Source organism: Xiphias gladius, chromosome 17 (assembly GCF_016859285.1).
Source record: "Xiphias gladius isolate SHS-SW01 ecotype Sanya breed wild chromosome 17, ASM1685928v1, whole genome shotgun sequence".
Lineage (NCBI taxonomy): Eukaryota > Metazoa > Chordata > Actinopteri > Istiophoriformes > Xiphiidae > Xiphias > Xiphias gladius.
In genome coordinates this window covers 26,687,295-27,194,794 of record NC_053416.1, presented here as the reverse complement: position 1 = coordinate 27,194,794, position 507,500 = coordinate 26,687,295, and the positions used below count along the sequence as shown (strand labels likewise).

At 38.0% G+C, this 507,500-nt stretch overlaps 8 protein-coding genes across 38 annotated transcripts in view; 5 read left to right on the top strand and 3 right to left on the bottom strand.

The window, feature by feature from the left end:
- Nucleotides 1-46,849, top strand: part of cblb (Cbl proto-oncogene B, E3 ubiquitin protein ligase) — a 55,141-nt gene extending 8,292 nt beyond the window's left edge. Inside the window, exons 4-19 of one of the 4 annotated variants that reach the window (XM_040149521.1) lie at nucleotides 8,742-8,888; nucleotides 17,651-17,807; nucleotides 20,687-20,808; nucleotides 25,784-25,921; nucleotides 27,003-27,090; nucleotides 27,955-28,086; nucleotides 32,148-32,345; nucleotides 33,219-33,413; nucleotides 34,023-34,409; nucleotides 37,580-37,671; nucleotides 40,124-40,258; nucleotides 40,367-40,428; nucleotides 40,977-41,090; nucleotides 42,013-42,219; nucleotides 42,466-42,573; nucleotides 43,382-46,849. In XM_040149521.1, the coding sequence (XP_040005455.1) occupies nucleotides 8,742-8,888; nucleotides 17,651-17,807; nucleotides 20,687-20,808; nucleotides 25,784-25,921; nucleotides 27,003-27,090; nucleotides 27,955-28,086; nucleotides 32,148-32,345; nucleotides 33,219-33,413; nucleotides 34,023-34,409; nucleotides 37,580-37,671; nucleotides 40,124-40,258; nucleotides 40,367-40,428; nucleotides 40,977-41,090; nucleotides 42,013-42,219; nucleotides 42,466-42,573; nucleotides 43,382-43,635 (2,536 nt within the window). In that variant the 3' untranslated portion in view covers nucleotides 43,636-46,849. The other 3 variants (XM_040149520.1, XR_005709176.1, XM_040149522.1) reach the window with 3 other exon arrangements.
- A 2,854-nt stretch (nucleotides 46,850-49,703) lies between these two features.
- On the bottom strand, nucleotides 49,704-124,702 carry alcama (activated leukocyte cell adhesion molecule a). Of its 4 annotated transcripts, none has more exons than XM_040151282.1 (16): nucleotides 124,430-124,702; nucleotides 86,771-86,877; nucleotides 83,997-84,216; nucleotides 81,325-81,389; nucleotides 74,346-74,433; nucleotides 73,739-73,909; nucleotides 70,307-70,431; nucleotides 69,995-70,127; nucleotides 67,673-67,785; nucleotides 66,806-66,929; nucleotides 66,069-66,190; nucleotides 65,214-65,343; nucleotides 62,947-62,973; nucleotides 54,061-54,175; nucleotides 53,444-53,560; nucleotides 49,704-51,847 (listed from the first exon to the last, which is right to left on the bottom strand). In XM_040151282.1, exons 1-15 carry the CDS (start codon nucleotides 124,485-124,487, stop codon nucleotides 53,479-53,481), a joined length of 1,680 nt encoding a protein of 559 aa, XP_040007216.1. In that variant the 5' UTR covers nucleotides 124,488-124,702; the 3' UTR covers nucleotides 49,704-51,847; nucleotides 53,444-53,478. The 4 variants fall into 4 exon arrangements, with proteins under 4 accessions (XP_040007216.1, XP_040007215.1, XP_040007217.1 ...); XM_040151281.1 differs by having other exon boundaries at nucleotides 49,704-51,844; XM_040151283.1 differs by having other exon boundaries at nucleotides 49,704-51,841.
- An 11,352-nt stretch (nucleotides 124,703-136,054) lies between these two features.
- LOC120802923 (zona pellucida-like domain-containing protein 1) lies at nucleotides 136,055-140,329 on the bottom strand. Its single transcript, XM_040151111.1, has 9 exons — nucleotides 140,245-140,329; nucleotides 139,694-139,914; nucleotides 139,396-139,580; nucleotides 138,458-138,530; nucleotides 137,879-137,976; nucleotides 137,587-137,667; nucleotides 137,341-137,509; nucleotides 137,137-137,236; nucleotides 136,055-136,185 (listed from the first exon to the last, which is right to left on the bottom strand). Exons 1-9 carry the CDS (start codon nucleotides 140,327-140,329, stop codon nucleotides 136,055-136,057), a joined length of 1,143 nt encoding a protein of 380 aa, XP_040007045.1.
- A 15,508-nt stretch (nucleotides 140,330-155,837) lies between these two features.
- zpld1a (zona pellucida-like domain containing 1a) lies at nucleotides 155,838-170,775 on the bottom strand. The gene is made up of 10 exons (XM_040151122.1): nucleotides 170,661-170,775; nucleotides 170,028-170,248; nucleotides 168,953-169,134; nucleotides 167,803-167,875; nucleotides 167,191-167,288; nucleotides 160,596-160,676; nucleotides 160,324-160,495; nucleotides 157,164-157,266; nucleotides 156,626-156,655; nucleotides 155,838-156,013 (listed from the first exon to the last, which is right to left on the bottom strand). The coding sequence occupies exons 1-10, from the start codon at nucleotides 170,764-170,766 to the stop codon at nucleotides 155,838-155,840; spliced, it is 1,242 nt and encodes a 413-aa protein (XP_040007056.1). The 5' UTR covers nucleotides 170,767-170,775.
- A 14,210-nt stretch (nucleotides 170,776-184,985) lies between these two features.
- picalma (phosphatidylinositol binding clathrin assembly protein a) lies at nucleotides 184,986-236,402 on the top strand. Of its 13 annotated transcripts, none has more exons than XR_005709195.1 (22): nucleotides 184,986-185,097; nucleotides 185,242-185,485; nucleotides 207,733-207,875; nucleotides 208,158-208,233; nucleotides 208,322-208,424; nucleotides 208,965-209,058; nucleotides 210,836-210,947; nucleotides 212,188-212,294; nucleotides 212,403-212,444; nucleotides 214,014-214,099; nucleotides 214,421-214,544; nucleotides 215,931-216,064; nucleotides 216,774-216,859; nucleotides 224,157-224,240; nucleotides 224,706-224,780; nucleotides 226,900-227,010; nucleotides 228,648-228,761; nucleotides 229,042-229,072; nucleotides 229,159-229,258; nucleotides 229,695-229,898; nucleotides 233,826-233,885; nucleotides 234,512-234,535. XR_005709195.1 is itself a non-coding variant. In XM_040149626.1 (22 exons), exons 2-22 carry the CDS (start codon nucleotides 185,356-185,358, stop codon nucleotides 235,638-235,640), a joined length of 1,899 nt encoding a protein of 632 aa, XP_040005560.1. In that variant the 5' UTR covers nucleotides 184,986-185,097; nucleotides 185,242-185,355; the 3' UTR covers nucleotides 235,641-236,402. The 13 variants fall into 13 exon arrangements, 12 of the variants coding, with proteins under 12 accessions (XP_040005560.1, XP_040005559.1, XP_040005557.1 ...); XM_040149626.1 differs by lacking the exon at nucleotides 229,695-229,898 and adding an exon at nucleotides 235,626-236,402 and having other exon boundaries at nucleotides 228,678-228,761; nucleotides 234,512-234,613; XM_040149625.1 differs by lacking the exon at nucleotides 229,695-229,898 and adding an exon at nucleotides 235,626-236,402 and having other exon boundaries at nucleotides 228,657-228,761; nucleotides 234,512-234,613.
- Nucleotides 236,403-242,829: 6,427 nt separating this feature from the next.
- Nucleotides 242,830-262,807, top strand: sytl2a (synaptotagmin-like 2a). Of its 7 annotated transcripts, none has more exons than XM_040149564.1 (19): nucleotides 242,830-242,886; nucleotides 245,262-245,678; nucleotides 245,997-246,151; nucleotides 247,311-247,422; nucleotides 249,384-249,453; nucleotides 251,642-251,750; nucleotides 252,858-253,448; nucleotides 254,614-256,719; nucleotides 257,263-257,364; nucleotides 258,343-258,399; nucleotides 258,559-258,647; nucleotides 258,892-258,990; nucleotides 259,672-259,841; nucleotides 260,063-260,165; nucleotides 260,258-260,419; nucleotides 260,506-260,602; nucleotides 260,685-260,790; nucleotides 261,375-261,580; nucleotides 262,324-262,807. In XM_040149564.1, exons 2-19 carry the CDS (start codon nucleotides 245,578-245,580, stop codon nucleotides 262,470-262,472), a joined length of 4,584 nt encoding a protein of 1,527 aa, XP_040005498.1. In that variant the 5' UTR covers nucleotides 242,830-242,886; nucleotides 245,262-245,577; the 3' UTR covers nucleotides 262,473-262,807. The 7 variants fall into 7 exon arrangements, with proteins under 7 accessions (XP_040005498.1, XP_040005497.1, XP_040005496.1 ...); XM_040149563.1 differs by having other exon boundaries at nucleotides 247,290-247,422; nucleotides 251,645-251,750; XM_040149562.1 differs by having other exon boundaries at nucleotides 247,290-247,422.
- A 2,030-nt stretch (nucleotides 262,808-264,837) lies between these two features.
- Nucleotides 264,838-472,526, top strand: dlg2 (discs, large homolog 2 (Drosophila)). The gene is made up of 27 exons (XM_040150506.1): nucleotides 264,838-265,259; nucleotides 265,511-266,244; nucleotides 267,117-267,248; nucleotides 305,707-305,858; nucleotides 312,365-312,433; nucleotides 367,449-367,532; nucleotides 369,009-369,173; nucleotides 418,853-418,906; nucleotides 420,039-420,089; nucleotides 422,408-422,532; nucleotides 427,920-428,089; nucleotides 428,729-428,865; nucleotides 432,518-432,662; nucleotides 433,266-433,431; nucleotides 437,715-437,774; nucleotides 444,731-444,887; nucleotides 447,943-448,045; nucleotides 452,415-452,529; nucleotides 453,035-453,211; nucleotides 453,745-453,820; nucleotides 457,461-457,557; nucleotides 460,314-460,364; nucleotides 463,086-463,187; nucleotides 467,076-467,248; nucleotides 467,609-467,718; nucleotides 468,031-468,122; nucleotides 468,919-472,526. Exons 2-27 carry the CDS (start codon nucleotides 266,226-266,228, stop codon nucleotides 469,023-469,025), a joined length of 2,889 nt encoding a protein of 962 aa, XP_040006440.1. The 5' UTR covers nucleotides 264,838-265,259; nucleotides 265,511-266,225; the 3' UTR covers nucleotides 469,026-472,526.
- Nucleotides 472,527-483,104: 10,578 nt separating this feature from the next.
- The window catches only part of LOC120802730 (HMG box transcription factor BBX), a 26,586-nt gene continuing 2,190 nt past the window's right edge, over nucleotides 483,105-507,500 (top strand). Inside the window, exons 1-16 of one of the 7 annotated variants that reach the window (XM_040150831.1) lie at nucleotides 485,029-485,130; nucleotides 488,125-488,202; nucleotides 490,957-491,128; nucleotides 491,252-491,509; nucleotides 493,027-493,231; nucleotides 493,313-493,380; nucleotides 493,523-493,597; nucleotides 494,175-494,255; nucleotides 495,312-495,377; nucleotides 496,861-497,710; nucleotides 497,847-497,979; nucleotides 500,378-500,529; nucleotides 500,767-500,856; nucleotides 501,509-501,706; nucleotides 502,531-502,723; nucleotides 505,542-507,500. The exon at nucleotides 505,542-507,500 is cut by the window's right edge and continues 2,190 nt beyond it. In XM_040150831.1, the coding sequence (XP_040006765.1) occupies nucleotides 490,970-491,128; nucleotides 491,252-491,509; nucleotides 493,027-493,231; nucleotides 493,313-493,380; nucleotides 493,523-493,597; nucleotides 494,175-494,255; nucleotides 495,312-495,377; nucleotides 496,861-497,710; nucleotides 497,847-497,979; nucleotides 500,378-500,529; nucleotides 500,767-500,856; nucleotides 501,509-501,706; nucleotides 502,531-502,723; nucleotides 505,542-505,620 (2,607 nt within the window). In that variant the 5' untranslated portion in view covers nucleotides 485,029-485,130; nucleotides 488,125-488,202; nucleotides 490,957-490,969 and the 3' untranslated portion in view covers nucleotides 505,621-507,500. Of the gene's footprint in view, nucleotides 483,149-485,028; nucleotides 485,131-486,662; nucleotides 486,778-488,124; nucleotides 488,203-490,956; nucleotides 491,129-491,251; nucleotides 491,510-493,026; nucleotides 493,232-493,312; nucleotides 493,381-493,522; nucleotides 493,598-494,174; nucleotides 494,256-495,311; nucleotides 495,378-496,860; nucleotides 497,711-497,846; nucleotides 497,980-500,377; nucleotides 500,530-500,766; nucleotides 500,857-501,508; nucleotides 501,707-502,530; nucleotides 502,724-505,541 lie in introns of those variants that run through there. The other 6 variants (XM_040150834.1, XM_040150830.1, XM_040150833.1 and 3 more) reach the window with 6 other exon arrangements.

The following is a 507,500-nucleotide window of genomic DNA, read 5'->3' as shown; positions in this document are numbered from 1 at the left end:
GAGCTGAAAGTACACAAATTGTTTTTTGTGGTCAACGAATTTATCATATTTCACACATTTATTAAGCAAGGATCAGTTTGCAGCATCACTGACGGTGTAAAATTAGACTTCTATTATGTTTTTCATTAAATACTCATTGTATGAATGAAAAACTTCAAATTTGAGCAAAATTCTCTTTCCTCTAATTGTATTTTTTGATAGTACCCACACATTATTCAATAATTTTTTGAAAAAATGGGCAGCTCTTCGATCTCTAATAGCAATGTGTATAATTTTTAATGTGGAATGTAGTTTGGTATCAGTTCTGTGTAATGATCTTGTACACGTCCTCACATGTTGTCACGTCACAGCAAGCAGTTGTGCGTTGAAGTGATGATGTCACACATTCCCATGGAGGGCTATAAAGGCCTGAGCCTTGCTGAGATGAGTAAGCCTCCAGAAAGTAGAACCATCTGGTGTGGAAGTGGTGTACCGGAGGAGTAGGGCAGGGCACTTCAGTCAGGAACCAAGAGGCTCAGAACACTGGGAAGGTGTGCAAGTGTGTTTACATGTGCATTAGTATCCTGGTTTTGAGCCTTATCCTGTTTTTGGTTATATTTATTTGTTTACATGGAACATGAAAAACGTGGTTATCCCAATTAAACGATCATACCAGTATCCAGGTTTCACATCATGTGACTGCTGGTATGTCTTGATTTCTCCCCATCTCATCAACTATGAGATTGTTTAGAAACCTGCAAAAGGTGTTTACATACAGCAGTGTCCTAGTTTCTTTTGGAGTACTCAAGGTAGTAGATCCATTGAATGAATTGCTTTTAAGAGCTAATTTTCCCTCTTCTGTCTTTGTCTCTCTCTGTCTTAATGGACAGTGTTCTGTAGCTCTTTTCAGTGGCAGATAATTTGCTTAAATAATTGATGTTAACAAGAATCCTTAGAAACAATTAAATTAGCAACTCTCTTTGTAGTGAATATTTTCACCATACCTTCCTTCCCATAACCTCACCTCTTCACCCTCATCGCAGCTGTTTGTTCCCCACCAGCCTCTCTCCCAGCCTTTCTGTTATTCAGTGTGGTGGCAGCAGCAGCATGTAGAAGATCTGATAGACATCTCATCTGTCTGATAGTTCATTTATGAAGCCATTACAGTCCCTCATGGCCACTCTGCTCTCTGATCTCTGCTGTCAGCTGCACGTACACACCCAAACCCAAACACACATGTTGGAAAACAAGACTGGCTCCTCCTGGCCCTATTGGATCAGGGCATGTAGCTTGTATTCAGTTCTAACCCTTGTATTAAGGGCCACTTTACCCCCTGCCCCCCAGCCCTCATCCCCCAGCTCTGACCTTTATTCTCCAGGCCTTATATTCATAGCTATCTCCAATCCTATCCAACCTCTGAATATCAGGTAGGTGAATGATTTAAATCCACCCTTCTCCCCTCCATTTCTCTTGTCCAGGGATCCAGAAATATTGTCATTATCTCCCTTTTTTACAACATTTTATTCCCAGTATGCCACCCCCCCATATGAGAGAAATGATACAGTTTATGATTTTATATTGATTTGTGTAACTGTCTACGCTCCTTACTGGTTCTCAAATAGGATAAATTCTAGTCAATTAAAATATCATGAAACTGACATTAATATATTTATATTTTTTGTAGGTCTTCCAAAAACATCTCTAGTATACGTTTATGTGACATCCATCACTATTAATTAACTGTCAGATCATTATTTTCGGCTGGACAGCAACAGCGGGGCCAACCCTATAAACCTGAATGTCCGTGACTGAGTGAGTGATAAAGTTACACCATTGGTCAGCCGAAATGCTGTGTGACTGAGTGCTGCCGTTACACCATTGGTCAGCTGGCCTAATGTTGGAGTTTCCCTAATGGCCGTTGCTCTTTGAAAATGAATTTGCGCAGTTTCTATTGCATCATCAGGGAGGCATTTACAGGCAGTGTTGCTAACTGAGCGCCATTGTCACTAGATTTACCAACTTTTAGCACCCCACTAGCGAATTCCTTAACAAAAGCACCTAGCAACAAATCTAGTGACTTTTTGGACAAACGTTAACTACTTTCTGTAGAAGAGAGTTGCCAGTAGTGCCACGCGAGCATGAGGTGTGGCTTTCTCCCCGCAGGAACTCACCTCTATGCATCACATACAGTTGACTGCACGGCAGCTGACAGACACGAACAAGCTCCTAACTTTCTCTCTGAGTGATCATTGTACAAGTAAATATAGCTGAAGCACAGTACAGCCATTACCTTTAACTTTTGTGCACTGTGATTTTCTGACAATGTTGCGGTAATAAAATCAAGATTTTAGCACTGCAGAGCAGCAGCTAGGAAATGGCTTGGAAGTGACTGGCAGTTAACATGTAGTCTTAATGGGCCACATTTCAGTCACTATTTCATACTTGTTCCATTGTCTGTAAACAGAAACAGAAAAACAGTAAGAGAGAAGCAAACAAATGAAGGTCCAGCGATACACTAGGTTTTGACCTAGACTCCTCTCATAGTGGCCCAGATGTTTTAGGAAAATGTACAGTGTCACAGTTTGGTAGAGGAACAACAGTTTGTCAGAGGGGATAGTGATATCGTTCAGGTGACAGGAAACAAGTAGGAATAGAGATAGTGAGCGGTTGAATAGCACTAGTGCAGGTGTCACCACAGCGACGGTGTGATACCATGTAGGCCGGTGTAAGCAAGTTTGTGTCTTTGTTGTAAAAGTGCTTCACTGTAAGGTCTAACTTTATTTCAAGGGAGACTAGTGTGACTTTTTTAGTAAAAATTTAGGTCTAAACCTGTTTGGTATGGTATTCATTGGTTTTCATTCATGTTGATGGCTATGCACATAACAGAGCATCAAAGGATATCTCCAACAATTATTTGTTAGTCAGCCAACCGTTTCTGGCCACCCTGCTCCACACACTCTGAGTACATTAGCCCAAATAAATGGACTGGCTTTCCTGGGGCACTCGTCAAACGAGGCAGATTACACAACCAGTCAAATGGCACAGAGCAGTGCAAGGACAAATGAGCAAGACTAACTAACCAAACCCTTTGAAATGTTATTGCGGAGGACTTGAACATACAATCTGCCCTGCACTTGTTGTCCAATGACATGCTAGAAAAATATATATGTCTCATTTTCAGTTAGCAGTGCATTGCCATGATGCAATGATCATAGAGAAATACTTAGTATACTTACTTAGTATACCAAAATGATTGCAAATGCAAATGGAGCTGAGCCCTCTTCCATAAAGAGGCTGGAAATTGAGCTCAAGTCACAACCATTGTGTAAGCATCTGCAGCCTTTCCCTCTTCGTCCCAGTGGAGAGTTTTTTGGCTGGTCTTCAGTTTATTAGACTTTCTGAGACAGGCCTGGCTTTGTTTGTGCAGGCACACCCACATAAACACGCTCACGTGCACGCACACACAGTGGGTTTAAACCCACTGAACCCCAAATTGCCCCCGATGTATCGTGTGTGTGTGTGTGTGTGTGTGTGTGTGTGTGTGTGTGTGTGTGTGTGTGTGTGTGTGTGTGTGTGTGTGTGTGTGTGTGTGTGTGTGTACGCTACCACGAGGGCACAGAACACTTATTCCACGTTAACCTGATGTTCCCCTCTTCGCTTTATTACAATCATCACTCTGCAAGGGCAATACATGGAAAACTCTGTTTTATTTGATATTTTGATCAATCTGGCATGAGGGGAACACATCTGGCTAAATTGGAGTCAATGTATTTTCTAAATAGCTTTCTAAATAGCTTCTTGCAGTCAGAGTCATAGATTTAGTTGTGTCATTGCCAGCTATGCTGTGTACACCACATGCAAACTGCGCATGTATGGTCAAGGACAGAAAGTAATCAGCATCTGCTATGTTGTAAATAACTTGACCCAAACAGCATTGAGATTGATCGAAGACTGCTATTAGTACTGGAACACATTGCAATTGCAATGCTAGTTGTAAGAGGAAGTGAGAGCTGTGACTTTCTGTTGAGAAAAAGTGAGTTACAACCTTCATGAAGAAAAAACACAACATGTTTTGTGGATGTACTCACGTTAGTTCAAGTGCCATGCAGCTGTTTATAAAATTGTTATTTTCAACAGTTTACAGGGGACCTTCTTTACTCTAAAATTACTTGATTTTAGAGTGCTGCCATTGCAAAATTTATACTTTGCATGTACGCTCTGCAAGACACCGCTTTAAACTGCACTTTTCATGCGAGACTCAGGAAATATACTAGTCCCACTAAAGCTTGTATTTCACTGATTAATCGTAATTGTAATAAATTATCACTTGGAATTGGTGTTCTCAAACCAGAAGGACTAGAACTTAACCTCACTGCATGTGAGTGTCTTATAACGTTGTTGCGCTACATCAGTTGGCACTTCACTGTAGAAAAAACAACATTAAACACAGGAACTGAGATTTGACAACATTCATGATTACAGGAAATATTTGCATTAGCGCAAAAGTAACTGTCAAAGAATTTGTACCTGCTGTGATGTGATATTGTTAAAACAGTTATAGTACAGTATACTCCGCATCACCAGGAAATTAAACCCCAACAAGGCTCCATTAGCACATAAAAATCAATTTTATAGTCAGCTACACCACTGACTATAAAATATTTGATTGAAGATATTTCTGAAACATCTGATTGCATTATTGCGCCTGTGTTACAGAAAGTGGGAATATGTGACTGCAAAAAATTGCATTTTATATGTACTGTGATTTTAGAACATATGGCTGCATTATTCGATATTTTTATTAGCTAACAAATGTGGTGAAAAGACCAAAACCAATAATATGTTAATCCATCCCTCACTTGTGTGTGTGTATTCACTCCTTGCACTTGGTGCACCAGTGTAGTACGTGTAAACATTATGTATATGACACGCCTACTCTCCTTATGTGGAGAAGCAGGTGACTGTATGAAATGTAGAGAGATTAAGCGAACACACCTGTTTAAGCTTAAGTAAATGTCTCATAATTAGCTCATGGTCATATTTAATAAGTCTGTGCATGCATGTACGTGTATTTTTGTGAAAAGTAAAAATAAGTACAGTTTCAGCTTGATTCAGCAGTGATGGTAGACTGTATGTAGAGGAACTTCTGTTGTACAACCTGTAGATCAAGTATAAGTATAATGCTGCTCTACAGAGTCTGCAAAAAAGTATTGAGAATGTGTATCATTAGACAGAGGCTGGGTTTTTTTGTATTACAGTAAGTCATACTGTAGACCACATTATCTATTGTATATTTACAGAATTACAGCAGATTAGTTTAATAAATGAAAGTTTCAAGTCATTCTTACTCTACATCATTGGAATAGTGACCATACGTTTCTTTCTCATTGCTGTTAGTATAATCCTAATGAATTTTGCTGTTTGACAACATTTATTTTATAATGACCATTTTATTTTGAAATGCAACAATGATTAAAATTCTGTGATGAATATACTGTATATACGATGTTGTGATTATGTTATGATAAACTTACTGAATGATGTATGACCTCATTTTATACAGATCTGTGTGAGATTGTGAGATTTCAAGGCCAAGATTGGAAATGTTGCATTTTGTTTTAAGAAACTTGTTGTAAAAACTGAGCCAAAGCAATTGTAAAATATTGTAATACTTAAGATCCACCTAAGTGTTAATAATCTGTTTCTTCTGTAAATAAATTTAAATGTTTTCTGATTATCATTGAGTTTGAGGCTGTGTCACTGAGGGGAAGCTTATGTTAGATTTGTATTGATATTGGAAAAAATAACACAGCACACAGACTGGTCAAACCAAACACAAACTTAAATGTTTAAATCAGTGGAATGATAGTTGTGTAACACCAGTGAATCACAGACGTGTGATAAACAAAACTTGGCCTGTTTTGTGAAGGTTTGAAGGAAGAATTAAAAGTTTGGATGATGCGCTCTCGCACGCACACACACACACACACACACACACACACACACACACACACACACACACACACACACACACACACAACAACACACACAGCTTGTTATCAGCACCCCACAGCCAGCGTGCTGTCTCTATCCCACACACTCACACCTTGGGCAAAGTCACCCAGTCTAGTGTATGTGCCTGTGTGCTACTGTGGAATGTTTACGAGCCCACAGTGTAATCTCATAGGGAGCTTGAGACAAATCCCCGTCCCAGAGGAGAAGGAGAGGAGAATCACTAACACGTCACAAAGAATAAGCAAAAAAATCCCTCCTGGAGTGTCCTTCCCTACTTCCTTCAGGAAGTAGTGAAAAAATATTGCTAATTTACGTGTGACTGCTGGGCTGTAATCTTTAACTCTGCTGTCCATATCTCAACCATTTAAACACTAATCTCACAACTCACTTCCTAATACCTAATCAAAGTCTCACTTCTGTGAAAAGATACACTTTTCTGAGACATTTTGAGACACTTTTCTTTCCCTGTGGCACTGCTCAACTCTGATTTGGTCATTTAATTTAAATGAAAATTAATATTTTTACATCATATAGAGAGGGACTAGAAAATGAAATGGAAAATCCCAAATTACTTTTGAAAACACTTGCCTCACAAAGTGGTGTACAAAATGATATATTAGATAAAGGCTCTACCACTGCCAGTTTAATGTTACTTAATGGCTGTATTTCCTTTACAGATCCCACTCTAGCAAAACTGGAATTGTTTTCCAGGTGGAGGCCACTGACATTTTTTCCCTCCTCATCTTTTCTGACTGTTTTTCACTAGTTTTGCATTTGGCTAGGGGTCAGTGTCACTACTGGTAGCATGAGGCGATACCTGGACCCTACAGAGGTTGCACAGGCAGTCCAACTCCTCCAGGATGGCACATCAATACATGCCATTGCCAGAAGGTTTGCTGTGTCTCCCAACACAGTCTCAATAGCATGGAGGAGATTCAAAGACACAGGCAGTTACTCTAGGAGAGCTGGACAGGGCCGTAGAAGATCCTTAACCCATCAGTAGGACCGGTATCTGCTCCTTTGTGCAAGGAGGAACAGCATGAGCACTGCCAGAGCCCTACAAAATGACCTCCAGCAGTCCACTGGTGTGAATGTCTTTGACCAAACAATCAGAAACAGACTTTATGAGGGTGGCCTGAGGGCCTGACGTCCTCTAGTGGACCCTGTTCTCACTGCCCGGCACTGTGGAGCTCCATTGGCATTTGCCATAGAACACCAGAATTGGCAGGTCTGCCACTGGCGCCCTGTGCTTTTCACAAATGAGAGCAGGCTCACCCTGAGCACATGTGACAGACATGAAAGGGTCTGGAGAAGCCGTGGAGAGTGTCATGCTGCCTGTAACATCGTTCAGCATGATGGTTTGGTGGTGGGTCAGTGATGGTCTGGGGAGGCATATCCATGGAGGGACGCACAGACCTCTACAGGCTAGACAACGGCACCCTGACTGCCATTACGTATCGGGATAAAATCCTTGGACCCATTGTCAGACCCTACGTTGGTGCAGTGGGTCCAGGGTTCCTCCTGGTGCACGACAATGCCCGGCTTCATGCGGCAAGAGTATGCAGGCGGTTCCTGGAGGATGAATGAATTGATACCATTGACTGGCCCCCACACTTGCGTGACCTAAATCCAATAGAACAGCTCTGAGGCATTATGTTTCGGTCCATCCGACGCCGCCAGGTTGCACCTCAGACTGTCCAGGAGCTCAGTGATGCCCTGGTCCAGATCTGGGAGGAGATACTCCAGGACACCATCGGTCGTCTCATTAGGAGCTTGCCCCGAAGTTGTCAGGCATGCATACAAGCACATGGGGGCAATAGATAGTACTGAGTACCATTTTGAGTTGCTGCAATGGAATTTCAGCAAAATGGACTAGCCTGCCACATCATTTTTTCACTTTTGATTTTCGGGGTGTCTTTGAATTCAGGGTTGATAATTTACATTTCCACCAAACGATGTGGTATCCTTTGTTCCTAACACATTACCAAGTCCATATCAGTATAGATATCCAGCATGATTTTTTTCCCCATTGAGATCTGATGTGTTTTCAAAGTGTTCCTTTAATTTTTTTGAGCAGTGTATATATATAATATAATAAAGTCTATAGTGTTACATATGATATATGTGCAGTATATCTAATACACACAATAGACAATAATAATACAGTATATGAAATATATGCAATGGAAATAGAAAAAGTACAATGATAATACATATACAATAATAATAATGTAAGTAGTAATGGTATTAGTAATAGTATAGTAGTAGTATTAGTCATTTGGTTTTTGAATTTATCACATTATCTCTGAATGTGATAAGAATGAACATCCTCACATGATATAACAAAGAGTTTTTCAGTTTTATTTATAGCGTGACAGATGTGATATATGATGTGTGATATATCATAGACACCCTACAATTGATTTATTTAAATTTAAGCTATTTTTTGTTTTATGTTTTATTTTCTAGAGTTTTGAGAAAGTAAGCAGTTCTAGGATTTTGTAAGATGTCTGTAGTTTCTTTAGATTTGCTTCTATAAATGCCAGATTAAATCATATTTGTACTTTGAAGTACTGTATATTGGGCTAAGAGAGTCTCAAAAAGATCTATTTCCATGTACCAGTTCCAGTAAATCTGAAGTGAACAAAATTTGCAAATATAGCCAGAATTCTTAAAGTCAGATAATTACCACATGATATCTGTTGATCACCAACTGTTTCCTCTCTTTTTTGGCCTCTTCTCTGCAGGAGGAACCTGACCAAGCTGTCTCTGATCTTCAGTCACATGCTGGCTGAAATCAAAGCCATCTTCCCTGGAGGACAGTTCCAGGGGGACACTTTCAGGATCACCAAAGCTGATGCCGCTGACTTCTGGAGGAGATTTTTTGGAGAAAAGTAAGCTTCACTGCATCTTGGCTTTTTAATTTGCAGGTCTGAGTAGATGCTTCCCTTTTTGGTAGACAAATATTTCATTATGTGATAAGTAGAAGCTGTTGCCAAACTGCTTGATGTTTCCTGTTTTTTATTCTCCAGACTGCTATCTGTTTCTTGATGGTTTAAACATAACTGTATGCACGCCATTTCTCAAAATAATGACATGAGGAAGAGATGCTTAGATGTTGGAGCAGTGTGACAGAGAACTGTTTACAAACTGAGAACTGCTTACACACACACACACACAGACACACAGACACACGTGTGCATCTGTGCACACACTTATACACACACACACACACACACATACACATACACACACACACACACACACACACACACCCAGCTGAGAGCAGCTGCTGTGTTTGGCCACTGCTAGTCTCACTAACATTCACAGCTGAGACAAGGTCATGACCTCTGTCTGGTTGTATGCAAACATGTGCCCATACAGCTTCTCCCATTTACTAAAGCTAAGCTAGCTGTCACTGTTATGGGTCCACAAACAGTACTTTGGGTTTACAGCTGCAATCGGTAGCATCACATTTGGAGTTCTTTAAATGACAGTGACTTTTTTTTTCAGTTTGAAGGATGGAATGCAGATCTCACTTAGTGTTGATTTGTCACTTCCTACAGCATCTGTCCTGCCAGTGACCATACATGACACTTCAATTTGGCATATGAGACAAACTTACAAATGTCTGTATTAGGAATTTTAGAGCCCTCTTTCTATTTTTTACATAAGATTTAATACTTGCACAGGGCTCTAAATTAAGATTTGTCTATTTATTTCCTGTTAAGGCCATATGACCACTATCTAGTGTGACTTTTAGCAGCCTAGTACTAGTACTTAGTACTATTTCATACTCTTGTACAAACTGTGTCATTAGCACAAAAGTGCTGTTTTGTTGTGTTTAGAAGCCCAAGGTTGTTATCGAAAGGAAACCATGTGAGGGTAATTAGGCAAAATTCATTGATGGAAAACGAACTAAAATAAAACCACAAAACACAAAATGAGAGCTTCTAATGTGTGCTATACATGAGGAAGTTCATGTAGGTGTAGAGTCGGGTAAGGAGCCCAGTTTGTATAAACACTTTCTTACAGGTGATTGGTGCCAGACATGCCAGAAACACTCTCTTAAACCGACTGTTTATCTAGTTTTTAGCAACCTTTTTATGACTTTTTAGATCCTGGTAGTTTAAACTATTTCTTTTAACTGGATAAGAATGTTAGCCATCTGAAGTCTGGATGTAAAGTTAACAGAGAAACAAGTTAAGCATGTGCTCGAGAAGCCATGTCTCCACTTACCTCACAATCTGGCTGCAAGAGCTGTGTCTATCTCAGCAAGGAGATCACTGAGTTGGAGCAGCGAATCTCCACGCTCTATGAAATCCAGGAAGCTGACAAGCACTTGGACACTATTGTCTGCAATCCACCGCCACTAGTGCTGTAGACCTGGATGCCACTGTTCCAGAGGCTGCTCTGGCCCCGACTGTGCTGCCCCAGTTGCCCCTCCTGCTCCAGCAGCCCCTCCTCCTCCAGCCACAGCTCCTACTCCTGCTCCTGCTCCACTGTCTATCCCTGAGGACCCCTGGATCTGGCTGAACCCAAGCCCCAAAGACAGCTCTACTCCATCATTCCCGGAGCCCTGGGTTGTGGTCAGTGACCTCAAAAAAGGGGGAAACTCTCTTTTCGTACTCCCGCAATCCATGACATCCAGCTAGTAAATCAATATGACATACTTGATTTACATTAATTAATTTCTCTGGCTGGGAACCTTTGGCCTCCTCTACCTCTATCAAGTGAGTCCAGTGGATTTCCATCGCCCCCAGTTTCCCCACTGAACATACCTGGGTGATCCTCTCACCTCAAGCCTCGTCCCTCAAAGCCAAACTTCACTCAGGCTCCGTGGGGCTCTTCATCTGCCCGCTTCTCTGACCGTCCTCCTTCAGCTGCTCCCTCACAGGGAGCTCAATCTGCACCATCACCAAATGCTTCTTACTCCACCCTTGTTATCGGTGAGTGTATAGTGAGGTATCTCAGGAGAAGATCAGCTGTGACATACTGTTTTCCAGGTGCTACGGTGGCTGACATCCTGGACAAGATCCTCCTGGTGAAAACACCCTAGTGCTCATAATGTTATTATCCATGTAGGCTGTAATCATGTTTCCAACCGGACCTCTGAGATTTTAAAAAAGGATTTTAGCAGGCCCCTTTGCTCGCTTATTGACTGCAGCAAACATGTTTGTATTTCCAGACCCATCCCCCCACTTGGCAGAGGCATCTGTCATTTTAGCTGGATCCTTAGCCTTCATACAAGGCTCCAGTCTGTTTGTGCAGTGTACAGCACGGTTCTTGTTGACAATTTTAACCTCTTTTGGAATTGTCAGTCCTTTTATCTGAAGTATGGTGTTCACCCTAGCAGACTGGGTGCACATACTACAGTGCACAATATATTTTATACAGTTTTTAACACTCCTTCAGCCTGACTGTCCCCTACCACATGTCCAGGCAGCCAAGAATGCCCATCACCTCTGGTCTACAGCAACAAGACGACTTTTTCCTTGCTTTGCTGCCATCATCTCTTCTGGGCATAGACTCACTAGTTCACCCTTGTGCCCAGATGCCCTTCAATGCCCATAATTTCAATTATTATTCAGAGACCACAGTATAGGACAAAATCACGTGTACAGAAAAATCCCAGACATCCATTTAATGCAGAAGTTGAGAATGATATAATAGTTTTCTGACCTTATGGAAAAGAACAGGCCCAACTCTAAGACTTTGTTTAATGTTATTAAATGTTTCAAAGAGGCTCCTCCAAATGTCAATACGGACCCCCCCCCCGACAAATCTGAATAATTTTTAACCTTCTGCGTCAACAAAGTCTCCAGCATCAGAATGAACATTCCCCCTCCTGCACATGACACAATGATTTCTTTTAAAACTGTTGCCCACTTTGAGTCCTTTGAAACAATATCTATGGACACTTTGACTAAGGTGATTAATAAAATGAAGTGCTCATTGTGAAGCGCTTCTTTGGACCCTAACTCCCTGGATAATTTTAGACCAATTTCAAAACTGCCCTTACTCTCCGAGGGTTAAGAAAAAGTTGTTGCTGAACAATTGACCCATTTTTTAAAAACAGGATAGGACTCTTTGAGACATTTAAATCAGGTTTTAGGGAAAACCACAACACAGAGACTGCACTCTGTAAAGTGATGAATAATCTGCTGATTGCCGCTGATGCTAGAAAATATTTAGTTCTAGTTCTATTAGATCTAAGTGCTGCATTTGACACTGTTGATCATTCTATTTTATTGGAATGTCGCCAGCACTGGGTTGACATCTCTGCTTCAATTTTAAAGTGGTTTTATTCTAATTTACTTATTTACAGTTATCCTCTGTAAAGATGACCTCCGGGATATCTCAGGGATGTGTCCTTGGACCTCCCAAAATATAGCACATAACCTTAGCTTGAACAAGCATGTTAACACAGTTATTCCGTCTTGCTTTTTTGCAGCTCAGGAGACTCTTCAAGATCACTTCAATTTTATCCAATAGAAATCTAAAGGCTGACATACATGCTTTAATTTCCTTTCGTTTGGACTACTGTAACGCTCTCTATATATGTCCGAGCCAACAGAGTCTACATGAATTACAGCTTGTCCAAGATGCAGAAGCCAGACTTCTCACCAAAACCAAAAAAGAGAGCACATTACTCCATTTAAGCTTTTCTACATTGGCTTCCAGTAAATTTTAGAATTGAAGATTTTATTGATGACTTTTAAGGCCCGTTCTGGACTTCGCACCTAAGTACATCTCAGATCTTCTGATACCATATGTGCCCAGTCGCAACATGAGGTTCTCAGCTAAGGCTCTGCTAGTAACTCCCCCTTAGGAGATCAGACTGGCAAACTCCTAATCCTCTTTTAAATTCCTCTTAAAGACACATTTATATAAGTCTGCTTTCGAAGGGCGTGGGGTCTTAATTCTCTTTCAACTTTTTAAGTCACCTTATTCTTATTTTATTGATTATTTTAATTGATGTTTAGAATGTTCTGTTTTATTATACTGTACCCCGTTTTTTGCACTTTTGATCTTATATTTCCTCCCTAATGTTGTATAATCTTTAAACTTTTTTTAATGTTTTCTATTGTTTGTCCTCAATTTTTATTTTGTCTTGTAAAGCACCTTGTAGCTGTACTTTGAAAGGTGCTATATAAATAAAGTGTATTAATATTATTATTATAGCACATCATTATCTCAATTTACAGGATGCACAACTAAGTTACAACTTACAAAATTTATGGGTGGATGGCAAAAGATTAAAACAGCAAATGTAAATGCTTTATGAAGTGGCAATTGGTTTAATCAGCATTTCATGCTGTCAGACAATTAAAGAGAATATCAGTGTACATTCATTAATTTGATAAAATTGTAGATGAGTTGATTTAAATTAGGCCACAGAGGGAAGGTGTGAAAAGATAATATTACACGAGTAAAAATCACTTACTTGTGGTTGTATTTGCAATTTGCTCAAATCACTGGCAAAAGAACAAATTCAGACAAACTTCCCACTCGAGACAATTTATTCCTTGCTTCAGTCGAAGTGATTCTCCACAGGCTCCTCTGTGTTTCACCGCCACTGCAAAGACTAATCAATTGTCAATTGACAATCAATGATTGCTACAAACAATAGCTTCCTGTAGTCATGGGGAAAGTATGTGTGCTCGTCATCAATCCTGTGAGAGGATTCTCAGGAGATCCATACCCTGTGTGAACTTTCCAAAGGAGGTCAGTGAAAAGAGTGGCCCTTCCTCATAAATTACCAGCCAGCCAAGGTCGTCTTATCATACAATCACAGTTGTCCCAGCTTGAGCATAGCCAGTTTCAGTAACTTCATTATCTATGTCAAATGATGACTTTGTGTTAATTAATGAATTTTGTGTTAAATCAGTATGTGGTATATACTATTGTTTAAATTTTAAGGGATAACCAGTTTCACCTGAAGTACAGCTTGCATATGCCACTTAATACAACAGCATAATGAATCATATGATTCTTGGTCTGTCTGTGTTCCAGTAAGATGGTGTTAAACACAGCAGTGGGTATGTGAGGCTAATTTATACAGGCAAGTGAATATTAAAGTGGTCGTCCATGCGTTGAGTGCAATGTTCCCATCAGCACTGGAATGAATTTTGTGTTAAATATCAGTATGTGGTATATACTATTGTTTAAATTTTAAGGGATAACCAGTTTCACCTGAAGTACAGCTTGCATATGCTACCTAATACAACAGCATAATGAATCATGTGATTCTTGGTCTGTCTGTGTTCCAGTAAGATGGTGTTAGACACAGCAGTGGGTATATGAGGCTAATTTATACAGGCAAGTGAATATTAAAGTGGTCGTCCATGCGTTGAGTGCAATGTTCCCATCAGTACTGGCTTGCTTTTTGTTTTCTTTTTTTTACAGCCTTGATTACTATCAAAGGGCATTAACTCTGAGGTCATGAAGCATTCAAGTGTGCTGTATTCCCTCATTACTATCTTGCTGTCCTTGTCATGTCTCCTTTCCCTTTTATCTCCCTCCCTCTGTGCTCATTTTCTCTCCTCTAACTCAGGCTGTGTGCTGGTATTAAAATGTGACAATCTCCTCTCCTTCTGTTCCAGCTGGTAGCTCTAGAGCTGTTGTGATATCACCAGTTTTTTCTCATTGCTACCATCATCATACCACCACTGAGTTAGGCTGGCCTTGTAGCATACTCTTTAATGGATTTTTCTAAACTCCACCTGTCCATTTCATAATTTTCTATCTTCTCCTGTTTATAGTATTGTTTTTTTAGTCTCTGTTCATTGTGTTGCACATGCAGCTTGGTATTGTTTGAAACTTTTATATATTGTTGTCAATACAATAACTAAATTTCAATGCTGATATAGAAATGTATTCAAAACATTTGTTGCAATACCTTAGTATAAAAAATGCTTAGTCTGCATGTCCCTCCTAATTTTATAAAACACAAGTATTAACAAGTTGCTCTTAGAAAGTAACATCAATATTGACAAATATAAGCAATGATGCATTTTGTGATTATACAAGTTTGGTTCACTTTGTACAAACAAAGCAAGAAATTTTTAATTTCAAACTACGATTTTTGTTTTGATAAGGAAACAGAGGAATGCCTTGGTAAACTGGTTAAAAGTCTTCTTTATTGTGCAGCGCTCAAAATATTTTTTTATCCAGCTGATTAGAAGAGTATTTGAGAATTCAGGAAATACATACAGTATCTCCAGAGCAGTCAAGGTTTTGTTAAACCACCCTCATGGTTTTTATATAATACATTAAAGACAAACTTATCTGAATACGAGCAGCCACACAACAACATTTCTGAAATAAAATTGTATAAAATTATCAAAGTTATGAACTAAATCAGGGAATATCTGATCAAAGAAGAATATATAAACAAGACCTGACAAAACATTCAGTGGTAACTTTTGGCACTTGACAGTTTCATTTTAGTTGGACTCAAATATTTTAAGGTTTGATATCCAGCCCTAGTAGTATGTTAACAATTATAATAATAAAACCAACAATAATATTATAATCATTTTTAATAATAATGTGTGAGACATATGAGGTGGTGTGTAACTTTTAGGAGTTGTATTTATGTGTTCAGTTATGGTATGTACTCAAGATAGAAAAGAACATCAAAAGACTAGCAGAAGGGCTTTCAGCTAAGACACATCTCCACACTCAGGTGCTTGTGGCTGAAAGGTAAAATTAAAAAGCCTGGCGCTGAAACCAACCAGGTCTCCTAAAAATTACATTTCTATACAATTTATCTGCAACAGCAAATACATTTTGTAGGAAACGTAATCACGACATGATTACGTTTTCCACCTGTAGTCACTACAGCATTATTAAACTGTTTTATGGTTACGTTTAGGCACTCACAGCACTTGGTTATGGTTAGGGAAAGATCATGGTCTGATTTGATACAGAAAAAAGTTTACAGGGACTTCAGACACAATGTGTTTATATACATTTAACCAAAGTTTTGTATCCACTATACACCCCAAAAATGTATATTTCATTTATTATTTCATACATTCAATAATATATATCTTTTTTATCATTTGTAATGTGTTACTTTTCAATCTTAATGCATTAAATCAGAAGTTAATTTGAGTTTGTTTTTTTTGTCTCCATTGGGTGTTATTTTACCTTGATCATCATTAAAAATCACAACAAAAATCAACAGCAACAGCAATAACATGCTTTGTAGGGATTAGGTTTAGCAGTTGGTTGTTCCAGGAAGACTTCATCTTTAGTGCTACAGTACAAACTAATCTCCCTGCAGGGGCTTTTTTGCCTTTCGTTTTGTATTTTAATGAGACTGTGTTGCTGCCTAGTAGCAATGCATTTTAGTTTTCAATTCAATTCAATTCAGTTTCATTTATATAATACCAATTCATAACAGAGGTTTTCTCAGGGCACTTTTCATATAGAGCAGGTTTAGACCGCACTCTTTATAGTTATATTTACAGAGACAGAACATTCCCCCTTGAGCAAGCACTTCGCGACAGCATCAAGGAAAAACTCCATTTTAACAGGCAGAAACCTTGAACTGAACCCAGCTCAGGGTGGGCAGCCATCTGCCTCGACCGGCTGGGTTGAGAGAGACAGAGAGAAAGAGGTGGAGGGGGCAGGAAGGAGGAAAGAGAACATAGCACAATACAGGTACTATATAAAGATGTATAATAATAATGAGACTAATAATAAGACTAATAATAATACTGTTAAAAATAAATATAATAATAATAATGATAATCATTATAATTGAAGCAGTGGATGTTGAGCAGGATCACTGGGGCAGTGGGTGGTTTGCAGTCACAGATCCAGACTCTGTAGAACCAGGGGCAGAAATACCCTCACAAAGGGACAGGGAGAGAGACGAGAGAGACGAGAAAGCACAAAACTACTGGAGAGGGAAGAAGTCAAGTTAGTAACGAGCGTTGATGGGATATGTTTTGTACTGTTACTGTGATAGAAGCTTTTAACCACGTCAGGAAGTAAGATACATTAGTGTGAGATCAACTTCTTGTGTTTGAACGCATCAGCAGAGTGTAAAGGCCAGTGAGGCTGCTGATCACAGTCACCACACACATTTGGTAATTTTAGATTAGGCACTAATGATACCACCAACAGAAACTTCTGTTTATCATGACCCCATCAAATCAAAATGCAAATTTCTATCAGTCATGGGTGAGACTCTAATCCTCTTCAATTTTTACCACCAGACTTCACTTTGCTATACACTTTAACCCTTGAGAAAAGGGTTTTTCTGTACCTCTTATTGTTTTTATTTAATCTGAAAGCATTACAGCTGCATGAGTAGAACAAAAGTTCAATCTAATCTATGAAATGTCACATATGTGCTCTGATTTTGCAGTTTTTAACATTCATTTGTTGTACAGAATCTCTTGCATTGCGTTTGTAAAATTTACATTTATATCAATAAAGATGCATTGTGCAAAAGCAGTCCTGATAGACTAGCGACCTGTCCACGGTGTGCCCAATGTCAGTTGGGATAGCCTCCAGCCCCGCCGCAACCCTCAAAAGGATAAGCAGAGCGAATGGATGGATGTTTGATAAAACATCAGTTGTCTCACAAGTTGCTTGTATCTGTGGTTTTATTATTGGAGTTGTTGCTCTCTTGCAGGACAATTGTGCCATGGAAAGTTTTCCGACAGTGCCTTCACGAACTGCATCCCATCAGCTCGGGCCTGGAGGCCATGGCCCTCAAATCCACCATCGACCTCACCTGCAATGACTACATTTCTGTGTTTGAGTTCGACATCTTCACACGCCTCTTCCAGGTTGGTCAAAATAAAGTCTCAAACTTGTGACAATAATTTTGACACACACGACACATAGTGCTTTAATTTTTGTTCATACTGGATTCAGGTACAACCTGTTTTGACATTTGCATACAGTGCCTCTAGTTTGTTTTGTTCTCTTTGCACACATCATCTTTGTGTGGAATTCTTAAAAAAATGTGTTTAGGATCTGATCTACTCTGGATTGCATTTTTAAGTCTTCCTCTCACGTGATATAGGAAGCCAGACATATGCTGTCAAATTACTGCCAGAAATGACACCCTACAACATAATAATATTCATGGCATTTTATTTGGAATGTGTTATGAGAATGGGTGAGGCTATCTCCTACTGGAGTAATCTTTTTTGAGAACCCAGAGGATAACCCGAAAACAGAAAACAAGAAAACAAAAGGATGCTTAAAGTGTGGTGTTGTCATTACATGTCTTAAAAGCAATGGGCGTGCTTCATTGCTTTTTCAGCCCAAAGGCGAGTAAATTTTTTTTCTTCTGTCAAACCAGCTATACAGTTAGAGCAGCATATCATAGTCCCTGGTGAGCTCCAGCTAATAGGCTCATCATCTTAGCTAGTTTACTTTTGCAGAGGTGTAGTCAATGTACAGTACTACCTTAAAATGTAATAAACCATTTCTAAAACATATCAATGTTATAAGGATTCTTGAAACTACAGATGGTATCAAAGTCTTTAGCCATCGCTGACCCCTAAGGTGATACAGAGGGAAACCATTTTTGAATTCAAATTTGAACTGTATTTGAGTCTGAATTTATAAACAGTAAAATATGGATATAAGACATTGGACTACAGTAAGACTGACAATCTGAGCCCATACTTGTCCAGTACTATAGTAAAAATTTTGATACAAAATAAATGCCTTTGTGAATGTTGGAACCCCAGTAATACGTACTGAACCAGCCATATTAGTATTGTTTATTTTAAGCAGCAGAAGTCATGTTTGAATGGATGCTTACCAAAAACCTAACATCAGAATATACAGTAAGTGAAACAGGGTGACACAGCAGCACATTCAGGATCATAACCTTATGTACATGTTTGAAACAGTAAGTTGAGATTATAGGAGCAAAACCAATGTAGAAAACATTTTTTCTGTTTGTTGCTTTCGGTTTAATTTTTGCGCTTCTTTGAGATTTGTGGATGTATGTGGCTTTTGATCCTTTCTGATAACGGATTACAGGCCCATGTGGCTTCAAAACAGTGTGTGGGCGGTTAGGCCTTAAAGCAATGTTTTACTTTGGCAGAACCTTTGTGCTTTGCATGCTTGCTCTGAACATGTAAAATAATACTGTGAATACTTGAAGAATGATTTTGTTGGTATCGGTGTCACAAAAGCTGTGCGTTGCTTTTTTAAGAGGTTAAAATATCATAAACTTCTGATTTATCCCTGACTTTTCATGAAGTCGTGGGTTGTCAGTGTGTTAAGTACTGCACAGTCTACGAAAGCAAATACAGTCGTGGGTAGGAGATGCCAGTGACTGACTACTTCCTGAGAAGTCACTTCCAGGCGGGTGTAACCTGTGTGTTGGTTGAGGCAGTCCCCTGTGGTCAACCTCATGCCCTTGGCCTGTTGATTTACTGTTTGGGAACCCTGGTGGGAGACATGCAGGGGAGGCAGGGGAGGGGTCAGAGGGCCCTCATGAAGTTAAGAATAACTGGGTGAACAAAGAAGGAAAATGTGCCAAACTTGGTGACCAACCATGCCAATGATATTTTGTAATATTGTCTGGTCAAATTTGTAGGGTGGTTCAGGTCTATATTGTAATACTTCATCTATAGTTGACTGTGGAAACTTCGGAAATTTGGCTGCTGTTTCTCTCATGAAAATTTCCACAATGATTAACAGGATGAGAGAATGGTATTTTACTTGCTTTCTAGTCTGTGTCCCACTCAGATGTTAGTGGGGTTTTTTTTACATTTGGCTGTCTCATGCCCATTTGGGCTGGTCCACTATCCAGTTTACTGCTCAAATAGACAAACTCAGAGTGATTAGGGCATGCTTCATTGCTTTTTCTGTCCAAAGGTGAGCCATTTTTTTATCTTCACTCAAACCAGCTATACAGTTAGAGCAGCATATCATAGTCCCTGGTGAGCTCAAGATAATAGGCTGGATGGAGGTGAATATCATGGTACTTGGCACCATATGGAGGCAACTGGCAAACCAACTGATGCCCTCCAACACAATGGTACAGAGCTTTATGCTCTTAATTCAGGGATTGATGTAAACAGCTTCTCTATCAATACCAATTTTTGCAGAATTTCAGGATTCAGAATTAAGTAGCAAGTGTGACTTAAAAACAGCCACTCATTTCATCTACAGAGGCGGATGCTAAATTGTTTTTTTCTCTGCTTTGTGCTATGCAGTCAAGTGTCAAGGTCTTCTATACTTGTATGTAATGTTACACATAGAGTTATTTTTATAACAAATCATTTATTAAATCTTTCCTGCTGAGCAGTCAAGTAAACAGACTCTGTCCCTCAGCACTAATGTTAGCTAGTTCTCTTCCACATCAAATGTTTTGGCATCTATGTAACTCTGTCATGCAGAAAACCTCAAACCAGCTGTAAACAAAGCCATACACAACTGGCTACAATGTACAAGCTGATTCCCAAGCTCCTAGTTGTCAAGCTGGCAGAAAGAGCTTCTGCATTCTCTCATTCACTTGGTTGTTTTCTAATTTGATGGCACTCAGAGAATTCTGATTCAGCCTAGTCAACATACATTTATCAGCTTTCTTGTGGCAGAAGCACCGACTCAAGATGATTCTATGCTGACAATATGAAAAATAAATGTACAATGCATAATAAACTGTTTAGTTAAAACTACACTGGGTGGTCTTTTTCAGCCATGGGGATCAATTCTGAGGAACTGGAATTTCCTGGCAGTCACACACCCCGGCTACATGGCCTTCCTTACCTATGATGAAGTCAAAGCCCGACTGCACAAGTACATCAACAAGCCTGGCAGGTATGGTAATTGTGTGTGTTTTTTAAGTACCTAAAAACTTAGTATTTACTTGAAAAATACTACAAAGCAGCTTCACCAAGTTCAATCCAACAAGGAATGAAATGGAAACTTTACTCATGCTGAACAATGATGGAATATCAATACACCTGAGGAGTAGAGTGGCTTAGGGCTGTGACCAACAGTTTCTGTAACTTTATGAAACTGACAAGCTGACATTCATACCCACCTTACACCATGATTGGCCAACTGTGCAGATATAAGAAAGTAAGCAGGGTATGTGGTTGCCTCTGAAGATCTCTTTTTTTAATTCTTTACACAAATATTTGTGTCACTGTTGATGTGAACAACCTGTCTGAAGGACTTTCTGAAAATGTGAACCATTATCCCCAGATTATCACGTCTCCCTCCTCTATATGAGCACTGGCTTTTCACTCCATCTTCAAGTGTGGCCATTTGGAACAGCTATATACACTTTTGACTTCAAACATGCTCAGACCACACATCGCACAAACTAGTTCTTTTCGAGCGCAACTCAACCCTTATACGTCACAGCCATCAAATTGATTGAACAACTCCTGGAAAAAGGAAAAAAACTGAGGAAGGAAAAATTGCTGAGCTTCACAAAATTCCAACAACGGAGCTGCCACTTTTTGCTAAACTGCTTATCAGCTCTGTTTTTTTGTTTCCAGTTTTGCTGAAATTCACTCTATAAAGAAATATTCTTTTTCTTTGTTTCTTACAATAAAGTTTTTCCGTTCAGATGGATGTAAGTCCTGTATGATTAAAAAACAAGCTCCCTCATTAATTTGATTAAGGCCAGTCCAGCGGTTCAGCAGGGGTGCTAGTGCGGAGGGTTAGGGCAAAAAAATGCAGGGTCGTTCAGCTCAACTTTTGCCAGACCACAATGCAAAGTCATCCAGCAAGGTACTCAAATATGTGTAAGCGCACATTTATGGTAGATTACTTTGTAACATAAATGCTGTATTTCTGCTTTTTACCTAAAGATCATCTCAACAATTTGCCAACATGATATCTTTACAGGGTTGTAAAATCCTGTCCCATAGTATTATGAAAGTCTTCACATTCATACTTAAACTGGATACTCAGATTGTATTTCATGTCTCACCGGTACCTGAAGCAACATACCCCTACCAATGCAGCTCTTTATATTGTTTTAACACAGTGATTTTTCTGTATGAACACTTGCATAAGCTAACATCTGTGCGTGAATCCCTGCATGATCTCCTCAGCAGGTGTGTCCACACGATTAAAAGTGTTCATACTCGCACAGGCCAGGTGGGCTATGGGGAAAAAGCTTTTTGGGCCGCAGGGGATTTTTTGAAAGAGGCCACTGAGACAAATTAGCAGCAAGGCAGAGTGGTGACGCTATAACAAGCTCTCATAATACATCCATGGCACACCCCCACTCTGCTCTGGACATCCATACAGATCCACTGCACCAGACAACATACACATTAATGGAGGAGGCACGTACAAAAGCAGTTCCTCTGTGACAATGTTAACAGACCTTTGGTCCCTTCAAGGGTCAAGACCTCACAGTAGTAGGGAAGTCAATTTTACATTAATTAACTTAATGAGTGTCAGTCACACATCAAAGGTTATGCTCAGGTGAGATAAGTGTTCTCTATTTGGGCCTATTTTTCCTGAAGAAGAACCACTATTAAACAGTTGTAGAACCCCGCATCTGAACCAGGAAATTATGATGATAAAATTTTATTAAAGACACAAGAAGGGAGCAATTAACAGCAATTAATGAAATTTCTAAGAGCTAATGGCAAACACCTGTCAAGCTACAAATACATGATTTTTAGTTTCATGTGCCTTTTTTACCTTGATCTTAACAGGCAAAAATTTAGCTAATCTGCTTCATCAGGACTGTGTGGGTGTGGTTTGATCAGATTTGTGTTGTCTTGTGGGCAACATATGCAAACAGCCCACAACTATCATCAGATTCGGACTTGATACTTACATTGATAAATAAAAAAAATTGTCCAACCTTTTTCCAATAGAGCTGTAAGAGAAATACTGTATCTCATGAACCCAAATTGAAGCAATGTCATCAGATAATAATGCTAACGCTTATAATAAGAAGCTGATTTAGGAAATACGTTTTTAGTGCCTTTAAATTTGTATGAGGGTTAATTCAATTCAATTCAATTCAATTCAATTCAATTCAACTTCTTTATATAGCGCCAAATCAAAACAGAAGTTATCTCAGGGCACTTTTCATATAGAGCAGGTCTACACCATACTCTTTATAGTTATATTTACAGAGACCCACCATTCCCCCATGAGCAAGTGCTTGGCGACAGTGGCAGGGAAAAAGACAAGCTGTGTGAGCAGTTTGTGTGTATGTAATGTACGCACTAATTTCTGAAAGAAATGCTGACAATCTTGAGGGTATTTTCCCTCCATGTGGTGACTTCCTGGTGGGGGGAAAAAGTAGAAAATACCTTCAGCAACACTGCTAATTTATTGTAAGCAGCTTGTATTGCCTTGAGCTGAGCCATGCATGCAATGTGATTTTTTTTAAATAGAGAAGCAGGGTGTCCTGTTTGGATGCTGCAGTGGTTTTCCCTTTTATTTGATCATTACTTTAATTTAATTTATTCAGATTTTGTTGTTGAATTGCTGTTTTCAAATCCAGACAATTCAACAGGAATTGCCACAGGATAATCAGCTTTTATGAGATGAGTGAAAGATTGCTCTTAGCCGATCTTGTTTGGCGACATGGTAGAGCAGAGCAGATAATGACAGGACAGGTAATGTGTGTCTGTGTGTTTATGTGTAAGTAAGCTTGGATGGGGTTAGTGAGTGTCTGAGTATGCAAATGTATAGGGTGCTGATCCCCAAATGAATCATGCAAATACCATTGTTATGAACCAGCACTTGAACAAACACACACACAGGCACACACAGCTGTGTGGGCGAGGTCAGTCACATCAGATGAGCCGCTACATGTTACCACATCAACTCACTCAGACACACACTTAAACACATTCACCCACACACACACACACACACACACACACACACACACACACACACACACACACACACTTCTGTGCAAGCACTTGGGATAAGCCAGATCTTACAGATTGGTTAAAAGTCAACCCACGATTTATATTGATCATATTTCAAACACGTCTGTCCTCAGTCAATGCCGCATTGGATTTAGCTCTGCGCCTTTTTGTGGTTGGAGGTAGAATCATACTGTTGTCAAGGCTCACTCTAAGGCCAGTACTCGTGCCGGACTGCATTTATAATACTTTCTCTATCTCTTTTTCACATCTTTTCCACATTCAGATTGTCACCTCGTGCTGAGCTGTTTCCTTTTTATTCAGCTGTGAATTACACAAGGAAATCCTTCTGTGATAAAGCTTGAAAGACGCAGCAGAAATATTGTTTGTTTCGGTTTAGTTTTATATAAAAGGCAAAGGTAGAAAGTGCATATTTCATCTCATCAGTTCTACCCTCCAGTGGTCACTTGGGTGTCATTGATCACATCGAGGGTGTGCAATAGAATTATGAGGCTATTTGAAAAGGCTATTAGTATTAATTCCAGGGACAGACCAGCCATGGCTGTTGATGAAATGATCCCAGAAAGTACCAAATACGACTAAATTAAATGTCCTTCCTGTAATAAGGAGAATCTGAAGGACAATTTATGTGTTCAAAGACTATTAAAAGAATTAGTTTTATATTCTTTATATTCTCACCCTATAACACTATCACCTCAAGTCCGCATCAAATCCTTTCAATCAATAATGTTTTCTCTGTATGGCTCAGAAGCTCACACACGCATGCACACACACACACACACACACACACACACACACACACACACACACACACACACACACACACACACACACACACACACACACACACACACACACATCCTTGTTTTACCCGTCATTGACATAATGCATTCCCTAGCCCATTACCCTAACTTTAGCTATCACAACTATCACAATGCCTAACCCTAACCCTAACCTGATGCTAATCATAACCAAGTCTTAACCATCAAACAGTCATTTAACTTGTTGTCACTTTTTGGAACCAGCATTTTGGTGCCCACAGAGCTGTCGGACCCCACAAGTATACACACACATGAAGCAGCTATTATCTGACTACAGTGTGTGTGACGATCATTTGTGTGTCCGGGCATTCATCCTGAGGCCTGTTGATAGTTGCTTCTATTTTTTCAGTCCAACAGGAGATGATTTTCATTCACACCATTTATATATTTGCTTTTACGAGCTTTGAGAAGAGTGCTACTAAAACTGAGTGAAAACCTTACAGCAACACACTAAGTTTTTTGAAGATTGTTACATGCTCAGCATGCATTATTTTGAGTGAGTACTTTGTGTGTATAACTCTGGCACATCTGTACTGCAGAATTAAAAAAAGCTGATAGATAATTATAATAATAATACACTATTTATATGTAAAACACAAAATGTCATTAATTTTTAATGAAGGCTTGACAGGAATCATTAATTTGACAAAAATTTTTGAAAACCATAATGACATGTCATGTGTGAAAATATCTGTCATCAGGTTTTTTTTGTGTGTGTGTAATACTTATTTATGTTTTGTATTGTTGAAGAACAATTTAGGTTTGGTAGCTGGAAACTAGTTTAGTTGAAGCAAGGCAATTTTATTACTGTATATATAATCAATGTTCTACATACAACAAAGAAGTAACGTGTACGAAAGAATACAATTAATAAAATCCAGAGAAGTGTAACAGCAATAAATTAAAGACAATGTGTATGTTAACAAGTAGCTTATTACCAGTCAGTTGCATAAGGATGTTACAGTTTTTACATTAATATAAAAACACAACTTTTTATGAAAAAAAGTAAATAAAGTGTTCATTCAAAAATGGTTGTATCGCTTGTTTTGTACCTTATGAGTATGAACCATGCACATCTGTCCTCTTTCTCAGTTACATCTTCAGGCTGAGTTGTACACGGCTGGGCCAGTGGGCTATCGGTTATGTGACCAATGATGGCAACATATTGCAAACCATTCCCCACAACAAACCACTGTTCCAGGCCCTCATCGATGGCTACAGGGAGGGCTTGTACGTAACCTATCACACACTCAAACACACTCTCTCCCTTACTAACTCACTCTGTGTTTGTATATTGATAAGCTGTTCTAAACTCTCCACTGTGTATGAGCTGTACACAAATGAGAAATGATCAACTATTTGCATAGTTTTGAAATGTCTCTCACGAGAACAGACCACAGTGCTTCTTGAAGATAACTCTTTTCTGAAAGCCACTTCCTAGATGAAACAACATGTTTTTTTGGTCTCAGCCAGTCAAAAGAATGTCTTTGAGCATCAAGTTGTTCTGCAAGGCCATCTGCTTCTATCATACCTGATAATCTGACAGGCCCCCTGACAAATAAAACATGCTTCTTTCCATTTAGTGCAAGGCATCTAGCTTCCCAGAGCCATCAATCTGGCTGGCTGAGGCTGTTCATCGATCGCTGTATTTTTGTGAAGTCCAGATGAGAGGGAGAAGGGGGAGATCCCGTTTGAAGCACCTCTGTTTTGATTTTTGATTAAGTCAGGAGACCCCAGCAACTCTGGGCGAAGTGAAGTTCAAATTAGTTGCTTTATCAAATGTCAGTCATCATATTTATACACAGACTTGTAAATGCTGAATGAATCTGTAAAATTGACTTTATGTGGAAAAGAGTTTCTGCTCAGTTTTGTAAAATTTGCTAAGGGCCATATTTTACTTTTTATTCCATGCAGAGATATATTATTAACTCATATGTTTGTTTTTTTTTATTAAAGACTTAGTGTTTTTTTTTTTTAATTTAAAATCTGCTCGTAACTGATATTTTGTATCAGTCATAAATCAGGATCAATTAAAGTCCATGTAAAGCATTTAAAGTACAACTATTACTAGAAGTACCCTATTTTCGCTTGTAGTTCTACTACTGCTTCTTGCAAGCAATATTTTTGTTATGTAATATTCATTCATATCACCCTTAACCTGCTGTTAGTGAAATGCATACTTGGTAATATTTAGGAGACATTACAAACAAAACATTTGAAAAACATGAGACTTTTATCAAAATATCTCGAGCAAATATCTTTCTTTGTGTATGTAACTGTTAGCTTGTTTAAACTTTTTTTTTATTTGCAGCTACTTGTTTCCTGATGGTCGCAGTTACAATCCTGACCTCACTGGTTTATGTGAGCCGACGCCTCATGATCACATCAAAGTGACACAAGTGGGTTTGTGTGTATCTGAAAACATGGTCATGGAATTTCTAAGCCAAACAAAGCCAGAAGCTCAGTCTTCCTCATGACATTTAAGTGTGGAAAATGTTCACTGAGAATTGATTGAACCTGATCAATTATGTGTCAGACCACTCATATAATATGTGTGGGAGTGTTTAAAAAAAATGACATGACTCACAGCCTTTCCAAACTCTCAAATCTCGATAACAACTATATAAAAATGTGTATTTAAATAAAGCATGTTTGTCTAACTGCATTGCTTTTTGTCAGAAACTGATTTCTGTTCATAGTGAGGCTGAAACTTCCAGTTTGATACAACCAGTGAGAACACAGCTAGTGGTGTGTTCATCCAGTCAGATGTTGTGTTTAATATATATTAATGTCTTAGTGACAGAGGGAAGTCATCATGTTATACAGCATACTTTTAATGAAGTCAGTCTAAAGCAAATTCCTGTTAGCCTGAACAGATGATAACGTGTGAAGAGAAACTTACGGGCTGGTCCTGTTTGGCTGTATGTCACATTTAATATTTTGAAAAGTGTATTCCTAACAGGGGAAGTTAATGAATAACATTTGATTTTACAGATATATACTACATATACTATATATACTACAAAAATAGACCCTCACCTGTTTTAACAACAACATTAACCATGATAATTCAAGTTCATGCTCTGAATTAGTGATGGGAAGTCCATGAAAACATCATGGAATGTGACATCAGGGCCATGATGGGAAGCTTGTACTGTATGTTTATTGTATATGTGTGTCTGTATACTTTTGTGTCTGTTCTCATGTATAGTTTGATCCATGCATCACTTGATGACTAACAGGAGTTTGCTCTGCCTGAACAGGAACAGTATGAGCTGTACTGTGAGATGGGCTCCACCTTCCAGCTTTGTAAGATCTGTGCTGAGAACGACAAAGACGTCAAGATTGAACCTTGCGGTCACCTTATGTGTACTTCCTGTCTTACAGCCTGGCAGGTGACGTAATGAAGCATACTACATAAACTAATTTCTCAATCAAATTTTGAACAGAAGGGTACATTTGCGGCTGTGCACAATTGCTGTTATCTTTACACATGTACATGGGACATGGTGGGTTAATGACTAATCTTCATCATAACGTCATCTCTGTCTCTCTGTGCAATATTCTTTCCACTTTGGCAGAAAAACACAAAAATCTTAAGTACTTGAAAATTTTCTCTTTTCGACACTGCTGTATTTTTTAGATTCATAAGAAGGAATGAATCTTGTTTAAAGATTAACAAGCATCTACATCTAAGTGAGAAAAAACTACTGAATAATAGAAGCATCCTTCAGTACATGATGAAAAATCCTCCCTCCCCCTCTCACTTCCTTCCACTGTCTTCGCATCTGTCCAAATCAAATTTCCATATATCAATCATTAGTGGAAATGAAAAATGAGAGTGTATTCACACAGTATATTCTAGTGTTTCTGCAAGTGCTTCTGCTTCCCACGGTGTGCTATTTTTTATAGTGTGGGCATCCCATAACACACAGTCCTACACTGCTCTACTCATCGTGCTTGTGCACTCATTTGCCTATCAGGTGTGCCAGCAACGCATTTTTGTAATTACCTAATGACTCATTAGCACTGAGTCCAGAGACTCTCTCCTCTCCTCCCCCTTCCTTCATACTTACCTCCTCCCTCCCTCCTTTTGAATGGGACATCTGTGTTGCAGTCACAGAGAGATGGCTCTCCAGACATGTACAAGTTATGCACTGACCCTGATGTTATTGATCTCTGACAGGGACACACACATATTCACTCCACAGCCCTGGACATAAGCCCAAAAACTTGTCTTGCAATCACAATTCTGTATGAAGGTTATTCTGAGTTGGCTTAAAGTACATTCTTTCTAACCCTCAGAGGGCTTCAAATGAAAAACTTCTACAAAGCAGACATATTAGGTCTCATTTAATAACACTTTGAATCTTTTTACTGGTGTTGAATATGTATGGAATTGTTCAGCTTTCCGCAGGTGAAACCCAAATATAGAGTCATTCTGTTTTCTAACTGGAATAATTTTAAGTAGAGACAAACAAATTTTGCATTAATTATATTTTTTGTATTATATTAGTAGTATTCAAGCATCTACTAGATGTTTAGCAGTGGAGTTTTTGCGAGGGAGGAGCTGGAAAGTGATTCAGAGGACTGTGAATGCAGGTTTTATACATAAAGTCGAGTGCACTTTGTTTTTGTCAGTCAGCGCTATAATAGTTTGCACTTATCATGAAACTTTTGTTTGAGTCATCTTAGTCAGGCAAGTTGATGTCTAAATGAGCAAACAATGAAACACATTTTATACCATAAAAATGTGTTCAGTTCATTGTTTTTTTATTTTTTGCTTACCAAAGTTTTTTCCTCTGATGAGAATACAGACATGATAACCACAAAAATCTCTCCTTTCGTGATAATGCAGTCAGTCTGTGCTTACTGTCACAGGAAGTCATCCTCAGTGTTGTCTTAGTATTTTTTTTTTGCCTATCTTGCGAGAAAAAAGAAACTCAAATTTAACCACTCTGTTTTGGGATATTTTCCCCCACATCAATGGTCACAGTTATCACAACAAAGAAACAATGAATTCCTTCAGGAAATGCAAAGCATTTATTAAATGGGGATCTATGGTGCACAGAATGTAAGTTGTAGCCCTAGTATAAGCGTTTTGAGCAGCTTTTTGGAGCACACATACTAGTGTTTGGTGTGCTGTTCAGTTCTCAAGAGGTTCAGTTGAATGGCTACAAAGATGGAAAGCTTTTTCTTTGATGGCTTTACTCTGAACATAGCTGTAGTTTTAGCAAATGAGCAAAGTCTTTCCAGAGCTCAGGTCCTTTGCTCTATAAACAGCGGGATTCGGCAGCACCCACATTAACAGTGTTTGTCTGTCATACTTCCTGTTATCACAACTCGATGTGACCATGCCTCCCCCACAACCTCAGTCAGTGATTCAGTGACGTATGTCAGATTGTGTATGCATTTTCCTCTTTATTAGAGAAATTGTGAGTCAGAAAGAGAAAGAGGGAACCCTCCTACCCTGTGACAGTGAGTCTGTCACAGGGTCTGTTCAGATCATTGACTCAGTGGTGGTTCCCTGACTTTCCTCTCACTCCATATATTAGTCAGCAGGGGTGGAACAGACATACACTGCTCACTCAGAGCTGGCTGATGATCTATGTACTTCCACATCCTGTTTTTTTATGAACCATTTTTGATCTCTCGTAGAGCATATGGGCACATGAGAGGGTTTCCTGGTTCTAGTTATTAGTTTTATCCCAAATCAATGCATTGATGACCGCATGATTCACAGCGGCTTTTCTGTGTCCTGTTTTTACCAGACTATAGGTTTAATTAGATGTAGATTTATGGTTTGTGTATCTTATTAATAATTGTATCGAGCATTAGCAAGAAGTAACTAGTTCTTTCCACAAAATATAAAGTCAACATTGTCCAGATTGATGCACAACATTTATTTTCAGAGACAGCATGGTTGGCTTTGGAATCTAATTGTTTCATTTCTTCCCATAAAGAATTTATTCAGTTACTTTCAGGTCAAAAGAAATCTAGTTATATAGGTTAAAACTGGTTAACCTAACTTAAAATTTGGTTGAAATTTGAAAGCTGCTCTAATCAACAAATTTATGTCAATGATGGATAAATTGGCTTTGTATATTGTGAAAGATGTCACTCATAGTGACAAACCCACATAGAATTATCACCTGCCTGCGTGTTACAGCTCACAACTTGGTTTTACTGTTTTGGTTCAGTCTCTCAGGAGATCAAGATGGAGACCGAACCAGAACTAAAAAAAAGGTGAATATTGGACATTGTTCTGGTGGCAAAAATAGGACTCCAAATGTATGTTAATGTTTCTCATAATTCGTGTACTAGATGTTTAAATTAGCAACTGTTTGCTAACATATTCACCATATCAACTTTATTTGTAAAGTGATGGTATATAATGTTGTTTTCATAGTTTGCCCCCAAGTGACCGAGAAAATCAATTAATGCTGGTTTAATTTTTAGATTTGAAAGTTACATATAATAGCATTTTCAGGACCTGCTTCACATTTAAATATAGTCATTTAAATGCAGTTGGAACAATGTTTATACTGTGATTAAACTAGAAATCTAAAAAACCTTCACCCCTCAGCCAGAATTTGCCCAGTTTTAAACCTCACATCTAGACCTCTGTAAATCTCTAGATCAGTAGTGAAGTGCCATTTTCTGTTGAATCCACAGCAGAAATTTAGCTGCAAAGTTTTTCTCAACTTCAAAAAGACTTAAGTTCGGGAGCATTTTCTTTTAGTTTGTCACTTCAGTTGTGTCTGTTGCTGAACAGTTTGGTTTCCTCAGTGTCTATGACCGTCACACCATCTCCTCCCCCCTCTGGAATCCCTTCCTTTTAACCTCCCACTCCTTCCTTTCTCCACCCACTCTAATTAGGATTAAGTTTCAAACATGCCTATGGTGGGTCCTCTGCTAAGTCCCCAACCATATGGCTACCACAAATGCAGGTTTGTTCTCTGTAAACATTGTCTGCCTTTGATTGTAGCCACTGAGTCAGTGGAGAGGGATGCACTGAGAACCAAAACCTCCTGTATTATCTTATTTATGACCTTTTTGACAGGGGCAGCCATGTGGAATATGTACCTCTGGCCAGTGAATGTTGTTGTCCAGTTTTCCCTGGAGAAGATCTAAACAAGCATGTGTCCAGTCACCTTTACCTTTCATGAATGAGGGGAAGAGAGAGGAAGATATAGGGGTAGTAGTGAAATGCATAATCTTAACCATGTGTATCCCAGCTGTGTGTAGGAAAAGCCTTCAAGCTTGAGAAGGCCAATGCTTGATGTCTCCAAAACACCACAGCAACAAACCTATGCTCATCAGATCATTAGATTTAGAAAGATTTGTGGGTTACAAATGTCACTACCACACCTGTCTGTGTATATGTGTGCGTGCGTGTGTGTTTGCACGAAATATCCCATTTCGTTCAAAAACTCTTTCCCGTTATCTGTTCCAGGAATCAGATGGTCAGGGTTGTCCGTTTTGTCGTTGTGAGATCAAGGGCACAGAGCCCATCATCGTGGATCCCTTTGACCCACGAAATGAGGGCACTAAGTGCTTCTTCCTGGAGCACAGCTGCCAAATGCTGGAGCTGGATGATGAGGAAGACCGAGAGGACTGCCTGGTCATGAATGGACTGGCCAACATCAGGAAGGTAAATAGCTGATCTGTTGAAGGGTAGGCTTAAAGGGCTTGAAGAAATAAGATTTGTCTTTTCTTTCCTTTTCCAGGGTCCTATGTGTAAGAATTACACTTAATAATAAAGCACCGACTCATTAGTAAAAAAGTGCTCCACTGAGTGAATAAGACACAAGTGACTTAGTCCTACTTTCAGTGAAGTGAAGGATAAACCTTTAAGAGCAACTCTCAAGTGTGCACAGGATTAATCACATGAATATCTATTGTTCATACTTAAAAAAGAAATCCTTATATCTTACTTATTGATATGTTATTCTGCAAAGACATATGCAATATTAAGGTTAAAAGAAGTTCATTTTATTTGTGTTAGATTTTTAATATCTCCAGTAGCAATTACAATGTGGAAGAAACACCAATCTAATATAATAATGACATATGAATATCAATAGATATTAAATAACTGGAATTTGGCTGAAATGGAAACAAAAAGAACGATAAATTGGAACAGGGAGGAAATTCTGTTACTGGTAGGTGACAGGCATCAAAGAAAATGTATAATAAGGAAAATTTTGTATCGCGATAACAGGTGCAGACAATGAAGATGCATGGAAAGAGTTTCCAAACAAAATCATTACCATCTTTATTGTTGTTGTTTGCACCCCTGATAAATGCAAAAAAGAAAAAGTACTGTAACATCCAATAAAATGTTAAAATCAAATGCAAATAGTCAGCTTTTATTTTTAAGCTTAATGGGTAAAAGTGAAGGATTTGTACTTCTATCTTTAACCTAAATCCAGAATTTTACTTCTAGCAGTTTGACAAATACAGATGATTACTTTTCTTACAACATTTAAACATCCCTTTAACAGATTATTTACTTTTCTCTCAGCACTGTGCAGAGCGACAGAACTCGCCCATGGTGTCTCCCAGCTCTTCACCTGTCAGCCAACACAGGAAAGCCCACGGAGGAGACCTTGGTCACTGCGTTCAGCACCTTGGCCTCCCCCCCGTCCCGCCACGACTCGACCTCATCCAGAAAGGTGCCATCCGCTCCCCGTCTGCCAGTCCCACCAGCTCCCCGAAGGTCAGTCGCAGCATTTCCCGGATAAAAAGAAAAATTGTTTACCTGTATTTTCTGGCACATAATCATTAAATTCAAGTGTCAGTGGCTATCACATATAAATTAATTTAAAAAAATTATATAAAAGCAAAACTTAGGAAGTGCGTTACAGGACAGGTGTGCTTAAAAACAAGAATAATAAATTACATAGGGAGGATGTAAATGCAGGAAACACATTCAAAACAGTTATAGGGTAGAGGAAGAGAAAAGACAAATGTATTACTTAAAAAAAAAAACACATATGAAACATCTCTACATTAAAGCTGCACAAGGCCATGAAGCACTTTGATGTAGCAGCCGAGTGACAGCAAGGCATAAATATTTGAATTTCTGAAGGTTTTTATTACCCAGAAGTCATGTTATATGACTATTGTTCATTTCCTCTTAGTAGCCAGTAGAGATGGAAGGCTGGGAAAAATCTTTTCACAGCAGGCATTTGGATTCCCATTAGCTCCACAAGTAGTTGCTATTCTTCGGTGGATCCACAGAAAAACATCAATAGTAAAAACATAAAAAATATAAATTGTTTAGTGTTATTTGAAACCTAGTCTTGAATAATCTCTCCACATCTAGTCTTCACCAGGCATGTCCAGGAAGCAAGACAAGCCTCTTCCAGCTCCACCTCCTCCCCAGAGGGACCCACCTCCACCACCTCCCCCTGAGCGTCCTCCCCCAATCCCCCCAGAGTCACGCCACTCTTGGCTTCCCAGTTCCTCTTCCTTGTCCTCTTCCGTGTCGTCTTCTACTGTCGCACTGTCAGACTCCCAGATGCCCCCTGAGACACAGTGTACCAAAGACAGCCACTTGGCAGATTCCCACATGACTGGAGTCGAACACCAGTTCCTGCTTGGACCTACTGGCCCCTCCCACCTGAACGGAAGGCCACTCAGTTGTCCGTCTGCAGGATTTGGAAGGTTAAATCACAGAATGGAGGGGGCAGGAAACTCGGAGATCTCCAAGGTAGGTCTTAGATTTGGTTTGGATAAGTCTTTTTTTTTGGTTTGTTCCCACAATAAAAGAAAAGAAATGGCTTAACTTGAAATTTTTTTTAATTCATGGTTCCAAAGGGATGAATGCTGATGACTCTGGTGATCCTCTGACTTTTCCTCTAGCAACATTTGTGGTTCAGTCATTCATTTTCCCTTCAGGATGAATAACTTGATTCTCTGACTTTTTCTCTAGCCCCATCATCAGGTCAGAGGTTACTTTGTCCGATACATCGGTTTAAACCTGCAAAACTGATGACATTCCAATCAGTCTCAGCTGTACTTTGCCGTGCTCAGCTGTATTACTTTGTGCAAACACACTAAAACTTACTATTAAATCCTTGCAAAAACATTTCCATATGTCATTTAGAAGTTTAATTTGTAGTAACACCCTAAAGTCGCAGTTTCATTGTATAAATGTATAAAGAAGTTAAATTTGTTGATTCTATGGTATACTAACTGCTAAAACAGTTAACTATGATAATCAGTATATAGTATACCTTGTCTAGAATTGGTATGTAGTATGGATTTGGGACATACCATTAGTCTAGTTTCTTTTACATTTGATAGCAGTGAGGAGCCACTACCATCATTGTCTCAGGACATGAACACAGCAAACGGGGTCGAGATACAGGGTAGGAAACAATTTTTAAAAAGCAGCAATAAAGGCAAAGCATACAAAGTCCAGTCCCTTTGTTTACATTTGCATTCAGTGTCATAGTCTCTACAGATGGATGGATGGGCAAACATATTTTAGGTGCCATTCTCTGTCAGCCCAATCAATGTTTGCTGTTTAATTTACACTTAAACACAGTCATCCTGTTTAAGGACATGTATATGAAGATCCCTCAGTCATTGGGACATAGGGCTTTCATCTAAGCTGGTTTAGTCCATTATCAAAATAAACTAAATCCAACCCACAGAGACATAAAGCTGCAGTGGACTATCCAGGTACAGTTTACAGTAGCTGCTTACATGCATGTGCCTTGCTTAAGCACACATCATTGGTGGTTGTTAAGGGTTTGAACTTTCATGTCCAATGACAAATGAGGCTGATTGGTGGTATGAATAAGTAAAGTGCATCAGATGCAAAAATGAACACAAAGACAACAATTTTACATCCAGTAAAAGCAGTATATGACATAACTGCATGCGATAAGCAGAGCACAAAGTTTGAAATTTGTTTCTGTTATTGAATGTATTATACTTGTCCTTAATGTCCCTTTTTTGTACCTGATGCACTTTACTGATTTGTAGCATCCATCAGCATTTATATTAAAGTGGCTTTCTGTCTGTTAGCTTGTGACTAGAGATTTGTGTTCCGCACTTCTGGTTGAATAGGGCAGTCCCTTTCTTTAACTCCAACTGATGTTCTGAATCAAGGCACATAATCCTCACATATAACTGCCCACAGCACAGCAAGGCCCTGTTATTCATTAGATACATTTGTTTGTGTTGAATCAAAATCTTAATGAATTTACATTCATGGGTATTGTAATCATACTGTCCATTGTATAAACAGATTGAGATATGTATAGGGCTTTGTTTATTAGAAGAGAGACAGTGGAGGAAAGTTTAATGAGTCACGTGTGTTTATTATTTGTAGATATCCAAAAGGGGGGCTTTTATTACTCACATCAAGCCTGATTTAATTATTCATGCATACAGTTTACTATTCTGATTGTCAAATAGTAAATAAAACAAAAATTGAGAATAAAATCCTCATCTTACAGTCACTTTGTAGATAAGGCGTGCAGCAGGCAGACGACAAATCAGATCTGCCTTTCTTCCAATAAGTAAATACATACTTGAAGTGTGTTGGAGTGAATGTAAATATGATAGTCTATGCTAAATAATGAAATCCCTGATTTAACTGAACTCAGTGTTTCGACTGACCATTCATATACTACCAGGCAAAGACTGCTTCAACATTTACCAGTGTGGAAAGGAAAATACTACTGAGCATCTGTATGATTTGTACACTCCCTCCACTTTATCATTTAAAAGTCTAGTGTGCAGTGCACACACTCATGCAAATACACGCAATCACTCCCTCTCCCGCCAGAGACACTCTTTGATCTTGAAGTGCCTCCAGTTCCCTATGGAAAGTCACTTTTGGCAATATTCAGGAAGCTGATGTGGTTATTTAAAACTTTTTGTCTTCCATGTAGAGCAGCTTTCATTTCAGCGGCAGGTGCGCTTTGCATATGAAATATATTTCTCAACCAGTTTTACTCAAGGTCACATTTGGTCCAGGATTTTCATAATTGTCCAATGATATGGCTTTGCTAAAGGAATATATTATTATTATTATTATTATTATTATTAATAATAATCATTTTAGCAGTAGTAGTAGTGCTATAGAATACTATAAATACTTGTTTTAAACATGAAGCAGGGTCAGAAACAATATGTTGAAATTAAATTTGTCTCTGACAGCAGTTTTTTCACCTGAAACACTTGCATGGGGCAGCAAGCTTAACTTTAAACTTACCAGTGTAGGCTGCATGCAGGCTAATGTGGCAGCAGACTTACAGGTCATGCCTTCTCTATGAATGCAGATTATTTTTGGCGTGGAAATAATATTTACCTTAAACACAGAAGAACAGAAGATGTCTATCATGCAGCACTGCTTTTACATGCAGATCTTGACACAATATATATATATACTATATTTTTTTGTTTTTTCTTATAATAGCAGATCAGCTCTCAGAAAGTGATTCATCCTGCTCAGAACACTGTTGGCTGATGATTGAAGAAAGCATCCTTTATTTGAAATGAATCAGGTTTTGATTAAAACGAGTAATTTGCACGTAAAAATGCTTGTTTTTGTACCCTTCAACACACACTTCATTTTCAGTGAGTTGCTTTGAAGCTACAGTAAGTGACTAAAATATGATAATTTACTGTAGAGCTGCTGCATCTGCTTTCAGTATGGTGTCCCGGATGTGTTTGATAAGTGATAAGGACTTCACTACCGTCCTCCTACTCCAGAATCAGAGAGGAACTCCAGATATCTGATGCATGATATACTATATTTAAGTGTGTTTCAGTTCATCAAATTCAGTTGAAATTGACCTATTCAGTTGTTCCTTTTTATTTTTTTTATTATTCTCTCCCCTTCTCTTGTGTGTGTCTGTGTAGCCCTTTTCTAATGGCGTGCAAGTCAGCGAGGACTATGACATCCTTCCCTCACGCCTCTCACCAACTCAGACCACGCTTGCCAGCAGCCACAAGTGAGCATTATACACACGCACGCAATCACTCACACAATGGGGACATTTATCCAGCAAGATAGGAATAAATTTTCCTTGGAAATATCCTTGAAAAGTTGGAGCACTATTGAGATGATATCTCTGTACAACTACTTTTTATTATTATTGGTAGATACGATTGCAGTGTGTGGAAGCATGTTTGTTCCCTGTGTTCACGCAGGGATACATTAACCAGTGAGTTCCCAATTAACGTTTTCATAGTACCTCCTACAAGGCTGTACTAAAAGTGTACTGTATCAAAATGAAAGTCTTTGTAAATCATAAAAAGATGCTTTAATACTGAACAAAATTTTGTTCAGTTTTGGTTCAGGCATGCCGAATCTTTTTGAGATTCTTCTATATCTTATTTCCCCTATTAGATGGTGCAGTGTTATTTGGCAGCAGAGCTGTGTAAACCAAAATGGCAATAGAACAAAATACCTGTGTGCTCTGCAGTCTTAAAGCAGACTTTGGCAAGAGCAGTAACAAACTTAACCAAACCAAGTGAGATCCGAGTATTTGAGTCAGTAATTGACTTTAGTCTAAAGTTCTGTCTCCTTAACCTGCTCCTTTCTTTTCTCTAATGTTTCAAACTCTGGGACACCAGTGAGGTCTAGTAGCCTTAGGGAAAATTCCTGGTTAGAAACAGCTTTGAAAAATGATGGCTGAACGTCTAATAGCCTTTTAGCTGCAACCAGAAATAGATTAGGCCTTTCTGTGTATCAGGCTGTAGAGGAGGCAGGGGACAGATCTGCCAGTTTTGATGAAGCTTGAGCTGTAAGAGAAAGCTCTGGTTCTACTGAAAACAGTGTTGTAAAATATTGTGAGGTTGTAAGAGTGATACACACATTTCCTTTACACAAAGTGCTGTAGTTCACTTGCACACATAAACTCTGCAAGTATAGGTTACATTCACAGGATTACTTATAGCTTAGTTTAATATGTAACAGTATTTATGGGAGCTCATTAGGGTGCGTAGGTGATTCTTGTTGTTGATTGGCCAGAGAAATCCCTGCATCATTTGTGGTGGACGGTTCCTGCACTAATGCCTTGTTTAATCATTACCTACAGACAACACAACAGTTAGTGTACTTTGTGCCTTAGCACACAGTAACACTATAATGTTAAACATACAGTAGGTAAACACAGCTAGCAGGGTGGAGCCTGCTGATAAGAGGTGCTGCATATTTTCACAATAATGTACCACGAATTAAAAGTCTTATTTAATTTGTCCTAATGGCTGGTGGTCTACAGTTTTTTTTTTTTTTTTTGTGTAATTACAGAGACTTAAGTTTTTTGAGATCTTTATCCTTTCAGAAAGATTCAGATTATTATTTTAGCACAGTTATTTCATACATATTGTAAAACCGCAGCCTTTTGCTGCTTTTAGCCTACAGGGGCGGCTGTGGCTCAGGAGGAAGAGTGGGTTGTCCACTAACTGGAAGGTTGGTTGGTTGTTTGATCCCCGGCTCCCCCAGTCCGCATGTTGAAGTGTCCTTGGGCAAGATACTGAACCCCAAATTGCCCCCGATGTATCGTGTGTGTGTGTGTGTGTGTGTGTGTGTGTGTGTGTGTGTGTGTGTGTGTGTGTGTGTGTGTGTGTGTGTGTGTGTGTGTGTGTGTGTGTGTGAATGAATGTGGCAGTAGTGTAAAGTGCTTTGAGTGGTCAATAAGACTAGAAAAGCGCTACATAAGTGCAGTCCATTTACCATTCATGGCTTACTGTTTTGCTCAGTGTTAAATCAGCATAAATTAGAGAGGTTCTGTTGCTCAGATGCTTTTGACATTCACATTTTCCGAATGACATAGCAGGAGGTTAAAACACACAAACTTTAGTCCCCAGGCCTGCTTCTCCAATATTGAGACCAGTGGTTCCAAAACATTTTCCCACACACACAAAGCAAAGACACAATACAGCAATCATTCATCTCAAATTTGGTAATTTTGGACTGTGAAGAGTTGAGCTGTATCAGCATTTCACAAGTTCTGTTTACAGTGACACATCTTTTCAGTCATAATTTCTGACTTCTGCATACCTGGAAATGTGAAGAAGAAAGCATATATTACCTAAAAACAGCAGCTGTGAGCTATCATCTCATTAGCTGTGGCAAAACTGCATATTGAGCAGGGTTTTTGTATAGGGTTTTTTTTATATGTATTGCTTGTTCCATTTTGACATGTTTATAACATGCAATATACAATTTTGTTAATGTAATGTCACATTGTTGTATTTATGCACTGAATTTTTTTAAAATGTAAAATAACAAATGTAAATAAAATGAATCTTGTTGCACCCTTGGCCTGTCCTTAAATCAGCCCGTGACTGCCATCCTCCTCATAATAGGACTGTGAAACTATCAGTGATTGCAGATTGAATGAAATAATTGAATAAGTGACACTAATGGAAAGGTTGGGTTCACCACCATCTCTACAGACCCCCCAACCCTTTCAGCAGTCCTGTGGTAGAAAAACAGCAGAAAGTGATGGAGAGGGTGGAGGATGAATATCAAAACCCTTCATCCAACCTCTGCCTGAGCCAGGCTCCAATCTGTATCTCTGTACCCAACAGGTATTGACCTTCTCTTATTGTATTAACGTTACTATGGTGATACAGCGATGATTGTTTCAGAGTCTGACTAGGCTGTTGTGAACCAAAGAGATTTCTTCTCTCATTCAGGCTGGAGAATGGCTCCCCAGAGCCTTTCATTGAGGAGAAGAAACCACAGCCCCCTGAGCCTGGTAAGTCCTTAAACCAGGAGAGATGATTTACACATTACAAATTATATTATATTTATCCCTATGACCATGAGATTATTAATATGTACACCTGATATCATTAGTGTTGTAGTGAGCAGGTGAATATGATGCCCACAAATTATCTGTAGAAACTGTTCGAACACACCAGGACACCTTGTTTAATCCTCTATTGAGACTTAAAATTTTATACTACTGAGTCTTACAATTATAAAGAGGCAATAGGTAATTTAATTTCTTTCCAGTACAAATCAACTTGTTTTCAACTGTTTCTTGTTGAAAAAACATATCCTAATGCCAGCAGAGTGATCTTGTTTTAATTCTGCCTAATTTAAGAATACTAAACCCTTATAAAAAAATTTAATCTGGTTTAAGTGCAGAGCAACGAAGTGGAACTAACTAGAGCCACTGGCAGAATTCTTTTATTGTTCATTGAAAAAAAGCATATTTGTAAACTGAATATGACGTGCCGTGTTGGAGTGGCTATTTAAACCTGAGGCTGCTTTATGTTAAACTCTTCTTTTGTTCCTCAGGTAGACACTCAGAATCGGTCAGGGGGTTGGTCCAAGGGCCAGCGCCTACTGCCCTCTTCCCACTCAACACCAACCACTCACCCTCTGACTATGACATTCTGCTGCCCCCCCAAGGTAGCCTACCCCAACAAGAACACATCCCCGCCTACAACCGCCTCCCCCATCCAGCCACAGCTCCCTGTCTGTCTCAGCCTCTGCTGCCATATTCCATCTGTCTGAGCCTGAGACATAGAGTCTTCTCTGTGTCTCAGTGTTTCTCACGACAACATACCTGTGTGTTTAGGTGGACTGTCTAACTGTTAAATGTAGCAGCATTGTATCACCCACTGTCAAACTTGTATCCCTGACTTCAACCAATGAACATTACAGGCAGATTATTAGAAGATAATAAGATCTATTACTAAACCCTCAAAATAACATTCACTGTAGTATTTTATTAAAATCATATTCTGCAGATGATATACCAGACCATTTATGTTCAATTGTCAAATCATCATTCCAATAGCAACCCATGTAGCAGAGTTCCCTTGGTCCTCATTTGAACAGGAATTAATGTAAACTGTGCTAAGTGAGCCAAAGCTGGATACGGCAGTCATGATACAAAGTAGTGCTGTAAACAAAAAGCAAAACTAGGCTTCAGATAAAGGCCTACTTACTGGATTGTAAATCACTCACTGTGTGCTCATAAGTGTAATTTTATATCTTGTAAGCACCAGTTCAAGGTTTTGCTTACCCAGACTCTGTAGTTCAGCATACTAACAGAGACATATATTTATGTGATGTACAGGGGTAAGTAATTAAAACAGTAACACAGCCTGATCTGCTGCCTTTGATGATTTTGACCCACAACAAGCCAGCCTTCTTACAGCTCCTACCCCAGTCCTGTTTTGGCTCTTCTCTAGAAGGCGTGCCAACTGCTCTTCGGCATGTAACAGCATATGGTTCAGACTTTATAGTCCGCTACCTCCTCATTTAAGTATAAACTGTGAATCAGAGCAGAGCAGAGAGCTCAATCTTGGCTTGTGTTGTGTTTCAGCATTAGAAGACCCCTTCAACAGCTGCCCTCCTTCCCAGCATCCTCCTCCCCCCCCCCCTCCTCCTCCTCCACCAGCGCGACACAGCGTTACTGACCTCTCCTCCTCTTCACCATCCTCATCCAGCAACTCCTCCACGTCCTCCTCCTCTGTCATCACACGACCACATAGGCCCTCCTCTGGACACGAGCATTTGCTGTTAACCCCCGGTGAGCTGGCAAACTCGCAAAATTTCGGTCCAAACAAAGATATATACTCAAAGATATACATTTAGTGCAACTTCTACGGTGCTATTATAGTGCTAATCTAGTATTTTTTTCTCTGTGTATTAAGTGTGTATTGTGCTCACAGAATTGTGGAAAATGTAACAAACATCATTCACAGCATTACTTTGTTGACTGACAGATAGCAATACGATTGTTAACCTGACTTCCCCTGTGTCATCTGTGGTCTAGACACAGTGTTTGATATGCTGAACAGTGCTGCTCCTCTGCCTCCAGTCAGACGACACACAGAAAATGTTAAAGGTTCCAGAGCCTACCTGGAGTACAACCATTTACCAGGTAGTCAAGGTAGAGTTATATCTCATTCTCAGCAAATGACTACATGAGGAAATGCACACAGGTCTTGACGGTGTAACTTTCACAAAAACATGGGAACCTATAGTTGCAATATACATATGACTGCTTGTTCTCCAGGTTTTAGACCTCAGTTATCTCACGTTATGACTGAACTTATGACCAGAAAAGATCTAAATCTTTAAGCTAAGGTCTGGAATAATAATGAGCCTTTGAAATTGAAATTGTGCAGGATCCCTTTATGGAACCAAAGAAGAAAGGATATTTGGTACGGTTTTCTCAAAGAAAAAATACCCCTCTGTTGAAAGATTTATGTTTGGCTTCAGGGCTCGGAGAGTCTAATCAACATGGACAACATGAATGGAAAGTCCTGAGCAGCTCTTTCAATGATGACCATAGGACTTGCTTTGTGCAGACGTGCAGAGTTTGTCTGAAACTTTGGATTCCAAAACAGCTTAATTGTGTTTTTGTTTCAGTTTTTATTTTAAAAAATGTACACTGTTTCCCTTGAAACGGGCAGACCACATTTTAACATCTCTGGTATTCCATAATGGAGCAGAAAATCAAAGACAACCGTGCAGTGACTACCTCAATATCTGATTTCTAGTTATGAAAAACAGTCTTAACTATACTGATAAAGGTATTTGAAAAAAATGTATAAGCTTTAGTTCTGTGACAAGCAGCATTTAGTCTACTAACTTCTCCTTGACCATTAATGATGCTCCCAAGTATCTGCCTGTGTGCCAGGGGCTTTTTTCCACTGACATGATTTCTCTCCTTCTCTCCTTCCAAGTATCGATGGACTGTTTGCAGGCCCCCGCCAGGCCACCCAAGCCACTACCCAGGAAGATCCCTCCAGACATTCAGCCAGGCATACCCCACAGCATGGAGTCAGAGACTGTGGACGCCAAGATCGCCAAACTGATGGGGGAGGGTTACTCCTTCGAAGATGTGAAACGGGCACTGATGATTGCCCAGTACAAAGTGGACGTGGCCCGAAACATTCTGCGAGAGTTTGCCTTAGTTGCCCCAAGACTGAACCTCTAGTCCTAGAGACAGAGAAAGGGGAGCACAACAATGAAGCTGTGCCTCTGAATGGACTGAATAAAAAGGGCTTCTTTATCTGCTTGGCCTCAGACTGTTGGAAAAAACAATGATCAACAGGAAAAAAGAAATATTTCAAGGAAGACTTGTCTTTATTTGCCGAACAGAGATGACGACACATAACAAAGTGGCTAAAACCAAATCACGACAGAACACGGAGAATCAAAACAGGGAGAAAAGATAGTCTGTGAATATTTTAAACCTGTGAAAAAAAAAAAAGAACCAAACTTGTTGTTTAAAGAGAGCTTTGCCAGTGCTGGCCTCTGGTTTTTCAAATGCTCCTGTTTATCTTGGGGCTTGGACTGTATGCCTGTTTGAAAGCCCTGATCTTGCTACTGCTGCTACTGTTAATTTCGCATCCTGCCAGCCTCCAGACTTTATTCTGAAGGGCTTTTCCAAAGAGCAAGACATTTCCAGCTCCTTTCAGCTTATATACTCAGCCAGTTATAAGGGATCATTTTTATTTAGTACCAGTGGGGGGAGCCAGACTCCACTGTTTCTCTTCTCTAAATATTGCTCTCTCTCTTTTTGACAGTGTCTCCTGCTTCGCCAGCTTCTTCCTCTTTCTTCCGTTGTGTGGTACTCATTATAGAATACCCCACTGTTTGCCCAGAGTCTGGCTGACTTGTAGGTCTTAACAATGTCTGGTGAGTCAGGTGTTGTTGGGTGGACACAGAGGATGCCTTATTGACTAGCTTGCTTCTCCCAGACCTGGAGAAAAAATGGGAGTGACAATGGCAATGACAGTTCCTGATGAGCACTCTTGTTAGACTTGGTATCTTATTTCAACAAGAAGAGTGAAGCAAGAGATTCTGGGAGGGTTAGTTATCGCTCTTTGATTCTGTTTCCTAGAGCAGAGGATTAATCACCTCAGGCCTTTTTTTAAATTACATTCTTCACCTGAGGACAGTAAGCCTATGAATGTACTTGTTCTGCATGTGGGAGCTAAACCTTTGTACACTCTGAGCTCCTCTCAGGCCCAGTTTTGCCCTTAGAAGTGGTTTAAAATGTTCAGTTGTCGTGGAACATTTTGAATTCTACATCAATTACTCCATGTCAAAAAACAGATAATTGTGCCTGCATTCCAACTCAAGCATTTAAATGACAGGAGTGAACCTGTTTTGTAGATCAGCAAGCCAGACATTGTCTGTTAAAACTCAGAGACGATGCACTCAGCAGCCGTCACACTGCAGTCTCATGTCTCCTCTTCAATTACATACCCATCATATGGTGAAAATGTCCTCATTCCCCACATGTTTGAGAAATCGCTGTCAATATGATTTGGAATGAGAGTAACATGGTAACTCTGAAGCAATTATGCATTTTTAGTCATGTGATATTGTTATGTAAACACAATATAGATGAACAATACACTGCACAGCATTCAAACTATGTGGCGAATCATATGCATCTTCACTGTGCACTATAGGTGCACCCAAGATAAAACCCCCTTACCTCAGAATCTGGAATCAGCTGTTTTTCACCCTAATGACTGCAAGATATCTGACTTATGCATATACTGAATTTATGTTGTGTTGTTTTTATAGCCCCCTTTCCTCCTTTTGGAGTAGTATGAAAGCTATTGATAGATCTGTGCTAGACCGGCTATGTTTACATGGATGATAAAACTTGGGTTTTATCTTCATACCATTTTAAAGATAATTTCAGATTATAATTTGGGACTTAATTTCTCTCGTTATGTGTCAAGATGATGTAGTTTTAACTATGTCATCTTAACTACTGTATATCAAGACTGTAGTAACTTTTATTATATTAACATTTGATACAGCTAACTGAGCCAGGCACCTTGACTGTGCAGCATCTGGGTCTGTGCGTGTTTTTGTTTATGGGCAAACAAGAGGAAGTCGGAGAGATCCCACTGTCTCCTTGGACTCCTTCGTGCTGTGAGTTAGTCTAAAGTATACCAAGGGATGAGCTGAATAAACACCAAGAACAATGCGTAGCATTGACCCATCTCATATTTCCTGAAGCCATTGTTAGGCTATCGAAATAAATTTGGAAGATATTTTGTAGTTTCTTCAGAGAGAGGCTTTAATATGTTGATTGATTCAGGTCCCTGTGACTGAGGGTCCTCACAATACAGATAAAACAGTGTTTCTGGTCAAATACTGAATAGTCTGGCTGCAAAAATGGATATGAAAAGGTTCAGTTGTAACATCCTGATGATACAGCAGGAGGAAATGATGATCCCAGTTCTAATAATACAGCTTACTGAATATTTTCTGCATTTTTGCATAATGTGAGAGTGTTGATCCAAACAAGAAAGCACTTGCTTTACTTGAGTGGTGTGTACATATGTTGGAATAATTCAGGCATTTTAACAGGTTTCTCATAATTAAAATTTGACCTAATGAGGCTCTCTTTACCCTTATTTGAAATTTACATCCTTCTAAGGAAAACCATGTTATAGTGACCAGGTTAACAAAAGCTTGCTGTTTGCACATAAACATTAATGAGTATGGCTCTCTGTGCTGCAGAGAGCTATATGGTTATGCAGCACAACCATAAAAGTATGTCAACTAAACAAAAACACATATAGAAATGTGTAACTAAACACTTAGAAATTGCTTAGTCGTCACCTAAGCAGCTTTATCTACTCCCCTGACAATGGGAGATGAATATTCTGGACTTGATTTACATTCCAACATTCATATGATGTTTATATTGTGACAGTGCTATTTGAACTGAACCAGAAAATGTTCTCTGCTCCACAGAAATAAATATGTGAGACTTTTCCAACTGACAGATTAACCCATAGTTAATGTCTGCTTTATTTCCAGTAGACTGAGACACCACACATATAAATAGGGAATTCAGATGTGAAAATCAGTGGCATTCCCCAACTTGAATCTTAATTTTTGCACTGGTCTGTTTTTACTTTTATTTTCTTAAGCTTGAACAACTCTGAGCTCAGAATTTTCCATTCCATTGGACTCTCTGGTAAAGGGGGTAAGTGGCCTTAGGTTGCAAAGGGCAATTTTTATTTTCTAATTCCATATTCATATTCATAGTAATGTGCTCTAGTAACAAAAAATGTGTTGATAATATGTAAAGCATAGAGTAATGTGCAATTAATTTATACATTATTATTGCTTTTTTTCTTGATGTGCTATTTTCATGGATAAGTAAATAAAAAGTCACGATCCATTTGTTGTGTGTGTGTGTGTGTGTGTGTGCGTGTGTGCGTGTTTGTGTGCATTTGTGTGTGTTGTGGGACAGCTGTTTCCTGACACTTTGTCCCCACATTGCTTTGAGCCAGAGGCTTCAAAATGCAATGGGATTAACAAAACAGTGTCACTAGTAATTATGACTTCAGGGAGATTCACTCTGCCTGCAAGCTACTGAAATCAGATTAGGAGACAGCTCTCTGACAACTGATAGAAGGTACTTGATTTAAAGGAATACTGAATTTAACTGGATGTTATACAAGAAGTTGGAAACTGTCCCATTGTTGAACTCACCCAGTAAGTGATACAGTAACAACACAGACACCAGAAATGCCTGCGGTGCTCCATGCTATTGTGTTTGCACTCACTGGGATTAATAGCAAAGTGGAGCAATCTTTTATGTGTTTTTTTCTGTAAATTCTTTGGGGATGTTAAAGTCTGGTGATAATCTATACTCTTGTCAACAAATCCCATGTGCAGAGCAAAACCAACAAAGAACTGATCCTGCTAACAAGTATTGTGTGTGTGTGTGTGTGTGTCTATATGCCATAGAGATCCATTGTTGTTCAAAAACTTTTAAAAAGACATCGAGTTGCACTATTGCACTTGGTACCTCACAAACTGTAGTTTGTTTTGAATCAATCCCACATAAACTGTCTAGCTACCAGAAATACTCACTAGAGCACTAAATGTATCCGCTGATAAAAATAGTCCCTGACAAATGCACTATTTCCTCCTGTTTGAATAACATTTGCTAAAAACTTATTTATTACCTAGCACTTAAAAAACATTGTAACTATGTATGTGTGAGCTGGTTTTCAAGATTTATGCGTCCCGGAAACAATGGGTTTGTGGCTAAAAGCCACAATCACAGAAGTCAGTAAGTACAGAGAGACAGATTGCCATGTTGTTGGTTTGGGCCATTCCATGATTTGGTGACACTAATGCAAATATAGAATATCACCCACCTTATTCTTTAAAAATTACTAAATACATGGGATGTACTCAGGTTTAGAAACTTCAGGAAAGCAATTATGTATTCATCTGCAGTGTCGTGACTGTGAACAATTTCCTATTGCCACCGAGTTAATAAATATGTAAGTGGTGTATATTAAAGTTTCCAGAAAAGAACACATTCATTATCCCCTACTCCTCACCAGCTCCTCCTTCTCTGCTACAATATACATTGCAATATGGGACATGACACTGGCAGCAGTTAAACACACTTTATCTGATGCTATACTACACACTCTAAATATGATCTGAATCATTATTTAGTAGGAATTTAAGATTTACTCGCGCATCTTTCATGGTGGGTTAGGTGGATTCAGATAATTTTGTTGTGAAATGAATGCTGGTTCAAAATGTTAAAATAAATATATTCTTCCATCCTTTGGGCCAAATTTCCTGGAAACATAACCTCTTAAGGCCTTTCACTGTGCTCTCTCAATACAGGGATCGGATCTCATTGCCTTATCACACTTTGGCATATTTTGTTTGTTCAAAGCATCATCAAAGATTTGTTCCACAACACACTATTAACTAATTCAAATGCCTTGGACAGTATGTTAGGTTTGAAATGCCAAAACTACGAAGCAGATGTGGCAATTTTTTTCCCTCAGTGAGCTGACCTGATTCATCCAGGGAATGTGTCTGATCAAAATAACTGCCTCCTAGGGGTGCTGGGTTTCTACGTCTATATTTTTACACAACTTCTTCATGGTAGGATACAGGGGCTTAAGCACAAGACTCAGTTTAGAAATCAGAGACTCCCTGAACCAGCAGGAAGCTGAAAACCAGTGCTGTTGCTCAGATCCTCTTACACAAGTCTCAATGATCCTCCTACTCCTCACATCTCCCAGGGCTGGAGTGGCCTGCAATTGGCACAAAGTCATATTGTAATCACACACAGAAGTAAACCTGCTAATTAGCACAGAGATCTAACACAAGAGGTTGAATCACCATGTGTAGTACTGGATTGATGTTACAGTTGTATAATTTGTTTGTCTTTGTGATGGATTTTAAGTCGTTTTCTGGATTGGGGCTGAAGACAAAAGAGGGAAATGGATGAGCTGCCTGATCTTTTGAGATGTCGCGGATCCACAGTAGTCCTGGCTTGAGCGCAGTTAAACTCTTTTTCTTATTGCTTGTCCAGCTGGATACTTGAAGGCTAACTAGTTCAACTCCAGGGGGAGACACAGTGATCTTTCTGCTAGGACAGAGGCCATAATCTGAGGCCATGTATAAACCTCCTTTCAAGCGATCCAGGATGGATGTGAGTAAAATAAGTATTTACAAAGGTAAATACTGTGTAAATACTTTTATAAATGTTGTATTTGCCATGAGTGAAGTAATTGCCATGTAGAGATGCCATCTTGGGCAACAAAATGTTTTTCTCAGTATGATGATTAAAATCAGGAATGACCCAATACATTTAATGTAATTTAATGTGATGTAATGTAATGTGATGCACTGTGATGAAATCTATTCCAAAAATGTCACATTGCTGGGTTGTCGCAGCCAAAACAAGTTTCTCTAGTTGCAGATTAGGATGAGAGCCAACTCAACAGAACCACACTGCCATGTGAATGGCATGCTTTACAGAACATTACGAATCTGATTTCTTGCCTCCTTAACTATTCAAACATAATTACAGAAAGGAACACTCAAAACTACATTCTAATGTGTATTAGAATACACATAAATATGGATTCATATTTTGTACCAGGTTTCCATGTTCATTTTCATGACATCCAGTGGCGCTCAGTAACATGTTCATTTATTTATTGACAAAAACCCTTAAACATAACACTTTTTCTTCAAACTGTACACTTTATTTTCAACAACAGTACAAAAAACAAACGTGTATTTACAACACTGCTATGGCCTTCTCCTTTTACCCTCTTTGGTTTCACTGCTGACCTGATTATTTGAAAAGGAACAAAAGGCATGAGAAAATAACAATTGACTAGGTGCTTAAAAATGTTGACCTACTGCTTTCATGTCATGTAGTTTTGCAACCATCCCATAATATATACCGTAATATATATATAATTTTGAAAATGCTGGATGGGGAAGTGTGCTATATTGGTAACTCCTACATGTTTCAAAAAAAGTAAGAGAATGGAATGTCATCTCTTTGCCAGTTTGGAAAACTGGCATCCAAGAGACGAAGAGATCACAAAATTCACAATGCCATGTGATGAAAACCACTGTAGTATACAAAACCTGTTCGGTGTGTCTTACCTTTAATTACCACAGCAAGGTTTTTGACAGATGACTCAAACTCATTACAAATTTGGCTCTTGGTAATTGTCATAATCTACTGGTATTCTCAGAAATATTAACAAGTTTTAAGATGAAGTGAAAGGTTGACACTTCTGTTGTCAAGTTGTTAATTAACAGAATATGAGTCATAAATATGCAAATGTATTCAGCAAATTTAAGTGTTGTGAACTGAACATTTGTGTACTAAATAAACTATTAACTAAGCTATTAATGTTAATGAGATTTATGATTCCTTTCAAACTATTTTGTCAACTGTTTCTCTTTGGTGGGCCACTGGGGGTTTGAATTGTGGGATGATCCAGAGCAGAATGACGTAAACCCAGAAAGCCATCACCTTTATGCACCTCATCTGCCAGTCGCAACCACTGTCTTTCAGTTTGAGTTATCCTTCACACCACTTAGTTAAAAAATTACAGCAGAGAATGAGTGAAGATACTGTATAGCTTTGTTCACTCTCATGTAGCGTAAAAAACAAAAAAAAACAAAAAAAAAACTGTCTTGCATGCTGCAGCACAGCTATCCAGGTAGGTTGCACATATAATATAAGTACATCATAAACACAAAAAAAAACAGTACATTCAGAACTGGCATCAGTAAAGCTATTCCAAATAATATGAAATCTACTCTAAAACCATAGTCTCAGCCTTGATCGGATGGTAAAGGAACTGGGGCACAGACAGGCTAAGACATGAAGACAATGTAGTGTATTAAACTAAACCACAAGTTAACAAACTCATTTTAGCATTAACTAAAAAAAGAAATGCTATGGTATAACATAATTTTGCATATCTACTGATGACTTCTTGTCTTTTCATTACATTGTTTTTTCCAGATAAAATTATTTGCAATATAAAGGCAATTAAAGAGTCCCTCTTGAGTGTAAAATAAAAAATAAAAAAAAAGGGAAAAGAGCTGAAAAGGGTTACATGAAAAAAAAAAAAAACGAATTAGTGGCCGAATGTGTCATAATGCTCCATTTGCAGAACTCCAATTTACATCTCCACTAATGAAATTAGTTTTTTGGATCACAGTTACAATAACCTGTATGTATAGAAATAATTTACAGTACATCCAGCTCATTATGTAATTTTATGACTATTACTAGAACTCTTATTGTCAGGGGAATCCATTGACTAAGTATTTAGACAATACATTTTCCATTGTTTAAAAACCAGTGAACATAAGTCAGGAGGTTAAGATGTTGGTTATTTTCTGAAAAGTTTGAGGACAGTTTCAGTAGGGTTATACAACTCTGAAGTGTCTGTCTCACAGCACAAGCCAAACAGATACTTTTCCGCACAGAGCACAAAAAAGTAAAAATAAAAAATAAAAAACATTGGCATGCTCAGCCAGGGCACACACATAATTTTGATTTGTTATACAGGCCCTAAAATTGTACAAGGAAATGGAAGAATTTCATTGAAGAAATTCAAGAACAAGGGAAAGAAAAAAAAAAAAACCTAAAGGAAAAACCAAACATCAAAAAACCCCACCAGAATTACTCAGAAGTACGATGCAGCACCAATGCAGACTTCAAACAGTGACGTGGGACAGCAGGCAGTGGGCAGGAATTGTTGGAAAATCACTGCTTGTTGCTGCTTATGTGGAGCCGGATGGAGTGCATCAGCAGCCAACTGGGAGACTTTATTTTGATGCCGCAAAACTGCTTTCAACTGCTTCTTCCCCACAGAGACATACAGATAAATAATCATTAATTAACAGTCATTTCAGTCATGTAAGATTTTAACAAGTGGTGCCCAGAAAACACCCACACACAAATATGAATGCACATTCCTCTTAAAAGGTTAATTCCAGTTTATTAAAACCTAGATCTTATTTTATTAGTACTGGCCATCAGTTCTATCAAACCAAATACCTATCAAAACCTTGTACTCACCAAAGTCAAGTTTTGGGAACATGTCGACATCACTACAAGTACAACAAAATCAGACTTGGCAAAAAAACTCCAGGGTCCTGATATACACACCGATCAGCCACCACAACATTAGAACCAGTTACGAGTTTTAATGTTTTGTAATGTTCTGAATGATGTAAATGACATACACACACACACAGGCATGTATATATACACATACACACCACACATGTACACACGCATATATGATCACATTTGCAGACGCATATATGATCACACACACTTCTACTACCATTTATGAGATTATTATTGAGATTTATGATTCAGAACTAGGCATACAAACAGCTTTATAAATTTAATGAAGAGTGTGTATGAATATTGTCAACAGTTTAGTCCGTCATCGCCTCTTTTGTACCAATTTTTATGTCACTATTTTCCTGTCTCTGGCACAGGAAGATTATCTGCCCATTCATATTCCTATCAACAAAGCTGTGATTGGCTCAGTTCTTCCAACCAAAGAAAATGCTCTCAATGAGAACAATACCAGATTGATTTGAATCACTGAACAAATGAGTGATGTGGCTAGTGATTCAGAGATGTGGAACCACGCTACAGTTTAACCAGATTATCTAAACCAGTGGTTTCAAACCTGGGGGGTAAATATGAGGGGTTGGAAGATGATTATCACGATAAGAAAGAAAGAAAAACCCCATTTCAGCAACACAAACTGTTTTATTTTTAGTCATACAGTACATAATTCACACTTTCTTGTGAATTATTCATTTAAACTCTTCAGGCCTCTAAGTGCAAACAAAAAAAATTGAACTGGTCACAGCATGCATCAACATGCTGTGACCAGTTCAATTTTTTTTGTAAGTACCCTACTTTTGTAAGTAGGGTCCAAAGGAAACATCTCTTTGTTTCAAAGGTGACAAGACAATATGGTGGGGCACCACTAATCTAAGACAAAGATCAGTGGTTCTGAAAGTGAGCACACCCTCATTACAAAGGAATGTCTTTGGTTATATTTGAAGCAGGAAGTCAGTCAACTTTGTTTCCTCTTCCGAATAAGTTCGACTAACCTGTTTTTTTTTTTTTAATCTCTGATTATCGCACCACTTGTATTTCTTTCACTGTCTGACTTTTTTAAAAATAATGTTACCACATTATGAGATTTTAGGAATCCATTAGCTGAGTACTAATTGGAACGATGGCCAATCCTACCACAATATACAAAAATACGACAAGTTGTAATAAACTGGAATTATACTTAATAATCTACAAATTGACATGTATAATGACTTTCAAATTAAACTACTTAAAAACTGCACTTGAACTGAATTCTAACTTGATGAGACTCATTCTGCCTGTGTTTGTGTGTTAACGTGACAATTCTTACCTTTTTCATCGCACATAGTACAGCTCGAGCACCTTTTAAACAGTGTGATTGTTCTCTAGTTTCTTGCTCTCCTCAGATGTCCCCAACTCCTTTTCACCAGTTTTCCAGCTTCCTTGTCTGTGGTGAATTAAAAATTGCAAAAGCCTGATTTACTTCTGCTACAGAATAACCTTCTCACCCTGCTCCATATGGCACAGTCAGTCACTCCACAGCAGGCTTGCAGACTCATCTGTTCATTATACTACAAATGTCACATTCATACTTTCTCCTCTGGTCTCACATCTGCTTCTGCCACATCTCCCTCTGCTACATACTCTGGAAACCTCCCACCTGATAGTAAATCCTCAAATGCTTTACACTTCTTTGACATTTGTGACCATTAAGGGCAGACAGGAGTCTTCAATCTAATGTCAGAGGTACTGTGGCTGTAATCCTTGACCACCCTCCTGCTGGTTATTATTCTAATTTCACCAAATTTTGGTTTCTCCTGTGGGATGGAATGGAATCTAGTATCCGCCAGCAAGACAATAGCCACTAAGACTTGAGCAGGGACTTGAAATTGAAATTTAAAATGCAAATATGCACACCAATGTGTGCCTGAGTGTGTGTTTTTATACCTTGAATTCTTCATGTAGAGCCAGTAGATGAGTCCCACTGCTGCAGCAGCTATGAGGAGCCCTGCCAGGACACCCACTATGAGCTTTGCCTGGTCCTCTGAATCCTCTTGAGAGCCTGAAAACAGACAGAAATACTTTGCTTCAGCTGTAGGACTAACACACACACACAAACCTCTCACACAGTGTTCCAACAAAGCACCTTAAGGAATTCTCTGAAAGACTGTCTCAACATAACTGTGATGAGAACAGACACCAAATACATAGCATGTGTCCTCAGTAGATCATTCACTGTAATGATCCATGCTAACAATTTAGCTTGGCCTACACTTCAGAGAGCCAAAGGATGCCCACCTCAAAAAATTTGCCTCTGTTGAACTAGTTTATACTCATGCAACAAAGTTTCCACGGCTGACAATTACGTGACACTTTATTGATTCGTCTTGCGTTTATAGTTCAGCAACTTGTTCTCATTGTTTTTGTAGCGACATTAAAACCACACCAAGTGAAGTTTTGTTTATATTCCAGTAAAAGTAACATCAGCAGCGCACAATGAAATGTTCGATATTTAGGAGGAGATGGGGACTGCTGCGTTGCTTTAATAGAACAGGACAGATATATCAGTGTGTTAGAGAGACAAGAAAATGCATTAATGTCAGTGTCAAGTTAACTGTTTTGACATTCTGCTCCATCACATTTGCACACTTAGCAGTCATATCAGTCTACTGAATATTTCAGTCTGATTGACCATCCCTCTCCACTTTCCCACCAGGTAATCACAGCTGTGCTATACAATAGATGCTGAACGACGGTGTGTGGAACCCATCACCACCAACTGACTTTTCACTACAGTATAATTGAAGGTTACAGTGACTTTTACGGGAATTAAAACTGGAAGGTAAAGGGAGAGTGTGTGAAGCTACAAATCAATGAAAAGCAAACATGATTACTCATCTAACACAATTTTAAAATGAACCATACCGTATGTATCTAAATCAGCTACACTGCGTTACTGAAGTCACGGTCCACCTATGCAACTGTTTCCTTTTCTCTCATTAGCTCCCCTGCATTTATTCCAGCCCTTTTTACCCAGTTATTTGCCAGATCATTCAGTCTTTCTTGTCCTGTGGACTTTTGTTTTTCAAGCTGTTCATGCTGAAGACTTACCAACCCGCCTATTTCCTGTAACCTGTTCCTGAAACTGCCTACCTGTAAGCTTTTGTAATCATCTTATCTTGTAATAAAGCCACTTCATTGCATCTTCCTGCCTGCGTGTCTGAGTTTGGGCCCTCCCTGTCTGTGTTCAAGATAACAGATCTACACGTATAAAAGCGCTGACTACTGACCAATCAACCCTCCTCGAAAATGGCATCACCATTCATAGAAGAACCCATGGAGTGCGGATTGTGAAAGGGTCTCTAAGGAGGTCAAGATTGTTCAGAGAGCAGCAATAGCAGTTTATATAAGGGACCCTCAGCTCTAAAGCCTTTTACGAACTCTACTTATCAGATATGAAAGCAATCCTACTTACCGCTTTGAATTATGTTTTTATATTTATAATTTTTGTCCCACGTCCCTTTGACACCACAGGGGTTGCAGCTGAAAGAATAAGGCTAATATAGTCAGAAACGCTATAATCAACATCTAAGCAACGTTTAATTAATTTAATGGAATACACAAATGTTATTACAATCAGATCAACTTGCGCTCTAAAGCTCTGTAGGTATTTCTGCCTCTAGAGCTGCAGAGTCTGGATTTGTGACCACAAACCACCTACTGCTCCCATGATCCTGCTCAATACCCATTGCTTCAATTATTATTATCATTTTTGTTATATTTAGTATGATTATTATTATTATCTGTCATATTATAACTATTAGCTTTATTATTAGTCTCATTACTACACATCTTTATGTGGAACCTGTATTGCGATATATGCTGCTCTGCTGCCAGTAGACTTGTCAATGTCTGCGATTGGTCATATGCTGCAAACACCACCCCTTCATGTGACTGCTTAGCATGACTGTAGTTGTTAGGCTTGGGCTTAGACGCCAGATAACAAAAAGATATCCTGGGTATGTTAAACTTGCTTCGTAGTACAGGCCTCAGGTCCATCTCCCAGCATCGACAGCCTGATTTATACTGAACCATTTTCTCTATTATGCTTCTATCAATATGTCATCAGATTACAAAGTTAGTAGGTCAAAGCGCCTGGCTCTCTAAAGCTGGCATCGCTGCATTTAGGCTAAAATCGTGCCATCACGCTTTTTCTGTCGGATCTTGTTGAACAATGTCAAACTTCAATCCATACTAAACCTTTTGGTTGAGTCTCCTAGTCAAAGACACCTCCTCACAACAATTCCGGCTACTCTTGAAAATAAAATCCACATTATGTCACTTGGTACCTCTCTGTCTCTGTATCTCTCTCTCTGGTCGTGAGTGAGGGTGAACTTGCGAGTGGCGGGAGTCTGTTTCTGGATTATCTCTCCATCTTTTCCTCTGTACATAATCAGGTGAGCTTTATTTTTCTTAATCGGTTTACTGATTTGTTTGCCGATCGATCGGTGGTTTTGTCAGGAGGTCTTCGGGAGTGATGGCGTCCTCCGAGACGCCACCTCCGTCTATCGGATAGTCCTGCCGGATAGCACCGTGACCGTGGAGGAGGTTCAGCTGACCGCCGGTGAACAGGTGGGACACGATCCGCTGTGTTATGCCTCCAGAATGAACCGAGCGGTGGTTGTTTTCCTAAAGGACGAGCCTCAGGTTCATCGTCTGACCGAGAGCGGTGTGTTTATCAGGGAGATTTTCGTTCAGGACTCCCCGCTGTCGGTGCCCTCCACGCGGATCACCGTATCCGGTGTTCCGCCGTTTATTCCCAATGAATCGCTGGAGACCGAGCTCCGCAGGTTCGGTAAATTCGCTAGCGGTTTCAAAACAGTGAGTCTGGGATGTAAGGATCCCAGGAGAAGGAGACGTTGGTCACAAACGACTTGCGTGTCTGCATAGACAACAACAGGTGGAAGCAGCGGCCGAGACGGCTGTGGACAAGTCTGCTCGGGCCGGAGAGGCGGGTGGGACTGAGGGGGTGGCCCAGGGTGCTGCAGGCGTAGCAGCCGGTGCCACAGACTCACAGTCCAACAGTTATAACCAGCTACAGGCTTCTGAGACTGCAGAGAACCTGAGCAGCTCTCAGTCTGCAGGGGCTGAGGTAAAAAAAAAAAGTTAGTAGAAAAAGCTGAAGAAGCAGCTTCCACCAGTCTTACAGTCTGATGATGATGACACTGAAGGACAAGGTGTGCTCAGTAGCCAGGTATCAGGTGCAGGAGGAGAAATGGAGTATGACTCTGGGTCAGACGCTGTATCTATTAGTGAGATTCCTAACAGGAACACAAACCTCTACTAGAGGAAGAAATCAATCAGTTCCTGGATGAAACATTTGGAAAATCTGTTAAAGTGAATGATTTCAAAGACGCTAACAAATTCATCAGATCTGTTGGCATATAAAAAAAAAAAAAAAAAAAAGTGGTTCGTTTTGACATTTTGGATGAAAAGAAACGCTTCCGTCTAAAAAACTTTGAAGAAAGAAGCAAAAAGTAAAACTGCTAAAAAGGACTACAAGGTCGCTGACATGATCATGTACCACAAGGTGTTTTTTCCTCTGTACTGTTCCCTGCTTGTCTCGTGTCTGATGCTCTTCTCTGACCTCTATGCGGAGCCTCAGAATAGGGTCTCTGAACATCAATGGTGGGAAAGACAAGCACAAAAGAGCTTTAATATTTGAAGTCTCTGCTCAAAAAAAGATTGATGTGTTTTTACAAGAGACACACACAACTCAGACAGACGAGGTAGATTGGGATTTATGGTGGGAGGGTTCACATGCCCTTCGCCATGGCACCAACTTTAGTGCAGGAGTAGCCGTTTAGTTTAAAACCAACCAAAAATACAACTGTTCTGTCTTCTACTGAAGTAGTGAAGGAACGGTTGCTGATGGTCAGAGCAAAAAAAGAGAAATCTGTGTTCTATGTTTGTCAATATATATGCCCCGAATCAAGGAGCCGAAAGTAGTTTTATTTAACAAGCTACAGAATGAGCTAAAGAATCATCATCAGGATCAACTCATCATTGGTGGGGACTTCAACTGTACTGTCGACTTTACTGTGGACAGGACAAGCGAGGAACCCCACCCACAGTCATCCCAGAACCTAAACAGCATCATAACACAACTAGATCTGCTCGACACATGGAGGGTCAAACATCCACAGTCCAGACAGTACACATGGGTGAGGGTCAGAGACAACACGGTCAGTGCAGCCCGACTGGACAGGATCTATATTTCCCAAAGTCTCAGCTCCAGACTGGTTGAGAGCACAATTAGTCCAGTTGGGTTCACTGACCATCACTTAGTCAGCATAGATTTGTTTATATCCCCAAGTGAAAGGGTTAAATCCTACTGGATAGGACTTTCTGCTACTGCTTTGAGCAATTTTGGCAGCAGTGGAAAATGAAAAAAATTTTACTTAAGTTCACTGAAACTATGGTGGGAAATTGGCAAAACACTCATTCGTGTTTTTTTTTACCAACAGTACACCTGCCATTCCACTGCTAACAATCAAGTTAGCAGTGCAAGAACTTGAAGCCAACATTAGAGAAATTGAAGAGGGCTTGCATGGCGACCCAGATCCTGCTAAGGGCCAACTGTTGCAGGAAAAGAGGTTGGAGTTGAGCTCCTTACTGCAGGAGAGAGTGAAGGGAGCCCTCGTCAGGTCCCGCTTCCTCCAGTTGAAAAACATGGATGCTCCAAGCTCCTTCTTTTTCAACTTAAAGAAATCGGTAGCGCAACAAAAGCAGATGACCTCCCTTAGGCTGCCAGGAGGCAGAGTGACCACTAGTCCAGACAAGATGAGGAACCATGCAATGGATTTCTACACCGACCTCTTTGGTGTAGGCCATTGCAACATGGAGTGCCGCAAGGAATTTCTGAAAGGGCTTCCTCTACTTAGCCCAGACAAGAAGGCTGGTCTGGATCGGGAGCTGACTCTGGAGGAGTTGACGGTCACCGTCAACCAGATGGCATCGGGACTGGCACCAGGAATTGATGGTCTCTCCAGTGACTTCTACAAGCATTTCTGGAATACCAATGGACCCGACTTACATGGTGTTCTGTTAGAGTGCTTTAGAACAGGATCTCACCCAGTCTCCTGTCAGCAGGCGGTGCTCTCCCTGCTACCAAAGAAAGGAGACCTGGCCCAATTTAAGAACTGGAGGCCAGTTGCCCTCCTCTGTACAGACTATAAGGTGCTTTCCAGAGCCTTATCAAACAGACTTAAGGACGTCCTGGAAATAATTGTAAATATAGACCAGACTTATTGTGTACCAGATAGGACAATCATGGACAACGTTTTTTTCATACGAGATGTTATTAAAGTTTGTAAATATTATAATGTAAATTGTGGGATTGTGTCTTTAGATCAGGAAAAGGCTTTGGACAGGCTGGATCACTCTTGTTTTCTGCACTTAAGGCTTTTGGTATTAGTGATTGTTTTCTGGCTTGGGTTGGTTTACTGTATAAAAAGGTGCACAATGTATGGTGAAGATGGGGACAGGGCTGAGCCGGCCAGTCCCTGTACAGCGAGGAATAAGACAGGGTTGTTCTATCTCAGGTCAGCTATACAGCTTAGCTATTGAGCCCCTGCTTTGCAGGCTGAGAGGCCGGCTCTGTCTCTCAATGCCGGACCTCGATCGTCCTCCTACAGTTACTGCTTATGCAGACGATATTTACATCTTTGTCTCCAGTCAGGAGGATGTTCAACATCTGCAGGACACCCTGACTCTTTATGAAAAGGCCTCAGCTGCAGGGCTGAGCTGGACAAAAAGCGAAGCTCTGTTGGTGGGACAGTGGAGTCTTCCAAGCAGTGCCCAGTCTGCCTGGAGGACTCAAGTGGGGGAGGGAGGGGCTAAAGGTGCTGGGAGTGTTTTCGGGCACCGAGGGCTTTCAGAGAAAGAACTGGGAGGGAGCTAGGGAGAAAGTGTGCCCTCGGTCGTCTAAATGGAAGTGGCTGCTACCCCAGTTGTCATATAGGAGAAGGGTTTTGGTCGCCAATATCTTGGTCTCCTTGACTCTGGCACAAAGTTATCGCTCTTACCCAACTAAGGGGCCTGATAGAGGAAATTCAGAAAGTCATCCTGGATTTTTTCTAGTCTGGTTACCACTGGGTCAGAGCAGCAGCCCTACATCTACCTGTGGCTGAAGGGGGGCAGGGACTGATCAACATCCAGGCCAAAATGGCCTCATTTAGACTGCAGACAGCGCAAAGGCTTCTATACAACTGTGGCCCAAGCTGGATCGACACAGCTCGTCTGCTGCTGAGGAGAGCCAGGCGACTGGGCTACGACAAACAGCTTTTACTCCTTCAACCGGAAACAGTGGACCTACCTGGATTGACACCTTTTTACAGCTCTGTCCTGCAAGTGTGGCAGATCTTTAAGATCACACGTTATACAAATGAAACTCTGGGCATTTGGTTGTTTGAAGAACCTTTGTTTTTCAACAACTTTATACAGACCCAAACGCTGCAGTATGCGAGCCAGTCTCAGGGAGCCCGGCCGCACCAAACTAGGACATCTGATGAAGGTGAAGGCAACATCAGTGGACGACCTGGGTAGGAGGAGCAACATCACCTCTACCAGGCTGATTTACAGAGTGCTGAAGGTCTTTGCTGCCCTGCCACAAACCCTGAGAGCATTCGAAGAAAACAAACTTGTGTGAACAGTGGAGCGAAGGCTGTGAGTACAGCCTCCCCTCTCTGTCCATCACCCCAGCTGTGGGGGAGTAGCAGGAATGAGGAGGACAGCTGCTGATGTTTACAACCCCACACCTGGACCAGTTCCAGGCTGTATGGAAAAAAAGCAGCCTATCTAATCTGCGTGTAGGTTCTGAACCTGCCCTCTTTGGCGGGGGTGAGGGAGTCAAGGTGGACTGAGTTTCTTGGTCCAAGCGCTTCCCCGAAAGGCAGCTGGTGGGCCCTGTACAAGCTGCCCCTTCAAAAGCAGACAGCATACCTCCAGTGGAGGGTTGTACAAGGGGCGAAAGCTACGAACAGAGACAGAGCGCACCTGGATCCTGAGCTGGGGGAGGAGTGTGTCTTCTGTTCTCAAGGTGGAGACCCTGGAACATTTGTTTGTTCAGTGTCCTCGGCTGGTGACGCTGTTCGAGCTTTAAAAAAGGTGGTTTCAGGGTATTGGGGAGAAATTTTCTTATGATTTGTTCATTTTTGGCCCCAGGTACTGTGTGCTGATTGTTAATTTCTGACAGAAATTTTCTTTTGGGCGACTGTTCTTTGTGTCTTTTTTATTTTTCTTTCTGGTCTCTGGGTCATCACCCAAAGAGATTTTTAATAAAATCATTTATTAAACCCAGATCATGTGATATTTTTTTTTTTTTAAACCATCTCTCCACTTACATAAATATATATTATATAGACATATTTTGACCTGATTCTGATCCTCTCTGATCAAAATCCCTTAGGCCTTAAGACCTTTGGGATAAATTCCACATATAATTGATGGTGGTGGCTTATTTATGTCCCCTTTTCACATTAGCTTTAATGTCTCTCTCCTGTTATGTTGTTAAATCTCTGTCCGCTGGCCTCCAACTGGCACTCTAACCTTCACCACAATCTAAAATCGCTCTCCTCTGCCCTCCAACGGCCCTCTAACATTCATCAAAGGCTAAAATTACACTCCTCTGGTGTACAACAGCCATCTAGCGTTCATCGCGGGCTGACTTCTTTCCTCTTCTGATCCCTTTAACATTATAATCAGTAACTTCTCTATGTACATAAATTTGCTTCTTATTGCTCAGGTTGTTTTCTATATTTTCCAACGCATAATGTTTGCTAATATCTTGTTTTTTTTCTGAAGGTATTTCTGCCCCCGGTGCTAGAGAGTCTGGATCTGTGACTGCAAACCACCTACTGCTCCCATGATCCTGCTCAACACCCACTGCTTCAAATATTATAATTATCATTGCTATTATTATATTTAGTTTTATTAGTATTATTATTCACCCTAGTATTATAATGAATAGTTTTATTAGTCTCATTATTGTTACACATCTCTATGTTATACATCTACTGTGCTATGCCCCCCCCCTTATTCCTTCTCTCTCAACCCAGCCGGTCGGGGCAGACGGCCACCCACCATGAGCCGGGTACTGTTCAAGGTTTCTACCTGTTAAAAGGGAGTTTTTCCTTGCCACTGTCGTCAAGCTCTTTCTCACTGGGGAATGTTGGGTCTCTCTAAATATAACTATAAAGAGTATGGTCTAGACCTGGTCTGTTATGATTTGGTGCTATATAAATGAAACTGAATTGAATTGAATTTTATCCCCCCTCAGAGCTGAATCATCCTCACCATGGTAAGAATGCTTTTATTTATTTTGGGGGATCCTGTCCTATTTCCTATCTTCATTAGGCCCGAAACGTAAAAAAGATGGTTCTCATTACCTCAATAAATGTTGAATGAATAGTAGCCCATTAACCAAAATGAATGTGTAGTTCAAATGCTGGCAGTATCGGTGACACATAAATGGGTATGATGACTGTTTTCATCATTTAACAAAACCATCTGCAGTCCTTTAATAATAATCAGGCACTCTAATTTTTTCTAATCTGCCTCAGAGGTCTTCTCCATGAGTGAGTCAGTTTGAAGAAAAATAATGACGATATAAAAGCTGAGATGAGGGTGCGTGTTCAGACACAGTATTGTTTGCATGTGAAATGATTCAGTTTATGCATGAAGAGAAAAAAAAGGGATGTGTTTGTATAACAGGATAATTTTTTAAAAAGTCTAGAAAATAAAAGATAAGAGAAAAGGAAAACAAAATCTTACCTTTTTCTTCCTTTTCCTCTTTAAAAACTGAAATCAAACACAAATAAATTAGAACTCATAAAAATAAAAAAGCAAAACAAAACATATGCTGTTGTTCACACAAAAATCTACACTGATTCTGCCAGGTGCGGCCTCACACAATGAAATCAAATGTTTTTCTGATTGTGTCTCACACAAAGCACACTATCTTGGAAAGAGGAAGCAACAATGCCCTCTTAAACCAACAATTTACTATGATTTTAGAACATATCTGGCATATGTTCTAAAATCATAGTAAATTGTTGGTCGCTCTTAGAGCAGTGGCTCTTAGACTGCAGGGGAAAAAAGGTGAGACAGGTTTAGGACCCCGACAAACAAGAAATCTAGCCAAACCCTCGAAAATAGTGAAGACACAAAAGAAAGGATAACTATCACTGACAGAATGAAAGTAGTATGGAACAGCAAAGGTACAGCATGTATTCAGGAAATAAAACTTAACATTCAGTGTTAGCCTTTGACAGCCTTTGCCTTTCATTACATACTCCTTTTGTCTGTTGTGTTTTTATTCCAGTTTCTGTGGTAGGCACGTTCTACAGTTCTACATACGCACATTCTGCAGCAGTTTGATTTAGCAAATACCTGCTGTTGATAATAGATTTAAACTATTGTAGAAAATTAAACTAATGACAATTATGCAGTGTTTCAAATAAAGGAAAAAAAAAAAACAACCTAAGTCTCTTCACATTCAAGAAAGTGCCTATAACAGTAGTTTACTGATCTGTTTTATTTCACAAAACCCAGGATAGTGTATCATTTACCACAAAACCTCCAAAACGAGCTCAAATAGACTTAATTTCTGGGGACAAAGTGCAAACATGGTATAGTGTGGTTCTATAGTCAGTGTGCATTCATTCATCCTGAATTAATTAATTAATCGGGAGTGCTCCCTGATTCGGCTTTTTTCCTCTAAATTGGTTTCTGATCATTTTCCATTGATCTTTACTCTTCTTTATAATGACAATATAAAAAGCACAAAATCAAATATGAACTCACATAGGATATCGTACAGCAGACACCACACCTGATCCAATGGACACTATTATAGTGTAGTCTAATTATAGCAGTCTATTATTGTGTAGTCTAATTCTTGTTTTGCCAGTGTGTTCCAGAGGAGGAGGAAAGAAAACCAGTATTACAAGTCTTAAAACAAATGCAGTCTTCTTTGGATGTAAAGCTGCAAAAAACAGCAGTGTGATGAGCAAAGAAATTAATGCTTTAGCTGTTCTGGCAGCACTGTAGTGGCCCAATCCCCACTGTTCATCCGCAACACTGCCATGATGGGAGGTAAAATGTAAGAACACTGCTGATCACAAGTGATTGTTTTTATTTCTAAAATTGGTTATATCAGGTAAGCTGTAAATGGTTTTCTAGATGTCAATGTCATTCACACTTCAGAATATGTTCAATATTTGGTATATTCATATATTCCAGTTAGTTTACCCTCTTTTATTCTGAATGTTTTTGCTTAAATGTTATGCTTCCTCACAGCTATAATTTAAATATTTTTTTACTTTTTTTATCCAATCCATTTTTGTCTTATCAATATAGTCATAAAACCTCGCATTTTATTATTTTTACATACTTTGTTATACCTTATGAATTTACGTTGGTACAAGACGCAGTTTCACTGTCCCAGTCATATGTTTTATCTTATCTTTTGGGATGACCATAAAAAATAAGATAAGACTCACCAAAGCAACTTGAATTGCTCTTAATTGCAGAGAGGCTTTGAGTTGGTGTTTTCTCTATTTAGATGTTGTCCTGTTCTGTGTAACATCTCGTCTTTTAAAGCCAGAATTAAAGTGTTACAATGAACAGTCATATTAAAACGAGGCTGCAGTAATAAAGCCACAGCTGAAAGATGCTGGCAAAGACACCAGCAGCTTGTTTCCTATATAGCTGAGCTGCAAAAAAAACTGATGTGTGGATGGTCAATATGTCTTGGAAAATGGGTGTATTCGGAGTGACGTTTAAATTTTATTTGAATAATTTGTCTCTGTTTCTTACTAATGCTGCCTAGTCTAGTCTAATTAACCTAATTCATTAATTCAAAACAACAAAAGCCAATACATCATTGAAGCTAGTGAAAATACATTATTTGTCTGTTGAAGCTGTAACTTTAGTTCTCCACTACACAGTATTTTGCATGTCTCTCATTTCCCACAATTGTAAAAAAAAAAAAAAAAAAAGAAGCAAACCAACCAAGTTGCTGACAAGCATTAACTTACTAGAGGAAACATTGAGGGTCATGACATCTTCTCCCAGCTGGTTAATGACTCTGCAGCTGACAGTCAGGTTCACCTTTGGGATCACAGTAATTCTATGGGTGGCCTTGCCATTGATATAGGAGCTCTCCTCCTGGAGGAGACATTCACAGAAATAAGGAAAGAAATATCAGAAATATCACACATGTAGCAACCTCTTTAGTTGCGAACACATTATCGTCTTTTCCATTGTACAGGATACTTTGTATATTGCTTGACAGGTGGGGAATGGTAGGATGCTGGGAAGACATAAAAGTACATCATTTATTAGTGAATAATGTTCTGCACAGAGGCTGAATGTCACACAGTGTGGAAAGGTCAGCTTGCCTAATTAAACAATAAAATTTAAAGGAGCATGTTAACATGGTGTATTCTTTATTACACCACAACTTGCAGCATTCATTTCTAATGCGAACTATTAGTCCTACTGAGTATTGTGAGACCGTTGCTACAAATATTTGCCTTTACAGGACAATTAAGTAACTTTAAGAGCAGAAATTATCCTCTGCTAAAACTGGCTTCAAAAACAATTCTGCATTATGAATACAGTCTCAATGCAGCAACACTGAGTGAAAAAAATTGAGCGAGTGAAAACATCAGCCGGAGTTTTTTTTACTTGAATTGCAAGAGCAAAGCAAACTCTGACAGGATCCTCAAAGAACACTTTAATCACACGACACTGCACCGTTTGGTGTTATTTTGCTTTTTATGCTGCAGCTTCCTTTCCTTCAACACCAGCCTAACTTGACACACCTCTGCTTTTAAGATACTTAAAAAACACACACACACACATGCACACGCGCGCGCTCCGACACTTACATTTGTGCTATTGACGTTCCATTGGAAGCTGGGTTCTGGTACTCCCTCAGCCTCGCAAGTCAGAACTTTGTGTTTGACATCATCAGCACGGTGTTTAGTTAAGCTGGTGATCACAGGCTTCCCTGATGAAAACACAATGTTTTCTTATGATATAAGATTTTAATCACATACAAATATTTCATGCACTGGTTTCATGAAATGTTATGTACTATAGCTTTTTCCAGAAAAACAGATTGAATCCAGGTGAAAGCACTGAACTCTTACTGATTTTAACTACTGAATGTGCTTCAGGTTAGGAAAGAGATAGTGGAGATACACTATGCAAGGTGTCTCAAAGTAGGTGGTATATACTGTATTCTTAAGACTTGGTATTGATCATAAAATGTTATTTGGTCTAATTTTGAGATTAAAGAAATCAAATTCTTTTTAAAATAATTGAAATTCTACCCTGGCAACAGAGAAATTGACAATGGCACACACAAACACAAACTTGTACTTCTATCTTTGTGAGGATACTCCTTGACATAATGCATTCCCTAGCCCCTTACCCTAACCATCACAACTGAATGCCTTATCCCAACCCATACCCTAAACTAATTCTAACTTAATCCCTAAAACCAACCTTCAAACAGCCAGAAAGACCAGCCAAAATGTTCTCACTTTCCCAAAATGTCCTTACACCGTCTATAAGAAAGTGGTCCTCACAAAGATAGAAGTACAAGTACACACTTGCTCACCTTCCACGACCAGTTCAAAGCTCTGACGTCGTGTGAGGCCAGTCATGGAAACTTCACATAAATAAACTCCTGCATCAGCATAGGTCAACTTGCTAAACTCCGGCTCCTTCACTGCCTTTCCACTCTGAAAACCAGATTCACAATGTCAGTCTGTGCTTTCTAAAGCAAAGTGTACCTATAACTAATTTAAATACAACAGCAACACACAGATTTCCTGTTATTTTTATTTATCCAGCTCCTCTCTCAGCTGGCCCTACCAAGGACATCCTATAACTGTATGAATGCCAGACGTCATCTATTTTCTATGCTCTGTTCAGGGTCACAGGGTCAATTCAGAGCTCAATGTGGAAATACAGCAACAATTATGTGAGGTTACTAAACTCTCTGTATCAATGCGATGAAGACACTGTATCTAAATCTTTAGTATTAGATTATTGGCATTACTCTTATCTAGAGTGTATCCTATATTTCCTGCTGCAATAATCCAGACTCAGGAATCACCTTATGTTACTTTTAATGTTTTATTCTTGACTAAATGTACCCAATATATCAACTATATCTTACTAGGATTTCAATTTTTGCTTATGGATAAGCATTTGAACACAAACAAAGTGTGGAATAAATGGTTTGACACAACTATTGTTCTCCTGGGGTGTTGAAGAAAACACAAATCTTCAGTCATCTTCAGAGTCTGACCATTATTCACAGTATATAACAGTTCAGAGTGTTGTTTCTACTGTAAGTTTTCATTACTGGCTGAAGCAAAGACAGTTCGAAAAACATCCCATTCTTGCAAACGCTTTAATTTCCTTCTAAATTTCAGTGCCACTTGTTTCTGATCAAAAACCCAACCTGAGCACCCACTACCTTTGTCCATGACACTTTAGCATCACCCGACGTGCTCGTCTCCATCTTCACAGAAAAGGTGTCCCCTACTGTCTTGACAACCTTCCCAACGGGACTCAGACTCAGGTCCAGGTCTGAGAAAACAAAGAAAAAGGATGGTTCTCTTGAGTCATTTCATTTGGCTGAATGTAAACAGGGTGTCCATTCATTTTGCTGCTTCTTATTTGGGGCAATAAAGCTGTGATGATACCATAACCTTGTAAGGGACTCATTCAACACTTATGTCACTAGGTCCACTTTCAAACATACAGTAATTTTCTGCTGAGAGTTTAGCTTTGTTTACTTTCTGAAGGTTTCAATTATTTCTTTTAAACACATCTGCAAACATACCATTGATTAACATTTATTTCTATAACAATTATTTTGTATTTTCTTATATAAATATAGCTCAAGTTACTAAGTAGTCATGTTTAAAATGAACAAGCATCTAAGCTTCAAGGTGACAACTCCTACATGTGCTTGTTGACTAGCTCATTGATCTGTAGATAAATTCTTATTAGATGACATTTTGCTGCTCCAGCTGAATAGATTATATATTTGCTTTTTATTAACAAAAAATCACATGTACAGACCAAAACCAAAAATGATTTACAGTACAAGTACAGTCCGAAAGGTTTTGTGACTGGATAGGATGAAATGGTGTTTCACTATTCTCTCTCAGTCAGAGTGGTTTACAGCCCATCCCAGGATGGTGTCACTTTCCCTTCCACCTTATTCTATTGCTCAGCTCCACAAAGGAATTCTTCTCATAGAAATGGACCCTCTTTCTCTGTTCTATATATCTACAGAAGATTGTCAGGATGGGTCAGGCTGGAAAACAGATTCTTTCAGAGGTGTTTTGCAAAAGAGGACAAAAGGTGTGATTTGGATGAGAACTTGTGGCCAAATGCAGACTGGGTTGACTTGTCTCATATTGTATTTCTATATCTGTAGCTATCCTATACATGCACTATATTGTATGTATAGCTACTGTATTCCATTAGCTACACCGCTTATATACACATTATAGTCACAGACTATGCCCAATGATAGCCCCAGCTAACTATACTGTCAAATGTTAATATAGCAACATTTGACAGTATACCCTAGACAGGTCGCCTGTCTATCACACAGCTGACACAGAATCAGACAACCATTCACGCTCAGATTCACTGACATTTCTGGACTCTGGGAGGAAAGTGTGGTAGGAAACCAGGGCACCAGGGGGAAACCCACACAGGTACAGGGCGAATATGCAAAATTCCACACAGGAGGGTCCCAGCTGGCTGGCAGGTTTGAACCCAGAACCTTCTTGGTGTGAGGTGACACCATACTGCCCGTAGTTTTATATTGTATTACTAGAATTACTTTAATTTTATGCACTTGGAATGATTCTGCAAAACGGCACAAAAAAGCCTATTGAAGAATATTACAGCATTTCTGGATTTATTTCTCTAACATACACTGTAAGGTAGCAAGATCATTGCAATAAATTAATGTCATTAAATAAATGAAAGAAAGCTACTTCAAAGACAGCAGTGATAAATATTGTAACACTAACTGTTGTGTGTTCTGAGTGACAATGTTTTCTTGTTAGGAGACAAATATCTGTTTTGGTTGCATTAGTTGCATTTGAGATTATCTGTTGTGCTGAGCTTGATGTTGGGAAAGAGAACTGTGTGAAGAGTTTTGAAAAGTGAAGTAGAGAAATAGAGAAATAGAGATGTGAGTAGCAATGGCACTAAACTGTAATCCTACTAACAAGCATTGTGTGTATATCCAAAACGTGATAAATTTTACTTTACTTTACTTTTACTCAATCCCACATCCTACTACCCCGGCTACTCAATGTTTTTCTTCATAGCATACATAGACTGTATCACACCATTACAAAAGCTGTAAAACTGTTATAATTCTAAAACATATTTAGAGTTAATTAAATCAGATGAATCTAAGACAAATGTCATCATACAAGTACCCATGTGACCACAACTCTTAAAATACTTTAGTAGGGATAAAACTAATGTTTTTTCTGTTCCTTGATTACTTTGCAGTGTTTAATAAAAATACACATGAATCCAACACAAAGTGCATGTGGGCTAAAGGTGAAAAATCTTATCAGCTGCAATTAAGTTCTACAATTAAGTTCTAGCCAGAAGAACAGCCACTTTCCTTTTTTACGAGGACACGTTCAAGTAACAGACTAACAAACACTTAGAGGTTTTTGTCTGTGCTGCAGCAGAGCTTTCTCTCCTTGTTTGTGGTACAGTATGCCAAGGCTCTGCATATGTCATGAGTACTCACAGCTAACAATGATGCTTTGGGAGGACTCCAGTTTCTCGTTGTCAGACAGAGAGCATCTGTATTCACCTGCAGCCTGTCTGCTGATGGCAGTCAAAGTGTAGGTGTCTGAATTTTGCACCGGCGTTTTCTGGCCCTGGTGGAGAGAGAAAGGAGGAGCATGGAGAGGAGAGGGATACTATTACAATCTGTCATTCTAATATAATATCAGGAAATGAGAAAAAAGAAGGGATTAAAGAAATAATTTCATAAAAGAATCATTCCAAGGTCCACTTAATTATTATCCTTGAGGCTGAAGTGTGGGGTCTGACTGACCTTGAGGTGGAAAAAGAAGAAGCTGGGTGGAGGGTTGCCATCAGCATGACACTTCAGAGTCACGTTATCTCCTTCTATGATCGGCCTCTTGGATGTAATTTGGAGGCTAACCTTCTCCGATGGATCTGAGAGGTTCAGTGATCAATTAAGGGAAAAAGGAATAGAAGAAAAGAAAGGTAGCATGAGTGTCAAAGATTCAGACACCTTCTACTGACAAATAAATCACCCTCACCTTGGATTACTTCAACTAAGCAGTTCAGATACAATTATGTGATACAATAATCACATAATTTTTCATCATTTCGAAATGTGACCCCATCAGTTTTCATCATCTGAGTATGCAGACCATCCTCCTTATCCAAACTGAAAGAAAGTTGCCTCAGTAGTTTACAAATTGGAAATTCACCCATGAATTTGCTACTGCTGAGGCCTCCCAAGATCCCCGCTTTCTTGATCCAAGCCTCCCCATCTGCTCTTCAAATTTTAAGGATGTGATCAGAACACAGAGTACAAAAACTAATCCCTGTTGCAATTCCCTAAAACCTCAAATCCTGAAAAATCCCTTAGCCAACCACCGCAAAAAGCTCAGCGAGCACATTGTTCATCATTTCACCATCATATTCAGTTTCCACAACCTTGTCATAAACCCCTTTGGGGGGAAAAAAAAACAAAAAAAACGTAAAAAAAAAAAAAAACACATTAAAATTAATTAATAAACCACCTCTCACAACAAGTTATTCAGTTCTACACACCTATATGTACTTAATCAACTATTTCAAACTAGGACAGGCTGTGACCATGAATAGAAAAGCATAGCATCCACACACCAAACCATGACACTTTTCTTCTCTGTGAGTCATGTCCAATTCCTATACAGCACTGCATTCTTCTTTAATGTATTTATCGTATAAAGTATATAGCAAATACTGCTCATGATAAGATAAGTCAGACATCTACACATGAAACAAGACAATGTCATATTGTCTGACACCACACAGCAATTTAATGTGTATACATATTATATTATATACAGTCTATTGTACCTATACGTCTTGTAGTGACCTTGCAACACTTGAAGTCCTCCATCATAACATATATGGGTGTACGTCAATATACACTGTTGGTATGTTGTCATTAACTATTATCAAGCATGGAGTCCTCCACAACCCTGTTTCTGAACAACAAGTCCATTTTGGATTAGTGTTAGAAAATAATGTGCTCCATTTTTTTGCTGGTAATAGGAATGACTCTTTGGCCCAGTCTGAGGCCCTGCTCGCTCTGCAGGCAGTTCCTCTGACCTCAAGGCTTGGTTTCTGCTCTGATATGCTATGACAGCTCTGAAACCTTATATAGACATGTGTGTGCCTTTCCAAATCATGTCCAATCAGATGAATTTACCACAGGTGGACTCCAATCAAGGTGTAAAAACATCTCAGAAATGATCTAGAAAAATGGGAGGCACCTGTGCTAAAATTCAAGCATCTTAGTAAGGGGGAAAATTTCTAAAATTCAGTTTTCGCTTTATTGTTATGGGGTGTTGAGTGTAGGTTGATGAAGGAAAAAAAATTATTTTAAAGGATTGTAGAATACAGCTGCCACATAACAAAATGGTAAAAAGGTGAGAGGGTCTGAATACTTTGTGAATGCACTGTACATTGTCAAATGTTAAATAAATCAAATTAAAGTGTATCAAAAGTGCCTAGTGTTTCAATGCAGTTTCACACTAACTGCATTAAACATCTCGCAGCTACAGTAGACTTACTCTTACATGGCTTCCCTCTCGATAAAATTATTGATTTGCACCTCGTGGTAAACCCTCTCTATTTACATTCTTGAAGGAGTCTCTTGATTGCAGACTTTGACAGTGATACGCCTGCTTCATGGAGTGTTCTTGAACTGGTTAGATGTTAAGGGTGAAGGGTTTTTCTTCACCAAGGAAAGAATTCTGCAATCATCCGCTTTAGTTGCCTTCCGTGGTCTTCCAGGCCTTTTGGTGTTGCTGAGCTCACCAGTACATTCTGTCTGTTTAAGAATGCACAATATCGTTGATTTGGGCAATTTATGCCATCTGTCTGATAGGTTTGTTTTGTTTTTTCAGCCTAATGATGGCCTCCCTCATTTGCATTGAAACCTCTTTGGACTGTTATTGAGAGTTCCCATGAACTATTACCAAATGCAAATTCAACACTTGGAATCAACTCAAGAACTTTTATCTGCTTAATTTGTCATGAAATAATGAGGGAACAGGCCACACCTGGCTGGATTGGAGAGTATGGAGAAGGAAAGGAACGGCTAATGATCCAAAGCATACCACATCATTTGTCAAACATGGTGAATGGAGTGGTATAGCATGGATATGTATGTCTGCCAATGGATCTGGGTCACTAGTGTTTATTGATAATGTGACTGCTGATAGAAGTAGCAGGATGAATCCAGAAGTCTATAGGGCTATACTATCTGCTCAGACTCAGCCAAATGCTGCAAAACTGATAGGACGGTGCTTCACAGTAGAGATGGAAAATTACCCAAAACATACTGCGAAAGCATCTCGTGAGCTTCTCAAGGCAAAGAAATGGAATATTCTTTAGCGCCCAAGTCAGTCACCTGACCTCAACCCAACTGAGCATGCTTTTCACTCACTGAAGACAAAACTGAGGGCAGAAAGACCCACAAACAAGCAGCAACTGAAGACAGCTGCAGTAAAGGCCTGGCAAAGCATCTCAATAGAGGAAACTCAGCATTTGGTGATGTCCAAGGATTCTAGACTTCAGGCAGTCATTGACTGCAAAGGATTTTCATCCAAGTATTAAAAATAATCCTTATAATAATCTTTTATAATTATGTTAGTTTGTCGAATTACTTTTGAGCCTCTGAAAATGAGGGAGTTTGTATAAAAATGGCTGTAATTTCTGAAAGTTATTGCAGTATTTTTGTTAAATTAAAACTGAATTAAAGCTGAAAGTCTACACTTCAATCACATCTTGATGGCTTCATTTCAAATCCATTGCAATAGTGTAGAGAGGCCATATTACGAAAATTGTGTCACTGACCAAATACCTATTTACCCAACTATATATCCATTCCCTCCTCTCATATTTTGCACCTCTGAATAGGAATGCCCTAAAAATAAATATATTGCATGAGACCAAACATGAAATTTGGTGCTGCTTTTCTTCCATACTAAATGCATAAAAAATGGTGCAGTCCTTTATTAAGTATGACAAAAGCCATTTTACTGTCTAGCACCTAAAAAAGAGTGGCAAATCCTAAATAAATATTCCCTTATCAAATAATTAAAACCACCAACCAATCTACATGTTGGAGGTCAAACTCTACTTTAAACCACTCGGTCCTCTTTACAACCCACTAAGTGGCCAGAGAGAATGAACAGAAGATGTAATACAGTTATGGACAGTGCTGCATTTTACTCACAGTGAATGGGAAAGGGTTCCAGGTCAGCCTCCTGATTGGTCAGCTCATGTGTAGACATGCAGGCAAACTTTGCGCCAACATCCTCCTTAGTGGCTGCATACTGGAGAATGGAGGAGGTGGTGGATAGGCCTGTGGCTGGATCCAGCATCATGCTGGGGGTGATCACAACGGCTGTAGAGTAAGGGACAGGCCGATGACAACAAGTCTTGCAGTCTAAGTTGCCTTTTAGGAACAGTTCTGTGATTGTATTTATTACCAGGTTCTCACTGAATGGTCCCATATAGGATCAAACTAACTCCAAACCGTTGTACATATAGTTTGATCCAACTGTTACTGTCTGACTCAGGAGTTGGTCAAATTCAGATGACAAAAGTCAAGGTGCAGTATCACAAGTAAACAACAGTGAATAATGTATTCCTATTTTCTATTGTTTAAGCTATTGTCATGGGTAAATACTATACACTATAACAGATTTAATTTTCCCTCTCCTGTTACTGTACAAAAACACTTGCTGGCCCCCAGAGAAATCTCTGTATGACAGAATCTTGTGTGGTGTGACTGTTGGATAGTTTCTGGGTGTGTAAGCAAACAGCATGAGATGTGTTACCTTTCCCATCAGCTACCAAGGGCTTTCCATTCTTTTTCCATGTGATCGTAGCTGCAGGGTTTGCATCTGTCACAACACATGTCCCAACCTGAGCAAAACAGAAAAGGGAAAAAAACATTAAAATATAAAACAGGAAACCATGACCCTCACAAGGCTTTTTTCAGTCATTCAATTGAAAATGCTATAAGCATGTGCAGGACTGCAGGAGGAATACATTTATTTAATTTAATCTGGTTTCATCAATATACACTGTCAGTATGCAAATGATGAAGTTTGATATTTATTAAGTGAGCAACACTGTAATAAAAACTGTATTTTTATTTATGCCCTTAACCTGAATTGATAACAACAATTTTCACACAAGAATACATCAATTTAACATTATATTCTCTTTTCAATGTGGATGGTAATGTAAATATTATTACAGATGCAATTTCACTCTGAAAAGAATAAATGTGGAGGAAACATTGCACAAAAATATCAGCTTCACTGTAAAACCAATTTCAGTGAAACTTTAATTTCTCTGTCCTAGAGTTGTATAATATAATGTCTACTTTCCATCATTAACAGGCGAATTATGGCCGTGCCAGAAAAGAGAAACAAATATCTCATTGAGGAATGAATTCCTTTTTGTGTTCATAAGTGCACTGTCTCCCTATCTCCTGATTACATCTTCAGGACTGAAGGTCAGCAGAGATATGCTGTGTGTGAACCAGATAAGAAGTGAGTCACAAGAACATGCCTTCTCTAATACTGCCTGGTTTCATATCCTGTACTACAGCCTGCGCCTTTGAATAAACCTGACTCACCACAAACTTGTCTAATGTCAAGATTTACAATAGTCATACAGTAGAGGAAACACTTATTAGTAGGTGTATCAATATTCATTCATGTATGTTGTCACTGTATGTGCATATTTTATTTAAAGATCCTCTCCAAACATGTTTTAAAGCTACACTACATAGCGTTTTTCTAATATTTTTCAGTTGAAATATGCTCCAAAACATATCTTAGAGTGGAGAGGTGTTGACCAATGCTTCTATGAGCCAGAGTCATTAAAGAGCCTGGCAGCAGTGCTGAGATATTCGCTTCTAAAGTTTGTGAGTGAACCTCGCACTTCTAGCTAATCAGAGAAGTCCAAAATCAGGGGTGGGAGCTCACAGTTGTCAATCAATAAGTGAAAGCGCCTATGATCTACTACTCTTCTCACACCAGGGCTTCAAGCTAGTATTAGACGTCGATTATGCTGACTCACAGGCTAGCAAGCTCCCAATTCCTGCATTAGCTGAGATAGCAAACATAATGATGTAGGTGGAGGGCTGGGCGGAGCGTAATGGAGCAGCGAGAGGGAGGGGTGGGAGGAACGCACTGATTTGCTTTCAAGTGTCATGCTAGCACTAGCTTGAATTCCAGAACTTGCATATTGTAGCTTCAAGTCTCATAGACATATTTTGATCAGAATGATAATTTGTGTCTGATATGGATTTTTCACAAAAAGCTCAATTACCTCATTAAAAATTCTTAAAATAACACCTACTCCTTCTCCCCCATTGAAAAATCCAGAACCTATAAATATCTAAGAATAAATTTAATTGCTGGACACATGACATCTTCTACATCATTTAAAAGTCGATTATGTGCTCAGTACTCTGGAGGTTTCAAGTTTCCAAACCACACTTGTGTACTGGACCATGATAATCTTCCAAGCTAGTTTTGATGTTATTGATTGGGCTGGTAGGTCCGCATGTTAAATTTCTGAAAACCAGAGAAACTTTCCCTCTTCAGCAAATGAATGTGAAAAAAAAAAAATTCTTTGACTGTTAAACTGCATATACTCAAGTCTGCACAATAAAGCTCAGACAACCATGTGAGGCAAAACACATTTTTGACTGGAGGATTCAGGATTCAGAGGTCCATGTAATATAGTCCTGATTTCATTTTTTGTCTGACAGAAACTTTTAGTCTGGTTTTCTGTCCACCTTTTCATTGAACTTGCAGCAATTTTGAAAATGTATTGAAAACCACAAAGATTCTAGGGACAACATAGCATTTAATTAACTTGTACCAAAAAGCCCAGTTACAGCCAATCCCAGCTTTAAATTCGTACAGTTACACACATTCACACTGGGAGCTGCCCAATACAACCAGTCCTCTGCTGCACAATAGCTCAATTTGAGAGGCCAAAAGAACCAGAAGGAACAGTTAACCCAGCTAAAAATATATTTTTTCATCAGAACAGATGATTCCTTTCTTTATCCTTTATTTTTATCTTTTTCATATCTAGTGAATCAGATCCACAAATTAGTTCCATGGGTATATTACAAAGCAATGATACTATAACTAATCAGAGCAGCTAAAAAATATCTCTACTCAGTGAACACCTGCTCACAACTACTGTCAATAATGTTCGTCACAGAAATTGTACAATTTTCATGGTCTACACTTGGAAATAAAATTTTTACACATCATGTAAACCGAATGTATGTAATAGACATGGACAATAAATTGTTTATTGCAAGGTATGCCACGTCACTTTAGATAACCATACTTGCTGTTAATGCTAACAGCTTTACAGTCAACTGATTTCTGGTTGAGCTATGAGTAAATAGTACAAATTAATATCATCAACATTACCGTTTTCACAACAGCAACACGTAGCATAGTTGATTAAAGCAGACATCCAACAGAAATGCTTTTAAAAGAGGTATATATCACCAAGCTGAGTATCAAAATAATAACACTGTGTTGGCATTGTATTTTTTCAGGTTGAGGCTTTTCAGCTTTTTATTTTTTTTTATTTTTTATTTTATTCTATTTATTTTTTAGGCTGGCTGTTTGCTTATGACACTACCATTCATCACTGAGCAGTTGAAAGGTGGACAGCTATTGTGAGTTGAAATACAGGGCACAGTGGGGTGTTTTTGTACAGAACCAAAACATAGGGCAGAAAGTAATTTAGTCAGTTGTCCGCACTGATCAACAACTTTGTGAAACTTTAAGTGATGATCTTTAAGTGATGTGTGTGAATATGTGCATGCACTGTGGCTTTCCTTGCTCGTCAGAGATGTGCAAGAGACACTCTTTTGCTTCCCTCCACTGACAAAATACAATAGCCTTAAGTAACCCTTACTTTTTCTAAATGCATTATCCACCATCACATTCAGTATTAAAAAAACAAACAACAAAACAAAGGGAAAAAAATATAATTTGCTATTCCCACTTTAATTAAACTCATGAACATTTTTTTATACTTGGCTGGATATGGTGTATGTTGGTGTTTAAGAATGCACAATTTACTTAAACAGCACTCCTTACATAGTACTTAACATGTGCTAGGGTTAACTGTGAAGGTACAACTCACATCAGAGTGCAGTAACTGTTGGTAAATGTAACTTTCTCCTTAAAGGAGACGTTTTGCAAGACTGTAATGAGCTAGTAAATATCTGGCTGTTACCTTTGCACTTTTTCTTAAAAAACCAAGCAGACACAAATACTTTGTAAAAAGGCAATATGGACCCACCAAGAGAGTTTGTCAGTGAATCTACCTTTTGTGTAAGTGTTTGTGTGAATCTAAAAGTGTAAAAACAAAATAATTTACAGACATATGCTTGTAGCCGTTCTGTCACTTCCAGTCAATTAACTTGGCCCAAACACTACAGAGGAAAATCTGTCTTGAGTCTGATGTAGGCAAACCATAAATACATGCACACACACACACACACACACACACACACACACACACACACACACACACACACACACACACACACACACACACACACACACACACACACACACACACATGCACACACACAAACTAACCCTAACATAACCCTAACCCTAACGTTATTGAACCATCACAACTGAATGCCTAACCCTAACCTCAATCCCAACCCTACAACCAAGTATTTAACCCTCAAACAGCCATTTAAACTTTGGGGGTCTAGCATTTTGGTCCCCAAAAAGCTGTCAGACCGCACAAGTATATTGGGCTTCCGGTATTTGGACTCCACAAATATAGTAAAACAAAACCACACAGTTTTCAAAAGCACGCACACATGCACAAACACACCTTGTTAGGATCAAAAATAAAAAATATGCTTACGGGTCAAACGTTTGGGCACCTGTAGGAACTGTTCAGTTTTGAGTGACCTAAACCTATGACCTATTTTTTTTTTTTTTTTTTTTTTTTACCTTGGGCAGTTTACAGTACCATTTCAATATAAGCTGCAGGTTGGTGAGTCTTGAACAAATATACCTTATAATTTCAGAAAGAACGTGAATTCTTCTCACCTCTAATCTAATTTAAATATATCAGTTGGCATAATGTATACTATGTCTTCATGTTAGATTCCTATCAATAAACTAGGGTCACGATTTTGGAATATATATATATATATATGTGTGTGTGTGTGTGAGTGTGTTTGTATGTGTGTATGTGTGTATATATATCTTTATGAAAAAACTAGAGATGGGCTGACTTTTGTGAGCAAATGAAAAATCGACCCCTGATATTCCGCAGTTGAGACAGTTCAGGCTTGCTGCATTCTCCACCATTTAACATGACACTGTCCATTAATTTGAAATTCCACTTGAGTATCAAGCAACCATGCTTGATATTTATCCATCATACTTCATGCAAGTTATCAAACTCAAAATCCCTCTCTTCCAATTTCATTTTTTTTTTCATTCTCACTCTTATTCCCTCCATCTCTGCCTGTCTCTCTCCTAACTACAAAATGCTCAAAGCTGTACAATAGCACCTGAATTTTTAGGCTGGAATACTAATAGAGGGAGCATTGCTCACTAGATCTATTATAAATTTGTATAGGCTGCATGTGATGGAAGAAATATGCATTGCTTGCCAGAGAGGGAAGGCAGATGACCGCTGTGAATGTGCTGCCCACAGCTTTTCAAAATGTTTCTCTTTTTTCCTAAAGATACTCATACTAGAGGGAAGGGAGGGAAGAAATTCTTGCAGGAGTCAGTTGTTTAATTAGGTATCTAAATAACTTTGGATTTGAAATGTATGCATTGTTCTTAAAGCCCCAGAGGCACATTTGTGCACACACTGTCACATGCTGACATTTGTTGTGGTTTTTCAGGTAAATGTTCTCAAGTTAAAAGCAATTTAATAGCAACCATGGGAGATATTTTGATACTGAGTTCAGTCATTTTTCACCACAGCCTTACTCACTGCAGCTGAATCACAAATCTCCTACCAACTATGCCTGGCACAATGCTCAACTGGAAATTTAGCTGCATAAGAACTTATACAGACGGGTAACCAATTAAAGGAAAAACCAACATAAAGTGTCTTAGTAAGGTGTTGGGACACCACAAGCCACAAGAACAGGTTCAGTACGCCTTGGCATTGATTCTACAAGTCTCTGGAACTCTACTGGAAGGATGGAACACAATTCTTCCAAAAGATATTCCCTCATTTGGTGTTTTGATGATGGTGGTGGAGAGTGCTGTCTAAAAAGTCAGTCCAGAATCTCCAATAAGTTTTCAATTGAGTTGAGATCTGGTGACTGCAGAGGCCATAGCATGTGATTCACATAATTTTCATACTCATCAAACCATCCAGTGTCCCCACATGACCTATGGATGGGGGCATTTTCATCTTGTTTCTCCATTCATTTTTCAGGTTTTTCTTTTAATTTGTCACCTGTCTGTAAATCACAACTGGCCCAGAGAAGAGAGGTGCCTGAAACACATCATGATATGGGTGAAAGTCTGTTCGGTAACGTGAGACGGAAAAATTATAAAGTAAATGTGTATATGGTGCTTTTCTAGTCTTATTGACCACTCAAAGCGCTTAACATTACTGCCACATTCACCCATTCACACATTCATACAGCGCTTTTCTATACAAACAGCACTTTCTATACACACACACATTCACACTCTGATGATACACGATGCACATATATTAAAGATAAAAGAGTTAGAAGCTCATTCACCTCTGTGTCAGAAAGAAAGAAAGTAGCTAAGGTTTATCCAAAAAGTCGCTAGATTTGTCTCCAGTTACTTTTGGAGACAAAAGTCGCTAAAGGGTTTTGAAAAGTCAGTAAATCTAGTGACAAAGTTGCTAAGTTGGCAACACTGCCTGTACACGACCCCCTGATGACATAATAGAAATTGTTCTTGCCAATTCATTTTGAAAGCGCAAAGGCCAATCATGAAAACTCCAACACTCGGGCGGCCAGCCAATGGTGTCACTTCATCTGTCACAGACATTCATGTTTATAGGGCTGGTCCTGCTGTTGCGGTCCAGCTTAAAAGCTCAAATGTCAGTGTCCTTGAGTGCACCAACGGCAAATTTTCAAAACAGTCCTCACTCCCAGCTACAGCACTATATAACAGTAACATAACTTTATTCAAAATACAGTTCAATACAATGTGTTTCTTCTCTCGATGGAATTTAGGTCTCAGGTTGATTTTTATACAGTACCATGCTGGAATAAATGAAAACCAGTATCTACCTGAAAATGAGAAATTAATCAACTGGGATGCTTTGAAAAATAACCACCAATAATGTCATGTGAATGCTCTGTAACTAACTGTAGTTATTTTTAAAACAAATACAAAAGTGTAAAATCTTATTTCTTTTTCCTCTATCCTTGACACCTCAGACTGCTTAGACTGTGTAAATTATACAACATGTTAGCTTCCTGCATTTTCCAGCCCTGGACCATAGTGCTCGTGCTATACTCTCAACTGGTTTTCATGTCACATGTCGAGCAGTATTCACCATGTACTAAAAATTGACATTTACAAGTGCAATCAAATAGACAAACAGCAGTTCCCTTAGTGGATAAATATTTACATTCAGTAAATAGCAATAAAGGTACTGCAGTCCATGAAAAAAATTACTTCAACTGACACACACATTTCATATCATATGGTGTAATGGGACAGCTCAACACCACCACTCTGCAGCACACTACAATGTAAAGGCTGTAGTGAATCTTACTGTTGTTGGTTTGTCCCTCTGCAATACTTCAGCTTTGTCCATAATCTGAACTGACGATGGTTTCTCTGCAAACAAAAAAGGAGAGAATCAGTTTTCAGAATCACATAAGTGTGGCTTGGGAAGAATTTGCAAAAATATTTTTTTCAGATTTCCTTCTTTTCTTTATTCTGTCAAAAATGTCTAAACTTATCTACAGAACTGAGGGGTACAGTGAGAACAAACACAACTTTCACTGGCAGCATTCACTAACTGGCAGGTAGACAGCCCAGTTCATCTAAATGCTTAGTTGCAAACTAACTGCATTGTTAATATTGAAGCTATAGAGCAAAATATCAACCTGCCCAACATTAACCAAATGTAATACTCTTAAGTATTTTCTTTATGTCCTATTTTGTGCTTGGGTTTGCAGAGCTCATTAGCAAGTGATACATGGGCAGTTTTGGGGAGTGTCAGATTTAAAACTGTATTTCCTAAAGCACAGAAGGGGACAAAAGGGACAAATCCCCAGTGGATAACACTGAGTTTTAATGTTATTAAAACCAAGCTGGTTTTTAGAAAAACTGCTTCAAAATGTCAGCCATATATCTTTTAATAAGTCTGACAAATGTAATTGTTTTTATTTGATTAGTTTACCTAAATGACTTTGTGGAGATGACAGAAAAATAGCATATAACATGACAATATTCACAAAATGAATTGTTTTCTGTTCAACAGATCAGTCTGCATGAGTTTATTTACAGTATTTGAAGAGGACTAAATATGTGCATTGCAGCACTAAGTATTTGTAGCCTAATATCTCCATTCTAGCTGTCTTGAGTCTACTGCAAATGCATATCTGGAGTACAATGTTTCAAAAAATAATTTATTAATGTGATATATATATATTCAGGTGCAGCTGTGAAAAAGATGTTAATTTAATTTTTAAAAGTGGCATGATAGTCTCTATAGCCCTTTTCAGATGTGGAATACATAACCTTGCTACCTTTGTCTTCGGTATCTGTTTAAGTAATGGCTTCCTGTGTCTTTTATGGCTTTATTCAGACATGGCAGGGCTGTTATGGAAAAACAACACACACAATATTTGTCAGTTCACGTGACACAGGGAGCAGTGTCACTGTGAGAGCATATAATAGGTATATAATATAACTGTAATTGGAGGAATCTGTCTGTCTTTCTTTCTGTTTGTCCTTCGATTTTCTCGACAAGCGCGCATCAAATTGTTATCAAACTTCATGTGTGTATTGCTGAGGACCCAAGGAAGTGCACTGTCGCCTGTGAAGGTTTTGGATTAATAGTTCTCGAGAAACATAAAAAGAGGAACATTAAGCAACAGTCAGTTGGGGCTGGGACGGTTCATCCACTTAACCGAAGTCATCAGCAAACATGGCTGCGTCCGGTTAAAGCATGGATTCCCTGGAAAACAAGCTGCGGCTACAAAAGCCTTACACAGGATCATTTAAAGTGTGGGACTGTTTCAGACAGAAACCCAAGCTCTGCAAATTGTAAATGGCTTATCACAGCAGTACCACGGCTATGCACGGTCACTTAAAGCGAAAGCATTCCAGAGCGCTTTGTTTAAGACGCAGTGACAGAAAAACAGCACTGTTTGTTTACTTTTTATCTCCACCCAAGTATGATATATTAGGATTATTAATAGGCAGAAAAAGTATTTTATACACTGCTTCTGTTATGGTAAGGTAACGTTTCACCGTGTGTCATCTAACGTTGTTATTCGGCCGTTGTGTATTTTCTATTTCCTAATATGAGTGAGAAAATGGCTTAAACTAACGTTACAGACTTGTTACAGTCTGTAAATCATTTCAAATATTTTCCTTGCTGATGCAAAATACATGTTCTAGTGATTTTCTTAACTGCGTATTACTCCAGTGATGAAATAAATCCATGTCATACCCATTTTTGGTTTTAAGTCAACTTCTTCAGTAAAAATACTGATACTCCAGTTCAGGGAAAGGGTTACTGTGATGCACGCAGTGATTAAATTTATCTACACTCACTTGCCAGTTTATTATTTCATATAAATACGATGGGCAAAATATTGGGAAGACCTTTCAGCATAACCCAGTAAAGTTCCACAGCACCAAAATCACAACCTCCAAAATGACCATTAAAATCAATCAACACCTCTTTCAAGCACATTCAATAAAAATATCTGAAGATGGTAGGAATGATATATGGCAAAGCCAAACTAAGACTACCATTTACAATCATAGAGTTCCGGTGGAAGCACACATGTCATATGGTGTATTACAAGTAGAAAGAGATATGTTTTGAAGCCAAACTGGTGGCACAGGATGAATATTAATTTTAAAATTCTCCTGACTGTGAGCAAGAAAGCCAAGCCCTCCTAAGGATGACTTGATTGTAATTATCAACGAAATAAACTGTAAGGAGAAACTAACCTTTAAGACTGCAATATGATCAATATGTAAAATACTGGAAAAATTGACTACATATATGTTCCTATATGATGTAACTCATTACATATGTAACTGAAAGACCCTTTACTTGTACAAGTATAATGTCGCCCATGTCAACCATTTCTTTTTGCTTGAAAATATTAATAAAAATAAAGTGGAAAAAAAAGATTAATTAGACAATTAATTCTTAAGGATAAACATTGTTTTAGTGTTCTGTGTCAGAATTGAGCTTACTGTAAACAACAACAGAAACAGGGAACTCCATGAGGTTGGTGTCTGACACCACCATGCAGGTGAAGGTCTTCTGGTCTTTAAGTGAGGCCTGGGTGATGAGCAGGCTGAACTTGTCATTGATGCTGACCCGTTGGGCATAATCGTCTGTGGCCTGAACTGTGGCCTGGTCATTGCGGGCCTGTTTGATCAATAGATCTCCACGGGTGCCATCGTCTTTTTCCTAAAGCATGAGAAGGCAGAGAAGAGACAGAGATGTTAGAACGGTTTGCTGATTTTTGTATATCTGTGCATCACAGTTACTCATTCCTCAATCATAATTATAGTTTACTTAAACAGAGATGTACACAAATGTTACAATCTAGGACAGTATTAAACCTGTCATTCAACAAACCACAGAATATTTTACAGTAAAATCATTCAAAGGTGTAACACCATGTGTCCTTTATGTTAACTTAAGTTTTCAGTGGAAGTTGGCAAAATTCACCAAAATGACAAATCATGGCATGACAAATCATAATCTCTCTTATTGATACTGTCTAATTACACTGGGGATGATAAGGATGCATACTTACCCAACATCTTAGATTACAATTATGTGACATGGATAACTAAATTCTGTTTTTTCTAAATGTTTAATTAAGAACACAAGCTTCTAATCTTCTGTTCAATTCATCTCTTGAAGTGTCGCCTTGAAGTTGCATGAGCATCTCTACCACTTGTTCAGCACCTGCACCCATAAGAGGAACGGGAGCTCTATAGGAAATTATTCTCCTATAGTTTCATATTACTCACTCCCTCATACTGTAAGATCATGTTTACACAGTCGGCTGGTTATGGTAGCAGTGCTGTAGGTGCATCTGCATAGTGACATACATGTAGTTTAGACTACAGAACTCCTGCACACTACATACAGCCTTAAGAAGATGCTGGAGGCAAATGAAGAATTGTGCCAACACCAATATCTACCAGGATAGAGATCTCATTGACCTGGAATACATTCTCCAAAAGCTCACTAATGGCACTGAACATTCAAATGAAATCCTTTGAAAACCAGCCTCTTTAGTACTGAGACCTCAGACTAACCAAACCCCCTTTCTACAAACTAAAGAACTTTAACTTAGTTTCATAACCACAAAACTAAAAAACTTGTTTTGATATAAAAACATAAAGTCGTATTACATTTTGATATGATATCTTATGTCATTTCCAGAGCAACCGAGCATAGTTAAATACATTTGTCTTTAAATGGGAATGGTCTTGATTCAACATGTCTTTCAAATATGATTCCAAAACCTTCAGTCCACATGTCCATTTCCTGAACTATATACGTTGTATATGTCTGGGGATTTCATTGGAAACCCTACCACTATACAACAAAGGTACAAGTAAAGATGTTATCCCCTCAAATCCATGAAGGATATTGAAGGCAGGATGATCAGGTAAATGACAGGGACAGTAGGGCTTATTTTATGTACTTCATAATCATGGCATACACAGGATGTAATAATAATTTTGTTCTCCTCAGAAAGCTCCTGTGGTGCACACAAACATGCACACACACACACACACACACACACACACACACACACACACACACACACACACACACACATACTTGTACTTCTATCTTTGTGAGGAAACTCATTGACATATTGCATTCTCTATCTCCTTACCCTGACCTCAACCATCAAGGCTAAATGCCTAGCCCCAACCCTTACCCTAACCCTAACCCAAACCTAAATCTAACCCTAACTCTAAAACCAAGTCTTAACCCTCAAACAGGCCTATAAAGTTGTGTCAGAAAGTGACGACCAGCCAAAATGTCTTCACTTTTCCCAAAATCCACTCATATACATTATATAACTCAAACTGGTCTTCACAAAGATAGAAGTACAAGTACACGTACACACACACAAGAACACAGTGAACACCTGGATTATTTCTAGAAGAGAGAATCATGTTTGCATCATCAACAGTATGTCAGTAATTGTAAGAGGAGCATTAGAGATAAAAGATGAGATATATTTCAATCGTCCTTTACTTTAATTACTATAATCCCATAGTGTCTCTATATAGAAGAAGGGACAAAGAATGTAAACTTTGTTAATTTACCTGGAGGGAAGAAAAAACTGTCAAATCTTTTGGATCTTGTCTTGGTTCTGTACAGTACAACAAAGATGATATGTTGGCTACACTATGTTGTAGTCTAGGATGCAATTGTGTTATTGTAAGTATACCATTGTGCGTATTTGATGTCTATGGCAATGGGAGACTCTGCTATTTACCACAGATTGGCCGACTGTGTTTTTATGCTATTCCTCCTCTGTGCTTTTATTTGTTTGTCATATGTATTCCCAAGATATGTATATTTTTGCATTTTTTTCTGAACCACTCTTTTATTCATCTATTTATTTTGTTGACATCTATTTTTTAAATGTTTTTTTTGCTCATATTTCAATGGTGAAAATGACACATTATATAAAGTACATACTGCATTTGGTTCCTCCCATCCCATTGGGTAGTTACATGCATTTCAGTATTTCTCATACTCCAAAGAAAACCACAAGTTTAAAAATGCAAAACTTGTAATTTGAAAATGCAGAAGTCTTTAGTCTTCCTAATGAGTATAAAAATCGACGAGTCTGTAGCTACATACACTATATTGTCTCTTTTTCCTCTTCTTTCGTGTTATTGAATGTCTTGGCTTGGGAAACTGTGCATTCACAAAACCTTAAACTCTTCACAGACAATATTGAGAGTCAATATCTACATACGTATTTCCACTTGATGAACATCAGATCTTCTGGTGCAGGAGCTCCATCGTTGCATGGTATAACAATGGTTTCTCCATACAAAGCAGTCACACTTTTTGTACCCCACACTGCAATGGAAAAGACAACAGACTGTTACTATTAATAAAATACGTAATGTACTATCACAAGACCCACTGACGAGAGCAACAATCTTGACTGCTTGTTTTAGTCTCCCATGTGCAAAAACAGTGAGAGTTTTTGTCCAGAGTGCTGCCTGATTGGAGGTCACTGGCCAAATCTGGGCTCAGGAGGTTAAGCATTATGTGCTCTTCGAAAGTGCTTGTGGGATTCACACTTTTATCTGATGAGCAGTCATAGATCACTTGATCTGGAGCCTTTGATCAGTGGTGAGGCACAGAAAGAACAGACAAGTAAAACAAAATATATGGTTTATATCTCTATGATCCCTATGATCAATATGATCCTTATGATTTTCTAACACTCTGAGGGAGACTTTGGTTAGACTGGGCAGCTCCTCCCAAGTATAAGAGTCTCAAAATGGATGGGTGTGAACAAAGTGAATAAGACTACACCACACTATGTTCTCACTCCAAATGTCGTGACACCACATTTCAAACATGCCTCCCATTAGGTTTGATTGCAGAGGTGCGAGAGGTTCGGCTTGGCGGGTCAAGCTCAGTGCACCTTGGGCTCTGTAAAGCCACCACAGAATCATTTCCTCTGTCCACAAAAGGGAGGGAGCACTGAGATGGAGTAGTTGCTATGGCAACAGAGCCCAGTCATGTGCAACGTGGGAGGAGGGAGAAAAGGGGTGGAGAGAAGATGGATGGATGGAGGTCAGAGCAGAGTGGCGGGACACTAAGGTCTTCACGCTCCAACTCTTTCTCTTTGAGCATTTCGCTAAACAGGCTGAACCAGAAGCATTTCAGATTCTGGTCATTCCAGAGTGATGAGAACAGAAAAAGCATAGGTGCAGCAGCAAACTGAAGTGGCTGCTTATGCTCAAGCCAAGCCTCAGGCTTGTCTTTTCATACTTCCCCAGCTCTGAGCTGACTTTTGCTGATATCAAATCTTTACCCACAGTTACAACAAGTATCAGTTTATATTACAAGTTTATACTGTTGACAGTATTCAAACAAAATATTAAAACAATCCACAAATAGCAAAACACAATGCTTCAATTAAAAAGCATAGATTCATTTTTCTCTGCCATTTTCCTCTTCCATCAGTGAGCTTTTATAAACAGAGCCAATTTCCTAATTTACCTAATCAATTCTAAGGAAAACACAAATTGTCACTAATAGTGCCATTTCATTACCGACTGTGTTGAAGTTTTAACACTTGAGACCACTTTACACTCTTTTCTTTTCCTTGAGAATTTTTTATTTAGAAAATTGGGATAGTTTCTCCCTTCTCCACACAGGATCTCTGGAGCTCAGCCAGAGTGACCATTGGGTTCTTGGTCACCTCTGTTACCAAAGCCCCTCTCCCCCAGTTGCTCAGTTTGGCCAGGCAGCCAGCTTTAGGAAGAGTCCTGGTTGTTCCAAACTGCTTTCATTCAAGAACTATGGACCCCATTGTGCTCTTGGGAACCTTCAATGCAGCAGAATTTTTTTATACCCTTTCCCAGATTTGTGTTCAACACAATCCGCTGTCTGAGCTCTGCAGGCAGTTTCTTTGACCTCATGGCTTGTTTTTTTTGCTCTAATCTGCATTGTCAGCTGTAAGACCATATATAGACAGGTGCGTGCCTTTCTAATACATGTTCAATCAATTGAATTTACCACAGGTGGACTCCAGTCAAGGTGTAGAGATATATAAACAATGATAAACAATAAATGGGAGGCACCTGAGCTAAATTTAAAGTGTAATAGCAAAGGGTCTGAATACTTATGTCAATGTGATATTTCAGTTTTTCCTTTTTAATATATTTGCAAAAATTTCCAAAATTCCATTTTCGCTTATGTGGTAATGAGTATAATGAGTTTATGTACATCCAACCACCAACACAGATTACTCCAGTGATCAGTGATTATATCACATACTCACCAATTATGCTATTTGGTATCTCTCAGTCTCTGCATGACATAATCTCTCAGTCCTTCTTATGATAAAATAAATAATGCCAGTTTTGACTTATGGTTCTGTTCATTCACAAGACACATCCAGCATTGTTTGAATGTCTAACAAAAATACATTAACAATGTGAACTTCCAGTAACAAAACACTTCATTGATTTTTTTTTTATATTTCAAGGAAATCATGCAAAACTGCTTTCAAATTAAAGCAACCATTTACACAAAGTGCAACATTAGTTAGGGTTTAATGAAGAAGACTATGAAAAATGAATGTTTTCTCTGGAAATGCAACACACAAGTAAAATGGGAATTCAGCAATAAGACTCAGCTAAATTTATCATATTTGAACACATAACATATATCACAAAGTAAATAAACTGTATCTGTGAATTTGAGCTGGATTACTAATTATAAGAATCTGTATGCCTGGAATCTACAGTTCAAACAACAAAGTTGTTTTTTACAACTTTGTTGTTTGAACTGTCTTTAATTTTAGGATGCATGAGACAGTTCGGTTTGTTTCCTGCCCAGTTTCTTGTCACTAGATTCTCCATTCAATCAAAGGTGACAGTTTCAGTGACCTACAGAAAATAGAAAGGAGAAGTGGTTTTAAAATTGTCAAAAACCTATGGCTATAAAACATGCAGACAAAGACACCAAATAGTATAACTAGTAAATATTGTTGGTGAGTGGCATCAGCACAAAAGAGGGAAAATAAGAACTTGTAGCACTTGTAGCAAGTCAAAGACATGTGTCTTCACCTGTCAGGATTCTGCAAAGCAAAAGACTTTATGGTTTAATTTAACAAATGAAATAACTAAAGTTAGCAGCAGAACTGACGTTTTTGTTTTGACTTTGTAATGGATTTCCACAGCCACAGGACTCCAAAAAGCCTGTTTCTTTTTTAGTTGTTGTTTAGCTGGCTTAAATCATAAGCCATTGTAGTAAGTAAAGAACTGATAAAATGTATCTGACATACCATGAATAAAATCTGATGAAACCTACAGATTATTTTATCACAAGATGAACACTATCACTAAGTGTCAAGTCTGCTACAGAACATTGCAGTCTTTGTAAGGGAGCCAGACACTAACGCAGAGCATTGTTCACATGGCTGGGAAGGAAGTAATAGCACATTAGCCCCCCTGATTAAAAGGTGGAAATAGCAGAGAGGATAAAGCATAAAAGAATGTGTGCCACCCACCTCATTGGGTTTCAAATTATGGTTTTTGACCTACCGAAATGTGTATTGCAGACAAAAAATTTACATAATCATCTTCATCCAACTGAAATGCAACCTATAATGTTAATTAATAACTGAATTGAGTTTTTTTTTCACTTCAGAAAACTCCATTAAAAGTTTTTATTTTCTCAGACAAGTTTAATTAGATTTCAGCTAATTATGTATGAGTGATGTTAATATGTTGTACTACAACAAATATACTGTCAATCTCTCTATCACTGATTAATGATTCTGCAGGAATCATTTTATTAGATCTTACCATGACTGGAGATAGTGGGAATGCTTTTATAGACAGCAGACTGTCTTTGTTTTACTTCAGTGCAAACCACTTGCCCACTTACTTATCTGATTTTTCACTCTTATTTTCATCTCTCCTCTCCCAAAAATCTTAAGTATATCAGAGGGGTTGCATTGTTTCCACTGTGCAAACTTTCAGGGACTTTCTGATTTGCTATCTCTTGGTCTAAAATGGGCACTTTGGTAGAGTTTTCTCTCAGATTGGCTTCAAAGCTACTTAGCTTACTTGTTTTTAACTGCCGAGCTTGGTTACTGCCTTTCACAAACAAAAACCTGCAACCCTCTCTGTCCTGTAGACATTTATATGTTTGTTCTGGCAGCTCTAATGCAATAACACTTACTGTATCTCATGATTATCTAGCAACTTAACAATGTGTTCTAGGGGAGATGAAAACAGGCCTTTCTGGGGCCTCCCCATCCAACCTTCAAAAGAACAAAATCACCTAAATTGACACTCCAAAATGAGTGCTTTTGATATGTTTTCATGAACTCCTCTCACACCTCCTTAGGGCACTCTACATTATCAAACTGCAAAGAGAAGATGTAGACAGGAAACCGAAAGGAACTGTAGATTTTACATGAAAGTAAAAAGCAGTTTGTTAATATTCCATAAGCAAAGGTTTTTTTTGCCCTCCAGTATTTTGACAGATTTCATGATTTGAACTGATATGCACATGTAGCAGGTGTATCATGTTCATAACATATTAAAAATATCTACTAAATGTAATATGTAATGTGCCCGTGATATGAACTAAACCCACATCATCTTAGCCAGCAGTGGAATAATTTGGTCATAAAAATACTCTCAGTATACAGAGTCTTAGTTTTGGTTGGATTAAACTGAAACCACTTATTAAAATTTGTCGCAATGCCACCCGTATAATAATAGCAATAGTGATGCCTGGGGGTCAGTTTTGTCACTGAGCTAACCAGAGCATAAAGACGTCCTCATGCAATAATTCACCCCAGTCAGCCTGGTCTAACAGTTCAAGCTATTAAGTCAAACATCGTCTAAATCCAGACGATGGATGTTTGTGTCTACAACACAATGGGAAAGCTTGACATTGCTCTGACCACTATGATGGGTGGACAGTTCTCCTCTCACAGATAAGTGCGTTTTATAAGAATGTTGTGTTTGTGCTGGATTGCGTAAAATTCATCACCCTTACATGCCCAAGGGGAATGAGTGTGTGTGACAGAAAATCTCCCGCAGTGCAAAATATAGTTATATTTCTTCTGCAAAAGCAGCACATAATGAGAGATGATTGAGATCATCATCTGCACACAGACAGACCACATGATTTTATTTTTCCAGTTGAGCATTTGAAGCCTAGATACACACTATCAGCAGTTCAGATGAACTAGAAATGGTCTGTTACACAGCAGTTCCTAAAGATAATGTGAAAGTTTGTCTCAGTATAGGCCTAAAATGAAATATCTGCTTGAATTTTAAATTAACCACAGTGACCCAAAACTTTAAGTTTTACATGGTTTCAGACTGTTCAAAGCGGACACAATTTGCGAACTTATGATCTGTGAGACTTTCATGTAAAATGGTAGGTATAGTCATATAAATTCAGTTCACGAAAGATTTTCCACACTATTCTTGAAGTGTATTAAATACAATATGAATACAATGTTACAATGTGAGAGGGGTCGCTCATACTTATTAACCAACTGAGAATTATTAGCAGAATCTGCAGCTCCCCTCAGTTTTACATAGCTTTATAGTGAGTTTCAGCTCATTAGCTGTTTTTAATAATAATGATATTAAATTTTATTTATAAGCAGGTTTCAAGACACCCAAGGACACCTTACAAATCCAATAAGACATTCAATAAATAAAACAAGAAAAATCAACAGCAGCAACAATTAAGTATATATAGATAAAAGAATTAAAATACATAGTGTATACTTCATGAAGCACCAGGAGGCCAGTCTAAACAGGTAAGTTTTTAGTTGCAAATTAAAAGAAGCAACAGATGTGCAATGGTGCAGACCCTAAGGGAGAGCATTCCAGAGGATAGGGCCAACTACACTGAGGCACTTTCACCCATGGTGCAGAGCCTGAAGGGGGGAGTAGAGAGTAGATGGGCATTAGAGGAATGTAGAGATCGAGCAAGTGTGTAGGGATGGAGAAGATTGGTTAGGCAGGGAGACGCCAAGCCATGGAGAGATTTGTAAACAAGGAGAAGTACCTCAAAGTAATATGGTATGTTAAGTTATGGCATGGTATGTTATGGTATGTTAACTGAGAGCCAGTGCAATTGCTGAAGGGTAGGGGTGCTCCCGGGACCATGTGGGGCATTCTTACAGCCGAATTCTGGACATACTGCAATCTATTTAACCCCCGAGTGGGTAAACCAAGGAGAAGGGCATTATAATAATCAAGTCAGGATGTACTAAAGGTGTGGATGAGACTCTCTGCAACAGATTGGGAGAGAAAAGGGCAACATCTGGAAATGTTCGTCAGATGGAAAAAGGCTGTTTTAGTAAAGTTTTTGATATATATGTCAAAACAGAGTTTGGGTTGTAGAACTACACAAAGATTTTTGACCTTGGCAACAGAGGATAATTAACCCAGGGATGGACAAATTTAGATGGGGGACTTTGCGAAATGTGGCTGGGGAGGCAATGAAGATAGCTTCAGATTTATCCTGGAAAGTTTGAGGTCATTTCAGGTCATCCAAACATTGATATCATTTAAGCAGTCTGTCAGACTGAATGGTGTCAGAGTGTCCAAGGGCTTGGTGTGAATGTAGAGTTTTGTGTCATCAGCATAGCAGTGGAAATTTAGGCCATATCAACGAATTATGTGTCCAACAGGGAGAATGTAAATAATGAACAGTAATGGTCCAAAAACTGAGCCCTGGGGGACACCTTGGGAAAGGGGGTGTGGGAGACCTAAAGCTAATAATGGGAATAAACAGTTTTTTTCTACCTGTGAGGTAGGACTTGAACCAAGATAGTGGAGTGCCGGTGACACCAAATAGTTTTTCTAACCAGTTTGGCAGGAGATTACAGACATTGACAGACTGTATCAAAAGCAGCAGTGAGATCAAACAGGATAAGTATGTTGAGTCTACAGCTTCGAGCAGGTCATTTGTTACTCTGGTGAGTAACCCAGATTGAACTTTTTAGTGAATAAGCTCCAAAAAGCCACTGTCCACTACCTGCTCAGCAGGCATACAGTTTGACACTAGCTGGTGAACATAGTAGAGCATTTAGCAGCTAAAGAGCCAGATATTTCTATCAGGAGTCTCTCAGGAGTACCGAAAATAAGGCTAAAAAAGAGTGAATATTGAATTTAGATTCATCAGTTGGACACAAACAAGGCTACAAATTAATGTTAGTGTTGCTTCATAACTAATAGATTTGTAAATAAGTAATAACTGTTTGCTAACAAGTTCAACATATCAGTCATAAGTTGATGATATAGCAATATTGTGTTCTCAACTTGCCCACAAGTGGCCCAAACATCAGTTATTGTAGGTTTAACAAACAACTGCAGGTACTTTAGGCTTTTCCTAGGAATAATTCTCTAACAGCAAGAAAATGTTGTTTATAGTATAGAATGAAAGAAGTTATATTAGACTTATATTAGCATTAGACAAAGACCAACACCTACAAAAGCTTAAACTTAACTAACAGAAAGTCCAAAAATATACTGAATGTCCCGGGATAGAGGAAGGATAAGGAGACAAACACATTAAATCTGCACAAAATACTAATATGCTCATGAACAAAATTGGCTTATTCCTGATCACATATCAGCCCACTCTGCATGACCCACCAAACAACATGTCTATGATTGTGTGAGTGAGCCAGAGAGAGACTGTTTTTGCCAGTGTATGGGTGCATACCTGCATGGGTCATCAAAAGGGTTTCTGCAATGGCATTGATCAAAAGCAGACTGAAAGTCAGACTGTCGGCTTACTGAAAATGGCAGCTTGTTTGAGAGGAAAGCAGTAATCCTGCTGTCTGTTGACAACAGTGTGTCAGCAGCATATGCAGGTAGGAGGAGATGCTTATACTCCACCCACGCAATGTCTGTTACCAGATATGTACTATTGACTTCCTCCTGGCAGGCATTGGGCCTGCTTGTGTTAAAATATGTCCTGAATAATGGCACTGCTGTTGTATAGAGCAACAATACATAAAATACAATGCCTGACTGCAAAAGGGGTATTCTAGTGATTTAGTAATGCACTTCAATGAAGTTTGGGGACAAATCACAGAATATTTTTTTAAACGATCAAGATATCATGACTTAGTCCCTACAATGACTCAAACTCCAAAAACACTTTATCCAACACTTCCCATAACGTCACCAAAAACCTCTTTACATTCCACCCTCCTAGATTAGTGTCACCAATTCAGTATCCAACCAAATATGAAATATGATCAAAATCTGTCATTCTGTTTCTGAGTTATGGTGTTAAATAATGGCCAGAAGTGTTTTTGCAGAACACTGAGACGTCACAGTGAAGTTAACCTTTGACCTTTTGGATATAAAATGTCATCACTTCATCATTTTATCATGTCAGACATTTGTATGAAATTGTGTCATAATTAGCATATTCATTATTGAGTTATGGCCAAAAACATGTTTTTTGAGGTCACAGTGACCTTGACCTTTGACCTCTAAACTCTAATCAGTTCATTCTTCAGTCCAAGTGAACGTTTGTGCCAGATGTAATGAAATTCCAAAAACATAATGCCTTCGGCCACAGCTGTCGCTGGAGAGGAGGCATAAAAAGTGAGTCACATACAGTATTTCCTTGCACTAGTCAAAGTTTATCAACATTTGAATCAAATTGTAATGACAGTTGTTTGCTTATGTTGGCAGCCAAATCTAAACAAACCACACCCATTCAATCCTGTTCAGAGAAATACTTACAAAGATTTGAAACCAAGGTTTGAGAGGCTTTAAAGGGGGGTGAAAATGGTGAACATAAGACTTAGTCAGCACATTCTTGGACTAAGCAGACTGGCATGTTTACTGTTGGTTTGAAAAATGTAAATATTAGCTAAATTGCCATGCACAGCAAAGTGACAGAGACGTCTCAAAATGTTTTATCAGATACCCTCTTCATCGCCTAGTGTAACTCTATCCAGCTAAATCCATCTGCATCTCCACTGGTCACACTGATTTTAATCTGCTGTTATCTCAGGAACACTGAAGTAGTTTAAAAATTGAATTTTTGCTGGTGAATGTTATCTTGGTCACCTGTAACATTACATGACATGTCCTGACTTTCACGTATTAACTCAAAAATAAGTTTTCATACATGAATGTGAATATCTCACATGGGCTTCAAAACAGACGAAAGGTCAACTGTCCATAATTCTGATAAGAACTTACCATACGCCCTGTTTCATAGGGACAGTATAGCTCACTGCTCCGTAGGTCAAACTAATCCCCATGGCGATAGTGATATTACGATCCTTATTATGTCAAGCAATAAATTTCTAAGAACCAAGTTCTTTATCTTGTTCCGCCGACAGAATCAATGTGTTTCCAATACCTAAACATACACTCTAAAATGTCATTCAGGGGCTCTGTTACCATTACTTAATTAAATGCATTGTTGCAGGATTAAAATTCAAACTCAGTGTTTTAAATGTTTTTAAATTGGAAACATAATTGTAATGGGTTGTGGGGACACAGTAATATTGGTAATTACTACAATTTACAATTGTAACTAATTTCAACTCCAATTTCTTTGTTCATTGATAAAAAATCAAGATCAAGATGTGGTACCATGACAAAATTTGTTTGATGACTTAATATTTCTCAGTCTTTATTTGATAAGTGCAGAGTTACCTCCCTATTAACATGCCCAGAAAAAATAAACATGGACAGTGCACGGATATAACAATAATTTTAGAAACACAATAAAGGTAAATGTCATTTCATTTTCAAACTCTTTCTTATGTCCACAGAGACATCTTTGTTTATGGTCTCCCCTTGACTTTTGTAGAGCTATTAAACTTCATCATCTAACATTGATGGAATCTGTTGTACCTACAACAAGTCCTCCAGCCTACATGATTTAATAGGCCAGTTGTCCCTACCCTCTACCCATAGGAGCGTCTACTGAAATAGTGCCCCTCTAGCGTGGTTAGGTTTATGAAACAGTCAGGGTTTGCTTAGGTTTCAGCACAAAAACTACTTGGTCAGGATAAGGAAAAGATTTTGTTTTGGGTTAAAATAAGCACGTCCTACAATAATACAATAATTACACACATACAATAATAAACACACAGTTAAGGTTGTGGAACAGTCATGTATATAAGAATTTATATTAATTATTGTTTTCAAATGGCAAATGAACAGTGGTCTCCTGTGTGAAAGTCCTATGTTTTTAATAACCATCGTTCAACCCAGACCTCCTAATATCATGAATTTTGTCGCTCTATATACTACGTCATCCACCTTCCTCCTTTTTTCCCGTCATAATTACTACGGCCACTAGAGTTTGCCTAACAATGAAACCTAACTATAAGCTGCTTGCACAGACGACCAATGGGGTTGTTCTTTACAGGAGGGCAGTCATTGTACCTAACATAGAAACCAGCTACAAACTTTTTTTAGTTTCATCTACCTGTCTCCTACATTGTGTAGTTTAAAAGTTTAATTTTTGTTTTCAATTTGAATTAAGTTTCTAAACAGTGTCCTTAGTTGGTTCAACATAATTTCACCAGAGGTGTCATCATTTTTTTTGTTGAGCAAAAACATTTGTTTTTAGAGTCTATCAAAGGGAGATCGATTGCCTTAAAATAACTATCTCAGCCATACCCAGTAATGTTCTATGCTTTTAATCTATAAGGTCCAATTACACATAGCCCAAAGAGAGGTTTGTAATGAAATCCTCAGCCAGCCAAGGCAGAATCATTAGCACCAGTGAAAAACTCTTTAAAGCTCAATTTCAAGTAAGTGTACAGTAACATCAGTAAGTACTACTAAATGTTATGATCATGTTTATCCCAGCATCATGTATGGCAGGAGTGTACAGCACAATGTATGCCAGGGACAGTGGTTTAATTCCCTCTAGGTACCTACTGAAAGAATGTACTGTGTGCATGTATGTATGATGGGGCACTTAAGATGAAAGCATTCACTAAAAGACCATGGCTCTTTTATCTACAGTTGTAGCTCTGTCTCAAGATGTAAGGAATAAAAGGTTTCTTGAAACAAGAGGGGTCTAATGAGGAACATTAAGGATTTGCATAACAAGGCTACATTTTCTTCCACACTTTTTTCAATTTATGAAATAAAGGAGACCAGGAGAGATGTGGGCAAAAAGAAACTTAACAGGATATCCGAACAAGACAAAGATGTTGGAGCTTCAAGGTGAAAGTTCCAAATCTACTTGAATCTGTGATGTTAGAGTTGCATTGTTCTGCACAGCAGAATAGAAAACATAAATCATGACTCAGTATGGTGAATTGTTATAGGAGAGCACAGTGTGGAAGAGTCTAAGCCCTCGTCCCCATCAACACAGTGGGAAAATAAGTGGCTTACACTTCCTCCAGTCACACATAATGGTCCTCCTCTGGTGATGATGCAGCCATGCAGCCCTCCTCACCAAAAACAAAAATGAAAGCTGTAATCTAATTTCAGTAGATGGAATTGAAAACAAGCCAGTGTGCCAGGGCAAGGAAGTGTAAGCGAGCAGATGGTAATTAGCTCCAGCATGATCCATGGACCCGATTAAGGCCAGGGTCCAGCACATTAGCACCATGTCAGCTAGGGGAGACATTGATCCCCCAGTTTACAATTTAATTTGAGCTTTTCAAATGTAAGGCTAACTCTGAATGGACACTGGCTTCCTCTCCCTTAAAAAATAAATTCTCCTTTTAGTATTATTTTTTGAACAACTTTTGATAATCTAAATGCATTCCCACTTCTGAAAGACACAGCGTGGCATATTGATAAAATGCTGTGCCAGATTTGGTTAGATGAATTGCTCTTCCCAGGGTCAAATGGTCAGCATATGGAATGAAAACATCTTCGATCTTGGCTGTCGTGATGATTGCGAAATAAATCAGAATTTAACAGCTATAAAGAAACTAATATTTTACACAAACTCACAAATCTTATTTTTCATTCTGGACTGTCTTTCTTTTCCCCCGAGATGCATGCAGATTTTGCTCTGAGGGATGCCAGGTTAGAATTTGAGGGATTAGGGATAACTCTCACAGGTAAATGGTGGATACAATGTCAGCACTTAAAAGAGGACAATCCTGTACCATCTGCAGGGGCCCTCACCCCACTGTAAAACTACACCTCTGAATTACTCTGGAGGCCTACAGCCAAGCTGTTAGGGTCGTTGGCAATAATGGACTGGCCTGCCGGCACTTAACAGATCATTTGTTGCCAGCTCAAACGGCAATCAAGCACCCATATGTACGTTAACGTATATGTCAATATCTACCAATAGCACCATCTGTATCAATCTGGGGTGAAGCTAAAGGGAATACATTTAAGTTGGTAGTCTAAACTAAAATGTCAATGTATACCTCCTATAAGATCTCACATTACCAATCTTCATTTGTTTTAACACCTTACATGATATACCAAAAGGACCAGTTTGAATGGCAGGGAGATGGGCATTGTTTTCTGTTAGAGACAGTTTGTCTCAACACAAAAAATTCACAGTTTACAAAAGTTTTTCCTTTTATACATTAGCAATATAGTTAAACCTTTTGTTGGAAAATCATTGTGTAACTGAGGATAATAATGATGGTTAAGGCCATGGAAGTGCTATGTCTTCGCCTCTACGTTGTGCGAAAGTGCTTGAGACAAATATTCCTTGTATCATTTAACAGGAAAACAAAGCCTTCTCTAAATGGGCACAGTAAAGTGTATTTTAGCAGACCCCACACCCAGGCATAATTAGTAATAATACATAGTCTTTTTACATGTCATTTTAGATCAATTACGTGTTATAAACATGTATGTTATTAATCAATAATACAATCTACCTGCAGACACAAACCGTACCAACAATTGTTATTGGGAGCATATTTTATACCTCAAAATTCATTATCATCTTGGTTCTCTAATAAACACAAAAACAATATATTGAGTTCAAAATCAAGGGAATATCTACACCATCTGTATTTAGGATACTACCGTAAGGAGAAGGAATGTGTGTGCTGTCACTTATTTGTGGTTTGAAAACAAGTCATTGTTATGGAACTAACAGAGGAATACCATTTAATGGTGGACTAAAGTCTATGTCCTGAGTAGGAGCTGCAACACCACTGTCTTGAAACCTGTCCCAGTCACCACACACAGAGAATCAAAGCCCAGTCAGCTTTTGTGTTTTTGTGTGAAGGTGATTTTGAACACAAATGGGGGAGCATGAGATTTTCATGAATGGTAGAAAAGCCATTAAATCTTCTACAGCTGAAGATATCTTTCTAAGATGAGGTTGAAAGTTCTCGTGGAGAATCACAAGTCCTGGAACCAGAGTTACATTTGTGTTGCAAATTTGAGTTACATAATATAATTTGTTTTTAAAGCTAACACAGTGCAGCAGAGGCTGAATTCTAATAGCTGCCAGTAGGCTAGGCTCAGTTCGTTTGGTTCAGTGGCCAAACAAGCCCCCGCCCCGCCCATTTGCCCTCTGCCCTTACTTGTTTCACATCTTTTTCTCTATTTCACACACACTGAGTTTGCTGCATTCCAGCGCAGGCTATAAATGTGGAAACAGCTCACCAGTTTGGGCACGTTCTCACCTGCATACCGAGACATGCTAAATGAAATATTAAGGCAAACAGATCCTTTTTCATATGGCGTTGGCAGGGGAATATTAAGCATAAGACAGCCTGAGTACACTTAGCAGCTGAACAAAAGGGAACATAGACAGTTTTAAAATGCCCTTTGTTTACCTTTGCATTATTCAGATCTGTCCTAGTACTGCCACTACAGAGAAACCCATGAGGTTCCTTTTGGCAAGACATCTCAGGTTTTATGACATGTAGCACAAAAGAAAACAATCTGCTAACAGTCAGCATGACTTATCTTTGCCACCTGGAACTGAAGAACAAGGACAAGGCCAGTGGCTTGTAGTGTGGAGGTCAGAACAGGCCTGGTGAGTCCCAGTAGATTCCTCTGGCTCTGAGAGTTTAAATTACTACCTATGACCAGCAGCATGCCCTTAAACATGTTTTAATTAGGCAGACATCTTCTTTGTCTTCCTCACATACACATGTATATAAAGTTATGCCAACAATGCCATATACCTCTTTAAAATGCTGTCATGGATTTAGTGGGGCAGTTTTGACAGCAGTTAATTCAGTCCTGCACCCTCCCAAATGCACTCTCCTGAGCTTTATAGCAACACTGATAAGTGTTTTTACGATATTTAAAACTAACTACCCTGTGCATGGAATCAATCCATAAAAATGAAGAAAATAAAAGTGTCATGCTGAATGTAGTTTGACAATAACCTAAAGTTTAACTGAGAATGAGCTGGACAGGAAATGCAGTAGACATGACAGATTTTGAAAGAATATATGGAAAGTCTATTTCTATTTTAACACAGAAATCTGATTTTGTAGCAGTTCACAGGTGTTTATTTGTGTTTGTGAGTGTGTAATCATACAAATGCACTTTTAATTCCTTCATTCCTGGAACAAGTTCAACTGCACCTCTAACAGAAGTCTTCAACTTTCAAAGAGTACTCAGAGATGAAAATGAAACTAAATAGTCTGTTTTGGTATATTTTTTTGGTGTGTATGAATGTGTATGTGTGTGCAACGTAAAACGTAAACACATTTCTCATTGGACTATTTGGCTTAAGGCAAGTTCTGCTCTGCAAGTCAGAGTCTGTTTTCTCTGTTAATTATATTTAAGGTAAGCTGACGACATACGAATATATCAAACACAATTAAGTGATCAAATCACATATTAATCAATTTGTTCTTTTCTCTGTGAAATTAAACAGAATACACGTATTGACTTTCGTCAGAGTATCTTTCACAATCTCAGACACATTTACAACTATGAAATTCATTTACACTATAACATTTACACATAAATTTATATACACCCTTTATACATGCTGAAGACAAATTGGAAAATCGTAGAGGTTAAACAGCAAAAATATAATATATAATAATGTCCACTGCAGGGAATTCTGGAGTGGAAAAGACCTCCAGCTCCAGATCACTGGTTTACACCAGTCATGAGTGGCTTCCTCTCTTTCTATCATTCCCTCCATCCATGTCTTGCTAATCTAAATGATAGACCAATAGTGTCACATCACTGTGTAGAGCAGCTCTGTCTACCTGATTATTATGGATTATTATGGACCAGGCTAATTAGCAGTTGTTAGTCTGCAGGTAAGTGCAGCAGCTCCCACATCCAACATATACATACACACATGCACACAACCTCCATTTCAAATGCTAAAATAATGTGAAATGCTGTATAGAGGATGAGATAAAAATCTAGCTCCTAAAATCCCATTCATGAGTACAGCCTTAAAGCACTTCACCAACCTTTGGCCCTAAGTCTGGACCTTTGGTAATATACTGTAGTTATTCCACAATATGTGAAGAGGGGACTGATATCAGGAATTGCGGTGTTTGGACATTTTTGGAGCTGCAAACTGTTGGCTGTCCTCATGTTATACACTGAACAAACTACCAGGACCATATGTCTTGACAACCATCAAGGAAAAATTGCAGTCAGCAGCCTAATTAAGCTGTGCAGTCAAACCGGTTTTTGCAATCTGATGGAGACTTTCTGGGCTGAATTATCAATCATTTTGTGTAAATTAAATGAACACATAAATTACACTGTGAGAAAGCAGGACACCTGTTCAACCGGTGTACTTAATATATTTTTGGTTACACTTTGACTCAGACTGCAGGGTGGCCTGCTGTCAGCACCAAAATCCAGTGTCTGATAGACACCTCTGTGTAACAGAGACAAAATGGGAGCAAACACAGTACTAAGGCTCAATGTTCACTTTAAAGACACGAGACAAATATTTTGCAGAGGCTTAACCAAAGAGAGTAGCTATCGGCTGCAAAAGAATTCCCAAAAGACGTCAAACCCAAATTTGCATATGAATGTAGTTATTATATATTTAGCGCTGTGATTAGACAAGCATGCAGTGTAAATCTACGTTAGCCATAAAGATTTGTGGGAATGGAAACACTAATCCTGTGCAAAAAGCGCCTGCATGTTTTCTCAGGTGTTTTTAGGAAATAAAGATGCAGAACAATCTGGAAAATCGCTAAATTTAGACATAAGTCACCAAGATGGAAAAATCATGGTAGATTTATGCCATCACATGAAACTCTGTGCCGGTCATTCATTATGGACATTACTAATGATGAATAATGAGATATTATTTTAAGAATTCTCCAGGCCATTCAGTCAAATCAGTACCAACAATGGATAACCCTTTTCAGTGTTACTTAACCCTGAGTCATCGTACAAAATTTTACTTTCATAAGACACAGGCCTGTAGAAGCATACAACACTTCCATACTCACGATGATACAAGTTCATTGTTGCAACATCAACCACCTCAGAGTTAGGAGTAATTGATAACCAAAATGTGAGCAGCAATACTTTCCTTCAAAGTGTGCAATTCAGATACACCAGATAACATCAGATAATACTAATCACTGATTTGAAGTACACTGTAACACATAACATGTCGATTATGAGCCTATTGGAAATACAAATGTCTCTTTAAAAAACAAAAATTGACAGATAATATATACAACATATAAAATATAAAGTAAATACATATATACACACTCATTATCTGGGGGTCACGAATTATTGCCAAACCGCTCCCTTGCCATAATTCTAGACAGACCATGAAATTGAATTTCATAACCAAAACAGCCAATGTATTTCCATGAAACAAATACCCTAACACATACACTTATACAATATCTACACACACCCACATACATCCATGCAGATAACGTAAACATAATAATACACACACTTATGCTTACATACCCACATGCACACACACACATACACACGCACACACACACACACACACACACACACACACACACACACACACACAAATGTTGTTGTGTTTAATCAAAATATCTAAAAAGGTAGTTGAATAGGCCTAAACAGCAAACAAAGAAAAAGTTAATTGGGGGTGCAAACAAGCACCCGGAGCTGTCTCTTTGTTACAGTTTACAAATAAGGAGAACATCAGAGAATAACATTTGATTCAATGTCATGTCATTAATTACAGATTTGTACCATGAAGTAATCTTAGTTACTTACTTACATCCCTTACTTTTTCTTGCTCTTAAATGAGGCGGTGATTGTGATGATAATCCTGACCTCAGTGCCCTTATAATGTGGGAATCATGTCCTATAATGCCCTGCAAGAAATACTTCTAACCAACAGTAGTAAAGCCCTACAAGATAATGCAAACCTGAAGTGAGGCTGACAATGGAGCAGAATCCACTTTGTGATCTCCCCCATATCTCTGCCTCCTTTTTTCCACCCACACCAGCAGTGGAAAATACAATGCTATTTGACAGAAAGGGAAAGAGAGAGAACAATAGAGCGGGTGAGTGAGCATCAGTGTACAATAATAATGCCACAGGTTGTATGGGTACATTGCCAGATGGCATACCTATCAAATGGCCCTGAATATTCAACACAAAACCAATGTTCCCACAGTTGATAGGCTAAAAATGACAAACAAATCCAGACACAGAAAATGAAAGAATGTGGTAAATCGAGAGATATGTGGAATTCTTTCTAACAAGAAAAAAATATTTCCCCAGAGGGTTCGGCTCAAACATCCATTCACACACAGACAGTTTCTTTTGCAGATGCATGCACTTCGTCGGGACTGACTGGGCACACTTTCAGAACAGCTTCTGTTAAAGATTCTCCTAGCTCTGAAGGATTTACAGCACAGCCCTATCATTGCCCAGCTGCCTCTTACCCTCCCTCCCGCTTCAGTCCACCATCCTTTTTTGTCTCTGCTGTCCATTTAAAACCAATTTTTAAAGTCTGATTAAGTGCTTTGAGAACTTCACAGTTGAGAGAATTGACTCACAGTTTATAATCCCCTGCTTTTGCATGTACTAACACACACACGCGCGTTTCAGTAGTGGCTTGTCCTCACCCCCCATTAAACAAAATCAAAAGTCGTGCACAAAACAATAAGGCTTTTCTTTTGTATTAGGTTTAGAGGCAGCTGGACAGCCAGACAAGGTGGGGAGAAGGATGCAATATGGCAGCACTCTTTGTGTATGCTTTTGCCTTCGGAGCTGAAAAGTAGACCTGACTTACAATGACACACACAGTGCTGAGTTAGAACTCCCCTGGGCCTACTTAGATAACACTATCACGGCACACATATCAGGGCATGAATATAGACATACACACTTCAGTCTCCCAATTTTTCTTTTAGGACGTGTGTTTGGAAGGGGATGTGGGAGGTCTCCTTATCTAAACAATGTCCTGTAATTTTCAAATGTGTCTCTTACGCCAATCTACCAATGTTGTGGTGTTTTAGACTTTTGAAGAGGCACAATCAAGTTGTCAGTGTGTCAGAACTATTATTTTTAAGCCCCAGCTATCATGCAGCTGAAAAACAGCAAACCGTAATTATCCGTGCTTAAGAAATAAAGGAGTAAGTGGGAAAACAAACCTCTGTTGTTTCTCACATGTAACACCAGAGGTTGGTGTGAGATTTTCTGAGTGCCATGGACATGAAAAGGGATGCCAGGTTGGAAATGGCCTTGACTTGATGCTACATTCAGGCAAAGTAGGGGACCAAAAAAATCAGCACTCCTCTGTTACAACTCATCATGGCCAAGTTATGACACAACAACATAACTGGAGGCCATGAATGTTTCATGTTTTCATTCCTCCATTCTCTTCATTCCAACGAACACCTACCACTGCCAAAAAACTCTTGCTCTCCCAAAGTAAATAACACATGGGTTACCTTTGTCAGGGAGAGAATGTTTTAAAACTAAATTTTGAAATCTTCATTTATCTTCACAATTTAATCTAACTAAAGATACTGATCACTAGAAATATGCTTTGCATGCTGTTACATGTCAATTGTTCGAATCCCATTTCCCATGTTGACTTATTTGTTACAAGCAAAATTTTACAGGGACAATGTAACGTCTAAGTAATCAATGAAAGGTATTTTTGAATCAATTCAAGATCAAAATTCCTTCAAACAATTGAAAAGTCTTGTTCCCAGTGAGTATTAACTTAATTTAAAACTGTAAAGCCTGAACCACGAAATACTATACTAGAAATTCAAATTGAGGTGTTTATTGAACCTACTGACAGAATTAAAAATTATAGTTATTTTAAATTGCATGTAAGATGTTTTGTTTGTATCATATATCATACATCAGGCATTTATGTATGATATATGATATATGATATATATATCATACATCAGGCATTTATGGTAATTTATGTATTTTAGGGTTCAGTTGAGATTTTTTTTTTTGGAACAAAACAAACACATTTTTTCATTTCATTTCATTTTTTTCATTTTTATTCATCTATTAATTTTTTGAAATCAATTTAATACTTTATTTATTCATTGTTATTTTATTACAGTGTATTTCAAAGCAGCAAGTATATAACTTATTATTGTATTATATACTATTATATCTCTCACTGTTCCACTAGGCAATAAGCTTGGTAATATGATGAAACTGCACTATTGGTTAAAATCATTTTTTGCACAATTACACTAATGCACATAAAAAAAATATTTATATATACTGGATTTTGGTATTGCACTGTATTTCGCTTTTTAATTTCAGTTAATTGCATAGTTTTTCTACTTATTCTTTACTTTACTCTATTTATTTAATCTGCATTTAGATTTCTAAATGTGATTTATAGGTCTTTATCAGATGTGTTGCAACTGTTTTGCTTATGTTCTTGCGCTATACTATAAAAATGGTAAAAAAGGACAAAAAAATTTGTACTTTTCTCCACTCTTTCCTTTTCACTTTTTTTTTCTCTGCAACAGTCAGCCATCCGCTGAATCTGCTGTTTGCACCAGTTATGATAGTCAATGTTATTCAACTACATATACATTACCAGAATTTCACTCTAAATTTCCTTTAAAGACGAAATTTTAATCTTTTAATCATTTAACAATGTATGACTTTAAAAAATATAACAACTAAATGTAAAAACTAAATAAAATGCACAACAATAATGATTTAGGTATTTACAAAAATATGATCTCCAGTACCTGTTGTATTATATTTGAGGCACACCTTTTCAACATGATGTTATGAAACAATAAAATACAGAATTTTTAGTAATTATATGCTGCTTAAATCCAGCAAATGCTCATCTTAAAATTCTTGTAAAAATACAAAATTTTATCTTATTATGACTTTCTCAAAATTCACAAAATGAGTAAGTCATGTGAGCCACAACACTGAGGCAGCCATATTGTATTCGAGAAAATGTATTTGAAGAAGATATATCCACCTTGGATAGACTGCTGTGTCACACAATAAAATGCTTTGTCCTTCTGTTTTTGGAATTCCATGTGAAAAATTACATACAACATTATCTGATTTGTTTTCCATCATACCTTTAGCATGGCACACATTAATTTAGGTAGTTTTTACTTTTACCCAAGTAAATATTTACACCAGTAGTACCAGACTTTAACTTCAGAAAAATTACATTTCCTAGAAGAGGAAATTGTGGCACAATTTTCTGTCCTGCTGTTCCCATCATCTCCATAGCCTGGGGAAAGAAGCAATGTTAAAACTGAGGAAAAACAACTCTTTTGCCTAAGCTGAAAAGAAATTGTGTAGTTTAATGGTAAAGGCAAAACACTGGCTATGCAAATATAGACTAAACGTGTACACACGGACACGCTGCTCGAAGATAAAATGTTAACAGGTGGTTTGGAGCAAAACAGCCCCTTTTTTCTGTCTCTCTCCAGCAGCCATGAGTCCAAATGGATAAGGTAGTTCATGGAGGTCAAACAAACTCTTCTGAATGCCTCTTAAGCACCTCTGTTGGTGAGGCGTTTGAGACGGGGATGGAGAGGAGAGGGGTGGGGGTTGGGGTGGCCTGGGGATATTGTCGTTAAATTTGAGGGGGAGGGGCTCTTCCTAACAGCTGCTTTTGTCATTACCATGTCACCTTTTTGAAAAAGACTCCTTATTATTCACATGCGTCTGCTAAGCAAAGCAGACCACTCTGAGGCCTGAGGGAGTCAGCTATTTATATTTCGGCCAGAGAGATTGATTAAGGGATGCCTGTGGGTTTAAGTAAATCTAGAACAAAAGGTGAATGTGATTAAAAACCAATTGACCCATACACAAAATGGTAGGATGAAGACAATGAGACTCCTGAGAAGTGGAAGACATTTATTAGATAGCACAGTGTCAAACAGAAACCCTCAATCTTTCCATTTAGTGGGGCTGAAAAAGCAGAACCAATAAAAATTCAAGTGCCAAGTGATTTTAGCATCTGAGAATTAAAAGCTTCTGAGAATATTTTAGGGTTTAATATTTAAAAAGCAGGTAACAGTTTTGTCATATAGATGCTTGATTCTCAGTATTTTCAACTGTACTCGAAAGATAACTTTTCAGGTCCAAACTCAGGGTAAATAAGGCACAAAGAGGCAACTAGACTGACTTGTGCAAGTTAAGCAAACAAAAGTGTTATATAAAAACTTAATAGTTTGACTGAATCTGAATGTTCACACTTAAGCTTTTACTTCTGCTACACTGATAACTTCTTTTCTAAGACAAAATCAATGTGTTAGTGATTCTGTTGGTGATGTTCTCATGGTTACTGACTCTCACAGAGTTCACTGTTCTTAAATGTCTTTAATGTGTCAGTGGCCACAATTTTTGAGTTTTGGAACAGGCTGACTCAGAGGAGATCCCTTTGGAAAAAAACCTTTCCATGCATCTGAAAGAGCTGCACCTTATTTTGAATGCCGTGTTTAAAACCTCACCCGCTACTTTTCCCTTTGCCTCTTTCAAGGGACCATGCGTTATTGCTTGTCTACTCCCAAAGTGAATCACATAAACTTCCTGATCAACTGCAATTTGGCCTCTATGTGCCCCTATATGTGGTGCCCTGTAATGGGTGGTGAAAAATTGAAAGGCAAGCACCCTTGAGAATTGAGGCTAATTCATTCTATATGGAAAAAAAATGCCCTCTGCCGCTTCAGCAGGCTGCAGGATGCAGGCTCCAGCATGTCTGGAGACAACATTATGTTCGTCAGCGGAGAAGGACGTAAACACAAGTCCCTCTTGTTAAAAAAATTAACCTAAGTGCCTTTCATTACTTACTAACCACTAAATTTGCCAAAAAACAATGGGCACTGTGAAAATTTATTTTCTGAGCTAAGGAGACAGCCTCAGAAACAAGTAATTAAGAGTGTGCAAGTTTTTGGCCTCAGCAGATACCCTGTCATTAAGGAAAGGGAAATTGTACAAGTGCCTACTAAGCAGAGATCTATTACAAGAAACACAGAGAGTCAACTTGTGGCAGCTCTCCATGTTTATCACAGTAGATATTATTGGACATAGCCTGCTAACAGATGCTTTTCAGCAAATGCTTAAAAAAAACATCCATCAGCAGCTACATGCTCAGGCGATCCTTGCTTGGCTGATATGGAGGAACAAGACATTAAACAGAGCTGTTAACGTTTGCTTTATCATGATGAGGTCTGTGGATTGTTATCTAGAAACGACAAATCCACCATCATCAGAATCCCATCAGCCCATGGAAGGAGGCCTACTGTATCTTATCTTAGAACTACAGTATGTAGATGTCAAAAAGATTAAGATGTTATCTATCAAACACCATGATAAGGTTTTTTCTAAAAAGAGTCAAACACAATGTAAGATGCTGTTTGTGGGACACTGACATTTAAGAGGAATTCCAGAAATCTCTAAAGTAACTCTGGGTTTGAACTTTTGGCTCACCTACAATTGACTGGAAAACAAATAAAACTTGTGCCTGTGTGTTTTCCTCCTCTCACAAAGATACAGTATGTCTCCTTCCTTGTTTTCATAACTGTATCATTTATATGATTTTATAAAACAACCCTGCAATTAAGAGACAATAATGAAAGACTGTTTTAAGTTGCATTTCCAGGTGTTAAACAAGTCACCTGGCATGACACTCCACTCAAATTTCATCCTCTCTCCTGGCACCTCCCCTTGTTGCCTCCAAAAATGAAAACAAGGCAGCAGTCATAAGCTTTATCACCTGGTTTCAAAAGCCGGAAACAATGTGTGTCACCATGCTCACTCCACCCAGCATTACTCACAACTGGAGTTTCAACTGAGGAAGTATTTGACTTTGTGCCTTTTACATAGGCAAAAGCCGTATTTTCCAATGATTTCCTAACCTGAAACAGTAAAATTTCACTTTGTACCTTTCAAAAAATTCAATTAATTTAGCAGCACATATGTTTTTATCATGTTTGCTAAAAGCCATAATAAGGGGTTCAAAAGATTCAAGAGAAAGAAAAGACAGGGAAAGACTTTTTTAGTTTAGTTTAGTTTAATTTAGTTTAGTTTAGTTTAGTTTTATTTTTGGTGTTGAAGTGGTGCTAGCTAAATGTGTGATTTAAGATTAGCATCAAGAATGACAAAGTGGAATGAGATGTAAAGGATTATTCAAACAGAATGGTGTCCTTGCAGGGCAATTACAGACCGGTGACCATTATTATCAAAAAACTACTGTATACATATATATATATAGACCGGTGACAAATTTAAAGAAAAACCAACATAAAGTGTCTTAGTAAGGCATTGGACCACCATGTACCACGAGAACAGCTTCAGTGCTCCTCGGCATTGATTCTACAAGTTTTCTTGAACTCTACTGGAGGGATGAACACCTTTCTTCCAGAAGATATTCCCTCATTTGGTGTTTTGATGATGGTGGTGGAGAGTGCTGTCTAACACATCAGACCAAAATCTCCCACAGGTGCTCAGTTGGGTTAGCATATGATTAACATAATTTTCATAATCATCATAGGGCATGAGTGACCCTGCATGCCCTATGGATGGGGGCAATTTATCCTGTTTCTCAACAAATGTTTTAGGTTTTTCCTTTTATATATATATATATATATATATATATTTATATATATATATATATATGTAGTATAAATGAAAATTTAACCACATTTCTGGGAATAGTAACTAATCAAATCAAAGCCAAATAGTGACTCCATAGAAAACTGGTCACTTACAGTATCCCTGTCACTTACAGTATGCCTGTTTTCGTGGTTAACTCTACAAAAATTGACAGCGTTTACATTTCCTCAGACTTTTCAATTTTTTTCTGTCACCTGCCTGGTAGTAGATAGAGGGGAAAAACAGTTTTCCACATTATTCACAGCCTGCTCCAGCCTTGGTTTTAAATCCTCATGTTTTAGAGTTCCCACTTACAGCAAAGAGTCTTTCTAATTGTTTAGTGTGTATGAACTGAGACACTGGAAGTGCGGTCTACTCCCTTTAGGACTCTGTTCAGTCTTCCAAAGACAAGTTGGAATTTGGCCCCCAAGCACTCAACCACAATTGTCTTTCTGCTCCCTAAGACCTCTGCAAGTTTTAACTTGACCAAAAAAATGTATTTGAAATCTCCAGGCGAAAAGAACACACTGTTCTACTCAATGCGACCGGCTTATACACAATATTAGTAAATCATTCCTTCAGGTTGCAACATACATTCAGAATGTATGTTTTGACTGAGTTTGTATTTGGACCAAATATGTATTCAGATGAGACTGAGATACTTTAGATGACCTACCTCCCCAGGCTGTCTATTTATTTATTTTACACATTATTAACTGAATTCAATGTGCATCAAAACAGTCAACAAGCCTATCAGGGCAACATCAGGCTTCTTGACTGCACCGAAACATCTATCTTTAAAGCTGCATGTCACAGCTCAAGCCTCGAGAGCAAAAGAGAGGTACAGAGGAAAGAACAAAGCTGAAAAGCCTCACGTTATCTATCCAGCATTTTGGGCTTATTTACATATCACAGGTTTTTCTTCTTCTGTGGATTGAAGCAATCCTTTCTAACATTAAATATTTGAAATGACAGTTCTGTCCCCTTCCTCCTCACTCTCCATTGCCATCAGCACGAAAATACACACAAGGTAGAAAATGTGAAGAGAAACTAACTCAGGGGTGAAAGGATGAAAAAAATGTGAACAACCCATCATCACACCATCTATGCCACTGATGGGATGGACAACTTGACAGCTAAATTATCCCATATCTCAACAAAGCATGTTAGAGTTCTTCAAGCATAAATTATTCATGGGTCAGCACAAAAACTCTGCAGTTTTTTCCCTTTGGACTGAAAATGGCTTTGGCATATCTTTAAATGCTTTTTGAACCCAATTTTAGCAGTGTTGAGTCTCCACCTTCAGACAACCAAAACTTTTTCCAGTCTGACTCTCATCTTTGTGTTAGTGGAAACAACACGTATAGACACATGTTCACTCTCCTGGATTCAACAATCCCCATGAAAAATAGATATAGTCCATGTAGTCCATTGACAGAATCTCTTTTTACAAATAAGGTGACCGGTGCTCTTGTATCCTTCAGAGGAAAGTGACAGGAAGCAAACCTTATTCTCTATTCTCCAAAGAGACAGCTGGGACCAGGAGAAGTGAACTCAATATTGAACAGTAGCTGAACTGAATGGCTGCACTAGAATAAAAGGGAGAGATGTACACTCTACTAATAGATGGCACTAAACAGAGAAGAGGGAGCTATGAAAGGCCATTTTGAGCCAAAGTAGAGGAAGTGAGGAAGTCTTGGAGGCAGTCATGTTTTACTTGGGTGGCTACAGCAGCATGCAGTAAAACTGTACCACCAGTTTCAGTATCAGCCACCTTTGTGACTGTGTGTGTTCTTTGTCCTATTCTACTAGGCAGAGACATCCCCCCAAAAGTATCCCCTGAAATGGAAATTCCACCTTGCTTTCTTATCAGTGGTAAAAACATTTGTAAAAACATTGTAGTGGCTTTCAGAAATGTCAGAGTGACTGACTCATGAGCTGCTGCTGCTGCTACACACTGCTGTTGAGTAAAGAGTGTTGTCTCAAAGAGAAGGCAGTCCAGGACGAAATACCTGAGTGCTGGACTATCCTGACCGACAGGATTCTGTCAGGTGTTATCTCTGACTGGTGCCTAGGAGATCACCCTGGTATTTCCTCAATAAGGTTAAAAGAGGCAGGGCTTCCAATAGTTCCCATCCAGTCCCAAAGTTAAAATTAAACCTTAATACCCCTGGCCTCAGAAGAGAACATCAGGTTATAGAAGACTTGGTCTTTCTCTTGCACTACTCTAGACTGTAGCAAAACAGCAAACTACAACATTACATTAAGACTCTCTTACACTAAGCAGTAATTCATGTATAAACAGTCGATGTGTAGCCCTAGGATTTCACAGACATAAACTTTAGGCATGATAGATATAGAAGAAACTCATTCAGACTTTCCTCCTCATATGATCTGAAAAACCATAAACCATAAACCAGAGGTCAACTGTGTTATTTCATGGTAAAAACTGATTAAATTATCATGTACCTCTGACCATTGCATGTATCAAATTATTGTAATACAGCAGTGTGCCTTTACGTTATTATTAGCTCTCATTACAATACATAAGCTCAATATTACCCATACACTGATTTATTTGTGGCAGCCTGCCACAATATCAACATTGACTGCTACAAATTGCTTTTCTATTTTTTTTTTAATTTTCAAATCAGTAAAATCTTACTTCATTTTGGAGGTGCGCATAACGCACTGTTCACTCAGGCCCTCCTTGCCCCACTCTCGCGCTCTCTTTTGCCCTCTCTCTCACAAACACATTGACGACAGATCCATCTGTGAATAGCCACTCCTCTATGTGCACACTCTGAATCAGAACATGATCATGTGCAGGAAGAAGGACTCTTGTTGGCTTCCCCCTACAGAGAAGACAGCTGGCATAGCTGCTTGTCAATATTGACTGCTCGTGCAAGTGGATAACATTAATGTTAATTCTTTAACTCTGTTTAAATATACTGTATATTGTTCAGTTATTTATTTGTTACAAAGTCCTTGGCAATTGAAATATTTGCAGTGGAGAACCTTATATACAGTATTTTTTAATAATAACAGTATTGTTTAATAATAATAAATCATCAGACGTGTGTTTTAGCACTCAGAGTATGTTTTTGGCCCTGTGTCCCTTAGATGGGTGGATTTTTCTGTACACAATGCCATCCGTACGCTCAGTTGGGAAAGTCTCACACTGCCGCCTTTATGTCTGGACTGATATGGCAACTTATGACATTAGAATTTTAGTCAGGTAACGGTGTAATGCTGTTGTGTAGCATTACAGATAATCAACCATCTCTGACTGTGTGCTAATGAGTGATATGAGTGCTGTCAAGGAGCAAATCTAAAAATTTGTCACACTTTGTCTTGTCTTGTCTACATTGTTTCAACGTTTAACAACCTTAATACTATCTTAAGAAATTCAATGGGTGCTTACTAAGGCTGTCTAAAAATAAAGACTGAAAGAAATATCTGACAAACAGTAAGGAGGGACTTAAATACACATGTCTATCTCAAGGAAAAAAACTTGGTTTGTGGAACAGCACTAGATTGAGATCTGTGTTCTCATCTGGCAGCCACTACCTGTACCCACTGAAGTCTTAGCCAGGAAAATCACTGCCTCTTCTTTCAGGTAATGCTCATGTGTTTCCTCTTCAAAAGGTTTCAGCAGTTTGAAATGTGCACAGTTATAGCAATCAAGATGTGCTTTTTCACTCTGTAAAAATTAAATCTACTGACCATCAAGTTTCAGATATGAACACATGAACAAACGTCAATATATACTGACACAACTGTTCCTTATACAGGACATTGTTAAGCATATGTGAAGTGCAAAAGCTACTGTCACGAATCCTCAAAGCTGTAGCTTCTTTTTAATATTCAGCCAAAACCACACATAAACAAAAAGCTATAGTATTCACTCGCCAACACAGGGCTCCTGAAATTATAACGTTCTAGTGTGCCTTACATTAAAATATGGTGTTTTTAGTAGCTGTGGCAGACACCTTTGTCACCTTTTCTACTTTGTTCTCTACACATCCTTGTGTCATTACAGATGAGAGGGAGGGAACTTTTTTTTTCCTCAATTCTTCTCTTTAAATGCTCAATAAATACAGATATTAATGTTTTGCAGCATAGTAATGGCATACTTCAAAGCTGAAATGCAGTGGTAATCCCCTTAAGATGTATTTATTTGAAGCTCATACTTTCGGACTGCAGATTGTGTGAATGTGAAGATGAGACCAGGCAGCATTCCTGTTTCACAATACTGAAACCTGAGCAGCTTAACAGCATCATGTGAAGCATCATGTTGTACTGCCAACTGCTTCACAAGTACAGAGGTGACTGTCAGCTTTAAAACATAAAGCCTGGTCTTCAGCCTGCATACAGTTTAGGATTACCAACAAAAAGGTAAAAAAACTACACTTTTCACTGGAAGACAAATCTTTCATGTTCAATATCTGCACTCGGCTCAGATAGGATATTACAGTTAGAAGCTCACAAATTGTCCACGCTCACAGTAGAGCAATTTGAAAACAGAGGAAGAAAAAAAAAAAAAAAGCTTTAATATCGATGCATTTACTTTTAAAAGTGGCCTTAATAATAATCTTAAGACACCCGTGGCATCTGACACTTTGTTTGGTCAGGTTCCAACTGATATATCGCTATGTCAGGGCCATAAACCCAATTAGAAGAAGATAAATTTAGGCTTTCCTCCCATTGCAGCCCCCAGGTCAGGACTTTCAGTTCCTCGCTCTTTTAATTCACATTTTTCTTAACTCCATAGCACTGCTGCCAGCAAATGTTAGTAGTTTTGTGCATATAAATGGTTTATCCCCACGTTGTCCCAAACTGCTGTACGGACTGAGCTTGAAGCCCTTCTGAAACAAGGAAAATGTTTATTCAATGGTCCACGTATTTGGAAATGATGAGACACGTTTATGCAGCAGAACCCTCCTCTCGTCTGATGTTAGTGAACCCATCATGAAGGTTTGTTTATCATTTGTGCCGTGTTTAGACAATCACCAGTGGGCGATTTACCCCTCTCTAGAAAAACAACACAGAGGATACAGTACAGAGTATTTTCAATTGTCTTCCCTTGACCAACTTGTTGACTATGTTTTTCATTTCTTTTATCTTAAGGATTTTGTTTTAGGAATTCTATATTTCTAATATTTGTCATGCTTTTGTAATCGCACAGAGACCTTGAAAAAAAAACAGCCACTTTGGCAACAACACTCTTCTCCACACAAGATCTTGTGTTAATCAACCAAAGTTTCAAATCCAGGGCGTAGCTATACCATTTCCCACAGACTAACTTCCTCTCTGTACAACCCAAAAAGTAAGACAGTAAGTATTTTACAATAAAAGAAATCAGAAATTATTCATCAAGTCTTCAATGACATATCCTAATTTAGAGAACATGAACTTGCATTGTAAGCTGTCATTCAAACCCTTGCAGGCTCATTCAAGTCAGTCTGCTGAGTCCAAAGCATCTTGGCTGTTGATTTACAACATTCAAGAGCAACAGCACCATTATTTTGATGCTTACAAAGAATCCAAGAGCTGAAACGCTGGAAACATGGTAGGTGACAGACAATTCAGCAAAAAGTGGTTTAACACAAACATGGTGATCTACAACTGTAGTGTTTTCATCAAGCATTAGGAAGCTTCAAGGAAAACACAAGACGAATGCCTGCTTTATGAAGCCACTGGGCCCACCATTTAAAAGTAGCCAGCAATCTCAACATGACCCACTTTCCTGTCCCCTCTGGTACCCATTTTGTCAGCCACCACTTTCTGTTAGCAGGCAGAAGTCGCAACACATACTCCACATCCCCCTGCCTGTAAAGTATTAGTCCAAAACACAGTGCTGTGCCCTCTGCCCCACAGGCATGTTGGTAACCTACCTTCATATACAGTGTAACACAAACCTTTGGCATGCAGAGTAATGCTTTTCTGTCAAATCAAGCTGTTTTTAAGATGATCAAGACTAGTCTGCAAACATTTTTGTGGAACTTAAATATTGTATAATAACAGCTGGAGTAAGTCAAAGAGCAGACGTCTCACTTTGAAATCTAATTATCTTGAAAAGAGTTGCCATCCTGTTGTCTTTTTTGAAATGGTGTTTTGACAAAAGCAGATAAGGTTCAGGCTGATAAAATATGTAGGTTATGCAGCTGATTTTCAGTATATCTGCATCAGGTGGATGTGAAGTTTCTTACGGCAAAAAATAATTAAGAAGCTAATAACAGAGTTCATTATTCAAGTATTTAATGCGCAACTTGCACGTTTTCATTTTTAGCTTAACAGAGCCTAGCTGACCTTAAAAAACTCAGGAATGCAGGTCAAACAACAAGTCGAATTCTTGCATCTCAAATATCAGGCTTACTCGTGTTCAAAAATATGCAATTGTGTGTGTTTAGCTTACACAAAACCTGGTCAAGTCTGCTTGGCAATTAACAGGCATCTCTGAAACTTTAACAACTGTGTCCAGTGTTTTCATTCTACTTCGTTGTACAGCATGTATGATCACTATTGTGCTGTTAAGTCTGGATTTGAAGGATTGGACTTTGTTGGCCTATCATTGATCTTTCTTGTATTCATTAGAAAAATAGCTGCTTAAATGGTCTTGACAGTAGGCAATAGAATAAAAGCATCTAGGATGCCTATTCAGTGGAGTAGCTGGATTTTTTAGGGATCAATACTAATCCTGAGACCTGCATTTCTTCATGAACTCAGACACAGAGACTGAATGCAGCATTATTCTGTACAATGTCTCCATATGTTCATAGCTTCAAAATTAATTTTACCCATGAGGAGAGGAATATAGGCTCAATAGCAAACTGTTCTCAAAGGCATATAAAATCTCCAGGGAGGGCAATAGTGCTGAGAGCTTCTCATCCACGCTTCCTTCAGCTCAGTTGTAATAGAGCTTTTTCTCCTCTGTGGTTTCTTTTAGGGGCCACTGTCAGCTGCATCCAGCTAATTGACATCTAAGTTAAGATATTGTTTTTGGCTATTGATTTTTTATTTTTTATTTTGAATAAGTCCTAACATGGTCCCAGGAGGTTTTTCACAATTCAGTTCAACAACAGCTAGCCTTTTACAAGGGTGTCTTGGAGAGTCAGTCTGGATTAAGGAGGACGCTGAGTCTTACAAATCTCTCAAATAAGGGGTGGAGATTTGTGTATTAGCTCATGAAATCACAGGTCTTCTCACTCCTCAGTATCAGAGTTCAAGGTTCAGTTTCAATATGGAATATGAGCCAAATTTCATCAGACTGTTGAGTGTGTCTGTCCCCTAGGGTGGCCCACTGAGTATCTTCACATTCTGTTCCACCCCTTCAAATTACTTGTTGACTAATGTATTCAGCAACTACAAAGTTCGCAGCACATTGCAAGTACATTTATTCTATCTTTTATTTGAAGCTTATCTAACAGAGCTTCTTAGTGGCCCTCTCTGCGCCGCGTGGCCAGGGCTTCTGGGTAGGGATTACCTCTTATCTACATAAATAGTAGTCTATCTGAGCACAGCATGCTCATTCCAAATGCAACTCATCCAGTCAGGACCCTAACCACACACACAGCACAAGAAAATATACAAATATGTGAAAATAAATCTCTTTAGAACACCACATTCATGAGCTTTTCTTTGGCCGCCAATTAAAATATAATAATCTCGATGATAAAATTTGATTTTTAATTGTAATGTATATGCAGTAGGGAGTCTGGCTCCAGGGTGATTTAAAAAAAAGGTAATTTCTTTCAGGGCATTTTTTTGGACGTTTGCACCTGCTAATTGTGTATAATCCTGGGATATTTGACAGGTGACTAGCTACAGACAAGTTTGCTTGTTAAATTCCCCTTCCCTCAGCTTCCACTGTTGTGAGATCAGTTATGATACTGCACACATTATTACACACATTCACAGACAAGTATGGAAACTGTACTTGACCATTAGAGAGTTACTTTAACAGTCTTTTCTTCCCAAGCATTAAGAGGGACCAGTGGTAAGAAAATGAGCAAATTACACTGATTTATCAGCATATCACAGTATACTGAGGCAGGAAAATACAGGATTCTGCATTGTCACAGTGACAATGTTTTGAAGATTACCATAAAAGTTTTTTTTTTTTTAGATATTCTTCCTCTATGTTGCACATTTGATATGTTTGCTGTCAGTTCAAAGAAATAATCCTAATACTTGTTCAGCCAGGAATGAGTGTAGAAAAGTGAAGATATACAGGCAGATTGCAGCAAGATGCAGCACGGAGACTTTCAGCACAGGAGACAGGACAGGCCCTGAATTTAAGAGAGATTTTCTATTACTACTGTCATAATAAGGTATTTTTTAGTCTTGTCCATTTTTCTCATCAATGTAGTAAACAGCTGAATTGCAATTTGAGATGATGGTTTGTTTTTTTTTGGGAGCAGGGGGGGGGGGTACTTGGCTCTGCTTGCCTATCAGGAAAATGTACTGCATTTACTGCATCATGCTGCTCCGGTGTAAAATGTTTTTTGGTTATGTGCTCTGCTACACCAATTACCACCACCAAAAATCCTCAGATTGTGGCTTTCTAGTATTTTCTTTTTTCTCTCTCTCTTCTTACCTGTAAATGCTGCTTTCTGCCTCATTTCGTCAGCAAGTTTCTTCTTAGGAAGGTGGACTACATCAAATATTAATTTTCCTGCACATTAAACAAAGCTACAGCTCTGCTAATGGGATTTTGGCAAACAAAGGGTTTAACTTTTCGTTTTTATAAAGTCACACTTCCCTGGACCTGTCAAATATCACCATGATGTCACCATATTTCACCATGACATCATAACAAGATGGGAATAACCTGACACTTGTCACAGTAGCTAACGGAGTGCAACACTACTGGTGAGTCATACTGTCTCATGAGAAGCTGCGTGTGTGGGTTTACCCATGATGTCATTTAGTTTCACTTTTGACAGCACTGCCCTTTCCTGGACATTTCGGTGAGTAAGGTGCTTTTTTCTTTTGGGGGAGTTGTTGAAAACTGCAATGAGGAAAGCCCACGGTACTGACCAACACACAAGTCAGCCTAATTTGAGGCTCCATAATCAGATATGCCCTCACCTTAACAAAAGGGGCTAAAAGGAGTAATCTCCCAATAAATCATATATATTCAAGATAGTATGTTTCTGTTTTTTCATCATTGGTTTCCCTTGGCTCTGTGCAACAGTTGAAGGGATTATCTTTGTTAAAGGTGCAATGTGCAAGTTTTTTTTGCAAACATAACTATTAGTACTGCCTAAACACAAAGAGTGGCAACAGAAGACAGTGTCCCATCAACATTAGCTATGTTGTAATATCATAAACTGTTGATAAGATGTCTCATGACCCTTTGTCATAAAGCATCATAGCCTGGTAAGGCTGAAAAACACGATGGTTCTGTGCTGTTTGATACCTGATACCCTACTGTTGTAGTTTACATCTCCTGGATACTAGATCCTCTTGCTGTTTATCAAAAGCTGTAAAGATGCCAACTTTTAATGTATCGCTTGTAAAAATTAACTTGTGATAATCCTATCTACAACAGACTAGCAATGCTTTCTAAAGCAAATTAATAAGGAATATTATTTGAAAGGGGTTCAAATATATGAAGCTGTTCGACATGTCACAGGATCTCATTTAAAATACCTATTTGTGTTTGACTTCCGCAAAATGAACCTGAAAGAAGCTCTGTGCAAAAACACCTTGCTTGCTGGTTAATTTTTGCTGCAATGAAAGGACTGATCATCAAAGACATTGGCATTTCAGCCACCATTCGTGTGTTAGGGATCTTTTATTTTTTCAAAAGTATGTTTGCATTTACATGCGAATGTAGGGAAAACAACTGAATTAATTAAATTCACCCACGTTTAACCTGTCAAGGCAGCTGACTGAACCATTAATCCAGCTCGAGTGAGGAAACCAGGCACTCTGGAAGGGAAACTGTAGCGCTTAATCCCTCATGTATTACCCCTACTGCAGACTTATTACCACGACCACATTTGACCACCAACATTTATTTTCAACATATCTCCTAAGCGGTGATGATACCATCATAACATCCCAAGCTGTCTCAGCTTTTTAAGATGTCATCGCTGCTGGAGGAGAAAACCTACCTTATCCAAAATGTTACCTTTTCAGAATTTAAATAAAACACCCTTGCATTTTAGCTTGACCCCTATGTCATTCACAGTTTTGAAAAGATTCCACCAGCAGCTCACGGGAGGTGGACTTTTCTTAACCTATAGAGGAACCTTGGAGACCTTTGAACCCTTTCACATGACAATCGCAAGTTATGGGCTGTTTATGTGATGTGTCTGAACAGTGGGAGGCCGTGGGTGGAGGCTTTCTGAATAACAAATGAAACTAAAGCCATCTGACAGAAAGATTTAGGTGGGGCTTCAAACAGACTGTGACCGTTCAGAAATCAGCTACTGGGATTGTTGGTTGAAGGCAGTCTTCACATATCCACCCACTATCCCTCCCCTCCCTTGCTGCCATAGACCCCCACCAAGGTATTTTCCCTCCAGAAAAATACGAGCCGTTTTACATGTTGGGGCAGATGGAGATCGATTTTAAACCATTCTGTCCCCCAAGCAAAAGCATTTTAAAGTGCAACTGCATACCACACCCATTATCTTGTTTGGTTGTGCCAATTATCAGCAGTATTGACCCCTTTTTTTGTTGATCTAAGAGAGGACAGTTTGGTTGAGGGGAGTTTCAACTATGTGCATCCACAACCTAAAAAATTCGGTACTTAAGTCCCTTTCAAAGCAAATGTATTGAACATACTTACAGCCTGACTGGAATGAATTATAATATGTGCTTCATATGTGGATCAAAGCTCAACACATAAGGACTACGTATTGTAATGGGAAAGGTGCTGTGATTCAAATGAAAAATGGGAAAATCAAATTATGCTATTGCAAGTAAAATGGAGGGACATCATGCCACTACGAGGATTAACTGTTTATTCCGCAATGCAACATTTTTGTAGTTTTATACAGTCTATTATTAACTGGTTGTTAATAGATATCTGGCAGGTAACAGAACTTCAAAAAAAAGGGGTTTTTAACAACATTTAGATTCTCTTCACTAAAGTGACTACAGTTAAATTTTAATCAAATTTACCTTTTGAGTGTCCTTTTATTGAATGAATTCAGCTTTGGTCTGTGATACAAGTAAATAAATCTGTCCTGCAACAGAGAGCCAAAACCCTCCCTCCCCTCTAATTAGTTTCTGGCAACTTAAGTTATACCTGTGCTTTGCCACTGAAGTTTTCTATCCATAATCTTTCTCAAAAGCAAAAACATGCCCATATTTTAGTTAAAAATGTATCTCTACTGCTGCACTGGACAGTAAAATCTTAGCACCTTGCAGTCATAACCAAATTAAGCAGACAAAACCACAGTATTATTTTCCAGCTTTTAAGACAGGAAAATGAAAGAAAAATAAAGTAATCTGACACAATCTGGTTAAATTTAGTGGAATTAAGGGGACTTCAGGACTTCAGTTCTGTATTACAGTGCAGTGGTTGAATATGAGCGGATTTAACTCTAGAAAACTAGCACAGTAACAATCATTTTATCTTTCATTGCAACAGTCACCAGGTAAACAGTAGTTTAGTGTTAATCTAATCAGGAATGTGTGCTTGCATGTATTTGATTCGCCACTGCAGCGCTTTGCCAAATGACATCAGGCTACATTTCGTTGAGGCAAAAGTTGATCCATGTTCAGTTTTTTATCTCAAGACAACCCTGCGGTTTTCTTGCCAGACCCCTCAACATTGGCATTCCCACTGTCAGAGGGGCACATTTCAAATGAATGAAGGGGCTGCATTTTTTTCAAAGAGTACTAAAGGCATACTTAATATTTGAGCCTTCTTCCCATCATAATGAGCAACACTACTGAATTTGTCACTACATGTGTCGCAACCCCATGGCCAGTCCTTAAATAGGCACCCTGAATTGTGTTTAAAAGGATTTTATGGCCAGTCCTGAAACTCTCTTATTATCTATAAGGGGCAATGTTTGTAACACTATATCCACAAAAGCATTTTGAAGTGGGCTTAGAAATTATTACAGAGCTAAAATGCCCCACCTGGACCTAAAATATCTCTCTTAAAATTCCATTCTCCATCACTAATGATGAGTTTTACAAACACTGTTTACTGTTCACCTATACATTTTTTTCAACGGCCCACACTTTGGTGTATCCCCTAATATTTGTGCTGGCATCTTATCACTCTAAAGTCATCCCGAGAAGCCTTCCCTGGCTTCAAACTTCTAAGTCTGAAAGTCCCTTTGAAAGCATTCCCCCTTTGATGTGAGGAATGCTACAGCTCGAGCTGGAAACTGACTTCAGCCACTATTTACTGTACTTGTATCTGACATTATGTGGAGGATATATATATATATATATATATATATGATCATATTGAATTAAATGTGACAAAAAACAAATAAGTGTGGAGTAACTGATCCAGAGACAGACCAGATAGCATCAAGTGATGGAGATGGATCACATGTCAAATACCAATCACGCCCCTCCCACCTAACCTTCCACCACACATACACTCAGCCACCAGTCAGACAGGCTGTCTGTCCTCCAGCCACTCTGACAAACAACAGGTCTGGGAACGGCTGGAGGTGGCCCGTGACACAGGCACAACGCAACAAGAACTGAGAGAAAAAAACATTTATTCCGACTTATCCTACCTAAGTGGCACAAGACAACGTCAGTGGTGCCAGTGCTGGTGATAGTTTAGTAAGTGTCCGATCTCTTTCAAAGTCCAGTCCTTGTTTTCTCACTAAGAAAAGCTATTCATTAGCAGGCTCAGAAACTATACAGGACTAAAACACTGATTTCCAAAATAGGGCTTCGAAAACCCCAGGGAACTTTTTTAATTTTCCAGGCTTTACCCTTCAGCATGATGAATATTCAGTTTCTTTATTAAAGGACTGTTCTCATGAGATGTGTTTTTATTCCACGCAAAAAAAAGAGTGGAGAGCTCTTTTTCAAATAAAAGTACAGCATTTACACCTTGAAAGGAGAAAAAATGATCCTGTGACTGGAATGAGAAAAGTCATTAAATGTGTACGACAGCGTTTTTTCTGACCCATTCAAACACACCCAATAACAAACTCATACACACACAGAGGCACACTTAACACACACAAACAGAGGCTTGGATTACTACTGAATTTAAACAATCATATCCCTAACTACAAACAACTGATCTGATAGCAGTAACCACATTTTCACCCCTGGGGTGCCAGGAGGGGGAATGGGGTTTTGCTTATTTGGACAGGGAGTTAGCTTTATTAAAAGTAATTGCCTAGGAGGCTAGTGGAAGGTAAAGTTGCACTCAGCTTACGCTCCCTGATCATTAACAGGAACAGATTTACCCAACATTTAAGGCTGACAGAGCTCTTCATGAAACCATACCTACAGCCTATATATCACAGTAAAGTTCATGTACACTTTTAGTTCATTCACCAACACTATTCACCAACACTTTCCTTTATTATTTTAAAAGCTAAATGGCTGCATTTTTATTTAAGGGAAAGTCCTCAAAACCAATGATCGATTTTCCAGCGTTTCAGGACAATTTATTCGGTTACTGTAGCCCAAATAAGCATATAAAGAAGCGAATATGCCCATATAACAGTATCACACGGTCATAATACAAGACTGGCAACTTAAGGTGTAAACTGCTTCACCCTGAAGGTATTTATATTAAAGCTAACCGGCATAAGTGTTACCTGTTAGAAAAAAACAAAAAAAAATGACATGACTACGGCATTCAGTGCTTATATAAAAACCACATGAGAAGTACGCATCCAGCCTATTCTGAAATGTATTCCTACTACATTATCAACAAAGCTTACCTTGGAGAAGCGCCCCGGCGCTCACGAAAGCCAGCAACAGGAAAGCAGCCGAACCCATCCTTATAACGTAGCTTTCAGGGTTTGTTGATACCTCTGGTGAGCTTCAAGAAATGAGGAGTTGAAGTTGGTCTGAGTTGTACAAATACGGCCCACAGATATTGTTTGGAATTGCTATGGAAAGTCCGAAACAAGCGCGCAGGTGACATACAGAAAACAGAGCGCGACGGTGAAGAAGGAGGAGGCTATTCGGGGATTTTGCTAGTACGTCGCCAGAAGTACTGTCGGCAATAAGTCCACTCCCATATGCTCGTGAAAGTCAGCAAAAAGTGGAACTACCTCTTTTTCTGTGTCACAGTACCCCTATATTACGTTGCGGAAGCGTAGAGCTTTGACACATGCACGAAACAATAAAGCAATATAGTTATAGTATAGTACAGTATAATAAAGTTCGACGAAAAAACTTTTGCCGAAAGGGCATCATTCACACAATTACACACCGCAGTGAACCAACAGACCTTTGGGAACAAAGTGGAGGCTTAACTGAGGATTGACAAAATAAACTGGCAGAGGTAATAAATTATGAAGGCAAAGGATAAACTAAGTAAAACCAACTTTAAGCTAGCATATTTGTTATTGAATAGATTCCCTTTCCCAAACAGACTGCCAGCGGTTTAGCTTGATCTCTGCGCTTCAGACTGATACAAAGCACAAAGGCTGATCGATGTGGAAATGTATTGGACGGGTTATTCATAAAAATATTCAAAAGGCTACATATATAGTGCTTTTCACCTCTTACATCGCTCTGTTATCCTGCAGACTTCCAAGCAGCACACACTAATTAGCTACAGCGTTAGATCGATTTACCAATGTTGTGGCTGATCGATGTATATCACAGGTCTGACGCGTTTTTTCTGACCCTACAACACCTGACTACAGGTCCTGTACTTAAGGCTTCAGAGTCTTTTGTGGAAAATTTCCAACAACAAAACTGACGGAAAAGTTTACGAGGGGCACCAAAGGCAGCATTCTTTCATACATTTTCGCTTCACCTTCAACGGTAGATGTTGGTTCCCAAGGCGCGGAAGAAGTGACATCATGTCATATGACCAACCAGTGCTACATCCCGACCACGTTGCTAGTTCGCATATGGCTCGTTATTTACTTTGCTTTGTAGTATTCTTGCTCTTTTGAAGCATTATGAGCATTTCAGAATTATCTCAGTAACGTTACATAGCTGTCACTGACAGTGTGGGATCTGAAATGTTATAGGCTACTCATGTAAACTAGATACATCTGATACTAGAGGAATGCCTCCTTTGCCTCCTTCTGTTGTCCTTTCCTCCATGATGCTTCCTATCTTATCTATATGGGGTGCCTGTATGTGGATCTTAGAGTTATAGCAATAGTAACCAAATCTATTTACACTGTTATAAACAGTGACACAGTAGTGATTACAATGCTATAATAATATATAATAGGTCTCCACTATAGACAATATATGTATATATTTAACTATGAATAATTACTATACTCATTAGGGACAAAGGATATTGGCAGATGAAGCATTACATTTCCATATTTGTTTACTCTCAGTAATATTTCTTTTACTGTCAGTAAAAGGAGAGAGTTATAACTACAGAGATGCATCACAGGATTCCTATGTCTGATCAGACTCCAGGGCCTCTGTTTAAGAAAATATAATGATAGGGAATTTTCATGTTGTATTAATATGCACATTCCTATAATAACAGACTACTAAAATTTTGTGCCATACCTGAGACTTTGTCAAAAGTGTATTCATAAAACTACCTGTCGATAATAAGATTAAATGCCCTGCAGTTGTGATTTGGTACTAATAAGACTTGATAAATTTCTCCCTAAAATGAGCTACCTTATCCTTATTTCAGAGGGGTAAAACAAAAAGACATTTTGTCATAAATAGGAATTAACTATTAGTGATATCATATTAAATATATATTATGCTTTATTACGTTTCTACCTCTACGCTACCTATGAATCACAGCAGGGTGAGTGAGTATGAATATTACAGTAATGTAACAAGCCAGGGGCGACAAGGATTATTATTATAATTACACCAATCAGCCACAACATTAAAACCAGTTACCGTTTTTTAGTCGTGGCTATAGTACACACACACACATATATACATATACATATATATATATATATATATATATACCAGTAAAATGTAGTGATAATGTTTTTTAGATATGGACAAACACTGGAAACGTTAATTAGAATTAGATAACATAGATGCCAGAGTGCAATTTTAAGAAAAATTTAAATTGGGTAACTTACCTAACTGAAGGTGTTAAATCATGGATAACCAAACTAGGTTATTAATTCTATCTTATTCTGGATATAATATGATACTTCCAAAACCTGAAACCAGTCCTGGAAAATTTCCCTGAAATTAACTTGAGCAAGTCTTGGACTGTTGATAAAACTAATGGTGTGTAGATTCAAATCAAGATAATGATATCCACTGAATATTACAAGGAAACAAAGTCATCATGGTAAGACTTGATGGACTCCCATAAAGAATTAATGTAAAGTAAAACTTCATTGATTATACATAATTATCTGGGGGCTGATAAACTGTCATGTTGTAGCTTACACTGTAAATTACATATTTATATTTTCTTTTCTGGTAAAGCTCACCAAGTCAGTAAATATATCATGAGTGCATTGCACCTTCTAGGAGCTTTTTCCAAGTTAGACTCCAACTGCTGAGGTAGATTTGAATTAAATCTTAGTGATGTTAAATAGAATTCATTTTCTATAATCTTCTCTGCTTCTCCACAATGTGAAACTAATGTACTACCTTTTTTGAATGTGATAATGTCCTTACTTTATTGCATAATTTTGCTTGCATATTTCTACACAAAGGCCAGGTGTCGGTTTTAGGATTGAACCCTGAAGCTAGTATGCATTCAGTGCTTGCTCAAGGACACTTAAACAACAAGGGTTTTAACTGACAGAATGCACAAACCAAAGCTTCAACATTCAGTTGAAGAAAATGGTCTTTGAAATGCCAAGTTGCTGAAGTCACCTACACACAGGTGGGACATGGGGTTTTGCATGCAAATTTGCAAACAACATCTATGAAATGAAAAGGATTGAACCCTGAAGCTAGTATGCATTCAGTGCTTGCTCAAGGACACTTAAACAACAAGGGTTTTAACTGACAGAATGCACAAACCAAAGCTTCAACATTCAGTTGAAGAAAATGGTCTTTGAAATGCCAAGTTGCTGAAGTCACCTACACACAGGTGGGACATGGGGTTTTGCATGCAAATTTGCAAACAACATCTATGAAATGAAATTAAGCAGGCTGATAACTGTAGTTTAACATGGCTTTGGTCAACAGCATTCAGAGTTATCATGCTGAACAATTGAAAGGATGTCAACTCATAAAAAATCATATGTCCCACCACATAGTTCATACAGTACTTGGGAACCAACATTCCTGCAAGCTATTCTCCATACCTGCCAATGATGAGAGTTATCAGAAGCTGTTTCAAGAATACAACTCTCGTTGCTTTAAGCTAAAAATTGTGCTTTGTTTTTTGTTAAATTGTCATGTATATGTCAAATTTATATGTGAATGCATAACTAAATCATATGCCCCCTAGTGGCTTTGATGCTATACGCTCAAACACTTGAACTTTACTCTACATGCCCGTAGGTGTGGACCACCACTTGCACAGATACTTTGTCTTTTTTAAAGGACAAGGCTGTTGATATTAAGTATTTTTGTTATTGTTAACAAATCCCACGACTAGACTAAAACAAACAACATGTTAGTCTGTCTCACAATAGAGTACTTTTTTAACTTTCTGTGGTTCTTGGCCTTAAGCCCACTGGTTTCTAATTAAGATGTAAAGAATTAAAAAGGACTCACAAACTTGCAGATGGTGAGGTGGACATCTGCACCATCCCATGTCCAAGGGCTACCCAGTTGATCCTGCCAGTGGGATATGCATGTCTCAAACATTCAGAAATATATAGCATATTACCTGACTTATTTTTTTACTTTAATTATTACGTTGTTACTGCATTTTCAATTCATTTCAATTCAATTCAATTTTATTTATATAAAGCCAAATCATAACAGGGGTCTCTCAGGGACATTTTCATATAGACCAGGTCTAGACCGTATTCTTTATAGTTATATTTACAGAGACCCAACATTCCCCAATGAGTAAGCACTTGGCAACAACAGCAAGGAAATACTCAATTTTAACAGGTAAACCTTGAACAGAACCCGGGGGGGGGCATACCACATTAGATGTACAACAATGTGTAACAATAATGAGACTAATAATAAAACTAAGAATTATAATAAAAGGGTGAATAATAATACTAATAAAACTAAATATAATAATAGTTGATAATCATAATATTTGAAGCACTGGGAGTTGAGCAGGATCATGGGGGCAGTAGGTGGTTTGCAGTCACAGATCCAGACTCTCTAACACCAGGGGCAGAGATACCTGCAGAAAGCAACAGGAAGAGAGAGGAGAGTGGCGAGAAAGCACAAAACTACGGGAGAGAGAAGAAGTGAAGTTAGTAACGAGCACTGAAGCCATATGAATGCGTGCAGATGGAGAGGAAGAGGAAGAGAGGGGCTCAGTGCATAATGGGAAGTCAACAGGCAGTATAGGCCTATAGCAGCATAACTAGGGGATGTTTCAAGACAAACCTAAGCCAGCCCTAACTGTAAGCTTTATCAAAAAGGAAGGTTTTAAGCCTACTCTTAAAAGTGGAGACGGTGTCTGCCTCCCGGACAAAAACAGGAAGAAGGTTCCATAGTAGAGGAGCCTGATAACTGAAAGCTTAACAGCAGAGAGTTGGACATCCAGTTTTTATTAGGTTTTGTATGTAAAACTCCTCTTGTTTATTTTTGAGTTAATTAATTAATACATTTAGGGGGTAAGGGGGCAGACACAGTCTCTATGGGGGTTTGGGTGGGTGGCTGCTGTAATGGAAGCACAGAGAAGCGTGTAAGACTGCAACTCTGCCTCCTGGTCTCAACTCTCTGCTGTCATTTTTTTGGTCTACTAATAAACTCAGTCAGATTTCTAGATATGAGAGCTGCTCCATCCCAAATGGGATTTATGCCGTCTCTCCTGATCAGACCACGTCTTCGCCAAAAAGTCAGCCAGTTATCTAAAAAGCTCCAAAAAAACCCTCAACATTAATTACTGTAACCTCCGATTGGCGTAATCGAGTGTCACTACCGAATAATAATCTTACTATATTTACGTTTATCCTTAGCCAGCAGATTTACATAGGATTCAACTTCGCCCGCTCTGGCCCCAGGAATACATTGGACCATGGTCGCTGGTGTCCCTAACTAACCAGACTTGGTTTCTCAGTGGGTGTGTCGCTGAGTGGGGAGTATCTGTTTGAAACGTGAATTGGTTGGTGGTGAACCATGGGCTTCTGCTTAGGGCTATGCTTCTTGTTACGGACAGTCACCCAGCCGCCCTGGCTTCCCGGCTGCTCGGGAGCTACCGGGTGAAAGTGGGAGCGACGCTGGATCGGCGCGCACCAGTTACTGGGGGCTGTCTAACTACCACGGCCAACGATTTGATTTCCATGGCGCGGGGCCGTGCTTCCTATTGGCTGAGCCTCGCCTCGCCTCCATCACTGAAAATAATTACATTTATTACATGTACCATTATCGCTAAAGGAGGCAGAGGAATAACTAAACATGAGACACACCGAGCAAGAGAGAAGCCATCGCTAACTGTTACGCTAAAGTAACTAGTGGAGGTGAAAAGCGTGTAAACAACTGTGAAGTAGCGAGGAAATCGCTAACAGAAGCTAACAGAGCTAAGAGCTAAATATATTGGTTAAGCAGAACTAATGTACATTTAAATGTACAGCGGGTAATTAGCCGCGGTAATGAAGAAAATAGCAAAATTAACTGGGTACAGGCAGAGCAGGAAAACTCGCTACCAGTCTCGCAGAAGCTGAATACAGGGAATGACACAATACGCTTAGCTCAGCTCGTCAGCAACTTCAAAACATGAGTCAGTATCCCTCTACCGTCAGTTTCTAAACAGTGGACATTGACAGTTCAAACTATTTCTACACAACAATTGCTGAATTAATACAGTATAAATGTACCATTGTTATCCTTTTTTTTTTCAGGTGCTTTTCTTGGCTCTGTCAGTATTTCCATGTGTTTTTCAGTGCAGGCACAGACTTGAATGTCTCAGTAATGATTAAATCAACATTTAATAAAAACCTTACACATATTCTAATTATATGTAAATTATGTGTGACCATAGACCTTTCTGTATGAAAAGTGAGGCTGGTGGATGCCCCTTACAATGAAACTGTCTTTGGGCCTTGTTTCTGTCCTTCAACTCAATATCATTGAACAATTTCTGCAATTTAACAACAGTGCTCCCAGTAAAAGATGAGGTTGAGCATGGAAGCCTTTGACATGCAACCTGCAACAGTTTAGATAGACAGCAAGAGCAAACAGAACCCAAATACAGACACTGCAGCTGGGTCCCAGTTAAGGGTTCAGATCTGAAGGCCCGAGTGAAACTGCCCTACATGAGGCAGTCTAGCCTCACAGAAACCAAAACTATTTGTGCATTCAGCATTTTCTCAATTTACAGTTTTACAAGTCATTGAAATCAACTGAATTAGCTTGTGTTCAACCACTGTCTCGTGGATTGCAAAGTTTGCAACATGACACATTTTGCACATATCAAGCTTTTTTACATGTTGGTTATTTCTAAGTACATAGTATTATGCTAAATAGAAGTTTTGTCCAATGTTTTCAAGTCATAGACTTGGATAGAAATTAGACCATGACTCCTTGTCAGTTAAAATTTAGTTCCACAGACTCACACAAAGGAGGATTTTGATCATTGCTGATTTAGTATTGAGTTTTCTCCATGTACATAGCTGTACTGACAATAAAACTGACAAATAGAACATTATTTTTATGTTTTACACTCTCTAAGATTGCAGTATTTTACCATTCCACAGTGCATTACCAGTACAATTAAACTGGTGAGCAATGATTTTCATTTCAAATGTAACCCCGCAGCAGAATGATTCAATTAAAAAGCCTGAATTTCACATTCAACACAGAAACAAGGGGAATTGGGAGTATATTAATAATTGTATGTGTAATGAATATTCTGTATAAAAGCATAGTTATTGAGCAGGTGAGGAATCATATAAACCTTTTTAGCAGAAGCAAATGACTAAAGTGCCTCCTACTGGTTTACCGGAGGAATTACCACAAAAGGAAACATTTTCTTGACATGAAACATGTACATCTCTTTGTCCAAATAAAATTCAAGATTTAGAATTTGAGTAGTCCAAATATTAACCAATAATAATGATAATAAATGAACTGTTACTTTTGCTGTTTGTTTGCATTCGCAGTGTGTGTTTGTTTGTGTGTGTGTGTGTATGTGTTTGTGTGTGCGCGCGTGTGTTTGTTTGTGTGTGTGTGTCTGTGTTTGAGTCCGCACGTGTCTGTGTTTGTGTAGAACACAGTCAGAAAAAGAGAGAGGACTCACAGTTGCCCACTTCTGCTTACTGGCAAGTTCAAAGCCTGAATGATCCTCTTGTCATCCTCTCTGATACAACACTCCTACATCCCTCCTTTTCCCTCTTAGAAACTGAGCATCTTGCTGATGGAGTTTCCCTTTGAATCCATGGTGCTGGTTTCAGCAGAACTGGATCTTCCATCTGATTATTTTCAGGCAGAGTCAAAAAAGGCTTGTCATGTATATGCAAGAAGGTTAAAGTTAGCAATCCAGCTTCAAAACAGAGGGCCAGAATTTTCAAATTGGAAGGGATGGAAGGTAACTATCTACTTAAGACTGAGTTATTTTTCAAAGGTACATTCTTGCAACAGAGTTGTCTTCCCTACATTTATCTTAAATGTGACAGCATTTGGCCCCATGTAGTACATTCAGAAGAGCTGAATGCTTCATGACTCTTTCAAAGCTATTTTAACCAGGAGTCCTGTGAGAGCAGCCTCCACACTTAGGCATTTACTTCAACATAAGAAGGCAAAAATCTTGAAAAACACAAATCTTTTAACTTTAAAATGAGGACACCATAATGAACATGCATGTACTTAGTTTTAAACTGAATCTGGATGGTTCACTGCATCATCTTCACTAAAATAGAGATTCACCATGTAGGGTATCTAATGCTGCAACTGTAACCCAATATCTCTTGTTCCACATCGTTAGCAAAAATGTGTTGTTTGTCAGTGATCCAAACTCTGATTGAAAAAGTACATACTGTATATGTACATGCTCCACCCCATCACCTAAAGTATGTTCATATACTTCTAAACTGTTTTCCATATTACATTGTATTGACAATGTAATCACTGACTGGATTGCAACTTTTATACACTACTACTACATTTATTAACAGCAGCGGAGTCGCTAGGAGGTGGTTGTAGGGGATGGCGGGCACGAGAAAGATTGTGGTTTTGGTTAAATGCAAATAAGCACGTTGTGTCTGAAGTCACTGTAATTTTTTCTGTATTAAACCAGACAAGGATCTTTCCCTAATCTTAACCAAGTGCTTTTGTTACCTAAACATAACCATAAAAAAGTGTAATAATGCTGTAGTCTACAGTGGCTCTGAGAGCTCAATGTACTGTAACTTAAGAAAACACATGCAAATAGACAAAGCACAAGCTAACTAAGAAAAAATCCACACCAATTTGGCAACATAAGCTTAACATTTAGAAAAAATGCTGCAAAGTGAGAAAACAAAACTAGATACAGAAACATGCTGCCAATACAGTCTGTTGCAATAATGTCTCCTACAAAATGTACACTCACCAAGCATTTTATTAGGAACACCAACCAAATACTTGGCAGGGCCTCCCTTTACTCTCTTTCAAGACTCTGCAGCTGATCCAGAATGCTGCAGTGCGAGTACTAACAGGAACTAGGAAAAAGAGATCACATTTCTCCTGTGTTAGCTTCTCTGCATGGGCTCCCTGTAAAATTCAGAATATAATTTAAAATCCTCCTCCTCAACTACAAAGCCCTTAATGGTCAGGCACCATCATATCTTCTCTCTCCCGTAGTTTTGTGCTTTCTTGTCTCTCTCCTCTCTCTTCCTGTCGCTTTCTGCAGGTATCTCTGCCCCTGGTGCTGGAGAGTCTGGATCTGTGACTGCAAACCACCTACTGCCCCCATGATCCTGCTCAACACCCAGTGCTTCAATTATTATGATTATCATTACTACTATTATACATAGTTTTATTAGTATTATTATTCACCCTATTATTATAATCCTTAGTTTTATTATTAGTCTCGTTGTTGTGATACATCTCTATGTTATACCTGTACTGTGCTATGCTCCCCCCTTTTATCCCTCTCTCTCAACCCAGCCGGTCGGGGCAGTCGGCCGCCCACCTTGAGCTGGGTGCTGTTCAAGGTTTCTACCTGTTAAAAGGGAGTTTTTCCTTGCTGCTGTTGCCAAGTGCTTGCTCATTGGGGAATGTTGGGTCTCTGTAAATATAACTATAAAGAATACGGTCTAGACCTGGTCTATATGAAAAGTGCCCTGAGATTACCTCTGTTTTGATTTGGCGCTATATAAATAAAATTGAATTGAATTGAACTGAGAACAGCTTCAATTCTTCGGGGCATGGATTCCACAAGATGTTTGAAAAATTCCTTTGAGATGTCATGTTGACATGACTACATCACACCATTTCTGCAGTTTTGTCAGCTGCACATTCATGCTGCCAGTCTCCTGTTCTACCACGTCCTGAAGGTCTTCTACTGGATTCAGACCTGGTGGGTGGGGAGGCCTCTGAATTACACTGAACTCATGAAACCATAGCTAGTTTTTATGAGCTGTGCATTTTTTGGCACAACATACAATCCCAGTTTTGATTACAAGATGATTAAAGGTACCTTATCAGTTTTCATTCATCATCATCTTCTTCATTTTTGTTTCATTCAATATTTCACATGAAAACGCGTCGTATGTCAAACATCTTGAATACGTTTCCTACTTCATAGAATATAGGCAGAAGCTATTTAAAAAATGTTTTAATACCTGCTTTATTTACATTTACCTGTCATTTTCTCTTTTTTTATGACGCATCCCTATGGTGCATTTATTTTGTCGCACCCCTACCTCAACCAACTGTTGATATTCATCTGATATTCATTAAGGCCCTGTATCGGACTCTTCTGTTAAAAGAAATATAAATTATGTGAACCTTTGTCCATGTGATCTAAACAACCTGGCTACCAAATAAAGTCATCAAAAAATTCTCTAGAGTATCTCTAGTGGTCAAAAACTCAAAAGAGCACCTTTGAAGTGACCTACTGCTGCTCCAGATTCCATAAAGCAGAGGTGTGGCGATCTTTTGATCGTTTCATCAGGATATTCCAACTTCCTTTGTTTGAGCAGCTGTTTTTGACTCCCACTTTTGACAGAGTGGTATTCAATTTCAGTCCTCCCCCCGCCCCCCAAAAATTGAAACCAGTGTTGGAGTTTATTCATTGTATGTGATGTTTTTGTGTTAATAAGTTCTCACAAAGGTCAAGTTAAAGAGCAAGGTTGTATAGACAGGGACTGAGTCTGGTTTCAGTGATATGTGAAACTCCACTGTGATTTAGGTCTGCTGTAAAACTAAACACATATTCTATACAAATCTGCCTTAAGTAGTTGGGATTTAATGGGGTCATGGACAAACACAGATGAGGATGGATAAATGTCCTCAGTCACTGGGACTTCTTCTGGTTTGTAAAATCATTTATGGTTGCTACTTTAAGGAAATCTTGGGTAAGCAACACATATACACACAAACAAACATACACACGTTTAATAAAAGATATAACACCAAAAATACCCTTTTAGACAAACTCACAGGGCAGGACACGTCATGATTAACTTTTTATAAACTCTGTTTTGTGTACACCCGCATTTGCTGTCTTATTCTACTTGCTTTGTAACTGACTGTAAACAATCATGCAACAGTGGCTTCACTCTCAAAACTCTTCACATTCTTTCATGCCAAACTTTGTAACATTTGTGTGACCCTACAACATTAAATAATTAACTAATTTAGTTTGGCTTTAATAAACTCAGTAGAACACTCTATGAATTACAGTTTCTCCCTAAATTTGTATTAGTACATTGGTGTCTGCTGTTAAAATATCTGCAAAGGATCTAAATAATTTTGTTTCCCTCACTACAAATTAATGATATAAACTAATGATATCCCTTTTTATGCTTTTCAAAGCCAAAGCACATGAGTGCATAGCACTTAAGCTTTTCATCATATAATGCAGCTTTTCTGTTAAAACAAGCAAAGCATCTCTTTGTGCAGACCTGCATTGTGCAGAGCATTTCAAATTAGTCTATACAGTAAGTTTCTAGTATAATTGCAGCCATAGGAAAAGACCACTAAACCACACATGAACATGACATGAAAACAAAAACACATTAACAGTGATATTATGCTGAGTTTAGTTCTACATAGCAGGTCTTGTGGGAAAGGTTGCTGTACACCAATTCGTCCAGCAGTTTAGCTTGTGCAGAGTAGTGCATACAGGTGTCTGAACCCCTTTAAAAGTGTCTGAGCTTCCTGTAGAGGACAGCTGCTGCAACTAGAACCACAATGATGACCAGAGTGAGGACACCCAAAGCTATCCCGAGGCCCATCCTGGAGTCGGAGCCTGGATCAATGCTGGACACAGCTCCTTACAACACAACCAGAGTACAAACATGTTCACTACATCTTGCTTCAGAAAGTGTATTTGTATACAGTCAGGCAGATATGGCGCTGAGGCAATAATTCACTAATTAGTCATCCATTTCACTGTCATAATGATAGTGCTTGGATAGAAGAAATGAGATACTTATATAAGTTTTCAAATTCAAATATTTCATTATTTGGTAAACTAATAATTAATACAGTACATTACACAGAATAAAACAATATCATACCTTCCTCCTTAGATGTCAATGCTGAAAGAGAGAGAAAGAAGAAAATCAATGAGTATTTGTAGTGATCCTTTCTGAGCTATGAAGACTAACACTGTGCCAAAAAAATAGCTCCTTTTCTTCCATACATTAAAACTGGACTGGCTCGCTATTGCACAACATATGTGTGTTCAGAGCTAGTAAGTTGTAATTTACTTTTAGGAAACCCAGTCACAAAGGTTATTTTCCAAGCCAAAGCCTCTATGGAGATTCCTCTGAGTTTTAAAGATTTATTACTTGATTTACAGAATACAGAAATGGCTTTATAATCAAGACATAGTATTAAACGGTATATTTCCTTGGTGCAACACTACGCTATAGATCATGGGTATACACTAGTGTACACCCATGATATATACTGTGTATGTATAGTGTATACACGAGTGTATACCTATGATATATAGTGTAGTGTCAGGGTACACACTCTGAATGAATGTGTATCCGGAATTAGGGAGTCTGGATTTACAGTCACACTCATTGTTTTAGACTTTAAAAACATAAAAAATCTCCAGTCCACCTTTTTAATTGTACCACATCACATTAAAACCTAAAGTGCTGCTGTACTGTCTTTATATTTTTCTTTTAATTTTGTTGATCTGCTGATTGCTCTGTAATGCCTTGTGATCAGTGTTGAAAGTCCAATGTTACCAAAAAGCCATACTTACAATTCTCATTTCTGGTGAGAATGGGAACCACAGAGGATAGTGTGGTAGATTCTGAAAGACCAGTGGAACGAACATCTCTTCTCCTCCTGTTGTTACATTGCTGTAGATCATGGAAGAAAGAACGTAACTAATAACTGAAGAATTCCCAGCATTAAGGGGTTAAATGGGTGGAATGTATTTTTTAATTACTGATCCTTCACTTGCCTTAAAATCATTGCAAGTGCTGATCTCACAAAGCCTGGTGATACAGTGTAAGTAATAAGTGGACACCGTCTGGTTCTGCTGTTCAATGAACCTGAAGGCTGGGAAGGAGAAGCGGGCATGGTGACTGTCCCCGTTCTCGTGCATGGTGGTCATCTGGTCCTTAGAGCACCTGTTGGATATCAAGAAAAAAATGTTGACCTAGTATGGAGATTGGCTATTTCTTTAGAATGAGATTTGAGGACTTACGAGACAAACAGGTTGAAGAAAGTAGAGTTTGTGGGATGTGGAGAGATGGAAGCATAACATCGGTCCATGAGGACATGGTACCTGGTGGGGGGAGAACAATGGGCATCAGAGGTGGTATTAAAATACTTATTTTTCTCCTACATTTAAGACTATCCACTTATTCTGTGTTCATTCATTTTGTTTCTGGAGTGTGAACCTCTGAGATTCCAGAGATTGAAGAATGTATTCCATGAAATTTGTGATATTCCTAGTCTTGCACACAAGACCAAAGTCAGCTAGTGGATGCTCTTACTGATCAGTCAGGTTGGCTGCTTGGACCTGGACATAGACATTGGTCCTCAGCTCTAATCCCAGTGGTGGTATGACCAGAGGAGTGGTGTAGTTGAAATCCTGTCAACAGAAATGTATAGTTGATTAGCTGTAATTGCTGATAATTACTCACATATTACACTGTTTATTTGGGCAGCTGTTTTGTATGAGTGCATGATTCGGTGTTTGCTGTGTTTTAATCTAGAACTGATGTGATCTGAACTAAAGTGCACTGACTTCATTTGAATTGAATAGTAAAGATGAACCGGAATAAAATACATGTCTTTTGCACTTTATGTTATAGATTTCACGATATAATACTTGCATGAACGCCACTTTCTTTAATGTCTCTAACAAAACACACTGGATCATGTGGACATAGAACACAAGAAATACAACTTACTAAATGTTGACATAACCAGTTACACTAGGAAATTGTAGATAGCACATGATAACGAAAGAAAACTACAGTTTGAATCAATTTTAATGAATCGAAGCAGTGTTAGACTAACAGACTTTACAACCAGAACCCCATCGTAAAACATCTCATGTCCCAACTTACACTGAATAGGTCCATGCTCAAAGTACTGATGAAGCTTCCATTGTTGTCCCTCACTGCAATGGAAGATGCTGACCTAAGGGACAAAAGGTGGAGGAGTTAGATGGTTGAAAGATGTATGACTGCATCCTACATGTTACTGTAAACCAGAAGATTATTTCCACCAACAGAGAAGATAAAGCTACTCTTACAGTCTGAAAATCCAGTCTTATTTTCTGAGAGACTGTTATCAGGACAGATGTATATCACTAAAGGCAAGTATCACATACTGGCTTACAGTTGTTTTAGTGGACACGGCAGAGGCATAAAAGGACATTTTGGTTTTTGAAGAGTTTTGTAGCTTTTTAAAATTTACTATGGCTAAAGCCAAATCAAAAAGCAGAGAAATACACCTTCTACAACGCTGACGTTTTAATTCTTTGCATGTGTAAAATGAGTGTAAATAATTTTCCTGATTAACAGTTAGAGAAAAAAGTATAAATCCTTAGAGGTTATTATGTGCCAGCTGCTACTGTGTGCTATGGTGTGTACATATAAAGAAAAAGAGGATCAGAATTTATTACAATTAATTTTATTTGCTGATAAAATAAGCAACTTTATAAATCTGTGCATTGTGTATTTCCCCACTTTTTAGAGGAGCTGTGTCTTGATAATACAGTCAGCCAGGTATTAATTCAAATCATGTTGATCAAAATTAACATGCTTTTAAACCACACTAAAAGAGGAAAAAGGGCATCTATGCTTTTGCCAGACTTTTTTTTACTTAGGAAAAATTGTAAAATTTCTCAGTTTCTCAAAAGCCAAACTATCCCTTTATGGAGCAAAACTTTAAAGAATACTTACCACCAGAATCATCACAGACACTGTCAACTTCCCCAAGTAACAACATATCCAGTTATATACAGTAAACATTACTGGAGGGATACAAGCAGAGATCTTACACTTCCACCTGGGTGTTGTTGATGAGATACTCCAGAGGGTAAGCACAGGAATAATAATATTTGAGCTCAGCATTATAGGTGACTACTCCCGTGGTTGGATCATGGGAGTGCACCACACCACTGACATTAACTGTCTGGATGTTGGAGAAGTCAGCAAAGATCCCTGTGCCAGCTGCACTGGTGGTCTGGAGGCAACATTTATGGCAGTCAAGCACAGAGAAAAAAAGAGAGGACGGGTTGAGAAAACAAACCAAAAAAACTAATTTTCCCCCATCTTATTCCTCCAACCTTTACTAACCACGAAGTTGCTGCCGCAAGCGTTGGTCATGTTGAGGGGGAAGGTGAACCTTACAACAGGCGGGGTGGTGGATTCATCCAAGGTTCCTTTACACTCTGGCTTGTCGAATATGTGGTTGAGGATGAGCAAAGACTCGTTGTAGCCAGTGTAGACAACAGGGCAGATTAGAATAGCCAGGCTAATCAAGGATGTGCCACATTCAACTGAGATGTCAGTGTATTCTATAAGAGAGGGAAAGGTCCATCACTAAACTTTCTCTGCAATTGTCACTTGAAATCTTATTCAGTCACAAACTAATTTCATGCCTCGAGGGAAAAAATATAAAATCCAGGAAGCAAAATTCCTATTCCAAATGTGCTTTTGCAATTTTCCTGCTTTGCTGCTTCCACCTGTGTGGCATAATGCATTTCTTGTAAGGTCCTGAGGTCAAAATGAGATAACATGTTTGACATAAACCATAGAGGAGAACATAAATGTCTTTTCATGACCTGCATAGAAAGTTAAGAAGCAACATAAACACATCAGAAAAAGCTGAAGCAGGTATAACATACCTGGACGTCGAAAGTTATTTTGGCACGTTAACTGACTGCTTTTGGCCACCATGGATACCAAGAATAGAAAGCTAAGAAGGTTCATTTTTGTCTTCCTTGGTATTGACACACCTGTAATAGCAAAATATAAGTATGTATCAAAAGAATCTTACATTTCTGTATTGTAGTTGTTCTTGTTACCTTAGTTGGCACCCACTTTAACTGTCTCGCTGCTGTCCCCTTTTTCTGCTTGCCTCCTGCTTTGAACAATGTATAAAGTTGTCAAAGATTCTTATATATAGCTATGACTCTTTCTTAGGATTGGACAGAAACAAGGTCAGTGTAGTTTGGTGTGTCCACCTTAACTTCACTGTATGGGAACAATTCTTTTGTAGAGGCATGGTCCATGGAACTCCCTGTACAAAAGAATTAGTGAAACCTTATACACCGAGAGTCTATATGAAGGATCAGAAACAATGGCCTAGCTCCTTTTCTTTAAAATAGAGATTCCCTCAGAATGCTAATATGAGATTTCATGAAGTAAGTGTTAAATCCCTGGAGAGCAAACCCAATACTTTGATTCCCTTTTTAGGTGAGGTTCTATGTATTAAAATAATGGAAATATCCTTTGGCGTGACCCAAGATGATCCTGTAGGATAATTCCACGTCCCAGAGAATGCTGCACTTAGGTGCTGTGTTTACACTGGTCAGAAGAATCTTTATGAAGGTCCAACCAGTGGTTCATGAATATCTTGCAATGGAGTGAGAATGACAGAAAGCACTTTGAACAATTAATTAAATATACTTAATGCTAAACACAGACTGGAGCATTTAATTCTCAATTAAATGTTTTGGAAAACAAAAGATTGTGCAAGGGATTATTAAGATTTATGAAAACGTATGTTGACTGACTCTTGCTCCATGTCATTATTGTTAAACAACTGCTATGGACTCAACTAGCTTGTTGTTTTCTGTCAGTGACACCAGCACACCTGAGAGGCCTTATGTAAAGACTGGAGCTCTGTTTGCATCGGCAGGGTGGAGAATGTCCACCATTGTTTGATTTTCCAACCAGTCATACTAAATAAGCAGGGTCTTTTAACCTGGGGCACTTTTCTGAGTGGTGTAATTCTTGTATTTGTGCAAACTAATAAATTTAGCATTACAGAGGCTGTTAATTCCTAAATCTGACATAAAGCAGGATTTATTCACTGATTCACATTTTCAAAACTGGAAAAAATTTGACAGGTATAAATCAATTTCACGCTTCAGTTTTCCTTTCTTAACACAGAAAAGAAGATATTCTTTAGTGTGGTTGTTCATCAGGTGTCACTTTATGTAGAGAGGTATAGGCTCATTGACACAAAAGTGCAAAAAGCTGGAATACCAGGCTTATCTGGGTGCTTACAGTGTACACAAATCTGGCACTGGATTTAGTCAGCTAAACTGGACAGTAGAGACAAACGTGGTATATTTTTGGAGCATTCATCTTTGGAGCATCAAGCATCTTATTAGAGCATATTTCCAAGATCAGGTGTGTTTTACAACAGATTTTTACTGCAGCATGGCAAGATCTTCAGGTTGGAATTACTACAGCATGCACAATTTCTCCTGTAGTTTCACAATGACAGTGGAGGTGTAAGACCTAGTTGTCCGAGACACATAGCTTGTAGTGATACATCTCTGGTTTTACTCAAGCAGGGAACTTTTGTTGTATGCCCACCCACTCGTGAAAATCATACAAACATGCCAGAAAATTAACATGGTAACAACCACAATTAACAATTAACACAATTGCAGTCAAAATTGTCAGAGTAATTCACAATGGTCATCTGCTAAGCAATAGTAAATAAAATGTCTATATATACATCCTATATCCACATTCTATATCAACACCATTTGTGACCAACACCTTTGTGATATAAAATCTAAAAAAGATAATACATTTATTTGTGATGATGACGAAGCTGAATTCTGCTATAACAATGGGGGAAAAAAATAAATAAAATGGTGTCTGGTGTCTCCAAATGTCATTATGTAATGACATTTAAACACAGGCCAAATACATTTTGTATATGCAAAATGAATGAATAACTAATATTATTATGAGCAGTAATATTAAAAATAGTTCATAATCTGTGATGTTAGGACTTTGAGTCAGCAAGAATTAGCTTTCTGCAGAATGAGAACTGAACAATATGTCTCTGTCACTGGAATTCTGAACACAGAGAAGTTAAAACCTGGATACAGTGGGTCTACACCAGATATTGCCTTCATGGCTTTAGGATTTAATTGATAGTGACGTGTGAAGTGAAGTCTCCTAGACATTACACTTATATACAACTAGTTTGCAACAGCAAATATGTTTTGAAGAAAACATAATTGAAGTAAATTTGTTATTTATGTATTTGGCATGTCACGAAACATGTTGATACTGAAGGTATCAGTAATATGTTCATAGACAGCGTGTTTGTTTTCCACTAAAATATCTGATCATGCAGTACAATAACCACTTGTTGTGACTACAGCATTATTAAGCGTTTTATGGTTATATTTAGACACTCACAGCACTTGGTTAAAGTTAGGGAAAGATCCTGGTCTGGTTTAATACAGAAAAAGTTCACAGTGACTTCAGACACAACATATTTATTTACATACAACCAGAACCATAATATTTCCTTAATCAAAGTGCTTTTGCTGTCTAAACCACAGACAGGACTGTGGATTTGAACCCTGGTTTCTGGTGTGACAGATGTGCACTTTATGCAGTTGCCGTCCACCCAAACTGCTTCCTAGTGATTCAGCTGCAGTAAATAAATGCACTGCATAATTTATTAAAAAAAAAAAAAAAAAAAATCAAAGGAATAATAAGGGAAAGGAAATACAGTGACTTGAGTGTCTTTGAATGTCAAAGTAAGTTATTGAACGTTGATGGAGGTTTCCACCCTAGGAGTATAAGAGTTAATTATTTTCATAATTTGAGAGTTGTTATGTGTTCAGGAAACAACTTCACACTTCACAACACTGTCTAACTCAACATGAGAGTACCAGTTCAAAGCAGAAAGCCGTGTCTGATATTTAATTCAAACTGTCTTTTAATTCAGAGTCACAGGATAACTTCTGATCAGGTAATCTGCAAAATTACAGGCTGTTCTAAGGTGGTGGGCAGAACAGCTATTGTGTTGTGCCTCAAAAGCACATTATTGCATACAAATTCATCAAAACCATGAGACCAGTGGCAGGGTAATGGTCTTGTATTGGTATGCAACTTTGTCTAATGCTGCCAAGGAAAAGTAGCTAACCAAAACCACCATCTTTCCTTAATCTTAACCTAAAGTGCTTTTGTTACCTACACCTAGATTGGACTGTGGATGCAAACTCAATGGTATAAAACGGTATGTGATAGACAAAATTCAGTAATGAATCATCAAACATCTTCGAGCAGGTTTGAGACTTGGCCATTTGCCAAGTCTTAGCTTCACCCTGTATGTTAAGTGCTCAATATATTAGAAAAAGTATTTCAGAAAAGCCCCCTTTTTGGCAAAATAATTCCTGGGGCTCAGGAGGTAAAACAGGTTGTCCATTAATCAGAAAGTCTGCCTGCAGAATTGTCCTTGGGCAAGATACTGAACTCCAAATTGCCCCTGGCTGTGACATCAGTATGTGTGAGTGTGTGTGTGGTCGATAAGACTAGAAAAGCGCTATATTAGTTCTTGTATCTTGGATCACTTAGAAAAATGTTTTTCTGTCATTTGCTCAGGGTGCAATGAAGTGTCGTCACCTTAATCCCAATAAATGTCAGACACGTGAAAATTTCCATTTATATAAAGGAAAACGTGAGAAGACACACTGAGCAATTTGACCCTCAATTTCTGTTGTTGAAGATAATGGGTGGGTGTGGATAACCTTACATTTGTGACCTTTCCAGCAGATTAACCGAAATAATACAGTGTCCTGCTCTTCTATGGCCCCATGAGGACTGTTGTCACTGTATGTTGTGTAAAATATTGGGTATTATTATTATTATGCTAATATATATTTAAAACCAGTTTTTAAACTTTAATCCAAAGATAATGTCATATTAATTCAGTCACTACACTAAGAAAAAAACACTAGTAAATCTACAAATAAAACAACTGATTAATTATCACATCTTCCTAACTTTGTCTCATGTGTTTGAAATACCAGATGACTTCACTGATTAGTCAACCACCAAATAAAGAATAATATAACCACAAGCAGCAATTTGCAGGTTCTAACTATTTTGCGCTAGACAGAAGGAAGCTGCTCAATTGGCCAAAATTAAAGCTGCGAGCAGCAATGAGTAAAACTCGGTGTGTATGTTCAGTACATAGTGCAGGCTGTCTCCAGCGAGTTTAATCAGGATTGCTCAAAGGCATCTTGAGTTATGAGTAAACATCTGATATGCCCACTTGAACCAATCAAAATGGCACTTCAGATTTTGGTTAATACTTGCCCCCAGAGCATGCACACCAATTTTGATGACATTCTGTCCACCAGGTTTTCAGATACATATTTGGTGGCATTTGGCATTTGGCTCCTGGGATAAAAATGCTTTGGTTAACCTATTCCCACTAATTGAGTAAAGAGATGTACCAAGTTTTACGATGATTGGACATATCTTTAATGAATTATGGCCAATATTCACTAAGCCCCGCCCTTTGTGAAAATATTTTGGTTGATGGTAGCCATTTTTTTTGAGCGATCTTGCTCATTTAATAATAAAAATTTGAATCTCAGTCCCCAAAGGCTGCATAACAAATTTGGTCTTTATAAAGTCAAAATCCAAATAGTTTTATTCACATTACTGTTTTTCAGTTTATGCAAAATACCAAAAAAATCCAATGCAACAGATGTTTATGGTCCAGGAAGCTTTTTTGTAGAGCACATTGAGCTGGACTTGTCCAGGAAATTTCAAGTCAATTGAACTTATATTGTGAGGGGTGTGGCCGTTTCAAATTTACGTTCCATTCTTATGCCGGCACTATAGTGCAGAGTGGTGCAAACTGAAAGCACTAACAGTAGTGTCTTCACATAAAGCGTTTAAGTCGCTTTTTTCAGTCATTCGTCAGACAGTACACATACGCTGTGTACTCAGTCTGCGTAATGGCTAAAATTTTACTCGTGTTATACACATGTCAATGGAAGCATATACAACCTCAAATACTGTTACAAACTCACTTGAGTAGTGTGTGACAAAGTTTAATTTTAAGCCATGCAAGGTGGTGACTGACTGGATTATGTTTTCCCTTCGGGGGTTACCATAGCTGAATGCACTTGTGCACTTGCCAACTTGCTACAATAGATCATTGTCCGACAACACCACCAATGTCTTGATTTAGGTTCTGCAAGGGAGAGCAGTGTATAGTGACCCAAGGACAGAGATTGGAACAGAATGGTGGAAAAACAGCAATTTATTTTTCCCGCATATAAAGCTGCGTTAACAGTGCCAAGGATTAAATAAAAACCGACAGGGGCTGAATAATTTCCAAGCTAGGTAATTAAATACGATAGATACAAGTGTAGGCTTAGCTTCTTCTTGACCAGTGTCCGGTGGGTCTTTCAGATGAACAATCAGCAGTGTAGCAGCCGTAGTGTGGCCCTTTGTCTGCCTGGCTTCTCCTCCCTCGACTGGCGTCCTTCTGGGATTACAACAACTCTCTCCCCACCTGTAGCTCCAGTTCCCGTTCGCCGACTGGTTCCTCGGTGTCCTGCCCGCAATTGAAGATTGGCTGTTCCAGCTGTCAGTGTAATTGCTCAATCAGGTAATTGTCCAGTCCCTTTCACTCTCAGTCTGGTAGGGTGTAAACTACGGCAGAAAAAAGACTACAACACACAAAACTATACAATCCAAAAACAGTTCAACACAATCCAAAAACCAATTTAAGCCAAATAATCCAAAATACAGTTAAAATAGAGCAACTTATAAATACACCTGCAAAAAAAACACATCAAATCAAGATGTTCTGCCATGTCACACATGGCTGCTGAGACCATTCAATACTACAAACCCATATACTGTGCATAACTCAACTGCTACGGATACCACTGTCATACATGCTCATTGCCCTCAACACTCCCCATACATACCGAACTGCAGCCTGTATCCCGCAAAATGTTGAAGAGACGCTTGTGGGCTTTGGGGCTAGCAGAATTTATTCATGCACCAGAGTCAGACAGTAGACTCTGTGCCTGTTACCCTGTGAAACAACTTTTAATGCCTGTTAGTGTTAATATTTGTTTTTGCATTTTGACTTAAATAGTTTTATCGTCTCCGTCACCATCACACATACAGTCAGTTCATGGAGTGTAGTGATAGGCAAAGCAGTTCTTTTCAGTGCACTGAATCATTAGAATCAGTTCATTCAAAAGATTAATTCACCAAATCGTTAAGTGCTTGACTGGAACTCCAACTGTGTAGTCCCACTCACTGAACTGAAACATGTCCTAACGTTCAGTTCAGCTCGCTAGCAAGTGAACTGATAACAGTCGTTCATTAAGGATAAGCCAGTGAGCTGAGAATTTACTTGGATAAAGATACCGTTTGCAAACGGAAAGCTGCTATTACAAAGTCCTATCCTATTATGTACAGTACGCAACACCTAATTATTAGATCAAAAATTTTGTACTACTTCCTACTTCAAGACTTCAAGAACTGAGAGGGAGGGAGAGGGAAAGGGCTGGCTTGATTGACTCAGCAACTTTCTATCCATCAGGGCTCCCGTTCACTGTGTATATTCAGTGAACGAATCACCGAACATGCACTGTTTCCTCACAGTGAAAGGATCTGAGACAGTCTCACCCCAGCCACCCATTTATTTTTATTGAAGGTTTCGCCACACATTGTAAACTATGAATCACTCACTCGTTTTGTTCTATTGCTGCTTGTTTCTATACGCTACTCGTGACATGGTGTGTTATACTGTATGTGTGTTGCTGTTGTGGCAAAGTAATTTTTGTGGTGGAATATTAATGTACCTACCTACCTACCTTGTCTGTAAGCTATCTGCCTGGTCTTAAGGTTACAATCACCATAGGAGTGATAAGTTCACGTAGCCTAAAGCTTAAAAAGAACTATGTTGAGACTGACTAGTGGTGTAACTCCAAATTTGAGGCTGCATGGTATTCTGTAAATGTCCCATATTGTTTAGGGTTTTTTTTTTATTATATACAGATCAGCAGCAACACACAGAGACACACACACACACACACACACACACACACACACTCTGTTCAGAGAGTGTATCCATATAGCTGTCCTTTTTTTAAAACAGTAACATTGTGTGTGTGTGTGTGTGTGTGTGTGTGTGTGTGTGTGTGTGTGTGTGTGTGTGTGTGTGTGTGTGAGTGTGTGTGCAGCACTGTGCGCAGCAACTTTAAATGTTAGACTATGCTTATCAATCTAGATAATGTCATATATTTGGATTTTAGTCCAAGACCAATGTTGTTGAATCATTGCAGCTAAATCAGCCTAATCATCTGTGTATTTGCTGTTTTGAACACATCCAATTCCTCCTGTGAATGAATGACTTGAATCACTCACTCAGTGATTGAGTGTATCCCGGCATGTTCACTTGCAACTGAATGAGAGCTCAACCGAACTGAGTGAGAACGGATAGTTTCAGGAAGTGATTCATATCAGTTCATTCACCCAAAAGATTTGTTCACTTGAATGAAACATTCAAAAACAACACAACACTAATGGAGTTTGTGCGGTTGAGCAGTGAGGAGAAACAATTGACAGCAAGGGGAAAAAGAGAGAGGAAGAAAGAAAAAAGGAGCAGCTGTGAGTCCCGGAGGAAAGTGCAGCAAAATTATGCAAAATTTCAAACATGTTCATAGTTTAAAAAACACGGCTAGGTCAAAACCTAGTATAGGGCTAGACCGCGTATGGTCAATGTGCAAAATTGAGCACGTAGTTGAAAACTGCATTGGAACCACTGTACACAACTACTTTAAATGGAAAGTAGCTCAAAAAATTGCTAAATGTTACTAGATGACGTAATATGCCAATTAATACATTCATGACATCAGTGCATTATATTTGCATTCTGCCTAGTGTCAGCTGGTTTCAGCCCTTTATCCGTCTGCTTCTCTCCTACTCTCTGTGCTTACATATACAATAATTTAATACAGCTGAATTCCCAATAAAGCCGTTTTCATTTACATTTTTCTTTTTCAATTGTCAGACAACGTAACAAGTATGGAATAGAGACTGAAACACTGTCCTACATGTTAACTAGCAGTCACTTCCACGCTGCTGCTCTGCAATGCTCAAATCCTGATTTTAGACAACATCAACATTCCCATAGTGTGGGGTCCAAAAGTCTGAAAGGTCGGTAAATCTAGCGACAATGGCGCTAACTTGGCAACACTGCTTGTAAACACGCCCCTGATGACGCATTAGAAACTGTTCGTGCCATTTCATTTTGAAAGAGCAATGGCCAATGAGGAAACTCCAATGGTGTAACTTCAGCACTCATTCACAGACATTTGACAAAAAAAAAAAAAAACATGCTGGCAAGGCCGCCTCACCATGTCATAGTATTACAATTACCCTTCAAGAGTTGATTGTTTAAAAAAACTAATAAATAGCATCAACACTTGGAAACAAAAAGAAAAAGACTTGAATACGCTTTTCTGGCAGGTAGCAGTAATTCCAGTTACTCAGAGCTACCAGAGCTTCACGATGACCAGTCGTGAAGTCCAGTCAGAGCTCTGAGGAAATGCCAGGTACAAAACAAACACTTCAAAAGTGCAAAACAAATTATATATAGTTTTAATATTTATCACTGTAGCCATTATTATGGAGGTGCAATTGACTCTATAAAACGAAGACACTTGGTTATTTTTAACTATTTTGGATGTTTTTCTAAGCAGTGTTTGTGTGTAGTAATAAAACTAAAAGATATGTTACTGACATAAACAGTAAAATATTTTAACAAAACAGTTACAGTATATCTTGTGAGTGTGTCTGTTATGAATGTGTGGAGATTGGCCTGCACTAACGTTAGGTTCCTGACTTAAATTATTATCCTAGCTCAGTCCTGAGTAAACACCAGGAAGTCGGTGTAGTTCTGGTGCTAGAAAAAAGTTCTGCTGCTAGAAAAGTTCTAGCACTACTTTTGAAAAAGCTAGACAGACTGGTTCCAATCCTCATGTTAAACTAATTAACTTCTGGCTCTATTACAGGCATGAGAGTGGTATAGTCCTTCTCATCAAACCTTTGGCAAGAAACCAACCAAGCTTGTTTTTCAGCTCAAAATTCATGGTTTTGGCGAATTTTATATACAACAAAGTCCATTTAGGCATTCTACATCAGCCGTTCTGCCCACCACCTTAAAACAGCCTGTAATTTTCCAGATTACCTGCTCAGAATTTATCCTGTGACTCTGAATTAAAAGACAGTTTAAATTAAACATCCGACACGGCTTTCTGCTTTGAACTGGTGCTCTCATGTTGAGTTAGACAGTGTTGTGAAGTGTGAAGTTGTTTCCTGAACACATAACAACTCTCAAATTATGAGAGCAAAACCTTAATATACTCCTAGAGAGCAAATCTCCTTCAACATTCAATAAGTTACTGTGACATTCAAAGACACTCAAGTCACAGGAATTCCTTTCCCTTTATTATTCCTATAATTTTTGATTCTTTTGAATAAATGATGCAGTACATTTATTTATGGCAGTAGGGTCACCAGGAGGCAGTTGGGGTGGATGGCAAATGCATATCCACAATCCTGTCTGTGGTTTAGACAGTAAAAGCACTTTGGTTAAAGTTAAGGAAATATTATGGTTTTGGTTGTATGTAAATACATATGTTGTGTCTGCAGTCACTTTGAACTTTTTCTGTATTAAATCAGACCGGGATCTTTCCCTAATCTTAGCCAAGTGCTTTTGTTGCCTAAACATAACCATAAAAAGTGTAATAATGCTGTAGTCACAACAAGTAGATATTGTACCACAAAATCTGACATTTTGGTGGAGAATAAATATTCTGTCTGTGAACATTTTACTGACACCTTCAGTATCAACATTTTTTGCAACTTGCCAAATATGTAAATTAACAACATGTCCACATTACGTTAATAGAAAACGCAGTCTTGTTGCAAATTTATTTACTATTGCAGTTTAGTTGTATAGCAACATAATTTCAAGGAGACAGGGTTGCCTGTTAACACCAAATTTCATGAAAATCCATTTATATATTTTTAAACTGGTGGGGGGAAAAAATGTCAGAGCATTTTACTGTTTCCCAAAAATTTCAAACAAATAAATTGTGAACATAATGCTAACATATAATCATCTTTTAAGTTGATATTCATCAGAAACAAACCAAAAAATATCTAAAATTAATTCTGTGGTCAACTTTAAATGAGAGCTATGTATTGGCCAGTTACTGGAGCCCCACAACCTTTTCATGAAGTAGCTTGATATACCATATGAATACAGACCATGGGCGATGATGGGTTACCTTACAAACAATAAAGGAAGGATGTTCAAAACAGAATCTAAAATCATTCTCCCCCTGGTCATAAATTTAACATGCAAAGTTCAACATAATACATTAAGTTGAGCCTATTTGTGTTTCCATCATCTCTCAGAAGTTTGTGGACAAGTAGGTTTCTAATTTGAAAAATATGAACACCTTGTGCTTTGACAAGAAAGGCCACCAGTTTATTAAGGTGTAATATGAGGTGATTATAAGTAATCTCTTTGTGTAAATTTGTTGAAATTTCAAATAGTGAAGAGGAGCAAATAAAATGAAAGATTTGTACTACACTACAAGGAACCTCTCTTGTGTAAGTGATTCGACAGTGAGCGGAGAGCCATGTACATTTATGTATATACTGAACTGCAACTGCAAATATGTTTTGTACGAAACATTCAGTTGAAAGGCAATGTTTTTTTTTTTTTAATTTAAATAAATTATGCAGTCCATTTATTTACAGCAGTGGAGTCACCAGGAAGCAGTTTGGGTGGACGGCAACTGCATAAAGTGAACAACTGTCACACCAGAAACCAGGGTTCAAATCCACAGTCCTGTCTGTGGTTTAGACAGCAAAACGCACTTTGGTTAAGGAAATATTATGGTTTTGGTTGTATGTAAATACATATGTTGTGTCTGCAGTCACTTTGAACTTTTTCTGTATTAAACCAGACCAGGATATTTCCCTAAATTTTACCAAGGGCTGTGAGTGTCTAAATATAACCATAAAACACTTAATAATGCTGTAGTCACTACAAGTGGTTATTTTACTGCAAGTGATATTTGACAGACAGTTGATTCGCTCTTTGGGTCTGATGCATAGCTGGAATGGATGTTTTAAAAATGTTTGGCTTGAGTTCCACACTTCTTATGTTAAAGCTTTTTAATTTTTTGGTATGAGAGTGTGTCATCAGTACATATTTTTGTGACGAACTCTTTGTCATAGTTTTTAAACCATAAACAAACATATATGTATATACAATTAACTGTAATATAATTGCAGGACTAAAAAAAATACGATGAAATGAGAAAACAGAACAGAAAATGCATCCACTTATACAGTCCAATTCAACTGGGTAGCACATTTCTCTCTGAAATGCCTTGGTAATCTTCTGATTTCATCATTACTTTGATACATTCATTGCCTCCAGTTCCAGAGGAAGCAAAGCAGCCCCACAACATGATAGAACCTTCACCATGTTTTACTGTGTGTACGGTGTTCTTTTCCTTCTGGGCTTCTTTTTGTCAACTATAAACATAATGAAGCACTGCATTCCCAAAGAACTCTACTTTGATTTCATCTGTCCACAGAACATTATCTATGAAAGACTGGCTTATCTATGAAAGTTTTTGGAAACATTAGTCTTCGTTTGGATTAGTGTTCGGTGTATGGTACGAGCTGAAGCTCAGCAGGTCAGCATGAAGCTCTTTAGATGTCTTGCGTGGTGATTATTCCAAAATCCACATCAATCTTCGCAGACTTCTCTCACTGAGTTTCTTCTTGGCACCACGTCCTGGAAGCATCTTAACAGTTTGATGACTGTGAAACTTCTTGATAACATTAGAAGCTGTTGAAACATGGATTTCAAGATCTTTGGTGATGGCCTTGTAGCCTTTGGAATTGTTCTGTTTTTTGATAATAACATTTCTGATCCTCTTAGACAGCTCTCTTGTCTTTGCCACTTTGAAAAAAAAATAGAAACAATCAGCACCTTATTATGATGAGTCTTATTTGTTTTTTTTTTTGTTTGAGGAACTAATTTGAATTAATCAAAAATAAATTTACCCTGAACCAATAATTCTGTACATTTTGTGTTTATATTTTTTCACTCTAATGCAAGTTTTTTTTTTTTTCTTTTGTTCAGTAACCTTTTACTGAACAAAATTTTATTAAAATATTCTGGTTATATAAAATTGGTTCATTTGTATTTATTTATGAAGATATTCTGAATTATGTACTTGAAATTCAATGGTGCCAATAATTTTGACCAGGACTGCATTCTGTAGGATTGAACTAAATCAGAAGCTTTGTTAATAGTAGCTGTTGCTTCATCATTAAGTAATTATAGGTGCAGATGAAACTTCTAAAAACTAAAACACGGTGAAAAGCTGAGGGCCAGCCAGAAAAAAACAGACCTTCTTTCGATATTTTCATAGCCTATGGAAAGCCTCATCATTCAATAACACAATGTTTGGACATTGCAGGTGAATCCCACTAAAACCTGATAATATATTGGTCACTTGAACATCGGGACACTCAAAAGATACATGTGCCAGTGGATTTTTGATTACGAAGGGAGCATTTTGGACTTGTCATCAATGAATGTAACTGTGCAAAGCTCAAGAATTATTATGCTACACACTTCCTATTTAAGGTCTGTCCTTACTTTAAAAAATCTATATTCCATACAGACACTATAAACATGTCATTTCTGTTGACATCAGATCAAAGTCCATGTTCATTGATTGAACTTAAAATTTCAACCATGGGATGTAATGACAGTCAGTGATTCCATGGTACTCCATAGGTTGGCATGGCAGTGTACATTATAGTTGTAAATAAAAATGAAACGGTGAAGCTGGTAAATTAAATGTACATTTGAGTTTTTGGAACATCATTATGCCATTGTGACATAATATCTTAAATTTAATGTACTCCTTGGGTTTGCCTAGGAAAATTTGAGAGAAATTGAGAAAAACTGATGGATTTATTGAATAACAATAACAATTAAGAAGAACAAGAAATATTGGTGTATTGTTACGTCAATTTATTTCCCATTTACACAGTTTGGCATACTAAGCAATTATAATTATTTCTGTTCTTTTAACTTTTTGGGGCATTTTGTGTCTTTATTAGCAGGTAGCAACAGTGAAGAGATGACTGGAATTGAAGAGAGAGAGAGAGATGAGGAATGAAGGTCAACAGCCGGACATGAACTGGGGACATTGTGTTTCGTGGTCAACGCCTTAACCCCTAGGCGATCAGGGCACTCCTAGTATGTAATTATTGGTCTAAATCTATGCACATTGTCTTTCTATGCTGTGCGAGTGAACAATACAGTAGCCTTGGAGGCAATTTTTGTATTTTAATTTTAAATTTTTAATTGTATTTAGAGTACATTAATCCTTTTCTGAAACCAATTGTTAATGCTTTGTGCATAAAAGAACAATGATAAAATATTGTGTATCTAATTCTTCTTGGGTACTGTTCTTCCCAAATTAATTTTGAAATTCTACTCTGTAATTAGTTCCAAAACCCACATAGAGGTGGAAGATGTAGCATGCTAATTTTAAAAAATGTATTAAATAGAAAAGATTAATTGTAAAATGTGAAATTTGACTAGCATCCATACTTAGATTGAGCCATTTATTTAGTTCATGCTGGTATTTGATTTAGGTATCAGATCAGAATGGTCATTTTGGAATGCAATGACAATCGATGTATTTGTATGAAGACCTGTTGTTTTACCACCTGTTACGTCAAATTTTCTTTTTGCTTTTGTGTGTCATTTGTAAGTCACTCAAGCTTAATTTCCACTGACAGGGATATACCTCCCTCACTCTTTTTCTCTTTTTATACAGCTTTTTTTTTTAAACTTATCTGTAAAAAGTGTCTTCTGACTATCCAGCTCTCAAAATCTTAATGAGTGAAGTTCATAAAAATGTTAAATACAGTACCCAGCAATTAATCTTCACAAGCAGCAGTGAGTGGTATATGGAATTATTTTTCCCTGGGTTTCACCCCTCAAGCAACACACAGTAGGTTGCCCATTATTGCTGAAGGGTTACTGCCTGAGAAGAAAGCCTTTCTCAGTGCCGAGAAAAGCCCCATCACCTACTGTGCATGCTTTTTAGGTAAAAATAAAAGTCAGTGTATGTTTTTATTTACAGATCAGAAGATAATCAAAGATAATGCAGTAAAGCAAAGAGCTCTTTGCAGTATTTGGTCTCTATCAAGGAAACTAAACTGATTTTACATCAGGTTTGTGCATTAGCAATGTACCAATTTAGATGGTACATTATTAATACTAATATTTTTTATGCCATACTGCCATTAAGCACAATAACCAATTTGATCATAATAATATGTTATTTGCTAGATTAATGCAAGTAAGAAAAATACTTGAAGAATAGACTTCATTGTCACCCCCCTATTGCCCTTAACTGAAATTCTCCAGTTGAGTTTAAGAGGAAATTCATACTGTATCTTTAGAAATATGACACCGCATACGTCAAAGAGAAATATTTGGAGTTTGTGCAATTGTACACAATTTTTAGATTTCAGTAACAGATCATCCATGGAAATTTAAGAACACATTTTGGGCAGTGTATCCACAGTTGCAGGGGGTGCATATACAAATGAAACTTAACAAACAAGGGTTTTTTTGCCTCCACATTACATAAAATATGTAAAGTGAGTGAGTGAACTACATATTTAGGTAGAACAGACCTATCAATTGATGACTGGTAAGACAACACCCCTAAAATGTAGCTATGTTAATAAATTAAAGATTTATTCCAATTATATCAATATACTTTTTTATACTTTTTATTCAAGAGTTTAAGCTTGACATCCAACCCTGAGGCTTTCTGTTAGTTCACTTAATCAATTAATCAAAGGTTTTAACTTTAAACTTCATACAGCAAAGTTTCACTAACTCTCTCAAGTTATATTTTCAATGAAGTGTTCTTATATTTCGGCCTCTAAGCAAGAATTGCTTTTACCAGCAGATTATACACTATCATAATGTACTGTAACCCTCGTAATTGATCCTTCACCTGCGATTGAAAAGCTATACAGCTGATATTGAATTAAGTTAAGAGTGTCCCCACTATGTGGGTTAAAGCTGCATGACAAATGATCACATGCAGGTTGAGGCCTGGCCTGTCCCTTCGTTGAAACACAAAGCACAGGACAACATATTAAAAGTCCTGCTTCACTTCTACACTAATGCTCATTGTACAGATCTGTTAACAGTTATCTAAATCAACATTTAGCTTTTATTCTCCTGTATAATGACTGCATGCACAAACATCATGTTACATCTGTTATTTTCCCCTTGCTTAACATTGTCGGAGAGTCTGCAGTGAGTTGGTTCAGGCGCTCAGTTGAAGGCTGGGTTGCGGACTCCAGACAGAGTGCTGACAGGAGTGCTCTTGCCTTTGAGGAGGGTTAGGGAGAAGATGAAGAAACAAATGCCCATGACTCCCAAGATGGTCACGCCTGAGATGAGTGCGCTTGTCACTGTGTTCATCTGAAACACTGGAGCTTTCAGATGGGCTAAAGCAGTACAAGCAAAAAGAAACAATCAAATCTGTTCATATTTCTGACACCTTTTCAAAACTTGCTCTTAAATTTACCTTGAATGCAAAATCATCACTACTAAAACAACTATTGGTGATGCACTCAGCATTTCTCAGTCCAATTTATTTGATGGTTTGTTATTCTTGTTCCTGAGAAAAACTACACAACTTTTAATGTCATGCAGAGATACTTCCAGCTCAGCTAAAATAATGTTTGATAGCAGAAAATGATTCAGCCATCCAAAACAGCAGGAACCAAAAAGTATCAACATTCAACAATCAGGGGGAAAGGAGAAATCCATCATAATAGCTGAGATACCAATATCTTCCCTGACATTAAAGTCACAAAATAACTCATTGAAGTGCAAGTAGAAATAGCAGACTGAGGGACAAATGGCACTTAATGCAACTCCTACCATGCAATGAATATCACAGGATAATAAGACTTAATAAAGTTGAAGAGCATATGAGGCATTTTCCTTCAATTTTAGGGCTTTTACTATTTTAAATGGCTCTGTTTCATATCATTGAAAGGCAATACCACATTTAAAGTGTCTTTACACACAACTGACAGAATGTGAAGGCTTACCCAGTTGAGTGTTGTTGGTTGGTGTTTCATCTGCGAAAAAAAAGGTAAAGGGAATTTAAGGGTAACAGCGATACACTGTATTCAGTACAGTATACTTTACTTTACAACAATGGCGTGTTGGTAATTTTTTGTATAGTTCATGAGTCAAAATGGATGCCTTCAGGCAGTCTCTGACTATCTATGTCACCCAGATAAGTTTTCACCATCAGTCCATATCCCAGTGTCAAATACCGATTTTGACCACTAGAGTCCTTTTTTATATATCCAATCTGAGAATCACTGCAGACTTAAACAATGTGAGGAACTGTTCGAAAAAATAGTACAAACAAAGTGTTATAGAGTTTAAAAGAATTACAAAAGCTTTTAGTGCTATATTATGTTAATATGTATTACTGTATGTTTCAGGTTGGAGGAAAAGGTTCTTCAGACAGAAACAATGCTGTTTGGATAATGTCAGTAGGAGGATGCTGGTTGATGGAAAACAGACTTTGAGAAGAAGGAATAACAGAGGAGGAGGAGGAGTGTTATCAAACTGTACCGATCCGAGTGATGATAGGCCCGGCAGTCAGGACAGCATTTCCAGATTCTGTGTTTGATTCCTTTCCCTCTGAGAGATCTCTCTTTTTCCTGCTACCACAGATCTATGAAAAAATGCCAAAGAGACATATAGTGGCAGAGTGGAACCTCCTCTGATGTATTACACTTTCTCATGATGCGGTATTCAGAAGACACATGACATGGATGGTTAATATGACCCATTGATGTTGGTTTTCACATTTCATAAATTGTATTTTGTGCCTGTTTTGGGTTAAGTTATAATGTTTTCATTTTAAAATAGCAAACACTGGATGTCTTGTTGTGATTTCAATCATAGTTTTTCAATACTACATGTATTATTCTCCATTTGTTTTATTTCATAAATTATTCATATTTAATGATTATATTTATAAGAAAAAAATAGATAGGAATGAGGGAATAGTGTTTTCGAAGAGAGTATACAGACTGAATATAGAGAACCATAACCTGATTACCTGTTTTATTATGCAGCATCTGACCTGACTACTTTATAGATTAAAAACCTCAGCTGCTGTCAATTAGGCCCCAGTAAAGCACTGTTTGGAAATCCATTGTTTGGGAATGTGAATAGGAAATCAGACCCTCACTTAGGCTGGAGAAGAAATAACATCTGAAAAATATATCTGACCTTTTTCTTAATTGACAAAAAAGATCACAGTTTTTACTATGAAGAGGGACACATTTTTCTCTATAAGCCAATGGAATATGCAAGTAAATATACATGATGTTTTATATATATATATATGTATATATATATATATATATACATATATATATGATACTATATTGTCATTAAACACCTAAAAATAATATATAGAACCTGACACTATGCATAATGTAATCAATACTTGAATCATTTGACCTCTCATTGACAATTAATCAATAATCATGTCTGTTTTTTTCTTTTTACTTGTCATTTTTGTATAATAATTTCCATTATGATAAAAAAGAATTATGATAAAATGATAAAATGATGATTTTGCATGATCATCAGTGGTAGGAGAAGTATTCAGACCATTTAAGTAATTCCTACTTAAGTAAAAGTACAGAAGTATTAACATAAAAATGTACTTACAGTATCAAAAGTAAAAGTATTCATGCACAATGACCAATAGCTATGCTGTTATATGCACTGATGAGCAAAAATGATCAGTCACAAATGAAGCAAATAACATTGATTATCTCATGACAATGGTGCATGTTAAGGTCTGGGATATATTGATTAGTTTAGATGCTGTGTGAACAGTAGGTTCTCGTAGTCAACATGTTGGTTGCAGGAAAAATGAGCAGGTATAAAGACCTAAGAAACAACCAAGGGTGTGGGGGGCTCCCGGTCAGCAGTGGTAAGGGACAGTGGTCCATGGAGGGACAAACCACGAACCGGTGCATCAGCCATGTACAATGGCAACAAAGGTTATCCCGCCTGGTCCAAACTGACAATGATGGTTGTGGGAGGAATGTGTCACAACACACAGTGCATTGCAGCCTGCTGCGTAGTAGGCCACATAGCCACAGATGGCTCAGGGTGCCCATGCTGGTCTTAATGTTTTGGTTCATCACTGTATTATAATATTTGATTACTGATACTTTAAAGGATAAGTTCAAATTTTTCAAGTCTGTCTTGAAACAATAGTCAAGTGCCCATATGAATAATGAAATAGGTCTGTCTGAGACTGTCCTCCTGTAAAAAATGAGCCCATAGGACGTTTTACTGTCAGGCGACCTCTAGTGGCCATAGTAAATATGACAGAGGAGGAAGTCAGGTGACATAGTATGAAGAGCGACAAAGTCCACATTGGGAGGTGGTTGTGGTAGATGGATCACAACATACAGGACTTTCACACAGGAGACCATTGTTCGTTTCAATTTCAAACCGAGTCAACATTGTTTCTTCTATCCATGACTCTTCCACAACTTAGCCGTGTTTATTATTGTAACCATGATGACGGAGTTTGTCTATCCTTAAGGAAGTACATATTTTAACCCAAACCCACACCTAAGCAAGTTGTTTATGTGCCTAAACCTAATCAAACTATGACCATTCCACAACCTTAACCGCGTGTTTATTATTGGTACCATGTAGACAAAGGTCTGTTACGCCTGCCACTGGTACGCCCCTCTGGGTAGTATCTGAAGGTAGGGACAAACGACCTGCATGGTCATTTGTAGGTCATAAGTTGTAGGACTACTTGCTTTTGCTTGCTGTAATCCCTTCATAACATGGTTCCACAGTCCAGAATCAGTGCAAAAATGTATTCCAAAGTTTATATAAAGATAACATGAGGCTTCTGTGTGTCTGCTGTGTCTTCCAAGATTAGTCTTTTTAGTAGAGAATTCTCTCTTTTTTTCCCCTGACAGTGTATCTGTTCTGAGCTGCGGAGGTGGGATAGTAACACAAAAAAGTAATTTGGTATTAAAAAGACACTGGAAGACACCTACTTGTCTTGTCTAACTCACAGTGCCAAAGCCTCACATTATCTTTACATTGAAATTGCTTTTATGAAGGGCCAGTATGAACTGGAGGAATGATAACAGCAAGCAAAACCTGTTTAATTGTTCATATAGCCGTGTGGCTATTATTTTAAGACAGACTTGAAAATGTAAACTTGTCCTTTAATGTGTATGAAGAATTTTAATGTAGCTGGTCAAGGTGGAGCCTATGTTTTATTTTTACATACTGTCCGGTAGTTTAATTTATGAAAAATACATCATATTTAAGGAGATGATAATATATTTTGTATGTAATATCTTGATCTGCAATGCAACTATTATCTCTAATTGTCAAATAAATTAGTAAATAGTACAATATTTCCTTCTAAAATGTAGTGAAGTAGAAGGATAAAGTAAAAGTAAAAAGAGTAAAAAAACTCAAGTTAAGCACAAGCACCTAAAAATTCGATTTAAGAATAGTAAATATAGTTAGTTACTTTCCACCAGTGATGATTATTAGTGAATATTTGAAAGCTGAGCAGGTGATTCCAGATGAAATTAGGAGTCGGAAATTAGGAGAAGAAATGAAGCTGTAGATGGATTTAAGAGATATATTTACAAAAATATGTGTATTGCAATTTATCCTAATAGTTTGTCATATTAGGTGTATAAGTGCCCTGTGTTATTCTCACTGGCATGAGCATCGGACAGTCATCTGCTCGACACAGCTTGGTGACACAGTGCAGGAAAACAGTGGACATCTTCTGGTTCTTGTGCTTTACAAAGCGGAATACTTCAAAGGCAAAACGTCCCATTTGGCTCTTCCCATTCTCAAAGACGGTGGTCTGGGGGTCTTTTTCACAGCTGTCCCAGGAAGGGAAAATTAGAAAGTATTATTAGAAGGTGAGCAAGAGAAAAACCAAAACTGAAACAAAACTCTTGTGTGTTTTTAAATTTGAGTTACCTAAAGAAAAGATCATAGCGTAGGTCATCATTAGGGTTTCCAGAGGGCGTGGTGTAACAGTAGTCCATTAGAACGTTCCATCTATTTAACATTAAGGATTAATAATTACAGAGTTCAGGGACTTAAATGCAAAGGAATCATTTATATATCGATTACGCAGACACTTGGGTGGGACATTAATCAACTATCGTGTGTTGCCTAGAAATCACATTTTTATACTACTACTTTTTTTTTCCCAGATTATGTTTTGTAATGTAAATTGTTGCCTGAATTATGTTCCTTGGCAATTTTTATCTCTATTCTAAGAAGCAGTAAATATGCAGTGGCTTCAATATTCAGACCCCTTCACTTTTTGCACACTTTATTGTGTTGTAGATTTAATTGTAAATTGATAAAAACGCAATTTTGCCTATCAATCTACACTCAATAACCTACAATGACAAATCGAAAACATGTTTTTATGAATTTTTGCAAATTTATTAACAATCAAAAGCAAAATCACTTATTTGGCACTTTAGTATTCAGACCCTTAATTCAGTACTTTGTAGAAGCCCCTTTGGCAGAACTTACACCTTCGAGTCTTCTTGGGTATGTCTCTATAAGGTTTGCACACCTGGATTTGGGCAGTTTATCCCATTCTTCTTGGCAGATGCTCTAAAGCTCCTTCACACTGGATGGGAAGCATCTGTGAACTGCCATCTCCACAGATGTTTTTATGGGGTTTAAGCCTGGGCTTTGGCTGGGCCACTCAAGGACAGTCAGAGACCTGTCTCAAAGCTACTCCAGCGTTGTCTTGGCTGAATGCTTCGTTTCATTGTCATGCTGAAAGGTGAACCGTCACCCCAGTTTCAGGTTGCATGCACGCTGGAGCAGGTTTTCTTCGAGGACTGCATTCATCCTTCCCTAAGTTCTCCCTGTCCCTGCCACTGAGAAGCACCCATATAGCATGTTGCTGCCACCACCATGCTTCACCATAGGGGTAGTATCAGTCAGGTGATAACCAGTACCTAGTGTTCTGCCTAAAAAGGATTAAATTTTTGTCTTATCAGACCATAGAATCCTTTTCTTCACGGTCTAAGAGTCCTTTAAATGCTGTTTGGCAAACTCTAAGCAGGCTGTCATATGCCTTTTCCTCAAAGTGGCTTCCATCTAGCTACTCTACCATAAAGACCTGATTGATGGAGTGCTGCTGAGATTGTCATCCTTCCGGCAGGTTCTCCCATCTCTGTAGAGGACCTCTGAAGCTCTGTTAGAGTGACCGTTGGGTTCTTGGTGACCTCCCTGACCAAGGCCCTTCTTGCCTACTTACTCAGTTTGGTTGGACAGTCAACTCTAGGAAGAATCCTGGTAGTTCCAAACTTCTTCCATTTCACAAATATCAAGGCCACTGTGCTCCAGGGAACACTCAAAGCTTTAGAAATGACTTAATACCCTTGCTCTGATCTATGCCTAGATATAGTTTTATCGCAGAGGTCTACAGGGAGTTTCTTGGACATCATGGCTTGGTTTTTGTCCTGACATATAGTGTGAAATGCTGGACTTTGTACACACAGGTTTTTGACTTTCTAAACTATGTCCAATCAATTTAATTTACCACAGGTAGACTCCAATCAAGTTCTGGACACATCTCAAGGATAATTAAAGCAAATAGAATGGACCTGACCACAGTTTGGAGTGCCACAGCAAAGGGTCTGAATACTTTTGTAAGTAAGAGATTTTGATTTTTAATAGATTCGCGAAAAATGCTTGTATGTACTGCTTGGATTTAGGTTTAGGCAACAAAGGTGCACTGGTTAAGGTTAGAGAAAGATGGTGGTTTCGGTTTAATGTTAATAAAGTACTTAAGTACAGTGTCTCTTTTCACTATCGATATTTAATATTTAAAGTCCCCTTCTGCTCAAAAATGTGTTTCATTATTGTTCCTTCACTATGATGTTTGAGCTTCACTGTGCAGAATGATGTATATGCAGTTTGACTGGTGTTTTCACATTCATCTGCTGAAGGGGGAAGTTTCCCTGTGCTCACCTTAAATCTCAGTTCGACACCTGGACATACAGTATGCAACTTACACAAGCATGATGTGGAAACTTGAAGCATCCAGAGCGCATACACTGAGAATGGACTTTCAGTGAAGTAGGAGAGGATCTTGTGTCCAGCAGTTAAACTTCTGAAATGAACAATATTTTTATATTGCAATATAAAATTGCATATTCATAGATTCTAGATTTTTCAATGAGGGAGAAGGAGTAGATGTAATTTTAAGAATTTTAAGGTAATTGAATTTTCTGTGGAGAAAACACATAGTATACAAATGATTATTCCAAGATGAATATTTTTATATGTCTTAAAGCATGTCTGAAAGGGAACTTTAACCAAGACCATCAAAACCATCCATCTTTTCCTGACCTTAACATAGATGAATCATTAGTTGCTAAGAGTGGATACTGTAGGAAAACAAAATGAAATACAGTAAAGTCTGGAAGTATTTCGGCAGTTACAGTTTTTTGTTCTTCAGGCTCTGAGCTTCAGTACAGTCAATTTAAAAATCAAATAATGGTACAATGAGTACATTAAAGTGCCAAGTCTCAGCTTTGAGTAGGTTTACATCAGTATAGAAAGAACTGTGTGGGAGTTATAGCCCTTTAAACACATAGTGCCTAAATTTTAGGGTTTCAAAAGTAATTGGACAGATACATGTGAAGTCAACCAAAATCATCATATTTAATATTTTTTATGGACATTTCTTTGCAGTCAATTACTGCCTGAGGTCTTTGACCCACAGACATCAGCAGATACTTTGTATCTTCCCTGGTGACCCTCTCCCAGAGCTTCACTGCAGCCACCTTCAGCTCTTGTTTGTTGTAGGGTCTCTCTGTCGTCAGTCTAGTCTGCAGCAGGTGGAATTCTGCTCAGTCGGACTGAGGACAGGTGATTGACTCAACTGGTTGCTTTTTACAACATGTTTAGGATCACTGTCCTGCTGAACGAGGAAATGTCCAATGAGTTTTGATGGATTTGACTGAATTTTAGCACACAGGATGCTTCTATATACCTCTGCATTCTTCCTGTTGCTTCAGTCAGCAGTGAAATCATCAATAAATGCCAGTGTGCCATTCAATTGGCGTCCATACATGCCTAAGCCAAAACAGAACTACCACTAAGTTTGATAGATGAGGTGGTCATGAGCTGTTCCTTTTTACTCCACAATTTTATTCTTTCGATAATTTTGACAAAGGTTGATTTTTCTTTCATCAGTTCATAGAACTTTTTGGATGTTTTTGTGAAATGTGGCCTGGCCATTCTTTTTCTGAGGTTTACCAGGGGTTTGCATCTTATGGTGAATCCTCTGAGGTTATGGTCATGAAGTCTTCTCTAATTGTTGACAAAGAAACAACAATGTCTGCCTACTTCCTGGAGAGCATTCTTGACTTGCTGTGCAGCCATAAAGGGGTTTTTCTTCTCTCTTCTCTTCTTCTTTTCTCCTCTCATGTAAATATTTTCTGCTCATCCACGAGACTAGTGCTCCTCAGTCTACCAGCTCACTGGCCCTTTTCTAGTTTTCCTGTACATTCTATATTGATGGAGTGTACTAGTGTTAGTGTGGCAAACTAACGACTTTGATATACCTCTGATAGATTTTTTTTTTTTTTGAGCCTCATTATTATCTTCTTGACTTGCATGGTCACCTCTTTGCTCCTCATATTATTAGACAGCTCCAGTACAATCTAAATGGCAAGTCTCAACTCTCGGTCAACTCTGAGCCATGTATGAGCTTTTTTTGTGCATGAACTAACATTGAAACAACACGCACCTGCCAAAGAAACATTTAGTAGCCAAGTGTCCAATTACTTTTGAACCCCTAAAGCTGAGACTTTGCACTTTAATGTAGTATCCTTTTTTTTTCAAATTGAATGTGCTGAAGCACAGAGCCTGAAGAGAAAAAAAATGTGTAACTTTCCACATTGACCGTGCATTGTCAGTGAACATGATTCTGAAATGTATAATAGAATAAAAAAAATCATGATCCAAGCAGCATATAATCAGAATATTTAATAAAATATCCAAAGTAACTTTTGATTAATTTAATTCAGTGCATCAAACAAAATAAAAAGAACGATAAGACTCACCTGTGCTTAATTAGCCAATGAAAGATAGATTTACAAGAGAGCTGACAAGCTGACAAGAGAGCTGTCTCAGTACATCAGAAATGCTATTATTGAAAAACATAACAATTCCAAACGCTACAAAGCAACTGCCAAAGTTCTTGAAATTCCTGTTTCAACAGCCTATAGTGTTATCAAGAAGTTTCAGAGTCATAAAAGTGTTAAGACGCTTCCAGGACGTGGTACTAATAAGAAACTTAATGAGAGAAGTCTGCGAAGGTTGAACTAGATTGTGGAAAAAACATCATGCAGGACCTCTAAAGAGCTTCAGGCTAACCTGGAGCAATCTGGAGTGGTGGTTTCAGTCTGTACCATATGTCCACAGTAAACCAAGTAGGGCTCCATGGGCAAAGGCCAAGGAGGACACCACTACTGAAAGAAAGCACAAAAAGTGCAAGCCTAATGTTTGCAAAAAACAAAGTAACGCTCTTTGGGAATGCAGTGACTCAGTTTGTTTTTATAGGCAACAAAATGAAGCCCCTAAGGAAAAGAACACCCTACCTACAGTAAAACATGGTGGAGGCTCTATCATGCTGTGGGGCTCTGGTACTGGAGGCACTGAATGTATCAAAGGAATGATGAAATCAAAAGATTACCAAGGCATTTCAGAGCAAAATCTGAAAACTAGGTTTGAGATGAAGGTCTTGGGTCTTTCAGAAGGACAATGACCCAAAGCACACATCCAGCAGCACAAAAGAATGGTTGAAAAGGAAAAGATGGACTGTTTTAAACTGGCCAGCAATGAGTCCTGCACTTAATCCCATTGAAAACCTTCCGAAAGAGCTGAAATCTGCCATTGCAGAAAGGATTCCTGCAAACTTAAAAGAGCTTGAACGCATTGCAGTGGAGGAGTTGCAGAAGCTACCAGCATAAAGGTGCAAGAAGCTTCTAGATGGCTACAAGAAAAACTTAGAGGTTGTCATTATTGTCAAAGGTCGTGCAATCAAGTATTAGTGAAGCTTGCCAATAATTGTGTCTGGGGTATGTTTTGTGTTTGTATTTTTTCACTATTATGAAAGTTTTTTTTAATTTTCTTTTGTTCAGTAGCCTTGGACATTTTATTATAATATATTGAATTTATAAATTTGGTTAATTTGGAATTATTTCTAAATTCTGTACTTGAAAATCAGGGGTACCACAAATTTCAACCAGGACTGTAAACATAATTTCTAGGAGACAGGTTGGACATGAGCATAGACTGGGTTTGGTTATTGCTAGTGACTAAGTTTAGTTATTGCTTACTCTAAGAAGAAGATTGTAAGGTTAACAATGAGCACCCTCCTTTAAGGCAACTCCCACCACCATCATAGGCACCACAGGCAAGATTGAATGATGACACGAAAAACCAAAGGGGAGATATATCTGTATGACTGAAACAAGTCAAAGCAATAACAAAATACAAGTGACCTTCCGGAATTGTGAAAAATGTTACTGCCGGTGATGGAATCTCTTCAGAATTATAGAATTTATAGACCAGCTCCAGTCAGAGCAAAGCAGGGAATTAGATCAATTCTCTGCATAAGTCAAGCAAACTTAGCTGAATGTATCTGCAACAAATGTAATTTCATTAGATGGTGATTTCAAGCCCAAATTGGGAGGAAAGCAGGTTGTTTGGACCTGGAAAAAGTAACATTAACAAGTCGGTCAGAAATGACGTTAAAGTCATGGAAGCTCTTAGATAAGATATGGAAAGGTCGAACCGGGTATGTACATGTGAGCACATACCCTGTTTTTGTTTTTTGTTTTCTGTTTTTTGTTTTTTGTTTTTTTGGGGGGAATTGTTTGTTTGTTTGTCTGTATGTTTGTTTGTTTCTTTTAAATCAAAGAATGTAAGGACCTGCATTGACCTGTATTATAACATGTGATATTCATTCTGTTTCACTATTTGTGAGTATTTAAGACACTTTGGCAGATTTCCCTAGACCAAATGGAAAAAATGACCAAGATCAAGGTTGTGGCAGGGTTTACAGCACCTGCCTGAAAAAAAAAAGGTCCTACTCAGGTGAACCAAATGACACAGGTAACAGCCTGATGCCTCCTAAGTCCCCTGAGTAAATTATAGATAAGGCTGATTTCAAAGCTCATACTCATTTGCTTTTTTTTCAGTAAAGGCTGCATTTCTCAAATAAAATCTTTAAAGCCTTATTTAATAAATTAAGAATATCTTTCTTTTACTTTAACCTGGTAGAACCTAAATATAGGTCAGTGGTGTTGTTCTTCATATTGTGTTGAAGCAAAATGTACCTTTTACAGTCCTTTATATAGTTCTACACAGTCTGTGGGTGTCTTACATTGTACTTTTACTAGTTACATTTTTTTCCTTTAGAATAATATAAAAACTTGGCAGATGAAACATGACAGCAGATAAAGGGCTCCAAATGTAGTTCTGGTGTAAAGTCAACATGGAACATGGCTAAATGTTAATTGCATACCTCCTGTCCAGGTTAGTGGCTTTTACAGCTGCAAATACCCGCGTCTTCAAGGTCAGTCCTGTCATGGGGATGGACAGCTGCTGAATATACGAGGAGTCCTGTACGTAAACCAAAAAAGCATTGCAACACATTTGTCACATTTATTGACTCCTTCCTTTTATCTTGTTGAGAGTGATTTGTTCAGTTTCACTACATTTCATGAATCCCACTATATCTATCATTTGGTTTCCATAGAATCCCATTTACTAGTGTTTGGTTCAAATTGACAAGTTAATTTAGTGAAAGGTTTGAATGAATTAAGGGTTAATTGAGTATAATCTTCTTAAATTACAGGATTAAATGTAATTTGCTGTCTGCTTGAGCTGCATAAAAGGGTTTCTGAGCTCTTGGTATCTTCCCAATCTTGTACATGGATCGTCATTCTCAGAAATCATTGCATTCACAGATGTAAAAGGTGCAGATTAACTTTACATATCTTCAGAGCTTCTTGTGCTCATTGATGCATACTAGCTAAGTATGGCTTTGGTATATAGCTTTGTCTCGAGCACAACAGCGTCAGCTCCCCTGTGTAGCACAATATCAGATATTTAGATCGGACTGATGTGAACTTACATTGTAAAGCAGGAGATTCAACGTGCTGATGAAAGTACCATTGCTGTCCTTCACTGAGATTGCAGCTGCTGACCTTCAATAGAGATTAAGAAAAAATCAAAGCTGAAAAAAGTTTTTTCCAATATTTTCGGTGAATCAGAAAATAATTCTGAAAGCGTAGATGTTGCTTTACTTTCTAATGTTTGCAATATTAATAAAGAATTACAAACTTGCTCAACCTCAAGTCAATACCTGAAATTCTATCTCTCCCTTTGCTTTATTGCTATTGAATACAGTACAGTTGACATACACATTGTCTTTATGCTATATCTGAATCATACTGTCCAGAGTCTAGGGAACCATTTATAATCTTCAACTTTAAATTCTGACCAAAAATCTCTGTCTTCATATCAGTAGTTGCAAATTTGAATTTAGCCTCGCAGTAAACATCAGTTCTGAAAAATCACTGTGTATTTTGCCACCATATCTAGTGACTGGTTTTAGAAATTTTATATACAGGAGGCAGACACAATCATTCTCAACATCATTTCATAAGTGTTTCCGTTTTTTGTCAGAGACATGTTGATTCAACTCCATGGTTATTTTTTAGGCCAGATTTTGTGGTGATGTTGTCTCTGAATGCAATATATTTTACAAAATATTCTGTTCCTCTTGGGAGACAAAGTAATAGCTATTCAGTACTAGTGTGTTGTGCTGTATTAATTATATACAGGAGGTGTTTCTTTTATGTTAGTCATTGTTTGTTTTATGTTTTATTAACATTTGACATTATCACAGCCTCAGAAATGGCCATGGAGATGAAACAGCACCTCTCTGATACATATTGAACAAACACTGAAAAGTAAAAATGTTTACAAAGGCTGTATTATAATGTATATTTGTTTCAGGCCTGGTGCAATGCCCTGTATTATGTTCTTCAGTTGGCTGCCATATTTTGTCCATCACCTGTATATCAGTCGAAAAATTTTACCCTCCACGACTTTGCCTAGTCCCACATGTTGGGCAGACCAGTTGAAGACTTCCAAAACCAAAAGCACTAACAATTAATTTTACCCATATCATTTTATGGCTAGTAGACCCTCTATAGCACCCCACTAAAGCACTTTCAAACCAAGAAAAAAGTGGAATTGATCATATAAGTGAGACTTACGAAGCCAGCTGTGTGTTGTTGACCAGGTATTCCAGTGGGTAGCTGCAGCTAAACTTGTACAGCAGACCTGGCAGGTAGCTGATGATAGTTGGGGGATCCGGTGTGTCAATATACCCTGATATGTTACCAATCTGCACCAGTGATAGGTTCCCGTAAGCATTGGGTCCTTGAGCTGTGGACACCTGCAGTGAAGAACATCAGTGTGGGTACACTCCTCCTTCTGGCTCTCTAACCGACCACAATTAGCTTATTGTGGGCAAAGGGGTTGATACCATCACTGAGCATCCTAATGCCCCTCACTAATCCCCAACTCAGTCCTTCCTTATCTGAGAACAGACACTCCAGGATTTGTCCCATTCCATCCAGATCAATACTGGAGCAAAACATGGGTAAGAGACAGCTCGCTCAGCAAAGATTCACTTTAAACTCCCCTTAGACTGTTTTAAGCATTGTTTTTCTCTCATTATCCTGACAGGGCCTCTAGTATCCCACAGCAGCCCTTTCACTGAGATAAGGACTTAATTCCCATGCAGGATAAACACAGCTTGTCAACACCAATGGATGGATACTGTGAATGAGACAGCTGGTTGAAGTAAAAGACACACCAAATTTTTTCCTACAAACTGCTTGGAGCCTTTCTTAAGTTTTCAGCTTCAGTTTGTACTTGTTCTGTCTGTTTTAGTTAGTGTACAAAATTTCATCTCAGATTATCAGTTATTTAATGACACAGTTTTTAGCAGGAAGTGTCTGTAATGCACGCCTCATTTCTGAATTACAGCAAAAAAAAACTCATATTATCCATTCATTACAGTAAACTACACTGATCAGCCACAACATTAAAACCAGTACCGGTTTTAATGTTGTGGCTGATGGATTTTTACTAGCTTTAATGATATTATCTCAAAGCTGTAGGTATTACGATATATCTGACAGGTCTTAATTACCTTAACAACAAAATTACCTGCTTAATAGTAAAAGTACCAAATCCAACTACATCATCAACAGTTCAGTGATACTAACAGTAATGCTGTAAAATCTGTAAAACAATCATTTATACTATTCCTGTTCCTCTTACCACTAGGGAATTGCCACAGGACTCAAGTGTTGCCAGGCTGATACTAAAGATTACAACAGTGGGAAAGGTGTTGTTGTTGATGAATCCGCGGCAGTGGGCATCTCCATGGCGACCATTGAGAGCCAGGTCAGTGTCGGTGTAGCCAGAGAAGAGGACAGGGCAGAAGTTGATTTTGAGGGTGATGGTCTGCACCCCACAGTAAACACTGATATCCCTCTCCGCTGCAAAACACACACACATAAAGACAGGTGCACACAGGCACATTAAAACAAGTCCCAAAGTAATTTTGTCATATAGACGAATGAATGAATGAATTAACTTTTTTAGAGAAGCGACTAATCCTTAATCTGAGTGATTTAGATTTTGATCCCAAAATTGAGTTTTATTGGAAAATTATGCTTTAGGAAAGAACTGCAGTTCTGGGATTACAGTCCACAACTATTACGTTATATTCTATTCAAATCACATCAAGTTATGAAATGGCGTATGGACAAAATGTTATTATCTCCTCTTTGGAATCTGTACCTAGTTTGAGGAGAACTTTCCTTTAAAAAGATATTCATATGTAATTTCCGTCTAGTAATTCAGAAACAAAAAGTGTTAATCTGTGTCAGTTTTCTTGGAGTTCCTCACCAGGAAAACGGCTGTGAAAGTTGCTGTCACAGTTGTATCCATTGAATTGAGCTCCAACTGATAAGGCCTTACTAAACAGTAAAAGAATCAAATATATATGTTCCATTTCAGCACCTGAAACAGAGCAAGAATTTAATGTAAGAAATCCAGTATATGCATTTCATCAGAAAGTAAAATTCCATCATATATTGAAATTATTATTCTTCCGCAAATGTATTAATGTCATAGGTTAAGATTTCCTCAAATGATTTCAGTTATCACATAACAGGTTTTACTTCAGAGGAACATCTTTCATATGCCTGCTAAACAGAATCAGAGCAGACAAATGTCACATTGGATTATCTTTGAACACCTGCATCTTTGGCATCAAAGTTAGAAGAAATTATGCTGGATAATGTGCTGATAAATATGTTCATTTTATAAAGTATAATGGCTTATTTTTGTATACATATCTTATTGAACTTTGAAAACCTCTTATCACATAATCGTTGTCAGTCACACATACAGAGTCTTAGTCCTGATGAAACAGCTAAATTAAAGGAGTAATTGCACCACATTTGTAGTTAACATCTCTAGCTCCGACAGCAGATGGTGTTGTTCCTGACAGCTTGAGGTAAAAAGGCAGACCATTGCTCTACAAGAGGTAGACCCACTCACCCTGGTTCCTGGAAGCCAGCAAGTCAGCGGTACTCCATAAGCTTGGGACAGACGATAGAATGGTCCGCACAGCATCCCTACCTGACAACTAGAAACAGGACTCAGGGGCAGGGGGGGAAAAAGGGATCCCACACATAAGAGATTCATTATTTGAACATGTCAACAAAAAAAGGGCTGTCCAGAGTGAACATGGGAAAATCCATCAAATCTGAATGTGTTATACAAATCCTTTCACGTCTGCAGAAACATGAGCAGGTTTTGAAGTTTCCCACTCATATCCTTTCGGCCCAATGTGGCTCTGTCACTGCTCACAAATGGTTTGACGCTGCATGAGGTCCAGCAACAGTGGGTGGGGGGGATTATCTTTTCATCGCTCCAGTGGCCCTGACCTGCTGACTGAGCTGTTCCTTTCTCCCCGGACCGGTCGGGGATCGCAGAGCCTACCAAACGGGCCCTTGGCCCAGGGAATACACACTTTTCATGCTTTGTGTGTGGCAGTCCTCAGTCAGCACACCAGCAGGCAATCTGCTTGGCGGAGCTGCAAGCTGCTGCCGGCCTCCTACCTGATCCCCAAACTCTGATTCCTGGTCACAAGACTCCCACCACATAGAGAGCAAAGCAAAAGTGAGCAAAGTTCATGGAGTTTCAAGGGAGTACCCTGTCCTCTCTGCCCTATCTTTCATATAGACAGCAGGGTATGTGATGGGCTCGTCGAAGTGTGAGCCAGACAGAGGACAAACGGAGATTCCGTGAATATGGAGTATGAGATGTAAAAGACATTGCAGTTGCAGTTTCAAGAGAACTTCTCCCTTTAGGTCCAGCAAAAGGTGCACTTTTTTGACCCCCCCCCCCCGACCATTTGAGAATCCACCTCCCTGGTAGCTTCTCAATAATCTGTCCTGCAGTGCATCATCAGCTTTCACAATGGACCACATCTTGTCTTGAAAAGAACTTAACTTAAAGTATTTGACAATGCATTTTATGCTGTGCTTAACTTCATCAGAGTGCAGTTAAACAGGTGTAATCTAACATTACCTTGTTTGTCCCACCTGATTAAGAGTAATCTTTGGCTTTCATCTTTGGTGATTTCATCAGTTCTTCAAAGCTTAGGCAGTCACTATGATTTCATATCAGATCCAGTGTTCAAGTCTGTTCAAGCAAATTAAAATCCTTCGGTCCACTGGGGTCTTTCTGTACAAAAACCTTTTTGAAGCTGCCAATGCAAACAATAGTGGAGTGACTCTCCACAGCTCAAGGCATTCAGTGTTGATATTCACTTAGAGAACTGTCTAGAAAATGGAACAATAAGGGTTGGGGAATGTCAATGTCTTATTTTTAAGGACTTTGCTAATCCAGATAAATTGCAATTACAAGAATATTAGCTAAAAACAGGAGATAGTACATTGCTTCGCTGCAGACTGATAGCCATCTAAAGTGCCCCAGTGCCTCAATTATCCAGAACTCATTTCATCACTCTATATTCCTGATAGTTAGACCCAATTGGTCTTGCCAGTTGGAGAGCATCTTAGTTCATAGAACGTGGCAACCATGGAGGCTAAAGACATTTTGGAACTTTTTATCAACTTGCACAGCCAGACAGATTGGCATTGTCAAACCACAGTACTCTGGTTTACTTAAGGATTACTTAGCTATACCCTTTGAAGAGTACTGTTTGTCGTATGTTATTGGCTAGTCATGTTACAGGACAACTATTTATTCATGGAAAACTCTGTGTATTTATACCAGTGGTCCTTTCCTTACAGTTTGTCCAATTCATCTACATCACTGACAGGCCAACATTGTTGCCTTTCAAACACAGATTTTATAAATCTCATTGGAAGCTCAATATATTCACAGCAGAAACAGGATTGGAAATATGAATACGACTAATTTATAATTTTTTCCTTTTCTCCAGTTAATGACTTGTTTACCTCTTATGAACTGAGAGCTGATGCCCCACTAAGATGTTATCATGGTCAATGCTAGAAAAACAGAAAAATCTATATGTACTCTTTGTTGTGCAAGAAAGAATATCAATGTATTAAAAACATGCAACAAAACATGAATTTGAAATCTAAATCTAAAACATAGGAAATCTATGCATCCACAGCCACTTTTTGTGCTTATTGAAATAATTCCTTCCTATATTGTGGAGCTGCTGGGCCTTGCAATAGGTCTTACAATTTGAGCAACAGATGCCCGACAGAATCATAAAGCTATAAAGCCACTTCAGGGACACAAAGCATACAAAGTGTATGGTCACTGTGGGTCCACAAACCAACAACTGCAGTAACAACTTCAAATACAAATAACTTAATTTAACTCAAGAATCTGGTTATTGCACTAGCATGGGCATCCAATGTGCACAGTGCACCACTGAATAAGACTTTTAAATCCCTTTGAATTAAGTGAACTAAATATATTTTTCTGGCATTACAGTATGTGTCCTTCAATTCGAAATGTGCATTTTGCTTTGTTGTCAAATGTGTACAAAAAACACTGTATGCCCTGGTTATTGAGACGTGGATTATTGTTTATTTGGATCCCCATTACTTGTTACCTTGGTAACAACTACTCTTCATTGGGTGCATATTTAAATATACTAAACTATAATCAGTGAATACTGTAAAACAGGTAAACTTTAAAAAAAATAGGGACTAAAAAAAAAAAGAAAGAAAAAAAATAAAATTACACCATATAACAAACAACTATATAATTGACAGTAAAGTTTTTTCTTAAAACAAGGCAATTCCACTAAGATTTTGCATTGGTCTTTGGTTGAGGTAATATTATAGGAACTCTCCTCACCTGGTGTGTTTGATAACAGTGGGTACTTCCCGAGAATGATATAGATAATGTGGTTGTTTTAAAATATTTACATCTGTAAACAAAGTTAAAGGAATAGTTTAACATTTTGGGACTGGCAACAGGAACAACTAGCTTGGTTCTGTCCAGTGGTAACAAAATCCACATACCAGCACCTCAAAAGCTCATTGATTAAAGGATTTTCAAATGTATGTTAAAACCATGTTTACATGGTAATATATACACTGAAATAGCTCTTGTTAACTGCAATAATTTCTCCTCTTTATTCTTAGTGGAAGAGTTCCCTTTCTGACAGGATTTTAATCTAAGGGAGTGAAAAAAAAATCCATAGTCCTTGTTCTGTGTAAAATGTATGCTTTAGTTCATATGAAGTTAATAAGATTCTCAGCAGTCCGACTTACACAAATCAAGTGGAGCTCTTTCATGGTTACAGTCTTTTAGCACAGAATTTACAAACTTGGAGTAAGACATGAAGAGCATCCTCTTGAAACAAATGCTTCCCATCTCTACAACTATTTTATTTATGTGACTATCCCAGAACAGTTGCCTGTCAAGGATAACCCAAAATTTTACCTTCACAGACTTCCTCTATAAATGTGTCCCTTAAGGCTTAAGGCAAAAAGCATGCATGTGGAAACATTTAAAACTACATTGTTTTTGGTTACCCAATCTGAAGTAAAAATCAATTGATTTCTCATGAGGTCTTGCCATTAAGGCCTACTATATGCAGATGAACCCATGGCTAGAGTGTTAGAGAAAGTAATATGCTGGAATATGGAAAAGAGTTGTATCTTGGACAAAATATTAGCTGATGACATTTCAAATTCATAGAAAAAAGTTTTCAGTTATCTGAAAACATTTTCAAGCATGTAGCTGGCCACTTCTCTGGGAAAAGATATTAAGTTTGACAAACAGCCATGAATTACACTCCCTTCTCTGGTAGAAAATGCAGTGAGATTAATCTGTTTTGAGTCCACCTGTCTTTCATGGTAGCAGGAATGCTTACATACTTCTAACAATGTTTTGCAAAAGATCAAGTTTCATATTATGGAAGGGCTTGTTATCCAGACCTGCGGGGAAATTTGGTGATTCATTATACAAATGTCCTTACTATTCATCAGGGTGACCCTCTTTTCCTAGTAGGGACTCCTGCAATTGATATGCTTTTGACACGTTGTGATATCTGTAAGCTGCAATCATAGAAATCCTTTACTTTACTGCAGAGGTTGAGGGATCCTTTTCTGTATTCAATGCACTAACTGTATTTGCATATGTTCACCTATCCTGTCCTTGGTGTGTGCACACTTGATATGATTTCCTAAATCATAGGTCTTAAAGTTAAAATTGTGGTCATGTGTAACTTAATGTATACATTGTTGCACTAATACCATTAGCTACAAGTTGCTGTCACTGTACTGAGAGACATTTTAGAAAATAACACATTCTGTTAAATTTCGTGCATTTAATTACACGCATTAAGGTTGTAATTCACTTTCCTCCAAAGCTGACATTCACTACAGGGAAGTGCTAATATCCATCATCATAAGGCATGGACTGAATTTTGAAATGTCAAAGCATCTCGCTTACACATTACACATTACAAAAGCATTACTTTGCCTATACAATTACATTGTGGAATGAAAAAGTCTATTTTACAACCATACTTGAACAGACAATGTGGATGTTCTTTACTATTATACAAACACTATGGTGAGTCACAAAGGTGTTTTTAATTTTTGTAAGTTTCCTGTCCTTGAATGGCCTAAAATGTAGATCTGCCACATGGGTCAGATCTGGAGCTCCCTATATATTTGCAGTCACTTGCTAAAGACGAAAAAATCCTTATGTGTATGGTGTACACCAACATACCATACCTGGAAAAAAATCTTTGTCTCTTGCATGTCAGCTGTTAGAAAAAAACAACAACATGCCTGTAATACTATTGATCATAATGTTTTTTGTTCAAGAAGTTGCTCTCCATGGGTTCTGATTATTCCACTTACAGCTGGTTCAAATCAGATCTTTCTGGTATAGTTCACATTATTGTTGCGGATAGTGACAAATTATATGCCCACATGGATCCTATGTGTCTATCCCACAATATCCTAAGCCTACTATTTTATCTATACATAAATTATATTTATTGCAAACCAGTCTTTCTCCAGGTTACAGTCTGCTTTTGATAACCCCCAGACCTATTTTATTCATTTAAAGCTTGTTCTAAAATTCAAACAGACAAACTTTATGCATTTCATATAAGCACAATGGTTTGATGTGGCTACTCTGTTCCATACTTTTATGGAAATGTAATGTAATAGATGTAGTACAGCATTATAGATACTTACAAATTTGCTTAGATAGCAGATTATCGTAAAAAAATCATATTGAATACCTTGCTCACAAACTAAAAATACAAATTTGATTCCTGTACCAGAACAGAGTTCTCCACACAAAATTCATGCTACAATTCATTATACTATCTACACTGGTACATGGTGATTACCGGTATGCTCATGCTCCTGCCACTGCCATTAATCCACAGGATACCATTCACCACAGTGCCATTCCATTCATTTCTGCAGACAGCTTTGACACTCAGCATTGTGAGCTATATGAAAAGGTCAGAGGTCATCACTGACATCTATAACGCATCAGCATAACTGTGTGTTAATTTCATATAAAGCCTTGCTATGATTAGTCTCAGAGGTATTTAACATCTTTAGTTGATTTCAGAGCTAATAACCATGACAACAGATCACATGACTGGTTAAGTTCCTCACATGATCTCTGAACTGGGACAGACTGGTTTCCAGTAGCATCGACTTTTCTACCGGAATGAACTGCAACAGACACAGGGACATCCATTCATTTAAGGTACTTTAAAACACCTCGATTAACCACTGATATAACTCAAACCTGGACTAGATGACTAAGTAAACGATTTTCACTCACCAAGCACTTTATTAGTAACACCATACTAAAACTGGGTAGTTCCTCCGTTTGCTCTCAAAAAAGGCTCACTTCTTTGTGGAATGGATTCCACACGATGTTGGAAACATGCCTTTGAGATTCTGGTCCACGTTGAAATGACTGCATCATATAATTTCTGCAGATTTGTCAGCTACACATTCATGCTGCCATTCTCCTGTTCTACCACATCCTTGAGGTTTTTCTATTGGATTCGGATCTGGTGACTGGGCCACTGAAGTTCACTGATCTCTTTGTCATGTTCATGAGATGACTTTTGCTTTGTGACATGATGCATTATCATGCCAGAACTAGCCATTAGAAGATGGTAAATTGTGGCCATAAAGGGATGCACATGGTCAGCAACAATATTCAGATGGATTCTGAGCCTACCATCTGTGTGCCTCAGCAGAAATCCAGATTCATCAGACCAGACTATATTTTTCCAGTCTTCAACTGTCCAGTTTTGGTGAGCCTGTGCCCACTGCAGCCTCAGATCTCTGTTCTTGGCTGACAGGAGTGGAACCTGAGGTGTTTTTCTACTGTTGTAGTCCATCCACCTCAATGTTGGATGCATTTTGCATTCTGAGATGCTTTTCTGCTCACCACAGTTGTAAAGAGTGGTTATCTGACTTAATGTAGCCTTTCTGTCAGCTCCAACAAGTCTGGCCATTCTCCTCTGAGCTTTCTAATTTAAAAGATGTTTCCATCTACAGAACTGTACCATTTTGTTTTTCATACCATTTTGAGTAAACTCTAGAGCGTGTTGTGTGTGAAAATCCCAGGAGACCAGCAGTTTCAGAAATTCTCAAACCAGCCTGTCTGGTACCAACAGTCGTGCTGTGTTCAACTGGACAGTTGAACACTGAGATCATATTTTTTCCCCTATTCTGATGTTTTTATGATAACATTAATTGAAACTCCTGAACTGTAACTGCTATGCACTTTAGTCCAGGTTTGAGTTATATTCATGGGTTAATAAAGGTGTGTTTTAAGTTAATAATTTTGTTGATAATTAGGGACATTTCTCACCTCCTATTCAAAATGTTCACAATTATTTGTGTTAATTTTCTGACGTAAAACTGCACTGGGAAAACGATGAAATCCACTGCAATTGTAGAAATTCCTATTTGTTTATTAAATGGTTTTTTTGAGTTTGAGACTAAATCATTGTTGCATTTCATAATCACTATGCCAACTTGCCACCTCAGCGAGAAATAAAACTATATCCTGATATAGCATTTATTGTTTATTGTTTATATTTATACTTTTTCAGTTGTATTTGCATTCATATAGACAACAAATAGATCTTCTCTAGTTTCTACTGTTGTCAAACTATATATGCATTTTACTTATACGCTAAGGAATGAGTCATACGTCCTTGACTGCATCCTTATCTTATGACAGCTCACCAAAGTGAAAAAAGATGAGAATATCAACACTTCCAGCTGTCTGTCATGAACTGTGTTATTAGATCCCTTTCCTGTGCATCACATGGGAGTTTTTCTATATAACATGTAACATAAAGTTCAGAATGATTCAAATTCCTTGTGTTTGACGAATTAAGTACCTGTATATAAGATGATAGTGTTAGTAGGTCAAATGACCCCAAGTTTGGTGGAAATATATCACTTGAATAAGTTTACAGAAGACAATGAATCATCCTATTTTTCAAAACTGTGGTATTTTGTGCAGATAAAACCGGTGATGATCTCTCTCAACAGAAAAAAAGATCTGAGGATCCTTTATCTGGAGTGAAATCAATCTAGACTGGTTGCCGTCACACTGAGCTCTCTTTATCAGTTTGAGTGGCACACAAATAATTTTGCGTCTTTGACAAGCTGAAAGGGCAAGTCTCTCGGCTTTTGTTGGCTAAAATGTCATCACTTGGCACGCATACAAGCAACCAAGTCTTTGCATCATTCGCAGTGTCCCTCAGAGAGTATCCCTGTATAAGCTTGTCCTCCTTGTTGACATATCCATTATATACATGACAAATACATTCTTCAGAGGAAGATGCATTCTCTGCCTGAGCAATATATCTGTTGCAGGAAAGGAGAACAGTTAAAACATGGCTACAGTAAAACATTAGCTTCCTATGCTGAAATGAACTATGACACTAATTATAAGTATAATGCTGAAATTATTATTATTATTATTATTATTATTATTATTATTATTATTGAATAACTAAATAATTAAACATTTTCTTTATGATGGTACTGGTGTCTAAGCTCAAGTGCCTAATCATCACCAATTTCAGATATCTGGTAACTATAAATTTCCCTCACTTATTAACTCACTGCTCAAGTGTGGGAACTAAATAGGACTTGATGTGAATGATCGTAGCAGTGATGAAATAAATAGTCATGTATGCTTGATTTTGCCAAGAGAGTGGACCATTAGAAGCAGTAATAGAGAATTTCTCAGCACTCTTAGGACTAACTACATTTTGCAATAAAATGATCTATGAACTGGTGTTGAGTCACATTTATTCTGAATACTCTGAGTGGATATAAAGTTGAGTGACACTTCAGTGTAATGCAGGGGGAGAGAACAGAGACAGGAAGCTATAAATAATCCAAAAAAGCGCTGATAATAAGTGTAATGTAAATGACAGGACTTGTTGTCAAGAAAAAAACATTTCTACCCCAGCAGATTTGTTTTAATTGTGCTGACATCTTATTATCTCAACAACTATAATGACTATACACAGCCTCTTGTTATTGTATTATTATAATATAACTGGGTAATAGGTGCTTTTCAAAATAAAATATTTCAAATTATTGGCCAAAGAATTAACTTACACTGATAAGATGATGATGATATGCTGATAAACAAGCAGATCATGACACACCATGACAAACTGATTCAAGTGATCAATGGTCAGTGGGTTTCATGGGCAAACAGCTCTCTTAGAGTTTTGTAAAATTGCTCCATCAAGTCTATTTTTGAAAGTTTTGATTTATGTGTAGTTGCTGTGATAAATTTTGATTTGGTATCTCTTGACATATGGATAATGAAATATGTCCTATACACAAAATTTAAAAAAAAAATGAAAATCCCTCATCTTCATCAGGTTTGGAGAATGTGGTTGTTTAAACCAAATTTTTTCCTACAACTCTTGCCCACCTGTGCCCAAGTATACCAATGCCAATGTTGCTCGTCTACTAAACTAAAAGTGGGAGTGTCTGTCAACTTTAACTGCTCTTGGTGAGCGATTACCAGTGGTCCTGGCCCCTTTTGCTGCAGCGACAAACCCTGTTGAAAATTGTACCGGTGACTTAAACAATGCTATAGTAACCTGGAATCAGTTGCACCTCTTACTACAAAAACTAGATGGTCAAAGAGGTCTACACACTGGTTTACTGAGGACACATGTGCCCTCAAGCAGGCCTGCATGAGATTGGGGTGCAAATGGTGAAAAGCTAAACTAAAATGTTGAATATTGTTAATTTATCACTTACACTGTCCCCACTAGCTTTAAAACCAAATCTTTGCTTAAGAAATCAAACCTTGATCGAGGGTCTCTTAATAATTTTCAACCAGTCTCTAACCTTCCATTCTTTTCAAAAGTACTGGAAAGAGTTGTGTCTCAGCAGCTTTTAGTCCAAATATTTAACAATAATCTTTTTGAACCTTCAATCCTTCATTCTGCCTTTAGGGCCTGTTGCTCTATTGAAACTGCACTTACCAAAGTAGTAAATGATCATCTTATCACAGACTGAGACTCCACCTCTGGGCTTCTCTTACTCAATCTCAGTGTATTAATTTCAATTAATTTTCACAGCTACACTAATGATACTCAGCTGTATGTGCCGGTAAAGGTGGAAGATCATTTCAAATCATTAAATTAGAGGCCTGCTTGTCTGCTGTGAAAAGCTGGATGTCACATAATTTCCTGCTTCTTAATTCAGATAAAACTGAAATACTGGTCATTTGCCTGGCCCAACATAGTCACCAGTTTGATCAAACAACAGAAACCCTTGACAAAAATGTGATTTCTCAAAGTTTGACAGCCAAGAATATTGGTGTTACATTTCATCCTACCCTCTCTTTTAATCAACACATTAAACACATCACCAAGACTTCCTTTTTTCACCTACATAACATAGCCAAAATTCACTTTTCTGTCAATGGCAGATGCTGAGACCCTAATTCATTCTTTTGTGTCATGCATACCAGATCATTGTAATGTTTAGTTTTTAGGCCTGCCATGTTCTAGTCCTAAAAGTCTTCAAACGTTTCAGAATGCTGCAGCTACAATTTTAACTAAAACTAGAAATTTTGACCACATTACGCCAATTTTAGCTTCTCTTCACTGGCTCCCTATTGATGTCCGATAAGACTTTAAGGTCCTTGTTATAAAATAAAAATCCTAAATGGGCATGCCCCTTCATTCCTGTCTGAAACGTTATCTTCCATCCCATGCTCTTCATTCTCAGAATACAAGGCTCCTGTTTGTTCTCAGGGTAAAAAAGAAGTCAGGAGGTTGCAGGGCCTTTTCTTATTGTTAACTCCCCCTCTGGAATAACCTTTCTGCAGATGTCAGACTATCTGACTGACTCCATTAAGGCCATTAAATCCAAATTTAAAACTCATCTTTAGACCTTAACTTTGAATAAGTGACGTATTATTCAGTTCAGAACTGAAGAAGCCTGTTGGATGAGAGATGAAACGTCTTCAAGAACCTCAAGCAAGTGCAGTTGCCTTCGTATAGCACTTAGAAAGTGTGGCTGAATATCACATCTATTTATCAGATAATGAACATTGTCAGTATCCCGATGAAATTGAGCTTAGTCAGGATTTTGGACAAAGCTAAAGAATGATTAGCAATAATGGTTGAGCTATTTGTTGCCTCTTTTAAAATCTTAAAGGAAAACTCAACAAACTGTTTGATTCATTGTCAGTGAGCACTATTGACTATGTTCATTGCATTCCTTGGTCTATTTTGTTTGGCACACAATTTTCATGTTGAGACATTCCCAGCTCAGCACAATGTTTTCAAGTTTCTGGGCTAAGAATTTTCAACTGACTAAAACACAACAGTAAACAGAATCAAAGAGCAAAGGCTTCTTTCTACTATAGATTCCATGTTTTGTACCCATATACAACACTCATACAGAAGAAAATTCAATAAAGAAGAGGCACAGCTACTAATCTCCCATAATACCAGAATACAATGTTAGCTTAACCCCCATCTTCAGACACACACACACACACACACACACACACACACACACACACACACACACACACACACACACACACACACACACACACACACACACACACACACAGTCACAAAGTCGTGTTTCCACCACTTTAGTGGACATAACATTTGCTTACAATCACTTCCTGGAGACTTACCCTAACCAAAACCATAACCACTACATGTCTGATACTAACCCTTACTCTAACCCTAACCTAAAACTAATCTTATCCTAACCTTTAACAAAAATCTTCTCCTCTAAATTTTAACTAATTACAATGTGACTTTGTCGACGGTACTGCCCCCCCAACCTGGCCTTGAGATCTCTATACTGTACATGCAGAGCGTTACTTGCAAATCTTGACCACTAGATGTCCTTAGAGTTATACCAATATGTAGTGACAATAAGGAAGGGAGATGACATGTTTAAGTGCTGGCAGAAACATAACAGATCTATGGTATTCGTATTACAGAGAAGTCATTATGGGAAGAGGGCAAAGAAGTCAATGCTAAAAGTGATTAATCTATAACAGTCTCTTACTATACATGGGCCCCACTTTTAGGCCTTAATTAGGTAAAACAGGAAGCATCCTGTGTACGCCCATAGATAATCAAAGAACTACTGAAAAGTACAAATTTATTAAAAAATAAAACTTGAAATCTCAGATTTACAAAAGAATTCAGATCCCTTGCTGTGACACTCTAAACTGTGTTCAGGTGCATCCGCTTTATTTATCCTTGATATGTGTCCAGAACTTCATTGGAGTTAACTTTCAAGGAACTCTCTGTAGACCTTTTTGATTTAAAAATGTAGCCAGGCTTACATCAGAGCAAGGGTATAAAACCATTTCTAAAGCTCTGAGTGTTCCCTGGAGTACAGTGGCCTCAATATTTGTGAATTGGAAGAATACAGAAAGGTCCTTGAAGAAAAAACCTGGTCCAGAGTGCACACAGCCTGAGACTGGGGCAATAGGCCTTTCAGCACAAATGTGACACAAAGTATACAGCCAAGTGTGGTTTTGGGACAAGTCTCTGACTGTCCTTGAGTGGCCAGAGCCCAGACTTGAGTCAAAAAGAACATTTGGAGGACAGACCTGAAGATGGCAGTTCACATATGCTTCCCATCTAATCTGACGTAGCTTGAGAGGATCTGACTGGAAGAATGGGATAAACTGCCCAAATCCAAGTGTGCAAAGCTTGTAGAAACTTACCCAAGAAGACTTGAAGCTGTAATTGCTGCCAAAGGGGCTTCTACAAAGGACTGAAATAAGGACCTGAATGTGTTTGTAAATATGAGATTTCAGTTTTTGATTTTTGATAAATTTGCAAGAATTAATAAAAAACTGTTTTCATTTTGTCATTATGAGTTATTGAGTGTTTATTGATGGACTAAAATGGCATTTTTATCCATTTACAATTAAATCAACACAATAAAGAGTGAAAAAAAAGTGTTGGGTATGAATAATTTCTGAAGCCACTGTGTGCAGTATACAGAAGACCGATATGTTGTCTCCCTTACCTGAGAATTGTAGCCTATCTAAATTTTCATGTTAATAATTGATTGAGTAATATGGAGGATAGACCATAAATGCTGCCATGATGATCACAGATCACCTGTGTAGCATTTCAATAATCTATCCTGCCATGTAGAAGAACATAATTTAATCAACAATTATTGGAGATGCAAGCTGAATTGTTGGGTTTGACAATATTATATTAAATCTGGATCGGGTGTAACGAGATGAGTGTTTCTGTGACTCAATATGCAGACTGCGAAGGCTGCTGGAAACCGTTTATCTTGACCAAAGGTGATACATCCATGGTCTTGACTTAAGCTTTATGGCACTACTTATGGCACTACTGCCGCTACATCCGTTTTCCAGGTGAACCTCAGGTAATCTCGAATGAGCTTGATATCTACTTTAACAACAAGATATACATAAGCCATGTGAAAGATGTCATAAGGTCCCTCAGCAGGAGGCTGTCACGCTCTTGGTGCATTATATGCAAAATTTGGGGAGATCTGGGCTGGCCAAAAAATAGACCCGCCATTTTCCGCCCAAACCCTCGGTCCATTTAAACGACTAAACCCAGCAACGGGAGGCGCCGTATAAAAATTGGACGGAGTTCGGCGTGGGAACCAAAGACAGCGACACCGAGAGCCGTATGAAGTTAACCGTGATAAGACTGGGAATGACATGTTTCGAATCCAAAATAAAAGCTCGAAGCATATACACACGCACAAACAAAACAAGTATTGTGTGCGAGTAAAACTCATAATTACGAGATCCTGACCTCGTAATTGACCTAACTCTAGATCTTCGTGGAGTACGTATGATAGTGTTTTTTGTCTATTCCTATCTATGTAATGAAAATATGCTTAACTACTTTGGAAAATGGTACAATAAACGTTAAAAGTCGCCGTGAACAGGAAACAGGACGGGAAGTATAAAGTTGCCATGGATTCAAATATTTTCACTGTGGGCTACAACCATGGACGTATTAAGAGATATAATAGAGACACAAGAGATATAATACATCCCGTTTTTGAGCCCCCGTTTTTAAAAAAATGTTATTTCACGGTCATTTCTACTTTCTTAAAATGTCCTCAATATAGCTTTTATTGTGAAAAATTGTGTCCGGAAGTAGCTTCAATTTTTATTCGTCTGTTTAGCTACGGTATGGGTGAAAGACTTGCACGGGGAGGGAAGAGGACGTTGTAGACGTGAGGGATCGATTAGAAGACTGGGTGCTTATCTTAAAGTCATTAAATATGTACGGTTCTTACTTCAGGTTCAGTTAGTGTCTTTGACCAATGTCAATTTATCTCCTGTCAGCTAGCTAGCTAGCCTAAACGCCTAATGTAACGCCTGCTATCGTCTCAGTATTTCTTCTCTTGTCTCCCACTCTTGTCTCCAGTGTTGTCAGGTGGCACAGAGCATTTGAACACCGAAACCATCCACAAAGCCAAACTATCCCGCTGAATTCGGAAACGTTTCTATAACGGTGACCGATTATTTGATCCGATACAGGATGTCTGGACAGAGCATTACAGACAGGATAACCGCCGCACAGCACAGTGTCACCGGTTCGGCGATTTCCAAAACTGTTTGCAAGGCAACCACGCATGAAATAATGGGGCCAAAAAAGAAACATTTGGATTGTAAGTATCCTGTTTATTGGTTATTGACATGGATGTATATTTCTTTGTTTAAGTTAGCTTTTAACGTCGGAATCTGAATGCTGTATCTGTGACTATGAGGCCTGCACATACATGTAACGTTAAGGTTACGGTAACTTAACCATACTACGGTAGCCCACTATTAAAACCAATATACGAGTTTCCACAGGCATTCAATACATATAAATCGTCAATGTGATCTGAGACTAACCGTTCTGATACCCAGCAAGCAGTTTGCCTATGACACGTTCTTTGAAATGATTCTCTAGACAGCCCACCGTATTTACTTGTGAATTACACTTGCCTAAATAGTTAAACCCAAGCAGGAAACTGTAATGGCCAGGTAGTCCTGGAGAGTGTCTAGTGTCAATACAAAAATATAGCAGTTGTTAGTTAACTTTAGGTTTCACACTTAACTAATATCTCACCTTTTAGAATGGCCAGTGAGTCTCAATTTCTTATTCTGCTACAACGTACGATGCTACAGGTAGCTAGCAGGGTGTGCTCCAAAACTGGGCATTTAATCTGGAACTGTAGCTCCCTGATGCATAGTGTGACTTTAAGATGGCACTTATTAAGTTGTAAAATTATAAAAGGCTTGGAAGTTAAGTGTTTTATATTTTAATCGTTTTGAGAGTGACACAGTTGGGGGTACAAATATGTGAACTGTGTTTGTATTAAGACTCTGATTTCTAAGTATCTGCTAGGATAATTACATCATTTGAAGCTCAGAATCTTCTGTGTAGGCCAGCAATTCTAGTGCCTGTTGAGTCTGTTCTTATTTCACAAAGGGCCTGTGGGTTGTGGACTTTGACATACAGCTTTATCAAGGGCACACAAGCAAATTAATATTAAGAAGGGTTGAACAGATCTATTGTTACCATCTTTCAGATTGAGGTTATTTTAGTGTTGAAGTGTTAATAATTAAGGGATCTGTCCATCTTGATGGACTTTAACGGTCATTGTCATTTAGTGCTTTTGGAGAGGTTTGACTACTGGATAGTTCGCACAGCCTCTGCATTTACTGACCTACGGGTCAAAACTGAGTTTCTATCTTTTCCCAGACCTCCATGGTGCTGTCTGAGGCTTCCAAGTCAGAGACATTTTCCTGTATGGTATCTGCTGGTGGAACAACACCGACACAGTAGTCAGCAGTAGCATATGCCAATAAAGAACCGTCACAAGCTGGTGAGGAGTGGTATGTGGCAGTGGAAGAGGATTGACCTACCTTTTTTATGTTGAACAGCCAATGAAATAGTAGTGTTAAGCTGTTCATAAGTTGCACACAGCATTGGCATAATAATAATCAGTGGCGTACATCAATAAGAAGTGGTATATGCTGGTGAGAATCGGTGGATGATAGTGGGACATGAGTGACATACATTTCAGAAGTGCCATAAGCCAGTAGAGTGGCAGCAGCATACCACTAAGAAACTGCATACGGTATGTCAGTAGAACAAGGGTCACATACCATCCAGGCACCCCTGTAAAATTATCATGAGTCCCTTTTCTATAAGAATATTATTGACCTGATATGGCTTGTGTTTTATCTTCAGCTAGATTTATACTTTGTTTGAATGGCATGTCAGATTGTGTCAGAAATCGCCTCCCCCCAACACCTTTCTGATGTCTGATAGGGGTTGTATGTGGTTACCATTTTCTGTAACATTCTGAAACTGACAAGCTGACATTCACACCCCCTTCATACTATGATTGGCCAGCTGTGTGGAGTTGAAAGAGGAGCCAGGCATTGTACTTCACCCTCTAGCTCTCTTTTCATTTGTTCAGCAACTATTTGTTGCACTTTTACTCCAGTGCAATACTTTTAATGTCTCTCTGCAGAGACTGTCTGAAAATATGCGCCGTTTTCCTGTTTTAAATAACAGTGTCTTCCTCCACTGTATTACCATCTGCTTTTCACGATAACTTCCAATATGGATATTCAGAACGACGATAAACACATTTGAATTCGACGTGGTCAGACAGCATGTTTCTAGAATTAGTTCTGAGAGACCATAAACCAACCCTCAGTTTTATTTTAGATTTGTTTTTGTTACTGTGATCTGTTCTTTGCTCTTTTGACTTTGAAATATTCCTTTCTGCCTGTCAGTGTTTTGTTTTTTATTTTTAGTTCATACCCTACATGCATAGGATCACATGGAGCTTATCAGTCTTAGTAGCGTCGATGAAAGGTTCACCCATACCATTTGCTGAATGGACACCCATTGCTTTACGTTGCAACTCATAAGATTTTGTCAAGGGTTATAAATTGCCCTCATTCTGCGAACCAGTATGAAAAGGATTGACCATGAACACTCAGCTTGATCATGGTCATAGGAGCTAAGTCAACACTGTTTTTCCCATGTAAAAATAGCTGAACAAGTGAATATGTTGCTCCTTTCAGTATAGTAGAAACAGTGAGTGTACTACACATCCATCATATCACATGTTGGCACTTTCTCTCTCAATTCTTTCAGTTGTAACAATTTGTAGCTCTGCAGGTATTTGCTAACTGTGTGTATTACTCATCTATCAAAAAAGTAATTTTTCTTTCAATTTTTTTTTCGTTGATGGCTAGAGTATCTTAGATTCTTGCCTCCTTCTATCAGCCTTGCAAGTAAAATATTGCACAGCAGGTACCAGAATTTGGTAGCACTTTTGTCCAGAGACTGTGTACATGCAGTGCACTTACTATGCAAATTGCTCATTGCAGTTTAATTTGAATAAAAGTCATCAGTCAGCCTTTTGGATACATGTTATAAGGTTGTCAATGACATGCTGGTCCTACATAGATATTTATATTCAGTTATTCTCAGTCAGTTGGTTGGTGTTTCAATGGTGGCATGATCTATAAACAAAGATTGCTAGGATGACTATTGTAAGAAATTTATTAATTGATGCGTTACATCACAGTGCTTTGTTCTGTTGTATTAACTGGCTTAGCAAAAAACGGTATACTACAGAGGTGTGAAAAAGTTTTCTAAAAGTTTTCTCAAAATTTCTGTTACTATGAATAGCTAAGTGATTAAAAGATCAACTGATTTCCAGAAGGCATAAAGATGAAACATTTCTTTAATATTTTAACCAATATTACTCTCTTATTTCCATCTTTTACAGTTTCAAAATATCAAAAAAGGCAAAGGGACCAAAACAAAAGTTTGGGCACCCTGCACCGTCAGTACTTAGAAACACCACCATTGGGCAATTATCATAGCTTGTAAACGCTTTTTGTAGCCAGATAAGTCTTTCAATTCACGTTTTGGGGACTTTCAACCATTCTTCGTTGCAAAAGGTTTTAGTTTTGTGAGATTCTTGGGCTGTCTTGCAGGCACTGCTCTTTCAAGGTTTATCCGAAGATTTTCAATCATGTTTAGGTCGAGGGACTGTGAAGGCCATGGCAAAACCTTCAACTTGCACCTCTTGAGGTAGTCCAGTGGGGATTTTGAGGTGTGTTTAGGATCATCATCCTGTTGTAGAAGCCATTCTCTTTTCATCTTCAGCTTTTTTACAAACTGTGTTATGTTTTCTTCCAGATATTGCTGGTATTTAATTGAATCAATTCTTCCCTCACACAAGCCCAAAGCATGATTGATCCACCTTTGTGCTTAACAGTTGGAGAGGTTTTCTTTTTATGAAGTTCTGCACCCTTTTTTCTCAAAACATACCTTTACTCATTGCAGCTCAAAAGTTTTATTTTATCTTCATAAGTCAACGTGACTTGTTTCCAAAATACATCAGGCTTTTTTAGATGTTTCTTTACAAACTTCTGATACTGTATTTTGTGGTGAGGATGCAGGAAAGGTTTTCTTCTGATGACTCTTCCATGAAGGTCATATTTGTGCAAGTGTCAACAACCACTCCAGAGTCTGTTAAATCTTGTGGAAGGTCTTTTGCAGTCAAATGGGGGTTTGCAGTTTTCTCTGAAAGTTTTCTTGGTCTTTCAGACCTCAACTTGACCTCCTCCACCATTCCTGTTAACTGCCATTTATATTACGAACTGAGGAAACGGATACCTGAAAGTTTCTGTCTTCTTATAGTCACTCCTGCTTTGTGGGCATCAATTATTCTAATTTTAAGAGTGCTAAGCAGCTGCATAGAGGCCCATGGCTGCTAATTTATGGACAAGGTTTGAGGAGTCAGAGTATTTATAAAGCTTTGAAATTCGCTTCAACTGACCTTATCTAATGATGATTGTGAGCAAGCCATAGCCCTAACAAGCTAATAAAGGTGTTAGACCTTGGTAAATGCTATCTGAGAGTTCAAAGGTCTTGGGATGCCTAAACTTTTGTATGGTGTTCCTTTCTTTTTTTCACTAATACACTAATAAATTAATACTCTAAATTTTCACTACTATACAGATCTTGCTTAAAATGTTGAAAAAAATGTTTCACCCTCTAACTTTATGCCTTTTTGAAATCAGTTCAACTTCTACTCACTTAAATATTCATAGTAACAAAAATTTTGTCCAGGGGTGCCTTGCTGCAGGCAACCCTTTGGCACAGTGTGAAATCCACTTACATTTACCTCTTACTTTTAGGCCTGGCTTTACCAAGAGTTTTTGAATAACCACAGCTTTCATCTTATGGAGTAGGCAGTAATGAGGCCATGTCCCATTGACCTTCATGATTCCAGACAACCAGGTGATATGTGGGTTCTTTGTGGCGCTGCTGAGCTGAAGCCTCTTCTTGGTAATTTAGAGACCCACTGCTCGGCAAGAATCTCACTTTAGTTTGAGGTATTTAAAGATAGCTGAAGGATGCACTTGTGTTTGGAGTTTCCTGACAAGTCACACATAGTCCTGATATGTTAAGCTGACATCCCTGTGTTCCTACTGTCTGGATTGCTGGTGAGATATGGCCCTCTACACATCTATGTTGAGTTTATGCTGGACCGCAGTTCACATTCTTTAACGCTGGCATATTAGATAAACTCAGTCACATAACTTTAAAGAGACTCTGCAGTTACCAGACAGGGAAAAGTAAAGGGTGAACAAATCAACCTCTGCTGTCAGCTTTAGCTAATTTACTTTTGTGTTTGTTTAAGGTAAGTGTGAAATGACTTCTGGGAAAATGTACACCAAGTTGGTATAGGACGGTTAATGCCCCAGCCAAAAGTATGAAAATACAGTCTTTTGCACATGTGGTCTTTGTAGCTCAACAGTTCTGTAATGTATGGTATTTCCTCCACTCAGAGTTGCTGTTGAACTGTGGGCAGCCCAAGTGCATGACAGCACTTCTTTTTTTTTTTTTTTTTTTTTTGTTTTGTCCTTGTTAATTGCCATTATTTGAAGTTCAAAACACTGCTGTTAAACTGCTCAAAGGTCTGTCATGAGTTAATAAATATATGAAGTCAGCCATAATTGTGGATCTTTGATACAGGCATAAATACCTTGATTCAAGATGAAGTTCTCACAGGATGTGTAGGCATACAGTATGAATCGGCCCTATGTCCTTTGGTCTGTGGTGCATTATTGGGGTTGACCGATTATCAGCCTGTCCGATTTATCAGATCTGATATTCAGCATTTTTACCATCAACTGAATCTTTTTTTTTTTTTTTTGATCCAATTGCTGATTTAAAAAAAACAACAAAAAAAACACTATTTAACTCTGAAGCAGCCACCTCTCCCTATCTGTAGTCACCACTCTTTGGTCTTGAGCAAAGTCCTGCCCACAGCACCATCTGATTGGTAACATGTCACAAGTTATACTATCAACGCTGAAGGCTACTGCCACAGAAAGGCACAGAGGAGCGCATTTGCAGGATGGAGCAGCTCTAGTGAGTGAGTGGAGCTGTGTGTCGAAGGTAAGGCAGCAGATATTGCTGAAGTTGCAATAAACACCACAATCTTATGGACAAGTTCGTTTGTTGATCCAAGACACACTGAGCAAGAGAGAGCAAGGGAGGGAGAGGGAGAGAGAAGCCATCGCTAACTGCTAATCTAAAGTAAGTATAGATCTGAATAGCGTGTCAACAACATTGGACTTAGCAAGAAAGTCGCTAAAGAAGGAGAGAGCTGAGCGCTTGAGCAGAACTAGTGCAAGTTGAAATGTAATTACCCGCTATAATGAAGAAAATGGCATAATTAGCTGGGTTGAGACAGAGCAGCAAAAAATGCCACCAGTAACACAAAACTGTCAACCGGAAATGAGACAGTATGCTTACTGCAGCACTTAAGCATGTCAGCACTCGAGTGGCCACTCACTACTATTAAAAGAAATGCTAGTGAGGTACAAGTAAAATTACCTGTATAAAAATGTACTCAGATAAAAGTACAAAGTAAGTCAATTCAAATGTACTCTAAGTAAACATTACTGAATCTCAATGTTAAAAGGGAGGACGACAACATCTTTAGGCTACCAGGCTTATATGCATTCGTATTTTAATGCATTGTAGTGTTCCCAGGTGAGAACAATACTGAAAGTAACCAGTAAATTCAGTCAGGCACTTTGAAGCCTGTGCATAGAACTGATAATTACAAATATGCATTCATTTGGCAGTTTCTTAGGTACGACTCGCTAAAACTAATGCAGTCTAATACAACAGTCCTGCAATAAATCCTCCATTCATGAAGGCTGGAATGTTCAGTTTTTATTAAAATTGTTTGTATGATCATTTTGGAGGATGTAGTGTGTGGTGCTGTTGAGCTGTATTGCATAATACAGAGAGGTGTTTCTTTTATTTAGCCTACCTTCATTGTTATAAATGGGGTGGACAAAATAATAGAAACCTGGAGACCATGGCGGGTGTCTTTAGACTTTATTTAGCAGTAGTTTTTGTGTTGGAGTTTGTGTTATTCTTCATTTTGATATCAAAATTTTCATTTTTACTGCAAATGTACAGTGGGGTCCAAAAGTCTGAGGCCACTTTCCTATTCACTTAAATGGGAAAGTGGTCAATATATTGGTTATTGGCCTCCCTGATTACTAATAATTGGTATCAGTATCGGCCCTGAAAAAAAACATATCGGTTGACCCCTAGCGCATTATTTAGAAGCTGCAGATACCCATGTGTTAATTAATATTAGTGTCACATGTTCTTAAATCTGACCTAAAGTGGGTCATCCACTAACCGGAAGGTAGTTGGTTCAATCCCCGGCTCCTCCAGTCCGCATGTCAAAGAAGATACTGAACCCTAAATTACCCCCAATGTATTGTGTGGGTGTGTGGGTGTGTGGGGGGGATGTGTGTGTGTGTGTGTGTGGGTGGGTGTGGGTGTCGGTGTGGAAAGCGCACTGTGTATAGAAATGAGCGCTATATGAATGGGTGTGTGAATGGGTGAATGTGGCAGTAGTGTAAAGAACTTTGAGCTTTGAGCGCTATATAAGTGCAGTCCATTTACCATTTACATAAGGTTGTGATGGTCAGAGAGACTGCCTCATTTCATTCATTCAATCATTCATTTACTTATTTGGACATTACATTGATGTAGCCATCTAGAATAGTATGTAATTTGTTGGTGTTATGCTACTAGTTTTGCAACAAAAAGTGTGTGGAAGAATGTTGTACACTGCTGAACATGCACTTGTGCTCATGTTGGAGTTTTGTGGCAAACGTGAAATGCAAGTGGAATATACCACTTCCTTTTGAATATTGTCATTAGTTAACACACATGAGCAATAATGTCTTACAGTAAAATGGTGTGCTCTAAAGCTGTTTTCATTAGAGAGAAACAGACTTACAGCAATAACACTTGCCTAACAGTTCTTTTATTCTTGCATTGTAATCAAAGTTTGTATGTGTGGATGGGGTTGGTAATTGGAGGTTTATTATAATTATACACCTTCTACAAGACATTTTTATAACTTCCTGTTACAGTATGCTGAGGGATTGCAAACAGTGTGCTTGCTGATGTATGGGTGGTTTATTTGTGTATATTTGACGTGCACATTGTTAATTTCCATTATTATATCAGGGGCACATTAATGATTGAGACTATTATAAACTACCCAAACAGAGGGCAAGGTTTGAAACCTAAACTGATCTGTTTTTATGTAAAAACCTTTCCATACATTGAAGGGCTATACTTATTTTAGGAAAGAGAATGTGTTAAGAGCTAGCAGTATTGAGAAAGTCTCCCCTCTTCCACCTTTGGTTGATCCATTTGTTAACTGTTTGCCTTAGTTTGTAGTCTATGAGGTCATTAAATGAGACCCTTATGTTCCAGACAGTGACAGTCTTACCCACATCCCTGTTCTACATCCAAATTCTAATGGAATAAAACAGTGGAGCTTTGAACGATCTTGGGAGTTGGGACTGTTCAAAATTTGAGTTGGTTTTATTGCTTTGGCAATTTCAGTGCAACTACTGGTGCAGCATTAATTATTGATAAATTAGTGAAGGGGAGTGCATGTGTTAAATCCCATTATTAAGAAAATAATTACAGAAAGGGATGGTGATAACAGATCTTCCCAATTTTATAATAGCTTGACCTCACAACAAAGTTAAAGTTGGTGGCCATACTGTTTCTTCCTGAGTTTGCACTCTCTGGAACCTCAGCCATGTACATGGTTTATCTGAGACATAATGGCAGGTACACTAACGTAAATCTGTGCCTGTACACCACCCCAGAGGCCCTTCTTCATGGTTTTACCCTCCACATAATGAATGCGGTGCAGCACAAGTAGCATGTGACTGCAGTGGCATCAAGTGACGTCCTTAAAAAGAGTGTAGACGCCCTGTCCACCAGCTGAGCTGAACGGAGTGCACTGTGACTCTGAAAGGCCCGTGAGATTTAATAGGACAAATCAAAGCAGCGAATATGACGTGCTTGCTCCTGTGGTAGTGGAGAAGTTTTTGTCAAAAAGTTACACCTGTCTGTCATCCGATTCTTTGGCAACCACCAGTTTAGCAAGCCTGTGTTAAACTGAAGTTTCTTAATTTTGTACAGTATTTCTCTTGACACAGAATGCTTCATCACAAAAATAAAATAACCAACAAGTACAGCAAGTGCTACTGCCCGTGTGTAAACCTGAGCACAGACAACCTTTACCATATCGTACCTACCACTAGCTTGTCTCCTGCTAGCTATCCAGTGTAACCTCACTGGTTATCTGACTTTTGTGCTGGTGTGGATATAGTTTCTGGGCTTCCATGTGCACTGTGGCCCACTTCACATTCAGAGTAGCTGGATCATAAGGGGATAAACGTTTCCTGAAGCAGGAAGTGTTCCTCTAGATCCTAAAGTAAGCCTTGGATTGCCATGGGAAAACAGCCAACAGGAAGTCATTTCATAACCCAGCCCCTTCACAGAGCACAGGGAATCTGACCTGATCAAATTTGAGATAGGTGAGATACTTTTGATGGATTTCCTGGCAATTCGGCCAGCATCATGATTTCAGCAACCCTATTTGGCCACTGGAATGCCCTCAACACCCAAGATGTGTTATCAGGGCAGGATAAAAAAAATAAATTTTCCAGTTAAATGTGTTTTTATTATTATTATTTATTTTTTACTTCAATGATTCAATATGGATTCTTAAAATCCTCAGATGAATCTTGCATTTGCGGTTTTTCTCAGTAAACATGTACAGTGGGGACAGAATGTCCACTTTAGGGTGTATTTAGTGTATATCTGCAGTATATGTTATGTGTGTGCAGTTGTTTCTTGTTGTAAGTGGTTCAGTTAGCACTGCATTATGTGTAAAATGTCTACTTTGTGGAAATTGAGTTGTTACAACTTACACAAAAAGAGTATTTTAGCTTAAAAAGCATTGTAGATTATAGCTGCTATATGAGCTGCCTTGAGTCAGTGTCATAGTGTCATAAACTGTACTGTGAATAGTTAGTCTATATGGACCTGCCACAGTTTACAGGACTGTCATGACTCAGGAAGGTTAGCTTGCATCCTCAACATGGATAGACTGAAAAAAGACTCACTGATCACTGTACACTGATCTGAGCTAGGGCTGTCAACGAATATTCAAAATTTGATCATATAATCGAACTGTTAAAAAAACAAACAAAAAAAAAACACGTTCAATTCTGAAAATTAATATTCGATGGTTAGGGATCTACCAAAGCTCTCTGCAAGTTCTTGTTTGAGCCTGGACCACTGCACTGATTGCACTGCATACAGACAGGAGTCAGAGAACATCACTCTGATTGATTGAAAATAAAAAGTAGGTCAAGCCGAAATGAGTGATTACACTGGATTCAGAGAGTATCCAGACCTTTTCACTTTTTTCACGTTTTATGTTGCAGCCTTATGCTAAAATCATTTAAAATCTTTTGTTTGAATTTTAGGTTTTTTTTTCTGCAAATTTATTTAAAAGGAAAAAGTGAAATATCACATTGACATAAGTATTCAGACCCTTTGCTATGTCACTTTAAATTTAGCTCAGGTGCCCTCTATTTCTCCTATTATATTTGAGATGTTTCGACTCCTGGATTGGTATTTCAATTGATTGGACATGATTTGGACTCATAGCTGACAATCGGTATCAGAGCAAAAACCAAGCCATGAGGTCAAAAGAGACTGCCTACAGAGCTCAGAGACAGGATTGTGTCGAGGCACAAATCGGGGGAAGGCTACAACAAATTTTCTGCTGCATTGAAGGTTCCCAGGAGCACAGTGGCCTCCATAATTCTTGAATGGGAGAAGTTTGGAATAGCCAGGACCTTTCCTAGAGCTGGCTGCCCAGCCAAACTGAGCCATTGGGGGAGAAGGGCTTTGGTAACAGAGGTGACCAAGAACCCAATGGTCACTCCGGCTGAGCTCCAGAAATCCTGTGTGGAGACTGGAGAAACTTCCAGAAGGACAACCGTAACTGCAGCACTCCACCGATCTAGACTTTATGGCAGAGTGGCCAGACTCTCTTCATTGAAAGACCGAATGTAAGCCTGCTTGGAGTTTGCAAAAAAGGCAACTGAGGGACTCTCAGAATGTGAGAAACAAGATTCTCTGGTCTGATGAAACCAAGATTGAAGTTTTTGACCTCAATTCTAAGCATCATGTCTGAAGGAAACCAGGTACTGTTCATCACCTACCCAGTACCATCCCAACGGTGAAGCATGATGGTGGCAACACCATGCTATGGGGGTGTTTTTCAGTGATAGGGACAGGGAGACTGGTCAGGGTTTGGAAAGGCAGGAAGGAGTAAAATACAGAAATATCCTTAATGAAAACCTGGTCCAGAGCGCTCAAGACCTCAGACTGGCCCAAAGGTTCACCTTCCAACAGGACAGTTAGCCTAAGCACACAGCCAAGGCTATGCAGAAGTAAGTTAGTGACAACTCTGTGAATGTCCTTGACTGGCCCGGTCAGAGTCCTGACATGAACCCAATCAAACATCTCTGGAGAGGCCTGAAAATGGCTGTCCACTGATGGTGCCCATCCAACCCGTGAAAGCTGGAGAGGATCTGCAGAGAAACATGGCAGAAAATCCCCAAATCCAGGTATGCAAAGCTTGTTGCGTCATGCCCAGGGGATTCAAGGTTGTAATCGCTACCAAAGGTACTTTAAGTATTGAGTAAAGGGTCTGAATACTTAAGTCAATGTGATTTCAGTTTTTCATTTTAAATATATTTGCTAAAATTTCTAAAATTCTGTTTTCACTTTGTCATTGAGTGTACTGAGTGTAGATTGATGAGGGGAAAAAATTAATTTAACGGATTTTAGCATAAGGCAGCAACATAACAAAATGTGAAAAAAGTGAAGGGGTCTGAATACTTTCTGAATGCACTGTAACAGCAAGTACGTGGTATTGATGGCAGAGAGTTCTCAACCCAACTTGGTCGCAGAGAGATCGATTTGCACTTTGAGCAATCTAAAAAGGGCCGTTTAGAAGTGCTTCAGATTTTGGTCATTAGAAGGCAAAAGTGTGGAATCTGGTTTGCCCTCTTATAGATATCATATAAAAAAATAGATATTTGAATGGTCCAAACCTATGTGTTTTTTAGAAGGAATAATCAAATGTCATTTTTGGCCAATTTTCACAACACTAATCAGATCTCAGTTTGTTATCCCAGTGTGTGGATTCAACTTTATTCACTCTGTCCCTGCCAGGGAGCTAACACCAACTAACAGCTGTCTACAGATATCAGGATGATGTCTTGTCAACACAAACAGTGCAGATGAATTACTGAGCAGACTTACAGTTGCTGTCCTGTCTGTGCTCAAAGTGATCATTAAAATTGATGCCTGTACTGGGTTGAATCATCTGCTACTGACAGTCCATGCGTATGGGATATCATTTGTTTTTTCAATATTTGCAGAATGATGATGTGACTGTAAAGTGGTGCAGGTTTTTTATTCCCGCTAAACTGTTTTGCACATGTAGGGCTAAAAAGGAGAGAGATGTCATGTTTTAGTTGTTTTGCATTTGTCAAGAAAAATAAATCCTTCATCCACAGTTTTATAACCAGGAAATGTGTTTAAAATTTAGCCTATAATGTGTACTTTACACAATTTTATATTCAAGGAAACAACAGTGTTGCTCACTTGTTGACTGTAGAAGATATTTAAGTTCCCAGGACACATTCTGAGAAGCACTTTATGCAACATTGGTATTTATCTGATGTAACTGATTCATCAAGAATAGGCTCAAACTGAAATTAATTAATTCTGGAATTTGTGATGTGAAGTTTGAGTCAAATCTGGAGATCAGTGTCAATATCCAGCCCAACATGTTATAATATTTTTATCTTAAAATTCCAAATTATTTCCATACTGAGATGCACCTAATTGAGAATTTCTCGGGCAATATTCAGTCGCTGAAGTAAAAGCTTAAAGTCCTGACAACTGCGTAATAAAGTATCAATTTGCACCATAGATCACTAATTAAATGTTGGCGGGTCCTCATGTATAGTCACTCCGTTCAAATTGTTTGTATGCTTTGCATCTGCAACCTTGAACATGAAAAGCTTTGCCACTGTTATCTAGCAATCTTTTTGAACCAATTTTATTTGACGCCTTGTGGGCTCTGTTTAATGAAGCTTTTTAGTTAGAGACTTGAGACACAACACAACCTGTTCAGTCTAACTCTTAATGCATTTACTGGAAGTCACTAATTCATACAATAACATATAAATATATAAATTAATTTAATTTTAAGTCAAGGTATAACATCTGCTCTTTTGCTTTGCCACTATAGACACTAGTTAATAATTTTTTACAACAGTGCTGTTTTAATGGGGCCACTCTGAGGTCATAATACCTGGCCATAGACAGATCAATGATGCAGCTATTTTTCTAAAGAATCAAAGTACCTCTTGAAGCCGGATATAAGTGTACTTATATTTAAATTTATTCAGTCTCTTCATTATTCAATCACAGACATCCACAGTTGGTCTGTTTGCACCTAGTGGCCAATAAAAATTTGAAATTACTCATAAGTATGTCATATACTGAATGAAAGTATAGTTGAAACAAAAAGTGTTTTTCCAGTGTGTGCTGATTTACCCTGGATGAATCCTGCTGTGAATCCATTGCACAGTAGCACTTCCCTACTACTTTCTCTTTGCAAAAGAGTTTACTCATCACTTCCTGTCTTATGTTCTCAGTAGTCTGTCAGTCAGTTCCATCTGATAATGCAGCCATGCTTGCTGAGCAACTAAAATTCTCCACCCTTTCATGCTACCCCTTTTGGAAATCCTCTGTGGGCAAAAACTTTCCTAAAACCCCAAAAACCCAGTATCTTACAACTAAGCTCTTGTCAGAGTTCTACCTGCTGCCTCATTTTACTTTGACTTCTTGTTGTATGTCAGGTTTTCTAGACCTTTCACATTCTTTGTTTACATTGCAGCCAAAAGTCAGTTAAGCCCACCTCGAGTCAATTCAGTTTTATTTATATAGCCCAATATCACAAATCTCAAATTTTCGTTAAGGGGCTTTATGCTCTGTACAGCATACCACACCCTCTATTCTTATCCTCATTTCAGATAAGGAAAAACCTCCCCTAAAATCCTTTTTTAACATGGAAAAAATCGTAGTAACCTCAGGAAAAGCAACAGAAGAGGGATCTCTCCTCCCCATCTGAGATGTTGGCAGCAAGATGCAACCTACCATAAGCTTTCTTTCTACAAGGTGATGCATTAATTGTGCTGTCATCCTCTCTGTTCAGGCCTTATCATCATGTTCGCAAACAAATGTTATCAGGATGTATTTCCTTCGTTTCATTCTAGTATCATTCTAATGTTAATTTTGTCAGTGAGTATTTGAGTATTAAGTAAGTGAGTATTAAGTATTTTTTTTAGTCCATGTTAGTTTTAGTCATGTTTAGCCAGCCTCTTTTTTTTTTTTTTTTTTTTTTTTTTTTAGTCAGTTTAAGCAAATAAGATTTCATTAAAAGAAAGTTAAAATGAAAATAAGTCACGGTATGGCAGGTTGTATGGTTAAGAATGCAGCTTTGCAGAGAGGATGTCTGGTCTAATGTTATTATTTAAGCAAGACATCAATACAATCAGTATAGAGTCAATCATTGCTATGATCTTAGCTTTCTGTTTAATAACAAAAACCCTGAGTATCCAGAAAAAAGAAAACCCTACACAATCGATCAGAACAAAGCACAACAACCTTGCAATACATTTTACCCTAATAATGTTCAGTTTTTGCAGGACTATGTCAGAAAGGTGTTGATTTTATTCTGTAACTTTGTAGGCCTTAGTGTTAGTGTTGTACTAGACTGTGTTATACTCATACAGTAAGTGTTTATAATAGGTTGTACACTACCATTTAAATAAATGTGTAAGAAAATATTTGGAACACAAACGAGCTAAGTACTAGACAGGTGATTACTGCCCAACTTACTTTATTCAAGCCCAAAACCAATCTTCTATATAATTTGCTGTGCATTTTAATAACCAGTAGATATGACATTACCCTGCATGGACCAATTCGAAATTGACAAAACCTGACTATGAAATGTCTATGGCAATTAAGTTGTGTATGGTTTAGCATGGATGGCATTTTTAACACTTTTGCCTTAGGCAAAAGGTTAGCCAGCTTAGTTGGCTGGGCTGACTTTTCAGTGAGATTTAAGTCCCATCTGCAAGGAATGTAGCAATGTCCCTTGAAACGCTAATACATAACGTTACACCTCCGTTTTTAGTTGTTGGCTTAATTTGGATTTAAAAGTATTGTAACATTAACGTAATGTTATTTTACATCTTAACATTTGGTCACCTCAACTTCTGTGTCTTGTGCATTGAGGTGTCTCTTCAGGTTTGTGGTATTTTTCCAAGTGATTTTGTAGCCTCGGGGCTTCTCTTCCGACAGCAAGTTACTACACACTTACTTTTTTTCTCTCAGCAGCAATATATCTGAAGTGCAAAAGTCAGCCCATTTTTTCTGACCAAGCCCAGCTGATGCTGTCATGTTCTTTTTCCATCACCGCATGTTGTCCGAGAACCCACAGCCATAGAGTGAAAGTGCACTCAGTATCTAGGTCTAAACTAGCACTGTTGGTAGTGCATTCACGCGCTACTGCTGTGTAAAGTCACCGGGTTGATTATTCAGGCACGCAAGAAGAGAAATTTACAGTGCAGCCATTCAGTGAAAGAACGACATTTGAGTTGTGTCATTGTTTAAAAAAAAAAAACTGTTTAACATATCATTTTTTCTCAATGAAAACAAAGAGTTTACATTATAGTTTTATTTTTAAAAATCGGTCTTAGTCACCTCTCTTTTCGTCAATGATATTTTATGGAGATTAGTCACAGTTAGTGTTTAATGATTTCAGTTTTGTCTCATCAACATCTGGTCTTCATCAAGAAAAAAGTTTTTGAATTTATTTCATTACAATTTTCATCAATGAAATTAACACTATTTCATTCTAGTTTAACATCACATTTTAAGTCCTCACTCTGATAACTACCTTGCATCTACGGTAAATTCAAGATGTTCATGAATATCTACTATGCCTGTGTTTGTTATTAGTGAAATAATAGACTGATTTCACCATCATTTACTATTAGACCACTTACAAAAACAGAAACATGCATACACACTTATGTTTTTGTTGAGTTCTTCTTTCACATGCCAAAAATTAAACATATACTGTACATTAACATGTAAAACTACAAAAAAAAACCAAACTTGTGACCGGACACAGCATTGTGACGGCTCAGTCTATACATCACACATTTTAAAGTGTGCTTATTGTGGCCTAGCCAACAGCAGGAAATAATATCGTTTTGTGTGGAACAACCTTTATTTGGCACACTTTGTGTCAGGAATTTTGTTGACAGAAGACTTTAAATGTAATATTTGTCAAGAGCTATGTTAATGTTGTCTTTGGACATAAATGTGCAAAGTTGATGATTTTTAGAAAAGTTGCCTCCAAAGAAAATGCATTTTTGCTTAGGCTTTTAATAATTTTATTTCTGTTTCAGCAACAATAGATTTAGGGAAGTCGGGGTGTTTCGAATAAAATTCACTCAGTGGCCATTTCACAATCAGTTACTTAACATATTCTCAGAATAGCACAAGGTAGCTCAACCCAGTCAGTAACATTTAGCAGCAGAGACAATTATGAAAGACTGAGACAGAGGTAAAAGAAACAAACCACGGGTCTCTAACCACAGTCACTGATGGGAACTGCCTCTTTTAAACTCCCTTAAATTTCATAATGGCTCTTCTTAGTAGCACTGAACAAACGTAACTAATTATTATGTATTTCTTTCTGTTTAATGTTGCTATTTATCTGTATGCTGCTTTTTGCAGAATTTCTTCACCATTTTGGTCATATTTTTGTGTCTTTTAAGAAAGAGCTGAGGCATAATCTGAGCCTTATACAAACATAAAGTATAATGATATACTGTTCACGTTACTAGAGATCATTACCATTCTTAATAACTGGCTTACCATAAACTATTTCAAAGTGACTGAAGCCTCGTCACTTGCCACAATTCTTCTGTGGATATAGGCTTTTTCAGTTTTTTCTGTCTCCTCATGTATAGTCAGACTGAGCAGCATCATAAGAGAAGTCACATTTGTATCTAATCAGAAGGGTTTGTCCTCCGACACTTGGCCATTTAAGGACATCTCAGACTCAGCTTGTCAGGCTCAGCACTACATTGTCATAATGGGCTCCACTTTGGTCTGTTAAAGCTGTAATTTGTCAGCTTCCACTGTACTTTGAGTTGAATGCTAACATTAGAATGCTGATATGCTATACGGGCCCTGATATATGCAACTTTGTTCATCTGATGAGCAAGAGCTGTGGTTTGTTATGATTTGTCCTTATACAAAACAAGCTTCAGGAACACCAGTGGAGAAGGTTGGTGGTGAGTTTGAGCTCCCCGCAGCCAATTCAGTTGCATCTGAAAAGCATTTTGTTGTCACATGGGTGGCCTATTGTGTATATAAAAAGCAAAAAGTCTTTTGTGTGGCTTTCAGCAAACACTAAGGAGGATTCATAGACCACCCATGTAAACAGGCCACAATGGGTAGTACTGCCGCCTCCTACACAACAGTTGATGTTAACAATGAACATAACCACTATAATAAGATATTTCAGTTGCTTTCTTTTTAAATTTCATTTTAATCTACACAGTCAATAAAATACATTTTAAAAAATGCAATGGGGATATAAAATGGAATATGTCAGCGTTACTCTTAATTTCACATCTTGAGGAGTCAGTAGGGCCTGGAGAGGATTGTTAATCTCGATTCAAATATAAAATGCACTGCAATATTTATTTACACAGTCTGCCAAGCCTCATTTTGGCTTCTGATGGGTATGAATATTGGATAACTGGGATCATTCTCAACATTTTGTTTGTCACATGATTTTCTATAAGAGCACAAAATGAAGACATTCCTTTGCCACCTCCTCAAATAATATGATAATATCTGATTACATGTCCTGGGATTGTAGAAATCAGATTATGTTGTTCGGTAACTGTCAGATTTGACTGCTCAGGGTTTGAATTTGCAGTATGAACATAGTAGTTGCGCTGCTTATCCTCCCCCTTTTTCTGCAGTCTGTATCCATTCTTGAATCACTCACAGTCAGTTTAACATACTTCACAAAGTAGATATCTTTTATTGAAGAAGGAGCCATTTGGTTTTTGAGCAGGCACTAAGCATTCCCATATTTCTTTCTTCTTCTTTCTTCAGAAATTGTGGTACCATAGGTTACTATCAAAGTTAAGTGCAAGATGTGAAGTTAAGAATGGGCTCAGACGACTGGAAGAGGGGACTTTCTGTGTCTTTTAAGATATATGGGGGTCTGATGAGGTCTGGCATCACTGATCAGTCTTATGGCCTTGATGGAAAGAGGAACCCGGAGGCATTTGCTTTCACTTCAGGCCAGATGGTCGTGGCGCTCGGCCATGGCAGCCACACTGAGGATGTATGCCCTGTCAGTCCACAAATCAGAGGCTTATGGGTATGTGTATGAAAAGTAGGAAAAAGTCAAAGGTAGTAACAAGGTGTTTTCCTGGTAGAAGTGTGACTATGTTGTAGTGTCACTTCCTGAAATAAAGCCGCACTTCCCAGTACCACAAATTGATCACTTTTGCTATCACTTTCTCTAAATTTCTGATTTAAAAAGGAATTTCACTGCTGCAAAGGGGCCATTTCTTAAAACTAGGTCACCTTTGTAGTGGACATGTGCAATAATTATTTTTGAAATCATTGCCGTATAGCCAGAAATAGCTGAAAAAGGTTTTATATTACGTATCACTCTAAAGCAGAAAATCCGCAACAGCAGGTCCAGCCCTTTAAACGTGAATGTCCGTGACTGACTGAGTGATGTCTGTGCCCGAGTGAGTGATGAAGTTACACCATCGGTCGGCAGGCCAAGTGTTGGCGTTTGCCCATTGGCTATTGCTTTGACCCTTTTAGTGATTTTTCTTTTTTTAAACACCTAGCGATAAATCTAGGGAAACACTTAAGCTACTTTCCATAGAAGAGAGTTGCCAGATTTGACCACGAGCGTTTGGTTGGGCTTTCCCTCCACAGGCACACCTCTCTATGATCATCATTCAGTTGACTGCACAACAGCTGACACAACATTTCTCTCCGCATAATCATTTTACAAGTAAATATAGCCAAAAACGCGGCACAACCGCTGTCTTTGACTTACGTGAATGGTGATTTTGTCAGATACTGTTCCAGTTATAAAATCAGGATTTCAGCAGTGCAGAGCAGCAGTTTTGTACATGGCTTGGAAGTGACTGCTGGTTAACATGTAGTCTTAATGTGCCACGTTTCAGTCACTGTTTCATACTTGTTCCGTTGTCTGACGACAGAATCAGAAAACGTCATTGAGAACAACTTTACTGGGAATTCGGCTATATTAAATTACTGTATATTTGAGCACAGAGTAGGAAAGAAACACACAGATAAAGGGCTGAAACCGGCTGACACTAGGAAGAATGCAAGTACAACAAAATGATGTAATGAATATGCTAATTAGCGAATTACATCATCTAGTGACACTTAGTGACTGTTCAAGCAGGCTTTAGCTACTTTCCATTGAAAGTAGTTGTTTACAGCTGGTCCACAACAGTTTTCAGCTACGTCCTCAATTTAACATTGACCATACGCGGTCCAGACCTATACTAGGTTTTGACCTAGTCTTCCTCATTGTGGAGTCCAGTTGTATTGTACCAAAACACCTTCTACTACCCTGCTGCTGATAGCTGTACAGGGAGACGGATAATGATGAGGAACCAGTGCCCTTTTCACCCAGCCCCCAGAAATAAAATAAAAGTGGAAAGGTATTTGAGGCTATTGTGACAATAGCGCAGTTATGGCCTGAAGTTTAAAGTGAGTTTGTGACTGGAAGATCGCTGGTTCAATCCCTGGACCATTAGGATTGAATCTATGCCCACCTAACCTCTCACCCACCACAGTGGTGCTCAACAGCCCCCTAGCTTGGCAGCCAGCAGGTCAGACTGTGGTTATACTGGACAGCTTCAGTTCAGCTTCAGTACAAGAGAGGTTGCCTCTAAGTGAAACTACCCTGAATAAAGGTAAAAAAAAAAAAAAAAGATAAATAGCCAAGTAAATGTTACCTGATGCTATGTTGAATATCCGTTTTATTATGATTCAAGCCATGTCACTTTTTAATCATCATACACATTTTTGGTTACCCTGTGCAATCTTTTTGTCATAGTAATGTAATAGTGCTATGGGCTATTTTCAACAAAAAGGGTTCCATATAAAGGATTTCTCTTGTATTCATAAAGAAAATGTGGGAATGAATCATTGTGTCTTGTTAGTCTGTTATCTTGTGTTCTTTTTTTTTAATAGAACTCCTCATGTTTGTGTTCACCTGGTGAAAACAGCTCCTCAAAGGAGGAGAATGGGGAAGACTGGTGCAAAAACAAAGCCCACAGTCCACCTGTACCATAGCCATCCTTAGTCAGTTATGTTTCTTAACCCGCAAAACCTGGAGCAGACTATGCTGGACATATGTCTTTTTTTTTTTTTTTTTTTTTTTTTTTTTAAATGATTTTTTTTTTTGTGACTGTCTGTCTTATTAAAGAATTTCTACTGTGTGATTCGCTGTTAATGTCCTTGAAAAACGATTTGACTGTAATAAAGGCGTTGTCTAAGTATTTGTCCTTGTTCAACAAACAAATGTGGATATATTGTCAGCACATACTGTCTGAAAAGAATAAACACCGACAGATTAGCACTTAAATGCATGGCAGTAAGAGCCGAACTGGGACAGAGCTACAGTGTGTTTCTGATGAAGATACGATGGAAACTGTAAATAAATAATCATAAAAAGTCCCCTTGCTATTCAGTATTTTCGGCATTTTCTGGTTTTCACTCAAAGGCTTTTTTAATGGATTTTGAAGTTACAATGAAAGCTAATTTTATCAGTCTATACAATGTATTATATTTACATAAGACCAATTTTAGTCTAAAGCATTGATGAATTAAGTTATTGCATTTACAGGATGTTCATCTGTCCAGTTATATCCCACTGGGATTCTTTTTTTTTTTTTCCTGTTTAGGAAATCCAGATATATGTTTTCAGCCATCCATATGAGGCCCAAAGCTTTCTGTTGTGCTCCTTCAACCTCTGTGGAATCATCGACTTCATCCTAAAAAATAACAAAATAAAGAAAACTGAGCACTGTGAAGTTTGTTACAGTGTGACAATTTTAAATTCAATTTCAAATTAATTCTCCATTGCTGTGAATCTGCCGCTCAGACACCCTGACCTCACCAGTTGCTACAGAGCAAGTCACTTCAGCTGCAGGGCCTCTCTCTCGGCTACAGCTGTCACGAAACATTATACCAGGAAGATGGTTTTCCTCCAAATACATTGGTATTTAAATTTTTGTATCACCTACAGGGTCAAACCTTTCTGCTGTGCTGCTCCATCCTCAGTGGAATCAGTGACTTCATCCCAAAAATAAATAAGAGAGAAAGTGAGAACAGAGAAGCTGGTTGCACAAGGCTGTTGCCTCAGTTGTAACAACGTCGTGGCAGCCGCACTCCTCTTCGATATGCTGTTGTGTCTGATTCCACAGCTCTGTATTTGGCTTCTTTAGAGTAGGGCTAAATATCAGAGTCCAGCATTTTATTGTGAAACTACTTTTCTTTCAAATAAACTGGTATTTTAGCGTCAGCTCCTTGTTTCTAGAGAGAGAACAAAAGGGCAGAGGGACTGTTTTGGTTCCTGAGTTTGGATATGCCCTATGACCGTACTTGGAGGCAAGCCTAAAAAAAAGAAAAATACCACTGTTAGTCTAAGCAGGTTATAAAAAAAGTGTTGTGCCTGTGCAGCTAAAAGCAGAGAAATATTTTGATATTGGAAAGGCAGAGGGAAGATTAATACCATTCATATACATGTACTCCCCAAACTAGAACCACAGGAATCAAGTTGAAAATAGTTGAATTCGCCCTTTTTTGTGGAATTTATCACATTCATATTATTGAATTGTTGAGTTTGAGGTGTTCATTTTTTTTAAGCAACTGATCAGGGTTCACGATGATGAAAATGTCTACTTCCATCAAGTTTTTCTCACATTATTCTACCATAGCTTTCTAGAACTGTTTGTCCTGAAAGTCACTGTTTATCTGAACTCTGACACATCAGCATTCCCTTGCCCTGCAATATTTTATTGATTTTTGGTCAGCTTGGTGTTATGAAAATGAACAGAAAGAAAATGGGAAAGGTATGTGGTGAAAATCTCTGCTTTCACTGAACAGCAAACTTGTGTGTTTCCTCTGAGGTGCTGTGCATTGATTGCCTCAATACCACACTTACTCATTGATCCACTGCCACCCCCTCCTTCTCTCTCTTTTTTTCTCCTCCCTCAGACTTGATTCAGTGCACAAATGAGATGAATGTGAACATCCCTCAGCTGGCTGACACACTGTTTGAGAGGACCACTAACACCAGCTGGGTGGTTGTCTTCAAGTCCCTCACCACCACACACCATCTGATGGTCTATGGCAATGAGGTCAGGAGTTGACCACTGTTCTCCACCTTTGCTGAACTGGAAGATTAGGGAGATTTTTTGTTAAATAACTTATGTGATAAAGGTTTAACCCATGTACACTGACAACATGCTGTACATTATATTGTGTTTTGGTATGAGGTAGCTTAGTATCATTTAATAGTAGTGCACTAAAATGTTACACACCCACAAGTAAAGCTGTTCATTGTGCAACAGTTAGCTGGTTAAAGAGCCTCATTTGTTGTGAATGCCGCTTGAGTTCCTCATACTTTGTTTTTCTTGTAGAGGTTTATACAGTATCTGGCCTCAAGGAACACACTATTCAACCTCAGCAATTTTTTGGATAAAAGTGGCCTACAAGGTATATTAAAACACTGTACACATTGTGCAGTAATAAGCCTTTAAATACTGAGCCAATATTCACCTCACTACTTCTGTTTGTAATGTAGGCTATGATATGTCAACCTTCATAAGGAGGTATAGCCGCTACCTGAATGAGAAGGCTGTGTCCTACAGACAGGTCGCTTTTGACTTCACTAAAGTAAAAAGGGGGTAAGTAGCTTTTATTTTCACTCTTTAGCTTTCACTGTATCTGGTCCAACGTTGATGTTCTTCTTCCAGAAACTTGATGTTTCACACCCTTGGGAAGTGAACCGACAGAGCTGAATAATACTGAAAAATAACATTGCAGTAGTTTTATTTCCTGCCAAATACATTGTGAAATTTTTGTTAAAGGTTGCATAAATTCATTAGATATATGCAGCTTTTAACTTCTACAGCTCGATTAGGGGGAAAAAAAAAAAAAAGAGTTCCTGTTTTTGCGTCACTTCATTTTAAAGCCAAATTACTCAAACATGATATTGTGAAGCTCTGTGCTGCAAGTAGAGATTTAATCATTAATACATATGCTTTTGTGTTGATTCAATAAATTGAGATCATAAGAATCAGCCATGTCCATTAACGGTACAAAATCCTCAGATAATGAAAATCAAGACTAGAAAGCCATTTCTATCTGTGTCAGCAGGCTCAAAGATATCTCAGAGTATATTAGATTTGCTAAAGCTTCGTTTTCTTTTTTTCCCCTTTTTACAGGTCTGATGGATTGATGAGAACCATGAACACAGAGAAACTCCTCAAGACCATCCCTATCATCCAAAATCAAATGGATGTGTTACTTGATTTCAATGTGAGTGCTCAGTATTGTCTGCACTGGTTGGCATTTAAATCTATCACTCATGCATGTTGCATACAGTGCATTCAGAAAGTATTCAGACCCCTTCACTTTATTCACATTTGTTTATGTTGCTGCCTTATGTTAAAATCCTCTAGATTAATTTTTTTCCCCTCATCACTATAATCTCAACACACCATAATGACAAAGCGAAAATAGAATTTTAGAAATTGTTGCAGAATTATTAAAAAGGAAAAACTGAAATATCTGATTGACCTAAGTATTCAGATCCTTAACTGAGTACTTAGCTGAAGCATCTTTGGCAGTGATGACAGCCTTGAGTATTCTTGGGTATGACGCGACAAGCTTTGCACACCTGGATTTGGGGATTTTCTGCCATTGTTCTCTGCAGATCCTCTCAAGCTCTGTCAGGTTGGATGGGAACTCTGACAGCCATTTTCAGGTCTCTCCCAAACTGTTCGATTGGGTTCAAATCAGGGCTGTGGCTGGGCCACTCAAGGACATCCACAGATTGGTCCCTAAGCCACTCTTTCGTTGTCTTGGCTATTTGCTTAGGGTTGTTGTTCTGTTGGAAGGTGAACCCCGAGCCCAGCCTGAGGTCCTGAGTGCTCTACACCAGGTTTTCATTAAAGATATCTCTGTACTTTGATCCATTCAGCTTTCCCTCAACCCTGACCAGTCTCCCTGTTGCTGAAAAACACCACCACAGCTCAATGTTCCCACCACAGTGCTTCACCATTTGGATGGTATTAGTTGGGGGATGAGCGGTGCCTTTTTTCCTCCAGACATGACACTTAGAATTTAGGCGAAGCAGTTAAATCTTGGTTTCATCAGACAAGAGAATCTTGTTTCTCACATTCTGAGAGTCCTTCAGTTGCTTTTTTTTGCAAACTCCAAGCAGGCTTATATGCGTCTTTCACTGAGGAGGGGTTAATGTCTGGCCACTCTGCCATAAAGCCTAGATCGGTGGAGGGCTGCAGTTACGGTTGTCCTTCTCCAGTCTCCACACAGGATATGTGGAGTTACCATCGAGTTCTTGGTCACCTCTCTTATCAAGGCCCTTCCTCCACCGACTGCTCAGTTTGGTTGGGTGGCCAGCTCTAGGAAGAGTCCTGGTTGTTCCACACTTCTTCCATTCAAGAATTATGGAGGCCACTGTGCTCCTGGGAATTTTCAATTAAGAAGAAATGTTTCGTAGCCTTCCCCCTATCTGTGCCTAGACACAATCCTGTCTCTGAGCTCTGCATGCAGTTCCTTTGACTTCATGGCTTGGTTTTTGCTCTGATACACATTATCAGCTGTGAGGCCTTATATAAACAGGTGTGTGGCTTTCCAAATCATGTCCAATCAGTTGAATTAACCACAGGTAGACCCCAATCAAGGTCTAGAAACATCTCAAAGATGATCAAGAGAAATGGGATGCAACTGAGCTAAATTTCAAGTCTCATAGCAAATGGTCTGAATACTTATGTCAGTTTGATATTTCAGTTTTTCCTTTTTAATAAATTTGCAAATAATTCTAAAATTCTGTTTTTTGCTTTGTCATTATGGGGTATTGAGTCCACACTGATGAGGGAAAAAATGAATTTTAACAATTTTGGCATAATGCTGCAACATAACAAAATTTGATAAAAGTTAAGGGGTCTGAATACTTTCTGAATGTACCGTATATTACGTGCAGTTTTCATTCTTGTGACCCAGTGGGTTTTCAAAATGGTCATCCCTGAGGAACTTAAAACTGATTTTTCTCACACCTCCAATACTCTTCCAGGTCAATGCCAATGAACTGACAAATGGTGTGATCAACGCAGCCTTCATGCTTCTGTTCAAAGATGCAATCCGACTGTTTGCAGCCTACAATGAGGGCATAATCAACCTCCTGGGTAAAAACAAGCTTTTGTGTTGTCATAGCCTTGCAGATTTACTGTTGGATTGTAGGGGTTTCCTTACTGTCCTTTGCGTTACAATTGAAGGAGTCACTACAGATGATGAGGGACATTGACCAGTGGTGAAAGACTGAATGACTAACTCCAGATGTCAGATGCAATTATTGAATACTTTGCATTTAGCCTTGAAAACAAGGATTCAAGATTCAATTTAATTATCATTATACAACACAAAATTGTACTATGAAATTACAGATTTAGTCCCTTTATGCTATTCACAAAAAACAAGTTATATAAACGAATTAGTAAATAATCATAATAAGTCATAAATATAAAGCTATTATCGTGGTGGAGTTTGGAGGATGAATTCAGTAGTCTCACAGCCTGTGGAAAGAAACTGCTCTGAAGTCTGGTGGTCTAGCAGCAGATACTTCTGTATCGCATGCCAGACGGCAGCAGGGTGAACAGGCTGTAGCTGGGGTAGGCATTGTGTTTTAGTATCCGTTGGGCTCTGCACAGGCACTTTCACCTGACCAATATTACTGATCCTCGGTAGATGGGTACCGCTGATGTTCTGGGCAGTTTTACTCACCCGCTGCAGAGCCTTCCTTTCCTGGGTCATGCTCAGATGATAATTGTGATCATTCCCACAAAGTTAATGTAAGTCCTGAATTAACAGAAAAATGGAGAACTTGAAAACTGATGGATTCCTGGGATTGCAGACCTCTAACAAGCCTATATCAAAGAAAGTGTATAGTGGGCTGTCATGAACTATTTCCCTGCAGACCTCCTCAATTCTTTTCTGACCATGGCCTAAAATTCATATGCAGCAAGGTTTGCTTGTTACTGTTTTAGCATGATTTTATAAATCTTTTACAGGGCAAGGTGTAGTTTGAATCAAAACTGTAGTTATACAATAGTCCCCAATGTTCATGATCATATGATGGGGAACATATTGGTATGATTAGTGATTTGTTCTCATTGTTCTCATTTACCTTTTGTCCTGAGTCCCAAGATTTCAAAGAAGGCTTAAAGTCTGGAATTTTACTAGCATACACTGTAACAAAGTCTGCTGAGACTGATAATTTGAAGCATGTACCCTATGGAGACACTGTATCCGTAAAACTCTATATTGTGTTTTGAAAATATAAACTTAAGAACATAAGAACAAGTAAAAGCACATTATGGTAGTGTTTATAATAATCTTTTTGTTGTGCTTGTTTTCTTATTTTAACAGAGAAATACTTTGACATGAAGAAAGTCCAGTGCAAAGATGGACTTGACATTTACAAGAAATTCCTTACACGAATGACAAGAATCTCAGAGTTCCTTAAAGTTGCAGAGGTAAGTCAGAGCCCCAGATTAGCCAATCAGGAATTGCAAAAGGGTCTATGATCATTTAGATGGGTTGTTTTTTTGTTTTTTTTTCTCATCCATATTGTGACGGTGCAGCAAGTGGGCATTGATCGAGGGGACATCCCAGATCTGTCTCAGGTAAGCCTAGATGCAAAATCTAAAGATAACATTTGGCATCTTTGCTATTACTTTGAATAGTGTACATTAATTTGACACCCATCACCTCTCTGCTAGCTTTACTTTACTAAAAAGTGGAAAATTGACAAATTTTGGGGAATTAATATTATATACAATATTATTTATGTCATGTGTCTATATACGATTGCCAGAATATATATTGTGCATGTGTGTATTTGTCATGGAACAGCACACAAATATGCTTATAGGTAGCAAATCATTATGAAATAATGGCTGAAATGAAGAATACTGTCTATGTGCAGTAATACCTGCTTTAAAGACACTCCAATTCTCATTTAAGTGACCAGTAATATATATTCTGTCTGGCCCTTATTGAAATACTGTAGTTATTACCATTGATACAAGTATGTTAAATGGTCAGTTTGCAAAATCACAAGAAAAATGGTTTGTCATTTAACCTAACTGGTATCCAGCCATGCAGATAGTCTCTGTTTTTTCTGCTGAAATCTTAAGATATCCACCACTGAGAATTCCAATTCATTAGAGATGAGTAGAATATTATTCATGCTGCATTTGTTTTAGAAAAAAATATTCCTGTTGAGTTTTCAAACATTTCTGTGCTTTGGGCACCACAAAAATTGTTTTATCGTTCTAACAAATATAAATGAGGTTGTTGATCAGTACTGATGACCTAATGATTGCTTTCCCCAGTACTCAGAAAATCACTTTATATTTTAAATCATTCTAAATCACTTTATAGCTTATACATATTGTGTGCAATTAACTGCAGTGGTGGGGAACTTTTCGTACTTTTTACGAATATACTGTGAAGCAGCGTTTGATTTACGGAGATAAGTATATTGACACACTTTAATATCTCTAGGCATATTTGTGAGCTTTCACTGCATGTCCTGGGGTTTATTATGTGTGCTCTAATTGGTTTAGTGACCTCCTTAATAAGAACTTCCAAAATTTGGCTATTATTGTCCTTTCACAGGCTGCTAACCCCCTTCAGCTTCAGGCCTAACAAGTTTTAACACCAAGTGCTGTGCACGCCAGGCAGGCAATACATGAGCTCATTATTGCATTTCCGAACCCCTTGGAACTCTCACTCACTTCTAACCTTGCTCGTCATACAGCAAATAAAGGTGTGAATCAAGGGTTTTAGTGTGGGATAGGATAGACCCATCTTATATAGACCAGTGACCTGCTGAAATGTTGCATTATGTAGGATGTACATTTGTTTAGAGGCTCTGTTGTTCATTCTGTATTTAGTTGAACTTTGTAACTGTAGCAGGTAAACCAGAATTAGGTAGCTTTCTCCCAAACGTTTTCTAAATAATATCTTGACTGTTACCACCTTTATTTTCTGTAACTTCTATCTCTCCATTTTCAGTTTACAGTTTGTGTAAGTATATGAACCTTTTCTCTCTCTGTTTCTGTATTTGAGTGTAGTTCTGTTTGTGGACCTTTTTTTTTTTTTTTTTTTTTAATTGTTTCAGAAGACATCTTGTGTTAGGCTTTCCCCAGCCTTTGAAACTTAATGTGTGTCAATGACATTCATGCTAGGCCCCCAGCAGCTTGCTGGATGCCCTGGAACAGCACTTGGCCTCTTTAGAGGGAAAGAAAGTCAAAGACTCAACAGCAGCCAGCAGGTAGGTCTGCTTTGTCTCTGTTCACTTGGTCTCGATCCCTGCCATATGGGCTCAGAGCACAGGCTCATGTTTGCCTCAGCAACTTGATAGTATCAAACTTAGTCAAAGTTTTTTTTAATTGTTGTTTATTTTTTTTCCCAACATGAAAGAGTAAAAAAAATTGCTTTTTATAGTGAAACTATTCATTCATTTGATACAATTCAGAACACAGTAGAAACAAGTTAACTTTGACACTACAGTGAGGTCAAGCAGTATAGATTTTGATAGCTCTGACATTATTCTTTGTTGGTCAATGTTTTTTGTGTTTGTACTTTGATTCAGGGCTAGCACCCTCTCCAATGCTGTCTCCTCCCTGGCCAACACCGGCATATCTTTCACCAAAGTGGATGAGAGGGAAAAACAGGCAGCCCTGGAGGAAGAGCAGGCTCGCCTAAAAGCACTAAAAGTACATTTTCCTCACTCACCTACATTCTTTTCAACTTAGTGGACTTCAGGCCAGAACATCAATATCCAGCAGCACGGGTGGGATAAATTGGCTTTGGGGAAGTCTGTTGAGGAAGTTTTCCCCAAATTGGCAACAATGCTCACTCTTTGTGTCATAGTATACACTCCTGATTATGTTTGGCATGTGGTTTTCTGCAATCTGAAATGTTTCAGTAGAGCATGTCACTGAGGTCTGCAAATGTGTGGCAGGCTGTGGCACGCTCCTCATAATGTTAAGAAAAGAACAGAAAAAATCACCAGAAGTGTATCTAAAGACAAAAACAAAACAATTTCACCACTGAAGTGGATGTTCTGTGACTAAAAGTTTATAATATTACTAGGGCTGTTCCCTAAAAATCACGGAATCGATGAATCAGGCGAGTCGACTGACATATTTAGTTGGATCACTGCACTTTTTTTTCAGCTGGCTGTTAACTTTACAAACCAAGTCTTGCCTCAGAATGATCAACAACAAAAACCTAACTCTATTGGAAGGAGAGACAGGTGACGGAAATGGAGGGCAGCCGATGCCCAACAGCAGGAGCCAGGGCAGCACAACTCATGTCGTTTGGCCGCTCCAGTGCTGTCAGCTCTGACGCTGACTGTCAATGAAGTCAGAAAAACACACGCTTGTGCAACCTCCTCTACTGCTGTCCAGTGTGACGGAGTGTTCGGGTGACAGAACTGTCAGCAGCCCGGCAGGAGAGATGCTCCGGGGTCTGCTAGGATTTTATAACTCAGCTATGTCCAGGACACACACTTTTACTTTCTTTGACTGTGTGTAAATCTGATGTTTTCACATCACATATGATGAACAAAGGCATTAGAACGTGGGTCTTAAAGGTAAAGCATGAAACTCATGCATACACATGTAAAGTATATATAGTACATTTATATACATACAGTAGATATACATATGTTCTGTGCATATATGCGTATATATACATATATAGTATATATATTATAGAAAAAGAATAAACGATGTACCACAAGCACATGACAAATTAATATAACTGTTTAGTTGCAGGCCTTAGCTGCTACCTTGAAGTTCAATGAATTTCTGCAATACGTGTCAATAGGATTCTTTTCTAGTGAGTATATCATATGCATAGCCACAACAATTGTCATAGATAAGTAGTTGGTCGTCCTTGTGGTTTAGTGCTCCCTCTCCCCAAATGTCCTGTCTCTCTTCTGTAAACTTCCAAATGAGAGCAACATTCTTAAAAATAATAATAATAATAAAAAAATAAAAAACTCTTAAAAGAAAAGATTTCATGTACTATCATACTGAGTAGTTGGGTACAGGTTAGCCTTCATGTTGCTAAAACTAGCCTCCAAATTATGGTAGGAGCAGCGTCTGAAAGAGCTCCAGAAGAATCCTGCTACAGCCACCACAGACTCCTCCCCAGTCTCCACAGTGGACGGAACCATTAATTCAGCCCCTGCCATTGACCTCTTCTCCACCCCCAGCTCCACCAACAGGTGAGGCCACAGCACTTGTAACCAGTCACTCATCTTAAAGTGACCAACATTTCATCATGGCTTCTCCAAATGTCTTGAAAGGGATGTCACAGCGTATTAAATGCTTGAACGTGTAGATGCAGATAAATAGATATTATTTAAATCAAACAGTTCTTCAGGTCATTCTTTTGTAAAAAGTTTTTGTAAAAGTTTGAGAGCTGAAGATTAAAGCTGAAAAGACATCAGATCATTTTATATTTTAATCAGTATAAATAACAGTTAATAACAGTTTGAATCCAAGTCATGTTTTGTGTCAGCTGATGTTTTTTTGGCATTTTGGACTTTTACATCTTAAAGTTTGGTAGATTGAGGTTGATTAACTGAGTCCGAAGGATTATTTAAATGCAAAAAGAAGGTTCTTACAAACATTTAAAATGGTTTCACAGGTTCTTAATTCTTTAAGATTAGATGATCCTTTATAGAAAGTGGGACACTGCAGCAGCAGTACTGATAACATTAGATGAAGCATTAGCAAATGCAATAAGAAGGAAAATACCAGAATTTCCACCCAGAAATGAAAATGAAAAAAATATTTTTAGATAACCCTCTAATTGCAGTTGTATTTTTCTCTTCTGATAGTAACCTTGTAACTGAGATGAGAACCTAATATTTCGTCAACGAGTGACTGATTTATCATCCATACCCTTATTTTATTGCCTGTTCCCTCCAGCACGTCCATGGCAGCCAATGATCTTCTGGACCTGCAGCCAGCTTTCCGGCAGTCGCTGACTCTTTCCACCACCAACACATGGGGAGGTCAGAGCGCCACTCTACTTGGCAACACTTCAGTCCACACTGCTTCCACATTCACAAACACAAATATATAAAAATACACAAGTATTGTCAATGGTAACAATTAAAATCCCAGTACTGTAATCTAAAATCGTTTAAATTCATGCTTTCCCTAATCATTCTACACTCAATATCCTATAATGTCAAAGCGAATACAGAATTTTAGAAATTTTTACCAAGTTATTAACAGGGAAAACTTAAATGTCACATTGATATAGGTACTCAGACCCTATACTCAGTACGCAGTTGAAGCACCTTTGGCAGTCATTACAGCCTCAAGTCTTCTTGGGTATTATGTAACAAGCTTTGCACACCTAGACTTGGGGATTTTCTGCCATTATTCTCTGCAAATCCTCTCAAGCTCCGTCAGGTTGGATGGCGACCGTCAGACAGACATTTTTAGGTCTCTCCAGAAATGTTTGATTGGGTTCAAATCAGGGCTGTGGCTGGGCCACTCAAGGACATTTACAGAGGCAGGTGATGAGTGGTGCACGGTATCGTTCTGACAGGATGGTTAAAATTGAGGCCAAACTCCAAACTGACTTTCATGTATCATTCACTAAGGAGAGGCTTCCATCTGGTCACTTTGCCATAAAGCCCAGATGGGTGGAGCGCTGCAGTGATGGTTTTCCTTCTGGAAGTTTCTCCCATTTCAACATAGAATCTGTCTAGCTCAGCCAGAGTGACCTCTCTTACCAAGGCGCTTCTCCACCGACTGCTCAGTTTGGCCAGGCAGGCAGATCCAGAAAGAGTCCTGGTTGTTCCAAACTTCTTCCATTTAGGAATTATGGAAGCCACTGTGCTCTTGGGAACCTTCAATGCAGCTGAAATTTCTTTGTAGCCTTCCCCGGATCTGTGCCTCGAAACAATCCTGTCTCTGAGCTCTGCAGGCAGTTCCTTTAACCTCATGGCTTGGTTTTTGCTCTGATATGCATTGTCAGCTGTGTGACCTTATATAAACAGGTGTGTGCATTTCAAAATTACCACAGGTCGACTCCAATAACGGTTTAGAAATATCTCAAAGCTGATTTACAGAAATTTCTGTTTTTGCTTTGTCATTATGGGGTATTTAGTATATATTCATGTGGGAAAAAATTAATTTAAAGGATTTTAGCATAGGGCTGCTACATAACAAAATGTAAAAAAAAAAAGTGTAGGGGTCTGAATACTTTCTGAATGCATTCTATATGTGTGTGTGTGTGTGTGTGTGTGTGTGTGTGTGTGTGTGTGTGTGTGTGTGTGTGTGTGTGTGTGTACATGTATATGAGTGTATATATATGTGTGTGTGTATATATTTGTATATATGTATGTATGCATATGTGTGTGTGTGTGTGTGTGTGTGTGTGTGTGTGTGTGTGTGTGTGTGTGTGTGTGTGTGTGTGTATGTATGTGTATATATGTATGTGTATGTGTATATGTATGTGTGTGTGTGTGTATATATGTATATATATATATATATATGTATATTATATATATATATATATATATATTATATATGTGTGTGTGTATATATATATATATATATATATATATATATATATATATATATATATATATATATATATATATATGTGTGTGTGTGTATATATATATGTATATATATATATATATATATAAATGTATATGTTTGCATGTATATGTGTATATGTATATATGTATGCATGTGTATGCGTGTATATTTATGTGTATGCGTGTATATGTATATGTGTGTATATATATGTGTATGTGTGTGTATATATATGTATATGTGTGTGTGTATATATATATATATATATATGTGTGTGTATATGTGTGTGTATATATATATATATATATATATATGTGTGTGTGTGTGTGTGTGTATATATATGTGTGTGTGTGTATATATATGTGTATGTGTGTGTATATATATATATATATGTGTGTGTGTATATATATATAGATATATATATATGTGTGTATTTGTGTATGCATGTATCTGTGTAATCAGAACATTTTTAAAAAAGTCCAAAGTCACTGAACAACAAAGAAACATTTTCTTATTGAAATAAAAAATATAGACATAAAATGTATGCTTGCACAGTTATTGGCAAGCTTTCTATCAATTCAAATTAGTTCCTCAAACAAAGTAAAAAAAAAAAATAAGATTCACCTGTGCTCAATTTTCAGAGTTCACATTACCTGAATTTAACCAATGAATGATGTTTTTACTGCATAAAAAGGGGCTGATTGTTCACAGTTTCTTTATCACAATGGTGAAGACAAGGGAGCTGTCTGTAAGCATCAGAAATGCTATTATCAAAATTGACAAAGATCTTGAAATCCGAACTTTCAATGGTTCGTAACATCATTAAGAAGTTTCAAAGTCATAACTTGTTCCAGTATGTGGTGCTAAGAAGAAAGTCAATGAGAGAAGTCCGCAAAGTTTGGTATGGATTGTGGAAAAAATATCAAGAAAGACATCTAAAGAGCTTCAGGCTGACCTGGAGCAATCTGAAGTGGTGGTTGCAGCCTGTACCATACGCCGCACACTAAACCAAGTAGGGCTCCATGGGCAAAGGCTGAGGAGGACACCGCTATTGAACGAAATGCACAAAAAGGCAAGACTAATGTTTGCAAAAACTTTAGTCATTCTGGGATAATGTTCTATGGACAGATGAAACCAAAGTAGAGCTCTTTGGGAATGCAGTGCATCAGTTTGTTTATAGGTGACAAAAAGAAATCCATAGGAAAATAACACCGTACACACAGTAAAACATGGTGGGGTTCTATCATGCTGTGGGGCTGTTTTGCTGCCTCTGGTACTAGAGGCATTGATAGTATCAAAGAAATGACGAAATCAGAAGATTACTAAGGCATTTCAGAGCAAAATGCGTTACCCAGTGTCAGAAAACTAGGTTTGAGGCAAAGGTCTTGGGTCTTTCAGAAGGACAACGACCCAAAGCCAACATTCAGCAGCACAAATGAATGGTTGAAAAGGAAAAGATGGACTGTTTTAAACTGGCCAGCATTGAGTCCTGCACTAAATCCCACTGAAAACCTTTGAAGACAGCTGAAATCTGCTATTGCAAAAAGGACTCCTGCAAACTTAAGAGTTTGAACACATTGCAGTGGAAGAGTTGAAGAAACTACTAGGTGCTAGAAGCTACTAGATGTCCAAAAGAAACATTTAGAGGCTGTCATTGTTGTCAAAAGTTCTGCAAACAATATTAATGAAGGGTGCCAATAATTGTGTCTGGAGTGTAGTTTGTGTTTGTATTATTTCACTATTATGATAGTTTTGTTTATTCATTGTTTTAAATATTTTGATTATACATTGGAATTATTTCTGAGTGTATAATAAATTCTGTACTTAAAATTAATGGGTACCAGTAATTTGAACCAGGAATGTAAATACTCCTCAAACCTTGTCCCAACAATCAGCAGCCATGGGTTCCTCTAAGCAGCTGCCTTGCACTCTGAAAATTAAAATAATTTATTGCCCGCAAAGCAGGAAAAGGCTATAAGATGATAGAAAAGCTTTATCAGGTAGCCATTTCCTCAGTTTGTAATACATTAAGAAATGGCAGTTAACAGGAACAGTGGAGGTCAAGTTTAGGTCTGGAAGACCAAAAAACTTTCCAATGGAACTGCTTGTAGGACTACTTGAAAGAAAAATCAAATCTCCCATTTGACCCTCAAAAGACCTTCAGGAAGATTGAGCAGACTGTGGAGTTGAGGTGCACTGGTCTACTGTGCAGCGACACCTGCACAAATATGATCTTCATGGAAGAGTCATCAAAGAAAACATTTCCTGCATTCTTAACACATAATTAAGCATCAGAAGTTTTCAAAGGACCATCTAAATATGCCTTATGCATTGTGGAATCAAATCCTGTGGACTGTTGGAGTTGAAATAGAACCTTTTGGCCGCAATGAGCAAAGGCTATGTTTGAAGAAAAAAGGGTGCAGAATTTCATGAGAAGAGCACCTCTTAACCTGTTAAGCACAGGGGTGGATCAATCATGCTTTGGGCTTTGGTTGCAGGCAGTGGAATGGGGAACATTTCACCGGTAGAGGGATGAATTGATTTAATTAAATACCAGCAAATTCAAGCAAACATCACATCTGTAAAAAAGCTGAGGATGAAGAGAGAATGGCTTCTACAACAAGATAATGATCCTAAACATACCTCAAAATCCACAATGGAGTACCTCAAGAGGTGCGAGCTGAAGGTTTTGCCATGGCTTTCACAGTCCCTCGACCTAAACATCATCGAAAATCTGTGCATAGACCTCAGAAGAGCAGCACATGCAAGACAGCCCAAGAGTCTCACAAAACTAAAACCTTTTGCAAGGAAGAATAGGCGAAAAAACCCCAGAATTGTAAGAGTACTGCTCAAACTTTTGTTTTTGGGCCCTTTTCCTTTTTCGTTATTTTGAAATAGTAAAAGATGGAAATAAAAATTTAATCTTGCTTAAAATATTAAAGAAATTTGTCATCTTTAACTTCATACCTTCTGGAAATCAGGTCATCATTTACCCTGATGGTGTACATAATGGCGTGTTTGTGTGTGTGTGTGTGTGTGTGTACACACACACACACACACACACACACACACTATTCAGCTACAACATTACAACCATTAACTGGTTGTAATGTTGTAGCTGAATAGTGTATATATATATATCAATTTATGCTAGTCATTGTCTTTTTTTTATGGTGTTTGCTATATATTTTTGAACCGTAGTTGGAGTTTTGCTTTTTCTGTAAAACACCATTTAAACGCCCTACAAACTTAATCATCATCAAACTTACTCAAAGTTTGATGATGATGACCACAAATGTGATTGCTCTGGGAGGTGGTAGTGGACAGATATTTCACAAATCCTTGCTGCAAACATTGTAATATCATTATTTATCAGGCACAATAAGTAATTAAATCTGTAAATCATGTACCAGAATTATATTCTCAGATCATGTATATGTGAATGGGTTTTGCGTAGTGTATTGAAACCATTACATTTGCTAACATTAGCACAAGCTGAAAAAACAATATGCCAATATTTGCATGTCAAATATGGATTTAAATATTAAAAGTAAAAAATGTTGTACATTTAATTTAAGACGATTAAGTGCCTGCAGAAAGTTTTGCTTGCTAGTGTATCATATTAATGTACCTTTAAGTATATGGTGGAACTTGTGCATGATTTGTATGTGAAACTAAATTGTGTATGACATGGACATGAGAAAAATATAATATTGATTTGCATAGTGTAGGGCTGCCCCCTAAAAGTCAATGAGTCAGTGCATCAGTCAAGAAGACCAAGAGTCGACTTCCGTTTTGTGAGTCGATTCACTGCACTTTTATTTTTTAAGCTGCTTCACAGTACAGAGACCAGTGCAGGGACAACGTTGTGATGGGCTTTATGAACCGAGTCTTGTCTTAAAATGACCGAACCACAAAACCAACTGTCATATAAGTAGAGACAGTGATGAAAATGGAGGGCAGTGCGACTTGTGCAGTGCTAGTGGATGCTCCAGTGCTCTCACCTCTGGTGACTGGCTTGACATTGCTGTCAATAGCCTGACAGGAGAGGCACTACATGGTGCAGTAGAATTTCATAATTGAGCTAGGACCAAGATACTAACTTTTACTTTCTCTGACTGTGTGGAAATCTGATGTTTCACATTCCACATGATGAACAAAGACACTCAAACATTAGTTTTTAGGTAAAACATGAGTCATGTACAGGAGTATGGCATGGGGCAGTGTGAATCAACGAACGACAAGCACCTGACTAATTAATATACCAAAGATGCCCCCACCCGCCCGGAGTTGATGCATTGGTTAGAAGTGCCAACACTAAGTCTATTATGAAAATCCTGACTTGGGGGCAGCCCTAACATAGCACTTAGTTGCAATGCAACCTTATCTCATATCTCTTTATAATGTTGTGTGCTTTTCACTTCAGTTTCACATCAAGAGGTATGTAAGTAATGCGGTTGATGCACATCACAGCAATATTTGACTGACTTAAAGTATAGCATTAGATTAGGCCACATAGTCCATGCTCATTCATTTCAAGTAACTTTTGATATTTATTATATAGGGGAAAGCCTATCCAGAATAAGAGTCAATGCACATTGGATTTTTATTAATTCAGGCCTGACAAACACCAACATTCTTAATATAGGCAAAGGGATTAAGTATAAGTTTAAAAGCTTTTTATCAAATGGACTTTAGAGTGCCTCATAATTACAGTATCTGTAAGTGTTACCATATATGGTTGCCTTACTGCGCTTACTGTATTTTGTCACACAACAAGTTATGCAAGCTTCCCAAAAATTGACACACATTCTAAACACAAACACCATACACAGCTGTTTTATTGTAAGCACAGATGTCTTTAGATGTCAGCCCCTGTGCTGGAGACTGACCATTCTGATAATGAAAATCCTTAACCTGTGAGCTGCGTAGACTAGACCTGAAATTTGACCCAACAAGAGCAGTGCAACAGAGGGCATGATATCAGCCTGTCGCTGTATCTCTTTCTCCTGCATGTCATCTTCCGTGCACTTTTTTAAACTTCTCTTTTTAACTTTTCTCATCCTCCTCTCCATCATAATCTGTATTCCTTCTTTTCCACAGCCCAATCAGATCCTTTCACCTATGCTGCAGAAGTTCTGGAGGAATCCATTCTAAACTCAAACCCTTTCCTCACACTACCTGTTGTTGATTCTGTCCACCCATCCACAGCGTCCTTGGACACTGGCAGTCTGTCCTCTAGAACACCTAGCCATGAAGTGTTCGGTGGGATTGTTGTGCTGCATCTTGTCTTTTCTTTTAGGGTCTAGATTTCATTCTGTGTTCACACTGTGTTCACAATGTGTTGTACTGATGTAACATAAAATCCTAAAATCATCCTGGTTGCTGATTTAGTGTAGGTGAATTCACTACATGATTTAAAATGGATATGGAGTGAATATTTAGAGGTATATTTCAGAGCAGTAGGGAAAGAAATGGAGGAAATGTCTGAAGTGGTTTAGGGTCACTGGTCAGAACAAACTGTTTCTTGACACTTTTCTTACTCAGAGATATGGCATGCTGCCCTACTCCAGATATTTGTTAAATTCCACAACTAGGCAAAGTTCCTAATGTTTACTTTCTTATCTCTTAATATTGTTTGATTTAGACCTTCTTATCTCTTATTTACTTTCTGTCCTTTGGCTTTTGAAATACAAACAAACTCTTTTTTGCATGAATTTCCATCCTTATCAGCAGCATTTTGTTTTTCTCCAGATCAGTACACTACCTTTTTTGACTCAGGCTCTTCCCTGGCATCTGATCTTGATACTGCTGCGCAGATAGAGACATTTATCAAAGGTATCTATGGTGGACAACTGTCTGGCTACTAGATTGCTGACATGCGAGTACTGATATCTTTAACATTTGGGAAATGTCATGAGTGGAGCATTATTGACATGGTGTCTCTTAGTGAAATCAGAGCATTGCATAGAACATTCCTCCTGAACATGCTGTCATCCTCCCTCCTTACTTCCTACAAGCCTAGGGATGTTAGCCTTTATTGTTTTGTAGATAGCCACTAGTTGGCACTGCCCTTAATTTTGCCCCGTATTTAGTCTAGCCATGTGATGAGTGCCACTTCCTCTGCTTTTGTCCTGCAAGTCCTGATCTTTGATTTTCCTCTGTAAAACATCCATCACAACAGTTGCTTGGCTTCACTGCTGTGTTTTTACATAATCTTCTACCCTTTTTCTCCTTCTTCTCTGTCTGTCGGGTTCTTTACTTTTCTGCTGTTGACTGTCTGCTGTTGTTGCTGTGTGTCAGACTCCTTCTGTGGGCCAAGCCCTTACACCACTCTCTTCCAATCTGAGCCCACTGCTGTAGCTGGTCTATTCAGAGGTAAGTACACCCAGGTTGATCAAGTGCTTCCCAGAAGCCTAATACACCTGATGTACCTTACTTTTGTTGTTTTGTGTTATACTTTTCTTTCGGGGAAATGTTAACAGGGACATCAAGGTTTTTACAGCATAGCTACAGTGGAGTTTCATCAAGAAATGAGTGAGCGATCTTTAGCACTGATGGTAAATGTCGGATTGTGGCGGTTTGTTCCGTGGGGATGCCGTTAACAATTATTTTCAGTACTGATTTTTCTGAAGATTACCCATTTCGATATTTTTGACTGGACCTCGATAGCGGTGCCAGCCCTATGTTGACCAGATTTACTGACTTTTCACACCCTTTTAGCAACTTTTCCTCACAAAAGAACCTAGCTACAAATCTAGTGACCTTTTGGACAAATCTTAGCTACTTTCCTTAGAAAGTAAATCGCCAGTATTGCCCTGCAAGCGCAAGGTTGGGCTTTCCCTCTGCAGGCACACCTCTTTATGCGTCTCATTCAATTGACCGTAAAGCCGCTGGAACAGACGTGAATGAGCTTCAAACTTTCTCTCTGAGTTATCATTTTACAAGTAAATATAGCTGAAATCACAGCACAGCCATTGTCTTTGACTTATTTGTATTGTGACTTTGTCAGATGACAGAGTCTGACACGTAAACGGAAAAACATGTAAATGAGAACAACCGTATTGGGAATTTGGCTGTATTAAATTACTGTATATGTGAGCACAGAGAGTAGGAGAAAAGCAAACAGATAAAGAGCAGTCCAGCCACATACTAGGTTTTGACGTAGTGGTTTTTTTTGTGTAAAATGTCCATCATAACTTCTTAAAGTCCAATAAGACATCTTTAACTGTCTGACCAACAGTCCAAAACACAAAAATATTCATTTTACTATATTATTCAAAAGAAGTAGAGAAGCAAATTCTCACATTGGAAAAGTTGTAACCAAAGATGATGAATCGATTATTAAAAGGGTTGCTGATTATTTTTTTGTCTTACTAATCAATTCCTTGTTCAAAAAATGTTTCCTAGACACACTTACCCTAAAAAAAAATACACGTTTAATAATGCATCAAAGAAGACAGAGATAACAGTTCCCTCTGCTCACAGTAGCCTCAGTATACCATGCAGCCACACTCTTTAAAAAAAAAAAAAAGGTTTATTAATTTTAACAAATGGCACAAACAAAATAAAATAAACTAAGCTTTAGTATGTGGTATTATTCATTATACAAGACAAGGGTAGGGAAACTGGGTACAAGAATTACAGCCCTCCACTATCCCCAAACATCATAAATTATCTATCTGTTTAAAATGCAACACATAGTCGTGTAGCTTTGTGTCATTGGTCACCTGTTCATATAGAAGTAGCTGTAAAGCTACAGTAGCCAGGACATGCCAATACAGGGAGCAAACTAATGCTTTTGTTGAGCCTCATGAGAGGGGATGCTGGGAAGTAGGACATTATGCTGACACATCAACCTGTGTCAAGACCACTGGTATGTGAGCTTACATAGAAACAATAGTCATGGGTGTTTTGGCATGTGGTTGTTGCCCTTGAGAAATTTTCCTTGAAAGAAAAAGGTTACCATGTATGTAGTGCTATTAACTTTAACCTGTGGTCTTAGCAAAAGTACAAAAGTAACTGCAACTGATCGACATGAATCTACAGCACTAGTAAGGATAGTTGCCTTATGGTAGCATTTTATGGCACATTTAACTAGCAAGATTACAATTGCACATTGTTATATCTACAAGAGCAAGTGAGCGTCTGTATAAAAGCACAATGTTGCCCTCAAGCTAAGGTATGGCTGATTTGTCATTATTGTAGATGTAATGATGTGTTTAGGGAGATGAAGTCATGGACAATATAACATGTATACACTAAATACAAAACAACATAATTGTTTTTAAAGTATAATAGCTTGGCTTAGCTCAAATAGCATTGTCAAATACTGAAAAGCATATGGTTAATAAGCATGTCACTGGTTCTAAAAGGAAGAGTCTTCCAAGTATTTGATGTGTTTTTTCTACCTGCTTGTGGTTGTCTTGGGAGGAACAGAGGTAATGTGACATCTACATCTGGATCATGACAGTTAGTTTTCTTTTGGCTTCACCAGGGTTTACAGCCTCCCCAACACCACAGCAGCCACAGAACTCTCGAGGCCTTAATGCTGACTTTGACTCAGTATTTGGCAACAACACCTATGCCAACAACCTGGATTCTACAGGTAAGAACACCTGCACTCACTGACATTTTCTCTACCCATTTCCCTTTGGGAGCCAGCAGGGCCTCATCTACTTCTGCTGCCATCTGAAGGGTTTGGGGACAGATTGTCCCCAAACAGATTGTGTTGAGGCTATGGAAAATTGTAAGTGCTGGACTTTGAGTTGTTTGTCTGTGTGTGTGGTTTATGTGGACTATGAATGTCCTGAGCATATCCCGAACCAAACTTTCATACTCCATCAGATTATGAAAGTGGCTTTCCTTAATATGACAAAAGGCTAATCTTTGTAGGAAGTCACAAGCAATTTGGTGCCAGTGGCTCTTCATTAGCCTTTTCTCATATGGACAAACAAATAAGGAAACATTATTAACCACCACCACAAAAGTAAGTTCAGGTTTTCAAAAACCAAAGGTGTAGTGTAAATTTTTCACTGATTAAGTGATTTGACATTATTTCCTGTCCTTTCTTCATTAACATGCTCAGCACAAAGTGGAACCAATTCTCACTGCGTTTTACTGTATAATTAAGACAGCGACGTAGGTGTGATGTAGCCCTTTCTGAAATATCCTACCAAGCACATCAAATATTTCTTATCTTTAATATCTACTCGTGTCGTGCTTCTGCTGTCTGATCAGAATGTTTGTTTTTAACATTCACGTCCAGAAAATGACAGTTTTTCATTGTGTTGTGTGTGTTTCCTGTGGCTGTAGAAATCATTTCAACTGGGAGAGACTGACATTCTGATTATTTATTGTCTGTTGATGACTTACAATGGGCTGTAAAAGTCACAAAAATAAATAAAAATATGAGGTGTTGAGATATTAATCGGTTGTGTGAAATATTTCAAAATCAATATAAATAAATAGTTAGATAAATGTTGAATAGACATAGGTTTAATTACTAACAAATGAGCAGATTACTGGAAACGATGCCAGCCTGTAATGGCCTTTACACAGCATTTGACATGGTGTGCTACTGAAATGTTTTTATAAGAAAATCACATAAATTGTGATTAATCAGAAATTTGTCTTTATTTTTGATAAAATAGTGTCACTAACTGTACCACTGGAGTGTAATTGAGGTTAACGACTATTTCACCCTTTGCCTCATTAGTGTATAGTATTTATAGAACATATCATCATTAATTTGGCAAGAAAATGTTGATGTTTCTAAATGCTTAATTTAGTACCTTGAATCTCTGACACACTCGTTTGTACACCCTCACTGGTTTCTAGGCTGTAAACGATCTCATAATATTTTTTTTTTCTCTTTTCCCTTGTCCTGGGGTTAAACACAATCCCTGGGGTCTTGGATTTTTGCATGGCATATGCATGACTGGGTGAGTTGACTCACCACACATTCCTCTCACACAGTTTTGACTTGATATGTGTTTTTTTTGGGGGCCCTGCCTACTGCCTCATCCATGCTCAACACCCTCTCTGTGTGTGTGTGTGTTTGTGTGTGTGCGTGTGTTTGCGTGTGTGCATGTGCATTTTATATACTGTTGTGTGTTTGTGTGTTGTCGTGTTATTGTCCTTCGTATATGTCTTCACCTGTTCTTGGCTCCCCGACCTCTTACCCTCCCCTCCCCTCCCTTCCCTTCCCTTCCTTTCCCTTTGTTCATCCCCCTTTTGATTAAGATGTTTTAGGTGGCATCCTCAAACCCACAGTGGCATCTTCACCCAATCAAGCCCAACAACCCAACAAGCTGGTGTCCAATGACCTGGACTCCTCACTAGCTAATCTCGTCGGCAGTAAGTTCCCTTTTTTGTGACCATGACCCCAAAAATTTAATAAATAGAACAAATTGCACTATAAGCACGTTATTTGAAGAGGTGGAATTTGTACCAAACAGTAAAGTAGAACAGTATAATTTACAAAATTATAGCATGGAAATAAACAAAATATAAGTTTGTATAAAATTTGCATAGAAATTTGGATAAAATGTCAATTTTCTACATTTTATCCCTTGTGTAAACTAGGTGTGTTGTTTTCATGGCTGTGCATTCATTATTGTCCCTCTGTCCTCTTTAGATCTGGGAATTGGCAATGGCACAGCAAAAAAGTAATTGCACTCAAATAATATTTAAATCCATGTCCCTTATATGCCATAATAAAGATCATGACAACATTTTTAATCCATGTCTATAGTGATCTTCACTGGAGTCAGCCTGGTGAGAAGAAACTGACAGGTGGAACCAGCTGGCAACCCAAGACAGCCCCTTCTACCACCTGGAACCCAGCAACCATGGTAGGGTTATTGCCAATCTGTGCCTATCTGGTTTAATCCCCCAAGCAGTAAACAGCCAAAAAGTAGATCCATTTGTGATATAAATGATTTTTTTTTTCAGCCTTTTACAGCAGTGGCTCTCCTTCATAGCCCCATAAGTCCTCTGTAAGAATATGGGGGCTTCAGTTAGGTCTGGACAGTAAGCCAAATTAATCAAATTTCCACTACTTTGAATCTCATACTGACTTGTCCTACAGAAACTTAAAAACCCATAACCTTTTAAGAACCTTTAAGACTCTAGTGCTACAAACCAGAAAGTTGTAGATATACTGTAAATCTCTGAAAAGACAACACCAGGGCAGACATCATCATTTTCATGTGCTGTTTGGTAGGCAAGTTGTTGGACAGACAAGTATTGAAGATTTACTTTTCATGTTTACACATAATGACTTTATAGGTGGTCAACGTGGTGGAGCAAAGAGTGAGGGGGACCAGCTCCAGACCAGCTCCACCTCGCTGAGCAGCTTTCCTGAGCCATGGTGCATCTTTTGGGACTCAGCAGCAGCTGCCAGTCTGCTCTCTCTCTGTCCATACCATTCAACCAACTGCTGCTTGATTCTCTCTTGAATTAGAAAACAGACAGGTGACGCTGAGGAATCAGGTGGAGAACAAACTGCAGGATGCAGCGCAATTACATCTGAGCTTTTTTTTCTTCAAGAGAAGATAAAATACAGTGATGTAGTGTTTGATCCCACTGCCCTCCTTTTTACTAGAAAAAATAGCTTACATGATTGAAAAAATACCAAAAGCAATGAAAAAATACCAAAGCAACTGAACGTTACTGGGAAATTAAACTAGTAAAATACTCCCCCACACTGTGAATTAACAGTCTACAGTATAGTTTACACACACAAATGCATAGCAAGGCAGCACAGCACGCATGTTGGGTATTCTGAATCAGTATATTACCTGTATATTGACATACACTTCCTTGTGGTGCTTATCTAAACGGATGCCCTGCTTTGCTCATGTGCCATGTTGCAAACAAGCTGTTGGATTGCATCAGACCAAGAGTACCTGGAATTTTTATTTAGTATCACCTCCTGTTCAGAGCCAAAATATAGTTGCAGGACTGCTTCCTTCCAGTGAGTTTGAGAACACTGGAAACAAAAGAACAAATGATTGATATTAAAATCGCATTCAGCTGCATGGCTTCACCATGCCATGACTTGCAGCCACAGCACACTGTCAGTAATACATCAACAATGCAGCCATAGCAAGCAGCAGTCAAGTGCTCAGTCCATAATCAGCCCACAATTCCTGTGTGGATAACTTAGTCATGGGCAGAGGGGCTCGGCTCAGACTTGTTTGGAACAATTTCACTACAGCCTTAAACCATTATCAGGTTATTGTTGTTTAAAATCTAGTCTGCTTAAGTTTTCCCTGCTATTCTCTTGAAGCTGACTTACCAGTGGACGTTGTTGAATGATTGTGGGACTAAAGGCTTTCCTGGATGGCCACCAGTTTATCCTGAATTATTTGTTTACTGTGCGTTCTTGGCTCCCAAGTGTTCTTTACTCTATTTAACTGGTGTCATAACAACCATAACATCTTGTGTCTGTGTATGATGTCCTATGGAATGGTTGTTGAAAGGAAAGTACCAGTGTGTATGGTGTTCTTTTTCCTCCTACATCCCCTTACTGTTTCACATGACTGCAGATTGATTGCAGACTGTTTGCTTTTAGCACACTGAAGTGTTTGTTGTTTTTGCCTTGGTCTTTGTTGTTTTTCAAAGTCAATATTTTGATGCCAGTCAGAGCAAAGAAAAGCTTGATTATAATCAGAAGGCTTCATTGTTGCGATCAGGAACAAAGCACCAAAACATAGCCACAAATGAGATCCAAACTCCATCCAGTAAATTGACTCATATCTCCATGTATGTTCTTGACATGATCATTTACCAGTGCGTCCAAGCTCTGTCATTGGATTTTTCTTACTACAGCATTCTCTAAGACTCATAGTTGAGACATACATTTCTCCTGAAGTAGGACTGTGCAGACGGTTGTGTACTTTTGACTTTAGTCAGTGATCCTCAATGTAGTCATCTCATTTTGTGAACTGATGATTAAACCTGGACAGGTTCGTGCCCAACCAAGTGGTGGTGTAGTCTCTTGTAAATAGTAAATGGAGTTGAATGAAAAAGACTTCCCCAACTCTGGCTGCATAATATAACCAATGTTCTCCACTGTTCTCAGTCAAAATTGTAAAAACCTGACTCCTTTTATTGACCATTGGAATGGAATTTGGAAAAAGAACTGTGTTGCATGTGCTGTATGTAAAAACGGTCAGTATTTACATTAAACGGATGAGAAACCCCAGTCTCACTAAAACTGTCCCCCAAACAACTCATTTGAGCTCATCATGTGTAGACAAAGTTTGCCATGACACAGTTTCGTGTGATCAAAACGTTTCTTGTTTGTGCCAAGTATTATGATTAGACAGAGAAGGAGAAAATAATTGACTCCTGCAGTAAGTGGTTCAGATACGTTAATCCAAATTAAGTCTCCCCTAAAGTAAGAAATGAAAATGCTCAGGAATAAACTCTCTGCTTACAAAGTTATGGATCTGAATCTCACTGATAACTTGTTATTAATTCTACCTTCCCTCTTATCTCTTTTAACATGTTTTTTGGAGTTTAGTGTTTTTGTTACAAATATCCAATTTGTAGTCTGACTTGGGTAAATATTCAGAAAGAGCTTCTGACAATAAGGCAATAGTCCAACCTCTTTCTATAGTCCCACTGCTTTTGATCTTGCTGAAAACACACATGGGTTATTGATGATTTGACCAAATGTCAGGTAATGATCAAAAGTGTCTGAGTGTTCCCTGTTGAACTGAGTCAGAAAGACTTGGTGATACACTAAGAAGCAGATGCACACAACATCCATTACTCATTACAGCATTAATCCTAGCATGAAGCAAAAAACAGCCTAATCACCTCATTATTGACTATCTGAGGAACGCCGAGTGATAAGTCCCTGAAACAAATCAAACATTGTCAGCGAGGAGGAATTCTGAAGGAGTGTTCTCTGTGCAATGAAAGAAGCATAGTCTGTGATGAGAGTGCCAATTTTGGCACCAGTGTCACATCTGACTCACTTGTGCCTCCCTCGCCTATGACTGAATAATTAATGAAACGTATCCTTCCCCAGAGGGCTGGGCGTTAGACAAATCTGGGTTTGTTATCACTGCAGGGGCTGTTGTCTCAAGCAAGGGGTGCTCAAAGAAAGAGTCTCCACATTTTTCACTCTAATCTCTTTCGACAAGGAGCTCTGCACCTGCTAGTAACCAACTTCTACCTCCAGGACACAACACATTCTGCTTTTAGCTTTAGCTTTACCTCTGTCATAGCCCCATTTAAAAAAAATAAATAAATAAAAATTTAAAATCTAGTTCTGATATGATCAGAAGCCCCTAAAGTCTGGTTTTAATGCAGTCTTTTTGTAACTTTGACACATTTTCTGTGGAAAGATTCAGTGTCTTGTGGATAAATGTTTCTTTTCAGCCTTCTTCTTCATTTCTATGTTTTGGGGTTAACACTAAACATGAATCGTGTCTGGACTCTTTTAGAATGATATTGGATGATATTGATCAAATAATAGTCAGGGTATCGGCAGATCTTGAAAAGTTTTGAATTCAGTTCCCTCAAAAAAGGCATCAGAACTCATTAAGGAATCTTAAATTTCATGTACAAAGGTCTTGAGTATTTTCTTGTCTGCTGTAGACAGTATTATTAGTTATGTTTTTTTATGCTGTGGACACTTGGGAGTCATTATATACTGTTCAATCTTTTTTTTTTTAACACTGGTGCTACTGCAAGTTACATTAGCTAGGATGCTTTGAAGATTTTTTTTAGCAAAAACTTTGATTCACTTAAATTGATTTATTATTTTATTTTTAATTCCTTCATCTGGTTCCAATTCACATTAATTGATTAATAATATTACAAGCAATAATGGTTATTTACAGCTGGGAAGTACTAACAAAATGTTATACACTGTAAATGTCAATGATATAATGTAATGTTGATTGTAGGCTCACTGCTGTTGCCCGCTGGTTTTCTTTCTTTAAAATGTCTTAAACTTAATATGCTGAACACTGTAGAAGCCCTGAATAGCCATCTGCATACATCAGCTGTGCCAACCTCAATCCAAAAAACTTATCAAGAAAACCCCATATTTACTGTCAAAACTATGCAAGCATACAGTGCACTTAGTTTTGAATGAAGCTGTGAAAAGCATCAGCAAGCTTAGCAAGTCCGGACAAGGTCAGCTTTGTCATGTGACTGTTTTCTTGAGAGAAGAAATTCCTCCTGTTAAGTACCTTTTTGACTGTTAACAGCGGAAAGTGGGAGTTGAATATGAAATCAGTTAAAATTGGTATTGTACATCATGGCAAGGCAATCCTGAATAGATCTGTTAATTAAATAAGATGCGATGATCTAATAGTAAACTGTTAAAAAGTGAGTTGGATATCACTGTGTCCTGATTCTGTAGAAGGAATCAAGCTGTTTTTTGTGTCACCTCAGGCGCCATCTGTCATGGCCTTCCCTGCAACCACACCGACAGGCATGATGGCATATGCAATAGTAAGTCGGCCGGGACTTTATGCTTAGCAGAATTTCCCTTCCTGTCACACACACACTCACATGTTGGTCTTTCTATAGTTTTGAGGATACTCATTGACACAATGCATTCCCTAGCGCCTCCCCTAACCTTAACCACCAAAACTAAATGTCTAACGCCAACCCTTACCCTAACCCCAGCTTAAACCTAATTCGAACCTGAATCCTAAAACCAAGTCTCAACCCTGAAACAGCCCTTTGAAGTTGTGAGGACTGGCCAAAATGTCCTCACAATGATAGTTTCAGTAAGAATTTGTCCATACAGCCATAGAAAGACGTGTACACATACAAATACACACACACACACACACACACACACACACACACACACACACACACACACACACACAGTCTCTGCAAGCATGCAAGGAAGAGAGTTTCTTATTATATTGTGATTATATTCTTATTATATCCATATAGATATGGCAGCAAAAGGCAGCACTTTAACACAGATGCTTCTGTAGCCAACTAACTAACTTTTATTTTAGGAGGTGTTTTTTTTAGTTTTGTCTTTTTTTTTGTTTGTTTGTTTTTTCAGGCAATATAATTCATCCATTGTCTGCCGTGTTTTATTTTTTTGTTCCAAACAGCCTCCCCACATGGGCTCCATGATGATGACACAGCCCACTATGATGTACACCCAGCCTGTGATGAGGCCAGCCAATCCCTTCGGCTCCAATCCAGGTGCACAGGTAACTGATGTATACAACTACTGTCCCACTCCTTCCACATCTGAGCTGAGTGACCAAGCCTGTCAGAACCAGTTTGACATTTGTGTTCAATTCTTCCTTAGTGCATGATAGTTGCCTCAGCTCTGGACTGCACTTTCATTTGTTCTGCCCTGTGTTATCACAGAGGCTTTATGGAGTTTGTTATAAATTCTCAGGGGAAATCAGGGAATGTCATTTTATGAGATTAAATCAAAATCACAGTAATGTGAAAGGGCTTGTGCTTTAAATTCAGGTGCAAGTACCCAAATTAGCTGGTAATTTTTTCTATGAGATGGGAGTTGTGCTCCCCACAGGTTGAGAGTTTATTTGTGGGTGTTAAAGCTCTTAAATCTCAGTCTGCAAACTTGGCTGCTTAACAACATTACATTCACAGGCCAACTTTTGATGAATCATGCAGACTTCACAGTATAATCAGTCTTCATGTTACTCTGGGTTTCCATGTTAACTTCTACACTTAGGTATATAAGTATTTGGACAGTGGCATCATTTTTCTAATTTTGCCTCCGTACACCACCACGATGATTTGAAACAAAGACATCCAGATGTGATTGAAGTATAGATTTTCAGCTTTAATTCAAGGGGTTTAACAACAAAATTGCAATAACTATTTAGAAATTTAAGCCAAGTCCCTCATTTTTAGTGGCATTTTCAGTGGCTCAAAAGTAATTGGACAATTGACTGACAATAACTTTCATTGTCAGTTGTGGCCTGTGTTCCCTCATCATTTCATGACAGATTAAGCAGATGGTAATTTGGTAACTCTTCATGGGAACTCTCAATATGTGGTCCAAATATGTGTCAATGCAAATGCAGGAGGGCCATCACTGGGCTGAAAAAACAAAACAAGCCCATCAGACAGATAGTAGAAACTTTAGGAGTGGCCAAATCAACAATTTGGTACATTCTTAAAAAGAAAGAACTATTTTCCACTTTCCAAAAAAAGAGTTAACACTGTTGTTTTTTATATTCCCAGATGCAGTTTATGTAACCTGGGGGGGGGAGTCTTTCCCATCTGAAGATGATTTACAACAAAGTCAACTATCCGAGCAAACCTGTGGTTTGCTTCTATTGACCTCACCTCTCTCTGAGAATGAAAGGCCCAAATAAGACTTTGAATAAAATAATGGTGACTCGGAGCATCACAGTGGACATTGTGCCCATCTAGTCATTTCTAAGTCTTAGGAGAAGAGTGCGTGCTGCCATTCAAATCATGTGGACAGGGAACAGCCCCTACTGTATCCTGGACTAAGAGAAACACAACACCCAAAGGGAGAGCTTTCTGACATCACTTTTTATGTATACCTACATGTGTATGTAAAAGCAAAATTGGGTTGTTGTCTCATACACAAATTGAGTTTTCTTTTTGTTTTTTGTTTTTTTGTTTGGTTTTTTTTGTTCTTTTTTTGTTGTTTTTTGGTGTCGCTTTCTCCAGGTGAGGCTGGGAGAGTCACCTCTTTTGATTATCAATCATGATTACCTTCTTAAAGCATCCTCAAATTTGGAAAACAAATGCAAACTCCTGTTTATACTACACATTTTTGTTTTCTTTCTTTTTTATGTATTGTTTGCAGTAGACATTCCTTGTGTACTGTTTGTATTTATTTATGATTACCTATAGAGAGGACGACATTATTAAACAAATTGGTCACTGAATTCCTCCATGTGGAAGGTTTTCAGGTTTATACATAGGTATGATTGATTGTAGAATTGGATTTTGAGTGATTGAGATTATTTAAAAAAAAAAAAGGAGTTAATATAAACTTTAAAGAGATGACATGTTTTGCTGCTGGGGCAACTAAATATTCTCTGTACTCATGATGCCTTGTACAGTTATCTGTGGCTTGAGGGGTCACACTGAAGATATGTATCAACATAATAATTGATTAATACTGTCAAATCTGTGGGGTTGATTTCTATGAACTTTGCGAGGAAACATTTTTCAAATTAGCAAAAGCACTACATTTTATGATTGAAGCAGCATTGCATTGGAAAGGAATCGCCTTTTATGCTTTTGATGCTTTTGGCATGCCATTTATTCTTACATTTAACAAAGTTCCTGGCTACCCTTCTCCAACGTGACTGTGCAGGGTCCCTTTCATGCTTAGATCATGTTTCCATAGATGAGCACTGGGGTGTTTTGGACAATGTGGGGGCATTGGGAGGCATTGTTCGTAGGTTTGACTCAGACTGGGGGGAGGGCAGTGAGGTCCAGTTGTGCAGGAGAATGGAGCACTGTTGATCGGTGCTTTATGTATATAGAACTGATCCTGCCAATCATAAGAATGGGTGGGTGTAGCTATGAAAGATGGCCTAAACATGAAAGTCACCTTTAATCCACTAACTGAACGTATTTCTTGCATTGTCCCTGCAGATTATATATATATATATTTTTTTTTTTTTTTTTTTCAATAAAGTGCAAGCTTCCCACACTTCTTTGGCTCTGTATTTATTTATCAAAAGAAAAAAAATGTTTCTTGGACGAATTGTTTAATATCTGTATTAATAAAGAAAGATCAATTAGAAGTGTTTAACAATTTTTATTAAGGTTAGCAACAGAGAAAGAATTCAGTAATTATGCTCCATAGATGTGAAGCATCTTCATTAAACATAGGCCAATGAACTTAGAAGTTGGGACAAGATTGCTAGGGCTTTAGCGGTGGTAGAGTAAAGCCAGCAGGTAGATGATGAAAACTCGCATTTGAATCTCACTGGACATCCTGGAGGTCATGGTAGTGATGGAAAAAATGATTTTGGGATAGAATATGTAATAAGTGTGTTTGCCTCTCAGTTCTGTCTATACAGTAGCTTCAGAAGGTATTTAGACTGTTTTTGCATACTTTGTTTTGTAGATTTAATTTTAAATGGGCAAAAATGGCGATTTTATCCATCAATCTACATGTAATAATCAATAAAGACAAAGTGAAAACGTGTATTGAATATTTAGCAAATTTATAAAAAATAAAAAACTGAAATCTCTCATTTTGAAAATGCATTAGGACCCTTAATTCAGTACTTTGCTGCCAAAAGGAGTTCTACATTTACAGCTTTGAATCTTCTTGAGTAAGTCTCTTCCATCTTTGCACAACTGGACTTGGGCAGTTTATCCCATTCTTCCCTATTCGTCTCAAGCGTTGTGAAATTGGATGGGATGCGTCCGTAAAACTGCCATCTTCAGGTCTCTCAACAGCTGTACCATGGGGTTTAAGTCTGGGCTTTTGCTGGGCCACTCAAGGACAGAGACTTGTCCTGAAGCCACTCCAGCATTGTCTTGCCTGAATGCTTTGGGTCATTTTCATGCTGAAAGGTGAACTAAAGCTCCTGTTTGGCTGCATTCATCCTTCCCTCAAATTCTGACCAGTTGCCCTGTGCCTGTCACTGAGAATTACTCCCATAGCATGATGCTGCTACCATGCTTCACCACAGGATGCCAAAAGCCAGGTGATGGGCGGTTCCAGGAGATCTTCCATAAAGGCCGGAGTGATGAAGTGCTGAGACAGTTGATTACTTCTGAAGTTCTGTTAGAGTGACCATTGGGTTCTTGGTCACCTTGCTGACCAAGGCCCTTCTAGCCAGGTTCCTCAGTTTGGGGAAAACTCAAATGTTAAGAAATGGTTGTATACCCTTGTCCTGATCTCTGCCTCACCAAAATTTTATCACGGTGGTCTACAGAGAGTTGCTTAGACTTCATGGCTTGGCTTTTGTCCTGACATGCAGTGTGAATTCTGAGACCTGATATACACAGAATATGCCTTTCTAAACTATATCCAATCTATTTAATTTGCCACAGGCAGACCCCAATCAAATTTGGAGTGCCACAGCAAAGGGTCTGAATGCTTTTGTAAATGAGAGATGTCAGTTTTTGATTTTTTATAAATTTGCAAAAAAATTCTAAAAACAGGTTTTCACTTTGTCCTTACTGGTTATTGGGTTTGGATTGATGGGCAAAAATGGCACTTCTATTTAAAATTACATCTACAACACAATTAAGGGTTGAATAAGTGAAGGGGTCTGTAGACAGGATTATTAAACTTGCATGTTTGAAAATATAAGTTTTTGTCTTTTCTGTTAAGGTTATGTGACTTTTACTTTGAATTCCAACATGCATTTAAGAAAGGGCATTTCACTTGTACAGCCTTAACACAAATGACTAATGAGTGGTTGGACTAAATTGACAAGGGAATGACTGTGAGAGCTGCTAGATTTTAGTGTAGATATGATGTAATTGACTGTGATTTAATTCTAAATAAGTATATTGCATATTGCTTCAACCATCAGCAGTCAGGTTTTTTCAGAAGAATATCACAGGGAAGTTATTTGTGGCTGCTATTGTATTTAATAGTTACTAAAGACCTACCCTCTAGTAACAGTGAGGAGTAGCATGACCTTATTTGCGGATGATTTGTCATTATATTTGGAATTAAATTATTTTACTGATTTAAACATAAGGCTAAAATGGGCAGAACTGAAGGTTTTACAGTGCTTAGCTCTGTCACATCTGCACAATTGCCTTGTGATATGCTACAGTGCAGCTAAAAATGGTTTGCAGAAGGTTCAGATAGTTCAGAATAGAGCAGCTGATCTGGTCCTTAACTGTCCATTTAGACAGCAGGTTGAGGAAATGCATGCTGGTCTGTTCTGGTTGATGGTGGAGGAGAGACTGCTCTTGAGTCTATTTTACCTTACCTCTGAGAAATGTGTGTGCTAAAACAGCCAAATTGTCTGTTATCAACAATAAGCTTTACTAGGAATAAGTACTGTTACAAAACTAGACAAGTGACTATGGATAAGGTAGCTCTTTCTCAACGTAGAAATAATGCTTTAACGAAAATTGTTCTGTAGAGAGTGGGCCGTTCGGTGGGATAATAATACCATCATATATCAGAGTACTCCTGAGAAAGATTCCCTTTTAAAATACAGTTAAAAAAGTACTTAATTAGTCATAAATAGACTTAAGACTATAATGAGAAGTGTATTGTTCTATGTTGGTAGTTATGCACATTAATTGCAGGGTGTATGCTGCTGTATTGCTGATTATAAAAACAAACTAAGTAAACTGACATTTATGTGTAAAATTTGTTTAGTTTAATGGCAATTTTAAACAGTACTAGATTTGAAAATGTGGAAACTGATTGGTGGTTGATCCAAGTGGTAACGAGTTCTTAGCCCTTGGGGATGCCAGACTCCCGCCCTTCATCATTCTGGAGGCTTCTGTTGCTGAACCCACAGGTGCAGCAATTTATCCATGTGCAACACAGACACACACACACGGAAGGACCGTGGTATAAAAGGTACATCCTGCTTGGCAAAGCCTCTCCACGAGCAATAAGAAGAGTCTTTGTTTTGCTGCCACTTCCCCTTAGTTTGGATTCATCAGTAGAACGATGCAAGTGTGTGTTTGTGTGAGACACTGACTTCCATGATAGAATTATCTGGCAAGTTAATAAAAGTCTTAATGTTGAACCGAAGCCTTCCTTTTCACAGTGGTCTGTAGATAGTTAACCTTATTTGAACCCCCCCCCCCCTTCCAAAAATGAGTTGGATGGGAAAAAACAGCATGTCAGTCACTGGTTAAAACAACCTCGAACTGTTTCCTCTAGATTAAAATTCTCAGGGAAACTGAAAACGTATTTATGTTACAAAATTGTGTATTTAAAAGAACTTTTATTCCAACAAAAGAATGCAGATATTTCAACAGGTATTTAACAACAGGTCTGAATATACCGAAAGGCACTGTCAATAACATGCTTCTAAACAGCATTTCGAAAAATGAAGGTGGGAAAATTTCCAATTTTAAAGTTGTGAAGAAAATCCCTTTCCTCTACACTTGTTGACCAGAGAGGTATGCTGTGAAGTTCTTTTACTGCAAGGCAGCACCCAAAGGTCCCGAGGTGCAGAGATGAAGCCTTAGTTTGGTACAGCCACTTCCAGATGCTCTGGTGGCATCCCCCTCATCCACTCCTGTCACTGCAGTTCCAATGCCAAAGTCCATTAGGGTGGGTCAACACCAAACAGGGAACGTACAAAAGAGTCAGTTGTAAAATGATATTGAGAAATTATATTGATTTTTTAAAAACGTATTAACTGATCAGTAGTCACAAACAAATGAATCTTTGAAATATCTGGTAATGTAGCTACAATATGTTAAAAGTGCTTCAGCTTCTTCCAGGTAGGAAAGCTACATGGGTTCTTTGTCTAATGTGTGATTCATATCATCCAATATCATATGTAATAGATGGATGTATGTTAAATTATGGAAATTATTATTTATATGAACAACAATCAATCATCAGTCAGAATTTATGAAATCAGGTTGGATAGTCAGCCAATATGCACTAGTAAAAAATTTAGCTCTTCTGCCACCTTCTGGTCTGAAGGTGCAGCTGATGGGAAAACAATGACTGGTGGTTTTACACCTATCAGTCACAACAGTAAAACCTATGCACTGCATGGTACAATCAAGTTATTAACATCTAGTCACGCCCTGTGGCATGTATAAAAATGCTGAGTAGGCCAAGTGGAATCTGATTTGTATCAAGATGGCGAGAGGAAAAGATCAAAGTGACTTAGGAAGAGGGTTCATTGTTGGGGCACAGATGGCAGGAGCTTCGCTCACAAAGACAGCGCAACTTGCTGGTGTTTCTATAGGAACTGTGACTAAAGTGACATCTGCAATTAGATCTATGGGAACGACGTCAGTAAATAGGGTCAGAAATTGTGGTTGACAGCACACATTTGGTGAGCGTGATGCTCCTGCATTAGTGCAATATGTAAGGAAAATCAAAAGAGCAACTCTTCGTCAGGTGACTGAGAAGGTCAATGCAGGATGGGATCAGACTGTGTCAGCAAGAACAGTCTGTTAATAGTTACATAGAGAAGGATATTATAGTAGGGCTACAGTGCATAAACCCTCATTACAAAAATGAATGTACATTGAAGAGTACAATGGTGCAAAAACCGTAGGCACTGGTCTACAGACACCATATTCTCAACAGGTGGGCGAGTGCATGCGTGGTGTACACCCAGAGAACGGTACAGGACCGAGTGCTGGACCCCTATATTGAAGGGATCCGTTACCTCTGTTATGCTGTGGGGTGGTTTTGCTGGCATGGTTTGGGCCCACTTGACCCGTAGAGGGAAGGGTCACTGCAAATCGATGCAAAGGTATTCTTCACCTTTATCCTGTGATGTAACATTTCTAGCCTTATGGCTGCGGTCTCTTCCAGGATGAAAATGCCCCCATCCAAAGGGAAGGAGGGGTCACTGAATGGTTTGATGAGTATGAAAATGTAATGTATATATATATAATAAAAGCCTATTCCTTTTGGAAAATACCTCCGTATAAAGAATGAATGGATCACACTTCAAGGACCACTGGTAAATTACAGTGAGCTAAATACCACCTACCACATTAACATACAAAGAAATAAATAAATGAACAAGTGTAGAAATACAGAAATAAATAAAAGTACATTTGTAGAAATGTGGAAATAAGGTAAAGTTGTGTATTTATTCCTGAGTAATTACCATCATGTGTTTATTTATTTATTAAGTATGCATTTAATTATTTAATTTATTTAATTATTTATTATTCCCATCTTCTATTTATGTATTTATCATTTTATTAATCTATTAATTAAACTACTTATTGATTGATTGATTGATGGATAACCATTTTTGTCCTCCACTGATTTTGTGTCAACTCCTGATTTTGTTTTTTTTTAATCAAACCAGATATTTACATGAGGTGTGTGACTATTTTGCTATGTTTTGTCATGGTGTCCATCTAATGGAATATTTAATAGTAAAGACGATGGTATAATGCTATTCACAAAGCCTACGTATTCACAAAACAGGCACTGCATTCTCAAGGCACTAAAAAGCAGAAAGCAGCCCAAAACTCTTTAAAATATGATACAAGCCTTCACAGAAAAAATAAAATATTTTAGCATTGTAGAAAAATGTATTAAAAAATCTAAATATGAGAAGAATGGTCAATGACTATATATTATAAGTAATAGCTTTCAGGATTGTTTTCTAGTGGGACAGACTGATTTGAGTATGAGAGCCTGTGAAAGTCACGTACAGCGGAGCATACAGGTACGTAACCTTGAGGCAGATCCTCCAGCTGCTCTCCGCTGCCCCCTGCTGCTGTGTGTCTGCAGCTCCTCCCTTCTGCAGCACATAAGGATCGTGCTGTAGTTTAGTTGTTACTCAGAAAGGAGCAACAGCTAGAGGTGAGGTGACTGCCTTCTGACACTCAGAAATCTTTTTTTTTATGCGTAAATGATATACTTCACTTTCCTCTGTGTGTTGTTAAAATGTTGTTCTTACACTGTTAGGACTGAGAAGTGAAATGAAAGTGGCAGTTTTGGATGAATACTAAGTGAAAATTACAGCAAAGGGGAAAACCCTTATTTTCTGCTTGGATTAACCAGATGTTTGCCTGTATGTCATCTTTTCTATATTATTTTTAACACTTACTTACATTAGGTTCATGCATACCTACGAACTGCACAGTGAAATAACAATTACACAATCATCTGCCAAAGACTACAGAGCTGCTGAAGCTCCTGGACATTAACTGGCTTGAGTGGTTGAGGTTTGGTAGTGTTTTTCATACAAGTAAGCTTGAGGTCACCATTTTTAGCTCATTGTCGCTTTTAAATGCTTTATTTCAACCTAGTATTCAGTTACTGTAAAGTAAGGATTTGTATCACCACTCCAGCTTTAAATATTTTAAACCTGGTGCTAAAGAGACAGACATTTATTTTCTCCAGGGGAATTTTTCTGAATAGAAAAATCAGGGAAAAGTTCATTCATGAGTTACTTCGTTCATGTCATTAATCACTTAAAGGTCAAAATGTAACCTTTACAGTAGATTTATCTGCGAATTAGCATTATATAGCTCGTTAAATCTTCAGGTCTCTTAAGGAAGTTTGACACTGATGAGGAAATAAGTCAAGTCACAGCTATCACAACAAAGAAATAAGTCTTCTGTCCTTCAGCTAGAATTTACCCCTTTTGGAGAAAGTGGACATAGAACATCCTTCTTTATAAGGAAATAAAGTATTCTGTTTTTGCAACAGAAATTTTACCTAGGGCTTCTTACAACTCAGTTGTAATGCAGTCTTGTATACAAGAATAAGAGGCAATTACAACTTTCTGAATAAACAATGAGAGCCAACCACATTGCAACCATAACTCTTTCTAAAACAAATTCACAAACCATAACTACCATTCTCTCCATAGCAGCTGAATGACGTTACTTCTGTCTTTCTCTTTACATTTAGCAAATATAGCTGCCCAGGGATGGAAATTAGCGAGAAGCTAAATTTGGTACAAAGCATCTTTTCTCTGGAGATTAATCTATTTATGTCTTTTCACCATTTCTAAATTAGCCCATGCATCTTTTTCTGCGTTATGTTCTGTAAAAAAAGTTTTCAAGTTTTATCTGCGCATATCGCACAACATATACACCAATACCATTATAAAGTATCTGTGATAGGCCAATACTGGCTGATAAAATCAGCCAACCGATATAATAGTTGGACTCAATCTCAAGCCAATCAAGTGAAATCTCCAACAAATTCCCACAGTACTCTTTGATGTGGGTGTACATGGACAATGTTAGAACTTGCAGGCATTCCTCATTAAGGTTTGTCTTCTCTTAAAGGAAAAGCAGTAGCTCTGCTGGGATAAAAAACAAAAAACAAAACCTGAAGTTGTAATCTCTTTTAAAAGAAATATGTACAGTATATCATCATTTCACTGCTGGCTTTAACTACTGTTCCCGCACTCAAACTATAGGTGATGTATATCCACATTGTTGTTCCCTCTTTAGTGGAAGAAAGAGGAAGGAAAGACAGAGGTAGTCAGTGGGAGGAAGGAGTGAGAAAGAAAGGAGTCTTTCTAGTAAGAATAGTCAACGGTGCATGAGCATTACATGTCAAGGCAAAGGAATGTTGGTATTTTAGCAAGCTGTTATGGTGGCTAGAATATCAGGCCATAACAGGTTGCTCTGGACTCTTTTCAGGATGCAAATATACATATTTTTTATTGTGTACTCCTCGCATAGATAGAGTGATTGAAAAGAGTTTTGGTTGAATTTTTTATATTGAAACTGAATTGATATTATCAACTAATAATGTTGACCTGGGTATAAGTTATGGTCAAGTTTTCTACAAGGTACTGAGGCTTGTTAAACTGCAACAAATGGTTATTTTCATTACTGATCAATCTGCTGAATATATTCTCTTTAAATCATTTGGTCCATAAAATTTCAGAAAATAGTGAAAAGTTCAGTTTGCTCATTTTGTCTAAACAAGAGTCCAAGAACAGAAGACCTTCTCAGAAGATTGAGAAAACCAGCAACTATTCACACTGGAGAAACTGGATGCAGTGGTCTTTTATCATTCGTACTTGAAAAATACTTTAGATAATGACTTGATTATTAAAATTGTTGCTGCTTTATTTGCTGTTGATTGAGTGGTGTTAATCTATCAATCCACTAATCATTTCTTCTACTGAGGAATACTAAAAGAGAAATAGACTTTCTTCTGTGAATATCAAATAATAGGATTCCCCCTCAATTGGGGCTGTTTTCCTTCAGGCTGAATCTGGGCTAGAAAGAGTCAAACGTGGCTACAGAAAACAAAACCAGCTAAAGCAAAACATATCCAGAACCAGCACAGCTCCAGAAGAGTAAATAAGGAGTGCCTGAAGCACTGCCTCAAAATGATCACTTTATACCATGGACAAAGTATGGATCACTCAGTTTGTGTAAACCACTGACACTGACTTGACTTGGAAGAATAGAACAAGGTCTTTGGGAGCTTCAGGAAGAACCATATAAGGTGATCATGTTCAGCTTCTAGACACAAACACAAAGCAGTGGAAAACATCAGCTGCGGGCAGCAGCAGTCACCATGATTGACCTGAGTTTCCTGACAGAGGAGGAGCAGGAAACCATCCTGGCTGTGTTAAAAAGAGATTCTGAGCTGAAGAAGGCTGAGGAGCAGCGTGTCCAGTGAGTTCCTTATGTCAGTTGTGCCATGTTTAACAGCTTTGGGTAGAGGCAATAATAATAATCCCTCACTTTTTAAGTTTGACCTGTTACAGACAAGATTGTTTCAAAAGTGTAAAAGATTCACATGTCTGCAGTTGAAAATGTAGCTTGCAGTATAGCAAAGACTTATACATAGGGAGACGTGTTTTGCAGAAGAATGCCAAAAAACTCTTAATTTTCTTATACCAAAATTTTTTTCTTGTACCAAAAATTTTGAAATTAATCTTTGGAATAGTGGGGTAGTAAATATATATTTCCCTCTGACATGTCCGCACCCAGGAACCTGCAGAAGACTGTTAGTGACAAGGGCCAGCTGAGGTACCTGACTGGAGAATGGTTCTATGAGACCAAGCAGCTTCGTCATCAGGATCGCATCCATGGCTCCGACATTGTCAGGGCCTCCATGAGACATACACATAAACCACTAACTATATGTGAGTCTGCTACATCCTGCATTGCTTCTCTCTTGTGAACATTGTAAAAGTGAGCATGATGCCTTAAGATGCAAGTTCTCTGTGTGTGAAGTTAGAGAAATTTTTTCCCTCCTTGAATAGAATTGCATAAAAAAGGCAAAACCAGAGACCATTTCTCAAAGTCTTTGTCATTATGTGCTAGAAACACTTAACTCACTGGAGTATGAACCTTTTTTATTTAAGTAATGATGTAGCCTTTCAAGTCATAAGGACCTAAGAATACCAAAGCTTTCATTTTTCATTTATCCAGTAGTTTTGTTTTCTGGTGTACATGAACATTATAACTTCTTAGAGTTGGTAGTATAGTCTTGTGTAGCCAATTCAAAACCTCACACTCACCTTAACTTGCTTCTGACAGGACATAAACTCAGCTGATACATCAGCTAACCCAGGGCACAGTTCCCACTCCAGCTGTCTGCTTGAACCAGCTTCTTATCAGCTGTCTCAACTTGATGAAATTGTTTCACTTGCCAGAACTAAACTGTTATTAGTGTCCATAATTTCAATAAATTTAATACAACCGTGTGGGACTGCAGGAAGATTTGTGATGAATCTGAAACCAGTGTTTATGTTAGTCTTTCTTGCTATTGGGATAGTTTCAAGTGAATGGGGTTCAGAAGATACACATACACTTTGTGAAAATAAGCACTATTGTAGATTTAACAAAAAAAACAGCTTGTATATGCCCTATTTGTAATGTTGCACCATAAAATATTACAGTAACAGTAGAGTAAATAGGCACCTATTTCAACCATACATTGAAAATAGACATCAGTTATGTGAAGATAAGGAAGGAATCTTATTTCCTTACATTAGATTAATGACCTCTCACAGAAGTGAAAACCGGTTTAGTTGTAAAATCTTTATGGTGGTTCTCCTTTACAAGAGCCTTCAGTGAACAGCTGGATGGCTGTGGTTCACGAACTGAAACAGAGGATTAGATGATACATTTGTTAAAATCATTGTCTCACGTGCCTCTGAAACTTTCATCGTAGCTGGATAGAGACGTGTAATTTTACTTGTGTTGTTTTTACATGAATCTTTAAGGTAATTATTAGGTTATTGTGTGGTACAATGAATGATTAACTTTCTTTAACAGTAGCTGTGTTGTGTGCTGCAGTGGAGCTCTCTCAGATATTGCCTGAGAAGTCCAGTTTTGTCAGCAGTGAAAATAAAGAAGTGTTTGTCCCACCTGTACTCTGTGGACTCCTTCAGGAGCTCAGCAATGAAAGGTGAGCACAGAGAACCAAAGTAGTTGCAGGAAGCAAGTAGAAATCACCCATTTATCACATTTATCAAGAGTGCTGAAATGTTAATTTACTCCCCAAACAACAGCTTCTGCTAAAGTCAGGCTTTGCTGGGTCTTTTGCTATCAAGGATTACATCTGGATTATCTATTTTAAAACATTTAAAGCTGCTATAGTCAATATTTGTAACAATTGATCAAGTGACTAAATATACTAAATACTATTGTGAAAGGTGCACTCATATGAACCCACAGAGGATTATCACCTGACTCTGCAATTCCCCTTGTCCTACAGAGCTTTTTTTTTTTTTTTTATCATCTTCCAGCTTATTGTTTTGTTTTCTGGCCCCCACCTTAATTTTTTTGTTCAGTCTAATCACTCTCATCAGCACCATCTTTACAAGCAGGCAGCGGTTTTCAGTACAAAAAAAAAAAAAAAGAAAAAAAGAAAAAGCTCAGATAAACCCACTCTCCACACAGTTATACATCTGCTAGTGAACATAGTGCAGCATTTAGCAGCTGCAGAGACAGTTGTTTTTCACTGATGGAGACCAGAGCCAGAGCTAAAATTACTCGCATTCATCCAGTGACCAGAAACTCAACTCAGAATGAATGTTAATGTTCCTCTGTGTCTACTGGATCTGTAAAAACGCAACTGTTTGCTAACAAGTTTGGCAATTGTGTGTTTACAGCTTTTCAGCTGCAGGTTAAAGCAATTAAAGGATTTTTTGCTACTCACATACTATAGGTTTACATAGGATGTTTGGATGTATCCATAAAATGTCTAGAAAAGGTAGGATATTTTTTCGGTCACATGTTATTTTAAAGGATAATGCAAGTGTTTTGTATTTCTCTTAGTGTCAACAAATCCCATGAAAAGTCAAAAACCAGATATAAATCTCAAAAATATATAGTTTCATTTTGTAGGGGACTATTTTCAACTGAAGATTTATTGACAATTGTGGGCCTAGTGAGTATCTCTGGACAGTGCATGGGGGACTGGCAGTGTGGGTCACTGATGGAGGTCGGTGTCTCAGTTATATTGGGCTTTGGATACACACACAATACTTGTTAATAGGATATATTCACATTGAATATCACCAGACTTATCCTTTAAACTGAAGAGTGGAATAACACAATGTTTTTAAATGAAATGGTGTATCATCTTAATACAGTGCCTTTTGTTGTGGCACTTCATCCATTGTTAAAATGCCTAAACTTAATTTGGGTACAAGTAGAACAAGTGTATAATTAAAGAAAAATCTTGCCTCCTGCAGCTATAAATAATCCCCAAGGTGTAAATTCTCAAAATTTTAAACCCCATACACATTTAGAAAACAGTAACTCCATGTAGTATAAACAAAACCATGATCTGTGTTGTCTGTTTTCAGCACCATCACATGCTACACTAATAGAGTAGATTATCTGGGTGTGACTGAAAGTGAGTAGAGTTGGTTGTACACACAGTAAATGGCTACTTAGTAATTGGCCCTTAGTTCTCAATAATCTTCTTAAAAGGTCAGGTCTCACATGTTCATGTTCTCCACTGCTTCTGAGGAGCGATTACAATTATAAATATACATTCTTTATAGACATTCTGCACTGCCTTTAGTTTTGAGGACTTACTTGCTTGTTCTTAAAAACAACTGTAATTATTAATCCCATAACACATGAAATGAGAAGTTTTGTTGCAGATTACACATCCACTTGCAGTGACAAGAACAAGAGCACAGGCATTTTTTTGGTAATAATATTATTATTTCACCGACCACTGACCAAAACGTGTCTGTTGCACAGAAGGTATAGTGTAATGCACTTTGATGAGCACACATATTTTCCAAATCAAGATTTAATTTATTATTTTTCAAAGACTTGGAAAGTTTGAAGTTGCACATCTTAAATTGTGAAATTTTCAACACAGAATGTAACCTTTGTTTGTTTTAATAGGTATCATAACCAGACCCCTTATGAGACACCAGAAGATACACCTAAATCAGTTTTACAGTCATCCACAAAGGTAGGAAGAAACAAAATAATTTAAGTTGAGTGTGAGTCCATGCTTGAATGTGTTGCAGGTGTTATACAGTATACAACAACACTGGTCAATATCACTAATTAATTTTAAGTAAGTGCAAATCCTGTTCATTGAATACACCTTTATGTGTTTTTAGCCAAAACCCAAGAAGAATGAAGCCAATTCATTTGAAAAACAATTATGTTTGACTAAATAAACTATAATGGAAGTTCCACATTAAAGAACCAACTGCAACAAAAGTCAGTACACCCTTCATTAATGAGATTCCATTCTTTTATTTTTTTTTTTAATTTTGTCTGTCCACCTTTATTCTTTATGACAGATTCAATCCTCCTAGGCATGGATGATTCTCTTCAGCTGCTCTTTGCTGGAGGGGTTTTGTTGCTTTACTTTCTGATTTAAATATCCCAAGGTGTTCTATTGGATTCAAGTCAGGGGACATATTTCACTTGGCCAGGTCAAAGGTTTCCCTTTTTTCTTCTTTACTAACTCCTGTGTGATTTTTGCTGTTTGGGATCATTGTCAAGTTGGATAATTCTCTCCTGCCAAGCTTCTTGGGACAGGAATTCATCTGTTCATTCAGTACTTGAGTATACCAACTTGCATTCATAGTCTCCCCCTACACCTTTTGCACTCATGCAGCCCCATATCAGCAAACACGGACTTCCAAGTTTCAGGGTCGGCACTATGCAGTCACTTTGGTAGTCCTGGCCAGGTCCACGCCAAACGAGCTAGACCCCATCTGATCCAAACTAATTTATTTTGGTTTCATCTAACCAAAGAATGTGCTGCCAACATTCATCAGGCTTCTTTTCATGTTCTTTTGGCAAAGTTTAACCAGACTGCAGCCCATTGCCTGCTGATGTGTATAGGGTGAGATCGCATTATGGGGTTGAAGTCACAGTGAACTTTTTCTGTATTAAACCAGCTCGAAATCTTTCCCTAACCTTATCAAATGCTGTGACTGTCTAAACCGACCCTGTCTCCTAAAAATTACGTTAATATACAATGAAACTGCAACGGCAAATTCATTTGATAGGAAACGTATTTGCTTGCTGGATTATGTTCACAGGTAGCGTATGTTTTTAATGAATGATGAATGAATGAATGACCACAATCTTTCCCTTAACTTAACTAAGTGCTGTGAGTGTCCTAACATAACCATGAAAAAATTTAATAAGGCTGTTACTCACTACAAGTGGATATTATACTGCAAGACCTGATATTTTAGGGGAAAACAAATACGTTGTATGTGAACATTTTACTAATATATTTAGTACCAACATATTTGCCCCTTGCCAAATATGTAAATTAACAACATATCCTCATTATCTTAATAGAAAATATAACCCGGTTGAAATTAAGTTTCCTACAGAACGTATTTGCTGTTGCAGTTTCGTTTAGTATGAATGTCATTTTTAAGAGACAGGGTTGCCTAACCACACCACAATCTTTCTTTAACCTTAACCAAGTGCTGTGAGTGCCTAAAAATAACCATAAAAAAGAGTAATAATGCTGTAGTGTACCCTGCATGTGAAAAAACGACACCAAAGTTGTACCCAGTGCTTTAAAAGGTGATGCCAATAGGGTTCTGACCAAGTGTCTGTATGTAATGAGTTGGGAGTCAGAATGTGTAGTCATGCAATGTCCTTCACACTGTCTGATCAGTGCAAGGTTGTGGAAATACTGAATTGTGCATTGGCCAATGTGCCTTCTGTTATTGGTAGTATGGCTCTCCCTATACCTCCTAACCACTGCTGTGGAGCCATGTTACATTAGACACAGCCTAGGCCAAAACTGAGAAAGCTTTGGTGTTGACAGGTCCTTTTATAACCTTGTTCATGAAATTAGCCTTAACTGGAAATCACAGGTGGAATCAAATTTGTTTTAGTGATCACATGTAAACTGACTTCTGCTGCAGTAATCACAGGTGTACTCACTTTTGATGCATTGAGGTTGTACTTTGGGTACCTGCATTTTCAATGTAGTCTATTTAACCAGTCTGTTTTAATTATACATAAGATCAAATACCCTACACTTCAACTTAAAAATAATACAATTCTTGTAAGTTGACACAGTTCTGAAACTTTTATTATTTTAGTGATGCTGACCAGGGGTGTACTCAGTTGTGTTGTATACTGTTTGTAACAATCTTTTTCTTGTGTTGAAGCAGAGAAAAAACCCTTTCAACAGAGAGCTCAATGCAAGTCACACTTTTAAAGAAAAGGATAGTCGGTTTTTGGATGGAGCAGTGGATCAAACCCACAAACCAAATGAGGGTGAGTTTTTTTCTATAAACTGCAGCTTGTGTTATTTTGAATACGTATTCTGAGAGTAAGTGGATTACTTTTTCCATTGAGATCTAATGATATGTCATGTGCTATGTTTTGAATTGAGTGGCTGCTTGATGGAAAAATCGTGAAAGCCATTACATTACAAACCAATGTAAGTCTGATTCTAGCAATCTGTTTAACATCCAGGTGTGTGGGTTCTTTAAGCTTCAGCTGTTTTAATCTTTGCTGTGAAGTGCATGTTGGCATGAGCAGTGGTTGCATGGCAGTTGAAAACATGTACTGGCTTGTCATTTCTAACAAATTTATAATTTGAGTTAATTCCATCTTGTTTATGTTGCAATTTCAGAGAAGTTATTTTCACACAGTGGTACAGGAAAAGTGACGAAATGAGCCAATGTTCTGGGACCAAAGATTTTCCCAGGGGTTGTCATAGTAAAGGGAAGTCCAAATACATGAGGCTGCAAGACTAGCCAGAGGATTACACAGAAATACATTCCAAAGCCTTAATCTGTACTGCATGACTTGTGGCTGTTGGAAGTATTTCACATGAGCTATGAAAACAACGTTTTTGTGGGTGAAATCATATGATAAGAAGGAAACAATGCTTCAGCAGTATTTTTCTGTTGTAGCTGCTCTAGGCGGAGCTAGCTTTAAATACAGTTATACAGTTAGGTATTTTAGTGCAGTGGTTCCTTTAAAGGGTCACAAGATAAATCTGAGGAGACATGAGATAGTTAATGGGAGAGGAAAGAAGAAAAAAAGTTATTGAAATGAAACCATTTCAGATGTTTTGGGGGGAAATGTTTCTTTGGTGGAATGACAAATAACTCATGGACATCTAAACCATGACAAGCTTGACTAGACTAGACTCCACCACTGATTAATGACTGAAACCAAAAGTAATAGTGTAGGAAATGAAACTCCCTAGACATGAGTATGTGATGGGTAACTACTGGAGTTGCTGAAGGACAACATTGATTAAACTGTCTGTTTAAAAAAAAGAAAAAACACTCCTCCAGTTACCTTTATGAATAAAAGAACAACTGGTGCATTGTTGACTAAAATGGTATTAATTTGTTTTTGTTTTTTCAGAGCCTTTACCATCATCTGACAGCTCCATTTCTTATGCTATTAACCTTAGACAAGACCCTAATAGCTTGGTCACCCAGAATGCATCTTGCCATATGCCAATGCCTGGAAACAGGGCAGTCAGCACCAGTTCTCAGGACTGTTTTGTTGAGGTAGATGGACCAGGAGGTAGACAGACTAATTCTGCTGCTCCGTGGGACATCCTCAAGCACTTGTCCACTTCTAGCTCCACAAACTCTCTGTTCTCTCACCTATACGAGAAGAATCCAGTTAGTCTGAATTTTGCCACTGAGACCTGGATAGACAAGAAGCAGGTGAGGTTCAGCTCCATGGTCAGTCAGAGCAGAGTGAAGTGGCAGGATGGGAAGAAACTGGGAGAGCACAGTTTGCTGAACATCGACTTCAACACTCCATCTGAGATGGAAAATGCGCATCTGAATAACCGTGACCTTGAGAATACTGGCAGTACAACTTCTGGCACAAATAGGCCATTACTCAGTCAGAGTCGAATGGATTCAGTGGAAGGTGAACTCATTTGCAAAAACGAGGCAAACCTCCAAGAACAAGAAGCTGGCCAACACCAGGTCCTTGGTGGTAAGACTTTTATTTAAAGACAATGAGTCAACTAAACAACTAAACCACCAACCAATAAGTAAAACTATCAACCAATAACTTCCATATTGACACATTCATAGATGTTTAGACATCAGACAAGCTTATACCAAAAACATTCATCCTGCTTTTGCATGTTTTTTATGCAGTAAAATATGTGCATTTATGTATGACTGCTTATAGAGACTGGTGGATAAGACAGCAAGAAAACATCTGTTTTGCTTCTATTATCGGGCTTTACTGCACCTTGCTTGCGCATTATGGGTAATCTGTCACAAAATTCTGAAGAGTTTCATTCATGTAGACATTTGTCTGCACATTGTTTCATTAATGTCTCATGCCAAGTGTTGGACTTTTTAATTGATTGATCAAGTGCATTAGGGAAATATATTCTTAAAGCTACTATATGTAGAATTATGTAGAATTTTTGTGTTTCATAGCATATTTCAAATTATTATGATGGCATAAGTGTTTATAGAAAAAAAAGAAAAATTGGTGCACTTTTTGTTTCTGCTTGAATGTGCATTTCTGTTTGCCAGCAGTGTCTTTTTGCCTTTGTGTGTGTGTGTGTGTTTGTTTTACTATATTTGTGGGGGTCTGAAAAACGGGAGCCCACTATTAATTGTGGGGTCCAACAGCTTTGTGGAGACCAAATTCCTGAATCCCACAAGTTCAAATGGCTGTTTGAGGGTTAAGATTTGGTTTTAGGATTAGGGCTAGGCATTTGATTGTAATGGTTGAGGTTAGAGTAAGGGGCTGGGGAATGTATCATGTCAATGATTGTTTCCCACAAATGCAGTAAAACAAGGATGTGTGTGTGTGTGTGTGTGTGTGTGTGTGTGTGTGTGTGTGTGTGTGTGTGTGTGTGTGTGTGTGTGTGTGTGTGTGTGTGTGTGTGTGTGTCTTATTTATACTAAAAACCCAGGCACACCAGAGAGAAATGTTCAAATCCTACACATAGTGGCCTTTGAAATGCTGTCAGAAATAACATTTGGCATGTAGCATGTAGTTACAATACTGAGTGCCCCACTTCATTTGACAGTAATACACCAAGAAAAATCCTACGCAGGTAACTTTATTATACTGTACAGTGTTAAGTAGATATAATTTACATGAGTGATCCAAGTGGTGGTTACTGTCTTTGCAGATGTCTCTGAGAAGTGTCACTTGGAGCTCCCAAAATCAGCAGTGTCCAGCCTTATTTCTTCTGAGCAAGAGTCACGTAAGCCTCTCCACCTGGAGACAGAGCCTGAAGAAGACCGTCACGCTCAGGCTAGGGCCAAAGATGGGCTAACCAGACACAAAGTTCATCAACAAAAGCTGGCTGAGCAAAGCACTGTCATTTCTGTTGAGGTTACCTCAAATACCAAACCATCAACTATCGGCATCTCAAAGAGTTCATCTAGTGCTGTTTCACCACAGCCTAGACGAAGACTGCTTGGTATTTTTAGACGAGAGAAAGAGAAAGGTGCTGAATTGCAGAGTCCGCAGGAAAAAGAGGTGAATATACAGCAGAAAGAACCAAGCAAAACACAGAATCTCTCTCTAGACACTGCAGATATGACTGTGGACAAACCTGCAATTGTCAAACATGAAGCTAAACCCTCTGAGATGACAGAGTTCAGAACACTTACAGCACTGCAGAACACTACATTTAAAGAAACAGTGATCACAGTAGATGCAGACTCTCAGCAGGTTGCAACAGAAGGCAGAGTTGTTCAGTTTCCAGAGAGACTATCCAACATGAAAGCTTTCTGGGAGAGAGAAAACACTGGAGACAAAATAATATTTACCAGACAAGAGGCAAGACAGGAAGACATCTCCAAGATGGGAATAGAAGCTTCATATGGCCCTCAGACATATGTAGAGAGCATAAACAATCTATCAGCTCGTAGGGAAATGACATTTAAGGATGCCGTTAGCAGATCCAAAGCCAAGATTTTGTCACCACAGACTGAATGTAGCCTCTTTGTAGATTTATCAACTGAAGATGGCACATATAGAGCTAATCCAGTCCTGATCTATGAAGAGACAGATCACTCTTTGACAGGTTCAGTAACAGAGTCAGAGATTTCTGAGTCACAGGAAAACATCATCACTCCTGTACCTTCCTCTGTAGCTTTTAGTGCCCAACAGCAGTGGGGGAGTGTTCCAGTTTCTCTTCCCAGACGGTCCAGTTCCAGTCCTGAAGAAGACAGGCCAGCCAAGATCAATGATCTTAAGCATTTCTGGGAGACAGAATATACAGGACCCAGGATAATTGATGCAAGAGTCAAGGAAGCCTCAAGTAGCTCACTACTCAGTAACAAAGTGGTTTCCCCTCAATCTTATCTGAGAAGATCCTTAGATAACAGAGAGAACACTGAGGGAGAGGCACAAACTTCTGCACATAAAACCAAGTCATATGTTTTCTGGAAATCATTGAAAGTGATAGACAAAGGTTTCGTCAGTCAGAGTCCAGACAGGTCACAGCTGAGCAGTTCTGGTAGTACTGGGGATTCACAGTCAAGAAGTCACCAATACCAAGTCAAACAAAGGCCTCTCAGTCCTAGTAAATCCCAAATGCCAAGATCAAAAGACCAGGATGATGAAGTCAGGAGAAGTCCATCTAAGACCTATCACCCAAGAGTCCTACCTAGAGAATCCTCCAGTCCTAAGAGATCGAGGCTGGATGGTTCTCCCTTGAAAACCTTTCTAATAGACATTGACCCTCACACTAAGGCTGTTGAAGAGCAACAAGGGAAGCTGACACTAGTGCCAAGACAGAGAAAGAGTCCCTCACATGGAGCAAAACAAATAGTGTTGACCGATACGAAACCTAGCACAGACATCACTTCATGTCTTCTACCATTACATCCAGAGGACAGAGGGGCTTACTTTGGCAATGTAAATACGCAACAAAGTAATTCAAGCTCCTCCACTTCACAACAATCCAAAAAAGCTTCAGAGAAGAAACTTAGGACCTTTACACCTCTTGCCAGATCGTTCATCCCTCAGGATTGTCAGCACTACCTTGGGCCACAGGAGAGGGCCCATGTCCCTCCTTTTCACCAAGAGAAAGGTGTTGCTGAAGAGAGTGATGTGGTACATAGACCACAAAGTGCCCTCAAAGACTCTGTGGGAAACCAGAGTACCAGTCCCACTGAGAAGAATCATCCTAGAATCAGTTCTTGGATTGTGGAAAAGAGAGATGAAAATTCCAGCCAAGACACAAGAACCAGGGCCTGGTCCCTATCTTGGGCAGGTTCAGACAGTGAGCTTTGGAATTTTCTCTCCATTTATATTTCTTTAAGATAATGATTGAGAATTTGAAACCGCATTAATGTTTTGTCAAAAACAAATCACTTCAAGTTAGCACATTAACATTACAGTGAGTCTGATTTGAATGAGTGGTAGTATACTTGCCCTTACAAATTCCTCAATTTCAAAATTCTTGTACATTTGTACAATCTGCTGTGCTTACTGACCTTAACTATTCTTTCATATTTCCTCTTCAAGTGTTTCTATACAAAACTAGAACAAATGTTTAAATTTTAGCTGTCCTTTAACCGTTTGAATCAGTAGGAAGCCATTTAGTTTAGTTTTCAGTGAAATGTAGTTTTGATTGTGAATAAAGAGCAGCTGATGCACTAGTTATGTGGTTTATCAGCAACTAATCACCACTCTAAAGATTCAAACCAGTGTAACCAACAACAGTATTCCTGTTATTTACTATGATGATTGCATCTTTTTTATAACCTAGACTGATTTACTAAGCTACTATTTTCCAGAACTGATTGTGTTTCATTTGTGGCAGGTTATGATGAGAGCTCCAGTCCCATCATGTCAGCTCTGAAACAATTATCTTCAAGGAGCATGTCTTCATCCAAAAGTCTCGAAAACCTCACCTCACAATCAAGTAACAGAAATTTTTCTTCTTCAGATACTGCATCTGTGTTCTTTTAAGGTCCCATATTTACACTTTCCCAGTGTTTTATTTTAAATTTTGATATCCATAAGAAGATATATTTGTTGCTTTAAGTGCAAAAAACATCTCAATATAGTTTTACATGTCTTCTCTGGAGCTCTACCAAGAACAGGGTGTTTTGTGTTGTTCTCTGAGCCTCTCTTGCAATTGACTGACTGTTTTCTGAGAGACGCATGGCCAGGCCAACCACAGGTAATGGATTGTAGTCTACTGTAGCTTGATAAAACTCACCCGTAAATGCAAATGACTACGGCCACTGCTGAGGAAAATGTTAAGGGGTCAGCACTTAAATGAGCCGAACAGACAAAATTCGGACAAAAATGCACTGGTGTTTCACCGAAAAATAAAATTTAGCCACTGGTCTATAATATTACTATCCTTGGGAAGGCTGTGCAATGATATATTGGATTTATGACAACCAGGAACTGTGCAGCATTTCCTCGACATTTTTCTGTCTTGTAGCTTGCTAGCTCAACGATGAAATGACCACTTTTTGTGTTGTTAATAAAGTTAAAACAACAAAAAAAAAAAAGGTTGGCTGGTGGGTCTGGATGGGCCATACTGGGGGCATAGCGGAGGGCAGTGACTGTATAGTTGTGACATCACAACCTTATGGAAGTCCTGACGGCTCGTATAAAATGCACAGTTTCTGAATATGTGCTGTGTGCATTTCTCCATGGATTGAGTGTTTTGATACTTTCACAGCACCTAGTCCTGCTTTATAATCCAAAAAGACATGGTAATCTCACTTTCTACAATGTGGGACCTTCAATACAGATGACTGTTTTTATTTTATTGTAAGTGCATTTTTCTACAAAACAAAACAAAAATCTTAATCATGTTACATGATATAATTTGTATGTGAGTGGTATGTAAATAATACTGTTTCATGGCCTTATTTCCTCTTAGGAGAAGAGAGAACCAAAAATAACTCGAGAGAACAAATGAATTTAAGTGTGGATGATGGTAAACATACAGTATGATCCTCTCTTTTGTACACAATTTCAGTACATACACAGGCTGGGAAATGATTTAAACATGCAATCAGAATCCTTTTAAAATTGAGAAATACTAATTTTTCTGTATGGTCATTGTAAGAGATTCAAAGTAATATCTTTCTTCCAGTTTCTTCACTTCCACCATCAGCCTCTACTATCTCCAACTCAAAGCAGATAAAAACCAGTGTGTCGGTGCCTTTTCTTCAGAAGGAAGAGGTAAATCACTCTTAACTGTAGTATACTGAACTCACATCAAAGGTATTATATTTAGTGCTCATCATCTACAGTACAGTTAGTGAACTGATATATTAACCGCCTTTACTTCTTCCATAAGAGCTAAATGATTGGTTATCTCTCATGATATTGATTTTAGTGATTTTTGCTTCTTCTCTGAGTGATATTTTACATTTGTGTTTTTAACTGTCATTCATGTTTTCCTGGTTTTCTCTGATATTATCAGACAGACAGTGACAGCATTTTTACGACTTACTTGGGCTGGAGAAGAAACACAGGCAGCTCCACTTCTAACATAAGTCTCTCCTCGGGAATGGCCTCGTCTGTATGTCCACATGCAGTTCACCAGATAATACAAGTTTCTGATAAAAATACACAGTGCATATGGTTTGTTAGCCACATCTGCTGAAAGTGGAATGTTTACCTCAAGATTATTTTTTAACCTAATTAGTCTGAATTTTTCAAAATTAACCTTGATGATTTTTTAAATGTGTCATGTAGCAACCGAGTTTTTGATTAGGTCCACACTTTTTAAAGATCAGTTTGAAAAAAATTAAAGGAGGAGGCTAGTGATTTTATGTATTGTATTTTTCTTATTGTGAACAAATTCAATGAATAAAACCAAGACCAACTATGTAATACTTCATCCCTCAATACTTTCTGACTTTTCCACTTTCTGACGTTAATCTTTAAAAACAATTCACAAATACTAAGTTTGATTTTTTTTAAAAAAGGCTCATTAATTTCCTAAAATTGCTGGGCACAGTAGTTTTTAACAAATGGTCCTCGAACAGGTTTTGAGTTTACTCATTGTTTGTTGTGGTCTTTTCATGAGATTTGTTGACCATAAGAAATAAAAAGAATAATGTGTGGTAACATTTGAAATAGTCACTGTAGTTGTCGATAGCTGCCATGACATTTGCTAATGCAATAGCAAGTTGTTTTTTTTCCCCAACAATCATTTTGAATTGTTGTTTTCCTCTTGTGTAATATTATGAACGAGCAGGTCACCGGCAGCATCAGCAGCATTGACCCTATAGATTTTGGTGACAAAGAAGTCCAGGGAAACATCCAGTTTGCTGTGAACTACATCCAGAAGCTTGGAGAATTTCACATCTTTGTGGTACACTGCAGGGAACTGGCCACTGCCGACGCCAAGAAAAACCGCTCTGACCCGTAAATGCTTGCTATACTGTATAGCAATGATTATGATCACAATAGTAAAGGTAGAACAAATGATATATCATCCAGTGATATGTCTGATATAAAGGTTGGAGAGAGGGAACTGGCAGGTCAGAAAAAACAGTTGTTTCTTCCTGTCATTTGAAGAATTTATAATAAGTGACTCTATATGTTGTAGTTCAGAATAGGATAGTAACTCTGCTGTCTTTTTACAGTTATGTGAAATGTTATCTTCTCCCTGACAAAACAAAATTGGGAAAGAGAAAAACCACAGTAAAAAAGAAGACTTTAAACCCCACCTACAATGAAATCCTCCGGGTAAGAATTCCATATTTGGTCTTTCACAAATTTCTCTTTACATCTATTCCATATTTTACAAATATCTTTGTTGCCTTCTTCTCCTACCATAGTTTAAAATCATAATGGAGGTGTTGAAGACTCAGAATTTGAACATCTCAGTGTGGCACAATGACACTTTCGGGCGGAACAGCTTCCTGGGGGAGGTTGACCTGGATTTGTCAGAGTGGAACTTCAGCAACACACAGATAAATGAATACGCATTAAAAGCCAGGGTAAAGGCTTAATTTTCCTGGGTAGTCTGTGTGTATTATCAAAGTGATTTTATTAGACATTTACTCACCTCAGCTCAATTGTTCAGGTGTCAGCACAAACCTCAGCACTGTATCCCTCACATCTGATGGACAGCAGAGGACAGATGAGAGTTGCCCTGAGATTCCTGCCGCAGACATCCCACAGTGAGCTAATGACTCCTCAGTTTCTATTAATCATTTCTATTAATTTTAATTATTATTTTCACTTCTCTAACTGCGCCCACAGGTAAGACAACATCTAGGATGGAAATGGGTGAGGTGCAGATTTGGGTGAAAGACTGCAAGAATCTCCCTTCAGTTAGAAGAGTGATAATCGACCCGTTTGTGAAATGGTAGGATGGCCTGCAAAACTGTCAGGTCACTGGGTTTGGAAAACCAAAGTGTTCAAAATTAAATAAATAAATCAAGCATTGTGAAATAAATAATCATGAAAGAATACTGACAAAATATGTAATATAACCATGAAATTGTGAAATAATCTAATACATTTTTAAAATGCAACTCATTATTATGAGATTATTTATTATATATTTTATCATGCTTCTTTTCACAATAACAGAGTTGATTGCAGGTCATTTTTTAATTTCAAAATGTCAATCAAGAAAAACAGCACTGCCAGTTAAGTGATTGTCATTCAGCCCGAAGCAACAGCCAATTAGTGTTTGTGATGAACCAGACCAAACAATTAATCAACTGAATAAAAAAATAATCTGAACATTAGTCAACAATGAAAATAATCCTTAGTAGAGGGCCTAGTTATCTGACATATTTTGTCTGTATTTGTTCATTACATTATTTCTTTCACACTGACTTATGTATTTATTTATTTAGTTATGAACTATTTGTGTTTCCAGTTTTTGTCAGTTTGGCTAAATGAATGAATGCATTTAAATTCCTACTTTTTCTTCTGCTGCAGCACTGTACTCCCTGACACAAGCAGGAAAAGCTGTCAGAAGACGCGGGTGGTGAAGAGGACAACCAACCCGATGTTCAACCACACCATGGTGTATGACGGCTTCCGAACAGAGGACCTCAGAGAGGCCTGTGTGGAGATCACAGTGTGGGATCACGACCGACTGAGCAGCCACTACATTGGTGGCCTGAGGCTTGGGCTAGGGACAGGTGAGATTCCACTCCATTGTTACTCTTTTCAACACGGTTACACCTGTAGTCTGGATACTTTTGATATGAGTTTCAACCTGAGAATTTCCACCTGTGATTGAAGTTGATCTGAATTTGACTACGTTTAATTAAGTTTAGATCAGGTCAGTTCAGATCTTGTGATCACAATGGTGATTCCTGTTTATTGAAATTCCAAAGCATCAGAATAGAAATCTATGATGTATCTGTAAATTAACACCATCAACTTTCTGATAACATTGAAAACATTTAAATATAAAAAGTACCAACTTTGTTGCCCTTTTTTTGCATCTTATCTCAGTGTTCAGACCAACAATTAATTTCTTGTCCATATAAACACTAAGGTACTGATGGCTATCCACAATTTCCTGTCCTTTAATAACAGTCTGAGAAGATAGGAGTGATTTTTTTCTCTGCAGTCAGTAACCATAGCTTTGGCTTTAGAAATGTTTAGTCTCAGAAATTGATGAGGTCTGGAATTGTGGATGGATATGCTGTCCAGATAATGAACAAATTTAACATATTATCATATTTACATCATTGTTTACATATTTATGTATTTTAGAGATAAATATTCAGTCATGCTCCCTTCACAGTGAGGGTTGTTTGCATTTATGTTATTTTTTTCTCTATATAAGACATGGAGATTGCATTTTCTCACTCTAACATGAGTTTCCATGATCACCTTTATATTAAGAAAATAATTTCTGTGCCTTTCTGTGCAGGGAAGAGTTATGGGGTAGAAGTGGTTTGGATGGACTCAACGAGAGATGAAGCAAATTTATGGCAGAGGATGTTACAGTCTGATCATGAATGGGTGGAGGATATTTTACCTTTGAGAATGTTGGTGATGGCAAAAAACATGTCAAAGTGAGACTCTCTAAAATGTGTTGATAAATGTGTGGAAACTTTATAGGAGTACACTGCATGTGCATTTGGGTGGATCTACACATACACTTTGAGAGGACACAGCAGCCTTAATGATGTATCTGAATAACTGATGATTACTGTATGATAAATGAATACATTTGCTACTTTAGTTTGTATTGTCCAAACCACATGTTAAATTTGTCATCTCAAAATTGTTATTTATAAAAATGATACAAAATAAGACAGAGGATATAATCTAAGTGATAAAAGATACAAATTGTATTGATCTTTAGATATATTTGATCTGAGCACATATGATTTGTATATAGTCCTGTCGTTTACAATGTGATTACTGCATCAAGCACTTCTGTCATCAATAAATAGAATATTAATGTGACTTGTCATTTGGTGGTAAAAGTATGGTTTCATTTGAGAGGTTCCATTCATATAAGAAAAGTCAACACTTTATAGTATATGATACAGTTGAGTTATTAGCAGATAATAGTTGTCATCATAATCATAAATATTCACTTCAAGCAGCAATTATCAGATTTCTAGTAGTTTTCACAGCATTTGTGTATTGCAGATACACTGTCAGATCAGTACATCAGTACGACAGACGTTGGTATGTAATTTTCATTTTTTACAAGCCTACAGCGCCCACTGCTTTTACAGTCATCCTCCTCTATTACAAGCTTGCCTGGGCATGATCATTTGTGATTCTCTTTGGCCATAACTGCAAATTATGAGCATTACTCATCAAGAAGCAATAGTGGCAGATACTGTAGGTTCTTAGTATAGACTTTGAGGCTTCAGGAAAAACAACAATCCATGGCTAATGGAAAAGTCTTTTTAAGTGTTCAAAGACAGAAAGAAATGCTGCAATGGGCCAAGATGCACAATTAATGCAAAATCCAAGGGTAGCTCAGAATGTTATTATGTGATTATACTTTCTGAACTGTATCTATGTGCTGTTATATTCACTCTCTTCAAGTTACAGTCCTCTCCAGCAGCAGCTGCACTAATATTAGATATACCATCTTTCTTACCAGTTGGCTGTTGAGCCACAAATATAGGGTATATTCCTAAATCCTACCTCTACAACCACTTTCAACCACATAGGGTTTACACTTAACACTATCTTGTCCTATTCTGAAAGAAAACATTTGGTATCACTTTATTTTATGCGTCAGAGAGGTCTCAGTAAAGTATGAAAATTGTACTTAAATAAAACAATAGATTATATTTACAGGCAACATTTATATACATTTTAAGTACGGTATGTATATTTGAGATTTTTAACCCTTATTTAACAACAAAATTAATATAATAATAGTAATAATAATAATAATAATAATAATAAAACAATAATAATAATAATAATAATAATAATAATAATAATAATAATAATAATAATAATAATAATAATAATAATAATAATAATAATCCTATACAATCCCCAATTATGAATGTCAGAATAACTAGAAGTTTCATATTTCCTACAGTACATTCAATGCATCCACATTTCACCTCTCACTTTCGCACAGGTCTAAAGCTTTCTCATTGGTAGATCCGCCTTGATGCGACAAGAAGTCTCGCTGTAGCATTGGTTTTCGCATCCTGTCGATCGAGACGGGAACCAGCTAACCAGCATCCAGCCTCTGCGTTGCTAAGATAAGTTAAGCATCTGCATCAAGTTCACCGCATTCGGCTCTGAAGATAGGCGAATGTGCCTTCAAAATAAAAGTATGAAGCTTGAAAGAAAGGTGGCGGTAAAGCAAATCTGGGTTTCTTTGGCGCTAGTAAACCGTGCGTAAAAAAGCTTGTCTAAATATGTTTGCGATTGAGTTAAATTGCGGCAGTGATACCCCCCCCCACAAATAGAGAAGTGGAAGTAAGCATCCTGGAACACTGCACATCTATCAAATTGCATTGCACATGAACCACAGTATGACTTTTTTCTTATTTGTTTAGACTGACTTATATTTAATATTATATGGTGTTAAGGATGAATGGCTCTTGCTTTAAGTTTTACATCTTGCAAATAAAAATATTTTTTGAACAATATATCTACACTTATATTTCAAAAGCGTACAATAACCACGATGACCTGTGGGTAGGATCTTTTTCATGTTGTTTAAAAATCTTATTGCATTGACTGCCAATTCAACTACTTTCAAACCACAACTTAACCCACACTTTGTCTATTAACTACATATTACCAACCATATAAATATAAAATTATAAACAGCCATTTCGCTAGAGCTGCAGTTCTGTTTGAAAGCTATAATAAAAGTATTACATATGCATTATCTTGAAAGGTATAAACGGAAGTCCGATTGCTCATTGTGGCTACCTTATTCCTAATGCTTAAAACTGTTTGATGCTGTCAGTTCATATGGCTAACGCTACGGTACACCTGGTTAAACAATAAAGAGATGTGGCAGCTCAAGGACAGAGCTGTTTTTTTATAAAGAGGAATTTCCTTCGAATGCACAGTAATCATTTTACGGAATACGAAAATACATGGAGTCATTTGAGAGCCATGCGTTTCCCCCCACCGTTGGCAGGCAGGTATTTTCCTACAGCCAGACGTCTCACTGGGAAATCATCATTTCACTTGGAACCACCGCTGGCTGGTGATTTAGCATGCATGCTAGCTAACTAGTGGACAACACGCATGTTTATATTTATGCGTAGAAGCAACATTAACGGGCAGCGTTAAAGGCCTTTGTTTTAATTTCATGAATTCTCATTACCAGCCTCATAGGGGGTACACACACGTCCCTCCGTAAGTCAGAACTTCCAGACATAAACTCTGAAATGACTGTTACGTGTTAGCTGACATTTTCTTAATAGTTGTAAAAAGAAAACGCGGAGACAAGTGACATTTGTTTTTAAATTTCACAATCATTCTTTCGGCGTCTGCAGTACTGTTATCGTACAGCCTTCATCCTGCGTTTTGGTTTGTAGGCAATTAAAAGAAACTTTACGTATAGACTGTCAGGCAAAATAAATTATGTTGACCAGCTCTTTTGACAGTGGACCGACCCAAGACTGCCACACCACACCGGCTGTGTGTCACTGTGGACCGAGCAGAGAGTATTAACCCACGCAAACCCCCAGACCCGACAGCTCCTCCTCACCAGGGGACACTAAACCAGCTTTTCTACACACTCTTCATCCGACTGTGAGGACTTCAAGGCTTGGTGTCCACTAGCCTGACTCCAACTGTGCATTGTGAGCTGTCTGTTTGTAAGAAACTATTTGGACCAGCATTGAATCAGTCATGACAAGGCACTTCTGTGGTCTGCCATCTCTCCAGCCACTGGATGTTTTTTTGAGGTGGAACCAGGCTGAAGCAATGCACAACCTCTCGTGCAGAATGTGTTAAAACCCGGGGCTCCAGAACGTTCTCAGATCAAGGACCTTTAAATTACTACACATACAGACATTACTACAGGAGACTTCATCTCCTCTTGTGGATTACTGCTGGTACTGTCATCTGGGACAGAGACACCTGGGATCAAATTATTTCTTTTTTTTCCCCCCTCACTTTGCTGGGCACAGACCCTCTGGATACCCCCTCAGGGGCCCCCTGATGGTCCCTGGACTCCACTTTGAGAGCTGCTGGTTAAGGTTGTCTCATTAAAGTTCCCTCCACTTTATGTCACCCCACTAAGAAAGAACTCTTTGACCATGCACTGAAGACTCAACTTGAAACCTTACTGAGAGTCAAATTTACACTGTGTCAGCCATGCCTATCAGAAAAAAAGGTGAGTTACTGTATGTCCTACAGGTAATAAGAGTTTTGCTTTATTCAGACCCTGTAAATACTAAACTTGAAAGATCTGGGTGCTGTCACATCACCATATTGCATTTGTTCCCAGTTTAGAGTAACAGTCTAAACTCAGGCTTGGTTGTCCAACCTTTTGGTTTCCAGTGCCCTGAGACTATACCTCGAAAAGTATAAGGACATAACTCCCAACAAACAACAGGGTTCTTTCAACTTTGTGGCAACAGTTTGTGTTTGGACCTTTCCTGTGTCAACCTGACAGTGCCCTTTGCACAAAGCCAGTCCAATTTTGTGTGGAAGAACGTGACTGGCATGCACAGAGCCCTGACCTCAACCCATCCAACTCCTTTGGGATGAACTTGTACACTGATTGCAAGCCAGGCCTTACCCCCCAACATCATTATTGAACCTTACTTATGTTCTTGTTTCTGGATGGGATCAAATCCCTACAGCCAGTGTCCAAAATCTGTAGGAAACCTTTTCAGCTGTTATATATGGCTGGAATGCTGGGCTGCCCACATATGTTTGGCCAAATATTATGTATCATCCTCTGTCCCTTTCTGATAAACTGTGAGCAGGTTCTGTTGTCTTTGCAGTATTGTGTGAGTACAGTGAGCTGTAGAGGAGGGCAAACCCACCTAAACCCAGTTTACTCATCTCTATAGTTATAGACTGGTATCTATAGTTTTAAGGCTGATGTACTTTTGTGGCCTAAATGGATCATCATACACAATATTGTCACATCATACTTAATATTGTCAGATTGATATATGAAGAATGCATATTTTATTATATGAAGAAAACAAATCAAGGAAACACCAACGCCTGTCTTATCTGCCCCTTCCTCTGCAGACACAGCTCGAGCCTTGGGGCTTTTGGAGGAGTACTGCACTAAACTGAGGAAGCCGGAGGAGCAGCAGCTCAAAACTGCCATTCAGAGAGTAATGGGGATTTTCAAAAGCAACCTGTTTGAAGCTCTTCTTGGTAAGTCAGTGGAGCACAACCAATTCATCAAGCAACTGGTGTTTTCTGTCAAATTCATATTATTGTGGTTTTCAGAAAAACAGCATTAAATTTTTGAAGTTTATGGTATTTATGACTGACTGGTTCTCTTCTAGTTCAACAAGCATTACAGAGTAATGGGGTGGTGTGTGTCTTTGATGATTAGTTTACTTTAAATAATAACCCATGATAAACAATAGGCAGATAGCAGTTTAAAATCACAGTGACTACAAAGTGCAAACTTTCATGGCTGATGCAGAGGATCACACCAAAACTGCAGTCTTCCTAATGTATCGACAGTTTGATCAGTCCAATCTTGACACCAAAGAGGTGATGAGAGAAAGTCACTGTATTTAATAATTACTATATATAATGACCACATACTAAATAGAGCAGTAAAATAATGGGTCTGCTGAACATGCGTTCAACCGATGTTGGAACTGTTAATGAGTCACCTGTCTCAGGTTAAACTGTAGTTGTCACTGTTAGCAGAGTCTAAGTCTGCAGTGTAGTTCATACACTTCACTGGTAAAACATAATTACACTAGATTACATTAGAAAATTTCCAAATAAGGTTAAGTACATCTGTTTTTCTGTTCACGTACTGTATGCATGGCCCCCCCCTCACCCCTAGCTGTACTCTCTCTAGCTCTCTCTTTTTAATGGGTCAGTTAACTGTCAGAAATATCATATAATTAATAATGTGCCAAACCTCCAAACTTCAGATCAACCTATACTGTATTTGCTTAATAAAATAAAATAAATAAAAGCTATAACCAAATCACTACATCTCAATGATATCTTATGATCTTTTGCACAAATAGCCTGTAAGTGATCATTGCACAGCAGTCGTAATGAAATACTAAACTATAAAGACACTAATGCTGCTTTACACTCACAGTATCTCTCCAAAGGTAAACTGCTACTCTAATAAATAACTGCTAGACGGAACTGGACCTCTCTCATCAGTCTGACTGACAGGATGATCAGTGATTCCTCTTTGGTTATTTTGATTCACTGACACCTAAAAAAGTCCTAAAAACACCTCTGTGTGTTTGCCTTTGATAGAAATACTACAGCTTTTAGTACACTTCAACATCTGCAACTTTGCAGAAGAAAAAATATAGTACTATACATTTAATAATTAATGCATACATACAGTACATCAGAGTTTTGGAGAGTTAAGAAAAATAATGAAATAATGAAAAATAATTTACCTGCCTCTCTTCCTTCTAGAATCTGTTTTGATAATGAAATAATAATTAATAAATCAAATATGGCTTTGAATCATTCTATTTCATCTGGCTATATGTTTGGCATACAGTTGGCTACCACTGCCTTAAATGCTCACTCTCCAGCTGTAGGTTTTTCATCAAATATCCAACCTTCTGACAATGCATTTTGTCTGAGACTGGTAAGAAGAAGTGAGGTTTACAGTATTTACAACTATTAACTACTCAGTTTAAACCCAAAGAAACCCAAGGGTGAAGATAATGTAGATCCTTCCCTTTAGTGCCTCAGTGCTTAATTTCTTCCTGCACCTCTAACTCATATTTTTAATCTGTTACTTATGTCTGGTAAAATTCGTGAAATCTGGAAAGCTACACAGGTTATTCTGTTACATAAAGGAGGTGATCCCAGTGACTTGATTAGCTACTGTCTGATTTCAAAATTGTCCGCGTAAAAAAAAACCCGAAGACCCCAGCAAACTCTTAACTGCAATTGTTTCTAGAAAAAAAAACTATATTAGAGCCTCAGCAGTCAGGATTTAGATTATGCCACAACACAACAGCTGCATAACGTGGACTAAATGATAATGTTAATAGCTCTGTCTATAAATAAACAATATTATCTCTGCCACTCCAATTGTAATGTACATTTTTATGCTGATGATACAGTTTTATATGCCACAGGCTCTTATCTCCATCTGGCCATTACAAATCTATGTTCCATTCTTGATCTGATATTTCAGATCTGTCTTATTAAACATAAGCTTACTTTGACTTCTGACAAAATAAAATGTATGCTTTTCTCAAGGTCACTTGAAGGTGTCCAGCCCACTGTCCCTATCCGTATTCTCCAGGGTCTTGAAAGTGAGTCTAATGTCCACACTCTCTTTCAAGACCAATGTGGAACATCTGACAAGCAGCTGAAGGTCAAAGTGGCTTTTTGTATAGAAACAAATGATGCTTCTCTTTTGTGATTAGGAAGACCATTGCGCAGTCTACAGTTTTGTCTGCTCTTGATTATGGTGATATTGTGTGTATGCATGTTTCCCCCTCCACCTTAAACCCCTTTGACTCTGTGTATCACAGTGCACTCACTTTAACACAGGTGATAAATTCCTCGCCCACCATTGCATCTTGTATGAAAAGGTAGGGTGGTCGTCCAGACAACAAACAGAAGGGAATTTTATTGTATGTTATTTGTCTATAAGGCTGTACTGCAAAAACTGCTTAATTCCCCCAGCTAATCTCATATAAATACAGTACTTACAATATCAGCCATCAGGATATTTTACTGATCTTGGAGGAATTGGTTTTAGGTATAGAATGAGATTCAAAAAACTAATTTCATTTGATGAATTAAAAGACGATACTCAAGTATTTGCAGTTCCACTTGTAATTGTTTTTATTAATGTGAAACTAATTTAACTTGTGTATGTGAATTTTCTGTGTGTCTGTCCATATTTAAACTATAAAGTGAAGTCAAAAAGTCTGAGACCACTTCTCCCATTCACTTGAAGGTCTTGAAAAAAGAAGATAGCCTAAACTGTAAATTCATTGTTGTTTTACCACCAGAATTCAATGTTCGGTGCTATATGTAGCATATCAACCCCATGGGAAACACTTGATACAGTATAAAGATATTTGCCATTTGTGATTACACAAACTGTACAGTGAATGAAAGAGGCTGCCATGTCTTGGAAATAATAGTGCCACCTCTTGAAAATTGATTGTAGTTTAAGAACAAAGAAGTGCAGTGCCAAGTCAGAAACTAGGAATTCTTTGAAAAAGTGTCCCATACCTTCTACATTTGGTAGATTACGTAGACGCAATCCTGTTAATGCAGTCATTGCTTTATCACAAAAGCATCCTGGATGTTGGACCGCTCACCGCCAATCCTACACCCCTCCGAGGCCCTAATATGTTTCACCCATTTCATAATGTGCAGTATTACAGGCCTGATTTCAGAGTGCAACGGCAGACACAAGCTCTGTCAAGCTCAGGCGCTCTCAGTTGACCTCATGATCTCCACACCACTTAAAGGCTCTGACCACCCGCCTCTGTGAGGGTTTAGAATTGTCATTTACAAAACCTAAACCAATCACAGGGCCACATTAGAGTTGGAGTTTGGCACAGAGTCAAGCTGCTTCAAGTTGAAATATTTCTAATATACAGTGAAGCTTAGATTATTTTCCCTTATGCCTTGTTTGTGTGCCAAAGAAACATTTCAAAATACATTATATTGATTTGCCACAGCACAGCACAATTTGATCAAATACATTCATGTGTTAAAATGGCTAAAAATCAAAATTATTTAAAAATGTTTGTGCTCCTTTTGTATTAAGGCTACTAAAACTGTAATAATTGACCAAATTGTGTTTTTTCCTCTGGGTTCTATCTCTACACCTGTTTAAATATACATCACTATTTATTCAGTCATAGAAAATTATCATTTATTTGTTTGTTTCATAAATGAGAAATAATGTCACATGCAAACCTGGATTTGATCTTTTTTTCCAACAATATATTAAGCATGCAGGACAAAATGAGACTACTGTCAAAGGTCAAACGAAAGCACTTCTCTGCAGCAAGTGAAATTTTGGATGATTCCCTGTTGCTGTCAGTCTAATAGCAGTTGTATAGATCTGTGTCACTGAGGCATACTTTGTTGTCTCCTGTCCCTTACTAGTGGTGAGTTGGAGGCTGCCTGACCACTCAGCCTCGGCCACTTGAAGGCTGACACACTGCAGCAAGTATTGCAGCTGAGATACTTAGCAGGAGTGAGACAGATACAGTAGGACAGTCCAGCAGTGGTCTGCCTGTGTAAACCAAGATGAAGATTGTATCACAATTGGAGTGAGGAAGTCTGTTCTCTCTTCTCTGCTACATAGTGTCTGTGCAGGATGAAAATGATAGGAGCTGATGAAGGGGCATGCACTACATTTTTTTTTTTTTTAAATTCCTGTACATTTTGTAGACTTGAGTTTGATTTGACAATGGTATTACTACTGGCCTTATTAAAGGATAAAATGGACAATGTCCTATGTTTTGTTTTTGTTAACAATTTCCATGAAAAGACCAAAACCAACAATGTGTGAGACCCTGTCTCAAGTCTTTCTAACTTCCCTTCTTGGTCTGTGGCTCTCAGCCACAAGCCTGTTGGTTTTTACTGGAGGTGTGTCACATTTGTGAATCCAGTAACATTAAATTACATGCCCACTGACGTTCAGCTTACTTTCCAGTTTACCAAGATATGCTGTTGGTGTGATGGTTAGCTTTAGTTGCAGCAACTGTAGCAACAGTTTGCTAACCCACATCCTAGCTAAGGTTAGTTACATTACTTGCTGTCTCGTTGTTTGCTCTATATCATGGTATTTGTCCGTACAACGTGTGAAGGGTTTTATGGCCACTGAGACCTAAAAACACAAGTTTGCTAGCACAGTGGGATTATTTAGACTGATGCATAATTTCAAATGCAAACCTTCGGTGCTCTATTCCGTGACTGTAGTTTTATAAAAACAACCTAAACAACTAACTCCTGCTAGTTTTTAGTCCTTTGTGTTTTGGATGCTATGCTTGTGTGCATGTTGTTTGTTTGATGATGTTTTATATTATAAGGCTTGTTTTGCTTCACTTGTGCAAAAGAGTATCCACTTCCATGATGTATAAAAAACTCTGCCATTGTGTTGTTGCCTTGGCAATGTGTGTCCATGAATTTGGGGGATGGATCTTCTGAAGGAGCACGGAAGGGAGGGGTGTATTTGTTTTGCTGTTGAGTTCAAATATCAACAGTCTTGCTTACTCCACCTTTAAGGGGCCCAAAGTGTGCCAAGAAAACATCCCCCACACCATTACACCACCACCACTAGCCTGGACTGTTGACACAAGGCAGGTTAAGTCCATGGATTCATGCTGTTGATGCCAAATTCCGAGCCTACCATCTGCGTGCCTCAACACAAATCCATATTCATCAGACCAGGGTATGTTTTTCTAGCTTTTCAGCTCCCCAGTTTTGGTGAGCCTGCAGCATTAGATTTCTGTTCTTGGCTGACTAGAGTGGAACCTGAGGTGGTTTTCTGCTGTTTTATCCACTGTAAGGTTTGACATGTGGTGCATTCTGAGATGCTTTTCTGTTCACCACAGTTGTAACTATTGGTTATCTGACTTACCGTAGCCTTACTTTCAGCTCCAACCATTTGGGCCATTTTCCTCTGAGCTCTCTCATCAACAAGCATTTCCGGCCGCAGAACTGTTGCTCAATGGATGTTTTTTGTTTTTCGTATCATTCGGAGTAAACTCTAGAGACTGTTGGGTATGAAAATCCCAAGAGATCAGCAATTTCAGAAATACTCAAAGCAGCCCATCTGTCAACAACAATCATGCCACGATCAAAGTCACTGATCACATTTTTTCCCCATTCTGATGTTTGATTGTGAACATTAACTAAAGCTCCTGACCTGTATCTGCATTGTAATGCTGCCACATGATTTCCTGATCGGATAAATGCATGAATAAACAGTTGTACAGGTGTTCCCAATAAAGTGCTCAGTGAGTGTACCATACTGTGCAAAAGTACCACTAAAAGTAAAGTGGGGATGCTTTCAAAAATAATGCCTTGAATAGTTTTTATTTATCAATTAACCTCATACAAAATGCAGTAAACAGAAAAAAAGCTAAATCACCAATATTGGTGTTAACACCTTTGCCTTTAAACAGCACCAGTTCTCCTTGATAAACTTGCACACAGTTTTTCAAGGTACTTGGCTGGTAGGTTGTTTCAAGTGTCTTGGAGAACTTGCCACAGTTCTTCTGTGGCTTTAGGCTTTCTCATTGTCTTCTGTCTCTAAATGTAATCCCAGACTGACTCCATGATGTTGAGATCATGGCTTTTTAGGGACCATACTGTCTGTTGCAGGACTCCTTGTTCTTGTTGTCTCTGACGATAAGTCTTTATGCCTTTGGCTGAATGTTTGGCTCTATGTTCATTGTTATGCTGCAGAATGAATTTGGGACCGATCAGACATCTCCTGGATGGGACTGTGTGATGGATAAGAATCCAAGCATGCCAAAACCAACTAAAAGCTCAGTCATTTTCTGCTTGTCTGTGGTGCCTCTGCTACCTCACTGGATGGCAAGGTAGTAGGTGACTCTGCAGATTTGTTGTCATTGTAGTGTAAGACAGCTGCTTTGTACAAAGTCCACCAACAACCTTATTATTAGTTACTTTGTCCTTTACGGTGTGGAACCTGAAATACTTACACACTGCTTCTCAGATGCTTTGATGTCATGATTGTCCACTCAGAATTGCTTTGCTCCTTCATTTTCATAGCAAACAACATAACATTACTAGTTTAGTTTGCAGTCAATAGGGCATGACATAAGTCAAGCTGATAATTGAAGTTTTAGAGCACCCTCTGCTGGATCGCAAGACAAACTACTTCAAACAGACTTTTGCACTTATAGATTGTAAATTTGAATTTGAACAGGTCATTACAGTTCGATTATGAACATTTTCCCCAACAGATAAAATGCAGTGAGGCATCATACACTGAAGAGCAGATTGCATTTTCGTTTTGTGTATACTGTATGTACTGTATTCCTTGTACTTTGTCCTTCTCTCATTAAGAAGTTTTGTACAGCATTTTAATTTTTTTGAAGTTTTCCTTTTAAGCCAAAACAACAAACAAAAGAGGTCGTTTTGCTTTGCTGTTTGCTACTGCGCACATGTGGAACTTGTCTGTGTAATAGGATCTCTGATTTTAGAAGCATGCATGTCCCCAGCAGTATGTGTCCACATCCGTACTGCAGTATGGACAAACCTTACCTGGTTGACTGAACCTATCAGGTTTTACCACATATCTTGTCCACAGGGGCCCAGAAGTCCTTCAAGCGAACATCAGTTTGTTTCAGTGTTTCCCAATGAAAATGTCCTAACCGACTCTTTGCATCAGCGGACAGGCTAAGCGAAGTGACGCTTGTTTGAAAAAACGCTCCCCCGGCTCTATTTCTGCTGAAGTTTCGCAAGTGTACAAAACTTCCACAGACGTTTCGCAATCTAGCTAGGTGCTAACTAGATTTTAAGATAATTCAGTAATTCTGACAGTAGCTCAACTGCCAGTAACTGACTGGCAACATCACTCTTTATCACAGCCTACTTAATGAGCCTATATAAAATATAAAGTTGTACAAATAAAAAAATCATTCTAGCTGAGGAAATGCTAAAACTGTACTGCCCAAACAACTGTACTATTGATGCAATTGATGTTAGAGTTGTCAGAATCCTGATAGGAAGGTCATTTTACTTGTAGTTTTTGCACACACCCTTTTTTTAGTCCTAGTCCACAGAATCTTAATACTTACCTCTTTGATGCTTGAGAATTTTTTTAAAAATTGTATGTATTTTTGAGAGAGAATCATATAGAAAATTGTCATGTATCTGCCTGCTGTCACTTTGGCTGATTTAAGGTGTTGGCAATATATATTTTTTTGCCTTTGCATGCTATTAATTTGAACACACTGTCCCCAGTTATAAAAGGTGGGCAACACCTGGCTTTATATGCTTTATTTTATGTGTTTTATATGTTAATATGTTAAATTGTTCTGATTTTGTTAGTTGTTTGGTTATTTTAGTTTAGTTTGATTAATTACGTTTTTGTATCCTGTGTTCGTCATTGTGTAATGTTGTTTGAATTGTTTTTTAATAGTATTTATTGTCTCTAACTGGCTAACTGTACACACTGCACATGCCAAACTTAAAGTCTTGGCACCCTTGAATTTTAAGTACAGAATTTAGAATATCTTCAGAAATAAATGCAAATTAAAAAAATTAAAAATAACAAAAAAGTAACATAATATAATCAAAATATTTTAATAACATGTCCAAGGTAACTGACCTATAGAAATAAAAACAAAACAAAACAAAACAAAACTTGAAATAGTGAAATAGGCCAAACACAAAATGTACCCCAGACAAAATGTTTGGCATCCTTTCACTAATATTTGGTTGCAGAACCTTTGGAAACAATGACAGCCTCTAAACATTACTTGTAGCCATCTAGAAGCTTCTTACACCTGTCTGCTGGTAGTTTCCACCACTCTTCCACTGCTATGCATTCAAGCTCTTTTTAAGTTTGTAAGAGTCCTTTCAGCAAAGGCAGATTTCAGCTCTCTCCAATAGTTTTCAATGGGATATAGGTCAGGACTCATTGCTGGCCATTTTTAAAACAGTCCATCTTTATCTTTCCAACCATTCTTTTGTACTGCAGGATGTGTGCTTTGGGTTGTTGTCCTGCTGAAAGACCTTTGCCCTAAACCTAGATTTCTGACACTAGGTAACATTTTTTACACTAAAATTCCTTGGTAATCTTCTGATTTCATCATTCCTTTGATACATTCAATGCCTCCAGTTCCAGAGGCAGCAAAGCAGCCCCACAGCATGATCATGTTCTTTTCCTTTTGGGCTTCATTTTGTTGCCTATAAAAACAAACTTCAGCACTGCATTCCTACTTTGGCTTTTGCGAACATTAGTCTTGCCCTTTTGGGCTTTCTTTCAACAGTGGTGTCCTCCTTGGCCTTTGTCCATGGAGCCCTACTTGGCTTATTGTGCGGCATATGTTACAGGCTGAAACCACCACTCCAGATAGCTCCAGGTCAGACTGAAGCTCTTTAGTTGTCTTGCGTGATGTTTTTTCCACCATCCGCATTAACCTTCGCAGAGTTCTCTCATTGAGTTTCTTCTTAGCACCACATCCTGGTTTTGTGACTGTGAAAATTCTTGATAACATTTATAAACTGTTGAAACATGGATTTCAAGATCTTTATTGATAGTCTTGTAGCTTTTGGAATTGTTATGTTTTTTGATAATAGCATTTCTGATCCTCTCAGACAGCTCGCCTGTCTTCACCATTGTGTAAAAGAAACTGGAAAAAAATCAGCCTCTTTTATGCAGTAAAACTATCATTCATTGGTTAATTCAGGTCATGTGAACACTGAAAATTAAGCACAGGTGAATCTTATTTGTTTTTTATTTTGTTTGAGGAACTAATTTAAATTGATCAAAAGGGTGCCATTATTGTGTCAAGCCTACATTTTATGTCTGAATTTTTCATTTCAAAATGTGAAAGCTTTTTGTGTTGTTGTTCAGTAACTTTGGACATTTTATTAATTATTCTGATAGTACAAAATTGGTTAATTTGGATTTATTTCTGAAGATATTCTAAATTCTCTATTTAAAATTCACGGGTGCTAATATTTTTAACCAGGACTGTATATGCATCTCTACCAGGAAAGATATTCGTACACAGATTCAGGTCAAAATTATATTACCACTCTACTTTTTTCGTTAATTTAATTTTATTCCATCACACATATCTTTACCTTCCTTTCATGTTCCATTGTTTCAAATCAGGGTTAAAATCCAAAATAAATATTTTCTAGATAAAACTGTGTGGACAAACTCCATTAGGACTAGTTTTTCATTTAATGTGTGGATTACATTGTAATGTCCAGTCTTTAACCACGTTTGAATGCTTACATAATATCCTGCAACAGATGTTCTCCAGAAACACGCTTATATCTTGCACTCAAATGCTGTGCATAAAAAATTTACTTCCATTGACCACAAGCTGCCACTACAAAGTAATATTAATCATTGTTCATCAGTGACCAATATAGAGTGAGCCAATTAGTTGTAATGTCATACATTTGTAAGAGAGCATTAGTTCTCATTGGGATGTATTAAGATGTGGTGATAGAAAGTAGTGACATGTTTGCTTCTTGTCTGATCTTTATCAATCATGTAATCAAGGCTTTATTAGTGTGGGTGCAGAGTTGTTATTCACACTCGTTACTACCCATTCAACAAAGATGCACCATAAGTGTGTGGCTATTTCCTTTGGCAGTGATGAGAGACAATAGGTCTATGGAATGCATTCATACACAGTTACAACTCTGTGATTAAATAAATGCCTCCTGAAATAGATGTAATCATCTTACAAAGCATTAGGTGCTGTCTAATCTGGCCAGTGGCGTGGGTGCCCCAGCTAAACCCCATCACTGCAGAGTGGATCTGTGTGTGGATTAACCCATTCATCATCCCCACCACTCCTCAGTCACTCATCCGCACAATTGAAGGACTTACTGATCTCCTTCCAGCTCAAGCTTCATACTTCCTTTGATTCACAGGGAAATAACTGTTATTACCAGGGTCAGGGTGCTGTCAAGATAGAAAACATCATCATAGGTGCTAATGTTTCCCCGAAAGATTCTTACTTTTCAGTCCTGCAAATGAGAATATTTTCTTTTTAACAATTTATAAATTGCAGTATATTCATATTAATGTTGGACCCATTTCAACATTTTTGTTTGAAATACATTATGGTTCTGATACACGGATTCACTCATTTGTACACTTCCATTCATAGCCTCTAATGTACTAAATTCTATGAGACAGATTAGTCCTAGGATACCTTGGTGATCCTCAAATTTTAATTTCTCCAGTATTTTGGTTTATGACCAAATACCTGCAAAACTAATGACGTTTCCATCCGGGTCAGTTGTACTTTGTGCTTTGTGCTAATTAGGAAATATTAGTATACTAAATCAAATTGTGCCCTGGAACATGGTAAACATCTACCAGCTAAACATCAGCATGTTTGCATTGTTATTGTGACAATGTTGGCATTCTGGCAATAGCATTTATTTCATAGGACTACTGTGCCTAAGGCCATGTTCAGACAGACTTAAGCACTATGTGAAAAATGCAACCCCCCCATTCATTTGAAGGGGGCAGCTCTGTCAACGGTGCAAGGTTCCAAGGCAGAGGGCTCCAGCAAAAAGTGCGCAGTCATCCAGCAAAACAGAACGTGGTGCAACTCTTGGTGGAACGCACATCATCTGGCAATGCACTATGGTGGCCTTTTGGGGATGGTGTGCACAAGCATTTCCGCTTTCCTATGCCGGTCAGTTTGTAGACAACAAAATGATTTTCTACACACATCTCTTCATGATCTTCTACAGTTACAATGATAATTACAAAGGTAAGTTAACTTACTAGCTTCCCAGCTACCTAAAGTAAACATCCACAGAGAATTAGCTATCTTACTAACCAGCTAACTTTGCTATCTAACAGATAATTTGACAACAATTTGACCAATATGGCCCAGTTTTAAGTGTGTTGATGACAACCTGATATTGTCCCTAGTATCAAATAAAGATCAATGAACAGGGAGAATGCGTGCCTGAGCTACCTGCCATAGATCCATGAGGAAATATGAGAAACCTCACAACCTTACAGAAGGATGGAAAGTAGTTTGGCTGTTCGCCAGTTCTTTTACAATTATGTTGTGGTGATTTTAACCTGCCTTGTAGGCAACATTGAAATATCCAGCCTTCATGAAAACCCCAGAAACTGGTTGTGACGGCTGTAATTTGCTGTGTTCATTTTAATTTATCTGCATGCTGTTCAGTATTCACTGTCATACAAACTATATGTGAACGTAGGATTGAGTAAATTAAGACACTTACCTTATAGACTAATCAGACTTATCTATTTTAATTTCCTTATAGTACAATTTTCCAAAAAGAGAAGAGAAATAGAATATTTTTTGTTCTCGTTTTGGGATGACGATAATTTGATAAGGTTAAGCCTACTACCATTATTAGTCAATCTGATCAGCTTTCTCATTTCTCTTCTTGTGTAATGTTTAAGCTGATGTGTTAGTGTCGGCAATATGATTTTTATATGATTTTTTTTTTTTTTTTTTTTAAGATTATCCTTGAGGACTCCTGTGCAGATGAGTGATGCTGAGTGTTCATGTGTGGCTGGAACACCACAGTGCAACCATAATGTTGCACTGCTGTAACAGATTGCACACTCCTCTCAGCTGAGAGTTGTTGCTGTTCCCCCAGTCCTGAGTTGTACAGAGATGGAGCAACGCTGACACAAGCCAAGAATTATGTTAAGTATGTGAGCACTATAAAACCACATTTAAATAATGGTTTTTTGTTGTGTTTTTAAAGTAGATATTTGTCAGACAGAGCTGAATTAGTATGTGCACCGAATAGTTTGTTTAAAAGACCATTTCATTGAATTTTGTTATTAATATGGTGTGAAGCCAGACTGGGTCAATGACATGGTTGTGATGTCTACCAAGCCAAAGCAGAGAATTGCTAATAGTGTAAGGTAATTATGTCTTGTTATTTTATAACCTATTATACAAAACCGTTATTGTCTTTCAACTTAAAATTATTCTTTCTAATTTGAATTCTGAAATTAAATTCCAAACAGGAGCACACTTTACAAAGCAGTGTGGAGGTGCCATCACAACCATGGCAATCAGTGATGATGTCCCACTGGTTGACTCAGCATTTTGGAAAGTTCAGGAAGGCAATGCCACCTCCTACCAGCACCCAGTGCCTGTGAGCCAGATTATATTATTCCACCAAATGCCCCTCCACCACCACTTCTACCTCTAGATGGTTACATTTTGGAGCCTATTAGCTGCCAGTGTGTGTGCAGTCTCCAGCTACATCTGCCATCGCTAGAAACTAATTTGGATATGGCCAGGAAAATAGGAAAATTGCCATGTCCAAGGTCAGAGTTCAGCATAACACCTTCCTAAGATCATAAAAAATGGGAGTGGCTCCAAAAGCACTGATGAAGAGGGGCTTGGCATTGGAGCCTGTTGAAATTCAGGAGTATTGTTGGGTAAAGAACACCAATTACTGGCCTTGTGGATTTGCCATCTAGTCTGATGCTCCCTGGTAAGGGGCATCTTCATACTGGGTTGTGTTTCACCCAACTGAAAACTGTTTGGCCTGCTGGAGATCAAATACCAGATATAAACACCAGGAATGGTGTGGTGTGACTTTGTAGTTTTGCAGAAGAGTACATGGTGATCCAGAGGATCTACAAAAATACAGAACTTGCTGCAGTCATTATGGAGAAGGGAGATTACTTCTGTCTTTATTTGTACTTGGCAGTTTGCTTGAAAATTTGAAGTCAGTGTTGGTAAACAAAAAAACTAAATAACTCTGTCAACTGTTAAAAAAAAAAAAAAAAAAAAAAGTGATAACGAGATGTTTGTATATCTACCAAAAATCTTTTTGTGGCCTGCAGTAATGCAATTTTTAAAAACATCCCCTAATATAATTCAGCCCCTTTGCCTTCTTCAGTGTTATTAGAGTTGAACCACAGTATGGTTGTTGCATTTGCTTTTTTTTTAGCCAGTAGAGTATTTTAACAGATTTTACAGTGTCACTTTATCTTTTTTAATAAAGAGGACCTTATTTACTCAAAGATCACTCAACTATGTAGTCACTTGATGTTTTATTAAAGCCCTTTGAATGTATTCATAATTTAAAATCTCATTTATAATAACAACATACAAAACAGAAATTTAACATGAGATTCTCCTCACTAAAGACATAATATTAACATTAACATCTTGTCATCTCAGAGCTACTTTACAGTTTTTAGAATGCTTTGGGCATCTGTTTTTGAAAAATTTGGCGGTCATTGCTTTCAACAGACTTAAACTGATAACTTTGTTACGATCGCAGCCTTAACTCCATTACAGCCTGTAAGTGCCATTTTTCCATTAATGTGCCATTTTTCCATTAATGTGCCATTAATGTGTAGGTTGTAACTTCCATGAGTTACAATCAACATTTACCTGCCCGTGCCTTCACCAGTGGTACATTCTGATCGTTTACCGGGAAGCAAACGGCTGATCAATGCTTCCACACAGTGATACTGTCATAGAGTTTGTTCTCCTTAACCCTCTCTTGACATGGACTCTCAAGTGGGCAATAGGCTGCTTGTGCTAGACATCCTCCCCTACACATTTGGATGTTTTTGAAAGAAAGGCAGGTCGGTAAACCTTGCAGGGGATGAGGATTTCCCCTGCAAATGCTAGATTGGTATTAGCCCTTACATGAAGCAGATTGCCATCAGCTTCTTTCTTTCTCTTTCTTTTTTAGCACCACAGAAATCTCTGGCCTTATGTTACCTATAAAAATGATGCTAAGAGTTCCACAGATTTAAAATTTGGGATAAATTATCAAAGAGATACCCTGAGTTGATGAATCTGAGTATTGCAAGAGAAAAAGGTAGATCAGTGAATCCCAACATGCTTAGATGCTAATAACTACTTAAATGAGATATCATGATGGCTTTAACACTTGTTAGGGATTTATTAGCACTTATACTTGAGCCCAACACACATTATCTGCTCTCTCTCTTCTGGTAGTGTTATTCTTAATTCTTTTAAGAAATTTGTAAAGTATAATTTTGCTATTAAAGGTTTATCATATGAGATACATATCATGGACAATAAACACTGACTCAGTTAATTAAAATGAAAGGTAGTGAATTCTGTTTTAAAAAGTCATAATACCGAGAAATGGAGAAAATTGCGAAAACAAGCTGTGTCTGTGTTAAGGAATACAAATCTGTGAGAATTGCTCAGTGGTGGGATTAAAATGCAAACAAATTCATTATATGTGTTAACTTTGACTGGATTTACACTTTGCATTTATGTTGACTGCTGTAGACAGTCTTGACAGCGCTAATGTAATATTTATTGTCAAAGGATTGAATGTGTTGGACTCTTGTGTTGGTTTAGGGGTTAGGCAAAGGACATGGAAAGCGGTGGTGTGATTCACTTTAATCTTCTGTGTTACTTCAGCATCACATTGATTTTGTTGATTTTGATTAGTATTAGCTGACTCTTGTAATTACTGTATAATCAGTCGGCAATCAATGTTCAGTCAGGACAATGAGGCAGTATTTATTATATAACTTTTCTGTCTGCTTTTACCTGCTGCTACTGTTTTCTTAATTTCAGAATAGTTTTATGTAAAAACACTGATGTTTGGCATTTTCATACAGTATATTAACAACTATGGAGAAATTCCTTTTTGTTCTCCTTTATGATCACTAAATTGGCAGTGCATATTTTCGCACTAAATATTTAGCAGTAGGTCGACCTCATAGTGATGCATACAGTATGTTCTAAAAGCTGTGCTGTAAAGCTCTGTTAATTAGATGTTTACTGTGACCATTCTGTATGCAACATGACTTGCTTTAGTAGAATTTTGCTTTGCGTTTTAGGAAACTGGATATTTTATAGAAATTGCATTGCATTTGTTCTTTTTGTGGTATGTTGTGAATGTTTGAATGGTTGGGTTTTGAAGTGGTGCTCCTTGCATGAAAAATGGTTGCACCTTGTAGTGTTCAAAAGTCCTAATCTCAGCCTTGTGACATAGTTTTGAACATGTTTGTTACATTCCCATGACAGCGAGTACCTAGGTACTAATGCATGATAGCTATACTTTTTCAAACTGTGCAAACCTCACTATTAACCTGCAGTAGAACTGAATATATAGTCTGCATCACAGTCTCCCTGTAACAAGCTCCAATGACATGAGCTCACCTGTATGAACTGGCTCAGGTGGGACTCATAGGGTCCTGATGTCATAACCATTGTCTGCCGAAATGCCCCACATAGATATTTAATGAGCTCTATCTGTCACTGTCTGATCAACAAGGCTGGACAGTCCTTTTAATAGGACATGTGTCTGTCTGCTCTGCTACCTGAGAGAGATCCTTTCCTGCCAGGCTTCATTTTCTCTAATCCAATCTCAGTATTAATTGAATCTTTGCTAGGCAGAGATAATACCAGTGGGAGCTAACATCAGGCAACAGTAATGGGTTGGAAAAAAATGACAGTCTTTGTTCAGTACTGGTACTCTTATGCAATCCTTTACATTTGATATCCCCCTTTGCTTTGTATTTACATGAATTCCTGAAATTTGTTGCTGTGATGAATTTATTTTTACTTTTACACCTAACCTTTGTGGTGTTTTTAGGTAGTCTTGGTTTGGTTCCAGTCTCACTCTAGTTTGGTTCATTTGTGGTGTGAAAGCAAAGCTGAGCAACCAAAGGATATTTTGATATTAGATATGTGATTTTTAGCATGAATTCAGAAGATAAACTGCTGTTATCCATCTTTATAAGTGATATGATTTTGCAAGATCATTTGGTAACCACAGTAACATGTATGGCATCGGCATGTGAGTGCAAGGATTTTTCCTGATCAGTCAGAAACTGAGAAGTAGTTTAAATAGAGGTGTGTTGTGCTTGTGTTCTACTCTGTATTTTGGCAGTTGCTCAGTTAAAAAGTGAGAGAAGGGGAGTGACCACACAGTAACCATTCCCCATAATATTTTTCTACACCTGATTTTCATTCTGTTTCCTACCACTTTCACGCATAGTGGTCACTACAATGGACACCCACTGAAAAGCCCATTTCCTTTATATGCCAGGGTTTGGATGGTGTAGCTACATAGGAGTAACTATAGCGGACAGTCCTTGAAAACACCATAGGCAGTCACTTAGTTGCAAGCAAATGTAAGTGAAGTTAAAAACCCCAACATCAAGGTGGCTGATGAAATGTCAGGTATGCTAAGCACCTCAGGAATACCTGCCAAAGTCCTTCTATAGAAGAAGACTGTTGCAGGTAAAAAAAATATGGTGATAAAAAGTAGCATCTAAGGAAGAATATTATTGTTATATTTCTCAAATATTGAGTTTGTACAAGCAGAAAATTACTAATAATCGTTTCCACTGAAGTGGACATCATACATTACTGGTTAGAATTCCACTGCAAATCATGTTGTACTAAACTTTTATTGATGTGTTAAAATTTTGTCAATAGTAACATTTTCTCAGTAAATCATTCCATGTCTGTTAGAATTATGCAATTTGCAGGGTGTTTGCAACAAAAACAATATTTTGTGCTAATTAAGTCTATTGTGTGACTGGCATTTGATCATCATATTTGGTATATCCTGAAGTCAGGTGGGGCCTTGAAAACTGCTGGCCTCAGCTCACTACAAACAAACGATGTTGCACGCACATGAAAAACTAAGTACATTTGTCTGTGCTGCTTATGGCTTTGTGCCCTGGGTGCATTGCCAGTCTTCATAGTAGATGAGGACTGTGGAACTGATGTACATTTCAAGATCATTAAAAAAGAAAATAGATTTCTAATTTTTATTTTGGAACCTCATAGACATTATTGGAGCTGCCATTAACAATAATTTCCCTTATCAATTAATCTACTTATCATTTTGATAAATAATTGATTGTCAGTCAGAAAATAGCACATCAACTGTTATGGTTCAGTACTTGCTTGTACCAGCTGTGCTAAATCATCAACACATACAACTGTGTTTTATGATAAATAAAAACTGGACACATAGAGACTAAACTCCTATTAATATACAGTTCATACGGTATGATAATAATGAGGTGAAGCAGTCTGTTATGTAGCTACTGTGCTCAAAACTGTAGGAAGGTGTGCTCAACTGCACAAAACATCTTAACAAATTGCAGGCAGCCTACAAGCAAAAATACTTGTAAAGATGCAATAGCACTTTCATATGCAGCACCAAATTTATTCCATAAGCTGACATTTCAGCACTAGCATGTCTTCTATAGAGTTTACAGAACAAAACAAGTGTGTGTCAAAAGGACAATTACAATAAATAAAGTCTTATACAGTCCAATATACAATACGTGACAACACAGCTCATACAGTATTACATTCAGCCCTGTACATATAGTAAACAGTATAGTCTAGGGTAGATTTCCCACAGAGAAACCATCAGAGCAATGAAAAAAGGTTAACATACTGAAGGTCACATATCAGCTATAATAAACTGCATCAGTGCTGCATAACTGTCAAATTGCTTCTGCTGCTTTGCAAGTATTTTCTGCTTGTTTGTACCTGCCTACAATAAAAGATTGTAACTCAGAGCCCATTATAGATTATAAAGCTATTATAAATCACTGCTGTGTGTCACTTTATAATTTGGTTCTCTAATTGGCACATTTCAGATGTGATTTTGTGTGATTTACTGTTCCAAGCCATGTCAACGAGTGTCATTGGTAGGTTTTAGGGTTTCAGGTGTAGTTAATGGATTACAGGACTTCTATAGCGCTTTAGATCAGATAGATAATCTGTTGGGACAGTTGTTAAGGTCAGGGTAAATTAAAATCATTAAGTACTGTTTGTACATACTACCTTATTCTGTCAATGGAGGCTTAACAACAATGCATATGTGAGTCTTAGCTTAATTTTTAACGCTATCACTTCCTGGATGACTGTCTGTAAATAGATTAGTCATTCTGTTCATGTGTTTCAATTAGATTTAAGTGTGAGCATTTGTGTAACTTATTGAAAATTTCAAAACTGCTCTTTTTTCCTGTGTTTTTAAGTTACTGAACTGTGGTTGTCACTGATATTTAAAGTCACAGAATAATCCCAGCTCAGTAAGAATTGATGTAGAGAAGACTGCCATCGTGTGGAGAAAGAGACAGACTAATATTGTATGTTTTTAAAAAAAATCCTGTTTTATCAGCACATCACATTGTATATTAAACATTTCACATGTCATCCCATTCATACATTGACAGTGGCTGTTGTTTTGCATGTGTGAGATGTTTGTTGGTATGGTGTGCATTAGGTGAATTAGGTTTAATTGGACAGATTTCCACTATCCCAGACATGCAAATCTATATTGCATCAAGCCTCATATGTACACTTTGTGAAACTATAATACAGTAGTAATAATACTTATTAATATTTTCTTCATTCTTTATAGAATGTTAATTGAATTGGACTGAAACAAGATGGAAGTTTAGATAAATTATCTACACATTGTGATGTTGGATATTGGAATAATATTAGTATTATTACCATGGTATTGATCTCAACCATATCTCAGCCCTAAAAGATTTGAGCTTCTGTGTACAACAGAAATGTCAGGCTACCATCAAAGAAATGTTGGATCTGTGCTTTGGTTCATTAAGTGTAACAGCTGTAAAATTGCCATGGTGACTACTGTATCAGGAAATGTGTTGCTGCAGAAACAGGTAACATGTTATTGGTGACGAAGGTTGTTGAAAGGTCAAGCATTCTTACCTGTATCCAACAACACAATATATCTCTCAGTAAAGTTTCAGGCTACAAGTTTATTTATTTCACTCATCTCCTATGCAACATCTTCACTTGAGTTTGATACTAAGCCCTAAATTGAAATGGAGTAATGTGAATGTGTGGCATAAACACAGATGCACAGTATTGTTAGGTGGATTGGAGCTCCAGAAGAGGGAGCCATACTACTGGGTATACTGTTGTGTACCTCCAGCTTCATGGTCTCCATCCTGCTTCTATCAAACGTTATGAAAGAAGGCTTACACCTCATTTTTTCTGAGCTAAATCATCCAGAGTTTCCCAGATCTGTGTTCTAAAGACTTTTTTTGTAATCGGTCTGCATTAGTTTTGAGTGGTGTCCACGTTGACACCTGACATTGACATTGGTTCTGTGCAGGCATGGAATTAACATGAAGCTGTGGGTTATGATTCATCAATTACTGTATTAACCAAATTAGATCTAGCTCCACTTCAGGGATCTAATTTGGTCTCAGTATTTGCCATGATGATCAGGGTTATTTCTCAGTCAGTTATATAGTCATATAGTCATATCTGTGTTTATCTGCTTTGCATTGTTCATTAGTAGATGTATGCAAGTAACGTCAAAGTAAGAGGATGATAAAAACGAGGTTGTGTAGAACTAAGCATGGACTAGAGCTAGACCAGTGAATAAGCTGGGGCAAATATACTGTCTGATATTAGCTTATTGCAGATACTGTATATTGGTTTCAGCATATACTGTAGGTTGGCCGATATATCAAGAAATACCAGTATAGAAATGATTATAGAAAGATATGTTTTGAAACAGTGTCGCCATTTGTAGTTTATTACTATAAACTACAAGCTATTAACTATAAAATGTTCCGCTTAGAGGATATCTATCAATTGTTTCTGTATGTTTTGTTATCAAGAAACAAAAAAATCACTAGATTTTCTTAACCCTCAAATAATGATATCGAACATCAATTATCAGTTAGGCTAAAGCATGGACTGGTATCAAATTTTCATGGCACTGTAAATGATCACTTTGGATGTGTCGAAATTTACCTTGCAAGTAGTTCAAAACATAGTAAAATATCTGCAGCACATTTGCTGCAGTGACATCCAATATCACATGTTCTAAAACATGATGGCTTAGTAACATTAATGTAGTCATAAAACAAGAGCACTCTTTCAGTGTGGATGTTTTAAAAATGATGGTCTTTAGTGCTAAGTCACATTTAGCTGTTAACACAGAACATAACAATTTGGTAGACCTAGATCAAAATGGGGGTGGCACAGTGGTGCAGTGTTTAGCACTGTCACCTCTCAGCAAAAAGGTTCTGAGTTAAAACCTGCAGGCTGGCTTTCACTTTGCTCTGATTCGAACATAAGTTTCTCCAACGCCACCTTTTCCAGTTTTGATGTTGCTATGGTTCATGACAGGTCTTGCTCCTCCTCTTGTGATTGGTTAGCTGTAAAAGTTGAGCTAATCCACATACAGTGCATTCGGAAAATGTTTAAACCCCGTCACTTTTTTCACATTTTGTTGTTGCAGCCTTATGCTAAAATAAAAAAAAAATAAAAAAAAAAAAAAAATTCCCTGATCAATCTACACTCAATACCCCATAATGATAAAGCAAAAACATAATTTTTTAGAAAAAATTTAGAAATTTTTGCAAATGTATTAAAAAGGAAAAACTTAAATATCACATTGAAATACTTGTGTCAGCTGTGAGACCATATATAGGTGTGTGCGTTTTCAAGTCATGTTCAATAAATTGAATTTACCACAGAAACATCTCAAAGATGATTTAGAGAAATGGGAGCAACCTGAGCTAAATTTGAAGTTCCATAGCAACAGGTCTGAATACTTTCTGAATGCACTTTATATTTTCATTATATCTCAACTATGTTATGTGGTGAAATGAATAGAGTTTTGACTATAAGTACAATAACTGTTGGAAGGATAATGGTTGAAAACCATGTGAAAAAACTCAAAATAATTTAAAATTTCTTTCAAATAATTTCAACCCCTCCGACCACCACCACCACTATACCATGGAAACCAGACAGCACCAAAGCCCTTTGAAAACCAAAGGGAAACCCTTGTTATCAGCTGTTGTGTCTTACCTGTATTCTCAGCCACTCAGTAATCCTCTTTTAACCATTATTTCTTGTTTTTTTTCATGTCACTCATTAAGTAGATTTGGATTTTCCTTTTTTTTCTGGGTCTTTTATATACTAGTGCTGCAGGAAGGCTCGAATTAAGATAGGGAGTTTTGACTAAAGTGAGCGTAAAAGAACATTTAAGGATCCAGACACTTTAAGTCTCCAGTCTCAGATCAATTGGTTTCCGAGGCAGATATCACTGGGTGTCGTTTGGGGTTGAAGAGAAATGGAAGCTTTGCATGATACTATGACAAGCTTGCAGGAAGGTCAACAAGCTTTGAAGGACATTTCTAGTTCATCACAACTTGAATCTTATTGTGATTGTTTTGGCCATTATTCCTATCACTGATAATGACATTGTATTCATCATGTTAATCATTGAGATCTGGGGACATGGCAACATCACTTAAAAAGAAGTCAAATAGGACAACACGAGAGTAGCCAATCAGACAGCTTTGGAGTAGTTTGGAGGAAAATGTTTTTGGAGTAGAAAATAAAGCTGAACAATGAGAAATTGCAAAAATGCGTTGAGTGACAGGTTAAAAATGCTGAGATGCTCCACAGAATTATTTAGAAGATCTTTTGTGCCCACAGCTGTGAAACTTATGAATGACGTCTGATACTTGCCTGTTTCCTGAGATTTTGTTTTGTGCCTTCTGCATAATTTGTACGGTGTCCTTTTATATGTAGACATATTTTATATTGGCTTTTTATTTATTATTGACTGTATTAATATTTGTTTTTCGATTTGTCTAGACAGGCTCCTGAGCTACAATAATGTCCTCTTGGAATATCTGTTAGGTTTTGTGTTAGTGTTACTATTGTGGCCATATGTATTTCTTTTTGTGTTTTATTTGTCACTATGCAGGGGTGAGAAATAGACTTCAGTGTCAAAGTTCTGACATTTTTTAGACAAGTGCGCTTGGTGTTTGTTTCCACGGAGATACTATGAGCAAGTCGCCTGGATGTGACTTCGAGAAAGTTTAGACACCCAAAACTGACCATTTTGCATCTGTGTTACTCCACTCAACCTCGCTTTTACAGAAAACAAGACTGGGTTTATATTTTACGATAAAACAAAGAAAATCAAGTGAATCTGCACTTAAATTGTTAATCTAATTTTGCAGTTTCCATTTTTAATTCTTAGTCTCACTGTTCACGCAAATTGGTGTTAAACCTGAGTGGAGTTATCCACCCACTCTGCACTGTTCCTCTGCTAAATTCAGATATTCTGTTGCTTTGAACGTTCACATTTTTGTCTCAAGTGGTAATGTTGCTGTCCAGTAAGTGAAACAGAAAGGATGTGAACTCTAAATTCAATGGTGTGTGAAATAGAGGCTGCATGGGTTATTAAGAGGTGGAACCCAACCACCATTTCTCTCACATCTCCAAGACCATCCAGTGTTCTGCACATATTTGAGACAAACTCTTAAACTGCTTGAACTATTGCTTTGAGTTAATTAAACCCTCTTAAAATTCTGCTCTCAAGCCCCCAGAAACATAAGTACAGTTGTAATGTTACAGTGTATTCAGACCCCTTTTTCGCTTTTTATTATATGCTCCTTATGCTAAAATTGTTTAAAATATTTATTTTCCCTAATCATTCCACATTCAATACTCTATAAAGGACAAAAAAACCCGGAAATATTACATTGACATAAATATTCAGTCCCTTTACTCAGTACTTAGTAGTAGCACATTTGGCAGTGATTACAGCCTCGAGCTTTCTAGGGTATGACGTGACACGCTTTGCACACCTGGATTTGGGGATTTTCTGCCATTCTTCTCTACAGATCCTCTGAAGCTCTCTCAGGTTGGATGGAACCGTCAGTGGAAAGCCATTTTGAGGTCTCTCCAGAGATGTTTGATTGGGTTCAGGTAAGGGCTGTGGCTGGGCCACTCAAGGACATTCACAGAGTTGTCCTTAAGCCCCTCCTACGTTGTCTTGGCGGTTAGGGTCATTGTCCTGTTGGAAGGTGAACCTTTGGCCCAGTCTGAGGTCCTGAATACTCTGAACCAGGTTTCATTAAGGATATCTCTGTACTTTACTCTGTTTAGCTTCCCCTCAACTCTGACCAGTCTCCCTGTCTCTGCTGCTGAAAAACACCCCCGCAGCATTATGCTGCCACCACAATGCTTCACCGTTGGGAAGTTATTGGCAGGTGATGAGTGGCGCCTGAATTCCTCCAGACATGACGCTCACAATTTAGGCAAAACAATTTAATCTGGGTGTCATCGGACCAGAGAATCTTGTTTCTCACATTCTGAGAGTCCTTTAGGTGCTTTTTTGCAAACTCCAAGTGGGCTTTCATATGTCTTTCGTTAAGTAGAGTCTTCCGTCTGGCCACTCTGCGGTAAAAGATCAGTGGAGTGCTGCAGTGATGGTTGTCCTCCTGTAAGTTTCTCCAAACTCCACACAGGACCTTTGGAGCTAGCTCTAGGAAAATTCCTGGTTGTTACGAACTTCTTCCATTCAGGCAACTGTGCTTTTGGGAACCTTTAATGCAGCAGAAAATCCTTTGCAGCCTTCTCCAGATCTGTACCTTGACACAACCCTGTCTCTGAGCTCTGCAGGAAGTTCTTTTGACCTCATGGCTTGCTTTTTGCTTTGATATGCATCGTCAGCAGTGAGACCTTATATACACAGGTGTGTGTATTTCCAAATCGTGTTCAATCAACTGAATTTACCATAGGTGGACTCCAATCACGGTGTAGAAATATCTCAAAGATGAGCAAGAGAAATGGGAGGCAGCTGAGCTAAATTTCAAGTGTCATATCAAAGGGTCTGAATACTTATGTATTGAATGTAGATTGATGAGGGAAAAAAATAATTTAAAAGATTTTAGCATAATGCTGCAACATAACAAAATGTGGAAAAGTGAAAGGGTCTGAATTTTTTACTGTCTGAATGCACTGTATGTTACAATTTTGTGTAGATGTTAAATGTTATATGGTTATAAATGTTACAGAAATGTTATAATGCTTTGTTTCACTAACATACTCATCTACTAACGCTTGAACATAGGCACGATCAAACTCTATGTCCTGCAGTATAAAACAGTGGAGAATGTTCACTTACAGAATGCTCTTGGACAGTTGTCTGATAGTGTAGGAAGAATACATATATACTTCAAATTGACAATTTTGCCATTATCTACTGCTGTCATGTCTGACTACCAACTGCAAGCTCTTCTCAGAGCCACAAAAAACTGTGAAAACTTAAAGTTCTAGTAGTTATTGATAAACTCTGAGTCTAAAGCTGTATATTATATTTTGATTATTTACAATTATTCATTCAAATAAATAAATTGATTAATCATTTCAGCTACAAACTGCCAAATCACACATGGCCATCACAAGTTAGTACAGTTTACAGTAATATCCTGTTTATTTTGTCCAAAAACCTAATCATATTCAATCCTTGATTCATTTCTTTGTGAGAGTTGTGGTCTTGTCAAAATCCTGGTTTGAATTTTACAAAACTGCATTCCTGCATGAAATCTTTTCATTTTAACACCATCAATCTGACTATACAATGTTATTTCCTTAAGGGAGGTGATAGCCAGAGGGGTGAGCAGTGATGTATTACCTATAGTTGGTAGCCTGTGTGTGCTGGGAGATAGAAGGATTAGCTGGCACCTTAGTCACTCTAGAGGAGGGCTAGCTGTGGGGAGGGGATGGAACTGGAATAATCACTGCTCAGTGAAGCACAGCTACACAGGACCCATCACTGTAAGCCCAAGCCCACTCCACCCACCTGTTATGTAAGCGTGAAGAAAGCAGATCAGCATTGTGACACTGTGTATGTGTATTCAGTGTAAAAATGCTTGTGTAAGTGGGATTTTGTACTCTTTAAATGAATCTACCAGTAAAGTCTCATGTGGAACATATGTGTCAAAGAGGATTCAGATCTCCTCAGATCCACTGCAGGGTTGCCTAGGAAACCCAAAAGGGGTGAGAGCAGCATGCAAACAGTCAAAAGAAGAGATGTGACCAGAGAAAATAGTGGCTTAAGATGATAATGGCACTAATATAAATTTGCTATGCTACTGCACAATATAGGTTAACTATCAGACCATACCTTAGATAATGCAATATGTTGCACTGTAACAGGCTTTATCTCTAAAGTCCTGAAACTCTTTAAAATACTGTAGCTTTATAGTTCACAGTAAAAATAAAGACAAACTGTTTTTAAAATTACTTAATGTTCTGGTGTTTGATTGTTACAGTCAGTGGTGGAAAGTAGTCGAAAGTACATTTGCTCAAGTATTGTACTTGCTAAGCGCTATTTATTAAGTACAATTTTGAGGCACATTGACCTCCATAATAGTATGTAGTAGTGCTAGAAAAGAAAGAACTAGTTTGTAGTATACAGAGTAAGAACACATTGACCAGCTACAACATTAAGATGCTGCTTACAAGTTAATTTATTAAACTCAACAGTGTAGTAATAAGTTGAGTGTAATAAAAAAAGTGTAAATAAAAATTAGGGGGTGGTATGACATCAAGCTCAACATGTCCAGTTCCACACTCGCTGTATTCACTGGTCGCGCTCATGCATCAGTGGTACATTGTCAATTGACAAGAAGATCACTGTTTCGGATGGGATACTTCATGTATGTCAGATTATTCTTAGTGATATGACTAATATGTGTGTCTCAGATACAAATCTACTTTGACTTTTTTGTCAATTGATCAATCAGATGATCACTTTTGATTGATTTTAACTTATTGCAGGGTCCCATGGTTTGCCATGTTGCTTGTTATTTCGCAGTTTTTATGTTGCTAAATTACTAGTTTTTGTGTATCTGTAAATTTAGCCTGCTCAATTAATAAGATAGCCAGCTGATAGCCACATGCAACACTTGGCTGTATGACCGGTTACTTTTCAAGTTGTCCTTATGTAAAAAGTTATGGCCCATTTTGTGAATTGTGATTTTTTTATGAATGGCTAGAGCTGGGAAAACCATTTAATTCTGTGGGGAAATAGTATGGTAGAAACATTACATAGCTTTAGCAGCTAAGAAGCAGTTTAGCCAGATATCAACAGATCCCCAGTAATGGTAATAGCGAAGAGCTGTTTTATTATGTGTAATACTAATAAGAAACGAAATCCCAATGTGAAGTTTTATGTTTTATCTAAGTCTAAAGACTTACAGAAAGTTAATTTGCCTAAAAAGCAAAGTTATATCCAAGATGGTCAGTGTCTAATAGGAATTTTAAGTGCTCTGATATATGCATTCGGTCAGCTGTTTTTTTTGGGAAAACCCATGTTAAAATAAATCTCTATAAAGTGACTCATTGATATGAGTTGATGGAAATACACAGTTGAAATTGCTTATATTGATCACGGTTAGTGTGATCAACCACTTACATGGACCAAACAGATTGGGACATAATCATTCCTATACAAATACTGTTTAAATAATTTGCTTATACCAATCGAGTACTCCTTTCATTTTGAGTTTTTTCATAGATGACAACACAGGGAAAAAAAAAATTAAAACTGTTGTAGCTTACTACTGCAAACTTACATATGCTTAGGCTTTCCTCTTACTTAACTGAGTTTTTTGGACCGCAGCAGTGTGTAACGACCGTCCCTGCCTGCTGTCCCAACATAAGACTCTCTTTCACTGTGTGTGAAAGAGTGTGTGTGTGTACGTGCACTTGATGTGCACTCTTGCACACCATGTAATTTCTTCCTCTGCTCACACTGCAGTGTCTCATTGAGTTATTTTGCCCTCTCGTTTTTGCTCTGCTCGCGTTTTTGGTCTTTTACAATGTGTAATTATCGTCCCCGCTCTCTCACAACAGCAGTTATGTTACGTAAATGGGTTGTAATGCTTTCCCCCTGACCAGACTATGCTTGGAGCATGAGAGGGCCATGGCACAGTTTATGTTATTTTATCTTTAAATCAGTAAATAGCAAAGTTGTCCATTTCCTTACTTAATATTCATGCAATAAATAGCTGCACACCAGTAGCTGCACTGTCCTTTGCTAATCAAATCCCTAAAATATATAAATAAGAGGAATGCAAAAACATTTATACATATTGAATATTTTAGGGGCACTGGAACACACAATGTTTTATTCATTTCAGAATCAGAAAAAACTTAAACTTTAGCAATGTAATATAGGTGTTATAAGGGTCTAGCAGTACCAAGATCATAACTACATTAATATAAAATATTGGACTTTATAGGAGTACTGAAACACACACAAAAAATTACTTTTTTAAACTATTATAGAAGTGTTTCAGTGCCAAAACCTTAAAACCATTAAGATCTTAGAAACAAATATTGTATGTGTACACCAGAACTCCAGATCATTCAATAAGACATGTTAGGGGTTTTACAGTACCAAGAAGTTAAAAACATTAATATACATAAAGAAAATGCTGAAGCATTTTAAAGAAATGTCCTAATTTCAAAGGGTTCATTTATCCTCTCTCTCCCTTTTCTCATTCTGCAGGTATCTCTGGCCCTGTTCAGACCTGGCAACATGCATCTTGGGTGATCCAATCACAAGTGGATAGCTCTAAGTACAGGTGTCAATGCACCCAAGATGCATTGATGACGCACTTGAGATCCGATCACCAGACTACTTCCGAATGTGGTCTATTGTCGTCCTGCCAAAGTTTCATAATGAACCGAACATATTATTACACTTTTCACAGTGTTTCCCATATATTTATTAATTTGTGGTGGCCCGCTACAATATCAATATTGACTACCACATTTTGATTTTCAATTTTTTACTATGTCAAGTGGGTAAAATCTTATTTCATTGTAGAGCTGTGTGTAGCGCAACCCTTGCTTCGCTCTCTCACACACATTGACAACGGACCAGTCATAGTTGGACTGGCTAACAACAACACTACATCTGGTCTTTGTAAACTGAAATAATGTATTTGTTTATTTACATATAAAGTGGGGGACTGAGATCTGATCACAATTGGTCATTCCAGACATATATGGAGAAGCATTCTAATGCCAGGTGTCAACTCAGGTGTGTAGAGCTATCCGGATCACCCTAGATGCATAATAATGCCAGGTCTGAACAGGGCCTCTTGACTCCGGAGCTGCAGGATCTGGATCTGCCACTACTACTCAACACTTATTGTTATTATTATCAGTAGATGCTGCTATCATTGCAATACTGCTCCTGATTGGACACATGCTGGAAACATTACATGAAGTATACTGAAGATGCAAAATGTATTGTATGAAAGAAATACTGTAGAGACTTCCATTAAAGGATAAGGCTGACATGTATTATTATTATTTGGTGCCGCTATCATTGCTGCTGTTATTGTTAATAACGTCATTACACCTATATGTTTCACTGTTATTATTACCATTAAAACAACCAGTCCGATAGTGCTTAAATAACATAGTATATACAGCTGTTCCTGGTCTCTCGCTCTTCTCGCTCTTCTCTCTCCCCATCTCCACACTCTTTCTACTCTCTCCCCTATTTCTCTCCTCTTAACCCAACTGGTCAAGGCAGACACGCCCACACCTGGGTCCGGTTCTATCTGAGGTTTATTCCCTGTTAAAAGAGAGTTTTTCTCTCCACGGTGACAAGTGTGTGCTCATGGTGGGGACTGTTGGGTTTCTCTCTCTAATATTATAAGGTCTTGACCTTACTCCGTACAGTGCCTTGAGATAATGTATGTTATTATTTGGTACTATATAAATAAAATTGAATTGAATTGAAAACAGACATCATAAACACCTTGTAACAATCTTCATCAAGGATCAACATCTATAAATCTGTTTAGAAATTATATTAAGGAATTCCTCATAACTTCATCAGATCTTGTCTAATAATCATCAGATTCAGTTTTTTTCTTTGGTGTCAGCATAATCCAGTTGATTGTTGTCTTTACAGTGTGTAAAGAAACTGCTAGAGAAAGCAGCAGGACTTTCTATCATGTAGTTGTGTAAAATGTAAACGAATCAGCAATAGGCTTAGTTTTAAGATCAATACTGAGACATTTGGCCACGTTCAACCTTAATAAATTTTCACCAGACTAGTTGTGCAGTGTGGAATAAAGCTTGACTCAGTAGTGGGCCAAAGGACCTTTTCAAATTTCAGTCAATAAGATTCTCATTTTTTAATAGACATTTCAAATTTTTTTAATTTTCATCTGGATCTCTTACATTATATACAGAACCTCCAGTTAACCAATGCAACTCTAATTTGTATTTTTTGACTAACCTAAAACTAATCCATTTTCATTCTTCATTTAAAATTTTTTTTTTTTTTTTTTTTTTTTTTTTACAAATTACATTTTATTATTTAATTAATTCAGGTATCTGGTTAAGTAATACAATATTATTTTGTTGCTGGCTACACCTATAAATCTACAGTGTGTATGAGGAGTATGAATGGTAGTAGAAAACTATTTAATGCAGAAAATGCACAATTTCTAGCAAGGTCTGCTATAAGCAGTGTCCCCATGAATAATCCGCATACAGATATTTTTGTGACATAAACAGATACAGATAGTAGCTCTGTTTTACACCCATAGTTCATGTACGTATGTGTGTCCCATGTTTAACTTGATGTTGCAACTGTTCTCGTGCCCTTCAGCTTTCTTGTTATCGTGAATTTATTTTAAATAGGCCTCAGTCTTAAAAAAAATCTTAAATATTACTTGGATAAACTCAATGTCACCCTGATTTTCCATCAAATATTTAACCACAATTAACCATATTAAACTGTAACTGCTGTGTGATGTACGAATAGCAGTATACTCTGCAGCTGAGTAATACTGCATATCTGGGCTAATGACCAAAAAATTACATGCCATCACAATACATGTGACCCTGCAGAAAAAATATTTATCAGATTTTTTCATTGTAAGGTCTGATAAAGCCTATGGATTAACAGTTAATGCCAAGGGTTTAACAGATAGTTCCACTGTTAAAGAAAAATTACATGATTAAAATTTTTACCAAGCACAATTTATTCTGTTATATAACTTGCTGAATTTCTGGTCTATATATTCAACTATTATATTTTGACCTACATTAGATTTTTTACCTGCTGCAAAAACAATGACAATGAAATATGACTTTAGCACCAAGAAGGCTTGAGCCATAAACCAAAAGTTACGAACATGCTCATACTGTATGCCAGTCTGTAACTGACAAAGCTTGACAGTGCATGTTTAAAATGGAGGAATTATAATCCAAACAGTGTAACAGCTCACTTCATTTGATGCCAGTTGGCAAATCTGAATGCTCAGATTCTTTGCTGGCACAGGCAGCATTCCACCTGCAATCAGGCCTTACCCACAAAAGAGGAATTTTCTTAACTACAACTTAATCACCGCTGAAATCTACCAAGATTATATATAAATATATAATATATATATTATATTATATTTTATTATATAATAAATATATAATATAGTATAAATATTATAATATTATCTATTATCTAAGAAATAAGATAATGAATTTCTCCTAATGGCTATTTTTCAGAGTAATGGGGAAAAACGCAATGTCTCCTTATGGTTTTGCTGAGTTATTCCAGTTCCTGCCTTGATCTCCTTTTCATTTACAGTAGGAATCAAAATACTTCTTACATATTAAGCTTAAAAATTGTAACTGCTGTTTTCACACAGTGCAAAAGACATATGTGTCGCATCAAGATGCACAGAAAAATACATACGGTTTTTATTTATATCATATTAATCATTAGGTTGATATTGCCATCTTGTTGATGGGTAGTGCCAAACTAAATGATTAATTAGTTTGTCAATATGTTGAAAATGAATCTTCAAGAATTGTAACAGCCGAGTCAATGTTTACTGTTTCAAGCTTCACAAATGTGAGCTGCTTTTGTCTGTTTTATATCATTTTAAGCTGAATATCTTTGGGTCTAAGACTGTTGATTGGACAAAACAAGACATTTCACGGTATCACTTTGGGCAGGTGGAACTTGTGATGGGTGCTTTTCACTATTTTTTAAAATTTATAGACAAAACAGTTAATCACATGTAGTTGTAAAATCCCAAGAAATATAGTCTGTGTGCCAACTTATATTAAGAATGTTAAGAATATATGCTCTGTGTGCCAAAGTATATTAAGAATATACTCTGTGTGTTACAGTATAGACCAGAATGTATTGGACATTGATTTTAATGATAATCAGACTCAGTCATTGGGCTTGAAGTGAGTAATAGAAGCATTGTGATTAATCTGAATTAAGAAAATTATTGCAATAATACTCAGTTTGGAAATATTAAAGTTTAAAAAATAAAGTGGACTAAGACACCTTGGAGATAGTGGTGTCAAGAGGTACTTGGACTTACCCAGGCAGGCTGGGAGAGTTGGGGGTTTTCCAGAGAGACTGACACCATTATTTCCAGGTGGATATGGAGGATGTAACCAAATATGGAAAGCATGACACCATCATTTCCTGATGAACTGAAGTTCATTTTTTAGAAAAGAAGGTGGAGAACCCACCAGCAAGGAGGAGCGATTTGGGATATAAAAAATGATGTCTAGTTATGCTTTCTTCAGTTTGTTTCTGGAGCTAACTCGGGTTTATCTCTTGTGAAAGAATAAACTCTATTGCATTGAACTCTTTTTCAGACTCCAGTAACTCATCACCTTCACTGAAGTTAAGTGTTGGAAGAGAGGTCCAGAGATACACTCTGGCTCTGATCTGGGGGCCTCTTCCTCCAACACACGCAATTAAAAAATCAACAGATTTTTGAAAATGAAGAGAATTTTTAGTTCCAGCCATCTTACATTGCCTACGATGTAAATGTAGTCTAACAGGTAGTAGCTGTACGTGTTAGGGAGCTGTACTGAAAGAATTTACACACAACTAGTTGGCTCTAAATGTTGGATATGCAGTTCGTAGCACCTATATGTCCTGACAATACACTACTAGCACAGTATTGAATTTTTTTGATTCGCCCACTGCCATAATAGTTTACTGCCTCTGTGAGGTAGAAGGGAATCACCCTCATCAGTGGAGAGTCTCAGCCAGGACACATTGTTTTAGACACATGCACACCCTGCACTAGATATACAGTTACAGTTTTTCTCTGCCAGATTCATGATGCTTTTTAGACGCAAGCCATGTGCCTTAAATACTGTGCCAGCTGCTGTCTTTAAAGCAGCTCAGCTGCACAATGAGTGAATGGCCTGATCCAGAGAGCTGGTAGTTACTATGTTTGTGCAAAGTTCTTAATGCCACACACAAAACATGTACACAACATGAGGAAAATACTCTACTTGTGTAGGAAGCAGGCTATGTAGATATTAGAATAGCAAGGGGGGGGGGGGGTTGTTGATGAGTTGTTGAACAACTTCTCTGTTGATGGGAGAAGTGGAGTTTTGTTCATTAGGAAGAGAGTTGGATAGGACTGCTGGCTATGTTAAGCACATTACCCGGGAAAGCTGAATTAGAAATCAGCTATGCAGGGTGTAAGGTCATTGTCTGCATTGAAGGGAACAGGCGGCCTCTATGTCTGAGGATTAGGCTAGCTGTTCGCTTGCCACCAGGCATCTGCTCCTCACACAGCCCACTGTTTCACAGGATAGCAGCGCTGCAACATAACCAGAGAGAGCAGTGAGGATTTACTGCACTGTAAGTTACTTTTGACAACTTTCTGCCCATGTATTTGTGAAATTGAAACTATGGTCACTATTTTTTTTGCCCTTGAGTTGCGTTTACGAATAGCTATTGATGATCACAGTTGATATTTTTAATGTGTTTGGATAAATGAAGTGTAGAGACTAGTAGTTTATTCTAGGGCAGCTGTCAGTGCTTGTCAAATCGACATGGAGGTAAGTGCTGATGTTGGTTGTCTGGTTTGATCTTTTATTTAGTAAAGTCATTTTCATTTTAATTGCTTATATTGAAATTAAAGGTTATAGCCTACTTACTTTTTTAAAGACAAGCTAAACTGGAAAACATTAGTGTTAAGTGTTGTGTTGCAAAGTTTATGTAACATTCCACTACATAACTCTATTCTGTGATAATAATCAAATGAGTGACAACTAGCAAAACAGCTGGTTTTGTACCATGTAGTTTTATGCATATACTCACCCCGTTTCACACCAACCATTCAAGAGTTTTTGGGGATTTGCATAAATTTTGCTGTATTCATTTGTCTCCATAATAGCCTATTTTCATTTGAATTACAAAAAGATAGAACTTCGACAGTTTTTCTTGTTTGTTTCACAAAACAGAAATCAGTAAATCTTGAATCACAGTTTATTTACTATTTCTAACAACATAAATGCACTGAATCATTTCTGTAACATTGGGGTTGAAGCATGACCCTACATCTGGTGCTAATGGCTTATTTTTATTAAGATCAATTTAAATGAAAATATGTCTTTTATGTGCAGAGCCAAGGAATTGCACTGACATGGCAGATGATTTGTTAAGGGCATGATTCTTTGGTAAAACATGACCAGCCATTCAAAAAATGTGTCTGCATTTCAAAAATGATAGCACCTGAACACCAAACAAAGACCGCTCTTGAGTCATACAATGCAGATGCTTTATAATGATACACCAACAGATGTTGAGTCCATTGCTCCAAAAGATTCTATTGCATTGAGGCTGATACAGCAGTGACTCATTCTGACATACAGTCAAAGCAGACCATGTGGAAATGTTTGCACCTATATTGTGACTAGTTGTGGTTGAGTGAAAACTATACATTTTGTGATTGTTGAACAATTTCTGCAGTAAAATCTGGATAAGATGTATGTATTTTGGAGCATTTTTTGCACACATGCTTTTTTTTTTGTTTTTGTTTTTGTAATGACGCTTCAGGCAAGGAAGCTTCGTTGAGCTTTGTTGTCATGGTTGTGTCTGTGTTGGGTGTGTGTGTGTGTGTGTGTGTGTGTGTGTGTGTGTGTGTGTGTGTGTGTGAACACAGTAAGAACAAAACATGAAACAGTAGGAATGTAGGTAAAGATTTTGGGGCATTTTGTTGCAGAAATTTGCATGTTTTTATTATAATATTATTAATATTGCTGATTATACATTTATTCTGTTTAAACATAACGTTAATGCATTCATGTCTGGCTCACAATCTGAAATAACATCATAATTATATGATATATTGTCAACAAAGATCACTTTAAACAATCTGTAAAATACAATACCGTTGCTGTTAGTTTATCACAATTTGCTGTCAAATTCGCACCCAGTTTCCTCTATCAGGTGAGGATGATGTAATTCAGTGATATTCCTCCTCCTCAGACATCTGTTATTCAACAAATACATTTGGTAAAATTTCAGGTATGGCACTTTTCAAGAGTTTCAGACACTTTAAATTCTTATTCATCCTGCAATATCATCAGGTAAGCGTCTGATTGGTCCCAGATTCATTTTGTAGCATGACAATGAGCCCAAACATTAAAGATTCAAGATTCATTTTAATTATCATTATGCAACACAACATTATATGATTAAATTACAGATCTAATCACTTTATTCTACTCATAAAAAACAAAACTTATATAAATGAATTAATAAATAATCAAGTCATAAAAATAAAATTATTTTTGTGGTGGATTGGGGAGAATGAATTCAGTTGTCTCACAGCCTGAGGAAAGAAACTGCTCCAAAGTCTGGTGGTACAGAAGCGGATACATCTGTACTGCTTGCCAGATGACAGCAGGTTGAACAGGCTGTGGATGGGGTGGGCATTGTCTTTTAGTATCCACACAACACATATGTATAACATAAGTCAGAGTCATAACAAACTATCTTCAGAGAAAAGAACAAGGAGTCCTGCAACAGATGGCCCCCACAGAGCCCTGAGGCCTGTACTACGAAGTAGGATTTGGGGTTAGCGAAGTAACTTCAGGTTTAACCCTGGGTTTTCAGGGTTATGACGGTGGTTCACTTCTTACCTGGGGTACATTGCCATTGTAACTTACATTGCACTCATAACCTGTTCTGGAGCAAGTTATGGTCGAGATTACAGGTCAATGCATTATAAAAGCACCGTCTACTGACCAATCAGTTCTCTTGGAAAAAAGCTATATAGATAGATATAGATTCTCATTGGAGGGAAAGATTTATCTGTGTCAGCTTCTTAAGCCGTATGTTGACAGTTGAACACATCTGAGAAAGTACATACACAATAAATACATGTTACTTACTCCCACTGTAATTAGTATATTATATAATTGTGTTTTATTAGCAATCCAGTAGTTTAAGATTGTCTCAATGACACATACCCTGTACAAATTTGGCCTGCTGGGAGCTGCCACTTCCACCAGGGTCTGATGAGACACTCCCTTCCACCCCTTCCATTAATGGGCGACCCTCATTGTAGAGGGCCAGCTCCTCAGCAGGAGTGTACTCCTGTGCAGGAGGGCTCCCTACTGTCTTCTTCATTTCATTTTTTCCCCTGTTGCCTGCAGTAATGTAAAAGCAATTTCATTGTGCTTTTGTATACCCATATCATCCTACAACGGATACTGATTATAGCACTAGGGCCTTGTGTGTGTTGTATTTATCAGATAAGCAATAAGGCTACTTACCACTTTGAATTATGTTTTTATATTTATCTTTATCTTTCTTTTAAGTCTGTTTGACAATGCCGGGGCTGCAGCTGAAAGAAAAAGCTTAGAATTGTCATACATTCCATATGAATGTACCTAAGCCACATTCATTTAATGAAATGCACAAATGTAATTATAGTCAGATCTACAAACGAGGGACAAATTAAAGGAAAAACCAACATGAAGTGTCTTAGTAAGGTGTTGGGACAACATGAGCCACCAGAACAGCTTTGATGTTCCTTGGCATTGATTCTACAAGTCTCTGGGACTCTATTGGAGGGATGGAACAACATTCTACCAAAAGATATTCCCTCATTTAGGATTTTGATGAGGGTGGTTGTGAGTGCTGTCTATCAATTCAGTCCAAAATCTCCCATAGGTGTTCAGTTGAGTTGAGATCCGGTGACTGCAGAGGCCATAGCACATGATTCACATAATTTTCATACTCATCAAACCATTCAGTGATCTTTCATTCCCTGTGTGGAGGAATCTGCATTTTGCAATTTTTGTCCACTAATTTACTTAGGTTTTTCCTTTAATTTGTCACCCATCTGTAATAGCACCCTAATGATGGGGTAGTAATATTATAAGCCTATTAACTTACACATTCACCCAATCGGCGATTTTTTTCGCAAGCTGTCCTTCCTGCATTTGACAGCTGCAACTGTTGATTTTTAGCCTGGATTATGTGTTTAACTTCTTCATATTTGTCTGATATTTTAGTTTGCTCTTTGTTTTTAAAATATGCCCCTCTGCTGCCAGTAGACTTACCCATGCTTGCAATTGGTCATATGCTGCAAACACCACCCTTTTATGTGAACAAGCTTGGGAAAACCTGGGTTGACTTACTGAGTTGATAACCACCCTCATGTGACCTCTTAGTGAGATTACTTTTAGGTTTAGTCAAGCCAGATAATGAAAAGATACCTTGGGAATGTTAAACTTGATTCATAGTACAGGCCTCTGACTTCAACATGATGGAGTCAGTCTGGGATTACATGAAGAGACAGAAGACGCTGAGACAGCCTAAATCCACAGAAGAACTATGGCAAGGAATTGTAACAGAAAATATTGATATTTTCTGTTGATATTTTTTTTTGTTAACTGCATTTTGTATGAATTTTATCTATAAATAAAAATTGTTAATGCCATTATTTTTTAGAGCATCCTCACTTTACCTTTCGTGCCTAAAAATGTTTCAGTACTGTATATTAACAGATTTCATCTCCATAATGTAAAGCTCACATGCTGTACATTGGTATAATGTGAAGTTTGATGTTTATTTTCACTTTATACAGTAAGAAAGCAGAAAAACTTCTCCAGACTTCTGAGTCTGACTAACAGTTAGAACAACGACCATCCCAACCTGTTATTTACAAAAAAATTCCTGCAATATTTCATGATTTTTTTTCTACAGTGTTGCTTATTGTAGCTTGTCTTTTCCTAACACTGTGAACCAACAGGCTCTGGTTTTACCAGGAAACCTTCCACCATCATCATTATTATTTAGTGAATGTCAATATAATTATTTACCTTGCCATTTCTTTGTCCAATTCAAAATTTTGCTCATACAGTATAATGAGCAGAGATTATTTCAATGCAGCAGGAGAAGTTATTGCTGGACTGTCAGTGTTTCCATGTCTTGCTGTTTGAGTTTGGCTGTTTATGCACTGTAGATCAAGAGCTTGCAAATATGTAGTGTAATGGCTGCAGAAAATTTGGGAGTTTGTTCAAGTAGATTTCAGGAAACAGGACACAAAACCTTTTCTTTACTGCACATACTTGCAGAAGATCCTGTTTTATGTGTTAGCTATTTGTGTAAAATTCGGCTACTTAAAATTTGATGCTTGGTTGTAACCCAGAGAGTAATGATCACTGTGATAAAGATGAGGTAAGGTGAAAAGTGATGGAGAAAATATTTTGATCTGTGTGTTAATGAAACCATGATTACAGTTGGAAGCTCAAAGCTTGGCTTGTTGGGTGGATGTCTAGCCTCAAATTGCTCATTACTTAGTCTTTAAAATTGGGTATTCAGCCCTAGTCTTGAAAACAGAACTTTTGCATCATAGAAAGAATGACTTGGGTTCAGTCACTGATAACTCCTTTCTTTGTGGAGTTTGCATGATCTTTCCATCTTCACGTTTGTTCCCTTCCACCCTTGAGGCATTTTTAGTATAAGGAACTCTTGGTCATAGCAACACAGGCATACAATAGGTGTTGGAAGGTTCATTTACTGTATGTAGAACTTTTTCCTGTCTTATTTCTCAGTTGACTGGGGTACATCAGTAAAGTAGTAAAAGAATTATATGAACACAATGTGAGATGAGGATGGGGATTTCCCTATTTTGTATATACTGTATAATTGTTGCGGCACTGTTTGAGGTTAATATGGTATCTGTATCAAATGTGTGTCTTTCATTGAGGAGATGGAGTTAACTGTGTTTTCTGTTGAGAAGTTTATAGCACCTGAGTCATGTAATATCCATTTTTTTTCACAGATATTCAGGAGTTCTATGAAGTGACACTGCTAAACACACAGAAGAGTTGTGAGCAAAAGCTTGAGGAGGTCAACCACATGGCAGACAAATGGGAGAAGAGTGTTTCTATACAGAACTCTGAGCTGGCACACTCTGCCTGTCCCATGGAGGAGGTGAGTCTCTGACACAGTGTGTCTCCCTAGCAAAAGCTCAGAAATACCTGGGCTGAAGAATTACCTCTGTATGCCTAGGTTGTCTGCTGGAGCCATTCAAAAAGGTGTAGAAGTAAAGCAGGTGGAGAGAGAGGTGCAGAAATGTCTTGCAGACAGCAGCAGTAGAAGCATGAATCAGCAGACATCAAGGTTCAAGGATACTTTTATTGTCTCTCACAGGAGAAAATAGTGTTGGAATAAGGGAATTGCTACACACAAAAGAAACATCACAGTAAAAAATATACAATGAGAACATCAAATAAGAACATACATGCAAACATAAGCCTGAGGTAAAATTACCAATTACCCCTCTCACTCTGTTAAAACTTATAAGAATTCTAGGTGAAAACCTGCAGTTATCTGAGTGCCTCCCTACCCTTCTCTCTATTCTCCAGGTTTAGCCCATTACTAAGTTTAACTGATATTCGGAGAGAAAAAGTTCAGAACGATTGTTCTTGTACAAGGACACTCTGTCCCTCTTACCAGAATTCATTAGTCCATACTCAGAGTTCAAGGATCCTGTTTGTCTGCTGAATAAAAGACTGCTCAAAAATATCTTAGCTCTGTCTAATTCATTAACAATGTGGACCCCTAGATATTTGTAAGAAGTGACCTGTCTGATGCCGTGACCTTTTATGGCAACAAAACTATGATTTCCAATTGATCTGGGATCTAAAACAATTTTTTTCAGTTTTATGTACATTGATCTGCCGCTTATGCTTATCATACCAGTCCACAACCCTGTCCACTTCAGCTTCATAGCTGCTAATGTTGGAGTTGCTTGTGAGTAAACTCATACTATCAGTGTCATCTAAGAATTTCAGTACAAATTGATTAGCTTGGGAGGTGATACAATCATTTGTATACAGAGTAAACAAAAAAGGTGAATTATGTATCCTTGGGGAGCCCCTGTGTTGCTTCCTGCTATATCAGAGAGTGTTAAATTAAATTTCACTTGTAGTCTGTTTGATGGAGAGAATACCAGTTAATCAGAAAAAGATCCATCTTCAACTAAACCTTTTTTTAAGCAAGATGTTTGGATGAATTGATTTTAGCAGAACTAAAATCAATAGAAAGCAGTCTGGTGTATGTAACAGAGCTTTCTAATTGTTCTAATTGTCTAATTGTTAATAGTATAAAAAGAATAATTTGTGCTGCATTTTCCTGTGTAAGCAAATTGATCCAGGAATGGCTCCACCTCCTTACATAGTTCCTTTGTCAGGATTTCATGAATCTAAGGTTTTCATGACATTGGAAGTTAAAGCCACTGGCCTACAATCGTATTTTCCTGAAGACCTTTTGATACCTGGAATTACAATACACTTTCTTCAGAGCTCTGGCACTGTGTGTGTATCCGTAGAGAGCTTAAAGAGTTGAATGTTGAGTTGAGTATCAAAGCCCTTAAATAGGCCGCCAAGTCACCGCAGGGAGATGTGGTGGTTGTGGTGAGTTGTCAGTGGAACAGCATAATGTGTTTATTTAGGAGTTTATTGAAATATATAATTTTAAGTCACAGATTCATCACCCATGAAGATATACATGGAGATGGCCATTTGCATATTAACAAGTAAAATTGATTATTGTGAAACTACTTCAACCCTTCATTACTTAAAAGGGCCCTCCACGAATTTTACACATAAAGTTCAAGTTATTCATCAAGAGGAGAACTATAGCCTGTGGCAACAGTTGTACAATGTCTTTTGTGGCTTCTGGTTTGAAAACATTTGATAGAAAGACAGAGTTACAAATAGGTGTGAAGTTTGAAAAAAGTGGGCATTTAGGAGGCAAGGAGGGTCTTATGAAAGATGTTACAGAGTTGCATTATGGGAAATATGGGAAAAAACAGTATTCTGTGTTTTCAAGCTTCACCCATGCTAGAGATTTAAAGTAAGGATATTTTGGCCTGTACTGCATCGATATTGACCATTCATATTGTCAGATTATCCTGTTTCATTCATTTCATTTCATTAGGGAACCTCAAACAACTCAGTTATTCACAACATTTAAATGCCAGTATTTTAACATGTTTGTGCATGAGTGCAGTTGCTTGTTCCTATACCAGCTTGGTACAGCAAAGTGCTCAGTTAGGGCCAGACCTTGTAAACAAACTAGTCTCATCTCTTTTGGGTTGATGAGAAATCAACACAATCAGCCCACAATACTGTGGCCTTTTTGTTACTGAATTTGTAATAGAGGAAAACTGTATTCCACTTTCTCTCCTTATCAAGGTAAAATATTTTTTTATGTATAGATCTTTAATGCTATGTGGTTGATGACAGTACTGCTGCTGTACTTTCAGTATTAGGGATGTCTTTAGTTGACAACAGATTAGCTCAGTGTTATGAAAATACAGCCAGCATGACAGCTTTCCTTTAAGGGTTTGCTGTATTTTTTCATATAGTGTACTTGTGTAGTTTTGTGCATATATATCTATTGAGAGAGGAGTTTCAGGTATATAGCAAGGATATACCATTTGTCCCTTGTGTTCGTTATGCTTGAATAGTATTAGATGTATGTTTGATGCTTTTAGTGTGTAATAAACCCCTTTTATATTTTATCAACTGTCTTGATTTTTGTTCAGGCTGTAATATTATCCGAAACCATTCTGTTTAAAGTACTCCAACAAACTTCCTTCCTGCCGATAAAATTACCTTCATTACAGTGTTATTTCATTGGTGTTATAAATCTGTCGGGAATATAATTATAACTAAATTTAAGTGCTGATTATACTAGATTTCCCTTTTATTTTGATAACTTAAATTATTAATTAAAATTCAAACATTTGTGCTTCATTTAATCATTTTTAAGACTTATTCTGTGAAACTGCTTTATGAGACTGATCTAAATACTCAGCAGCTACAGAACCAGATATTTACCTCAGGAGTGGCCAAAAAAAAAAGAATTATTGTAGGTTTAACCAACATTAGCTCTGTTCCTATTGCTTGCTGATGTATGCTGCCAATATTTTCCATGCACTTGTGCTTCTGAATGTTAGGAAATTATTCCGGTATTTTTTAAGGGACAGTAATGAGGCATTTTTAACACCTGGCATACACTGAGAACATTGGTTAATGTTAAACAAAGGACTGGAAATGTATCAGGGTTGGTGGTATATTGCAAATATGATGTCTTAATCTGCACAGGTCGTGGTTATGCTACTGTTATGCAGGTAAAGCTGAAATACTACATAAAAAAACTCGATTCACACACTGCAAATTATGCATGAAAGTTGAAAAATGGTTTTCAATTCTGACATAGTCAGAATTCCAGAAAAAAATTATTTCTTTAGTCTATACCTCGCTATAGTTGGCCAGATCGGCGGCAGCAAAAATCCTGTTATCCTGTATGGGTCATTGGAGAAGAAAATCTCAGGATATGTTGCTTTGGGAATTACTGAGTAAAAGTGTAACCCGGCTGTTTAGTTCATTTAGTTTAAATATTAAACCCCACAAGCCTTCATCAACAACATTTAATCACCAGAAATTCTGAAGATACATGACCTTCATTTTATTTGCAGGTGTAATATAGGGTTAGAGCTCATGGCTCATGACTTTAACACATACTGTACAGGCAATGCAGAGACTCATCGACCATGATGGATAACTGCGACTAATTGTACAGGACCTGTTATGTACGTAATTTGGATGTACTTACAGTTTGAAAGAACAAAGGTGCTATTTGTTGAAGTGGCTAAATTAAGAGAGACTGTCTGTGTCTGTGTCTGTGCGTATATATGTGTGTGTATGTGTATGTGAGAGAAATTAAATGTAGGCGAACAAGCTCAAACTGTGACATCTTAATTAAGGGGAATGAAGAGTGGGTGCTCAGTGGTGGGGGGCCATGAAGGACTGAAAAAGCATGAAAGATGATTGAAAAAGTAACTTTGGCTCCAAAAATTTCCAAGAAAAAATGAGCGCCCTTTATAATGTGGGTCTTTATGCCTCATATATTACGTATTATCTTAGATTACTGGATATCCTGCATATTGACAGCAAAAAGAGGACTTGAATTGATCTTTGTTTCGGTCTTTAAATTAAAAAAAAAAAAAGTAATGAATCTAAGCGCTGTAACAGCCACTAAAGAATTAATAAATGTCAAAACAGATTGTAGCAGTGACCAAAAAGATTTAGGCTGAAGCCAGAGCTTTTACCTGTTTCATGTCCACTTCTGAAAATACAAAATTTACCCAATTGAAAAACAAGCTTCATATTTTCTAGACAGTAAGCTAGTGCCATATACAGTATTACAGCACATGCTCTACCTATTGGTAGAGCTACTGATATTGAGGGTGACAGTCCATTACAGAACTGTTGTTAATAATTTTAAGGAAAAACTCAGCCCGACAGCAATGGAACTCCATTCAGGATCTTCGCTTTTTACTTGTTGGTTTAAGGGGACCCTTGGCCAGTGTAAAAGTATAGACCTGTGGGCCTGCTCAAACCAGACATGTTAATAATAGCATGTTTGACTTGGAATGGGACCAGCTAGTTTGGTAATCCACTAGTAATCCTATTTGTCTAAAAAGTCAAACCTTGTGTGTCATACCTGATCTTTTTGGCAATAATAGTAAAGAATTGGTTATAAGGAACATGAATATACATTTCAAAAACAGATCATTTGTAAAAGCTCTTTATAGCTTTCACAGTAGCAGTAAAGTGTAGTGTAACAGCAAGAGCTGCTGAACCACTTTGCTGAGGTCATCCAGTAGTACCAGGATAGGGATAAGTGAAGGGGATTAGAAGAGTCTTCAGAGACTGATGACCTTACCATGAGGTCATCGGGACACTGCTGTTACGTCCCATGTTCTGTTACCACAATCAGCCCTATGAAGATTAGGCAAAATGTCCTGTCAAATAATGAGATGGCAGATGGCACCATCCAAATTAATTAACACAGTCCAAAGGGGTTCAGATATATAAAAAAACTAATACATACATTTTGTATGCAGATTGTAGGATGTTAGATTTTTTATGGATGAAAGGTAAAAACAAAAGGACTGAAATAATCAAGAGTTTAGTTCAGTGAAGAAAAATTAAATGAATATTTTTGTGACTTTACAGGAATATTAAGCTGTTGTATAAAACAGCAAGTGATCTAAAACAGAAGAGTTAATCAGTTGTTTACTTAATTCATGTGTTAAACAGTATAATTAGGTGCTTTATGAAAAAAGAAAATATGGATGCTATCTGACTCTGTAATGTCTGGTGTTTAGTTTATCCATAGTTGTTCTTTTTGAATCAGCACTACATTAAATTTAAACATTAAAATGTCCACCTTAATTATGCATTTAGTTTTTTGTGCTAAGATCTAGTTTTTAATATTTAATTTGGCAGATTTTTTTACACTAGTTACTTATACAAGAGGCTCCCTCAACTTTAGCAGTGCTGAGGAGAGGAACTGCATGACCTGGGGTGATTATGTTAGTGGACACCCCTGATACAGTGGGCTAGCAATGAATGAATGAGTGGGGGTGCCCCCGATGCATTGCCCATGAACCGCAATGTGCCCTGTTGATTTCTGATTTCATGAGGTGTTTTTTCATCTAAAATTTTGTTTTATATATTGTTAAGCCATCTCGTCAGTGTTTCAAAGATTTATCAGCAATGTAACAGCATAAGCCATGATATAACAGATTAATGGCTACAATATACATAGGGCATACAGTATAAACAAGACTGATGTCAGTGTGTTTATTACTCTCCCAGCATGCAGTATGGCCCAGTTTTATCGTCCATTATATCAATTAAAAAAAAAAAAATTATATATTCTTTGTTAAATTGAATAAATCAACAGAAAAGTTGTATTTTAAGTCAGAGGGGCTTCCTGCTATAAACAGAGAGTAGGATAAAGCAAGCCTGCGTGTGCTGAGGTTTTGTAGTATGTATTAGCGTGCCAAGGATTTATTTAAGGTTGCCACAGGCACATACAGGCTTACGCCATCCAAGCTTCTAATTAAAGACTTACCAAAGCAACAGACAGACAGACCAACTACCAGTGTCTCCATCTACCTGTCAGTGCCAAATCTTGCATAAACCTTACACCTGTATCCATTGTTGTTGTGCATTTATGTAGATTCTTTTTTTGGTCGGTTAACCGTCAACATTAAAAATTCAAGTTCAAGTAATGTTGCATTTATTTAACATATGCACAGTCAGAGCCATGTCGGAAAATATCCTTGTATTATACAGTACTTTTTTTTGCATTTTCTATTAATATATTAATGCATTTTTAAGAATTTTAATGCTCACTGTCCCAACCCAAAATTCAGTGTTCAACCTCTCATATATTTTACCAAGCTTTACAAAATGGTCTGTATCAGGCCAATCCCTGATGTATTCAGGCTATAAGATACTCATTACATTAAAGAGGGAATCTGTTGGTTGTATCTCCAGGGACCTTCAGGTCAGTGTGTTACAGTTTGAGTGTGGTTGTGTAGAAGTATTTATGGACATGTTTATTGTTCCCAGCAGAGGGAGCAGAGCAGCTCAGATCTCAGCGGGATAGGGCAGGGAAAGAGCAGTGCCAAGACCTCTAAGGTGAGTTCTCTCTCTCGCTATACATTCTTGTGTATATACAGTATGTGTGTATGTCTTGGCTTAGGTTTTTGGGATATTTTCTTAATTTGGGACTATAAATCACACCAAGTCATCCCATGGGTTTTCGTTACCAGCATTCATTGCAGTCCATTTCACTCTGTGATATAATATTTTGTTTTCACCTCATCATTAGTAATGGCAATGATAGAACCCTGCAGTGTACAAATGTGTCTCCAAGAAATTAGGTTTATGTACAACAGCAACGCAGATCCGGCAGCGGAGTCACCAGGAGGTGGTTGGTGTGGATGGTGGTTGTACAAAGCACATGACTTTCACTCCAGAGACAGTCCTGTCTGTGGCTTAGGCAACAAAAGCACTTTGCTCATGGTTAGGGAAAGATCATGGTTTAGGTTAAAAATAAATAAACAAGTTGGGTCTGAATTTTACTGTTAACTTTTTCTGTATTACACCAGATCACAATCTTTCACCAACATTAACCAAGTGCTCTGAGTATCTAAACATAAACAATAAAGTTTAATAGTGCTGTAGTCACTACAAATGGATATTTTACTGCAAGATCAGATATTTTGGCAGAAAACAAATACGTTGTTTGTGAAATTTTTACTGATAGTTTCAGTATCAATGTATTCGTGACTTACCAAAAATGTGTCCTCATTATGTTTATAGAAAATGTAATCTTATTTGATGTCGCAGTTTACTTGTATAGAAACTTAATTTTTAGGAGACAGGGTTGCAGTTTAACACAACCCAACACAACCCTTGGTTCCTCAGAAAGCAGTTTGTAGCTCCATAATTCCAACAACAATGAGCTCACAAAAGTAAATGAGATTCAAGTAAGCAAGGGAGATGTGGTTTGAGGGCTTGGGATAATAACGATTTCAATTCCAGTAATAATATCACATAAGCCAAATTATGTCTGGCTGTACAACAGACAGGGAATGACGAGTCTCAGTAAGGAGGACATTTTATTCTTTGTTCCTATTTGCTTGGGAGTAGTAGAGGATATGAAGTGATTAGGAGCTGCAGAGCTTCTTTATTTAAAATGTAAATTAATCATTTTCTCTGCAAATAAGATTTGTTGACATTGGGACTCTTACGTGAATTGAGTGCATATTACACCAACCATAGCAGCCACAATTTGTCAGTGCTTCTTGTAGATGTCCTGTCTTTCTCTGGTTATAAAACAATGAGGCAATAGTGCTGTCTATACAGGAGTGCTTTAAAAGCACAAAAAATGCGCTCACACACGCACGCACACGCACACACACACACACTTTTGTTTATATCAGTAAGTGTGTAAATAAATTGTAAAATCTTCACCTTGTATCTATACAAGTGATTTCAGTGAACTTCATTTCATTCTGTGTATTCTGTTCATAACATGCAGGATTTGGTGGTAAGTTACTGATTATGTGAGGTCCAGACATAATACATGTGCCATGTATTGACTTGTACAGCAGGCTTTTGAGTAGATCTGTCTAGCAGGCTGTTAGCACTGTTGTTCACATACACAGACCAGTCCAAACCCCCCCCCCAGTCTGTCTATATGAGTGGCAGCCCTAACAAAAGAGGTTAAAGCATTCCTTCTCTCTAATGCACTAAGTCGAAGCTGCCTGAGCCGCATCACCTGAAAAGATTAGCTCTGTTGCACTGGCAGAGGAAGTCTGAGCTTGTGAATGCATTCAGTAAGAACAACAGGAGATTGGGAGTCTCAGGGCACTGCTTTTTCCACAAATGAAAGCTGTAATCAAGGTCAAACTCTGCAACAAACCTCTTCACCAGGATGGGTCCAGCAAACAGGTACTAGCACAGTTTACATGGGGGAAATGTGCTTCAGCTCAGCGGCTTATAGTCTCTAAAGGGGGACATTTGGACATCGGAGTGGCTAAGGTTACATGGGAGTTGGGATCTTACTGGTTGACCTAGTAGGTTATCGATTCTTAATATACATCATTAGGAGACTGACCTGGAACTTTTCAAAACACATGTAGTGCTGTATTATCAACTTTATTATCTCCGCCGAGATTACATTTTCCTCTGTGTCTGTTGGTTGGTTTGTTTGATTGTTGGTTTGTCTATTTGGCAGCAGGATTACACAAAAAATACTGAACCAATTTGCAACAAACCTGGTGGAGGGATGGGGCATGGTGCAGGGAAAAACCTGTTAAATTTCAGTGCGGCTCCAGTTAAAGGGACAGATTCAGGTGTTTTTATCACTTTTCTCAACATTGCGAGATGAGGCATTTTTCATCTTAGTGGAGGTATTTGCTCTACTACCAGTCTAGTTTACTTATGTTCTGTTTTTTGTTACTAATGAGAAAGTACAAATTGCCCTTAAAGGTAAGATCTCACAGATTTACTAAAGAATGAATTTGTGCAGTAACCTTTAAATAATCTTTGCTTTCAATAAGTGCTTTTATCAAATAAAAATTGTAAGGATTTGTTATTAAGGCAGAACCAAATTGGCAGATTAAAGGCCCTGCACACCCACACAGGTGTTTTCAATTGCTCATGCTGATTAGACCTTGACTCAGGTTAAATTTGGGCGGAGCTCTGCTGGAAATTAACTGAGATAAAGAAACTCTGCGGACAAATAAGAATGATAATGATGTAAGTTACTGAGTTTTAACAGGAGTGACAGAACTGATCAGATAATGCCAATGTTTGGCCATAACAGTTTTTGGTGGCATTTTTGATATGTCTGCTAATACTCAACTGTATCTCGTACTTATACCAAATCATGCCATTGAGTTGGTAGTATGGCTGTCAATATTATTTGGTCTTTTGGCTAGTTAGTTAGCTGCAATTGACAAAATATTCCAGGAACAATTGTTATTTCAGTGAAACTATCAGACAGTAGGTAAAAATGAGTAGCCTGTATCAAATATCATGTCAATATCATGTCAACTATCGCATGTCACCAAATTAGTACATTGTATCCATCTTTGACATTTAGTCACCTCTGGGAAATTCACATTGCTCTTACATTCCATAAGTAAAGTCTGTATCCAATAACTGACAACAGCTGTGTTTCATGTTTAATGCTTGAGTCTAATACTGTAAGGTTGTTTGAGATATATTTTTATCCGCTAAGAAAAACTGCGAGATTAGATATGTATTGCCTTGTAGTAACACAAATAATTTCTCATGCTTTTACATAATCGTTTCTGGACTGCTATAATTTATTGTTATCATGTGTCTGTGAGTATTAATTTAGATTTAGCTGCATTTGTTTTTGGACACCAATTCCATCTGGTATATTGCTGATATATTCCAGTGTCTCTTATAATAATTGTAGATGAAAGCCTGCAGTTCGCAAGTCTTGTTGACTCAGATGTGGTTCTGTCACTTTGTTAAGACAAGTAGTTGAAACTGTGGACAAAGTTTGCCGCCAGGGTTTGAGTGCAGTGCAGCGAATTTGTTTTGGCTGAACTGCACTTTCAAGTGGTGCACTTCTGACCAAAAACTCATTGTTGTCGGAGCACATGTTTTTTCATCAGTTTTCAAATTGTAGCATGCTGGAAAGGCCATTAAAAGATAACACACAGTATATGCACATATACATGTGTTCACTCAGCTGTTTGAAGGCTTTTGACTGACACCTTTACTTTTCTGCAAGTTCTAAATTGAATCTTAGCTTAGTTGTCAGTTCGTTGACACATGCATGCACTCACATGCACGCACGCACACACACACACGCACACACTCACTGTTACATAAGAAGCTGTTAAAAGATTTTTTTTCATTCTATCATTACAGCTACCATCAGCAGTGCATTGCAGTGTTTGTGTATCTGAGTCATATTTAGTGCATTAACATTTTGATAAGAGGGGATGATAATGCAGTAATGTTATAAAGAGCCACTAGTAGGGTTGCAGTGCCCACGCAATATTGGCCTTTTATTAAAATCAAATGTCTGCCAAAAGGTTGTCCGGCTTAGATGTAATAGAAATCGTTTGTTTTATCGTCATTTTTCATCAATTCCTTAGTGTTTCTAAAACATTAAGCTGAATTGTTTTTGTAAATGTTATTTTTTGGCACAAAATAATGACTTGTTGAATTGCATACCAATCCCACCAACCCACATCCTTAAAAAGCCATACTGGTCAGACCTCAGACACATACACACAGTCTCTCTCTCTCTCACACACACACACTGTAAAAATTCTGTCATAAAATTGCTGGAATGCAGTGCTGCCACTGCTCTGCAGATGAAATTAAAGCCACTGTGTTATTATTAGGTTCCAGCAGTCTGCCACAGCAGCTAATAGCCAGTGAGACTGAGAACATGGGAATGTAATTCATTCTGCTGAGCTAACGCTCGTCCTTCACTATCTTCCCTTGCTCTCTCTCTCAATCCATAATGCTGCTTAGTCGCTCAGCCCAAAGGCAGTAGAGAGAGAAAGAGAGAGAGAGAGAGAGAGAGAGAGAGAGAGAGAGAGGAGGAGACAATGAACTGAAAACAAGAGACAGAGGATGAATGAGAGGGAGAGGAGCTAAGGAATGATTTTGGGTTGCTGGAGGAGGCCAGACCAGCTGCTAAGCATTTTTGTGTGTGTATGTGTTTGTGTGTGTGTGTTTGCGCTTGCGTGCGTGCGTGTGTGTTGGCTGAGATTGCGTTAGGAATCCTGATTGCCTTCAACTCTGTAGAGGAGGCATCCCAATCCTCGCAAGGGGCCCACATGCTGTAACGTCTGTCTGCTGTGGCTTCTCCCCCTCCCAAGCGTGTGAATGTGAGCGCATGTGTGTTCTCTTCATCTTCTCCTCCCCTTTGTCTTCATCTTCTTCTTCTTCTTCTATTTCTTCAGGAACTCCTACCTTTTTTATTTTTCCTCCTTGCTTCTTCACACCGGTATCTTTTTTCCATCTTCCTGCTTTTTTCCTCCAGTGGTGATATTAGTGATGATGAATTTGTGCATAGGTTGAGAGCTTCTTTTTTGCCTGGCTAGCATGGATTGTCTTTGTATTGTCACCACTAAGGTAAGAAACTCAGAACGAATTAATGATTCACTAGACAAGAGAGGCAAGGAGAGGGAGTACCAGAATGAGACAGAAAGAATGAGCACTGTGGGAGAATGAGGCATGCAGTGAAGCAGGAGGAATGGGGCTCTGTCTGTGTGTTGGTTATTTTTGAATGTGTGCATGTGCAACCATGTTTTTTTCTTCCATCACAGTCCTGATTGTCTTCATCACCTTGTCACTTTGAGCTTTGAAATGAAGAGTTGAATAAGTGATATTTCACTGTTATAACATGCTTACCGCTTATATTTACTGTGGATTATTATCTCCCGACACGGTGAGTTGTCTGTTTAGTGTGAGAGTGTATGTGTGTGAGAGAATGATTCACTTGCTCCCTCTAACTAAAGTATACGTGTCAGAAGCAGCAAAAGTTGGGCTGAACTTCTGTCAGCTGGCTCATGGCTCTGCTGCAGCCCTCTGCTGCAGCCCTGTGCTCACACAGCACATGAGCCCTTCTGAAAGATGTGAAGTTCACATTGGCTAAGGTCGGAAGCAACATATTATTACATTATTATGATATACAAATCCTTATGCAAACGGCAGAACTGAAGTATTTTATCTGAGAAAATGTCAAAAGAATTTGCGTACACAATGGACTCTTATCCCTTGGCTTGTACTGTATGCTATTCATGGTGTAAATGACCATTGCATCATTGGAGAGTGGGAGTCCTCCTCTTAAAGCCATGCTGTACTCAAGGCAGTTTCCTATATATGCTATACATTTTGTGTTGTTGTTATTAAGTACCACATGTAGGGTTTATATGTGATATAGATGTCATGCACATGACATAACTACACCAGGGAGCATGTAACTTAATGCATTTATCGTGTAGAAGTACAGTACAGCATATATAGTGGTGTCCATTAGCAACTTTATTTTAAACTTAGCAACTTTTGCAGTTTTTTATCTTTCTACTTGCTTGTCCATACATAATATACTGTACTGTGTGGCATGATCTGATTCAGCAAATAGCCATGTGCACCAAACTAATTATGGTTTTTGTGCCATTTTTTCATTTCAGCTGGCTGTGAGGTATTTTTAGCCCTGCAAGCAGGGATGCAAGCTCTAGGGATGGCACTGTTGGCCAGATGTTCCCCTACTTTGGTCCACCCTGAAATATCTCAATACATCCAGTGGATAAATTGTAACAGTTTTCCATACAGTGCCATATCAGGTCAAAATTTTCATTGTCCATTACTTTGGAATTATGACAAAATACTTGCAAAACTAATGGCATTACTGTCGAACTCAGCTATACTTTGTTTCTAGTGCTAATTAACAAATAGTAGCATGCTTACACACCAAAATAACATTACGAACATTATAAATATTACATCTGCAGTCTTGTTTACTAACTGTGAGAAGAGAATATATAAGCAATGGTCATAATTAGAAGTTTATCAAACATATTTATGATATAACGTAACAGTGCTCTCAGCATGTAGGTAACAACAGCGACAGCAACAGCAAGCAGGTTACTCCTTTAGAAGCAACTCACCTACTATTTACATCAAATTAAGGTCATACTGACGTTTGCATGGACCATTCTAAGTGAAACTGACAGAGCTCTCATCGTCATTTATGCGGAAAATCTCCACTGAGTGGTTGGCAGCCTAAGTATAGGTATAGTCTATATCCAGTAAGACAGCTAGCCTACCATCCTGGCTGGAAATGCTAAAGATGGAAACATACAGTGCTCTCCTCCTTGTTTGTTGTAGAACACACCTGGCAGAAGCAGAGACCCCTTTGGTCAGATAAGCTGTTGAATCCCTGAAAGCCATGGTGAAACATACACACTGGCTTTTGCATGAAAGTCATTATCAAGTCAACCATAGTGTGCTGCCGTTCACTCAGAGTGCTTCATACGGAGTGGTTGCCTTCTATGAGAAGAAAGTGTTGTAAGATTAATGCAGTTTGTTGATGGGGGTTGTGATTTCTTTTACATGGGCAGCACTCTCTGTGCTACTGTGGCCTCACAGGGAGAAGGTTATAGGTTTAAACCTGCCAGCCGGCTCAAGTCTTTCTGTGTGGAGTTTAAATGTTCTCCCATGCCTGTGTGGGTTTTCTCTGGGTACTCCAGTTTCCTCCCACAGTCCAGAGACATGCAGGTTAGATTAAATGGCAGCTCTAAATTGCCCATAAGTGTGAACATAAGCATACATGGTTGTCTGTGTCTGTGTTTCAGCCCTGTGATTGCATGGCTGTTCTGTTTAGCATGTACCCCACCTCTCGCCCAATGGATTTCATTTACACTCCGTGCAGCATGAAAGAATGACTGTACTGGAACAAGACTAGGTCAAAACCTGGGATATGGCTGAACGGCCCTTTATCTGTTTGCTTCTCTCCTACTGTCTGTGCTCACATATACAGTAATTTAATACAGCCGGATTCCCAGTAACATGAGAGAGAACATGTAAAGGTTCTCATTTAAATGTATTTCTGTTTATGTTGTCGGACCAACGGAACAAGTAGAAAATAGTGACTGAAACGCAGCCCATTAACAGGCATTGAGTCTTTTCTACAGAAAGTAGCTAGGTTTACATTAAAAAATGCTAAATTTGTCGCTAGGTTGTGAAGACAATCACTAAAGGGGTCTGATAAGTCTTAAGATCTAGCAACAAAGGCACTAAGTTGGTAACACTGCCTGTAAACACGCCCCTGATGACGCAATAGAAACTGTTTGTAACTGAAGCACTGGTGTAACTTCAGCATTCAGTCACTCACTAACTCAATCAGCGACATTCCTTTATAGGGTTGGCCTCACTTTTGTGGTCCAGCCAAAAAGCTCTCCTCTTCCTGTGATGAAAACTTTGCTTACTCAGATGGACAGCATTGGGGTTGTTTTGCTCTTCAACTCTGTAAAAAAAACAAAAACAAAATGCATTTGAACCTTACTGTTCACTCATAGAGAACCTTTAAGCTTGGATGGGTTATGATCAACATCTCACATATTGTATATGTCAGCCTGGTGGAACTAGTGTCCCTGAAAAAAACTCACAACAGGTAAACAAGAGAGCATCCAAATTACTTTACTTTAAATCATCAACCCAATAATTAAATCTCTTTCCAACATTTTCAACCAACATTGCTGAACATTTGCACATCAGCAGTTTCCCTGGACACTGCAGTCTGTATGGTGTAAACGGGCTTGTAGAAGCCTGTTTGCTTTTATTGCTTTGAAAGCATTGTGGTGAGAATTATTAAGCTAATGTCGGCATTGTGCCACTCAGTTAGATATTAAGAATACAATTGGAAGTCTAAATAATAATGTCAAATTCATAAGTAAAAAAAAAATTCTTGGGGGTTTGGCTGATGCAGCCTTAGTTGGTCTGGTATGGGTGGTAGCTTATGGTAGCTAATGCTAACTAATATAAGCAAACTTAAGACTGATACTGTGTAACTGACTTAAATGAGTAAATCTGCTAACTTTATGGCTCTTCTGTACTGGTGCTCCAGTTACATTACATTTTAGCATGTCACAGATAAATATGATGATGTCTTTAAAGCAACTAATTCAAGAGAATTAGTTGAAGGAAAATTTAAAATGTGATTATTGAGTAACCATTTGTGACCACAGTGAAAAGTTACATAATCTCAGCCACATTTATTTTCTTAATCACTGGTTGGAAGAGTTGTCAACAGTCTTGCCAAATTTCTGTTGTCACCCTGTGATTGAGGTATCCATAAAGATGGATCAATATGTACACTTATCAAGCACTTTATTCGGAACACCATACTAAGAATGGGTAGGACCTCTATTGTCAAAACAGCCTCAATTCTTCACGACATGGATTCCAAAAGATGTTGGAAACATTCCTTTGAGATTGTCCATGTTGACATGACTGCATCACATCATTTCTGCAGATTTTTCGGCTACACATTCATGCTGCCAATCTACTGTTCTACCACAAACCAGAGGTATTCTATTGGATTCAGATCTGTTGACGGGGGGAGCTACTGAAGTACACTGAACTCATTGTCATGTTCATGAGATAACTTTTGCTTTGTGACATGGTGCATTGTCATGCCGGAAGTAGCCATTAAAGGATGGTAAATTGTGGCCATAAAGGCATGCACATATTCAGCAACAATACTGGCTTTGACATTCAAACCATGATTGATTAGTATCAAGGGGTCCAAAGTGTACCAAGAAAACATTCCCCACACCATTACACCACCAACACCAGCAGCCTGGACTGTTGACACTAGGCAGGTTGGATCTATGGATTCATGCTGTTGACACCAAATTTAGACCCTACCATAAGTGTGCCTCAGCAGAAATTCAGATTCATCAAATCTGGATACGTTTTTTCCAGTATTCGACTGTTCATTTTTGGTGAACCTTTGCCCACTGCAGCATCAGATTTCTGTTGTATCCCATCCACCTCAAGGTTGGATGTGTTGTGAATTCTGAGATGCTTTAATGCTCGCCACATTGATAAATACTGGTTATCTGAGTTACCGTAGCCTTTCTGTCAGCTCCAACCAGTCTGGCCATTCTCCTCTGACCTCTCTCATCAACAAGATATTTCCGCAGCACTGCTGCTCACTGGATGTTCACGCTATTTTGAGTAAACTCTAGAGAGTGTTGTGTGTGAAAATCCTAGGAGATCAGCAGTTTCAGAAATACTCAACCAGCCTGTCTGGCACCAATAATCTTGCCACCGTCAAAGTAACTGAGATCACATTTTTTTCCCCCATTCTGATGTTTGATGTGAACATTAACTGAAGCTCCTGACCTGTATTTGTGTGATTTTATGTATTGTACTGTTGTCACATGATTGGCTGTTGGATTATTGTATGAACAAGCAGGCGTACAGGTGTTCCTAATAAAGTGGCTGGTGAGTGTACAGTATATGTTAACAGCCCATGAAATGAGTTTGATTCATGTGAAAGATATGGGTCGTAGTGATGAACCCACAGACAATTACACTGTCACCTGACTCTGCGGTGCCCCGTAGCTCTTCCGAGTTTCTTTCAGCTTATTGTTTTAGTTTTATTACCAACAACTTTTTTGTTCTGGTTCAGTGTCAGTGCTTTTTTCATAGCATTGTTATCAGATGCTGCTGATTTCAGCCAATGGGCTAAAGCCTATCCTAGAAGACATCAGGGAAGAGGCAGAGTACAGGTTGCCAGTCTAACACAGTGATAACACATCAGAGGTTCTCACAGAGACCAAAACTGATGGTGTACTTAGGCATTCTTGGTCTAGTTCAGTGATATAGTATATGTGACTGATGACCACTTGAACCAAATACATATTCAATATGATGTGGCCATGTGTTATTTTGAGACTTTTTGAGTTGACAAGTTTCACCTGCTTTATGGTATTATGCTAGTGCACCATATGCTTTGTAGTAGCAGCCATTAATTTTTGGAATGACAATTTGTTATCTTTAATTAGCTCATCGCCTCTGATTCATGATTTTGGGGGAGAGTGTGCTACTATGTGAACATAGGTACCTGCAAAGTCAAAACAAAAACATGCATTTTACTCTCAGAAAATTAATTAGGTGCTCTGATTTGAGTCAGCTGTGAGATACCATCACATTTTTATTTAACAGCATCTCCCAATTCTGAATGCAGAATATTGCATACTGTCCTTGGAAACGGACCTGGAGGAGTACATGATAGCATTGTTAACATGCTTTATATAAGGTTTAACTTCAGCCCACACAATGCTTAACCTAATACCAGATGTCTGCGTATACCATGTCCAGTTATTCTGTGTTATTCTTAGTGCTCATGTCATGAGATCCTATATGACACTGTGAATATTATATTGTGCTCTACTACTATAAGTATTCAGCTCTCCATAATGAATGTGCAGAGCAGTTTTCATTCCATAGCCATGTTATGTAAAGCTTTGGGGGCATGATGAGTACTGTGCCATAGTTCAAAATGAAAGGAAAATAGAAGGGAGAAAAAAATACAGGAAGAAACTACTCCTACATTAGTGTGTTGATACTGTGCCATTGTTGCTGGTTCTAGATGATCTCTCTCATATGTATTCTGACACCCCTTTGTTGAGGTAATGCAGCAGATGCTTCTGTCAAACTGTTGAAAACAAACATGTTTTAGACTGGTTCAGTCAGGGCTGAACAATGAATTGTTATTATATTGAAACTGCAATTTGAAAGAGTGCAATTTGCAAACTGCAAAAGGATGTGATTTTAAATGAAACTTACATAAGACAGTGTCTGAAAAAAATGTAGCAAGTGAAAGTTTAAGCCAGCAGCCACTGAATTCACTGGCTATAATGACAACTGTTGCTGGCAAATTTATTCAATTGTGGTTATTTACATAAAGTTCTTTGAGTTGGCCAAACAACAGAAAAGAAATCTCAATGTTACCCTGTATCCTGGTTTCTGTACAAATTAATGCTCACCAAAGATGGTTTTGTTGAAGATGAAACACCACTCTGTAAAAGAGTGGGCTGTGTCTGATACATTTCCGAGGGGGAGATGTAGTGTCAATGACAGACAGATGAACGAAAGAAAGACAGAATGTCTGACTGGTGAACAGAAGCAAAGCAAAGCCAAGCATACTATATATAGTCTTTTTTTATTTCAGGGGAGATTCAGTGTGCTTCGCATAAAAAAAACCATATATATCTATATGTGTATGTGTGTGTATATGTATATTCAGTATATATCCATATACACATCCGAAACATACATATACATAGCTCCTAGTTAGACTTTAAGCACATCATGCCATTATTTTAATCTTATCACCTTAAAAGCTCTGAATTTGCAGTATTTAGGACTGTGAGGCAGTTCATCCAGTCAGTCTGTAAAATTAACATTAGCTGAAGCAGGTACAGTGCGAAGCTCTTAACAGCAATAAATAATTGCTAATTTAACTTAATCAGGATTGATCAGTCAGATATTGTTTATTTAATCCTTTATTTTCATTGTGATCTCTTTTTCAACCTGTGTACCTGTGTACAAGAGTAAATTTGCAGTTAAAATATGAACAAATTATATTGTTTATGTGTATGTAGAATAAAAGGGACCAATAATAGAATAGACCATTTGAAACTACTGCCCGAGTTCTCTCAGAGAGATAGTCATGAAACCATTTAATGGACTGTTCAAGAAATAGTTCAAGGAATAGTCTTTCTAGTATATATATTATGCTCAGCAGAATCTAATGCTTTAGAGATCTATAAAAAGTGCGGCACCTTGTTGATGATTGTCCAGGGCATTAAAATTATCATATAGTCTGCATAATGCAGCTGTTGTGCTGTGGCATGATCTAAATCCTGTGTGCTGAGGCTGTAATATGATCTTGTCTCTAGACAACAATTGCAATTGCAAAAACAATTGCAATGGAGAGTTTGCTGGGGACTTCAGGGTTTTTGTAAAGCAGAACAATTTTGAAATCAGACGCTAGCTCTTCAAGTTACTGGGTTCTCCTACTTTATGTAACAGAGTAACCTGTGCACCTTTCAAAATTCTTGGGAATTTACCAGACATAGTAAATAACAAATTAAAAATGTGAGTTAGAGGTGCAGCAACGAAGTAAGCACTGAGGGACGGAAGGGAAGGATCTAGATTATCTTTTATATTTAATTTGATATATAAAAATATCCTCAGATGTGACTTTACAGCAATTTGTCATTATTACTTACTTGTTACACAGCCGTGAATGATGTTACCATTTTACCCAGTCCTTTCCAATATAGGCTATAAAGCCTATATTTCACTGCCTTGGCCTTACTTAACCTCCTACTTCTTTTGCTAAATTTGTGTCTGATTTCTAATTTAACATATTCCAGCTCACTGATTAGGCAAATAACAAATACTGTCATTTCAAAATTCACTTGGTATAAATACCACAGATAGACTGTACGTTCTCTCTAATTTTGTCAGATCAGCACAAGTGCTGTTGAGTTTTACCTATGTGTAATGGCCTTGACCTTACTCGAGTTCTCACTGTATCAACCACTGTATGCACTCACTTTCAACCTCTCCCCCTTTTTGATCAGCAAGTTCCTTCCAGCCCTTATAGACCTGATGAGTGGACTTTGTGACCAGTCAATAACATTGATTCACCAATTACAACTCAGGAAATAAGCAGAATGAGTGAGCTCAGGGTGGAGCAAGAAGTCTTTGATGTCTTATATGTAGTCATGAATGCATGAATAACTGGCAGGTACACTATGCAAACTAAATTAGAGTGGTCTTAAAGAGGTGTTGGAGTTAGAAGCCACAAGGAATATTCAAAGTTACATAAAGATTAGTTGTCAAAAGTAGCGGAGATCCTGGCTTTAGCTTACTGGTCAAGTTGTCTGTGCTGTTACCAGTAGACACTTTCTTCACCTTTTCCATTTTTTTTGCACTCTTTAGAATTGAAATTGACTGTCAGTAAGCCTAAGCGTGAAAACACATTTTAATTTCACCCCACAAGCTTGAAACACTTTCCCTACTTTTTTTCAATATACTGTTTAAAAATAATCCAAAAGACTTCCAGTTGTTTTAAGTCTCATGCTTATATTAACCTATTCACAGAGCTATGCAGTCAGCAGGGTGACCTCTGTTGAAGACAGTGACCTCTAGAACACCATAGAGATGAAAGAATCCTGGTGTTGCCTCGCCATTATCTCAAAATAGAGATTGTCCCCCCAAGCAAATGGCTGAAATTGTGATTTTGTTTTTAATGCAGACATTTTACTCATTCATTTGATAATTTCAAGGACATGATTAGAATTTTTGTCAACTGCTATGTAGACTTTGTAACAAAATAGAGACATGCCAGAAACATTATATGAAGAAAGACATCCCGTAGAGAGCTTTATTAAAGGATAAGGCTGACATGTATTGTTATTATTATTATCATCATTATTATTTGGTGCTACTATTATTGCTGCTGTTATACGTATCACTGTTATTACCATTATAACAACCAGCATGACAGTGCTTGAATACAACAGTATATACAGCTATTTTTGGTCTCACTCTCTTCTCTCCTCCCCCTCTCCCACGACCTCCCCCATTGCTCTCCTCTCAACCCAACCAGTCGATGTAGACGGCCGCCCACCATGAGTCCGGTTTCCGTTGGAATTTTTTTCCTGTTTGGTTTCTCTCTAGAATATTTTAAGGTCTTGCGACCTTGAGTGCCTTGAGATGATGTATGTTATGATTTGGTGGTATATAAATAAAACTGAATTGAATTGAATTAAAAAAAAAATGGGCACATTTCATTCAACCCAAAGGCTTTTCCAGTGTCAGCAAACAAACAGATAGACAGAGACATATTCCTTGTCTTTCAATGGATTGCAAAGTTTGAAAGGCATAACAGCCATTTTTTTTTTTTTTTTTTTTGCTGTTGTGGCATTTAAATGCACCCAAACACAGGGAGGCATGCAAAAAAGGGATTTTCCCACTATGTTTCTGCACTCTGTCCCATAAACCTGATAACTGCCTCCTGATGTGTCTTCAGGCCCTACTTTAACTTTTTAACCTGCAAATTACCTTTAACAATTTCTATAATCAGGAACAAAAACAGCAAGTAAAGCCCTCACAGATTGCTTGAGTAAATGCTTCTTTTCACCAACAGAGGAACATGTCCCTCCAGAAAATTTCAAAACACCACTGATCCCTGGCATCTTGTGTGTCCATTTTTACCCCACTTGATGGACTGCTCGTGTATTGTTTGGTCATTGTATTTCTACCCTCAATGATACATTGAATGCTTCAAGGGCTGATTCAAAGAGATGATTAACCTAATTTGGACATGAAGTATTAGCAAGTTAAAATCTAGTTTTTGTAAGAGCACACACCAGATTCATATGCTTGATTCTAATTACTCAAAAAATGATGTAATAATCACTCTATCTGTCTGTCTTAATGTGAATTACATAGTTTAATTGCACTGAGGTAATGTTAGTTAGAGTCTGGCCATGGCAGAAACCTTCTCTCCTGTACCAATGATAGAACTTTCCTCCCACTACAGGCCAGCCTTCTGGTTAGATTTGTGATCAGTTGTGTTGCCTGGAAACAACATTCCTTCTCTATAGGGGTGATGAGGAGACTTGTTGGAAAGGGCAAACAGTCAGATGTCTAATGATTCTGTTTGCACCCCTTTTATATTATGCTTTCTGTATGAGTCACATAATTGTCCCGAAGTGAGTTCATTGAAGTGGTTAAGTTGTCAAATGGTTAATTGTAAACTATACACTCACTGATCAGTAATGAAGAAAACACCGCAAAGCACCATTTACCTGACATTGCTGTATACTCTGTGTGCTATTAGTAGTGCTTTTGGCCTTCTCGCATTAATCATGCTTATGTTAACCAGTACAATCCTCAGGCATCACTAGAGAATTTAAGGAGGGTTGGTCCCTTCTACTTGTGAATGGAATCTTACATGAGAGTGAGGAAATGTAAGGCAGGGTAAATTAATACCAGTTGTACTAGAGGATTAAAAAATGGAGGATAACATTAATATGCTAAAGTGATTTAGAGAGTACATGTCAGAATTTAGCAATGCTGAGGATGGATAGTGTGGATATTTACAACTTTACAACTAAAAGTACTACTTACACTGTCTTGTTTGTGGCTTGTCTGGTGTAGCAAAATAATTTTTACAATTCCATTATTAATCGCTTCTAGAAAAGTTTTCCAAGTAAGAAAATAACGGGAGCCAAAGATCTTGAAAGATATATCCACAGTTATGTTTTTGTAGAATTCAATTTTTTTAATGGTAAAAATTCTCGTATTTGGTCCAGGAACAGCTTAAAGGTTAGAGGGGATTCCTTTTTCCAAAGTAGAGGTATGCATCTCTTAGCAAAATATGTTATATTAATTAATAGTCAGCATTTTTTAAGATCTAGTTAAAAATCAGGCATATCATTTAGTAAGTAGAGACAAGGGTTTAAATCGAATCCTATTCCAAAACTGATTTAGTGAAGGAGTGAATTGAAACTTTTTTTCAGAAACCTTTCAATGCTTCGATGGCATTGCCAAAACATATGCATAAATGGTCCTTTTTAGTTTTACATCTAGGACAGTTTGGTGAATTATCTTTGGACATTTTATGTATCCTTAAAGGAGGAGGATAGAATTTATGGCTAAACTTGAAATTAGCTTCCTTGATTTTGTTACTTGTAAATGGGTAATGTATTTTTTCAAAAATATTTAGCCAGTATTTTCATCTAAAACCCTACATCTTTTTCTCAAATCTTTAGTAGAGTTAGGAAAAATGAATGACCTCCTTTGGATAAAATTCATAACATTCACTAATTTTACCTTTCAAAAGCCTTCTCTACATCTAAAGGTAGAAACAGAGAAGGCAGTTGTCCAAATGATTAATGCATGTTCTTGCAGAGTCTCCTTATATTGTCAACAGAATATCTCCTTTTTATAAAAAGGAGATTAATTAATTTAGACAGAATAGATTCAAGTCTTTTTGCTAATAATTTAGTAATAATCTCATAATCGTGGTCTATAAGACTTATAGGTCTAAATGATGAACAGTTCAAGAGGTCCTTGCCACTTTTGTGTAACACAGTAAAATGTGCACAATTCATTGAGTATTTTATTGTAAAATAAATTATTAATTAAGATAAAAATAGATTGTAGATCAGTCAAGAGCACACACCACATTACGGAACAGTTTTAACCCCAGAGCTATAAACATCCTTAACCATTCTGCCAAAACACCACAGATTTAGTATTATAAGACTGACACTGACATCTGCCTAGCACTGATATGTTTGTGCTACTATTTTGCTGTTAATGATTATTTATTGATTGCACTGCCACCTTAAAGCCAGAGGCACCTAAGACTTTGACCCAGATACACACATGATATGCATAATCATAATCTTATTTCCTTTCCATGCCCACTTATCCTCTTTATCTTTTTTTTAAACCTTTATTTATATTTGATATTTTATTCCTCCTATGTAGCTTGGCACACCACAATGAAAGTTGTACATGCACAATGGAAATAAAGGTATTGTGATCTATTCTTCTTTTACATGGCTTTTCTGCAAAGCTAGATTAATGGCGTGGGTAATAACAGTAAAGTATTTGGTTCAAATCTGTGGTTTTGAACCGTTACAGCCGTATCTGAATGTTGTATCAATTTTCTGATACGTATCAATAAATCTTTACACTCCTAATGCTGGGTCTAAACCTGTGTTATATTGAATTGTGGACAAAGACCTCCCTTCGTAGGACTATCTTTCGGCAATTTATTGAAAGGCATCAGCATAAGTTTTTTGCAATTGCAGAGAAACAAAGCATTAAAAGGATCTCTCTTGCATAAGCTTACTGTGCCTGTGAAACAACATAAACAAATTCAAAACAAATTCTCCCCTCCAGCCAACACTGCAGTCAAGTGTTTCAACCTACATGGCAGCCCTGCTACACCCATGCTTCAACTAACTTCTCTTTTAATTAGCTGAAAGGCAAGGAAGTGAAAATAAATAATGGCATGAAAATTAATAGAGCACTACTAGAGGTTAAAAACATCTGTAGCATTTTTTTTAACAATGGGTCTCGGTTTTGTTTTTTTCATGTATACGCATAAGGGCGCACGTATACACCCAGGTGATGCAATAAACAGTCCAGTCAATGGTTTCATACTGTTCACCTGATCAAACAGCAATTTGACAACAAAGGCAAAGAAGATAAAGCGTGCTAGCTAGTGAAAATGGATGTAAGACTGTGTAATTTGCTCGTTTACTTGCCGTTTCTACCTCTTAATGTTTAGGAAGAGAAGACAGTTGAAGTAATTTCCCACTGTGAAAGTACAATTTCCACATTTCTGTGCATGTGTCATAATGTGTGCAATATCATAACTTGTATGTAGCTAGTCACCTTGCAAAGATGCCAGTATAATCCATAAATGCGCATGCTAAAACATCCAAAAAATGCTGCTCCCTCTTCTGCTGGACAAGCCCCAACCTTTGTCAACGGGACGCGGCCACGCCTAGGAAAAATGATGCAATGGCTGGTAGCAACGTAGCTTCCAGAGATAATAGCCTACTGCGGCCACAAGAGGGCAGTAAACTACAAGATGAGTGCAGACACGCAAAATAATATCCTTTATGTGACAGAATGCTGTCCTGAGATGTAAGAAGAGATATCACTCCCACTTTGGTATTATTTTGATTGATGTCTGTTTTTATCTTTAACTAGTCAAGCACTGCTTGCCTTGCTTGTTCTGACAGCAGGCCTCTGGCCAAAAGTTTTAATCAGTAACCTCCAAAATAAAAGCCTCTGCTTAATAACAGAAAACATTTTTTTTTTTACAGGAAATTAGAATGTCCTGGTTCTAATTTTGCACATCAACACACACACCTTTACAAATGGACAATATACAGTTAGGGTTCATAAGTATTTGGACAGTGACACAATTTTTGTAATTTTGCCTCTGCACACAATTGATCTGAAACATAGCGATCAACGTGTGATTGAAGTGTCGACCTTCGCTTTAATTCAAGGGGTTTAACAAAAATATTGCTTAACCATTGAGGAATTACAGCCATTTTTATACATAGTCCCTCATTTTCATTTTCAGCCTCTGACATAATTACCAACATAATTAGAAAATATAAGGCTTATTTTTAATACCTGAAAAAAATTTGCAGTCGATGAGTGCCAGAAGTCTTGAACCCGTGGTTATTTTTCACAGTGTTACCTTTCTGTTAGTCTATTTTTCCTGACATTTAATGGCTCACAGCAGTCTAATGTGTTGAACAGGGATATTTATTAGGCTATTCTATTATTTTTTATCCATGTATAGAAATAATTTAGTCGAATGAGTTTAAAAGTTTACCAAAAACCACCTACCTTTGTCAAATTGATTTAGTGCCACTGATCTGTTTTTAGCTTACATCAACACAAATAGTAACACTGGATAGTTCATATTTTGCTATAGCTGTCAATCTTTTTGTTAAAAATGTATAGACTACTCATTAAATGTTTAATTGCAGAATACATGTAAAGAAAACAAATTGGATACTGGCTGATTTGAAATGTTGACAGGAAAATGATCCTTTTGTTAGGTTATAAATTGATAGAACCCCTGCAGTTCCGAGGAATTCAGTGGCTTTAACCTTTATCAGTAAACCCCCATGGAGTTGAGGAGCTTGAACAGTATCTGCCTTCTGAATTGTCCCTCCATTCAGGGGAAAGTCTCATCAGATACATCATGTTGCTAGGTATCCTGTATCTGATTCAGCGACATTAAGTCAGTGGCTGTGCTCAGAATGCCAACTTCATTTCTGAGCAGTTTCATCTTCATTCCAACTCATCCACCCTGAGATTTCCTCCTCCACCTTTCTTCTCCACCCCTCATCTGTATCCCCACTTTCCTTCTCTTCCTCCCCCAGCCCAACGTCACACTCTAAGGAAGAAATAAATAAATAAGGAATGCAGGGGGCAGGGCATCGCTTTGGTTTTATGTTCACTAATGCTGCTGAATCGATGGACAGTTACCACGGTAACAGGAAGGCTGGCACCAAAAATATATTCTATACAACATCTTTAATGCCTCCCCCTACAGTCAGTAGTGCATCTTCCCACATACACCACTGTGAACTCACTTCCCAAAGCTTGATGCGTACCTGGTGTAAATCTTGTAACTCAAAATGAGAAACTGACATATAATAGTGTAAAACCTGCAACTTGCACATAATATAAGTGGCAACATGGTGTAAGAGAGCTTTCATGTATCTTTATTACAGAGATGCTTCCTCTTCTGTGTAAGCAGCTCATTCATGTTGAAGAATCCAGAATTTGTGAGAGAATAGAATCATATGTAAAGCACAAATTAAGGTCTGTCCCATAACCTGCTGATTCAAAAAGCTCTTACCTAACGACTTTAAACTTCAACTTATTCTCGTTGCTTTAATCATTGAACCTTTGTTGGGCATTTTATTTTTTTCTAATATACACTAAGTATAATCAATCCACTTTGTTGCCTCAAGCTACCTCAGGTGACCTCGGGTCTGAGCCAACTACAAAGATAATGTGGCATCAAGACAAGCTTAGCCTGGTGCTGCAGCTGCTACATGATATTGTAATATTGATTTGTATTGTAGAACTATAGTACTCACACTGGTCTGTCAGGCTGTCATACTGTGGCTTAATCACAGATTCTAAGATGGTCATGAGTGTGAATTGAGCTGAATAATAAAAGCTGATAATTTAATATAATTACTGATTATATTAAATTATCCTATTACTGAATGTCTAATGATTGCCATCCTGATCAAGGTTTACCACAGGACACTAGTTAGATGAGGTTGTATGGCTAACCACCCTATGTGATCACAGCCATTGATAATAAAAGTCCAGCTGGCTAATACAAATTTTAAACTAATTTCAACTTGATGCGGACTGTTTTGGCTGAAATGTGGGTCCAGCTTATCAGACTAATTTCAGCCTGGTGTCTGCATGCAGGTCAGAGGTGAATGTTTTAAGCTACAATCGCAGCATGACTCTAGGGATGGCAATGTTTAATACAGTTAATTTTACTTAACGGATTGACCTGGTTTTTGGTAGAGGCATTCATGGTCCCCAGATGATTTATCCAAATACCTTTGGATAAAAGTTATTTGGATAGTGTTCCCTTGAATCTTCTCTTCTTACCCAGACAACAGGTTGCAGCCTGGCTATAGACTTGTAGTCCTGCTCTCCCACGTCTGTAGCTTGTCGTAACCGACTGGACTGTCTGAAATGAATTTCCCAACTATTCAAAACTCAGCAGGTTTTCTTTTTTGTCAACATTGCTCTTTTTAATTTACTGCAAAGTAAACATACACCAGTAAAAAATGCTATATATGGCATTTCAAATTTACACAAAGTTTGTTAATCTAATTTATATAATAAATGAATCCAAATTAATCTTGCAATGAGAAATGATTTAGATTTACTAATTATCTGGATAAATAAATGTAGATTTACTAAATATCTGGATAAAATTGATTTGGATTAAACAAATATTTAGCTAAAATTGAATAAGACTTACCTAATTATCTGGTTGAAACCGATTTAGATTTTGCTTGGTAGAAAAATTTTTATATATTAGATATATTATTATGTATTATTATTATAGATATTATACAACATCTACACTAATACAAATATCAATATCAAATACACATATCAATTATATTAACAATCATATAAAGATGTGGCAAACTTTTACAGTAGTCTCTTTTTCTCATGAAAAAGTCCAAAGTAAATTATCAAGCTCAAGTGTAACACAAAACTGTGAACAAACAGTCTGTCAAAAACATTTAAATGACAGCTCCTTGTTGTCCTGCAAGGGTCCATTTTAAACCAGCTTAAGGTTGTTCACTTTTGGAGACAGCCCTGAAAGATCCAGATCCAGGAAAAGTTTCTGGAAGACTTTAAATTTGTGCTTGTCCTCTGTGGGATTGGCAAAATCCAGTGAGACTGCTTCCTCTTTGCTAATAAGCAAAGAGCAAGCCATTGCTACATCACCCCAACTGGTCAGAAATTTCATACCCTCTTTCACCATGTCAATGTCCTCTGCACCCTCTGACACAGCATTTTGATTGCGTTGAATTGTGTTGCATGGTACTGTGATAAACTGCCTCCATCAGCATCCTGAAACAAACAAATATGTGTTTTTGAAATCAAGCCTACATGTTTTCATTGTTTCAGTGACATTGTAATGATTATATTTAACATGCATTAGGTCCCACTGGATCTTCTGGACACAAACTACCACAAATGCTACCTATTCAACTTAATTCAATTCAACTTAAAATTGTTTGAAACTAGTTATAACAATTTTTGTAGTATTTATATTGTTGTATTAAGTCACCCCAATCTCATCTTTCACAGTGTACAATGTGATTGATCAGTCAGTTACCTGCTGAGCTGAATGAGACAGAATCTTGACACATCTCATCTTGTAATCAATGACAGCCTCACTCATTAAGTACATGGTCTTTGATGTACTGTCACTGCTCATTTTCCCAGAAGTTTAATCATATTTTTTCTTTATCACATTTTATAAACGTAACTTCTTCTGATGTTGGTGGAGGTACTCGTAATTTCAGGTGAGGCAGGGTACCTCCACTTTGACTCGCTGTAGAAAGCCCAGCTGATAATACAATGGTAGGGTAGACTGTTGTGCAACACACTCAGCCATTAATCATAGGATACAGATGAGTAAATCAAAGTAGTTCTTATTAATGTGTGTTTGCTCAGTATTACAGTTATATACAGTTTTAGCCCAGAAATTAATACTTTGAGTATTTTACCAAAAGGGCGACAATGTGTAGATAAACAAAACGTCTTAGTAATTATCCCTTTGTTCTCCTATTTCACACTCAGTAGTAGAGTTTTGTACACATGTACCAGAACAAGCACTCTCTCTCTCTGTTGAAACCTGCATTGGTGAAATAGTGAGGTGTTACTATTTTGTTAGAGATTTTCTTCAGAGCACTGTTGTACTGACAGTGTAGAGTGCTGCTTGTTATGTAACGCTGTTATGTGTGTAAGTGTGTGTAGTGTGTGTGAGAGAGTGAGTGAGGGACAGAGAGAGAAGAATACAAGAATACAATGAGAGAAACAATTTTTCATCAAAGATGGTGTGCAACATGCTGGAAATGTTTTCTTCTAAGCGCACAGTACTCTCATGTGTATAATAGTACAGATACTCACGCAACACTCATACAATGTGCCAAGCATTATTTACATCACATTATCATGTTTGTCCTATTTTTCTCAGATTTTCCTTTAATTGCCAGCAATTCCTGTACAAGCTGTTCACATGCAGCCAGCAGACTTATCTCCATTTGCTTTCTTCTTCTTCGTGTGAGACGTACATTTGCACTCCCCCCTCTTGACAGTTCAGTCCCACCTGCTTGCCTTTGAGCTGCAATGAAGCAGTGAGTCTTTTTATTGCTATTTTAAATTTCTCCACAGAAAAAGTGGTCCTCCTGCCTCAGTGTGGTACAATGGGAGGAGTATTTCACTCACCCATGGATGCTACCAGCTCCGTGTCATCTTATACCATAGCTTCTATCTTTGCTTTTCGTTTCAAATCCTTGAAGAAGATTTAGCTGTTATCCCGTGGCTTCCTTTCATGTTGCTACAACACTGCCATGTTTTTTGCATGTTACTGTGCTCTGAGATCAGACATTCAGGTGAGAGACTTCCAGGAGCATGTGTGTGCTTGTGTGAAGGAGGAAGTAGAATGGGGATGATGTGCATGTGATTCCACGTGAAGCCTAGTGTGAAAGTGGAAGCAAACTTTGTGGGGCTGTAGTACAGCTGTACAGGTGGTGTTTTACATTGTTTTTTTTTTTGCATGTGTTTTTACCAACTCTCTTGTTATATATGTTTTTTCTAAAACTGGAAGGCTGTGTGAGTGCAGTTGCCTATCAACAGTGCTTGTACATTAACTTTTTTTATAATCCTCTCTCCAAACCACCATGCTTATTAATGATGTTGATTTGACTGTGCTATCTGATCATTTTCAGTCAAGTTACAACATTCATACTTACTACCCATCGTCACAAAGCTGATCCCTGTAGTGACTTCCACCTTCAAACTTGGATGATATAGGAGTTAATGCAGCTAAGTAGGCTCAGTCTGAGCTTTGATCAGTCACTACTGCAAAAGTTCAGTGGAGGTAGCTGGCAACCAAGAAACAGCTATTGAATTATATGGTTGCGGTGCACAGTTGCTGTCATAAAATAAAGAGTCCTGCATCAGAGTGCAATGAGTGGATGAAGACAGAAATGCATGAAATAAGGGTGTATACTGGAATACATAATGTGATATATATTTGCATTTGTGGTGTGTTTTATATCAGCACTAGCATAACTCATACCACTGTTTATCTAGCCCTCAAGACACTATTGCAATTAAGCAGATTTTTATCCTCTGGCAGTGCACACTGATTAACTAGGAAGTGGCTTATGAAAGTTAAATAAACAAACTTTGTGTCATAAATTGTATAGATGATATTTCCAGATTCTTGGATTCTCAGTCTAAAGGTACGCAAATTATTGTGAGAAAAGATGTAGAAATCTGAAAATGTGAAATATTTGACACAATTATGTGATAGATTAAATCTCATAATAATTACCAATTCACCATTTGATAGTAGGCTGTAATTAAATATTCACAAGCACTTGCATGGCTTAAGAAATAATTGTATAAACAAATTAGATAGTGGGTCATTTGACTCGGTTTCATAAAATTATTCAAGTTAGCCCATCTAATCACATTGTTTTATAATGTCTACAATAGTGCAACGTCTTGCACGCAAGGTACTGATGTTAAATTGACTTATGTGCCTTGACAAGTGGGTGAAATCATTTCCCAGTGTTGGGAAATCCACCATTTGGACTGGGAAAAAGGATCACCTTTATCACTTTTAAGCCTATGACATGAGGCTGTGGCCTAAGCTCTCATAAATGTTGGCAAGGATTAGAATAATTAAAGAAATAAGATCAGCTACTTTAACTCCTAGAACAAAAAATGGGACCAAAAATGCATCTAGATGCAAAAGACAAGTTAGAACTGATTTATTATTCTGTGACACACAACACACGCCCTGGTGTAAGGTTTGAGCACTGTAGTATACTGTGCATATACATTTGCCGGAAGATCTTGGATAAATGCAACAGCCTGTCTTTATTCTTCAATCAGTTTGAAGTTATGATATAGCTAGGATAAATTAGCCTCTAGAGAGGCAGTAATGACATTCACATTTGGTTTAAACGGAACCACAGGTGACATACACTAGGTAATGTGTGAGTGAGATGGATAGTTTTTATCTGGCTTGGTTGGTAGTTTGGTTGTAGTGTGCAGACACACAATCGATACATTCCTGTCAGCCCAGCAAGACCTGACAAATGCCAGGATCAGTGCAGACCTTGAACCTAATTTGGTTTAATGCTGCAATATTGGGTGATGAATCATCACATTTAACAAATTCTCCCCTCCTTTCCCTTTGTTGTCAGCCTTCCTCCACAGCTAGACTCAAAGGGGCTAGACTCAGCAATGTTCCCATTCTATTCCCTTCTTCCTTCTTCACTTTCTAAATTGTCTTTCCATGAGTGTTCTCTGTGATCAATAATTGAGTGATTCATTGAAACTGTTTTACAGTGATTTTTGCTCAAACCCACATAAATCAGTAATGCTGTTCAGGATATGGATGTTCTTGATGGATTAGTTTCTGTACAGTAATTCTTCTTTTCCTTCTCTTCACTGTGGTGTCTGACCTGCTGGTAAAAGGCCCTGTAAGTCACATTGCACAAGGTATCACAAGATAAAGGTATAGTAAGTGATTCTAATCGAATGCACTCTTTGTCAAATTCAGCGAATATTTCCTCAAGGTCTGCTAGCTGTCCATTCTGTGTGTGTGTGTTGAAAAAAATCTGGTGTTGCTACACAGCCCTGGGTCTGTAAATGGGATTTAAAACAAAATGGCTCGGACTGACATTTCATGCCAATCAGCACCTGGGAGTGATTGTGCTCCTGCGCAGGAGGCGGAAGGCGATAAAAGTGGGCAGTGGGAGAGAGAGAGATGGTCATTACAGTGCATGCTAACATGCTACACAACAAAGAATGAGAGATGGCCAAGAAACAGCCTAAGAGGGGAAGGTCTGAGGAACAAAAGTTGAAAAAGAAGGGCTATCATGAGGCGAGGGGGAAGAACGGTGCAGACTGCACGGTCGGAGTGGGAAAGAAATTTGTCCCTGGACTTATCTGCTGGGATCAGCCCACACCCCGAATGCCAGGTACACAGAGAGGGCTGGTAAAAAGACTGAAAGGGCCGATAAAATCTTTAAAAACTTAATGCATTTTGTAACGGTCCACCAGCGCACCGATGCGGTGGCCGACTTGATGACCCATCAGGATTTGTCCCAGTAGTACCAGTCCAACTATGGTGAAGAGACCTCCAAGAGTTGAAAGGCATGAAGATGGATGTGGAGGTTGCTCTGTTTCGGTATGACAGGTGTGTAAAACATTAGAGTAACTATGTTTCACAGAGCCAATAGGTAAATATTATTTTGTCCTGTTTCCTAATGTTTGTGATAGCTAATCCCAACTGGTTAGTTAGCGAACAGGTACCGGTGTCACATTTGTGTGTCTGGCAATGATAAATTACTTTCCCACGGAGATTCAGCTTACTCTCTAGTTTGCTAAGCTTTGGTGTTGGTGTGATATTAGCTATAGTAGCAGGAGAGTTGAGTATTGCTGTCTGCAGCTGGCGTACTGGCTCTGTCTGTAAACGTCTTCCATGGAGAACCAAAGTACAGGTTTTGTTTTTGCTGCAATGGGGAGTTTGTAAATTCAGGTTGTGATGGGGTGGTTGCTTTAATTGTGTCATAATGTGGTTTCGGGGGGTCGTCATGAAGCAGAATAATGGGGATTACAATGACAAGGGCAATGAGGAGGATGTGAATTTCCCCTCGCAGCCCACATCCCAGTCATTTCAACGTGTGCCATGGCCTTGGCTTTCCAGGTGGTGCCATCGTACTGTCAACCATTCACCGCTCTCTCACCCTAATCCTCAAGTGTACTTTGTTGATGCTCGGGGTCAACCGGGCCCCTAGAGGCTTAATGTCCCTCCCTCACTACACACACACAAGAGGCAGGTATGAGTGACGTGTTTTCAGTGAGGCAATTGCACACTTGGATCAGGAACTCTCTCGCAGTGGCTAGTGTGAATCCACATGGCTCTCTCTGCAACCATTACATGATCTTATTCTTGCTCTCATTTGCATAAAAAAAAACTGGTAATGCTTTTGTTCAAGGCAGTCCTGTATCATCACAACATTTTGCAAGTTTGTTTTTGAGGGTAACATTTTCTCTCTCACTAGCACCACCACTGGCTGGATGATAAGCACAGTGTTGTTTAATGTCAATACCAAAATATTCACCAATGGTCTTCAGAGCAGCACTCACAAACAGGGTACCATTATCACTGCTGATTTTACCTGGATTTCCCCATCTTGGAATGATCCCAGTAACTAAAGCCTGTAACATGTCAACAATGACAGGACAATGCTTTTTCCCTTCACTTGGTGTTAACTCAATGCAATCAATTTGTACATTGTCAAATCTGGGGGTGGGTGAGCTGCTTGGTCTGTCTGGATACCTCTGCCCATATTGTTAGTAGCACAAATCACAAAACTTTGACAAAAATTTTTGGAGATGTTAGAGAATCTTTTTCTGAACCAATATCTTTGAATCTCATTTAACATACCCCCTTTCGACACATGGTCCTTCCCTTGTGTCAATTTAGCATAGTGAGGAAAAAGATAATTAAGTAAACATTGTTTTGAATGGACACATTCTGGTGTCCGTTCAACTTTGTCATTTGGCATGAGGCCTTGTCCGTGAGCAATAGTTGCTAATGGTGCCTCAATTTCTGCATAATTTGGAATCCACTGTTTACATTAGAATGTCATACCCAAAAAACTGATTATCAGTTTCTTTCTTTCAGGTTTTGGGATGTTACGGATGGTTTCAACTCTTTTGGGTAAGAGGGATTTGCCCTCTTGTGTGATCACATGACCCAGAAAAGTGACGTTTTGAGAAACCCACTGGCGTTTTGACAAGTTTGCTTTATGGCCATTTTTCAGCCAAATATTTCAATGGAGACAATGTTTCTTGCGTGCATATCTTTTGTTGGTAAACAGATCATCAAATCATCAACATACTACAGTAGGGCAATACCCATAGGCAAAATGAGAGTGACAAGATTTTCCTTTAATGCTACAGTAAAGGTGGTTGGAGATTCACAGTAACCTCGACAGAGACATGTGAACGTATACAATTTGCCTTCAAATAGAAATGCAAACCAGAATGGACTGTCTTTGTGTACTGGAATGCTGAAAAATGTGTTTGCCAAATCAACAACAGAAACCACTTACAGGTGGAACTTGAGACAGGGTTGTATGTAGATTTTGAACATTTGGAGCACGTGCTAAAACTGCAGTGTTCACGGCCTGTAAGTCCTGGACAAAGTGGAATTCGTCTGGCCGGCCAGCATCTCTAATCTTTTTGACAGGAAAAATCAGTGTGGGCACAGGAGAGGTTTCACTTGGCAAAATATCTCCGGCTTTGAGGAGGGCATTAAGGACAGGTGGGAGGCCAACTACTGCTTGATTTTGACAAGGCCTGTATGAGGATTTTGGTGTGATCACAATGGGTTCTAGACCCTTCATCAGTCTGATGTCATCTTTGTTTTGGGCCCATTGGCAATTTGGAACCTCACTCAATTCAGGAATTTCAGATGTGTCTGACACGAAAAATGAAGTTCAGTCGAATGTGTATTTTCTTTTGTGTCTCATGAAGTCAGGAAGTGTGTAATATTCGTTTGGTACCAGCTCTGCTGCGAGTTGTGCATTTACCACTGATGGGAATCTTTTGTGGTGCACCCTTAGGCCTTGGTGATAGTTGACTTCTGGATCTGATGTCTTTTCCCAGCCTGTGGCATTAATGCACTTCCTAGTCCAGGGTCCCAGGTCCTTCCATCGTTTGTTCTTAGGTTTCACCAGTGACGCATGTGGGTACAAACCCATGATCTGAAACAGTCTTTGAAAAGTTATTTCAGGCAAAACAGAGGCTGCAGAGCAATCACTCCTCCAATAGAGCCAGTTAATTCTCAGAATGTCATTTTCACTTCGTCTAGACCATTTCTCTTCACAATCTCTGTCCTGTCCAAATGAAACATGTGATGTACAGTGTAAGTCTTGAGGCTTCATTTGATCTGTATCTGAGGATGTAGTGAGTTTTTCTACTTCTTGTGTTAATGCATCATTCACAGAACTGAGTGCTGTGTGAAGAAGCTTCTGCTGATAGGCATACAGTAAACTGTCTGGAGAGTTCTTCACAAAGGAGGCTTCAGATGTCATTCTGGTAACTATGATCCCCTCTGGTGTTGACACAAGCACAATGCCCAACTTGCACATCAGATCTCTGCCCATGAGATTAACAGGACAGTAGGGAGACAGTAAAAATGCATTCTTAAAAGAGCCTTCTTGTTCATCTTGGCATTGCAATGGGGTTGTGAATTTTTCTATAACAGGCTGTCCCAATGCTCCCACAGTTTAAATATATGTTGCACTCATTTTGGGTGTTGTGTCAAATTCAGAGCACTGAATAGTAGATTCAATGGCACCAGAGTTGACAAGAAATTAGATCACTTTGACATTAACAAGCAGTGTTTGTTTTGGCATGTTTTTATAAACATAATTTGAGTATTAAGCATATAATTCAACGATTCTCTCTTTGGCTGTCTTATAATTAGCTGTAACAAATTTTATGCATCAGCTATCAACTGATTTGTGTCATGTGTATTCATGTAATTTGTGTCTATGTTGGTGTTCTTGGTGACATTCACTGGCTGGCGGGAGCTGATGGGGTTGGACCCTTCCAGAGTGTGGTTAGTTCGTTCGGCCTGTCCCTTGAGTCAGTTCCCACTGCTCCCAGTCCCTCTATATCTGCATGCAAATGCTGATAGGGAGGTTGGCGTTGTTGAGGAAGTGGTGGTGGAACTAGGATAGGTTGTGGTTGATTTTGATCCAGAGGTTGGTTTTGCTGCTGCCGTTGCTGGCATCTTCCTGGCGGAGCCAAGTCCAGATCATGATCTGGCTTAACACACTGAGACACACCTGGTAGTGGAGCTGTCCCTGCCTTAGTGCGTCTGTCCCTACTTGCTGCTTCCTCCATCAAGTATGCAAAAGCAGGGGACAGGGACACTTTCTTATTCCTGCATTCTTTATTTTTCTCCGGACTCTCTTTCTCCTTCTCTTTTAATTTGGCTCCTAACAGTTGGAGCTGTTTAATGCTGAAGCTCCCTTTCGCTGGGAAACCATAATGTTCAACCCAGAATTTCAGTTGATTTGCATATATGTTGGCCACCATTAGTAATCATATATTGAATGTTTGGTGAATTCATTTGGCACGTTTTATATTCATGTCTCTTACTTCTACTGATTAAGGAACACATTTTGGAATCTCAATTGAAATTTGGAAAACCTTTCAGGATCATGGAGTTAGGCTTGTAGAAAACAATCAGATATAAGAAAAAGTTTAATGTGAGATTTATTTATCAGCAGCGACTGCAACTCTTCAAAATGTAAATTAACACTCTTTATTTTATGTGAATCTGGTTATGTATTATGATATAACATTGGAGATTTATTTAAATTAATTTTACACAATCATAAGTATACTCATATAAGTCTTTCTCTTTTTGAATTGTGAAAATAAATTCCAAAACACTCTAGATGTCTGGAATGGATTTGCTGTCATTCACCTACTCACACATTGTGAATGCAGCATTAGGTTATGCTTGTTTTTTGCCAGACTAATACCATTAAGCAGACAATACAGCAGCTGTACTGACACAACTTTGCACAAGATTTACCTTGGCCAGTTTACAAGCTGTTACTCCTGTGCTTTCATTCCAAAACACTATGAATGCAAACATAGCCTTCCAAACTAATGCTCACAGCCACCGATTTAAATGATCACATACTTGTCTTTCTGTTTGTTATCAAAATTGTTTTGTGCTGTGGAGTATGTGTCACCTAAAAGTGCATCCGTGCTATAGCAGAGCCTGTACAGCCTGTGGTTCCCTCTTGGCTGAACTCCCTACAGTGGGGCGGGGTGTGGGAGAGAACTTATTTGCCGCAGTTGCCGATGCAGCAACGGGGAAGCAATTCATTGCTGTCCCACAACACTGACAATGCTTGCACACACGCTCCTAAACACACATCCATACACAGACACATACACACACACATATCGCCAGAATGAGCAGTTAGACTGAGTGCTGCCGGGGAGGAGGGAGTAGTTTGAAGAGAGCCCTTCCAAGCTAGGGAGATAGCAGGTTGAATCTCCACACAGACACACACACACATACAGTCAAACACACAGCTTTATACATAGACATGCAGGAGGAGATGGAAAAGAGTGTGGAGGTAAGGAAAGACTTATAGGCTGTTCTTAGTTTAGTATTTACAAATGAAACGTGAGTGAGAGGAAGAAACTCTAGTTGTATGTGGGTGTGCATACTGTATTTGTGTGTGTGCATAGGCGTTTGTGTACATTTGTTGCAAGCTCGCCCTGCAGTCTGGGATGGTAAGGAGGTTGAACCAGCAAAAAAATTCAGCAAAGTCTGTCACTGATATCTTACCACAGTGAGGTTCAACTACACAGGCTTATAGACCTCAGCCAATGAATCATTCATACATGTAACATACATACATGTGACACTGGACACATTATTTTCTGCATATTTGCATTTGTATATTTTTATATACACTTACTGTAGATTTATTATTATAACTATTTTATATTAGTTACTTTTATACTTATTTACTTCCCCTTTCATAACTATGTGTTGAGCAACTGTAACGAAGTAATTTCCCGGTGGGATCAATAAAGTTTTTCTGATTATGATTCTGAATCTGATGTAAATCTCAGAGGTGTGGTAGTGTAGGTCCTTTTGTGTACTAGAATTCCCTTATCTGTGATACAGTTAAATGAAAGCAGGAGATTATCATCTTCCGAACACATACAAAACAGCTGAAGTTATATGGAGGGATGTCATGCTAAAAAAAATAATTGTTTATTTGACTAGCAGAAAATGTATCAGTTACAATTTAGATCATCTATTAATTGTCATTTCTGATGTAAAACTACCAAATATTGTGGTTACAGCTTCACAATTTTTTTGCTTTCCTTTATATCTGACTATTGTGAATCAAATACTATAGAGTTTTGTTTGTAGGTATGTTTTGAAGCATCACATACAGTAGGCTCTTGTAATTTGAAATGGAACTTTCTCATAGTTTTTGACATTTTGCAAGCAAATGAACAATCAGTTATTGAAAAAATAATCGGTAGTTGGCAGTAATGAAAATAATGGTTAGCTTCAGCTCTATTGGGATGTAGTGTATGCACTGTATGTTTTAAGTGGTGAATTCTATCTTTGTTGGATCAGGTAATGCCTCTTGTTTCAGTAGCTGTCACATGCAATTTTTTTGACAAGGGGAGATTTTCTGTCTCATATACTGAAGCTACAACACATTACATTTTGTACTGTTTGTGTCTACCTACCCAGGTGCTGCAAATGGAAAGTAGCTAGTAGTTAGTTTCGGTATAAAGCATTATAAGTGATTAATGTTAAAGAGATTAAGGTTTTTTCTACATGTACATTTCTGTACAGAGGCAGATTTACATTCTTGCGTTTCTTGACCTGTCATACCATATTGCCGGGTGTCACCAATTACTTTGATGTGCACAGTGATATCTGATAGAAATTATGTTGTTGTAGTTGTAAGTGCGTAAAATATCAGTTCCAGCAACAACAAAACACCATCATAAAGCCTCCATTGAAGCCTGTGGCAGGCATAGTCTCATGAACTGTTCGCTCCCAGGAGGATTAGGATGTACTGTGTGGGGTTGGGCTCCACATGGACAGGTGTGTGTTTTATTCTGCTGATGGTATCCTCGTACAGTGGCATTGGTCACACTGTAGTTGAAAAGCAGTAGCAGTTTTTGTTGTTGTTTTGGCACTGTAGACTTGGATATCTTCGGACCATTATAAATGTTGTCCTGCCTTTTATTGTATCAGCACTCTTTTTGTCAAAACACTATCAATAAGTAATCCTATTATTTATATAACAGAATATTTGCTGGACGCATGTTTTCATCTTGACAAGTCAGAATCATTTTGTCTTTTTACTAGCCAGTTGGATCTGTCTAATTTGTGCTAGGCAACTGTTTGTGAAAACGAGTGGAAAAGCATGTTGACTCCACTTGTTTTGTCCCACAGCCTCCCTTTGTGAGAGCCAATAAAGTGGCCTTTAGCCCATTCATGTTTTCTGTCTCTGTCTTTTTCCCTGGCTGCCTCTCTGTCTTCTCTCTTTCTCTCTCTCTCTGGCTCATTCTTTTTCTTGTCAGAATGCTGGTATTGTTTTGAGGGGAAGGCCCCTTGGTTTTCAGGACTGGATGTAGGGGAATTTAAGAGGTAGATATGTGGAATAAAGAGAAAGGTAAGACAGTTCCCCTGAAGGGACAGAAAAAAAAACATTCCCCCAGCCTTTTAGCTGTCTTTGTCTTTTACCCAGTTAGCATAATGAGGAATATTCAGTTTAAATTTAGAGACCGTGGCCTTATTTCTGAATTTTTTGTTATATGAAATGATTTACTTCATTGCATGTAGTTTTGTTACACTGCAAAACATAATGAATCCCTGCACCATATTTTCACTCACATTGTTCACCCAGTAAAGTAACATTATTTGTTGCAACTAACATGACTATATTCTTTATCTTCCAATTAAAGTATTTGATAAATTCCCTTATTTACATAGCCTTTGGTCTCATGAACTAATAAGGGCACCAACCAACCTCTTACTTACAATATAAGAAAACCTTCAAAACTCTCAAGTAATAAATCTGGTGTTATTCTATATTTTGATTAATTGTCAATAAATACCATGTGCAGACCCAAACCAACAATGAATTAATCTAACTAAGTATTTTGTGTGTATCCAGAGCATGATATATTTTATTCCTCTGTTCAGATGAGCTCAACTGTTGTCCAAAAACTATTAAAAACACCTGTGAGCCACATCTTTGCTTTTATGCTTTCCTCAACACACTAATATACCCACTGAGACAAAAATTTTTCTTTTTTACCAAAATGAAAGCTTTAATTCATTGAGTTTTAAAAGGTAAAAGTGACGAGATTCTGCACAACAACCTTGGAGTGTGGAGGGGAAATCAATCGAGGTAATAATTGTAATAATGGCTTGATTGTAAATTTGTAATACTGTAATAACACAAATTATATTTAAGATTCATGACACACTATGGTATGGTGTGATATGTTGATTCTCTGTAATGTATAAGTACACAGGAAAACATGTATTTCATTAATGTATTTCACAGTGTGAAAGAACATGGCTGCATTCAGTTGATTTGTACAATAGCCAATTGTACGACACTGTTTCCTCTTGAATGGATATATTTGTAATTGAATCACTGACCTAATGTGGAGGAAGTGTTGTGTGTAAAAACATTCCATCAGCCGTAGAGTTCAGTTTACAGTTTGGATTTCACATGATATTTGTTACTGAATCGTGGGCTCTGTGGTGGTGGAGATTTCATCTGAAAAATTTCATCCAAGATTTCTTTTAATACAAAAATGCAAAATTCAATGGAAATGATATTAGCTCTGGGTATTTAAAATAGTAATAAATCAATAGAAATATGAAAAATATGAATATGCATTTTGGATGTAGAAACTTACATCCCAAATTAGAACGGTGTAGGTGTCTACATGCTTTTGCAAACAATACTTAAATTTAGGAGATACTGTTGGACAGCAGTGTGTGTGGCTTGCGTTTTATATGTGCATGTATGCAGATTTGTCACACAGATTTTGTTATTTTTTATGAAATGTACCATGGAATTATTTCTCATAGGCTCCATGATTAATTAATCCTCATTGACCTCAGTTACTGTTTATTATAGTGGGCTGCAATTTAGTTGATTTAGTTACTGGCGCTCTCTGTTCCACACTTGAACAGTGTAATTATTCTCAGTGTTACAGTTCCATCTAGTGGTTCAGTTCAAATATCACTGTATTGTCTACTGTAGATTTATAATGTTGAATCACAACTAAATGCCTAACTTCAACCCTTACCCTAACCCTAACCTAAACCTAATTCTAACCTGAACCCTAAAACCAAGTCTCAACCCTCAAACTGCCCTTTGAAGGTGTTTCAGAAAGTGAGGACCAACCAAAATGTCCTCACTCTCCCAAAATGTCCTCATTTCCAAGGTATAAAATACAAACAAGTGAAAACAATACCAGCCACGCTATCGCAGCTGGTAAAAAAGGCTCAGGAATATCCCAGAACAGTTGATAACAGCAGGAAATGTTTCAGTGGTGAATTAATACACTTTTGCTGCTCTATTGAGTGTCTGGATCAACAGGGTGGTGTACATGGGATTGAGTCAAAATAAACTACAGTGTGTGTGTTCGTGGTAATGAAGGAAAATCTTACCCAGTGCAATAATGTGGCTCACTGATGTGTTTATAATAGTTTTTGGACAACAACGGACCTTATGGCACAGACGAATAAGAGATACTGTATCAGGCTTTTGATACACGTTACTTGTTATAGCATATAGTCGTTGTTTGTTTTGGGTCTGCAGTTGAGATTTGTAAGATAATAAGAAAAATATGCAGTAAAATATAACTAGATTTATACTTTAAGTAAGCCAGGCAAAACTGTTCTGACCAAAGAAATGATTCCTTGAAAAGCATTTCCTATTTATGACTTGATTTCTGATTGGAAAGCCATTTTTCGCATTTATACGACTGCAAATGAAGGCATTGTTCTGGCAGGCAATAACGTATGACTTTACACAGCTACATTTCAACACAAGTTTGTGAGTATTATCAATAATGTAATTAAGGTTTTTTGTTTGCCATGACAAAAATGTTTAGCTAGACCACCTAAATATATTCTGCTGGGAAACAATGAGCTTGCTAATATAAGTTGCTGATTGTAATTTAATTTAAAACCTTTGTCAGCTGGGGGCACCCTAGAACATCAAGACTGAGAGGGTCCGCTTGGTTGACCTGCTGCTATATGTGCATAGCAGCTAAATACTTAGTATACTGTATGCACATTTATGATACAGTATATAGAACAAAAACAGTGATAATCCTTCTTTTTCTAAATGCAAATTTGCACCAATTAAGGACAATTAATGACTGATTATTCTGATAATAATTTACATTTCCATAGAAATGAGACTTTACAGGAGGAGGAGATGGTTAGGGTGATTAAGACAGAGCAGGAAGAGAGGGTGAATAGAGATGTGGGCATCGCTAACACAGAGAGAGAAAGAGCAGGAAGAAGAATGTATGGTAGTGACTATGTCAGTGTGTGTGTGTGTGTGTGTGTGTGTGTGTGTGTGTGTGTGTGTGTGTGTGTGTGTGTGTGTGTGTGAGTGAGATAAGCCAACATGCAAAACATCGCTCTCATGAAGCCTCTTTCTAGCTTGCTGGTTTAGTCCTACTGTAGCTTATCTCCACTCGTCTTTGTGCTGTGAAGCTCGGTACTACAGCAGAGTCTGTGCAGCTGGTCTTTTTTACAGGAATGTCTCCCATAGTGAAAAGCCCAGACTGCACCCCAGTGTTGTGCCACTGCAAAGTTGCCTGCACCAACAACACTTTATCGTTGATGTTTGGATGCAAGGTAGGTTGCAGACCACTTTCTTCACTTCAGAGCAAAATGGTGATGTTGACAGTTACTCATTTTGAGTGGTGGTAGAGATATTTCTATCAGTGGGTGGTTTCTGAGTATCCTCTACTCATTGTGGTATTATCCTGTGCTGCTATTCTGTGTAAATGTGTGATATACCTGATGGAAGTGAAGGACTGATGGGTTAAGGATTAAACTGTTAGTTGTGTTCTTCTATAAGCTGACAAGTGAGAAAGCTATTTTAATTTTTTCTGAAAAGCAGTGCTAGAACAGTTTTGTTTCACTGTCTCCAATCGTTGAAGCCGTGTTAATGCTTACTGGGGCTTAATGAGGGCATATTTACAACTGATGTAATATTTCTGCATCTCTGTACTGTCACGCTTCATTTATCATAGTGACAGGTCAGAGTTACTCCTCTGCCTTTAATGTGCTGTAATGCAAGTAAAACACTCCTCTGTTGGGTTATTTTTTGCCCTGTGTCAGGAATGAAGGGTCACTATTATAAAATAATTTAGATTAATTCAGAAGGGAATATTGGATGATTTTATTTTCTTCAAATATGCATCTAACATTTTTACGGCAGCCCGTTTAGATTCTGAAAATGTCTTAAACTAAATTCTCAGGGTAAGAGGCAAGGGTACAGAAATCTACCGGTACAGTTTTTACTTCGGCTTTGTTTATTTGTTTTGGTGAGGTAACATTGATGCATGAAGCTACTGCAGATAGTACGCTACTGGCTGCATGAGATTGGCTCTGAAACATGGACTGACATTGTATATTATTCAAGATAAACTTTTAGCTACTGGAGTTAAAAACACTACTTGAGAAGCTATGTTGTTGGTTTGTTGCTTTTGGGCTTTGAAGTCACACACAAGTAAAATGTTTTGGTGAAGAGATGTAAAAGCATGTAATAATGCCAAGCAAAGGAACTGGAGCAGGGAATGTGCATGTTACATGTAATAGAAGTTAAATGTGATAGTGTCTGTGCCATTATAAAATTGATACATCAATAACGCAATATTTATAAACCGTCTTAACAATGTAAATCACATTTTCACAGGGTTAAAGATGATGTTTTTGTTTTAATGTCTTTAGTTATAGTTAAGAACAGACCAATAGTAGAGCTTCATGTCACAAAATCAGTTACTCACTGAGAGATTTACAGATTTGACATTTTGGATAAAAAAAAGCACTGGTATTGGGTCAGTATTTAACAGTCATTAGATGAATGACTACATGTGGTTTCTGTGGTTTAACTGGGGTTTCTGATTACAGCTTCATGCACTTGATGATTACCCAAATGCTCATTCTTATAACTGTAATACAGTTTTACCAAATTAGCTTTGCTCTCTCCCCTTATCTTTTCTGTCAAAATGAGGATTTATGTATTAATGGTGGTTTATCTCGCTGCTTCCCTCCTCATCCTTTTCCTCCTTTTAAAACAAGTGAACATATTTGTTGGCCTCAATGAGTTTAAAGGAAAGTCGTCTGTTTGTGATAGTTCTGAGATCTCTCTGCCACAATCTGATGGACAAACATTATGAAGATGAAAGATAAAAATTCAAAAAGAAACTGGCTGCTGCCCAGAGAGTATCAGAAATAACAGAAGGAAGGATAAGCTTTCACATCCCACCATTGATGACACAGCAGCTGACTTTTGGCTAGCAAAGAATGACAGTTTTTATCCTAAGGTAAAACCTTTTGCCTTACACCTGTTAGCTAAGCCAGCTTCTCAAGCCTTTGCAGAGAGGGTATTCAGTGTCACACATGATCACTAGAGGCCGGCACAATACAGCAACAGTTACATCGCAAAGTGCTTTCCTAAAAATCTATCAAACCAAATAGAACTGTTGTATTCACTGCCCTGACAGCACTTCCTATAGCAACAATATTCACAATCTCATTGTACGTTACTGGTCTGTTTTTTAGTTTAATGTTATATTTAATGCTGTTGTCAATGCTGAGAGAGGGAGGAGTTGATTTTTAGTTCCGTGCGCTGAAGGCATTGTAGCCTAACAGTTGTTATTTTAATGTTGAGAATGTTGAATTAAAATTATTGCATTCCGTGCTTCTGACAGCCTTTGAGAGATATGTTTTGAATTTGGAGACGTTTTTTTTTTCTTCTTGATTTAGATTTCAGTCACTGATGGAATTATAGCCTATGCACCTTTTCTTTGAATGTATTTCAGAATTGCAACTGTTGAAATAATTGACAGTTAATTATTTATAGTTCTTCCTATAGAAATAAGCACAACCCACATGTATTTTGATATGCTTTTTCACTTCGTACTTATGTTAAAAATAAGTGGAGACCATGAAACCATTCTTGTTTCACATTTTTATGAAAGAATGAAGATTGTTATATGCAAGGTGTTATAAACAATTCATTTCTAATTATTGGTCTTTTTATCTTCTGTGAAAAAGCAAGGCCATATTCTTGGTTCTTTATGAGACTTGGTTTTATATGCATTTAATCTTGAGATAAATAAAACCATGTTACATATTACAACAGTTATATCTGTATTGTACGTTCCAACCTTAACAACATTCCATTATAACAGGTTAATAGATGTTTCCTCCAAGACTATATAATGAGTGTGAAATTCTAGAGAAATGCTTAAATAATGCATTAGTTAACTAAACCCTTTTTTCGTCCATTAAATCTACTCTAGATATAACCAACTAAATTGACTAAAATCTATAAAATCAATATTTTGTCAGTAAAACGAGACTAAAACAATTTCAATGACTAACTAACCCCATTCGATTTTAGTTAACTAAATCTACTGTAGCTTTAATTGACTAAAACTAATGTTTAGTCAGCTAAAACTAAATGGCATTTTAGTCAGAAGACAATGACTAAAACTAAATCAAAATTTGCTGTCAAAAATAACATCGGTGAGTCACTGTTTTTTTTTTGTTTGTTTTTTTCCATGGCAAGTAGTGGATGTAGAATTGGTATGGCTGACGGGACAGGAACCATCTGGTTATGTCGCTTGGTGTCGTTCATGGCTTCCATCCAGTGGAGTTCTTTGTGGTCAATCCCAAGCAGAACTCTTTTCCCAGCAGATAGTACTAGAAGGTGTCGATGCAAGAAATGACTACACCTGGTTCCTTGTTTTTCGGTCTCTCCTTTTCCACCTTGTGTTGGTAAATAATGAGCCAGGAAAAAAAAAAGGGACTAATTCTCACAAAAAACGAATTAAATCACCTCTCTCCTCTGTTAAACTTGAGACAGTCCAATAAAGCTGACTGAATGAGCGGAAGTTTGCTTTGTGACGTGCCAGCTTCTATGACAACGCTTCTACTCGCCAATTGGAAATGGACCTCTGAGAGAGAATAACAGATCCAACAATAATCTAAACAACCAAAAACAAAAAAAATAATTACAAAAGGTATGTGAGCTGGCCAACTGCCAGAAGCCTTTGTAAATATCCAGAAGTATTTGCAAATATCCAGTTAAATCACCCCTCTCCTGATGACTGAACTAGATTCTGCAAGATAGGAATATCTTGTCCTAGAATCACTTGGTGAACTAGACTGAACCCTATACAAACTGGTTACAGGTAAGTCTGGCCTGCTACCTCAATGTAGCCTACTGCAGCTGGATAAAGCTGATGATCATTGTGAGACTGTGACTATGAGATGCAATACAAGCCTTATTACCCAGTCGTCTTCTGGCCAATGGTAGGCCCTGGTACTCAAATGTAGTTGAGTCCTGCTCCATGTTTTCTCCACCTTGCAGTCAGCCTGTCGGCTCATTTTGGACATGGAGATGAGAAACTGGTGCCACCTGCATCCGGAACCTCCATCTGGTACCATGTTCTGTCCTGCTCAATAGCTTCTTGATGCAACTTTTCACTCAGATCTCTCTGAAACCGAAGACACTGTTGCAACATGATGGCAAGCGTCGTCTTTACCTGCTGGGACCTGGGGCTCCATATACCCAGAAGAAGCTAATCTCTCCCCAGCCAAGATTGCAGGTGTCATTTTTGATGACTAAGTATCCTTCGCTGACCATGTTGCATCTGTTTCCCGGTTGTGCCGGTTTGCGCTATACACCATAAAAAAAAATCAGGCCTTACCTTACTCAGTATGCCACCCAACTCTTGGCACAGGCTGTGGTTATTTCTCACCTCAACTACTGCAATTACCTTCCAGCAGGTCTCCCTTAATGCTCAGTGAAACCCTTACAGTTTTTCAGCCTAAAAGGCCACACATCACTCTGCTGCTCATTGACCTCCACTGGCTACCCATGGCCCCCCTAATCAATTCAAGTCGCTAATGCTTGCCTACAGAGTGACTTCTGGTTCTGCACCCATCTACTTCAACTCAATCATACAGGCTTATGCTCCTTCCTGGCCAATGCATTCCATAAAGGAACATCATCTGGCATTGCCATCCCTACACACAAGGTAGTCCTAGTCGATGCTGTTCTTGTTTATGGTTTTCCGATACTGGAACAAGCTGGGGTGACCCTCTCTGTCTTCAAGAATCTCTGGAGGATTAATCTCTTCCAAGAGCACCTCCTCTCCTAACATCCTTAACTCCCTAACATGACTGACTAGCACTTACTGTGAACTTTCGGTGTACTTCTTTAGCTAGTCTCCATGTACTTTGTCTTACTGAACAGATTTAATACTTAGATCTTACTTCAAGGTCTTCTACTGTACTGAAGCTTTAGTCTTGTCCCTCACTTGTAAGTTGCTTTGGATAAAAGTGTTTGCCAAATTAATAAATGTAAATTTAAATATAATGTACTCCGTCTTGAGGACCTTATGATGATATATAGGCCCCGTGGCATGCCCTCCAGTTGGTATCTATACACTCTCACGATGGCAGCGTCTACACCAAATTTAGGGCTTCTGGTGGAAAGAAAACTCAAATGCCAAGATGCTAGCCAGCAGTACTGAGGTCTATAGAAAGTAAAATGAAGAGCAGTATCAGTCTGGGCAGATATCCAGAGCTTAAACCATATGAAATCACCCTTCTGCTCAGTTAAACTGGGTACACTTCAATAAAGTTGATTGAATGAGTGGAAGTCAAGTGGCCGCATTGTCATGTGCATGCTTCCATGACAATGCTGCCACTATCCAACTGGAAGTGGACCTTGGAGAGAGAAAAACTTATAAAAGAATCCACGATAATTAAAAAAACCCAAAACAAACAAACAAAAAAACAAAAGGTACTAATAGGACTACAAGGATATAATCTTGTCCCCATAGCACAAATTGCGTCACCTGTTCGGTGAGGGGGATGTCTCTGCTCCCTCTCAAAGCCTGACGGTGAAGCTAACAAGAACACTATATGACAACAGAAATGTGTATGTTTGACTGTAAAAGAAAGAAAAGCAGAGGGCAGGTGCTCTTTCATTTTCACAAAGGTCAGCTCTCCCTCCTACTGTCTGTAAGAATTAGGACTATAGCAGAGAATTGGGGAAGAGAGTCTTACTGTAGGTATATAAAGCCACAGAAAGAGGTCAGTGCACACAACTGCTAGGAGATTCCACACTAAATCTGCACAGTGGCTCTGAATCTGCCCTCGGCCATGCCACCCCACATTTCCATCTCATTGTGATTCTGGTAGTTAGGGCTGTAGAAAACATCAGAGAGAAGGGATCTTCTCAGTAGAACATAACAACACCACACGTGAATGGTTACGCTTTGCACACAGCACAGCCTGGCCAGCCCCAGAACTTCAACATATTATAAACCCTCATGTTAAGACTCATTGCACTACAGGAGGAGGATTTGCAGTTTTTAGCCAAGAAATTGAATTTATTTTTGCTGTTGATAACCAAGAAGTACAAAAATATCAAAGTGATGATGAATGAAACTTGGTGAATAATTTTTTAATCCAAATTAACTTTTTTACTGAAAAAACAAGAGCACTCACTGTGAAGAGTAATTAATGTGAGATTTCCTCCAGCAGTATTTTCAAATGTTTAGTTCAGCATGACACAGAACAACAGCTTAATTTGATCCAGTTGCTTGAAATATGAATAATAGTCAACATATGATGCAGCTGGAATAAAATGACAGCACTTTATTTGGAGTGATAAACTTCAGTTAAATTGCTTATCCTGAACAAACACATAAGTTTCATTATTTTAATGCCTGCTCACTGACTCCAAACGACAAATTCCATTAAATAGTCAACATTTCAAATCCGGTCAGATCTTCACCAGGTCAAAATGTTTAAAAATAGCTACCATACTGATGCTTATATACCAACAGGCTGAGTTGCTGTGTAGTTAATCATCCACACTTAGCATGACAAAATATCAAGTATACCAAAAAAGTCTCAAATAGATCCCCTTAAGATCTAGGTTACATGAAAGGAAACATTAAAATACATAACAAAAAGTAGTAAAAACATATTTTACCACAAATTTGTTATACAAATATAGAACAATATACATGTGTTGTTACAGAATCTATGGGCAGCTATCAACAAAAAGCTCTACATCTATTTTTTTTTTCTTTTTGACCAAAATCCTCCAAGCTAACAGGGTTGTGGCCATACTTATCAAAGAATAATCAAATTAAAAAATTTTAAAAAATGAAAAAATAAATTGTAATTACTTCTAGGGCGAACTGAAAATATAGAGAAGTATTTGTCACATTGTGTCTTTTGAATCTTTTTGGAGTTTAAGAACCGTCTTTTGCATTGCTCTGATAAATCGTATTACTGCACTCTCCCTGCTTCTGCTTAGTTTCAGAAGCACATTTTCTCAGCCTTCATCCAGTGGTCAGATGTCCTCCTCCTCCATCTCTCCCTAGGTCTCTCATTTTCTCTCTCTCTAGCATTAATCACTCACTACACGTTAAAGTGTACATCAGTTATCAAAGCTGTGCTACACTTCATTCACATGGGAATCATCATGCCTCAGTGCTATGACTTAATTTTACTGCTGTATACAACAAACTACAAAAGAAGCTTGGGGGAGGCAGTATGATGCGGTCTTGCTGTGCTTGTTTATACAGTAATTCCAGTTTTAGAAGGAGTAAAACAACCTAAAATTTGCTTTTGACATTTGCTGCCAGCTTTGTTAACTGTGTTGAACATGTATTGTTGGAACACTGGTTGCATCCAAACTTAAATCCAAACCAAAAAGGTGTTTTTGTATGTGCTGTAAAAGAACTTACTTCAACTGCACAGCACAGTATCTGTCATAACAGAATTTTGGGACTATATGACTAAATACAGTGGCTTCAGAAAGTGTTCAGATCCCTTAACTTTATGCACACTTTATTATGTTGTAGCTTCAATTTTCAATGTATAAAATTGCCATTTTGCCCATCAATCTACATTCAGTAAACCATAATGACTAAGCGAAAAGTGAAAAGACAAAGTTTTAAAAATCTTTTGCGAATTTATTAAAAATCCAACATTGAAATCTCTCATTTACAAAAGTGCTCAGACCCTTTGGTGTGGCACTCCAAACTAAGGTCAGGTGCATCCTCTTTACTTAAGTTATTCTTGAGATGTGTCTACAACTTGACTTGAGTCCACCTGTGGCAAATTGAATTGATTGGACACACTTTAGAAATTCACAAACTTGTGTATATAAGTTCCCACAATTCACACGCATGTCATGACAAAGGCCAAGCCGTGATGTCCAAGGAACTCTCTGTAGACCTCCATCATAAGATTTTGTGGCAAGGCATAGATCATGGCAAGGGTATAAAACCATTTCTAAAGCTATGAGTGTCCCCAGGAATACCAGGTAACCGGGCAAGAAGGGCTTTGATCAGAGAGGTGACCAAGAACCCAACGGTCACTCTAACAGAGCTTCAGGAGTGCTGGAAGGATGACCACCTCAGCAGCACTTCTTTAATCAGACCTTTTATGGTAGGGTGGTTAGACAGAAGCCACCTTGAGTAAATGGCATTTAAAGGACTCTGAGAGCATTAGGGAAAAGATTTTCTGGGCTTATGAGACAAAAATTTAACTCTTTGGGTGGAATTCCAGGCACTACTCATCACCTGGCTAGTACCATCCCTATGGTGAGGCATGGTGGTGGCAGCACCATGCCTCAGCAACAGGGACAGGGAGACTGGTTTTGAATTGAGAGAATTAGGAATTCAGCCAAATACAGAGAGGTCCTTCAAGAAAACCTGCTCCAGAACCTGCGACCTGTGACTGGGGCAACGGTTCACCTTTAAGCATGACAATGACCCCGCATTTAGTCAAGACAACACTGGAGTAGCTTCAGGACAAGTCTCTGACTGTCCTTGAATGGCCTAGCCAAAGCCCAGACCTAAACCTCATAAAACCACTGTGGAGAGACCTGAAGATGGAAATTCACAGATACTTCCCATACGATGTGACAGAGCATGAGAGGATCTGCCAGGAAGAATGGGATAAATTGCCCAAATCCAGGTGTGGAAAGCTTGTAGACACTTGCCCACCATATTGAGAAGACTCAATCTGTAATTGCTGCCAAAGGGGTTCCTACAAAGTACTGAATTACACTTTTTGCACATAATAAAGTGTGAAAAAAGTGAAGGGGTCTGAATACTTTCTGAAGCCACTGTATATATAGCAGGTTCAACAGTGATGCATGGTGAAAATGAGTAAAAAAGAAAGAAAAGAAAAATCAGTTTTGAAAAACATACTCCTGGCGTAGAACTTTTTTTTAAATCACCTATTCAGGCTCTAAATACTATGAACAAACTGATGGACATGAGAGTAATCTTCTTCTTACTGTCTTATTTAGCCTGCATTTATTAACATGCTACCAGTTTAACCACTTACAGTATGTTATGTGCTGGAAATTCTTTGTGCCCCAGTTATGTTGCTTTGTCATTAGTTTTCACGACTCCTTCCATCATAAATCATGACCCCCTGTATACCGCTCCATTAAATCTCAGCAAACCAAGTCAGTCAAGCAATACAGTAGTTCACAGTGAACTTAGTAAATACAAATTAAACAAATGAAAACAAAATAATTTATTTTCATTTCAGGCTTCATACACATCAAGCAATGCTCCAATGATGTTCCCCACTCCTCTAATATGGTTGTGTAACCAGAGCATGGGTGACTGTACCCAGTGCTGTAATGCTTTTTCACACAGTATATTATCGGTCACTGGGCTTCTCTCAGGCTTGAGGTCAACTGGCCTTTGATTGGTACAATAGATATGGTCTTTAGCTCAGAGCGTTCCTTTATCTACTTGCTTAGCACAAACGTTTCGCCTCATTATAGCAATTCCACTGTTGGGTCCTTATCATTTTATTGTGGCCTAATATAAACTAGTGGAATGCAGAAAAGCCTATGCATGCTCCTTAACGTTCGTACTGTACATGTTTGTTTTAGTATTGTTGAACAGAATTACTGCAGCTGTACAGTAAGACCTTAGATCGACTGTTTGACAGCTTCAGATAAAAGAAACTCTGGGAAAAGACATTTATTACATTACAACATTTATAGAGGAAATTTTGTTGCAGGTCTTGATGTTCATTGAGAACTGAATTACCTCCTTCCCACCACTCTAGTATAACAATAATTTAGTTTAAACTAACCATAGCAAGCAATCGAGGTAGTTGATGTAGATCATCAACATCAAAAATATCAATATCTTCAGCCTCCAACTCACTCGGTGGCTTTCCTCTACTTTTGGACTAAGGTACACTTGTTTTTTTCTATGTCAACTGTCTCATGCGACACGGTAGTGTTCATGCTTTTTACCTCTTGTGGGTATGTAATCGGATTATGCTGTCAATTTGATCTCCTGTTCACCTGCTGTGGGCTGCTTGTCACTCACCCTCCAAATGGAAGTTCAGTATCCACAATAGTCTGCAATAATCTACTATTTTTTATTGTGATACTGCTGTTCGGTTTACCTAAACTGACTGTTTCTGAGCTATGCTCTGTCAAGTGGGAGCTGCAGGTAATTGAAAAACTGATTGATGATCTGCTGCATCATCAGTCGCTGTTGCAGTCACAGCTAGCTGTCACCCCGGCTGGCTTTACCATCGTGCCCTGCCTTGACCTGTACTTCATGAAATAAATAGGGTAGATTGCACAGAATTAAAACATCTGCAAGACATCTTACTTATCCAAATACATTTCTCTTTTTTTGCAAAACAATTATGCCCTCACCTCATTCCGCTATAAATTTTTGGGCTTTTCAGATCTCTTAGTCAACTGATTATGTATACAGAATTTTCACTCCTGTCTGGCATCCCCCCAAACAGAGTTGCTCCGTTGAGACTCAAAAAGCGGTCTATCATGAAACATGCTACTTGGCTAAATGACCACACCCATCACCCATCGTCTCATAATGTAGTTGTTAGACTGCTAGCCAAAATTACTTACGTTACTTACTACTCTTAAATTATTTCTGAGAACTCCCACAAGCTGATGAAGAGGGTTCAGTGGGTCTGAGATTTGAACAAAGATGTCAAATGAAAAAAGTTTCTTCTTAGAAGCTTTACTTAAAATTCTTTAAAACAGCAAAACAATTCGCAGCACAGCACAAAAGTGGCCAAGCATTCAGTGAGTCACTGGGGAGAAAATCTAAGCAGAAGGTCCTCTCCAAAGCTTCCCTCAGCTACAGCCCTGTCTTATACCTGTCTTCAAACAGGCAGAATCATTCATTCAACAGTCTTTCTCACCATATTGGGAAGTGTCTAGCTCCCACAGACCCAACTTAGATATACTTGTACATATATATACATATCTTCACCTGCGCCTCGCTGATGCATGTATGCGTGTGCATGTGTATGCCTAGAACATTACGGCAACTGCCTAATATCAGATTGTATATGTGTGTTGAACACACACAGCCTCAGCAATAAAAGAGGAATGGGGGGAGAGAGACTGTACATGATTATGAATTCCAAAATGATCATGTTTCTTGCAGAATTAAACAGTATTTCAATTAATCCTCTTCAAAGCCCAGAACCTTGTTCAAAACGATTGACCATCTTATTGCTACACCAGAATCTGCTCTTGAGGAACATTTCCATTCTGACTGTGAAAAATTCCTGATTTTCTTTTCTGAGAGAGTTGACAGTTTTGGAAGTCAAATTGTTCCCCGGAATTGTGATTACGATACAGATCCCAAAGTTACATCTAGGTTGACTTGTTCTCAATTGTCAACTTGCACCACTCACTAATATTATGTCCAATATGAACTCCTCCACCTGTTCTTTTGACATTATACTTACTAAACTATTAATTGATGTTATTGGGAGTATATGTTCCCACATTTCCCAAATTATAAACTCTTCTCTAACTAGTAGTAATAGTAACTATCAGCCTATCTCAAAACTTTCTTTCCTCTGAAAGGTCATGGAAAAAGTAGCCTGTACCCAACTAATAAATTATATGAGTTTCCACTGTCTGGCCTCTGCTAAATCTTAGTCCTGCTTAGGCCTGCTCCTCAGGCGACTCACTAATTATGTGCAATGTAGTGGCTTGGTGCTTGAGTAGCTCAAGTCTTATCTCTCTGACAGGCATTCTTCTGTTGAACTTAATGACTTAATTTCTGAAACTTGCCTGCGGTGTACCTCAAGGGTCGATTCTGGGCTCCATTCTTTTTTCTTTTAACATGCTTCCCCTTGGTTACATTATTAGCAGACATAACATAATGTTTGATTTTTACACAGACGATACACAATTATATATTCCTGTAAATCCTACTAATTCTTGTAGTTTAGGTGCCCTAAAAGACTGCATCTATGATATAAAGTGTTGGATGTCTTAGAACTTATTCCAACTTAATTAGGAAACGACTGAGATAATTATATTTGCCCCAACAAGCCTGACAGTCAAAATTAATCGTAAGCTTGACTTCATGCCCAACAAACTCAAAGCCATCTGCCAGAAATTTGATTTTGATTTATATCTGACCTTTGAAAAACAAGTGAAAAAGGTTTTAGGAGTGTCTCTAAAATCAAACTTTTTCTGTCTCCTGCTAACCTGGAGAAAGTTGTTCATGTCTTTACTTCATCTGTCTGAACTGGAACTAACCGGAACTATGAGAAGAGCACACATTACCCCGGTCTTAGCATCCCTTCATTGGTTTCCCATTGCTTACAGGATATAGTTCAGAATTCTGTTAATCACGTACAAAGCATTAACTGGATCAGCTTTAAGCTACATTATATGTCTGACCTGCTGAGCCCATATTTACAGCAGAAAAAGTACTTCTTGCCGTTATGAAGTCTAATCTTTTAACCAATGACAGTAGATTTGCCGTCCTGGCACCCAAACCGTGGAGGCATTAGCGTTCACAATTCGCAAAGCTACTTCTGTATTTTCTTTTCAAAGTCAGCTAAAAACGTACCTTTTTCAACTGGCTGTCAACTGGTCTGTATGGTTTTATCCCTCCTAGTGAACTTTATATCAATTTATTTATTGTTTTATGTCTTTTATATGTTTTTACTTTTACTGTATATTCTTATTACCATCTCAGTTGGCTTTTGTTAAAGCACTTTGTAACTAGGTTAAGAAAATGGCTATATAAATAAAATTATTGTTATTATTATTATTATTATCATTTAGATTGCTATATCATCAGCAGCATCACACTGTATAGCATACTGTAGCTATAAGGGTGTTGCCAGTACACCACAGCCCCATGTTTATGACATCATTTCGAGACAACTTTGACACATAAAGATGTCATTGAGAAAGTTTGTTTATGAAGAAAATAGATACTGAAGCTCACATAAAATCACATAAGTGTTGTTTCATCTCCTCCTTCTCTGTATACCATAATTTCCACTGGTTAACTCTTGATTGGTAATTCATTATGTCACCGATTTAAACTATGATCTTTCATTAAATACAGTACACAGCTGATCTGAAGCCCATGTAGATTTATCAAATCCACAGGATCTTCCAAAGTTCACTTAGTACAATTTCATATTGTGATAACTATGCCTCTTAGTGTGCATCCTCACTGGCAGTCGTTGCTAGGTTACAGGTATAAAAGGTAAACAGGCAGACGGTTCCTCTCGTCGATCTGGCCACAGTGCTGTACCAGGTGATGCTGGTACTTATTAAAATGCCTGAAAGCCAATCAGAATGCATTTACTGAACTAACTATAGTATGAGATAATATATATGGTGTAGTGAGACTCAAAATTCAAAACACTGATGTTGACACAAACTATTACAAAATAAATCATATTCCTTGACCTACTGACTAGGTGATAAGAGTACTATTTCAGATATGGTGTACTTGTAGTTTCTATGTTTAGAGCCTCTCCTCTCTCCCATTAAATTTGCTATGGTAAGCCAAACAGCAGTAGAAGCTGCAGACACCTGCCTCCCTCCCCCTGTAGCAACACCAGGTGGAAACAACATCTGATTTTGGGGGACTGCCTATACAGCCCTAAAGCAGACAGACACTGCCTCTGGCCTCATGTCTTTGTCTCTTGAGACGAGGGCTGAGAACAATTGAGTGTCTGTGTGTGTGTGTGTGTGTGTGTGTGTGTGTGTGTGTGTGTGTGTGTGTGTGTGTGTGTGTGTGTGTGTGTGTGTGTGTGTGTGTGTGTGTGTGTATATATGTGTTTGCGTGTGAGTGTGTGCATGTGTGTGCGTGTGTTTGTGTGTTTTGTGTTTTTGTGTTTGTGTTTTGTGTTATAGCTATGTTTAGAAAATTTTGTTTAACTTTTCAAAGTTCTAACTTGGGACATTTCTTTGAGTGCATTGGTTGGAGTCAGAAGGTTTACGGGTAGCAGGAGATCAGTCTTGTGGATTGGTGAAAAGTGGGGTGGGGGTACTGTCATAGTAAAGCTGCATTTAAAGTTATGTATTATAGATACATAACTTTAAATTATGTGTATGCATGAATACTTGTATGTATGAATTTAGGAAATATTGCTAGAGCCTGTATTTACTCTGAATTACGACAAGACAGTAATTTTTAATGCAGATAATTCAGCCAGTGAATTCTGGTTATGTAGGAGCACAGGATATATAATTTGGAAAATTCTGAATAACACTTTCATAAAGTTCAATAAACAAATGTATTCAGTCAAGATTTTAAAAAGGGTTAAAAGTTACAAAGAGTTTATTTATTTCACTCAAGCTCAAGAGTAAGCTCATTTCTGGTAAGTTAAGTGGTTGTTTGAGGTGGTACATCTTTCACTCATTACATGATAAGCAACAGGTTTTTGTGGTTCTTGATAGCCTATGGGCAATTGCGGATCATGTGACACAAACATTTGCATTTCTAAATTCATAATATACTTATCACTTACTATATACAATGTACAATTGATATTAATATACATAGTAATTAAGGTTACAAAAGTATCAGTATGAAAATATAGATCTAGGCCCATTCTAGTAAGCCAGAAATCATAGCCTAAGATCTACCTCCTATCTGATCTTGACAGTGGGGGAATTTTGCCTTATTTCTCCCTGTATGAGGATGAGTGCCCTCTGGGTATAAAGAACAGAGGACAAGTCATTTCATCATAAAAATGGATTCAAGTCACGAACTAAACCATGGGTTTTGGCAATGTTTAGTGTGTATCCAGTATGCCTCTCTTTTCAATAGCTTTTTGATGATGTCACCCCCTCTTGGATTAGATAGGACTCTTTCCAAACCTATAAATTTGAGAGTGGAAGCTGACCCATGTTTTTATCCATGTAGTGTCTGGCAGTGTATAAACATTTTTAATATCTCTTTATGCTGAGCTATTGTCAGGTTAAGGTGGTGTTTAGTTTGGTCTACATATGCAAGGCCACATGGGCATTTAAGCATGTAGATAACATGTGCATTTGCTTCTTTTTTGATCTCGTGCTTATTACCTGTGCGTGAACGGTAAAATACTTTAGTGTTGAAAGTATTTGAATAATGTGTTCAATGACTATGTTACCATGTTACCATGAATTTCCTAAGACAGGTAATTGGTCGTTTTTTTTTATAGAGTCTGTATACTGTACTACATTTAGACTGAATCAGTAAGTCACCAATATTTTTTACCCTTTTATATCAAAAATTGGGTGAGCAAACAAACATTCCAAAACCTCACAGTGTTTTTTGAAGAGGTTCTAATCTCTCCAGAGATGTTGCTGTATTCTGACATGAAGGAAATTCTATTGTCTGGTGTTTTTTGGGGAGGGTATAGTAACTGCTCTCCTTGTAACATTCTGGCTTTATTGACTGCTTCATCAAGAATTTTATGTATTAACATTTCCTTGGTCTTAGACTAGACTCAAACTCTGAATCTCTTCTGCAAATTCGTTTCAATATGATAGATAGAATAGAAAGATTTTCTTGTCATTGTATTGTTAAAAAATACAGCGAAATTATTGCTTGGTATTTCTATCAGTTTTCACTTTTCTAAATGTATCACTTTTTTAAATTTCAGATTTACTTTTGAACCTGTATAGCACATAAAGATGTTGCCCATTAATCTTAGAGGAACAAAATGTCATGGCTGTTTTGGTTTTTTTTAAACTTAGTTTATGGAGCACAAACAACTCCTCATCTTAATCTGAGTCATTCTGGTTTGTCTCTTCTCAAAACCCATATATATATATATATATATATATATACATACACATACATCTATACATACATACATACATACATATATGTATAGATGTATGTGTATATATATATATATATATATATATATATATATATATATATGTGTGTGTGTGTGTGTGTGTGTGTGTGTGTGTGTGTGTGTGTGTGTATGTATATATGTATGTATGTATGTATAGATGTATGTATATATATATGTGTGTGTGTGTGTGTGTGTGTGTGTGTGTGTGTGTGTGTGTGTGTGTATATATATATGTGTGTATGTGTATATGTATGTGTGTGTATGCATATATGTATATACAGTAAATGGTAAAAGGTAAAAAGAAAGACTTCATTACTTATGTGAGAAGTCTTCTGTGCTCTTAACCCATGCTAGTAGTCAGGGTTTGTGGGTTAGTGGAATTAAATATGTCATTATAGCTACTGTAGCTACAGCCAATACATGTCTTTGAACATGAGGCATGTGGTTACGTAAGTTTTTGAAGTGAGAGGTTCAGATACTAATTCACCTCTAAAAAGCAATTTTACTTGTTTCCAGCAAGTTACTCTAAATAATAAAAAATGTCTGTGTACACTCACTGAGTACTTTACTGGGAACACCTGTGCAACAGCTTATTCATGCAGTTATCCAATCAGCCAATCATGTGCCAGCACAGTTAGTGACCTTGACCAAGGCATGATTGTTGGTGCCAGACGGGCTTATTTGAGTGTTTCTGAAATTGCTGATCCCCTGGGATTTTCATACGCAAAAGTCTCTAGAGTTTACTCAGAATGGTGCGATAAACAAAAAAAATCCACTGAGCGGCAGTTCTGTGGACGGAAACATCTTGTTGATGAGAGAGGTCAGAGGTGAATGGCCAGACTGGTTGGAGCTGACAAAAATGCTACGGTACCCAGAGGCGGATGGGCTACAACAGCAGAAAACTACTTCAGGTTCCACTCCTGTCAGCCAAGAACAGAAATCTGTGGCTGCAGTGGGCTTGCAAAACAGCCTGGTCTGATGAATCGGATTTTCTGCTGAGGAACACAGATGGCAGGGTCAGAATTTGGAATCAACAGCATGAATCTGTGGACCCAGACTGCCTTTTGTGAAGCAGTGTCCACACTGGTGGTGGTACTGTAAAGATGTGGGGAATGTTTTCTTGACACATTTTGGGCCCCTTAATACCAATCAATTATGGTTTGAATGGCCTGTCTGAGTATTGTTGCTGACCATGTACATCCCTTTATGGCCACAATTTACCATTTTCTAATGGCGATTTCCAGCACCATGTCACAAAGTAAAAGTTGTCTCAAACTGCTTTCATGAACTTTACAATGAGTTCAGTGTACTTCAGTTGTCTCCCCGGTCACCAGATCGGAATCCAATAGAACACCTTTGGGATTTGGTAGTACGGGAGATTGGCAGCATGATGTGCAGCTGACAAATCTGCGGAAATGATCTGATGCAGTCATGTCAACATGGAGAAGAATCTCAAAGGAACGTTTCCAACATGTTGCGGAATCCATGCCTCGAAAGAATTGAGATTGTTTTGAGAGGAAAGGGAGGCCCTACCCAGTATTAATATGGTATCTCTAATAAAGTGCTTGATGAGTGTATAAACTAACATGACACTGTGACAGTGTGTTTTCTACCCCCAGCTGTGCATGCATCCTTGAATGTTTGTAAAAGGGAAACCTGTTTATTGTTAAGCAGCCAATTGTAAAGTCTTGGTTGGTAGAGCTACCCACCAGCACATAAATGCAACCCCCCCCGTAGTTGGTTACCTAGGCATGGTGGTGTACTTTAGCTTACAGGTTGTTAAGACAGTTTATATGGAAACATGAAACAAGTGCACATATGGAAACATTTTTAGTTTTGGAGGTTAGCTCATCCAATCTTACTATCTATTATCCAAATTAGCCAGTTAACCCCCGCACATCTGAGGGTTACCTGGACAGCTACATTAGAAAACAATAGTAAATTTCTTACCCAGGTATGATGACAGACAGACACAAGATCATAGACAGACTAATGTATAGTATCACATTTATCCATCTGTCCATCTGTTCATATACCCACTTATCCCGTGCAGGGTCACATTTTGTCTGTTGTGTGTTTAAAATGACAAAATACTATAATGAACAGAAAATGACGAATTTCTATTAAGAAACAAGTTCCTTTTTCACTTTACCTTTTCATTTCTATTACATCTTACAGGATTATACAGTTGATAATTAGTTGATAATTCATGCATGAGAATACAGCTCCAGCAAAGTTACAGAATTAACTTCTATTTTTAGTAGCCTTGGTAGCTGATATGTTACTGGCCCAGAACTGCTTCCTCCTAACATTAGAATGCATCTCCTTACATTGCTGCCTTTAGGCATCATCAAAAATAACTGTTATCACTGGGGTGTTACAATCGGTTTGCATCTCAGAGATGCAGCTAGCCATACTCTTTGCTTGAAGATCACTTCTATTTGTGTAACCCCTCGTTCTCTGAGTCTGATGTATCCACTAATTACTGTTCAGTCATTCTCACTGTGTACAGATTTGCTGTGAGAGGCAGGCTCTTCCTCTTTTTTTAGATCATTTGGTCAAACATTGCTTAGACACCAGTTTCCATCTCCACATTCACATTACTGATAGCAATTTAAGATTGTGAGTCTCTCCCTTAAAATTATACAACCATGTTGGTGAGCACAACTGTAATAATCCTTTTATTTAGTTAAATGAAGATATGGGTATTTCTATTTTCTTCCTATAGAAATAGTACAACCCCTTTTGCTAAGAATTCTGTCATGCTTTATTTCACTCTGTATCACAGATCTACTAGCCAACAATTTTATTTAATTTGAGCATGTAACCATGTCATGGGATGATATTATGATTGTTTCTCTGTCTCTGTTCATCTGTTACTATCTCTCTGTTTGTGTGTTTCAGTTTGTAATGACCCTAATCATATCCGTCCTGCATGTACTGACATCTGTTGTGTTAGTGCAGAATATTAGAAACACCTACAGTACTGTATGTACCAGTACCTATGAATGAGCTTCTCAGCCTCCTGCTGGTGTTTTTGCTTCTATATGGATGTGCTGGTTGTATACTTGGGATCCTGGATGTGACTGATCATTTATGGACTTCATTTCTTAAGTCACAACTGTTCTGTTTGCTCTTGGTGGTCAACTATGGTCCTGTTGCTCTCTCCAGAACAGGCCTCCAGCAATACAGGGGTCACCCCACAACGGCCAGCCCCCACCCTGCATGAACCCTGCCTTGATGAACGCTCCCTGGGTGAGAGAGGCGAGGAGGGGGGTACTTTATTTTCACCCCATCCAAATTGCATGCAGTATCATCCTGGCGATCAACCACATACCAATATGTGCATTTGTGTCAGTATTTACTGACATTATATGTGTGTGTGTGTGTGTGTGTGTGTGTGTGTGTGTGTGTGTGTGTGTGTGTGTGTGTGTATATATATATATATATATATATATATATATATGTATGTATATATATATATATGTATGTATGATATGTTAAAAGATAAAAGGATATTTCATCATATTGATGCACTGTAATGGGAATTCATTGTGTCTGGGTGTCATCCTGTGTTCAGTGGGCCACCTCACACTTTAGAGCCATTGCTGACTCTCATGACAATCTCTCTTAGCTCTATATTTATATTGTTCATTATTCATGTCAATACTGGGTTTGCATGTTAACCAAGGATCCATTTTGTGTGATATGAATCTGTTGGGTAGAAACAGTGATTTCAATTTAGTATGCATATTCAAGAAAACACTTCAAAAATGAAATTGTCATGTTCTAGTACTGGATGTATTGGTTGGGATAGATAAGAAATTCCCCTTTAACTTATTTCACAAAACACCCACACCATGGAAGAATCGAAGATTTGCAAAATGTAAAGGAAGAGACAAGTCTGGTTTAAGAAATATTACTGTTAATGTTAATGTTAATGTTACTGTTATGAAGTTAATTTTCCTCTCGCTAACTTTTAAATGAGAGTTCATAATAGAGAATCCCTCAAAAATACTGGAAACATTTTTTTTTCATATGTACTGTTTTTGTATATTTACCAATTTATATTAAATTTCAATGAGCATGGGATGGGAACAAAATCAAGATAACCATATAATCTGAATCTACAGCCCTGCAATAAACTATACTCTTTTAAAGCTTATAATGTAATAGGAACATTTTGTTGCAATTGTTTTTGTTAAGTAGGCATTTTGTTACAAAAATCTGTAACTGTAAAAGAACCTATTTAATATCTACAGAAGAAAAAAAACATATAATCTATATTGGAGACACTGCCTGGGTATATTTAATATTTCATATGCATGAATAATGGTGTGCAACATATTCAATTTTAATTTAAACCTTATTGCAGTATTGTGAACCTCGTGCTTCTCCGGGTGCCTCATAGTTTTACCATGTTGATGTTTATACATACTATACTGTCTAATCTTTAATTGTCAAATTTAATTGACATGATTGTTTTTAAATTCAGAATATTTAAGCATTGTACAATAACTGCAACAAGACAACATTCAAATGATGTGATTATGAGTCTACCAATATGATGTACATAATTTAGTTCTGTCCTGAGAAGAGTAAGAAAAAGCCTATTCTTACTTTTTTTGAATTATTATTACAAAGACAAGTGATGAGATTTAGATCTCATCACCATGTTTTTCTTTCTCTCTCATGTCCCTTTTTTTCCTCTTTCTCCCTTTCAACTCTCAGCAGTACCACTATCAAGAAGACGACTCGCCACCTCTTGACCAGGGATTCCCAGGGCTTACCAATGAGGTGTGCTCCCCTGAGCTTGTGCACGTGTCCGAGAAGAACCTGTCTGAGATCGAGAATGTGCACGGCTACGTGTCCCATTCCCACATCTCTCCTCTCAAGGTCAGCAATACAATGTCTTTCCCATCATAGAAACCATGTCCCTTTGACCTTCATCCCAATTCAGGATCATGAACGTATGCAAACATGGCCTCTCCCTCCTCCCTTTGTCTTTTTAGCTTATACGTGGCCACAGACTGCTCAGTGTTTCTATAGTATATTTAATATAAGTTCATATTACATTTTGTTTTTCATCAAGCATGTATAAGGAAAGTGCTAAACAAGAAATTGTAGTGTTTGTAACATGGAAGATGATGCGGTAATTACCGAGAAGAAATATATAACATCCAGATAAATTATAGAACACATAATTTCCTTTGTGTATTTAGCACAAAAGGGTGAGTAGACAGTAGACTACAGTCGACAGTTTTGAGAGTATACGTTTTTATGTGAATTCTGTTCAGGCTAGATCTGAATCATTATTGTAAGTGTTTCCGCCTTCTTGTCTACTTTTCCTTTTCCTTTCTTTATTGTGTTTTCTCGATCCATGGAAGCACTTATTGGTGGTAGTACTCTTGCTGTCAGTTTGTAGACTGTGTGTATCATTAGAAGAGAAAATAACAGCCTTCACATCTTTCCTTGTCTCTGTCATTGCAAACATTTTCCCTCTTCATTGTTTGGATTCATAAAGTGCCAGTTTGTGCCCCGACCTGGACTCCAACCTCTGACATCTCAGGAGTTCACTTTCACAGCGTGAAATAACCCAGGTCAATAAGATGGTGTGCTAAAGATCTGAGGCAGTTCAGCTGGCAGATGGAATTTGTTGGTTGGTTGTGTTTCTGCTCAAGTTCGAGCCAGCAGAGGGCACTGTTGGAGGTGAAGAGAAGTTTTATTGTGTCTGCAGTTTATTTTGGACAGTGTTTTGAAATCCTTGGCAAATCATTTGTTGTTTCAGTAAATGGAGAATGAAGTGCTTGCACATTTTTTGTTTTACTTCATAGAAACACAGGCAGAACATTGAGTAGCATTTGCAGAATGATTTCAGTTTAGATTTTATAGATATTGTAGATTTAATATCCTCTGCTTGTGTAGTTTTACATTTTTTAATGTGAAATGTATTAATAGTTTTAAAAAGTTAGGCGAGAATATATTTAGCAATGTCATGAACCACCTTGTCATTGGAGAAATCGACATGATTTTTAAATTTATTTATTAAATTAACTCAATTTTTTTTGTTGGAGTGTAAATAATACCATAAGAAATAATCTCATATTGATCTGGTCTGATTTGGCATATGTGCAGGAAAATAAATCTTCCTGATGTAAGTGTTCAAAGCAACTAAGTACTTGTTGAAGTACAGCATATCTAATATATGAAGAAATTATCTCAGCACCCTCTGCTGTAATTGACTCTACACTTACTTTTCATTATTACTTTCAAGTTAGATTGTAATCAAAATAAATGATTGTGTATTAAATGATGTGTGTTATAATGTATTTGTTTGGATGCTTTTCCTTGACTTTGATTCAGTGGAGACCTTGGGACCTTTTTCCTGCTGGGTAGTAGTAGAAACTTTATATGATCAAATGTGATTGAACACAGTACTTTTTTATAGAATGGTTGTTAGATGAGGATGTTAATGCTTTTGTCTTAAAATATAAGACCAGATCCTATAGTACTCATTGTTTCCTTTTGACATGTTAGAAACTATACACTGTTATAGACTGTCAAGAGCTCTGAGTGCTTTAGCTTTGTTTATACCCTCTTTCTGAGTTAAGTCATTAAGTCATATCTGGTGCCATGATGTAATCCAGCAGACTTATCAATGACATCTAACACATTATCATACATTGTAAAATTTAGGTCATAAACCACTGGAGGCATCATAAATGTCTCACTAATGATCTCCATACTAACGTCTGAGTTAATGTGGTCATTGTTTATGTAAATGTAACACACAGCAGTGAGAAAAAGCTGAAAAGTTTTTTGAGTGTTGACAGTTGGCAGTCCTTCAGCCAATGTTGATGTCTATTTATTGTGAAGTTGTGAACACAGAATTGTTAAATCAAATATTCTGTTTTCTTATGCTTATTTTATTAGATTTTTTTTGCTTTAGAAATCAGTTTGAGTTCTGTCAGTAGTGCAGAAGTGATCATCTGTGCACAGATGATCACTTCTGCACACATACGCAGTCAGTCTTTGGCGGAATATCTCCTACTGGGTAAGAGGCTTTTCCTCATTAACAAATAATGCAGGAAGTCAATCCACTTCCGCTCATTCTCATCCAGTCTTAACCCATTTGAACATTTTTCCCTTCTCCTTCCACTCAACATGTGACAGGGTAACCATAACTAATGCTTTTTTTATCCTGATGCATTAGCCTCACTTCTCTCTTTCTCTTACTCTCTCTCTGTTTACCAAAGTATACTGGCTAGTGATCTTGTCTTTCGTTTTCTTACCTGCAGCCTGCACTGGTTACCCGTTTTGATCTTGCATACCCGAGTGTGACCACAGCAAACTACATGGCAAGTTTTATTTTATTTTATTTTTATTTTACCTCTGGGGAACCTCAACCCCTCTTTTTTGTACTATTTAGAACTCTTCCCTTATTTCTGGGTCCTTCTGCCCAGAAGATTGATGTGCCCCTCACACTGCATGGACTTTGTTTTGGTATTGTTTTCAATCCATTACCTGAAGAAGCAGGCTTTCTTTTTCTTGGGGTCATTGCCCTTTTTTGTCATACTCACACTTTGTCAAAATAACCCCATGTGTGTTTGTGACCCATTTGCTTGCCATCAAATCCCATGTGCTTGTTGTGGTGTTATTGTGATCTGGTGCTAATTTGTCTCTACTAATAATCATGTATTACTATATGTTGAAGAGTTTGCTGTACCCCGGTCATGTGTTTAAGATCCCCTCATCTGATTTAACCTACACTTACAGTAAATAATGAAGCATATGCAGTAATATGCAAAGACCAACAGCAGGTGGACTGTGTTTATCATCTCTGATGCCCCTCTGATTGTTTAAACATTATTATTACCTATAAATGATAGTAATGTTTAACTGGGAAAGATATACAGTCCAGTATTTGGACAGTGACACAATTTTCCTAATTTTGTTTCTGTAAACATCCACGAAGAATTTGAAATGAAGCCATCAAGATGTGATGGAAGTGTAGACTTTCAGCTTTAAATAAATATTGCAATAACTGTTTGGGATTTACAGCTAATTTTACACATAGTCTTTCATTTTCATAGGCTCAAAAGTAATTGGCCATGTGGCAGTTGATCAGTTTCATGGCTAGTTGTGGTCTGTTCCCCTGTTATTTCATGACATATTAAGCAGATAAAATCTCTGGGGTTGATTCCACGTGTTCAATTTGCATTTGGTAGCTGTTCATGGGAGCTTGTGAATATGGGTCCAAAGAGATGTCGATGAAAATCCAGGAGACCATCGTTAGGAAGAAGAAGAAAAAAACATATCCGACAGATAGCAGAAATTTTAGAGTGCCAAAATCAACAATATGGTACATTCTTTCAAAGAAGGAATGCACTGGCGAGCTCAGCAACACCAAAAGGCCTGGACGACCAAGGAAGGCCACAACTAAAGTGGATGGTTGCAGAATTCTTTCCTTGATGAAGAAAAACCCCTTCACAACATCTAGCCAGATCAAGAACACTCTCCGGGAGGTAGGCGTATCATTGTCAAGTCTACAAACGAGACACCTTCATGAATGTAAATACAGAGGGTTTTAACACAAGGTGCAAACCACTGGTAACACTCAAGAACAGAGAGGCCAGATTAGACTTTGGCAGAAAACCTTTTGAAAAAGCCTGCTCAGTTCTGGAACAAGATTCTTTGGATAGATGAAACCAAGACGAAATTGTACCAGAATGATGGGAAGAGAAGAGTATGAGGAAGGAAAGTAACAGCTCATGATCCAAAGAAGATCACCTCATCTGTCAAACATGGTGGAGGCAATGTTATGGCATGGCCATGTACAGCAGCCAGTGGAACTGGGTCACTGGTGTTGATTGATGATGTGACAGCTGATAGAAGTAGCAGGGTGAATTCAGAAGTGTATAGGGCTATACTACCTGCTCAGATTCAGCGATGTGCAGCAAAACTGATAAGACTTCACAGTACAGATGGATAATGACCCAAAAAATACTGTGAAAGCAACCCAAGAGCTTCTCAAGACAAAGAAATAGAATCTTCCTCAATTGCCAGGGTCAGTCACCTGACCTCAACCCAATTGAGCATGCTTTTCACTTACTGAAGACAAAACTGAGGGCAGAAAGACCCACAAATAGCAGCAACTGAAGTTGGCTGCAGTACAGGCCTGGCAAAGCATTTCAAGGAAGAAAACTCAGCAATTGGTGATGTCAGTGGGTTCCAGATTTCAGGCAGTCATTGACTGCAAAGGATTTTCATCCAAGTATTTTCTGTAATAATCCTTATATTTATAATTATGTTGGTTTGTCAAATTACTTCTGAGCGATTGAAAATGAGGGACTATGTATTAAAAAATGGTTGTAATTCCTAAACAGTTAATGTGATATTTATGTTAAACCCCTTGAATTAAAGCTGAAAGTCTACACTTCAATCACATTTTGATTGCTTCCTTTCAAATCCATTTTGGTGGTGTACAGAGGCAAAATTATGAAAATTGTGGGACTGCCCAAATACTAATGTACCTAACTATAGGTGTAAAATGGGTGCAGCCTCTATATAATGAATTTAATTAATGAATATAATGAAATGGTGCTTTCATTTTGTCAAAGAATCACAAGGTTAGTCCTTAGCTGTCAGCTTTTAGCACCCAAAGACAAATGATCAATTATTGTACTAAAGTTCTAAAACCTCAGACTGTGTTTAATAAGGGCAGGAGTCATCATTTTATCAGTAAGCAGAGAAAATGTGTGCATGTTCAGTGTGACCAAAAACACATGTATGATTGAAGATGCACTGAACGGCTGATTGACTTTTCCTGTCAAAACCACTTACTTGGGTTTAAGTAACTGTGATAATGATGTACTGATATATTAAAGTATAATTTTCTTTTTTTTTTGGTTTGTTTCCTTTTTGGTGTGTAATCAGTGAAGATAAACAAAACAAGTAGTTGATTTAGGATTGCAGCATGTTTAAAATTAAACACTCAGTCACAATCAGACACAATTTGAGTGTTTGTGTCTGATTCCTGTGATGTCTTGCAAAATTAATCAAGCTGATGGAAACGGTCCGTACACGGTTGGTTGTAATTTTAGAAGAAGATATTTTTTTCATGTTTATCCATTTTACAGGACATGCACACTTAAATTTATAGGAACAATTTTGGAGAGGAGCCTTTAGAGGATTTATCTCTGAGACAGATACTGAAGGTGCATTGCAGCTTTGTGTTACACAGATAGAGCTCACCATTTCCAAAAGAATACCTTGAGAGTCCTCTCACACATAAAAGGGTTGCTTGCTTGTCTCAGTTTCATATCACAACAAATTGAATACATTTGGGTTTTTTTTGGCTTTTGGAACTTCGGAACACATCACTTTGTGCCTTGGTAACTTGTGATCTGGATTATCCATTATTCTTGACATTTTATCAATTAATTAATTCACTGAATAATGAAGATAAATAATTATTGAAATCTAATGTAAAATACATAGTTTCAGTTCTACTCTGTTGTTTTGTCCTTAACATTCTCACACATACATCTGCTTAGATAACTATTGACTTTCTCTTGGAGTAATTTCCTGATGGGTTGGTTCCTTCATGGCGTAGCGGAGGACCTGACTCTATCCTTCATGTGACTATGGAAATCAGAGAGCAAAAGAGATGAGTGTGCAAGTTAGTCGCTAACAGGCCCAGGACCACAAATTCTGTGCTTAGCCTTTTTGTTTGTTGGGACTTTTGAATGAAAAATTGCTTAAATGCAGCCAGTGTAATTGTGAAGGCAGCAGGTAGGCAAGAATTGTAGTTTGTCTATGACCTTAGGAAGTGTAACCCCTCCTTTGTTAGCTGAATCAAGCACCACAGATTGTAGAGTGTAACTTAGGGTTCACATTATTGATTCTAACTTCTGCATTGATTATCGATCGCCAGCCTTTTTCCATTGTAATAGCTTATAAAACCACATGCATTTTTTGGCAGCAGTTACTTCTCTTTCAAATCAGGCAGGGTGAAGTTTGTGAGTAATAAATAATATAATGAAGGCTGCAGAAGCAGTCACTGGTTTATGCCCGGCAAGGGGTTGCAGAGGGCAGATCATCTGTTCACTTTCTTAGTGCAAAATTTCATTCCATGGGAAAGAGATCACTTTTTCTGATCCATTCCCTGCTGTCATAATTCCGCCTCTCTTATCAACACAATTGGAGGCCTTGATTGCCTCGTGAAAACTCTTAGATTGGCTTTTCATCCATGTTCCCACTTATCCACAGATAAGTGGGAACATGGATAACAACAGTGTCACCAACAGTGTGGATGGGAGACTAATTTGCAGTCAAACTCTGCAGCAATACACTTTTAAAATGAAGTAAGGCTACATTGAAACAAGTTGTATCTATGCATTTATCATTCTGTACTGCAGACTGTAGTTTAAGTGCAGTTAAAAATTGTCAAATTTAAAAAGATGCTGAACTAACTCATCTTTACATCTGATTGTGAAGCAATGAAACATATAGAGATGCTTTTTATTAGCACTATCAAAAGGCTACACCATTTCATATGATTATATGGATGAAATTTTTATTTTAGGGGTATATATTGTGTTTTATCTTCCTGCTTCTTTTGTGGATTTATTTCTTCTTTTTGACACTGAAACACTGGTTTCAGCTGGCACAAAGTCAATAAGAGAGGCTGTAGTGCATGTCAGGTTTTTTGGGAACTGCCTCTGTTATTACTGTTTTTTGTTTTTTTTTCCCTAATTCAGGTTTGTATATAGGACTGTGCCACATGATAAAACCACAGATTCAGACCTTAATTCAAACATTTGCCCTTAGCTCACTGACCCTCTGAAGTCCAGGCCCAATTGTGGCACACTTCGCATTAACAGCACACAAGGACACACCATGCAAGCTTTAGGTTCAGCCATGCTTTGCTTCTTAACTGTTCATTATTTCATGAGCAGAAAAGAAAATGGAATGAGGTGTAAATAGATGTAAACGTTGTACAAAGCATGTGACTTCCAAACTGGAGACCATAGTTCATATCCTGCCTCTTACCAACAGTCAACATTTTTTTCTTAAAACCTAATTCTACAGAACTGTTTCAATTTTTTTCAAAATGCAGTCAACCACAGCACTTACAGCAAGCATTTATAGATGTAATACAGTTTATTTTAAACTGCAATAGCATTGGGTCTTTTGCTTTCAAATGTAGAATTGTCAGTATATAACCACTACCTTGAACTTATTAATTTTTTTTTTTAATACCTCATAATAAATTTACTTTTTGCCCTGTAAATGCAACACCTTTGTTTATAGTGCTGTTATATTAAGGGGCAGTGGACCTTTCATTAAGACAATGGAAAACCTGCTAATCAAAAACTCAGAGAGAAGAAAAGTTTTACAGATCTAAATATTGGCTGAGAGAAGAAGCTTCACTAAAACTAAATTATCATCTAGAGGTTACACAGAAAGGTCCATTCATCATAGCAAATGCATGAATATTCATTACACAGCTGATAAAACAGCACTTTTCAGTCTCTTTAATTGGGTCAGAGGAACTGTCTAGACTGCCAGTCATCAAAGAGATTCCTTAAAATGTCTCCTCTCCTTCTGTAGATGGACTGTTATCAAAGTGCCCACTCACCTCAGTCCCACATTTCTTGAAAATCTTCTCATTTTGTTGTTTCACTACATTTTACTGGAAAGGGGAAAAAATGAAACTACAGTTTCAAAAGATGATGTTAATATCAAATACTATCAAAGTCCTCAAGAAACTTCATAACCCAGCCTCTTACATTACACTTATCTCTCATCAGTAATCTCAGATGAGTACGTAGAGGTGTTTAGGGTCTAAGTAAAGCAAAGAAGTTTGTAAAATTGTGGAGGTGTGGACTTCACAGTTTAACTTTCACTGACAAACTTGTAAAGATGGGTTCTGTCTTGTTATTAAATGGAAGGCACTTGCAAATGAAGCATGCAGAAACTTTCTGCTGAAAATATTAAAGAACGAATACAGCATTTATTTGTAGTTGAACGATGCAGGAACACAGCTTAAGTAACAGTAAAACTCCAAAAACATCCAACAGTCAATCATGTGGCAACAGTGCAATGCATAAAATCATGCGGATACAGGTCAGGAGCTTCAGTGAATGTTCACATCAAACTTCAGAATGGTGAAAAAATATGATCTCAGTGACTTTGACCGTGGAATGATTGTTTTTGGTGGATGGGCTGGTTTGAGTATTTCTGAAACTGCTGATCTCCTGGGATTTTCATGCACAAAAGTCTCTAGATTTTACTCAGAATGGTAAGAAAAACAAAAAACATCCAGTGAGCAGCAGTTCTGTGGACGGAAACGCCGTGTTGATGAGAGAGGTCAGATGAGAATGGGCAGACTGGTTGGAGCTGACAGAAAGGCTACGGTAACTCAGATAGACTCTTTATAACTGTGGTGTGCAGAAAAGCATCTCAGAATGCATAACACATTAAAAAGGTGGAGGTGGATGGACTACAACAGCAGAAAACTACCCCAGGTTCCACTCCTGTCAGCCAAGAACAGAGATCTGAGGCTACAGTGGGCACACGCTCACCAAAATTGGACAGTTGAATGCTCGAAAAACGTAGCCTGATCTGATGAATCGGAATTCTGCTGAGGCATGCAGATGTAGGGTCAGATTGTGGCATCAACAGAATGAATCCATGGACCCAACCTGCCTTGTGTCAACAGTCCAGGCTGCTGGTGGTGGTGGTGTAATGGTGTGAGGAATTTTTTCTTAGGGCACACTTCGGGCCTCTTAATATCAGTCAATAATGTTTTTAATAACAACAGCCTTGGCATCAACAGCATGAATCTGTGGACCCAGCCTGCCTTTTGTGAAGCAGTGTCCACACTGGTGGTGGTAATGTAAAGGTGTGGGGAATGTTTTCTTGACACATTTTGGGCCCCTTAATACCAATCAATTATGGTTTGAATGGCCTGTCTGAGTATTGTTGCTGACCATGTGCATCCCTTTATGGCCACAATTAACCATCTTCTAATAGCTACTTCCAGCACCATGTCACAAAGTAAAAGTTGTCTCAAACTGGTTTCGTGAACATGAGAGTGAGTTAAGTGGACTTCAGTGGTCTCCCCAGTCACCAGATCTGAATCCAATAGAACCCCTTTGGGATGTGGTAGAATGAATGTATGGCTGACAAATCTGCAGAAATGATCTGATGCAGTCATGTCAACATGGAGAGGAATCTCAAAGGAATGTTTCCAACGCCATGTGGAATCCATGCCTCGAAAAAATTTAGGCTTTCCTGAGAGCAAACGGAGGAACTACCAAGTATTGGTATGGTGTAAATGCATTTCTTGATGAGCGAAAGAAGTTGTAGGCAGTAGTGATAATGACTTATTTCTGTTTGATGAGGTCTTCAGTTGTTGTGCCTGGTGACATAAAACACGTTTGATGTGGTATCTTACCTCCTTTAGTGCACATTCAAAGATGGCCTTTGTAATTGTGTATGTGCAGTCCATCACCCTTTGTGGGTGTTGAGAATGCCTTTCTTATATCTCTTTCTGCTGGCAGACTAAAATTCATTTCAAACAGCAAGCTAACAAGTGAGAAAAGAAAAGGAGAGAGGAAACACAGGGAGTCAGAATGTCACGCAAAGTGTGTGTGACCTCTCCTGCTGATAGTCTGTTCACAAGGAGTTCCAATCAAACTTAGATTGAACATAATGATGCACTGCAAATAACCCCACAGGCCCATCTTGCAATCTCTGTGAAAAGTACAGTGCTTGCCATCTAAGTTCAGACATACTATGGGATCCTCCAAAATTTATTTGCTCTTAGTGGGTTTTCTGTGCGAGCTCAATTTTGTGCACTTTAGCTATTTTCATTCAGAAATAGGTTTTCTTCTTTGCTGATGGAAAGCCCATGTGTGAGTGATGAACATGAATTAAAGGTGGTGACAACACTCAGAGAATACAAAATAAGACATGTATTGAACAGTGCATTTTATATTGTCATAAGGGAACAACTTACAAAAAATACGACAGCATTTTATAGAGGTCAACTCTCAAACAGAGGAAAGGGAAATGGAAAGCCATTGAATAGACAGCCATTAGTGCTTACAGAGTGCTGTCATACCCTCTCAGATCATGAGATGGAGCCTGACTGTAGCCGAAGGCTGGGTCAAGCATCATTTGGGACATGATGGATGGGAGCTAACCCTTTTTATAAATTCAGACTTTCAAAGAAGATTTTTTTTTTTTTTGTCTGAGCAGCTGCATTTGTACTCATTTGACAGTTAGGTATGGACTCAAAATTACAACCAATGACCTCATTGAATATATAACACAAGAAAAAACCTTTATATTCTTTTCATATTCATATATGGAAGAAAAAACAAAAAAGACAGGTAACAGGTGCGCAATTCTGTCAAAATTCTTTCCACTGATTAAAGCATCTTGTGCAAATTTCAGGAATGCATTTATTTTAATCATCATGAGGCTGTTAATTATTTGCCTCTGCTGAATTCTAAATTGGTCATCTTGTACAGCAAAAAAAAAAAAAAAAGTAATGGTAAATTATTAGCTTGTGCATCCAAAATACATTTGCTGTCTAAAGTAAGTTGAATAAGATGTCTTGAATCATTATAAAGCCTACATAAGTAATGTCAATGGAGTCAAAGCAAGTGTTTAGATGTTGAGTCTGCATACTAAGAGTTATTTCAAAAGTAACAATTTGCACAACTGTATCTTGGATAACTCATAACATAATTTTATACAAAGTAATTTTCAGTCACTCCATGATTATTTATCAGTTTCCAGGTAAGACTTAATATATCTTTAACTAATGATAATTCTAGTTCACGCAATCAAAACATTGCAGTTAGACAATTTACATATCACATATGACTGTGAATATCAGGTGATGGAGACAGTGAAATGAGCCTGGCTAAATGTACCAACCTATGTACCACTTGTAGTGACACATGTTTTTAAGGGGCACTCTAACAATTTAAATGTCAGTCAATTTATTCATCACTACACAGTCTGTGAAAATAGTTTCATAATGGCCCAGTGAAGTGACATCACTTCAGTGATCACAGGTTGGTCTTGAAGACTGCAGTTTTAGTGTAGACATTGAAAGACATGAGTGTTTACCAGGCAGGGAAAAACAGTCTCAGGTTGCATTATTGGAATTATTACTAACACCATACTGTGAAAATACTCCACTGCAAGAAAGAGTCCTGCATTTTACTCAAGTAAAAGTATGTAGGTTTTTCAGAAAAAATTACTTTCAGTATCAAAAGTAAAAGAACTCATTGTGCATTGAAATTGTCCCTGTAAGTGTTTTACTATTATATATGATGTTTTTGGATCAATATTACTGTTGCGTTATGTATATGTTGCATTTTACAGCTGTAGATGTTTAAGGTTGAGCTAATTTTAACTACTTTATTTACTGTCGGGTAGTTTAATCTACAGCAATGCATCATATTCTATAAAATCATTATATATTTGTAGCGTTACTGTCCTGTAAGCACCACATATGTCTAAAAAGTCAACATATCACAAGCTCAGAAAAAAAGCCCTGTTTTCAGCTTTGTGACAATGCATTTTCCATCTGATCCAAGAGGCTTTTTAAATTGTTTATTTAGCTTAAGAAGTAGGACAGTGTTCTCAGCCCATCAATGAACACATATAATCCTTAAATTTATCACATACATTCAAAATCACCAAATTTGGAGATACAGGGTTTTCACTGGTTGGGGAGGGTATGAAAAATTGTAATCTGAAAAGTAACCAGTGACTTAAGCTTTCAGACAAAAGAAGTGAAGTAAAAATACAGTATTTTCCTCTTAGATGTAGTGGAGTAGAAGTATAAAGTTGCATTAGATGGAAATAGTCCAGTAAAATACAATTTGTACTTAAGTATAGTACTTAAGTAAATGTAGCTACAGTTTAATCTTAAATGGACATTTAGTATATCTAATTCTCTAACTCCTCTTGCTTTTCAATTACAGTTATAACTCTATGAAGACATACATGGTTTTACAACTGCGTTTTACTATATTGTTGTTCATTATCTGTTTATACACCAGCTTCCAGAGTTAAAGTTGTAGAGGAATACATTATGTCATGATTGCTCAAGGTTCAGACAAAAGTAGTCAGAACACACGTGGTTTGAATCAAAATTGAAAATATTTTAGTATTTCCATAAATAAAGCAAATATATTTGAAAATTCAGTGACATCATTAATGTAGATATATGCATTGATGAGTGAATAATGTTATATGCAGAAAACTAGCAAAACAAATTATATAAACAAAGGGGGAACATGTGGGAGCTGAGAGAGAGAGGGGAGAAGCTGATTAGGCTGGCCAGCTTTAAAGGTTTCCCAGCTGCAGACCAGGTGAATGTCTTCTCACTGACAACATCCACTCTGCTTGGCTTGTTCCTGAAAGAGGAGGAGAAAAGAGACCAAGCAAACCAGACCAAGCTGAGCAGGGAAGCAGGAGGGGGGTCACTCTTTTATAAGCTTACAACTACGTTATACTGAGTTATAAATCATATATTCAATGTTTATATATTGCTTAAATAAATGCTAAATAGGGGGACTTCAAATAAAGTGTTACCATTTAGCTTACTCGAATAACAATTTCATACAAATAACAATATAAGCAGAGTAGCAGCACTACTCTTATTATTGTGGGATGTGATAGTAATGGGTGATCATAATTTCTTTTTGTGTTTAAGGCCGTTAGTTTTGAACTCTATGGTTTCTATGATTTTACTGACTGAAATGAACAAGAACCAGAGGGCTTATGGTGTTGTCATTACAGTGCATAAGACTTCTGATGGTTTTTTTTTTTTAATTGTTTATTTTTTTATTGTTTCAATAACCAACAGCTGAATGACAGACTTACTAGCAAGATAGCAATCAGCCAAAGACGACCTTCAAAAAACTGTAAAACTACCAGAAAAAGGCTGAGTAAGCCATCTTGGCTTGTTCAGTGTCAAAAAAGCAAAAATCCAATACAAGAAACACACAAACACAGTCAGATCTTTCTGAAATAGTTTCAAACTGTTATCTACATGTTTATACATACTATACAGGCCTACACACAAATTGTATTAATGTTCTGATGTCTGATATTACTGGTATTGTCTCTCCAATCTTCTGGTGGTGCTGACAAGTGAGCATCTTTACTGGGAGATAAATCTATATACAGTATTTAAATCTAGATCTGGACTTGAAATGCGTGGGAGCAATTATAATACAAAAATACAAAAATTATTTTCAACCACAACAGCAAACAAAAAAATAAAAAACAAAAAATGTTATGTCTCAAATATATAAAAACAGTTACAGGCATATAGCATTATTGTGTAAACAAAGAAATGGCTGGATTAATGTGACTGCTACGGCTCTCTTTCTGAGAGGGCATTGATTGATTCATAATAACTTGAAATGCTGCATTGCTGGTGTACTTGGTCTAGGATAAAACTGAACTGTTCTGCAAATAAACGATTATTAGGAGGCGAATGATCATCAGCCCCATTCTTTCCCCCTTCTTAAATCTCTTTGACCCTATACATCATTAAACAACCCCATCAGACATGACCCTCTCAAGTTGTTAGATCATTACACAGATCATATACACTGAAGATTTAGGATAGCATCCATAGTGTGCAAATTGACATGCACAGGTATCTATGAATTAGCGGCCTCATCATCAAGAAAATACATTTTCTCTTTTAGGACATTTCATGATGCAGTGTCCAGCTGCTTTGCTTATGATTAATGAATGTTTTTAAGATGATTGCAATGCTGATCATCAAAATGAACACTGTATTGTAACAATGTTATAAGTATCTACAACAGTATGTAAACAAGGAATGTGCTCATATGAAAATGTAAGTACAGTTACACTACAGAAATGTACTTTCATGACTAAGAAATCTCATGATCACAAAGATGTGTTGTTACGTTTGGTGTGTTGCTGCTCTTTTAAAGTATTTTAGGAGATTGTATTGATTTTCCTTAGATATGTCTTTGAAAACGATTGGTTTGAAGTATCAGCATACTTCAAACTTTGTGATAATGACTGTACTGACAACTGAAATTACAGTATAATCCTCCAGTACTGTGTAGAACAATTTGGTAATTATTGAACTGTGTATCTATCTGTGTTTGTGTGTCTGTGTGTTTTAATGTGTGTTGGCCTATGGCACATCATTCAGCAAGTCAAGGTCAATGGCCCAGCTCAATATGTCTATCTGGGTCAGCATGCAACTCTGAAAGTTCAACAGTGTGTGTGTGTGTGTGTGTGTGTGTGTGTGTGTGTGTGTGTGTGTGTGTGTGTGTGTGTGTGTGTGTGTGTGTGTGTGTGTGTTTGTTCTCTATCTTTCTAGTGTATATGAGTGTAAAGCAGTAGGTATGTTTTGCAGTTTGATCATCAATTTGATTGGATTAGAGATGCAGCGTACAGTATATCAAGTATTTTGGATTGAAATACTTGATAAACGTTTCAATATACTTGATGCCCATAACCAGACATTGGCTGTTTGACTGGTAATGGTAATGTTCCAGTACACTAAAAATCCTCCCTGCAGTGATCAAATTCACTTACTGCCTTTTGTTCAGGCTGCAGGATTTGGGATAAAATAGGAACCATAATATCACTTAAAACTGAGATCATGATTTTCTCTCCCAATTCATAAGGAAACCGTTTTTTAATAAAAACATTCGTTATTGTGATTCTCTATGTCATGGCCTTTTTCTAGAGCCACGGCAAAAGAGTAGGAAAGTTGAGGGCAAATATATAGTGCATCCAGAAAGTATTCAAGACCCCTTCACTTTTTTCACATTTTGTTATGTTGCATCCTTATGCTAAAACTATTTTAATTCATTTTTTCCCTCACCAATCTACAGTGAGTACCTCATAATGGCAAAGTGAAAACAGAATTTTAGAAATGTTTGCTAATTTATTGAAAAGGAAAAAAACATTGACACAAGTATTCAGACCCAAGGTGCCTCCCATTTCTCTTGATCATCTTTGAGATGTTTCTACAACTTGATTGGAGTCCACCTATGATAAATTCAGTTTATTGGACAGGATTTGTAAAGGCTCACAACTGTTTATATAAGGTTTGACAGCTGGCAATGCATATCAGAGCAAAAAACAAGCCATGGTGTCAAAGGAGCTGCCTGCTGAGCTCAGAGAGAGGATTGTGTCGAGGTACAGATGGCTGGCCGGCCAAACTGAGAAATCGGGGGGGGGGACTTGGTAACAGAGGTGACCAAGAACCTGATGGTAAATCTGGCTGAGCTCCAGAGATCCCGTGTGATGGGAGAAACTTCCGAAAGGACATCTATCACTGCAACACTCCAACAATCTAACCTTTATGGCAGAGTGGCCAGACAGAAGCCTCTTCTCAGATAAAGCCTGCTTGGAGTTTCCAAAAAAGCATCTAAAGGACTCTCAGACTGTGAGACCAAGATTTTCTGTTCTGATGAAACCAAGATAGAACTGTTTGGCCTCAATTCTAAGCATCATGTCTAGAAGAAACCAGCGGTGCGCTCATCACCTGCCCAATGCCATCCCAGCATGAAGCATAGTGGTGGCAGCATCATGCAGGGACAGGGAGACTGGTCAGGGTTCAGGGGCAAGCTGAGCAGAGCAAAGTACAGAGATATCCTTAACAAAAACCTGGTCAAGAGCGCTCAGGACCTCAGACTGGGCTGAAGGTTCACCTTCCAACAGGACAATGACCCTAAGCACACAGCCAAGACAATGCAGGAGTGGCTTAGGGACAACTCTGAATGTTGTGGCCCAGCCAGAGCCGTGACTTGAACCCAATCGAACATCTCTGGAGAGACTGCAAATGGCTGTCCATTGACGGTCCCCATCAAGCTTGACAGAGTTTTAGGAGGTGTGCAGAAAAAAATAGCAGAAATTCCCCAAATCCAGGTGTGCAAAGCTTGTTGTGTCATACCCAAAAAGACTTTATACCGAAGAGGCTTTAATCACTCTAAAAGTTTCTTCAACTAAGTACTGAATAAAGGGTGTGATTATAATGTCAATGAGTTATTTCAGTTTTTCCTTTTGTATAAATTTGAAGTGAAGGGATCTGAATACTTTCTCAATGCAGTGTATAAATAAATAATTTGTTTTAACAAAAGCCTAATCGTTAACACAAAATAAAGAAAACTATAATGAGATGTAGTAGTCACTACTCTCAGTAGAGAAAGTGTGTGTGGATAAGTGAGATATGTGGTGCTAGGAGATAATGTTGAGCTGCATTAATCAAACAAAGATCTGAAGGAGAGAAGAGCTCAACTCAGCTCCATTCAGGCTTAAAGATTTTACATTAAGGATGTTTAGGCAGATTGTTTGTTTGTTTAGCCCTGATAGAGTCATAGTGTTGTATTTTGTGGTGACGTCTCAGATTGGTTGTATACATTTGTGGTGATACCCTGCAGTACAGCAATCCTGACAAAACATTGCTTTCAGAGTATGCTGTTTTGACTATTAATCTGACAAAGTTCCACACATCAGAACATCTCCTTTTTTTGGTCAGAAAGTCACATGCAGTTGCTGGGTTAGTTGAGGGGGAGATGTAAATACAACCAAAATGGCCTGTGAGAATTCTCCGGATATATACAATGGACGTTGTATATATAACAGTTAAGCATCAGGGGGCAGTACTGGATCAAGGGCACCTGGCGTTAGGCAACGCAGGACAGGTTGTCCACTGATCACAGATTCGTGTTTCGATCCCTAGCTCCTCCAGTCCGCGTGCTGAAGTGTCCTTGGGCAGGACACTGAACCCTCACTTGTAAGTCGCTTTGGATAAAAGCGTCTGCCAAGCGTCCCTCTTTTTCTGCTTATCATGCCATCCGGCTTCAGCGCTATCAGCTGGTCCCTGGTGTAAACAATGCAACCTTGGAGTTGCTGCGCAATGGTAGCATTGCTCAATGATAGCGATTAAGAAAGTACCTGAAAGTAGAAAGTAATTTCACAGTGAAAAAACAGACCAGATCTCTCTCTACTAGCATGTTTAGAGAGCGTACAGCTTAAATAAGTTACTTGTCAAAAATTTAAGAAGAATTGCAAAAATAGAACACAAAAAAATTGGAAAAATAAGAAAAACAAACAGGAGCAACTGCAACAGGCTATATACATGTCAGGGCATGTTGGCAAAAAATTATCTTTGTTTTGTCCTCTCCTCTTCATGTGGGTCGAGGCTTTCTTGACAAGTAACATTAAGCCACACTAAAGAATATATATTCACTCTCTCGTACCTGTTTTGAAGACATATGAATATGAATATTTCAGCTATAACATTTCCAGAGCTTAGAGTAGAAGTGTAGTAGTAGCTCAAAATACTGTTTTCTGACTACAGCTGCAGTTGATTCAAAACAAAAAGAGGAAGTGTTAGGTGTAATATTTATAATAATTATGAAAAACATGCATTTTGGAGGATGGACTTTTATAAACACAGTCCCTAAATTCACCTTAGTCAAAATAACACACAGATGCAGATACTGCTTTCATATAGGACTAAGCACAGTGTTAATAACAATGTGCATTGTGACTAGCAGCCATTGCAAACAAAGTTTATAGCTTTCTATCGGAATTGTTTTATTTTTCTTTTTTCTGTTGCTTTTAATGCATAGTTAACTAAAATCCAGATAAACATAAAAATAACACATCTCAATTCTTAATTTTCCTCTAAACATGAATGATCTCTTGTCATAATGGTCCCCAAGGTATGGTCCCTGGAAATATCCTCAACCTATTGTATGTGTTTTTGGAGAGAATGCAAATGCGAGTGGCTGAACGCCTTTACAAGGCCAAGGCTGTCTTGATGAGATCGGCTTCATCCATGATGTGTTCTCCCTCCCACCATACTGACCTTTTTCTCATACACACAAACTCATTTAAGCACGTACACACCAGGCAGAAAGTTGTGCATCTTCCTGCACACAAACATAACTTGAGTGCGACTCTGCGGACACCAGGACCCTTCGCTCCAAATGGTAAAAGCCTCTTCCAGCCCTACTTGAAATCCTATCTTAATCCTCCACAATTATTAAGAGTCCAGCCACCCTGGACTATCCAACCTTGACACTCCAAGCTTTCAGTAGCAGACCCAAAAAATACACTATACCAGATGCAATATAAAGGAATACACACATTCCTTTTAATATTCTCTGGTCCCAACATATTTGAGAGGAAGGCATAATATGACTACACTCAACTCTTTGATGTCTAAGAGTCAAAAATTCTAGACCAGCTTGCTTTGATTATTGGACTTTACTAACGTATAACTGAGTGTCATCGGCAAGACATTGAAAAAAGATGCAGTGATTTTCAATGTGGCCAATCAGAAGCATACAGTATAAGTTCATAATAAGTCCCAAAATTGAGGTTTGAGACACATCATAAATAATCAGTGAGGCAGAGGAAATGTAATCAATAATGCTAACTAAAAAGTTTAGCTTTGCCAGGTAAATGTCAAGTACCTTCCACAGCAGGTTCTAAAGGTATCAGCCTCAATTTACAGTTTGATAATTAGAACTGATTAAAAGGCTATCCTTACATCACCAGCATATACACTCAAATCTGAAATTACCATTCTTCAAAACATCTTTTGCAAGGTGAAAAAACATATTTTCTTTACGACCGGGTGTTGCCTGATTACCATGTTTTTTAGAGGTTGTGTCTTATCAAATAGTCTCAAAGATGGTGTAGACAGCTATAAAGAAAAGCAAATAATCACCTATTGCCCCCATGACAACTTTGAGGAATGTAGTGTTTATACTCATATATGATGTGATATTCAGAGAGGCACAACATTACCACAGGATGCATAATGGTTGATCTGATACCAGTGTTTTACACAGAATTAGCTTCTTTTTCTGGCAGTAGCTGATTGGGGAGGATGGTTTCTCTGCAGAGCATGTGCTACTGTCAGTAGATCCTTCTCGTGATAGCAGAATGGACAGGTATGGGGGGGGTCGTGCGAGGGGAGATATACTAGTTATTCATATGTGGATGGCGTCATTCTCTCGGACAGAGAAAAAACGAAAAATCAAAAATGCTAAAGTCAAAAAGTAAAGTCTCTGTATGGGAAAAACTGGATACTGTTTGTTCTTTCAGTAACGAAAGGTTTGAATTTTCTCATGGCCACCACCAATTTAATGTATCAAAAACGACTGAGAATTGCACTAAAACTGAATCTAGGCCTTGGTTTTTATAATATTATTGTCCCAGGAGCTCTCTCGTAAACTTACCCTTACTTGTGGGGAAACACAATAACCTGCTTTTGTGTGTGTATCCTGTTGCAGGTAGAAAAAAGCTGAGACAGGTGCTGGGTGCTAGCTAACACCAACCATCTCATTGACCATTGTCTTGCAAAGTAGTTTATCATGCTTTATCAGCTAAACACATAGTAGTACCTAGACCAAAAAGTTGAACTTTCCTGTGAGATTTATACAGAGGAGTTAAATGTTGGCAAAAAAATATGTATACTGTAAAATGTTGTCAATTGTAACCCTCTACTGTAATTACAAACAGAAAATTCTGTTATAAGACAAACCAGGACAATATGAGCCAGGTTGAGGCTCTTGGAAGAGAGAAAACACAGCCACATCATCCTCCCCACCCTGTAGTTTATCATTGTTCAGCTGTGTGGTGTCATCTTTCCTGGCAATTAGCCTGCAGCGCTCCATCTCTTTACTGATAGAAGGGCAGCCATGTTATTATAAGAGGCTGGTCTGGAATACACTGTCAACACACACCCTAATGCAGGAAGAACAGGCCTCTTTCTGTCTTCCTCATTGTGCTATCGCAGAATAATTTGAATGCAAAGCAAGTCAACAAATTGATTAGAAAGGTTTGAATTTAAGCCCACAAGTAAAATGCAGAATGTCTGGGTTCAGAGTTGATAGATGAGAGGGAGAAAGAGGAGGGTGATGCATGCGACAGCAGCGTTAATATGGCTCATTATGAGGTGTGATGTCAGTACCTGGCACATTCATGAAATACATCTTTAACTTGTGATATTTGCCGTTTACATCGTACTGATCCTCTCTCTCTACACCTGTTATACTGTACTACTGTAACTGCATCTATTTCTGTCTTTAATCATATTGCCTACATATAAAGCCTTAAGCTTGATTTATAGTTGTAATTTAAGGGGTTTACAGCATAGCTTCAGTGGCTATGCCATTATGCAGTGTAATTACACATTGGGGCTATGGTGGTGACAGAGATACCACATCGGGAGCACAAGAACTGTGATTGGAAGCTTGTGGTTTTTCCCTCCAGATTTTTGATGTCATTGTCAAGACTGTGCTAAAGAAGTTGTCCATCTGCATTAATGTAACACAATTCCACTGTGCACACTCTGCTCACCATGATCACCGCTGTCTCTCACAGTGAATGACAGAACATAAACATGGAAATTGCACAGCAGTACTCTACTATTTAGTAATGGGACAAGGTGAAAAAGAAGTTACACGGATGTAACTCCACTTAATCAGTATAAATAATGCTGTGTGCATAGCCAACTGTCACTCTGTATCAAAAAATGAACAGCTGCTGTAAGGAATATATTTAAAGCAGTACAGGGCCTGATCACCCTCTCCTGGGCATGATACATCCATGTAGTGTAGCAGTGGTGCTTTCTATGAGAGAGGTCCGACACTAACCTATAAACCCCGAAGTCCTCCTGTGTTTTTCCTCACTTCATCATTTTCAGGTTTATTCCAATTGCCAAAAATTCTTTTTTTTTTTTCATTGTAAAATATTCTGGTGGATTTGGAAACAGCTGAATGTCAAGTGTGTTTTAGTAATACAGGTCTCAGAGTTCAGTTCTAAATGACACATGTACTGTATTGACCACCAGGGGCAGCAATCACACCTTGAGCAGCTACTCTGCAATACTGTGTCTACACGTGAGGCCAGCACAAGCAGCACATTGACAGAGCAGCAGCAGCTCAAGTACTCCGTGTATTTCTACACAGGAAGCATTCACGTGCATTTTGGAAGCGCTCAGAGTCCAATACACAGTCACTGTAGTTATAGTGTATTTGTAAATCACAGGAAAATAGACGAAGAGTAAAACTACGCTTTGGGTCGTGTTTACAAGCAGAAGAAGAGCATCTCTGTTTATAGTGCTGCCAAAGAAACTCAAATTCATCACTTCACATTTTAATATAGAAGACTGCAGTAGACATTTAACAGTTTTGTACTCAGCTCATGATCAAATGTTGTTTTCCACATTAGGCGAAATACGTGTGTGCACCAGCTGTTGTCATTAACGTAATGTCTGGAATGTGCATGCATTGTCTACTGTGAATCCACTGTGCAAGAAAATACGCAGTTTGATCCCATGCAAGACAGGTGAACTGCGCCAGTAACAGTCAAAACTACTACATAGAGACGGTTAAGCAATGGAAATATATTGAAGGGCTATTGCTGTAGAAATGCTGTCCATAAATAGTAAAATTGGGTTTGTTATAAGGAAAATCTAAAAGGATTAAGATGAAAAAAAAAGATATTTTCATCATGTATTGTTTATGATTGGCTCTAGGATGATGAGTGCTGCTGGTGTAGGTATCTTGAGAGCAGAGCATCACCCACTCCCTCCCAGCCCCACCTATGGAAACTGGGAGCTGCCGGCAACCTCTTAGCAGGTTTCAATTGGTGCTCCAGATTCTGTTTACACATGGAAAACAGTGGTCCCTCCTCCCTTTCTCTTCCTTAACCTCTCTCTCCTTCCGTCTCTCTCTTTCACCCCCCCCCCTTGCTTTTATGGCTGACAGAGACCTGACTTTGCTGAGCAGAGGCTCTCCTTCCCTCAGCATCATTCTGTCTTTTCTCTCACCCTCCCTCTCGTTTTTGCTCTCGCCTGTGCACTATACTCCGCTGATAAGGACCACTCAGTCCAGATGGGCAGCAGCTAGAGCCGTAGGGCCTGTCACTACGGACCAGAGAACATTATAATTTCACCCGTCACTATGTTTGCCTCTATTTGGTATGCCAAGAAGCTAGGGAGACGACTTGTACAGAACAGCCGGAAAGCTAAAATGCTGAAAGACAAGGTAGGTTCACTACTGTGCATGCTTTACTTATTTACTTTGGGTTGACAAAACAGGTAGAGAATGCAATTTCATGGCAGATCTGTGTGAAATACACTGCTAAGCTTATCATCAAAAACTAACCCTTCCTTTGATATAGGATTAGGGATAGGGTCATTTTAATGAAAGGTTTTGCTTTTTATAGTCAAGATGTGTGATTTATTTAGTGCTGCACCAAGTAGTGCTACTTCAATTCACCTGTTGATTAATAGTGTTGCTGACATCTCTGTTAGTGATTTGACTTTGGGGTTAAATTAGTTGACATTTCTCAGTTGTGTCCTTTCTGTCTAATTTGAGAGGTAGAATAAGCCATGAGAGACACAGACCCATGTTGCTGGGAAATCCAGATCTTGTATTTTTACTTTCTATGCACATGGAAATCTCAGCTCATTTAGCAACATCAGATTTGCCTTTCTAAGTCCTTCTGTCCCTTAGCACCGGTTTACTTCAACATCTTTTGCCTTCAGCACCACCAAGTTTTGACACTACAGATACTGCTCTCACTAGCAAATTCTCCTGCTGGAGAGTTCATCTGATCGATGAACCCTAAAGCAAATTTATTATTCTAAGAAGGAAGAGAGCTTTTGTCTGTTGCGTATGGCTTCTCATTTTTTCACAATGTTGCTGTTTACACTCATCATCAAATGAGTGAAAATGAAAAATGTGAAAAAATTACATGTATTGCCCAGGGACTACAAATACTGATCTGGCTGAATAAGACGTGCACTTAATAAGACTTTTGCCCTGTTGGAGGCCTAAAGCTGGTGATGATGGTCAATCCAGATTCTCAACAATTACAAATTTTCTTGAAATTTACTGCAGATGTTTTGCTGACCCCCTGACCTTCCATTTAGTCAGAATTTCACCAACATTTGCCCCGATGACAAGAAAAAACTTCTGGCCGAATTACCAAAATTGAAAAATTGAAAATTGAATTTTTTTGTGAATATTCATAGTGAATAAACTTAATGCATTCCTTATATGCGACCATCAAGCTAGAATTTCCTTTTTTCTTATTTCCTATTTTTTTTATGAAATTTACTGAGCTGTTTCAGACAACCCAGAGGATAAAGCTTTAACATGTTGAATACTCCCTGTGCCTTACTCTAGCACCACCCTCTAGGGAAAATTTCAACTTTGCACAGAAGCTATCCGATAATCTAAAGGGCAAATTGCCATGAAAGTTTCAGGGCATATTCATGCTCCTGTGTGGATGAACCCTTTGGATTTAAATGAACCCATGACCCACTACTAGTGCCTCTCTCAGGACAAATTTTAAAATTTTAACTCAGCTCCCAGTCAGGGTCTAAGATGTCAGTATCTAGTTTGTTCTGTCAAACACTTTTGTACTTTGTATTGAGCTGTACTGTGTCTAGGTGCTGGTAATCGGGATTTAGACTGTTACCCTACTTTCCTACCAGAGGTGAAAGTTCAACATTGCTCAGGTTTTGTCACCAAAGTTGAACTAAATTGAACCCTTACCCCCAAATATACTGACCACTTTGACACACAACCAATGGTATTCAGGTATCAACAGGTGGTGGATGTTATGATGGTATCATGTTTAGTGTAGAGAAGAAGGGAGGAGAAGTGCAGTTTGTGATCCTGGTTAAGAAAATCTTAGGCATATCAGAAGATATGAAAGAGGATGGGGACACCAGGTTAAAAAAATATTTGTATTGTTGACATTTCAGTGTAGTCTGTAACATTATAGTTAGTTGCTTTGTAGGGCAGGTAATGCTTTATACATCCAGTGTTCAACTGCACACAAACTATGGCCTCCTGCCTGTTTGGTGTGAAAGACAGGGTAGATCACCTAGTTGATCATTCTGTTTTCCTTCACGCTACACACATATGTCCAGTTAGGTCACTGGAAGTTGCCTGGTTTGGCAGCATTCTTCTATATTCAGCCAGTGGAAGCTAAACAGCAAAATTACAGTCTTTAACTGGCATGGACTACATCTATCTTTGGCACCTTGACAGAAGTAGTTCAGCGTCAATGGACAAGGCCTCTCATTCACTTCCCACAGTTCTTCCAGCTGTTGTTTTTCAGGAAAATGAGAAAAAGTTCTGGCCACAAGCCCCTTTTTATACCTCCTTTTTATACCTTCGTATACCTCTGTTTTGTCTTTTGTCACAATTTTTATGCACTTTTCCCATTTTTATCATCATGTGTGATCTTTACAACTTCCACTGTAGATTGGCTGACCAATAATTGCAGCATCGATCCAACTGATTTTACTCTAGCTATGTACGTAACCTGTGACCCCCCCAGTGTGTGCTGAGGCCAGATTCACATGTACAAAAAGCCGCATGCTGCTTAGCAACAAATATTTGTGTTTGTCTGTGTTTTTCGTATATAAGGAATAGGTTTGAAGTTAATAGAGTGCTTATATTTTACCAGGAGGTCAAAGGCGAAGGGTGGAGGGGGCCAGTAGTAGACATAATGCATTGAGATGATGCAGTTGCAGACAATTAAGGATGTGCAGAAATATAATGTATGTACTGTATACCCATAGCACATAAATACTATAGAATTGCTATGTATATATTATGGTGTGACTGCTGATAGATGCATAAGAGGGAGAATTAAAATTAAAATTAAAGTCTTCCCTGACCATAACTTAATCCATTTAACTTCTACAAGTTTGTGAAATAACTTACTGTACAGCTGAGACTGTTGAAATGATTTACATCCTCAAATGATGGTATCAGTTAATATTGTCTTTAAGGAAAAATAATACTTGAGCTGTTTTTATGTGTGTATAGGTTTATATTAATTGGACAAAGATAAATATTGTAGGTGTAACAATTTCTGAGCATACTCATGGAAATAAGGAGTTGCAGAATGTGTACCAATCTTACCCAGTCTGCATGACAGTCTTTAGTACATGCCCTGCTGGTTGGACTGGGGTGGCACAAGGTGATGGAACTGTGGGGGAATGTGCATTTGAGTGTGTGTATACAGTACTTGTACTGTATGTGTGTATATGTAGTCATGCATAAAGCACTCAGAAAGGCATATGAGATTAGACTTTCCTCCACTCAGCTGGGAAGCAACTAATTACCTCTACCAAGCAGGTTATGTTTTCAGCCGTGTCTGTTTGTTTGTTGTTGTTTTTTTCAACAGGATTACGCAAAAAGTAGTGAACCAATTTGCACCAAACTTGGTGGAGGGATGGGGCATGGGCCAGGGAAGAACCCGTTAAATTTTAGGGCAGATCTGAATCATTTAGAGTTAATTTGAATTTTTTCTCTGAAGTCTGGTGTAAGTTGTTTGACATTCGCTGTGGCCGAGGTCTTCACTCTACTGAGCACTTTTTCTAGTTAGTTTATTTTTGAGCAGGATTATGCAAAAAGTACTGAACAAATTTGCACCAAACTTGGTGGAGAGATGGGGCATGGGCCAGGAAAGAACCCATTAAATTTTGGTGCAGGAATTTTTTATCACTTTTATTAACATTGCAAGAAAGGGCATTTTTCGACATTTCTAGTTAAAAGTAATGTAACTGATTTGTTGTCTTTGCAATACCTTTCCAACAACTTTATGGTAAAGGGTTGCTCCCTTCGAGAAAGACAGAAATGCTATTGTTCAATAACTCAGAGAAGGACCCTTAGTCAGGAAAAAATATTGATTGAACACCATATAGTTCAAACTATTGAATTAAACAGAAGATAAGACTAAAGCTGCTGTTCAAGTCATTTTCAGTATCAGAAAAGTTGAATGTTGTTACTTGGTCCTCTGTTCTGATTCAGCAAATATCTCTTTTCTTTACCTTTCCTTTCCCAGGACAAATGATTTCCCCCACACTACTTATTATTCTGTTTTGATTAAAACAGACACCTCACCTGTAGCAGAACAAGTCTGTGCAGCGGTGCTTTGAAATCAAATTGGTAAAGAACTCTTTTCAAATATTGGATCTACACTATCCATGCCACATCTAAATTTACCCATGTGTCAGCTCTTCACAGAAAAAGCCTGTTTAATTTCCTGTTTCTATAAATGATTTAAAGATGCGTATTTCCACTACAGACTATTACTTTTGTAACACAATTATGCAATACAAAAAGTTATTCATTTTAAAGTTTCTCTCAGAAATTTTCTTTGAAATAATTTGAGCACAACTTTGACAGTACAAAAGCTTAAAAGGTTGGGTCATCAGTAGAGTCATTGTATACAAGATGTCTATGCAGGCTTGCTGTGTGATTTTGTAGATTTTATTGTTATTATCTGCAGTATCTCTGTACATGTTATCAATCTGCAGTCTCTCGAAAAGGTTCAGTTGAAAGCTGTTTCACAGCAATTCAGTGCACATTTAATATGTAGTACTAGTGTTTTGGTAATAAAAGGGAAATACAATGGCAAAAAGAAAAGAATTGAAGGGCTCATTGGACCTTTGTTACATGCCTTCTCTCTCTTCCCTCATTTCCTGTTCCTGTCCAATAAAGGCAAAAATGCCACAAAAAATTATCTTTAAAAAATCTTTAAATTTTGTAAAACAAACAATTGTCCATTGCTGAATAGTTGTATGCCACTGGAGTCCCTGGACAGCTGTATATATAGTATCATTGTAATTTTTCATAATATGAGCACAACAGTCTTTTCCTTCCTATCTGTCATTTTTTCACAGAGAACCATTCGGGGCTACCTGGCTCTCCACTTCAAATGGAAGCTTTCTCTCCAAACACCCGAAATTAATCTGTCTCTACAGCTGTCCACTGTAAACTGTGCTTTATTTCAAAGGACCTAGCCAGGATCACAGCAACCCCCACAGCTGGTGAATGGGTGTCTGCTGTCAGAGATATCATAATTACAAATTGAGATCACATAAATAAACCAACAAAATTTTAATAAATATGACAAGGGATGGTTTTGTATAATAGTGGAGTTGCAGAGACGTAACACTTACTGTACCACATTTTCTAAATTAATTAATTAAAAATATTTTTAAATATTAAATATGTTTTTGAGGCAGGAAGTCCTTGAATTTCCTTAGAGCCACAACTGAAACAAAAATCACAAGTCATAGTGCATGATGGGCACTTGAAGCAGAGTGCTACTGTATCCAAACACTCATACAGTATGCTTATTCTTTGAGTAGGCAGGCACTGTGTAAACAAACTGCTGAGATTGCCTGTACAGTGTGGCAAAATCTAATCTATGAACATAAATTGGAAATGCTTGTAGCCTGGGTTTAAATGTTGTGACAGTGTGAGTTTCATTTGAAGCAGCTGCATCTCAGTATGAATGTTTTGAGTCATGTTTGAATAGGATCAACTGTCAGCATCATCTGAATAACATCTCTTGCCCCAGAGCTTCCTTGAACACACTCACACATTCATCACCATGAACAATCCTGTTCCTTACTAGACTTTGTTAGCATTGTGTCCAACTGAACAGTGATTTTTTTATTTTATTTTATTTTAAGTGTTTCTATTAAGAGATAGTCAAATAGATGATGGACAGTACCGAAATAATAACCTAATCAAGAAAAAATCAATTTAAGTTTCAATAATTTTAGTTGTTGTGTAAAAAATAACAAACATTTACTGGTTGCCGCTTCACAAATGCAACCTATTAGCTTCTTTTTCTCCATTTCATATAAATACTGTAATTGAATTGTTGACATGTTAGAAACTAAAATTATAAATTGTGTTATTATTAACCATCTCTCTCTTTTTTGCACATATCTATTCTCTTCTCTTCTGCCTCTCTCTTCCACTTCCATTCTCATGGATTAACTATGCCAATCTCTCTCATTCTCTCTCCCTTTCTTCCCCTCTTTTACTCCCTTGCGGTTGTTACTCTCATGACGTCCCAGTGGCAAAGCAGCCATTTGCTGCGTGGGAACCATCTCCTTTCGATAATGGATATGCACTCCTGTGGCATTATAGCCGAGTGGGTTTTTGAGGGGGCTAATGTCAAGCATCTGGAGCACTGAGTGGCATAGAAACATGGGAGTGTGTGACGGGGTTGTCTGTTTGACTATTATATTTTTTAAGCTTAACCAACATGTGAGCTGAGTATAGTTTTCACATTCTGCTTACCCTCTACTTTGTTTTATGTGTACCTGCAAGTTGTTATCAGTGTCACGCCAGGCGAGTCTAATCCTGCAGTCATCCAGTGCTGAAGCAAAGAGTGTCACTGATTTCAGGTCCAGACCTTAGGCCTGAGCTGTTCCAGCATCCACACATCCTCCTGCAGTCTGATCCACTGGAAGACATGCAGGGAGAAAATGACACATGAGAAGCCAGTGTGAAGGAAGGAGATGGCTGTGGGCTGGTAAAGAGAGAAGAGGTCATTGACAAATGAGCAAATAAAAGAGAGAGTACACAAAGTGAGAGAAGAAAGAATGTGAGGAGATAGACAGGTAGATCAAGAAGCAGCTTATCTCTCATTTCTGGCTGAACCTCTTCCCTCTGACTGCTCCGATCACAAAGAGTGATACAAAAGGTTAAAGCAGCTGTATTCTGAGAATTTCCTTTTAGCTTTAAACCAATGGTCAGCATGTATTTGATTTACCTCCCACTGCAGTGATTAAGTTGTTGTTTCCATTTGGTTTTTTTCAGCTCATTATGGTGTGTTTGTGTGGATGGGTGTATGTTTGTATGTGGCATGGTCCCTTTTGCTCCACCTCTTTTCCTGACGTGCTCCATTGATCTGTCTCTAATCTAGTTTTGGCTTCCTGACAGAGCTGACTTCCCTCAGGCATTAATTATGCCTCCATGTGAGTTATATCAGTCGGCTCCAGCACCCAGCACTCTTCCCTGCCTAATCCAATCGGATCCACCTCTGTGGCCCAGCCGCTGCTGCTCTCACCCAATCAGATATATTGAGTATGTGTCGCAAGTGTTTCCCCTGGCTTACACCCCCCTAGAGCGATATCACCCATCTGTCCTCAACAGCTCCATCCATTGTTCTAGAATCCCCCTCTGTAGAGAATGCACTGTCTTTTACCAAAACACAGCTGTAAAGAGGGCGAGGGATGTGTCCACTACAGGGCCTCTAATCCACCCAAACTCCGGCTAATGGATGAGAAGTTGATTTTGAAAACTATATAAGGTGGTGTCTAAAGGTACAACTGATTCATGGATTATTTCACTTCTGAAGATGTGGGAAATTACTGAACCTTTTTTCTTCATTGGGACTCTTCATTACTAAAACAAGATGCCTTGTTGCTTTTAAAAGTTGTTTGATCTGGTTGGTGACCTCTGTCAGTCAGGGTACATTTGAATGTACAAATATTCAAGATGAGCTTTATGGGGAAGCAACAGAGGGACAGCATGATGAACCACTCAGCCCTGGGCTACACTCTCCATGGTGGAAGTGTCCCGAACCTTCTGCCCCCTCCACGCTCCGAGGGACTGGGAACCCTCAAGAAGAGACTGTCCATGGACATCCTGCGGGGCTGGGCCCCAGATTTAGGGAGCCTGAGTATGGGTCTCAATCTTAATTTGACCCCAGTGAAATGGCCCTCGCTAGTTACGGTTTGCAAGTGGAAACAGACCCTGACGGAGAAGCTGAAGAAAAGACACTTTGGCACTGAGGATGAGGTTAGAAAGCTTGGAGACTGATCAACATCCCTGTGTTGGAAGGTCTTAATTATACATTTTAAATTTCAGGCTTATTGCATATTTCTTTCAAGCCCTTTAGCTAATTACAATGGCATATTGCCAATGCTTTGTATACAACAGTGTATTTGTAAGATAGAGCATACAAGTTTAACTTCTTGAATTTCTGTTTAACTGTATTTGAATCCCACTGAAATTAAGATTCCTCTTCCATGGCAACCAGGCCAAGAAACTTAGCTAAAACAGAAGACGCGGACAAACGAAGCTCAAAAAAATAGAGTCACATTAATAAAGCAAAAGGCAACAGTGCAGTACCAAACCAGCAGGCTTGTAGGGCAAACTGTTTTAATCTTGACTACAAAGTTGGTTCCGTAATTACTCTGCAACAAGATCCTTCATTGTAAGTTTAAACACACTGAGAGACCATCCACATATGCAATAATGATGAAACCATCCACCTCTCCTCTGATTTTACAGCTTTTTACATTTTGTACATTCCTTGTAATTATAAATTGAGCTTTCCCTCCAACAGGTTCCTTAAATTGATGGAATTCATTAAATAGAAGATATTTCCTATTAGACTTTCCTTGTATCAGTTAATGGAGTAGCTGGCTGGTGATCTGTTACATCAACAGCCCGTTGCTTTTTTTTTAGGCTTCCGCTGAAATTATTCGCCCTGCTCTCTTGGTTGTGTCATGAATAGCATGATAAAAATGCTTATAATATGATGTGTTCAGTATCTTCTACTCTATACTGGAGGTTGGGGTGTAAACTAATGTGGTGCCCATGTAGTTGCAAAGAGTAGTTCAGAGGGAGAATAAGGGAATACATTTCAAACTATTCTTTTTCTTCACTTCGTAATTAACTGTGTAGCGTCACCCAGTGTGAAGTAAATGCTAGAGTATAGCTCATTATATAGATGGTGATGTTTTAGCAGTTGAAACTTTTGGGCTGTAAGGATGGTGACTTCAGTCCCTTGGTTACTCTGTTGGCTGAAACCATTTGGATATGATTGGGTCGGAAGACGGGCAGCACAGCCTCTAGCTGTTTATGGTGCATTTAGACTGTTAGTAGTTTTTTGTTTTTCTCTGTGTGTAACTTTTCATGGTCTTGTGTTGTGTTGTTTATGGCAGGGCTCCTGAAAATTGGTATTCATCATGGTAACACAATATTGTTATTAATGTAACTTACAATAAGAAATTATTTGTTGTAGTAGCTGTAATAGTTGTAATAGTTAAAGGGTCATTTTAATTCCATTAGGTTAATGCTGTATGTCCTTAGAATAGTAATGATCATGAATGAATGAATATAATACTAAAAATATGGAAGATTTTTAACATGTCAGTCTTAACCATGCCTGCTATCAGTTTTGATGCCGCATCACCTTTCACTACGCTAAGCTTTCCATTCAGGCCATCTTAACATTAAATGTCTCCACATTTGACTGAGGTGTACTTGTCCCTGGAAAGGTTTATGATAAATCATTAATGTACCTGAATCTTCCATGTTCATTGTGACATCTTTCAAAGAGATGATTAAAAGATTAATAAAAATAGCAATGCAGTTTTTTAAGATACTCAAAGATGCTTTACATTACAAATGAAATAAAAGAAATAACCTAGAAAATTAAAGCAAATGCAGGCACAATGTAGCACAAGATATAGGGTATTAGTGAGTAAAGAGAAGGTGTTTGAGTTGAAACCACTTGTAGTGGAGCCAGTGGAGGTTCTTTAGGACAGGATGTGGTCACAGGAGAAGGGGAGAGTGAGCAGGAAACAAGCAGAATTCTGGATGTACTGGAATTTACTTAGGACCTTGGATGAAATGATACCATAAAGAATACATTTGCAGTAGTGGGGACTGGATGTAATGAAAGCATGCTGCAGCAGAGGACAGGGATGGTCCAAGATGAGCTATTTTTCAAGTAAAAAAAATGAGTTTTAGTGATGAGATTTGCGTGGTGCTCAAATTAGAGGTCAAAGATCACTCTAATGTTGCAGATATGTCACGAAGTAGACAGAGTGGAAAAGCTTTCTGTCAGTAAGTAGACAGTTTATATAAGTTGGTTTGTGTGTAAGGAAGAATGTCTAAGGGACTTAACGTCATTTTGAAAGTTGGAAAGGAAGGAAGGAAACATTTTCCTTCATTTATATTTATAGCAGTACCTTTAAAGTGGTTTATACTTTCCTTTCTAAAACTAATATCAATCTTCGGTGTAAAAAAGATGCCTCAGGTCTTCATTTTTGTTGTTTGTGTGGTGCTGTTCCCGGCTCAGCTTAGATGTTAGCAATTATGAAACTGTTAAGCCTTGGTGGGATATTTTAAGCAGTCATATTGGTTACCTTCACTGACTGCATGCTTGAAACAGCACTAAGCATTGGTCCTGGCATAAGTTATAAGACATAATCCATCATTCTCGGTTTTATCTCAGTTGGATGTAAACACTTAAACACATTTACACATATGGGCCCTCATTCACTAAAGGGGCAGGGAGGGTACAATAAGGTATATGTCATAATGCCTTCATCTTGGCAACTTGGAGATCATAGAAGGTCTCAAGCACATTTGCCCTCTAGCTTGTATCGTTTATGTATGTACACACACACTCACAGACACACACACAAACACACACACACACACACACACACACACACTCCTTCATTGAGTCAGACAACCAGTCTGATCCAGGATAAACAACACAGGGCAATTTTCTGCCTTTTTGTATCAGTGTTGCTGCTCTAGCACAGGTTGTCTGGCTCACTGGGACAACTCTCCCAGACGACCTGTCCATCCCTTTTTCTAAAATGTTTTGTTCAGAATGTTTTCAGAAATACAATTTGATTTGTTTGATTCTTTGCTATAGCTGGAGATGCACATTGGCCATCAGGCAGTGAATGAGTGGAACATGCCTGCTCTAAGAACAAACAGGTGGATTTCCATAAAGAGAAACAGAAAGGGGTATTTTAAGTTTGGATTAGGGTCAGTTAAAAAAAAAGGCTGCAGCATATTCTAAAATTGTATTTCCTTTCTTCTCCCTCCTTGATAACACATTATTGTATGACTCGTTTAGAAAAGAGCAGCGAATTTTCCTTATTCAAGTAAATGCCTCTAGTTAGTCAGGCCTACAGCTTGAAGTTAAACTGTAAGTGCCCCCTTGTGGCAACTTAGATGTATTGCATTAAAAGCAGTGCATCTCACTGCACTAAAATGTTTTTAGACAAGGTTTCAGTGCACCTTCAGTTCATAGGCACCTGAACTGAAGGTGCACTGTGTTTATTTCCTGGTAAGATTCAAGTTGTACTTCCAGTTGCCATTAATGCTTATCGATGCATTTACATTTTGTTGTGAATGTGGCCAAGTGTGTCTTTCAATCACTGCATTTGGCACTTCATGTTCTATATATATTTCTATGTTTATATTTTAATGTCAGGTAGAAAGGTCATCATACCTGCATAAAAGCATTGCCTCTGGCTCCACTTCATGCACTTGCAATGTTGAGCTATACAGCGAAGCAATAGCACACTTTGACTGAAAATGTTTTCTAATAAATAATTTGTTGGGAATGGGGGCCCAAACTGGTTAATCATGCTTTCGTAAACGTTCTGTAATCTCTCCTCAATGCATGAAAAACGGGCCGCACATTGATGGCACAGGAGGGAAAAATGGCCCATTAAAGCAATTCAACTTTCCTACATTGAGTACTCCTCATTGCAGTGAATATTGTGTTCCTTAGCGACAGAGGCCCGAGTGGCTGAGAGCACAGACACACTAAAAGACCTGTCAGATTTTGATTAGCTCATCCCCAGTGTGTGTCAAGGGTCAAATGGTATCTGGGTGCAGTGACAATGAAACTCAAGCACACACGCACCAAACACGTTTGCTTGAGACTGCGTGCACACACACATAACACAGTTGATTGGACTGTAATACATAATATCTAGATAGAGTAAATATTACATGTTAAACAATCATAGAGAACACATAAAGTAATTTTATGTAAAAAAAAAAATATATATATATGTATAATGTTATACAACCTCATTTAAGGCCATGAAGGCTGTGACAGCCTTCACTGAGGTGAATATTTCAATCTGTACAGAAGGTTGCTTTAGATTTAGGTGCAAATGTGACAACAGCAAAATCATAAGCTACTTTGAGATGCAGTCTCTGGCTAAGATATGAGTAATAAGCTATAATTATGATGGACTTTAGAAACACCCCACCCTTGTTTGTCTGATAGTAGGTACAATGACTCAAGTGTGTCTGAGCTTAGACTTAAATTTCTTAAGTATCCACATTTACTGCACACATGCTTACATAATATCATTTATCATGATTTGAATGTTGAGTGTATTTATTGTATACTTGGATGTTCGGTTGCTTAGTTTGTTTGGGTTATTTAGTGCATACATTACACGTTACATCGCTGTTTAGGATTGTCAAATGGTTCATGCTACATTGACTGAATTCATTTGTTATTCAGAGGACCCAAAGAGAGCTTGGCTCTTAGTGATGGAGAATTCTTTGAGTACCTCAAGGCTGTGTGCATATAGGATTACCTTCAATTAGATACTGGTTGATATTTATTTCTAAGGATCTGCAGCGCTTCTTTTAGGTGCTAAACAATTAAAATACATTTGTTTTAATTTATCAAAAGATTGCAGGTAAAGTGGAAGGAAAAGAAGCACCACTAAAAATTCTGTGTGTCATTCAAAATCTACTTTCAAGCATTCCTGTTCAGAGGCACAAAATTGCAAAATATGGGAGCAGGGAATGAGAGTTTACACAAATAGCCATTACACCTGATTTATCATTGTTGACTGACCACTCTAGAGGATGAAACTATTTGAAATTAATGTCTGGGAAAAGCAGGTGTGAAATCTGCTGCTGTATTTTGACAGAGTCACTCAGAGGGAAAGAGATAATAACGTGGCCCAAACAGTGAGAGGGGAAGTCAGCAAAGAGAGAGAAAAGAACAGTGATACATTGTCTCAGTACTTCAGACAATGAAAACCTTTAGTGGCAGGAGTCAAGATATTGCAGACAAAACTAAAACATATAAAGTTAATTTACAGCAATTTTTCATTCAGTGCCACAACACAAGAAACAAATGTGACATCCTGTTATTTTTCACAAGGTTCTAGCTTTTTGTTTTCCCCTCAGTGGCCTCCTGCCTTATTTTCTTGTCCTCTAATGGCTTACAGCAGCTCTAGTCAAGTGCGATATGAGTGAAACAGTCAGTAATACTTATTAAACAACTTATTAAAGACATGTTGTTTTTGTTTTGTTTGTGATTTTTAAATCTGTTTACAGAAATAATCTAGTCAAAAGTCAGTCAACAGTAACTTGTCATTGCAACTTTTAAAAATGTAACGGAATAGATTTTTTGCATGTGCCTTTCCTTACTCCATGATAGCAGCACTGCTTATACTGTAAAGTGATATCTCTTCAAACTCATAAAAACAACTGTGACACTCTTGCACCCATTATTCATCTTGAAACAACACATAATGTAGGATCTACTAATAAGAGACCCATAATCTTGATATCTCATTTATATAATCCATAATCATTTTAAAGTTCCAGATATATTTTGTAATTCAGAGCTTGTAATAATGGATGTAAAACCTTCAATCTATAATAGTTTATCAAACCAAAATGTCAGCTTCTCACTGTCAGTTCAGCAATGCATTTGTATAGTCAAAAACATAAGGAAAAACATGAGATTCAAAATTACACATGGGAGGGGTTTATAGGACCACATTAAATGGTACTGGCCTGGCCCAAGTGCTCTAAGACAAGTAAAAACTCCTCAAAAAAAATTATGAAAAGCTATTTAACATAAGGGTAACTTCTCAGAGTTTATCACATAGCTGGTAATCATTTTAGTACTGTCTTTGCTAGCAGTAAACCACTCAAATTCAAACATAATAACATAATGTTGTACAAGTGATTATACTGTATGTGTGATGGGATTTTAAACTATTAATACTTGCCCACATACAAGTCCTAGGTCTACAAGATGACAAGACCCATGAGTAGAGTTAACTTACTGAACAAAACCTACTGAATCAATGACAGAAAAAGAAAGGTCTCAGTGAGATGAAACAACATCAAGATGAATATTAGGTGAAAATGACAGATTATAGTGTCAGCTCTGTGCGCTCTCATGCTCTCCTTTCTTCACCATTGTAAAAAAGAAAATGGAATCAATCAGTCTTTTTTATGCAGTAAAATTATCATTCATTGTTTAATTGAGGTCATGTGAACACTGTAAATTAAGCACAGCTGAGTCATATTTGTTTTTTATTTTGATTAAGGAAATAATTTAAATTCATCCAAAGAGTGCCAATAATTGTGTCAAACGGATGTTTTATGTATTTTTCAATTTTTTTTAATTTCACTATATGAAATAGTTGTTTTTTGTTGTTGTTCAGTAACTTTGGAAATTATATTAAATATTCTGATTATACAAAACTGGTTAATTTGCATTTATTTCTGAAGATATTCTAAATTCTGTACTTAAAATTCAGGGGTGCCAATATTTTCAACCAGGACTGTATAAATACAAACACGCCATCTCATGAAGGGAGACCCACAGGCTTGCTGCACAAGCAAGCCCAAACATCCTGCACCCCAACATCCAATAGCTAAGTATCTATATTCAGCACAGAACACCTTGCTGTGTTTCTTGGGAATAAACTCAACCTTTACCAATATGAATCTGATATCATAAGCTTCATATTTCAGTTTTAGTCTCCCCATGGATGTTTCCCATCCTGCTGGGTAATTCCAGCTGTATTCCCTTACAGTATAAGACACCGGCATGTAGTATAACAGTTGGAAAAACATGTTTTCTCTCAAACTGTAACTGGACTTTAAAGTATCATCATTTCACCAGGTTTATATTAATAAAGCAGCAGTAAAACAATTTTTTGATGCCAAGGGGTCAAATTGAAATTTGTAAGATTTAATTTCAGTGGCAGTGAGTTTGATTTTACTCCACTACATCACAAAATGACTGTAAGTATAGTGTGTGTTAATAAGTAGCAGTGTCTCAAAGATTACTTTGGCTAATTGCTGAGACTCTAATTTTTAAAATTAAATTTCTGGCTTGTGGTTTTTTTTTTTTTTTAGAAAGCTTTGATTTCCATCTGTTCCTTTCCACTGGCATTTCAAGACTCTCCCAAATCTCTGAAATGGGATGGAGTGTGCTGATGAGGTTTCAGGTTTGAATGTTGTTTCAGGATGTACACGTTCTTGATAAATGTCAATCAATGTCATAGATCACACAGTTCCTTTTAAACCCCAAAAGTTGTATGTTTTTTTTAATGTCGGATAATGTTGTTAATACAAAATCTAATGGTCATATTGTATCTTGACAGTTATAACTCAGCCTCTAACACTGTCCCTTTTTTCAAATTAGACACATAGGCAAACCTGAAAATTCATGGAAGAGTGAAGGAGGGATGTCAGAAATGGCAACCATGCTGAGCGGTCTGTGGTTGTTTATTTGTGCATTTTTCTTCTGACTAACCAACCATCCATCCAACCATGCCCCCTTCTGCCCACACACTCTTCATCTTTCGTAACAATATTACACACACACACACTCAGGCTGCCCACTGATGCTTTCTATCCTACGAGGGCATGCCGTTCACTGCTTCAGTAAGCTCTGATGAAGTATTATTCTCCATCACTGACTTTTTTGTGACTTTTGCCTCTGGAAGATGGAATGGGTAACACATGCTAAAAGCATCACATGAGACCATGTGATCACAGTACTGTGTGGTGTAGTAAAACTAGGTATCTCTCCATAACTAAACCTTTTTTTTTATATCACAGCATGGAAAGCTCTCATGGTGACATCATTTCCACATGAGAATCCAGAATAAACATAGTATATGTAAATTTGTGTGTTTCAGGTGCTGTGAGGCATACAGATCACTTCCTTTTCTTACATCACAGATGATGTTGATGCTAAAGCAGCTGCATGTTTTAGCACCATATGCTTGCAACTAAAAGCCCCTTGACCCTGATTTCATCTGACTGAAGAAGCGGTCGAGGTGGGGGTGAAGAAGTGCAGCTTCTGATGAGACTGGATTAGCATGCTTCCTGTAATTTCAATGCCTAGAAACTCATGCTTTGATTTCACTGTGCTCTTCAGCCGAGATTGGGTTTCAAAGCTTTGGATCACTGTTAGGGTTAGTGGCTTGTGGGACTGATTGCACTTTTACCCTCTTCCTGTTTGGTTTTCATGTTTATGAATCCTCGGAGAAAGTTCTTGAAAGAAAAGAAAGAAATATTATATCCTCTGTGGCATAAATAATAAAGTCTAAAAGTCTTTTGCTGGAGGTGGCTGGTTGTATCTAAGAAGAAGGAACAGACTATACATTTACCTCTTTAATGTTTAGCCCTCCCCAGTTGGTGGATCTTTGTTTGTTTGTTTGTTTGTATGTTTTGGCTGGTTTTTTAGATATTTGTTTGTTTGTTTATAAGAAATCCCAGATACTCTACATTTTGAATCAGAGATTAATTTTTGATCAGGGTCCATCACTATAAAATAGTGTAATTTATAACTATTTTAAAGCTACATTAACTGCTTTTTTTGGACACTTGAGGGCAGAAGAGGTTCCTCAACAAGCTGCATAAAACATGAGCTGACATAGTATTGCCTTACGGAGTTGTTATGGCAAAAAAAGAATGAAATTTGCAGCTTTAAGTATGGAACTGTTGTCACAAAGCTTTGTTTCCCAAAATCAGAATGTTGAATTCTCAAGGAAAAGTTTCTTTAGTTTCTTGTCTCTGACCTCTCAGATGCAGCCACTCTTACAGTAGCAGTCCAGGGATTTGTAGTTCAAGCTCCTCCAATTCCCAGCGGCATCAACCATAACTTTTTTCTGCATGGAGGTGCAGATGCTGTCAAGTAGCACTGCCAGTTGAGTCATTTTTTGACAGAGGGCTTGTAGCCAACACACAGACAACTCTCTCACTCTCTCCCTGTCTCCTGCTGTTCTTATCTACCTCTCTCCTTCCCATCATTCTCTTTTATTCATCTCCCTCCTTCTCCCCCTCTCTCACCCAATTCTTCTCTCACTCAGCTCTCCTCTCTCCCTCCCTCTCGCTCAATTTCACTCTGATCCAGTATCTCCCTCTACCCCTCTCTATCTCTCCTTGCCCTCTTACTCCCTCCCCTTTCTCTCTCTCTCATTTATTATTCTCCCACACCAGAAGCTCTGACACACACAGTCACACACACACGCCCTCTGTAGCCTGTAAACCTACCACAGCCAGCCAGCCAACTGGTTCATTCATCATTCATTTCGCTGGAGTGAGCAACTCATATATCAGGCAGGACTGCTTGATGACTACCAGTAAATCTAGAGAAGAGGAACAAAACGAAGCAAAAGACAAAGTGGTGAAGTAAGCAGAGGTTAGTGTTGCGTGGCAGCAGAATGACTCTTTACCTGAGCAAACAGCAGAGTTGCTTTGCAGACCTGGATGGAAGGGGGGACTATGGGGACGTGCCATGTTCCCTCAGCTGGCATCATCAGCACCCCAGCAATCACCACCACCATCGCCCATGCCAGCGGTACCATTACGGATCAGTCCCTGGTGGTGCCACCCTTCCCCGAAAGGGGGAAGCCTGGCATTTGGACAGCACGTCCTCCAGGAGCCCCAGACGCTTGGCAGCAGTAAGAGCCAAGGGGGGGAGTTTTGATCTGTGGCCCTCTGAGTGTGACTGCGTCCAGAGCTGGCAGGAGCCCTATCAGGTAAAACTCTGCTATTACCAGAGTACATATGCAGCCATGTCCATGAGGAACAGCGAACTGTTGGACAGATCCTGACTGTTTGTGAATTAAGGTCAATTATGACCTAGGAGATTTTGTTGCTGCGCTTTTTTTAATGAAGAGAACAATTCTTGTACTAATACATTGCTTTGTCAGCGGCAGTGTGGACTTCTATTATTGATGGAGATTCCTCATTATCTCACTCAGCAGCTTAAGCGAGGTCTGTCTGTAAAATTTTCATTTAAACCTGTCTAATCCTCTTGTAAGGAGACGCTAATCTGAGGTTTTTACATCCTGAAAAAAACATGAATGCTCCTCTTTTTTTCCCGCAGTAAGGTAGAAATTAATTACAAATAGTGTGAATTTGTGTAAAATATTAGTTTTAGGCTTCAAACCTCAGTCCAGTGTAGTATGGGGGGGATCTGGATGATGCCAAACCTTCTTTTCAGGTTTGTTAAGAGGCTATAGAAATGTTTTATTGACCTGATAACCCCAGTGATGTTCTTATATGTTATATATCCTTTAGTATCCAAGCCAGGCTTCCGCAATATATATTTGCTGTGTGTCAAATCATATCCAGAAATCAATTATGAAAGCTTTTTTGTGCAGCGACTTACAAGCATTGTCTGTGTTGTCCTTCAGAACTGGTGACTTAAAGGATTGTATCAGTGTCAGTGACACTTCAGAGAGATTTCACTGTCAGAGACTGTAAAGAATTGGTGTTTAGTTACTATGGATTTGATCGCAAACAATCACATTTATCAATATTTGCTTGGAAAAGCCCCCAAAAGATATTTTAACTCAAAATCATTATATTATTGCAGCACATGAGTAAAGCATTGGATAGAAATGTCTAAAGCTGTCATTAGAAATAAGTAATTTTATTTCCAAATATTCAGACATTTTTCCAAATACATGTCTTTTTTCATTGAACCTAAAGCCCAGCACAAAGTCTAAAATATGGCCAGAACAGGTTTTAAAAATATTTAACATATGCCTATCATAACAGATGATGGCCATAACAGCAAAAAGCCTATTCTCAGAGCCTCAATTTGAAAATGTGGTGAAAGCACAAACGCTCAAGTAGTGAGCCTCTGAATGAACTGTCACTGTTTGGGGCTTGGAGCAAGTGATTTTAGTGTGTTTAAAACTGGGTGGTTTTGTAGGTCGCACTTGCATGACTGATCTTAAATTTTGACATGTTTTCTGCAGTGTGAGCAGTTTCAGAGATGTTGTAGCTGCAGGCAACACAAGTTACTAGTACTAAACAAAACACGCTTCAACAAGACAACCCCTCCACTATCCATCTCCAGCTGTACTGTATTTCTACTAATGGAAGCTGGCAACCCAACACATACATTTAGCAAGAAAAAACCTCTTAGCAGTTGTTGTGTGTGGCCAGGGCTGGGAGAGGCTGCATAGAACGCTGCCAGGGCCGTGAGAAACCGGAGGGAGCTGCTGCCCGCTGCAGGGACAGCTATGTCCTCTTGCAGCTTCTGGCACCATTCTGTGGCAAGGCTGTTTGACTATTTCTTATTTTATGGGGCATAAAAAAAAAATTCTGTTCATCTATGATGAACAGTAAGTATTACCTCATTCCTTTTACAGTATGGTCTGCCGCCTGGCATCAAAAGCAGGCAAAGTCGCAAACAGCTTTTATTGGGGGAGGGGTATGACCTAGGAGTCTACAGGAGCGTTATCTCTTGCTGCATTCACTTGCACACTGACATCACAGTGTCGGTCTTGTAAATTTCTGACCAGCCACAACTTTTCATTTATATATTTTTGACTAAGATTGCCCAAAACTGAGGAAGCAGGGCATTTTTTAGAGATGCCACCCCATGTCACCCCGGTAGATCTGCCCATGTCTTTTCAGAATATGGAAAAAAAATGGTGAATTTGATTTCAAGGGGAACTTGGTCAACTGGGTCTGTCATGCGTCCATCTAATCAGACATCAGAGCAATGAACCAAGCTTGTAATCTGCATCTGATTGCCAGAGCAGAATTATTTGTTGAGAAGACAGAGATTCTGAAGTGCAGAGAAAAATATGGGTGTAGCATAATGGAATTAAGGCATTGTTCTGGTATGTTTTTTTTAAGTAGCCATTTAATTATTTGCTCATTGGGCTATTATTGGTCAGGTTTTTTATTGTTGAAATATAGTATTAAATGAGCTGACTTAGTAAATCAGCAACTGATGAATACATGCAACTTGTTATGAAAGCCTCATGGAATCTTTTATAATTGCAGTTCTTGGCATACAGCAACTGTTCTGTTGTTTAATTATGTGAAAAAAAATCTGCTGCAAAGTGTGACATATTTAAGATTGTTGGGAATAAATGAAAGAAGAATTCGTCAGCATTATAGCCCAACTGATACTGGATTTGTAAGGCCCATACCGACTTCAGTAATTGAGAGTTTAAAAAATATGATAATGATATAATGATATGATAATGAATAATTGCCATCAATTATTTTTCCAACTCAACCATATCTTTGGTATTTCTGTAATACAGTTTTTTGTTTCTTATTGGCTGACATACACAGTATGATGATACAGATAGAGCTGCGTTAAGTGCACATTGGCCCCGGGCCCATCCCCTGGTCGATCGCTCTAGCTGTAGTTAACATAACAAAGGCATCACATTAACTAGCAGTGATCTCTTTAACTCACAGTACAAAAACACCACTATTTATCAACATTAACAGCATAGAAACCAAACAAACATGGAGTGTGAGTTACATGTATATTAGTCTTTTTCCACAAGATACATCTCAAAACACCTTTTTCATGTACAAACATTGCCCGTAAAAAAGATGCATAAAAATGATAAAGAGCATAGCCTAAATTTGATATTGGCCTTACCCATATGTTTTTTATTTTTGAATATACTATTGTATGCATAGGAGTGTGCGGCTCTAATGGCAGCCATAATGACAAATAATAACTGTGTCAATGTCTGGGTCTGAATATTCTTTCAGTTAAAGGCTCAATGAGCAGGATTCAACTCATTAATAACATTATATATTTTATGCCATTGTATGGAGGAGTTTTACACTTTATTAGCTTTTAAGAACTTTCTGTGTATGAGTGAGTGAGACATTTGCTGTAAATGTTTAAAAACTACTAAAAGCTGTAAAACATCTGTTCCTATTTAGGCTGCTTGTTATTATCTGAGCAAAATGGATGTGTATTTTCAGATGAGATGAAGCTGGAGAGTTAACAGGGGCTTAATGACTGATCAAGTGTTATCCTTTAGGAAATATACATGTGTTTGTGCAACCGAGCACGAGTGAAATTGCCTCAGGCCAGGCCAATGGGGGGTAATGGGAGGCCATCCATCATGTAGCTGAGGGTAAGTCAAGGCGTGGAAATTGCAAGGGGGCATCAGTCGGCATTACCTGTTCTCTACCTACTGCCTTTCCTTTGAAATACTGGGAGCTTCAACACAGGTACTATATGAAAATAGGAGGAGATAGAGGGAAAATACACTCATACTAAACGCAGACATATTTCAGACAGTCTGCAGTAGTGGTAGTGATAAACTGTAAAGGCGTATTTTTAATGGAAATGTCAAATTTGAAAGTTTAATGTCAGAATCACTTTTTGACAAGATTGAACCTGTCCTCATTTTTCTTGTTAATACCAGTCACAAATGCAAAATTGGTTGTTATTCATTATTACTCTCTTTTACCACACTTGAAGAGACAAATGATGATTCAATATTTCCTATTAGGCTCAGAGGAATCTATCAGTATTATCTCTGCTGGCCAGAACTATGGACCAATGACCTTCCATTTTGAACATAGTGTCAGTGGCATTTTACATTTCCTCATTCCTCTAGCTTAGCTTATCTGTTCATTTCTTTCACACTGCTCCATCTTTCTTTCCCTCACTCTAACCATACTTCTAAAGCACCCACATCTAAGAATGTTTTGTTGACTATTTTTACATGAGGTGCCAGTAAATTATTGATACACTCCCCTGTTTCATGAGGCACTATACATAGAGGTGCCGCTGAATTATTGAGCAAAACTCAACACGAGCACAAGGCTCTACTCAACAAAATACAAGAAACTCACTCTGTAACATCTCAAGTATCTTATGCAGCATGATTGCTTTCTGTAGCTTTTCATCATAGGAGTAAGGGTTTACACCTTCCTCATCATACAGTTAGAGCTTTGTAATGTGTCAGCTGATGAATGTGTCATTTCTGTTCTCTTCAGCACAATATCAGAGTGAAAGTTTATAAGAAAAGACAAAATACACAACATTATAGCAACCTGGGTTCAAATAGAAAACAGTCCATCCACATGTTTATTTGAGTGTTTGCAGAATGATAAGCATGAGAAAGTAGCCATGTAGGAGAGCATCTGGTCTGAGACAGCTACCCCAATACAACACTCATCCTTCAGTTTGACTGCATAGCATTGAAATGTGAAGGTTTTTTTTGTGTTGGCAGACTTATAAATAATAAATCAGTATTATTAGGATATGATATTTTATCACTGGTATAGTTTATAGCTCCTTGAAAGCCTCTCAACATATCATTCACAGTGTTGCCATGCTGCTGGACCACTGGCTTAAAGTGCTGTTCGAGGCAGTTGATCACATGGCGATGTTAGGAAGCATGAACAAGAAGAGAGATGAGCTTAAGTGCAGTTAAGCATGCCATTTATGAGTGCAGTTGAGTGGCCATTACCTCTTGGGTATCCATGTTATGATGTAGTAAATACTGTAGGACATAATAGTGCAAAGAATTGAAAACGCATGAATCTCCTACATCCTAATTATATATTTTTTAGAATCTTCTTTTTTATCCTTTTTTTCCAGATTTTCTTTAAAACATTAAATTACTTATTGTGACTGTGTGATTTCCTTTCCAGAACTATGCTGTAATATATTAAAGGCTACCCTTCATCACTGCGATACCGTTTACAATGTTGGCAAGCCTTTCCACTCTGTTGAGCTGCACGACTTGCTGACAGGCAATGGTCAGCAGAAAGCATTCAGTGACAGAAATAAGATTAATGACAGATTCTCCTGATTTACAATCAGATTATTTGAACTTCCTTCTCTCTAGCATAATAGGAGGAAATTTGCTGCACAAGAGCCTATTTGCTTCTTCCTGTTTCTTTCCATCTGTAATAGCTGCAAGTGACTTTCTGCCTGAGAATCATTACAGTATTACGGAGGAGTAGTGTATTAGTGGATGTATGATATAGGAGACTGTTTGCTTGGGTTTGAACAAACATTTTGTGGTGTTTAAATGAGTGAGTATTTTTAATTTTGGCAGTAAGTGATAGTAAGAGGAATACACTGTGGGCTGTACATGCCCTCATATTGTGTTATTTGAAGACAGAATTGAGTTCAGTCTTGATGTGCTCTCTGCTCACTCTGAGAACGGCTATGAAGTCATTCATATCATTAGTGGCCATGCACACCAAGCAGAAGTGTCTTAATCCCTCTCATCATTCCTCTCACAAACACAATTTTCCATGCTGTATATTAATAATCTCAACACGAAATCCAAAGGGACATTGATGTTAAATGTCAAATCTATAAGGTGGGTGCAAATTATGCATTAAATACATGCTGATAGCTCAGTAGAATGTCTTTTTCTAAAAAAATGGTAAAATATCTTAAAATTGCTGTGCTGGGGAGAAATAATAGCATCGTTATTCAGCTTCAGATAAGAAAGCTCCAACTCAGTAATGGGATTTCCTTTTTTAATGTTAATATAATTAGGTTTTTATTGTTTTCATGGGGTTGAGAGTAGAGCAGAAAGTTAACTGGGACAACAGCAGACCTTAAAGAAAACAGGAAAAAAGATCACAGAGGGAAATTTAAGGACACGTAGTCACTCTTTCTTCTTTCACATCTACTAAAAAGCGATTTATAAAATACCCCAGAGTCCGGTTCAGATCTAATTTGTATTCACTAATCTGCAAAATACTGATTAATTGATTTGAGCTCACTTGGATAGAATCAGACCAAGCATGAAAACATGTAGATGGAATTATTTTAGTGATAGACACACTCCATTATTCAGTTGACTTGGAAATGATGATAATTTGTGGTAATTAACCTTTGGAGTGTGTGGATAATAATGCTGGAGAAACTGGTAAAGTCTTCGTCAATATAAGTAATCATTGCCACATTTGATGAAGTGGCCTCTGGGTTCCTTTTTGTTTGATTGGTTGTTTTATTTGTTGTTCTCTGGTTTGTCTACATCTTTCATGCTAGATGCTCATTACTGAGTTGTATCTTATCTGCACTTCTAACAGATCAGCTGCATACGAAATAGAACAATGTGCAATGGGTTTTGCCTTGTCTTTTGTTTTTGTCTTTGTATTATTATTGATGACAATTTGTTTCTATTTGTTTCTTTTTTTGTTTGTTTGCACAGTCAAAAAAATACAGTTATAAAGCTATAAAATATATGTACAGAAAGTATTCAGACCCCTTCACTTTGTGCACATTTTATTATGTTCTAGATTTAATTTTAGATGGATAAAATTGTCATATTTGTACATCAGTCTACATTCGGTAACCCATAATGACAAAGTGAAAATATATTTTTAGAATTTGTGCAAATTCTTTAAAAATCAAAAATAAAATCTGTTATTTACAACAGTATTCAGACCCTTTACTGTGACACTCCAAACTGTGTTCAGGTCCATCCTCTTTGCATTTATTCCTTAATATGTGCATACAACTTGAATAGTCCACCTGTGGCAAATGGACATAGCTTAGAAAGGCACACACCTGTGTATCTAAGGTCCTACAATTCACACTGCATGTCAGGACAAAAACTTAGCCTTGATGTCCAAGGATCTCTCTGTAGACCTCCACGACAGGCATAAATCAGAGCAAGGGTATAAAATGGAAGGGTATAAATCTAGAATGGTAGAAGTCTGGAACCACCAGGGCTCTTTCTAGAGTTAGCCGTCCAGCCAAACTGAGTAAGTACGCAAGAAGGGCCTTGGTCAGGGCATTGACCAAGAACCCAACATTCGCTCTAAGAGCTTCAGAAGTCCTCTGCAGAGATGGGAGAACCTGCCGGAAGGATGACCATCTCAGCAGCACTCCATCAATCAGACCTTTATACTAGAGTAGCTGGACGGAAGCCACTTTGAGTAAGGCATTTGAAAGCCCACTTAGAGTTTGCCAAACAGCATGCAGAGGACTCTGAGAGCATAAGGAAAAAGATTCTTTGGTCTGTTAAGACAGAAATTGAACCCTTTCGGCAGAGAACCAGGCATTACTCATTACCTGGCTAATACCATCCCTATGGAGAAGATGTGGCAGCATCGTGCTATGAGGGTGCTTCTCAGGGACAGGGACAGGGAGACTGGTCAGAATTGAGGGAAGGGTGTATGCAGCCAAATACAGGCAGGTCCTTGAAGAAAACCTGCACCAGAGTGCATGTGAGCTGAGACTGGGGGTTGGTTCACCTGTCAGCTCGACAGTCACCTGAAGCATGCAGACAATGCTTGAGAGGCTTCAGGACAAGTCTATGGCTGTCCTTGAGTGGCTCAACCAAAGCCCAGACTTAAACCCCATAGAACAGCTGTGGAGTGACCTGAAGGTAGCAGTTCACAGACGCCTCCCATGCAATGTGATAGATCTTGAGAGGATCTGCCAAGAAGAATGGGATAAACTGCCAAATCCAGACTGGCTGTAACTGCCCCGAAAGGGGTTTCTGCAAATTATTTAATTTTTTAAATAACGGACATCAGTTTTTGATTTTTAACAAATTTTCAAACATTTCTAAAAACACGTTTTCACTTTGTCATTATGGGTTTATCCATCATTTTTGAATTGATGGGCAAAAATGGCAATTTCATCCATTCAAACTAAAACCTACAACACAATAAAGCAAAAAGGGATCTCAATAAATTCTACCTACATATTCATGCATATAAGACATGCATGAATAACTGAATTAGTTATTGATTTCAAGTCAAATTTAACTTTATTTCCAAATGAGGAAATTCTTTTGATCAATGTATACAGGGGTGATTATAGTACACAAGATAATAATATAAAAAATAAATTTGTGTATTTGAAAAAATAAATTAAATCCATAAAAGGAACCATACCAGAGAAAAGCCATGTTGGCCTCTTACAGTGCCTAACTACCCATCCTCCTTAAATAAAAATACTCCTCTCAAATCAAGTACATGCGCATATACTCACAAACTTTCACCCACACCTCGTGAATAACAGAAAGATAAAACAAAAGATGAAATTAAGAAAAGGCAAAAATGTATAACAATATCAATGTAATTTGTAGGTTATGAATTTGTTTTAATTTACTTTTAAATTGTTACACATTTTAGCTGTTTCAGGCTTAGTTAAATCAATTAAAATGAATGTTGTCAAAAAATGACAGTTCATTATTGCAGCTGAATTATTATCCTCTGGATCTCTGATATTAAGGCAAAGGAGATTAGTGAGTAGTAGTAATAAGCAGTATTAGAGAAGTAATAACAAATAGAGGCATTCATTGTATAATTTACTGTATATCATTTAGAGTATAAGAATGATTACCTTATTTTATCACATAAAAATGGAAATGCATGTCTTCAGGAATGATCAACAATTAATCATGCTTACATGGTTGGCAGTAGAGTTGAATTTTACGCCTGGTCAGCAGCAGTGCTAAATGTGTACATATTCTCAAGCACAAGAAGAAACTGATAAATTGGATTCTGTGCATAGAAATTAGCATACACATGGTTTGAGCACAAAAATGTGCACATACATGGCTGATTTATCAACCAAGGGCCTTACACTCATTTATCAACTAATTGTGAGTAATATAAAGAACCAGCCATTCCTATAGTGTATGTTACCCAAGCAGCTGGTTCATATAGTAGTCTCTGCCATATGAAAGTTGTGAATGACACATCAGCGAACAGGCTGAGTCTCTTGCTGATACCTTATGCTGTCACTGGACTGATGAGCGAGCAAACCATCTCATCTTTTACAGCATTATGTCAGTCAGATGCACAGCAGGTACATAGTCTGTAAGGCACTCTGAAACCTCACGATAGCACGGACATAAATCTGTGTGTGTTTAGTAATACATACAGTACGGTACTACTTAGCTCATGATACTGCAACATGTAAAATATGTTTTCAGCCTAGGACGGTACACAGGGGAATGATTAGGGCTTCCTTTTGTTATTGCCCTTTAAGTTTTATTCATCTTGTGGGGACAAAATCAAAGGACAAATTTCAAAGGAGTCTATAAATGCATCCTTGAGCATCATCTTTTGAAGTGAGTCTCATACATCTGACTCATTGTTAACATACTGTAAACTGAAATGCTGTTAATCTGATGTTCAGTCATGTTTTGGCCAAAGCAGTTCAAAGTTCCTCTCTTGGTATTTCTGCCTTTAACCATCTGCTCATTTTCTATGGGCCATCAGGAGAAACCATTTTGCGTGCACTGTCTCACATTCATACTGCACAATTTATGACAGCAATATTATTACCTGCCTCGAGGTCAAATTTACATACAATACAGACTAGAGAGGACCTGTTAGAGCCATAACAGCTACAGAGGAAAGACACCTTGAACTTGAAAGCTGATAGTTGAATAGGTTTTGACATTCTTACCATTGATGTCTATAAAATGTGAACATTTTACGTTTCCCAGGCACTCATGGCATATTTCAACACAAGCTGCCAGCCTGTATGAATCAGAAATTCTACAATAACTATGCTTTGGCAGCAACTTTTGCTATCAGAAAGGTGTCAGAATTGCATATCTGCATGCTATCCACTCGTTTACTACCCATGTTCTCATCCATCTCTCTTGTTGAACCCATTCAGCTATAATATCTCTTATCAGAGTGCTATCCATGAGAGGGGTGCATTATGGTACCATCCAGCAAATGGAAGTCTGTTAAATTGTTGATGATACAGAGATCCACAAGCTTGTCCCCTGGAAACATTTATGGAAAGTAGGACATTGGTGGGCACAGGCGTCTCTATTACTAAATCCCAAGTCTCACCCTTTCCTCCCCCTTTTCTCTCCGTCTCTCTTACAGGCCAGCCCTGCCCCAATAATTGTCAACACGGACACTTTGGAGTCAGTTCCTTATGTGAGTTTGAATTTTTGTGTCTATCTTTTAATGCACTTATTAGTCTTTTTCAGTAGAAGATGAATACCTCCAGCTGATTAAAGCACACTTGAGTAGGAGCAAATTTTAAAAAAAGGAAGCAGTCCTTTCTGCTCTACTACTGAGTTTGAGATGATTTTGATTGTGTAACTTATCTTAGTAAAACAAATTTAGGTTACAGTGCTGAATTATTAATGTTTGTCATGAATAAAAGACGAGCCCAAGACTTTCGAAAGACCTTCATCTCTAGCACTTTTCACAGTATTTTATATCAAAACAAATCAATGAAGCTTCGGTGCAACACAGAAGCTGAGATAATAACAAATACTTCCCAAACGGGGATTGGGCTCTAAGAGGCTATGTATTTTCATAATAAAATTGTCACAGTTGGCACTTATGTTAACAGTTAAATATACGTTTCTGACAGGAGAGTATCTGCCTCATCCAGTGACTATTATTTTCCTTACTGACAACATTTATCGCATTTATTTAGGCTATTTGTTAATGTGATAGAGCTTCATCAATAAACTGAAGAGTCAACATTTTATTATATAGTAACAACAGATACAACATACATACAGATACAATTCTTCCACTGTTTATAATGTTATACACTGTTCCTGTTTCACTGCTTTTGGTAATTTAGTATTCAGGTCTTGCTTGCTTCCATAGTCATATGAAGTTCTGATAATAATATCTGATGCTACTCAAATGATGGTCAGCTGGGAATATGATATACAGCATCTCTCATGCTTATGTGCTGTTCCTGAATGAATGCATAATGACAGAAGCGCCTGCTGGTAATTAATCATCTCAGTGAGATATAGGATTAGTCAAACTCTATAGCTAACCTTTGCAAAAATACACCTTAAATTGTATCTGTCGAGCTGGGGTCTATTTAACACAGAAAGCACAAGTGGCCTTGGAAAACACCTGTCACCTTCACTTTAAGTATGTAAAACTGGCCTAAGAGTTGCTTTATATGATCCTCTATGAATATATTTCAATATAATTATTCAGTAGCACTGGCATTAATTTTCATTATAAAGCAATTTTTGAAGGACTTAAAAAATGGAGTGAATGTCTCAGCTTAATCTATTTTTTGTTTCCTCAGGTCAACGGCACAGAAATTGAATATGAGTTTGAGGAAATAACTCTAGAGAGGGTGAGTATCTCAGATCCCACAGCTGTGTTTAACCTCGGAAAATCTATGAGAACATGCCTCGGCACTGCGGAAGAGTGAAATGTTCTCCTGGAAGCTTTAAGATACAGTGCAAAGCCGTGATAGAGGGAAGTTTCAAACATTCCTGCTGCTTCACAAAAGGATCTGCGCTCAGTGTGTGGCTCCGTAATCTGTGTATATAGCTATATAGCTAATATCTAAGGAGGAATGTAATTCTCCTGGTATGAACTGTGTCGGACCAGTTACGACTTTTATATACCCAGACTAGCTTTTAGATCAGTTTTTCCACACCACCCTATTAAAACAATGCCAACAATTAAACTGCATACATATACTGCCAAAACTGCACACCTGCTGACCTAAAATAGCTTATCGTTGGTACGAATTTTATTGATAATGACAGCTAAATTTAACATGGCTTATACATAGATCTAAAGTCTCATTTTGCAGCTCCCCATTTGACTTTGGCTGGAAGGTTATTTGACTTGAAATTGAATTAATTCAGATTTTTGATATAAAGGAAGGCATGAAACAGTTTTATCCCTCGCAACCCAAAAAACGATTTGTGGGCTAAAGCAGATTTGGCACAGTTGGCATGACCTCGTAAATGAATCTCCAAGTCATTGAGGTGGAAATACCAGCTAAGTCGATACTAACAGTCACCGAGAGGAAACAATTTTGGCAGCACCAGTACAATCAGGAGCAGAGAAAAAGGCAGACTAGCAGCATAGGTGAATGCCACCAGCCAACCAACAAGAAAGCCTGCACAGGGGCTTTATAAAGATAAGATTTAATACATACAGTAGTCAGCCTCCATCCATTTTAAAGGACCTCCATATTTATCATCTGCTATCAGATAGCACAGACAGGCCTGTGTCTGGTCCCCTCAAGTCATCACCCTGGAGAGCTGAGCAACTATTTTTGATTCAGTGTTCCAGCCCGTGAGGCCCCGCATGCACACTCAGTCGGTTTAATAATCAGAAGAAGCTGCTGTTCCCATCAGCTAACAACTTAATCAAAGCTTGACTCTCATTTTGTGATTAGGCATCCAGGGGATTTTATGTGAAGAGCCAACACTTATAAATACAATATTTCATAGTAAAGTCATGATAATGAAGAGCAAGGTTAACTCAGGAGAGAGGCTGTGACCGTGGCTTACAGTAGGATGCCAGGGCCATTTTTTAATGGCAAACTGAAGACTTAACACATCTGACCACTTTATAATCATACCGAGAGCAGTGACACAAAAAAAGTCATACCATTATATCATGCATCAATATTTGATTAAATTTTAAAGAAATTGCTACTTGTGCTTTTCAACAGAACTAAAGGTCGACACTTAGAAAAGCAGTGTCTCCTAAATGCGTAAAAAGAAAGATTGTGGAGTAACTCAGCTGATTTTAAAAACTATAAATTAATAAATTAAAATCCAGGAAAAAATACATCCACAACAACATAAGCACACTAATAGAATTATCAATTGATTTGATGCTGATCTTCAGTATACTGTTACTACTGTCACAATAACCAATAAATTAACAGCTGCTATAGGTCGACTACGGTACATATCTTCGACCAAACTTAGTCAGCTATAACAGCTGAAGACAGGCTGCTGTGATTGAGAGTATTTGAAACATCTGTAGCTAACAAGTGAGAAATCAAATTAAATCGCTAAAAGTAATGGATAACTGATTAAAACATCCAGCTTCTGCCACTCGAAATAGGAGTACTACAAATGCAAACATGACCAGCCCACTTTAAAAAGGGACAGCAAGCCTAAACGTTGACAATTCCAGGATGATGTCTTGTCTGAAAAGTTATTGTAAAAATATAAATTTTTGATAATTTTTTTATTTCATTAATAGTGATGAAAACATACAGTTTAGAATCAATTGAAATAAACAAATTTTTAATTTATGTTGATGAAGGGGTACTTGAGCTACGCTGACAGTGAAGTGAGGATATGGACAGACAAAATACAGACAAAAAAGGTTGGCAACCACAGCTGTATATAAATATTTGTGAAAAAAAAATGCACATGGCATACTTCAGTGTAATAGGAATAAACAGAGCACTATTTGCTGACAAGTGAAATCCCAACAACAAGAATCATGTTTTCTCTGTTATATCTACAGTTGGACAAATTCTGTAGAATGCTAAACACATCCCCATTGAAGATAGTTGTCCTCAAACTGTGTTAGAGATATTCAGTTGATGTGTTGGCATCTTGGCACATCAGATATAGATTAAGTTCTGGCTGCACAGTCCCTTTTGTCACTGACTGCTTTCCGTGGCCGCAGGGTAACTCAGGGTTGGGCTTTAGCATTGCTGGAGGGACAGATAACCCACACATCGGTGATGACCCCGGTATTTTTATCACCAAGATCATCCCTGGAGGTGCTGCAGCAGAGGATGGACGCCTGAGGTCAGTCACTTATACTTCCCCACACAGGTAACAAGAGACAACTTGAAAGATTTTCAGACCTGATGGGAAAAAAAAGAAAAAAACTTTTGAGAAACTTTTATGTCAATGCCAGAAATGTCCTTTAAGAGGATGTATTAAAGATAATCTCTCTCACCACTCACTGGAGACTAGATGTATCACTGCTTATTTCCTCCACTAGGGCACTTGATAATCTACCTTCAGAAATATTTAATAGAAAACATATTATGTTACAACATTACACAAGTGTCATTTTTCTGTTTCTGAACTGAATTTTGAAGTGTATTAAGGACTAAAACCTGTTTCCTCTCCAGCACTATTATAATAGCTTTTGGAGGAGCCTTGGAAAACTCTACTTGTCAGTTTATCTTGCCGGTACCTATTTTTCAGTGACTCTGGCAAACTCATTTTATCTATATTAAGAAGTGATACATTTTTTAAAGTGTATTTTAGCATGTATATTAACCACAATTAAATATTACACAAATTAAATAACTGTCTGATTAATCTCAAGAATAACAAATGTATTGTTTCAACTAGTATTTTTTTCAGCAGCGTTGCTATTGTGCACACATCCGTAAGCGTGTGACGCTGGACCCATATTTATGAGCATCAGGGGAGAAATAGCTTAAAACAACCTCAGAATCCTTATAGATAGGGTGATTCATTTTCCCCTTGTGTGTCATGTGTCATGTGTATCTTAATTTACCAAGAACTTTTGACACTTAAAGGGCTCTGGAGCCCCATGTAGCTGTAGTAATAAATGTGAAAGAATGAAATGCCTCAACTAAAATTACTTACACTATTTTTATTACACAAATTGACTAGATAATATAAACGTAATGAACCAGTTTGTCAGACTCATTTGAATGTTCAAATACAATTTGACTAACAGGATAAGTGTACAGGACAAAGTTGTACCAGTTTAAGTTTGTGCCTCTTTGAAGGTGGCACCCCATATAATTTTGATTTGTTTGTGTATTGTTTTTGCGCAGACAAAATAAAAATTTGTGCTTGCTCAGTTTATGAGAAATTAAACATTATGTTTTTAAGGATATCCCTCAGCACCACACTAATGTCCAAATTACTCCAAAGTGGTGACTCATTCGTTGGCACATCATTTGTGCAAGAAAAACAAATATCTTTGTTTCATTAATTCTCAAGTTATGAGCTTTACACATCAGATAAATAAACTGTGATAACTTGAGAAATAATGAAGCACAGATGTTTGTTTTGCTGCATAAATGTGCACAAACAATGCACAAATGAATAATACCACTCTCATATTTAATTTCTCAAAAATGCACAAATTAATTGAAATAGTTTTATTTATATCCTGATCACATGGGGTGCCAACCCAAGAGAGATGCAATGTTTGCACATGGTTTGGTAGTACTCCCTACAGACTTCAGTAATTCGATACACCTATCTGTTTAATTAGGCGCCCACCCTAAGTTATTAATGTGAAATGTGCCGGTATTACAGCAGCGTAGGTAACAGGCTGCACAAAAGTGTTAATGCATAGCCTAACATGATTAACTAGTAATCATTTGCTTGGTTTGTAACAATCACTTCGCCATGGACATTCAGAAATGTTCACTTTGTTTAACTAAATTCTGGTACTTGTGTTATATTTCAGTGCCAGCTTTGTCACTAAAATGAACAGAGGGGGTATGGATACATTCTGCCAGATCCTTTCCTACAGGGGTTTATCAAGGAGACACAACACAACACGGCCTGAGCTCATTCATCACTCAACTGGAGTGAAAGGCTTACTCGAGTGAAAACACTCTCTACACTGTACCTGACACCTGAGATCTTGGCTAGTTTAGTAATAGACATGAACACTTTTACCTTAAGTAAGAAACTGAAGAGCCACATTTTGACTGAGAACAGTTTTGCCTCTTAGAACATTTGTTGGAGCTTTTCTGGTTTAATGCAAAGGTGTATGTGCCAGTAATTAACAACAACAAGAAATGGATTGTGGAAATTGATATTTTGTCCCTGTGCATCCATCATGGTGTATCAGCAATCCTCAATTTTGTTTATTAGGTACTGCAAGACAATAGTTTGAGTTTATATGATAAAATATATGTTGATCTAGAACTATTGGCACCTATTAAATGCATTGCTGTCCACCAGAGAGCTACTATTTTGCCAACAGTGGTCACAGTGGTGGATTTACTCTCCAATTATTTGAGGCTTGACAAGGCTTATTATAATCTAAAAAGGAAACCCCAGGAAAGGTTTTGCATTTGGATATGAATTTTTGTTTATCAAAAACATTTATAAACCATTCAACAAAGAAACAAAAGAAATGATCAGAATGTTGATATACAGACCTGGGCACTGTTTTTCATATGTGGATAACAGAATCATCCAGATTAGAATGTTGACAATTTGACACAAATGTGGATTTTCTGGTTCTTCAAAGCGGAACTGCTGTCAGAGCAACAAGTCCTTAAGACCTTTTAGGGTGAACTCCACACATGAATCAATTTTCAAATACAAATGGCTGGCTTTCTTAGATTTATAATGAAAGAGTGTTGATATATGTTTACCAATCATTGTGATCTATAGGTCTAATCATCACAATTTAATAATGAAAAGCTATATTTGGACATGATAAAATATATATTATAATAAAAGTTTGAACACTATAAAAGTACGAGTCCAAATGTAGTTTGAGATACTGTGAGCACTCAACTAAATCAACTCAACTAAAAGATTTTTTCTGTAAAAAGACCAATAGGTTCAGAACAAATGGAATTTAATTTCCAATTAAAATGGGAATTTGTAAGTTGAAAAGTAAAACTTATTAAAAGATCACCTAAAGAGCTCAATTTGCTGAAAATTCTTTCCTCACTAATCAAGCACCAGCATCACATGGTCTAACCACATTCACAACCATACCTAATGTAACTGCAATCACATGATCAGTTCTCAGCCAATTATATAAGTACTCATTGTGTTTTCAATTCTCTATTCCTTTAGCCTTTATTTGAAGGTAACTTTCAAGATAACTAAGATTAACATAAATCTTCAAACTGTGTTCGAAGAAACAAATTAGCTGGATGAGAATTCACAGGATTATTATTGCCTTATAACAGCATATTAGCCTGAATCAGCTAAGCCACATTTGAAGAACAGGTCCCTGTAGTCATAATTATTTAGTCTATTTTTGTATGTGTGTATAGTGTTTGTTTTGTGTTACCCCGTGATGGATTCCGTTTGTCAGACCCTGTACATGGTAGTCCATATTATACATGCTTTTATTTGAAGAGGTCACTGGAGATGTAATTACCTAATAAGTTCAAGAATGGCTAGGCAATTGGTCTCTACTTGAAAACAATATGTTGCATTCAAGTTGCAGGCCAGCCCCTTGTTTTCGTTGCAAACTGCAACACAGATGCATTACACATGCATGCACAGCATCAATCTCAAGCAGATCACAGAAGAAACAGGCTGGGCATAGATCACACTTACCCTAACTGATGGTCACCCAATCGAAGGTGGGCGGTGAGACTGATGCATTATGGATGGAGGGGAGGTCTAATCTCTGTGAGGAGCGAAGCCTGATGGGGATTTGTTTTTCAATAACATTACAGAAGCCAGACGGACTTCCTGTCACTGCTCTGGGACACTGTAGCGGTGCACTAAGCATACTTAATGCACCGGCTTGGGTAAAGGGAGTGCTTGAAGCATTATTACTGTTTTTCATGGAGGTGTTGTTTTTGAGAAGTAAAAGCAAGTGGTCAGGACTAATCCCACAATAACCCTACCATTTTATCACTGATATTTTTTCTATGATTTTTTTCTATGAACCTTTATGAGAGTTTTCATCATTATTGGCTCATTTATTGGCCATCATTCAGTGGTTCTAATTCTAATTTATATGTGTCCTTAGCCCTTTTGAAGCAGCTGAAAATGTTATATATATAAAGAGTTTATATATATATATATATATTTGTGTGTGTGTGTGTTTGTCTATATATATATATATATATAACATTTTTCAACTGTATATACATATATATTTTTATTTTTTTTTATTTTTTTTTTGACATGATGTGTAAGTAAACATTTCTTTTCGCTCTGTTTTCCACTTTTGGAAGTGTGTGTGTATGTATACATGGGATTTCAACTGTGTGTATGCATGTGTGTGTGTCTGCGTGTGTGTGTGTGTGTGTGTGTGTGTGTGTGTGTGTGTGTGTGTGTGTGTGTGTGTGTGTGTGTGTGTGTGTGTGTGTGTGTGTGTGTGTGTGCGCAAACTGGGTCTCAGCTGGTCTCTGTGAGCACCCCCGGGAGAGTTGTGTCCTTGTTTGCCAGGGCGCGGATGTTTTGGTCAACACCTTAGGGGAATTCAAACTGAGCCACTTGCTGACTCTGATTTTTGCAGACTTGTGTGCTCACCCACATGCACACACCCACTCACATTCTAACCCACTGTGACTCTCTGTTATACATCAAAGATATACATAGATAAATAAGTGTAGGGTTCCCACAAGTCCTTAAAAAGTCTTAAAAAGTGTGAAATCCAATAATCTTAATTTTTGGCTATTGTTTATGATTATGATGTTAATGACTAATTAACTTTATTCTCACTTTTAAATATGTTTTTGGTAACAAAGAAAATGTATTGATCACACTGTAACAAATCTACAAAACAAACATGGAACCAGTTACCACACATGTAAAAACCCAGTCTGCACCCAGTCTGCATTTGTCAGAGCACACCCAGCTAGTGTGTCAGGATATGGTGTGTGGCCTGATGTGTCGTAAAATTAATAAGTTAAAATTTCAGTTAACATTATTTTCATCTAATATGGGTAAGTTCGATGATGTCTATGTGTACATATATATATATATATATATGTGTGTGTGTGTGTGTGTGTGTGTGTGTGTGTGTGTGTGTGTGTGTGTGTGTGTGTGTGTGTGTGTGTGTGTCTTCAGTGAGATGCCAATATAGGACTGATCTGCCTGTCTATACTGTAACCTTGTTAGTATGTAATCAGAAACATTACCGCTTATTCAATTCAATCCCTGCTGTGTTGATTTATGTGTTTATAAGATGTTTTTTGGATAAGCATAGATTTTTCTTGTTTCGGTCAAAATGCTTAACAGTGTCTCATCTTAATTGTGATAGATTGGCCCCTCAATTACTACTTTAGTTTGAGCTTGACTTTCTAAAATAGGCTTCAGGTTTAACAAGGTTTTCCAATGGTGGGTGCTATGCATCTGCCTTGCACACACTCCTATCCCAATTAAACATGCTGACAGTTTTTGAAGAACAAAATCGGGTGAGTGTAGCCTTGCTCTTAATTATTATCAATCATTATCATCTCAAATCCAAAATGTTCCTCTTCCAGAGTAAACGACTGCATTCTGCGGGTGAATGATGCAGACGTGTCTGAAGTTTCTCACAGTAAGGCAGTTGAGGCCCTGAAGGTTGCAGGTTCTATTGTCCGACTATATGTGCGGCGCCGCAGGCCAATGCTTGAGACCGTCATTGAGATCAAACTCATCAAAGGACCAAAAGGTGGGCTCAAAAACACAGTCGTGCTTAGTCAAGACATACAGAGTCACATACAGATTAATTGTAATTAACAATTGATAATCACTTCTATTCTGTGATAGATGGTCATGTAAATATTTTTCATGGGTATTGGTAATCAGTTTGGTTTTATCTAAAGGAACAAAACTGGTCACTGTCACTGCAGCATATTTTTTGTATGTACTTTAACTAAAACTTTTGCCAGAGGGCCGAGAGGGTTGTCCCTGCTCAACATAAGAATATAGTGGTACATAATATTGTATGGGGAGACAAGCACTTAAAGCTCTCCAGTTAAGTTTAAAACTGATCCACTGACACAAAAGTGTTAAGTGATAACCTCCAAATGTATATATAATATATCAAAAAACACCTTGATAAATGGATTAGTGACAAGACTTAACATTTACAGCTTCTTCAAAATACTTTTTAAGAAAGCATTATGAAGCAGCTGCAGGAAGTGTTTGACATATTAGGGTAAAATATTCTAGTTATAGAATATTTTATGTATATTAAGATGCACGTCATCATATCATGGTCTCATGTATTGTCTCAAGCCTAACATCTGTCAGACACATAACCCAGAAACTAACCAACTACTTTCATATACATAAACACACACATTAGGGCTTGGCTTCAGTATTGCAGGTGGAGTAGGAAACCAGCACATCCCTGGTGACAACAGCATATATGTCACCAAAATCATTGATGGCGGGGCAGCACAGAAGGATGGTCGGCTACAAGTTGGAGACAGATTGTTAATGGTGAGTAACAGGTATGCTAGCAATGTCAAATGAGACCCATTTTTAGTCTTTACAAGAAAATCTAGAAAAAGTTTTGATACACAAAGGCTGTTTCTTATTACCCTAGCTGATGAAACCTCTCATCTGAGTTGGATGGAGCTATGATGGGAATTACGTGCTGTAACCAAACTCTATGGACTAATACGAATGTTAAAAGTTTAATTTGTCCTGCCCTGAGAGCTGCAAAAAACAGGCAAATGAGGTAAATCACTCACACAGTCATGAGAAAAGGCAGTGTAGGTGAAAACACCTATGTTGTCAAATACAGGCAAGGTAGGTCTGGGGATGCCATAAGTAGAGGCAATCAACAGTTCTGCTCCAGACAGGGGTAAGTAACTAGGCTGAGGAGCCATAGGTTCTGGAGCTGCCTGATGAGGATACGTGGCGTTAACTGATGGTGACTGAAGAGTTGAGAATACTAGAGACTGGACTGGGAAAGCGGTAGAAACAGCATGATCCACAGGTGGTGGTTGCTTTTGAGGAGGATGGAGGTGCAACTCCTGAGAGTGATTTTGTGGCTGGTGGCCGAAATGTAGGGGTTTGGTCGGCTGTGACAACTGTAAGCTTGATGGGAATTGCAGCATGCTGCCTTAGGTGTTACCCATGGTGGGTTGAATATGTGCTGTCACCCTGCTTCACTCGTGAAGGTGGAGCTGGTGGAACGGAGCTGTCAGGAGACATTGGAGGTTCTGGTGGGATGCCCCCTGTCTCAGTCGTGAGGGGAGACGTAACAAGTTTGGCCACCTCTAAATCCTTCTTTGAACAGCTCCTATCTAGACATATGGTTAAGGCCTCTCTGGCCGATGGTGCCTCTTCTTGAGCATGCTGAATCCCTTTAGAAGTTTGGATATTTTAAATCAGCCTGTGATTCCTCTTCTAATTGGTGCAGAGATTATCAAGCTCCATTTTTTACATCCTCTCATCCAGAATAGCAGATTTTACAGGGGAGAGAGCCTGAGAAGGATACATACCAATAGAGAGCAATGTACAATGACTAGATTTGGAGAAAGACCTGGCTATACTCTTACTCGTTTTCCTGGAATTGTTTCCATGTTGTTGTGAAGGTGAGAAGTAGCAGATGAGGATGAACCAATAATGGTATACAACCAGCTTCATAGTCATCTAGGTGACGGGGCAAGCAGTGGTCTCTATGTGGCCTTTCCAGGCTCTCTGACATTTCTGGGACCGGGCTCGAAGGACCAGTTATTGTGGAGTCAATTCTTACTCTTATACTCCGATTACTGCTGGTTGAGGTGGTAGCAATAGGTAATTAGATTATTGGACAAGATACTGAACCCCAAAATTGCCCCCGATGTTTCATCGGTGTGTGAATGTGTGCATGTGTTTATAGAAAGTGCTGTATGCATACGAAAGCGCTGTGCGAATGGGTGAACTTGGGATGTAGTGTAAAGCATTTTGAATGATCAGTAAGAGTAGAAAAGTGTTATATAAGTGCAGGCTATTTACCATTTGTTCATTGGGATCTTGGTAGAAGCAGAAGGGAGTGCTGCATGGGCAGAATTCACACAAACAAACAACCAGTTTTTCAAAAATCAGAATAACTAAAATAAATGTATTTACATGACAATTATAGTAAATTCCCATGAGTGTGGCAATGCCCTACTTCACATGAAAAACAACTAAGAAGAAACAAACAGATTCAACTTACAATAACATGAAACCGTGTCCATTCAGGTAACATCAGGACAGGTAAATGATTGGGCTCTCAAATTAGCACTTGGTTGCTACATGATACACTATGACATGACAAAGAAGGTGTTAATTAGCAGCTACAAAGAATTCACACAGAGAGCACTAAAGCGACATATCTTATAAGTGGAGGCCATAACAAACATAAGAGTGTCTAATAAGTCATAAGCTTGGTACTCACAGTTTGTTGATAAATGCAAAGTAGGCAAAATGCAGTGCACGTTTAATTGTCTCTCTAATTGCCTGTTTAGCTGCTCTTGATTGCACTGCTCTGGCTGAGCAAGACAGCTTCCCATATGGAAGCAATTTCACATCTATACCACATGGCCGGAGCTAGAATTATGAATAAACATGATCTGTTTTAACTATTAACACACAAATCATTCTATTGTTGTATTGTATTATCTTGTCCTTACTGAATACATTATTAAAACTTTCACAATGTGGGCTGAAGCAAGTATGTGAACCCCTAGACTAATGACATCAACAAAAGCTAACTGGAGTCAGGAGTTAGCAAACCTGGAGTCCAGTCAATGAAACCAGATTGGAGGTGTGGGTTAGACCTACTTTGATTTATAAAAAAAACACTCAAAGTTTGTTATTCACAAGAAACATCTACTGATATGAACTGTTTCGCAAAAAGATCTCAGAGAACTTAAGATCAAGAATTGTTATTGTCATAGAATTTGCATTTCTGGAAAGAGTTACTAAGTAATCTCAAAGAGGTATAAGGGTATATAGATATTCATCATATTCAACAGTCCACAGTTTGACAAACTATAAAAGTCTGTAAATGGAGCCGGCTTCTGTGGCTACTCTCCCTAGAAGTGGCCGCCCAGCTAAGATGACTCCGAAAGCACAACACAGACTGCTTAATGAGGCAAAAAAAATCTCAGGGTAACAGCTAAAGGTTTGAAAGGAATCATTCGACCTGGTTAATCAATAAAAACAAACACTGTCCCTTAAGTTTGCCAAAGAACAGCTTGACACTCTACAACACTACTGGAAAAATGTTTATGCTAATGAAACTAAGGTTGAATCGTTTCGGAAGAACAAACGGAACTATGTATGGTGTAAAAAAGGTGAATGAAAAGGTGAAAAAAAAAAAACATAACCACCACAAGGACACAACTGAAACCTTTGTATAAAGACTGTGATATTCTAAGTTGTATCAGTATGTTGGATACCACAGTGGCACTAATTCTGGTGTTTTTCTGTGATGATAAAATGAAAATCAGTAATTTAAGTCAAAACACCTCTCACAAAAGCATGTTTAAAGTATGAAATTATGCTTTTGATGTGCTGACAAGTGACAGCAATGGAATTATGAATCTAACTCAGTAAATAGAGTAACTCAGAGTCTTTCATGATGGTCTTATACGCCCATGACATAACGCTGATTCTGTTGGTGAGTTTTATGAATAAACTGTATAGCATCTGTATCCTGTTAATACAATGGGTGCTATTATACACCCATTGTATTAACAATACTTATACTATTGATATACAAGAGACTAATGGTGATTCCATGATCAAGTTATACTCTGTCTAGTACATTGACTACCAGTGCATTAACCAGGCAGTGTGTTTGCAGCTGAAAACATTCATCCTAAATGATAATTAAGTGATTAAATGACTGAGGCACATATTTTGAAAGTAACAAAGTAGGTTGCTAACCTACTGACTCAGTAACAAGCTCTCTCTTGAGGAGGGAATCCCTCCTGCTTAATCAGTGCTTAATTTAATTACCTTCCTACTGTTGTGTTCTCACCCGAGACCATCTGTCATAATCCAGTCTCCTGGAGATAGGAAGCACGCTAGACTGATCTGAGCAGTAAGAAAACAAAAGGTAGCCTTTAAAAGTACTGATTGAACACAGAAAGACTGTTCATTGTCTGGACAGGTGAACAACTACAGTCTGGAGGAAGTGTCTCATGAAGAAGCTGTGGCCATTTTGAAGAACACGTCGGACGTGGTCTACCTAAAGGTGGGAAAGCCCACCAATGTCTACCTATCAGATCCCTATGGGCCTCCTGATATCACACATTGTAAGTTATCATCTCTTGTTTTAACTGATTAGTCACCAGTAGATCAATTATCTGTCTTTAGAAAAATCTTAATCAGACTGAGGAGAGCATTATTCAGTAAATGTAAAAGATGCAAGATTTGTGTGCAATGAAGCAATATCTCAGAGCATGACTCTGAATCAACTTTTCTTTCAAAAATACACAAAACATTTAGAAGTTAAAGCTGCATGAATCGATGTTTGGCACACACAACGCTGATTTACTATCACATTATAAAGTTGGTATGGTGTACATATTATCAAACAATTGCCAGTTACTGCTTTTAATGTTTTGGCTGATCGGTGTATAGTCATAGAGAGATTCTTTGTTCTTAAAACTATATTTTTATGTTAGAGAAAACTACTACTTTTATATAAATGTTTTAAATTTTCACTCCACTCCAGATTTTAATATCAAATCCCATATCACTGTATTTTGAAAGTAAATTTGAAATATAAAATATTGAAAATTAGAAATACAAAGCATGCAGGAATACTTTTATGGCATAATGGAAATTTGTCTGCTAGTTTGTCTATTTATGCAGCTGCCATTCTGTTTTTACTCTTTCTCACTCTTCCCTCACAGCTTTCTCTCCAGCCATGGAAAATCATATCTCTTCCCCCATCAACAGTGGCACTCTGGAGTATAAATCTGCCCCCCCCCCAATCTCTCCCGGGAGTTATTCCCCCCTCCCTAAGCACTTACTGGGGGAAGAGGATATAAACAGGTTGGATGGTTTTTCCTTCTTACGGTAATTACCTCCCTTCCTACCAGACTACTAGAACTGCAAGTAGAAGCTTTGTCCACCCAGCTACTTGTGTCTCCCCAATAGCCCAACTGATCTGTCTTTGTGTGGCAATTCAAAAGGCAATCAAAACTCCATGGGGAGTTATGATGCATTTTGAAAAGATATCTTGTTTCTCTGAGTTTGGATCACCTGTTACTTTTGTAAAATCCCACTAATCCCAAAGTCTATTTTTCCCCGCAGTGTTTTTCAAAGATGGCCTCAAAAAAGAGTTCTGGGATGATAAAAATGAGTCCCTTGACCCCCAAACAGGAGATGCAATGTTATATTCTGATCACATTTACTCAAAAAAATATTTATAAATTAGAGGGTTCACAGAAACAGCAATTTGAAAACCGCTGGTCATCTTGTAGTCCTGTACTTCTGTTATGCTGTGTTGTGTTTGTGGCTGAATGTCTCTTTTTATGATTTCTTTCTGGACAATGTTTTGTTTCGTGCCATTCTGACACACATCTGCTTGGAGTATCAACATTGTGTTTTGGTTTTGGTGGTACAAGCTGTAATGTAAGGCTTTTGTAATGTTGGTTATTGGAAATGATGTTATAGTAAAGGTTGCCTCAGGTCCAGCAGAAGTACCTTCTAAGTCAGGTTAAAATGTGAAAGGGAATGTGTAGGGAAAGATTTTGAGACAAACAGCGTATCTGTCCCTCTTGCCTGTTTCTGTAATACTGATGTGGCATAAGTGGCAAAGACAGATGTTGTCTGGCTGTTTCATCTTTTTTTTTTTTTTTGGGGTATTTTCTAGGTTTCTAGGAGTTTTTCTAGGTTGTTAGAAACCAACCATAACAGAGTATATGGTTTTAGCTGACTCATGGCACATTTGTTGGACCTTAGTGAGTCTGCTGAAGCTGATATGACAAATTTTGTCATACCTGTAAAGATAAGGCTTTTGGTGGCACATTTTTTAATCTTTTTGGTTCTAAGTGAACAGTGGAAATGCAAACAAAAACCAGTCTAAACGTTCCAGTTTATTTTTTGGCAGTCAAAAAGTGTCATCTATCTGTTGCCTTTTTTAGTCACTCCTCTCTGACAGATCCCAGCCTGAACGGCGGAAAGCTTAAGATGTCGTACAGGACTGAGTCACAGCCAAACATTAGCAACTCCCCACCCTAACACCTAATCCCAAAGTAAGCTGCAATAAGGTTCAGGACCAAATGGGCCAAATTTCCTATCAAGTCAAATCGAAGAGTAAAGCTTTTGTTTGTCTGGTCAGCAAATGTTGCCAGAGGGGATGTTACCCCTACTGCTTGTCAGATATAAGGTTTGGCCTGAGTGGCAGCTGGTCTCAGCTGGTCCATTTATTGGTTATATGTCAAAGCATTTGAAAAATGGCAGAGTAAAGCAGACTTTTAGGTAGCATAACAAGGAAAAGTGGTGGAAATCACAACGAACAAATGAATACATACACTGCATAATGCTTCTCTGTTAGAATAGAATTATGCTGTGCTGTCATATTCCATTTGCAAAGTAAAGACTGATGGAGGAATATCGCAGCAGATTGGTAACAAAAGCTCATTTCAGAGGATAGGTGAAGGACCCCTGTTTTAAGCCTTGGTGAGTGAAGGATTAATCCTCCATTCTCACTGGAGTTAAGAGGTTTACTATTTGCTCTTGTCAAAGGTGCATCCCTAATGGCCTTTGAGATTACCATGCTGACCTTAAGTGTAATACTGATAGTCACCCATGTCACTGTTGTATATTGTGTTCTACAGATACAGTTAGAAAAAACTGTGCGGATACTGAAGAGCCAAGTGGATCCTCACATTCTGTAACTGATGATGCATCTGCAGTAGCTGCATTCATTTTATCACAGTGGATTTGAAAAGTCCAAAGTTGTTCCAAAGTTAATAGGCTAAATTTTAAATGTAAGAATTTTCAGTTATGATATTTCACTTTAGCCAAGTAATTGGAAGAGGGTAGAATCCCCTCTGCTTTATCAGCGATAGCAGAATGATTCAGAAGTTGTTCTGACAAGTCAGACCTTTCCTAACTTGTCCTTACTGTAGTTATGTTGTGCTTAGTGTCTCATAAAAATTTGGATCCAGGGTCTCATGTACTGAATGAAGTCCTCATGGACATACTCAACTAAAAGGAAGGTAAAATAACCTGGATAGGAAAGCAAGAGTGGTAGTGTTAAAGAATTTTAGAAAATACTGTCAATTGGCTGTCTCTGGCTGTCTAAATCTAGGGCTGTTATAGGGTGTGAAGTCCAAATGTTTGGCAATCTATTGCTGTCCATATTCTTAATGCAAGGAAAAGATGTGAGCGAGGGAAGCTTAGGCCATGTCAGCCAAATGGAAAGCACCCTAAGTCATGGATTGGTCTGGTTATAAAATTGGTACTGTGTGGTCTGTTGTATGCTGCCAAGGTGACACCATTTTGTCTTCAGTTATTATCACCTTATTTGTTGGCATTTGAAACTTCTTTTAGAAGTTCTTATAGAAGTTTTTAGAATAGCTACTGGGGTTAATTCGCTGTAATTTAGTTAAGATTGTTTCCACAATTTTCTGTTATCCTCTGAAACACCAGCGTGTTTGAGCACCTGTTCTTTAATTTGAAACTAATATTCAGATATTTCTCAGACTACTGCATGGCATTACTTTTCCCTTGTAGTTTGAAAAGAAGTCCAGAAATTGCCAAAGTTACTGCAGTTTCAAGTGTTTGAACTCCAAAACCTGGGGGATTTAAAGGCCAATGAATAAAAGGAAAAGAGATGAACCGTGCCCCCACAGACCAGCCGTACAGTCCACTTCTTTCTCAAGGTCACTGCATTTTGCTCTGATGTGGACTGACTGGCTGCCTCATCTCAGCTCATTGCAGTATGAATGATTCAGCAAGAGAAACAAAGCTAACTGGCCAGTCCTCTCCGGCTTCTACATCTCACCAGTGGGTCATTATTGAGACTCAGTGTAAAATAACTGAATAAAGATTTGCTCCTTGGCATCTTTTTGACCACTTGCCCCAGACTTTTTTTACATTTCTGATCTCTGACCTTTGGCATGCCTTAAGCTACAGCCCTGCAGTGTTTTCTCTCCTCAGTCTCTTGTCTTTGCTTTCTGCAGTTTGAAGAGAAAGCACTGTGCAAGCAGATGAAGTGACCTGATTTTGTTTGGTTTCCTAAGACATTCACACTCATACTTTCTTTTGATTCAACTCCCATGTTGATTAGTCATGTTGAATTATGATTAGCAAAACATCCCTGCCTGCAGGACAGCTCATATCAGCAGATGCAGTGCTCACCAAAACTCTGTCCAGCTCTTTATTTAGGCTTTATAACTGCCCTTTATTTCTTGAGATGCTTAACTGTCAAGAAAGACTACAGTGTGTGATTTAGTGTGCCTGTTATTGTGAGATGACCCGCTATAGGTCTACAGCCACAGTCAGTTGCTGGGTAAAGACGTTTCCATGGTTGAACAGGATGCAAACACAATAGTTGGTCACAGAGGGAGAGAAAGCTGTAGGAGGAGGACGAGGAAGAGACAAGTGTGGTGGTGGTGGTGGTGGTGGTGGTGGTGTGCTGCAGTATGCTCAAGGCAGGCCAAACAGTGACATCACGCACAAATCCAGCCCATGCAACAGTGTGCATGTTTGCATTTGTACTTGTGTGTGTGCGTATGTGCGCGCGTGCATGCATGCGTGGGTGGGTGTTTGTTTGCTTGTGTGCGTGTGTAAGGAACAGTGGTCTACAATAATATGACTACAAGTCTCATATCAATAGACTGCATATACACACACAGACCAGTGTCTCAAACACACACATTATGCATAAATGACTCCTTTTAAAACTCACATACTGTTCTGAATGCTCAACTTAACACACATCAGTTCACAAACAGCCGACATGCACACACTATTGTCACTGAATGTTTAGCTAACGATACTGTTTGAATTTGCAGTGTGTCTTCACCAGATTAGCACTGCCTCTCCATGCAGGCATACCATGTATAAACTAACACAGTATGATGTTTTATGATGTTGTTTTTGATGAGTGTAATGAGTATATGGGAGTTTCAATTCAATACTTTCAAGGATATGGCTTTTTCTTTTTTTTCTGTTTTCAGTTGTCTTGTTTTGTTCTGTGTAGCACACCTCCAAGTGTTTCTTTGAGCAGTGTTTTGATTTATAAAAAAAATCAAGTGTAAATTTGAATAGCAGGACTACAGCATTTCATGATAAAAGGTGGTTATCAGTGGTTGGTTATCAAAAGTTTACTTTTTCCATCCTATTAGAAATCCTTCGCTAGATGATGGGGAGGGTCACAGGTTTGATTCCCAGCACTTCCAGTTGAGGTGAGATATTTAATGTGCTTAGTCACCTACTGCATGCTCTTGCATGTTTGTCATTGCATGTTTTTTTAATAATTCGAAATAGAAATTAGATCATGACAGTTTTTTTTTAAGCATGAACCTCTTTTCATTTTGTTTTGGATGCCTGACCAAATGGTATGAAGATATTCTGAAGTGTCTGCCTAAACCTTTCCTCTCAGGGATAGCTGAAAAGTTATCATCCATGCTCATATTGTAGAAAATAGATTACTTCCTGTTTTCATAAATTGGGTACCAGTGAGGAAGTTTCAAAGTTGGTTCTGAAATAGTGTCTCCAATAGATCGCTGTGTCTGGTGAGCATGCAAACTCATTAAAGCAAGACTATGTAACATTTGAAAGAAGAGATAGCACAATTTTTCTCTTACTAATAAGGAGTTGAATTAATAAGTAATAAAACACAGCCCTGCTCAATCCAATACACTCAGGGCTTTTGTTGCTACGGTCTTACTGGTACTTACCTCTGGTCTGACAACTAGTTTATGGTGGCTATATGTATATTGCTGTGTAACTGATATTACTGAGTCGTTTCACTGACTCATAACCACGTTTGCTAACATTACAGTACATTTAGCATTTAGCTGAATTTAACCTTGGCCACTGTGGCAGCATAGATTACACAATCTGGCAATAGTGAGTAATCACAGGTAATGACAATAAATGAAAATAAACCCCTTGTCTAACCAAAATACCCTACTATACTCAGACTATGATGATTACCTGTATCTGTATCAAATTTGTGCCATAGCAGACATACCTCTTTATTTAATGGCAAAAAATCTTAACCTAACAAATTATATGATTATAAGAATTCTTGGATCAGCTTGCTGTATTCATTTTCATAATAGAAATTAATTTTCTTAAAACTGATCGTTTTAGCTTTAAGATATTAGTTAATGTTAATACCACTGCCACATTTGACATGATCAGAAAAAAAAGATTCAGATAGATCAATCAGTAATGAAAACCATTTTTAGTAGTAGCCATAATATCAGTATAACTGGTTGTTCAATGTAAGATATTGATTATGACAGGAAGTTAGTTGGCTCGGGTGCCTTTTCTCTGTAAATCAGCCAACTCTCTGACTTTTCTAATTTGACCAGCAAGAACCATATATCATTTACATCATACTGTATAGCAGTACTGCCTCCTGCTCTACCTTGTCTCATACTGCTCTATTTCTATTATTCCTCCCGTCTCTCGTCATTATGCCTCATTGTCATCTTCTTTTATCCCAGTCCTTTCATCCCCACCTCCGTCTCTGGACACTAACCTCTTTACTCTTCTCTTTCACTCCACTGTAGGCCTCCTGAGCCAGTTTACAGCACTGTGAACAAACTATGTGATAAAGCACCCTCCCCTCAACACTATTCCCCAGTGGAGTGCGACAAAAGCCTCCTCCACTCCGCCCCCCTCCCAAACTATCACTTAAGCCTGTTCCCTGACTTGGACATCACAAGGTACTTTCCACCACCACCATCACCACCTCTCTGCACTGCGCCACTGTGTCCCATCCAGTGATGTTAATGGCATGCCATGTTACCATATCATCCTTTATAACCACTTGGTTTTCTCTTATGCATTCAGTTGCTTGCTCCCTCCTTTGAGCCCCCAGCAACCATGTCTTTGTGTTTTTTCTCAAGCAAGCATACCTTTTCTCACTTTCCTCTCTCTCTTCAGGACTCTGATTTAGCAGTAGCCTCTTAGCCTTATCTACCAACAAAACATTTTAACTTCAATCAAAGATTGGCTCATAGCCTAGAGAGAGGAACTAGTTGTCATTTGCAAAAGAAAAATGTTTTGGAATAAGATGGGGCAAGTAAGAATTAGAAAGTCACTGAAAAAAATTTAGCATTGTTACATTTCATGTTTAGCTGCTGTGCTATACCTCTGACAGTAGATCTTAATTTGGTTTGCATTCACGATCGATACTATGGAAGGTAATATTCTAGAAGGAAATTATGACATGCGGCTAATGGGCTTCTTGCATGTAGCATAACCTTTAGTTGCTTTCCATTCAGGTAATTTGGCTTCTTCCAATTCTTGCTCCTGCATCATCCAGGCCATGACCTGGAAATCCTTGGTAATCATCGAGGAAATTTCAATCCCCTAAATGTGACTTACAGGAGAATTTTTTACCTGACGACAGCTTCAATCTGAAGCCGATCTGATGGGACACGAAAATAGACTGCCAGCTGCTGTGGAAACAGCACCATTACTGTAATAATATTATGACATGATTGCCATACTGTATATTAGGCAAACTACCAGTGGATACAGGAACAACTGCACCAACAGCAGCTCTAACATTATTCATGTTTATTCATTAAATAAAAGTCATAAGATGTGTGAATAACCCGAATCATGAATGAATCATAAAAAATTGTTCTAACTTTCCTTTCAGGAAAAAAGCTTTTGTTCTCTTATTTTCTGTTACAAGTGCATCTTGGCCCATTAGGAAAAATTTGCTCCAAAAATTCCAAATAGCTGCGCAGTCATTAATATTAGCTCTACAATATCAGCTTGAGTCTGAAAGGGATCAGACTTACCGTACCTGCAGCGTTTTAACAGATAAATTCTAGATGTGATTTTGTACATTTATTGTTGATATTATTGTTCCTAGATGTCAACTCTGCTCTTTAAGAAATCACAAGATATTAAATGCTGATCTGTTTTGTTTGTCTAACATCCTCAGACAGCAATAGATCTATAGTCAGTGTTGGAGCAGCAGTCATAAGACAATAGGTGTTTTTCTTTAAAAGTGTAAATAGTTTCCAAACATCATAGCACAGATGAGATGTTGTGCATCATGACTACTGCCATTTCCTCAGAATGATTCTGGAGTGAGCGAGGATGTCCCGTTTGGTGAATACAGTCCCTTCATCCTTGCGTCTCTCTCTCTCGCTTGCCTGATTGGAGGGAGGTAAGATGTAAGGAAAAGGTGTGAATGAGGGAAGCAGAGGCCATGTCAGCCAAATGGAAAGCAGCCTAAGTCATGGATTTCTTTTGGTCATAAATTTGCCACTGTGTGGTCTGTTGCATGCAGCCAAGGTGACAAGTGACCTTGTTTGTTGTAGTTAGATGCTTTTACTAACCTAGTTCTTTCAAGCTTAACCTTTAACCTTTTACCAGTGTCTAACTCAAACTACATACCTCTCTGTGTTTATACATAGATTCACAAAAATGTGTTTGATTCAGAATGAAATAATGCTGTCATGTATTGCGTAATATACAACAGTATATTAGTTAGTGAATATGTGTGTTAGAGCATGTTGCTGCCTGCCGTGTCCAGACACAATTTATTGCTCTGATTGTATAAATGAAACAAACCAATCTTTTTACCGTTCAACTTCTAAACCAGTTTCAGTAGATAAATTTACTGGTTTTACCATGGTTCCTACCACAGATCTACCATCAGTCATGGACTCATTTAGTCTCAAGTGCATGAGTAAAAATGGGTGATACATGCATATTTCCTAAGACTGTCCAATATCCAATATACAGTGAATCACATCTCTGGGACTGTGAGCAACCAAAGGTGCACTGGAGGGTCATGAAATAAGGAGCCTGTATTGACAGCTTTAAGACTGAGCTCCTGGCAAAGCTAGCTGAGCTGAAAATGAACTGTAGGTTAGATTAGATGAGCAACCATCTTTTAAAATGTCTTCCTTTGATAATAGAGTTTCGTGATGAAGTGTAATGCATCCCTATGGAAATAATGTAGTTTAATTTTATTTTAACAATATATGAAACAGATAAGATTTTGATGAATGCTTTGGCCATTTCACATGATCTGTAGAGCTAATATCATCTGTTCTGCTTCGATTTCATTCTAATTACTTTATTTAGCACAAGATTATTTTATGAACAAATTTCGTCCTCCAAATGTTAAAAACATGTTATCAAAGATTAACACATAGCAAAACCTTGCAACCTGCTAATAACTGGCTGCTAATAACTGGCTATATATGTTTGGAGGGACATGTGTAGACAGTGCAATAAGTATTCAGTAGTAGTAGTGTACACATATTATTAATGGCTATTTTATGTTATGATAATAATTTTAGTTTTAATCACGTGGTAGATAATTTTCCCCATCTGGTGTGAATGTGAAACTTGTACCAAATAAATAGTTACATGCGAGTGTGATTTACTTGCATGCAAATGTCTGATATAAAATACAAGTGTATCAATGTTTCTTTCATATGTTTTTACCAATTCAAGGGATCAATCCTCTGTCAGTCTGTCACATGGAAAAAAAGAAAAAATACAGCTTCTTACCTGTAAGACAACAATACTATTGTTTGCAATTGCGGAATGCAAATGCCTCTACTTCTAAAATTCCTCTGTCACTTTTCATTTCAAACAAGAATTCTTAGATTTTAAAAATGACAGACGAAAATACTGTGGCTAAATACACCACCTTAATTGACGTCAGACACTTGTTGGCTTGAGATTTTCCTAATCGTAATGAGCAGCACAGATCTTATTTCTAAAGCCGGCGTGCTTGTATGGCCCGGAAAGAGTTGAGTAGTTTTTATAGTAAGTGTTTATTATCATGCCATGTTGTTTTTAATGGCTTTGCCTGGGCATCTTTTACTGTGACAGTGGTAGGACTGCAGAATAATTATCCTAGCTATGGATCTAGTCTTTAACTACCATGCTATTTTTCCAGAGTCCCACATTACCCGGCTGCCTCTTCACATTTCATCTCCACTCCAAACCAGCTTGAATGCAATGTGGTTTAGTGGGGATGCAGTATAAATCTAAACAAATGACCAGTTAGTGGTTTAAAATAACAATCCATCAGAGTTCTTCAATCTCCAGATTACCGTGAAAGTCTCTATTAGTATATTTTACAGCTATGATTGCATTGTAACTCATCTGAGAAGTTGATTATCGGACAGGCATGTCACAATATGCTCTGTCAACTATGTTGAGATGTAGTTAATGGCTCCATGCTTAGAGGACTATGGCCTCGTCATGGGGACATGATGGCTCAGCTAATTTGATTTAAATTATAAAACTACATAGCAACTCTAAAGAATATTTTTGGCACTCTGGCATGCTCCTCAGAAGACTATTTTTGACAAACACAGGTTTAGTCCGTTTAACTTTTTTCCTTGCAATACAAACCGTTTTAATCCAGGAAAATTCCGTCATCTTGGTTCAATTGTACAACTCAGTTAAAAGAGTTATTATCCAGTTTTAACTTGAACTTAACTCTGTACTTGAGATGTACATCTTGGGCCTCATACATTAGGTGTCTCTGTAGATACAGTACAGAGATATGTTTTACTCCGAAAATGTCAGGAACAAGATAAAATTGAACTACCAAAGTTAACTGTTGTTTTTCAGCTTTTTAACACTTATTATTCATGTTTATAATGTTCCATGATTAATCATGCATTTACTGTAGGGGGTTGATTAAATGTCTTCTGTAAGCCCTGCAACTATAATGACATAACAGCCATACAGTCCATGGAAATGAAACAAAAAAAGGCACCGAATGCTTGTTTTCCAATGAAAGGATGAATAGACTATGGCAGGGTATTCACAGACAATGTGCCAGGTTTGATATACATATGAAGAAGATACAGTTCTCTCCACATTAAGTTTCTACTGCTCTTTGCATGAATGATTCCTTCATCTGCCCCACAGTATCTTTCTGTAGACTCTTATCTATTTATAACTTAGACAAAATGTCAATTCTTTCTGTAGGGCATCAATACTGGATTGCTGCGTGATCAGAAGATGTTTTGTTATGAAACTTGGGTTGGCAGTAGGGTTACAAGGATGGTTGAAAATGCCAGTTCTTAGAGAGGATGCTGTCACTAACTGCAAAAGATGTTGAAGGTTGACATAAATCTTCAGGTGTTTGTACATAATTATTGGCTTTTATAGTCACATTAAAACCACCAAGTTTCTGTTAAAATCAGAAACTCTGATATGACTTCAAATGACAGTGAATAGGAGGCTGGCTTTGTTTACACTGAGACACCGTATGGTGTACTGAAGCAGAGGAAAAATAATTGGTACCTCTGAGGAACAAGAGAAAATCAAGCAAATACTCCACAGCTTTGCTCAAAAAGCCTAAAGGAAAATGACCTACATTGCCCACTGATTTGACTTTGCTTCTTCATGTGCCTGTAGTTTATGCACTAACCAGCAGATGGCATCATGCTGCTTTTCCATTCATGATGATATTACTGTACTTGATTGTCCTCTGGATGGGTAATGTGCTGCTGCTTTTAAATATGTCAGATGTCACATGATGGTAAATATGGTCGGTAAAATAGCAAAATGTGAAATCTTTTGATTTCTGTGTTTAGTTTACTAGATACCATTCGTGTTTGACAATGAGAAGAATAACTGTTGATAATCATACAGTGGGATTCACTCCTACCATTGTTTCTCCACGTACACTGTAGGTACTAATTCAGTGCAAAACAACAGATATTTTCATATGAGGTGGTATGAACCAAAGTTTCTTGAAATGGGAGTCTGTGGCATAAAGTATGTCCATATTTGAGTCTGTACTCTGAAAATGCTACTACAACCCTTTAGAGAGCTCGTGTCCTTCAGTATATTTTTGTTAAATGTTCCATGCATTTATCCTGGCATGTCGGCATGTGTGAGAGAGAGAAACAGGAAGAGAAAGCAAGCCTGTGAATGTAAGCACACAATGAGGTTCCTTTTCTGTCAGAACTGAATTGGGGACAAGTGATCCTAAGTAGAGCACCATTCCCCTGTGGAGCTCCAGCAGGCTTTGAGCTCTGTTGCCTGAGCAAAGCGTCACTGAAGCTTTCGTTAACGTACAGTGCAACTCTTTTCCACCACTCTGTCCTCCACCACTTGAGCTGAAGATGCTGAGACCCACTGACTCCCCCGAGGTGATGTACTATCTGAACTGTTTGTACAGGGAACCCAGGAAGGTCGTGCTCCACAAAGGTTCCACAGGCCTCGGCTTCAATATCGTGGGCGGTGAAGATGGCGAGGGAATCTTTGTCTCCTTTATCCTGGCAGGAGGGCCCGCTGACCTGAGTGGAGAGCTGCGGCGAGGCGACCAGATTTTATCGGTGAGTGCACAAGAGCCACCTCACCCCAATACAAGACACACACCCATGTCGTAAACATTTTAAAGTGAATGACTCTTTTACTGACAAGTTTTAGAATGTGTATAACAGCCTTTAATAACTCAAAATACAAGGTGCCTACATGTACAATTGTAAACCATCTGTTTACCTGGTACATAAAATAAAATCTTAGTTAAAAAGTGTACGCAAAAAGACCCAAAGTAAGAAAACTGTGAAAGTCTAAGCTGATGGGGTTTCATCAAGGTTCCATCAAGTGCAGATCTAATTTACAAACAGTCGACTCTTGTTAAACCTGGTGTGTATCCCATTAGCTTTAAACATCACTATAGTTCTTTTTGCTTGACTTTAAGCCTTTTTTATCCTATTTTCCAAACATACAGTAGCAGTTGTTAGCCTGTTAAATTATTAAATGAACGAGAGTTGGGCCCCCATTGTCTAAAAGCAACGGAAACACATGGTTATGTAGACTAAATTACTCTATTACACGATTCACTATTCTTTTGCATTTATAATGCTACAATTTATAACCCATTGAGTTACAAAAGTAAGGGGTTGTATAAATTACAGGTTACCTCCAGAAAGTTAATCAGCAATAACTTTTGTAAGCAATTTAAGCTTTAGGTAGTTTCAGTTGACAAACAAAATTCCACGCTTCTAGCTTCTCATATTTGAGGATTTGCTTTTTCATCTTAAATAACTACTATGTACACTATTAGAAATTAAATAAATTGGGTTTTGGATTGTTGGTTGGACAAGTGACCTTGGGCTCTGAAAAAATATGACAAGCATTTGTCACTATTTTCTGACGTTTTAATTGAAAAAACAATTGATAAATTAATCAATAATGAAAATACTTTTTAGTTGCACCCTTAAAATTTAGTTTATCATAAATATTCGGATGGCTAACTCTGATGGTTATGCAGTCTGTAAAGGATATGGGCAAGATGTAACTGTATGCAGAACAAACTGATCCTCCAGACAAATATGGAACAGTGAGCATTTGCCACTGTGCATTCAAAGAAAAAAAAAACCCATCAGCAACATTCCTGACATGCAATTACTTAAACACAGATTCAGAGAAAATTATGGCAGACCTTCTGCAGACTGCCAAAGACTAATCAGAAGAGCGTCAACGTGAAGCTATACTATCTAAGTGTCTGCAATGTTAACTAACCAAACACATAGTATTCTGAATGAAATGTGCGGTAAAGTCCAGATGTTTATGAACTTGTCCACAGACAACAAGAATATCCTTTGAAGACCATGCGTGTTTGACTTTGAAATTAGTTTGTCACATTTTAGTCATTTGATTATGGATAGTTGTATTTTGGATAAATAGTGTATGAAAGCTAACACAATTTCATGTAGATTTTGGTCAGTGAAAATGATATATTATTCAGTGATTTTTGTCAAGTCAAGTTTTCTCAAAGAGCTTTACAGTCTGTGCAGCATACAACACGTTCTGTTCTTAAACTTAGCTCTTAAATTTGTCATGCCTTTTTATTTGATTTGTCTAGATGTTCTATTTATTGAAACCTTTATGAAAGACCTTTCATTAAGTCCTCTGATAGCATAGGTTTTGTCCCAGATTTTCTCATCTGAGGAAATTCCACACTTGGCATTACCTCTGCTCCACACTTGCAAGTAGCATAGATTGCTAGACAATATAAATGCTGTGGTGATATTTTACCTCATCTTTGCATTTTTTCATCATGTAAAGTGGTAAAACCTTGATATTACATAATATGATCTGGCCTTCTTTTTACAACATTCAAAAGTCAAGGTAATATCCGATTGAAGGACTGGTTTAAACATACAGCAGAGCTGATTTTCTGTCTAATGTTTTTGTGCACTGAATTACTCAGTAGAAGATGCTTCATAACAATGTATCTGGCCATGAATATGATTTCTCTTTAAAAAGAGAAAGCATTTTCAGAAAAAATGCTCCTGTTTTCAGTGGACAGCGCAACATTGTCAAAGAAGGAGGCTTTTACACCAAGTGAGAGGGATGTTTACACTCTTTTGCTGGGTGAGGATACGGAGAACTAGAACAGTTGCTTACAGTCATTTTGATAAGATAGTCCAGTAAACAAAAAAGAATAATAACCGTAATGACTCGGTTTAGTCAGTATCCACTACAGTTAAAGCAGTGGCTTTACAATCTGGTTGAGAAAACACATCCTTCATTGTTTGGTCACAGTATTCACGACTGCCATATAGCAAGTAACAAAAATCAGTGTATGTATGATAACTGACTGAGATAACGAACAGACTACATAGAGGGCAGTAGCTGGGAGGAAAGGATTGTTCGGCCTCATTATAGCTAATTGTAATAGTTTCCCACACTAATGCCACACTGTGCTACAGATTACACTGTCTTATTTCATTGTAGTGTTATGGTAATGTATAGCCTACAAAAAAAATCCAAAATAAAATCTAATCAACATGGTACTATTTGGCTGCTAATTTACGTGCAATCAGCATCACGGTCTACCCTGATGAAAGCAGGCAGTTAACGTTCCAACAGTGGCCTGGTTTGGAAGTCTAGCAATAACTTCCCCTGTCTTTCCCCACCTATGGAGCACACACTCTTCTGTTCTATGATTATGTCAAAGTTGATCTGGTTTTAGCAGCAGCACATGTGATAATGTGAGGAAGTGGGACAATAGCAATGCTATTTTAATGAAAGATGCAGAGGAAAATATATTTAACCAGTGTCCTCAAACATAAGAATTAAAGTTACCAATAAAATCTTTAATAATTTGTCACAGAGGCTTTTGTTTTTAGATGCATCACACCTCTTCTATACTATACTATACACTATATCTCATCACAAATCTCCAAAAATGTTTGGACAACTTCGAACTGAAATGGCAAATAAATAAAATGCAGTGTCCTTCTATTTTAAGGATACCATGTAATTGCACTGGTGTTGGATAAAGTATAGCTCATTTGTGTTGAAGGTTATTGTACTGTATCAAATAAAACAGAACTTCCATGGAAATAATCCTGTGGATGTCCCATATTGTTAAAATAGGTAAATGGCATTGACCTACGAGGAGCCACGCACGAGCAAGCAGCAGCAGCACTGAAAGGAGCAGGACAAGTGGTCACCATCATTTCCCAGTACAGACCAGAGGGTGAGTCAGCACAAAAAAGTTAGCGCACAAGCACAGAAGCCCTGTGGTTTAAATGCCTTGCTAAACAGCACAAATATACACAGGACAATAATGAATTACTATAGGTCTCTCCTACCGATTGAGTGATTTTGTTATAATCAGGCTAAGTGATGGCTCATTTTATGTTTGCAAGTATTTGATTCCAAGGTTTCTATCACTGAATGGACTCTTAGACGGTTCTCTTATGCATAACATTTGAGTAAAATGTCACGGCGACACTTATTTTGTGTCAGATTTTACCTTCAGAATAAGAGCTCCATGAGCCTTAGTAAGTGTCCATCGACAGTTTTTTTTTTTCACAGAGTTATACGCAAACTCTTCACCTTATAATCATGAATTATCAGATATCTAAAACTATATATATATAAAAAATAAGGAAAAGGTTTGCGTCTGTGCATTTCTCGAGTTTGTTGAATGAGTAGTAATGGGAAGCAGTTTTTATTTAGATATCAGTTTAGCTGATTAATTATTCACAGTATATAGTACAATTAACAAATTTCCCCCATACTTTACTTTCTTTAAATAGTAAGGTTGCCTTACAATAAATGTATTTTTTTTCTAGAACTTTCTACTCTACAAGAAACAGAGTTTTCTTACTGGCACGAAGTTTCTGGTGGGTTTATAAACGGTAGTAATAATATGTTCTGATTCACCAAAGAACATTCTCTTTGTTTAAATTTTATCTTTTATTTGTTTGTTGTTTCTTTGTCTTGTATCATTAGCATGTCAGTTCAATAACCCATGCAGGGCATGGTCATGCTAATTCAGACCTACCAAAGACTGCCTGTCAGCCTTCTGTAAATTGACACATAGTGGATCAGACAGTTTTGACTGGTGACATACCTCCTCTGACAAAGGTCAACAACGGCAGTATCTACTCGAATGCTGTAGAGGCAGTGACTCACAGTCAGAGACCTCTCAATGGTTCAGAGGTGCCAAACTCACATACTTACAGTGGTGGTGGGTGTTTGTATCTACATCGAATTCGACTTCATCGAATGCTTCCATCTCTCTTATTCAACTCATTGTTTCCATCTGAGTTGACATCTTACACATCACTAACTGGTCTCTAAACTCCTCTGGGACTAACAATTGCTTTCTCTTCTTACCCATCAGAACTTGCTCTATGCTCACCACGACGGGCCCACTCTCCTGCACCAGGTTTGTGCCATTGGCACCCGTGGCTGCTCTGAGCTTTAGCAACATTCACCAGTGCTCGGCTAACTGAGTGAATGTGATCACAGACAGTCTGTTCATTTCCACCGAAGCACAACTGATCCCTACCTTTCCAGACCCGTTTGACTCTCACTCCTCCACTGCACATGCACTTTTTAAACCCTTTACCTTCTGTTCCTGTGCTCCAAGGTTGTGACCTTTGAAACTCTGTCCTTTCTTCTTCCCTTTTAAAATGTTGTGCTTTGTTTTTTTTTCTATGTATGCTGTGTTTTTATTGGTGTTATTACCAGTACTGGATGACACAGTGACTCTTGTGTTGCAGCTCAGTATAACGGAGCTAGATAATAGTAAAAACTGTCCACAGTGATGTCTTTGGATTGTCCAGAGTAACCAGGACAATGTCTCTGCAAGTGATTTATGTGAACCCAAAACATGAAATCCCATTCACGTCCACTATATTGCGGTTTTGGCAGAGGTGTCAGCAGCAAATATCTCATAACCTCAACAAATTAAACCAAAAACATATTGTATGCATGACTTGATACCATCAGGGGTAAATTTGAAATTTGCAATAGGACTTCTTTTCTATAGCATAACAAAAGTGATCACTGCTGATCACTGCTGATTAATGGATTTGATTTCAAAAAGTAGTCTATACCTGTGTAGTAAGTCATGAGACTAATGCCTTCGGAAACACAGGAAGGAGCAGTCAAAGACTTCTGGTTGCCATGATGCTATATCACACTGTTAGTCCTCCAGGAACTTAGTACAGATGCTTGAGAGGGATCAAGTCTCATCTTTCTTTATTGATTCATTGCATAACAATAGAGATCAACATTGAATTACAAAAAACCTAGACCTTGGTCTTTGGTAATTCGCTACGTAAAATGTATATGAAATGCCGTACAGTGTACAGAAGTCCAACAGGGTGATGAAATGCTTTTAGCTGAAGCTGGTGGCTCTGGATATTTACTTTTACTTACTTTTTGACAAAAGGCTACTACAAGCACTTTGGCATGTTAAAAGATATGTACATGTAACCATTTATCAAAATAGTTAAAGCGGATGTTTTACGTTTAGGCTTCATTAGTAGTTGGCAGCAGAATTTGGACAGTCCCTTAGATACAGGCTGAATGAGCTAAGGGAAAACAGACATGTTTAGGGCCAATTACAAGAACATCAGTTTGTCCGAGTCCAGTTGATTAGTAATAACTTAAAATAACAATTAAATATTTTAACAGAATTTGTACGATTAGAGTTTTACAATATGCGTCTTTCACTTGGATTCTGCATACATATTCACACACACACACACACACACACACACACACACACACACACACACACACACACACACACACACACATACACACACACACTCTACACTCTTGGGAGTCTATGTCTGCATGAAGGTCTGGCTAAAGTGGCTTCAGTAAAACAAAACTCAAAGAACATCTTCAGAGGCCAGTGGCCATGAATTACTTGAAGATAATTTCCTCATAACATTGGAAAGCTAAGAACTTCCTCCCTAATAGCTAGCTAGGAACAAGCTCCATATTTATGATATAACTGTTTATGCATGATCAGACATATGTAAAAGGAAGAGGTGTTGTCTAATAATTAATAGACTGATATAGCAAACGGGAACTGGTTTAAAAATTGTTGTACTGGTTTATCCTGTTTGGTGCATCCATTTACACTTGTCTCTGCCCTTGAGCTGCTCATAAGCAGCCACAGGAGAGAGAGAGAGTTGTTTCCACTTCTCTGCTTAGTGCTGCACTCGGCAGAGTACAGAATTGGACTGTGTGTAGAGAACAGAGAGAAAGAACACAAGGGGAACACACTATAAGGAAGAGATGACAGCCATAGAACATCAAAGTAAACATGCAGACAGGTATGTCAGACATATTTTAGAGTAAGATTGGCAAAAAAAAAAAAAAAACTGAAAGAAGATTTGTGTTTTGTTGTAAGTGATTATCCAGTATGACAGGGGATCCCCTCATTTTAGTTTCCCTTGCTCACGTGTATAGGCTCAGCCTTTGGTAGCCTAACTCATGGTAGGATGAAGAAACACATCAGTGTCAGAGAAGGCATCAAAGAGTTTCATGCAAGCTTGGCAGCCGTAGACAATTATAACTGGAAAACTGGTTTTCTTGGATAACACTCAAAACAAAGTATATCATTATTTTTAGCTCTATTCACATTATATTTCTCTTATCTGGTCCTAATTTCAGACAGGTTGTGCAGTCAGTGGTTGTTGTGTCATGGGAGAAGTTGTCATGTTTCTTTACTGGTTGATCCTCTTAAAGTGACCGATTAGCTAACCATGCCTCAAGTTATCGGCTTTTTCATCCTCATAGTAACTGCACTGTCAGGGAAGGCATACTTGTCAACAGAGTGACATCTTTTCACATCCTGACATCCTCCTTTACTTTGCCAAGACCAGTTCAGTTCATGGCTTCAGACGTCACTGACTGGAAATCATGGTGGATCATACTAAATGCATCGATGTAAACAAAGGCAATTAATGATTTTTTAAGGTTTTTTATTATCAGTGTCATAGTAGATGTCTGTAAATGCGGCAGCACAAGGAACTGCCTCAGAAATCTGAAGAATTATTAAAACAAATTCATTTTAAAACCTGTTCATTACATGCAGTTTGGAATGTATAACTAGATGACTGGAGGAAATGTAGATGTAAATCTAGGTGTGGACAGTGGTAGGTATGCTGACACCACTGGTCTCCTTCAGACATGTGAAACAAAAATATACGCTGGAATTGATGTAGAGTAACAACTACAGTATCGGTGACAAACCAGTAGAAATTTCATGTCACCAACTTGGAAGAGAGTATTTTAGTAGGTATAAGTTTAGAGAAATAGCAAAAACTTACTGTTGAAATATGACTTTAGAAGAGACATTACCCTTTTATCTCCTCTATCTACTGTATGTATCCTTGTCCTTAAATAATGGAAATGTGCCTCCATTTTCTTTGAGTACACTTCCTTTCTTTATCATATTTTGTGCAGCATCTCTTTTCACTTAACAGGGGACACTATCAGTCTTAGCAGCATCATTAAGTTGACCTCCTTGTCCTGGAGTCTGAATGCAGACCTGACTGTCAGTCTTGATCCATTCTAATCTTGTCTTGCAGAGTACAGGCGTTTTGAGGCCAAAATCCATGACCTGCGGGAACAGATGATGAACCACAGCATGAGCTCTGGGTCAGGATCCCTGCGAACCAATCAAAAGAGATCGCTCTATGTGAGGTTAGTCTGTTTTGGATTTTACCCTAGTTTTCGATGTTTAAACTAAATTACAGAGAATTCAGAAAATAAAAACCCACCCATTCTATGCCTCAGGTTTCTTCCATGTGATATCTGCACTTATTTACTCCAGGCATCATGTTAAAATGATATAAAAAAATGTCTTTTACTTTGTTTACTTTTCATACAGATGACTGAGAAAAATAATGTAACTCATGATGTTTCTTTATGTAACAGGATGTTGGATGAATTAATGTAAAGATTGAACACACGCATTTATGTTAAACCCTGGTTTGAGATCTGTGACTCAAACAGAAGAACATTTCTTATTATAGCAACCCCGATGGACCAGCAGTCACTATTCTCTCTGACCTGGTAAAGCTGTGCTTCTAGTTTCTTTCCACTAAATTAGACAAGACCTCACATGGAGGAATGACAGTAAAACAAGTAGGAATTCAGTGCATTTGCAGCGCTAATCCTGATAATCCTGATATTTTCCATTGAATAGGGCACTATTTGACTATGAGAGGTCAAAGGACAGTGGCCTTCCCAGCCAGGGGCTCAGCTTCAGGTACGGGGACATCCTCCACGTCATCAACGCCTCGGATGATGAGTGGTGGCAGGCCCGCCGTGTCACTCCACATGGGGACAGTGACGAAATGGGTGTCATCCCCAGCAAGAGACGGTGAGCAGTGAATAGAAATGTGTTTCTGGTTAGGGAAATTATAGAAGAGGTAACAGTGTCTCTGTGATTGAGAAGGAGGAAATATGTACACAGACAACTTTTTAGAAATTCCTCCACAAACTCCAAGGTTTATGAAGAGAAAGATTGAAAACAAGAGCACTACTAGTGTCCCTACACCTTTCACCACCCGTTTGAGAAACACAAGCGGATGGTTAAAAGTTTTAAAAAAGCCTTTACTAAATATCGGCTGGTACATTATAATGTCATATGAGCAAACCCAAATCAATAAGTAGTCTAATTCAACACACCTGTCTTAAGGTGAAACCATTACATACGTATATGCAAGCACATATTTGATGCAAGCACATATTAGACAGCTTATTACTTATTATTTCTCTACATATTTTATGGTCATCAGTGATGGCTGAGAAGAGTAGAAAATTTAAGAACCTTAGTACAAGTGTTTGAGTTCAGTGTGAGTACTTTCATTCCATCTCTGTGGTTAATGACTGACATGGCTCTTTGCTTTGTAGGGTGGAAAGGAAAGAGCGGGCGCGTCTAAAGACTGTGAAATTCAATGCCAAGCCAGGGTCATTTGATTCAAAAGGGGTAAGTGCCTTTATAAGACCTGAAAAGTGGCAATTTATATTACCACATGAATCTGATGATTCACATTGTAGCTCAGCTATAACTGAGCTTCCTGTGTATAAGAAAAAGTTTTTTTCTTCAAACCTTTAGTGACTTTATGCCTTCCTTTATAACCAAATTTTACTGTTTGATCATTTGCATTGTCAGTTTTTAGCTCTTTAGCTCTATTGTTCACACTTCGGTTTGATGTTGATTCACAAATTACTCTGAAAAGTGAGATAGATGTCATTGATTCAACAGAACACATTTGCCAGTTTTATTGTGTGTATATAGAGTATTTCTTCATTAACATATCCATCAAAGACATCACAACTGTGAGCCACAGCCCCAAATTTCTAAAATCCATGTAATGAAAAAAATAGCCAATTTCCTCTTCTATTGTTCATTTATGCTGATTTATGACAGGTAATGAGTCAGTGCCTTTTAAATATGCTCCTGTAAAAAAAAATAAAGATTATAAAAAGGGGCTTGATTTGGCTAGATTTTCTGTCAAAGATGTTAAACTTCCAATGGTCAAACTTTCTGATCCATTCCATTTTTGCGAGTATATTCTACCAACTTTTCAGCTAAAACCACAATTGAAAGCAGGTGTAAAATGTACACCTGCAATCACATCTACTGTATAAACCAGATGAATGAATGAACTTTAGGAAGAAATTGTGTCTGAAGTTTGGGCTGTTAATACACTCTAGCCTGACTCTCCACATGAAGCCATGTGGAGAGTCAAAAACATTAGCATCGAATAATGATATAGACAGCACATTCATTATTTGGAGTTTTACCCTCTCAAGTTCAATCTTTTCGTTGCATGTATTTTGTGTGTTTATGACAGTCTTTACTATGACTAAACCTCAGTTATGTTATGTCTCCCAAAGCATGACCTTGGTAACTCTTCTCTCACCTTGCTTTTACTTTAAATGCCTCTGATGCAACTGTGGTACGTCAAGAAGTACTAGGTACTGCAGTATTATTCCCCCAGATGGACGAACTGTACAATTCTGAGGGCTCGAATTTCGTCAAATGGCCAGTGCAGTGTAGATCACAGTCCCTGCCTGGTGCGCCAGGGGTGTGTCAAACGCACTTTGGATTTTCAGAGCCAGGCTGGCTTGGCGCACCTGTGGCGCTTACATTATAGGTGAGCGAGTTAAAGGTTGTGACAATAATGGCCAATCGTTCACTACTTTCATCCCCTGTAAGCACAGGACTCTCCCCTTAAGGACATACTGACAGGTGGTAGTCCCGAGGAGAGTTTTTCTCATAGGGAGATTTATTGTTGTTGGGGATGTACAGAGTTTCAAAATATGAATACAGCAGCCCAAATATACTGTTATGAGCAGATTATGTCTCTTTTAAGTTGAATTCAGTTTTGACATGCTGAAAATTTTACTGTCATCATGTTTTCTATGCAAAACAGTGTGTGATTTTATTTGTCTTATAAAGATCAATAACCATCTGCCGTTAAATACCACCTTAGTGCCATATGTACAGTGAAAGCAAAACGAGGTCAAACTTTTGCATGATGTATTTATTTCTGAAATTATTTTGATGTTTAATTCTGTTTTCAACACATCCGTTTCCAACTGTAATGTAATTAATCCAAACGACAAGATTGATGAGCACATTACCATGGAAATTTCTGGGGTTGTTTTGCATTTGTCTGGTGCCTGCGTCACTTCTGTTAGAGAGTACAGACGGAACAGATACCTGCTGCCTTCAGATGGCTGTAAAGAGAGTAACCAGAGTAAAGGAAGGGCCTTCAGTATACACCAATCAGCCACATGACCGCTGATCGGTGTAGACTACCTACTAACTGTAGTTGATTATAGAGCTAATAAGAATCACTCATTCATCTTCATGTTTGCCAGCCAAACAGAGTAATTTTTTTGTCTGCAGATCATGTCAGCTGGTTTACAAATGTAGCTACGATTAAAGTAGAATGATGAGCAAAACATGGATAAGGACATTTTAGTGATTTTAGTGTTTAGTGTTTTAGTTTATAGCCTACAGCTCTAGGTATGTCAACTCACACCTGGCATTAGAATGTGTCTCCATATGCATGTTGAGTGACCACTTGTGATCGAATCTCACCTCCCCAGGTGAGAATAACACTTACAGACAGAAAAATTCACCCAAGATGTTTGGAACACTCATAATATATCTCTATGGGCTTTTCGAAATTTTCAGACATCTTGGACAAAGACATATGCACAATTTGGACTTGAATTTATTCTCGAATAAGTAAATACATCTGCTTGTGCAGAGGAGGTCAGTTGAATAGGCGGTCCTTCAGTGTGGCCCGGGACACATTTACGTACACACTGCTAAGAGAATGTGGCCATATGCAGCCCAGAGTGATTGGATCTCAAGGCACCCCTCAATGTCTCTTGGGTGCATTCACACCTGCACTTAGAGCTGTCCACTTGTGATCGGATCACCCAAGAAGCACGTTAATGCCAAGTATGAACAGGGCCTAAGATACCCAACCAGTGCAGTCGAGGACATAACCTCAGCACTCCTGCGGTCCTCTTGTAGATGACTGGGCTCTATGTACATTTTACAAACCTTTTTGTATCAGTTTATAAAAATATTTCACCAACTCAGACAATAAAATAAACAGCTGAAGGATATTTTGTATGACATAGAATATGACAGTTTATCTGTCACTATCAGATCACCATGTTTAAAACTTCCTTTTTTAAGATTGGTTAAAAAAGGAAACTCATTTTATAGCCAGCAATATAAACACTCAAATAGGCTAGCATTTACACTGCTGCTCTCACAAATAAATTTTATTTATTCATATTTATTGTATTTATTAAATTATAACCACTGGGCTTATATTTTACTGAATGAAATCACAAGAGTCCAAAAAAAATTCCGTGCTTAAATTAATCAATATTTGGTAGCAGACAAATGTAAATGCTGTTCAATCAAATAATTTAGAATCTACATAGAATCTATTCAGATATTTTAAATCAAATTATTTAGCAACTAAAAGTTATTGTAATTTTGATTTATCTTCATCATCATCATCCTTTATTTTTCAATTAATTGTATAGTCTATAACATGCAGAAAACAGTAGAAAGGTAGTAAAAAAAAATGCTCATGACATCTTAACTTTGTCTCCTTTTGTCAGATTATCAGATCAACAGTCCAAGACCCAAAGTTATTACATTTGCAATCATATAAAACAGAGACAATCCTCATGTTAGTAGCTGGAACCAGCATGTTTGGGTTTTTTTTCTTTTAAAAATGATTTTAATGAACAATCAGTTATCAAAAATGATGGTAATTATTTTTCTGATGATCTAATCGATGAACTGTTTCAGCTATACATTTTTTTTCCTAAGTGGTCTAACTGGAAATAGAACATGGCATTATTTTAATCAGTATCTTACATAACCATCACCTACTTTAAACAAAACTGTAAGTCTTATCAACTATTTATACTGTACTAAACTACTTGGGAATCTGTGGGAAACAGATATTAAGTTTTCACTGTAAGAACTTCTTGACGTCCCACTTTCTGCAAGCACTTGTTTTGTCTGCATGAACGTGACAGATATACCTGTTTGCCCCATGCTTTCTCTCCCTTCACAGTCATTCAATGACAAACGTAAAAAGAATTTCATCTTTACACGAAAGTTCCCATTCTACAAGAACAGAGAGGGTGAGCAGGATGGCAGTGACTCAGACCGTAAGTAAGCTCACAGACACACATGTACGTACATGCCGTCAGTGTAGGTCACATGTGGAGCTAAAATGCCTTAACAAGGGATTCACAGGTGCATTTCAAGGGTATAGGCTTCGTGGAGGCCTTTCCTTCTTCCTCTCATGATCATTTCCTGTTGTCTTGTATTCTTCCTCTTATGTCGGATCACAGTGATAGACACTGTGGCTCAGATGCTGATCAGTCAGCAGGAGAGAAGCCAAGTCAATGCTGTTCATTTGGTGGGATATGTCCCCATATGGTGATATTGTACACCCAGTTCTCCCTCAGGGATCATTTAGGTTCAATCCTAACAGGCCTTAGTTTTATCATGTTGTATTTGGCTCCCCCTGCTGGCTGTTCAGTGTCTGGACAGAGCTAGATCTGTGGGCCCACAGGTCCCTCCTTTCACTGCCTCAAACCTTTTGCTTATGCGGCGGCTGTCCTCCTTCCTGTCTTTCTTCTATTCTGGCATTCTTTGGATGGCCAATAGGACATCCTGGGGATAGGTGATGATGGGTATGGTACAAAGACATTCAGTAAGTTGGTTGGGTGGTGTTTTTCTTGCCTGCATTGTTGCATGCTGCATTTGTTGGATTTGTCTTGCTTCTCAGTTTGCAGAGTGTTGACCTGTCTCAAGCAGGCTCAGTAAACCAAGGTTTGGATCACAATGGGTATTGTTTTATATTAAATAGTCACAGGAAATAAACGTCATGTAAGGATTTTCTCACAGATTGGCTTGTTTTGAGAACTGGTACTAATCTTTTGACAGACAACAATTTATATGTAGCTAGAAGAAGAAGAGTTGGTTTGTGTCTTATTCTAATTATTATGTGTAGAAGAGGCTGATTCAAGTTCTCTTTTCCTCCAGCTTTATATATAGAAGTTTGACGTTAGTCAGTCCATTAATGTTATTTTCAGTGGTCTATGATAGTAATTCATGTCCATTCATGTACTTATTACTGCTAGAGAGAGTGCAGGTCTGTAACTATGGCAGTGTCAGACAGTCACATGGTTCCAAACAATGTGGTCTGTCTGAGGGAAGCAGCACAGCAACTACAGGCCAACTGCAGGATTTTCACACTCTGGTTAATCAGCCACCAGAGTGATTCTTGTACTGGAACCTCCCAAACTTATATTGGCATACTGAATATACTTTTTACATTTTTATCATTTCAGCCCTTACTGACCCCTTCCCTCAGATGTTGACTATGTTTAATGCATGTTTGCATGACGCTGGCATAAACAACTAAAAACCTTTGTCTTTGCTTGTGAGCATGTTAGTTTGAAGCAGATTTTTTGTGCACATCACAATTATGTCTGTTTGTTTTGTAAGTATGTATGTATGTTCTACGGTGTTGTTTATTGTTGGAGTAAATGTTTCAGTCATTTGGGATATAGGCAAATAATTAACGTTTTTGATTTTTGAAGTGAAAAGAAATAAATACAACCCCGCAGCAAAGAGACATTAAAAATGAACCATTCTTCAAATGTTAATGCAGTGTCACTTCGCATGCTGAGATATTTTAGGTTTTTCTGCACATACAGCAGGTTTAAGTTCTAGCCACAGATTTTCAATGAGGTTCAGGTCATAGGCCTGTTTGGGCCATTCCAAAATCTTCAGCCTGCATTTTTGAAGTAGTTCATGGTGGATGTTGAAGGCCACATCTGGATCATTGTCCTTTTGTACAAGTTAGTCTCTTTTCACTTTCACTTTCTTGACTGACTGCAGGACATTTGCATCCAGAATTTGCTGATATTTAGTGGAATCGATTCATGCAGTGTTTCCTGTGCCTCTGGCTGCCACACAGCCGCAAAGCAGAATATTTCCGCCCCAATGCTGAAAAGTTGCCAAAGGGGGGGATACTAAGTACTGACTTGAGTGTCCAAACTTTTGCACAAGCCATGATTACTTTTTTTTTCTGTTTTTTAAGTTCATGAAATAAAACTTAACAGTGCATTAAGAATTAGAAGAAGAATAGTTCATCTTTAATATCTGTTTGCTGCTTCATCACACTTCAAAAATCAACAAAATATTTAATTGCCCAACCACTGTACTTTCATATTGATTTAAGTGAAAAATTAATTTTGAAAAAAGAGCTCTTACCCACTACCCAGGTTAATTCTTAGATTTTCGTGTGTAGTGCAAGAGTTTTGCAAATAACCTAATATCAGCATTTCTGACTGAAACTATATTAAATGCACTTAGCATTGTGAGCGGAGATAGAAAATCACAATTATCCAACAAAAACTCACATTTGCTAAATTTATGTACAGTGAAGTGGCAAAAATATCACACAACAGTTTAAAATCACTGTAGTTTAGATCGATTTTTTGGCAGGTATCTTTAAATCACATATTCAGTTTTATGCCATATTATGTCAAATTTCCTGAGGTCCTGAATTCATTCAGTTGGGAAGATTGAGAAGTGGTTGATACTAAACTCCAGATATAGATAACTGCTTAAAAGTGAATGAAATTTTGGTTAATTCTGTTGCTTTGACAGTTTACCATATGATTCATTAATTTAGCATGCGATGCAAACATGCGTTTTGATGTTACTAGTGCCATATTAGTCAACTTTTATGTAGAACATCAGGCTGATCAGGTTGAGACCGAAAATAACACAGACGTGTTCTGTTACATATGCTACCTTGCATGTGGCTTTTGGCCCAATAGGGCATGTTGTTTATGTCAGTAATGAGTATTTGTCCAAATAAGTTTTTCACTTTGTATCCCACCAGGGAGTCAAGAGGACGTGATTCTCTCATATGAACCTGTGATGCGGCAAGAAAGTAAGTCGTCGGATAGTACATTTGGATGTTTCAGACACATCAGTGTAATTCAAGCTGTGCCTTGGACTTTGTGATAAGCAATTCCAGGCAGGAAAATTTTCTCAATTTATTCAGGACACTCACTTCAGGTTTTAACCATGTATTGCAGCAATATGCATTTTGGTTTGGCGGTGTGGCTGTGCTTATGTGATGCTCTGTAACAAATTGGCGCAAGCTTGATAAAGACTACCCCTGTGCTCACAAACCCCCTAGCAGTGCATGAGATGCACAACATTTAATGAACATGAGGACATGTTAAAAACATTCAAAAATAATGAATAACTAAATTCCATTACAGAAGGAGGCGGGGGAGGTAGAAGGGGTTTACTATTCTTAAAGCTGGCATTAGTGTAGCAGCAGGGAAGAAGAGCTCACCGTTGTTGTGTGCAGATTAAATCAGCAGTAAATGTTAATAGGGAGCACCGATTGTAAGAGATAGGTCATGGACATACCTTATTGGAGGGTGTATGGAACATGTAACTATAAATGAGTTCTGTACCTACCTGAACTAGCACATGGCTCCATTTAGTTGAAAAAAGAACATCAATGAAAAGGGAATATCTGAATCAACATAAGTAACCATCATAAATAATCTTACCATATAAATATACAGACAGGTGACAAATCAAAGGAAAAACTAACATAAAGGTTCTGAGTAAGATGTTGGTTTCAGTGTACCTTGGCATTGATTCTATAAGTCTCTGGAATTCTGCTGGAGGGATGAACACCATTCTTCCTAAAGATATTTCCTCGTTTGGTGTTTGGATGATGGTGGCGGAGAGAGCTGTCTAATGCATCGGCCCAAAATCTCCCATAGGTGTTGAACTGGGTTGAGATCTGGTGACTGTGAAGGCCCTAGCACATGATTCACATCATTTTCATACTCATCAAACCATTCAGTGACCCCTCCTTCCCTTTGGATGGGGGCATTTTCATCCTGGAAGAGACCGCAGCCATAAGGCTAGAAATGTTACATCACAGGATAAAGGTGATCACTCAGAATACCTTTGCATCGACTTGCAGTGACCCTTCCCTCTACGGGTCAAGTGGGCCCAAACCATGCCAGCAAAACCACCCCACAGCATAACAGAGGTAACGGATCCCTTTAATATAGGGGTCCAGCACTCGGTCCTGTACCGTTCTCTGGGTGTACACCACGCATGCACTTACCCACCTGTTGAGAATATGGTGAAGGATGACTCATCTGACCATATCACTTTCCTCCATCTCTGTAGACCAGTGCCTATGGTTTTTGCACCATTGTACTCTTAAATGTGCATTCATCTTTGTAATGAGGGTTTATGCACTGTAGCCCTACTATAATATCCTTCTCTATGTAACTATTAACAGACTGTTCTTGCTGACACAGTCTGATCCCATCCTGCATTGACCTTCTCAGTCACCTGACGAAGAGTTGCTCTTTTGATTTTCCTTACATATTACACTAATGCAGGAGCATCACGCTCACCAAATGTGTGCAGTCAACCACAATTTCCAACCCTATTTACTGACATCCTTCCCATAGATCTAATTGCAGATGTCACTTTAGTCACAGTTCCTATTGAAACACCAGCGAGTTGCGCTGTCTTTGTGAGTGAAGCTCCTGCCATCTGTGCCCCAACAACGAACCCTCTTTCAAAGTCACTTTGATCTTTTCCTCTCACCATCTTGATACAAATCAAAATCAACTTGGCCTACTCAGCCTTTTTATACATGCCACAGGGCGTGACTGGATGTTAATAACTTAATTGTACCTTGCAATGCACCTGTGTGGAAGTATCTGCATTCGTTATGTTTCTCCACTCATTTATTCAGGTATTTCCTTTGTCACTCATCTGTATTAATTATACTATATTTATATTTGTAAATTTTTCATCTTAAAATTCAAATACACATACAGTACATTAGCAGTGTCATTTTGTTAGACAATGCAGTGTCTCTCTTTTAATAACCTAATTTTCCAGCAATTACAAAATTTTAGTTTAGATTAGTGAAGTATAAGAAACATAACCATACATTAGGCATCTTCTTGGTAGGATTTGAGAATTGAACTTTGATTGATCAAATACAGTATGATGGATGATGTATTATACAGTATATACTGTCACCACAGTGCTTTACTATTTCTAGTCATGTCTTTCATGATTTTCATGAATTTTCATGCTCAGACCTCATATTTTGACATGTACAGTGAAGTATTCAGTCCCCTTCACTTTAACATTTTTTGTTGCAGCCTTATGCTAAAATCATTTAAATTTTAAACACTCAATACCACATATTGAAAAAGTGACAACAGAATTTTAGAAATGTTTGCACACTTATTTAAAAGGGAAAACTGAAATATCACTATATGAAGCCAAAGAATACATATCATTGTTTAAATAATTCACAATTAGAACTGCACTGTTTATACAGTAGTTTGCTTCTATCATATATGATGATGTTTGCTGGAACAGACAGGAGAGAACCAGGGCTCAGCAGGAATGACAGAGATTGTAGTCCAGTATTGTCCACATCTTGTTATCCATACTTGTTATTCATATTTCTGTTATATAATTAAACACGTTTAATTAAACACATGAAAAACAACCTCCATTAGATTTACTTTCACTCGTAACTAGCAGTCAGTGTCTTTTAAATAAATTTGTAAGAAATGCAGTCTCTCTTTGTTTTTCCTTCCAGTTAGTTATGCCAGACCTGTCATAATCCTCGGACCGATGAAGGATAGGATCAACGATGATCTGATATCAGAGTTCCCAGAGAAGTTTGGGTCTTGTGTGCCACGTAAGTAGTTAATGGAAACAGAGCAGGAATTTATTTTGAATTATTCATGGACACCAGTGAAACAAGAATGATCTGAAATTACAGGCACTGTTCTAATAGATAATATTTAAGCATGATATTATGTGATACTAACAATGCATAGAAATGGTGAAATGACTGTTTATCGATGTGCTTATGTGCTACTAAATTATTCATGGTCATGGTCATATCTGCTGTGGAGTCATTGGGATTTTTTAAGTTTCATCGTAGACCAACATCATTCACTCATCAAACCAGTGTCCTCTAATGTCTTATATTTTTCAGTTTAATTCAGTGATGGCTAGTAGTCAATGGAAGATTTAAAATGCTTAAAAAAAACATATCAAACAAAGCCAAATACAATACACATTATTATGTGTATTTCCTTTTATGTATGCATTTACTTTGTAATCATTTAATGAAAGACGTTAAATGGCAATTGAACTTTTTTCTTTAATAATTGAATGAATTGTTTTTATTGTGACGTGAATTATCTATGCCACATTAAAATCAAACCAGAAGCAGCAGCTCCCTTGCACCTCCTTTAGAAAACTAATGACAGCCAGGGTTCACATAAATTCATCCAAAGTGTGAAACAGATGTAAACTACAAATGTATTTAGAGATCTAGGCTTCTAGTTTCACAGATGTAAACTGATGGAAATGGCTGATAATTCCGCAGTGGTAGGTGTTCTACCATTTGCACTCGCACATACTGCTGGGCGTGTCGATCCTGACGGTCAATCCTCTTCCTCATTATCCCAAGAGACTCTAGACAGAAGGCACAGACTGAGTCACCATAATATAATAATGATATTGTATTAGAAAATTATCAAACTAAAAATTACATACAAACATGTAAAGTATGTGAAGCACAAATCCTACCAGATATGTAGATAATATGTAGATAAGTCCTGACATGGATATTACTGCTGATAACAGCACAGGTAGGGAGGACTCAAACACACTCAAAAGACACACACGTAGGCAGGCTGATGCAATGAAGTAGCTTTAAGGGATGATAACAGGCTTGATGGCAGGCTGGCAGGCAGGTAGTTACAGACAACAGGTTACAAAAACGCAGGTTGCAGGCGAATAGGAGAACACAAGGGAACAAAAAAAGATGATCCAACAAGGAGCTGGTGGTAATGGTAAAACTAGGAAAAGGTGTGTTAGTGGGCAGGAAAGATCAGGTAATAAGATGGATCAGGCAGATAAGAAACAGGTGAGCAGGTGGGTTAGTAGACAGGAAAAAAGTCTGGTGACATCTGGTGGGTGGATGGAAAATGGCAGGTCTGGGGAGATGAGGGAACAAACATGGACTGGGAGAAGTGAGCAGGGGGCTGGAGACAGGGGCTTTTGGGAACTGAGGAGCAGATCGGGACAATTATAGGAATATTAAATGGGTAAAAATTAAGTGAAGGAGTGCTCCTTTTTTTCAGTTTTTTAGAATCTTTACTGCCTCCCGACCCCCCTCTGGGCAGGACACACAGATGCTCAGTCCCTATAATATAATATATAGTAAATGTTAAGAAAGTCATGGGGTATCAATATAATACTGATGACAGAGAAAATCACAGGAATCTTAAAAATTATATATAACTTAATGTGGAGTACATGTAGTAAGTGAGTGTAAGCCCGACCAGATATGTTCTAAGTTGCTATAGGGATATTATAGGAATATCATTCATGGACTGAAATGTTCACGTGATCTAGTGCTCGAATTTGTTTACGTGTCAGTACTTGTTATAATTGTTTTATAGTTGTTTTTCCCGTTGAATAATATAACACCGCCCGCTGCTTTTAGCATATATTAGGTATAATCAATAACATAGGTCACATTTAGGCTTCTTATTTTTATGTACATAGAATTGGACTTAATAAGCCACTTGTGAAATGAGACTCTCAGACAGTGTTGTGGCATTTCCTTATATGCAGCTAATGGAAAGGGTATTTCCCATCAGATTTCTGTCAGCAGCTGTAAATATTACAGCTGATTTCTGTAAATATTAGTTTATCTGGGGTCTGGACACTCACACTCGTGGAGTGAAATTTGACTGATAAACCCCTGTTAAACTTTGATGAGATTTATGATATCAGTAGCTGAGATGGCTGGAAGAAGGACAGCCCATACAGATCATTATTTTTTATGGAACTTTTCCTTTATTTGACAGTCAGTGGGGTAAGAAAGGAAGGGAGGGGAGAGAAAGGGGATGACATGCAATAAAGGGCCCAGTCCGGATTCTAAGCCGGAGCCGGGCTGCTGCAGTTGGGACTGCGCCTAACCAGCTGAGCTACTGGAGCGCCACAGATCATTAGTTTTAATTTGAGCACGCTTTTCAGTCTCATTACCACCAGTTTACCATATGCCACTGTGAAACCAGAGGCTCTAATCTCTTATGCACAAGGCTAAAGGGAAGACATTTTTAATGCTACTTATTTAGCTCTAAAATCCCTTTTTTCTAATCATGACATCTCAAGAACATTCAAGGAAGATGGGCATCAGGGCTGTTTTTGGTAAATCTAAATGTTTCGTAAGAGAAGGCTGCCAATGCAACTTCATGTAATGCTGCCATAGTAATAAAAATGGAGGGGCCATTATCAGCTTAAGTTACTGTTTTTTTCTGGTTTATGTTTGTGTTTGTGTTCAACACCAGTACCTACACTTAACACCATTTTTACTCATCCTAACAGAATCACCTACACTCCTCTATGTGTGTTGTAACATGTTCTTCATCAGCCAAAGAAGTTTTTATTTTGCATGTTTTGATTGACCCATCTCTTTTATTTCAATTTACCTTTTAAACCATATAAAGCCGCTATCAGTTCAGGGCACCAAGGTAAGTGAGTGGATAAGCTGAGTTGATTCTTTCATCCTTTTATTTAGAAAATAAGTCTTGAAGTAATTTGTCCCCATAAATACTCATAATCCTTTGGGTTGGGTCAGGGTTAACCCTAACCCTATCCTTTTGGAGTTCTTGTTTGTGTAAAATTAGTTTGGGACTGTTAGTGTTAGAGACATTAGTGTCATATATATTTGATAATAGTACACTTTCTACATCGTTACTTATCAGCCGCTTCCTTTCGTTTTAAGATATCCAGTGAAATTTGCTCCAAGATGACAGAATGTTTTGTTCCAGGAATTTTCCACCACATGGTATGCTAACAATATATAATTAGGAATTCTTTACTTGCCGAAGCTAGAAGAACATTTCGGGTTTTGTAGCACATAAACAGAGAATCCACCCCACTTCATGTAATATATCTAATTGATGAAAAAAAGATTAACAAAGGTGCTTATCCATGTGTTGACAAAAAACCTGTGACAACATTTAATGTCCTATTTCCCCACTGTGCAAATTTCATAATAAGAACTTGAATGTGATTGAATATCTTAAAAGCTAAATGTGTACCACAGCTATTTTGAGGATTCAGGATTTTTGCTATAAACAACTGACCAAACTCTGGTTGCCACTTGGTCAGGTTTGTTAGGATTTTTTTTTACAGCATGGTGCAGCAGGGCACTATCCTAACTAAATGTAACAGTAGCACTGGATGAAAGCAGCAGGTTTTATTGGAACATATGGTTAATTTTAAGCAACATTCGCACTGATGTTATCATTGGTGTGACAAAGAGGCTCTCAGTCAGTTCCACCATGGTCTTATTTATTTGTGGTGATTACCAAATGGTATCACAACTGAATGTTATTATTTTTATATAGCACCTTTTAAAGCATTTCTATGTGTTTTATAGATATGAGTGAAATCTTAAGTGAGAATTAAAAAGGAAATGTTACAAGTGTCTGCTGGTCTTGTTATGGCATGTTAGTTACTAAATTATATAGAGTTTATTTTCCTCCTTACACCAAAGATACCACTCGGCCGAAGAGGGACTACGAAGTAGACGGGCGAGACTACCACTTTGTGATGTCCAGAGAGCAGATGGAGAAGGACATCCAAGAACACAAGTTTATTGAAGCGGGACAGTACAATGATAATCTTTATGGAACAAGTGTCCAGTCTGTGAAATATGTGGCTGAAAGGGTGAGTCTCTTTATCTGTTTATAAAAGCTTCATGTTTACATTAAGGCAAAAAAAAAAAAAAAAAAAAAAAGCAAAAATATGCAGTTCAATTCATGTAGTGTAAGGACTGTACATTGTACAGCTCATGTTTATTAATATGATTTTTATACCAAAGGAAAGAAGAAAAAAGAGATTTTACTTGCTGCTTTTTAGGACATCATTTAGATTATGCTTTAATAAAAAGAAGATTTACACCATATAAGAATTATTTTTAGATTTAATAAATCTTGCAAAGTGTAGTTTTGATATCATAACCTTAGATATCAGTGTTAGTTTGGTTTTGTGTGGTACATCTCTTGTCAATTCATGCCTCTGTCTCAGGGTAAACACTGCATTCTGGATGTGTCTGGAAATGCCATCAAACGACTACAAGTAGCACAACTCTATCCCATCGCCATCTTCATAAAACCTAAGTCTGTTGATTCATTAATGTGAGTATTCATTTTTGTCTTTTATTACGAACCATTTTATAAATTCCCTTTGATAATACTTCAATGATACTTCAATCTTACACTAGCTTACATTACTCATTGTTTTTGTACATTTAATTTATCAACAACTGTAACCCTGAGCACCACACAGTCTGCTGTAAACGTTTTAAATGTTTATATACTGTTTATAGTTAATGAATAGGGGGACTTAAAGTAGAGTGTTACCCTGAATTTTTCAACTGTGTAAAATCAAAATTGGAGACAGAATCATGTCTGGGTCTGTGAAGTTTTGTGTCCTTTCCCCCTGCCCAGGGACATGAATAAGAGACTGACAGAGGAACAAGCCAAGAAAACATTTGACAGGGCTATGAAGCTGGAGCAGGAGTTTGGTGAATTCTTCACAGGTATGATATTAATAAAAGCACAAATACAAAAGGTGTCATCTATATTCAGCTGGTACCTCTCTGTCCAACACTGCTCAAACACAGTATATAAGCTCACAAGGACAGCTGGGTTGTTGATTAAACACGACTGCTGATTTAAAAGCTCTTCATTCAAACTTACCACGGAATAGAATGAGTAGGAAAGTTGTTATATATCTGTTTTCTAAGCTAGGCATTCGTAGTGTATGGGAATGTTTTAACTTGAAATAACTGTAATCAGACATTTTGTTGAAATTCCAGCATGTTTAAAAATGTTCTTTATTGTTTTTGTTTTTTTTGTATTAGTTGTATGATCATGCATACTTCTGTTAAAATGGTCCAATTTAAAGATATATAATATTTCCTTTTGGCATCATAAGTCCTACTCTGTTGTTGTCTGTCTCTCACAAACACCTATCAGACAAACTGAAATATGCAAATGTTTTATGTCGAGGAAGGTAAGGTCATGTTAAAACCCCCAGATTTTTATGTAATATTAGCATATTTCAATTTTTTCTGATGGCAATAGTTTTCGTTAGTAGAAACTTCAGGTCCAGGTGATCATTAGTGCAAAATATGGGGGAGCTGGCTCCACAGGGTCTTTTTTTACTCTCCCACCAGGAGTCAGAAGTCTTCAAATCCTATACATAGGGTCTTTAAACATTTGACAGCTGTGAGGCTTCATGAGTGAAAATATGTATGTATGGCTATAACTAAATTTGATGTGCCTGTTCCATATAAAGATCACAATACATAAATAGTTCCCTTTGCCTTGCAGCCCTGGTTCAAGGAGACACCTTAGAGGACATTTATAACCACTGCAAACAGGTCATAGAGGAACATTCAGGACCCTATATCTGGATCCCCTCAAAGGAGAAACTATAATAACTCATCACTCTGGAAGGTAGTCTGGACTGTGAGAAACTAGTAATAAGTTGTAACATGTGGTAACTGTATGGAAATGAATAGTCTTCATAAATAATTATTCTGAATATGTTTTTTTAATTTAATTTAATTTTCTCTTTTGTTTTGTTATTGCTTCATTTTTCACTCAACATGAATGTTCCTGAATGTATACCGCAGAGTGTTAGGAATTTTTAGGTCTGTTCTTACATTTGCTGATTTCTATTTGAAAAAAAAAAGGATAAGAAATGTAATGGAAACTAAATAAATATGGGTATGTGTCCATGTTGGCACTGTGTAAAATTACAAACAAGAAAGTGGAGGTGGTATATACGTTGCAGATGTCTTTGCTTTGCTACCGTAGGATGGAAAATAGGTATTCAAACTTCAGCACCCTCACCTTCCCTCCACATTGCAGCAACTAGCAAATAATCATATGAAGTTCAATGTTTTGTCTGATCTTGCATCTGTGTATCACCTGAACACAGCTTCGTTTATACTGTCATTTTTTCCCTGAATCACTGCATTTATTTCTCTGACATGATATTGAGGATGTGTGAGGAAAATATGTTATTCACTGTAAAATGTCATGTTTTTTTCTTATTTAAAAGCAGACATTACTTATTAGGCTGTTGCACCGACAATGAAAAGGGAGAAAGCTGCTATCCACAGTGGAGATGTAACACTATATTTTGCTACTTAAATTGCTAGAGGCCACAAAAGCACAGAATTATTTATTATTGAAAATATAACTTTGATGAAGAGGTCATTTACAGAGCATATTTTATTTGAGTAATGTTGTATGTTGTGACTGTGTTAGGATGGATGGGAATTTTATGTTGAAAGATACAGTTGATGTTGCAGTATTTTGTAGACTTGGAGAACAGAGGGTAGTAAAAGTAGTGATTGAATTTAGTACTGAAACACATTTTTGTCTTTTGAAACTAACAACTGGACAGTGAAGAATAGGAATAAAAATAAAGGGCAGACACTTTTTCAAAGTATAAAAATATCTGGTACAAAAGACAAAAACAGAGAAGGCAGAATGTGAAAGTAAAGCAAAAGCATACATTTGACAAAATGCAGATACGTATTGGATATGAATATTATGTAGCAGCATTGTGGAGTCATTAAGGAACTGAAAGACTAAAAAGGTGAGTTTTTCAACTTTACTTTGAAGTAGATAGTAATTCAGATGTCTTGTTTCCTCAGGCAGGCTGTTCCAAAGTCCTAACTAGGAATGTTTGATAATAATGATTGATGGCTTGGGAAGTCCTAACACACAATCTGATCTAGTGACCTGAGGCTGCTCTTTGGTTCATATACAAAACAAAACCAAACAAAAAATCTTAGTGGCATTTTCCCATACAGTGTTTTCTTTTTGAGCTGCAGTGGAGGGACAGTAACACAAAAAGGGAATTTTATACTAAAAAGACTGTAGTTTTAGAATATATCGGCTTGATTTGTCTAACTCCAACTGCTGAAGCTTCATATTAGTTTCATATAAACTTTTGAACACAGAATGCACAGAATGGGGACTGTGGATTTTGTTCCCCATCACTTACATTGGAAGTGCATTAGGAAGGGATCTCTTCATGGCCAGTATGAACAGGAGGAATGATTACAGCAAGCAAAAACAGTTTCAGTGTTCATATGGGCACCTGACTACTGTTTTAAAACAGACTTGAAAAATTGTGAACCTATCCTTTAATTATTTGGTATGAAAAGTTAACCATTTAATGATGCTGATAATATACGCAAAGTATTAATCATTGGTGACCTCAGCCTAAAACACCAATATTGACCCTCAGGTGGCCTGTCAGTGAAACTTAGTGATTAGATCTCTCTGCCTGTGGTTCAAACAGAAAGCTGTATTAATAGCTACAGTCATGGCTGGCTACAAGCTTACTTAAGAGATGTGTTTGAGCTGTAGATATCATGACTTCAGATGTGGGCGGAACACCTGACAGGATAACAAGGACTATCCTGAATCAGCTACAGAGAGCCTGGACACCTGAATAAAGCTATCTTACATTTATTACCATTTGGTTTAGAAGTGGATGAGCCCTGATGATCCTGAGCAGATGCTTAGCAGACCCAGCACGATACAGTATAACCACTATATACAGTTTACTCACCATTGGCTTGCCTTGTTTGAAAGGGCATACAATATAGTACCTCGCTTTGATAAAAATAAAAAAATAAAAATCCATTATGTACTTAAAGCATTTGGAATGACTAATGCATCTAACCAGTGTGTTGACCTTCCTGTTTTTTTTTTTAAAACTGCATTAAGGCCATTGGGTGTTAGATTCCCATGACAACAATTTGTGAGTGATATATATTCTAGTATTACTGCTATTTGATTTAGACAGCATGTTTCACCCAACCTGTTATCAAGTAAATATAGTAGTTACATGAATTGTAGGTATGTTTTAATCAATGGGACATTTCAAAAGTGCACTTATTCATTGTTTTTTGTTACAAAAACAGGCACTGTATGTTAACAGAAATCAATACAAGTTTTAAAGCAAATATAAATCACATACATTAATTTTTGTGTAAGATGGCACAACCATTGAAGAGTGAAAACTGACCTGCTTGTATGGACCACATACTGTACTTGTAGTAGACTGATAAGAAGCACTTAAAAGACACCTACAACAAGTGTGTACCTTGAGGTAAAAATACTGTTTTTATGTACAAATGAGATCATCTTTCTCATCTCCCTTGTCATAACTTGGTTGAGATTTGCGGCTGATGGAAAAACAAATATTTTCATCTGTGATACATGTAGATTAATGCTAATGTTTCCTTTTATTTCAAGATATCTGCCATCCTTCTTTTGCAAATTTTCCATAAGGTATTGGTCACCACTTGCCTTAACAGAGTAGGTTTACTGTATATCAAAGATGAAAGCTTATAAATGTACTTTCCCTTTGAGGATAGAAAATTGTATTTAATCTTCCTTCGCATCTACACTTCAGCGAAAGAAAGCTGAATCAAATCTAAGCTATATGTAATTGTGCTGAGGGTGTTGATGCCTTGTACTTATAAAGTTAAAGGCTGAAGAGATATTTTATATTTTGTAATTTTATCTTAAAAATTAGCATTTCTGTGGCAACAAAAAAAAAAACATTTTAAAGCCGTGAATCATGAGACACCTCAATATTTTGGCCCTTGTTTTTCAAAAGTGTTATTGGCCAGGGATATGATGACATGTAAGAGAAAATGTATCTTGATATACTGGCTCAAAACTAATGCTAAACTTAATACAGTACTTCAAAAGTCATTGTGAAAATTGTAACACATGATATTTTACAGGCCAGTGGGGATTTTTGTGTGGAAATGTAAAGGATGTCTGACCTATGCATGTTTCAACAGTCTTATGTGTCCTGTGGTTGTGCAATATTCAACACAACTGAAGCATTGAGGTACTTGCTGTGTTTTAAGACATGATCAAACTGCAGATTTTAATCATTCAATCAGACTTGTGTCTATTTTAAACCCAAATAAAAACACTGTTGTAAGAGGTGGTGTCCAAGCAATATGTTTTGGTTATCAAATTTAGTATATTCTCTTTTCAGTTGTAAAGTTGTAAACCCTAATTCACAATTTATAATTTCACAAAAAGAATTCTTCCAACTACATCTTAGCATGTCAGTGTTTTCTACCCAAGGTAATATGCATTGACATTGTATCTATATTCAGGTGCATCCTTAAGTAATGGTACACTAAGGTGCTCTGCATCAATTTATTAAGTCCTACATATAAGTCACTGGCATGAAGTTGCCCTCAAACTACAGACAAAGTGGAAAATTCCAGTGGCTTTCAGTGTTAGCTGTGGCACAACATAGTGCAGTTGATGCATGGCTTCTATTATTTCCACCCTTCAGTGGCTTCTCCATCGTTCCAGTTCAAGTGATATACACCAGTGACTGATAGGTAAAGTATGATGTCATATGATATTTTCTGCTTTAGTATGAGAGGATTGCCTGAACATTCTACTAAATATCTGACCTGCACTGGGCAATTAAATCAGTTGGGGTTGTAAAGGATAAAAATTTTCGTGTCTTCCAAATTACATGAAAATTAAAGTTGCATTTCTCAGCCACATTTGGAGGAGACATTGAGTGGACCTTGATGTGTTCGTTTTAGAAATGCACACTTTAAGAAGGCAACACCTGAATTAGTACACAACATTAACTAATAACGTTTGCAACATGAGCAAAAAATATTTTTTTATGCAATTTGTTTGACATCATGTTATTGGTTAGAAATGTTTCATTATAGAGCAATGTCGGTGATAATGCTGCCGATGGTAATGAGATTTGCACTTTAAAATATTTACCAGGCAATGATTGAAATGTTTCTTTACAAAAGCTAAACACACCTTTGTGTAAGTAAACATATAAAAGCGCGAAATTAATTACTAGGCAAAAAAATGTTAATAATAATTTGTATTGTATCCAAGAGCAAAAGGATTCCACAGTCTGACTAGATTCAGTTTTGACTGATTGGTAGGTAAAAACACTGGTGTATCTATGTTGACCTTTTGTTTCTATTTGAGAATGCACCAAGAAGAAAAAAAAAAGATTTACACAAGAAATGTTTACAAATGATTAATGACAAAAACACAGAGTTAATCTTGTCTATTTTGTTTTTGTTCAGCATTGTTTTTAAACCTTCAATTCTGTACAATATCAAGCACTAAACATGAGGCATATATTCCATATCTGATTTACACATATGATTGTAGGTTTTGTTTTGTTCACTGGATCAATGAACATGCAGGACACACTTGTACTTTTTTCTGTCAAGACTTTAGCTTTAGTATTTACTATTTTTATTTATTTCAAACATTTTGCGTTTATTTAACTTAATGAACATGGAGGACATGGAAGTTATGTTTCCATTACATGAGTGTATGCACACCTGGTTAAACTACTTAAAAGCATACATTACCCCAATTTTTTTTTAGTTTTTTACTGAAATATAAGCAGTCAAATTCCAGTGACTAACCAAATGGTACAAAGGTAAGCAGTAAATTGTCCAAGATTTGAAAAAAAAAAAAAAAATAGTTTAGGTCACCAAAAACTGAAAAATCATGTAAATTTCAGAGTTATAATCAGGGATCAAGTAATGTGTTAACTTACAGCTTTCCTGCAGCGGTGGAAGTAAATAAAGCCTTGAAAGTTAATGCAAACAACTCCTACAGATACCCCAAGTGCTGTTGATGACTTCCAAACCCTCTGTCTGTACAAAGGCAGACTGGGAACAAACTGTGTTACTACACCCTCTGACATATCATTAGGACAATACTGTACTGCAGCAAGCAGTTAGTGGTATACTGGTATCAGAATGGTGAGAAAAAGGGCAAATAACAAAGGAAGACAGACTCGTCGGTCAGGGGTTCATCCTACAGCAAGATAATGACCCAAAACATTAGAAGAAAAGAACTAGACAGTGGCTTGAAATCATGGAAGATCAGCACAGTCTCCAGACTTAAACCGCATGGAGCTGGTTTGGGATGAGCTGGACAAAAAATGAAAGCAAAGCAAACTACAAGTGCAACACATTTGTGTGAACTTCTGCAACAGTGAAGGGACAAACTTTCCAAACAATGTTTCATTTCCATTGTATAAAGAACAATCATATTTTGTTATATCATTATTACAGCCGTCTTTTCTAAAGTAAATTTAAAAGGGTGATACTTTTAAAATGAACTTGGTTGTGTTTCTTATGAATTAGAATTTGTTTAGCTTTGTTTCCAGTGTGTGTTCATGTGCATGAAAGAGATTAAACGTATAGTTACCACACGTATGGATAACACAAGATCAACAATGCCACAATATATTGTTGACATGTGGAAAGTAACTATTTAGAGTGGACACAAGAAACTTGAAAAAAACTAGTCTCTGCCATCAACTGCTGTGGATATGGATATAATGTTAATGGTGCAGTCACACCAAAATCCGCCTGCCGAAATTAACTTGCATGGTGTGGCCAAAAACAGGAGGGGACAGGAGGTAGTGTGGGTTGGGCTGTAAAGTTGAGACTGTAAACTACAGGAGCTAACATGGCTAGTGGGCTAACAACAGCAGTCCTCAAAGTTGTTAATGAAATGTGCGGTTTATCAAACATTTTACTGTCCTTAACCTCTGTCACTATTCTTATGGTACAGTCAGACCAAAATTTGCTTCCCATTCATATCTATTTGGAGTGAGGTGAGACAATTTCGCTTCCGGTCGCAAACTGACCCACCTCCTTCGCTTTGTGCACAGTTCACTCTGACTGAACTTTGACCTGCAAATCATGAGGCTCTCCAATGTCCACTTGGTTTGAGATAGGGGGGTTGGAACTGACATCTCATTCAGGAAATATTGTTGAAATAATTCAAGCAGGAGAAAAGAAGGGATGCTGTTAGGCTGCATTAGGTCTAAGGACAGTGACGTCAAAGAGAGTAAAATATTTGATAAAACTGTATAATTTGCAACTTTGTGGCTGCTGTTGTTAGCCTGCTACCCTACATGGCATGATACAACCCTACCTACACTATTTCCTGTTCACTCCAGCTTTTGACAACACCACGGCTGTAAATTTCACCAGGCTGATTTGGTCTGACTGCACCAAGTCACAGGACTTAAGGTCTGTTAAAAGGACGCATAGTACCTCAGTAGTCAATGCTGTGGCCCCGTAGCAATAAGGTGAGGGTTTTCCACGCCCGATGGTTGGCATGGCTCTAAGTGCATAATAATTATAATAACAAATGACAACAATAATAATAATAATAATAATAATAATAAGTGGTTAAATAAATTTTTTAAATTAGAATTTCTGTTTTGAAATGTCTTATCAGTTGCTTCTTACTAGCTTTTTCCAGAGCTTTCAACATCATGTCATTGTCTTTTTACATGTGGAGCCTTCTTTGTTGTCATGGAGTCTTCTTTATTGTACATGGAACAATTTTAGCAGATTGCCCTAAGAGTGGCTTATAACCTGACATCTAATACCCATCTTTGGTCAGTGGTGGCCACAGGACACTCTTTCTGGTGTTCACTCACGCTCTCCGGGGTCCTTACGGTTTCATCAATGCAGTGCTCTCCATAAGCGTTGCATGTCATACACCACTCCAGCCTTCGTCTCCCAGCACCAACTGCATCAGTTGTTTGAAAGTTAAAATTTAACCGAGCTATAATTTAAGTGTTTACTAAGTGAATACTTCTACCTCATTTAATTGAAAAGGGTTAAACCACATAAACTAGTTCTTATATTGAGATCAGTTGTTACTGGGAATACTGCTACAAACTGCTAGGTGTAACTACTACATAACCAACTGAACCAAATGACAAAGCTAATATTAGCTTAAAACTAAAAAAAGGAAGGTTTGACACATCTCACATAACACTACATTAAATTTTGTTTTGTTAAAGTTTTAAAATTCCCTTTCACAAAACAACACAATTACAAAACACTATTCCAGTAGTGTTTTGACTGAATAACCAAAACAGGGTTAGCACAATCAAATATTTCTTGCTCATTCTAAACTATATGAATGCTAACTCTTAAACCAGTATATGCCTATCTGCAATATGGAGAAATATGCTATATATACGCTATATACATTAGTCTAACCGATATTAACTGGTATTTTACCTTTTGTTTGTTTGTTTGTTTGCTTGATTACTTGTTTGTTTGTTTTGGTTATCCATTCTTGAGGCCGAGTGGAAAGGAGCTGCCCAATTGTGATGTATGCCATTCTGTTGTATGAACTCACTGAATAGCTCACTGGTGAACACTGGGCCATTATCAATGACCAGAATGTCAGACAACCCACAGACTGCAACAGTTGCCTGAGTTTGTCTATGGTTGTGTGGACTGTGATGTTTCTCATGATTGGGTTCTATCCATTTGGAGTGTGCATCCACCATCACAAGAAATAACTGCCCCATAAATGCACCAACAAAATCCGTGGAATAGGAGGGGGGGGGCAGAATAGGAGGTCTGGCCCTCCCATGGGTGCAAAGGAGCTGGTGGCACCATGTCCTGATTGGTCTGACATTGCATGCATTATTAACCTTGTTCTACAGATTCTGATCCCATTCTTGGCCACCAGACGTAGGATCTTGCAAGGTTTTTCATGTAGACACCCCTGGATAAGTCTCATGTATTTCATCAACAATCTGTCAACGGCCAGGAGGAGGTAAGATGACCCTCACACCCCCGAAGATGCAGCAATACTGCAGACTCAGTTCTGTCCTGTGTTTTGCATAAGGCCTCAGTTCCTCTCCTACCACAACACTGGGCCAGCCTTGTAAAAGGAAAGTCTTGACTTTGGAGAGGACTGGGTCCCTCACTCTCCACTGCTTGATCTGAGTTGCCTTTACAGGTGTCACGGACAATCTTTCCAATGAAAACACAGGCTCTGAAGGTACATATGTAGTAGCAGGTGTTTCAGGTAAAGGTAGTCGACTCAGTGCATTGGCGTTTGCATTATCCTTACCCGCTCTGTACACTATAGTGTAATGATAGGCTGACAATATGAGAGCGGAACGCTGTATCCTGGCTGAGGCTAGGATGTCTCCAGGTCATTTTGTATTCCTGCTGCTGTCATGATAAAATACGATGCAATGTATACAAGTTGGTAGTGTTTTATTTTCTGTAAAAAATACCCAAATTGCATCAAAAAAATGTATCACATCACAATAAGTTAAGTAACAACACTAGGTCAAAACCTAGTATGTGGCTGGACCGCCCTTTATCTATTTGCTTCTCTCCTACTCTCTGTGCTCATATATACAGTAATTTAATACAGCTGAATTCCCAATAAAGTTATTCTCATTTACATGTTTTTCTGCTTCTGTTGTCAGACAATGGGACAAGTATGAAATATCGGCTGAAACGCAGCTCATTAAGACTACATGATAACCAGGATTCACTTCCAAGCCATTTCCGAACCGCTGCTCTGAACTGCTAAAATCCTGATTTTATAACCGTGACGTTGCCTGACAAAATCACCATACACATAAGTAAAAGAAAATGGCTGTGCAACAAGACTGTGCTAGTTACAAAAGCAACACTGCTCATAAACGCCCACCTGATGGTGCAATAGAAACTGTTTTTGCCATTTTGAAAGACTAAAGGCCAATGGGGAAACTCCAACACATACACATAAATGGTGTTACTTCATCACTTGCTCAGTCAGTCATTGAGATTCCTGTTTATGGGGATGACCCCGCTGTTGTGGTCCAGCCAAAAACATGCATTGATTTTATAATTTTATAAGATTTACGTATGTAGCTTACAGCTCCATATCTTGGTAGGAAATTAAACATTATTTTACTTTCACTTGATACCTTTATATCATGTTAGTGTGCCCTGCAGTCTTGTGGCCTCATAGGAACACAACACTCAATATTCAAAATACTTGAAATACACAATACATTTAAAACATTTATAAAACATACAAGTTTAACAATGTCCCATAACAACATTATGAGACAAAACTGTTCATAATTACTCAGAAAGAATGAACTGATTGTTGTCACCGTTGCACACTGGGAAATCTTGAAGACGGCCAACCTGGTACTCTCTTATATTATTTACATTAAAGAGCATGAGTAAAGATGTTTCGGACATGCAACAGTTAATTTTCAGACTGTCAGAATGTAATTCTTTCTGACACATTTCCCAGTATGTCCTGTGCCACTACACTGAATCATTTTTAACCAAAATTTCACTTTGTCTGCAGTCTGTCTAAACGATTTACAGTAATAACAATCACTACGTTACTTTTATGATGTGTAGGATTTCAATGTGAACCAAGGTGATCTATAGTGTATTATATGCTCTAATTTTTCCTTGCCAAACATCTATTTTAACAGATGCTTCTTAATTAAAAGAAGGTGGCACCCTTTCAAAGTGGCATTTCATCCCATGTTAATATAGTCATGGAAAAGAGGGGGACAAAGACTGAATTAATGTGTGGATTTCTTCAAATGACAGTATTTAAATCTGGAGGAAAGCTACATCTATAAATATGAGTATTTTTTTCAAACTGTGAATATCTGATAATTAGAATCACACTACACAAACTGAAAACCAGATTCTGTATTGGATGGATGGCCTTTGCTACATTTAGTAGTCAGCTCACACACTGCTCTTTCATAATTAGTATATTATTTCTATTTCCAATATATTTATTCATATCTAACATGTTTAAGTGTATGCATCAGCCAAACTTGAAATGTATAACATTTAATAGTTTTTTTCAGACAAATGCAGTAATCCACACAGAACATCGGAGGTGAAAATCATTTAATCTTTGAAGATTTAGATTAGCTCCCTGTCAAATCTTTGTAAGATACAGGGGAGCTCAGCTGTGGGATAAGTACCGTCATATTACAACACAAACTTTCTTTCTCACAAATTCAGGATTGACTCTAACATGATGAGCCAGACTACTTTTATATATGTTGTGTATATATTGTGTCTTTTTTAGCAGTTGTATTCCGATTAGTAGCAGTTGAGTTATTTTAGTATCTAATATACTGTATATTGTATTTGGGTATAATTATGCGTTATTCTTTTTCTATTTCCTTCAGCTTGTCGTTTTGATGAAGCTTTTAGCGCAATTTTAAGCAGGAAGACAACTGTCAGCCAACCTTTTCTTAAAATCACACTTAGGCTCCACTTTTCCACTATTTTCCAGGGATTTCACTCAGTTCCGTGTACGGGCTTTCCTATCATCCAATGATCATCTTAGCTAAACCTATGCTGTCTCTTTATTCATACAGCGCTTTTCCACACACACACACACACACACACACACACACACACACACACACACACACACACACACACACACACACACACACACACACACATAGACAATACATCAGAGACAATTTGGGGTTCAGTATCTTGCCCTTGGAGGAGCTGGGGATTGAGCTCTACCTCCTGAGCCACAGCCACAGGCGCTCTAGCTCTACACATCTCTTAAATCTGGTGGGTCAGTGCAAAAGTCTTTATTAATCCTTAGTATCTACATTCATGTTTATTTGTGTTTTTCCTGATTGATATGTGTTTTATAATTACTGTATATTTTGTTTGTTTGTTCCTTAATTTACAAAATAAAAGATTTCTTGTCATTGTTTTGTTTCCTTTTTTATTGAAATATCCTTTTAAACCCCCTCGGGTTTTTTTAATCTCATCAGCCCAATCTTTTTTTAATCTTTTAATGTGTTATGTTTTTTTGTGTTGGGTTACCTTTGCAAATTAATGAGCACTAATCTCTAACTCTAAATTAAACTAGAGTTGCCCTTGGACATTTTCTTCCCTCAGCAAGCAAACCATTCTCTTCTGACCACTCTCCTCTTGCATGTGAACTTCTTTGCCCATAGAAAGAACATTCTTTCACCTCGTCAAAATGTGATTATATTTCAGTTATTTATTTTTATGTTAGCTACTTTTACTTAGTTATTTTTACATTATGGTGAACATCCACCAAAAGCTCACTTATCACTCTAATAAAGGAAAAAGTGAAAACCAATGTAACACTGGTTTCAGCCGAGCGTTGAACCAACATACCACTGTCTATTGCAGAACCATACCCCTCAGCCATACCACTTCACCATAGGTTGTAGGCCGTGTGAGCGCCACCTCTGTCACGAACACAGTAACTACAGCAAGAAAGTGCAGTCCACAAAAATTAGAATCCAAGCTTTTTATTTGTTTTGATATTTGCAGCAATGTGATACTTTTCATTCCATGGCCCTGTGATTTCAGCAAAGGCACTAAAACATGGGTAAAAGAGGCAACGTGAAAGCTACCATTTAAGGAACACCAAACCCAGGAATACAATGCCTAACCTGGCCTCCCCTTAAACAACAAGAAGCAAGGTGAGAGTGTTCAGGCATCCTCTCCTTAGAGGCAGGGAGTATATGTAGGGGTGTGCTCTTGTTTAGACATTGGAGAAACAGATTTCTCATGTTTGTGGTGGGGAGTAGACTTTAAGCAAAGACATTTCTGAGAGCTGTGGGGTGTGCATCATATGTTAGAGACCTTTGTAGAATGACTACCAGACCTAAGAACCTAGCATGTCATCTGTACATTCAGTTCAGTCTAGGTGGTGTTTATGGTGGTATAACCTAGTATGTATTGAGAACACAGAGGCCTGTGGGCACAGTGAAGGCCTTTTCTCCCCAATACTTGTAGCTGCAAATTACTGCATATCTTCAAACATTTGCCAGCCTTGACACAGAGGCTGTATTCCTGATACACATATTATCAGTGTTCTGAATTTATATCATGTAGTGTCACTCCTGATTACCTGTGACTGATGCATTTTTGTACATTGCTTTATTAAATTTTTGATACTGATGCAACAGTGTAAAGCATTTTACTGTTGTAGGTGGTTGAGGTAGAGCTAGTTTTAACCACCTAGTTTCCAGTTATCTAGCTTAGTCCAGTGTTTCCCAACTTGGAGGTTGGGCCCCCTCCAAAGGGTCACAATATAAATTGGAAGGCTATTGGGATGATTACTAGGGTAGGAGACTTTAATCTTGGCTTTTCTATAAAACACTGGGGAATTTTAACTGAGAAGGACTCAGCCTCAGACTGTTTCAAATTAAACAATGTGAGAAGTTTAAAGGGGTGGAGCTGCCAACAACTTAAAAGCATTTTAACATGACAAGGAGCCTCAACTAGACACTAATTTTTGTAAGGGATAGCAAGCCAAAAAGGTTGGAAACCATGGTTAGACCTCTGCTCAGGTTGATGCCATGTACCAGTAAAAATGATGAAGGTATAACAGGTGCAACAAAAATACTGGAGAGTGAGTAAGATGTCAATCAAAAACTACATATCCACAAAGTCCTGGGAAGAGCTCTAATCAGCCAAAATATGTGAAATCTCCTGTGTGGATTTACCATGAGTGTGCAGGGCCTGTATTATTTAACTGTGCATTGTATTTTATATTTTCCATCATATATTTTGTATGTAAAATCTCTGTAAAATCTGTAAAGTAGTAACTGTTAAATACATGTATTGGAGTAAAGGTACAATAATTCCCTCTGAAATGTGGTAAAGTGGAAGAATAAGTAACATAAAGTAGATATACTGAAGAAAATTACTTTAAAATTGTACTTAAGTACAGTACTTGAGTAAATGTACTGTACTTAGTTATTTTAAGCACTGTTCAAGACCACAATTCTGCCATGTTTGTCAAACATGAATTATGGACAGCGACAGCTGAATCGCAAAATGAAGCTCTATACAAGACATGCCATACCTTCTACATATAAACCGATCAGCCACAACATTAAAACTGGTTACTGGTTTTAATGTTGAGGCTGACTGGTGAAAATTAGTGATTAATCATTTTATGTCATTTTTCATTCAAAAATGCCAAATATTTAATAGTTTCAGCTTGCTGCTCTTTCTTAAGTTACAGTAAAATGAATAATTTTGAGGTTTGACTATTGGTCAGACAAAACAAGCTATTTGAGTGTGTCACTCTGGCTCTTGGTAATTGTGATGGGCATTTCTCACCATTTAATGAAGTTTTACAAGCCAAACAATCAATCCATTAATTGAGAAAACAATCAGCAGATCAGTCTATAATGAAAATGACCACTAGTTGAAGCCCCATATATAATAGTTCAAAATTAGCTGGCCTAACATTTGCAATGCACGACTTTTACTTGTAATGAATAATTTTTACAGTGTGGTATATTTACTTAAGTAAAGGATCTGGATATTTCCGCCACCACTGCTGGCCTAATGCATAGGTCTAATGCAATACGTGTTTTTAAAAGCACTGGTTTAGAAAAAACTATCATGAATAATTTGACCTGCACATGAAAAGTTTCAATTATTCTGAATTACAATTATGATTAAAGTCACTCAAACACAAATATGGTGTATCAGTCACCACTGTGGCAAGGAGTTACAGGTATGCCATCTGCCTAACCACTGAGGGCACACCATCAAGCTGAAGCTGGGAGAGGTGATAGAAGGTAGACACTATGAAGGACATGTGCTGCAGCCAATCAGCAACTTGACCACAACACACCTGCATTTAATCAGGCTATCACCAGACCAAGGTAAATCCCCTTGTGCACATCATCTTAGAATAGGCAGTAAAGCAAGAAAATTACTGGACTGTGGTACCACCATGTTGCTTGGAATATGGTTGAATGTCAAGAATTTGTCATCTATCATATTTAACTTTGCCTTTTCTTAGACATTCTGAACTTGTTGCACTGAGGTAACAGGTCCTCTTAGGCTTTGAACCAAAAGGAAGATACAACTATGGCCTCTGAAAGATGTGAGAGAGCTTGTAGACTGGATTAGGTGCCCATTACAAATTTACCCCGTTTCCTCTTTTCCATAAACCCATTAATGCAACTTCAGGTTTCTCTGTCACTTGATTATTAATGGTTCCTGTCTCACCTCAAATGCATCATCTTCATGTGTAATGTTTGCCATCTGTTGGTAAATTTGTCCAATGTTAGCAGTAAGGCTCTGTTATCAGTACAGCTCTCTATCCATACTGTTAGGACGCAAACACACACACACAACACTAATCAATACATAGAATGTTTATCAACTAAAGGCAGACACTTGAAGAATTTTCATGCAGAAACAAATCAAATAGGGTAATTCGCAGCAGACATTTTGACATGTCATAGTAGGAAAAGCACAGGTGTTACAACACTGAAAAGGCTAATGGTTTCACACTCAGGTTGTACTGGCATAAACAAGTAGCCATATTCACAACCCTGAATGTAAAGGTTGGTAAATATATATATACATATGTTTAAAAATCTATAAAATACATTAAAACCTTAATGTATTTAACTGTAAAAATGCTCATGTGTCTTCTCAGAATTTACATTATTTTAATCCACACCAACCTCACAGCAAATCAGTAACTGTGGTGCAATCAGAGTGTAGATTCTCTAAAGTAAATTTTCATTCACAGATATTCAGTTTTTTTACAATTTTTGACATGGAGCTGAAGACAACAGTATTGCACTGAAAATGGATGTTTGCATAATATGTATTATCTCAGATGAGTAATTAAAATTTTAGGACTTATAGCCAGAGCGCAGCTTTAGATCCTCAGGCAAGGCTCTTCTGGTTGTTCCTAAGTTCCAACCCAAGCCTAAAGGTGACTGGGTTTTTAGAGACAGGGCCTCTCAGCTCTGGAACGCCCTGCCTGAGGATCCGAGGCTGCAGAAACATCTTTTAAATCACTTCTTAAAGTGTATATTTTTTGAAAAAGTCTTTTATTAATGTCATCCATTTGTTTTAACTTTTACTTCTAATATGTTTTGTCTATATTCTTGGGTGTTTTATTCTGTTTCATTCTCTGTACTTTTAGTGCCCTGGTCTTATATGATTTTATTGTGCTGGATTGTTTTATCTTGATTTTCCCATAAATCACATTGTGGCTCTGTGTGAAGGAAAGGTGAATGTCAGGTATACTTTATATCATCCAATTGTGACCATCTAGTCTGTTACAATTTAAGTTATTCATCTGATAAGCTTCCTGATTAACGGGTACAATAAATTAGCAAGCAGTCTGCTCAGAATCACTGCGACAAAACTTATCAAACTTAGAAGGACATTTACCAGTTAGGTCCCTTTCACTTTCTCCTCTAAAGAAAATTGAAGTCCCTATAGTACTCAAAAGATTAGACAGGCTATAGTGGCATTCTTTAGGAGAAAAGAAAATATCACAAGGCCAGTGTGGTTCCACTTCTGAATACCACACACACACACTAAGTTTATATAGTCGTTATTTTGTATTATTTAGGCCCAAATTTACCACACATGTCCTGAATATTACATTTGAGGACGTTATCCTAACCTCAAAAGACTAGAATATAACGTCGCTTCTCATTGGTGAAACCAAACTGTCCATCAAAAGGAGTATCCACTCACATTTAGTATTACATGTCGGGGTGGATATTTTCAGCGTGTACAGTATGCTGCAGAATTGTTGATAATTTCACGGCTAAAGGTTTTAAACAAGAATCAAGCATTTAAGTAACTAGCTACTCGTTTACTACGTTGACAGGTATGTACTGTTGAACTACCGTTAAACATCTCTGGAACGATTGTTATGAGTTCTCACGCGCACAAACACCCAGGAAGCTTATTGCAAGTACTCACTCAACTGAGATAGATTGGAACCAGCGTTTAGTAAGTCGTTACCTAGGGTTTCTGATGTAGCCCGCACCTTCTCGATGACCTTTGTCAGTCGGACAGTGCCAAAAGATAAAGTTAAGTCAGGGGTGGTGTTAGCAAGGCCAGTTGGGCACGAGCACTTTGCAGACCGGGGGAGGGGAGGGATATAGCTGAGATGAGAATTTTCTCCCACCTCGAGGAAAACGAAAGTGATTTCTATAACATTATATGACTGAACAAGTCTGTATTTCTGCCAGAATTAACGCAATATTGAGTTATTTTGGTGGGTTGAGGTCGTTTAATGTGTCGCCTTCGCCGACACTAACATTCATCATCTAGTGTAGTGCTGCGTTTCTGTACCACTGTCAATTTACAAAGAATAACAGAAATTACTTCCGATTGAAATTTTGAAGATAAAAGTTGTTAGCTGAATTGCTGTTGGGTGCCGATAGTATTAAATGCAACTACTTTTGCCAGTGTTACAGGTTTTCCGTGTTTATATATATCTACGTATAATGTATACAAGGATTTACCAACAAGGAAAAGCAGGCATCAACCAAGGAGCCCCAAGAGCCCCAGATGTAATGCTGTCTCATCTGGCCTTTGATAATTGCAAATTTGTTCGAAATATTGCTGATTTGGACCTCTTAAGTAAAATATCAACCAAGGCAATATTCTTTCAGCATTTTAGTTCTGGCCTCTTATGGGCATTTTATAAAGCCCAACACATCTATGTAGTCTGAATATGGAGGATATCTTTTTTTTTTTTTTCTGGGGGCCCTAACAGGGTAATCTGGCCATAATTTTACCATCATATTTTTGTTATAGTTGCCACACACTCTGTTGATACCTTTGATATCTTATTCTTTTTTAGTTTATTTTTCTTGTGTATTTTATTTTACTCTTTTAAAATCCTGTATATGTATCATTGTATATTGTCCTGTGTTTCTCTTATAACTTGTCTTAATGCCTTATGTCTTATGTAAAGCACTGTGAATTGCTTTGATTTTGGAAGGAGCTATATAAATAAACTTGCCTTGCCTTAAGAATTACAAAGCCAGGCTTTCTTAAAAATAGCTTTTGGGTATCTGTTTGGGATGTAATACAAATTCTGCATTAAAATAATTTTTAAGTTGAGGGCTCCTAAAACAATGAATTGAGATGTATTGAGACACATTGTGTATTGTATATTCTAATAAATGTACAATTACCATCATAATAGAGCTGAACTACAGTGGTTTATAATAAAAGGCCTGACTTGGAGGAATATCTATTGACTCGACATAATCCATTCATATTCTCTGGAGGCGCACAGTTTTTCTGAATAACCTGGAGCTTCTATGCTTTAAGGGCAAAAGTTATTATTTTGGTGACAAATAGCTATGCTTCCGGTTTCCGTGTGCCTTATTCGGTTAGACTTGATACAGCTGTGTTTAGTACAGCCAGTGCTGAACTGTTATGATGTGTCAATAAGTTAAAAAGGTGGACGGCACCAATGATGAGAGCCCCCCCCGGATACTTGTGCAGGATATTAGAGGTATGTTCAGACATCAAGGCAACGTTCATGACAGAGAACTTGTGGTTTAATCGATTTTCGGTTAAAACCCGGTCGCTGCTTTCTCAGCCTCTGAGTCAGTCACTGAAAAATTGTTATTATCGCTGCCTTGGACATGATGTCCGCCTGCTGGCTTCCCTTGAATTTGTTTGTTTCCCATCGACATTTCATTGATAACCAGTGTTATAGACCATACATTCTTGTCATTGTTACTGTTTTGTTGAAATGTATCTTCGGTACTGTTTGAAATCGCCGTGTAATATAAATGGGAAAGCAACTGTTTCTCAGTGAGGTGGTATGACCCCCCCCCCCCCCAATCCGCATCAAATACATAGCTTAAACCTGCGTTGTATGTAAACGAACTGCTGCAACAGCACAAACAAATGTTTTGACCACACTTTAGTCAGTGAGTTTTGTTAGCAGTTGTTCAAGAGGTTAATACTGTTTGGAAACCATTGCATGTTAAAGCCGTGACACGTCCAGTTAGCAGGCTGTAGAGCTAGCAAGCTAACTAGCTACTTTTATTCCTAGTAACACTGCTAGGAAATGGAGCTACTGCTCAGCAAAACGTTGCCCACAGATGCATGTGCCCGGACAGAAAATCCCCAGTTTAATTAACCATTGTGGATGTATTTTCCTCGGAGTGGGAGACATTTCGACGACATTGTCACCGGAGAGTTTGACAGGAGTGAAATATCCCCACTACTGTACTGTACTTAGGTTTTCTCACCCAAACCAAAGCAAGATGGACTCTCTCATTCGGTTTGTCTGTCTTGTCAGAGCTCAGAGCGACATTTTGCATGGAGATGAAAATGTGTGTTTGGAGGTAGGATGCCGTTAGGTAGACAAACGGATCGTTTATTGTACCTGACAAATCATGTACTGTTATTGTGCGTGCGAAGCTCGATACAGTAGCTCAAGACTTCGTTCCCAACGCAGACAGTCCGATCGGGCGTCAGCAGTTTTACCTGAGAACACAACTAACCCGCTGCGTAGCAAAATACTCACTGGAGCTGTAACTGCTTAATTTAAGCTGTTTTATAATGTGTGAAATGCATCCAGTGGTCGCAGGGTTTTGGCCTACCTGCTTTGGTTTTGGCCACAAGGGCGGATCGACTGCACGATTAAAATGATCAGTAATCAGATCAGACAAAATGTCCCACCGTACTTTGAAGCTGATGAGGTCTTGTGCTATGCAGTGTCACTCACTAAGGCTATATTAAAGTTGATTTGCACACATTCTCCTGCAGCCGAGCTCAGGTTGTAGGGAAATTGTTGCAGATATGACAGTATAACGCATGACTGAGAGTGGTGTCTTGTATTTTATAGGTCATCGTCATTGCATGACAAAGGCAGTGGCAGATTCATCTACATCACTCATACTGCATTTCCATAGTTTTTTCTTCAGTAAGTATCCCTGTTTCCCACTTGATATTCATAAATACAAACACTAGCATCTAGTCTGGATAATGTCCAGAAGAATACAGTCATTAAATCATTTATTCATTGATTGCTAAATTTCGTTTGTGTCAAGTTTAGTAGACATCCAGAACAAGCACAAACATGTTGAGGAAAAAAAACCAACAAAGCAACAATATACAGATATGTTCTTTTTATTTATGTTCAGCAATTCAGCTGATTTGTATGTATATAGAAAATCATCAAAATGTACTGCAGCTAATAATGAGAGAACAGGAATGCGATAAGGTGCATATTTTCGATACAGCCCTCTCTTGATTTTGTTAGAGAGACAAACTTGAATACAGTGCATCAAGGTGACAGGATGCCAGGTGCAATTTTACCCTTCTTAACTTATTTACATTTTGACAGTGTTATGCTGAATGAATTATAATTAGTAGAATAGTAGAATAAGCTTAGTCAAGTACAGGACACTCAAGGGTCAAAGATACACTGCTCATACAGCAAATCCAGTTATTGTACATTGGTGTCTCCATAATATTTATGAAATCTTCAGTTTCCCTTATTCTTTATGTAACCATTTCCTCTGAAATGTGGCAACATGACAGAATCAAAGCATATTTTACTTATAAATCACTTCACATAACTATTGAATTGATTGCCTGCAGCAGTTCTTGAGGTCTGCGGCTAACCGACCACTTTCTGTTGTGACTTTGCTCATTATCTTTTTCGCAACAAAAACTTGCCAAGGAAAGCTCTAAGAAAGCACAGAGTCTGTTAATGATCTTGTGTAGCTCTTGTAGTGACCAACCGCAGAGAAGAGCTTAATCCCCACTGGTCAACAGCAATGACATATTTTTGTATTGGAAGCCTTTTCTCTCCGTACGCTTTTTGCCATGGACGAGTCCTTAGTTGTGGAACTTCTTCTCCTCTCTCGTTGGGTCATTTGATATTTTTCACAAGTGGGGCTTGTGTGTAATGGAGTTTTTTTTTTTTTTTTTTACTTTGCTTTCAATTCAGACAATAATGGAACTAATGATTTTTCTTATAACAGAGCAAGGTTAAAAAAAAAAAAAAAAAAAAAGGTGGGGGCTGTGTAACTCCCTACTTGCTACCTATTGCACTACATTCAGGGTCTGTCGTTTTATTTATGAATCCAAATTCTCATTGGGAAACATATGCTTTAAATTGTGCCCTCAAAAGTTCCCACAATGGGGGAAAAAAAGGCAAAAATGCAAAAACGCAGTGTCCAATGGCTGGTACACTTCTTTTTGCTAACAGTCCCAAAAATTGATAACGCGTATTTGTTACATGTGAAAATTACAGTGATGGTTTATGTCCATAAACTCAATTTCACTGTTTGCCGCTCAGTGATTTTGTTCAGTAGTCTCAAACTACTTTGTAACAGTGATTTTGAAATATAGTTGTATTTGTGAATATTCTGACTATGCTTAGATCAGGGGATGATATCATAACTGAAACTAAAGATCTAAGATAAATGTCACTCTATTGTTTCGTCTGCAGTTCATGATATTAGAGGTTGGTATTGCTTATGTGTATTGTTGACGTTTTGGAGATTCACCCAAACTGCATTGATCACCTGTTGCCTGCAACTTATGTCTTAATGGCTCAGTGTGACTGCAGGTCCTTTAATCATTTTATTCGGGAATATTGACAGACTGATCCTCCAACAAAGTGCCAAACATATCCATATGTTGATCATTTTATACAACAGTCAGTCACAAATCCTGATGACTGCAACTGCTTCACAATAAGAATGCAAAAGTGTGTAGGAAAATAAGGCATAGGAGAAAATGATTAGAAATTACAATTGACTGTAATGATTTCTTTGCGGACTTCTCAGTTCTTATTGTCGGTATTTCAGTGCAGCTCTGTAACCTTTTAGACCATGATATGATGTGCGTGGTATCTAATAAAAAGTCAATAGAAAGTCCACCAACTATAAATGACCAACCTTTGCGGCTCTTTTTCATAGGTCCAACAGTAGGGGGATTCTCCAAGGCAAGTTAAGAGAGAAAATAAGCATAGTAAATTAAGGCTGATGGAATGATGGTCAGTGGGGGGATAATTTGGCTTCTTTACTTGCTCTCTTGCTCATGTTAAATTAAACCAAATATAGACAGAAGCTGTAAGTCAGAGGTTTAAAGAGATCTTTAACTGTAAATCAGCCTAATTTATAGAGCATTAATTTGTTTCGGAGACATAGGGATGAGTCCTCAATTTGGTGTTTTATAATTTTTTCTATTACAGCTGGAAGCCAGTAAAGTGACTTACACAAATTCAGACCATTTTGCTGTTGCTCTGACTTTAAGATTATGTAACATGAAATTTCACTAATTAAACATAATTTATATTTTATTTTATGAAATATATATCATTGCTGGTATAACAGTGATGCTTGGTCTATCTGTAGGTCTAAATGGGTTGTTATTGTAATGTGTACAAATATGCACTTGATTAGAAAACAGTAACTGTAATTTCTTTTAAAAAATCCACTCTTATTTTTGCAAAACTGCTTGAAGTCATTAAATGTTCTGTCCAGCTCATGCACATTACCAATAGTTACATCTGACACTAGCTGTTGTGCCATTAGGTATCTCTGCTTCCATAAGACAATCATGAATCACGTTAGGATGCATGTTTTCACTATGCATTTTTTATATAGACACGGTCTTAAGGTGTGCCTAATTCTTTTTTTTTTTTTCTTTTTTTTTTTTTTAGGTGCGGTAGTACCATGAAGGGTGGAGGAAGGGGTAAGGAGCCACCTGTTGCAGGGGAGGTCACTGGCAAGCGCCCCAAACGTAAATGCCTACAGTGGCACCCACTTCTCTCCAAAAAGGCTCTGGATTTCTCTGAGGAAGAAGAAGAAGAGGATGAAGAGGATTTGGAGAAGGTGAGTATGTTTTATGGATTGACAGGTCCATGAACTGAACAACAGATCTTTCAGTTTATCACTTAAATGGGACAGAAAACATGGTACAGCATTGCATCTAAAGGTTTATTAAATTGTTATCAGCAGCCAGTGTTGTGTGGCCAGGACCAGGGGTCACAGATGGAGTGTGGAGGCACAACAGAGGAAGTGGAGGAGGACTCAAATGAACAACGAGCACGGCGGCCAATGAATGCTTTCCTCCTCTTCTGCAAACGCCACCGTTCTCTGGTGCGGCAGGAACACCCTCGTCTGGACAACCGCGGGGCGACCAAGATCTTGGCTGATTGGTGGGCTGTGCTTGAGCCCAAAGAGAAGCAGAAATACACTGACATGGCCAAGGAGGTCAGACTGCTTTCTCACTCTTACACCTTTACTAACATTATTTCTAACTCTCTTATAGTAGCCCCAAAGTAACTTGTCAGCTTGGTAAATTATTTTCTTTAAAGAGCTGGTGCAACGTTGTTGGTGCCAAGCTCGTCTTATAGAGAGCCAAACCTGCTGAACTCCCTTCTGCCCCAGAAGTAAAGAAAACATCATTCAAAATCCCATTGACATTTGTAACGACTAATAACTAAACATACTGCACTGGAACAGAGCTTTTCTCAAAAGTATGTCTTGTGCTTCGCTTCATACGTTTAGATAACGTTGGAAGTTTTTTGAAGAACAATCCAATATCACTAATTCCATATTTATGTTTTTTAGTGGCCTTTGAAAAGCTCTTTTGCCCATAAGCTCTAGATGTTTGCAGGCTAAACATCATAGCTCGACAGAGGATCCATAAGCAATCAAGGGGTCATGGTTATTTCATACATGTCTTTAATACCAGCAGGACAGAGAGGACTAAACACTGTAGAAGCTTTTAGACAGCCGAGATTGCGTCTAGAAAGTTGAAAAAATAACTTTATAAAATGGGTAGGCATATGTTGCTACCCAAAACAAAGGTCCAGTTTGGTAGTTAGTTTATATAACATTAGTTAAGATATGTACACCAAATATGTGAGTGTCTCTTATATGGGGAGTAGTGACTTTAGGCCCTGTTCATACCTGGCATTTAACATGTGTCTCAGATGATCCGATCCCAGGTCGACAGCTCTAAAGGATATCAGTTCACACCTGGCATTAGAATGTCTCTTCACATGTGTCTCGAGTGACCACTTGTGATCGGATCTCACTTCCCACTGTAGATGCACATAAACACGTACATGATTTCCATTTGCACAGACCAAATACATTCTTGTTTTTAACTGGCTTTTAGACATTTTTTAGCTGTCATTGATAAAACCAGCTTACGCGATTTGTATGACTTGTATTTGTTTACCAGTGAGTATGTACATCTGCTTACGCAGAGGACTTCAGTTGAGTCCGTCAATTTGGCCCTGGACACATTTACGTTCACACTCCTAAAAGAATATGGCCACATGCGGCCCAGACCACCTCCTCCGGTCTGGGCGATCGGCTCTCAATTCATCCTCAATGCATCTTGGGTGCTCTTGCACCAGTACTTAGAGCTTACCACTTGTGATTGGATCACCCAAGACGCATATTAATGTCAGGTATGAACAGGGCCTTTACCAAAATGTAATGATAGTTGGTGGGTTGTTTATATAAGCTGCCAGGCCACTGTCCATCAAATCTGATCAAACCACACCCACACAGTCCCGATGAAGCAGATTAATTTTGACTGTAAAACTCTTGATAAATCTATCTCAGATGTTTTTTTCCTGAACTGTTGCTTACTTAGTAATCAATATTTTATGATATAGAGAAATAGATAAATGCTTTGATTTATATTTGATGGTTTGAAACCAAGGGCTTTAAGATTTTGCTTGTAACCAAATCCATTCTGGATGTTCTTTCAGTACAAGGATGCCTTCATGAAGGCAAACCCGGGCTACAAGTGGTGTCCCACCACCAGCAAACCAGTTAAGAGTCCTTCCTGTCAGCCAGTCAGCAATCCCCGCAAAAAATTTTGGTCTTTCTCTTCCAACTCATCCAAGGACTCCACCACTGCCAAAAAAGTGCCCAAAACTGACAGCATGCCACAGTTAAACTTTGCCATGGCAGGTATGTAATAAAAGATCGTTAGTTCTGTGTAACATGACAAAATTTAGGATCGTTCTTGTAACTACTGTCATTCATTGTCAGATCCTACTAAGATGGGAGGACTTAGCATGCTGCTGTTGGCCGGGGAACATGCCCTCACAAACAGGGAGGTAGGTCACTGTTGCAAGCCACCCATGGGTGCATCCTTGTAATGTACCCATGGGGTTATCTGTAGCACAAAAAAATTATAATTTTTTTTTTTTTTTTTTAATTATGCTTTTTAGTTAACCCCAGTATTGTTTACCTCTCTAGATCCCTTCCAGCACTAAACCTAGTTTACCTGACACAGCCAGCGAAGGGAACTGCTTTCCAGGGGATAATGAAGAGGTTTGTGCTGAATCTATATTTCTCTTTCTCCTATTATTGTCCTGCAAAAACAGGTCATTAATGGGGTCTAACTAGACTCAGATGTGTGGAAAGTAAAAAAAAAAAATGTAGTAACACCCGTTGTGTGCACATCACCATTGTAAAAAACAAAATAACACCTTGTCCTGCACATGAAGTGTTGCAGTAGCCTGTGGAGGAAACTACATTTACTTAACTACTGTACATGTACTTTTTGTACTGTACTGTTTCCATTTTATAGCTTTAGTTAATATTTAGTTTGCAGTTTCAGTTTACATGTTAACGCTTCAATAATTAAAATCTAATAATGTAATCTATGTTATTCTGAAATTGGCCACTCTGCATGAGTACTTTTACTTTTGGTGTTCTGATAATTTCAAATCAATGGTTTTTCAAAACAAAAATTGTCTCAAAGAATTGTACACTTTTACTCGTGTGTGCTTTTCTCAGTTTCCCCAAGATTAATGATTTGACTGGCTGAACCCACTTGACACAGACTTATTATTTAATAGCTTACAGCAGAACTGACTTTTTTTGCCCATCCTATTTCAATCTACAGATGTTGTCTGGGACAATACCAAACAGAGTGCTTGATGTTACTGAAAGCAGGGTCAAGTCTGCCCTTTCCCCACTGGCAGAGGTATGACTTAATTTCAGTTCATGAAAGTTGCACCATTTATTAAAACTGAGTTGACTGTATCTGTAGACTACTGTATGTCTACAATGTTTCTAGCTACTCTATGCGAATATTGGCAAAAAAAACGATCTGCAAAGACATTTTAGCACCACCTTAGGGCCAAAATTTTAGTATTGCACACAAGGTATCACATAATCTAACGGCCATGAAATTTTGTGAAAAAATACAATGTGCTTTGAAAAAATGAGAAGTATTCACTTCTCAGGAAAGCAATGCATGATGTCAACCTGCCAGTCAGTATTAACAAACAAAACACTAGGGACCTGTAGCACCAAGTGAGTTGGTGGGTTATCTGGCTCTCTTTCGGGCTTTTTCAGGCATTAACTGCCTACCCTCTCCTCTCGCCTCTCCTCTTTACTTTGTCAGCAGAAACAGTCTGACATTACTTTTAATTTTTTAATGTCCATCACATATTCATAATAGTTTGTTCAGCAGACAAAAAAAGCAAGCAAAGCATTTAATATTTGGAAATTATTTCTAGTGTTTGTGCAGCTTCTTATTATATTTGAATCATTTGATTATATTTTATATATTTTTCAGCTTGTATAATCTCACTTTTGCTGTCACTATAACCAAATTATCCCGCGGGTATCCCTTTTTCATCTCTTCAGTTAAGTACTTAACCCACAGTTCTGAGGATGTTGCTGGTAACTAAAAACTGTTTCAAAACTGTTTCACATAAACATAGTCATAGCTGGATAGGCGAACACAGAGTAAACGGTTCCAGTTGGTAACCATCTTCGTGACACCGGTTATTCAGGTACACTGATGTTAGGTTCAGTAAAGCCAGGTAACCTACAGAGAGCCAGACTAAGCTGAATGCTTTTCGTGGTACAGGCCTTATGTCTAATCTTTCCTACAATAAAAATAAACTAGGTGAAATTTTTTTTTTGTAGAAAGTGAATATTCCTGAATAACAATAGTATCTGCAGAAAGCTACGCAGTGCGATCTTTTAAAAAACACAACAGGTGACGAAGCATGTTACTGTATATTCACAGTCATCTCTGTCAGCGGCACCTGAAGGAAAACCATGCAGACAGTCCGCTCTCTTCCAACTTGCTGAGGTAAGACATTTGACATTTTGCACACAGTGCATGTTTAATAACACACTGCAGCTTTATTTGATATCTGGTGAGAATGTCTAAATATGAAAAATACAGATTTGATCCCTTCATAAACACTTTTGTCCATATACTCATCAGTAAATTTTATAGTTCAAAAAAATAACTTTAATGTATGGCAAAATTAAGTGTGTACTGCAGTTTATTTAACAATGTATGGTGACAGATGCACAGATTAAAGATCACATTCAGTTGAAAAAAAAAAAAAGCTATAAAATATAGGACATCACAAAATACTGAATTTCCTCCCTTGACATGCTTTGCCAGGCAACTGTCTTCAGTTGCTGCATGTTTGTGGGCCTTTCTACCCTCAGTATTGTCTTCATTAAGTGAAAAGCATGCTCAAATGGGTTGAGGTCAGGTGACTGGCCATTGAAGAATATTTAATTTTTTTTGCCTTGAGAAGCTCATGGGTTGCTTTGCCTCTGTATTTAAATTCATGAAGACGTCTCTTGATTGCAGACTTTGCCAATGATACAGCTATGTCCTCAAAAGTGTTCTTGACCTGGATAGATGTTGTGAGGGGTTTTTCTTCACCAAGGAAAGAATTCTTTGATCATCCACTTTAGTTTTGGTCTTCCGTGGTCTTCCAGGCCTTTTGGTGTTGCTGAGCTCACCAGTACATTCCGTCTGTTTAAGAATGTGCCATATTGTTGATTTGGGCAATGTAAAACTTCTGCCATCTGTCTGATAGGTTTGTTTTGTTTTTTCAGCCTAATGATGGCCTCCTTCATTTGCATTGAAACCTCTTTGGACTGCATATTGAGAGTTCCCATGAACAGCTACCAAATACAAATTCATCACCTGGAGTCAACTCCAGACCTTTTATCTGCTTAATTGGTCATGAAATGATGAGGGAACATATGGCCATGAAACTGATCAGTTGTCAGTTGTCCAATTACTTTTAAGCCTCTGAAAATGAGGAACTATATATAAAATCCTAAAAGTTTTAATGCAGTATTTTTGTTAAACCTCTTGAATTAAAGCTGAATGTCTACACTTCAGTCACATCTTGATGGCTTTGTTTCAGATCCAGTGTGTTGGTGTACATCGGCAGAATTACGAAAATTGTGTCACTGTCCAAATACTTAAGGACACGACTGTATTATAACTGATCATTTGTATAAATCTGTGTCACGTGCTATCAGTAGATTTACATATGAATCTACATAAATATCTGCTCAGCTCAGAAAAGATTTTGTTCAGTGCACACATTTTTTTTTTATTGTCCCCAGTAGGAGGTACAGTATAAAGCATTTCAGTCATAGCAAGATTATTAGAAAAAATATAGAAATTATATACAGTGCAATTTCTAGAAACTTCTGTTCAGTTTTAGAAAAAAACAATAGAAATTAGAGATGGAGTATTAGGAGCATAGATTGCTGTCAATTAACACTGAGTTTTTTTGTGTCTTGTGTTTGGTAAGATGTGCTTAGCGTCTGAAGCCGGAAAGATGGACACAGTTGTATCTCAGCCAGAGGACAGCTCCTCTGCAGCCTCCTTCCAACAAACTACAGTCAAGGCAGAAATCAAGGAGGAGAAAGCAGACACTGACAACTCTCCTCCCTCCTCTCACACATCAGCCCTCTTACCTTCGCTCTCCTCTCTCACTTCTACCTCCACTGATGCCAATCCCCCACAACTCAGCAGCCAAAATGCTTGTGTCAAAAAGAAGAGCAAGAAGAAAGAGATGGCCAAGTCAAATGATAACAGTGAGATCCATTGCACAGCAAAGAAGCTCATCAAAAAGTGTAACCATGCAGAATCAAACGTGGACAGTGTTTTCAGTACGATTGAAGCAGTGGCCAAAGGGGCCTGGAAGGACACTGAGGAGAAGCCCAAGAAGAAGATCCAGAGCAGTCCTAGTGGTGGGAATTCTAGTTTTCCCAAAAAGAAGAGTAAGCCTAAAGTCAGGACCTTTGTTAAAGAAAAAGAGGACAAGATGGATGAAGACAGTGGGCAGTGTGGACAGTACAGTTCCTCTGAGGTGGAGATGAAGGACGAGATGACATACGTTAGTCCCAGGACAGAAGCAAATATAGGAAGCACAGACCCTCATGGCAGCATGGCAGAACTTCATCACTCCCCCTGCAGCCCCTCAACTGCTAAGTTCAAAGAGGAGGACAAGGGGAAGGAAAGGCAGAATGAAGTGACCTGTGAGTCTAACACAGAGAACCGCGGCTCAAGGAAATCAGAACGGAGCTGCAAAGGAGCTTTGTATAAAACACTCGTTTCTGAGGGAATGCTGACTTCACTGAGAGCCAATATTGACCGAGGTATCCATGTTGATTCAAGGGCAAACTAATTAATAAATGAGGGAGGCATCATCTGGTCTGTGTATGATATGTGGTTAATGAATGTAAATGAATAAACTTTTCTTCTTTGTTTGAATTGTTGTACATGTGTCTGCAGGTAAAAGAGGTGCTTTCCGTGCTTCTGATCATGATGCAAACTGGTGTGATGACAGCTGGACAGTTCCACAGTTGGGACCTAACAACCCCAAGAAGCTGAAAAAGTCCAAGTCCAAAGATGAATCTTCACAGGGGTGAGTCAGGTCTCCTCTTAGTACTTTGTACCATTCTGTGTAGCATAGAGTACAGTAATTTTTCAGAGTATTGATAGAATAGTATATAATATAGTATATAATTTGTGTGTTTACATGATAATAGATCTTTTTTTAACTGTTTTTTGTGTACTTTGTGTTATATCTGAAATATGTGACAATATACAGTTAAAGTACATAAGTATTTGGAAAGTGACATTTTTTTGTAATTTTGCCGATGTACACCACCACAATGGATTTGAAACAAAGCCATCAAGACGTGATTGAAGTGTAGACTTTCAGCTTTAATTCAAGAGGTTTAACAAAAATATCACATTGACTGTTAAGGAATTACAGCCATTTTTATACATAGTCCCTCATTTTCAGAGGCTCAAAAGTTGACTGAACCAGATCGTCAGTCAATTGTCCAATTACTTTTGAGTCTCTGATAATGAGGGCCTATGTATAAAAATGGCTGAATGATTTTGAATTACAGTTGAAAGTACACTTCAATCACATCTTAATGGCTTGGTTTCTAATCCATTGTGGTGGTGTACAGAGGCAAAATTACGAAAATTGTGTCACTTTCCAGATACTTATGTACCTAACAGTATATTGTTTATTACATCCACTAAACTATTGGTCATAACTGAGAATAAAACCCAGGTTAAAAAGTACTGTAATTTCACTTTAATATTATATGCATTGGTCAGTCATTTTAATCCGATAAGCAGCGCACATGTTTGTACACAGTCAATTATAATTATACCCCCCAATAAGCTTTCAGTGTACTCACAGGTCCTCCGGTAATTTAAATTCCATCAGTAAAGACACTTTGCAATTTAAAATTGCATTACTGAGTTTTTGTATATCGAGTTGTGTTTTCTGTTACTGAGTTTCATCAGCTGAAGAAGTAAATGGGAAAAAAAAAGATTCTGCTAACCTAATACCAAAATTAAAGTGTTTTTACAAACATGCAACTTCAGTTCATTCATGTTATTAACGGAACAAGAATAGGTCAAAACCTAGTATATGGCTGAAATGCCCTTACTCTGTTTGCTTCTCTCCCATTCTCTGTGCTCACACGTACAGTAATTTAATACAGCCAAATTCCAAAAGCTGTTCTCATTTACATATTTTTCTGTTTCTGTTGTCAGTAAACGCAACAACTATGAAGTAGTGACTGAAACAAGGCCCATTAAGACTACATGCTAACCAGCCGTCACTTCCAAGCCATTTCTAAGCTGCTATTCTGCACTGCTAAAATTCTGATTTTATAACAGCAATGTTGTCAGGCAAAATCACCATACACATAAGTTAAAGACAATGGCTGTGCTGTGATTTCAATTATATTTACTTGTCAAATGATCACTCGGAGAGGAAGTTAGAAGCTCGTTCACATCTGTGTCAGCTGCCGTGTGGTCAATTGAATGAGAGGGATGTGCTGGTGGAGGGAAAGCCCAACTTCGCACTCATGGGGCAATATCGGCGACTCTCTTTTCATGGAGAAGTAGCTTAGGTTTGTCCAAAAAGTTGCTAGATTTGTCTCTATTTGCTGTTGTGAGGAAGAGTCGTTAAAGGGGTCTGAAAAGTCGGTAAATCTAGCGACAAAGGCGCTAAGTTAGCAACATTGGCTGTAAATTCCCACCCTGATGACGCAATAGAAACTTTTTGCACCAAGTAATTTTTAAAGAGCAATCGCCAATGGGGAAACTCTAACACCCGGCCGGCCGACCAATGGTGTAATCTAATTACTTAGTCACGCAGCATTCGGCTGACCAGTGGTGTAACTTTATTACTCAGTTAGTTAGTCAGTTGCAGATATTCGTGTTTATAGGGCTGGCCCAGCTGTTGCTGTCCAGCCAAAAAAGAGGAAAAACCAAACATTAGGAGAGCAATACCCTACAAGCTCATCAATGTGCTGTTGTAATGCCATGTTACAGTTCATCTTGTCTTGAGCTTTGCATAGCCAATTTTATGTGTATTGAACATGTATTTAACAGGTATCTTGCAGAAACCAGTCCATTTCTTACAGTAAAAGCATAACAGGCATTCTGAAAGCCTAACGATCAAGCCAAATGAGTAGTTAGCAAGTGTCTGTTAAAATAACTCAATTACCAGTAAATATTATATTAACAGTCATATTAATATTAATATTAAATTAAATAATATGATAAGCTTGCTGGTGATTAATGGCTCTCCTTGCAGATATCGTATACACAGTCAGCTCCTATACTTTACTAATAGCTGAAATTCTGCTTAGATTGTTGAAATAGGGCAAATACTTTATCACTGACCCCCTTTGTAATATCATTCTTTTCAGAATGTGGCTTTAGGCTGTAGTTTTAGGCTTTACTGATTATATGCTTAATGTATGTAAACTTTGAACTTCACTTGTCAGCCTAGGAAAACTGGAGGAGGAGTTTGAAAAGAAATTTAACAGCCTACCACAGTATAGCCCAATGACATTTGATAAGAAGGGTACTAATATCGCAAAGAAGAAGAAGACTGACGGTTCCACTCTCCAAGAGGAAACCTCTAAAGTCGGAAAAGGTAAGATTTCTCCACTGAATAAACACAATGACTAGTTTTAATATCCTGTCATCTCATCCATGGCCAAATCTGCACCTGTTTATATAGTCATGTTTTTCACAACTGTGGTGTTCAGGACCAGTTCTCTCTTTGTTAAAACAAGACATTTGGACTCCATAACACAGCATTTCCATGCTCTTTTTTTCTTTGTTTTTGTTTTTTTTTGTTTTTTTTTTGTTCTTTTTTTTGCTATATCAGGGCCATCTCCATCTCAGAAAAAGACTTCATTCCACAAGATTGTTAGGAAGCACAAACACAAAAAGGAGAAACCAGGTGCAGTGGACAAAGGTGAACTAGAATGTTGATGTTTGTGCGTTACATATTAGGGGTGTAAACATTTTCAAAGGTATTTAACAGATTAATTAACAGTTACCCATTACCAATGCAATCAAAACCAACAAAATGTTATAGTTTAAAATTTGAAACAAATGAGGTGAAAATAACACATCTATACAAAGCAGTTTAAATATCTAGTTTATTGTTTTAAAATTAAGTTTGGTTGAAGGGCAAATTGAATTAGAAAAATAACCATCATATCACAAAAAGAGGCCATTATTTGGAGTAACAAGGCTGAGCTACCCAAAATTCATTGAGAAGTAAAAAATATGTAATTTATTTATAGACTTATATTTTTCAACTTGCACTATTTATACTTTAAAGAATATGTATGTTTATTTTAGTAATATGTATTATTATTAATAATAATTTGATTATTCTTAATGAATATTTGATAAGAATTACCTGCTGGGGCCTATGTGCAAACAATAACTTTCATCTGGATAAATTGCAATAATAATAAACAAATGAATAAAGAACTTTGTAACTTAAGTCCTTATTAAGAGTACTATAACATACTGTATTTGTGCCATTGGTTTTCATTACTACATATGTGCAAAGATCAGATCATTGAAATCTATTCCTATGAACCGTTTTTCAACAGCTGGGCTACAGAGTGATTCCACCATGCTGGATTCAGCTTCAAAAGCCAAATCACGTGCCCCTGTTGCCACAATGTGCCCAGATGTCCAGGGCACAACTAGTGTGGAGATGCTAGTTGGTAGCCAGAAGAGGAAGGCTAGGAAGACCAAGATCACACACTTGGTGCGCACAGCTGATGGCAGTGTGTCTCCAGCTGAGGGTGAGTGAATTATTGATTAGTCAGTGTGGGATTAGATGGATCTGTCTTATGTCTAAAAAGTGTAAAATTTAGCCAAACTTTCTCACTGTACCTTAAAAATATGTTAGTGCTGTAATTTGAACAATTTTGAAAATATTGTTTAAAAAATACAAAAGTTCTTACTAGATAATGTTTTTTTTGTTGTTGTTGTTTTTGTTTTGTTTTTTGAATTCGCAATCAGTTTACGCCTCCTTTATAATCCCTATTTTAGGAACATTTATGGGAAATGTTGTGTGTATATGTGTATATATATGTGTGTGTGTATGTGTATATATATGTGTGTGTGTATGTATATATATGTGTGTGTGTGTGTATGTATATATATATGTGTGTGTGTATATATGTGTGTGTATGTATGTATATATGTGTATATATATATATATATATATATATGTATATATGTGTATATATATATATATATAATATATATATATGCAGGGAGGTGAATGATATAGTGTTTTTCCTATTTGTAAATAAGGTGTAGGTAATACATGAATAATAAAAACAAAAAATATAGGTGTCAAAAAGCAGGAACCAACAAACCACAAACACCTGACCAGTTAATATACTGAAAATGACCCTACCCTTCTGAGGTGTGTGCATGGATTACAACTGCCGATTCTGAGTCGACTGTGGAAATCTTGACTCGGGGAAAACCTTATTTGTTTGTGAAATAATTAACAAGTTCCTGTATCATAGATCTAAAAAAGAATACTGTACATATGTTTTTTGTTATTTATTTATTTATTTTTTGTTTGTTTTTTGTTTCTGTTTTTTTTATACAGAGGACAAAAGTAGAGACCTGAACCAGGAACAGGATAAGAAGCCATTTCACCAACAGAATTTATGCAATGAAAAAGGGTGCTACAGTAATCCCAGAGCAGAGGAGGCAGAGAGGAGCACCGTACCGCAAGAGCTACCTGCATTCTTCAGCTTGGCAGCCCTCGCTGAGGTAGCAGCCATGGAAAACGTTCACAGGTGGAGACACAGCCTAGTTTATACACAATACTGTTAAATAGATTCCAACATAATCTAAAGTCAGTGTAGTGTATGCTTTTCTTATACTCTACAAAGGTTGTCATAATCCTACATGTTATAATCCACATCCACACATTATTTACCATCCAAGACAGTCTAATTATAAGACATCGTAAACATTAAAAATACTCACTGGCATTACCACTTGGTAGGCAAACAAACTGGATCTGAAAAGAGGACCATGTGCTATCCACTGCAGCCATAAGGATAAGAACAGGCTACTTCCTATCACAAGTGCTGCCACAGTAGTTAAACTGCACTACTGAAATGTGTCATTAGAGGGAACACTTTAACCCTAAATAACAGTCCATTACAGTTTTGCTGATAAGCACAGGCTTTGGCTTATTTTGTGATCGGTCTACACTTATTATTAAGTGAATAGGTTATTCTTTTGTATTAGCTAGATTGAAATACAAACTTGATTTGTTAAGTTTTACTTAACATACCAGTCAGTTTTACAACTGTTACAACTGCCAAGTCATGCGCAGATAGTCTGCTTTTCCTCACTTACTGTATTTGATTTAAAAATCACGATGTGTCAGTCTGAATTAATTTTGGTGTGAAAACTTATACAATTTGAATACAATTCTGAATTAAATACAAATTGTAAAGCGCTTTGTCTGTTAATGTAGAAAAGTACAATATTGAGTGAGGTCCATAAGTATTTTGACAGTGACACAATTTTTGTAATTTTGCCTTTGTACACCACTATAATGGATCTGAAACAAAGCCATCTGGAAGTGATTGAAGTAATTTTGCCTTTGTACACCACCACAGTGGATTTGAAACAAAGTCGTCAGGATGTGATTGAAGTGTAGACATTCAGCTTTAATTCAAGGAGTTTAACAAAAAATATCAAATTAACCGTTTAGGAATTATAGCCATTTTTATATATAGTCCCTCATTTTCAGAGGCTCAGAATTAATTGGATAATCGAGAATTGATCAGTTTCATGGCCAGGTGTGTTCTGTTCTCTCTTTATTTCCTGACAAATTAAGCAGATAAAAATGTCTGGAGTCAATTTCAAGTGATGAATTTGCATTTGGTAACAGTTCATGGGATCTCCAAATAAGAGTCCAAAGAGGTGTTGATGCAAATCAGGGAGGCCATCATTAGGCTGAAAAAACAAAACTGTGGAGAAGGAAAGGAATGGCTAATGGTCCAAAGAAGATCACATCATTTGTCAAACATGGTGGAGGCAGTTATGGCATGGCCATGTAAGGCAGCCAGTGGAACTGGGGTCACTGGTGGTTAATGACGTGACTGCTGATAAAGTAACAGGATGAATTCGGAAGTGAATAGGGCTATACTGTCTGCTCAGATTCAACCAAATGCAGTAAAACTGATAGGACTGTGCTTCACAGTACAGATGGATTATGACCCAAGACATACATACCGTGAAAGAGACCCATGAGCATCTCAAGGCCAAGAAACAGAATCTTCAATGGCCAAGTCACTCACTTGACCTCAGCCCAACTGAGCATGCTTTTAACTTACTAAAGACAAAACTGAGGGCATAAAGACCCACATACAAGCAGAAACTGAAGTTGGCTGCAGTAAATGCCTGACAAAGCATCTCAAGGGAGGGGACTCAGCATTTGGTGATGTCCATGGGTTCCAGACTTAAGGCAGTCATTGACGGCAAAGGATTTTCATCCAAGTATTTAAAAAAAGCCTAATATTTGTAATTGTTAGTTTGTCCAATTACTTTTTAGCCTCTGAAAATTAGGAACTATGCATTAAAATGGCTGAAATTCCTGAACAGTTAATGTGATATTTTTTGTTAAACCCCTTGAATTAAAGCTGAAAGTCTACACTTCAATCACATCCTGATGACTTTGTTTCAAATCCATTGTGGTGGTGTACAGAGGCAAAATTACAAAAATAGTGTCACTGATCAAATACTTATCGACCTAACTGTAAGTGCAGTCCATTTACCATTTAACATTTATTTGTAGTTGTTAGAAAAGTTCTTAGAGCTGTCTCAGAGTTTTTATCTCAGGGTTTTTATGCTGGTCTCTGTCCAGTGGATCATACTTCATTATCACACCTGATGGTGCGGTTACCACCTATAAGGGAATGTATTCTGTCATCCATCTTCATGACAGTTACATTGATTTGAACACCTCTCATTGTAGTCATGGACCACTTTGTTGAATTTCATGTCAAACCATTCACCCTTTAGTTTGTGTCACAGTATGCCTCTGTGATCACACAGTATGGACAGCTGTTTTCAGGTCCCCTAATATGAATATTAACACTGTTAAATATAGTATTTTATGTGATAATCTGATGATATCTGTCAGTAGGACTTAAAGCACTGCAATGTTGAACTTTTTTTACTCTGTGGTAACATTTTTCAGAATGAAACCTGCCCACAAATGTAGCAGAATAGGTAGCCTTAAAAGGGCAATTTGTGAGATTTGATCATTAGCATAATTGAATGCCTCCAACATTCATCAGGTTGAAACAAGCAATTTACAACAAGTTTGTGCAAGTAGGAGGGTTTGCTGAATCCGACTTGGAATGCTCAAACAAACCTCACAGAGAAAATTAAGCAAGGTTTAGAAAAATAAATACGAAAAGGTTCTTGCATGAGGCCCATTGTGTCAGTTGTCATCATGTACCTTTCTCAACTTAACACTCTTAACACAACTCTAAAGGAAAAGACAGCAGGCCGAGTACTTAAAAGCAAAGCCTTATATGCTCACTGGCTATTTGAAAAAGTGTGAACACACTCTTAAATTTCCTTTTTCAGAGGCCAGAGAGGCTTGGCTGAGAGTCAGAAGAAAGAGCTTGCCCAGACTCCAGTCCTCATCTCCTGTGCTGATCAGTGAAACTCTGCTGCTGTTATGAAAAGCCACAACCTGGACATTGGCCGTGGAGCTTTACTTTCCTCAGTGGTAATCCCACGCTGAAGGGAGACTCGAACAGGAAGCTTTGGACAGACTCCACCTTCCCCTTTGTGGTGAATTTGCTTGAGCTTGGGTTCATGGTGGAGGAATGAGACCCTCTCCTCCTCCTCCCCGCTCCTCGCTATCTCAGTGTTTTCCCTTATGCCTTCCTTTGGTTTGAGGCAAGATGCCTTTCTGAAGTCCTCACCCCCTTTAGATGCTCTGTTAGGGCCTGTGGAAGAATCAAGCTGTCCCCTAGTGCATGGGTTCCTCTATAGAGATGGTTATCATGGGTTTCTTTTACACTGTTTTGTCAAATAGAGGCCATTTTTAAGGTCAAGTCTTGCAGTTTAAAAAACAGCATTTTAGGTAGGAAAAAAACCCAACAATGCATTCGTTTTATAGACGAACACAGCTTTCTGTCACCTTTTTACCTCACGCACACGCCTACTGAAGAGTTCCCTACACCTCCGGTAGAATACCTCTGTATTTGATCAGTTCTTATCCCTTCCATTCCCTCCAGCTTCAGCTCAAAATGTCTTTAACCAGGGTAAATAATCATGATTGATATGCATCCATTACCAACTATTTGCTTAGTGTTTCCCTGTGGTACACTGATGTGGTGTACCCAGAGTACAAAGAAATCATGGCTGGGTATTTGATATGTATGTTAAGATGATGCTACTGTAAGACAGTATGTGGTAGCTAAAAATAATCAAGTTAGACTGAATGTGTACGAGTACACCTGTGCATACCCTTGCACCTGAACTACAGTTGACTATAGCTGAGACTTTGTTCTTTTTATCTTTTTAGTAGTAGGTCCCTGTAAGGCTTATGAAACAGTAGGTTGGCTTAAAAACTGCTTCTTGTGATGGAGAGATCGTGTGAAAGTGATTCAAATATAGCCTTAACCCTCCCACCTAGACCCTCTGTGCCACCACAAAGCCCTCAACCAGCTTCTTGCTCAATGCCATCACAGTCCTGAAGTCAGTGTAATGTTTTCTTATCGTGAAAATGCAGTTTTTGTCAATACTTGATCTTATTGCAGTTTGCGTAGCATTTAGAAAGGTCAATTCCTTGTGTGCAACTTATTTCATGGAATAGGTTTTTGTTTGTTTATTATGTAAACACTGCACTTATTTGTAGCAGAAGTTTGAGTTGCTCTTGGCAGGGTAATTAAAATGCCTTGTCTCCACCGGTCATAGTGTTCATACTCCATAGCCTGTTTCGATAGTGTCTTCAATGTCCTGGCTAAAGTCAGCCACAAGCTCCAATGTAAAAGATTAGGATTTTGTCAGTGTAAAGGAATTATATTTTCTGTGAAATGGTTTTATTCTACGTGTCTCATAAAATGAGCAATTTGGAAAAAAAAACACTATACAGAAATAATACTTATATGATAATACTGTCAAAATCAGACCACGCTATGCTACAGTTCCTCTTAGAGCTAATGGAGACAAGGCATTTAATAATAATTTCCCCATTTGTTTCCCATTGGCCTTTTGAGATTTCACTGCCAAGTAATGGTCTACTCAGAGGTCACATTGTAATCCATGTTTTGATTTTTACAAGTATTTATATATAGATGCAACTTTGTGTTCTTTATTTTTGGCTTTGTTGTGTTAATGTTTGGTCAGAATCATTCCATTTCCATCCCTCTGTCCTGGCAATACTTAAGTTTGCAGTTTATCAGTGAGGACAAACAAGGATAGATGCAGTTAACCTGCAGGTTTGTTGCCTTCCCAAGGGTTGATGGAACCTGGAAGAGCTGCCACAGGCTAGTGGAGGCTAGTGGAGGCTAACAGAGCTACAGACTCCCCAGC

Bases quoted from the DNA above. Each gene is read 5' to 3' on its own strand.
- alcama (XM_040151282.1), bottom strand. From the start codon at position 124,487: ATGGGTTCGGCTGCTTTCCTGTTGCTGGCTTTCGTGAGCGCCGGGGCG. The intron at 67,786-69,994 runs GTGAGTACTCAT...TTGTTTTCTCAG, and splicing joins CCAAAGCATCATTGTTAGCT to ACCTGGACCTGAGTCTGAGT. The intron at 65,344-66,068 runs GTAAGTGTCGGA...TGTCTCCTCCAG, and splicing joins GGAACGTCAATAGCACAAAT to GAGGAGAGCTCCTATATCAA.
- LOC120802923 (XM_040151111.1), bottom strand. From the start codon at position 140,329: ATGAACCTTCTTAGCTTTCTATTCTTGGTATCCATGGTGGCCAAAAGC. The intron at 139,915-140,244 runs GTATGTTATACC...CCTCTCTTATAG, and splicing joins AAATAACTTTCGACGTCCAG to AATACACTGACATCTCAGTT. The intron at 137,510-137,586 runs GTAAGTCCTCAA...GATATCCAACAG, and splicing joins TTCTTCAACCTGTTTGTCTC to GTGCTCTAAGGACCAGATGA.
- zpld1a (XM_040151122.1), bottom strand. From the start codon at position 170,766: ATGGAACATATATATTTGATTCTTTTACTGTTTAGTAAGGCCTTATCA. The intron at 170,249-170,660 runs GTGAGGAACTCC...TGTGTTTTGCAG, and splicing joins CTTTCACAGCCGTTTTCCTG to CGGAGAGGGATATCAGTGTT. The intron at 156,656-157,163 runs GTACAGTTTGAT...TTTTTTTCGCAG, and splicing joins GCCTATCATCACTCGGATCG to ATGAAACACCAACCAACAAC.
- picalma (XM_040149623.1), top strand. From the start codon at position 185,356: ATGTCTGGACAGAGCATTACAGACAGGATAACCGCCGCACAGCACAGT. The intron at 214,100-214,420 runs GTAGGTCTGCTT...ACTTTGATTCAG, and splicing joins GACTCAACAGCAGCCAGCAG to GGCTAGCACCCTCTCCAATG. The intron at 229,259-233,825 runs GTAGGGTTATTG...GTGTCACCTCAG, and splicing joins CCTGGAACCCAGCAACCATG to GCGCCATCTGTCATGGCCTT.
- sytl2a (XM_040149562.1), top strand. From the start codon at position 245,578: ATGATTGACCTGAGTTTCCTGACAGAGGAGGAGCAGGAAACCATCCTG. The intron at 246,152-247,289 runs GTGAGTCTGCTA...TTTCTTTAACAG, and splicing joins ACATAAACCACTAACTATAT to TAGCTGTGTTGTGTGCTGCA. The intron at 261,581-262,323 runs GTGAGATTCCAC...CTTTCTGTGCAG, and splicing joins GAGGCTTGGGCTAGGGACAG to GGAAGAGTTATGGGGTAGAA.
- dlg2 (XM_040150506.1), top strand. The intron at 444,888-447,942 runs GTGAGTGCACAA...TTGTTAAAATAG, and splicing joins GAGGCGACCAGATTTTATCG to GTAAATGGCATTGACCTACG. The intron at 457,558-460,313 runs GTAAGTAAGCTC...GTATCCCACCAG, and splicing joins GGATGGCAGTGACTCAGACC to GGAGTCAAGAGGACGTGATT.